Below are 576,716 nucleotides of genomic sequence, written 5' to 3'. Positions count from 1 at the left end.
AGCCATTTTAAGGCAGAATAACTTCCCCAGGGCATGGGATGTGACATTCACTCAAGTGCTGGCATAACTGAAATAAGAACATATGCCTTTAATGGGGCTCAATTACTAATAATAACTTTTGTGTTCCTTATTCTAGAGCTCTTGCAGGGCTAGAAGCAGGTGCTGAGTCCCATTAGGAAACTGAAAAATCCCCCATTCCCAAGGGGATTAAAATCCTGTTTCCAGCCCAGGTGGACCTTGACATATTGTACCTTAAACTGCAACACTTCTTTATATCCTGAAAATCTATCACTGGCCCAACATTGAATCTTGCCCATCCAGGGCCTTGAGCCAGGCTTTTTAAGGGAAGGAGGAAGAGAAAATGCTTTTATGATTGGTGGATTTTTAAATAATGGTAGCTGTTCAAAGCTGTTAAAATGAATCCTGGTACAGATGGATCAGTGGTCAAAAGGGCAGGTGAGGTGATCAGAGATGCAAGATATCCATCTTATATCTCTGCAGTTCTTCACAAAGATATCAACTCTACATATGTTAGGTGTGTGTACACACAACACATGATGACTTTTGTTGTATTAATTGTAGTTCTTAGTAGAAGTGGAGAAAATTCACAACAATTTTGTGAATATAGCCCTTTTCCCTGACCTTTCCTGCAAAGAGAGACTGTAATTTTACCTATTTATGTTTGATGTGGGTTACTTGAGAACTGTTTCACTGTTCTCAGGAAGTACTCCTTTGAATATCAATATTCACAATTTGGTATTTGAGCTGAGTGATTGGTAATGTCAGTCACATGGTTTTGTTTCTATTCCCTGATTGGATGAGTGACCCTTTACAAACTACTATAATCCAAAACACTTTTAGCTTTCCAGGAAATACTCCACAGTGCCTCCTTGAGCTCCTGTTTCTCAAATCCAGCCTAGGTTTTGAGACAGTTGGTGATGCTTCCCTGATGCTTCTGAGCTGAGCTGCTGATTCTCACTGCTGTCTGTATATGCACTGAATATAGAATACATACGCCAGAGAGAAAAGGCAAAAAGCAGCATTGGCCTGTCGGCATCCAAGGAGCACCACCAGTGGTCTCACCAACCTGGATGACTTTGAAGGAGGTTGAGTTGATGGAAGGCTGGTGGAAGGGTGCAACACGTCCTTTAAACGTGGTTTAGGCTGTGTGCAGGGAAAAGAACAAGAGGGAGAGACTAAGGAACATGAATGGATGAGGTAACGGGGCCAAGCTCAAATATCCCTTGAGCTCAAAATTCTCAATGTGGTCCTGCAAACAACTGTAGTCCCCAGCCCTACCTCAAGAAATAACACTTACTACACATCATTTTCAAAGCCTCTTTTCAGGCTCATCATCACCGCACCCGTGGGAGGTAGTTAAGAATTTCCATCTTGCATCCTACATGTGGAGAGACTAGGGTCTACACTGTCACAGTCCTGACTCTGTAGCATGGATGAGGAAGAGGGCGTATCCCCTCCTCCCTTAGGTCCCTAGTTGGCCCTACTACTCAAACAGTGACTCTTACCATAGTGGAGAGAGTCAGGACTACTTGCTTGATAGTCCTTTCTGTAAGCAAGAGGGTGGGGAGGGGTGTTGTCTCTGCGTCTGTTTGCCAGAAAGATAGGCTGTGTAGGTACACAATGGGGATGAAGTAACTTACTTTTCCCCCAGGGCACAGGGAGAAGTTGTGATTCATGGGGGTGGCTCCTATTTACTATGCCCCCAGGGGCTGGTCTAGGATGGGGCAGCTTACTCACCGCCTTTTGCTCAGGGCTGGGTGTAAAAGCACAATCTGGGCCTGAGTGACTTGCCCTAGGTCACAGAGGTTGCAAGGTTAGAATTCAGGAATTCCCAGCTCCCAGTCCCGTGATCAAACCTCCTCTGGTTTCTTTTGGCCTCTTCTATTGTATCAAAGTCAGCAGCCATTCAGTAAAGAGGCATTTTAAACTTCCTTAGGTCGCTTGGTTTTCCGTGCATGCACGCGCGCGCACAGTTGAAACCTCAGTGCTTTTTGCCTCATGGCTCTGTCAAACAACACCAGGTTGTATGTGTCTTGTCTTGGTTCTGTTCCCTTTTCACTTTGCAACTGCAAAGTATTAAAAGTTAGTACAAAAATGGTATGTGATAAATAACTTTGAAGAGCCCTTGGAAGAGCAATAAAGTGTTCTTTCATTCTTGCCTCCCCTTAGATGTGCAGGTGCAGGCAGTAAGGCAGGAGTGTAGAAAGAAACTCTTAGCCCTCTAGACAGTATAATTTCCAAAGCTGATATAATGGTCAAATGGCACATGAACAGACCAGCCCCTTTCTGTCTGTCATCATGCTTGCCTTATTGTCCTGGGCTTTGCTTTGTTCGCTGCGAGTGGGCATGCTCTGTTTCTCAGCTGTATGCCAGCAGACATGCTGGCACACTGCCCACCTTAAGTACCGTGTAGGCAGGATGGCGCCTCCAATACTTAAAACAATATTTAATGTTTTACATCATTGTGGGCTCATGGATTATTTTCCAAATCCATGAAGTACCAGTGGATCAGCATGTGGTTTGCTAATGCTGTACCAGGAAATAATGCATGAGAGGAAGAGATTAGTGAGCGGAGCGTAAGAAATTATAGCCGGCATTAGCTACAGAATAATGTACAGCATGTGATAAACTTCTCCTCCTGCGCTCTGCAGAGCATCTTACAATGAGCTTGGGGAGGGGAAAAGCACATGTAGAGGTAAAGGAATCTGCACCCAGCCTTAAACACAGTTCTTTCATTTATATAATTTCAAGTCCTACGCTCACAAAAGAAATGCTCTAAAAAATAAAAGTATAGTTTGGATCTGCTTAAAGGAGGAAAGTTACCAAACCTCACTAGGGATGTGATTTGTTTTTGAAGAATAGTGCAGTTTAAAACCAGAATACAAATCTACCTCCCACATTCATGGGGATAATGTAGCAAGACAGCTGGAAAATGTCAACATCATCCCTAGAGTGCATTCAAAAACACAATGACCTTTCTGTGAAACCAAAGGCGACTAATTTTTGGAAGGCACCTATGGGCCAGATTCTGCTGTCACTGAAGTCAGAAGCAAAACTCCCATTGACTTCAATGGGAGCTGGCTCAGACTCTTATGGACAAGTGTGTGGAATGGTGGTCATATCTTAAATCATTACAAATTTTACCTAAATCACTGAATGAAAACAAATGATATTTAATGTGGGGGAATAGTCAGAAAATTGCCTCTGTTAAAATAAACTCTTACCTCCATCCCATGAGGACAACAGAGCTACACAAGGGTTAAATTTGGCCTCACATGTCATCCAAGTCATATTTCCTTAGTTTATTAACAAAACACTAGTTTTCAGTATTGTTAGCCCTGCAGAATCAATATCATTGAAGAGAAGAAAGTCTTATTTGGGTCTGGAATATCTGTAGTAGTGGGTGAGTTCTGATTGCAGAATATGAATTTGGTGGTGATGGGCAGAACTCAAAAGAAAAGGAAATGTTTCAAATATCTGAGTTGACTTGCTGTGATTGCATTTAGAAAAATCGGGTTTCAGCTTGAGTAAAGGCTAATTTTACTCACCTTCATTGTTATTAATTATGTGTATTACAGTAATGCCTAGAAGCTCCAGCTGAGATAGGAACCCCAATGTGCTAGACACTGTACATATATACAGTGAAAGACAGTCCCTGTTCCACAAAGACAACTATCTAAATAAGGTTGGCAGACAAAGGAGAGTGTAATTAAGTAACTTGCAAGGAGACAAATAGGAAGCAGCCTATGGAATCCAGATCTCCACAGTCCCAGTTCAGAGCCTAAGAGACTATTCCTGGTGTTTTTCAGTTGAATTACTTGCAAGAAGACGATGAGCAAAATTTGCCCCCAAATTTACTACGGTAGTCACTGAACAGAAAAAAAAATGGAACACAAAGATGCCCCATTACACAGCCACTATTTATGTCAGAACCTCAGCTAAAGAATATTGACTGAACTATAGTTTAAAGTCTAGGACTGATTTTTAGTACGTAACATTAATATTGGAATTTTAGGCCCAGATTCAGTAGAGCACTTAAGCATGTGCTTCAGTTCACTCCGACTCAGCAGATCACTTAAGTGAATGCTTAAATCCCACTGAAGTCTATAAAACGTAAGCATGTGTTTTAAGTACTTTGCTGAATCTGGGCTTTAATTTGCAATACGAAAATAAATAATTTATCTGCAGATGCAGCCCTTTGACTATTAAAATGAAAATGTTAGTTTTCAGCAAAAATCTGTAGAATGACCAGCTCAAAGCAAATTTCACCAATTAGCCTTGAGTAGTAAAATTTCCTGTACAATCTTTCATAAGCTTGAGAAAATATTTGTTCTTTTTGGTTCTGGATTCCTTCCTCCTTATTGCAACATCTTCTAATAGGTTCAAGTGTCTTTGGTTGTGTTCACTTGTAGAAGTGTTAAGGATAAGGTTAATTAAGTCTTAATGCTATAGCAAAGGCTACTACATCCAGTGAGATAAATTCATTAGTTTAAAAGAACTCCAGAACAAAAGTTTATTATGCACTTTGCACTTCAATCCACCTCTGAAATATTGTACATTCCACTTAAAAAAACATCATTTTGGTACATTATGTTTTGTCTGAAAAGTTTTAGGATCAATGCAGAATTAATTTAAGTATAGTATTTGTGCTCCAAGAATATCCTCAAGAATATTTCCCCTAAAATTTGATAGGGAAATGTGTGCTACTTTGTAGTATGATCCATTTCAAGTGTGTTCTAGCAAGGTAGGTAATCCTATACTGTTCACAGTTTTATAAGATTCCAGGCAATTTGAATTAATAGTGTAAAAGTATAGCACTTGCCATAAACATTGAGCAGTTGCTTTATTGCACTTGTCAAGTGCATTCCTCTCTTTGGTCACAGTTATGGTTAAACAAAGAATTTAACAACAACAAAAAATTAACTGGCAGTTCACAATAAAAAAGTGGCTCAATAAAAAAAATCACAAAACCAGAAACTTGGAGAATCTATTGTATACCCCAATCATATTTGATTTCTTGTATTTTTCTAACATGTTTTAGCTATTAGTCCAAATATAATTTCATGTAAGTATCATCACTTGCTGGAGGTATCTTCCATTCTGAAATTTATGACTGAGATATATATTAAAATATTGGATATTGGGGGAAAAACATGTTTGAAAATGACAGATATAGGACATAACCCTGTTGCTGTCTTTCAAGTTCATTTTACTAGACAATATTCTCTTTAAGACCAAACTGGAATGTTTTATATTTTCCCACTGTGCTATGGCACATAATGAGAGGCTTGTCATGGTTCTAACATTTCTTCATCTGTGGCCACCATGTGGTAGATATAAGTGAGGGGAACCAAAGTCCCCTAGATGCCTTCTTTAAGACTACAGACTAAAGTCATCATCTCAACAATACACCAAACATTTAGCAGCATGGGACATGAATCCTGGGATCTTTGGTTTCTTCCCCTGATCCCGAACTGAGGAGGGTTCACTTCCATCACACATGCTGCTATCTCTCCTCCAACCATGGCTTAAGAAATCTTTCAAAATCCCTCTCAAATTTGCTGCTACGGTTTGAAAGAGCAGGTGGCATCACCAAACTTAATTTTAAATTTTTCCCCTCGCAGACAATAATGAATCCTTCCTACACTTCTGTCTTTCTATCCTGAGTGTGCTGTCTGAATGGTGGGGAATCTATAGTCCATGGAATGCAAATTATTTGATTTTATTTCCTTATATTTGGATTTGCTTTTTCCAAGCCCTGATCCATAGCCCACAGAAACAACTGGGAGTCTTTCCATCGAGTCCCATGTGCTTTGATTCAGGTCCCTATTCTCCTTTTAACTGGAAACTTTATTATTGATGTCAGTGACCGCTCCCACACAATTCACTTCTAATTTCTTTTCCCTCTTAGGTATTCTTGGGTTTTCACAATATGTCAAGATAGCTCCCTGCTTCTGATCTGATGATTTCAAACTCCTCTTCCCTTCTCCCCTATTCTCTTTGACCCTGCCATCAACATTAACACACTTGTTAATTTCAGGTTGGTGTTTCACCAGCTAATACTCCTCATCTCATTCTCTAAACATCAAGCAAACCCTTCGCTCCTTTTTAGAGTGTGTGATCTCTCTCTGTCATCCAGACTGGAAACCCAGGCTTAGAGTTGGTCCATGGTATTGCATTTCACAGCTGCTGTACCACTGGGCTGCATTAGCATGACTTTCCATACCTGTATCTTGCATTGTATCTGCACTGTTCTGTTATGCATACTGTGTAAATACTGTTACACAGATTGTCTTGCAGTTGTGTAGCACCTTTAAATCTTTATATCTGATAAGTGAAGACTTATTCATATTGTTTTTTTCCAGTGTCACAGAAGTTGTTGGATTTATGTAATGTAACTACCCTAATAATATTTCAAACCCCAATTTAGAGATTTTTTTAAAAAGTCTCTTTTTTAAAATAAAATTACAAAATTAGGCCACAGTTCAGAAAAGGTTTAAACGTCTCTGTTCAGTTGAGCACTTAAGCACATTCCTAAAGTTAGGCACGTGCTTAAATGCTTTGCTGAGTAGGAATAACCTATAGCATACAAGGGTCACAGAGCAGTGGCAAGATAGTGACATATAGTAATGCATCTGAGATGGGTCGCACACTCTCATAGGCATAAAAAGTTGCTGAAAAGCTTTAAAAAAAGATAATAACAGCAATGCGTTGAGAGTGGGGTCTAGTTGAGTACAACTACTATAGATTGGTGATAGATCTGGTCTTGTTTAACATCTTTAGGGCACATTCTAATGCCCTTACTTATGCTGAATTTTACCTCGCGTCACAAGTAGTCCCAATGAAATCAGTAAGATGGCTTGTCAAGTAAAGTGCTACCTGACTTACATAAAAGTATCATGAGTAATTTGGGAAAGATAATAGACGTTAGGTTTATCTGCAAATTCCATTAATCTAGAAAGAGTTGCAAACACCAGCAAAGACAAAGAAATAATACAAAGAGACTTAATGAGACTGGAAACATTGGCAGAAAATAATGGAGTGAAATTCAGATTGGAAAATTGAAAAGATACATCTAGGATAAAAAATAATTTCACATGGGTAATGAATGGAAGCAGAGGGAGAAAGCAGTAGCCAAACATAAGGACAGAGAGATAAAATATGGCCAACATTTTCATTAGCCACATTATGATGTTTAAAATAGTTGACTTATTGTAAGGAGACAAATTGTTGTAGAACCATCTGTACATAGCTGAGATTCAAGTTCCAGTCCTGCAATGGATAGCATGTGGCTGCTGCACCCTGCAGAATGCAAATGAAGTCAATGGCTCTGTATGGGCGTAGCAATCTGGCCACACCCCCTTAGCCGTATTATTGGGACCTTAGAGCCAAACCTCGGAATTGTGGCATCTCCTTTGTCCCAATTTGATTTTACTCCACTCTTTATGAACTCTAAATGGTTCTGTTTCCTCTGGAGCTATTTATAGTACTGAGAAAGTGGTGGACAACTGGATGGGACAAAAATTCTGCTTAGAATTACTCAAAGTTTGAATTAAAGAAGGGGAAAATCCTTTCTGATTTTCAGGATGCTACTGTTAATTCCAGGTTGGCTTTAAAGGGTAAAGAGCCCAGGTGCATTATAGAGCAGAGAAATAGATGATTGCCAGACCTGATATACAATGAACAAAGTTCTTTTGCCATAGAAATAGCCATTTTGATGCAGCCATGAGGGCTAAAAGCATAATTGCATCTGCTTTTACTGCACTGACCCCTGAACTTAAGTGTTATAATTTGAGAACCAGCTGTGTATTTAAACTCATGACGCTGTAGTAGGTTTCTAGGTCTGTCATACAAGCATGAGGGGGAGGGTCATTCTTGGTGATTATCATGGCCATCATCTCCAACGAAAAATAAAACATGCCCTGCTGATTGAGACAGGTGCATGCTATTGTCACAACCCCAGCAGGTGTCAATTAGTCTGGACAGAGGCATTATGGGTAAAACTGAGATTTATTGATTTGTTTATTAAGTAAAAGAGGTCCAAGATAAATAAGTAGAATTCCTTCAGATCCTGTTGACATAAATTATTCCAGTTCTATTTCTGGTTTAAAATAAACACTTAGCAGTAACTAAAGGTAATAGCAGCATGCTTCCTATAACAGTGTGCTGGGCTGGGGAGCACAGTCCAGTTGGAGCGAGGTAGTACTGAACTTTTCATTTTGGGGGTAGTGTCTAAAGTAGGGAGGCTTTTTATTCTGAAAAGAAAAGAAGGGCAAATTGTTTTTGTTTTGTAGTGGATATTTTGCTTCTACCATCTGTTGATTTTTTTCCCCCCTCTGCTAAAGAACTAGTCAAGGATCATTGTAGTCTGTAGACTATAACATAGTAAACCATGTAACATGCAATCATGTAAATGCCCATGAAGTTACTTATTTTAAAATTGCTCCTGGACTGTTTATTTCTAAGAGATTTTTAATCCATGTGGATCTGTCAGGGCTCAATTATGCCAATCTCGGGGCCACAATTAAACCGTTTTGAAGACTGCCTGTGAACTGAGAAACTAGGAAAATCTATGAGGTATTGATCACACTGGTTCCAACCCAGCAAAGCATGTGTTTAACTTTAAGCACATAAGCAGTCCCACTAGCAAAAAAGGTTAAGCACATGTTTTGCCAGATCAGCCACAGTGGTCAGCACTTCCAGGATTGAACCCTAAGTAAATTACTATTTGGGAAACACTGTGTAAATAGAGATTGATTTTTTTAAAAAACAGGATTGTCAGTTTTCAAAAGGCTTCTAAGCCTAAATGTCACTTTCCTATTGCAGCAGATGCTGTCATTGGTAAGGTGACAGCTGCACCACAGTGATGAGCCACTACCAAAAGCAGCACATGTCTAAAGTTGCTGTTTCAGCCTTTGCTTTGGTGGATGTAAAAATCTTTCGCTAATATTTACTCTGACCAAAGGTTTGTCCGCCGCAGTAGAGGCCATGACATCAAATCAGGAACGCAGCGCTAGGCCTGCTGCATTGCTTTTTGTTTAAAACGTCTGCTTCCTTCAATTAACATAATCTAAAGGTAACACTATTGAAATTAAAAATAAAGCTATCCAGATTGGTTTCTTTGGTTCAAATCCTGAAGTCCTTATTTACATTTTATTCAGGAAGAGTGCTATTCCCATTCTTTGGCGAGGTAAATTGAACAAAAAAACAACAAAACACCACAACAAAAGCAGAAAGCAAATATCCATTACAAGACCTAAATCCAAGTTGCCAACATTTACATCAAAGAATAAAGAGCCTCTATTTTGTAGTCGGCCATAAGAGTTCAGTTCAGAGGCATCAGACGCATCTATAAGAGCTCAGCTCAGTGCCATTATCTCCTTTTCTTGTGAGAATAGGGGAGGGGTTGAGAGATGCGGGGGGTATATGACGTGGTACAATGCAGTGGAATGAATTATGCTTGTATCAGGTGGTAGACAGTCCATTTTAGAGGTTCATTATAATTGTTGATCTAAACGTTCAATGGGGCATCCTGAGCATAGGTTGGGGACTCTTTGCATGTTTTAAAAAATCAAAATAAGTTTTGAAAAGTAAATAAATACCACACCCAGATTTCCTCTGCACCCCGCTTAGTTTATCATCACCTGAAATATACTGTCACTTTGAATTATTATAAAATGTTTGACATTGATAGGAATTTACCTCTAAGGACTGAGTAAATCTGTGTAAGAAGCGCAGGACTTGGCCAGTTATATTTACTAGGGAAAGTACTTAGAGAAAAATGTCATTGCAATCTATCGCATGTACAAAAATTATATTCAGAACAATATCACTGGTCATCTGGGGTTGGATCCTGCAAGGTGCTGAGCACACTGACTTCAATGGGAGCGGAGAGTCAGAAGGTTTGCAATGCAGGTGCATAGCAATGCCGAGTCTTACTACTGTCTAGTCTCAACTGTGGGCCCAACCTTCATGTGTTCAAATGCTTATGCTATGGCACCCAGTTGTGCACTAAGACGTTGTCATTTGTAACAAGATAACAAGCAGACCACCCACCATACAAAGGTTGTTCCTTGTTTCTTTTCCTACCTGCTCCTCCAAACATCGGCCACCTCCACAACATGCCGATATTCGGCTGGTGGGGCGTATCTCTCAGAGCACCTGTTAACTGTGTCAGTCTCCAGTGATTTGTAACACACATGAAAGATACAGCAGGCACTTCTGTTGTTCATGGCCTGTTGTCACTTTTGACTGTGTGTGTTCCATCTGCTATTGTTTGGAGCATTTTCCTTACTGACTAAGATCAAAGCACAGGCCTGTGTGAGCACACTGATTTTATAAGAGTAATAGCGGGGTAGCCCAGTATGTGTGTGATGGGGATGCTCTTTAACATCTCTCTTGCTGAGCTGAGTTTTGTATTATATTGCTCTAGCACACACATACAAGCCTATGTTTAAAATAAAGAGCATGTAGCTGGAAAGGCAGGGACTATATCTCCTTTGAGAGGTGACTATATAAGTGAGATTATTTCATAAATAAGTTTGAAATGTTGCTCATTTCAAAATGTTTCTCATTCTCAGAAATGTTTATCATTTTAAGGCCAAATCATGGTGACCTTACACAGTTTAGAGTAAAAGCTGTGTGCATCTGGTCCATCGTCATCACATAATCAGATGCACATCCTTCTCTCAGATTTAAATAGATCAATAAATGTAACAAGTTTTTCTAGTCAAGAATAAAGGATTAATTCATCTGGCCCCTGATCCATGAAAGCATATACTTAACTTTAAATATCTGAATAGCCCTGTTGACTTCTGTGGGTCTATGCACGTGCTTAACTTTAAGCACATGCTTAAGTGCTTTGCTCGATTAGATCCCTGGTCTTCTATTTGGATCAACTCCATCAGGGGTCTCAACTGGCCATTTTTTAATTTAAATGAACAATGACCTCTGTTGCATGCAAATGAGGTGTTGTTTGGTTTTAAATTACTTAAATTAGAAATGATGAACTGTACAAACTGAGGTTTATACAAAATGTTAGTTATGCTTAAAATGAATCTCACGTCATTTGAAGTTTCCTGCACCATTATTTTGCTGAAGTCCCTTATTTTCATTTTTCTTTTTCTTTCCTTTTTTTGGGTGGGTGGGGGCAGAGGGAGGGGGAAGAGAGGGAGTTGTTTCTGCATTTGGCCTTTGCATGTTGTGAGGAATGAAATCCAGGATGAATTATTTACTCTCTGCATATATCTCTTTGGAATATATTTTATCTGCAAGAGCTTTTTTGTTTCCACTTGGCAACTCTTGAATTTGTGTGGCCTCTCTGTGCCAATGTATTGTTTGTGCTTTTCTAAGACCCTACTTTAGAGTACTATGTGTGTTTATGTAAGAGGCGTTGATGGCTAACACAGGCGTAAGCTCAGCAGGCCATTCAGAAGAGTGTCACAGAGGAATGTCCTCCTCTGATTTATGAGCACATTATAGTTATTCAGGTGGAGTGGCAGGACCTTGTAGTAAGCCCCATCATACATATCAAATGTGTTTTAAGTTCAATAGATCAGGCTGGAGTGGTACTGTTGGCTAGAGGGTGGTTAAACAAGGTTTAGTTTCTCCTGCCAGGACTTAAAATCAAAAAGAGGTCTCTGAAGAATATGAGCTGCCTCCTCCTTGACCTTTACAAGCCAAAAATCACGTATTGTCTGTTTTATGAGTCTTTTACTGCCATCTGATAATCCAGTGCATGCAGATTCAGAACTACAACAGAAGACACTCGTACTGGCCCACAAATCTGGCAGTCTTGGCAGAACCAAACAGGTAGCCGGAAATTCTCAAGTCCAATTCAGTTTTTCCAAAGACATTTGTTTGAAATACTGTACAAGGGATTTTCTCCTCCACGCAACCCATTTGATAAATTCCAACAATATGTATGATTTTATAATCAATTATGCGTCAAATTCTGTCCCCAGATGCATGTATATGGGTGAATCCCTAAGGCCAACAGAGCAAGTATGCCTACAATATAGCAGAATTTGGCAGACATCAAATGCTTAAAGATTCATTGGCACCTATTAAAGAAGTTACTGGTCCTAATACTGTGGTCATTGGAAGGAAATGTGAGTGAGGGTATGTTAGCATTTCAAGAGGATCGTCTCGTGATACTGAGCATACTTACAAGTGAACAAGTTTTGTTCACATGCTTGAGAACAGGGGAAGGAAGCTAGCCATGATCTGTGTTAAAACAAAGCTGTAGCAGTTTGCTGTGTGCACAATATATTAGGAAATTGTTCCTCAAAGATCATTAGATTAATAGATTTAAGGCCATAAGAGACTATTATGATCATCTAGTCTGACCTCCTGTGTAACATTAGCCACAGAACTTCATCCAGTTATCCCTGTCTCGTACCTAAAGAATATTCTAAAACATTGAGCCTAAAGCACAACCTTGTATTGAGACTGAAGTATACCTTCCTGCAAGTCTTGATTTGAAGGCATCAAGAGATGGAGAATTTACTGCTTCCCTTGGTAGTTTGACCCAAAAGGTTAATCACCCTCACTGTTAAAAAATTGAGCCTTATTTCTAATTTGAATTTATCTGGCTTTAAGTTGTTATACCTTTCTCCACTCTTAGTTTCTTCCAATAATTTGATAAGTAAACATGGACATTTTGGGTGACGTTATCAAAATCACCGAAGTAAGTGAGGAACACAAGTCTCCCATAGAGCTGGTGGGAAAATAGTTAGTCTTCCATTAAAATTTTTTGAAAGAAACAAAACGTATTTTTCTCAAAAATTTTCCTTGGGAAAAGATTTTTTTTGGGGGGTTTCAATTTAGAAAATAATGAAAAGTTTTCCATGATAAATTTTATTTGACTGATTTTTTTTTCACAAGCTCAACTAAGGTGCTTTTTGAAAATCCCGCCCTTACTGCTTGAAAGAACATACTGTTCTGCTTGGTGTATAGGTAATGAGGATAAGAATACTGGAAATATGCTATTGTTATTGTGTGACATGACTGGATTGTTGTCTTGCTTTGAATACTCCTAACAGGCCAAATTATGAAGTCCTTACTCAATTTTTATTTAGTCTTTACTGAGGAAACACTCTACCATCTTCAGCTGAAGAACTGAAATTCAGTAACCATGGGCCCCAGGATTTAGCCCTAGACATATAAAGAATATCTAGCATATCTCTTATGTGCCCTTGTATTGCATATGCTGCTAAATAAATCCTAACCAGATGATTTTGGTCACTTAAGTGAAATTTCTAGACAAACTGTTTATATTTACCATAGTAAAGGATTATTAACTAATGCTCATGTGGCTTTCTAGTTTTGGAAAGAAATACCAGCATGCCTGCAACCTGAGACAGACCCAATGCGTAATGAATTTATCAGACAAGACTCATGGGATAAAAATCAAAGTTCCTGTATGCTAAGATGTAGCTGGACCTATTACAAAAGAACAGTCTAGATATTATAAATTGGATTTTGGATTTTTTTTTCTTATCTCTTCTTTCACCACATGCAATTTCAGGGAATATATCAAGTCTTGAGGGTTAGTTAATAGCCATTACAAGAAAGAAAAATGAATCTGAGAATATTTCCTTAATTCCTTAAATTCAGAATAAAAGGCTTAGCTGCCATTTTTCTATCTTAAAATGAACTGCTATTTTTTTTCTTTTTACTTGGGAAAAGGAGGATTCATCTTTCCAAACACCTGGAAGAGATGTGGGGCCCCCCTATCTCCCCTTCTCCAAAGCCATCTACTCTAACAATCATTTTTCCACACAAGGAGGATTGTACTGGCATGCCTCTACTGCACTTTAATTGGAAGGAGGCATTGTTGCTGAGTGACACCCCATACAACTTACCTCCAAGACTAAGCATGCTCACAGTACTTTCCCATGCAGAGTTGCATTATGAGATAAAATGTTAGGAATCAAACATCTGTTAGAATTCATTGCAGGAGAGCACTGAGCTGAGTTTCTATCTCTTGGGGTGTCCACTGTCCTTTACTGCTACAATTACAGAACCACAGCCCGTTGATATAATAAATACTAGGTTTGGCGACTGCCTCTAGACTCTGGCTCCCCAGGCCAGTGAGGTTCAGGTGCACAATGGGCACGACTCACTTGGACTGCAGGGAGAGGTAAAGGAGGGAATCATCTACAGCCAATTATTAAAAAATAAAACAGCCACTGATATCCTCCTTAAAAAGAGACATGCTCTCTCAGACCAAGCAGCAACAGTTGCCATTTTCAAAGTGAAAAGGATATCCCACTACAATAAGGAGCCAAGGACATATTCATTTCTAATTCAGTTAGGAATGGGCAAAGTGATTCAAATAAAGTTAGAATCTTCCTGAAACTTACTCATCCTCTCTTCTGAAGCAGTGAAGCCAGGGGATGGTCTTCTGGTTTCATTGCTACTGCTCTTTGCCCTCATTCTGGGGCTGAGACACCCCAAAATCCACTGTGACAATAGAGTTCATTCATTTTTCCATGACTCAGAATGAAGTAAAGTCAGCAGTGAAACGAAGTCTGCTCATCACCCAAAAGATGCTCATGTTGGATGTGGGGGGTGCGGAGTTACCAGCCAGACTCCAAAAAAGCTGCAGGAGGAAGAGCAGGGCCAGCCAGGAGAGAGCTTGCAAGCTACCGCATTCTCCCCACATCCTTGAAGACACTTAAAGGTAAGCAGTGAGCATGGAGTTGTGGAGCGGGGGCGGCTCTGGAGAAATACACTGGTTTTGTTAGGCAGTGAGTGAGCTTCACTGCAATTCATTCTGGTTTCATTTGGAACTCCTACAAATGTGAAAATTCAAGTGAAGCCCTGTGACCACGTGACCCTGCAATGCAAACCTGCCAATGGTAATAGCAAGATGGTAATAGCTCATCTTACGTGATCACTCTCCTTACAATTTGTATTTTTTCATGGTCTGTGTGTATATAAATCTCCTCACTGTATTTTCCACTTTATGCATCCAATGAAGTGAGCTGTAGCTCACGAAAGCTTATGCTCAAATTAATTAGTTAGTCTCTAAGGTGCCACAAGTCCTCCTTTTCTTTCTGCCAAGTATTATTCACTATCAGACATGGTCAAAAAATGAAAACATATTTTCCTGAAAAAAACACACAATTCTAAAGTTGTCATTTCAAAGTGTTTAAAATGGACCTGATTTTCATTATTTCACAATTTTTTTTAGATTTTTGCAGTCAAAAACCTTATAAAAATTGACTTTTACCGAAAGAGTATTTGGTGAAAGGAAACTCTGGATAATGTTTTGATAAAAATCCTGAAAAGAACATGAAATAATTTCACAAAAAGTGATTAATTTGCACACAAAAAAAGGTGATTAAGAAGACCCCTTTTGTTATAAAAATTGCCACATGCTCAGTTCACCAGAACCTTGTAAATTACAACTAGGAGTTTTTACTAAGTCCTGCTTCGATAACCTTAGACTTTCTGCCACCAGCGGTAGATTTCTTGATCAGCATTTTCCTGTTCAAACAGGAAGGGTTTTTGATTGAAACTTTTCAACTTGAGCATTCAATTTGGAAAACTATCTCAGCTCTCAAATGTATGATTCAGCCAGTTCCTTGGGTCTCATATTATAAATGGGGTCACGCCACTGGTTAGTCCTTTGTCAATTTATGGTTCTTTTTTCCTTAGGGCTAGTTTTAGAGACAAGGACCACATGTGAACTTGAATAATGCTATACAACATAAAATGCCATTTAGAAACAATGGAGAGGATTATTTTTTATTCTAAACGTGACAAAACTAGTAAAAACAGCAAGGTTAATTTGACTGATAAAGTCAATTTTATCAGAAATATATACAGATTAAAAGGTTTTTAACTATATTCAAATGAAATGAATGGTTTCCTGAAGCTCTTTTAATGAAACCCAAGTGTAATGCAGGAGTTGCTACTTGTATTCTGGTAGGTCACCCTGGATGTCTTGCTCTGTCTTTTCCATTTCATCAAAAATGAAAGGTTACGGAACAGTTTTGTAGGTACAAACCTCACATACAGCATCAGGGTTAGAAGCCAGAAATCTTTGGAGCCAAAGCCACAGGCCTCCCTGGAGCTAATGGAGAATCTGTGTTAACTATAGTAGTATTACGTCTTATACATCGTGTATGGCAGCAACTAGAGGCTGGCAGAGTCATGCACGTATGAGGAGGTGTGATGGTACTCACATAAATTTTGTGACTATTACACAGTTAGTCAGAAATAAGCACAAGTATATTTGTGCTTGAACAAACACGCAAAGGGTCAAATTCCCAGTTGCACACTCATTCATATACAAACCCAGACATATGCATGTGCGAAGAAGACAGATGTTGGCACAGCACAGATGTCTATTTGCAGATGTAAATATGTGGGTCTGGAGGTGCAGTTGCAGGAATAAGGCACAATAGGATGTGTATACATTTGCAGGTGCATTCTTTGAGCCTATGGCTGAGAGTTTGGCCCTGAGAATATAAACAAGTTTTGGAAGTGAATTTGTATAGTTTTTTCATTATCAGTTATCAAACTTTAAATGCCAATAATACCCGTGTCACCTGCCTATAAAACATGATATACAATATACATAGGAGGAAAATCATTTCTCATTATATTGTCATTTATATCAAAAAGTTAAAAAAAAAGTTTAGCTCATTTTATTTTAAAACTAAATCAGAGGATAGCTCGAAAGATTCTTTTCATACCATTTTATTTGACATGGTACAAATAAGAATGTCATGGTTTTCGTAACAGCTTGTTGTATATGCCATGTACCCAGAAAGTAAGTATATAGTTATTTATTTCTTCTAAATTAGAACATCCTAAATTATTTCTTCTAAAGTAGAACTGAAACAACTTTTACACAATTTTTTTTTTTTAGTAATTTAGATAATGAACCAGATCCTTAGCTGACACAAATCAGCATAGCCCCAGTAGCTTTAAAATTCATTTCCAGGTAATCTGCAGCAACATCTCATTAAAGTATAAACCTTTTGAAGTGTACCTAGTACCAATACACAGATCCACAAATAATGATTCAAAAATAAAGAACACGTTCCTGTCTTGTACCGAACCACATGAAACTGAACTAATGTATGTCGATTAAAAAATTATCTTGTACACGTTTGGGTCATAACTCAGTTACAAATACATGCTTTGTCAATAAAAAAAATGTTAATGTTGTGAAATAAATACTTTTTTTCTAGATTGGGGATAAGGAAGGTTAATTTGATTAGTTAGTTTTAAAATGATTCCTGGAAAATCCTCCTTATTCAAACCTTGTACATATTTTAGTCACTGTTATGGGAACTAAAGGGTTGAATTAACATTTCTGCTGTTCCAAGTATATTATATTTAAGATACTTAAGCTTAGCAGCTGAAAAAAAGACTTCTGATAGCTAACTATCCTTTTATATTTAATATCTCCACTTGTAGTACTGGCTCCATAATCAGCGTTTCATGACAGAACTTAACAAAATCTGACTGAAAACAATTCAGTTTAAGGTTTTAATTTTAAAGTATTACAAAGAAGTTCAGGCAAGTGGCTTAAAGCAGCAATGGGGACTCTCCTCTCTCTCTAATTTTGTGGCCCAGTTAAGTGTAGGTGCAAATGATGACATTGCCCGGACTGTATAATAGTAATGTTAGATGTCATAATGGTTATTTATTATGACAATTTTGTGTTCAAATTTTTTTAAAAGTGTCCCAAAGTTAGTGGGCTCCATGTGGCCAGACCTCCTGTGTCTTTGCTTTTAAAATGTATTCCTCAGTAGTGATACAAATTATTTACCTCACCACCACAAAATAATTTTTAAAAATAGTCCATATGGCAAGTCAGTCTGAAGTTACTAAAAGTTATGAATATGAAAAATTATTATTGCAGATTTCAGAGGAACAGCCGTGTTAGTCTGTATTCGCAAAAAGAAAAGGAGTACTTGTGGCACCTTAGAGACTAACCAATTTATTTGAGCATGAGCTTTCGTGAGCTACAGCTCACTTCATCAGATGTTTACCGTGGAAACTGCAGCAGACTTTATATACACACAGAGAATATGAAACAATACCTCCTCCCACCCCACTGTCCTGCTGGTAATAGCTTATCTAAAGTGATCAACAGGTGGGCCATTTCCAGCACAAATCCAGGTTTTCTCACCCTCCACCCCCCCACACAAATTCACTCTCCTGCTGGTGCTAGCCCATCCAAAGTGACAACTCTTTACATAATCAAGTCGGGCTATTTCCTGCATAGATCAAGGTTTTCTCACATCCCCCCCACCCCCATACAAAGTGATTGCAAAGTACCACGAGGCATTTCATGGTACCTCCAACTCAATAAATAATTCAAGTTCCTAGTATATATGTTTTATGTGTGGAAAATAACTAATTTATTCTCATTTTTATGAGATCAAATTGTAAATGGTATTAAATATATACAGTTGGGTGAACACTGTAACCTAGATTTTAAACTGCTTGAATTTTGGAAGAGTGTGATTTGAATCCCTGCATCAGAATCCATCTGTGTGACGTGAGTTGCAAGTTGGATCAAAAATCACAAGGGGCTTCTTTTTCTGTACAGGTTTCTAACAGACAAAATCTTTTAAGAATAGCTCAATAAATTTCAGCACCCTTAAATCTAAACCTGAACAATGGCCCTGATTTAGCTCCAAACAGAAACCAAAGCCTTGGCCTAACTAAGCCCCAATTCTACTCTTGTTTACCCCAGTGTACATGGGAACATAGCAATTTAAAGACTGGAATCAGACTCAGATATTTATTCCAATATCCTGTATCTTACTATGGCCAGCACCAGATTCTTCAGAGGAATGTACGAAAACTCTGCAGTAGACAGATGTGGGATGATCTGCTTCCTGGTCTCCAATACTTAAAGACTGACTATATTTTTTATAAGTAATTATGATAACTTTGGATAGTCTTGGTTTCCATATAAAATATCCAATTCTCTTTTGAAGTGTAAATCAGCAGGAAATCCACTGCGTTACATTGATTTTAAAAAACTATGTAAAAACCAGACCCACAGTTGCCCTGGCCATCACCAATATAGAATCATAGAATATTAGGGTTGGAAGAGACCTCAGGAGGTCATCTAGTCCAATCCCCTGCTCAAAGCAGGACCAATACCAACTAAATCATCCCAGCCAGGGCTTTGTCAAGCTGGGCCTTAAAAACCTCTAAGGATGGAGATTCCACCACCTCCCTAGGTAACCCATTCCAGTGCTTCACCACCCTCCTAGTGAAATAGTGGTTCCTACTATCCAGCCTAGACCTCCCCCACTGCAACTTGAGACCACTGCTGCTTGTTCTGTCATCTGCCACCACTGAGAACAGCCTAGCTCCATCCTCTTTGGAACCCCCCTTCAGGTAGTTGAAGGCTGCTATCAAATCCCCCCTCACTCTTCTCTTCTGCAGACTAAATAACCCCAGTTCCCTCAGCCTTTTCTTGTAAGTCATGTGCCCCAGCCCCCTAATAATTTTTGTTGCCCTCCGCTGGACTCTCTACAATTTGTCCACATCCCTTCTGTAGTGGGGGGACCAAAACTGGATGCAATACTCCAGGTGTGGCCTCACCAGTGCCGAATAGAGGGGAATAATCACTTCCCTCAATCTGCTGGCAATGTTCCTACTAATACAGCCCAATATGCCGTTGGCCTTCTTGGCAATAAGGGCACACCGCTGACTCATATCCAGCTTCTCATCCACTGTAATCCCCAGGTCCTTTTCTGCAGAACTGCTGCTTAGGCAGTTGGTCCCCAGATTATAGCAGTGCATGGGATTCTTCCTTCCTAAGTGCAGGACTCTGCACTTGTCCTTGTTGAACCTCACCAGATTTCTTTTGGCACAATCCTCCAATTTGTCTAGGTCACTCCAGCGTATCTACCTCTCCCCCCCAGCTTAGTGTCATCTGCGAACTTGCTGAGGGTGCAATTCATCCCATCATCCAGACCATTAATAAAGATGTTGAACAAAACCAGCCCCAGGACCGACCCCTGGGGCACACCGCTTGATACCGGCTGCCAACTAGACATCAACTCATTGAGCCCGACAATCTAGCCTGCTTTCTATCCACCTAACAGTCCATTCTTCCAATCCATACTTCTTTAACTTGCTGGCAAGAATACTGTGGGAGACTGTATCAAAAGCTTTGCTAAAGTCAAGGAATAACACATCCCCTGCTTTCCCCATATCCACAGAGCCAGTTATCTCATGATAGAAGGCAATCAGATTGGTCAGGCATGACTTGCCCTTGGTGAATCCATGTTGACTGTTCCTGATCACCTTCCTCTACTCCAAGTGCTTCAGAATGGATTCCTTGAGGACCTGCTCCATGATTTTGCTGGGGACTGAGGTGAGGCTGACCGGTCGGTAGTTCCCCGGGTTCTCTTTCTTCCCTTTTTTAAATATGGGCACTATATTTGCCTTTTTCCAATCATCCGGGACCTCCCCCTATCACCATGGATTTTCAAAGATAATGGCCAATGGCTCTGCAATCACATCAGCCAATTCCCTCAGCACCCTTGGATGCATTAGATCAGGACCCATGGACTTGTGCTCATCCAGCTTTTCTAAATAGTCCTTAACCTGTTCTTTCACCACTGAGGGCTGCTCACCTCCTCCCCATACTATGCTCCCCAGTGCAGCAGTCTGGGAGCTGACCTTGTCTGTGAAGACCGAGGCAAAAAAAGAATTGAGTACTTCAGCTTTTTCCACATCATCTGTCACTAGGTTGCCTCTCCCATTCATTAAGGGTCCCACACTTTCCCTGACCACCTTCTTGTTGCTAACATACCTGTAGAAACCCTTCTTGTTACCCTTCACACCCCTTGCTAGCTGCAACTCCAATTGTGCCTTGGCCTTCCTGATTACACCCCTGCATGCTCTAGCAATATCTTTATACTCCTCCCTGGTCATCTGTCCAAATTTCCACTTCTCGTAAGCTTCCTTTTTGAGTTTAAGCTCACCAAAGATTTCCTTGTTAAGCCAAGCTGGTCGCCTGCCATATTTACTATTCTTTCTGCACATCGGGATGGTTTGTTCCTGCACCCTCAATAAGGCTTCTTTAAAATACAGCCAGCTCTCCTGGTCTCCTTTCCCCCTCATATTAGCGTCCCAGAGGATCCTGCCCATCAGTTCCTGAAGGGAGTCTAAGTCTGCTTTTCTGAAGTCCAGGGTCCGTATTTTGCTACTCTCCTTTCTTCCTTTTGTCAGGATCCTGAACTCAACCATCTCATGGTCACTGCTGCCTAGGTTGCCACCCACTTCTACTTCCCCTACCAATTCTTCCCTGTTTGTAAGCAACAGGTCAAGAAGAGCTCTGCCCCTAGTTGGTTCCTCTAGCACTTTACCAGGAAGTCATCCCCAACACTCTCCAAAAACTTCCTGGATTGTCTGTGCATTGCTGTATTGCTCTCCCAGCAGATGCCAGGGTAATTGAAGTCCCCCATTAGAACCAGGGCCTGTGATCTGGAAACTTCAGTTAGTTGTCTGAATGTAATATATTCCCGGGTCTTTTTGCTAGCAGGAAATTGTAAAAATAAACCTGTTCCTTTGACGAGATCACATCACTAACCAGGTTTTGTAGGATGCTAGATGAATATATATGGTGCTTTCTTTGAATACCTGTTATGCCAAGACAAACTATTCTCCATAAAGCAAGTGCAAGAGGAGACATCATTGGTGTTGAGAGTCCTTCTGGTGAAGAGACCAGAGCTTTTTTCCAATCCCAACCAACATAACTTTTCACCTTTCTCTGCAGCATGGGGCATGGGTCACTTGCTGAAGGATTCTCTGCACCTTGAAGTCTTTAAACCATGATTTGAGGACTTCAATAGCTCAGACATAGGTTAGGGGTTTATTACAGGAGTGGCTGGGTGAGATTCTGTGGCTTGCATTGTGCAGGAGGTCAGACTAGACGGTCATAATGACCTTCTGACCTTAAAGTCTATGAGTCTAAGTCATTAAAAATACTCCTTGACAAATGACAGCCTAAATTCTTTGGCCAGATCATCCAAGCCATTCCTCCCAATGAATCAAATCTGCTCTCAGCATGTTCCAGTACTGGCATGATCCAATCAATTGCTCCCCTTGCGGGCCAATGCCATTTTATCCAGGCTGTACAATCCTGTTTTGGTTCCAGGCTGCAGGAAATGGAGTAGAGTTTTGTTTCATTTCTTTTACCAGCTGAAATGCTTTTAGCTCTTTTCAGTTGTGTTATTATGTTCAAAACAATAATACATTTAAAGCCTAATCTAATGCCACCTTAAACCTGAGTTTATCACAGCCTGCCAAAAAGTGCCTCTCTTAATTTGATACAATACACTGATGTGTTGCACCTTTGGGTATCTGTTTCACTCCCTTAATGGTGGATGTAATTCAAAGGGTATTATACAAAGTAATAGCCATCCCCATGTGGGGCCGCTGGACAAGCACATCTGGATGAATAATGAATATCATGTAGTCAAAGCTAATTAACTGCTCCATATTCATCATCATCCTGACATTGCAAAGTTGCTTCGCCTCCTCTTCTCCTCTCAACAGTTTTCCTCTTTGCTGTCTGCCATTTCTGCTTCCCCCTATTGGTGCCCAGAGATGTGCAATATTGAAAGAAAAGCATGCACTGCTCAGGGCTGGTGCTGTTAACAGTGATCTGGGACCAATCTAAAGCCCATTGAAGTCAGTGGGAGAATGTGTTTGTTTGCATTTTCTGTCCTGTTTTCTTCCAAACTTTACACATTGTGGGCTTAGTTTGGAGATCAGGCTCAGGAAAAACTGTCATTGTCTTCAGAACATGGGTCTAGAGCAGATGGCTACTTGGCTCATTCTGGGGCCAGGTGGCCTGGGATCAGGGAACTGTAACTGGCTCAATGCAACTCCTCACCCACACACACACACACACACACACACACACACACACTGCATCTAATCCTGCATCAGGCAGGATGGAGAATCTAACAGCCTCCCCATTCCAAATGTAGGCCTAGGCTCACCAGTGGAGAGGTAGCATTCTAACTGACAGCTGGCACCGTCTGTCTTCCAACAGCAGGGCATTAATAACCATTAAAACAATATGAGATTCTGACATGATCTTAGTGATGTTAACCCTCGTCAATCCTGTATTGGTACCTGTGGACAACTATTTTTAAATGTTTTTCGTAAAATATGTTTTTGAAAGCACCCACAGAATTAAACATGGCACTGGATGTTCAAAGTAGTTCTAATTTTTTGCAGTTTAGGACCAACCCCACTCTAAGCCATAGTTACTTTATGTCAAGCAGCTGCTAAATTTATTGGCAACGGAGTCCTTTTTAACTGAACTTTTGTAAAAAGTCACACCTTGTACAGCATTAGGAAAATGCAGGGATTAAACTAGATTTTGGAAACTCACAGTACTTTTAGAGAAATGACATACTATGTGCTAGTTACTCTAAGAACTGGTATTTTGTAGCAAAACTGACCTGGCATTTAGGAGTAAAGAACCCAGACAATTTTTTTCTTAATTGAGATTAGGAGTCAGAACATGGTGAATTTAAAAAAAAAAAAAAGTGGTACACTAACCAAGCCGTACCCACAATCCTACAGTATCTAGATATTTCTGCTGAAATAGCCACCAGTGAGATAACGAACAATACTGTCAACGTAGATGCCATCGTTAAGGTTCAGAGTCAACATATATTAAGCTGAATAGAGAGTGGTCACACCTCCCATGGCTATTGATTCTATTTGTATTTGCAGATTCGGAAAGATAACATTACACTGGGTCATATTCAGAAGGTTGCCTTTGCCTTTTTTAGGCTTTTTAGGCTGTTCAAAGCTGCCAAGAGTATTTGAATTCCCAAGGCCAATTCAACCTAATGGGAATTGGGTGTCCACATTCCCCATGCTGCTTTGAAAATCTCAGCCTTACTTTAAAGAAAGCTTCAATTCTATAAAACCTGTTGGGACCATCTGATCAATGGATGGTATTGAGTACTGGCTTAGTCCAGCCCTTGGTTTAGACTCTTGTTTAAAAACTGTTGTACTTATGAGTACTTATGTACTGATGAGCAGGGAGTGGAAATGTAAAGACAGTGGATATATAGTAGAAGCAAAGAAGCTGTGTTGCATTCATGTAGCAAGGGAAGAAATCATGCAACTGTGCTTCCCCCTGGGATTTGACCTCCCTAAAAAAATTTAAAAAAATAGCCCAAAGGATATTTAATGGGCTGTATCCCTTAGATTGAAAGTGTCACAAAAGGATACAGAAGGCCTGATTCATTATCACCCTACACTCCCTTTGCACAGTTAGGCTGGTCCCAAATGGGATATTAGGCAGGAATAAAACCCTCCACTCCAACTCCAGTGACTAGCACAAGCAAAGGATATCTGTTCAGCGTGACAGAGCTGGCTCTGTGCAACTCCAAACAAGTCCCCTTTGCAGGGAGTATTCTAGGTTGGGTATAGGGAGAGCTTTGGTGTAACAAGAATTGATGGGACCCACATAATTCTGCAGCCCTACAATGGCCCATAGAAGCCGTTGAGGGAGGGGTACCATTTAGAGTAGCCTTGAGGGCTGACCTAGCCTATGCCAGGGGCTGGACCAGCCCCCAGCAGCCCCAGCGTATGGGAGGCAAAAGCTGCAACTCTTTTGTCCCTCTGTCAACAGCTGCACAGGGAGGAATCTGGCCCCAAACCCTTTGTATAAAAGGATGGTACTAGTGTTGACAGTGATTCCGAAAAGCAGATCTACACAAGTTTATTCCTGCTCTTGTACGAGAAAGAAAGGGGCTGACCTTTATTTTCCGTGCAGATTGTGTCGGTGGGTTTCTTTCTCCACAAAACTTCCCACTTTGAGCCAGCAGAAGGCCAAAGCACACAGCAGCTTTGTGACTATTGGCCCCAACACAATTTACCATTTACAAACTAATCCTCCTTAGTTGGAGAGCGCAAGGCCTGCTAAAGCTCTAATGTCCACTTCTCTGATTCTTCATTGTCCGCACTGACAGAGAGAAGCTGAAGACCTAATCAGTGTGTAATTTAATCGGTGTCCGGGCTGTGTCCCAGTACAATGCTTTGCTTGTAGTGCCACGGGTTAAGTCAGCCAGCTACTGTTATGCTCCAGAGCAGGTGTGAAGAATGTCACTCGGTGTAATTATGTGTTACCACTTTGTCAAGTTCCATTTCTGACACGGCTTTTACTCACCACTTAATGATTGTTTTTCCAAGTGGCAGCAAGCTAATTGTAGGCAATACAGTAAAGGGCACCTTTAATATTTTTGATACTGGATTGGGAATTCCTCGTAGCCTAACAAGGATCTCAGACAAAGTAGAAGTCTCTCCAGTGCAGATCCCTAAAAACACGTGCAGCTGCTACAGAGTCTTGCATTTCCTACCTTCAGACCAGTAAGTAATAACATCTAAGCTGATATTCCAAAAATGCTTCTCTCTTTTGTTCCTCCCCAGAGAGTGTATTTGTCATTTCCCCACTCGTTTTGACCAGGGATAAAAGTGCCTATGTAATTTAGGCACCAAAGTCCCATTTTCAAACATGTCTTAGATACTTAGGGACAGATTCTCAAAGATTTGTAGATGCATAAAGACGCAGATAGGTGTGTGGTGTCACTTCCAAGTGTCTAACTGTATGAAAGAGAGGCATGGTCTAGGAGCCTGGACACAGGTATGGGAGCCAAGAATTCCTGAGCTCCAATCTGAACTCTGACACAGATTCCCTCAAAGGCCTTGAGCAATTCATTCCCTTAGTTTCCCTACCTCAGTTTCCCTATTTATAATATTATCATCAATCCCAATAATAATGCTGTTGTGCTTGGAGGCCAAGGCTGCATTGTGCACTGTACAGACTCATAAAGGGACAGTCCTTGCCTCACAAATCTTATAATCCAAATATAAGATTATGGACAACAGGTAGAACAAACAAAATGGAGATAACGTTTGTCTACCCTCAAAGGGGGTGCTGTGGCCTTGATGGTATATGATATTAACTCAGATTAATACATTTCTGTGTAATCCTACATAAAGAATATGGTGACTGACTCTAGTCCTTTGTCACCAGACCCTAGATCTTGTGGCTGGGGCTAGGAAAGAAAGTCCAGGTTCTTACCAACTGCATGTCAGCTCTCATTACAAAAAAAACCTACTGTATTTGTCACAGAAGGTATGAACTGAGTTAGGATACTTGGGATGTTTAATATGGCTTATTTAGTACGGAAAAGAAGCTGCTCATTTCATCCATGCTTGCCTGCTGTCAGCACTGACGGCCAATGTCCAAACATAGTCAGACAGTGGTTTACATGGCAGGGGTCGTAAGACATTCTTGCATCCTGAATCAGGATTTAGCAGCGCTGTGTGCCAAGCCTGAAAGGCACGCAGAGCCTTTGCAACTTGGCACCTGTGGAAATCCTATTTCCTGATGAATAGAGGCCTTCAATATTAGTGTTTTTCTCCTTGATTCAGACTGGGCCATGCTGTAATGAAATATGGCCCAAATAATCACCTCTTAGAATCATCTGCCGTCAGGACACTGGGAAAAGTCCTTGCTCAGCATTTCTTCAGTCCTTACAGAGGCTTCAAAGGGAATTGGCTTGAGTAAGAACTGAGTATACACGGAACAAAAAGAAAATGTAAGGACCTCAGGATTTAGCTCTAAGAACTTGAAGTGTGTGAGGGTTTTGTGGTGGAAACTGATAGAACAGCCTGGCTCTTGGCGATGTGATGGAAGCATCAGAAGCAACAAGGTTTGAATACCATCTGGATGGGCCATAAAGAGGTCAGAGCGGGTTAGGAGAGAGACGTTTCAGGAGCGTGAAGAGTGTAGAAGCCAAATCACAGGGGATCCAGGGTGGCCTGGAAGGGAAGGGGGGAATAGAAGAGGAAATAGGGGAGCTGGCTGTACCCTAGAATGGAGTGTAGTGGAAGGCCCCCTCCCCTGCATGCCAGGGTGTTCAAGGAGGGACAGGAACCCTTCCAGAGGAAGCCTCCTAATGCTCTCCAGAGATCTGTGCAGCTCTGCACTGCCCCTTACTCTCGGCTGTGCCTCGCAGGCATACTCTGCACAGTATGACTGCCTCTATTTATATTTTCTTCTAGCATTCATTTCCACGAGGAGATGCTAAAATATTGTGTTCTATTCTGTGTGCTGGGTTCCCAAATCTGAATTCCTCTGCATACCCTTGTCTCCTCTCGCAGGCTGGGCTGACTAGTGAGCTAACCAAAAGACAGCTAATATGATGTACTCTTTTCAGGGTCTTCCTCCCTCCTATTGGTCATAACAATGTGCATTCAAACAGCTGTTCGGGCCTGTACGAAGCACCTGCTGCGGTGAGCAGCAGCTGGGGTTCAGTTTGGGTCCAAATGGTTGGGGCCAAGCAGACTGACTGCATGTGCATTAATCCAGCACCACTGCCACCTCCACCAACAACAGGTGCCTCTTTGAACAGAGGAGGTACAAATATCTGGGGAGAATGATAGCTTTATAAAGGACACTATGGGCCAGATCCTTATCTGGTGTGAATCAACACAGGGCAATTGACTTCCAGGAAGCTATTTACACCAACTGAGTATCCAGTCCACTCGCTTTCCTTGGTTTTCCATTTTCACAAGAGATTGTGGGGAGGTTTTGTTTGCTTGTTTTTTCCCTCCTTGTTCTTTTTTCTCTTTTTACTCTGAGTTGGTCTTTTTTTCTAAACCTTTTTTTTCTTAAACTTTCTACCCTTTTCTTTAGAATAACTGGCTCAGAGTCATGGGCTATATACATTGTCAGCTCCTCCTTCCCACCAACTAAATTCTCTTACTGTTGCCCCCTTTCCTCATCCCTCATAGGATGTCCCCCTCAATTCCACCGGTGTGTCCTGATGCACAAATCACAATGGTGTGGTAATCGGATATGGGAGCAAAGAATTTCTCATTCTGAAACATTCTATAATCCCGCACAGTTGATGTCCCCTGAGGTATGTCTCTTGAAGAGAAATTCTTCTAGACAATTCAGGAATTGCTTTGGATATTCTATCTATGGATATATCACCTCTGGATATTTTTGATATCTAGTGAAGCCCCCCAGGTTTTGTTTGCTTGTTTGTTTTGTCTGTATTTTTTTAATCCTGCTAATTATTGGCCCCACTGGTACTTTGTGTTCCACAGTCTATCTAATTCCACAGATTTGATCCAAGACCCTCCACTTATGCTATTTTCCACTTCAATACAAGTGGCTACCAGAATATCAGAGCCTGGAACTAATTAGGTACTTATATGGCCGTCAGCACTGCCGTGTCTGAACGGCTAGCCTAGCTCAAACAGATTTCATTGTTTAGAATATGTTCAGAGCACTAGTCTCAGAGATGAATGTTCAGAATCTTGTCTACACTGCATGTCTACACTGCAGAGAAAAACCTGTGGTGCCAAATGTCAGAGCCCGGGTCAATTGACTTGGGGCTAAAAATAGTGTAGATGTTCCTGCTCTGAGTGGCTCCAGCCTGAGTGGGAATATCTGTGCTATTTTTAACCCTGCAGCCGGAGCCCAGGAACCTGAATCAGGTGACCTGGTTCTGAGACTTGGTGCCACTGTTTATTCTTTGCCCTCTAGACAGAGCCACAGCTGTAGCATATGTGGGTAACAGAGTTGCTCTTTTACCTTAGTCAGTAGAAACTCATGGTTTTATATCCACAGGTCCCAGGCTCAATCCCTGCTGCTAATGACCCTCTAGGGGCGTGGTATTACACCATGTATCCTATATGCTTTACACACCTGTTAATTAGGGGCTTGATCCAAAATCCATTGAAGTCAACAGGAGTCTTTCCATTCACTTCAATGGACTTTGGGTTGGGCCCTAGCTCCTTTTCTTCTTCCATCCCCTGTATCTCTCAGCAGACTCAGATTTTTGTGTTTAAATAAAGTAAATTTAGTGATCATGGAAAGTATCAGATTATCAGCACTGGAAACGACACCTGTGGAATAGGCACAGCAAAAAAACAGAAGCAGGATAAAGACCCCTAGTTATCTGCCTCAACCTGCTTTTAGAGGGATCACTTCTAAGGGTGAGAAAGTGGGTAATTCAGTCTTCATGCCCATTTAATATCTTGTCTTGCTACCATGACCTCTAGCAAAGGTGCCAAATGTGGTGGTGGCTGCAATGCCACGGACACCTGTCCTCTCAGAAGCGGACAGAGGTGACAACTCGTTTCACATACACCACTTATCTGCTGCCAGATGCCCACAACGGATCTGTACTGGATTCAGAATTAATTACACAGAGCTGAAAGGGTGCATTGGCCGGATTCACTGCCCTTCTCTTCTCCCTTTGCACAACGCAAAGGCACAGAACTGATATAGGCAGCTCTTACGCTTACACCCCCAATGTAAGGGAGAAAGTGTACACTGTGCCCCAGCTACCCCTAGCTGGTGGATGGCCCTTTGAGGACTATTACCAGCTGGTGTAAGTTAAAGCAGCTCCTAGACTGTTTTAATATCCACTAAGATGGGGATTAAAGTGGAGACAAATGGAGAATCAGGAAGCCATAACCAGCTTTCCAATGACCCAAAACTTATTTTCTCTGCAGCAGCAATCTCAGCCACAACAGCAAATCTTGCCCCAAATTCCAGTACCAATGTCCTCAGCCATCCAGCGCTTCATCATTTCCTTAATGATTACGTGTAACCTAGCTTTGCTTACAATCATTCAGAAAGCATCTCTTTTTAAGAATGTATCTCCACTGAGCTATAAAACTCTAAGAGGAAAAGGCAGGAAAGCAAACCAAAGAGTTTTGCACTAGTGAAGTTTGCAGCCAAATTACCACAATGGGAAATTGCTATGGACCACTATTTTAATATGAGAGCCATAGAAAGCATTGATGATTTTACATACAGGTACATACATTCAGAAATTGTATTGTATTTGTTTTCCCATTATACTGAGTCATCAAGCATTTTATTTACTAAACATTGTGGCATGTACTAGGAAGTCCTGATGCCTTACCGGAGGGGTTCAGAGAACCGAAGAACTAATTTGGCACAAGAATATTGCATAACTGTATTCTCTAAAAATACAGAGCTCAATTTTACAGAATGAATGAGGAATTCAAGCAAATAGCAATCATGATGAAGCAGTACAGAGTGCATTAGCAGCCTTCTCAGCTGACGAAACCCAAGGATTCTTCAAATTCATAAATACAACTGTTGGGCGATTGTCCTCAGCTTCTCTAGACTTCTGGATTCCAGTTGAAGCTCTGACTGTAATGCTGACCACCGCGCTAAGCTGGGAATCAGAGCAGCAAGTGGCATTTTGCAGATGTACAGAGAAGGCCAAACTATTTAGTCATGCACCTGTTGTGCCCACAAACCGCCAAATTTGTGCAAATGCACATCAGGAGGATTGCAAGCCCAATTACAAGTTTGCAATTATCCAGTTTGTGCCCAAATGAAGGATTAAGTTGTGACTTGGACTACATGTCCACTCCTTTCCTCTCCTGAGTGGGCTACCTTGACTTTGGGTGTGCCTGCCAATGCAACTTAACTCAGAGAGAGCATTAGATTACTGTTCTTAGAGCAAGGGGGAAGCAGGGAGAGAACTGTGAGTCACTTGGGTGTCTCTGAGGCACAATATCTGTTGAGGCAGTGAAGCTTATTATTATTAAACATTTATATTGAGGTAGCACGTGTAGGCCACGACCAGTTTGGGGTCCATTTTGACAGCTATACAAGCAAATAATAAAATGCAGCCCTTAGCCTTGAGTCCTTATGCACTGCCTTTTGCTCAGGGCTATGCTCTGGCACTTTCTCAAGGTGCCCAAAACCTCAGGTGACTGTGTAACCCCACTGCTAAACTGGGTGACAACTCTCTCTCGCCTCAGACAAACTTCTCAGGACACTGCCAGCCCTTACTTTGCCTTGCACTCCAGTTCCTGAGCCACCAGAAAGAGCATTCCCCTGAAACACCCATCCCTGTAACTGGACACTCACAGAAATTACCAAGTCTACTATCTCCAAAGAAACAGCGTACACACAAGCTTGTTTGATTCAACTAAGCACTGAGATCTACCTATGATAAAATAAAGAGACGTTTATTAACAAAAACAGAGTTTTAAGTGATACTAAATAAGGCTAGTGAAAACAGAATTGGTTACAAATAAAACAAAAGCATAACTTGCTTCAGAGAAACTAAACATAACTTTAGCAAGCTACACTTCTTCGGCTAAAGCAGTTTTCTCACCCTCAAACTTTTTGTGTAGAGCTTGCTAATTTGCAGTCAAATCAGGATCCAGATTTTCATGACTCCCCTATGCCCTACCCGAGGTCTCCTCAGTAAATGGATAATGAAATGGACTTTTGTATCTTCTTATATTTCCCGAACTTTATTGTCTTTGTTTCCAGAGTCAAGATGAACTGGCTTTTCCTGTTGACTTCTGTGCAAATGCAGCTCTCGTATTTGGCTCCACAATGCTCAATTTACATTAGAAACTACCTTCCGTCCTCTCTGGGAGAAAACTGATTTCTCTCTTTGGTTACAGGCATTAAAGCATAATATCAGTGAGTATCCATAACTCCTCATATAGTATTAATACATATATTTCACAATGATATTAATGAGCAGTGTGTTACTGGCTTCCATTTGCTATCTTACAAGGCACTAAATGCTGTCATACTATTTGTCTACAATGTGTTAGGTGCTATGAGTTGGTCAGGCCTGATAAGAGTTGCTTCTACATGGCAGTGAACCTACTGCCAGGTGGCAATGAGGCACAATCTAGCCCCAAGGGTTCTGTAAGAACAACAAGTGTGTGTGCATTGTTTGCAGGTGCACCTGTTGTACGCACAGTTGAAAGTTTGGTCTGTGAAGTGCAGTACTCTGATTTGGAAGACAACATAAAGACAACAGAGCAAAAATTGCTGAACAGAATTCTTCCTACTACTGCCAGTCGACATGCACACTTCCTCCAAACCAGCTGTGTCTAAGTTATTCAACCTTTTTTTTCCTTCTTCTTCTCCTCTTCTGCCTCCTCTCCAGGTGGACTTTTGGTATGCAAGGTTTAAACCAGAGAGCAAACTGCTCTGAGCCATTTGTATTGCAAACACTCAGCTCGGCCACTTTTGAGTTATAAGAATGTTAACAACTGGAACTAGTGGTTTAAAATGCTTTTATTATTGCACTCAACTCCAAGAGGCCTTTCAAAAAAATGGTGTGGACAAACTGCTTTTGCTGTTTTGAGGGGAAAATGCAAAAGATCAAGGAGATTTGCAAAAGCACACATGACAGTGAGATGCCTTTGCGAGTCTCCCCCAAGATACTACATGTTAAAAATGGGTTTCTCACACACAGATTGGGTGGGGTAGTTTCAAAATAGGGTGGCCATGATAAAAGCCCCACAGCACAGCCACAACTGGCCCAGGTCAGCTGGCTCAGGCTGGGGGGTCTAAAAATTGCTGTGTAGAAGTTGAGGCTCAGGCTGTAGCCCAAGCTCTGGGACCCTCCCCCTTCCAGGATCCCAGAGCTCAAGCTCCAGCCCGAGCCTCGACTTCTGTACAGCAAGTTTTTCAGCCTCAGAACCCGAGCCCTGTGGGCCTGAGTCTGCTGACCTGGGCTAGCCGCGGGTTTTTCATCCCCATGTAGACATAGTCTTAGAATAAAATACAGGTGGATATCTAGCTAATCTCCCAACTCTACTATCAACAGGCACTGTATGCAAGGCCTCCAGCAAAATATTTCCCAAGTACTTAATAAGCATCTAAATACACATATGTTCTGCAGCCTTCTCCATGAGATAGTGGTGTACATGCTGCTGTCTCAGACAGAAAGGATCTTAGCTTTTTAGGATTTAGAGCTAGATGCTTTTTAGACTAGGTCAATAATTTGAAAATTAAAAAGTAAAGTATTATACAGTACCACTATGGGTGGTGAAATGTAATAAACATTGTCCCAGTGCCAACAGTACGGTATCTGACAACTTCCCAACAGACATGAGGCCAAAGTCTGTTCTCAGTTGTACCTTGCAATGTCACTGAAATCAATGGAATGTAGAGGAGCAAAATTTGGCTCACACTAGAAGTCATTTACACTAGAAGTCATCAAAGTCATGGCAGTGATTCTGTTTCAGACTGGGCAAAGTGTCTCAGAGGTCTTTAATTGGAACTTACAACTAGTGTTCACCTTCAGAGCCGCTGTCTTTAAAGCATATTGAAGTAACTTGGTTATCAGAACTTTACAGTGTATTGCTCTCACTCAATATAATCCCAGTACAGGGTGGATTTGGGATTCACTATACCTGAACTTTAAAGAATAATGCACTACAAAAGATGGATTGCGAGAAATGTTTTGAACAGAAAGCAAAAATGGTGGGCCAGTCTCTGTTTGGCTTTACACTAGTTTAAAGGCTCCAGCCCCCGAGATCCCCAAGAATCACTCACAGGCCACAGGTCCTCTGGCCCTTGTGCAATCACCAGCATGTATGTGCAAAAGCCTGTGCAGGCAGGGAGGGAGGCACTACCTCCCAAGGAGATACATATGCATCAGCCTCGGGAGAGGTGAGTGAGAGTACTGAGGACCTCATAAAAGAACTGGTTGTGGGGGACAACCTTGGTTTGAGTGATCATGAGCTAATTCAGTTTAAACTAAATGGAAGGATAAACAAAAATAGATCTGCAACTAAGGCCCTTGCTATCCAAAGGGCAAACTTTAAAAAATTAAGGGACTTAGTTAGGGAAGTGGACTGAACTGAAGTACTCAAGGATCCATATGTGGAGGAGGCTTGGAATTACTTTAAGTCAAAGTTGCAAAAACTATCTGAAGCCTGCATCCTAAGCAAGGGGAAAAAATCGGAGGGAAGGGTTGCAGACCAAGCATCTCAAAAATGTGATTAAGAGAAATCAGAAAGCCTACAAGGAATGGAAGATGGGATGGATCAGCAAGGAAAGCTACCTTTTGGAGGTCAGAAAGTGTAAGGATAAAGTGAGAACTGCCAAAAGCCAAGCAAAGTTGGATGTTGCAAAGGGAATTAAAATGAATAGTAAAAGGTTCTATAACCATATAAATGAAAAGAAAACAAGGAAAGAAGAAGTGGAATTGCTAAACACTGAGGATGAGGTAGAGATTAAAGATAATCTAGACACGGCCCCACACCAAAACAAATACTTTGCCTCGGTTTTTAAAAAGGACAATGAAGAATTTAGGACAATAGAAGAACATGTTTATGTAGTCTTGAGTCTCATTACTTACAAGGACAACGTATGCTGTGGGCATGCAAAAAAATCAATGACCACCAGGGAATAGAAGAAATTCTAACATCCTCTAGAAAAGGAGATGGAAATATGGTAAATTAAACTTTTGAAGAGTAAATGGAGACCTTCAGTAACAGATCTGTGCCTAATTTCAGAGGAGGACTGGGAAAAGTTAAGATATTTTGTATGCCATCATAAAGAAATGTAGAGCTTCTAAACATACTTAAGTAAGGACTACTTGTGTGTGTACACCCGCACAATCAATCAGCCCTTAGTTTCAACAAATTTCAGTCCAAAAGTTGGGGCACAAACCAGCTTCCATTGATCCAATGAGAGTAAAGGCACTGGTTTCAAAAGCATCAGGATCTAACATAAAGAAGCCATCATCATTTTCTTTAACATTGCTAACACATACTGATGTTTGCAGCATTACAAACACACGGTAACTTTTTTGAACTTTTTGCATTTCCCAAAAGTTTAGATGACACAACAGAAAAATATTTCTCAGTAGGTTCCACTTGAAGCCTTAGTCACACCGGTCTCGTCATCTCATTGTCATACCATATTTTGTTGATGACCACTTTTACTTTAAAGAGGACTGAAATTCTTTCCTTATGTTTTGCTAGGCATTAATCCCCTCAAATTCCGAGGTGCTTTTCACGTCACAAGTCATAAAATGTAATCAGTCAAAGAAACAATTTAGAAGTGTAGTCTGTTAATTTATCCTGTGCTGCACAAAGGAAAGCAAACACAGAGAGAATGGGGCAAGAACAGTGCATGTGTAACACCGACAGACCCCAATCCTCGGTGGGTAGGATTGAACCGGGGATCTCTGGAGCTAGTGCATGAGCCTCTACTGCATGAACTAAAAGCCAACAGGCTGTTAGCTAAGGCTGTAGAGCAGACTCATTTTCTCTCTCGCTAAGTGGTCTTGGTGCCACCAGATGGGACAGAACACCACACCCAGAAAGTGTATGGGTTACACATGCATACCTTTTGAGTACATATTAGCTTCTGACCATAGGTGCTGGAACTAGGGTTGCTGGGGGTGCCACCTGTGACATAGTGGGGATTTTCTCTTGTTATGGTGTATGTGAGTCTTACTGTTTTGCATGAATGCTATGTGTGCCTTAGTTTCCCTGTGTATTGCACCCAAGTCTAGATGGTGGGAATAAGGGTGTGTGACTTTTGCGGGGGCTGCTCCAGCTGCCTGCATGGATGCTATGGCCGCCCCTTCGTAACCTGAGACCCAGGAGGGGGATGTAGGGTGACCAGATAGCAAGTGTGAAAAATCGGGACAGGAGGTAGGGGGTAATAGGAGCCTATATAAGAAAAAGCCCCAAATATCGGGACTGTCCCTATAAAATCAGGACATCTGGTCACCCTAGGCGGATGTAACCAGGTTACTCTTGGCCCAGGAAACAAGACAAAGGCCAGAGGAGGAGCAATGGGCAGGGCAGGGGCCAGGCAGCTGGAAGCGAGTCAGTCGCAGCTGGCTTGGGGCGCGGGGGGGGGGGGGGACCAGAGCCCTGGCTTTGGGCTCCCCTCCCCCCACAATGAACTTGGCTAAAAGTCACTGATTTCTGTGCTAACAAGTTCTGTTCTATGCTGTGTTCCTGTTGACTAATAAATCTTCTGTTTGCAGAGTTGGGGTGCAGTGCCCTCTGGCTTCCCCAGGAGCCCCACCCGGGCGGACTCGCTGTGGGAAGCACACGGTGTGGAAGGGGATGCTGAATGCTCTGAGGTCAGACCCAGGAAGGTCAAGTGGTGTAAGCTTCTTGCCCTGGAGACAGTATGCTCAGAGAGAGGAGCCATACTCCCCCAGAGTCCTGATGGGCTTTGTATGGAGTAGTTCCAGAGCTTTGCTCTGGAGACTCCTTGACACCACCACACCTCCTCGCTTGAAGTGGTCTCCATCACATACAGTGTTTACAGTTTTGTTCAATAGCCTTAGCACCCCCCACTATAAAAATTGTTCCAGCACCTCTGATTATGACTCAGTTCCCACTTTCTGATGATGAATTTAGGTTTCATTCAGCCAATGACAAAACAAAGTCATGAGACCAGACGAAATCAGATTTACAGGGCAAATGCATGACAATTTTTAATCTTGCGCTTTTGCCCCACACAAAAAAATGGTCACAATTTTCATCAAAGCCATTGATGGGCATTGGATCTGTGCTCCAGCAAACAGAGGTGTAAACAAGTGCTAATAGACTGAAACATAAGTTTGCAAAGTGCACACAAGTGCTGTTGCAACCAGAAAGTAGTTAAAAGATGGTAACTGGATGAAGTAACAGATGCTAAAAGCATCCTGCTGCTCATGATTAAAGACAGGCAAATTAAATCTTAGTAACAATAAATCTTCAGTAAGAATGAAGTCTAGGTAATAAAAAAGTAGCTTGCAAGTACTAGCTTTTATGGGAGAGAATCAAGCACTAGGTAGCAGAAGATCATGGTGAGCCAAATGCTTGCAATGTTGTCTTAGAAGAATGGATATTTTTAGGTGATTGGTTGCAGTCCACTGACAACAGGAGAAAGTCCTCACTGGTATATTATGCCAACAGAGTAGAAAGAGAATGTAAAAGCATGGGGTGTCTTTTGTCATAACTGTAATTGCAATTCTGTAGGCCCTATTGTGGTGGTTTGGCTTCAGTCATTAGACATACAGCTGCGTAGTATTTTACTTAATGTTTTCTGGCAGAACAGTCCCAAGACATTCAAACACAAGATAGCAAGGACTAGATCCACAAAAGGATGTAGGTGCCTAACTGCCACTTCAGCTGCCTAAGTCCAAAATTTAGATCCTCAAGTCCCCTGTTCAGCTACCACCTAACCCTGTAGGCACCTAAATGCCCATGGTATTGAAGTATCCACCAACTCAGTCCCCTAAATCCTGATGCCAGGCATTTACCTCAGTGCCTAAGCACCAGCTGCATTCACAAACTGGGTATTCCCCTGCCTATCTGCCTTATGCCTAATCTAGTAAACATGCTCAGGGGCTCCCTTAGAGCACAGCTACTAGATTGGGCTCCACCACAAAACACACCTGGAGGCAGACAGATGATGCCAGCAACCCCTTATAACAGTGACTACAGCACTCATGCAGGATGTGGGAGACATGGGTTCAAATCTTTTTTCTGTCCGCAGTGGAGCAGGGTCTTGAACCCAGGTTTCCCCCCACCATCAGAAGTGCCCTAACCAGTGGGGTATTGTAGGGTGGGTTTCTCTCAATCTGCCCCATTTAAGATGTGCCACTTTGCATAAATACTTGACTGTTCCTGGGCCAGAGTGAGAATGCCTTTCACCTGGAAGGGGGGACACCATGGTTCCAGTCCCTGTTCCAATGAATAATTAATTAAGGTGAAATAGCTTCAATGGGAAAGATTGAGAGATTCTCACCACCAGCGCCACTTCACCTAAGAAGACTCCATAGCCCAACAGTTGGGACACTGAGGTGGGGAAGCTAGGTTCAAGTCTCTGCTTCACACCTGGCAGAGGAGCGATTTGAACCCCCATCCTGAATGAGTGCTATAATTATTGGGTATAAGGGAGGCATTGTCTCCTTGGGGGTTTTTTGCAAGGAAGGACCTGGCTTATCCCCCTAACTCCAGCAGAGGATTCATGGCTGTAAATATGAGCAAAGGGAGGCATCTCCCTCCAGCCCAGAGGTGGATGCCTAACTCCCTTGCAAGATGAGGCGTAGGCCACACCCTGCTCCTCAACATTTCTTTTTTGGCTAGCTTGGGTGGCTCCCCACTCAACATGTTGGTAATTTTGAATCTCATTCTTGGGCACTTAACTCTCCCCAAGCATTGTATAGGAAGCCTGGGCACCTAACCATGAGCTATGGCTTCCAGTAGGCAGCAGGGTGCTTAAAATTAGGTATTGCAATACTGAGCCTATGTTGTGGTGTTTTTGATGTGTTTTGGTTTGGGTTGGGTTTTGGTTTTGCTGTTTTTTGGGGCGGGGGGTGATCTAGCCTCAAGGGCCATGATTCAGTAAAACAGCTGGGCATGTGCTTAACTTTAAGATTGTAAATAGCCCCAGATTATGGGAATGGTCTGAGGTGAAACCAGCCCCCAGTACAAGTTAAGTACCATAGGCGCCAACTTCTGCTGGTGCTGGTGGGTGCTCAACCCGCCTCTGCCCCCAGCCCTGCCCCATTACAACCCCTTCCCCAAAGTCCCCTCCCCACCCCTATTCCAATCCCTTCCCCAAATCCACGCCCTGGCCTCACCTCCTCCCCTGAGCACGCCGTGTTCGCACTCCTTCCCCCTCCCTCCTGGAGCTTGTTACGCCGCTAAACAGCTGTTTTGAGGCGCCAAGCACTGGGAAGTAGGTGAAAAAGCGGGGAGGAGGCGGAGGTGAGGTGGGATGGGGAGGAGAGCTTGGCTGCACCCACCCCACCAATTTTTTCCCATGAATGCTCCAGCCCCAGAGCACCCACGGAGTTGGCGCCTATGTTAAGTACTAGTTTGTAATGGCACCTTATGAAACCAGCTACAGCAGATGCTTTGAGGAAGCTGGTATTGAGCTGGCTGTACATCAACTGAGAATTCTCTGATGCTAGGGAAATCCCAGTTTGTGCATTTACTGCAGCTTTAAGATTACTTTGTGCTGCTGGATTTAGTGTGGGCAACGATCTCTCCTAGACTCATTTGACCCAGGAAACCCATACACAGAGATTACAAAGTGGGTTCTAACTTTCCCAAAGTGAGGAATACATATATTGGGATTCCTAAGATTTTCATCCTTCCCTTCAATTTTGGAGGGTGGACTTTCTCTTCCTCTTAAGCCCAACTTCACAGAACAGCTGCACTTATTTTGTGCCAAGTGGAAATACTGTAACTAAGAAAACAAACAGGATACAGTACTACTTGAAAACCAAGCCATAAGTTCACAAGAGTGTCTGGAGGAGTGATGCAAGCTCCTCTCCCCCCTTCCGGATATGAATAGCATCAGCTCTTTGACACCCACAGCATCCTGTGCAGTTAGTCCTGAGGTTATTCTGAAATGGAGCTTTTCCATATTAATTTTGATTGCAGTGCAATTTACTTGGTTTAACTTTTCTTAATAGGTATTGAGAGTTCTACTAATGGATGGTCTTGTTAAGATAGTGAACTGGGACTCAAGAAATCTGGATTCTGTTTCCAGATCAGCCATAGACTTTTTAGGTGACCCTGAGCAAGTCATCTCATTTCTTTGTGCCTCAGTTCCCAATCATTAAAAGGGGATGATAATACTTCTCTTCCTCACAGGAGTGGTGAAGATAATTAATTCACTAATATATGTAAGATACTGTCATAAAAAAAGAAGACCAAGAAAGAAAGTGTGACTTTTCTTCTGAGAAACTAGCCAGCTTGCATTATCCTGTAATATCAACACTTTATATTTTTAACCCTCTGTATTACTGACCTAAAGGAACACTGCTTCACTGATATAAAATGCAGAGTATATATCTTTTATCAGAAGATTTCAAAGCATTATTGTGAAATGGTTAAGCATCATTATACCTATTTTACAGACAGGTAACCAGAGTCGCTTCAATTGGAGGAGGCAGCATGTATATAAGATACCACATCCCCTGAGCTGCTGTCTAGTGCTCCAAAATTTCAGCTGCCATTTTTAAAAAAAAGAAGGGGGAAAGAAATCTTGTCATGAAGATAAATTTCAAAATATAAACTGAATGTAATTTGTGGTGAGGTCTGCCTGAGACAATAGCTCTGAAAAGGTGTAAACTTTCATTTACAGGTGTTCATTGTAATTTCCACTGAAACATTCAATGGAAAATGGCTTTTTTGACTAAATGGAATCTTTCATTTAAAATATTTGGGTTTTCATCAAAAAAACCAGGATATCTTGGGGTTTTAAAAACCAAAGACCTCTGTTTTAAAAATAAAATTGTTTATTGTTTCTATGAAAACTTTTAATTTTTTAAAGAAATATTTAGATGAAAACTATGAAAAAAATTAAATTTTCATGGACCTTTGTTTGCATGAGAAAAGTCATTTGCCAACCGGTTTTAAATATTGTTGACCAATACATGCTGGTTAGCACATACACACACACACACACGTATGCATTAAGCACAGATAGAATTAAGCACAAATATTATAGCAGTTACATAGCCTAAATTGGCATTTACTTTCACTATAATCCTGTTAATTTATATTAAGTATCCCATAACACCTTGCATTAGCTGAAGTAAGCTTTGGCTTAAGTAGAAAGGAAAGTCGTTAGGCTCATGACATATGATTATTTTACCCTAGCACCTGGTAGGGAGTTATTCTCATAGGCTGGTACTGGAATGTCCCAAAGGAAGAGGACAAAACATGATTGCTCTACCCTAGTACAAACCTAGGAGGTGCCTTCACATCCTGTGGTATTTGGAATGCATGTGTTCAGAACAAAGACATAAAGGGTAGACCTAGGAATCAGAAAAACAAGATAGAAAGCTGATTTATTACAGGTAGTTTCAGATGGTGCACACAGAACCCTGTACTTGTAAACAGGTTCGATATAAAAGATGCATTAGGAGTGTAACTTTGGGACCAACCTTTCACATAAGGTGAATATAACAACACGACCAGAAACTGGTATCATATCGAATGTTTTTTCCACACTGTATAATTAATGGCTCACAGCAATAAACCTAACTGATATTGGTTATTTTGTCTCTTGAGTATATCTCATAACAAACCAAAGTGTGGTCAAGCAATTGACTATACAATTTAACAATATGATAACTGAAGAATCAACATAGTTAATTATTTTACTATTGATCAAAGCATATTAGAAAGGAGAGGGACAAACATAATAGGAAGATCTGCACACTCTACGTTAGTGACATCTCATTCTGGTGCTTACACTCAGGATCATATTGCAATACTGTCCCACCAATCCCAAGCATTTAAAAATCATGAATAAGTCCCCCAGAAATCGTGACCCTGACTTGAAAATCATGAGATATTATAACATATTTTGGTTCTTTTTATTTGCCTTCTGGTTCTGAACACTTTAGGGTTCACATTTATAGGCTTTTCTCTGCAACCAGGAAGGCTAGAAACTTTTTTTTAAATTGGAAGACAAGCTTCTCATATAGTAAGATTCAGCAGCTGGGGCCTGAAGAAAAACACCAAATATTCTGAATGCTCATCATGAGATGATCTGAAAGCTATAGTAGATCACAAATTGAATATGTCAAAAATGTATGCAGTGGCTAGAAAAGCTAATAGCATTCTGGAATGTATCAACAGGAGTCCTGTATATGAGACACAACAGATAATTGTTCCACTCTGCTCAGCACTGGTGATGCCTCAGCTGAAGTACTGTGTCCAGTTTTGGGTGCCACACTTCAGGAGAGATATGGACAAACTGAACACTGTCCAAAGGAGACTTAAAAAAAATGATAAACGTTTTAGAAAACCTGACCTATGAGGAAAGGCTAAAAAAAAATGGGCACGTTTAATTTTGAGAAAAGAAGATTGAAGGTCCTGATAAGTCTTCAAATACGTTAAGAGCTGTTATAAAGAGCAGGTCAATCTATTATTCTCCATGTTCACTGACCGTAGGACAAGAAGTAATGGGCTTAATGCTACAGCAAGAGAAATTAAGGTTAGATAGTAAGAAAAACATTTTAACTAGAAGGGCAGTTACGCGCTGGGATAGGCTTCCAAGAGAGGTTGTATAATCCCTGTCATTGGAGGTTTTTAAGAACAGGTTAGACGAACACCTGTCAGGGATGGTCTAGCTTTACTTGGGCCTGCCTCAGCATAGGGGGCTGGACTCGATGACTTCTCAAGGTTCCTTCCAGCCCTACATTTCTATGATTCTATGGCAATACTGACACTGATTTCACAGAAGAAGAGGAAAGGCCTATGGCATGAACCCTAACAAAGGGGAGCCAGTCTGAGAAACCAAGCTGAGCATGCACAGTCCACTGCAAGTGGTGTCACATTGGTTTAAAGTAGGAATTTAGAAGAGTACCACGCCCATCTCCCTCTTCCCTGCTATCCCATTTCAGTCCTTGACTGAAACACAGAGATCCCAAGTGACTTGCCCAAGGTACCATAGCAAGTCAGTGGCAAACCCTGGAATAGACAGAGCCTAAAAGTCCTAGCTCCCAGAACCCTGCTCGGACCATTAGAGGGAACACCCACTTCTCCATCAGGAACTTTCAAAAACTGTGATTTCTTTCTTTCTCTTTTTCACCATAAACCTATATTTCTTTTGAAATTACTGTAATTTATTAAGTAAGGTACTTACTACGGAACCATAGCCATGCTGGCATAATCCCATAGTGTAAACATAGCCTACACAGAGGGAAGAGGGTTTTTGTCACTATAGGAACACCACCTCCCTGAGCGATGGTAGCTAGGTCAATGCTTCTGTCGATCTAGCTGCGTCTACACTGGGGGTCAGGTCACCAGAGCTACAGCAATCAGGGGGGTACTTTTACATTGACCAAAGTTTTTAAGTATGTACCAGGCCTTACTCAGACTCAGCAAATGTTTAAACACAAACCTACTTTACTTGTATATAGTTCTATTGACTTCAATGGGACTAATCAAATGCTTATAATTAAGTATGTGCTTAAGTGTTTGCAGGATGAGGGTCTGACATACTAACTCACATTCTGCTTGTTGGAACCTTTTATTTAATTTAAATAAAAATTGAAGAATCTGAGGTCACCTCTTGGAAGTGTGAATAAAGATTATTTAAATATCTTAAGCTGTAAATACTGAACTACAAGCATATGTTTTAGATTCACATTTTTCCCACATTTCCTTTTTACGAGAATATTCTCAAATTATGTCTGATCTGCCTTATGTAGTCACATCTAATAACAATTAGAATGTGCAATGGAATAAAGATTCACACCAATGGAAAATTTATGAATAGACTTTGGGGGAGTAGTATTTTATTTAATCTATCACCTGATTTGCTTGAAAAAATATTCCATAGAATAAAATGTGACATTAAGCTTACTAAACAGAAAATCACTGAACAGAAAATTATCAAATTTGAAAGGTGCTGAGATTAATTGTGCTTCAAGTTCACTGACTTCTGCACATATTAATTAAGGGTTTACCTTTAATAATGTACAGAGATGCAGCTATCATTATATATGATAAAGTAACTCAAGAAGTTACCCTAGAAATTTATGAGTATATTTTAAAGTTATTCTAGAAAGGAGAGGATTAGACTTTTATTAAAAATCAGTGATATTTTAATCTGGCCAGATAGGGTTACCTTAACAGACAATAGTTTGAGACTTACCAAAGACTAAAGGACTAATTCCAATGACAAAACACATATTGGAATAAATCAATTGGTTCCCAGAATATTTTGGAAATCACCTCTGTTCCTAGTAATGTATCTGATTGCACAAGTTATGACCAGCTGTTTTCAGCCCTAGCAATACATGCTGTGTTTAATATCCATTGATATTAAAGGGAAGCATGTACATGCATGCTTCAGTGGAGGAATGTACCTCAAAGGATAATGTCCTCAAGTGTCTCTTTAGTTGGCACTGCTGTCTTTTGCAATTCTATTATCCACTTTGCTCAAGTTTTAAATGTAAACAAAACATCAATAGACTGGATCCTGTAGATGGTTTAATAGACATATATCCAATACAAATGTGTGTGTGCATGATCTTGGCAAGACTTGACGCTGAGAAAACTCTGAAGGTTGATTCTGCTGACGCTTGCAACATTTGCTATTGTGAACTCACAGCTGTAGGTATAAGTATGAACACTATTTCAATTGTATGAGAGTTGGAGATGGGCTAGAACCAGAACCTCAGATGTAATGAGGCAGATATTCAACTGGTGTAAATCAGCATAGGTCTGTTGAGATCAGTGAGACCATGCCAATTTACTCAAGTTGAAAATCTGGCCCAAATCTATCACACACTTGATTAAAACCCTTAGTTGTTTGTTTTGTTTCTTGGTTTGTTTGTTTGATGTTCAGTTTTCTTGTTTATTTTATCACTGTAAATGTGTGGAGTTTATTTTAAACATATATATTCAGCGTGAGTGTTAGAAAATGTGCATTTGATAAACTCAAATGCGTCATAATATATTGCAGTCAAAATCTTCACATTCTTGTTAGTGTAAAAGTAGTCAAACTTGGGGATGCAAAAGATGAATCAGAATCCAAACTTTCCTAATGTAAGCTCTGTTTTCATCATCTGGTCCATTACAGAAACAGGACTGAGCTGCAAAACAAAAAATCAGATCTGAGCCCACATCTGGGGAATTTGGTTCTGGCCCCATCTCGAGTTCAAACGTTGCAAACGTTATTAATACTTGCAGCGTGCATTCAGGAAAGGGTGAATTCTTTGCAGACTGCGAACTCCTGGGTCGGGGTTGGCAGGGCCTGATGAGCCACTGCCCTGCACCTTGTGCAGCCATCCCCAGGAGTGCAGTGCAGCACTCCCGAACAGGGAGGGTAGCACTTCACACGGGCTTTGCGCTAGGGTCAGTCCCCGTCCCCCCAGCCAGCTGAGCAATGGGACCCGTGCCAGTCTCTTTGCTCTGTAAGGCCCAGCAGGCTCTCCTCTGGGTGCCGTGCAGCAGCGCCTTATTCTTCGTGCCTGCCAACGTGGTGCAGCGGCGACCGCCTCCCCGCGCTAAGGCAGGTCCGGACGAGGCCCCCGCGCTGCAGGCGAAGGAGGGGAGGGGTTGCACTCGGGGGCCGATGAGGCGGGTCAGGAACCGCTGTGGGTGTGCAGCAAGGTGCGCCCCACCCAGGGGCCAGCGGCCGCTGCCGGGGCCTGCGCGCCGGCTATATACAGCGAGCGCAGCCAGGGGAGCCCGCGGCGCGCGGCTCTTTGTGTCGGGAGAGGCGGAACCGCGCCGCGCCAGCAGCCCTGCGCCGCGCGGCGGGGAGCGGGGCCGAGCCCCGCCGCCATGGCCGAGCCCCGGCTGAAGAAGCGCCGGGGCAGCCTGCCCGTGTGCCCGGGCCACCAGCTCGCGGTCGGCAGCCGGGCGAGGCAGAACTTCCCGGCGGCGGTGGAGGAAGGCCTGTGCGGGGTCACCAGCGCCCTGCTGGAGCTCGCCTACCGCCTCCAGGCGCTGGTAAGGCGGCGGCGGCGGGGGCCGCCCGGCTCCGCTTTCATGCCGCCTTCTGCCTGCCCCCGCCCCGCTCGGCCCTTCCCCTGACGCCTCCTGGCTCGCTTCACCCTTCCCGCGGCTCTGCGTCGCTCCCCCGCTGCTTCAGGCTGCCCCCACCACCCCTCCCCCAGGCAAAGTGGGCCAGGCCCAGGGTCAGAAATCCCCGCAGCGTCCTGTTGAATGTAGATACTGCGGCTACTTTCATTCACACCCCCCACCCTCGAGCCCACGCCGGGGGGGGGGCGGAAGCTGTGTGTTCCAACAGCTGTACAGCGTGCCCTGGCACCAAGGTGGTGGGTGGGGTGCCTTGGAGCCCTAAGTTGGCAGTCCCTGTGTTGTGCTAAATTTATGAGAGCCTGTGGGTGTAGCTGCCTCTGAAAGCAGGGGTGGGCAAACTTTTTGGCCCAAGGGCCATATATGGGTGGGGAAAATGGCATGCAGGGCCATGAATGTAGGGCAGGGGATGGGTGCAGGAAGGGGCTCAGGGCAAGGGGGTGGGATGTGGGGTGCAGCAGGAGGCTCAGGGCAGGGGGTTGGGGTGTGGGCTCTGGCCCGGCAGCGCTTACCTCGCGTGGCAGCGGGGCTAAGGCAGGCTCCCTGACTGCCCTGGCCCCATGCTGCTCCTGGAAGTGGCCAGCATGTCCCTGCAGCGGCTCCTGGGGGTGGGGTGGGGCAGGTGGCTCCACGGTGCACTGCCCTGAAGCTCCCATTGGCATGGTTCCCAGCCAGTGGGAGCTGTGGGGGGCAGTGCCTGCAGGCAAAGGCAGCGCACGGAGCCCTCTGCGCGCTCTCCCCCTCCCCCACCCCCACCCAGGGTATGCAGGGACATGGTGCCGGCCGCTTCTGGGAGCGGCGCGGGACCAGGGCAGGCAATAAGGCAGAGCCTGCCTTAGCCCCGCTGTGCCACGGGGCTAGCAATCCTGCAGGCTGGATTGAAAGCCCTGACAAGCTGGATTCGGGCTGTAGTTTGCCCTCCCCTGTCTTAAAGATACTAATGGGAAACCCACTTACAGTGAGATCAGTTATAATGAAACTCCAGATTCCCAATTCCTCACTCCCAATTTTACTCAGGCACCAATCTCACTGCTGGGGTATAATGGTAGTATGGAGTTCAAGTTTTGGCGTGTGTAATAGCATCAAAATCCCCAGTTGTTTTTCAGCACATGACAGTGTTTCGGTTGTTCCAGTTTGAATGAAGGTTGGTTGAGAGGGTGGGGAAAGGAAAGACCACTATGGGCCAGAGACATGCAATTTGTAGGTTCACAGCAGGTTTAACTTTGCAATTCAGCGTACACTGATTTGCTCCAGCTGAGGATCTGGCTCAGTATTTTTAATTACTAGGGTGAGTGTTAAAAATATACCTTGGATGTTCACAGTAGGCCAGAATCTGCTCTCTCCCTGTGGTTTCAGCTGAAATTAGCATTATTCCCAGAAGAACGAATCCATCAGTAGAAGCAAAAGAGTGATTAAATTCTAAGCTTCTGTTAATTTAGTCTTACTAGTTATTTGTCCTAATATTGACAACTATTGGAGGGCTGATTGTAGGCTTCAGAGCAGTCGTTTGAATAGATCTTTTCAATACTAATGGATTGAAGAGAGAGTGCTTAAATTTAGAAATACATGGGACTGCTCCACCACTGTTACTCTAATTTTACACTAATGCAACTCCACTGAAATCACTAGAGATACGCTGACAAAACTATAATAACACAGTAACAAATCAGTGGCTTGTATATTCTGCAAAGCTTGTGTGGGGAAACTGGGTGTATAAGATCAGTTTACAAGAGAGGACAAAAATAAGGAATTCTAGCAACTTTAGGGTATATTGCTTGGAAGCATTGGAGATTGTGTGTGGTGAAAACTGGTTGTGTTGGTGAATCAGTGAAAGAACAGTTTGTTTTCCTATGAACATCACTGATATTTGAAGTGAAGACCAGCAAGTAGTTTCATCTTACATGGACTTTAAAAAAAAAAAAAAAAAATCTGTTTACACTAATGCCTGGATTTCAGCAGACAAGTCTTTAGTTTTACTCTAAGTAACAAAAGTCCACAACAAACAGGTCAAACAATAACAACACATTAGGCCGAAATATCAGATATTAAAGAAATGTGTACTTTACAAAAAAGCTATTAATCAGTTGTTGGGAAGCAAGGATGATCAGCACCCTACATCTCGTGCCCCATGCTGCACTCCTTAGACAACATGTCCATTGATTGACTGCAGGATCTGACCCTCTGTGTATCTGTGAGACCCTTTAATCAACTTTGGTGTAAAGCGTCAATCCAGTAAAAATGAAAAGTATAACTGATAAACATCCACCTGTTAAGGCAGAGGGGTTTTTTTAATAGATTTATTGTAACACTTGGCACGTATAACAGGGGCTGGTTGAAAATTTTCAGTCAAATTGATAGTAGACAAGTCCAGTTCTAATCCATTTGATTGATATTACAATTCACAACCTACATATGGTATATTCAGATAAAATCTTAAGTTGTATTAATGAGAAAATATGTAATTTTAATACTCTTCTGTTCTCTTAACTGAGCTCTAGTGATTCAAGAGAAGCTGTTATACATCTGTGACCATTCTGTTTCTATTTAAAGTGGTATAGTACATTGCTACTGAGGAATGTAGGTTGATTTCTTATAAATGGTTTATAGTCCTTTAGCAGAGTGTTGCAGGTTTGGTTGGTTCTTTTTTGGGGGGTGGACATGTTATATTGAACATGTTCTTGGCATGTTTTAGTAGATGGTTACTGTGTGTCAGATTTAATTACTTAGGCTTTGTGCACATTTCTAAATGAGAGTTTCAGGGACAGAAGAAGATACGCAAACCCCCAAACATACACCTTTCTCTCCCACAGTGCATAGGTAGGTCACAGGGCTGCAACAGTCCCTCAGCAGAGACTACTCCAAGGCATAGTCTGCACGAGTGGCAACTCTACATCTCCTGTGTAGGCTGATAGAACCACTGGATCAATATAGTTGTAGATCCTTTGGCTCCTTGCCTGTCTGGCCCCCCCAGTGCTACCCTTTCACCATGCTTCATGTCAGCCTGTGCAGGGGCCAATGCAAAATCCTCTTCCACAGTCCAGAAGCCCTCACGTGCTGTGGTCTGCCTTGCACATTCGTGTTATGGGACTTAAATGGTGAAGAGGTCTTGGTACTGGCTTTCCACAGTCTGCCTGCATTCCACCCAATATGAATAAAACGGACAGTTGAGCATAGTTTAAATCTTGGAGTGTCTGAAGTTACTGTACTTCTCTACATTAATTCAGAGTGGCAGAATTTGGCTTTTAATATATTTATTTATAGTAGATCTGAGTGGTACCCTTAAGAGGGGGTTTGTGTATGTATAAAGGGACCAATCCTACATTCCTAATGCACCCAACATTTCCAGTTAAGTCGATGGGAATTTTGGGTATGTAAGGAAAGCAGGATTGGGCCCTTAGCAGTTTCAATATAGTGTGTGTTTGTTTTTGTTTTAAATAATCCTTTGTCTTGTGGAGTTGTTCTTCAAAATGGAAATCTGGGTAAGTCAATTTGGGGTGGGGGGGTGAGGGCACTCAGTATGAGGAGATTAGGCAGAAGAAGGGAAAGGAGAGAAGAGAGGTCAGGAGAAGGGTGAAACATAAGGGGAAGAAGAGTGATACTGGGCAGGTAAAGTGCTGTGTAGATAGGAAAGGGGTGGGATGAAAGTGTATCTGCAACCAATGGCAATGCAGTAAAGGAGAGAGAAAAAATCCAGCATTACAGTTTCCGAGTGGAGTGAACAGTGATGTCAGGAGGCTGAGATGGTTCCCCAGGTTGCTGGTATCTGGAGAGCATAGACAACTGGTGCCTCCCCATACTGGGGGCACAATCTAAAGGGGAAGACACTTGTCTTCCCACATGTCTCCCCTGCCCAGTGACACCGCCACTGCCCTCTGCACCCAGCCCCACATTAGCTGCAGGGAGGGAAAGGGAGAGGTCTGTCCTTCTCTACCTGCGCCTCTCCCCCCACATGTTTGGCTGCTCTCCCTGGCAGCTAGGTGGCGAATGGGATGGAGCTGCTTCTACCTGAAAGAGCCTGGCAGTGGCCACCCCTCAGAGCTCCTCTCCCTCCCCACCCCGGCAGGCCAGTCTAAGGGGGACACTTGTCCTCCCTACACATTACCTCTGGTGGAGAGGGAAAGGAAGCTGATAATTTTGGTGCCCTAAGTGGGTCCCTCTGGGTCTGCTAGTGGTGATGGTGAAAGGATCTGGATACGTTTCCCCACAGATGAAGATAGTCATCAGTTTCTGATAGCTGTTTAATTTTTTCCCCCAAATCAAAAACCCATTTGAAGCTAGAAGTCATAGGAGCATATCACTCAAAGCAAACAGTGTTACCAATACAATAGTCTCATGTTTAATGTTCAGTGAACTGGGGTGTGTGTATGCATTCTTAAAAAGATTCAGACTAGCTGATCTGGAAGAACATTTGACTTACTTCAATTTGTTATAATTGGGGTGGAAGTTTTTAGAGGTGCCAAAGGCAGTTAGAAGCACTATTGAAAATGTTCTCCTTTGTTCTTTAAATATTCCATCTGATTGACCTGTATTCCGTTGGCTATTAATTTCCCCCTTCTTTCCTCCCAACTCCAGGCTTTCATACTTTAACAGTAATTTTTGTTGTTTAAATATGTAGGGTGAAGTTTTTGATCAGTCTGATGTGGCTCTACCAAACTTTTCAAAGTTTTTCCGGCAGCAGGCTAAAGAAGAGAAGGAAGCTGCAGAGGCCATGCTGAAATATCTTCAAGAGAGAGGAGGCCATTACTGTACCAAAATCATCCAGGTGTGCAGCAGACAAATCTGCTCTTTCATATACCTGTCACTCCCAACTTTTGGGTCTATCCACCATTAGCTTTCCAAATACTTTAATTCCCCAATCATATTCACTTAAACTCTTGTTCTTCTTTAGGGACTTTTTTTTATTATTATTAGACATGCAACCCTGACTCTAGGGTTTTCATTTTTCTAGCCAAAGATAAAATGAGGGCACTCATTTATATTTTTCTCTAACATTTTGCTCCCTAGTCAGCCTGGTGTTTGTTGCTGTGGTAGAAGTAGCTATGAAGAACTTTTGCCACTGACTCTGAAACTGAGGACCAGATTCTGGCCTCCGTTCTCTGTGGTGCAAGTCCATTGACCTCAGAGTTCTACCAGTCTAAAACTGAAGTAATAGAATTTGGCCCAGAGATTTTTAAGCCAAATTTTAATCTCCCTACACAAGTATAAATCAAGAGTAACTTGAAATCAGTAAAATTGTGTGTAAACTCTTAAGTAATAGGAGAATCAGGCTCCTCAGACTTCTGTATCAAAGTAGTGTCCTATAAACAGTTAAATGTGTAGTACTACTGAATGCCCTTCACAGCATTCATTTATAGCAGCCATGCGTAAAAAAGTTGCCCTTAAATAACTAACACATTCAGTTTTCATAGCGTAGAGCAAGAGGTTTGGGGGAGGGAGGGATATTTTTGTTGGGGTTTTTTTGTAGTTGTTTTTTGAGAATGAATCTCCATTATAGCTGCAACTATCTGAATCCTTACTGCCTGAATTGAAACATGTTATTGTTAGTAAGTGTACTGGAAGTGGCAAATTCTGACCGCTGACTCAGAAAAGATTTAGTAAATGCATAGAAATGGAAGGAGCTGTTGCAAAATGTAGCATCCTTCTGCAATGCATTTCTTGTTTGGAAGACCAAGCGTTTCAGGTAAATAGCAGTGACTCTGACAATTGTCTTGCTTTTTATGTTTCCAGAGACCAAACTGTGAACATGTATCCAATGTGGTGAAGGCCCTTGAAGTAGCATTGGTTCAGTGGAAAAATGTGACGGGATATTTTGAAGAGCTTTATGCCCTGAGCATTGAGAATGCAGATCCTCATAGTGCAAGCACTATTAAGAAACAATTTATTGAACCCAAGATCCGGAAGATCAAGTTGATGGGAGACCTCCTGACCAATGCTCACAGGCTTGTGTGTTCCCAAGATGGCAGAGGCAACCTTGGAGATTACCTTATGGAACGGTTACAGGAAGAGCTAAAAAGAGGCATAGAGACAGATTCTAGTCACCACTGCACCCCCTGTACACCTCTTCAGCAATATAGAGGAACTGCAAAGGGGTTGCAACAGCCCCTAAAAGAATTCTCCCAGAAGAGAAGCAGCATAGGGCCAATGCATGCAAACCAGTGCTGTCCCTCCTCACAGCCTCTGGGCAAGAATATGCCAGGGGCAAAACGGAGGCAAGAGAAGGAATAGTTGGAGCACTATGCCCATTCTGGGCAATGGAGAAACTGGTAGGCAGCCACGGGGGAGGCTGATGTAAGTTGTCAGCCCCAGGGATGCTTTGGCTCCAAATTGAGTCTCAAATCCAGGAGACGAAATGGTGGTTTAAAGCCCCATGACTCCACCCCCGTGCCCCTTTACACTCTTCCTCCTGGGCTGTGCTTTCTGTGGTGTGCCTCCTCCAAAGTGCAGCACAGAATCCAATCTGCAATATACCGCCTCCTTGTAGCATAGTTATTAAGCCTGCTAGATGTAGAGATTGTCAACATTAATTTAACCTTTCAGGGTCTCTTAGGCATAAATAACATTTCTTTATTTGGAAACTACCAGACCTCTAGGTTTCTTTCCTGTCTTAAATGTTTGGTTGGATTATTTAGTGCAAAAGAGATTTTTTAAGTATAGAAGGCTTTTTAAACAAAAACCCTTTATAATACAGAGTAATTTCTATGCTGGAGAAACTATAGCTGTTTATATTATTAAACAGATAAGATAATTACTATATTATACAGTGCTGCTGGAACTATTTTTATAGGGGGGGTGCTGAAGATGGAAACCATGTATTGGGTTGTTATTACTACTTCAAGTCAAGGGATGCGGCAGCATCCCTAGTTCCAGATTATATCAATACAGATTGTACTATGTTGTCATTTAAAAACATTTTTACTGTCTTTGTAAATATTACATGGATATTTTTAAGAGACTTGTTTGGAAAATGAGGGGGATTTCCATTATATTTTTCTAACTTTTGTAGCAATTATAATAGAGTAATTCAATAAACTGCTTTCTATCCAAGTTATTTCTAGTTCTACACTTCTCCAGGATGAAGGATATTAATGTTTTATACACAGTTATGAGTACTTATTTGTAGAAACATGGCACTCCACTGTTTCTGACTATTGGGCTAGTTATCTGCTTTGCTTGCACTCAGAAAGGCTATTTGGTGAATGGCTCAACTCCCTCTGAATCAGTAGTGAACTAGTGTGCCAGAAATTCCTTGTACTGGCTGGACAGCATATTGTTTAAGAATTGCTGTGGCACCGGGACATTACCCAGGGTACATTCTGGACAAATGAACAGCTGTGTCCACTCAGTTATCCAACATGGGATGCCTTTTACACTGTTTTGCTGTGAGAGTTACCACACCTGGTCTGCTCACCCACAAGCTTCCAGCATTCAAATTACTCCCAGTTACACTGCAAAAGTGCTACAGCCAGATACCCTTGAATTACACTGCAGATCAACATCAGCAAATTTCCAGGCCCTGACTTTTCCCCAGAAATGTACATCTTGTATTGCCCAGCTCTCTCCTAGACAATACAAGCTCATGTAAAGTTTGGCAAAACAGGATTTGTGCATATCATTTTCTATTAATAAAATGACAAACACACTAGTTTAGGTAAAACAAGTTTATTAACTATAAAAGATAAAATTATAAGTAATGAAGCATAAAAGTCAGAATTGGTTACAAGAAAATAAAACATATCTAAATTAACAAGCTAAGTGAATTCAAAGCAAAGGTCTCTCGCCATATGGTATAGCAGTCTTACTGACTGAATTCCTTTCAGTCAGGATCCCTCTCTCAGTCCAGTGCTGCTTCCTTTGTTCTCCAAGTATTCTTGATGCCATGAGTAGAGAGAACAGGAGGAATAATTTGGGGTGTCTTTCTCTTTGAGAATCATCTCCAGCTGAGGTTCAGGAAACAAGTCTGTGTGGACAGGAACCCCTAGCTGTTTTTGTCAAGATATGATTTTTTTCACCCACATCCTCTTTCCTGTCAAAGAATGGCTACTTAACCAGGTGAGAGTCCGTTTGATTTTTGTTGAGATCTGGCTGAGGCATAGGCTCACCTTTGTCTCTGGAGAACCTGTTTGTGACTCTTCCTCAGATTGAGAACATGTCTTTAGTAATATCATACAGTAGACTCCTATAACTTTACATACAATGTTGCCACACATCTGACCAGAACAATAATTAGTAAATTGAGTTTTCAAATGATATCTCACAAGGCATACTTTTTATAGCACTTACCATAGTCTTCCAAAGGGGAAGAATGTACATGTAGAGACTGTCAAACCATCTTTCAGATAAGATTTAAAACAAAGGTCTCTACCATTTGCCATCACTACAGATACCTGGGCAATTTGCACAAGTGTAAACTGAGGTATTAACTGTAGTGTCCTGGCCTGACTGAGACCTAGGCAACTGCATTAATTCCCCACACACATTCTGCTATTACTTAATGGACCAACCATCAGAATTTCCCAAATTAGCTGTAGGCAGGTAATAGTAATGTCTAATGTTGTATCCTCACTGTATCCAGTGTAGGTATGACTCATTAGCAATTAAAAGGGCTACTCAAGGAGTCCCCACTCAATTTTGCTTTTCAGTAAGTTATTACTGTATTGCCAATATAGAACTAAGTCACTGTATAACAAAATTTAGACACTTCGGAGTTGCCTACATCAAAAGATTAGCTAGTGTATTTGAAATTTTCTTCAATTTTTTATTAATACTTTAATATTCCTAATATCTTTGGAAAAGATACAATTTCTAGATAGAAAAATGGCACTTTGTAGATATAACGCTAAAATTCTCAATTTACTATATATACTTGACAGGCAAGATTTCTTTAAGCACACAAACCATCTTTAATATCAGAATTGTCCCTTTATTTATCTGCTACCAAAAATATAGTTATGAAAGTGGAAGAAAACAGGAGGGAAACAAAACTCAAGAAAACCAGTCAAAGTGAAATGTTTAAAAAAACAAAAATTAAACCCTGTCTGATTTCTTAGTTTGCTGTGCTGCACACAGCTGTAGTAAGTGCCCATTTCTGTAAATCACACATTCTAGCCACTTACTTATTTTGGTAACACCTTATTCCATCTAAGTCACTTTCCCAATCTTCCTTCTATTACTCCAGTGGACTGTTCAGATTCTTATGGAAAAAATAACTTCCTCTACCTTCTACCACAAAAATGCTACAGTATTCCACCAGAATGGTCTAAACCACTGTACTAACACTATTGTAAATGGCAATGTTTGGGATCATTTTCCTAGGCTGCTGCGATAGTTAAAGGGATATTTCCATCTCTGACCAGATTCCAATACCCATACTCATGCTGAACAGTAACTTATTCCATAATTAGTTCCTCTGATTCCCATTTACTGTAAGCATGGGTAACACATTTCAGCCCTTTGTAAATACCAAAATGCTGCTAGTTAGTTGTGAATGCAACCAAACTACTCTTCTAATAACACATTGCAATTAAAAAAAAAAAAACCCACATCCAAGTAGTTTGTGAACAATTCTCACAATACCTCTCCCCCGTGCTATTTGAGTCTTTTACCTTTCCAGAATCTAGTGTAGGCTCAATCACTTTTCAACTTGGAAGGCTAATTTACTCCCCTAGCCAACTCCCAAAACTCCTCCCAGTGCAGGCTAAAGGGAAGTCCAACAAAACAAATAGTCCAAAATGAATCCAATATTTACAGTGCAGGGACTCTCATGTCATTCTTTACCACTGGACTTCTGCCACAGGTCTTTGGTGGCGATCAACAAGTAGCTTCTGCTCTCTCCAGGTTTCCCCCAGGCTCTGGCTTCATAACCCAAAACACTACCAAGTACTCAGTACTTTAACCAGCCCTTTGGCACTCTGTTTAGACTTTTCCCCAATATTCTTCCAAAATACTTTCCAAGACCTTTGATTGGAGAGACCCAAGAATAAAATCTGTTCAGGTGGAATGACCTACAAAGAGTTGTTACCTCCCTAGTTTCTGCCTTACTGGGGAAAGAGAACTCTTTCTAGCTCTATTGCCTTTCCCAGCATTTGTTGCTGCTTAGCCTACAACTAGCATAGTCTAGCTGCACAGGTTCCAGAATGCCGTATTTGTAGGCTGAACCAGGAACAGGTTTAGAGCTGATCTTTGAACCCCTCTTAAAGGGCCAGATAACACAGCTATATATAGTTTTAAATTATTCCCATTCTGCAAATGGGACAACTAAGTTAAAGAAAAGTTAAATAGCTTGACAAGGTCATATAGTAAGCCTTTGACATAGCCAGAATTAGAACCAAGCAGCCCTATCTCCGTCTCACGTTGTTAACAATTGTAATATGCCACCCTTCTTCCCAATTTCTCATTCAAAATACATATGGTTTCTTACACATCTAATAGTATTAAAATATGTATTTTACTTTGTTTAGTTGCTAGCGAAATACTTCACAAAGAAAAAGGAAAGTCTACTTCTTTTTTGTGCTCAAGAATCACTGTTAGAATAGCAAAGGGTTGAAACAAGAAGAGTTCCACAAGTTTTCTACTTTACCTCTCAGGAACAGCTGGGATATATAATTATGAATGTGTTAGGGTGGTCAATAGCTGATCTCATTGGGACATATCGCTTTTCAGCGCTGGGGACAAAGTGAAAGAAAGAGGTAGCACAGAGTCAGAACAATATTCAACCCAGTCAGTTTTCTGTTTAAAACAAAACTGATTTGGGGGTGGGGGGCAATGGTGCAATGTGACTAATAGGGCTCAGCTCTGACTCTATCTGAGAAGGCTTTTTAGATGGAAAATTGGGAACTGTTGAAAAATGAAATCACATGATTAAAAAGAATTAATCATTAATAAATAATTTAATTGAACTATTGTATGAATAGGAATTCAGGATTGGACCACAGTAAATATTTTAATTTTATGGACTATGGATGAAATAGAGGCTTCATTGAAGTCAGTGGGCGCTTTGCCCTTGTCTACAATGGAGCCAGGATTTCACACTATGTTTATAACTGCAGAAGGGAAACTAATTGTAGGCAGGATTAGATTTTTTTTTTTTAAAAAAACACCTTTATATTTTATTATTTATTACTCTATTGTGGGCTAAGATTCCCCTCTTGCCTCTAGTTTATAATCCTTCTTGTTCCGGTTCTCACTGCGGGTCTAATCCTGAACACCGTACCCACCCAGAACCTCCACTGAAGTCAATGGGAGTTGCAGATGTACATAGAATACACAGCCAGGTCCGCTATGGTGTAAGCACTATACCAGATGAATTACATTAACAATTTACTTTGTCAGGGATACTGTCAAAAATTTAAGAGTAGCAGCCGTGTTAGTCTGTATCTGCAAAAAGAAAAGGAGGACTTGTGGCACCTTAGAGACTAACAAATTTATTTGAGCATAAGCTTTTGTGAGCTACAGCTCACTTCACTGAATGCATCCAATGAAGTGAGCTGTAGCTCACAAAAGCTTATGCTCAAATAAATTTGTTAGTCTCCAAGGTGCCACAAGTCCTCCTTTTCTTTTTGTCAAAAATTTGTCAGTTTTGTGATTTTTTTTTTTACATTCTTACAATTCTTCTGAAATGTACACAAATACATTAAATATAACATTCTCTCATAACATTGCTGAGTTTGTTAGTGCAAACATAAACTCAACAAAAAGAACAGGAGACTCAACAATCTCTTACTTGATTCTTGTACAGTACTCAGAAGGAAAAGAACTAACCATTCCATGAAACCAGCAAAGTAAGTTCTGATTTGAACTGGGGGTGTATTCATTTCAAATATGTGGTATTGCTTATGTCATTAACAATGTTAGAGTGCTGGAAAACACACACATATACTGTTGCACCCTTCCAAGCAGAAGCTGCTAAGCAGTTTTAAAACCCCCTTTATAATTTAATTATTATTATTGTTTTGTTTTATTTATTAAAACAACTAATCACTGATCGTGGATGTGGGATTAAAGGTTATGAAAGTCCAGTTAATGCTAACTACAAACACACATGCAAGTACCTCTACTCCTGTGGGTAATCTTATCCATGGGATGCAGAAGTCTTTGCAGGATCAGCCCCTTTAAAATGGAAGCAGAGGTGAAACTGTTCAAACCCTTCTAAATCAGCAACAAAGAGAATTAACATCAGCTAAAACGCTAGAAATAAGTGATGTTCTAAACTGCGAGCAAAGCATTCTAAACATTATATGTGAACTGTGTAAAGGGAGTGTCCCGGCATTTGTTTGGTGCTGACATTTTTTTTTCCTAAGGTCCAAATTCTGTCACCTCTGCTCACTTCAGTAGCACCCTTACTCCAGAAGCTGTCCCACTGAAATGTATGGGAGTACATGCACAGCAAGAGAGTACTCAGGATGAGTGAGGATGGGTGTCAGCTTCCTTGCAAGTGTTTTACAAACAGATGCTCTTATGTGAAGGGGTAACTTGCAGTTCAAATCAACATGCCATAGTAGGCCATGTCATACCTGCTATTGCTCTGCTACACTGAGGTGATAGCTACAAATAGTTGTGAACTCAGTCCTCCTAAGGGGATTCATCACTAATACATTACTCCATTGGTTTCTTAGAGGCATCAACTTGTCCCCAAAATACGTGACTGCCATTAACCAGGGTTAGGTTATGGCTCCTAAGCCAACAGGAGGCCTCAACTGCTGCTCCAGCAGCCACTTGCACGTCCACACACAGCTGTTTTCTGTAAGGTCAAAATGTAGCCCCAAACTATCCAGGCTTGCAATAGCTTTACTTGGGCTTGGCACCCCTCCTTCAGTCTCAACTGGTTGTGTAACCCGCACACCTCCTGGGCATGGTGTTCTGTCCCATCTAGTGGCACCAAGACCACCTAAAGAGAGAGATGACATGAGTCTGCTTAACAGCCAGTTGGCTTTTAGCTCATGCGGTAGAGGCTCATGCACAAAGGTCCCAGGTTCGATCTGGACCCGGTCTGTTGGCTTGACACTTGCTCACCTAAAAAGCTGCCCCAGGCGTTCCTTGCAGCACAGAGGTTTCCTCTGCAGGTGGCACCATTGTACCATGAACCTTCTGAGTAATATTTCAGGAGCCGCATTTAAAGAGACAGCTTGAGCCCGGGGCGGGCTGAGACCAAGGGGGTTTCTGTGAAACTTACCTGTCAACTGCGGGAAACACGCAGCTTTAGAGAGTGAGGGGGGCGTCCCCTAGCGGCCGAGTTGTGCAACACAGCCGGGGAGGTGCAGGATGGGGGCGGGGGGGGGGTGTCTAGCTTTCCTAATTCTACGCGTTCAGGTGATTAACACCCCCCGCCTTAGAAGGGTGGGACTCGGTGTAAGCGTCTAACCAACCTCACCCTCGGGTTTCCACGGGCACCCCGCTTCTCTGCGCCGCGCTGCGGGGGCTGGACGGTCTCGGCTTGCAGGGCCGCGCGCAGCCGCCCATGGAGCCGCGACGAGCTGCCGGGCGAGGCTCGATCTCCCCCTAGTGGCTCCGTGCTTGTGCAACCCTCGCGAGCGACCGACTCCCCTGTATTCCTCCTCCCCCCCCCCCCCACCCCCTTCCTCTTCCCCAACCCCCGTCTGGCCCGTCCCGCTCCTCACGCCCTTGCCCCATCCCCGGCCGCTGAGAGCTGTAGCAAACCCCACGAGCCGGCGTCCATGGGCCTTTGGTGGCGTGTTGGTTCCTCCCGAGCGTGAGGGGCTCGTTGCACGGGCTCGCGTACTATTTCCCGGGAGCGCTCAGCACCGTGCCCCCGCCCCGGGGGCTGCCAGGAACTCCCTCCCGTGCCTGATGCCCTTTGAACACACCGCTAGGCCTCTCTCTTTCCTCCCCCCTCCCTCCCCCCCCAACATTTCCTCCCTCTTCTAGATTTACACCTGATTTCTCCGTCGTGTGAGAAAGACACCCCCTCCGCACGGTATCAGCCTGGAAAAGAGGGGCACACATCCGGGCAGGCTGATCAAATACTATTTCTGTCCCAGAGAGAGCCCCGAAGTCAACGGGGACTGAAATAAACGGGGAGGGGAGAAATGGCTGGGTGGCCTCCGGCTCTTTCTGCAAAGCAAGTTCACCGCGGAGAATTGCCTCGCGACGTGACGACAAGCTGCGGCTTTCATTTTAGAGGCAGCCGTGCCACAAAGCTCACCTAATGCCTTTCCCTGTCACCCGAAAGGCTGACGCGTGACGTGAAGGTCGAATATATTTCTAGATAATCTAAGGCAATGATTGCCTTTCAGGAGCCTTTCTCTGTCCACCCTTGACACAAACCCCATACCCACCCACTTCCAAACTCATTTCCTTTGCTTAAAGGTGCCATCTCTCCAGTTGTTCTCTTAAACGCGCTTTTTGTCTTCTTGGTCCCTATTCTCACAGCTTTGCATACAGTAAAAAGCAAACCAGAGACAGGAACAAACAAATCAATTGCATCTTCAGCGGGAAGCCGGCGATCAATGCCAGTGTCCCCTCCTTTCTTAATGGGGGGAGCTGGCAAGTGGGCACGCACCAGACGGCTCGCACGGCGTTCAGGCAAAGGCCGTGACGCTCTTCGGCTCCAGCTCGATTTATTTTAGGGGGTTCTTTTACAAATCAAACTCAACAGTACCATTATCTGGCCAGAGGCCTGGCATTACTATTACAACGGAGTCACGACTATTCAAAGTGACGGGAAGTCTACGTGGAAAGTTTTCGAACCGTTCAATGTTTTCTCCTGTCAGACCACAAACTGAGTTAGTCACGCAAAGAAAATGATGTAGAGGGGAAAACACCGATAATACAGTAGTCCCTTTTCGCCTTCGGACTGCTTCCCGGACTCCTTGAAAATCAACTGAGCCCTATTCCTAGGTACAAAAGTTACACCGCATTATTTTGTTTTTCGCTTTGGCAAATCATTGGATGAGAAAATATTAGGGTTCCAGGAGAGAAACTAAAGGCTGGAGAGAGAGGGGAAAACCGTAAAGTGCATCTGTGTGATCCTAAAAACAGGAGCCAGCTCACTCGCATTTCCTGAAAAGACACATTACAATAGGAACAAAACAAAATCAACCTGCAATGCGAAGCTATATTTCCGTCTGAACGAAAAAGTTGCTATTCCCATATTTACAAGAAGGGCCAATGTTCCCTTACAAGCGACACCACTCAATATATCAACCACCGGGAAGATACATTTGAAAGCTACCACTAAAGGAACGTATATTCCTTTCTTTGTCACTCATTTGGTTCTCTCGTTTTATTGTATGGTTTCTTAATCGCTGAACAGAAGAGAACTTTTGTAAAGTGCAATAAAAGAGAAATCTCTATTTTAGCCAGCTAGCTCTACCTCATCTGCAATAGCCAATAGCTCAGTTTAACAGCAGAAGTCTTTTGCACGTGCCAAAAGACTCCGTAGAAGAAGCACAGATCACAACCTGAACATAGGTGGTTTTATTTTCTTTGCAGTATTATTAAGCAGGAAGCCTTTCCATAAAAATAATATCCCCAAACATTTACATGGACACAAAAGCCTAAAATACCATTTGAACAAGGGTGAGAACAGGAGCGCTCGTGCAGAAAAGAGTTAAAATAAAGATGATCCCACTGTGACGCTTATTTTCTGGCTGCAGTTTGACATTTGCAAAAAGTTTCCTACAACTTCTGCCTGACAAGGGCTCCAGCTGCCCTCCAATCAGACGCGACCCCTTCCCTGCCCACCCCCTCCAAGACCCCAGCCGCTGCCTCCTTGGGGCTAAGGGATTGGCCGGCAGGTGAAAGGGAGCTCGCCCTGCAGGAATCCCCACCCGCCCTCCAGCAAGGCTTTGGGATAAATAAGAGTCACAAATTGTGCTATCTGGATGGCCATCGGCGGAGGGTATTTCAGTGTCATGCCAAGGCAGATCTGAACTGGGGAAGGGAGACAATCACCAGCCAAAGCTAAAGAACTATTTCGTCTAAGCCTAGGAAAGTGTCTCTCTCCCAATTAATTGGAGACAGTGGTGTGAGAGCGACTTCATTAAAAGTCTGGAGGGGGTGGGGGGGACAGTTAAACTAAATTTATCTGGCGGCTGGAAAATAAACTCCCCGATCAAAGCAGTTTGCTTTGCACCGATCGGCTGGGTTCCTGTGGCTTCTGCCCCTGCTTTTTATTCCTGCTCAGCCCGTCCCACCCTTTGCTGCCCCCATGGACTTGCTAGGCCCCATGGAGATAACGGATGGCTCCCTCTGCTCCTTCTCGGCGGCCGACGACTTTTACGATGACCCCTGCTTCAACACCTCGGACATGCACTTCTTCGAGGACCTGGACCCGCGGCTGGTGCACGTGGGTGGCTTGCTGAAGCCGGAGGAGCACCCCCACCACCACGCGCACCACCACGAGGACGAGCACATCAGGGCGCCCAGCGGCCACCACCAGGCCGGCCGCTGCCTGCTGTGGGCTTGCAAAGCCTGCAAGCGGAAGACCACCAACGCCGACCGGCGGAAGGCGGCCACCATGCGGGAGCGGCGGCGGCTCAGCAAGGTGAACGAGGCGTTCGAGACGCTCAAGCGCTGCACCTCCACCAACCCCAACCAGCGCCTGCCCAAGGTGGAGATCCTGCGCAACGCCATCCGCTACATCGAGAGCCTGCAGGCGCTGCTGCGGGAGCAGGAGGACAGCTACTACCCGGGGCTGGAGCACTACAGCGGCGAGTCGGACGCCTCCAGCCCCCGCTCCAACTGCTCCGACGGCATGGTGAGTGCGCCCGGGGCGGGGAGGCTGCCATGGCCCTCGGCCCCTGAGATGGGAAGTGAGGCCCCCTCCTATACCCCGATCCCCGGGAGGAAGGAGAGGAGGAGCCGCCCCCGGATCCCTGGGAAAGAAACAGGGCGTCCCAACGTGTTCCCGGACCCTGGGATGGGAGATGAAGTCCCCATCTATACCCTGATCGGGGAGAGGGCTCCTGTGTATCCTGGCCCCTCCCTGAGGTGGGAGATGCGGTCCCCTCCTATACGCTGATCCCTGGGAGGAGAGTGGGCTCCTATGTATCCTGGCCCCTCCTTGGGAAGGGAGATGCGGTCCCTTATATACCCTGATCGGGGAGCCCGTCTTTGAAACCCCTGTGAGTGTAGGGAGGGGAGTGTCTGATCCCTGGGAGAGGAAAGGTAGGGATCCCCATTCCGATGTGCCTGCTGTCCTTATCTCTGAACCCTGCAAGGACAGACCAGGGGCAGAGTAGCTGGGGGATCTTAGAAATAAACGTGGGAGTCACAGAAGGGCTGGTGAGAGATACGACCTAGTTTTCTGGCCTCAGTCACAGTGGGTGCTATCACACTTTGATTTCAGTGAGGAGAGCTGGGGCCCTTATGAGGGCACCCCTGAGGAAGGGCTTCCCTGTGTGACCACAGTGTAGCAGCAGATAGGGGTACTGCGGGTTCCTGATCACCTCTGAGTGCAGCTCTGGAGAAGTCTTGCTTGGGTTCCACATTCTCTGATCCTTATAAGGGGAACCCACAGAGAGGGGAGCTCCTGATCCTGGAGCAGGGGAGCAAGGGGAATCTCTTCACCTCATTGTACAGCTAGGGCTGCAGCCTAGCTGTCCCTGGCCCCCACTCTTCAAACACAGAGTACGTCTGAGATGGGAATCACAGTAAAGCTTTAAGACCCACTGGGACAGAGGGCTATTCCCTGAAGGGGATGGTCATTACTGGAGCTGAATGTTTGGGAGGATAATAGAGTTAGCAGAGCTGAGGGAAGATTTATGGAACTAATCCCTCCTCAAAATACAGCATTCTCTTTTCTTTTGGTGGTGCGATCTCTGTCATTGTGTGTGAAAGTATCAAAGTATAAACCATACCAGGCAGGCTGTTTTTCTGTATGAAATGATAATGGAAAGAGCGTGAAGAAGAAAGATGACTGATGGGGGAAACGCTTTTAAAATATCATGACAATTAAGTGCTTTCCCCATCATCTCCCGTAACAAATCAAGGACCAAATGTTCTGTACTGTAATTCAAAGAGTCAGAGCAATCACTGATTACAATGTTACACATTTTTCTTTGTGTGTGGCAAAAAATCCTTGGAATAATTCAGTAATAGAAAATATTCTGTATTTAATATCTTCCCGGAAAGGTTTTTTCCCCTCATTCAGGGAAGCTAAAAATTTACCATATTTCAGCAAGGACTGGGGCTATGGTGCAGACTAAAGACTGGAATATGAAATTAGATGGTAATTGGAGACTTTGTGAAAATTCTGCTTCTGAGCTGGTGTCATCCGTCCATTCTTTTGGTTTCCAGATGGAGTACAGTGGGCCCTCTTGCAGCTCTCGCAGGAGGAATAGCTATGACAGCAATTACTATACAGAATCACCAAATGGTGAGTATTTGCCTTAATGCCAAAGACAAGTGTGTGGAGGTGGAGACTGTCAGCAGAGAAAACTTCCCCTGCCCCTTCTGTCACGACTTGTGCTCAGCCAGCAAGCTGTGGGCACTGATACAGGACAACCCCTCCCCCAATTGTTTCCATGATTCTGTTTGCAAATGTGAGGACATCTTGTATATGCATTTCATGTAACAATTATATTCCTTACACTGTGCTTTGGCATGCATATTCGTCTCTGAAAACAGGCTTCAGATTTTAAACTGCTTTGCAACAGAGACTGACCCACCCAAAAACTTGGATCCAAACTTCGGAGAAGTTCTCAGCTGAATCCAGGGCAACCAGCCCCATTTCGGTATCAAACCAAAACCCGGGCTCCAAATTCCCTCAGACCGGTAGTAGTCCACATCCAAATTTTGAGGCTTGGGCCCTTCACTACTTTGCAAGTTCTAATATTGTCTCTGATTTTTAGGGATTGGCATCTTTCAATAATATTTATTTGACATACATTTCCACTGAATCTTTATGTGCTCAGAGCCATGCAAGGCTGGTGGTTTTTTGGGTCCTCTGGAAGAATACTTCCCCTTAGCATTAATTACTTATTGGGTTTATTGATCTCCTTTTAACTCTATCCTTAGATCCAAAACATGGGAAAAGTTCAGTTGTCTCCAGCCTGGACTGTCTATCAAGCATTGTGGAGAGGATTTCCACAGATAACTCCACCTGCCCAGTGCTGCCCACAGTGGAAGGTGGAGCTGAGGGCAACCCGAGCTCGCCCCAAGAAGGAGCTACCCTGAGTGAGAGTGGAGCCCAAATTCCCTCACCTACCAACTGCACCCAGATTCCCCAGGACACCAGCAGCAGCAATCCCATCTACCAGGTGTTATAAAGCCAGGTCCAGCTGCTTTGTTGTGCAAACACAAACTGCTATATGCTGCAAGCTCAAAGACCTGCCTTGAAAAGACTTAAGTATTTCTTTTTCCAGTACTAAAATATCTCTGAAAATTCCTTCAAATATATAATTTTTCAAGCCTATATTACTTCAAAATACACTTAATTATTTATTGGTTGTTGAACTAAAGCTATTTAATATGTCTAGAGGTAAAATTGCATAGCACAAGATGCCCAATGTTTATAATCTGTGCTTTGGGGAATGGGAACCTGGCTCTTGAGTTCTGGTAACACTTTTGAAAAGAAGAAAACGAGTCAGGAGTAATGACATGAGACATCCTTACTGTTACCCCCCAATCATGCCCAAAATAAGGTTGTGGACCATTTTTTATAATACTTTTTTGTATAATTGTAAATAAGAGTTGCTTTGCAAAAAAACCCACCCCAAACAAAAATACAAAAAAAAAGAATTAAATATTTAATGTTGCTTGGTTTGTTGTGCCAAACTTTAACTTTATATATTTATACAATGTGGTTGCCCAGAATGTTTTCAACAATATTCTAAATAAAGATCCTTATTTATAAAATCAGTGGTGTTATTCTGACTTTCCTTAGGGCTTCTAGAATTACTACCACATTTAGGAGTGGTGCTCCAAGGGCTGCCTTGGCAGGAGGAAGATTCAGGCTCTGATTCAGCAAAGCAATCCAGCCATGCCCCTTGGAGTCCCGTTATCACGCTAAATTGCTTTGGTGAGCTGGGGTCCATTTTCGTGGTATCCTACTGAGGTGCTTTCTGACCTATTTCTTTCTTAATAATCTGAGAAATCTACATAGAGCCAGACATACTTGGCACTTTAGAAGCATAAAGACTCGTTCCCTGCCCCAAGGAGTTTACAATATAATGGGTCAATCTCATAAGGCACTGTATAAGAGCTAAGTATTATGAGAATCCTGAATTCCCCTTACACTTAATGGGCAGTCAAGGTTATTCGGCATCCTGCTGGAGATGCTGAGCATCATGCAGGATCAGGTACCAAATTAGCAAATGACTGTTTAGATAAGAAATTATGTCCTAACTCTAAGCTGACATTCTGTATTTGAATATTCATGGACACCAGAAAATAAATGGAGCTCAGTTGGCGCTATGGAGCTCAGATCCATGCCTCAGCTTTCCCTAAAGTCAGGGATGCTCATATTTGAGGGTCCAGATTTCACATAATTAGAGAAAGGCCTAAGAAGTGAAGTTTGGATTTGGATTTGAGCTTTCCCTATCTTTGGAAATGCTACAATCCAGGGATCTGGTTCTGGTTTGGAGCCCTCTCTAAAAATAACCAGTGAACTAAATCTCCTTCAACGTTTGTGATCTTGCCATGAAATTTATATGCCCCGAATACAGATTTATATCAATAAATTACTATTAGTCCACACGTGCACATTTGTGCAAGAATAACCGTCTGCTCTGACACAGAATGAAACAACCCATTCTTTTCACATCACTGTGATTTATGCATTTATTTAAACATTAAAAAAATAAATCTTAAGAAAATCCCATAAGCAAATGACTGTATGTTCCAAATAATTCGGTAATGGTGCAGCTGAGGGGCTGCCTGTGGGAATCATGTCTCACATTGGGGAGTAGGTAGCCCCATGTTGGATGGAGCGATGCATCCCCCCCCCCCACCCAGCCTTGTGGAGCTTACCCAGAAGAGGTGTGTTCGGAACCCCCTCCCAACTAAAGTGGGGATCCCTCTTTAAGGACTCCTGGGGACAGCATCAGCCAGGGGAAATTTCTGGAAGCATGGCTCAGACAGTGGTGACATTAAACCAGGGTGGAGGCACACAGCCTCTGCATGGATTGCCCCAGCCCTCCACCAATCTTAGGTGATTCTCAGGCCTTGTCGGCTGGTTCCATAACCCAAGGATCAGAGAGCAACTTTGAGAGAGGATCCTCGGGAAGTTTTCCTCCACACTGGTGCCTCCCATTGGCTTTACTGTGGGAAGGGGTGATCCAGCCCACAGAAGTTAATACTGCCCCTCTATCTAATAAGTTCTTCCTTGACAAATTAAAAATAAATGGACCTCAGACTGCTCTCGTTTACACTGATATAAACCATTTAAGCAGCAGAATGGCAGCAGTGTAAGTTTGATCAGAATCAAGCCCTAATTTATAAAGAGCAAATACATTGATTTAAGGACTGATCCAATGCCTGCTGAAGTCAATGATTAGACATTGCCTTCACTAGACAATGGATCAGGCCCACAGTGAAAAAGATGCCTTGCATGATATTAGTGTCTTCTCTTCCCACACTCCCAGGCTGGTAAAAGTATCATGGATGTAAATTTATGCTCATGTACATTGAAGCCAGTGGAAGTTTTGCCTGCTCAGGAAATACAAGACTGCATAAATTATTGTTATAAAATTTGGGCCTGATTCCCCACTGCATTGGTCCAGCTTTACACCAGGGTTCATTCAACACAACAGAGTTACCCTTATGTAAAGCTGGAGCAGCACAGTGGTGAATCAGGCCATTTGTGTTGGACAGTGTGCACACAGTTCCCTGTTTAGTCTTGTATATTACATTTCACTTATTTATTTTAGTAACCCAAGTTTCCACATACTGACGTTAATGTTACAACAGAGAACAAGCACTTAACACGTCCCAAAATAGACAGACGGATAAAAAAGAAAAATTATTCACACCTTTACTATGCAGGGCCCCTTCTTTTTCTCCACTGACGTCAATGGGGAAAGGCCAGTTGACTTAATGGGAGCTGGGATGGGGTCAATAGGGCACTGACGCATGTAAATATACATTTTAAGGTTCATTTTTTGTTCAATTTTTAATTTAAATAAGGACTATTGAAGACAGTGTAATTTCTCCCTCTCCATTTTGAACAAAATAAAATGCTCCTGCGTCCAAGAGTGCTCTGTGTTACATCGGGGCACCAGTGTAATTGAGTGAAATAGATTTTATCAGAGGTTTCAGATCTGGATTCCAAACACCTCAAAGTTATGGATGTTTAAATCTCAGGGTTTAGTTAGCCCATGAGAGAGGAGACATAAGCAAAAGTGAAAAGCAGATTAAACATGTGGTCCAACATTTTCAAACTTGAATGTCTAAGTTTAGGCTCCTAAATCTACATCTGAGGGCTGCATCTTGCAAGGTACAGAGCACTTGAACCAGTGAAACACTTAAGCACATGCTTAAAGTTAAACACATGATTAGTTCCACCGAAGTCAATGGGATTATTCACATGCTTAAAGTTAAAAATGAACTCAACTGTTTCACTGAATCAAGTGAGCGTGTTCAGCATCTTGCAGTATTGAGCCCCCTACATAAAAATTACCTGATTTTCAAAGGTGTTGAGCACTTTGTAGCTCCCATTGACTTCCATGGGATTTGTGGGAAGCAGGCCAAACTTTTGTCTGAAATGCCTACACATAGATTTAAGAGGCTAACTTCAGGCATGGATTTTGGAAAGCACCAACATTCCTCATGGAATGTTACTCCTCTAAGGAAACTCACATACATATTAAAAATTAAAGGAAGGCTGTGGTCTTTGGCTGTTCAGTGGTCTAAGGATATGTAAGGATAAATATGTGAACCAGGAACATTTAATTTTCTTGAATCAGGGTTGACTGCATAACTCATGAGTGTTATATTGAAGCCAAATGTGATATGATAATTTGTTTTATTCAGATCGTTGTTATGGGTAAAGTACAATACAACAAATTTATATTTTTATTTGTATTTATTAAGATCCAACCCTGTGCTTTGAACATTGATGTATGTATGATGTGATGATATTTATGATGTAAACAAATACCAGAAATAGAATTGGTTGATTTTTTTCATTCAGTTTAGAAAATGAAAACATATCACAAAAAGCTGTTCATTTTTCCAAAATTTTTGATTTCATACACAACTTTTCATGACTTTTTTTTTAAATCAAAATGATTATAGAAAATTTTCACTTCCTAAAAATATTATTTTAGGTAAAAAATGTAAATAACCATTTCAATTAAAATTTCAATTAAAATGCAAAAAATTAAAAAGAAAAAAAATGGGTCAATTTCATACTGTGAAATTTTGTATGGGTTTTGTAAAAAAAAGTTCAATCAACTCTAATCAGAAACATTACAGAACGCAAAGCTATCCACTTAGAATCTGTTTTATAACAGATGCTCCTTTTGGAAAATTTGGCTTGTCATTTGAAATAAATGATTAAGACCACTAGAGATATAAAAAGATATGAATAGTGTGTGGTTACTCCTAAAAATAGAAAATAAGAAGTGTATTAAGCTGGATCCTGTCTATTAGAATTTATAGAGAATTTTAGTTTTAAATGACACCTTTGGAAATAATATATCTTGCTCTTGGGGAGATATGAAAGGGTCTGAACATTTTGCAGAGAAAACCAAGGGTCAAATACTGCTCACTTTACTCACTGAAGTTGTACTACAGTCATCAATATGACTACACATAGGAGTACATGGAGAAATATTCAGTTGTAAACTAATCAAATATTTGTTACTGGGTACAGTTTGGACATTAATAATAGGAGAAATAATATAATGTGTGTCTGCTTTTCTCTATACATCATTATTAACCTGATCCTGCTCACTTGGACAGCAATGAGAAACCTCTTAACTTCAGTGGAAGCACAATCAGTCATTTCCTATATATCACATTTGTGGTGGTGATGTCCATAGGATAAATTGCAGAGACATGTAATAAACTGCCTTTATCATGCCCTGCACTCTCTTCACTAATCCATCTCTACCATGACTGCTTCGAATCCAAATCCCTCTACAACTTCAGACAAGCTGCTGTTTTTTAAAGATCAACCTGCCTGAAAAAATGGCCTTGCAGGAAACAGAAATAGCTCCAATCAAAATGTTTATCATGTTCTAAAACGTTTCTGAACTACTTTTTCTGAAAGATATGTGGCAGCTACAGAATACATGCTGCTGTGGGGTAATAGAAAGGTCTTTTGGAATAACCTCTATAAACCACTCGAGGCTTTACTAGTTGTAAGTAAAGCAGCCTTCCCAAACTCATGACACAGGTCCTTTATACAGCACAACCCTGTATTCCATAAATGTGTGTGTATGTGTGTGTTTTATACACACATACACACACTACTTCTCACATCACAGTGATAGTCTTCTGCTAAATCACATTTATGTCATATATTTGCCTACCTCACCTGGACTTTTCTCACTAATGCTTCGCAGCCAGAGCTAATTTATGTCTAATCTTTCAAATCTACTAGTTGCTTTCCAACAATCACTATTTTATTTAAAATAGAGACAGGAACTGTCACAAAAACATTGCTTTCTTTCCCCCTAAGTGTGAAGTGTGTTCCCTCCTCAAAATATTTGGTGCTGGACCTGGCAAAGAGTAGAAGGGGACAGGAGTGCGTCTCTAAGCAACCTTTCATCTCCCCTGGTAGAAGGGCTAACCAGAGACTGAATGGGACCCCAGTGTAACAAAGCAGCTCTATATTGTGCCACTTAAGGCAGTCCCTTCCCACCCCCAGTCGACCCAGCAATGCCTCCTATGCTGAGTGAGTGGTGTAGACCCCTCTATGCCAGTTTTATGCTCCCGGGAGATTTACTTATTAGGGCAGCTCCTTTGTGCTACAAAGGGGATGGAGCTGGGAGCTACGGTCTGGCCCACTGTACTTGGAGTCATTTCTGAATAATGACTTATGTGTTTAAGACTTAACAGTAGAGATTAATTTACCTCAACAACCACAATATCTCTCGGAGCTCTCCTGGTAACTGAATTAGTAGAGGATTTAGCTCACATTTTTACAAAAGGTCAATAATGCTATAATTTTCTGTATAGCCACATTAGCAGCCCAAACTAATGGATTATTTTATGTAAGCCTCAACAAATTATACCAGTGTTGCTGAAATGTAGCAATAACAGGCTACCAAATGCTAGACATGAATTAAGTCTCCACAGGATTAATAGCAAAAATGTATCACAGAAGTCAGCCAGCCAGTTTGTAACTAGACTAGATCTTTTCTCAAAAGCTCAGAGCCAGAATCACTGGTACACTTGGCCTGCATAGTGTCACCAGAGTGGTGAAACCAGTACACAGTGGTAAAATGGGCCTTCACATTCCCGAAAACCGATGGGTATGGCGCTGCAGATACAGGGAGAAAGCCTGGCCCTACTGAAATCAAATGTAAAACTCCTACTGATGTCAGAAGGGTCAGGACTTCCCCTATTGTATTTTTGTATCCTTGGTATAAGCATTATTTTAGTAATCAGACTTTTAGTTATAAATCAACATGCCCTCATCTTCTCCCTCCCACGCCAAAGAAACAGATGTTGTTTAGCACACTGACCTAAGACTTAGAGCATGACGTTACTGCTATCAGCACTGACCATTTCAACTGACCTTGAAATACTTTTTGTGACTGATGATAACAACTGTTCAAGAGCAGCATCTGCAGGAGAAAATGTAAACTGCATTTGTTTCCCCAAATACGCTGTATTTTTAATCAAATGTCCTTTTTTTTTCCCTCTCAGTTTTTGTTGATGAAAAAATAGCTAGGTGGGGGAAAGAGTATTATCACTATTGTACTAGCAAAGTGTTCAGGGGCCACAATTGGGATCAGGACCCTATTGTGCTAGGCACAATAAAAACCACATATGGAGACCCAGGCACTACTCTGAAGTTTTTTACATCTAAGCAGACACAGAGCCATAAAAAGGATTTAGTATTATTTTATTAGTGTATAAATTGTGAAGGGGACACATGCTACAGTTCTCTGGCTGGCTGATTTATAAAGTGAAAAGGGCATGTACATGAAGATGCTGAGGGATGTGGGCCATGAGCTGTGGTCCTGGGGGAGATGGATTCCTGGGCAAGGATGGAAGTGAAGCAGTCAACCATGCATGGCTACTGTAATGGAAGGTTCCACAATCCAAGACAAAGTTTAGCAGTGTGTCACAGGGAGATTGCCTCCACATATGTGGTATATAATATGTGCTATATTAGTGAGCAGCGTGATATAAGAAGTATTTTCACACGGTAGGAAAGACCTTTCCTAAAGACACAGGTGTCAGAGTTAAGCAGAGATGTTGAAGGTTTATGGTAGGCCATCCCTAATAAGCTATGTATCACTTACCACACCACCCACAAATGTATATTTTGTAATACAACATTCCTTTCTTTTTAATCATTTTGTTTGTTTGCTTAATCATTAGATGAAAGGAGGCCGTTGCGAGAACATCATTGACTGCAGCACAACTGTGGGTTTAGTTGATTTTGTTAGTGGATTGGGATAAATAATCCTTGGGGACAAACTGACCTTACTGACATGCAGGCATGTCTCTGTCCATTGTCGCCTTGTGGGTACTGGGGTTGTCAGTAGCAGAAAAGTGGGTTCAGTCAGACGTCTGTGTTGGACTGGCATGTGTGATTTCTGGGATGTTGTTTTTCTTGATTAGTGGGTGGGATTAGGTACTGAGTGACAAGTTATTCTGCTAATAAGATGCTATTTGGAACATAAATAGTTTGGCCAGCTTGCAAACCCCTTCTTCACCTTGGTGAGCATTTACTCAGCTGTGTGTTCCTACCTGAAGTGAGTGGGATTACAGGTCCGAGTAACTGTTTACCATTGTGAGTCAGGGAGATACATTCTGCCCCCTTGTGCAGTTGTTGGGGTTTTTTAATTGTCACATTTCCTGGTCAGAATTATTGGCTGGCATTTCTGTGCATTTCTTTGATGGTTGCGTCTGTGTGGGGAGGGGGAGGTGTTTGGATTTTGTTGTTGTTTTGGTTTTTTGGGAGATTCACATGAGAGTCTGTGAGCCAGTGCCTGAGAGATGAGCTCTTTGGGGTGGAGACAGTGCGCTCATGTCTGTTCAGCACCTAACACAATGGGACCCCCAAACCTGGTTGGTCCCTCTAGGTGCCATTGCAATAAACATAAAATAATAAAGAACAATAACAGCATCTGGCTGGAAGTGCTACATGTTTCTGATAGTGTAGAAGACAGATTTTTGCTTGTTTGGTGAAGGCATTTCACTCTTGGAGAGCATTTAGCACAATATGTCTAGTCCTCAAGCAATGAATGGGGACTCAAGAGATCTGGGTACAGTTCCCAGCTCTGCCACAGACTTCCCTATGTGACCTTGGGTAAATCACTTAATCTATCTGGGCGTCAGTTCTCTATCTGTAAAATAGAGAAAATAATGCTGCCTTTTCCGCATCCCTTGTCTCTCTTGTTGATTTAGACTGTAAATTCTGCAGGACAAGGACTCTCTCTTGCTATGTGAATTTATATTACCTAGCACAATGGGGCCCAGTCCTTCTTGGGTCATGTAGGCACTGTAGTTATACAAATTACATATTACTGTAATTATTGTTATCATATATTTACTTTTACATCGTACTCACATTGGAAGAAGGAACTGAGCCAATTCTAGGGTGTGTAAACACACTGCTTAGTTGTTTATCCTGGTTTCAGGGGTGTGCTGTTAAAAGATTTAGGCTGCTCAGAGGTCTATTCTGGTGCTGTATGCTGTAAAACGATCATAAATTCTATGTCGTTCATTGATACTAGTATATGTAATTGCTGTTTTCAGAAAAAACACTAGAGGGCAATATTACTATGAAAAAGAGAGGTCTTAGGTCCCTTTAGTTTTTTTTAAAAATATTCATTTAACCCTAATCATATGTCTTCATTGTTCAGCCATAAAATATCATTCACACCAAAACAATTACTTCAAGTTAATGGGCCAAATTCCTCCACAGAGTACCCCCATCAGCGATTACGGCAGAGAGGAGTTTGAACGTTTTCAACCTTGTCTATAGGTATTAACATTGTGGGGCCACTTTCACGGCTGGTGAATGTGCATGAAGTGGTGTTTGTGCACGTGAAATCACCTGTGTGTATGCACATATGTGAAGTTATTCCTAGGAGAGATTTGAACCTTTCTGCGGTGCGGCCCACCTTTTTGTTCTGTGTTTGTACAGTGCCTAACTCAATGGGGTCCTGATCCATGATCCTAGGTGCTACAATAATAGGAACAAAATAAGACTAATGATGGCGTTGCACCAGGGATTAATCTGGCCCATCACATGTATGTCACTATTATAATGGCAATCTGATAAAAGAAGCAATATTTGTCCTGCCTCTTAATTTATTTTTGTAGGGATTCCCTGGGCCCAGGTGCCTCGCTCTGTCACGGTCTGCCTTATTGGAGATCCAGAGGTGGTTGAAACTCTTATTAGGAGCTAAGCCTCTGATCAGAGACACCTCTACAAAATTCAGCCCCAAATGTGCTCTTCCAAAACTGTACAAATGCCAATTACATTAACAATATGCCAAACTAGCAATGTCATGAGTCCAACTAATGATGAACCCCATGTTTGAAATATTTCCTAGTGAGGTGTTAGAAAAGGACAACTCTGAGAAAAGAAGTTAACTTGCGGGGCTAATACTCTTTTCAGCCTTCACTTCTCCCCTCTTTCCCCCTCCCACTCCGGGGAAGGAGCTAGCAACGTAGGGAGTCGACCAAGGCACAGCACCTCAGCCAGCACAGTAGAATCTCACTCAATCCCACCAGTTCCTGGAAAATTATTGACAAAGGGTTAGATTGTCACAGGCTTCTGCACAGGTGTGGAAGGAGGAAGGGGAGGGCACTGCTACCCTGAATTGTTCTTCTTAAAACACAGGGAGCTTGTGTCTAACAGTGATATTGTTTTTATTTAACCATTACCTAACAAACACAACAGCAACTGATGCGGACTGAAGTCTGCATCCCCTGCAGTCTCAAGCCCGGCGTTCCGAAATGAAGCTGGCCTTTGGTCTCCAAATCTATACCCAACATCCTTACTCAACACTGATCGCTACTCCACGGACTCCTCTGCTTGGCTTTGCTCAGACTGGGACTCCAAGGCACAGAGTGCTGGAGACCAGGGGCTGCTCCCCAACGCTCTCACCTGTGAGCAAGTGGGCGGGTGGGAGGCAGAAAAGGACATGAGTCCTGGCTCCTTACTTATCAGCTTGGCACATAGGTGGGAGTAAGCTGTTCTACAACAAGATGTGAGGTCATTTACTCCCTCCCCAGACCAAAGGGGAGCAGGAGAGGAACCGTGCCTCCTTGAGTCACAATTCATCCCTTGGCCTGCTCCTGAGGTGGACAGATCATAACATTACAATCTAGTCCTATGTGAGCAAACAGTGAAAAAGAGCAAAGGTAAAGCCTCACACGCTGGTGGTTTGTTTATTTGATTGACAAGGACAGTTTTGGTTTTGCCGTTTATTATTCTTGATAGCGTGCGAGAAAACATGCCGTAAAATGTTTCATACAAGTCACGAAGTTTTAGTAACATATGTGACTACACTAGAGAGCTGCTTCTAAATGCTGTGTGCCCTCAGCTGTTAGATCTTGGCTGAGGAGGTTGGAGAGGCAGCCATTTGGTGGGCGTGAGTGATGGGGTGGGCAGATGCATGAAGGACAAACTAGTGAGGTTTTACTATTTTTAGTACCATGAGCAACCACGGCCTGGGGAATATTCCCACCATAGGCCTTTTCTGCTGATGACTCCAAATGTAGCTCCATTTGTTCAGAAAAATCTCTTATGTACATTCGGAAGCCTTCTATACCTTGGCCTTTTGGAGTGTGCATTGATGTTGTCTGGAGGGGGGGAGCGTACTTGCTTCCCAAGCTTCACAAGCTTCTTATATGCAAAATCTTATTCAAAGAGAAGATCTAGAAACTCTTTTATCCTTTATTCTAGGGTTGAAAGCCAATGAATGGAGCACACAGGTTTAACAGCACATGTTCAATAGATGGCTCTATTGTGCCCTCAATTCTGCTCAACGAAGTTGTAACTGTGTAAGTGAGGGCAGAACAGAGCACCTAGTATCTGTGTTATGCATCTTCTGTCTGATGAGATGGATCTGGATAAAAAGAAGCTCAGACTATGCAATGCCTTCATCCGGATTGTCTGCATGGACTGAACCTGGACCTCTGAGCCTAGAAGTATGAGTGCCTACTGTCTAAGCTGAAGGGCCCAGGTTGATTGGTTTAGTGACAGTAGCAAACTCCTAAATCTCCATGCAATCCCGGCAGGACAAAGACACGCAGACTGCCAGCATGGATTAAATAAATCCATGAATAAAAAGAAGATTCCCAGGTGAGATGGTTACTAATATTGATGATGAGATCTTCGTCCTGAAGCTGGACATTCCCGTACATTTGTTCAGTGGGGTTAAGGTTCAGGACATAGTTTATTTCCTCACATGGAAACTGCAAACATTAGTGAGAATGCTCCACAGCACTTCTTTAGTTCTGCAGCTGTTTCTATAGCTCATGCCTAGAAGCTGACCGGTGGCTTCTTTCCTTATTACAGACATTGATTGAACCCAGTGCTTTCAAACCTCTCAAGCACTATTAAGAAGCCATCTTGAAGCATTTCCAGTACCCATTATCTGCGGTTGTTCTTTTCCATTCTTCCTTGAATGATTCTGCATGATCTCTGGGGAAGAGCAGGAAGATAGTCACACACTGGACCTGCTTGCTGTGAGCTGGATGTTCATGTTTTACCTGAATCTGTCACCTTGTGTCATCTGTTCTGTGGCCTCCTTTCGCAGTAGGAGCTGTGTGTTCTATTGCCCTGTAAGGGACTAAAGGATGCTTATGGGGACACATTATTCCTTAATCTTTTAGAGACATGGGATCTTAAAACTAGAGATGGAAAAGATTGATTAGGTCATTAAGTGAATCCACTGCCAGTGCAATATTCTCTACAATATGTTTGCTTGTTCACACAGTATATTTTCTACATGTCGCTGCTTTGTAATAAGCAATAAGAGAAGGAATATTCCATTTAAAAATGTCTGTGACTCTGATGGGTAGCCAAGGATTTGCATGTTATTGTAAAACATATATTAAGCATCAGCTTTTCAAAAATGGCCTCTCATTTGGGGTCCCCAACTTCAGACACTAATTTTCAGACAGGCTCATCACTTGCAACTGCAATTGACGCAAATAGGAGCTTTGGCAGCGCTGGCGGACACCTCTGAGTATTAACTTATATAGTCATCCCTGACTGTATTACCCTTTTCCTATCTACCAAACCGTATTTGCCTATTTATTAACCTATTGCATAGTATCTGAATCCTAGATTGCAAGCTTTTGGGGCCCATGAGAGAGTTACTGTGTTATTTTTTGGTATCTTGTACAATGGGGCCCTGTGCATGACAGCAATAGAAATAATAACAAGCAAAATGTCTGGTGCTCAGTGGCTCTGAAATCTGGTACCCAAAGCAGAAGCATACAGATGCAGCTGCCTCTTTAGAAAAGTGGCCTTAAAGGAATTAATAATATCCTCACCCCTCTATCTGGCATGGTTACTGTTCTAGTAGGTTGAAATTAATTAAAATATTTTGCTCAGTGGAATAAGTAGAGCAACCAATTAATTTTCACCTTTTCACCACCAGTAAGGCTGGATTCAAATATAAATAAAATATAATAATAATATTTTGGGTCTGAGTCTCAGTTACGCTAAGACCCCTTTGCACTGTGGCGTCAATATAAAGAGGCCTTAAAATGGGTGTAAGTGAACATTCAGATCCTTATGTTTATATAGCATCATTCCAAAGGATCCCAAAGCACATCATTAACTATGACTCAAATCTTGCAGTCCTGACTCAGTCTGAACTCAGGCAAAAATCTCATGGAAGTCAATAACCAAAGCAGAGCAACAACATAATGTGGAAAAGAAGGCAAAGAAGAATCCAGTACCAGATTCCAAGGAAGCTGCAAGAGGAATTTAAATGACCACAAATAATTATCCCAATTTTGTCCCAGATACAAGGCTGACTCTCTGTACTTTTGCAAACTCTGCCAGGGGATTCTTTTTAAGTTTATCATTAGGACTTCAGTTTTTTTACCTCAGCGTACTGTGTTTAGAGGTTTAGCCTCCAGTAGATGCTTGTGACTGTCCACGTGATAAAATCACCATATACTTTTGCACAATTGACAGTCACTTACCAGAAGATCCACAGGACTAGAATAATGGGGATGCTGCAAGTCTGAGTTGGCCTGGCCCAGCTTTGCAGGAAGTGTTCAAAGGACATATCTGCAATTTGACTGCCTCTAAATATGATTATTAGTCTCTTATTTTCACAAACCTAAAAACAAAATAATCAGAGCAGAGGGTGTGGGGGAACGAGATGTAGGCACTTTAGTGCAGAGTATCCTCCTACTGGCCACATCACCATTTGCATTTAGGGCTCAGTCTTTTGAACATATGCTCCACTGCTTGAGCTTGACTCATATAGAACTGGAACTGATCACATCTACCCCTCGCATCATAGAAGTACTGCTTTGGGTATATTCCGAGAAACATGGATTTGTCGTAAGTTGCGGCCAGCCAACATGTTGTAAATCATGTTCTTTTAAAATAGCTTGCACTCTTTTATTAAAGGAAAATCCAAGTTTGGGTCTTTCTACTTATCAATACAGTAATCTAACATGAGAAATAAATACCGTTTTCCTTTACGAATCGAGTTACAAGATGAAGGCTGCCATTGCTGTGCATTCTGCAATTCCATCTCAATCCTCTTGAAGAGCGAGGTCTTCTCAATTCTCAACTCTGCAGAAAACTTTCCCAAAGTATATCTGCCAGAGGTGCTGTGTTGCTGTATTCAAGGCTCAATGTAAGGTCTTCCTTCTCGGATCAGCCCATCCTTGCCAGTTCTAGCGTCTCCTTTTCATTAATTCTTCCTAAGGGACTCCATTTTTTGCCTGGTTTAATGGATGTTTGGAATGGCTGCTTTCACTAGGCCAATTTTGTTTGTTTGTGTTACAGAAACCCATGTATGTTTTTTTTTAAATCTACGTGCCTCATAAAATTCAGTTAACTAGGTTGTAAGATAGCAGAATTAATGTTACTGTTTGGATTCACACTCACTGCTGCAAGAACATGTAAATTACACCTTCCTGCACCGGTGACATTCACTGTCCCCCCAGGAGAAATTCATCTGCAATATTCTCCCTTATTGAAGAGTCCTCTGGGATTTAGTGGGGTTGATGCAAATAAGGTACTAAATAATTCTAAAAATATAACAGAGAATGAAACCCCCTCCCTGCGCTTTATACCATCCTATGGAATTCTATAGCAGAGATGTGGCAAAGAGTCCTGTGGCACCTTGTAGACTAACAGACGTATTGGAGTATAAGCTTTCGTGGGTGAATACCCACTTCATCGGATGCATGTAGTGGAAATTTCCAGAGGCAGGTATAAATACGCAAGCTAGAATCAGGCTAGGGATAACGAGGTCAGTTCAAGCAGGGAGGATGAGGCCTCCTTCTAGCAGTTGAGGTGTGAACACCAAGGGAGGAGAAACTGCTTTTGTAGTTGGCTAGCCATTCACAGTCTTTGTTTAATCCTGAGCTGGTGGTGTCAAATTTGCAAATGAACTGAAGCTCAGCAGTTTCTCATTGAAGTCTGGTCCTGAAGTTTTTTTGCTGCAGGATGGCTACCTTTAAATCTGCTATTGTGTGTCCAGGGAGGTTGAAGTGTTCTCCTACAGGTTTTTGTATATTGCCATTCCTAGTATCTGATTTGTGTCCATTTAGCCTTTTACATACGGACTGTCCAGTTTGGCCGATGTACATAGCAGAGGGGCATTGCTGGCACATGATGGTGTATATCACATCGGTGGACGTGCAGGTGAATGAACCAGTGATGGTGTGGCTGGTCTGGTTAGGTCCTGTGATGGTGTCACTGGTGTAGATATGTGAGCAGAGTTGGCATCGAGGTTTGTTGCATGGATTGGTTCCTGAGTTAGAGTTACTATGGTGTGGTGTGTAGTTGCTGGTGAGAATATGCTTCAGGTTGGCGGGTTGTCTGTGAGCGAGGACTGGCCTGCCTAACATGGCCACCCTTCTGATACTATAGCAGAGATGTAATTCTCAATTAAATTCTAGAGGATGGCTCCAAAAACCTTCACTCCATGGCACACTCTCCCAGAGTCCTCCCCTCAGGCCAAGGATCTGTGAGGCAGTGGGGAATCAGGCAGGGTCATGCCTGCAAGCAGGACTCCCTGGCTCATGATACTCACTTTTGTGGCTGTACTGGCCAACTCTGGGCACCATGTGTCACTGCAGCTACCTCCCACATCCTGCTCTGGGAGGCTTTTTCTAGTGCTGGGAGGCCCAGTGGCATGTGCTAACTGAGTGGAATCTGGCAGAATCCAGAGATGAATCAGACTCTACATCAGTAAGTGGTGACTAAACATGTGGTGTCTTAGGAACAAGCATATCACTGCGCTTCACAAGCAAATGGACTGTTTAAATATAAGCCTCCTGCAAACCTCAGTGCTTAGAAGGAAATTCATCCACGCTGTGCAGAACCAGCACAGGGTCTTCAGCAACATGAGCCCACATTAGGGCTGCACGAGAGAGTTGCAGGTAGAGCAGCCCCCCTGCAAGCTGCCCACTAGTCTGCACAGTGAACAGGGTTTCAGTGTGGACAGGTTAGGGACAGGCTAGGAGAAGGACTACACTATCCATATTGACCAAGATCAGGACAATTCCACTACCCAATTGAAGTGGTACAAAGGAGCTGCTGGTGCTTTCTGATCCACTAGTGCTGTCTGATCCACAGGCTGGAATAGCAATACGGGACCAGTGAGTCTTCATTGCACCCCCAGAAATTGGGCCCAAGCTGGAAAGAGGGGGTAGATTTTGCCTTTCCCACCTACCCACCCACCTCTTCTCCCATATTAACCCCCATTACTAGGGCTCTTTGTGAAAGAAATGGATTTCACCTACGATGCCAACAATTTAGCTACCTCTGCTGGAACGATTATACTTCATATCCCTTCATATGCAGTGTCCAAAACAATTACTTAAACGTGATTAAATATGGGCCTATTCCATGTGACTGGCTTGCTAAATATTTACTCAGGTACATCCCGGGAAACAAATCACAGAGTTATTGATTTGTCACATATTGGGAAGCGGGATTAATCAAGAGGATTATTCTTAGTGCTTTAATTATTTAAATCAATATTGCTGAGATTTGCTTGCAATGTTCTTGCCTTTCAAAGTCCAAAGTTCCACGTACAGTTTTAGTTATAATGATTTACAAGTCGTTTTCCCATCTGCTTGTCTGAGTACATATCAATCACTGTTGCGACCTTAGGGTAGGTTGGTGGAACAGTAACAGCTGTAGGAGGTGATTTATTCAACAAAAATACAGCTCTGTATGCCATATAAATACACCAAGGAAGGAAAAATTGTAATCATGTTGATGTATGAGAAAAATATTCAGCTGATAGACAAACATCCCAGTTTTAAAAAATACAACATATTCCATTGTATGCCGTCAGAAACATTGAACCTAAACTTTTCCATGCGTAAATGAAAGAAAATATTTGAAGGATTGAAATAAATGCATGGCTAAGTCAAGAAATGATTAGTGGCCCCGTTCGGTTGTGTGTATATAAACACAGACACACACACAAATTAGCCAAGATTTTTTAAAAAGTGACTAATCATTTTGGTTACCTCAATTTTTGAGTGTCCAGCTTGAGACACCTTAAGGGGTCCTGATTTTTAGAAAGTGCTGAGCATTCACCCTCTGAAAAGTCAGGCCCCTTTAGGTAACTCAAAGTGGGTACCCACAAACCTGAGGAACCCCAAATCACTAGTCACTTTTGAAAATCTAGGCCATAATACATTGTGGGAGCTCCAAGGCTTAATTCAATGTGCTCCTCAGCATGCGTTTCCAAAGACGCTTTTTTAAAGCTGTAGAAATGTTCATACCCTGCTAGTGGTGCCATGATTTCTTTGTTTTCTTTTCTTTCCTCTAATTTTATATGTTGAATTTTTCCTGTCTTGTCTCATTGAACTTAAATCAAATCCAGAACAGCTGGAGACTGGCTAAAAATCTGCATCACCTTTATGTCCACCCCTGAATGCAAACCAGGATCTTAGACAAATTGTACTCTGTATTGCAGATAATTGACTAACTTCTTCAATATTTTGCTGTGTTTTGTTACAACATTTCCTGGAATGATCACTTCTCTGTCTGGGAATCCTTATCCAGGGCCAAACCCTGAGGAACTTACTAAGGCCTTGTCTACACTCTAAAAGCTCTACTGTTTTAACTACAGTGGTATAGTTAAAGCAGTACAACTGCCCTAGTATGGATGCAGCTATGCAATATAAAGGGAAAGGGAATAAGCTATAATGGTATAAGGCATCTTTCTACTAGCATAAATGCATCTGCTCTAGGGATAGCACCAGTATAACTATATCAGTTTAAAAAAAAAAGTTCCCAATCTGGCCCTATGTATTTACTGAATGGGCTTCAGTAGGCGTTTGCCTGAGTCAGGATTGAGTGAAAACTAAGCAGCTCAGCATATGGCCCACAGTAAATATGCTTTTTGTTGTTTTGGGGCTTTTTTAAGCATCAGACACTGTGGCCTGCATTTATCTCACTGTACTTAGAGATCCCTAATAAAACACTGTTATCCTTTTCATCCTTTTCCAAAGTAATTTTGTTATCTGATATTTTAATTTGCATCTGTACAACACTAACAGTTCTATATTGCCATGCATGAAGGAGCAGAAAAGGGTGATAGAAAAGGGTTGTGAGATAGATAACAACAGATGAAGAGAGTCTTCACTCACCGGTGAAATGCAGCCCATTATGATGGCGTGATATAATGAATGATATGCAACCCTCTAGGGTAGATGGTAGCAAATGTTAAATACTGCAGAGCAACAGTTTAAGACAGGAAGTGAAGGATACTATATCCAGTCAAAACTTAGGCAATTAGGAAAACAAGAGAAACCTAGACACGCAGAATATTGGAGCTGGAATTTGATTAGGACACTTTTGATCACATTACTGCTCTTATAAAAAACGTACATGACCTCTAAAGATCAGGCTCTTAGCTTCTCATCTCTTCAGAAAGACAACACCCCGAAGTAGCTCACCAACACCTGGCACCTTAGGTTTATCCATAGAACACTGTCAGCCAAGTGGTAGGTCCCATCTTGTGTCGTTTGTGAGATCTAACTAGATCAGTGTGAAGTGGTACGTCTAGCCTTTCAGAAAACCAATAGCATTTTGGATTCCCATATATAAAAGAATGGCTTTGTTTGTTTTAAATTATAGTTTTAGGAATATACTGAGTACAGTACATGCTAAAGTGTATCACAGCCTTCCATCACAAGATCTTAAACGGAATGGTTACAAGAATCAGCATTAACAGCAATTCTCAGCATGATGTAATTGACAAACAGTAAAGTAGGGCACAGATTGAATTACAGCATAAACACATTTGCAAGACTAGTGTTCTAACCCTGTCTCTCTTTTGTTTTGAGATTATAACAGAGAGAGAGCGACTCTATAGCTTGTATCTATAGCTTGCTCTCTCACCCATGGGCAGCTAACTCCAAAACACTGTTTGTTCTTCTATTGCACTCTTACTTTTATTGCAAATAAAGTCCCTGCCTGCTCAATAACTCTTCTCCCATGAAAAAAAAAACAGGAGTACTTGTGGCACCTTAGAGACTAACAAATTTATTTGGGCATAAGCTTTCGTAGGCTACAGCTCACTTCATCGGATGTATGCAGTGGAAAATACAGTAAGAAGATATATATACACAGAGAACATGAAACAATGGGTGTTGCCATACCCACTGTAACGAGACTAATCAATTAAGGTGGGCTGTTATCAGCTGCTGTAATCCGTTTGATAGAGCTGGTCAAAGAGTTTTTAAATCAATATTTTGTTTTGTTTTGGACAAAAACTGGTAACTTGGCCACCTGGTAAAAAGCGTTCAATAACTCCTATGTTGCAGAGTGGCCTGTTGCCCACTCTTCTGAACCCTAATAGAATTGCAGCACTATCTAGTTTGCTTTCCACATTGAACGTTTCAGAGGACTGTGTTCTGCCCGCAGAACAACACCCCTTAAGGATCTGCCATCCCACACAGCAAGCCTTCAGCACGTGTCTTAACTAACTCTCCCCATTTTATGGAGCCTTTCAGGGGTACAATCACTTGGGATATAATTGTGTATGGAGGTTAAAGGTGTGCAGCTGAATGACTTTGCTACATTTGCTGCTTCCAGTATTTGTGGTTTGGAAATAGTGAAATCCCTCTTTTGTGTCTTCTAATACCTGTGGAGCTTTTAGACAAAGGAGAAGGCAGTAAAATGCAGAGGCAAGGTCTTGGACTTCAGATGCATTATTCTTGATGTGCATTGAGATAAGTCAGAGGAGATTTATGTCCTTTTAACAATTGTTTCTTTTGAGAACAATCCTCTTTATTTCCATAGGGTACCTTTATTAGTTGTTTTCCTCTACAACCTGAAATTGGCTAGACAGGGAGGTCTTAGTGTAAAGTCTTGAAGCTGGTTCTGATCAGTGGATATCCAGTTTTTCTGTTGAGTCCTCTGGTCCTTTTCACTCTGGTGGCAAGATAGAGCAAAGGCGGTTTTGGAAGTGATAATCCTCAGTGAGTGGTGGAATTCCATCCTTATTTCATTTTTTTGTCGAGCCAGATCTAGTTCATGATCTCTTTGCAGGAGGGATTGTAACACAACACTAGGTAATGTCATCAGGAACTCTCAAAATAAATAAATACATTAATCTTGGAAATAGATTTAGTTTCAGAGAGTTGATTCTCTCATTTCAGGAGACATTTTTGTTGTATCCAACAATTTCAATGCTCAAAATACCCCCCACGCACAGACCCCTCCATGTCCCCAGCTCCCCCCCCCCAACACAGACCCCTGCATGCTCCCAGTTCTTTTTCCCCACCAAGCAAAGACCCATGCCCCCAGCTTCCTGCCCTCTGCAGCACAGACCCCTCCATGTCCCCAGCTTCTTGGGAGGGAAGTGGGCTAAGTAGTTGGTAGAGTTTAGAGCTGTTCATAAAAGATCCGTCTGTGTCCCCCTATGTAATTAGGCCTCCCATTCAACAGAACATTTACTCATGTGCTTAACTTTAAGCACCTGAGCAGTCCCCTTGACTTCAGTGGGCCTATTTGTGTGCTTAATGTTAAGCATGTGCTTAAATGCTGAGCTGAAGGACAGCCTCATTAATGACAGGACAAGTTCAGTTTTAATACCTGGATTCTGTCATAATTTTAAAAACCCTCTATACAATAAAATACGTTGTCAATGCCTTTCCTATTTTGTCCTATTAGTCACCTCCATGTCTCCAGCGTTCTGATGAAGCAGGAAGAGTAAGCACTTTGTTCACCTTTGTATCTTGAGACCTGGTATCATCTTTGTTGCCCTATGTTTCAACTCCCCAGGGGAATAATATCCTATGATAGATAGACCCTATTCTAGATGGAGCTCTAACAAATGCTGTTCACAGTAATAGCATCACCTCTTGGATTCATAGTCTATTCCTCTACTAATGCAATCTGGTACATTTTTGTTATTTTGGCTTACAGTGTCAGTGATTGTTACACAATCACCTCAAATCATTTTTCTGATCAGCATGTTTGGTAATTGTTCCATTAGGTCATATTCCCTACGATTCCTTTGCTCAATCACATATAATTTTTATATTTGTCAGCTTGAGGCTCAGCCACTAACACAAACTCAATCCTTTTATTTTTTAAAAAATGATTTTACAATTCATGAAAGATGCTGGCTTGGCAGACCAGAAGAATTAAGTCTTCTTCAGGGGTTCAGCAAAAGCAGGCAGCTCAAACTTCCCTTTTATGTCCCAGTGCTCTCCTGGAGGAACCACATACAGTGCTGAGAGGGTAGCTCATTCTTCATGCCCTTTTGATCTCTTGTCTCTCCACTGAGACTCGCAGAGAGGACATCAATTCTAATGGCAGCAATAGGCCCTGATCCAGCAAGGCACCTACTCCTGTGCTTAACTTTAAGCCATGAGCAGTCCCATTGACGTCTATGGGACTTAATCACATGTTTAAAGTTAACCTTTAGTGATGTTGATATCCATCCACTAGCAACTGGACTGATACCAGAAGTTCATTTTACATATCACCAAATGCCCATCAGACTATAACACTGCCAGTCACTATCCAGCTGGACTGAATCCCAAGCTATGACCTACAGTACAAACAAAAGTCTCTGTATACTATCACAAAGGAGGGAGCATGAGTCATTCAGTTGCCCCAGACCAGTGTCCTAGGAATTCATTGATTTGAAGGTCAGAAGAAGGGACCATTGGGATAACCTCATCTAACCTCCTCTATAACAGAGGCAATAGAACGTCTCCAAAATAATTCCTAGAGCAGATCTTTTAGAAAAATCCAATCTTGATTTTTAAAATTGCTAGTGATGAAGAATCCACTACGCCCCTTGGTAAATTGTTCCGGTGGCTAATTAGCCTCACTGTACAAAATTATGCCTATTTTCCAGTCTGAATTTGTCTAGCTTTAATTTCTAGCCATTGGATCATGTTCTACCTTTCTCTGCTAGACTGAAGAGCCTTTGTTCCCCATATATTTGTTCCCCCATATAGATACTTATAAATAAACTAATCAGATCACACCTTAACTTTCTCTTTGTTAAGCTAAATAGAATGAGTTCTTTTAATCTATCACAATAAAGCATGTTTTCTAATCCTTTAATCATTCTTGTGGCTCATCTCTGAACCCTGTCCATTTTAATCAACATGCTTCTTGAATTATGGGCACCAGAACTGGACACAGTATACCAGTAGCAGTCACATCAGTGCCAAATACAGCAGTAAAATAACCTCTCTACTCCTACTCCAGATTCCCCTGGTTATGCATCCCAGGATTTCATGAGCCCTTTTGGCCACAGTATCTCCCTGGGAGCTGATGCTCAGCTGATTATCCAACATGACCCCCAAATTCTTTTTTAGAGTCTCTAGTTTCCAGACTAGAGTACCACATTGTGTAAGTATGGCCTACATTCTTATTTATATGATCTTACCTCTTTACATCAAAGTTAGAGGGGGAAGAAATATTAATCTTCAAATTTGAGGATCTCTTCCCAACACCTGCATCAAAATAATGTACACAAATAGACTATATTGAACACTTTCCACTTATAACTTCACTTTTGCATTACTCCTGAGAGAGTTTACTATCTAGCAGCTATTTTGCTTCACATGCCACAACTCTTTATCTCACCCATTAATCTCTGATGTGGAATCTCGGCAAATGCATTTTGAAAATCTAAATGTATCATATCCACGGAGAGTCCCTTATTTATTATAGCAGCAGTATCTTCAAGGAACTCTTGCAGGTCACCTAAGCATGACTTCCCCTGCCAGAGTCCACAAAGGCAATTTGAACCACATTATGTGTGTCTCAACATAGCCTTTCAGATAATTTCTGAAGTCCCGGGGCTACGCTTCTACCCATTCCTGCACGATGCCAAGGAGAGAATGGAGGGTGGCATGACAGTGGACACAAAATGTCCCTCTTCTCCTTCCATAGTGAACTCTGTCCTCTACCAAATCACCATGAAATTTATGGGTTATGTGGAATAAAGTGACATGGCAAGGCAGGGATCAGAAGTCAAACAGCCATTCTGAGTAATATATTCCCTTTCTGCCATGACTTACAAAGCAGGGTATTAGTTAATGCTGCAGCAATAATTTTTCCTCGGCACAATGTGAGCTCCATCAGAGGAATCCCAGAGCATATGCCCTAACTGAGTCAACAGCGGCAAGACCAGGAGTGCTGGCATTACTGAGGGTGGGCCTGAAAGGACCAACTGGCCAGAGAGCCTCATTTTTGGAGCAGGTTTTCCTCACAGATTCCCCAGCCTCCATAACTTTTTCAGGCCCTGTGTGCAATCCATCCCCACTTATCCCTTGGATTATTATGTTATTATTACTAATGGAATAAATGTTGCCCAACCACAGTGTGCCAAAATCAGTGCAGAGTTTTTCATTATTTTCTACCATTCCATGTGTTTTTATGTGGGAAGGAAACATAAGAACCTAAGAATTGGTCCTTAAGAAATAATTTCCTGATTTACCTCTTGGTCTTTGTATTTTTAATAAGGTGATAAGGTGGCTATTTTTCAGCACTCAGCAATTTATTCTGAATCTAGCATGCTTTTATAACTTGAAAGCTTAGAGTTTCAAAACACTCTAGTAGCTTTATTGAAATGGAACTCTGCCAATTTACACCATCTGAGGATCTGGTTCAATATGTATGTCAGGTAAATGTAAATTCTATCAGATCATTTCTAATAACTTTGTGGGTAAGTCAATGGAGCTAGACAGATCTATACCAGCTGAGGATCTGGTCCATTAAATTCTGCATTGACTATGCAATTGCAATTCATAAATAATTAAATTGTCAACAGTTTTCTCCCACATCTTACTAGCTGTATTTTTCTATGACACCCCCACACCCAACATCAACATGTGGTAATATGATGATTGGTTCATCAAAGTAAATCTCAGAGTTACGGTGAAGCACTTTATCCCTTGTTTGCAATAACTAGAAGTGATTATTATTTGTTCATTTTTAAGCACTAACAGTGTGCTTGCCACTGTACAAGCAAGAAAAGAAAACATGGCTCCTGCCCAAGGAGCTACGCAATCTCTATTTATTCTCAAGTTATCCCATAACTACTTCCTGTAGAGTTTCTTCCTCTGAAGCAATTAGGTCTGGCCGCTGTCGGTGGCTGGACACTTGACTAGATGGGCATAGGAGCATAGGAATTGCCATACTGGATCAGACTCAAGGTCCATCCATTCCAGTATCCTGTCTCTGACAGTGATCAGCACCAGATGCTTCAGAGGAAGGTGTAAGAACCCTGCAGTGGACATCTGTAAGTTAACCTGCCTCCCCACATTAGGTCTCATCTGATCTCTAATAGTTAGAGCCTATCTTAATCCTGAAGCATGAGGTATAATGTCACTTCTAGGTTGTAGAAATTTGGAAATTCTTGTTATCCATATAGATGTCCAAACTCTTTTTGAACATTGATAAAGTTCTTGGCCTCAAGACCAACACTGAATCAGACCAGTGGTCTGATCCAGTTATGGCAAATCCCATGTTTCTAATGATTTCTCCTCTGTGTTTCATTCTACATGTTCACAGCAGCTTGTTGTGAATGGGTCATTAGAAAGCCTCAAAGGAGACAACCATTTCCATCTGGCATCATCTCCGTTAACTGCTCTGCAGACAGCAGGCTAGATCTTCAGCTGGTGGAACCTACATAACTCCACTGAAGTAATCTGAATTATAGCAGCTGAGGGTTTGACCCAGGAGATGTTATCACAATAAAATTACACCTACTGGGCAAGGTATTTCAAATGAAAGTATTATGGGTTTCCAGCACCATCCATATTCACAAACCACTTAAAATAATATATAACTTCAAGTACATTAAATTATGCTAGGCAATCTCCTCTGCAGGCAGAGGATTGGTTAGTCCATGAGTTCTGAATACAGTCCCAACTATTTGTCGGTCAATCCAATACGAAGCTTTGTTTTTATTTTTATTTTTTTTTAAATACTATCTGTGGTTGTCTCAGAGATACAAAATATCCATTCAGGCAAACTCAGCTATGAAAAATGTCTACTAAATGAAGTCTGAGATAGACAGTCTCCAATTTTACTCTGAAAAATCCTATTAAACAGAAAGTTTAAAATAGGCACCAGTCACAATAAGTGGAAAGATGACTTGAGTTCAGCATGCTTGGAGCTGTAATGAGCCCTGAATGTCATGAAGTAGCCTTGAACTGGTTTGTGTATGAAGCCTTAAGCATTTAACAGACACGTTCTGAAGCATATTACTGAGGATAATTTGAGGTCTATTCTTCTGGTCAATGAACAGGTTCATAAATTCCAAGGCCAGAAGGGCCCATTGTGATCACCCAGTTTGACCTTCTGTATTACAGAGGCCACAGAACTTCCCCAAAATAATTCCTAGAATATATATTTTAGGAAAAACCATCCAATCTTGATTTAAAAATGGTCAGTGATGGAGAATCCACCATGCCCCTTGGGGAATTGTTCCAATGGTTAACTACTGTCACTCATATTCCAGTCTGAATCTAGCTTCAACTTCCAGCCATTAGATCATGTTATGCCTTTCTCTGCTAGATTGAAAAGCCATTATTAAATATTTGTTCCCCATGTAGGTATTTATAGATTACTCAAGTCACCCCTTAACCTTCTCTTTGATAAGCTAAGCAGTTGTACCAGGGCCAAACACAGAAGTAAAATAATCTCTCTATTCCTACTTGAGATTCCTCGGTTTATGCATCCCAGGATTGCATCCCCTTTGGCCAGCTTTGCATTGGGGGCTCATGTTCAGTTGATTATCCACCATGACCCCCAAATCTTTTTCAGAGTCACTGCTTCTGAGGATAAAGCATCCCAACCTGTAAGTATGGTCTATATTCTTTGTTCCTAGATTAATACATTTACCTTTAGCCATATTAAAATGCATATTGTTTGCTTGCACCCAGTTTACCAAGAGATCCGGATTGCTCTGAATCAGTGACCTGTCCTCTTCATTATTTACCATTCCCAATATTCGGGTCATCTGCAAACAAACTTTATCAGTGATGATTTTATGTTTTATTCCAGGTCATTGATAAAAATGTTAAATGGCATATAGCCAAGAACTGATGCCTTTCAGCCCCCATTGGAAACACGCATGCTCAATGACAATTCCCCATTTACAATTACAATTTGAGACCTATATCAGTCTAGTTTTAATCAAAATGTCATGTGGTATCACATGAAATGCCTTGCAGAAGTCAAAATATATTGTGTTAACATTATTACCTTTATCAACCAAACTTGTAAACTCATCAAAAAGAGATATCATTAATTTGACAGGATCTGTTTTCCATAAACTCGTGTTGATTTGCGTTAATTACATTACCCTCCTTTAATTAGTTATTAGCTGAGTCCCAAATCAGCTGTTCCATTATCTTGCCTGGGATCAATGTCAGGTTTACAGGCCTAAAATAACCTGGGTCATCCCAATTAACTTTGTTAAAAATTGGTAACTTACCTACATTTCTGTCCCTCTCCACATATGAATGGGCCCTACTGGAGTCATTTAGAGAAAATCTCTTTGGTATGTTGACTGGGATTTTCAAAGGAGCAGGTGCCCATACCCCAGTGAATTAGTCTGCTTTGAAAATCACAGCTATTATCTATATGTCATCAACATACATCTTTCCAAATAGACAAGGCTAAAGGATCCATACACACAAACTATTTAACACTAAGTACAATCATCCAATAGATTGTCCCCTGGGGCGGGGAGGGGAGGCATACAAAACAACATAATTACACAGAAATGCTACATCAGCACAGCTGCAGCTCTGCCACTGAAGTGCTGTAGGGCAAATCCTTTCTACACCATGGATCTAGCAGTGTCTATACCAGGGCTTAAGTTGGCTTAATTACATTGCTCAGGGCATGAAATTTTTCACACCCCTGAGAGATGTAGTTAAGATGACCTAACTTTGTAGTGTAGACCAGCTCTATATCTCCTTGAATAAAGAATCCTGGCAAAAGCCAGGCCTGTTAATATAGTGATGAGAAGACCTCAGTACATTCTGCTGGTGTGTGGGTGGGTGGGGGGGTTATCTGCCCCTGGCCATATGGTGCTGAGCAATTACTAGTTTATATAATAGTTGAGCCTAATCAACAATCAAATTGGAATGTTGGTATTTTACACGCACTTCACTTGCATTTGTAAATGACTGCACAAAGGTGCACAATAATGAGGGGAAGGCTCAATGTATTTATGTTTATTACGTGGGCAGCATAAGATTGATGAGTTCCTTAGCTTCATTTCCTGGCTATTCAGTGCTTCACTTTTCTAAATGATGTACACGGCTGTCACTTAGCCATTTTAACTGACTGAAACTTTTTTTCAGAGCAATTTAGAGTCTGAAGTGGGACAGCACTAGAGAGAGAAAGAAACAAACAGGCGTCTGGGTACCATATTGCTTTTCACTCAACACCTTTTCCAAACAGGATAGTATTTTTTAAAAATTGACACTCTTATCCTATTTAAAACTAACTAGAGGATGAAATATTTTTTCCTTCAGAACCATTCTCTAATGCCCTGATCAATGAGGGACACTTCCACAATGCAATTGCTCCTCACTGGACAATAGCACAGGACAGGTGAGAGAAGCCATTTCTGCAGAGGGTGTCTTTCTGCCCTCAGAAGATGCTGCCCTTGTGTCTGGGAAGGAGGAAAGGCAAGAGGAAGCCTTTTTCTGCCACGGTCACCTTCATTTGTCAGAATGTGCTACTCCCGCAACAGAAAAGGTGAGGGGAAGCCATTTGTGACGGGATTCCCTCTCATCCATCACAAAGTGCCGTACCTGTGCCACAGAATTAGAAGGAAACGCTTTCGAGGGGAGCACAAAATAATTGGTAGCTCCTTTCAGATTTTGCGACCACCGGCAAAATCTATAGGGAGGCAATTTTCTGACTCTACATCACACACACAGAGACCCTCAGCTGATTCAGCCCATTCATGACATTGAAGGAGGCGCAATGTGACCTTTCCCCTGTCTATTTCACCAAGCAGATGGAGATTTCCACTTCAGTGTCCTCGGGCAAAACCAGAAGCAAACAAATAAGCCATAAACCCTCCCACACGATTTCCCTGGGACCAGGTTCTTGGGGAATAAACATGTCAGACAGTCCGCCACTGCAGCAGCCACCGAAGTTGTTAATTTCAGGTTCCCAGAGACAGGGAAGGAGGCGGGAGGGGGTCGGGGGAGAGAACTAGAAACAGCTGAATAACGTGAGATGTTTCCCCTGCAGGATCGTATTGGACCTTTGCGGAGAGCCGCGGAGCACGGGGGAGTATAGACACAGGGGCTGTGCAGCAGCGGGTCTTGCACAGCTGCTTTTCTGTCCAGAGCACGCACACGCATCCCGACCCGCGCACACACACCGGGAAGCCAACCCAGTGAGGAGGAGGACGAGATTTGCCATTTCAATGGGTGTGCATTTCAGGTGATCGTGTGTGTGTGTGCGTGAGAGAGAGTTTCCCCTTCTGCATTAGGACCCAGGGAGAATTGCTCTATTCCGAGACCAGTGCGCCTGCGCCGTCTTGAAGTGTCCGGAGACCGGGCTGGCTGGCCTGAGCCGCTCGTTCCCTGCTGGCGCCCCGCCTCCAGCACCACCTGCGAGCTCAGGGGCCGGCGGGCGGGCGCGGGGCTGGGGGCTGCTCTCCGCATCGCCAGCACAAGCCTCCCGCGGCAGCCGCGTGAGGGAGCCCGGCTGGATCTCCTGCTGCTGCCTGAGCCGCGGGGGATGGAGGAATAGAGGGTCTCCACCACCACCACTGCTATGCCCCCCCGCACCTTTGCAGCCCCCCCACCCTCTGCATAGGAGCCACCCCCGCCCCCCAAGCTCAGGCGGGGAGCGGGAGCCGGGCGCGCAGCGCTGTCCATTCAGCACCAAGCCCGGGCAGCCCCTGGGGAGCAGCGCTTTGTGATCCCTCCTTCAGCAGCGGGGCAAGGACGGGCAAAGCCGGCTCGCAGGTACCAGGGCGCCTGGCGCTGCCGGTCGGACTGCTGCAGAATGTGATGTGAATCAACAAGGAGCGAGCCGAGAGGGGGAAATCCCCCGCCGGAGCCGTCGCTTTTGTCTCGATTCAAGATCTGAAGCTGGAGATTTTGTTTTTTGTTTTGTTTTGTTCCCCTTCTGCTGCTTCTACATTTCGGTGGCTTTACCTTCGCCCCCAAAGAATTGGGGTGGGGGGGGAGGGGAGGGGGTTTTTAAAATCAGGATCGATGCGTGTGGAGCTCCCCAACGCCAGCTACCTCTGCTTCTGTCGGTCTCTCAAGGACTTAAAGTACAGCACGAGCGAGAGAGAGAGGGGTTTTTAAAAAAAACAACCACCCAACCCTTCATCAATAGATCTGGTCTGCGGCTGGGCGCTAGTATCCGCCCCCTGCATCCCCCATTGTGTGTCTGTCTGTCTGCGATCCCCTTATACCCTCTCCCCCCGCACCCACCCTCCGTTTGTTTTTGCACCCAGCTGCCACCATCATCAGCCCCCGCCCCCTTCCCAACTAAGAGGTTCCTTGAACAGATGTGCACCACTGGGTTCTTTTTTGGCCACATCTAACTAAGGAAAGAACCTCCCCCTGCCCCATACCTAGGTACCTGGCAGACCTCTGCGACTGCTGTTCTTGGGGAGTGGGTGTCCTCTCCCCTCCAAACCCTGGCTTAAAATAAAACAGTACAAGAGCTTTTAACTGCAAATAAAAGGAACCTCAGGACTGCCGGCATTAACTTTCAGTGGTGCCCTTGGGGTTGCAGCATTTGGAAGAACAGGGCACGAGGGACTGACACCAGTTGGGTGCCCTTTGCCTAGGTGATTCCTGACCCGCTGGATAAATTACCAGTTTAGGTACCGATTGCTGTCAAGAAGCCGCCCCCTTATGCGCTTGCTGTGTGCCGTGCTTCCTTGCATGAGTCTGCGACATGCCTAATAAGAGACGAGATGGGCCAGGGCGACGAGAGCGATCGCATCGTGATCAACGTGGGAGGGACTAGGCACCAGACTTACCGCAGCACCCTGCGCACCCTGCCTGGCACTCGGCTGGCCTGGATCGCTGAGCCCGATGCCCACAGCCATTTTGACTATGACCCACGCACAGATGAGTTCTTCTTCGACCGGCACCCGGGCGTCTTTGCCCACATCCTGAACTACTACCGCACAGGCAAGCTGCACTGCCCAGCGGATGTGTGCGGGCCTCTGTACGAGGAGGAGCTGGCCTTCTGGGGCATTGACGAGACCGATGTGGAGCCCTGCTGCTGGATGACCTACCGCCAGCACCGGGACGCCGAGGAAGCGCTTGACAGTTTTGGTGGGGCACCGCTGGATAGCAGTGCTGACGACGGAGATGCGGATGGCACGGGAGACTCCGGGGATGGCGAGGAAGAGCTGGAGATGACGAAACGCCTGGCACTCAGCGACTCACCAGATGGCAGGTCCGGGGGCTTTTGGAGAAGGTGGCAGCCCCGAATCTGGGCACTTTTTGAGGACCCCTATTCCTCCAGATATGCAAGGGTAAGCTATACAATCGGCACCCTAATCACCATGCTTACATCTTTCCCAGGACAGTCCCCTCACTTCAGTCCTCCTTGCTAGCTTCGTTATCCTCAGCACTGCTGAACTACCCTCAGTCTGGAGAACACACACATGCATGGTCACATCGAGGCCTGGCCTCTAGAGCAGGTACATCTGCAGTCTAGAGCAGACACACGTGCATGGGCCTCAGGCGGCAGGTCTGGCAACTTCTGGAGAAGGGGGCAGCCCTCTATCTGGGCACTGTTTCTCCAGATATGCAAGGGTAAGCTATATAATTGGCACCCTAATCACCATGCTTACATCTTGCCTAGGACAGTCCCCCGCCACACTCCTTGCTAGCTTCATTACCCTCTGCACTGTTGCACTGCTTTCACTCTAGAGCAGACAGGCACGCATGGGCGCAGGTGGCTTAGAGAAGACACATGCATGGGTGCCTGGAGATGCGCACTCCAGAGCAGGCACCTGTGCATGGGCACATGCCGTGTAGAGCATTCATACATGCCTGGGCACATGGAGACCTACCCTCTAGAGCACGTGCATGGACCCATGCCCTTTCTCACTTTCATGGAGACAGGAGAGAGATTCATTAGAGCAGGCAGTACACAAAGGATTGAGGATGAGTTCCCTCCCCACCACCATGCATGCAAATGGTCACAATTATATCCTACCAATCAAAAGAGGCTCCCCCTTCAATCCTCCTTGCTGACCTAGACACGGTTTCCCCTCCATGAAAAGCATTAAAGCAGGCAGCAAATGTAGGAGAAAGGTTTGGGGAGTTTCCTGTTTGTAAGGTAGCTCTCATGTACCATTTCCTTATACATGCAGTGTTAAATATTTCCCATCATGCCTCTTTGATAAACGTCCTTCAGTCTCCCTTACCCACCTAACCGCTGTTTCCTTTCCATGTGGAGAGGGAGAGGTGTTCATTAGAACAAGGTGCATGGAGAAGAGATGTGTTTGATGGGTTTCTTACCTGGATACTGAAGGACAGTTCCTCCTCCCTCCTGCATGCAGTTTTAATGCCAATGAATGCTGGTGTGATCCACACCATAGCTAGATGTGAGATGTTCGGAATCAGTCAGCTGACTCCTCCAAACAGGTGCCTCTGGAGCAGTGATGTATAAGGATAATCACTCATGCATATGCTAATCTAGGGCCTGATTCTGTCCCTATTGAAGTCAGTGGTAAACCACTCACTGACTTCAGTGGCATCAGGATCAACCCCTCAGGTATCTTTCTGGCTAAGCGAGAGAAATGGATGATGGATAGGTGCATGGGAAGATGGCTCAACTTGATGTGGTCCCTATCTTACAAATGCACAGTTAAGAGAACTCTTGCCAGCCCTAAATGGGCATGGCTGGTTTACTGGTGTGGGAGGTGTTTCGGGTGTGGATTTAAGGAATGAGATAAAACTAGAGGAAAAAATAAATGGCTGTAGCAGGAATAAGTGGATGAAAGGGGATGGAAGGATAAAGTAGATCAATATGTGAACAGATGGTGAAGTCTCAGCAAAGATCTCTACCGCTGAGATGCCACGTCTGCACACTAAATGAATGGGGCAGATTAGAGCAGTGCCTTCTATGCATATTCTTTATGATTTTTGTTCACATACTCTTCTGAGATTTCCTGCTAAAGAAAGAAGTTAAAATTTAAAAGGAGCTTCTTTAAATAGTACGAGGATCAATGAAATATTTACCACAATATAAAAGGACAGTTCTGTTGAGCTGCAGCTTTAAATTCCTGATATGTGCCAAGGGACCGTGGAAATGGGGAGGGAAGGCTAGAGGGTATCTGTCAAAAGGCTTTGTCAGCTGCCTGTAATGAACCGAAGTGTTAACACACACTGATTTTAGAAACAGCTTTCTTTGGTGGTCAGGCATCTGCTGCTAAAGTGCATCCCAGTAAGAAATGGAGCACCTGCCCCGTATTTTGTGGCATGGCCTTAAGGCCAAACTACCAATGTTTGCCATGCAAAATGAAGAAGAGTTTGTAAAATCATCTCATGTTTTGTCATGTAAATACTGATCTGATTTCTGAAGTTTATGATCAATATTAAAAGACTTTGCACAACCTTGAATTCCCGTGGGATAGGACTTTCTCTTTACATTGGCTCATGGTGATAGTTCTTTTATAAGGGAATTCATGTTATTCTGAAGATATTACACAATTTGTTCCTAATTATATACCCATTTCTCTGTGTGCACACCTCATTTGTTTCAACCTCTACTTGGCTTCAAAGCTGTCCTTTCCTTAAGGTATTGCTGTGGATAAGACTGGAGCATTATGAATTCTAGTCACTACACAAAGTTAAGGTGTACATTGTACACTTAATCTTTTAAATAACAGAACCATTTAATTATCTCCAATCACATACAACATAAGCATTTTAACAACTTACATGAAGGCTATCATATAGCTGTACCTTGTAATACCCTCAAGTACAAAGAATACAGTTTACAAACTGAAATGTTCAGTATATATTAAAACCCCCTATAGATCACATATAGTGACATATATAAATAGAACAACAGTTCTCTGGACAAGATCTGATACAATTATTATCTATCAGCTTTGACTATTTCCTCCAGGAATTATCCATGAAAAAAAATCAAAACACACAAATCTAGGCATTTTTGCAAATTTTTTTATTATTTCTTCTCATGCATAATCAGGGCCATATTTCAGTAGAGGGACGGTTTAGGACTTGTTAGAATAAGCATGAGTTTGAATATTCAGTATTTGGATTCAATATTTGAAATGTGTGATTGATCACCTAAGTCACGTGTTATTGTTTCTGTTCTCAGATTGGATGTGTATTTGGAGAAAGGAGGGAAATGATGTTACATCTGGCAAGGCTGGCTACTATGCACGTCTTCATTCCCTCCCTCCACACCCCAAAAACGTCTGTGTTGCTAAAACATAAGTGCCTAGTCAGTAATAGATTACCCTATGGATTGAAAACTGGCATTTCTTTTTAAGCCTAAGGGGGTGGGGGGAAGTAGCTCACTATAGGATTGAGGGAAAATAGGGTAATGATCATCACTGGAAAAATAGAATCTACAGGCCAGATTTACAAAGGTATTTAGGTACTTAAAAGGCAGAGACGTCTAGTGGGATTTACAAAAGCTCTTAAGCAGGTTAGATGAAATCTATTGGAAATTAGGCACCTAACTCACTTAGGCACCTTTGTAAATTCCAGTCGGGGTCTATCCGCATCTTTATACACCCAAATCCCTTGTAAATTAGCCCTAAAACTAGTAAGTATAAACAACAACAACAACAAAATCTACATAGCAACTTTAGAGGGGCTGATTCCTAGCTGGTGTAAATCAGCACAGCTGCACTGAAGTCAATGGAACTACATGAGTTTACATCAGCTGAGGACTGGGCACTATGTGAAACAGAAGCTATTCAGATCTACTGGGCATTCTGATGGCAAGATTGTAACAACTAGCATGGACCTCTCATAATTATCTGTAAGACAACTTGATATATGAATTGTTAAACACAATTTCCTAGCACCCTGCCTCTTTCCTTTTAGTTGTTGTTTCCTTGTATAGTGTCTGAACATGAAGCCCTTATTCAGGCAAACTCCCCTTTGACTTCGCTGGGAGTTTTGCCTACACAAGCACTGCAGCATTCAGTTTCCTACTTCCCTAATAAGCTGGTTTTTTTAAAACTGACAGTTGTTAACTTAGCCAATGTCAGGGCATCTGAAGCTTTCAGTATAGTTTGTGTGCATGTGCTCACGCTAGCTTTAAAATGTTTTAAGCTCTTTATTAACAATGCTGAGGGCTCTTACAGTGCTTCCAAAGAAACATTATTGTTGCTTTTAAATAAAGGGTTTAAATTAAAAGCTGGTGCAGCTATGATGGAGTTCTGTGGAAAGCAGCATTCAGCAGCTTGGCTTCTAAATCCTAGGCTTATACAATATTCCCTGTGAGCGAGGAAATCAGCTGTTGTGAGCTGGAGGAGAGGCGCATGGGAAACTTATGGTAAGGGTGAGAGATGGTCCTGCGTCATGCTCCCCACATTTCTTCTTGACCCCATGGAAGCCCCTGCTTACCTCCAGGGGTGGTCCTTGAGGAATGGGTTTCTTGTGTTAGGAAGGAGTAGATCAAAGTGGGAAGGGGGAGTGAGACCATTCATGGAGTTGCCCTCACTTTCCCTTCGCAAACCCAAGAGGATTGTCAACCTTCTCAAACTTAGTTCCTCCTGCACCAAGAGAACCCTCCCCTGCAGGAGTGTTGATGGTGCAGCAGATGATGGGGAGCACATGACACCATGGATCCAGAAGGAGCCATACTTCCTCCATGGGATCTGGGTGCGCTAGGAGCCCTTGTTAACTCTGGTTTCCACAAATTTCTGAAGACCCAGAGGAATCTATTTTAATCCCCCAAAGGAAACTCAGGATATTCTCTTGGACCTTTTCTTTTTGTTTAATGAAGTTCTCATAATGAATTATCATCATGTGGCTACTGATATTGGGTGTGTGTGTTGCAACCATTTTACATTCTCTTCTTGTAATTAGGAAAGGCCAAGTTAGAACAGACACTGATCCATCTAGCTCAACATCCTGCTTCCGGCCAGACACAAGACAGTTAGATGACAGCCCTCATAATAAACCACCTTTCCAAGTTCTTGCAATGCTCTACTGGAGGGAAGAAGGGAGATTTCTTCTCAGTCACAGTTGGCAATCCTAGAAAGAAGGACAGACAGTCCCTGTAACTTTATAACGTAGTTGGTATAATTTTATTTTAAAAAGTTGGCCCCTTGAATCCACACTTGCAAGGGACCCTCTATGTGGATTTTCTCCTAATTAGAAGCAGGGAAGAATTAGCCACCTCCAGGGAACTGTCCCCTCCCTGGAAGAAATCCATCTGGGCATGGGGAGGGGCAAGCCAGGAAAGCAAGGGCAAAGTGTGGTGGGGAGACATGCATTATCCTTCAGACCAACCTACAGGGGTTTCACAGAGTTTCAACTTCTGCCTCTAGTTATATTAATTTTCCTGTAGAGCACATTTCATGCTAAGGCCACCCTTTAAAAAGAGGTTACCAAGAGCTGCTGTGGATGGAGGCTCCTTCAGAACATTGCAAACCCAAGTCCCCGACACCTCCTGGAAGAATTTAAAGGAAACTGCATGAAGGGAACCCTCACAAAATTATTTTCCTGCCCTGTCCCTCCCTGTGGGTTTTCCCCTGGAAGGACATGTCTAATCCTGTAATTAAACTTCCTGAACCTTTCACTGCCCTGTACTTTGGTAGAAAATGGTACAGTCTTATAACAGAGTACACTGCATTGTAGCTTTGTAAAAAGTATTGCCTTTTAACATTACAAGAGGTTCCCTTGTTCTTGGATTACGGCATAGACTAAATCGTGGTGTGCAAAAGGTTTTCATTAATCACCCTTTTACAATTAATTATTTCATACCCCTCTAATATCTCCTTTCACCCTTTTTCTCTCTCATCAAGGGATCCATTCCTGAAAATGCTTATGTAACCCACTGGTGGTGTGTGTTATGTGTCCCAGTCCATGCCCAATCCACAGAGCAGGAGTCTTTTGTAGCCCCAGCTAGAGAGCGTTCGCTCAAGCTGTAGCAGCTCCTACCTTCAGTTCTGGAAGAACCTGGTACATTGGTCAAGATGGAAGCCACCACACTTACACATATACTCATGTGAGCTGTTCCACTGACTTCAATTATTATTTTTGTAAATCATTTATATTATGGTAGCACCGAATCGGAATCAGGGCTTCACTCTCCTGGGCACTGTATTTACACATAGGAAGACATGGTTCCTGCTCCAAAAAGCTTACAATCTGATTTCAGTCAAGATGTCTTAAGTGGGAGGACAGATGAGGATAACAATGGTACAGTTGCATGTCTACCTCAGGTAGCTAGTGCACAACCTGACAATTCTGATTCAAGGACATCTTCTTCCCTTGGCCTAGTTCCGGTCTTATTACAGTTACTTTAAAACTTCCACCTGTTTCCATTTTTAACCCCCCTCCTGCTTCTGCTACACTCTGAGTATTTATAATTTATTATTTATTGTTATGCTTCTGTTTCATCCTATGGGGCTATTCATGTGATTAGGGACTGTTCATGTTATGAAGGGGTTTACTGGATTTAGCCTAGAGGTTGTGACCCTATACACTTTGCACAAACACAACTCCCATTAAAGTGGACGGCATTTCAGCATGTGAAAGGACTCCAAGATCAGACCATTCTGCAGTGCTCCTAAAACTTAAACTGCAGTCAATGGGAGGGCTGCTACTGACTTCAATTGGGTCAGATTTGGCATCTAGTTTTTTCAGTCTTTCCTCTTATGCTCCATGGCCCTAAAAATATTCTTTGCCTGTACTCTGACCTTTGCTATTTTGGTGTTGGTTGGAAAAAAGGCAATAAAATACTGACGTTTTATGGTGTCACATTGTTTGTGGAAGGGAAGGCAAGAGAGGTGAGATTAGTTAATTTTGATTTATAATATATTTATAGTTTATGTTCACTTTAAAGTATGATACATAACACTGATGGTTACAAATTAGTCCATACATAGTAAAATTATTTTTCCATCTACAGTCTAATATTCTAGAATATTGTTTTGCCTTCACTGGAAAACACATATTCGATACTGAGCTGTGTACACTTATGGTGCTATTTAAGTAACAAATAACAACAAAGTGTATATGTATTGCCTCATTTTTTAATGTAAACTGAGAATTATATAAAATCAGCTACAAAGGGCCCGATCCTATTCTTACTGTAATCAATGCCAAAACTCCCATTAACTTCAAAAAGAAAGGCTAATTTGTCTGAGAGTGTTGAACAGAACAACCGATCATTTACAATATGTTTCTTGAATAGATACATTATATATATTGATTCTGAAGCACTACAGCATAATATACAAATAAATCTCTCTCTTGGTAATTTATTGACAATGAAGTTGAACAAAATTTTTCAAATTATTAAAAAAAAAGTCTCTCAACAAAACCTTAAACACACTGTACTCAGACCTATAGTATTTATGCAGGCAAAACTCATGAAGGCAATGGGAGTTTTCCCCGCATAGGACTATAAGATCAGGTCTTTATTCAGACTGCAAGACTTAATTTTATGCCTGAACAATTTCTGATCAAATGACATCTGAATGCTGTATTTAGTAAAGAGAAAGGGCAAATGGGGACTGTTAAGATTGTTAACCAGGAGCCAATCCAGCAATCCTTGAGTCAAGTGCATATTCCTTACTCATACAAATAAGGGATGCAGGATTGGGCCATATTTTGTACAGATTTGATTTTATGCAATTCCAGTGCATTCTTGAATAAAACAACAACAGAGCAGCCATTTTGAGTCTCTGCAACTGTACTGCAATTAGCTTCTCAGTTTCTATATCCTGCATCTAGAGTGAAGGGAGAAACAACAGTATTAGAAGACTGACTTGGCTTTCTCTTCTGAACACTGCATTATATATATATATGAAACATGTATCTCCTATGTACAGCATGTGAATGAAAAAGTTGGAGGGAATCAGTGAATTGCATGAAATAAAATAAACCCACAGTGAAATTTGAATGCTGACAGTTTTAGCGCAATTTTGATATTCCTCTTCTATGCTCATTAAGGGCCCAATCTTCCACCATTACTCACACTGAGTAGTACCTTACTCCATGAGAAGTCCCATTGATTTCTGGGGGACTGGACACTGAATAAACTACTACCAAACATGAGTAAAGGTAAAAGGGATCAGGCTCTAACTGATTTTCATTTTCTTCAGATAAGATTTATGGGACGTAATGGGGTTCTAATAAATCATGCTATAAAAATTATGAATAAAGCTAAGTCCAAAGCTTTTTACAGTAATTGCTTATGATGTAAGACCCTTTAATAACAGCAAGTTAAAATTGCATTGTAATGAGTCTTTGTTAAATGCAATAAATCTCTGATTTCAGCGTACTGCAGAGAGCCAGCTACATATGTGCTGCACACATTCTTAGAACGCAGGCACACTCTGCTGGCATCCTCTTATGTAATTACATTGATAATTCACTGGCCGCGATAAATCTTACCATAAGACTGTTTGATTTACACTGAGAAAGGTTAGGTCAAGACAGTCATGATTCTGTGATAGCATAAAACAATTTAAAACATCTTTCTGGACTTTCATTTGAGTGATGGAAAGAGAACCTTTTAAAAAAAAGCCACCAAAACCAGCCAGTCAGGAGAAAGCTAGTTCCTTAAGCAACAAAAGCAAGATCTGCTCTAACAGAATTCTTCAATGTCCCAAGAACATACGTGACTTAAATAGGCATTTCAGTCTGCATGACTGGGCAGATACATCTACATTCCTTCATTTCCTGGGCCATCAACTCAACATTCACTTACAAGTCTTTCCAAATGGGTACAGAATTCTGTCAGATGTAATAGCTCCTAGTTTCCTTAGCATGAAAGAAAACAGAAAATCGTGCTCCATCAACATATAGCTACATTCCTCATTCAAATACAGAGAATGTGATCAGTCTAGATCATGCGTTGTTTGATATGTTGTAAGGCATCTCTCCACCACCTGCCCCTTAGCGTGAGAAAGCCTTGTCTGTACCTGCTGTGGATCAGCTCCCTGAAACACCCAGCCTCAGGCAACACAAGCCCTGCCTTGCAGGCTTCACACTGTCTCTGTACCGGTTAGCGATGGGCACACACTGACCTCTGAGACCTCAGACAGTGCCTCTGGAGTGCTCAACCCCTGTTCCCCTGAAAAGCCCCAGAAGTCTCAGAGCCACTACTCTCAAAGGAACAGCACACACCAGCTTACATGATTCAGCTCAGGATCCACAACCTTCTGAACACACAGCACTTTATATAGACAGAGAGAGAGAGAGAGTGAAAGCAAGACTAAGGGCTTGTCTACACTTCCAAGTGCTGCAGTGGTACAGCTGCGCCACTGTAGTGCTCAGTGAAGACATTACTTACACCGATGGGAGACTTTTCCATACTCCTGAGCGACATAGTTCTAGTGACATAAGTTGATAGTGTAAACCAAGCCTACGTTTATTAAAGGGCAGAGATTCAAGTGATAGAGTGAGACTACTGGGAACAAAGGGTTATACATTAAACAAAATCATAATAGACGTTCTAGAGTCTAAACTTAACCAACAAGGCATTCCCCTCTCTCTTACAAGATGGCTTACTCCAAGTACTTTCCCCAGCATTTTCAACCAGATTGGCCGAGACCCCTCCTCATAAGATCAAGCCTGCTGGTGGCTTGTCCTCACAGATTAAATGGTTATGCTCCTAAAAGTGCATTGTCCTTACTTGTAAAACAGGGCTCTCCTGTGCTGTATTACATCTTCCTGTAAATTTCCTCCGTTAAGATTTCCAAATCCTTCATTAGCATCGGGCTAAGTCTGTAAATGGATGCAATACTTCATTTACATGTATACAGAGAGATAGTTTAAAAACTTCTTACATGAAAGAAAAGCTGTTTTTCGCCTTTCTGTTGACCAGTCCCTAGTCACAGATCTTATGAACATCTCCGTTCACAACATCCATCCACATGTTTTCCAGTGGTTATGGGATGAAGTGAGCTGTAGCTCATGAAAGCTTATGCTCAAATAAATATGTTAGTCTCTATGGTGACCAGTGTGACATTTACTTTCAGTAGAGACCTTACATGACAGTCTTTTGGTCCCTGTACCCTTGTGTTCCCCTGTGCCCTCCAGAGGGCATCCAGAAGTTCTTGGGTCACACCTTAGCAACAAAGAAAACATAAAGCTGCATTTCAAACAAGGGTTCAAAAAAGAACTAGATAAATTCATGGAGGACAGGTCCATCAATGGCTATTATCCAGGATAGGCAGGAATGGTGTCCCTAGCCTCTGTTTGCCAGAAGCTGGAAATGAGCAACAGGGGATGGATCACTTGATGATTACCTGTTCTGTACATTCCCTCTGGGGCACCTGCAACTGGCCACTGTTGGAAGATAGGATACTGGGCTAGATGGACCTTTGGTCTGACCCAGTAGGGCCATTCTTATGTTTTGATTTCCCATACAAATAGAGAGAGCCCTGGTAAGTTCACATCATGTATTGTTTGATGTGTTATAGAGATTTACACAAGTCAGAAAGTTCAACTGTGGATTTCAATTTGAAACTGAATTTCCACCATTCTATTCGATTTTATTCCAGTTCTTACAAAGCCCTCCTCACCACAGCATCTGAGACTCTCTGGCATTTGGATCCAGTGTTCTGGTTTGTCCGGTTATAAATGATAAAGAAAGGCTCCAGGCACAACATTAGGAGTTAGATGTTCAGGAGAACTTCTAGTACATACAGGGACAAATCCTGAGAAGGGCTGACACCTGGAAATGGACACTGGCATGGATGCAGTGTGGTATAATAGAGAGGGCCCTGGGGATGGAGTCAGGAGACCTGAGTTGAAATCCTGATCCACTGAAGCGAATGGCAAAACTCCCATTGACTTCCATGAGGCCATGATTTTGTCCCTGGGTTCTAATCCCAGCACTGCCACTTGTCTGAGTGACCTTGGGCAAGTCATTTCACCTCTCTATGCCCCTGTTTTGCCTCCCACTCTGTCTGTTTAGACTAGGGGTGGGGACTGTGTCTGGCTTTGTGTATGTACAGCGCCAAGCACCATGGGGACTACACCTTGACTCCGGCCTCTAGTCTGTACTAGAATAACCACATCATCATCATCTTGGCCATAATGTGCCATCATTTTTTAAAGCAGACCTGCCCATTGCTTCTCTGCATTTTTCAGGATTTGGCCCACGTGCTGCACAATTGCTTTTAACTTATGTTTTCCAGACAAATCAAGCATGCCTTAACCAGCTCTTTGATACCCTAACCAATGTCTTTTAGTGTCATGTGTTTTTTCAGTGCCAAATGAATGCACTTTTATATGAGTTTTGCTTAAGCAAGCAACATTGGGCAATTGGGTGATTAGTCCTAGATGTTTATACTTCCTAAAAATCCCAAGGGTGCAAGTAGTTTTATTAAAAGAGCTTATGTTAATTTAAACCAGTATGGATTACTTAAAGTGTTAGCTATGTCTAAACAGCAATACATCAATTCCACAAAAGTGCACTCACTTTTCTTGAGGAAAGGGCATTTAGAAAGTCTGCTCCATTAAGAAACAAAATAAGTTTAGTTTAGCTGCAGATGTCAGTAGGATTGCAAGAAAAGAATATTTTAAAGCCAACAGCATTTCTATATTGTTTTTCATCCCACAACCCAACACATTTCTATATCCACCACCATTAACTGCAGCAGCTTTTTAGCTAGAGAAGCCATTACAAACAATACACTATCTAACCTTCTGGGGAGGAGACATTTTGGCCAGGACGAGAGGGCAAAGCTCTGCTTTTACAAAAATTGCCATGGAATCTTTAATGTTCATGCAGAGCTGATCAGACTTCGGTGTTTTAGGTTCCACCTAAAATACAGATACACACAAACTTCCTGGGAAGGGCTGAATTGACCCTGATAAAATTTCATCCTGTGGTTCTGGATAGCCTAGGTATGCTACGTGGGTGAAATCCATGCAAGGCTTATGCACCATTCATGATGAATTTATGCCCTATTTTGACAAAGACAGATCTTGTATTTAAGGCAGTGGCCTGGGACTTGGGAGCTCAGGGTTCAATTCCAGACTCTGCCAGAATTCCTATGTGACCTTGAGCAAATCACAGTCTTTCTGTGCCTCAGTTCCCTAGCTGTAAAAATGGGAGTAATATCTCCTTTGGGTTGACAAACTGTGCTTTTGTAACCAGCCCAAATGAGGGGCGTGAAGAACAGGGGATGCTACTTGCACCTCCCCCCACCTCCCAGTGCCCCGGTTCAACAGGTGGTAACAATTTGTCCCTTTACGTGAGGCGTTCGTCCATTTAAACCTTCTTCCTTGTAGAGAGCAGGTACTTTTCTAATCATTCTTAATAAACTAATAAATGATCATCATCATAAAAAGAGACAATGAAGTTAATTATTTACAAGCGTGTCCAGTTTCCCAAGTTGTTTGATGAAGTACAGAACTGCATTGTCCAAGTTACCAAGTGACAGTGTGAAACCACAGAACTTCTATTTCTCTCCGATTTTTTTGTGCTTTAATATGCACCTTTTGCCCATTGCCAGCCCTCTGTGCTAAACACTCAAAACAACTTAAGCAAGCTACCAAATGTCAAGGAAAAAATGACTTCCTGAAAATTGGCCTCTGTTTAATGGACACTCACCCATAGAGCAAGGTCAGGGATACTCAGACTGAGGCTCGAGAGCCACAAGTGGCTCTTTAATGTGTCTCCTGTGGCTCTTTGCAGCACATGATATTAAAACATTGTGTGATTTAATTACTAACCAGTCTAGCTTATTACCCAATCAGGGTGCTTTTACTATGTTATTAACCAATTGTAGTTGATATAATAATAATACTTGGTCAGTCGTTTTGCTGTGAGAATAATATAAATAGTAAATGAAACAATGAATTCACATTACTGTGGGTCTTTTGGGTATTGGTGACCACTAATTTGGCTCCTGAAGCACTGAGGTCAAGGTATCATAGAGTCACAGAATATCAGGGTTGGAAGGGACCTCAGGAGGTCATCTAGTCCAACTGCCTGCTCAAAGCAGGACCAATCCCCAACTAAATCATCCCAGCCAGGGCTTTGTCAAGCCTGACCTTAAAAACCTCTAAGGACGGAGATTCCACCACCTCCCTAGGTAACTCATTCCAGTGTTTCACCACCCTCCTAGTGAAAAAGTGTTTCCTAATATCCAACCTAAACCTCCCCCACTGCAACTTGAGACCATTACGCCTCGTTCTGTCATCTACTACCACTGAGAACAGTCTAGATCCATCCTCTTTGGAACCCCCTTTCAGGTAGTTGAAAGCAGCTATCAAATCCCCCTTCATTCTTCTCTTCCGCAGACTAAACAATCCCAGTTCCCTCAGCCTCTCCTCATAAGTCATGTGTTCCAGTCCCCTAATCATTTTTGTTGCCCTCCGCTAGATGTTTTCCAGTTTTTCCACATCCTTCTTGTAGTGTGGGGCCCAAAACTGGACACACTACTCCAGATGAGGCCTCACCAATATCGAATAGAGGGGAACGATCACGTCCCTCAATCTGCTGGCAATGCCCCTACTTATACATCCCAAAATGCCATTGGCCTTCTTGGCAACAACGGCACACTGTTGACTCATATCCAGCTTCTCGTCCACTGTAACCCCTCAGTCCTTTTCTGCAGAACTGCTGCCGAGCCATTCGGTCCCTAGTCTGTAGCGGTTCATGGGGTTCTTCCGTCCTAAGTGCAGGACTCTGCACTTGTCCTTGTTGAACCTCATCAGATTTCTTTTGGCCCAATCCTCTAATTTGTCTAGGGCCCTCTGTATCCTATCCCTACCCTCCAGAGTATCTACCACTCCTCCCAGTTTAGTGTCATCTGCAAACTTGCTGAGGGTGCAATCCACACCATCCTCCAGATCATTAATGAAGATATTAAACAAAACCAGCCCGAGGACCGACCCTTGGGGCACTCCACTTAATACCGGCTGCCAACTAGACATGGAGCCATTGATCACTACCCGTTGAAACCAACAATCTAGACAGCTTTCTATCTACCTTATCGTCCATTCATTCAGCCCATACTTCTTTAACTTGCTGGCAAGAATACTGTGGGAGACTGTGTAAAAAGCTTTGCTAACGTCAAGGAACAACACATCCACTGCTTTCCCCTCATCCACAGAGCCAGTTATCTTGTCACAGAAGGCAATTAGATTAGTCAGGCATGACTTGCCCTTGGTGAATCCATGCGGACGGTTCCTGATCACTTTCCTCTCCTCTATCACTGAGCAACAAGATGATCTTCATCTCAGCCAGAATCAAAATCATCTCAGATTTGTTCACATGGGAACATAGGAATTTCCAGTTTCATTGAGACCAGTTGTCCATCTAGCCCAGTATTCTGTCTCCACTGGAAGCCAGTACTAGCTACTTCAGGGAAAGATGTAAAAAAAACTCTGCACTAGGCAGTTATGGAATAACCTGTCCCCAGGGAAAATTTCTTCTTAATAGTCATCATTTAAAGGATAAAGCATGAGCATTTATATACTTTCCAAACCCTTTTTAAAAATTCTTATTATAACCAGATATTTATCTTATCCAGATAAACATTCTATCCTTTTTTGAATCCTGTCCTCAGTGACATATTGTGGCAATGAGTTCCACAGACTAATCAACATAACAATAAAATATATGTAAAGCAAGGCAACATTTCCCAACAAGTTGGAGTCAGATCCTGTTTCCATTGTATGCAATGACAATTTCACTATTGACTTTAGCTGGAGCAGGCCCTGGCTTAATAGCTGAGAACAGATATCTGTAGTGCCATGTACTGATAGTTCAGGGACCGGATAGCTCACTCGTTTGGTATCACAATGTGAATATGCTATAAATCACCCACTCAAAGCAATTCCTTGCCAGCTGATAACTTTAGGGCATGGCCCATGAAATGAGTTGTCATCTTAGTACAGTTTCAACTGGGTAGATGTTTACACCACAAACAGTTAGCATCCTATGGGGAGGTGGGCTTTTCATCCCTAGAGACTGAACAACACTTTCAGCCTTACAGGTAGGCTCCAAAGTCAGGGAAGGGACCCAGTTAACCCATTTCCCAGTGCTATCATTCTGTCACCTTTCAGACATTATGTGTAAAGGCAAGAGTCTTGGAAACCTCGGAAAGCTACTTTTGTCACAGTCATCCATATTTTATTAGAACGGGAATTTTCTTTGAGTTGAAGCTGATACATTGAATTCTTCATATTGCGAAGTGCAACGTCACCACTTGACGAAAGTGACTTCAATGGAACAACTACTGGTGCATAATGTTAAGCCCGTGAACAAGTCCTTGCAGGATCATGGCCTTAAGGAGCACTGTCAGGGAGAGCAGAATTTGACCTTTTGCAGTATGTGCACTATAGCTATGGCATATACAAACACCGCACGCGCTAATCACTAAATGTTGCAGTTGTTAGATTCAACCTTCACAGCATGTATGCTTGTCCAAATGTTACTTAGAGGAACTATTCTGCAGGGTTGATTGCAGAAGATCCCCCGCTGTCATTTATCTGTTACTGGAGTTTTGCCATTGGATTTCAATGAAAGCAGGAGCAGCTCCTTAGTGTTACTTACTATCTGATGTCATATCCATTCCAGCTATAACAGAGATACAATCTTATTACAATTGAGAAGTAAGAAGCACACAAGGAATCGTCCTCTTTTACTGTCCAAAGAGCTTCTCTGTACAGACTAGGGCAAAAACAACGTTGGACAAATTTCAATTTTTAAAATATTTTACTTACTCATGTTTTGATAATCAAGATAGAGCACATGGCCAAGTATAAGGGAGAAGTGCTCACAATGTGAAAATAGAAACAGCACGCAAGATAATATAGAGGCACGATAAGAAATCACCCTGCACTCCAAAAAATACCCTTAAGAGTAGGGTAGATGAAGAATTTCAGTTCAGGTTAACGCACCTTGTTTTATATATTGCAAAAGAAAGAAGTAATATTATTTCTGTTTTAAATATCAGTGTTGTTGAAAATCAAAAATACAGCATCTGCCATCCAGTGGTTAGGATATATGATAGTGTGGCAAGTTTGGAAAGGATTAATGGGCTCAGTCCTGCAGTCCTTATTCAGGCACATTCCCACTGATTTCATCAGGTGGTTAGCCCAAGTAAGGACTGCAGGGTAGGGCCCCAAAGAATCCTACAAATCAATCTCACTCTTACATGCAGCTGATTTAAATGGATCAGTTAATATTTATACGAATCATTGTCAGTGTCAAAAAAGATGAAGTTTTAAAAATAACAGAATCAAATCGGCGTATGAGAGTTTTAAGACTCTGGGTAAATGCCACTTTACATACTGTATTATTTATAGATTTTTTGCCCCCCTAACCAATGCTGTCATCCTGTCTCTTAGAATTATTAGGAAGGCAGAAAGAAGGGATCTAAAGCAGATGTAAATGCAGGAGAAGTCTTGCTGAAAACTCCAGCATCTCTTTTGCAATTAATAGGAGGAATGTGTATGTAATGGTTAAAGCAGAGGGCTGGGATATAGAACTCCTGCGTTGTATTCCTAGTTCTGCTACTGGTTGTCTAAGACTAAATCATTTAGTATCAGAAGTATCCACTACTTTTGGGTGCTCCAATTTTTGAGTTTCTCCCTTTCAGGCGACTAGGGTGGGATTTTCAAAAGCATTCAGCGTTGGCCTTAGGAGGGTCTGTCTACACTGCAGTCGGAGGTGTGAACAGAGCTCGCGTAGGCATACTCACAATAGCTTTACATTTAGCTAGCATGCTAAGAATAGCCATGAAGATGCAGCGGTGTGGACTTCAGTGCTGGCTGGACAAGCCCACCTGGGACCCTGGGTAGGTACTCCATTACAAGCCCACACCAGGATCCATGCCACCACATCTTCTCAATTATTTTTAGCCATGATAGCTAAATTAATGCTCATGTGGGTATGCCCACACCGGCTGCAATCATGCCTCTGACGAGCGTAGAGTTATCCTTAGAGGCACAGCACAGAAGTTGCAGACAAGTGGGACGATGGTGGCTTTAAGCAGGGGAGCCATGTAAGTTCAGGCAGACCAAGCTGAGCTACTTATGGGTAGCAGTGCCATTTAGAATCCCCATAGTGGCATCTGCTATGGCCCCTCCTGCCCATTAAGCCTGTGGCTGAGTTGCTCAGTTCCAATGATTGGGGAACTCTGTCCCTGCCAAATTCAGGCCCATAAAAAAGGCCAGAGTAAGGAGGAAAATTCTGGCCCTAGCACCCGATTTTCACAACTTCATCTGAAGTCCATGAGAGCTGTAGGTACTCAGCACCACTCAAAAATCAGGTCAGGCACCCAAGTCTGTGGATGCCTTTGGCAATTTAGGCCTCATAAGCGTTGTTCAATTTACCAGTCTGGATAATGAAACTAATAATACTAATACTTCTCTACATCACAAGGATCTCATGAGGATTAATAAGTCACCATTTGCAAAAGCACTTTGGGAATCAGCCACACAAGGATATAGATATGCAAATTACTAATAACAAGCAATTCCACAATAGTCAAGGCAATTAGAGCGAAACTCACCCTTGTGAAGAAAACCCAGGACAAAACCAGTGGCACCTCCTAATTCTTCCTTAAACCCACAAGGGCTTAAATAGGACTTAAAACTGGTGCACAGAGCTTGTGCCAAGCCCTACGCTGGGGTGCAGTTCACCTTTAATAGCAAGGAATTTGGGTAGTTAGGTCAGTATTTCCTGTAGATTTCCCCATGAAGAGGAATCAGGCATCATCAGGATTCTCTAACTCAGACAACACTTTCTCTTGCTTTTATTTGTGCGAAATGACTGCCTCGGATGGAGTACTGCAGAAAGGGATCTGGGGGCATAGTGGATCACAAAGTAAATGAGAGTCAACAGTGTAACACTTTTGCAAAAAAAAAAAAAAAGCAAACAACATTGTGGGATTTAGTAGCAGGAGTGTTGTAAGCAAGACATGAGAAGTAATTCTTCCTCTCTACTCCACACTGATTAGGCCTCAACTGGAGTACTGTGTCCAGTTCTGGGTGCCACATTTTAGGAAAGATGTAGAGAAACTGGAGAAAGTCTAGAGAAGAGCAACAAAAATGATTAAAGGTCTAGAAAACATGACCTATGAGAGAAGATTGAAAAAAATGGGTTTGTTTAGCCTGGAAAAGAGAAGACTGAGAGGGAACATAATAACAGTTTTCAAGTACATAAAAGGTTGTTACAAAGAGGAGGGAGAAAAATTGTTCTCTTAACCTCTGAGGATAGGACAAGAAGCAATGGGCTTACATTGCAGCAAGGGTGGTTTAGGTTGGACATTAGGAAAAACTTCCTGTCAGGGTGACTAAGCACTGGAATAAATTGCCTTGGGAGGTTGTGGAATCTCCATCATTGGAGATTTTTAAGAGCAGATTAAACAAACACCTGTCAGGGATGGTCTAGATCAGTGCTACTCAAAGTGGTGGTCCGCGGACCGCTGCCAGTCCGCAAGCCATCGGTTGCCAGTCTGTGCGCACAGTGGAAAAAAAAATTGCCGGTCCCGCACATCAGATAGCTTGAGAAGCACTGATCTAGATAATACTTAGTCCTGCCATGAGTGCAGGAGACTGGGCTAGATGACCTCTCAAGGTCCCTTCCAGTCCTACAATTCTATGATTCTAGAGAACTGCATGACAGTTTGATGCAGTTACAATGACATGCAAGAAAAACTATGATTTTGGACCGAATTCTCTGTCAGTGTAGATGGGTGCAGTTCCTTTGACTTCAGCAAAGATGCACCAATTTACACCAGCTTGGCCTGATGTCTCCCTCTCACAGATGTTCAATGTTTTTAAGGCCTAGTTCACAAATAAAATGCATACATACAAGTATGTGCATGATATGGTAAATTTAAACATACACTAGAAACATTTCTTTTTACCACTGTCAAGGCTGATTCCCCACTCTGACCTTGGCTTGGTAAACACTGCCACCACCCAAGTGAAAAACTGCCTCTTACAAATCCTTGAAAAATTCACTTGGGAAGTTTTGCCTGAGGTCCCTTGGCTTTTCCACCCCTCCCTCAGGGAAGCCAAGAAAGAAAATAAACAAAAGGGAAACCCAGCTGTTGCACGAGCTAATTGAAAAACATATGCACAGACCTTTTAAGACACAAAACCAATCAGGTTCTTAAAAAAGGTAAATTTCATTAAAACAAAAAGAAAGAAAATACATCTGGAACTTAGGCTTTTGCTAGATTTTTAAAAGTCAAGCACCCAAATAGTTTTCTTGGGGTTTCAGCTTAAAGGTTACAAGCAAACAAAAGCATCTGGGATGATTTAGTTGGGGACCGGTCCTGCTTTGAGCAGGGGGTTGGACTAGATGACCTCCTGAGGTCCCTTCCAATCCTGATATTCTATGATTCTATGATCTGGGGTTAGCACAGAGGAGTCCCACAAGCCAAAATAAAAGAAATAAACCTAATCACATCTATCTAAACATTCCCTGTCCCAACGAATCCTGCTAGGTATGGAGGATGAATTTTCATACCTGGTCCAAACTTGACGCAGCATTCCAGCTGCCCCCGTCTCTTCAGCCCAGAGAGAACAACAGAGTGACAAAGGGAAAGCTTTTTTCCCCATTTTAAAAAGTTTTAGCCTTCCTATTGGCTCTTTTGGTCAGGTACCCACTCCCTTTTCTTTACTTGGGGGACTTTTTAACCCTTTACAGGTAAAGCAAGCAGCCACCAAGAGGGACTTTATAGCTAACTGGCTGGCTGGGTGTCCATAAAAGGGAGCTCCCCCGCATTATCACAACCAGATTAATCACATTACCTGAGCCAGAAATCCATGTGGTTTTTAGTCAAGCAGGCCCAATTCAGCAAATGTGATTTTCACTGGTAGTAGCTGCAGACATACTGTGAATATAAGTTCTGGTATCTGTAAACGTTAAAACAAAAATCTCATTCTATGGAATCGGTCTCTTGCTCCTCAGTTTGACAACAATTCTAGTTTTCTCTGGAACATGAAAACAGGCCTCACTCCATATGTTTGAAAGGAAGATTGCCCAGAGATAAAGCTAAACTCTGAACTGAAGAGTCCATAAAGAAACTCATCTACACAGGTGGCAAAGGGCGCAAAGCCTGGCAAAACACAATACAGACAGTTTGTGGCCTATGGGGGTACAGGAAGGGAAACAGTAGTCCCAGGCCCTATGTCATGTTTTCACAAAGAGCAAAAACTGATGTGTGTAGGGATATGGATTTGCACACAGATGCGGAAACTTAAGAATCATCCATTGCACTGCCCTGTACATGATATTAATCACAACGAGGTAGAATTTCCGCATGGTGTGTAGAGATCAAGTGGCATAAAACTCTCACTCATGCTAATGGGAAGGAAACATGCTATTAAATTCACCTGCACTCTGTACTGGAAAGGTCCTTTAGCTTACGCGCAAAACAACAATTATGAATTCTTCAACTTGTTTAAAATAACACCCACCGGGCACTTGCAGGCAGGAGTATGCCCATTTTCATGAGAACGTAGTCACCCTGGCCAAGGTGTTAAAGTGAATAGCGATTTGGGTGCTTCACTATTTGGGTTCCAGACTTGGGACTCCTAAAGGGATGCTATTTTTAGAAAGTGCTGAGCACCCACCCTCTGAAAATCAGGCCCTTTTAAGGGGTCTCAGGTCAATACAACCCAGATCACTAGTCACTTCCAAATCTTGCCCCTTGGCTTTGAAATTCAGATCTTCTGGGTGCAGTTTTTAGCTAAAGAAAGATTTTTAGAGTAACAGTTTTACTCTGTGTGTATCCTACTATTTTGTCTCAGCCCAATTTTTGGTTTAAATAAAAGTTAGTTAGAAAAAACTTTTGACCAGTTCTAGTTCTATTTTCCAAAGTCAGATTTTTCCCCTCAAAGAAGTGTTTATTCAAAAATTTCCCTTTTCTCTGTGAAATTGCAGGGGGGGGGAATAGGGGGTGTGAAGTATAAAACCAAAAAATATTTTATTTGATCATTTTTCCTTTCTTCTCCCACTTCCTTCTTTTTTCAGAGGCAAAATTAGAAAAAGAAAAGGAGTAGAGAGGAAGAAAGGGAGGAAAAGAAGGGTAAGGGGAGAACAGGAGTAAAGGAAACAAAACATCTGGGGCAGAAGAGTATTTTCTATATACATTTTTACAAAAAAAAATTTTGAACAAGAAATCTCAAAATCCTACAGCTTGAAATCTGCATAAAGAAAATGGCTTAAAGCACTTTTTGATTTTTTTTCCAAAAAACAATGTTTTCTATTTTTCAATCAGCTTCCACATAGAGCACACTTTTCACTGAACAGCTACAAAAATATCTCAAAGTTTATGATCTTTTTAATCAGGTACGTGTGGAAACAAATTTCTGTATAGATCAGGAAGATATGTACGTGCTTTGTAAACTTCACACTTGCAAGCCTTGACCTAGCTGCATGTAGGATAATCAGACAGCAAGTGTGAAAAATCAGGACAGAGGGTGGGGGATAATAGGAACCTATATAAGACAAAGCCCCAAATATCAGGACTGCCCCTGTAAAGTCAGGACATCTGGTCACCCTAGCTGCATGGTGTTATTACATCTTCTAGATGCCAGACAGCTCTTCCTTCCTGAATGATCCACACCTCTGCTTCTGGTACTTTGCCTCTTAGAGGCTGTGGTGAAAATGTTGGTTATTAGGACACAGTAACACTAGTTTTATTTATATAGCTACTCTCCCTCCCAAAGCATATAGGGTGTTCTGCAGCAGAGTAATTGCAAACACAGTAGCATAAAAACTTCACAAGTACAGCCCCTTAAAACAGAAACACAAAAACAAATCAGACAGTCCAATTGAAACAGTGGGCAGGAGGTAAAGACACATTAGGGAAAAGGGGGAGAGCTTTTTCTGAATGAGGAACAAAATCAGATGCATGTCAAGGGGAATGAACTCCACATTGCAGTGGCCATCACAGCAAACGCACACATGCCTGCTGACTCCAGAAGCAATGGTTGGGATCCTGAAAGCGGGTTGGTGCATTATGTCAGATACCCAGCAGTGTTGAGTTGAGACCATCATAGGTTTTAATCTCCACGTTCAGCCAATTTAAAGCAAATCCATCACTTTGCAAACAGTTTAAAGAATGCAAGGTGGGGATGATGTAATCCTGGTCGTTCAACTCAGTGAGCAATCATGCCACTGCATTCTGAACCTGCTGCAAGCAAAGAACAGCCGGACTAAGAGCCCTTCAAAGAGAGGATCTGTAATATCAACCTTTGAGGTCACAGAAGCATGTTTTGTTGTTGTGAGGTTGTGACTGAATAGAGGATCAGCCTGTGAAAATGAAAAATACTTGTACTATCTCTGACATGTGGCTTGCATTGGAAGGGCATTGTCCAAGGACATTTTGGCGTTCCAGAAAACATATTCTAACGCACTCATTTTTTCTGTGGCCTATGAAGGACAGACACCAACCTGGTAAGAAAAATGAGGCCAACTTTATCTCCTCAAAAGCTCAAACACATACAGAGAGACTTTGATGCTCTATGATGCCCTTTGTGCTCAGAAATCCCAAGTACGAACTATGACCTTCACCACACACCCAAGGCCCTGAATCATATTTGGAAAGATCTTAAGAGAGATTTAAAGGGAAAGGTCTTTCTCAACAAAGACGCTGTATCTTCAAGAGGGTAGGACACATCAGATGTATTTGCTGTAGCTAAGAGAGAAGACAGTTAGTTACTGCCTGTGAAAGCAGAGAGATGGCAAGGAAGCAGCAATGTCTGCCCCAGTAAGTATTACTCCAGCGGGTTCTCATTGCAGGTGAGATCCAGAAATATTTATCACACACTTGTGCATAGTTTAGCACATGGTTAGAACCAATATCATTTAAAAAAATGAATCTGGGGCAAACGGTTGTTAATCTTTAATTCAGCATTTATTAGTATAATGAAATGATGTGGTTCCTTATATGCATTCCCTTCTCTAGGGGCTTCAATATGAATATGTGCTTATGATCTGATAGAAGAGAACTTCACTGATTGCGTACAGCACATACTATAGTAACAAGGAAGAGCAGTGTAGTCTAGTGTAGAGGTGTGAAAGACAGGAACTTCCAAGTTCTAATGCTGGCACTGACTTGATGCATGACCTCTAACAAGTCACAACCTCTTGGTATTGGTTTCTCTGTCTGTATAATCAGGACAATACTTATTTACCTCTTAGGGTATTGTGAGGACTAATTAGTTAACGTTGGCACAGTAACTTAGAGATATAATAGCACTACAAATTATTAAGTAAAATATATTTACTCTCAGTGTTATGTTGCTTTAAGCAGGTCAAGCAAGGACATCTTTTTATGACAGTAGGAAGAGCTAAAGTTCCTTTCAAAATAAATCAGTGGCACCAGAAGGCAGCTTTTATCTTTACTTCATTCAGAATATTCAGCACCCCTACAATAGAGAAACTGACAACAAACAAGAAAGCAAAGCCTACAGCAATTCAGGTATGTTAATCATAGGAACATTTAAGGTTATGCCTATAATACCTTCTCCCAAACCACAGTTCAAACTTAAGGAAGTCTCTTTGCCTCACATACAGGAAGAATCACTGTAGCAAGATATTCCATGTGCAACCGAACTCTACATGACAAGATCATTGATAAGTCTATTAAACCATATTTGACTGGGAGATGAGAAAGGAAGAAAGAAGTCAGGGAAATGGGATACATAGAAGAATATCCACTTATCTTGTCTAAGCATAGGGAAAATATTGCCTGTATATCTGGATATTTTAAACTCAGACACAAAATAAAGAAGAAGAACAGGGCTCTGTTCATGCCATATGTTGTCTGCCTTCATAGTTGCAGCTGGCCTAGTTTAGAGGAGTCCCATGAGACTAAAAAAATTTCTTCCTGAGTGTATTGACCCAGCTTCTGCTGTGGCATATAGGAATGGAACAGAGATTTCAGGTTCAGGGAATACTATAGAAAAAATCAATTTGAGTCTGAACCATCAAAACCCTTGATGGTCTGGCTGTACCGAAAGAAGGACAGGAGACACTTGACATGGGTTTAATCAGACTGCAACTTTATTATTAGATGTCTGGGACTACACAGCAGATAAAAGTGTACAGTGCAGGTAACCCCATGTTTATTCCATAATTACCTGCGGGACTTTTATCAGCTTCTTCTTTTTTCATCCAGGTCCCTCTAGTGAATTCATTGCTGAGACCCTACCATACCCGGAAGCTTCCACCAGCTTCCCCTCTTTTTTCCATCCAGGTCTCTCCAGCAAATCCATTGCTGGGATCTTACCATCCACCCCTCACCTTGTAGGAGGGTTATGGCGGTTGGCTCCCTGCCGTATCAATCATAGGAGTCCCCAACCACCCCCGTTCGCTCCTTTCCCAAATACCCCTTTTTAAGCCCTTTTCCAAGCCATTTATCCAGTTACTGTATACCTTCCCTATGGAGTGCCTGCACTGGACATCTGCCCTACACGTAAATAATGAGTTGCAAATCCATCTGAATCCACTGTGGGGAAGGCGAAAAAAACACAAATCCACCTAAGCCAATATGGTGGCAAGGGAAAAATTCCTTCCCAGCACAAACATAGTGCCGGTATGGACAGTGCAAAACTTGTGTCACTCCGCGGGTGGGGGTGGGGAGGAAAGGAGTGTCACACCCCTGAGCAACGTAAGTTAGATTGACTTAAGCAGTAGTGTAGACTTGCCCTAAGATAAGTTTTTACTACCACAGTATTTACACCTGTTAGCACGGCACTAACCAACATAGCTGAGCAGGGATGAGATGGATTCTACTCCTTCTTATGTATCAGCAGCAGAACCCTTAACTAAAATTCCCATTGCGGAACGTTTATTATTGCTAAGAGATGTAAAAGAATCCAACCTAGCTTTCCAATTCCAAATTGAGGGCTTTGTTCTGGAAGGCACTGAGAAACAATAAGGACAGGATTCCTAGCTGGTATGAGCAATCATAGCACTGCTATGTTTGATGGAATAGCACCCATTAAGGATCTGGCTCGAAACATGAATTCCATTATATTTTTAACAAAATAATTTCTCACAGTAGAGATGCAATGTCATGACTGAGATTCCATAGCTCCCACAGAAATTGCGGATGGTCAGCACCTTTCAGAATCAGGTCGTAAAGGAGTTCTCTGAGATGGGTTAAGCATTATAAAAAAAAGTTTAAGATGGAGAATACAGCAATTGTTTAGCTTTGATTCATTAGTATTAGTTTTCCACGGGGACATAATAATAATCCTTTGCACTTCTATATGCCTTCTATACAAGGATCAATGCACTTTACATAACATTATATGAATTCTTACAACGTTCTTGTGAGGTCGATAAGTATTATTTTACCTATTCTTACAAATGTATAAACTGAAACACAGTAAGATTAAATTATTTGCCCAAGATCATACAAAAAATCACAGGAAGAGGTAGGAATAGAATCTTGACTTCTAGTCCCATTGTTTCCAATCATCATACTAACCACAGATTTCAGTAGAAGTGTTACTGTGACATTACTAGCTTCCTGCTAAATAGTTCAAGAGGAGTGACATCCAAATCTAGGAGCACCTGTACAGTGTGTAATTCTGGTAAACAGTGTTCTAAAAACCTAGTGTTCCCCCTCCTATCTGCAAATGAAAGGACAGTAGAAAACTTTCACACACTCTAGGATGACCCACAACATTCTGTCCTTCCTTCTCCAAATATTTGTTTTTATTCCCTAGAAAATAAAGGGATAAACTAAGCTGTGGAAACTCAAGCAAAATTATTTACAGATTAATTGTCATGGTCACAGCAGATACCATGCTCCTGCCCCACCTTCCCGCAAGTTTATTGTGTAAACATCCTAGATTCATTTTATTAACAAAACAATTAGTGCCCTGGAATATCCAACCTTTACAAGCTAAAGGCCTAGGGATGGAGGATTGCAGGGGTGCTGGAACAATTTGTATAGTGCGGGTGCTGAGAACCATTGAACCAAACTAAACCGTGTACATGATGGAAACCACTTCAAGATGGAGGTGCGACAGCACCCCCAGCAACCCTAATTCCAGCACCTATAGAGGACTGTACTAATCCCCTCACCATTGCTGCTCCAGCAGGAGGCCAGGAGCCACTGGCCAATACAGCCCCCAAAGTGGGCAGATATGGCCAGAGAAGGGGCATGGCCAAGGGACTCACACGATGTGCTGGTAATTCACCACAGGTGAGGCTGTTCTGTTCTGAAAAAGAAATGTGAAAGTGGCTCCATCTTAGTCACAGACCTTCTCCATGGGAGGATTCAGTCATATCTGCTAACTTTAGTGACAGCCAAACCCCCTGGGAGGGTTGCAGTGCAAACATTGCCTATCACCCCGTCTCTCCCCAGCATGAATGCCCCACTGACGCAGATGCCCCCACCCCCTTGCTGGTGAACAACAGTTGCAATTTGGTCCCTCCCCCATACCATGCTAGTTAAGTGCTTGAATGAAGGCCATAGTCTAGAAACTAAAGTCCAGTATGTCCGGAAACATCCAACAGAACTTCCTGTTTAATCGCGGGATTTCCTGTCTAATAAGAACGAACATTAAATAGCACCAAAATACCTTCATCTTCATTCTTCAGATTGTGCAAGCAGATTTCCTAAGGAATCTATTTTAAATCCCACATACTTTGGATTTACAGCTGTATGCATTTCAGTTGCTGCCTGCACACACGTTTATAAGCCTACTTTAGTTTATCAGTTGGGAACAACTCGCTCACGGGGACCATTAAACCTCAGAGCCATTGCCAAAGAGCAGTTTGGGAAATACATTCTGCCAACCTAAAATTCCTGCTGTAGTATCAATTGGATAAAGCATTCTTCACTTCCTCTCCTGCAACTCTTGAGTAGTTTTGCTGTACTCTGTTTAACAGCTAACTCCTTTCACCCAGAGGGGGCTGGTACTTCACTCGTGGGCAGAGTGATTCTTCTGTACGATTTGGAAAGCACTTAGGGATCTTCCTGGATGAAAAGCACTACATGAACGTTAGATTACTAATGCTGTAAACCCCATCTTGGAACTATTTCCAGGCTTTTTGGAAGGTTGAAGAAGAGAAGTTTGTATATGTTCTTCTCCCTTCCCATGCATAGTACCCTCCCTCCCCTTTCACTCCCCCTCAGTGTTGGCCTTTCAAGGGATTCACTTTAAGGAAACATTGGGATTTTACAATTTAGGATTTGATTTTGTTCTGAACTTAAAGATATAAAATAATTTCTTCATTCAAGAGGATCCAACACTGTTTGGGATTTTAGTTTTTTTTTTAATCTTTCTAGTAATTTTCTGACCATCAAGTTGACATTTAAATATTATATATCATCTCCATAGTGCACTCTTCCTGATTGTTATTTTTATTTATTGTCTCTATTAGGGTAGTACCCAGAGGCCCCAATTGAAAATCTGGGCCCACTGTGCTAGGTACACATAAGTCACAGTCCCTGCCATGAATAACTCTGAGGCTAAATAGACAAGACGGACAAAAAGTGGAAGAAAAGAAGTATTATTATCCACATTTTGTAGATGAGGAACTGAGGGCACAGGGAAGTTGAGGGTCAGATTTTCTAAAGAACTCAGTACGAGCAGATTCAGACAATGACTTTTATAAAAACTAACCTATCCGAGAAATATTTCCCTTTTTCCCTCAGATGTGGAATTCTCCTGCCCTCAGAATTATACTTCCTGAGACCCAGGAAAAGTATGATTCAATCCTGCAACAGTGACAGGATTACATTGGTTTCTCACAGCTCCCCGGGGCTAAAAATAGGAGCTTTATACCAATGGAGAGAAAAGATATTCTCTTCTTTCTGATGGGTCCCAGCATTCACTTGTAGCCCCAGATGGTCTTCAGATATTTACTGCATCTTAGAATCATGACATATTTAGATATAGAAAAACTATTTATAAATTTTTTTGGCTCCTTCTGAGTTCTCAAGAGTTGGACTCGTGGTAATTAAGGAACTTGCCTTTACAGGTGGAGTGATATAACAAATAGTTCCTAAAAAATTGTAGAACTCTATAAAACATTCTTAAAATAATTTTCTATAAGATGTGTCATATATATAGACTCCGTCTGATGTAAAGATTTTATTGATACTTACTTGGGATGACTGGCATAACTTTGCCACTTTTTGACTAAAGTCAGTGGATATTCTACTCATGTAGACACAGTCTTTATAGCATACCAAATTATCATTCTTGTCACACACGCACTCTCTCTCCCTCTCAAACACACACACACACTAAAAGAAATGGACCTGGGTGGGGGGAAATAACATTGCCAAAATGCCCTATTTCTCAAAGGTTTGTGTATATATATATAATTTTTCAGCACTCATATACTGTATTTTTGTTTCAACTAGCAGAAAAACCTTTCTTAGTTGTAATTAAGTAGACAGTCTAGTTAATTATAAAACTAACTTGCACATAGATGTGAAATATAAATCAGCATAGGTGCAATTCAGGAGATGAGACAGTTAGCTACAAAGTTAAGTGTGGACTTAGGTGGCCTGTATATTCCTACAAATTTTGACTATCCACTGTTGTTCCACTTAATCTGGAGTGTTTAGTTTAAGTACAGTTTGCTGTGGGTTTGTTTGTTTATGTATAAATGACTTCTATGTTTCTCTGGCACATACCAACAACATTATACAAACAAGGGGTTGGCGCTAAGTCCTTATGCCTCCTTAACTTTGTTATTTCCTGATTTTTGAGTATGCAAGGTAACCATGCAAATGTAATGTTTCCTCCAAAATATTTTTAAATTGAATATCCAAGGTGTGGATTTTTTATTTATTTATTTTAAACAAGAAAAGAGAAATTCCATAATGGGGAGCTGTTTTCTTGAAAGCCACTGGAGCAACCTCTCTCAGACACTTTACAAAGTCCATTGGAGGGAACCAGTCTTGTAGACCTGAGGCGTGGGGTATAAATAACCTTGCAAGATGCACAGTAAATAAGGCAAGTGTTTCTCTAGATCTGTTTCATTCATTGCACGCCTTTACTAAAGTTTTCACTGTTCAGCTAAGTTAGGTCAGCGTGCATTCACAGCCTTAGTTCCCCTCAGCAGAACATTTTACACGCTTAGGGAGAAACCTCTGTGTAAAAAGTACTGCTTGTGCGTGTACTGTGGTTTTAAACTGGTCATAAGTCCATCAATTCAAAACCAATTAGCCTTGGGACACTCAGAGACCTTTCTTCTCAGTGAGGGCTGTCATCCTGACAGATTTCAGTTTTCTACCTCACTCCTCCTCAAGGCTAGAGCTGATCAAAACACTGCATGTATTTTGTTTTCTAACTAGAGATTACCCCCCACTGTTCTCATACTAAAAAGGGCTAGCCAATATTTGTTAATATTTAAGCGGAATACTTTTGGGCAGAGACAAGGCCTGGAAACATTTAAGCTGAAAAGTTAACGTTTTAAGCAACTGAAAACTGGAACTACTTGCCTACTTTTAACTATAACAATTTAGAGGTTGCTGCTGCACCTGGTATAGATGACATATTAGGCTGGATAGATGAATATATAAGACCTGGAGTAAGACTGAAGAACTTCCACTGAAGTTGGGTTCTGTTAGAGCTAATTTTTTCCCAAAGGGTCTTGAGAATGCCCCGTTTATTTGGAAAATGTAGGAATAGTACTAAGCACTTATACAGTACTTTCCATTTTCCAAAGGACTGTACAACAATATAAAAGAATTAGACATCACATTACCTGTACATTATACAAAGCTACTTGAAACAGATATTTCTCAGGAGTCTCACTCTACACACGTCTCCAGTTTGCATCCCTCTGTAAACAGAAACAATGAAACCTAAAGCTGTTTCTTCATTTTTGACCAAAGCAAAATGCATTAGCAACCACTGAGTTGCAGTTGTCACTTCCAATGCAGTATCCAGGATGTTATCCATATAATCTTTATACCTAATCTTTCTAGGTATTTGCAATTTGCTATTCACTGGTGTGTTCCATCATTGCTGATAGTGAAATCATTTAATAGAAGCAGGTAGTGGGGTAGGTGACAGGCTGATTGATAACAAGGTCTCCACTTGGAGCAATGCTATAATAGGAGACAGACGTCTGGAGCAGCTTGCAGGCAGAGTTCTGTTCGAATTTTCTGCACCCAGGAGACGTTATCACAGAAATCATCACCATGCAATCTGGCATCCACCAAACAAGAAACCACCACCACAAACATAACCCAACCTAATACATTTTCTTAGGGAAAAAAAATGAGACCCCTTCATTCATGGCCCTCAAAGCGATTTCTTAACCCATAAAAATGTAAGCCCTCTATAGGATACTTCACACTGTAATGACACTCGCACATATCCTTTCCTCTCCCCTCCTACCAGTAATTACCACTTTATAAGGATCTTAGTTTCGCCTGTTGAAGGGTGCCAAAAAAAGAGAATTGACTTTGGAACAATCTGTATTTTAAATACAATCTCTTATATGTCACGACTTTGGCGGAGATATTGGTGCCATCAAAATACAAACACACATATTACATTTAGGGCCTGCTCCTGGCCCAGTGAAATAAATGGCAAAATTCATTTGGCTGCAATGGGAGTAGGATCAGACAAATCTTGGGGACAAAAGGCAAACTTTGCCTCCTCTAGGTTTCCATAAAAACTTGGGTACAACAGAATCAGTGTGGGTCTACTGCACAAACAGGGAAGATGGAGAAGATTGGAGGCACCTGTGTAGGGGATTCACACAACATTACTGCCCAGGTTAAAGCTCCCGAGTGCTGTGGCTTCCCTCTCCATATCTGTCCAGTGTTTGCACCTACTTGGAGATTCCAGAACGTCTGACAGAATATACCTGCTATCCACTGCTGTGAGAAAACACTGTTTTCACTTCACATGTACTTGCTTGCAAACCCGTAAGGAGAGAGCTTCATGGATGGGGAAGTGGAGGGTGTAGAGAGGCAGGGGCTGGGGCAACTGCAGCTCTCCCCAGCATTGTTTGCCCTGTCAGTCTTGTGGTTAGGGTTACCACCTCTGAAGTACCAAAAAAAAAAAAAAGGCGGGGGGTGGGAGGGGACATCTGGGATGATCCTGAGACCATAACTGGTCAGCTGGTGGTATGTCCTGGGAAAATCTGTAAGGGTGCTCTGTACATCTACCTCAGAAAGGGACACACCTGGGAAAACCTGGAAAGGTGGCCACCCTACTTGGGGAGCTTGAGTTAACATTAACCCACTTTCCTCCTCCTTTCTTTAAACAGACTCGGAGGGATGGTTATGCAAAAGTAACCCACACAGGGGATTACAGGATTCCCTACCCCCTAACCTAATGCATAAAGATAGGTTGTGGGTGGTAGGCAATTCTAGCTGAAATCTTCCCGGCCTCCGTCCAGCTCTATAATCTGCATTCATTCCTAATTTAATAGTGGCACAAGGGGGAGGTTTAGGCAAAAATCTTAAATGCATAGTGTGTTCAAATGGATATAAAACAAAACTGTTTTCCTACCAAGGATTGTGAGACTCTGCTCCACCAGCATGTTACAGCCTCCCCAACCTATGAGCAGACGGACAGAATTTGTACATTAGTGGTTGTCTTTCTTAATGAAGCAGAGCTGCATCTTCCATTGCCATGTGTTGTTGCAGTTGCTATGGTAACACCTGAATGAATAGCGGAGGAAGTGGTGGCATAAAATCTGTGTAAACGGATAGCATGTAAGTGAAGGCTGCCTTTTGGTGGGCTTTATACCTACACACACTCCTTTTGCTACACGGTTGTGCATTTTTAAAAGATATTTACTGGGTCACAGAGTATAGCATCCCTGAATTTGCCCTTTTAAAAATTATGTATTACTTGAATTGTGGTAGCATCCAGGAGCCCCAGGCACAGACCAGAACCCCACTGGGCTAGTTGCTGTACAAAGACAGAACAAAAAGAGAGATTGTACAGTCTTTGAGTGAGAGAGAGGAGAGAGAGAGAGAGAGAGAGAGAGACTAAGTAAATGTACTATGTGGCGTACTTTATACACCATCTCTCTCTAAAAAAAGAAAGGAGTCCTTGTGGCACCCTAGAGACTAACAAATTTATAGTCTCTAAGGTGCCACAAGTCCTCCTTTTCTTTTTGCAGATACAGACTAACACGGCTGCTACTCTGAAACCTCTTGCTCTGATGTCTAAACACACTGTCAACTTGGGACCAAAGCAAAGGGGTTTTATTAGTCCAGAGAAAACTCGTGTAATTTAAAATTAGAAATACACAATTCAGACCAGCACTTGGCATCACAGGCTGTGTCAGTCTTTGAGCTAGAGAGAACCACGGGATCTGTCAGTGTGCAGCAGCTGGAATAAAGAATCATCTTTGTATTCACTGCAGCTGAATCCTGTCTCTTCTCTGCTACTATTTTTTTTAATCACTCTCTAAATAATTATCGATTTGATTTTGCCATCACCAACCTTAAACACCACCGATGCATTATGTGGGCTTAGCACGCAGGAAGTCGCACTCAGCAGCTCAATCTATATACATTCTGAAATTTTATTTGCTGCTTGTCTTTTTCGTTGCACGCGTTCAGTGAAACAGTCACAGCAGGAAAATGTTTAATGCTAATTCAACCTTATATTTCTTATTTTAAATGAGACTGACAAATGGCTATAATAACTGGCTTGTTTTCAGCTGTAGACTTGGCGAGCAGTGGATATTTCTGATGTATTAAGCAGCTCTTTTGCTTCAAGTAGTTAGAAGAGTACCTGCCATGAGCGCAGGACAGAGGAGGAATAAACCAACTGTAAAAAGGCAGGTGACTAGAACCACAGCAGAAGCAAACACAGCTATTAGGAATATCTAGTACTGCAGACATTTTAGTTAGTGAAAATGAACCTATGAATAATTTTCCAAAGTTGGTTCAGGGATCATTCTATTTATATTCTTCTAGTACTAACCATGGGTCTGATCATGTTTTCCTTTCTTGGATAAAACTCCCATTGACCGTAGGACTTGGATCTAGCATTTTATCAACATTATACATCCTTTTAAGGTGGTACTGGTTGCCTCAGGGATTTAGTGACATGACACAGATCCCTTCACCTCTATCTTCAAAGGATTCAAACTATGAACAAACTTCCAGAGGGGATTAGGTGAATTTGGATCCTGCCCATTCTACCACAAACCCCGATCTTTGACAAAGCCTTTGCCATAACAAGAATGACATTCACAACACTGACACCCCCTTCTCCCTACCCAATTTCACCCCTCCCTTTGGCCTCCCTCAAGCAGAACCACAACCCTACTGCGAACAGAGCTTTAATACCCCCCAAAGGGAGAAGAGCCAGTGTCTCCATGAAGTTCATTAGGGATTGTGAGACTGCTAACCACATTTACATAGAAGATACTCAGGTCCTGAAGTGATGGATGGTGATATAAAAACTCTAATGTAGAGAAATAGATAGGTTCACCAAACATCCATCCAGTTAGTTTCAATAAAGAGTTAAAAGAATGAATGGGCATTTGAGACTGAAGTACCATACGCCCCCCCAAAGGTGCTTGCTGCAGGCCAGGATAGAAGCGTTGCTTACACTGGTACTATAGATACTAGGTTTTCCATGTTCCCAACCTAGCACCTTCCACAACACTAAATTCATTTAGAAACACATGGGCCAGATCCTCAGCTGGTATACATCCGTGTAGCTCCATTGAAAGTAGTGAAGCAATGCCAATTGACACCAGCTAAGGATCTGGCCAACACACTTCTAAATAGAAATCTTTTGGAGAAAAACAAAATTCTTGATAACCAGCGAAAGCTTCAAAACAATAAATCTAGATCTTCTCATTGCTGAAGCTGTTCTTTATGGAGAGCAATAGTTGAATCACAACTCATCTAGCAATTTCTTTGCTATACACACACACACACTAGCTACCTACAGTAAATAAAAGAGACAGAAAATGCAATGAAATGAAAGATAAGAGCAGGAGAAACTCTTCTTCATTCCCTTTTTATTGAAAGAGGTCTGATGTGTGTATTTATCTCGGGAAGTAAATTCAGGGCAGGATGCCAAACGTATGCAAGCACTTCAAAGTGACTGAAAAGAAAAGATGATGAGGGTCAGGCTCCATATCTTTCATTTAAAAGGGCAATTTAAAATTCAGAGTTCAGAATTTGAGTGCACAGAATTTAAAACCTTAGGCAACTCAAACTGCCTTTCGAAAACAAGTTTGCAATGGATCAAGCTATTGCTCCCCCAGCCCTGCTGCTCTACTTAGAAGAATATTCTTAGAAGAGTTGGCAGATACTACATCTGCAGCATGCCAAGTTAGTGTAATAGCTTCAAACCCAGCCTCTGGTTTGTTAAATTTCTTCAGAGTTCCCACGTTTCACTGACCTCTAGCTATAGCATAATTTGTCCAGTCATGCAAGTTACAGTAGACGGAAGACAAATGAGTTTGAAACGATTTTCAAAGGTAAACTTAAACTCCTGAACTGTTTTTCGAATAACGTTCATCACAGTCCATGCTTGTTTTACAATATGCATTTTAGTCTACAGGGAGATTGTCAGTATCCTCTTTAAAAGTGCCAGTAATTGCTCAGAGACTTCTATTAGGTCTCATAGTCCAATTCCTAAGGATCATATTTAAATGGGACTGCAATAATTAGAGAGTTATTAACCAAACAATTTTCCGGCCTCAGTGAATGACTGAGTGAAATAGGATGCTAGCCTTCCAATGGATCGAAACACTTCTGCACCTGCTAACTCTTCCAAGCCCACACCTGCTCCTATCTAAGTCAAGAATAGATTTACTCCCAAATTCAATGAGAGCAAGATTGAGCCATCTATTATGGACACCATTTACTGTGCTGGTTGTACAGCCTAGAAAGATATACCATGGGGATTCTGTCTGAAAATCCCAGCAGTTCTCCTGTTGCACCCAAATACTACAAAGGCTGCTTAAATGAGCTGCCCCTGATGCAGTGCCTGAATGGGGTCAGTGCATTGTAATGGCGATTTCTATACTCTGCTGCAGCACTCAAATAATCCAAGAAGGACTCTATGTATGGTAGCTGCATTTATAACCTACGTACAACTTTGTATTTTATGCCATTAATTTACACGAAAGAGACTCTGATACACACCAGATGCAGCCAATAGGGCTGTCTTACGAGGCAGCGCTGCTTTATGGTTTTAACGTTTTCTTTCACATCAGTCAAGTGCTATTCCAACCACCCTGTTGGCTGCTTGTCATTGCTCTGGGTGATGTCAGCATGTCACCACCAGAACTGCTGCAGAACTGTGAGCATATTGCAGTCTGCCTTGCCTAGTAATAAGGGATAGGCCCCCTGCAAGGCAGACAGCAGTACACTTACAGCTCAACAGCTGTTCCAGTGGCGACAGGCTGACATCACCCAGAGTGGCTGTGACAGCCAACAAAGTGAAAGCAATGAGGCTGCCCAGCACTGCAGAGAATTGGCAAAAAAAACTAGAAAGACGTAAAATCCCAAAGGCCACACTGAAGATGTCCCCTATGGATTAGCTTCCTTTTAAACAATTACAGCTGCACATCTGCCATGTGTCAGCTGGGACAGGAATACTTCTTCAATGTTCCCCTCTGCAGCTTCTCCTTGGCTCTCTCAGTAGGACCCCATGATCTCTATCCTCCTTCTGTCTGAGTCCCTCTCCAATTTCCCACTTTCTTCCCCTTTCCTTCTCCTCCCTCCTCCTCCAGTCTCTTCCCCCCGACACACACCTCTTTCAGCTGCAGGAAGACTTCATGTGCCTCCCTGCCTGAAAGCATAATGCAATGCGAAAGGCTGGGCTTGGTTAACCTATTGATTCAGCTCTTCTGCTGGACATGCTGCCTTATGATCGACTGTCAACTTTCAAGCCTACAGGGAAGGAGACGAAGCAGCAAAGTTACTGTGCTAGTAGGTGAATCCAGCTCTGAATCTCCAACATCACTGTCCAGATTTCACACAAGGGCAGGGGGCCAATCTACATTCAGGAAAGACATCATCATACTATGTCCTCTGGGTTCAGGCCACATCTTTTGCTTGCCCCGAGGTCACAAGGTAATATTCTGTTTCTTAGAAAAACTAATAGACAAGCCACTGAGCAAAGCTGCAGCTTGTCATGAACAGCTTAGTGCTCAGTCAGAGCCTTGTACTTGCTGGGTTGTCCATGGAAGTTATTGAAGGCTATGTGGGCTAGACTTAGATAATTAGGCACCTAGTGGAATTTTCAAAAGCTCCTAAGGAGGTTAAGTGCCTAGCTCCCATTGATTTCAATAGTGAACTACAGTGATTTCGATGGGAGTTAGGTGCCTTCCCTGCTGAGGTGCTTTTGAAAACCCCACTAGGTGATTATCTGTATCGTTGGGCATCTAAATGCCTTTAAAAATCTGGTCCTGTGTGTTGCAGACGTTTTCAACTGCACAACAGCAACTTCCGTGCTTTACCAACAGCTATTTCAAAACCCAGATGGAAAAGAAAAGAAAAGAAAAGAACTCTTTATGAGTAGCTGCAGGTGATTTTTACTGAGGTCAACAAATTTTGTCAAACAGGAAAACATGTAGTTTGCGTGTCAGCTACAAACATGCTAATTATTTAGTCTGCATTTTACCACGTCAAGAGCAATGCATGTATCATCTGTGTTTTATTCAATTATGTGAAGTCATATCATGTCACATCATTCATCTACACAGCCCATAACCTGCCATTCTGAATGATCTTCAAGTAGTTCAGCAGATAATGTTAACTCCTGGTTGATATTTAATGTAAGGATTAGACAGTGACAAATATAATATCTGTGTCACAACTCAGAGCTAACAAAATGAACCTTTTGCACCAAGCAAGCAGAAAGGAGAAGCAGATTTTTCAAATGACCAACAAACAGTTCAAGATACAGTGGATTTTAAATTTCACATCTATTAGTTGTGCTATACCACTGAAGTCAGTGGGAGTTTTGCCCCCTGACTGCAATGGGAATAGAACCCATACTCTGTATTCCATTCCCTATTATGCTAAGCCAGATGAGTCCTGGCAATGTCTGGAATGGTAATATAGTCTTCTGTGCTCCACTAATATTACATAAGATAACAGTCAAAATCCAGTTTGGCCATGTGAATTCACATCCATTAAAGACCAAGAATAAGGAAACAGGGGAAAGAGGTAATGATTGATTAAGAACCAGCAATAGCAGCAGGGTCCCAAGATGTATGACCCCGACCAAAATCTAAAACCAATAAATCTTGTACAATTTAAAACCCAGATGAATCATGACCCAAACCAATAATCCAAAAGTAGCTGGCAGATTCCCAGAGCAGAGGGAAAAAAAGCAATGAGGAGTGAGAAAAAAGTACTATAAAATCCTCAGTTATTTAGGGAATAACTGATGAAAAGAAAAAAAAAAAGATTGGAAATTCCCCCAAAGTTGCCTTTTACCTTAATATTTATAGCAGCAACCACATTGCATGGATTATTTTACACACAACTTCTTGTCCTCTCCCTGATTTACCTGCTTTCCTCGACACATTCTGCACAGAGCTGTTTAAATAATAATTGGATATTTTACATTTAGATTTTTCCTCTCTATAATGCCCCTTCGTAAAGATCACTCTAATACGACACCTACAGCATTCTCACTCCTAATCCGTTATGCAGTTCCTCCATATAAAATACGTAGCTCATTACACAAACACCAAAAAGATTTGTTCTGTTTTTTAAACAGTCATCCAGACAGACACTAGACAAGATTATACATATTACCACTTTAAGACTAAAGTTTCCTCTCAGAGATACACAGAGCTCAACTTCGGTATTCTGCTCTTCATACACATGATTTAGATAATGGCATAGAGAGTGCACTTATAAAGTTTGTGGACGATAACAAGCTGGGATGGGTTGCAAGTGCTTTGGAGGATAGGATTAAAATTCAAAATGATCTGGACAAACTGGAGAAATGGTCTGAAGTAAATAGTACAAATGCAAAGTTCTCCATTTAAGCAGGAACAATCAGTTGCACAAATACAAAATGGGAAATGACTGCCTATGAAGGAGTACTGCCGAAAGGGATCTGGTGGTCATAGTGGACCACAAGCTAAATATGAGTCAACAGTGTAACACTGTTGCAAAAAAAGAAAACTTCATTCTGGGGTGTATAAGCAGGAGTGTTGCAAGCAAGACATGAGAAGTAATTCTTCCACTCTACTCTGTGCGGATTAGGCCTCAACTGGAGTATTGTGTCCAATTCTGGGCACCACATTTCAGGAAAGATGTGGACAAATTGGAGAAAGTCTAGAGAAGAGCAACAAAAAATGATTAAAGGTCTAGAAAACATGACCTATGAGGGAAGATTGAAAAAATTGGGTTTGTTTAGTCTGGAAAAGAGAGGACTGAGAGGGAACATAATAACCATTTTCAAGTACATAAAAGGTTGTTATAAGAAGGAGGGAGAAGAATTGTTCTTCTTAACCTCAGAGGATAGGACAAGAAGCAATGGGCTTACATTGCAGCAAGGGAGGTTTAGGCTAGACAGTAGGAAAAACTTTCTAACTGTCAGGGTGGTTAAGCACTGGAATAAATTGCCTAAGGAGGTTGTGGAATCTCCATCATTGGAGATTTTTAAGAGCAGGTTAGACAAACACCTGTCAGGGATGGTCTAGATAATACTTAGTCCTGCCATGAGTGCAGGGGACTGAACTAGAGGACCTCTCGAGGTCCCTTCCAGTCCTATGATTCTATGCAGAACTCTATGCCATCAGTGGACATTCCACACAAGTAGGAAGAGCAGAATAATGGGCTGCTGTCCTAGTGAGCAGACCTGAAAGGAGAATTTTGCCCTTTGACAACAGACAGTCACAATATCTATCAATTGTTTTGCATAGTATCTTTAATAAATTGTCTTAGAAAGTGCTTTATGGAATTAAAGCAACGTAAAAATGCAGGCAGATGGGGAAAAGAAAAAAAGAGAACTATAGACTGGAGAGAACTAAACACTGGAATGCGTTGCCTAAGGAGGTGGTGGAATCTCCTTCCTTAGAAGTTTTTAAGGTCAGGCTTGACAAAGCCCTGGCTGGGATGATTTAATTGGGTATGGGTCCTGCTTTTGAGCAGGGGGTTGGACTAGATGACCTCCTGAGGTCCCTTCCAACCCTGATATTCTATGATTCTATGATTCTAGACAAGGTACAAAGAGATTTTGCAGCTGAGCTTTGAAATGAAATGGAAAGACAGACACAGATTCAGGATGGTGGATCCAAATGACAGGAGATGCAGAGGAAATGGTTCTCATACCAATATATTACATGGAGCAACAGAAAACAGGCCAGGGCTAGGATAACAGGAAAGGGAGTAGATTTTCCAATCTATCTTACAGACATTGTCTATAAGACTTTGGAGGGTTTTAAACGAGCAGAGGAATATTGCAATGGGCCAATACTTCAAAAATGTATTTGACTATAGTTGATAGTGATATGAAATCATGAGCCTGATTTTCCAATAGTGTAGACATACAGCTACATGCCTAACAGATATGTGCAATTATTTCAATCGCATGTGCAAACTGAATAAGTGTGAGTGCAAATAACTGGCTGCATTTGCATGGGCCATGTTCCAATTGGTCATGGACTCTCATGAAAGTTAGGTACAATGAGATTTCATGTATTTTGCACATGGATTTCTGTACCTAATTTGCCTGGGTTGGCAGCAAAATGCACCAGGCTTCTGTATGTAAAGTGTGTAAGTGTGTGTGTGTGTCTCTGTGTGTGTGTGTGAGAAAGAGGGGTGGGGGCGGGGAGTTAGGACAATTTTGTTACACTCAGCCCTTCTGCCAAGGTTACTCAAACATACTGTGGGTTTACTGTTTTTATTCTAGGTGAAACTGTTCAACAGAAAGCTTTGTTCCTATGATACCAGTGTGCAATCATGACCTACAGATACCCCATTCAATTCCTCCAGTAAAAGCTGAGAGCATTGAGTACACTTGAGACCACAGAACACTTTGAGGGTCATTATTTATCACCCTTCATCAAAGGGGAAGTGATTAATTTTTTATGACAAACAAGTCAATACAGCAAGAACACTTTTTGCTACATGCAGCAGCTTTATGAACTGCTGGGAGAAAATGAGATGACCCACTGGGTAGCAAGAAACCTTTTATTTACTTTGTGAGGAAAATGATAGTATAGGCCTCTTATTGTGTTGTAATATTTAAGGCAAAATGCAGCCAGATTTAATAGAAAGGTGACACTGAACAGCACAAGACTCAAACCGTTCTTCCTCTCATAGGGCTTGTAAATAAATACAAAGGGGAAAAAATAGAATGAGAAAGATGTTCTTTGCTCGCTTACCTACTCTCACCCCCAATAAAATAGCATAATCTAAAATATGTCTAGTCAGAGTGAACCAGGGCAGTTTAATTTCATTCTAATTCAATGAGGCTTGTTGTCCTGTTTAGTAATTAGCCAATTTCCTCAGCAAAAAGCCACGATGTAGCCATATTGCTTTTCAGAACCAATTTATCTGTACAATTCTTCCTCTCCAAACATTAGCAGAATGGAATAGTCTTTTTAAGATATCCACTTCTAGTTTAAAGGGTTTCAAAAGGGGTCACTGACAGTAGCATTTGACTGAGGAGCAAATTCCTTCTCCCTCCAGTGTTGCTCGGTATCATTACTAAATGTAGGGGCAGTGACTCACTCAGAAACACTGTTTTAGTTGGCTTTAGTTTCAGATATCTGCTTTGTGATGGCTCCAAAGTGCAATGGGGCATTGGTCCAACGTGGGTTACAATCTCAGTTTGAGGTTTAAAGGGACAATGGCAGCACTCAAGACCCAACAGTGAATATTCTGGTCCCACAGATACAGGATGGGGGTGGGGATGACCTGGCCAGCTAGTCCCCAGAACCCCAGATCCTTATCAGATGGGTTTGGCAAGAATGGACCTACTTGCTGGCCCTCCAAAGGAGCAGTATGGAGAGTGGACTGACTGATCCCTCCTCATCTCCTGAACATCAGAGAAGGAGAGGAGAGTAGTTGATCATCTTGTAAAAATGTCAGAAGTAAAAGAATAAATAGCAACTGAGACTCCCCCACCCATTGTTACTGGGGAGTCTTGTTTCAGAGTAGCAGCCATATTAGTCTGTATCCGTAAAAAGAACAGGAGTACTTGTGGCACCTTAAAGACTAACAAATTTATTTGAGCACAAGCTTTCGTGAGCTACAGCTCGCTTCATCAGATGCATCCAATGGAAAATATGGGCAATGTCCTTTGGGAAGCTAAGTGGGGATAGCACACTTATTCAGATAGAAAGCTAACAGTATTTCTGGGGCTGTAAGAGTACAAATTTTATTTGTAGCCAAATACTTTTTTCCTGCTACCCCAATTTCTTCCTCTCTATGGCATTTCTAACATGCCTATCTCTCAGTGATACTACAGGAGGCCTAGAGTGTGAGCTGAGAAGTGTTTTCCAGAAGTGGAAGGTGGAAAATGCTACATTCAGATTAATTCCAGCCAGGTTCATTTAACATCTTAAAAATGACTCAATTTCTCAGACATCCTGCATAAGAACTGGACTGCTGCAGAAGGTTATGGGCATGGAACACTCAGGGCCAGTGGAAATGCTGTGTTTTTCTATACTTCGCTAAAAATTACAGCATCGTTCACGTGAGATATGCCAGTTTTAATGCAGTAAACATCATTCCATTTTCATAGCAATTATGGAGCAGAATTATCACCTGTGGAATTTTATCAGTGGCAGATCTGGGACTTTCATAAAGTGATTTAATTACTAGCCAATTGGGATGAAATCCTCACTCCACTGAATTCAACAGCAAAACTCCCATTGACTTCAGTGGATATGTCTATGCTGTAAAGTAAGAACATGCTTGAGCTCAGGCTCAAGCCTCACCCCCCTTGCCTCTACACTACAATTGTGCTAACCCAGGGTCCCAGGACCCTGCAGGGCTGGAAGGTCTGAGCTCAAATTAAACCAGGACCCAGGCTCCAAGCCCTACTGCTTTTCAGTATAGATGCAACCTCGTTTGACTCAGGTCCTAGGAGTCAGAAGGAAGTATCCCACAATTCCATGGGATAACTTCCTTAGTCCTCTCTATCCTAACAATCTGCAATCCACTCTACTGAAAATGGAAGCCATGCCCTCTTTGCAAATGGCCACAGGTCAGGCCAGCGTTAACCCATTCTCTCTGCAAGCACACTATCAGAGAGCCGCCTAGGTTTGCAATGGAGAGCGAACAGATGAAGCCTTTTGCAAAATGAGCTGCTTCTTGGTAATATACACGGTGGGCAGGAAAGTTTTCCCTAAGGCTAGAGCAGCCACAATTTGGGGGGGCAAGGGGTGCTATGGACTCTGTGATATGGTTACTGTGACTCAGGTCTGCACACAGCAATGTGGATGCCAGAGCCCTAGGTTTGAGCACAGGTTAGAAAAGTCTTAACACATGGTTAAAATATAATGAAGATGCTCAAGCCTGGGGTTCTCTACAGAGACAACCTGTATCTGCAGCTAGTGAGGGCAGCAGCTTCAGCAGTGTTACTGAGCATGCTCAGTCCAACCCAAACAGCAAATCTGGGTAGGCACATGACCCCCCATACCCTCTCTCCATGCATTGCCTCTGGCTCTCTAACACGGGTCAGCTGATTCAAGTCCCACTAACCCTGGGCTTACATTGCCGTGTAGACCTACCCAATGGGGCCAGGACTTCATTCTTGGCATTGACACTCTGCAGTGATCACAAGAGCACCTATGGTATTCTAAGTGCAGAGGGGTTCCAAGCTGCAAAACCAAGGAACAAGGAATATTGTATTTTAATGGTGCCCATTTAATATGAAAGAGGACTAATTGGGTATAAGCCACCATTGAAAATCCAGCAATACATTTCAGGTGGTCTTGGGACCACGTCTTAACTTGTAGCTTCAACACGTCCATGTCTGCTCCCCCTAATTCACAGAAGTTGACTGCTTGTTAACAGCCAAATAAGAACACTGATATTCAAAAATAAGCCCATTTCACCAGACCAGACAGAGTATTCACATAATAAGTCTAATGACAATACGACCAGGTTCAAAATTATAGCTAAGAAAACCAATTCAATTGGGTTAAAAGTAAGCATTTTAAGAAGGCTGTTGGAAAAGTGCATTTTTAGCATTCTAAATATTTTGTAACCTTGCAAGGAAATTGATTGTATCATTTTCACACACATGTTCATTTCCAACAGTAGAAAATGTTGTAATCTATTTCGATCCTATGTTCTTTCTCATGGATATGGCCCAATCCTGAATTCAGGCTTCATGCTAATTTTTCATTTGTTTATATGTGTGGCAATGGCATGATAAGGCTATTAGACAACATCCGTACTTCCTGCACTATTCTTGTATTTGGTAAATTGTTAGATATTTATGTTTACAACATACACCACTATTTAGAGTGCCATTCCAATGAACAATGTGATCAAAAACGCAGCAAAATGGTACTGGAGGGCAGGTAATTAAAAGGAGATTATTTCTGTGAATCTTATATGCGGTTTGCTATTAGCGATTATAATTTGGAGATGCTGGGTCTAAATCTGTTCTTAGATCACTTTTACAGCAGTGTAACTCCATTAATTTTAGATGAGTGCTTTGCTGATTCACAGTGAAATCAGAATCAAGTCCAAGATCTTTTTTTCCTCTTACATTTTATCATTCTATACTCCATAACAAAGTGGGCCAAATTCATGCCTAACATAACACCACTGACGTCAATCTGGAAACTCTCCTGAAATGTGAAGTGTCCAGTGTAGTTCCTATTTACTCTACTTAAAATTTTAAAGAGATTATGCTGAGCTTACTACAAATCATTGTTAAAACACACACACAAGCATAGGGATTTATAGCCTCCTTAATGACTTATCTGTAGTCTTAGTTTCATTCTAATGAAATAACAAGGCCTCTCTGACCTTATGAACCATTTTAAATACTAAATAATGATTACTGAAGATACCATGACCAACAAGGAAAATCACTGAGCCAATTGTCCTGGGGTTCTAAAACAAAGTCTTCAATGACAGGTTTCAGAGGAACAGCTGTGTTAGTCTGTATTCGCAAAAAGAAAAGGAGTACTTGTGGCACCTTAGAGACTAACCAATTTATTTGAGCATGAGCTTTCGTGAGCCACAGCTCACTTCATCAGAAGTGAGCTGTGGCTCACGAAAGCTCATGCTCAAATAAATTGGTTAGTCTCTAAGGTGCCACAAGTACTCCTTTTCTTTTTGTAAAGTCTTCAATGTATTCCTTTAGAATGAAAAACTTGTGAAAAGCTCCCAATGTCCACATGAAATTTAAGGCCAATTGTTACTCATCTTTGAAAAGAAATCAGCTTGTGACTGTTAAAAAGGGGACTAGAAAACGGCAACTTATACAAAGGCATTACAAATGCCTTCACTGAGCAGTTGCACTAGAGTAGAAAGAATAAGAACCTTGATCCAGGAGAGCACTCGCATAACTTTATGCTTGTGAGTAGTCACTGAGTTCTTACAGTGATACCCATATTTGTGCTTTGCTGGATCTCAAGGTCTGAAGGTGGGAAATGTTTTACAGCCTTCCCCTGGATGCCAGGGCCTGCTTTCACTATAATTTTTCGGAAACAGTCTTGTTGTTAAATAAGAAAGCTGAGCAGAAATTAAGCCACAATGTTTCAAAACCAGCCTTTAATTTTGCAAGTCTCAGTTTTTAGGTACCCCGCTTTTGACACCCAGGCCAAAATTCTAAGCCTAGATACGTAAATTTAAGTATGCAGTAGGATGCAGACTCTGAGCGCACCCCATTGTGGCATGACAGGCTACTGCAGACACTCTGCCTCAGTTTCTCTCTTGGGCCTTCAACACCATCCACAGCTTTCAGCATGTTCAGTTGCTGAGGTGACTTAGATCTCAGGCTGAGTCACATAAGAGTCCACTTCTTCTGGGGAATTAAAGTCCAAACAAAACCCCAAATGCAAAAGAATCTTGTCCCCAGTCTCAGACCAGGCACAGCCCCTCTTCCCTGAGGGCCCGTCCATCCTTTCCACACACACTCTACCACCCCTTCTGGGCTCAGCCCTCTGCAGACTCCTGCCCTGGGCTCTAAAGAATCTTCCACTAACCTAAGACTTCTGTGGGAGTCTTTCTGCTCCTTGCAACTCTCCCCAGTTCTCCTCCAGCCTGGGAGTCACTGTGCTCCAGGACCTACCACAGAAACCCAACCCACTTCCTGTAGTTCCTGTCCTCTAAACTGAGCTTTTCCAGGTCTTTTAAAAGGGCTAGATGTGCCCCATTTAGTCCTGCAGCCTCATCTGGAAGGCAGATAATCCATCACAGGTGGGGCTGAACCCATCACTACCTTAAAGGGTCAGTCACCCTGTGGGAGGAACCAAAATTCATATTCATAGATTCCAAGACCATAAAGGACTGATGTGATCATCTCATGGGACCTCCCGCGTAACACAGGCCACAGAATTTCCCCCAAATAATTTCTAGATCATCTCTTTTAGAAAAACATCCAATCTTGATTTAAAATGGTCAGTGATATAGAATCCATCACAACCCTTAGAAATTGTTCCAATGGTTAACTACTCTCACCCTTCAAAACTTTACGCCTTATTTCCTGTCTGAGTTCATCTAGCTTTGGCTCCCAGTCATTGGATTGTGTTATACACTTTTCTGCTAGATTGAAGAGCCCATTACCAAATATTTGTTTCCAAATAGGTACTTATAGACTGTAATCAAGTCACACTTAACCTTCCCATTGTTAAGCTAAATAGATTGAGCTCCTCAACTATCACTATCATGTTTTCTGAGCTTCTAATCATTCTCGTGGCTCTTCTCTGAACCCTCTCCAATTTAGCAACATCCTTCTTGAATCATGGGCACCAGAACTGGATACAGTATTCCAGCAGTGGTCATACCAGTGCCAAACACAGAGGTAAAATAATCTCTCTACTCCGACTTGAGATTCCCCTGTTGATGCAATATAAGTACATTGGTACCTAAATAAAAGGTAGCTTTATTTTCCAAGGAGCACCTGCAGCTCCTATTGATGTCAGTGAGTTTTGTGGGTGCTCAACTCCTTTGAAAATCAGGCCACTTTCATTTAGATGCTGAAGTATGGATTTAGTTATCTAACCTTCAGCACCAAATTTGGGGGGAAAAAAAATTGTCCCTAGAGCCTTGTTGCAAGATGTGCTGTGCCCTCACAGCTCCCATTAACTTTGGTGGGGACTGTAGGTGCTGAGAACTTCTGACAGTCAAGGCCTAAATGTCTAACATCATGCACCCAAAACTGAAGCACTGAAAATTAGAGGCTACTTTTGAAAATGTAGTCATAAATGTAAGCTGTGTAGTGCTGTAAGTAGCCTGTAAAGGAAGCTGGATTCCTGTAAGTGTTAGGAGTTATAGAACTGTGGCCATGCTTAGGAAAACTGACTTAAGATAGTCAAAATGGATTTGGAGAGGGAAAAAAACAAGCCATTGTACATTGTAGACAAGTCGGAGATGATCCTAAGGAAACACTTAACGTACAACAGGTCTATATCTATGCATAGCAGAACTCTTTTCCACAAAGGCCAGGTTACAGGAAATTTTCTTCTCTATGGCCTCTAATCTTGTAGTCCTAAATTCAATGAACACTCTGCCAGAATTAACCAGGCCTCCAGGACACTACACACAGATTTATTCCTTTTGTCGTGTATATATTTAAGATGAGATTTTTCATCATAGGTTTGTTTTGATAAGCTCTGTATTCTGTGTCTTTCAGAATCCCAGGATGAGGGTGAAATCCTGGCTCCATCAGCTTCAATGACAATACTCCCAGTGACCTTAATGGGGCCAGGACTTCACCCCTAGTCTCATGAGAGGTGAACTTTATAAAAGGTGCATAACGGAAGTTGGGTACCTGACTCCCTTTGTCGCCACTGCAAATCCCGGCCTAGAGATGGGCCTAGACAGTACAGTTGGATTGTGATCTGAAATTTCACACATTTTGTACCATGGGATCAGCTGGATTTGGGATTCAGTCCCATCTCCAGGGACATCTGCTGTACTTCTGTGCAAATATGCCTATTCTTATGGACAGAAATGCCAGTGTTATGTTTTGAGATGATTTTATTTATTATTACATAATGAAAATCACTGATACTGAGACTCAATAATATTGTCACACATTTATTGCTTTTAAGAGACTGTAAAAGGTAAAACTTAAGCTTCATTTTCCTCCACTGGTTTTGATTTCATGCCAACCCTCACTCCACATAATATTATTATTTTTAGAATGTTCACAACTTGCCAAACCATTAAATAAACCTTTTTAACGGTTCATAGGATACCATCTACCCTAGACATTTAGGCTCTAAATGACCATCCAGCTCCAGTCCTCCCTTCTGGAGTCATATAAATGCTATTTAAATTTGATGCTTTAATGTACTCAGTTTCTTCATTTCTTGAGTCAATTGTTTCATGAGTGCAACCAAAATAATCCTTTTTATTAGTCTCGAATTCTCATAATACTAAAAGTGTTAAAGAGTTAACAAGGTCTGCAATTAGGATAGTCTGGGATATCACTACATAACAACAACATCTTCAGTTTATATGGTTAGCATGTCAGTTCTTTGTGAATGAAACTAAACCGAATTTAGGCTACTTTAATTCTGAATGAGAATGTCCACATAGGGGTTTAAATGCCATTTAATTAACCTGCTTTAAATGAACACCACTAGTTAATTTGGATTAATTGTCCTGCATATCCCCGTGTAGATAAACCCTAAATTAGGCTACATCGATACTATAAGCGCTATCGTGGCACAGCTGCAGGTACACCACTGTAACGTAGATGTTCCTACATCTCCAGAAGAGGTTTTCCTACTGATGTAGTTAATCCACCTCTCTGAGAGGCGATAGCTAGGTCAACAGAAGAATTCTTCCATCCACCTAGTTGTGTGTACATGAGAGGTGGGTGGGATGAGTTCAGCCTAACTACAGCGCTCGAGATGTGAAATCACAGTCCTGATGTAGCTAAATGGATCTAATTCTGAAGTGTAGAGCAGGTCATCAGAGATAAGACACTGGGAATTGTAACTGTCATGACCTAACTGAAAAGGGATTTAATTCGATTCCTTTATTACAAAAAGAAAATCCACTTTCTTGTTTTAATTAGAGATAGGCCAAAAATAATCCTGAACCTCAAATCCAAACCCATTTAATTTCAGGGAGGACTGGAACTGAATCACCAAGTCCAGTATTATCCCTACTACAGTTCTGGTTCAAGGGCAGATCCAAAATTAGAAGGGATCCTCTGGTTGGATTCAGAAATCTTGTGAGAATAATTGATCTTATGAGATTCCTAGCCCAGTTCAGTAGAAATCTCATAAAAAATTAGCTTGCAGGATTTTGGTTCCTTCACATCCAAAGTGAAAGCAGTACTATAGAGCTGATCCAGCTTTAGAATCGAAGACTGTTCTGAACCTGAGAAAGATCCAGCTCTGAACATGGCTTCCTCAGCTCCAGAATTAATATCAGCATAACATGGGATGGTGTTTAAACCTGAAAACCTCCACTCATAAAGGGAAAACGGAAAACACTGCTGATTCCAAAAGGCCTAAGAGGAAGCATCCTGCCAATACTGGCTTTCAGAGAACATGCAGTTCTACCAAAATAATCAATTTGCTTTCCAGACCAGACTTGCAGAGCTGCAGTTCCTGGACATTCTCTACTAAATATACCTTACATTATTATTATTTTTAATTACTGTGATTTAGACAGAATCAAGCAACTTACGACACAGCAGAAAACAAGCCAATCATTATTTACCTTCCCATCAATTTTGAAGATTTAATTATTCCTTCTGATAAATGTGTAAAGACTTGATTCAACCAGATGCATACAACTTTCACCCCAATCCAGCAAAGCACTTAAGCAATAGCTTAACTTTAAATATACAAGTAGTACCATTAAAGATAAAGGCACCACATAAAGTTAAGCATGTGCTTGAGATGATCCGGACCAGAATGTTCAGTATGTGGCAGAACTGAACCCTAAAATCAGGAAGTTACATACTTTGGTAGAATATCTAAGAAAGATGATAAGAATTCTAGTAATCCTCATGGTCAAACAATATTTACTCTTCCCTGAAGCCTAGTAATGTTTTCCACTATAAAATGTACATAATTTATTTCAATTTTAGCTCTCCCCCAGGGAAAGCATTTGACACCAAATATTATATAAAAACTCAAAATATACCTGCTATGATTTTTTCTAAATTAGCATGAAAATTGTAAAATATACCTACGAGCTCTAAAGCCTCTGATCTCTGAGCAAAAACAAAACTGACCAAACAATATATGTACCTATTTTTCTCTGTTCTTTCACAACTAGATATCTAATTACTTAGGACCTTATCCTATAGCCCCTTTCTCAAGCAAAGCTACCATTGGGCCCAATGGGAGCTTTACCTGTGTGACTGCTCCAGAGCAAGGGTACTGAAGAGTTTATCATTGCCTTGTCTCTAACGTTGCAGACAGCTGTGAAAATCACCCCCTGCCTTGTGTGGGACTGTGGGATGAAGTCAACTAATGGGCCCTGTCCTGCAATCACCATTTCCGTTGACTTCAACAGGAATTTGATGTAAGGACTATAGGATCAGCCCCAAAGAAAGCGACAGTAATACAACAACTTAAAATGAAAGCAAGATCTATAGTGTATTTATCTTGTGTTCAGTACAATACCGAAGGTCAGCAAATCAGTATATGTTGCAGCTATCGAGCGTTAACAAAGAATTAGCTAACAGAAAACAAATGTGAAGGTAAAAACTGACAAATCCACACCAATCAGTGAATTACCATGGAAATAAACATTATAGAAAACTTGTGGGCTGGGAAGGGTTATAAGGGGAACGGTCTTCAACTATTCATGTTCAGCTGCTATTCACTATTTATTTGTAACATGAATCTTTCATTAATCTTAATGTTGGTTACATATGGGTCTTAAGAAAGTGCACCTGTGGTATGTCGTTCAATTTAAACAGAGTATCTAAATGTTTTCTTCTAGCTGTGCTCAATTCTCTCCCACCAGAATAGCAAAGCAACTTTATTCCAAATCCAGAGCTTTTTGATCAGTCCTTCACACTAGTATACAACAGGTAACAAAGTTACTTTTGCTTTCCCCAAGAGACATAGGTCAGTGGCCTGAACATAGTCCTGGGACTCAGGAACTCCTGAGTTCTAATCCTGACTCAGACAGTGACCGTCTTTGTAGCTTTTAGCCAAGCCACTTATGAGTTAATTTTCACAGGTGCTCAGAATGAGGGTATTTCTACACTTACCATGGATCAACCCTGCCGCGATCAATCCACCCAGGGTCGATTTAGTGGGTCTTCACTTGACCTGCTAAATTGACCGCAGATCACTCTGTCAACTCTGGTAATCCACTAGAATGAGACATGTAAGGTAAGTCGACGGGAGAGTTATTCACGTAACTGGAGTTGCATAACTTAGGTTGACTTAGCTCCGTAGTGTAGACCAGGCCTGAACCTTTGCAATACAGACCATTCATCTCTCTCCCAGGAGAGTCGTGAGGATTAATGGTTGTTTGTAAAGTGCTTTAAAGATTAAAAGCATTATGTAAGTGCTAATAATAAAAATGTTTATAGTTGGGGCACTGGAACTAGTTGCTCTGTTTTGGCATGTGGCCAGAACAGAGTGTGCCATCAACAGTTGAAGATGTGTAGGTAGCAGATATGCGAGGCAGCAGAAATGTCAATTCTAGGATTGCCACCAAGAGAAAAGTTTGGATTGACAATTCTCTCCACATTTCTAATATCCTTTCCTGTGCACTATCCAGTAATGGAGAGACTATCTGTCAGTGATCACAATGAACATTACCTTATGTACATAATACCTGTGCAAGCCCCTTGCATAGCTAAAAAAGGAGAGATCACTGTGCCAGTTATTTAATCCCTGCTCCACTAAACGGTTGGTCGTGCTTTACCGCAATAGGCATTTTTCCATTGAACTCAGGGAGCTTTATATTGGACTGCATGGTCATGCATGACAGAGATTATTTTTGACGAGTACTATGCAGCTTTTCCATCAGGTGAACACACCTGCACAAGATCTGCAGTTGGAAAATGGATGCTATGTGTGCTCAGAAATGCAACCAGAAACTGACTAGAATCCTCAGGCTTTATTTTTTTGCTGTTCTCAGTGATAAATCGCTCTTGGAAATAAGGTCCCAGTGTTTGCACAGAATTATCTGCTGACGGCTTATTATAGTCTCACTTGCAGCTAAGTATCTCTCAATAAAAAAAGGACAAAGTAACAGAAGCAATTTGGTTTCAAAAATTGCTGCCAATATAATCAACTAACATGATTATTCAATAAATACTTTGTAATTTATTAATCCAACCTCAGTTTTCCCATATTTGTGAAGTATTTTTTTGATTAGGGAATTATCAACTTTTCTGTTTGGGGCAACTTCTGAGTTGGGAGAACAAGGGACTATGAGCCAGATATTTCCTACACACAAACACAGGTGCTTAGGGAATTGGCTTCATCCTCTCCAATGCACCAGCCAGCAGTAATCTCTAGTGGTCAGGACCAGTAGCCAATTATTTCTTCCAAGAGCAATGGAAGAACAGGGAAGAAATTGTGAGTCTGAGCTACGATTCCCTTTTGGAGCATGCACACTGCTCCATATGCAGGGCTTTCTGCAAAGGGGCAATACAGCCCATAGTTATTGGTATAGGGAATGATCTTGCATTTACGTCGAGAGATGAACAAGCTTAATTTTTATATGATAAAGATATTGGATTACTATTATGCATGCATGATAGCTACTTTTTCTCCCAGGATTGCCATTGATCTTGGAGAAACTGTTTTCCATTGTCCTCCACTGAGAGGATATCAGTGGAAGAAACTTGGTCATGTCCTATGCCCTTCTAATGCAGTCGTCTACTGTCTCATTGCAATATCCCTATTGGATTAGAGCGAGTCATTCTTTTTCAGGTAGACCACCGCTGTAATTGGACTAGTTGTGAAGTTGCTATGGAATATCAGAACGTCAAAGGATCTGATACAATTATTGTTACTATCCTACCTCACTTTGTTCTGAAGCAGATTTCTGAGGGAGACGAGTTTTTGATAATCAATGCTCAACTAATCTGAATGAAAAGGGCTTTTGATTTGTCCTTCAAGCACCTCTTCCTCTCACACAAGCAGTGCGGTTCCCTATCTAGCTGGAGACTATTCCTAAAAACATTAACATGTCAAAGATGACATTGCCAATGTGAGGATGAAGTATCTTTGAAAGGCAATCATTCTGCACTTCCTATGCACAGTGTACTTGTAATTAACATAGGAAACCCAAGACTGAAATTAGAAACAGATTTAAAACACAAAAAGAATCCACAGATCAAACAGTACAAAGGATGAGAATCCAGTGTAGAATTCTAATAGAGAACTAAATAGAATTGGTAATGGAGAGAGGTCAACCTGGGTCATAACCACAGGCCGAGCAGAATAAAGATTAGAGCATGTAATTCAACTTTACATTAACTTATTAGACAAAAAAGTGCCCTGGCAAAGTGATTCCTGCATACGGACAGTATTACTGTACTTTTTTGTCCTTAGAATATAGTATATTAGAACTGTAGTACAATACAAAAAGATGAGACAGAACCTATTAAAAGAATACTGGCTGCACAAACACAATCTTGGAAAATACTACCATGTGTAGAATCCTTCATCCGAGGACCTTAAATTGTGTTCAGACATTAATGAATTGGACCCTGTAGGATATGTAAGTGATATTAAATCCATTTCATAGAAGTATAAACTAAAGCACAAAGAAGATACTAACATGTCTGTTACTCTGAAAAGTATGTATTCGCAAGAAGAAAAGGAGTACTTGTGGCACCTTAGAGACGAACAAATTTATTTGAGCATAAGCTTTCGTGAGCTACAGCTCACTTCATCGGATGCATCAAGATACTGACTCTCTGAGCCTACTAATGTAACAGAGTTGAGAATACAACTCAACAGTCCTGATTTCATTCTTCTTTCATTTATACACTAATTCTTTACCCATTAGACAGCATTGCCATCTTAGTAATATAGGAGGAAAAAATGGATAAGACATCAAATGATGGATATACAAATAAGATTTGAAATTACCTGTCCATATAGGCACTGGTTACTGGGGTGATTATTTAACAAACAAGAGGAAAATAGAAATATGAATTCAAAGACCGAGTAGTATATCCCAGTGAGGGATGTGCATAATTGATGCACAGAAACTGAGTTTGCCATTATCCATTTAATGCTCAAAGAGTTTAATAAAGGTCTTTTAAAAGAAGTTATGTATGTTTTGAAGTACCATCACATCGTAATTACAAAGCAAAATGACTATATTAACTGTGGAATCCGTCCTGTCAACGATCTAAATATTTCATACTCCAAAAACAAATCTGATTTTCTTTTCCATATATTGCTTCTTTTTAGAAAGGCACAAAATATTGAACCAGATCTTCAGGTGATGTAAATTAGGATAGCTGCACTGAAGATAATAGTGATTTACACCAGCTGATGATCTGGCTTGCTTTGTTGATTTTGTTGATTTTGTTATATTTTAAAACGAACATCTGCTGCTTCTGAAACTGGAACTTCCAGGACCAGGTCAAGAGTCAAAACAGATGCACTTGAAGCTGCAGTTTCAAATCCTAAGCAACAATTTTTAAATCACCTTGCTAAATGACGGGCACAAAATTGGTTGGTACTAAAATAATGTTAGAGAAACTGAATGTTAGAACACAAACTTTTATTTCCTTCCTCCCCCCCCCCCCCAATAATTCTTATTCCCACAGAGAATTCTGTGCTGTTATTTTTGCTCCTTAGTTTGGCAAAGATGAACAGGGAAATTTGCTGCCCCCAAAGCTATCAACAGAAAAGTGACAGGCATCACATATCAGGCTGAAGGCAGAAGTGTACTGGACAAGTGAAAGACAGCATGAAGTTCAGACACATGTAGTATGATATCAGCCATGTATGGTTTAGCGTAGAACCCCACGGGTTTAAGCTGCTCGGATGCTAAAAACAATGCAAACTATGGCCCCAGTCCTGCAAGCAACTCTTAGTGGGTATGCTCGCATCGAGCTGCTTTCAGGATCAGGGTTGTAGTGACTTTCAATTAACAGCATAAAGGGGTTGCAATAGAATGGTAAATTTGGCCCCATCACAACAGTGAAGTGCCTAGGATGGAAAGTTGCAGTGAGGTTTGCACAGTGAATTTTATCACTATCAGATTTCACTGATAAAAACAAAAACATAATGCAATGAATTTGTATGGGCAGGGACATGTGGGACAGGATTAATTAAATAGTAGAGATTGATCCAAGTCAATCAGGATTTCAAAGTCCTATGTCCTAAATGTCTGGGGGCTTGGATACAGGGTTTGTTCTGGACAATTGTGGGAAAACGGGTGAACTGTGAATGCCAGATACCAAGCCAGGTTTGGATACTGAATCTCCTGAAAATTTGGAGGTGTTTAGATCTAGGGTTTTGGTATGGTGAGACTGGGTTTTTTGATATATCAAGTTGTTCTGGAGGCATGGTCTCAGTGTCTAAGAAGTAAATAGTATGAAGGTATTTGGATGTTTTCCACTTACAGCCAAGGAGAACAGGTTAAAAAAAATCCCAACAACCAACAACAACCACAGAATATTTTTCTATCAGAAAATGTTATTTCATAGAACTAAATGTTTTGCAGGAAAGTGTCCATTTCAATACCATTCAAAACAATGAAAAAATGTTGAAATTCAAATGGAATATTTCATGTTGATTTTTTGTTTCATTTCTACTTCTTTGGTTTCATTACTATGATTGTTTTGTTTTGACAATTTTTATTTATAAAATTATAAATATGTTATAGTAGATACTGTTTTGACATTATGAAACATCTCAGTTTTGCTGTTTCCTAGTCAAAATATTTTGGAATTTCCATTCCACAAACTATTTTTGCATTTTCGACTTTTCAAACAGATTCAGCATGAGGTTTTTCCCAAAAATTTCAGAACTTCATGAAGGACATAAATTCCATTTCCCAACCAGCATTATAGCCAACACATGGCTTACTATTATTTATATATCATTAATATCTAGGGGTCTTAACCAAAATTGGGATCTTGTTGTGCGAGGTACCAGGGACACACATAGTAAGAGATGGTCTGTGCTGCAAAGAGCTTGCACTTAAAGTAGATAAGACAGACAAAGGGTGGGATAAAGGAAGTTTATCATCTCCATTTTACCTTTGGTAACTGAGACACAGAGAGGTTAAAAGAAAAGGAGTACTTGTGGCACCTTAGAGACTAACCAATTTATTTGAGAATAAGCTTTCGTGAGCTACAGCTCACTTCATCGGATACTGCAGAAACTGCAGAAGACATTATATACACAGACCATGAAACAATACCTCCTCCCATCCCACTCTCCTGCTGGTAATAGCTTATCTAAAGTGATCACTCTCCTTACAATGTGTATGATAATCAAGTTGGGCCATTTCCAGCACAAATCCATTACCAGCAGGAGAGTGAGTTTGTGTGTGTGTGTTTTTTGGGGGGTGCGGTGAGAAAACCTGGATTTGTGCTGGAAATGGCCCACCTTGATTTTCATACACATTGTAAGGAGAGTGGTCACTTTGGATAAGCTATTACCAGCAGGAGAGTGAGTTTGTGTGTGTGGTTTTTGGAGGGGGGGTGGGGAGTGAGAAAACCTGAATTTGTGCTGGAAATGGCCCACCTTGATTATCATACACATTGTAAAGAGAGTGGTCACTTTGGATGGGCTATTACCAGCAGGAGAGTGTGTTTGTGGGGGGGGGGGGAGGGTGAGAAAACCTGGATTTGTGCTGGAAATGGCCCAACTTGATCATCATACACATTGTAAGGAGAGTGATCACTTTAGATAAGCTATTACCAGCAGGAGAGAGGGGTGGGAGGAGGTATTGTTTCATGGTCTCTGTGTATATAATGTCTTCTGCAGTTTCCACAGTATGCATCCGATGAAGTGAGCTGTAGCTCACGAAAGCTTATGCTCAAATAAATTGGTTAGTCTCTAAGGTGCCACAAGTACTCCTTTTCTTTTTGCGAATACAGACTAACACGGCTGTTACTCTGAAACCTGTCATTAAACAGAGAGGTTAAGTGATTTACCAAGGTCATACAGGGTCTCTGTGACAAAACTGAAAACTGAACCCAGATCTCGACCCCCAGTCCAGTGTCCTTATCACTAAACACTTCCTCTCAGCCTCTGCAGCTGTATTTTCAAAGCAGTGCACACTGGTTTGACAGATTCCTGATGACACAGATGGGAATAGTTGCTAAATCTCTGTTTACTGCCTTGAAAATTCAAAGCCTTTGAGTCTATAGATAACCATGTACATTCTGCCCAGCAAAACTGCAAAAGTCTACAGAGTTATGGACAAGTACGTCTGTAATGCATTATTAGATCTTTTGAAATGCTCAGTGGGTTCTGACTTCTAAAGTACATGGACACAAACTCTGAAATGCATTACTCTTGGACTCTATTATTGCCCTGCTACCTAAGCCTGCTTGACCTTCCACGGCAGACAGAGTCAGCAGAAAAGCCATGACAAGCATCAAGAGGTTTGCCAAGAAATAGGGAATTTATTTCACTGTTAAACACTATTTAATCTCCGAGTAATCTCTAGTTGTTCTCTGATGCTGTTTATACACCAAGGGTATTATATGTACGTAGAATTTATGACTCTTGTAACCTGAAGCTGCAAAATATTGCTGCATGGAAACCACGAGCTTGGGTTCACCTTGTTTCAGCAAGCTTTGACAGAGAGTTCAGTTCACATACATTTGCCCGCTGTGAGGTTCACTTAAAGTTCTGAAGTCACCTAAAAATCATACGAACAGCCATACTGGATCAGACAAATAGTCCCTCTAGCCCAGTATCCTTCCAACAGTGCAAGATGCTTCAGAGGGAGAAAACGGAACAGGGCAATGTATATAGTGATCCATCCCTGCTTGTCCAGTCCCAGCTTCTAGAAGTCAGAGGTTAAGGGACACACAGAGCATGGGGTTGTATCACTGACCATCTTGGCTAATAAGCATTGATGGTTCTATCCTACATGGACTTATCTAAGTGCTTTTTGAACCCAGTTATACTTTTGGCCTTCATGATATCCCCTGGCAATGAGTTCCACAGGTTGACTGTGCATTCTGTGAAGAAGAACTTTTTTATGTTTGTTTTAAACCTGTTGCCTATTAATTTCATGGGGTGATCCCTTGTTTGTGTGCTATATGAAGGAGTAAATAACTTTCTTATTCACTTTCTCCACACCATTCATGATTTTATAGGCCTCTATCATATCCCCACTTAGTCATCTCTTTTCCAAGCTGAACAGTTCCAGTCTTTTTGATCTATTTTCATGGGGAAGCTATTCCCTACCCCTAATCATTTTTGCTGCCCTTCTCTGTGCTTTTTCTAATTCTAATATTTTTGAGGTGAGGCAACCAGAACTGGATGCAGTATTCAAGGTGGAGGTATACCATGGATTTATATAGTGGTATTATGATATTTTTTCTTCTTATCTAGTCTTTTCCTAATTTCTCCTAACATTGTGTTAGTTTTTGTGACTGCTGCTACAGATTGAGCAGATGTTTTTCAGAGAATTATCCATGATACCATTAAAGAAAGAGAACTTGAAGTTAACAGCTAATTTAGAACCCATCATTTTGCTTGAATAGTTGGGATTATGTTTTCCAATCAACACTGAATTTCATCTGTCAGTTTCCTGCCCAGTTGCCTGGTTCTGCAAGATCCCTTTGTAACTTTTCACAGTCAGCTTTGGAGTTAACTATCTCAAGTAATTTTGTACTGTCTGCAAACTTTGCCTCCTCCATGTTCACCCCTTTTTCCAGATCATTTATGAATATTTTGAACAGTACTGGTCCCAGGACAGATCTTTGGGGGACACTGCTATTTACCTCTCTCCACTGTGAGAACTGGACATTTATTCATACTCTTTTTTTCCTATCTTTTAACCAGTTACTAACCCATGAGAAGACCTTCCCTCTTATCCTATGACTCCTTACTTTACTTAAGTGTCTTTGGTGAGGGACCTTGTTAAAGACTTTCTGAAAGCCCAAATTCAACCCCCACCCAGCAAATCTGAAGCACTCCAAACACTCAGATACTATGGTGATAGGCGTAGCATTTAGATTAGACAGATGGAAAGTTGGCAAGATCCAATGGCTTCCATAACTAAGCTAGTGAGTTTTACTAACCCTGCCCTCCTAATAAGATCCCTCCCTTATCTTTAGCTGTCTTCTGGGGAAGGAAAGAGGCCTGGTGGCTATCAGCATTCCACTCTACCCTGCTGTTTTGGGAACCAGACAAGATAGGGCCATTCTCCTGCAAGGTGTGCAAGCATTATGTTCTGTGGACTGGGCAGCATACGCATTCCCTTTTCTTGAAGAACAGAAATGGGAAAAACTCCTTTGGTTCTTCTGCTTGTTTAACAGCCCTTTAGTGCTTTGCATCTGAGAAGTCCCATCATGCCCTGGGCTACCTGGAAACTGTGACCTTGTCTGAGTTATAAATGCATTAGGGTTTTAACTGAAAGTTCAATACAACTCTTCTAAAAAGGGCTATGGCTTTCTTGAGTGGCTTTAACCATATTAACACCACCCTCATTTTTCAAAATTACAGAGTCTGTAAGCTGTTCAGATTCATTTTAGACTAAAATGTGGTTGCAGACAGGAAGAGCTGTTATCAGTTGCAGGGTATAGTTTCGTCTTGAAGTGTTGGAGTTTAAAAAAAAAAAGTTAACCGCCATGTGTCAACATGTGGAAGGGATAAAAAGGTAACCAGGAAAGGAAAATTAAGGCCAAAGACAGTGTGTATATTTACAAATGAACCCCACACCAAAGTAGAAAAATGCAAACATTTCTGGGGAAAAGACAGACCTTCTGTACTGTTACGAAATGGTTTGAATAGCTCTAATTTATTGCAAGGCTTCTGGACTTCAGCTCCAGTCTCCTGAGAAACATAGGAGCTGCTATATTGGATGAGTCTAATGGTCCATCTAGCCCAGTATCCTGTGTTTGACAGAGGCCTGCGCCAGCTATTTCTGAGGAAGTTGCAAGAAACCGTGCACTAGGAGGTTATGAGATAACTTGCCCCTGAGGAAAGTTTAAGCACTGGCTCTCCCTGAGTTGGATTGAATTCAGGCGATCAGTAAAACAGGGTAAATGAATCCTCAGTACAGGGTGCACTATATGCAGCATGCTTTAAATAAGGAGCATGAGCAGAGTCAACCATGGCACATGGCCGGGAAGAAGAGGACAAGAGCCTGGGGTAAATGATGGACAGTCGCATACAGAAATTAATATGCAATGGAATGTTTAGCAATAACACAAGAATAAATTAGGCCTTTGTAATGACCCCTTCTCACTAATTTCTCATTGCTGTAATTTTTGTTAAGTAAGAAGCACCTCTGAAGCAAGTTACAAAACGTCGCCAGCGCTAAAGGTCAAAGACATGCTCTCTCCCTTTCTGTGAAACAGCCATACATGATCTTGACTCTTCACCTCCAACTGTTTGTTCTATTTACAGTCTGGCTGCTGACTAGCTAGTAAATACTGCAAAAAACAGATTGCCATGTACAAACAGCTGTACTCCATGTGCCAACACCAATCTATCTGCCCAGCATAGTGCATGCCTGTTGAGGCATAGGGTTGAATGAAAGACAAGAGGAGGAAAAACACACACCACAGTGAAAAATATTCTCTCTCTTTAATATTCTACACATTTTCCCTCTTTTCAGTCCTCTGGTCTGCATCTGTCATGTAAGGATGTTGTATTAAATGCTGACAGGAAAAAGTTCAGTATAACATAACACACAGCATCAGAAATTTGAGCTGGCGAAGAGTTCTTTTAGGTCGTCTCATGTATCCCCTGACAAAACAAGACTGGTCCCTATACCTCATTCGCCACTTCCATTTTAAAGCTCTAAAAAATGGGCTAATTTGGGATGAAAAGAGAATTTGGGGCACATCCTTTCCCCTTCTCTCTCTCTGAGTCAGGAAACAAGAAGAAGAGAGGCTAGGATGTAGTAGCAGGGCCATTTATAGGGAAAGATTTTTCACACACAGATTGAAAAAGAACCACTATGGGCTACATCTGCTGTGATGCACTGTGATCATGGAACTCCCATGATGCAGCTTGGTCAGAGGAGAGACCAAGGTGCATTATGGGAGATGTAGTCTGGCCAAGGAGCCATAGGAGAGAATGGGGGCACGAAGCACTGTGGCACCTTTGGCCACTGCAGTTTAATGTCAGACTGACAAATTAAATGTTTCTTTCAGTTTGTTAAACTGAACCATTTTGGTTGATGCTGAACTGACCTAAAATTAAATGTTTTTGTTTTCCTGACAGAAAAATAAAACAATTTTTGCAAAATTATAGTTTTTCCTATGGAAAAATTCAATTTTCGCAGAGTATTCTGTCAAAAAATCATTTCAGTGGGAAATTCCTTACCAGCTGTAATCTGGAGTGAAAGTCACACATTCGCCCCTGCTGTTACTATCTAGCTCATGCCATCTGAAGTGTCGCTCCTGAGTGGGGCAGCAGGCAGGGAGCAAGGTTTCCCTTTCAGCTCTTCCTCCCCACTTCTAATGGCTCCTCACAAGGTTTATTAGTAGACAGCCAAGCGTTCTTCCCCCTTCCCTTTGGCAGCTCCCTCACCTACACTGGGTCTTACTCTGTGCAGCACAGTGGGGCAAGAAGTGGGGAAGAATAGGCCAGCACTGCTGCTTCTTGGCCCTAAGCAGTGGTGAATTCTAGCCACAGGGGCAGCCATGTTGTGAGGGAGACAGGACCAGAGAGGTTACAAAGGAATTCAGGAAGAGATGGGACTAAAAGGGAGACTGGACCACTGTTGGAAAAAGATCATGGAAAAGGATGAGGGAGAGGAAAGGGATGGAAAGAACCAAATGATAGCAAAGGGGAAACCACCATTAAGAAAAAGAGATGGGAGAGAGATTAGGCACAAATTAGGGAAAGGGAAGGAAACACTTCAGGGACAAATAGAGAAAGAATGGTGTTGTAGCAATGGACAAGACTTTAGGATGAAGGTCAAGTCTCCTGGCTTTCATTCCCAGTTCTGCCACTGGCTTGCGGTGGGACCTGGGTGTGGGGTGGGGGAGAATCACCACATCAGCTCCCTATGCCTCAGCTTTACCAATCTGTAAAATGAGTATACTAATACTGATGTACCTGACAGGAAGATGAAAGCCTCTTGTGACCCTGGGATGGAAGTGCCATAATTAAAGTACTGTTATTAGAAGGCAGCGACTGGCTGAATCAGAAAAAAGATCACTTCACTCACTCAATCCTGCAAAAGTGTCATTCGAGTAGCCACTGCAAATTTGGGAGCTATACCTTATATACAAAACCTCTCCAGCCCCTTCACACTAGACCATTTGGTGTAATACATTGGAACTATGAAATTGGAGAATTCGGTCAGGAGTCCTAGAATGTGATCCAGAGGGCTTTGAAGTGAATGGAACTCTTTCATTTGATTCAAATGGTCTTTGGCTCAAACCTGAGTTACTCAGGCGTTTTTAAGAGCCCTCTCCTCCCCCCATTTACCCAGATTCTGGTTAGATTTCAATGGAGGCACTCTGAGCCCCAATGTCCTGCTATCATTCCAGTTCTAGGTCTGGTGGCCCAACATCTTCCAGCAGAAGTATCCTGTTTGGTCCTCCACCATTCAAAATTATATAACCCATAGATAAGTGCCAACCTCTTTGGAAAAAAAACGGTGTAGGTTGTTAGGATATAATATTCAGGCCTGTCTGTAAAGGCCTATACTCTAAGAATTTAGGTGTATTCTTATCATTTAGCTAGTTATAGAGGTATAAAAGAAAGAATCAAAATCACTGTCTGACTGTATAAGGCCTTTTCTTACTGTGACAGTCTGAGGCCCTGTTCTTAGGCTAAGGCCTTTGGCTAAGCAGCAGAGGCAGCCATAAGCTGGGAAGCAAACGGTCACATCCTCACATTCCAAACTAGTCACATTGAAAGAAGGTGCTATTGGGCGTTAGGAATACAATCCTGTCCTGATAATGCCTATCGTCTCCAGAGAAAGGGAAGTGCCTAGAAAAAGTAAAAAGAAACTTAGTTTGATAGCATCCTGTCTGGCAAGAACTCACTTATCAATAGCTGGGATGTGGAAATCCTCACTTCTGTATTATTTTGTCATTATAGTTCCCAGTTTGCTATTGTTTATTTGCATGGTCTCTGTCTGGTTCTGTGATTGTTTCTGTCTGCTGTATAATTAATTTTGCTGGGTGTAAACTAATTAAGGTGGTGTGATATAATTGGTTAAATAATCATGTTACAATATGTTAGGATTGGTTAGTTAAATTTCAGTAAAATGATAGGTTAAGGTATAGCTAAGCAGAACTCAAGTTTTACTATATAGTCTGCAGTAAATCAGGAAGTAAGGGGGAAATGTGAAGAGGGAATGGGGGTAGGGAAATTGGAATCATGTTTTGCTAAGGGCGGGGGGGAAATGGGAACAGGGACACAGGTAAGGCTCTGTGGTGTCAGAGCTGGGAAGGGGGACACTAAGGAAGGAAACTGGAATCATGCTTGCTGGAAGTTCACCCCAATAAACATCGAATTGTTTGCACCTCTGGACTTCGGGTATTGTTGAGCTCTGTTCATGCAAGAAGGACCAGGGAAGTAAATGGGTGAAGGAATAAGCCCCCTAACATAGGTGTGTTCCAAATCAGCCCTGTATTCATAGGTTCTCACATTCTTCAACTGTGTTTGGTGAATTTTTATGCCACTAAAATGAACCATCAACATTCACCTTATAAACCATGCCTCATGACAAGACAGGGCAAATAAGGATCTAGGTAAAAACTTTATAAATCCCTTCTTCACTAGTGGTCAAGAAAAAATATCTAAGGCCAAATCCTTGACTGATGTAAATTGGCATAGTTCCATTAAAGTCCATAAAGGAAACTCATACTTATGGAGGATCTGGCCTCCCAGGTCTGATTCCCCTCTTATTCCGGACATACACCAATGTAAGTAACTTCACCAAAGCTAATGGAGTTACACTGACACAGACTGGTATAAGTGAGAAGAATCATGCCCCTAGCTTACAGTAAATATGGCTGCTCAGTTCTTGATGATCAGTTGGTTGAAGTGCTGTTAGTCAGCAGTAATTATAGGAAGGGATCCGAGTTATTTTTGCAGTTACAGCTGAATAGACTCAATGCCGGGGATAAATTGGCCTTGAGCAAACTTAAAAAATATTTTCTTGCTAAGTGATCCCCAGAGATATATGTCTCTATAAAATGGTTAAGGAGAAGCTGATGACTTGCCCTCAGCAGGTTCAAGAATTTGAAAATGATTAATTTTTGTTTTAAATCTTCCAGACCATTCAGGCAACAGATAGTTGGAGAGAAATTTAAATTTTCTTGCGAAACTTCCTATTTAGAAGATTAAGAGAGAGAGCCTACGGTACATTGAACTGAAATGGTAATTATTGGAAGCTTGGCACAGTGATAGGTTTCTCTGCATTGCTCAGCCAGTGCACTTTATCTTCCAGAGAGTCTACTTCATTTCAAATTTTGAGTCTGAGTTCATTCAGTTTGAGGCTTTCCTGTGCAAACGTGTGTTAGTTGACCTGTGTGGTGTTTTCTTTGAGGAGACAGAAAAAAAAAACCCAAAATCGTGGCCCAATTGTAGTTATTTATGATCCATTGCATTTTCCACAGTTATAGGGGCGTTGGCCAGATGACCTTCTGCAATCAGAGAGGTGGCGAGGAGAAGGGCTATCAAGGTGCCAGTTATGGTTTAGACCTCTAAGCTTGAGAAGGTTTAGCAAAGCTAAGGGGCGGACATGCCAGTGGAATAGGGTCCTTAAATGGACCCCAAGCAAGTGGACATAGGCATAGTAGAGCTCTGCACTGCCATGCTCTCTTCCTCCTCCTCCAACATTGGGAGTGTGTGGACAGCGGTTGCAGGAGCCAGCTACAGCAGTTTTACACCAATAGGGAGTTTATCTATGCAAACTGATTTCCCAGCTGGCCATTAGAACTCAGATTCTGGCCCTTTTGTACCACCTGAGCACCACACACTAAGAGGATGGATTTCATTCTTTGTACTCAGGTCACAGTTGCATGACTACATTCCATCCACTTAAATTCCACCCCCTCCCCCCCCACGCCATTTTATTTGGACATGGCATGCCCAACCCCATTTTCAGTCCTCAGTTATTGTGTAGTTGTGGTGTGTCACTGAACAGTTCCTGTCTTTTACCCCACATGTCACTGCATTTTAGTGATGGGTGAATGTGTGCACAGATCCTAAGCTGGTGTAGCTTCACAGAAGCATTGACTTATCACCAGCTGAGTTTCAATGGGCAAAGTTTTTGGGGATCCTTTTGGATAAGACTCAACACAGAAATGCAGGGCATTATTATTAATATTTATTTGCTACAGTCCTTACACATAAAAGTAAAGATCCAGTACAATGTAAACATGGATGGAGAAAATACAGGGGAAAGCACCGCTTGGCAGTAAAGAGATCGGGATTTATTTTTGGATGAGTCAGTATTCTCTGGATGTAGGCTCAGTGCCCAGCTAGCTGTGCTTTGCACAATGACTGGTCTAGTTAGGCCAAAATTTTCCCTGGTGCAGCTCACAGTGGAGTTACTTCAGGAGTGAATTTGGTCCACTGTGCTTGTAGAATGCTTAACACGTATTGCAAATTTTCCTCTTTGCTTTTACTGAAGTTAACCCAAACTGGAGGGGGAAGGCTATAGGTCCTCCCTGTTGAGGCACCTCAGGAAGAAGGAATCTGGAAAATGACCTTAAAGGAGGCTTAGTCGAGAGTGAATTAACAGCCTTCGTCACTCATTTGGATTTGAGGAAGTAGAGGTACTCAGACTGAAATGGCTCAATGGAGTCAGAATAGCCCAGTGGGGGAAAAGGGAGAGCCAAGTAACCAGCAGGGCACTAGGTTTGGTACCTACTCACTTATGCAAGACAATTTTTACTTAAAAAGGGATCAGCCAAAGAGCTAGCGATGGGATTAACAGAAGTGGTTTTGGTTATGGATTCCCAGCATACAAGAATCGGGCTCAAGATTTTTTTTTAAATGGATGCCTAAAATTAGGCTCCTGAGTCTATATTTAGGCACCCACATTAGTAATCTAATTTTCCAAAAAAGAGCTGAGTACCCATTCAATGAATTAAAACAACCTGACAGGTCTCTGTGGAAGCTGCTGAATTCTGAGGACTTGTAAAAATCAGACCTATTAATTAGGTGCCAAAATTTGGATTCAGGGGCCTAATTTTAGACCCCCATTTTCAAAAATCTTGATCACGGAGTATTTTTCACTTTCAAAGTTTTCCCTGAATACTTGTGATTCAAAACTGAAGCCGTAATTTCACCTTCCCATTTAAATAATAGCTATGCTCCTTCTAGGACTACAAGAACAATACTTGCTCTGTTCCCTCTCTTCGCAATCTTTGAAGTTTTATGATATCAGTTGTCTCACTTCCTCTCACAAAGGCTTTATGCAGCAAAGCAAACTGGCTTCTGTTGACCCCTTTTTGTCCTCCTGGAGCCATGTGGGAGACCTACAACATCTGGAATCCTCAAGAAGTATCATGAAACTTCAACCGCACTATGACACCCAACCAACCCATCTCAAAACTGAAAAGCACTCCAGGAAATTTAGCTTGGAAATTTGCATCAACATCCAGATAGTGCTTTAAAAAAAAAAAAAAAAAAGAGTGCTCACTCCACAGAACATTGGCTGATACGAACAATTTTGCAGAAAGTAGTGCATTTTTGCACAAGCTCTGCAAAGGGTGGGAAAAGAAGAGGCCCATTTTACTGTGGTGGGTTTTTTAATTTCTCAGTGAATATTTCACATAGCTCTAGTGTTAATCATGTGCAGATCTTAATTAAACTGTTACCTGTTTCCACTAGAGAACACTAAATATAAAGCTCTCTGTAAAACCTTAATGGAATCATCAGAGTTTGTGAAGCTTCTCATAGAACTGTTAAGGGATTTTGCACATCAAAACCCCTGTATACAAACAGCACACTCTAATTTAGACACTTATAGGCAGGAATATGGTTTGCAATGTTATATGCACTTCTGGCCATTCTAACAAAGGGGAAAGGTGATCCCTTTAATAACATCCAATGTTAACATTCTCTGGATCCCACTAAAATCTGGTAAATTAAGATCAGTGGTATGATCAAAAGCTCATTAAAACCAATTTGAATTTTTCTATTCTAAATATATATATAAATGCAAATACCCATGGCAAGGGAAATGTCAAGATTATTTATGGTACAGTAGGGCCTAGAGGCTCCAACTGATATGCCAACCCATTGTGCTAGGCACTGTCACTTACTATGGATATCTATAGTCTTCCCTTAAGAGCCTACAACCTGCTGTGGTAATGCAAATAAACAAACAGACTAGACAAAGTATGAGAAGTGGAACAGAAGCACAGAGGTGAAGTGACTTGCTCAGGTCAGCAGCAGGACTGTGGCAAACCCAAGAAAAGGACCAAGGCCTCCCAACTACAAGACCAGCAGCCAAAGTTTTAATGGTGCTCATTTTAGTATCATCTGATACTGAGGACACACAACTTACTTTCAACACTATCTGAAACAAACATGTTTGCCCTACCAAATCCTTCTTTTGTAACCTTATTAATTGTATCTTAATTCCCTGTTGATTATAGACTGAAAATATATCTGAGTAAATATCCCCCCCTCCAGCTCTGCAATAATGCACTGGCATAAGGACAGTGGAATCAAAGCTCCTGGCTATTTGAAAGCTTTTACAGAACTCCAGGGAAGAATTCCAAGTTGAAATTTTCAAAGCAGTGCAGGGGATTTATTTTCCATTATTTTAAATGGAAGATAGGTGGGTGTAACGAGGCCTTCGCTTGCCCTCACACAAATCAGTCAGAGACCTCCTCCAAGTGCAATCACCAGTGCTTCTTTTATTAACAGCGTCAGCTCCCACCACCTTCTATTTACAGACAGCTAGCTAGCTAGCTTCTCCAGCCAGCAGGGATGCACTGCCTGTGGCTCCTCCCTTTCCTTTCTCTTCCCCACCCCCTTCACTTCCTTCCTGCCAGCTTTATACAGCCCCCCTGGCGAATAAGGCCCGCAGGTGCTCCTCTTTCATCAGTTAGGCATGGCATACCCAGCCAGCCCCAATTAATGCTTCTTAATTGGAGCTGGGCTAACAGGGGCCTGGCTCAGGGCCTCCTGGCCAGCACCCTGTTACAGGGGGTAAGTCCTGTGCCTGGCTGTGAAAATTTCTGCCATAGGCTTTATTCATACCTCTTACCACTTCTTAATTGTGGAATCAGCACTATTGAGCTTATTGTAATAGCAAACTCACCACACCTATATCTATATTAAATCCACTGTTCCTGAATCTATGCAAATCATAGATGACTTTCAAATATATTAAACAATATTATTATTGAATATTGTTATTCAAGAATCTTTCATTTAACACAACACAACCTTTAAAAGCAAAATGAAATGAAATATAAATCATGCCCTGCTCAGGATCAAAGGCCCAATTACAGTATGCTAAATCAATACTTTAGAACAAGTGATCATGGAGTTAGAGCAGAAACACTTTATTCGAAGGATGAGGCTGTATCCAGAGTTACACATTCACTCACTAGATGGATAGAGCAGTTGAAATTAAAGGCGAGATGAACTGGTAGCTGCACATTACTCTTTCTAACATAGCAACCACCCATGCAGGAGCCAGCCACAATTGCAGTCCAACAGAGCACAGAAACTGCTACCCTTGTGCGCCCCCCTGAGGAAATCAACTACGCCAATGAGGGTAAAGAGAGAGGAGATGGAGCTCTTCCATGCTGGAGTCCGGCAGTTGCATAATAAAGCATGTGTCTCAACCTCTCCCCAGAAGAGGTGCGGCAGTGGACATACTTTCCATACACGGCATGGCACTTCAGAAATCAATTGTTTTGCTTGTGCCTCCTGGTGTTCCCACTGGGACAGGTTGGAGCTGCACCACCCCAACACAAGGCTCCGTTTGTGAATGCCACAACAAAGCCACTATTATTTGCTGAGCAAAGTATGGCATGGTCAGTGGATGGCTTGCAAGCTTTCCCAGCGTTGCCCCGCCAATGTACTGTAACCTTGGAGAACAGCCTGACCGACAGGAAAGTAGTTCTCTCCCCAAGATTAGCAGCATGCACTATGGCAAAAGGAAATGAGGTCCAGCAAAGATCAATGAAAAATAAAAAAAGACATAAAAAGGCCAATGAAAATTCAGCAGAAGCAGGTTGCTTAAAGGTGGCTGCTAGACGCACTGCCTGTGCACTGAAATGCAGAAAAATTAGCAGTTAAATTATTTGTTTATCTAGTGGAAGGGAGCCTGTTAAAGAGGAAGTTGGTTTCACTATTCAGGGGTGCAGAAGTCAAGTAAAGAAACAAAACCACAGGGAATTTAAGATGACAGAGCAACTAAATGACAAGGATGGAGGGGAGAAAAGGCTAAATCCAAAGGAAACAGGTCAATAGAGCAACAAACAATATCCAGGGTGGATGCACAAGTGGCATCTCTGGGCATTGCCCCCATTCACTATCCACCCCCAATGCCTCATCCAAAAATCTATCCAAGCCAATGGAAAGTCTCATTGATTCCACTGGGCTTTTGATCAGGTCCTCGGGATTGCACATTGGCCATATGCTTGCACATCACAGCGAACCCACTGTCGTCATCATCATCATCATCTCTCATCTTCTCAAAATGTGAGCCCTCCTCTGGCCAGTAGCACCTTTGCTGCTGACACTTAGCAAATGATGTAATGAGCATAATTTAGAGTGAATCTACACAGGCCGCCTCCAACACTAGCACAGTACATTACCCTAAGCTAGGGGCCTGCTGTTGTAGCTTGTTGCTAATTAAAGGGTTTTGCAAGAGTCTGGGTATGTCTACAGTGCAATTAAACATCAGCAGCTGGGCCAGGTCTGCTGACTTGGGCTTGTGGGACTGAGGCTACAGGGCTGTAAAACTGCAGTGTAGTTGTTTGGGCTCTGGCTGGAACTTGAGCTCTGGGACTCCGCAAGGGGGAAGGGTCCCAGAGCCCAGGATCCAGCCTGAACCCAAATGTAAACACCACAATTGTACAGTTCCACAGGCCGAGCCCCATGAGCTCGAGTCAGGTGACCTGGGCTAGCCACAGAGATACCCTCTCTGTATCTTTGGTTCACTTCACTTCTTTGCCATGGCCAAAAAAATTATATATATATATATATAATGTTTTTGTCTTTTTTTAAATCAGGATGTGTTCAGTTACCACCTGGCCACTTTTACTTGTGCATCAGACCCCATTCTTCTGCCCAGCACTATTCTGTCTGCTTGCTGTGTCTCTTCAGAGGGTAAGCCCTTTAGCATAGGGACAGAAGTTGCATTTGTGTTTGTACAATGCCTAGCACATTCCTGGGTACTACAGAAAGTAAATAAATAATTATAAGAATGTTGCAGGGTCCCTTGGCTTTAATTTGTTTCTGGTCATTTGTACAGGTAGAATTAAGAATAGTTACCATACTTATGAGCAATGTACATTTAGATATTTTCCTAAAGAAAGATGGTGACTAACCAATGACAATCTATTACAACATGTTGATTTGGAACTAAATATAACTTTTATACTAAATTTGATGCTACTTTCCTAACACTATATCTACACACATGTAAACAATTATATAACAACTTACATTTATTCAGATTCTTGATTTTTATTTTTTCTTTCCTGTTAGAAAATGACGAATGATTAATTTTATTACTTGTGAAATGTGTCAAGCTCTATTTGGATGGAAATCCAAATTTAATTAAAAATGTACAAAAACAGGATTTTATTTAAATAAAACTACCTTAAATGTGCTGGATACATGGGGGAAAGTTAGTTTTCAGTGCAAAACATTTATAATAACTGATTATTTAAACTAATCTTTAGTTAGTGAATTGAACTTTTTGTTTATGGTCACTTTGTCCTTCAAGAGTTTCGAACTCTTGTAGATCTCATCCTCTCATACCTACCTAGTTTTTATTCATAAATTGGAAGAGGAAAACAAGCTTTTCTGCTTTTTCAGCTTCCAACTGGTTTCTTAATGGTGAATAAACTGAAATATAGAAAATATTCCCTCTGCACCTGCAGGAGAGACTACTGCTGTCAATAACTGGTTTAATATTTTAACAAACTTGGTTCCAGGTGCTTAGCCATTTACTTCTACCAGTTCAATAGTTTGACTATCTTTAAAACTTGGCAGCAAACATACTGTTTAATTTTGTTTTTATTTTTTTTTCTAGTCAAACTATTTTAAGAGATTATAAATTTAGGCCTTAACATAGGTTGGCAATTTCAAATTTTAAATGCTTTTTTTTTTAAATAAACCTGGTTTTTAATTTAAATATAAAGATCTGATTGAAATTTAAAAAAAAAATAAAAAATTGGATTTAAGTAATTGATTTTCATCCACCCTGGAATAAAAAGTCAGCCAGTACAGTGGGTAAAATGAGTATACCATGAAAATCACCCAGTTTCAGATTAATTTTAATTTGATTTACAGCTGGGTTCTTTGTTTTTAGAGGAAACTTGTAGTAAATAAAATCTGAAAAAGCCATTCACAGTATTTACCACAAATATTTCAAGTGATCTAGAATTATTTTTGCATAGGAGACTGCTGAGATTTTCAAAAGAATGGACAGTATGAACTATGGTCGTAGCTGTAAAATGCACGTAACATCACTTTGTTCTTTCCATCTGTATTTCTCACCTTTAAAGTAAGGGGAGGTAGCAGTGTAATTAGCGGACAGCAGCATGGACTGGGAACCAGGATAATGCCAGCTCTGCCACTGATCTGCTGTGTGAGCTTGGGGCAAGTCATTTCACATCTTTCCCCTCTCCCCCTACCCCTTTATCTTTTCCATTTAGAGTACAAGTTCCTCGGTGCTGTCTCTCATTGTGTTTGTACAGGTCCTAGCACAAAGGGCTCCAGTCTCAGCTGCAGGCGTCTAGGTGCTATGCAATACAACAAACAATTAATAAAATAGTAACGGCTGCCCTTCTTGAAACATGTCTAGAAAAGTTGACCCCTCCTTAACATCTACAAAGAGGCCAACCCTGCTCACTTTACTCATAGGAGTTTTCCCAATAAAGTCAATGGTATTTACTTGCATGAGTAATGCAAGCACGATTTGGCCCAAAGAATGCACATGCAGATGGGGTACATGTCTTAAAGCCCCATTCTCTAGCTCTTACTCAGGCAAAAGCCTCTTTGATAGCTTCCCCTCTCAAGCAAAATTCCCCTCAGAAGTCGATATGGGAGTTTTAAGGTCACCCATGCTCCTTATGTTGGTATATTATTTACAGTGTAAAGAAAAATCCCACTAAAACATGCAATGCTTTCCTCCTCAAGGTATTTAAATACAAGAAAAGGATTATTAATATGCAGGTGCATTCATTTTTCCCTTATGGTTGTGTCTCTGCTTGACCATTGGGTTCAGATGTGGTTCTCAGAAAGTCTATGGAGAATCAGCTGATGACATGACATTAGTCAGGGGACTGCCCAGATGTTATAAACACCTACACTTCATTCCAAAATTAACAATTCTATTAGCAAATGCTTTACTCTCTCAATACTGCCTTAAAAATAATGTAGACATGCTTCGGTCATCTGGGAGATGGATTCACAGTCCATCTGTCAGTTCAGATAACAGTTAATATAAAATAATGTACATTTTTCTCATGTTTACAGTAGGCAGAGTTTATTTCACAAAATGTTTAACACCATTATTGCACCTCTCCTTTCTCCACTTTTGTGGACTGTAGTCACTTCCTAGAGTCTAAGGCCAGAAGAGACCACTGTGATAATGTAAGTTGACCCCCACTCCCCTGCATAACAGTCCTAGAACTTTCCCAAAATAGTGTGTGTTTGAACTAGAGCAGATCTTTCAGAAACATGTCCAGTCTTACTTTAGCTTGTGGAGTGTGCTGGAGTTGTTCAGAGTCATAACTGCAGCAGGGAAGTCATGTCTGGTAGAGTTCTGAATGCAGTTTTCCTGCCAGATTTAGTCTGATTAGGGTCACAGGGTTTAGGCTACTAATATACGACATGTGCTGCCTTTTCTTCTGGGAGATATAGGACCAGATCCTCCGCTGATATAAATCAGCTTAGCACCACTGAAGTCAATGGAACCATACCAATTTACAACGGCTGAGGATCTGGTCCCGACCGTTTTCAATTAGCATTCATCTTTAAGTCAGTGGATTGTGTCTTTTTTCTCCTAACTGTGAATGTCCTAGCTGGAAAAGGGATTTTCCATTTCCCTATGCGGCTTGCCAACCCCCCTACAAACACTAGCATTATTTCCATGTAGATATTTAGCATAGCTGCTATAGCAATAAACACTGAACAAATCATCAAAATAAATATCTAAAATACATAATATATTTATTATTTGGCAACTGAACACATCACACGCCATATAAGAGATACTAATTACTGGCTCAGACCTCAAGCCAAAATTTTCAAATGTAAAGGCCGCCCCCTACCTAAAAGTAGCCTGACTTTCAAAGGTGCTGAACACCTGTAGGTCCCACTACTTTCAGCTGGAGTTGTGGGCCAGCAGGACATTTGTATAGATGCCTAAATTTAGGCATCTAAAATTTGAAAATTTTGGTGTCCATAATTATAGGAGAGCCCATTCCCCAGTCAGTCAACAAGACACAGCACATTTGGCATTTATGCCATGCAAACCTATAGATCATCACAAGAAGCAAGTTCTAAGTGTGAGGACAATAAGAATGCCTACCTCCTGGACTATGACCGGAGAGACTGGCTGGATCCCCTAATGTGCACTCAGCACATGGGCCTCTCCAGACCTCATACTCCCCGGCGCGTACATCAGGAGGTAAGGGCCGCTTTACTGCCCATTGTTCAGGATTATCTTGACTAGGTCCTGTGGGAGGGTGCCGCCCGCCCACCCTACCCCCCAGGCCCTCCTGACCTTCTCATCGGGCCCCTGCCGCATGGCCCCATCCGGCCACCCCATCCCTTCACCATGAGCCAGCTGCACGAATTGCAGCCGGCCCATTTCCGGACTGCACTGAGGAAACATCTGTACATGCTCATGCTCCACACCCTTCACATCCCGCCCCGACACCGCTGGAGGATGAGGAACCCTGGTGGGCCAGCCTATATTCCACACTGGTCCCAAAGCTCTCTGAGGATATCAATTGGCAGCTCCTTCATGGAGCTGTGAGCATGGGTGTGTTCTTGGCACAGTTCACCCCCGTCCTGGACACCTGCCCCTTCTGTGTCATGAGGGATACCCTGGTGCACATGTATCTGGAGTGCATCAGGTTGCAGCCCCTATTCCGGCTCCTCTTAGATATTCTGTTACGTTTTTGGCTCCACTTTTCCCCTCACCTCCTTATCTATGCACTCCCTATCCATGGCCCCACAAAGTCGCAGGACCTCTTTGTCAACCTCCTACTAGCACGGTCCAAAATGGCCATCTACAAGAGGTTGGCTGATGGGGTTTCCAGCGATTGCAGGGCCTATTTCCGATCCTCTGTCTGCTCACACATCCAGGCAGAGTTCCTCTGGGCAGTGTCTGCTGACTCCCTTGACACCTTCGAGGAGCAGTGGGTGCTGTCCAGGGTTCTCTGCTCGGTGTCCCCATCAGGTTCCCTTCATTTAGCTCTGTGACCTCACTCCTGTCCCTGCTTTATCTTTAGTTGTCCACTGTAACTAATTGAGATCCCAGACCTTGTGGATCCTCCCCTTAGGCTGTGGGAAGCCCACATCCAGGTCCCAACAGGACAATAAGAATGCCTGCTGCAGGCCTCGGACAGTTCAGTCACAGAAGTTCCCAACTGGATTCTAATTATCATTCAGAGAACAGGTGGCAAAAGAAGTCTCTAATAAATTGGGTCCCAAACAATTTGGGGCTTTAGATCCTTCTCCACATGTAGTAAATGTGTTCTGTGACCTTGAATGAGTTCACAAAGTTAAATTTGTCATTTAAAATAAGATGTCCAAAAATCTTGAACCAAGAAAAGCTAACAATAGGGTTGAGGAAACCACTAACGGTAAACTGTTAATTACTCCCTCAAATTCCAGATATCTCACTGGAGAGAATTACAGAGGCAGTTATCCAGGGGATTTCTTAACTGCTGCCCAGGATTTTATCTCTCAATACAAAACCAAGAGTCTTCAGAGCACAAAATCCATCCTACACAGCAAAAAAAGAATTTTTTTTCCAATCCTTAGCAGAGGTGTTAGGAAACTGCCAAAAGGTGGGGAGGGATATATGATTTAGTCCCACTTCTTGAAGAAGTGTGTGGAAAAATTATGCTGACTTTGTGGAGAATTCATAGGCAGATAGTTCTGTGAAAGATCTGGGGTAAAAATGTTCAAGTGTCTAGGTGACTTAGCCATGGACTTTCAGTAAAACTTAGGCACTTAAGTCACTTTCGCACTTAAGAAAAATGTTGCCCAAAGTACTTATTCAAACAGACAATGCATATTAAAATACCACAAGTGGTCTTTCAGAAATCTGTGGGAAAATACATTCATGAATTAAAAGGAGAGAAGCATGAAAACTATATAGCAGTTGTTGGTTACTGAATCTGATGAACCTATTTTCCATTTCTATTTCTATTTTATCTAGGGGCAATTTAATTTTTCTTCCCAAAATATTACCTGCCCCTCATTTTTGAAGCTCCTTTTCTTAATTTTCCCCTTTCACCTCACTCATCTAATTTCTCTTTTCTCTCCTTTTGATTATCTTCTCAGGCAAACATTTTCAAAACTGGATGGTAAAGTTAAGCACCTAAACAGGGAGGGATTTTCAAAGATACTAAGTATATACAGCTCCCACTGACCTCAGTGGCATCTGGGGTTGCTCAGAATCAACACCTTTGAAAGTGAAACCACCGTCTATTTAGATGCTTGATTTTAAGACAGCCAGCTTTGACATTTTTGGTCTATGTCTTTTCCTCCTCCCTCCACCTTTTTGAAAACCTCATTCTCTTGCAAAAACAAGTTAAATGAGCTCTTTATTATCTGGATGTGGTTAGGGTCATCCAGATGTGGTTAGGGTCTTTCATTGCATTTGAAAAATGGTACCTCTGGTCCAATATTGGGTAACTGTTTCAGAGGGAAGACTTCCAACAACTGAGTAACCAGCACCACTTCCTGCAGCATCTGGATATCATTGTACTCAGCACTAGCATCCCTCCTCTTAACTTGAGGATCAGACAGTATTCAACAAGTGATAACATATCCTGCAATGGTATAAGAAGTTGGTTCCTAAAACAGCTAAACACAGACCACCTTAATACTATAACTATAAGTGATAGTTCTGGAAACTTGGATCTAATGCACTTCTCCGTGGACATGACCCTGCTCCCATCAAATTCAGCAAGACCTTTGCCACTGAACTCTATGGGGTCAGGATCAGGCCCGATGTCACAGGATGGTGGTACAGAGTAGTGCTTATCTTAAAAGTTTTTGGATGAATTTCATCCCCATGCAGAAGGGCAGTGCAATGCCTGTGAAACACAAATCCTACTTAAACCATTCAAATAGGGGGCCATAAGGGAAGTCAAAGATTTCTTGCACCCTGGAAGGCACAATCTGGGCTATAAGGTCCAGAATTTTAGTTTAACAAAGAATACATATTCACTGCCAGGAAATCATAAACCCCAGAGACAGGTTACAAACTAGTGATAGTGGTTACATTAGGGTATTAACTTAAAACACAAACCCCTGGCTTCCATATATGGAACAGCAAAGCTTTCTATGTTCACAGCAGCAGATCACCAAGGCTATCATTTGGTGTTACTCAGAGTACATAAGAGACAGAGTGACCTTCCTGTTACATGTTGATGAAGGTTTCTGAAGCATACTCCTCAAAAGATACAGAAGCAAAAGCCCCATCTAAGGTCAAGAGAGCCTGATATGCTCATTTAAGTCTAATATATAAATCTATACACAATCCTAAAGGAAAACCATAGTGATTTGTGCAAAGTTTTGATCTGTGAATGTCAAGTCAACCCAACTGTGTATTTTTCTAGGAGTAACAACTGCTGTACTATTGAGCTTGGGAGGTATAAGAATTCAACCCTAAGAATCTGTGAATAGACTTCTACATGGGTTTCCTTTAAAAAAATAAATAAATAAAGCATCCCATTAACCTAGATTTTTTAAGATGGAACCATTAGACTGGAAGGCCATAGAAATAGGGTTACCAATTTTGGCTGGACATATTTCCTGGAGGTTTCATGACAGGATATAATCTTTAATTACAAATAAATCTTTAATTCCTGGAGACTCCAGGACAATCGTAGAAGGTTGGCAACCCTACAGAAGTGAAAGTGCAGTGATTTAGCAGATAAAGTTCCAGGCCTGGCAAAGTTCCACACCTGGTTCAGGATGCTAAATTAGCTACTACTTAGTTGATAATTATCCAGCTTTGCTGAGGTTTTAGAATTAATATTTTATTGCAGTGGAAAATAATTTACACTTAATTATACTGAATTCCTAATAGCTAAAGATCTCATTTGCCAATAATGAGAGCCTCAAGAACACAGGAATTTTACAATTGTTTCCTTAAGGAGTCAAGACATGCACAGTGCATCTAATATGCTAGGAAAGAGCTACATCCTTGTAGACCCTATTTCATATCTTGTTATGAGGTTCAAAAATGTTAAACTAAGGCACCAACTTAGCTCACCCTTTTTATTCTCTTCGGAGGCTTCTTTACTCCATTGTATTTTGAGGCCAACTGCCCAACAACCTAGCTCATATCTTTGACAATGAAGGGTGGTATTTTCAACAGCACTCAGTGTTGGCCTAGCTCTTCTCCCATTGAAGTAATTGGCAAAAATCCCATTGACTTCAGTGAGATCACAACACTTTAGAAATCCCACCAAAATTGTTATATTATAGGATTAAACCCCAACAATCTGAATGTTTCTGCTTATAACTTCTGGGACGAGTCTTGGTGCAAATTACAAACACATCTATTTACCTTTTAAGCTCATGTCAGCTTCTCTCCTTTCCATTAGCATCCATCTGTTTCTCTGCTTTCCTCTTACATTGCTTATTAATACTTAGAATTCTTTTACAGCTTTACAGCTTCAAAGAGCCCTGTGAAGATTAACTAGTTAATCCTCATAACATCCCTGGGAGATAGTAAGTAGTCTTATGCAGTACACTCTTGGATAGAGCTCTGAATTAGAGGTCATGAGATCTCAATCCTAATCCTGGCTTTGCCACTAACCTACTTTGTGATGATGTGCAAGTCATTCTCTCTGCCTCTGTTTTCTCTCACACCCTTAGTCTAAACAGAGAAAATAGACAAACTTTTTCAGACCATGGATTATCTCTTTCTTTGCATGTGGACAGTGCCTAGTACAATGGAGCTCCAGCCTCAGTTAGGCTCTCTACGCTCTAGTTTAATAGTAAATAATAATTCTCAGGGAAGCCAAGATATGTAGAGGTTAATAGGTTTATCCTAGTCACACAGTGAGTCAGCAGCAGAGCCAAGACTGGAGTTGGAGAGTGCCTACTCTCTAAATCACAGTGCGGTAGGATTCTGCTTATAGATATTTATATTTCTCCCAGTTTTTCCCCCCCACTCTTCCCCTGAAGGAATGTCTTCTTTTGACTACACAATGGAGAAGGCATTCTTCTTTTCTGACTGACATCAGACATCTTGCAGCACACGCTAAAGATTTTGCATCGCTCCCCAGAAGTTAGTTGAAGGATCCTGGCCAGTTTACCTAGGCATTTAATTCAGAATGACAGCAGAATGCTTCCTGTGAATGATCTGATGGTTTTGTGTAAAGCTTTAATTAATCATTCTTCAGCCGGGAAGGAGCAAACAAGGAAGGCATTGTCAGAAAGAGGCAAATGGATAACTACTTTCCCCAAGACAGACAGAAGCAGTCACAGCATGAGCCAAAGAGCAGTCTTGTGTAGCAGTACGCTTGGAGCTCACTGTGGACTTGTCTAGTGTTAGAAAGGATGTATTGGATCAGGGCTGGATCAAGATATCGGCACTGCAGGGATGTGCCTAAAGCCTTAGCTCCTGGGGCTAAGCTCCTGGGTCAGAATCTCAGTTTTCATTTAAAGACAAATTAAATCTCTAACTGTCATATGAAGAAAGGCTTATGTATTCTTCACACCCACTCACCCTCCCCCCCCACACACACCCTTATGCCAGGTGTTATTGGAAATAGTAAAGGGCTAGGATCACATGATGTTTAAGGATTCCATTTAAACAAATGAAATGATTGGCTCGTGCCCCACTTAAAATCTTATCCATGCCCAGATATTGGTTACCCTGGTCACCTTTACAGGGGGTTTCTTTTCCCCTTGAAAGCATTCAGGAGTCCTCAGGAATATGAAACCACAAATACCTTTTATTTGGGAAGGCAAGATAAATACAAACTTGCATAATAAAGTGGGTGTCAGGTGATGGTTCTCCTCAACCTGTCTACTCACCATGTCCCATTCCAATCTGCTGTGGACAAGTTCTCGTTCAGTGAAGACAGTGCCACCAGCTTACCTACTGCCAAGTCCAGCCCTGCAAAGTCAGCTTCACTGACAGCAGGTCTGGTCCTGCAAAGGCAGATCCACACAGGGTCGAGAATCTTTGGGCAGGAAACCAAGCAACAAAGACCCTGCTCTGACAGAATCTCTACTCTCCAAGTCCTGGTCTTCCTATTGAATTTGAGATCACTGTTCAGAGTACACTCCCTGCTAGCTCATGGAGACCCCACTTTCCTCAGGATATAGCTTCATAGTGTCTCACCCTTTCATAAATATATTTATATGCACAATTAAATATCATTGCCAAAAACAGAACACAAACTCCAAACAATACAACATCATATGCTTTACAGAACTGCTTACGTAAATTTAACCTGTCAGACAGTTTTCCCCCCTTTCTCCTAAAGCAAAAAGCAGCTCTCTGTTCCCCCAAAAAGCTTTCCAGCTCTGGGGCTTAATTTCTAAATGTGACCCCAGCATAACCATTGCTGCAATATCTGCCGGAGTCTGCAGACAGACTGAAGCAATAGCTCTGACAGGCATGAACTGCACCATGTATTTCAATGGGGTGTTAGCTCCAAGACCCACTGCTCTGGGACCCCCACCAACAGCAGCCCAATAAAGGCCTCTGTGGCATGAGGAGAAGACTACAAAGGGTCCAGCCCACTCAAGCTGACACACTATGGCTGTTGGTTAAGTACTAGGGTTGCCACCCTGCCTCTTAATGGCACCCTGAAGTGTCCCTCCTACCCCCAGGGGAGAGCAGCTCCTGCTGCTGCTCCTGGAGTGGATAAGAGGGTCCCTCACGCCACTGCATCGTATGGTCAACTGAGCTGAGAGAACTGAAAGTGTCTCAGGCAATGCTCATACAAAAGAGGTAGAGCTCTTTGTCTGTGGTTGGCCCTCCAAGGTGGATCTCACGTTCAGAAGATATCAGGATGACCACAAACCTCAGCATCTGCAGGGCAAAACGCAAAACCTGCTTTTTCAGTCAGCCTTCCCACAGCAATATGAACCAAAACACTAAAGTCCTGTCCCTGCTAACTGGAACAGCGGGAGAGGCAAGTAGGGTTTTGATGTGCTCACATGAGAGCTTTAGGCGGTGCTCTCTAGAGGAGTGATCCCTGCACTGGCAAACCACCTCATAGCCAGGCATAGCAGATCTTTCCTGTCTAAAACCCCGACATGTACTAATGCAGAAACCCTGCTTCAGTCTCACTGTCCGTTGGCCACAGGAGTGACCTGGCCCTCCGCCCAGACCACTTTACAGAGTCCAGCCCCTGATAGGTCTACACTGCAAAAAGACAGCCCACAGCAGAGAGTGTCAGAGCCTGGGTCTACAGACTCAGGCTCTGGCACTAAAATAGCTATGTATACCTCCCTGCTCAGGCTCTGAGACTCACCCACCTTACCAGGCTTCATAGCCCACGCAGGAACATGTACACAGCTATTTGAGGGCTGCATCACAAGCCCATGCTCTGAGACTCTGCTATGGAGGGCGGGCGGGGCGGGGGGGGGGGGAGGGGGTCACAGTGTAGATGTACCCACAGTCTTTATCAGCATTCAACAAAAATATGCAAACCACCAAACCTTCAGTCCAGGCAGGCTCAGGAGGCTGCCTCTTCCTCAGAGGCATATTTCAGCCATTACAGTCAGTCCCACACTTCACCCCCCGGTCTCCAGTGCCTCAAACAATCCCACAGTCCAGGGGCTCTCTGCCATTTGCTCAGGCAGGCTGTGGCTCATTAGGGTTCATGCCTCCAATCAGTCTTTTAGCTCACCCTGGGAGTAGCCGCTCTGCTTTTCTCCTCCTCATGCTTCTTGGCCTTCTTTCAGGCTGCTTCCCAGAGAGAAAGCACTCCCCCAACTCTTCTCCTCTGGGTCTCCCCCCTCCAACTGGGTTGACACAGCTCTTTATGGAAAGCTCCATCTCTGCCCCAGCTGCATATAATAAAAAAGTTGAGCCATCTGATCTCCAACTGACTGGGATCAGCTTGGGGGAGAGGGAGGGGAGGAGGAGATGATCCATCACAGGATGAACCTTTAAAAGACCAGCCTGTCTGACCTATTCAGATATCACAATGAGAGGCACTGGATAAAACCCTAGAAAGAAAAACTGGAGAGATGCCATTTGGCAACAAAGTGCTTGCCAATGAAGTTAGTTCAAAATGTTTTTCTTATTCATGCAAGAGTGTTTCACTTTCCAGCTGACCGGGGTCAACGGCTCTCACGACAATATGAAATATCAGTGGCAGTTTGTTTTCCTTGTCCATGTTACTCCAAAGAATTGCACTGACGTTGCTCCATTAATGCTTACATCAGAGTGCTCACGGAAGTACGGCACCAAAACCCAGCGTTTTTAACCTGACAGGAAAGGTATAATACTTAGAAAGGCTGGGACTCTGGTGCTTGTAACTCTACTGTACAAACTGGCCAGTCAACCACACACCTCATTTGGAAGTAGAAGTACACAATCCGGCAGCAGCGAGGCGGGGGGAAAACAAATACAGCACAGTACTGTGATATACCTATAATAAAGAGAAAGTTTAAAAAAAAGATTTGACAGGGTAAGGAAACTGTTTCTGTGCTTGTTTCATTTACATTAAGATGGTTAAAAGCAGCATTTTTCTTCTACATAGTAAAGTTTCAAAGCTGCAGTAAGTCAATGTTCAGTTGCAAACTTTTGAAAGAACCACCCATACGGTTTTGTTCAGAGTTACGAACATTTCAGAATTAGAAACAATCTCCATTTCCGAGGTGTTCATAACGCAGAAGTTCAATTGTACTTAGATGTATACACTGCCTAACAAATATATATTCCTTTATACAGAAAGAGAGAGTGTGTGTGTGTGTAAGTAAATGACTGGCAAATACTAATTTTTCAAGTTTCTATGTGGCACCCTTAGTAGATATCCCCTCAAAATCTAGAGATCTTATCACCTGTAAAACAACAGTACCTATTTCTTACATAGCACTTTTCATTAGATCTCAAAGCACTTCACAATCTTTAAATGTCTTTATCCTCACAACACCACTATAAGTGGGGAAGCATAAAATGCGTGGCCTCCTCCCAAGTGCTCCTTTGTGGCCTCAGGGCAGCCCTGCAAGTGGCCCCTTGCCTCATTTTCCCTCTTGATTCCTCAAAGAAACTCAGTACAGCATTCAGAGTACATAAAAAGCCCTTTTTGCAGGGTTAATTTATTACCAAAAGTCACCACGACCCTAAACCGGAATCCCCCCAGCACAGTCCAAACTGTACATTTGTCCCAACTCTCCAACAGCGAGTACATCTCCAGCCTCTCTCACCACACCTCACCCCACCCCCTCTAGCTAAGATATTTCTGACCCGTTTCCTTCCCAGATGGGGTTCAACCTCTTGCCCAGAGACATCAGCAAGCTCACCCCTCCATCATTCCACAACCTTCAGCCTTCTCTGGCCCTCCAGCTTCAGCTCAGAGAGCCAGCAGCCGTCTCCCTCTGCTGCTATCAACCTTCAGCCCTCTCCAGTCATGGCTCTCTAGCCTGGGAAAGTTTGTAGGTGACCCCCCTGACTGCCCTTTCACCAGCCTGATCTGGTTCCACTGCTCAACCAAGGAACTCTCACCGCTCCCTCCTTCAGGGCATCTCCTCCCTGAAGCTCTCAGCCCTGCTCCACTCTTCCTCTGAGCTCTCTTTACTTTGAGAACTCTGGACTCTCTCCTTCTTTAAACTCAGGGTTCTGAACACTCATTCATTCATTCACTCAGGAATCTGGGCTCTGACCTTCCCTCCAAGGTTCTGGACCCTGATTTATATCTCCCAGGGACAGCCCCACCCAAAGTAGGACATTGCATTGCATTGCATTGCACCAAAGTAGGACACACCTAGACTGGAACAGGAGAGCTGAGCCCAATTTCATTTAATGAGCCAGCTACCCTTTTCCAGGAAGTATTATTATTCCATTTACAGACAGGGAACACAGGCACAGAAAGAGTGACTTGCCCAAGCTCACACAGGAAAGTTTGTGACAGAGGGAACTGACCCCACGTTTCACAAGTCATAGGCTAGTGCCCTAACCATTGAATCATCCTACATGCCACTTTAACTTCTGAAAGATTTTTCACTCCTATTTAAATTTTATGCCTATATTTATATATGTGATCATATATAACCTGGTGGTGAGTTCTGTCAACGCACCCAATGAAAAATTGACCTGAAATGTTCGAGCCAATGTTCTATACACACACACACACACACCCCACTCTTTGATTAGAACTTTTCAGCAGAGGAGCTCTACAATTTGTTGAACCTTCACTTTGAATATTTGCAATTAAACTGGGGATATAATTTTTTTCATCAGGGCAAAATTATTTTAATAGCAATAATCAACATAATCAAATATAATCACTCCATCAAGTCAAGTATAATTTAGACGCTCTTACAACAATTTTGTATGTATCCTGCTCGTATCTATAAGAAGATGATTACACTTAAAAGAGATCCATATAACTCCCCTAGGGTGTCTAGCTCTATGCCACTCTGTGCTCTGCTGGCTCTCCTTCTCCCTTGATGAATGCTCCTTCCGCATCCTCATGCGCCTCTCTGTCTGTCAGAATTCTTTTAGGGTTATGTTCTTGGTCATTTCTCTTCTCGCTATATATATTGACTCATCTCTTCCCATGGTTCCAACTGTCACCTTTATGTAGATGATTACCAATGCAAAATTTCGAAAAGTCTTAAGGGATTTGGGAGCATAAATCTCATCAAAAATAAAGGAGACGTGGGGTAAATCTATTAGGCACTTTTGAAAATCTTCCCCAATTTGGCTCTCTACTCTCAACCTGGCCTAGTGGATAAAGCAATACACTAAGACTCTCTTTCCTCTTCTTCTCTAATCTTGATCCTAAGAGTGTTTACTGCCTCTTGGGAAGTGCTGCATGGAAGCTGAGGGAGCAAACATCTCCCACGAGATGCTTAGCACCTCACAGAATAGCACCTTTTGTATATACATTTTTAGGGGGAGGAAATACAAATTATCACATATCTGTTAAAGGGTCCTATCAACGTATGCTGTAATATAGGTGATATTTATTTATTATTAATAATGGCTTTGCAATGTTGAATTTTGCATGGTCCTTTATAAAATAGGTCGCACCTCCCTTGGATATTGTACACCTCCTCCTGTTCACATATCAACTGCTATTTCCCAACTGTGAGAAGGTTCCATGGCTAGATGGCTTGGTTGAGCGGCAGCACTGGCTTCAAGACTTAGTTCATCAGTTAATAGAATTCCTTTATATCATGAGTGCCTCCTGGACACTGCTGTTCACAAAATGTCAATATCCCTTTCATTAGCTAAATTGATAATTGGTGATGATTTTATCCAACAGTTTTCTAGGATGGCCTGTAAAATCTTGGCTTAATTAAGAATAATAGCTCATCTGTGTAAAATCATGGAAAAAGACCCAACACCACTCTCTCAATAGTCAAAAATATACAGTTCTTTCCTTGATGGCATCAGTTTCACTAAAAGTACCATTGAGGGGTTTGGTCCTGAAATCAGTGGAAGATGTGAGTGTTCAATACCCATCAGGATCAGGTGTTAAGGGAGAAAAGCCACTGGCCCTGAACCTTAAAAGTCAATGGAGCTATGCTGATTTACACCGTCTGGGGATCTGGCCCACTGGTGGATCTGACAACACCCTATAGATGTTGGACAAAGATTTTAGCCATTTGCCACATCTCCTTAAGAAAACATCCCTTCTACACACACGATACAGGAACTCAGTAAGAGACAGGCAACACCTTTGTTTCACATTTAGGTCACAGGTACATTAGCAGAGAGAAAAACAGAAACAAAGAGAGAAAGAAAGCCCACGTTAACTCTGTTGATCACATGCTTCACATGCTTTGCTGGAATGGGGCCTTGGTCCCATGATATGATTTAAGAATCATAAAAGTGTAACAAAAGCTACAACACAGCCAAGTAAAACTTTTACAGATCCATTTTGTTTACCGCATTCCATAGTCACAAAGCTCTGTCCTGTCACAACTCCCCACCCCTCTTTTGCACCAGAGCTCTCCTTATTATATACATCAGTCTCCCATTAACACCTTATTTCAGTGGCTTTATTTTCAATTTTAGTGCACTGCCACCTGGACACATTGCTCTTATACACTGGGCCATATTAACCCCTGGTATAACTAATGGAGTTAAACTAGAGATTAGTCTGGCCTATTATTTACAAAGGGGCTATCATGAGGCTCTGGCTGTTTCACCTTCTTACTTTTATTTCTTGGAGGTTTAAAAAGCTTTTGACAATATCAGAAGAAATATGATGAGGCAGGAGAGGGGCAGGAGCATGAAACGTGTTCTGGAGAAGGAAAAATCAGTGCAGTGAGGAATTAAGAGCTGCTTACTAAGTAGTTACTTATCTGGGTTAAAGGACCTAGAGATTGTGACAAGTCCCAGAAGGCAAGTCATGAGGTCCAGAGCAAGTCATGAGGTCCAGAGCGAGCAACATCGAACAGGGGCTAGCTGGCAGGGATCTAGCCATTATGTAGGAAAGATGTTTGCTCATGACCAGCCTACACAAGATTCAAGACAGCAGCTCAGATGTGAAAGGTTCCAAATCCCAGTATTTTTGGCCATTTTTTTTAAACGAGATGAAAAAATATCACTCAAATAGGGAGACCAGAAGTTAGGAAGTGTTAAGTTTCTTGTTTGCATTCTAGTCGTACCTATTGGCTTCAAGGCGGTAGGTGCACTACATATACCTAATTTGTTACAGTCTCTGCCCCAAGGAATTTACAATCTAAACAGACAGAGCAGACAAAGGGTGGAAAATGGAAGTAGTATTATTCCCATTTTACTATTGGGGAACTGACACAGATGAAGTAAATTGCCTGAGATCAGACAGGAAATCCATGGCAGTTCTAGGGAAAAAATTCAGATCTCACGAGTCTCAGTCCAACACTTTAACCACATGACTGTTCATCCTCCACACGAATTTTGCTACCCAGGTAGGTAACATTAAATTAAACAAAGTGCTATCTCTTGAGCCCTGATCTAAAGGAATCTTGCTTGCAAGTTTAATGACAAGTGAAGTCATCCAGCTTGTGATTTGAAGACACACAAACTCATAGGTCCTTTGCTGGTTAAAAATCACTAACCTTGTGTGTTTTGTCTCAGGAGTGCCCCACAAGACTGTAATAATTGGGCAGGAAACCTAGTCATTCACAAGAGGACAGAATAAGATAGAAGATTTTGTAGCACAGCTGGATACATAACCTTGTCAGGAAGGATGGTACTGATGGGACTATGTCTCTCCGTAGGGAAAAGTGAACTAAAATAACCTTGCTTCGTTGAACTGATTCCATCAATAGCTTGCATTGACAGGAAATCTGCTGTAAGCAAGCTTGTACTATATCATTGTATTGTTGTTAGCAGTCAGTCATGGCCTTAAGAATTCCTGCAAACAGGACAATGCAGTTAAAGAAAAAAAAAGGAGACAAATGTCTGGTTTAGTTTCTTTGTAAAATGCATCTGTTTTATGTAGGGGAATGGGAGTAATGCCTTTTAAAAGGGAAAGAAAGAATCCACAATGGTGGGGTGCATCTCAGAAATAATTCTTCAAACCCAAGATGGCCTCAACTCAGAAGTGTTGAAGCTAAAAGGCAAAAACCCTCAACTGGAATTATTTTTGCAAGTTAGTTTTCTACCTTCTTCAACTCTGTGTGCATATGCATACACATCCTTGGAGGAAGTCTGATCTTATGGTAAAACTCAAGACCAGGACTCTGGAAATCAGTGTTCTGTCTTTGCCTCTGCCACAGATTGTGTTCGTGACAAATCACTCAGACCAAAACTTTCAGAACGTGGGTGCCCTAAGTTAGGCACTTAAATCTACATTTAGGAAGCTGTAAATAAATGGTTTGATCAGAAGCGTGGAGCACACTTGCAGCTGCCATCCATTTCAGATAATCAATTTAAAGGTGCATTAGGTGTCTAACTTTGGGAACACGTTTGAAAATGTCAGCTTTAATCTTTGTGCCTCAATTCCTCATGTGTAAAGCAGGGATAAATACAACTCACCTCACATGAGTGTTTTGAGGTTTAATTCGTCCATGTTTGCAAAGGACTTTGAGCTCCTCATATGGATGGAACTTTACACAGAGCATGGAAAAGGCATAAATGCAGGTTACTTTTAAAGTAGATGCATGTTAGTTTTGAAATGCTTGCTTGGGTAGAACAATGATGTATGGAGCCACAATCAATATATATAAGAAGAACTCATTTCCCAAACTCCATTACCTTGGGGAGAATCTTTATCTATGTAGTTGAAGAAATGTAGGCTGCATGCAGATAAAGCCAAGTCATCAAATTTGGATGTAGAGCCAAAAACTTTCCCAAGTTTAGGTGTTTTGGGATCTACATTTCAGCCCATCAGAGAGAGATGCTGCAAACTCCAGATCATGGATCTGAATCCAAACTTCCTCAGGGTCTGGCAGGTTAGGTTGAGCCCATCTGTGCATAGTATAAAAATACCGCTCTGACTTTAAGGACAGTATTGTCCGTGTAAAAACTTCAAGATACATTTTGACTTACAGAGTATAAGAAACAGAAGAAAATGTGAAGTCTAACAATGTTAGTCTATAGCAGCAGAACTGCTGTAGTATCTAACGCATCTTCGAGTAGTTACAGATTACATATTGTGTACTTCAAAAATATGACAAGCTTCTTATCTGTCTTCGACACCCTCCCCATTTCCGCCCAAAGCAGCACCTGCTACCTAATTAGAGAGGCATTCGGAAAATGCCAGCACCAGGTTTACATTACATGTTCAGAAAAATTTACTAGATTGTTAACTGGATGTTGAAAACTGGATGAAATCAGAACAGAATTTGTATTAAACTGGGATGCCCTTTGAAGCAGTGATTTCTCAGAGAAAATGGAAGGTATGTAAGCATGACCTGAAATAGTGAAGGAAAAGAATTTTAAATATATTGTGATTAACAAAGTTCAGGGGGCTGGCAGAAAAAAACGCCAAGGGAACAGTGAGGAGATTTAATGAAAAATTCATAGATTCTAAGGCCAGAAGGGACCACTGTGACAGAGAGGCAGGCAGATACAGGTTAAAACATGTTTATTGCAATATACATAGCCTGAAAAAAAGAGACCTGGCTTTAGGATGAAAGAGGAAATTCACACTGTGTCCTCTACCCAATTCAAAGGGACACGGCGAAGACAAAAGGGCTTGATCTGGGAGCCAGATTTGTGCACTGGGCGAGATCCTCAGCTCATGTAAATCAGTGCAGCTCCACTGACTGCAATAAAACTCAGATACACACCACCTGAGGACCTGGACCACAAAACTTGAACCCCTTATTCAGCAGGTAAAACTTCCAATGAATTCAGTAGGGATTTTGCCTGAGCAATGATTCATAATGGGGCCAGTGTGCTTCATTTGCCCTCCATCCTACTTCAGTTGAAATTTTTCAAACAAAACATTTTTCATTAAAAAAAAAAAGTCCTTTCAAAAATGAAAATTTTTGCACACACACAAAAAATCTTGACTTTTTCAAACTGTTCGTTGTTTACCAAAAATAACCATGATATTTGCTCATTTACTGCAGACCCACTTGTCAGTAAACAAAACATTTTGATAACCATTGTAATAAAGTTTCCAACAAACATGATTGGAAGCTTAGCAAAAAGATTAAAAGGTCCATTTGGAATCCTGCAAAACAAACAATTTCAAGAATTTCAAAAAAAATTTTTTGACCAGATCTATTCTCAATTTAAATTTCTGGAGAATATCTATGCAATTATTAAATTTCCTTAATGTAATATGTTAACAGGGATAACATTGTTAGTTTGGATAATGCATTTTAAACATTCAAAAGAAAAAGAATAAATACAATGGTTTGCACTGGCCTATAATTCATATATTGGGAGCGGAGATACATTTTCTCCCTTCCCTTGTGTCAAGGTTCCTCCCCCACTCTGAACTCTAGGGTACAGATGTGGGGACCTGCATGAAAAAACCCCCTAAGCTTATCTTTACCAGCTTAGGTCAAAACTTCCCCAAGGTACAAAATATTACACCCGTTATCCTTGGAATGGCCGCTACCACCACCAAACTAATACTGGTTACTGGGGAAGAGCTGTTTGGACGCGTCTTTCCCCCCAAAATACTTCCCCAAAACCTTGCACCCCACTTCCTGGACAAGGTTTGGTAAAAAGCCTCACCAATTTGCCTAGGTGACTACAGACCCAGACCCTTGGATCTTAAGAACAATGAACAATCCTCCCAACACTTGCACCCCCCCTTTCCTGGGAAATGTTGGATAAAAAGCCTCACCAATTTGCATAGGTGACCACAGACCCAAACCCTTGGATCTGAGAACAATGAAAAAGCATTCAGTTTTTACAAGAAGACTTTTAATAAAAAATAGAAGTAAATAGAAATAAAGAAATCCCCCCTGTAAAATCAGGATGGTAGATATCTTACAGGGTAATTAGATTCAAAACATAGAGAACCCCTCTAGGCAAAACCTTAAGTTACAAAAAAAGTACACAGACAGAAATAGTTATTCTATTCAGCACAATTCTTTTCTCAGCCATTTAAAGAAATCATAATCTAACACATACCTGGCTAGATTACTTACTAAAAGTTCTAAGACTCCATTCCTGTTCTGTCTCTGGCAAGAGCAGCATACAGACAGACACAGACCCTTTGTCCCTCTCCCTCCTCCCAGCTTTTGAAAGTATCTTGTCTCCTCATTGGTCATTTTGGTCAGGTGCCAGCGAGGTTACCTTTAGCTTCTTAACCCTTTACAGGTGAGAGGAGCTTTCCCCTGGCCAGGAGGGATTTCAAAGGGGTTTACCCTTCCCTTTATATTTATGACACCTTGCATAACTGTAGAAGCACACATTGACCAGAAATTGCAAAAGTGACATGCGATTTTGGGTGCCCAGCATCAGACATAAAAAAAAAAAAAAAAAAAAAAGCACCCTATTTTCAGAAAATACTGAGTGCCCACTCTTTGAAAATCAGGCCCTTAAACTTGACACAGTATTCTATGTAGCATAAGGATTCTGAGCATGCTTTTCTATTCCATGCCTGTTTAATAATTTTGGGGTGGTGGGGAGGGGCTGTTGTACTTAATTTGTCAATTTTTAATCCTTGTTAAGAACAACAAAAATAATTTTTAAAAAAGACATTTTCAAACATTGATGCCTAATTTCTACTGCTTTAAAAAAAAAAGTTCATTCACTGTTTACATGCACCAGAATCATCTGCATGTGCAGGCTTTTGTACCTGCTGGGTAATTAAGAATGCAGGCGGGTACTTGGATGTGTAAATCCCTATTTTGCCTGTGCAAATGTGGATTTGTGCTGCACCATGCATTTCTTACCTAGTACAGTTTTAGGCAACCTCATATTAAATCTGATGGTAACATTAAATGTATCTGATTAGTTATTAGGTATGATTACACATATTAAGTGCCAAAACCTATTATTGCATTGGAGTCGATTACATTGACTTTAGTGCAAAGAGGATTAGGATCTAAATATTTTATTGAAACAGATACAAACTCCAAGAAGTAAGTTGGTTTCTTTAGGAGACAGATGTACATTTGAGAAAGTTGTTGCTGGGGTGAATTTTTCCTGTATTGATCGTCACTCGCGCCACATAATTAGGCAAAAAATGTGCTCAATAGATAAATGATTGCTTTCTCCCTTTTCCCTTATTACTCTGAGGAAGCATTTAATACAGAGGTGAAATATCATAGTAAGACAGGTTCAGGTTTATCACTGTTCTACTTAGAAGACTTTCTTAGTGTTATTCATCTGCACTCTAGTAACAGCTGCTTTGAGAGCTATCTAGAGGGATGATCTAACCTCAGTACTGGCTTTTGAAAGCTTTCCAAATCCTCCTCTAAAATGTATTAAACTGCAACATTTATATGAATAGCACAGACAAAAAAAGGAATTACTTTCTCCTCGTTATTTTGATTTATCATCTTTATTTTTACTTGGAAGGCTAAAGCAAAATACCTATCAGTGATATTTTATGCTAGGGTTTGCTTCAGAAGTTTTAGAACTATGTAATATATATGTTTGCATTCTCATTAATGGGAAAATGGGGAAGGAGATAGTATGTTGCAGTGGAGGAAAAGATATGGCCGGACTCTGTTAGTATCTATTTGGAGCACCAGGCTTCTAGATCACTATTAAGTTAGTTAAGTTGTCTGGATTCTGAATATATTTGTGAGGATGGTGAAGCCTCTTCTGAGTACACCATAGAATCTGGCACCATTGCCAAGGACAGGAATGGCAAAGCTATTGCAGGTCATGACTGTGGTAGATTGGCAGAGTGGTGTGGGAGAATCTTACAGAGGGCCTCTTTGCAGGGTGCATGGGGTCAAACCAGTGACACTGATAGCCCCATATATTAAAACAAATTTGATAAAATACTTTAAAGGTCCCTCTGTCTATTGCCAAGAAATTAAAATAATAGCTGCTGTTTATGTTGGACCTGTGCAAGAAAAGCAATTTGGGATCCCGCTGCGGGTTCTTCAGAAGCCACCAAGAACCTTCAGTTCCCAGAGCTGTACCAAAATCCTGGACAACCCCAGTGCTTGGGCAAAGATACTTAGGTACGTGCTCTGTCATAATTTGTAGGCGATGTTTTAAAACTGGAGCAGCCATGTTAATGTAATTCCTCCCCTGTTGGTGTGTATGTGAGCCCTGCCAGTCTATCCTTGAAGAGGTGGGGTAGAGGATTAAGTACATTCAGTCCCACTTGCAACAGGGACTAGTATGTAAACTGCCCCCAGAGCTGTGGATTTTGGCTCCAGTCACCATAGCCATGAGATCTCTTTGCTTCAGGAAGTAGCCTTTGAAGACTGGAGAAGGTCAACAGACACTTTCTGAAGCCATCGAAATCAGGGACTATTTCCTGAGAGGTGGGGAAGCTGGTGGCTGAGGAGAGACATCACTGAGGTTAGGAACAGTCTGATGGGGAGGTGCTCCAAAAGGTAACAGAGAGTTCAGCTGGAGCTCTCCAGGTATCCTCTGCAAGCTCCAGTTCCTACAGCTGACTCCCTTTGCCCTTCTAGCAAAAGGTGGGGGAGATTATTTTTAATGACTTCCCTCCACATTTTCTCTGTACAAGCCAGGTAGATTGCTGTTGTTATAGCTACATCAACTAGTACTTTATAAAAACAAATAAATCGGTGACCGGCAGCTATGCTTGCTCAGTATAGTACAGAAGAAACAGAGTCCCCAGCCTAGCTACCAGTTTATGAAGCAATAAGATCTGATCCAAAGCCCCTGAAATCACTGGCTCCAACACACTGGCTTTGGATCACACCCTGAGCCTGCAGCATATCCTGAGTCCCTGGCATTTTGAAACAACATGAGAGGGTGAGAGTTCCACTTGCCCTGGATAAGAATTCAAATAGCAGAAAGGAAAGGTGGGAAAGGTAGGAAAGGGAAATCTGACAGGTGCAAGCCAGTTAGGAGTGCTACCCTCAAACGACATGTTTACAGTTATGACAGGGTGGAGGTAGGGGAAGAATGAGGTTGAATCAGAAAGGTAAAATAATTCTAGCATGTATTTTGTACAGGGCTTAAACTATAGTTTATAATCTTGACTCCCCACCCCCCACCCCTTTTCCTTTTTTTGCACTCATACCTCTTTTTGCACAAAATTGCCAGCTCTTGTCAACCATTATTCCAGATCCCCTTCTGTGCATTCTGCTTCTTTGGGCACTCTGACGCTTCCTTTGTGACAGTTCTGAAGACCTTAGGACATTCTCTCCCTCTAACGCACACACACAACTCCTTGTCATGCTTATTGAAATTACCCATGCGGATCGAGGGACAACGGTTTTTGTCTGAAGTAGGTATTCTTACATGGGAAATTGAAATCCCTTGCTGATAAACCACTCACTCATTCACCACATGTTGGGGGCTACTGTCTAATTCTATTCAGTGACCCTTAGAGGAAGATGTTTGAGACTTACCTGCTTATAACTTATACAGTACACCCAGCATGAGTACAGAAGGATATAACAGATGACTCTCTGATTATGCCAATCATTATTCCAAAGGTGCTGAATGCAGACAACGTCTCCCAAATGCCCAGCATGCCCTAATGGTAAAGGATTAAATTGCAAAGACACCTTAAGGAGTTTCAATGAGCATCAGCTGCCTAACTCCTACAGGCTCCTTAAAAATCCAGCCTCAATGGCTATAAACCCACAACTGGACTCTAATCCAAATTCTGCCCCCACTTGTGTGACTTTTCATAAGGCCAGACTTTTCAAAAGGACTCAGTTACCCACAATTAGAGCCAGATTTTCAAAGCAACTCAGCTCCCATTTAAGGATCAAAATAAGTAGCCAGATTTTCAGTAGAGCTCAGTGTATTGCGTGCTGCACTCTTGACAATCTAGCCATCAGTGTCACAATGAGAGTGATGAGGACTTTTGAGAATTTGGTCCCAGTGATGGGTGATAAACTCTTTTGAAAATCTGGCCCTTCACCCCTTTCTGTGCCTCTAGTGCCCCCATCTGCAAAAGAGGACTTGTAGTACTTACAGGTATGTCGTGGGACTTCATTCATTAGTCTGTAAGGTTCTTTGAGATCCTTGGTCCAAAGGGGCAATAAATATGGGCAAAATATTATTGTTATTTTAGACTCCAATTTACCTCTTTACTGCCTACATTTGGTGTTAGCCCACACTTGTTGCTACTTTCAAGTACTTACGTTGTACATGCTGATTCCTGACACCAAGGTTATTAAAAAAAAAGTCATTTCTGGTAAAGAAATTAATCCTAGATTGTTTAAAGCTTCCTGCCCTACTATTTTTCAGTCAAGAGTACATTTATAAATGGATTGTAAAGGGTTAATAAAGAATTAATGCATGTCATAAGCATGTTTCAGACATGAGTAGGATAAGATATAGATAGTTACAATCATGACAGTAGAAGGCGTTATAGGCTTGGCTCCGATCAATAAGCAATTTATTGGATTTTATAATAATCTATGACAATTCACCATTTAATAAAACATCTATTAATCATTTATAAATACTTTATAAACTATATATAAATACACGTTTAGTGTCACCTCTTTAGGTCCTTTCTCTAAAGTCAGACTTGTCCCGCATTTGGACTTTGGCAGCATAACCATCCATACAAAAGCACACAGCATAGAGATTGAGGCTTTGTCCTTGTTGCAGAAAAGGGTATTTTGACATTGACACAGCTAATTTGAGAGAGTTGTCTGCAGTAGGATTTTACATCAAGATAAGACAAGAAGTTTTTACCTTGAGGTAGCTAATTAAGGTCAACTCCAGGTGAGGAGTATAGGCCCAAAGCCTTCCAAAGTCAGACAGACAAGAATTCACTGCAGTTTTTTTTAAAAGCAAACTTCAGAGATGGTGCACAGTTCAATCTCTCCCTCTAAGCAACTGAGTGAATATGGCTTCAGCTCTGTATTCAACAATTTTCAAGTTTTGGCTCAGATGGCTCAACCCAGGACCTTCATCTCCAAAAATAGAGGCTTCTGCTTAGAGAACTAAGGACCTGCTCCTGCTTTCTTTGAGGTCAACAGCAAAACTCCTATTGGCTTCAAATATCAGAAAGCACCCCGGTCTGGTTGATAGGATACTGAGCTAGGAGTCAGGAGACCCAGCGTTCTAATCCAGGTTCTACTGCAGACCTGGTGCTGTGTGAACTCAGGCAAATCACTGCTTCTCTATGCATCTGTGTTCCCTCCCACCTCTTCTCTGTTTAGATTGTGAGTCTTCAGCATATGGACTTCCGCAAGGTGTATGTATACTGCCTAGTACAGTACAATGGAGCATCAGCCTTTGATGGGGCCTGTCAGAGGGTAGCTAGTCCTCTGAAGGAGTCGGGCTCAGCCCACCTGTGACAGGCTCCATAAGGGGGAAATGAGGCAACTCAGGTTCACCTGGGACCAGTTAATGCATTGAGTTCCTGGAAGGGGCAGTTAAGTAGTCAAAGAAGCACCCGGGAAAGATAAAAGAAAGCTGCTCCCACTGGGGCCTAGCTCCGAGAATAGAGACTCCAGGGGTGAGGAACAGTTTCCAGAATATAGCAAAAGCTCCTACAGAGAGGGCTTCCCAGGGGGGAGGAATCAACAAATGAAACCAAGGAAGAATGCACCTGGATGGGAGAGTTTCAGAAAGCAAGAGTCTCTGGATGCTAAGCCTCAGAGAAACTTAGCTGCCATGAAAGACTTCACCAAGCAATGGCATAAATCCTGAAAAAGGAGGAATTTTATGCTATCCTGAAGAAGGGTCATCACAGTTTGGCCTCTGTGGGGACCTTGACTCAAGAGGAGAGACCCTCCCCCAGCTAGTGAGAAGAGGCCCCCTGACTCCAGAAAAGGGTTCTGGGTCAGAAAGACCTAACTGGTAAGGGACCTTGGACATAACTGGGGTTGACTGAGCTTCTTCTCCCTCCAGCTAGAGGCACTGAGGGGGAGGTCTATTCGTGTGATGTTCTGTCGTTGGGGATGAACAAACTAGATATCTGAAGGAGTGTTGTTCACTATACAAGCCTCATTGGACTTATTAAAACCCTTATTCAGGGAACCTGAGGCAGAGATTCAATGGTGGCACTGCACAAGAGGGTGCTCTAGGGGTGAGGCCCCACTCCAGGCCTCTAAGCACTACTGTTACACAAATACTGCTAATAACGGAACTCCAGAAGTGGTAGTAGGATGCCTCATATCTTCTTTCCATCTACCAGCTGTTGGACAACAAGTTAATTAGAAACACTTCAACATGTGTAGCATACACCATAGAGCAGCACGTACGTTATGTTATTGCAGGCTGGCGAGATACGACTAACAGCAGTCTTATGGCAGGCAGAAAATACACCATGACTGTATGTTCTAGAAGACTATGTAAATTTAATGAAAAATAAGATACTTAGAAGCCAGATAGAAGCAGCAGAGTATGGTGCAAATAAACACATGAAAGCCTGTTTCCTGAACTTACTCTTACATAGGCGAAAGATCTTATTGAAGCAGGCCAAACTGTGTCAGATATTAATAATGGAAAAGTGCTAGTTGAGGAAAATGGCTTATAAAAGCAATCCAGATTCCAAGGGTCCAGGAAATGGAATCTCAACAGGAAACAGCAAAAAACTTTCAGGCTTCTACTAAGTGAACTTCCCTTACAAGCCAAAAACTAAATTAAAAAAATATATATATCCAGAGTTCATAATCCACAGCTCAGCTGTGCTTCTGCAACCCACGTAGCAAATGCTGGAGGGTGTCCTGCACAGGAGAAATGTAATAATCATGGGGAAATTAGATATTGTGCTAGAATGTGTTGCTCTCCAGAGCAGGGCAATTTCTATGAAATACTAGCTCCAGAACTTACAGTGCTTGTTCTATATTTACATAATGTAGAGTTAGTTAGAAAAAGGCCAGATTGCTTAAACTGTGGCTACATCATTTGCTGTTGCAGGGGAATCTATTGATCTTATAGAGCACACAGTTCTTCACATTCTGTAAGGAGTGTCTATTTTGCCTTTTGTGACTTGATTACTCTTTGTGATAGTCTATGCTTTTGTGACTTTCCTGTGACTCCAGGTACAGCTGGTGAGCCAGTCCAAGCATGTTTTGCTTGTATTAGGTTATCTTACTTGTTACCCAGGAATTTGACATTCCTGCATGTACCCCAGAATTTGACAGTAACTGCAGTCAGCCATTTTGTATGTTCAACCACAGCCAGCTGAAAACCAAATACCACATAGCAAGGAATAATCTTAGGCCTTTGTCAGGCAAGGTCAGACAGCTGCATACTTGCAGTTTGCCTATCAGAATGGGAGGATGGGACAGAAAATTATGGAAGAAAGTGAGTGAAATGATTTTAGGTGCCCCGACATAGTGTTGTTTTGACTAGAAATGTTTTGACATGAGTAGTTTATTGAAATTAGGAGAATTGGTGACCCAGTAGAGGTTATTATGCTGACCCACTAGGAATCACTGTAGGTTATGTGCTTTGTTAGAATGAGCTATAAAAGGTAAAAGTAAATACCGCATAGCAGTGCAAGGGACCTTTTCTTAGGGCAAAGAGCTCACATTTAAACTCCCCATCATCTGGATGGAAAGAGGGATCCTGGAAGCCCAGCTGGTGATCATAGAATATCAGAGCTGGAAGGGACCTCAGGAGGTCATCTAGTCCAACCCTCTGCTCAAAGCAGGACCAATCCCCAACTAAATCATCCCATCCAGGGTTTTGTCAAGCCTGACCTTAAAAACCTCAAAAGGAAGGAGATTCCACCACCTCCCTAGGTAACGCATTCCAGTACTTCACCACCCTCCTAGTGAAAAAGTTTTTCCTAATATCCTACCTAAACCTCCCCCACTGCAACTTGAGACCATTACTCCTTGTTCTGTCATCTGCTACCACTGAGAACAGTCTAGATCCATCCTCTTTGGAACCCCTTTTCAGGTAGTGGAAAGCAGCTATCAAATCCCCCTTCATTCTGCTCTTCTGCAGACTAAACAATCCCAGTACCCTCAGTCTCTCCTCATAACTCATGTGTTCCAGTCCCCTAATCATTTTTGTTGCCCTCCGCTGGATGCTTTCCAATTTTTCCACATCCTTCTTATAGTGTGGGGCCCAAAACTGGACACAGTACTCCAGATGAGGCCTCACCAATGTCGAATAGAGGGGAACGATCACGTCCCTCGATTTGCTGGCAATGCTCTGACTTATACAGCCCAAAATGCCATTAGCCTTCTTGGCAACAAGGGCACACTGTTGACTCATATCCAGCTTCTTGTCCGCTGTAACCCCTCGGTCCTTTTCTGCAGAACTGCTGCCTAGCCATTTGGTCCATAGTCTGTAGCAGTGCATGGGATTCTTCTATCCTAAGAGCAGGACTCTGCACTTGTACTTGTTGAACCTCATCAGATTTCTTTTGGCCCAATTCTCTAATTTGTCTAGGTCTCTCTGTATCCTATCCCTACCCTCCAGTGTTTCTACCACTCCTCTCAGTTTAGTGTCATCTGCAAACTTGCTGAGGGTGCAATCCACACCATTCTCCAGATCATTAATGAAGATATTGAACAAGACTGGCCCCAGGACCGACCCTTGGGGCACTCCACTTGATACCAGCTGCCAACTAGACACGAAGCAATTGATCACTACCCGTTGAGCCCAACAATCTAGACAGCTTTCTATCCACCTTATAGTCCATTCATCCAGCCCATACTTCTTTAACTTGCTGGCAAGAATACTGTGGGAGACCGTATGAAAAGCTTTGCTAAAGTCAAGGAGTAACACGTCCACTGCTTTCCCCTCATCCACAGAGCCAGTTATCTCATCATAGAAGGCAATTAGGTTAGTCAGGCATGACTTGCCCTTGGTGAATCCATGCTGACTGTTCTTGATCACTTTCCTCTCCTCTAAGTGCTTCAGAATTGATTCCTTGAGGACCTGCTCCATGATTTTTCCAGGGACCGAGGTGAGGCTGACTGGCCTGTAGTTCCCTGGATCCTCCTCCTTCCCTTTTTTAAAGATGGGCACTACATTAGCCTTTTTCCAGTTGTATGGGACCTCCCGCAATCGCTATGAGTTTTCAGATATAACGGCCAATGGCTCTGCAATCACATCTGCCAACTCTTTTAGCACTCTTGGATGCAGCACATCCAGCCCCATGGACTTGTGCTCCTCCAGCTTTTCTAAATAGTCCCGAACCACTTCTTTCTTCACAGAGGGCTGGTCACCTCCTCCCCATGCTGTGCTGCCCAGTGCAGCAGTCTGGGAGCTGACCACTCGAAACCAACTCAGACAGTTGGTAACTATCCTCTGGGACGTCCTAAACCTACTGCATGCGTGTGTGTGCGCTTAATATCTAATAAATAGTAGTTTTAGGTAAGAGCACGCTTGCTTGTATCAGTCATTTACCAAACAGAAGCACTGTGTTCCCATTGATTTATTCCTGAAACCACCTGGAGAGAAACAGTTAAGTTACCACTGCTTTGGGTTCTAAGAGACCCTGGGTAACATATTGTCTATACTTTAATTCCACAGGTCTCACTCCCTGGTATTATTTGAAACAAAGCATGCTCTGGAGGAAAAAAATAGAGGGTTGGGAATTCGTGCTATCTTGGCTCTACCACTGACTCACTGTATGGCCTTGGCCAAGTCACTTCACCTTTCTGCCTCCATTTTCTCATGTGCATGATACCTATCCAGCTACCTCACAGGAACACTGTGAGCATCGATTAGTCCATATAATTCTTTGAACATACAAAGTACCATTACAACATTGAGCAACATCATTACTCCTCCTTTACTGGATTCAGATTTTAAGGCATCCAGTTGTCTCTCTTTAAATGTAGAAGCAGCCTGAAATAAGTTCAATATTAAACAAAAACAAACAATTCTGTATTTGGTTATATTATTCATCATTGTACTTAAATCCATATTTAAACAAAGCTCTCACGTTTTAAATTTTCCTTGAGGCTACTTCAGAATTTCCAGTGCTGTAGAAGTAGCATGGGAGTGCCAGAGAACCAGGGAGAATCTTGCTGCAAAATGTAGACACAGATTGCGTCAGAGCAGTGGGGGGGGGGGCTAGATTATGCTGTAGTGTAATAAGTAAATCCAAGCAGTATTGGGTTCTAATCTGTTTATTTGTGAGCGGATAATGCAGCTTTTCTGGCCAAAACTGCCTATGATTCCCATGCTCAGCTTCAGTTCAGCTTTCTGACAACAAAACAAACACAGCAGTTACTGTGTTTTGTTTAGCAGCTGTACAACTCTAAACAGTGACATAAGCACTCAGGTACCATCATGCCTACACCTGGCAACCCATGTAACGTGCTCACCATTGTTCTCTGCTCCCTGCTGCCACGCCATAAGGCAAGGAGCAATATTGAAAAGTCCTTCATGCGTAACAAAGCAGTGAGCAAACCAAATAAAAAGGAAAGTAAGCGCTGGAAGTAACATAGTAATATAAGTAGTAAAAACAATCCAAAGTGCTAGAGAGGTCTACAGTAAAGAACCCATACTACCTTGTAACTCTGAAAACAATCTTTACACACACAGAAGACTTTTCTCTGCCTCTCAATATCTTTTTGTTCCAGTCATGATTGGGAACACCCACAAGAGAGCACTTACACAACACCGTGATAGCTGGGTTGACATTATGTTGTACTGAGGAATGGAGATAAAGGTCATACTATTACAAATGTGTTTCATGTCCTGGGTCTTTGACACGACTGGCTACTAAGCAGAAAGGACATATATACAATTAACTGCTGTTTGTTTTGTTGCCAAGAAGCCAGACTAAAACGGAACATGGAAACCATATGCAGCTGTGTCCAGAAAAGCTGCATTATCCTTCCATTATTAAAAAACAGGATAGGGCCCACGACTACTTTAATTTACAATCCAGTTCAATTGGATTTACTTATTGCACTACAGCATAATCAAACCCCCTCCCCCATGTATTCTGCAGCACGGCTCTCCCTGTTTGCACTCCCTGGTTCCTTGGCACTCCCATACTGAACTCTACAGCACTGGTAATTCTGCAGTTGCTTTGAGGGAAAATTAGAAGTCAGAGCTTTGTTTAAAAAAAATGGAGTTATGTGCAATAATAAATAGCATAACCCATCTAGAATTCTTTTTGGATACTGAATTTATTTCAGGCTGCTCCTACATTTTGCTGCAGGTTTTATATTGACATGTATAGAACTGGGCTGTGGGGAGGAAGCTGGAGGTTCTAGGTAGGCTGCATGAGAAACGATAAATTGTGGGTTCACGTGGGTTAATCTTTATGTTGTGGAAAGGGAATGGGCAGATTGAGGACTGGTGGTGGTTTGCTGCTTAAGGTGGATTTTGTAACCTACAAGGGGAATTCCTTTTTCCCCTTTTTCTTTTTTTCTTTTTTTTTTTGCACTCCACTGCAGCAGTTGTGGATGCGCAAAGCTGCTACGTGCAGGGAATGTGGAGCACATAGGGGAATAATGGTTGTGAGAGCTTGAGTTCCCTTTGACCCTGTGGTAGTGGGCAGGGGAGACAAGGCAAGACGATATCATGCACTAAGGGTGCAACATGCATGAACTGAGACAAAGATACTTAAACCTGGTTCTTTGTTCATGCATTGTAATAATTCTTGAGAAGGCAGGGCATTGGTGAATAAGTTTCTACCTTTTTGCTTCATGTGGTTGAACACAAGGTTGGGTAGCTAATAACAGCAAACACCATCTGTAACTTGACGTGAGATAAGGCCTCAGACCTCACATACATAACCAAAACTTGCCAGAATGACTCTGCAACATGGCTACTAGTGCATTTGTCTCCAGATGGGCACCGGGGATACTGAACACCGGGGATATCTTCTCCTAAAGCCAGATCTGTCTGCCTGCTGTGTAAATGACAGTGTTGGGGACAGGCTAGGGTTTGTGTGGCTGTAGGACAGAGTCCAGGTTGCCCTGCTCAAATTCCAAAGAGCCATTTGGACTGATTGGATTCCTCAGTCACTATAGTGGCACTGGAGTCACCAAGGTGGATAGCGTTTGGCTATTTCAATGTCCACATAGATAATTATTTTTCTCAGACGTTTGGGCTGCCCTGGCAAACATGGGACTGTGGTGGTTGGTGGTAGACTCTGCTCACAAGGCTAGGCACACTCAGGATCTGGTATGTGAGTCAGGAGTGGAGTCTGGAAGGGCGGCTTTTCACCCTCTGTCCAAAACCAATCAGTATCTCTGACCACTTGAAGTTGGCCTTTCTCATGGTCCACCCCTGAAAGCTGATAAAACCAATGAGCTTCCAAGCAGCCTGCAGAAATAAGCTTGTTCATCAAGCTGACTGTTGAGTATGGGCAATGGGACAGTTCTAGTCATGGCTTGGAAGGATTGTATTACAAACTCTTGTAATCCGCTGTCGATACAACTGATGCTGAATGCCCTTTCCTTCAGTTTTGTCCTCACAGGAAAGTAGAAGAGTGCCATGTCAGCAGATATTACCAGGGATGTCCAGAGATCCATGTCGGGTTTGCAAGGGCTTTGGCTACTTTGGAAGCATGTATCTTTCCCCAATGAACTGCCACACCTTTCCAGGTTCACCCATCGCCAACATACGTCCAGTGCATTACATACGGATGGTTCTTTCAACCTCCCCTGACACATTCAATTACCTGTTTTGGGTACCATTCCAACAGCTGCTCCAGAATGCAGCTAATTGATTAGGGGTGGAACGGATAAACTTTTCATGCACTGTAACTCAGTCAGATGTGTTGAAAAGAATCTGAGAAGGGAGAAAGCTATTGATTACTCTACATTCAATGATGAAAACTCAGTGTAAAGGTTCACAGCCATTCCACTGTCTGGCCACAATGATTACATCATGTTGAACAATTTACAGTGACATGATAGCATTTTCTACCAAAGAGAAATTGGGTTTAAAAAAAAAAAAAGGACCAAGAATGTCTCCGGCAAGTCACTTAGGCCAGATCTACACTTAAAAGCTTTACCAGTGTAACGATTTCAGCTAGAAGTGTGATTTATTTAAACTGGAATAATTATGCTAGTAAAACTCTTAATGTGGGTACAGTTATACCAACTGAAAGGTGACATATCAGTATAGTGATCCCCCTTCAGGAATAGCTACAGGAATAGCTATAACAGGGGAAAAAAGTACCTAGTAAATGCATATACTATTAGAGGGGTTGTACTTCTTTATCTATGCTGGTACAGTATAAGAGGGATAATATTTCCTTTGTCTGTCTTGCCATTTTAAACTGTAAACTGTTCAGCGCAGGAATGCTAATTTTGTTTGTACTGGTGCCTAGCACATCGTGGTTCCAATCTCAGTTGGGGCCCTAGTTGCTACAACAATAAGTGAGTGGAAAGAAATAACTTTGGGAAAAAAAGGTACCCACTTATTTGTCTTTCCCACCTGGCATATTGCTAGTTGGCCAAAGAGAGGCTGCTCAAAATACTCAAAAACAGATTATAAAATGTTAGGCTACTTTTCCTTTCTTAACGTCAATAAAATATTGGCTTATGCAGGTACTCTAAGCACAAACCTCTGAGATAAGCAAGGCTTGTTTGTCTATCTAGCTGCCCAAGTTAACAGAAAAACCTGCAAACGTAACTTGGATCATCCAGTTCCCAGGGCTTTACTTGACCTTGTTTTACATATAGTCTAATCCTGCATTCCATATGCAGGCACAACTTCCACCAGAGGTCATAAGACTTTTCCATGAGTAAAGCCTACTAAGATTAGGTTCATAGGCCCCGAGTCAGCAAAGCAGTTAAGCACGTACTTGCTTTTAAGCATGTGCTTGAGACCATTCACTTAAATGGGTCTTAAGTACATTCTAAAATTCTTTGCTGAATTCTGATGGACATAAGCACATGGCAAAGTACTGCGATAAATCAGGGCCATAATGAGGATATCAGCTGAAGTAAAGCCTATGTTTTAATAGTCTGTTTTGTTCTTCAAGATTCTTAAATTAGTTACACATAACCCACAAATTTACAGTGTAAAATGAACATAATTTCTTTTGCCATTCCCTTAGCCCTCATCACGCCTCTAAGTACGGCACCATTAAAGCATCAGCACTGTGATGATGTACTACTACTCCAGACATGCTGCCAAAGATGACCTTTTGGCTGCATTGGGGAGCCCAAGTATTTAATTCAATTTTTAAATTTAATAGACAGAATAAAACAGCTAGCACTGTGACATTCGGAAGCTGAATCCTTCCGAGGTGCTTCAGAGAGTCTTCTGTCTAATTTAATGACAGCATGAACTAGACCTCTTTGGTTTTGGATGGCCTTCAGCCCAAGTGTTCTATAAGATAAAACCCATTAGGCTGGTATTTGCATTTCTTTTTTGAATAGTTAACTGCATCCTTAATGCAGCCCGTATCTCCTGGCATCTTGACCACACTATTCCGCTGTTTAGAATTGTTTGCTTACTTCCGTGTGGAAGAATGTTTTCCTTACCCATGCTACAAAAAAAAAAAAAAAAAAAAAGAGAAACGGATTTAATGAATCATGCTGAGTGTTGCCTGAATGTTCATCCATATTCTTCATTAGATGTAGGACTAGGTAAAAACATGTTTTTCATGCTCCGTATTGGCGATATTTTTCTCAGTTCTGTCTGAAAATTTCTGGGGTTTAATTTTTTTCAGTCTGGAAATTTATGGATGTTTCACAATAGTGAAAAAACATTTAATTTCACCTCTCTGCACCTCAGTCTCCCTATCTGTAATATGGGGATAATGACACTGACCTCCTTTGTAAAGTGCTTTGAGATCTACTGATGAAACATGCTATATGAGCTAGATATTATTATTATTATTTCAGTTAATAATTTTGGGGGGGTTTGTTTGTCATATTTTTCATAACTACCACTTGCCCATACCTTAACCCAGACAAAAAGAACAAATAATCAAATCTGAAAGACAAAAGTGGAATGGTTTGATCCACTGTCATGGATGAATGCACCATTGCAGAGTCCCATAGATTCTGACAGAGATACACACAGACATAAGGGTTTGTATTAGTGGATCCAATTGCAAAAACAGGGCCTGTGGGATGAAGGGAGTGCATGAGAAGAGGACCAAAATTATTAGCATCACTTAGTGTAATTAATATAAATGTATACTACTAAGAACATAAACATAACATTGTGGTGTTACGTGGAGGGGGGAAGTTTTTCACCCTGACAGTGTTAGTCAGGAAGCTCACCACTTCATTACTTTGCTCCATGTTATGATTTAAGGATCAACGAGCAATGGGAAAGGAAGGAAAGGGTCAAACTCTGTAGGGTCCAGCCCCATCAAAGCTAATGGAACTGTTTCTGCATGCATATGCTCTCAGTTTGGCCCTAAGATGGGTACATGATTGTGAGTGGATTTTCAGAGATGTTAGCTGTAAAAATAAACCAATCAAAAGCTTCTTGTGGAAATAAAGAAGAGCAGCAAAACTCTCGGTGCTAAATTGCCTGTCAGCCACCAAGAACTTTACTATAACTTTACAGGTGGGAGGGTGGTTTGTTTTTTAAAGATCAACAAAACTCATCATAGGTAATGTAAAAAGTCAATATTTGTTGACATCTGATAAGCAGTCTGAGTGATGCGTTTGTGATTCCGGGGAGTGTCAGTATTGAAAACTATAACCATCACAGACTGTGCAGTAGATTCTGTGCAAAAAAACAGAAAATGAAGGTGCTATGCACAAATAGCTCTGAGGGACTTGATCAAGGAGTAAAACCAACAAATCTAATTTCATGGTGCCAGCTGAATGGAGTGCTAATGGTAAACAAACACCACACATGGGGCAAAATAAAGTATAGCAAGATCCTCAGCTGGTGTAAAGGGGTGTAACTCCACTGAAGTCAAGGATGGTCACAACTATGGAACTATGCCATCGGAGGATTTGGCCAAAGATATTTTTACTTGGGATACTTTAATTTGACATATTCTATGGGATTATTTGAAATACAGACTAGGAACTTGTTTTAAAAGGGTAAAAACCATGTTAGGTGTTCAGACAATTTTCATCTAAGTTATGGCTTTAATTTTAATTAATTAATTAATTTATATTTAATATTCTTTTAGAGCTCCATTGCCAAAAAGCAGCTGGTCACAGCTAGTCTGACCTTCTGCACCCATTGTTATATCTTTTGGGAAAAGGAAAGACTGCAGATTTTCCTAATTTGAGAATAAAATGTGCCATAAGAAGCTGGTGAGGGTGAGGATTTACCCAGCTGTATGTCTGCTTCATCCTTAAAAAAAACAAACAAACAAAAAAAGTATAGATCAGGCTGAGTATCCAGAACCAAAATCCAAGACCTATAAAGTTGTCACCAATAATACGGATCCATGAGTGATTAGATATGGGTGTAGGTTTGAAGGGACTGCATCGTATCATGCCACAGCTTTGATCCTTCAAGTCTTTGCAAAACGCACAAGATTGTTACACTTCAGTGAAAATGTGCCCACATTTAATCTCTGATGACAAGTGAGCTTTGGCACTATGAATAATCCTACTCCTGTTGAGGTCAATGGATTTAGGATCCGGCCTCTATCCTTCTTCAAAGTAGAAGAATAAAAAAAAACAAAATGGGTAGGGTGTAGATGAAGAATGGGCTCTTCTGATCCTCAGCATGTGAATGAGGAATTACGCTACATTCTCCTGTCTTAGGCTCCACTCTGCTTCTAGACAGTAGTTATTTGGTTTTTCAGCGGCAGAAATGTCATTAGTATGTGATCAGGTTCTCCAGTTCTCCTCATTGCTTTTTGCCTTGTGCATATAGATACACCACTCCATAAGGGCACGGTTCAGGATTAAGCCCCATGAAAAAGATAAGAGAAAGAAAATCACAACCAGTAATGAAGGTCCTGTCTGTACACAGTGACTCCAAGAATGCTCGCCACTTGCAGCCCCCCGACAGTCCTATTTTGTTGGCCTTATTAGCATAGACACCCCTTAAACTTCAGTCTTACAACACAAATACCTAAGCCTCTAGCCACATAATGTGTTGGGGATCTGATCCTGCAAGTTGTTCTGTGCAGGTGGACCCTGTGAGGAACAACTGGCAGCCTCCAGGCTTTAGACTGCAGTATGGATATCAAAAAGCCATCAGACACCACACAGCAGCTGCTGACAATTCACTTGATAATGTGAGATTGATTCCCAGAGTCAAAGCTAGCTATAAACCAATTTGTCCCTTTTTTAGATGTTTTGATATACCCCAAAGACTGCTGTATACTTCTTTGGTATAATTTCTTATAATTATTTCCTGACAAAATGCCTATTTCATCTTCTAGAAAATGTGCTAACTTTGAAATGGCACCTCACCCTGTAAGGCAGGATGGCCTTAGTGTTGGAATAATAGCTCAATGCCTGCTAGATGGTTTTCTCTTAATACTTTTTTTTTTAAAAGGAGAATTGAATACGCATGGAGGATGCCAGCCTATTTTAATCCTGGAATGGTGGGAGGAGCCTAGCATAACGAAAGACCATCTCCCTGCCAGAGAGCGTAGAATTTAATTGAACATGAAGGACAAACAACGAACAGACAAGGACAAGAGTGCAGGTGATAAGGTTAAAATGAGGCCACCAGAAGGGGACACTGAGCAGAGATTGACCGCCCTTGAGACTGAAGTCTTCTAGTTACCGATTAAACAGGTACAGCACAAGAAGCAGCAGTACTAGCTTTCACACCCAACAAACATGCCTCAATTCTGCCCTGCAGGGACCAGTTCTACTGGTTTCCCTTCTCTTTCCCCAGAGCCCTTTCAATCCCTGGCACCTCTGCCAAGTGCTCATTAGAGTGCCTTTTGGTGCCAGTTGGGTTGGGGTTCTTTTTATGTGAATTTCTACCCACTAAGATATGACCTGTTTAAAAGTAGGCCCTAAGGGTACTATTATGCTAGTGAAGCAATGATCATGCTGAGGGTAGAGAGGAAACGCAAAACTATTTACCTAGGAGATGAGGGGAGAATCTCTTTTTTCATGGCTGCTAGTGCATGGGCATGCATCAGAGCAGTCTGTCTGGAAAGTGTGCCACCCCCTCCAGCGTTCTCTTTCCCCCACTCCTCCCCCAGCCATCATCTGTTCCTGCCCTCTGTGGTATCACCTTACTGGCAGAGTCCCTTTCATGTGGGAGAAATGAAATCTGGAGCGTGAGCAAGTTCCCAAATCTCCACCAAACAGGGATGTAGGTTAAGATTTTCAAAGCCCATTAGGGGAATTAAACTACACATCTCCCATGAAAGTCTAATAGTGTTACGGAGAGAAAACCTCTAGGTAGCTTTGAAAATCTCAACCCTAGAGACCAAGCCAGGGATTCAAGCCGAGGTTGTCCCATTTAGTAGAGCACAGTATCGTAATAAATGCTTTACACAGCACTTACTGTATTTTTAAGCCACTGAGCCATTTGCTGCATAGATACTTGTCTGGTGGGAGAAGGGGGAAAGTGTCGTGTATCCATCAGTTGCAGCAGACAAGAACATCTTGTACTTGGGCTGTTTGTCAAGTAGGTTTGGAATGCAGGCGAACTGACAGGCTAATCAGATTTTTTAAAACTTGGTATTCAAAAGTACCATCCTTATAATATCCTATCAGCTTAAACATAAGTCTGTGCATGCAATAACAAATTACCTCCGTCAAAAACAAAACATCAACAGTAGCATTTTAGCTTCAGCCCAACAGGTTTTGGTTTTAGTTCTTTTAACAGCGAGTTCATTCAAGAAATGTCCAGTCTGATAAATGATCTCCTATTAGTTCGGGTTTTTTTAAGAAGCTATATTCAAATACTACAGGAAAATATACTCTCGGGGAGAATCCCCCATTTGCAGCAAGATGAACAAAAGAAACCTTTTCCCATTTCTAACTTCTAAGATGCCTAACAGCGATGGCTCACTTATAGATATCTGATTGTGCCAGAAAACTGGTCTTGGAGCAAAGTCTCTCTCTCTCTCTCTATTATATTATGAAGTAGTTTACTTATTGCTAATACTACTGGGTCTCGTTCATGCAAAGAAGAGCCTTATTGAGAATTACTGGGAGTTACTGGGCAGGCAGCAAAGACAGGAGAGTGATTCATGCTAGTGGTCATTACAGATGTGTATTATGAGGAGAGTCACTTAATGCTGATGAGTATTAGATGCATGCATTGCTAGGAGAAAGTAAACCAGGTTCTTTTAAAATCTAGGATCACCATTATCTCCCATGATCTCTACCAGACATGCCAAACCCCCGCAAAAAAAAAATGCAGAAATTGGGCTTGGTTTTGTCTTAATTGGCTTGTGAGTTGCTTGTTGGCTAGTTTTTGGCTTGTAGCTTGTTTGGCTTCTAGCTTCTTTTTTGTTGATTGGCTCCTGGCAAGCAGGGGTGGGGGGAGAGAATCAGGGGTGCACAGACTGCATGCAGGGGGATCTAGTCACATAGTGTGTTGGGGTTCTTAGGGATTGGCTTGTTTTGAAATGGGATTAGCTTGATTTTTGGCTTATTGTGAAAGTCAGGGTGCTTATTTAGTGCATGAAAGTTGGCAACTATGATCTCTACCCAAATACACCTGTGGGGTTGAGGGAACCATGCTGCATCCCAATCTTGCCAACCCCTCCCAACCACCTACAATACAGAGTTGCTGTGGAAAGGTTCCTACAGACTTGAGGGAAGGCAAAGAACAAGCCATATTACCTACCCTGCTCTCTTCAGCTGCTTTTGAGGCTTCTCTACCTTAATTACTTCTTTATATTTGCTTATCTCTGGCCCCTAGCCACGTGGTCCTGCAGCACTACTCACAACACTGAGCCTCAGAGCTTGCCTTGCAACTCTCTAAAGGAACCTGCTAATACCACAATTTTATGCAAATCTGGTTCCACACCTGGTTTCAGTTTGTGACATTAACTGGACCTTACTGGTGTTTCATAGCTATATTGGAGTATTGGTCAGAATAATCTTTTTACAAATCATGATTAAGGACCAATTTGTTCTATGTACATCAAGTGTCAGGAGACCTGGTTTCAATTCCCAGCTTTCCACAAAATTCCCCTGTGAACTTAAACTAGTCCCTCAGTCTTTGCACTCAGGTCTTCATTGGTAAAGTGGGGATTATAATACTTCCCTGCCTCACAGGAGTGCTCCAAGGATAAATTCACTATCTGTGAGGCACACAAACACTAGGGTGATGTGGGCAATATAAATATCTAGATAAACCGAGATTTGGGTTCAGTTCCTGCCACTGTTTCAGGCTTCCTGTATACCTTTGGACAGGTCACATAGGACTAGATTGTGACATGGGTCCAGCTTTGAGCAAAGGCTGGTGCATAAGCTGCCCAAAAGGGCACTGTGGACTTAGAGACTTAGCTCCAAATCACAGTTCCTTCCCTGCGTCCTCCTTGCTCAGGAAGAGGAGTCTATTACTTCACCCCTTTCCATGAAGCAGTTTTCTCCTGCCTTTGCACTCAGCCAGCTACTCCTAGGAGCCAACCATCCTCGACAGCTTTACCCTTCCCTACTCATTCACAGTGGGAAACATCAGGCAAGTAATTGGAGTTGCAATCTGAGCCTGGAGGCAAGGAATGCCTTATTCCTACTCCCCAGTACAGCTGAGCAATTGTTGCAATTATCTATCCTTCCCTTGAAATTCAGGTCCCCATTTTACAAATGGGGATAATACCCCTTCCCTCCAACATGCACGCACACAATCACTTCATTAATGTTTGGGAGGCATTCAGATACTTCAGTAATGAAGATCCATATAGACAGTTTGAAAAATAGCCTCGTTACAGGTATCTAAGGAACAACTACGTTGCAAGCAGCTTTCCTGGCACGGTTTTGTTTGCAGTGTAGAATGGGCTTTAGGGCCGAGCAATTCTGAAGGTTATTTTGTTAATAAAAGTTACGTAACTCTAAATAGTAAAAAGTTCACCACTAGTGTTAGATAAGGCAAACCAAACAAACATTCTTGTTTGCGTAAGTTGTAGTTGATCTTATTCATTGAGACTATAAATGCTCTAATTCAGTTTTAAAACATAAAATCAATTGTAAATTTATTTAGACCAATTTAGTAGCCTGCCTGTTGTACATCACTGAGCCTGTATTGATTGTTTGAGATAGAACTCATTCCAAATTGTATTGATTTAATTCATTAGCAAATTTTTAGCAAAACTTACTTTGTGGTCTCTGGCTAAAAAGTATATGAAGCTCTGGTTTAAATTTGAAAGATTTCAGGAGAATTCATGGTTGGATTCTTTTTCAAGATTTCTCCCAGGATTAAGATTCCTACCCAATATTCGCAAAAAGAAAAGGAGTACTTGTGGCACCTTAGAGACTAACCAATTTATTTGAGCATGAGCTTTCGTGAGCTACAGCTCACTTCATTGGATGCATACCGTGGAAACTGCAGCAGACTTTATATATACACAGAGAATATGAAACACTACCTCCTCCCACCCCACTGTCCTGCTGGTAATAGCTTATCTAAAGTGATCATCAGGTGGGCCATTTCCAGCACAAATTGTATATATAAAGTCTGCTGCAGTTTCCACGGTATGCATCCGATGAAGTGAGCTGTAGCTCACGAAAGCTCATGCTCAAATAAATTGGTTAGTCTCTAAGGTGCCACAAGTACTCCTTTTCTTTTTGTGAATACAGACTAACACGGCTGTTACTCTGAAACCTACCCAATATTATTATGCATCATCCAATTCACTTTGAAGAATGAGTTTTAAAAATATACTAATAGTGAGCATCGAAGGAATCTTAAAAGGAAAACATTTGCTGAAGATGGAAGTAATATAGTATATTAGTCATGTTAATAGAGAGTAAATTGCTTTTCTGATTTACAGATTTGGGTGCGTAAAAATAGCTCAACAATCTATACAATATCTTAAATGAACAGATCGTCAGTCGGTTTGTCTGACTTTACAGCAAACATTATTACTGCACCAGTTACCTTAGTAACTGAATGCAACTCAGTTACCATGGCTACTGCTTTTTAAAATACATTCAGTGATTCCCAGTCCCCACAACCCTCTAAAAATTGTGGTTTTATTTTGAAGGGGGGGGGGAATCTTAGTATTCTGTAGACATTGGTATTTAGATAAAAATGTCTGTAAAATGCAAATACTAATAGCAGACGGGGACATTTTAAAAACTGGCTTTTTCTTCCTGTCCAAAATCTTTAACTTGCTTAGGTCCTGTATTATCATGGGTCTGATTCTGCCATGAACACCCTCACACTGAGTAGCACCTTCCTGTACCACTCACTGTAAGGGAGGCAGAATGGGGTCCAAATCATGTGCTAGTTGTGGTTATTGTGCATGTCAAGTTTAGTTTCTTTGGGGAGGCAGCATTGTCTGATTGTTAGAATATGGGGCGAGGCACCTGAAAACCTGGGTTCTGATTCAGACACTAAATTACTACATGCATGTAGGCAAGTCACTTTGTACCGGATTTCCAAAAGGGATGAGCACTGGTGGCTGGCCCGAGCCGCCTGGCATCACCACTTACCCAGTGTCCTGGTTTCACTTTAGGGAAATATGGTCACCTTACTCTAGCAGCCCAGAAGAAGTGATAAAATGGGTGAAAACAAGCCTTGTATGCAGAATGCTATTTTCTGCCCTTGCTGGCTCCTGGAAACAATTGTCTTGAATAAAAGTTACAGCTTTCTTGTTTTTGCTCGGCTTTGGTCCTAATTTTTCCCTCCTTTTTGTTTTGTGCAGCATATAATTAACTCAAGCTTGTTTGCTACCCACACCTCCAGGTAATGAAATATTTCTTCAAACAGTTTAGCCTCAGAGCCAGCTCTATGCATGTTTGCTCTGGCCCACAGCTAGTTCTGCAGGATATTTTGGAAAAATTATCAGAATTGCCCTGTTGATTAGATTTTGCTTTCCTTACAGACTCCCTTCCCCCAGCTTAACATCCAGGTGAACAGCTAGATGTTTTAAAATATACTTTTTCCCCAACCATTTGCTCAAACCTCTTATTTAAGCAAAGAAGGGTGTGCTGCATGAAGGACATGTGAGATCCAGTTATGTTACATTATGGAGGAGAAAATGCAGTTCCTTTTGGTTTGACCCGCAGTCGCCAACTCAGTTCAATTCACTTTCCCTACATTTGTATGCTGTACTGTGGTACTGCACTCATGGATATATATCCTGGGCAAGATCTTCAAAAGTGACTAGTGATTCTGGGTGCCTCAATTTTTCAGAACACAACTTGAGACATCTCAAAAAGCCAGATAGTCAGAGACTGGGGGGGTCAGCACTGACTGAAAAATCAGGCCCCTCTGAGGTGTCTCAAGTGAAGAATACAAAAAATGGAAGCACGCCAAATCACGAGTCACTTTTGAAAATCTTGGCCTGTAACTGTTTATATACATTTACCTACCGTGGAGCAAATCTCCCCTTCCCCAGCCAAAAAAAAAAATCAGTGTGGAAGGGCCTGGACTCAGTGGAGCTGCAGTAGCTCAACTGCACAGGAAAGGAGGACCAAGCATCCTGGAACTTGCACAGAGGAGCTCGTTGCACTCCAGTGTGAAGAGGGAGAATTGGTTTGAGCTAATGGAGGGCTGGAGGTGGGGTGGTAGATTCATGGTGTGGACATTACATACACACATAGGTGGGGAACATACCTCAATCTAAGAGCTACCTTTTTGGCGCTAGCATTGGAGGAGGATTTTTTCTGCTACGCCACACAAACAATCCCTGCATCAAGTCCACAAAACTCAGGCTTGGTAAAACCTTTGGTCCTATACAGGTATGACTCTTAGCATAACCCTCATTTGACACGACAATGAGACATATGGGCCCTACATTTTCAAAAGTAACTGATGATTTTTTCATGACCAGCTTGAGACATTTTAAAGGGGCCTGATTTTCAAAAAGTTCTGAGAACGCGCCCTCAGAAGATCAGGCCCCTTTAAGGTGGCTCAAGCTGAGCACCCAAAAATTGAGGCACTGACGGTCATTAGCCCCTTTTGAAAAGGCAGGCACTAATTGTTAAAAGGTGTTTAGGCACTGCAGCACTCAGCATTGCTATGCTTAACTAATTTTGGCACCTACATCTCATTTTCACAGGGGATTTAGGCACTTGGGAGCTAGTCAATCTGGGCCTAAATTGCATATTTTCAAAAGGTTCCCATAATTTTGGGTCTCACCGTTTTTCACTGATCAGCCTGAGGCATCTGGGTGTCTGAAGTAGGGCACCCCAAATTATTTGACATCTTTTAAAAGATGGACCTTCACCTCTGTGCCTCACAGTCTCCTTGTCTACAGAGGAGGAATAGGATTTACTTGCCTACCCCTCAAGAGTGTTGTGAGGACAGATTCATTAATTAATGTTTCCACAGCACTTAAGACATCAAGAGCTCCTTACTGGGGAGTGCCAAGTATTATTTTGGGTTGTTTGTGGTGCGGGTAGATGCTAAAGATCCCACAAGGCTATTTAAAACAACAAATATCCCTTCTCTCAGCTGATAACCTCCAGAAATGATTTGGCACTTCTGCAAGTGTTCATAGCCTATCTGCATGCGGGCTATTGCTAAGCAGAACACTGAAAATACACAGCAGATTATTACTCCACTCCGAGCTGAGCCCTCCTATTACCCTACAAAATGTTGAATATTTTGCAGGATGCAAGTTAAACAGTTGCATAATATTTCTGGCAACCTTTAAAATACAATCATTTCCTTTTACTTTCTGTGGAAAGCAATTTTCCCTTCAGTTCAGGTTTAACTCACCCAACATTTCTTTTAAAGTGCAGTCTAGTTGATTTGATGAAAGCATTGTAGGCACCAAAAATATTTTAGTGGAAATGTTTCGCTGTTGCTTATGTAACCCACTGGTCAATGTTAGAGCTTCCCCATCTCACAGAGAAGAGGAGTCTGAAACAACCCCAGCTAGAAAGCCTTAGCTGTAACAGCTCAGGCTTATAGTTCTAAGGGTCACCAGTTCAGTCCCTGGTGAGCCAGCCAAAATGGTGGCCATCACTCTAACACCAATGCTAATATTTTTGGGAGCCCCAGTAAGTGGCAGTGTTAATACCTTGACTGTTAGTCCGGCTCTGAGGTAACACTGGAGCCTTGCCTAGGTGGAGCTGCACCAGCATTAACAGTGCAAAAATTTTTACAAAACATTCCTATGAAAGGCCCTTTTAAAAACTATTTTGAGGGTGAGGGTGACGGTGGGAGTAGCAAGAGAGGCAGAGGGATGCAGGTGAAGAAAATACTTGTTCTAAGTATAAGTCATTAAGGATCCATTGTGAGCTGGTACTTAAGCGGGGGGGGGGGGTGGATTTTCAAAGGAGACAGAGAGTCAGAACCTCTCTCCCCACTGAAATTCAGTGTAGTCTAGTGGGGAGGGGGAGAATCTAGCTTAGCTCCTTGGAAAATCCCAACCCAAACTATTTGGGGTTATGCTACATACCCTTGCTAAAGAGCCCATTTTCTATAGTAAAAGTGACATGCTGTCATTTGCATTTACTGCTGACAGACTAAGCATTACTAATGTCATTACACTGGTAATATTTTATGGTGCCTTGTTGTGTATATGCAGAAGCACAGAAGGCATACATCTGCAGATACAGTAAAGTAGCAGAATGAGATGCAGTGAATATACACAGAACTGAAATAGGTAGAAAGAATTTTAAGAAACTCTAATTTCAGCTAATATACTGTAATGAAGGAATTAGCATGGATGTATCTCTCCTGGACAGCATAATAACTGCTCCACTTTTGTTTCTAAAGCCCTGTAATATTAGCAGTTATTCTCTTTTAATTAGTTTTAGGTGTCTGTATGTTTGTTGCTTCCCTGAAATTTTCATTGGCCACCTTGCATGACGTAATGACTGCCATTCACACCCCCAGGCAGTCATAGGATTTCTCGTAGTACTTCTATGAATATCAGAAGTAGAGGTGGGTGAACCAATTTGGATAAAACAGGAACCAAATTGAACGTTGACATCAAACTCAAACAGGGCCATTTTTGCTGACAAATTTAAAGTTGAGGACATCTCTGCACTTCAGGGTTTTGGCTAGAGCTAGAAGAGGAATTTCTGAAACACCACGAGAAGGACTTCTCTGGTGGTATTTCCAGGTTATCTAGAACTAGGAAACTATCAGAAATCTGGGAAGAAAAGTTGGTCTGGTAAGATTCCGAGCTTTGTTTCTAGACCAAACCAATAAATATCCCAAACAAACCCCTGACCATTTGACTGATCCATCATAAATCAGAACCCTGACTAACTTCATCAAGTTCAATGGCAAAATGATGTTAACCATATTCTTCATGAATGAAAGCAGTTATTTCCTTAAAGCTAAGATCGTCTGTGGTATCAGGAATCTTAAAAGGGACTTTGTATTACTTGTAGCAGTACATAGTTGTTGCCATTCAGGAGTCAGCAGTTACCAGACCATGTTACCTGAGAAACTGCAGTATCTCACTAGTTTGAGCATGAGAACATTCCATCATCTCACAGGAAAAAGAAAATGAAAACATACCAGGAGTTAAAAGAACCTACCAGCTGGAAAAAACGAAGCTGCAGTCAGTTGCAAAATGGCCACCTGTGGGTTGCAGTTACTTGCTTCTGCCAAATTTAAAGGGCCAGACCCAGAAAGGCATGCTGGGAAAGAAGGTCCTGATCTTCAAGGTATTTAGGCTCCTGACTTCTATTAAAGTTCCTACAAGTGGGTCAGGCTGATGGAGAGAGAGATGGTAGGGATTGGATAGTCACAAAGGAAGGTGACTATTGAAAGGGTTACTGTTATGGCTCGTATACCACTCCTCTCTCACAGGCAGACTAGGAAGTGACTATGATATAGTCAGTGCTGTGATTTGGTAAATGTTGACACTTTATTAAAAGATAAGAATAATTATGAACTGTACAGAATTGTGTGTGTTATTTTCTTACATAAGGAGTGACAGAGAAGGCATCAGATTTACAAGATAAGGTGAGATGAGAAGCTGTAGGTTACAGCAAGTACACTTCCTGCACCTGGGTTTGAGGGGCACGGAAAAAAACAAAAGGCAAAGTGTCATAGGTTAAAGAAATCTTGCTGACTGTTTGAACAGGAGCATCAGCCAGGGTCCTGGTCAGTTACAGTTCACAGGAGATACAGAGGCCTGTCCCCTGATTCCCCACATATTTTCCCTTTCTTAGTCATTAAATAGTAAATGAGTCATACATGCTAGCGCTCCCTTTTGTGGGGTTTGTACTATCCCAGCTACCTGCGTAACTTGTAGTCCCAACCATCCATCCAGGGTCTTGTGACTGATGAGGAGCGGGCTCTACTCGGTTGGAGGTCTGATGTCCCCAGTTTCTGAATCTACTTGAAAAGGCCTCCCAAAGGGTTTGTGAAGTTGCAAGTCTAAGCTTCCTTAATAAAGGATCCTTGGGAGCCTGGAAGAGAGAGAGAGAGAGATACCTTGTAGCAATGGGGGAAGGAGAAACCTTGACAATCTTTGAATGGGGGAGGGAAGATGGGAGGAGAGAGGGTAAGTGGCCTGGAAGGAGGAGGGAAAGAGCCCTGGAAACAGAATGCAGTGAAAACAGTCAGAGGATAAATTAGGGTTGCAAGCAAAGCAGACAGAGACATTGCCATGGCAACAGAGAGGGCTAGAAATGTGTTCTTAGAAGTAATAAGAGTAGGGACTGTAAATGAGAGAAGGGGTACGGGGGGGGGGGCAGATGCAGAAAGAGAAGACTCTGAAAGGAGAGAAAGCCAGAAACAAAGCTAAATAACATTGAAAAAGGTTCCTGCTAAGGAACCCCACAGAGCGGGTTTGCAGCCATGCAGGTTTGAGTTCCACACAGAACCAAGCGTTCTGTGCAGACATGAAGCAAAGCTGAAACAATGCATGTCTGGCCATGCCCCTTCCTGGCTAACACAATCACTTTTCAGCTGGGCAGGCACCCTTTGCCTCTCCCTCCCAATTGCAAAGGAAGTTGCAGTAGCTTTGTGCCACCCCGTTTCCCTTCCAAAAAGGCCTCTGCCTCCATCTTGAGCTAGCAAACCCACTCGGGGAACTGCCAAGTCTAGCTACTTCTCTGACTCTAAATCCAAAGAGGTCTTTTGGGGGGTGGTAGCAAGCCACCAATAAGAACTCATGGGATAATGTGGAGTCCTCATCCCTCTGCTAGCAATACATGCTAGAACTACAGATCCCAGCAGCTCTTGTGCAGATCCCTAGATGCATAAATAGATCAGCAAGGGCTAATCTTCCTTTTCCATTACACTTCCCAGAAAGGTTTCTGATTTACGTTGATAAATTATCATTCTTTCTACAACAGTACTGTTCAATCAATCCTGAAGCACTTACATGAGAGGAAAGTGATCAGGAACAGTCAGCATGGATTCACCAAGGGACGGTCATGCCTGACTAATCTAATCACCTTCTATGATGAGATTACTGGTTCTCTGGATGAAGGGAAAGCAGTGGATGTATTGTTTCTTGACTTTAGCAAAGCTTTTGACACGGTCTCCCACAGTATTCTTGTCAGCAAGTTAAGGAAGTATGGGCTGGATGAATGCACTATAAGGTGGGTAGAAAGTTGGCTAGATTGTCAGGCTCAACAGGTAGTGATCAATGGCTCCATGTCTAGTTGGCAGCCGGTGTCAAGTGGAGTGCCCCAGGGGTCGGTCCTGGGGCCAGTTTTGTTCAATATCTTCATAAATGATCTGGAGGATGGTGTGGATTGCACTCTCAGCAAATTTGCGGATGATACTAAACTGGGAGGAGTGGTAGATACGCTGGAGGGCAGTGATAGGATACAGAGGGACCTAGACAAATTAGAGGATTGGGCCAAAAGAAATCTGATGAGGTTCAATAAGGATAAGTGCAGGGTCCTGCACTTAGGACGGAAGAACCCAATGCACAGCTACAGACTAGGGACCGAATGGCTAGGAAGGAGTTCTGCGGAAAAGGACCTAGGGGTGACAGTGGACGAGAAGCTGGATATGAGCCAGCAGTGTGCCCTTGTTGCCAAGAAGGCCAATGGCATTTTGGGATGTATAAGTAGGGGCATAGCGAGCAGATCGAGGGACGTGATCGTCCCCTTCTATTCGACATTGGTAAGGCCTCATCTGGAGTACTGTGTCCAGTTTTGGGCCCCACACTACAAGAAGGATGTGGATAAATTGGAGAGAGTCCAGCGAAGGGCAACAAAAATGATTAGGGGTCTGGAACACATGAGTTATGAGGAGAGGCTGAGGGAACTGGGATTGTTTAGTCTGCAGAAGAGAAGAATGAGGGGGGATTTGATAGCTGCTCTCAACTACCTGAGAGGTAGTTCCAGAGAGGATGGTTCTAGACTATTCTCAGTGGTGGAAGAGGACAGGACAAGGAGTAATGGTCTCAAGTTGCAGTGGGGGAGGTTTAGGTTGGATATTAGGAAAAACTTTTTCACTAGGAGGGTGGTGAAACACTGGAATGCGTTGCCTAGGGAGGTGGTGGAATCTCCTTCCTTAGAAGTTTTTAAGGTCAGGCTTGACAAAGCCCTGGCTGGGATGATTTAATTGGGTATGGGTCCTGCTTTTGAGCAAGGGGTTGGACTAGATGACCTCCTGAGGTCCCTTCCAACCCTGATATTCTATGATTCTATGATTCATGTCCACTATCCTTATAGTCTATAGGCTTTTGGAGGCCCATCAATTGCATCCCCCTATTTCACAGTCAGAAACACTGAAAATCAGTAAATTTACTGTGTAGCCCTTGGGCCAAATTCTGCCAGCGTTCTCTTCAGAATAATCCCGTTGGCCAACATTCAATGGAGTTCCACCAGGGATGAATTTGCCCCTGGCCTCAGTGGGGCTGCCCAGACGAACATGAGGGCAGAATTTTGTCCCTCTTGAGCAAGCTGCACAACGCAAATGTTCTAGCGTTATTGAATTGATCCCAGGGTTTCTCGTGGCAGCAATCTTTTCAGAAGCTAGAGGACTAAGCTTGTTGTGCCAAGTGGTGCCAATAAAGCACTGATCAGAAAGAAACGACGATAGTTGTCCCACTGCAGAAAAATGTCAGTCATCTCAATCAATATGACAGGAAGATAAAATCAGAAAGAGAAGAAAGATAATGTTTCCTTTGTTACACCTATTAGGAACTCCATAAATCTCACCAGTAATGCATGTTCCTATATCGGTTTCATAACTAGGTCGGACCTTGGAGGCACTCACCCACAGCAAGTGAACTGCCTCTCATCAATTTTTCTCATCAGTTTTCTCATCAATTGTCTCCGGGATAGGAGAGGGGAAGAATCCTATAATTGCAGGGACCTGCACAAATTAAATCACCTTGGAGAAGACCCTTTGGTTTGCAAGTTCACATTGCAGAGTTTTTGAACTCTCTCAGCTAAAGTTTGCACCTGACAGAACATGATACCTCAGGCCAGTGGTGGATTAATGATTTTGCCGCCCCTAGGCCCAGAAATAATTGCCGCTCCGCCCAGCTTGCCTCCGCTCCGCCTCCTCCCCTGAGCGCGCCGCCGGGTCCTGCTTCTCCCCGCTCCCTGCCAGTGCTTGTGCGTGAAACAGGTTCGCGAGGGAGGGGGCGAAAAGCGGGAACGCAGCGCACTCAGGAGAGGAGGAGGGGCTGGGGAGGGGATTTGGGGAAGGGGACTAATGGGGGCAGGGAAGGGGTGGAGTTGGGGCAGGGCCGGGGGCAGAGGGCACAAACCAGCAGTGTGGGAAGCAGCCTCTGGCTGCTATTAAAAGTTTGCCGCCCCTGCAAATTTGTCAGCCTAGGCGTTAATACACCACTGCCTCAGGCACTTGAAAGCAAAGACTGGGAAATACCCACATTTCCTCGCTCAGCCAGGTGGAGTATGTGAAAAATGATGCTTTGAGAGCTGCCATGCAAAGGCTGCAGGAGTTGGATTTTAAGAAGTTATTTCATCATTAATATTAGAAATAGAGAATTAATTTAAGTCACTCAAAACATGCATAATTAAAGGCATAATCTCAGGTGGGATTCTGTGTCAGCCTGGATGTATGAGCTGTCCTAGTGCAACAGAGAAAGTCTTAGTTGGAGAGTTCCATATTCGTTGTCTTTCTGTTGCTTTAACAGTAAAATGGGTAACTGATTAAAGGTAGACCCCTGTAATTTTGAACTATTATAGCACACCTGTGGTCATCTAGGAACTTGAAGGTTATCACTTTTGCTGCACCTCACACTGGCTGCAGGGACAGACCTGAAAAAGCATTGGCCTCTTCCTCTTGCACAGAAGACGACTTGGTCAGCTATTTTGGGAGCATAGGGCCCCTGACACAGAGTTGAGCAGTGTTGAGCCCATCCAGTTGAAGTCAGTGATATATTCATACCAGCCATCCTATTGCAATATTTATTACAGGAATGTTTTATTGGGTGCTCATAAAATATGGTGAAGAAGTAGAAAACAAAGCTGCGGTTGTAAATATATTGCAGGAAAAGGCCTGCATTGGGACCAGGGATGGTTTAGTCAGGTAAGGAAGATGATAATATAAATCAGCTAATATTAGACTAACTTCTTGTGAGTACCACAGATTAGAGGGGTGTTGTGAAGACCTTTATGTTCCTGTCCTTCCAAGGAAGTCCTTCATATCCTTGATGGATTTCTGATGATTGTCTCTGCTTACCTATCTTTAATGCTCCCACCTTTAAGAAACCTTATCATGGTTTTCACCCCTCAGAAAACCATTTCACATGGCTCTTTGATAGGTTTGTTTCCTTCTCTTTTCAGAGTATCTGGCTATCTTGGGTAACTACTGGCATCTTGGATGTTATCAGCCTGCCATTACCTTTGGAAACAGTATTTGATTGCTAGTCACTGTAGATCCAATAAAGAAAACAAACACTGCATGACCTACTAAAGCCATAACTAGAAAAATGTTGGTGAAAGATGTGGGTGTAAAATAAAATATATTTATTGCCTGTAAGACACTCATCACTAGATTATAGACATTTTAGTACTAGGCAGGTCAAGTCTGGTGGCATCCGCAACTTTGCAGTGTCTCTGAAGGCCAGCTCAGCTCAGAAGAGAATAGCAGTTTTTGATGCAAGAGGGGCTGTTCCCATTCACCAGTGGTTCACTAACTGTAGTATTAGTATCTTTGTTTTGTGTATCACAAAATGATGACAATCAGCTCTACACAGCTATGATGCATATGCAGTATTGTCAGCCCCAGCTAGTCAAAATTCACAATTCAGACTCCCAAAAATCATGAGATTGGCTTAAAAACCATGAGATGTCTGAAAATAAAAAAGCTTAGATTCTTTGCATCTGCCTTGGAGTTTAGGGCTTTCAGTGGTAATGCTTTCAATCTTTTCTCCACAACCAGGAGGGCTGGAAACTGTGTTATTTTTAAGATGGAAGTGCTCAAGATTCCCACATAATCACCCGACTCCAGGACCTGGGGTTTTAAGAAACACCAAGTATCACAAGATTCACTATAAAAGTACAAGTGTTGGAAGTACTTCATATATCATGAAGTGTTACTTCCCTGTCACTCCTGCTCTTCATAACTGAACTGACTTCTTTTTCCTAGAGGCAACAACACCCCCTGGCTCTAATTGACAAGATGAGGCCAGCTGTTTTAGAGGCAATGGATTGTTTCCTCTTGTCTTGTCTCTTCCCAACCTTTCCAGAGCTAGATTCATCCCTTGGCTGGTGCACAGCTCAGTACAGGAACACAGGGGAGGAAGTTCGTGCCCCTCATATTCAAGGATGGTATGAACCAGTGCAGACCCCACACAAGTTAGGGAGCCCTTGGGGCTGCCCTAACCTCCTGTTGCATTGACCCCAGTGGGCTTTGCAGGAGCACAGAATCACCAGAGCGCAGCAGTGCCCTGGCCATGCTCCCCGCTTTCTGTGCCCCACCTTCACTTGTCCGACCCCAGAACACCGCTGGGGTCAGCTGTGGCACAGAGTTGTCTCTCTACTTATGTACAGGGTTCTCGGATCCAGGGGTGTTTTCTAGAGGAGGCTTGCAGCTGCTCTGTAGCCCCGTTGCATTAGCCTCGCAGATGCAAAGGAGTCTCAGAACAATGATGAATTGTGTCGCCTCCTTCTAATTCTGTCTTTTCTCTCCTCACTGCATTGTCCTCACTCCTCCACTTTCTTTTCATCCCCGTGTTTCTCTTGCTTCCTTCCCCCATTGTCTGTCTGTATAGATGTTAGCCGACGGCCAAGGATGTTTGGTGAGATGCCAGCTATGCCCGTTTATACCATCCGTGACTTTAACCGCTAGGACGCACTGTCCCTTCGCAGCGGGCAGCCCGGGCTAGACTGACGGATGCCCCAAGGTCCTAACCACCCGTGACTTTAACTGCTAGAGCTCAGAGCTCCTTCGCAGCGGGCAGTCAATACTGACTGACAGGTGCCCCAATGGCAGCACTAAGAGCCTCTCCACACACGTGACTTTAACTGCTAGAGCTCAGAGCTCCTTCGCAGCGGGCAGCCAGGATTGACTGACAGGTGCCCCAAGAGTTTGCCCCGTGGAGGCGGCACAACTCAACGCTAGGCTCTTAGTACTCTCACCTAATGGCCAGGCTTTAGAGCCAAAACGGCTGAGGTTCTTTAATTGTGTTGGCTGCTTTACAGTAAACCAGAGAAAACAAGTCAGGCTTATGCACAAATGGTTACCAAAATTTATTAAGCTAGATTCTAATCATGTGGTTACAAAATTGCTAGTGCCTACTTATTTAAATGTAGAGATGTTACACACACAAACAAGTTACAAAACTGAAGCCACAATCCCAAAGAAAGAAAACAAAGTATAGAGCTCTATTTCAAAATATGTGTACACTAAAGATAGGAGATCAGGTGTGGGTGCTTCTTACCCTCCTTGCATCTCTCAATTCCAGCGGTGCCAAGCCAGGATCGGTCACTCAATTCCGCGGAAAGACGAATAAGGGACAAGGCGTAGGGACCCTCTTAGCTGCAGAAGCCTTGGGAGGCTGTCACTTATCTGACCAGCAGATAGATAGTGAAAAGCACTCAAAAATCATGGTGCTGTAGGTCCCCTACTTATACCTCTGTACTCCTTTATTCTCTTTCTCCTTTCTTATGCCAAATTGAGGCTGGTCTGTCTGGGTGACGCCAGCTTTCGCAAGAGTAGTTTACACTTGCAAGGGAGAGAAACAATAAGTTTCGACTACTGGACATTTCTTTTATCAGGGTAAATATTTTCCCACCTAGGATGTTGGTGTGTGTGCATCATGCTATTGAGTAGGGGCTAAGAGCCATGTCTGTCACAGGGCCTCTGCCTGCTGTGAGCTTAAGTCGTATCTGTTCCCAGAGGCACATTGTAGTAGCACACCTGTGCTTTCACAGCTTCAAAGGCTGTGCTGGAATATATGTTAAGTGCCCTGTTCCGGCTTCCTCCTGTGTTTCCAGCAATGCTGGTCTGAGGGGGGGGGCTGGCTGTCTGGCTACATTCCACCCCCTGATGCACCACACTACATCCCAGATTGCAAGGTGGTGGTGATGCCAGCACCTCTTGCCCTCCTTGGGGAAATCTAGAAATACCCAACAACCAAATTAGAGGATGAGGGTTCGCGGAATTGGTTAGGATCCCTTTTTAGCTCTAGGTATCTGATTTGCGTGGAGGAAAGAGCAGTTTGAATCAAACGCTTCATAATACATAAAGTTACACAAAAAACAATTACAATAATTAAAATGGTTAAAACAGTATTTACAACCGAATGTAAAAAAAACGGGGAGAGGGAAAATCCCAAGTGTTGAGCTAACCATTGCATCCATGAGGTTTGTCCATTCTCAGCCACTGCATGTAGTGGTACAAATTCAATTCCCAGTCCATTGGTTGAATCTAGCAAGGTGCACATCCAGCAATTTGTAGCACCAGCAGCTGAGGCGATGGTTTGGATTGCTCCCCGAAGAGGATGTTCTGGTATTGCCAAGGTGACTGGAGCCAACAGAAGGATCATGAGGGCTTGCAGGAACATATCTCTGGTGGGTCGTGTTCTAGCTAAAAAACTTACTTTAAAACCAAAAGCAAAAATTACACCTGCTATTATAAGTAATGGCAAATATATCAACAGTCCATAGTAGTCTCTAGTGATCAAACAGGTCTGCTGCATGGTCCATTTTGCTGACAGGTTAGCTGGCAGGTTGCTCGGAACCATGGGACCATTCCTACAATAAATCACATGGTCAGCCGGTCTTGGATGCGATCCAAGCCTCTGTAATGATTATTAGCCTTTTATCAGCATTTAAGGCACTCCATACACCTTTCTCTTTATAGGCGTGCAAAACGCAGGTAAAGGTTCCCAGGGCTGGGTGTTTAATCACAACAGTGTCTCCGGGAGCATACTTGGAACTGTGCAGTGGTGTTCTGGCAGGGGAGATAGCTTTCCCTGTAGGGAAGAATCCCCTGCTGATTGGACTTCCTGTAGGAGTCTGTCTGTTGTTTAATCTCTGCACCACTTCGTCCAGTCTGTCTCCCCATGTGCCATCAGTAGGCTTCAAGTGATTCTTTAGCAACCCATTCCAGCGCTCGACCATGCCATTAGATTGAGGTCGATATGGAAGGTGGAAGGTCCATTGGACTCCATGGTTAAGGGTCCATTCCCTTACAAGTTTATTCTTAAAATGCGAACCATTATCTGATTGGATTTCTTGAGGCATTGGGACAATTGCTGTTAAGCGGTTTAGTCCCATAACTGTGGACAACCCTGTTGCCAATCGGGTTGGATATGCAAAACCAATCCCTGAAACAATTTCTACCCCAGTCAAGATGTATTTCCACCTCTGCCTTGTAGTGGGCAGTGGTCCGACATAGTCGACCTGCCAGGTTGCCCATAGTGTTTTTCCATCTCTTAGTCTGGCAAACCTTTGTCCTTCTGCTATATGTTTTCTAGTCTCAGCACAAATAGTGCAGGCTTGCACCAGGTCTCTAGCCTGTCTGTGGGTGATAGGCCACCCCCTGATATGTGCTTGCCGCACTAACTCATCACTTCCTGTGTGTCCTAATTTATCATGTAACCATGAATATAAGCGTTCCCATTCTACTTGTGTGGTAAAGAGCTGGGCAGCTGCATCGGCTAAATTGTTTAACTGTGCAGCTGGGGTATTATTCCTCTGATGAGCTGAGACATGTCCTATAGACAGGGGTTGTTGCAGGGCATGCTGATATAACCACTTCCAGTATTCCAGTCCCCAGACTGGTTTACCTCCTATTTCCCAGTGGTTATTTTTCCAGTTAGTGATCCACTGAGTGGCACCTGCCCATACCGCATAGGAGTCCGTATATACTGCGGTGGCTCCTGCTTCACAGGCCAGTTTAATTGCAGCCAATTCTGCAAGTTGTGCTGACCCATCAATTTCAGCAGTTAGGGGTGCTGCAGAGGGGTCTGCAGGCATTGCTGCAGCTTTTCCCTTCCATTTTCCTTTGACCAGCCTGGCACTGCCATCAGTGAACCATACTCCCTCAGGCTTAGCAGGATCAAATGGGGCAGCATCCTTAATGGGAGACTGCTGTGGAGGTAGGCGGTATTCATCAGGCATTCCTACTTTCCATAGGGATTCCTGAATCATAGTGGGGTTTTGTGCAGTGTCTGCACTCCCTACCCTGTGGTGTATGTAAAGTGCCCATCTTTGGATAGTCATCTTTTGTGCTACACTAGGTGGTAACTCTTTCCCTTCCAATATAGGTTTAATGATTGGAAGAGGAGTGTGAATTGTGATGTCCTTATCCTGAGTTAATTCCTCAGTTTCTCTCAAGGCTGTGTAAGCTGCCAGAAGCACCTTCTCATAAGGCATGTAGTTAGCCTGTGACCCTTGCCATGACTTGGAACCAAATTGAATTGGTCGTCTGGGAGCAGTGTCACTGTCTTGCCAGAGAGCATAAGACATTCCAGTGGCTCCCACAGTTAGGTACAAATGGAATGGGGCTTCAGGATGTATGGGACCCAGAGCCTGATAGGTGTGTATCTCCCCTATCAGTTGCCTGAGGGCTTCCTCATGGGCAGGAGCCCATTCCCAGGCAGCACTTTTCTTTAACAAATTGTACAATGGTCTGGCAATAATGGCAAAGCCAGGTACATGTTTTCTCCAAAACCCCAGGGTTCCCAAAATCTGTCTCAACTGATCTTTACTTTCAGGGGAGGGTGCCTGATTTAGCTCTTGCACAGTGTCATTAGGCACAGACCTCCTACCTCCCATCCATACAGTACCTAAGAATTTTATCTCTTGGGAGGGACCTTGGCATTTCTCAGCTGGTAACTCTAAATTAAGGGCTTCTAGTGCTCCTTTGATTTGATTCATAGCCTCCTGTACCTCTTCTGAGGTTTTCCCACCTATTAAGATGTCATCAATGTATTGCACAGTTTGTACATTGGGTGGCAGGATAAGGTCATCTAGGACCTTTGCCAGTGCCCCATGGCAAATAGTGGGTGAGTGTTTAAACCCTTGTGGCATTCAGGTAAAAGTGTATTGTACACCTTTCCAAGTAAAAGCAAATCTTTCCTGGTCAGCTGGTTGCAAAGGGACCATGAAGAACATGTCCTTTACATCTAATACTGCTAGCCAGGGTTTATCCCAGGTTTGTATGGTGTTTACAATATCTGTTATGCTAGGGACTGCTGCAGTTAATGGTCCAGTGTTACTGTTTAGCTTCCTATAGTCTATAGTGAGTCTCCATTTGCCATTTGGTTTCCTGATGGGCCACACAGGAGAATTAAAGCGAGAGTGGGTACGAATTAAAATTCCTCGCTGTTCCAAATCTTTGCTCAGGTCAGTAACAGGGCTTATGGCCTCAGCTGGGACATTATACTGCTTTATGCTTGTTACTGTTGAGGGCGTGAGAGCAGGCGCGCTGCTAAGTAAGTTTACAGAATAGTGGGGAGCGCTTTCCTCTTCCCGGTGGGTGGCATGAGGAACAGAACTGACTCCAAAAGCCCATCTTTCCCCATTAATCCTTCCCTTCTTTCCTCTTAAAACGTCCATGCCCAGTATGTTGGCATTGCCCAAAATCACCTCATATTTTCGGGGCTGATGGTGGGGTTGCAATGGGATCTCCAGTTTTATCTTAACTAATGGGTAAGTTATGGTACTGCCATTTACCCCTGTAACAAGTACCTGCTTTCCGCCAGTAGGTGGCGAGCCCGGAAAACTTTCTCGCTTAATCATGGACATTTGAGCCCCTGTGTCCATTAAGAAAGGAATAATGTGTTTGTCATTTACAGTTACATGTATCCGGGGGTCTTTTGCTGTTGTTTTCTCCTCTTTGGATTTAAGCTGGTTTATTAAGAGAGGAGATTGACCCCCGCAAGCTAGTTTCCCTGCTCTGGTAACTCTTGCAGTTGCTGCAGCAATGGAGTATACTGGGTGTCTGCAGGTGGGGAAAGAGGAGAGAGCTGCAGAGGTGCACTGGGAGTAGCATTAGTTGTCTCCCAGTCAGCTCTTTTAAAGGTGGTTAATAATTTTAGCCGCTCTGTGGGCAGTCCATTTATCACATCTCTGGGATAACCTAAAGCCAGACATTGTCTCCACAACTTGGCTCTAAGCTCCTTTTCCTCCTGGGTTGGCTCTCGCTTGTTTTTATGTCCTTTAGATGGTGCCCCCTTGTTTCCCTGAAGGGAACGCATCTTAGCTTTGCCTGTCAGTGCTCTGATGTCTCCGAATTCTTTAAAGTATGACACCAGATGGTTTAGCAGTGCCCGAAAGGTACTGTTATGTGCTGCAGCTTCTGATCTAAGGGACAGTGCCATAGCCCTATGGTTACTCGGAACTCCCTTAAGCAGGGGTCTGAGATCATCTACATTTACCTGACCCTCCCATGGGCTTTCATAGGCTAACTCTTGAGGGTTTTGGCCAAGCATGCTAATGACAGCCACAGTTAATAGAGCTGTTTTTACCTCATCTATGTTGGTCCAGTGCATTACTGTGGGTTCATCTCGGTCTGCTGGGTAAATACCTCTTGCCCATCGACAAGCCAGAAACCAAAGTGTTTTAGGGGTGTTCCCCTCTGAATGTTCCAGGAATATTCCTGCACCTAAGTTAAGGCGCTCAGTTTCTTGGGCTGTCAGGCGTATATATCCACCCGCAGTGTCCCAGAGGCGGACCAGCCACTCTATTATACCTTCCTCAGGCTTTTTAGCAAAATCTCCCTGGATTGTTTTTAACTCCATGGGAGTATATTGGCGGGTGGTAATTTTGGTAAAGTGTGTTGGAGCTTTACTCCCTTTTCCCTTTTTACCTCCCTTCTTTGTTTTTGAAGAGGTGGATGGATAATTGTCATCCCCTTCTTCATCCAGCTCTGCCCCACTCAAATTTTCCTCATGTTCTTCTGATTTGTGATGTGTGATAGCTGGTCTTAATTTTACAGAGGGACCTTCCTCCTCAGAGGAGGGGGACTCATCTGCTGAATCCCAAATGTCTCCATCCCATTCCTCAGGGTCTAGCCAGAGAGCAGTTTCAACTTTAGCCCGGTTGATACTGCGTGTTTTAGTCTCCAGCTTTTCCCTTCGTTCTATCCCTTCTTTCTCAATTAAGGGAAGTAATCTTTTCTGAAGATGTTCCATCCCTATTCAGTGTTCTTACTCTGGTATCTAAATTCTGGCATTCCTTGCGCAGTGTGTCCCTTACCTGTTGTAGCCTATTAAATTCTATTGCCAGACTATGATAATCCTTACAGGCAGCTTGCCAAATGTTAGTAAGCAGCCATATACAAGCACCTTTTCCTTTCCCTTTCTTCATCTTGCAGGCAGTTCTCCAGTTACAGAAATGCTGCCAGATCTCTGCTGGTTTTCCCCAATATTTCTCCGGCAGTTCTTTGCTCCACAGAGGATTTCCCCATCCCTCTTGGGTCAAACTTTTCTCTAGCTCAGGGAATTCTGTGGTGTTTATCATGACTGGTTTCATTGTGTTACTGTAGTGCAGCCTATATCACAATCCTGTTCGTGACGCCAATTTCTGTTAGCCGACGGCCAAGGATGTTTGGTGAGATGCCAGCTATGCCCGTTTATACCATCCGTGACTTTAACCGCTAGGACGCACTGTCCCTTCGCGGCAGGCAGCCCGGGCTAGGCTGACGGATGCCCCAAGGTCCTAACCACCCGTGACTTTAACTGCTAGAGCTCAGAGCTCCTTCGCAGCGGGCAGTCAATACTGACTGACAGGTGCCCCAATGGCAGCACTAAGAGCCTCTCCACACCCGTGACTTTAACTGCTAGAGCTCAGAGCTCCTTCGCAGTGGGCAGCCAGGATTGACTGACAGGTGCCCCAAGAGTTTGCCCCGTGGAGGCGGCACAACTCAACGCTAGGCTCTTAGTACTCTCACCTAATGGCCAGGCTTTAGAGCCAAAACGGCTGAGGTTCTTTAATTGTGTTGGCTGCTTTACAGTAAACCAGAGAAAACAAGTCAGGCTTATGCACAAATGGTTACCAAAATTTATTAAGCTAGATTCTAATCATGTGGTTACAAAATTGCTAGTGCCTACTTATTTAAATGTAGAGATGTTACACACACAAACAAGTTACAAAACTGAAGCCACAATCCCAAAGAAAGAAAACAAAGTATAGAGCTCTATTTCAAAATATGTGTACACTAAAGATAGGAGATCAGGTGTGGGTGCTTCTTACCCTCCTTGCATCTCTCAATTCCAGCGGTGCCAAGCCAGGATCGGTCACTCAATTCCGCGGAAAGACGAATAAGGGACAAGGCGTAGGGACCCTCTTAGCTGCAGAAGCCTTGGGAGGCTGTCACTTATCTGACCAGCAGATAGATAGTGAAAAGCACTCAAAAATCATGGTGCTGTAGGTCCCCTACTTATACCTCTGTACTCCTTTATTCTCTTTCTCCTTTCTTATGCCAAATTGAGGCTGGTCTGTCTGGGTGACGCCAGCTTTCGCAAGAGTAGTTTACACTTGCAAGGGAGAGAAACAATAAGTTTCGACTACTGGACATTTCTTTTATCAGGGTAAATATTTTCCCACCTAGGATGTTGGTGTGTGTGCATCATGCTATTGAGTAGGGGCTAAGAGCCATGTCTGTCACAGGGCCTCTGCCTGCTGTGAGCTTAAGTCGTATCTGTTCCCAGAGGCACATTGTAGCAGCACACCTGTGCTTTCACAGCTTCAAAGGCTGTGCTGGAATATATGTTAAGTGCCCTGTTCCGGCTTCCTCCTGTGTTTCCAGCAATGCTGATCTGAGGGGGGGGGGCTGGCTGTCTGGCTACAATAGATTAGCCTGTACAACTGTCTATTCCTTTACCTACATGCTCTCTCTGAGAGCAAGGTGGAAGCATCCCTAGTACACATCAGCTCTACCCTTTCACTTTGGTGTCAATCCACCCGTGCCCAGTTCTCCTGGTGTCCAGCTGCCACCTGCTTTTCACAGTGAAATGCCAGCATGGTGCCAGGCTGACCAAACTCAGATAGAAGCAGCAGCAGCACCTACACTAGGGTCGACGGAGCTGCATCTGGATTCAATGCACCACTACGCCTCTGGAATCAATACGAAGCACTGTGACCCACTGAGTTGCTTCAGTCTGACATGCTGGCCCCTTAGCCGCACCAGCAAAGGCAGCCATAATATTTAAAGCCAGTCTGCACCCCCTGAAGAAACCTCGTGTTTGTTAGTGTTGCTTAATCAGTTTAATAAGAGTATAATTAGAGCTAACAAAACAAACAGGAAGTGCATTCAACAAGGAATCCTATGACTTCCTGTTTGTTTTGTTAGCTTGTATTATTATTGATGGGTCATGGAGGCTCCCATGCTCTTTCCCTGAGTGATTGTGCCTATGACTGCTTCCGTTTTGCTGTACCGTGAAGACAAATGAACAAAAGAAAAAGGGCCACTGCTCCGAACAAACACTGAAAGTGGTTTGACCCTCTCAAGGTTATACATACTACAGTGGCCATCTGTAGTGGGTCTGCAGTGATCTTGCTTGCAGGCTGTAAAGTAGACGACAAGATTCTATAACAAGAATCTCGCTGTGTGAGGCACACAGCTTGGGATTAAGGAGGAAAAGTCACCACTGGTCTGTGATTGTAAAACCAAATTATCACAGATTGGAGGCTTTTATTTTTTTAAAATCAAACAATCAAGCTGCCCAGCATCTATTTAAAAAATAAAAGTTATCAGCAAGATACCATTATAGATCCGTGCACATCTAAGCGCATAAAGGAAACAGAACTTTATAGACCAATAGACAAGAGTTAGGTCTTGGAAAACTGTCATCCACAAGAATAGAAAGAATATTTGTTGAGTGGCATGTCTAAATCATTGTCTTTCCTTTCCTCATTGTCTTTACTGGCTGAGAGATTTCCACCCTAATCTCTCATTCACGAAATGATTTCACATTTAAAAAGACTGCCCTCCCTTTAACTAATCCCAACTTCAGAATCCTCAATATGATCTCTACATAAAAGATGCATTTAAAAATGTCTGTGTGGTGTCTTTAATTTGCCACCTCTTGAGGACAGGGACTGTAACAGACTGTGTGTATGTAGAGTAGCTAGCACCAGGGTGCCTGATCTCAGCGAGGGCCTCTAGCTTTTACTGTAATACAGATCATAATAAGGTAAAAAATCAGAATGCATTGATTGATTGATTTCATTTTAAATGCTTTATTGTGATGAAAATAGGAACATAGACACATAAAAATGAACACATCTGGGAAATGCCAGAACAGATCAATGGTCCATCTCAGCTAGTGTCCTGTCATCCAATGCTGGATGCTTCAGAGAAAGATGTGAGTGGCCATTGGTGCTTAACTGTGCTATACTATATCATGAGGGGAAGATGTTTTCCTGATTCCCCCATTAGACTTCCTGCTTGCAGCTTCCAGACTCACATGGCGATCATGCCCTCCTTTGCAAATGTTCTCATATTAAAAACAAATTAAATAAGCCAATCTTACTTCTCCCAAGCCGGTGATCATTCTCAGGTTCGTTTGCACAATGTACTGGCACCAGATTCATTCAGCTCAACAAAGTCAGTACGAGTTTTACCACATTGATTTCTAGTGACTTTGAACCCGGCCATGATAGAATAGGAGCTTGTGGTTAATGACCAACAAAGGCTAAGATTTTCAAACGTGATTAGTGGTTTGTGGGTGTCTCAGTTGTTGAGTGCTCACCCTGACACCATGAAGGAGCTAGATTTTCAGAGAGCAGCTGCTCAACTCTTTCTGGAAAATCAAGCCTCCTTTAAAGTGTCTCAAGTTGGGCGCCCAGAATTTGAGGAATCCAAAATCACTGGTCACTTATGAAAATCTTGGCCTACAGCTCCAAGGGAGAATCTTATTGTTATTTATCATTTGTATTATAATCATGTTTTGAGGCTCCAAGTGAGAGCAGGGCCCCACTGTGCTAGGAGCCATACAAATACATAGAATCATAGAATCACAGAAGATTAGGGTTGGAAGAGACCACAGGAGGTCATCTAGTCTCACCCTCTGCTCAAAGCAGGACCAACCCCAACTAGATCATCCCAGCCAGGGCTTTGTCAAACCGGGCCTTAAAAACCTCTAAGGCTGGAGATTCCACCACCTCCCTCGGTAACCCATTCCAGTGCTTCACCACCCTCCTCGTGAAATAGCGTTTCCTAATATCCAACCTAGACCCCCGCCACTGCAACTTGAGACCATTACTCCTTGTTCTGTCATCTGCCACCACCGAGAACAGTCTAGCTCCATCCTCTTTGGAACCCCTATTGAGGTAGTTGAAGGCTGCTATCAAATCCCCCCTCATTCTTCTCTTCTACAGACTGAATAAGCCCAGTTCCCTCCACCTCTCCTCATAAGTCATGTGCCGCAGCCCCCTCAATCATTTTCGTTGCCCTCCGCTGGACGTTTTCCAATTTTTCCACATCCTTTCTGAAGTGTGGGGCCCAAAACTGGACACAGTACTCCAGATGAGGCCTCACCAATATTGAATAGAGGGGAATGATCATGTTCCTCGATCTGCTGGCAATCCCCCTACTTATACATCCCAAAATGCCACTGGCCTTCTTGGCAACAAGGGCACACTGTTGACTCATATCCAGCTTCTCGTCCACGGTAACCCCTATGTCCTTTTCTGCAGAACTGTTGCTTAGCCAGTTGGTCCCCAGCCCGTAGCGGTGCATGGGATTCTTCCGTCCTAAGAGAAGGACTCTGCGCTTGCCCTTGTTGAAACTCATCAGATTTCTTTTGGCCCAATCCTCCAATTTGTCTAGGTCACACTGGACCCTATCCCTACTCTCCAGCATATCTACCTCTCCCCCCAGCTTAGTGTCATTTGCAAACTTGCTGAGCGTGCAATCCATCCACCATCCAGATCGTTAATGAAGATGTTGAACAAAACCGACCCCTGGGGCACTCCGCTTGATACCGGCTGCCAACTAGATATCAAGCCATTGATCACTACCTGTTGAGCCGAACAATCTAGCCAGCCACTTAGTAAGAGCCAATCCCTGTCCCAAAGAGCTTACATCTGTGGGTTTTCTGTGGGATGTGGCTTTCTGCACAATGTGCCCTTAGTCCTGTGCATGCAGAGACAATGTTTTATACACCAACCCACCTCCTAAGCCTTCTGGGGTAGCTGATGTATGAAAAATATGCAGGTAAATTGCCCACATTGTTATAGGTTTATAAGACATTCAGTCTCAATACATTAAAATCTATTACAGCTCTGACAGCTGTTTATTTTGTCACAGAGCATCAGCATTATTGTCTGAATAGCAACAAGGACTCGGCCCATGAAGCAAACCTCAGGACTCAAAAACCAAGCTGCAAAGTCAATCTTGCTCATTAATTTAGAGAGCTCTAAATTTAGGATTAGCCCTCATTGCATATTTCAAGTGTCTTCTTATTAAGGTTCATTCACAACTGTTTCATATGCTGCAGTGTTTCCTCTTACCAAAAAACCCCAGGGGTTTGCTCTTTTTAGCGTAGCTGGAGATCAGATCTCATTTTCCTCTTTTTCTGTATTTGGAATGATTTGATTCTCTTTGCCCCTGTGCAAAGCATCCCAAAGAGCAATCAGAAGGGGCCACGAAAGACTATAAAAACGTTTATTCCTCCTCTCCAAAAGACTTGTGGCAACATCATGCTTTGCTGTGATTGGATCTGGGTTGGAGAATGGACACAGTGAGGTCCCTTGTGCCTCTTACTAAGTGTTAGATTGTATCAGTAGTCACCCATCAGCATGGGATGGTACATAAGCTGCATCATCCCAACTGTCCCATACTGCAGTCACAATTCCTCTCCTGCTCTCTCCTTGCTTTGGGCAGCTAAAAGCAACAGTACATTACTACACCCCCTTTACAGTGCGCAGCTATTTGAGCAGTGAGGAGGGAGGGTGGGTGTAGCAAAGTTTCTGCCTATTCCTCACTGCTTCCTGCGCAACCCCTCCCGGAAGGAAGGAAGGGAGGGAGTACTTACTCCTGCTCAGCCTGACCTAAGGTCCACGTAGCCCCAGTTTAGGGCCAAACAGGGGTTTTTTTACCACCTGCACAGGCACACAGTCCAAGTCACACTCTAGCCCTCAAGGAGAAAAAGGCATGGTGCAGAGATGCTCTGCACTTCTTAAGGCACTGCTGCCTGCGTGAAGCAGAGCTCTGTAAACCCAGTGATTTCAGAGGTGCATGTAAATACTCTCCCCTCTGTAGGCCAGTGACCCTTTGCTTTTCAAGTTCGAATGAACTCAGAAGCTCCCCATGAGACTCAGTCAGAGACAGTTTCCCCTGGCTGCATGTTATAAGAAACCAGCAGACACCATGAATTTGGCTGATTTTGATGCAAAACCAGAAAAATAAAACTTGTCTCTAACCCATAGCAAATCGCTCAACAAACTGGGTCTGAGTGTCATGAGTGTGATAAAACCCAGGGCCAGGCAGGTGTGTTTTGCCAAGAGGATTCTGTCCACTTCTAGTGAGGAACCCCCTTCACTAGTCAAAAGATTGTGCAAAAACTGCTTTGCTCTTCTCATAGACAGAGTAAAGAACCGGTGACGAGTACGAGGGAGTAAGTGGGACTTTCTCAGAGGATAAAATAGGCGCCAGAATAAAGGTGATGAGTCAAGTTCCTGACAAGCATCACTAAGTATGCCACTACCACGAGTCAGTGCAACAGAACAGTGGAGAATGTAACAATAATAATTTTTAAAACAGACATATCACCTAGTGGATCTGGCATTTTTAAAAATAGAAAATGAACATAGGAATTGCCGCACTGGACCAATGCTCCAGCTAGTGCAGTATTCTGTCACTGACAGTGGCTAGCGTCAGATACTTCAGAGGCAGGTGCAAGAAACCTCTAGTGGACATCTATGGAATAAACTGCCCTCGAGGAAATTTCTTCCTGACCCCACCAGTTGTTTGGCTTATGCCCTGAAGCATGCAGCTTTATATACTTTTCCCAACTGATGTATTGCTATTGCATTGGACAGTACTGTCTAAATAATGTTTTTATAGACACAGTGTCATGTGGATATTTACAGCCCTTCTGACTGATATGAATCGTATACAGAGAAGGCAGTGGTCCCACACAGTATTTTCAAGAGATGGGAATCTTCCCATTTTCCCTTTCATCCCTCCACCTCTTACTTCTTCTTCTTCAAAGGCCCAGAATCAAGCTGACCAATATGTCTGGCTGAAGAAGTCTGGGGGCCTGTCTCCCTCTGAAACCTGTCTCTGTTGTGATGGGAATTGTCCTTCCAGGGTTGCTAGATAGCAATGTGAAAAGTTCCTTTCCTCCCAAACCCTACTGTCTCTGCAGTGTTCCCAGCATCAACCAGCCCAGGGAGGTAGTAACAAAACTTGAGACCAGAAGCCACATTCCCTATGTGGCAATGCACAGGGTTGTCATTAGACCATGAGGCTAAGCCTGTCCTAGTCAAAACAGATGATGGACGATTGGATCAATTGATCCCTTGCTTGGGAATCAGAAAAGTCAGCTCCAGTGCTTGACTTCTTGACCACTTTGGTTCACTATGCGGTACTGGGCTGGTATTGCACAAGCCAGTCTTCCAATTTTAATGAAGTTTTGCATGTCCCAAGAGTCACCATGCCAGCACATGTATCCTCTAGCTGCACATTAGCGTTTGTGCTCAAGGGATCCATCCACTTCTGTTTGTTGTTGTTGTTGAAACACAGAATTTAGAAATAACAAACCTATTTCCCACAGTTGACTGTACATTTTTTCACATGCTGTTTCACATCTGATCGCTACTTTCCCTAAAGCAATCAGAGATACCTCCTGCAATCTGTATTCTATTTTTTCAACATTACATAATCATTGCATCCATTAGCTCCTACGAGAGTTGTGGTCTTCGTATCCTCTAGCAAGGGCTTTGTCTATTTGTAAGCATAGTTCTTTGTTAGATCTCAGCACAATAACATAAATTTGAACAGCCCTATGACTGAAATACTGTGCTCACTGAAGTGAGTGGCTGTATTGATTCTTTCCAATGAACTGACATTGAGGCAAAGAAAGAAAGATCAAGCTAATTACTACTGGCCTGTGCACTCCTCACAGAACAGGACCTGGCTACACTACTAGGTAATGCTTTTATAGAATTCACACCTACAAGAGCAAGACTGGACTTTTTTTTCCCTTTAAGTATTACCAGCTTCTTAATAAGCACTATGTGCAAAGAAACGCCAAAGCTGTTTTCATTCTGTTGTTTCTTAATAAAGGTCTCACAGCTGCAGAGATTGCTTTTCAACAAGATCCTTGCTTTTGCTCACTTTTACAGTCATGGCCCCTATTCAACCAGGTACTTAAAACACATATCTAACTCTAGGTATGTGAATGGTCACGTTGACTTCAATGTATCTTGAGATTTCAGTGGGACTATTTCACCCACTTAAAATTAGGCATGAGCTTCAGTCCCTAGCAGAAGTGAGGCCTAAGTCATGAACAGAACCATGGAAACCATTTTTAACAAACTCCAAAGCAACTGAGTTTGAAACTGAGATGAAGTGACTAGCTCATGGTCACACAGCAGGTCGGTGGAAGAGCCAGGAATAGCGCCCCGGTCCTCTGAGTCCCAGTACAGTGCCTTATTCCCTGCCCTTCACTGCCTTTCTGTCTTAGAATCCACCTGTCCTGCAGGGGGAATTCTACTGAATAACAAAGTTTCTGTTTTAAAAATAAGCAAAAGTAAAGACTTCTTGCCTGCAAGACTGGAACTACTGCAGGTTATATTACTGTTTCCAAGGGCCATTTCCAGCACTAGACAGTCGCACCTGGCCATATGCTATTGCCTAGTCAAACATTCCAATTTTTTGCATAATAAGCCTGCATTAAGAGGCTTATTAGTGTTAATTCCACTGGTTTTTCATTCTCTCTCCATGCTGGGTGGAGAGATGCTGTGCCCATTAATCATGAGTACCTAGCCATGGCTCTCTGTTGCCTCTCACCTTTTGTTGTCTTTTCCCACTGTGCAAAACAAAGCATATTGTTCTGATTTGGGCAGCATTTTACACCCACTTTGCACTGGCATAATTGACTCGGTAAGATGCAGGGCAATGGAGAATCAGGCTGTTTGAGAGCGCTTTTTTTTGTTTAAAATCAGGAGGCCAAATAAATTAGATAGCGATGAACTCCCCTTAAAAGGGCCAGCAGAAAGCTCATTCTGTACTTCTCTTAAAATAGCCTCATTGGACTATTTGCATGACAATTTTGGGCCCGCTATAATCAGAGATTATTCAGGATTGTCATTTTTTCCCCTCCAAAGTGTAAACATTTTGCATTATTTACATTTTCATGCAAATTTCTCTTTTAAGGCCTCCTCTCAATTCATGTCCCCATCTGCAGTTTAGGAAAATCTCAGATTTCACTCTCCTGGGTATGAAAGCGTCAGCAGCAGCATCTCCAGTGTCAGCAGGAATCCTTCTCATGTGGCAAGTGTCCAAGCAGATAAAAGAGCTTTGATCACTTTCCGACACTTTCGGTACTTGCTTTAAGTATCAAAAAACGTTAGTTTCCATTGCATAACTCAAGGGCACATGACAAAATTCCCACTCTTCTGGCCCACCCTGTTTAGAGACAGTGAAAAAGAGTTATTCTACTATAAAATAGAAAGAAAGAAAATTAGAAAACTCACAGGATAGACAATAGGAGAGGGAATTATCAGTGAATAAAGGGCTGTGGCCTGGTTTTCAAAGGTGTTGAGCATATGTAGCTCCCATTGGCTTCAATGGGATTTATATGGGCTCAGCATCTCTGAAAATAAGGCCACCGTAGTGTCAGACATCAGATAAGAGCAGCTGTTAGCCTTTGTGGTAGGAGGGAAATGTGGGGTTCCCTTGCAGTTCCTTTGATAGCATTGAATACTGGTCCATGGAAGACAATACTGCATTGCATTTGGGGAGATCAGATTATGTTTGCACTTTGGTAAGTATAGTTTACAGATAGCACTTAATTCATGTATAAGAACATTTAGAAGAAGACAATAGTGGTTCTTTCCTTCCAATTTCTGCCATTTTTGCATCAGCCACTGACTTGCCAGCTACTCCACCTTGAGTGTCTAAAAATCTGTATCGGAGATGAGCAGGTAATAAATGCCATTGGTCGTGCATGCAGGCGATCGAGTTTTCAGGCCTGATTCTCATTTACACCAATGTCCCATTAGACCCCCCTCTGGAAGTTTACAGGGGCCTGGGTAGTATAAAGGAGCCTTTTTGTAATTGAGAACCAAACCTACCATGTTCAGGATCCATCTGTCCAAATGGCTATTCTGCATACAGATCCTATCTCTTGCATACGTGTGTTATTATGGCACAAAATATGAACTGCAGAAGGGAAGGCTGCTTTTTAAAAACCAGCCCCTTAAAATCCAATCTGATTTCAAAGCAACTAACTACCAACAGGAATGAGATCATTAAGGAGTATTTTTTTCAAACATGAGTTATAGGACAGCCTTGCTGGTAATGCTATAAGGCAGTAATTATAACAATGTACAGTGGTAACCAGTGGGGTAGGGGAGGGAGGTTGATCATCATGTTATCCCTACAGGATTTTTTTATGAGCCTTTGTGAAGACCCAAAATACTGAGACCCCAATTCAAATTCAGCAAATCACTGAAGCTTGGGTTGAACTTTAAGCAGGTGCGTAAATCTATCCACATTAAAGTGTGTTGTGTTTTGCCGAACAAGAATGGACTAAAGCACATGCTTAACTTACAGCACATGCTTGAGAGCTCTGCTGAAAGACAGGCTGAGAACTGTTGGCTCTATCAGGAAGTCATGACATGCATTTGCAGGAACGAATAGCGGGAGACCTTATTGGTGTCACGTTATCTCCCAACAACACTGCTAGTGTGTGTCACTGCAGCGGCTTTAAACGCCTTGTCAGATTTGGTTGTTTCTTCTCTTTAATACAAGAAATCGTCACTTCTAATGATTCTTGCTGTGCAAGGAGGTCATGCTGAAGGTTGTCCTATGCAGCAAACACTGGCTCATGGGAGTTACTCAAGCACGTCAGGAGGCACACTGCATTTTACGTCTGTTTGAAGGGCCTCCTTCGTGAATCCGTTAAAAAGCATAATGGCTTTATTTTAATAAAATCAGATGGTGTGCTGTTCCCGTCTCTGCTTTAGAAACGTGTGCTTCTGCTTCCAGTATTACAGATGTGTCAGCCTTCCTTTCAGAAGCTCTTATTCTCATGGGTCTATAACTCAGGGGTAAAAATTTGCTCCAGGCTGAAATTTAGCAGACAGGATCTGAGCCCAGGGTAAATATTTTCCCAATTTCTTTATGAAAGGTGGAGGGAAGGGGGGTTGTTTGTTGTTTTAATCCTACCCAGGCCTATGTGATGTTCAATTATATTTATACATGTGAGTGTCGCAAATACTGCACTGCAAATCTCAGCTTTTGAGCCCTTAGAAGAGCCTGTGGTTTATTTTCCAGGGAGGATGCTGATGCTAGGTAAAGCCAGTGAAGCAAACTCCAAAGTGTATGCAGTGCTTTTGCCTCTTTATCTAGGATCTCAAAGCACTTTGCAAAACTCAAAACTTTCCTTGGAGTCAATTCACTCATTACCTTAACCATTTTACAGATGGGCAAACTGAGGCACAGAGAACTTACCTTAGCCAAAGTCATACCAATTTATAGCAGAGGCTGAAATAGACACCGACAAGTCCTGAATCCCCGTTCTTTTCTCTAACCTTTAGATCACTCTTCTTCCTGACAGCAAACTACAGTCCTGGCAGCTACATTCAGCTGTTAAGATGGTTTCTTAAATCACTCCTTACATAAGACCTTTTCCATGAGGGGTATGGAAGCAATCAGTAACAATCACTGAACCACAGAATGCTACTTTCAGTTCTTCTAGACTTAATGGAAATATTACAAGAAAATGTAGATGAGATATTGTGGTGCAAGGAAAGGGAGAATGGCCTCCTGATTATGGGACATCTGGGTTCTAGTCCAAGCTCTGCCACAGAGTTCCTGTGTGACCTTTGGCAAGTTACACTGCCTTGGTTCCCTAACTGTAAAATGGGGCTAATCCGTTTGTTTAGATTGTAAAGTCTTTGTCAGGTGTCTGTCCGTGCACCAAGCACAGAGGGGGCCTCTCAGTGCCACCATAATACAACTAATGATAGTTTGAGAAAGAAGGGGGTGGATCATCCTTTGTTTCAGCACCAAGACTAATGTCAGTGGCTCTGGGCTGGACTCTGATCTCGTCTACAGCAGAATCAGGTCCCCTGTTTTTGGAGTGCAGAAAATCCCAGCACAAGCTAGCTTGGCCCCTATCCCTCTGCAAACAGTTCAGTTTGCTCTCTATACCAAGAAGTACGTAGAGACAAGTCAAATATTTGCTTTTCACTTTGTTTACTAACCGTGAAGGTCAAGTGTAATTTTGTACTAGCTACACACTAAGAATACACAGTAGTTGATTGTAGGCTAGCCTTGTAGAATGACACAGATACTATTTTTAAAGGTATATTCCTTTGGCAGCTATTTCTTTTAGCTGACCCTGTGGTATTGGTCAGGTATCCGATAAACAAACCAAACCAACCCCACTGAATTCCTATTTTGATTACATTGCTTGATAAAAGTAATCCAAGGACATTACATTTTCTTTGGATAGCTCTTAAACTGATACAGTTGCATATGTCCTTTCGGGCACAGTTGAAAGTATCCTGTGTGTCTTGCTTAGTCAAGGGGTCACTACATGTAGACACCTTGAACTTGAGGAAGACAGATCTCCAGCATCTACAAAGAGATGCTTCCATTACTGACATACAAAGAACATTATTAGATGCATACAGATTCTTGGGGTGGGGAAAGGGTGTTTTGTATTGATTTATTTAATTGCTCAATTAAAATGCCTGATGGGGATTAGGCAGAGAAAGTGGAGTTATTGAGAGTTGTACATTTTGGGTCTCATCCTCTACTCAGTTACACTGGCATAAATCAGGAGTACATCCAGTGATAAAGCTGGGATAAGAGAGAGCAAAAGTGGATAAAACAAATATTCAAACTCTCCCAGGGCCTTGGGAGGACGTTCCCACCTTCACTGTGACATGATTAAACAAGAAACCATGTAGCAGCTTGGAAAAAAATGATCTGGTTTTCGAATGCATGCTCACATTCTGACGGGAAACAAGGTAATGAACCAGATCCTTAGCCAATGTAACTGGACGCCACTCCACTGAAGCCAATGAAATTGTGCCAATTCATACCAGCTGAGAATCTGGCCCTGTATTTCTCTCTCTTTCTGGGAAAGGTTTGGAAAAGATGGCTGAGGGGTTTAATTGTGGAGACTCTTACAATAGGAGGTGTTAGTGTGACTTGTGGCCAGTCCTCTGCATGTTTTGCTGGCTCTGGTGAGGCCGTGTATCTTCAGCACAAACAAATGGAAAATTGCTGCCCATCATTCTGTAATAGCAGACACTGCCCTCTTTTGGGGACCTGCAGAAGCCACCGTTAATGTCAACATTTAGCAGCAGCTACCACACAGTGAGATCTGGAATGCCACAATTGCTCCTTAAACTTAGAATAGGAAATAACTGTTACACCTCACACAAAAGACAGTGGTAACTGTTAATAAATGTTGACTTTTTTATGGCAGCCACTGTACATCTTGCACTTTAGAGCAAGTGGATTCTGAGAGCTAGTGGGTCTTTTCCATCAGTAACTTCAGCAGTCACTGAGACCCAATTCAGGAAGGCATCCCTGTTTGGGGCAGCATTTAAGCATGTGCTTAACTTTAAGTTCCATACAAGTCAATGAGACTTAAGTGCATGCTTAAATGTAAGCATATGCTTAAGTGCTTTAAGGAATCAGAGCCTGATTGAATGATTGTCTTTGCAGATGAAGCATGATGTCTTAAATCTACAGGTAGAAGGCACTACAGCTGTTAACACCTTCAGTTGTCATAATCCAACAGCTTTCTGTATGTGTTTCAGAAATAAATCCCTAGTACCTTATCTACCGTTTAACATTTCTCTTGTGACTTTTCTTCAACAGTACGTGGCATTCGCCTCCCTCTTCTTCATTCTGGTCTCCATCACCACCTTCTGCCTCGAGACCCACGAGAGATTTAACCCCATCGTGAACAAAACAGAGACTGAATTCACTGGCAACGACACCCACGTGCGACACTACAGGGAAGCGGAGACTGAGGCCTTTCTGACCTATATCGAAGGGGTCTGTGTGGTCTGGTTTACATTTGAGTTCCTGATGAGAATCACTTTCTGCCCAAACAAGGTGGAATTTATCAAAAACTCTTTGAACATCATTGACTTTGTGGCCATTCTGCCTTTCTATTTGGAGGTTGGACTCAGTGGCCTGTCTTCCAAAGCTGCTAAGGATGTCCTGGGCTTCCTACGAGTAGTCCGGTTTGTGCGAATTCTGCGAATTTTCAAGCTGACCCGCCACTTTGTGGGGCTGCGAGTCCTGGGACATACTCTCCGTGCCAGCACAAATGAATTCTTGCTGCTCATCATATTCTTGGCATTGGGCGTCTTAATCTTTGCCACAATGATCTACTATGCTGAGAGAATAGGTGCTAAACCCAATGATCCTAGTGCCAGTGAACATACACACTTTAAAAATATCCCCATCGGCTTTTGGTGGGCTGTTGTCACCATGACTACCCTGGGCTATGGAGACATGTATCCTCAGACTTGGTCAGGCATGCTGGTGGGGGCTCTCTGTGCTCTTGCAGGTGTGCTGACCATTGCCATGCCTGTCCCCGTCATTGTGAACAATTTCGGAATGTATTACTCCTTAGCTATGGCTAAGCAGAAGCTACCAAAGAAAAAAAAGAAGCATATCCCGAGGCCACCCCAGCTGGGATCCCCCAATTATTGTAAATCTGTCGTAAACTCTCCACACCACAGTACTCAGAGCGACACATGCCCACTGGCCCAAGAAGAAATTTTAGAAATTAACAGAGCAGGTAGGAAACCTCTTAGAGGAATGTCCATCTGACCTTTAACCTCCATACCTTGTAGAGATTTAAGATTCAGTCAGACTGCTTTCTTAGAGCAATGGGTAGCACATTTATCCATTACAGTCCCACCACCACACATTGAATATCATGTGTGAAGTCTAGGTTGCGGGGACAAATGGCGCAGGGGAGGCTGCTCAGCAAAATTAAGGATGAGATCATACTCCAGGAGCCTTAACTTTGGTCCTGGTCAAGGGAATACATGGTTCAAGATATTTTTGAAGAGCAATTACATCTAGTGGAAGAAAATTTTAGCATTCTACAGCCATGTTGCTGGACTCTATAGTGCATCATGGAGGCACCTGAGAGCGGAATGCTTCCTAGCAGTGCAGGAGCTGAGTATGCAGCTCTTACAGAGATTTCTGACACAACGGGGTCAGAATTTGAAAAAGCCAGATGTTTTTTAATTTGTTTCCAGCTGTGACCCTTCAGCTGCTTTTAAATGGCAGGTATTGTGCATCTGATTAAAGAAACTAGGTGCCTACTAAATTGGAGGGACGACTACACCAACATGCATATTCACAAGGCAATCCCATCTCTTTCAGATGATTAACTGCAAAGTAGAAAAATAGCTTAAATTCTTGACACTAACACAAAATGACTCACTAGGAGACAATTATAGATGTAAGGATGTTAACTCCATAGCATGCAAACCAACCCATTCTATATTACACTAGAGTTTAGCATTTAGAGTTATGAAGAGTTTTGAACTACAGTAGCTAAAACATATTTGCTCCTCATGAAAGCATGGGTTGATGATCTACAGCTTTTTCAACTTTTTAGTAGTAAAGGTTGACTGGAAAAGGGATAATACTGGTCGTTTCTGGCAAATTTGTACTAAACAGCAATGAGTGATAATCTCACAACAGGGTAGTCTTATTTTTTAATTATATGGATTCATGTCAGCAATAGAAGAAAACCCCAATGAGAGTAACATTATAATTTCATACTAATTACATTTGGGGAGAAATACTAGTCACCATGGAATATATTATAATATCCCATGGCTAGTGGTTAATTATGGGACTATCTCAGTTTTATGAGAATCCTCACATATAGCATAAAATTACAGGGCTCCAATCTGATGATTCTACCCCATAATCTACTCTACCTGTGGAATATCATCTATTTATTTACTGTATGGAAACAGTAAATTCAAAGCAGCTCACACTTAAAATACCACCATAACCATTTTGGTAGAGGTTCCAGCCCAGCTGTACAGTGTGCATTCTTCAGCCTGTTACAAAATACTTCCCTCAGCATGTATTGTGTTAGATGAAACAGGTCACCAATAGAGTGATTCTGACTGAGCTTTAGTCACAAAGAGGCATTTTGAAAGAACTAGCTTTCACCTATGATGGTCTTGTGTTCTTATCATTTTTTACTTTGAAGAAAATTCTGCTTTGTCACTCCTCATGGGTGAGATATTGTCTCTTCATCTCATAGCCATGCATGTTGATGTCATTGAAAGAAGCACAAAGGAAGTGAGACCTTCCTTTGTGTGTGAATTTTAGGATGCCAGTGCTAATTTCTGAAAAGTGGGAGGAAGTGGACGGTGACTTTGGGTTTTTTGTTTTTGTTTTTTCCTTTTATGCAACTATGTAAAATTCATTTAGATGGTAAAGAGCTTTCATTTTTTTTTCTTTTCTGTTTTAAAACTCTCCCATTGCATTAGGTCGACCGCACTCCATGTGATAGACTGTCTCTTTACTGTTTTACCCTTCATGCACACATACGGTTTGATCTGTCCATTCCCCTCAGGTTGCAAATGCTTATCACAAAGTCATCTCCAGGCAAGGAAGTAACTTCCTCATGAGTAGATGCTTTGTGGCTCTATAAATCAGGAGGAAAAGAGGGCACTCACAAAATGGTGGGTCACAACTGAATGTCACTCCAGCTACCCAGTTGTTATGTGGGCAGGGAGACACCAGACTCGGAGTGGTTTAGTGGAGAGCTAGAGAATGACTTCTTACCCAGAAGTCCCTTGCTTTAAGTTCCTCCAATAACATATCCTGGTCCTTGAACTTTTGAGGACTTGGGACCCAAGAACTCTGCGAGTTCAATTCAACTCCACACCGGTATCCTGAGAATACGTGTAACTTTGGTTCAATGTGGAACTGTTTTGTCACCATGAGTGCTCTAATGTGAGCTGTTACTACAGTACCTATGAAGTACGGATAGTGACAGCAAATTATCCATTTCTGCAATAATTGATTAAAAGAGTACATATATATATATTTTCAGCAGCCCTATAACACATTTGTACTTCAACTGATGGAGATGGGCTCCATAACCATGTTACTGGAGTTTTGATCCTAATCACCACTATGCACCACTGACAGCAAAATCAGATCAGATCAGAGGCGCGCTGTTAAAAGCAAGCTCTGCACAGCCTTGTCTGCAAATCAGAAAGACCAGTGCATGAATCCATCTTGATACTCACTTTCTAGAGTAATCATGTACTCCTAGGTACTGTTCTGTGTGTGAAACTTAGCGAGAGTCTCAGCATTCCGTGGAAATCCATAATGTGCAAGTAATGAATGTTCTACATACTGTAAAACCTTTGGATTAGTCACACTGCCTAGTTACAGACAACCGGGATTAACCAGGAACCCAAAATGGATTATTTAGTGCTAATGTCTCTAGCAAGAGATCCACCCCAATCCATATGTTTTCCCTTCAATTTCTATCTGTTAAACTCCAGTACAGTTTCATAGAACTTTGTAGGAGATACAAGACAAATAACATATTCTTTAACATATAGCCTGTTTAGTTGCTTATGATTGAGATATCAAGTACAGTTATGTATGCTGTTTTTATAGCAATGTGATAAAAACTCACAAGATGGTGAAACGGGGGAAATTGTTCCACCTATTACAGTAGCCGCCTACAGAACAGGGCCCTCTTATTGGCAGATTCAGAAGCATGCAGTGGACCAAATGCTGTACTCAGTCTTGTGCATGCAACACACTGAAGTCAACAGACGTCTGAGGTTGATATCTTTACTCAGGCTGACCCTGAAAGCAGAAGTTAGCCCCTAGTCTATGACTCTGAATAGCTCCTTTTATGTGATGACATGGCTTTCTGGCCATTCATGGTCTGGTACTCCATCGTTCACACAGGGGTGCTCTTAAGTGGAAACTGGAACTGGTCAGAACATTTCAAAAATGTTAAGAAAAATGAGGGGGAAATTGTGAACATGCCATTATTTCTCCTCCCATTTTCTGCCCTGCTCTACTGGAAGTGCTACTGATGTAGATAAGAGATGAGCTATGCAATGGAGTCTCTCCTAGGAAATGCCCATGACAGAACATTCAAGTGTTGGGTTAATCATTTACACATAAAGGCAGTGATTCTCCACTGGACCTGAGCTCACGGTTCCTTGATTCTCAGCTGTCTGGCCCTGGCTTAAATTAAACCATCGGGGGGGGGGGGGGCGAGGAGCTTTAACTGATGCCACTAATGCAAGGTGGCTCTAAACCAGTGACAAACTGGTCGCAGCAGAGCTTTGCTCTGCCACACTTCCCCTCCTGGCAACAACTCACCATGTCCCTGTCTCTCCGCTCCCTTATGTTTGGCAGGGAGGGGGCAGCTTCTGGGGCAGGAGGTGTAAAGTCATGGCAGCAGCTTGAAGCCAGCAGTGATTCCCCCTGCACAGGGGGAATTCTCCAGGGACAATCTCTGGCCACTTTAAATTCACTTTCTGCCACTTATGTAGCAAAGGGATCTGGGCAGATTGGAGAATTGGACCCAAAATGATACAAAGGAGTAAATTTCACCCATGACTAGCATGACTGTAAAACTACTTGAAACCCAGACTTGATATATGCTAAATACTATATGGGCCTAGTTGCCTATGCCTTTAAAACAAGCATATGCCTTTCCAGGCCCTGACCCCACCAAAACAGATTCTGTTGTTATTTACTATTTGTATTGCCATATGACCTAGCAGCCACTGTCAAGATCAGGGACCCAATGAAAAAGAAAGAGATAACCCTCTACCCCAAAGACTTACCGTCGAACTGAACAAGAAAGGCAAAGGGTGGGTAGAAGGAAGTATTATCTTCATTTTACAAGTGGTGTTTGGGAGAACATGAGATTAAAGTGACTTATCCCAGGCCACGCAGGAAGTCTGTAGCAGAGCTGGAGACTGAGCTGGGATGGCCTGGGTCCCAAAAGCATGCCCCTAACAACAAAAAAGACAATTAACAACAAAGAGTAATAATAATAGTAGTAATCCCTTGCACTTGTATATCATCCAAGGGTCTCAAAATGCTTTGACAGCATTAGGTCTCCTAACTAGAGCTGCATGACAAATCAAGTGAACCCAAATCTCAAAACAGAATTCAACCTAAACTGTTCAGCTTTACCAGGATTGTGCCCAAAGCCACATGCTGCCCCACGACAACATGAAACTCAGCCCAAGATCACAAACAACTGCAAAACAGGCCCAAGTTTCAGGCTGGCGACAAAGCCTCAAAACAGGCAAAACAAATCTCCAAACTACTTGGTGGGGGTTTTGTTATGAAAATTTCACGTGACTCTCCTCGTCCTCACCCCTGTGTGCCTGCCCAAAGGATGTGCTGGCTTTATGGTTATGTCCTACAGTATCCATAGGAAGAGCTGGATGATGCTGTTTGCCAATCTATAATGGTGGGTCTGGAATACTAATGGAATCCATAGCTCCACTTGATGTCTGTAACATTGCCTGCATTTTGGTGCCACAAATCAGCTGCACTCAGACGGAAACAGAGAGTGATCAGAGTTAAGCACCTAAAGAAAAGGAGATGGGTGATTTTTGTTCCCTGACCCGTGAAAGGATCTACCCAAACCTTTTCTCTATATTAGGAGTTTCTATACATACACTTCATTGGAAGGGAGACATTGCAGGTGCTTTGACGCTCTCCAGAACCCTGAGATAAGGATTCCCTCCGACGCTGAGTGCTCAGCACCCTGCCTATATTTGAGCTATGGTCTAGATAGAGAGTATCCCTGGGTGTATGTATTGTGCAATCTGGGTAACTTCCTTGCAGCATTATAAACAATGAAGGCTGAATTCTCCACTCAATGCAGAGCTTGGGAAACCAGGCTGCTGCTGGGAGGAATGTGGGGGAAAGGATCACAAGGGAATCAAGGGCTGGAGAGGAGCAAAATAAACCAACACTCCATAGCTAGTTCATCAACTTTACATCTGCCGTGGCCTTTGCAGTTGTTATGCTCTGTTGCTGAGAGGGAGAATGACCAGTACCCATCCCCAAACTCTCCCACTCTCTGCATGGGATGGGACAAGACTTGACCCGAAGAATTTTTTATTTCATTGTAACATATCGCGAGAGAGCTGATCTCCATTTTTAAATATGATTTCGGGCCACCTTTGGGTTCAGATTAATTTTTATCAATGGAAACACTGTCTAGAAAAGTTGATCTAGGTTTCATTTCTTCTTCTGCCGCCATAAATAAACCAAATAACCTGCACTCAAAAAACATACTGCCTCTGATTTTCAGGAGTGCAGAGGTCCCACAACTGCAGCTGGAGTTAATGGGAGTTGCAGGTACTCGTGGTTCTGAAAATTAGGTGTCTTGTCCACTAGTTGCAGTTTGTGATCGTAAGCAGGTTTTATGCAACCTACACTGCACATTTTGAAGATTCGAGAACCATGAATTTGTGGCCATATACATACCCATAAATATCATGATGGTCCATTAAACCACAGGTTTGCAACAAAGGGAATAGAACATTCCACTCAAAATACCACTCCAGATAAAGAAGAATCTCAATTGACTGTAGTAGCGTTGCTGTTTCTATCCTTGCTGTAGACTAGCCACCAGATAATACATAACCACAAAGAACTGAGCAGTTCTCATTCACCCCCCAGCAGAAGACAGTGGTGCTTATATACCCTAGATCAGTGGTTTTCAACCCATGATCTGCAGACCCCTGGGGATCCACAGACTATGTCTAAGATTTCCAAAGGGGTCTACACCTCCATTCAAAGCTCTTTAGGGGTCTGCCAATGAAAAAAGGTTGAAAACCACTGCCCTAGATAAACTATTATATTGGGCCTGAGTCACAAAAGGTATAAGTGGGAGAAGATTCCCTCCCCCCAGCTTCATTTTTGAATTGCAAATGGCCTTTCTAGTCTTTAAAATTCAAACGCCATTTAATAATTCCTAATTCCAAATATCAAAATTTGAATACTTATAGAAAAACAGTGCAATAACAATCACCTTGGTGTCACCCAAGATTGAACCCGGGATCTCCAGCTACAGCATAAGCTCCTACAGCTTGAGGTAAAAAGACTAAGTTCTCATGTCCGGCACCTGTCATGGTCTCATGTCTCCTGTAGGTCATGCACAGAGGGGGTTCTGTAATATCCCTTGAACAGTGGATTCCAATAGCACCTCCTAAACATGTCATTGGGCAATTATCCACCTATGGTCTGACTTCCTGTAGTAGCAATAGAACTATAGTTTTGTTCTAATTCAGAATTTTAGCTAATATAAATATCATCAATCCATTAAAATTTGAAAGACACTTAGGAAATTGTGAATGGAATATTGGTCTGCTAAGCCATGGTTCAGGTCAGGGTGACAGTGGCTGAAAGTTTTTGCCATCCAATGGCTGTTAGGAGGCTTACGTGAAACAAGATGGTTGTCTCAGTCCAGGCTGTAATGGAGAAGGGGTGGCCAAAGCCCCAAACCACTGGGACCCTTCTTGGCAGTGCTAGCTGAGTGGTCAAGTATTGAATAGGAATGGAAATGGAACTACTCTCACCCCTAAAGTGGAGCCTGTAAATCAGATAGGAAAGAAATATGGGGAAGTCGCCTCTACCTTGCTTGTGCTGTACCTTTTCTACGGTAAAGAGGATTTCTGTTTTCAGAGTAGTCAGCTGGCCACTTTTCACATATACAACATGTGAAACCAAAAAATAGCTCCCCATTATCCCTTTGGTGGCTTCAGCCCTTATTCTCTGGAAATAAACTGGGTCAGATCTTCAGCTGGTGTAACTTGATATAGCTTCTTTTGGAGCTACTCCAGTCTACACCACTGGAAGGGGGGTGGGGAACACCCCACTGAGGTTGGCAAATAAGTATTATATCCTTTCAACAAAAGGGAAAATGGAGACACAGACACCTAATTCACAGGTCCATTAAGCCCGCTTTGTGCCAGTCCTCCAGCACAAAGCAGCCTTAAACTGGGCAGATCCAGCTCCTTAAGTATTCCCTCACTCTAGGGTCATCCTCCAATGATATATGCCTGCCCTAGCAGCTTCTACATCATTCAACTTCCATCCTCCAGTGCAGGTGGTGTTACTGGGAGAAAAAGGGTTGAGCATCCCTCCATCTGACTGATCCCCAGTGGCTGGAATTGCCATTCTGGGCCATGGGAAGTCAGATGTAAAACAGAGCAACTTTTACATCTGAGCACTGTTTGGCTGAAGCAGATGAGCTAAATGATTTGCTCGCTACCACAGAAAGAATTGGAACAGAGATAGGACTAGAACTCAGACACCTCGTGCTGTGCTCAGCCCACTACACCATGACCCTCTTACTTTATACCTGATTTAGACTCCATCCAAGCTTTCTCTGTCTGTTACTTCTAAGAAAATTTGCTTTTACAAAACAAGCACAGACCAGAAGTAACCGGTAGCTTACCCATTTCTGCTCTCATTGTTCTTTGCATTCATCCATGCTCCATACCCTACAGATCATCATACTGTATTCTTTATTTTTGAAATCTAAACTAGATCCACAATTTGGTGCTCTAAGATCTTAAGGGAGATGAACTTTACCTAGCGAGGAACCAATACCTGGCTCACCAGACTGAGCTGATATGTTGCACCATGACCTACCCAAGGATCCACTGCAGTCTATGGAATCACTAGGATTTTAATTTGACTCACAAAAGTACTCACAAAAGTACAGGATCAGTGTACAGAATTGGTGGACCATCTCTAGCAGGGACTGCGATGTACCTCTTTGGAAGGCAGCGCTTCCAGGAGCAACACCTCTCACCATTGTGTTATACACCTTTCCAAGAGCAAGAAGCACTTGATTTATTCATGCTCCTGTACCTATTCCCTGCCTCCAAACCTATCAACAGACAGGAAGCCAACATGCTGTCACCTCACTTCAGGAAGTAACGCCTCTTGAAGGTGATATTCTCTGACAGTGATGTCACAATGTTGGCCAATCAGGGTTGTCTGAGGCGGTCATCTTATTCACTGGAGTACATTTATTGGGGGACAACCTTACCTGGAGGGACCCATTTCAACATGGTGGTGAGTAAATATTCAGAGGTAGGTCGGGTTTGAGGAGCATCTGGGAATTTGTCTATTATACCAAATTTCTGTTGTAGAGGAGACAAATTCTGCTCTCAGCTGTACCAACGTAAAGTCTGTTGGTGTGACATCTACTCAAGAATACTTCAGAATAAGTTTAAAATATACAGTAAAATAATATTCAGGTGTTTATTAAAGATAAATACATCTGACTCTCTACAAAGCATGAAAATCTTGGGGTAGCTAAAATTAAATTGAGTTGCTGTGTAGGAACAAATGAATTCTTTTACATGTTCTTCACATTTTCTCTTTCTCTTTTCTCTCTCTCTCTCGTTCTGTTTGTTAACATTTACTTGTTATTATTGTATGTTGCTTGCAACTTGTGTATGTTACAGACTGTCACATTTTATTCTGTGAAGTTTTTCTCCAATCCCCATCAACCCGAGCTCCATATTGGGCAGCAGAGGAGATTACAATACTGTTCTTTAAATACAAAACGACAAGGAATGTCACAGACTATAGGTAACTCCATTGGGTTGTGACACAAGGTATTAATGCAAAGAGTAAGTACACGATGCAAGAAAGCACGATCTAGCTAATGTGCTATTTCTTTCAGATAGTCTGCATGGAAAACAATTAATTTTCATTGCTCTCCAGCAGAAAATGTCCCAAACATACTGGCTTAGAGACCTGCTGTTTTAAAAATCAGTGATTCCCATCTTAGCACATCATAGCTCATTTTCAAAGACTCAAACCCATGCTCTCTGTGCTGTACTTCCATCCATATCCTCCACGCCATAATTTCATCATTTCAATTGCTTGTGGCTTATTATATCTTCCCCATCATTCTTTAGATAATCTCATGTAGTTGTTATATCCCTTGTATTTTAAGGGCCTGATTTAGCAATGACAAAAACAAACCTCTGCGCCTGTGATCCATGTTTCTGAACCCTACCCAGGGGTCTGGAGTCCATAAAAAATTCTTTCTGTAGCCTAGCATGGTCTAGAGTGGAAGCCAAATGGATATTTTGTTGAATCAGGTCCTGGCAGAGGCTTTTGGTTGTCACCTGCATGTTATTTGTGGGATCTGGGAGGGAATGATAAAAAGAGGCTGAGAGGTATTTTTGTATTTGTTTCCTAGAGAAACAGTATTAGGTTTATTGCTTCTAATCTCACTCTTAGTTGCAAGTGAGATATATTTAATTTCAAATTGACAATTGCCCAGACACTAAAGCAGCAAGGTTGTATTTTTATCAATTCATAATCTATTCCCATAACTCCTTATTCTATGGCATGCTCTGACCCTCTCGTCAACTGTGGGGAAACAAAGAAGGGTTCACCGGCAGGAGGGAGGGGCATTGCAAGACAGACAATTCCACCAATCAGAGATTAAAAATAGTGGGTTTCTCAGGTGCTCAGCAGCTCCCAGGATTTGGTCCTACACTTTTACAGGTCTCTACAACCTCCTTTGGAACTCAGATTGATCACTGTTACACAAAAAAAGGGCTGTTTCTTAATAGTTCAGCACAGGAAATGAGGAGGATGGGAGATAAAGTTGGCTACAAGTCACCATTTACACTTTCCCTAGTGTGGGGATGCCTAAAGGTTTACCTAGCCCCCACCATAAGCTACAGCAACCTCAGGGCTTCTTGAATTTGCAATCAACTGCCTAACTGACCACGTGGCTGAGAATAGCCAGAGCATGGCAATTCTCCAACCACACCCCCTGGAACAGATTTCCACATTTGGGGCAGGAAGAAATTTTCCCCAAGGTCAGATTGGCAGAGACCTTGGTGGTTTTTCATTTTCCTCTGCAGCATGGGGCACAAGTCACTTGCAGGTTTAAACTAGTGTAAATGGTGAATTCTCTGTAACTTGAAGTCTTTAAACCATCGTTTGGGACTTCAGTAACGCAGCCAGAGTTTCGGGATCTATTACGAGAGTGGGTGGGTGACTTTCTGTGTCCAGGAGATCAGATTAGATGATCATGATGGTCCATCCTGACCTTAGCGCCTATGAGTCTATTATGGCCCATTTACACTACCAGAATGGTGTAAAGGGGAACCATAAAGTAACCCATAGATGTTCAGTGTAATGGTCCCTCCTCCAGTCACAGCATTTCAATTAGATTTACCTTCTCTGATGCAACAGTGCGAAGAGGCTAAATGCTGAGCAGCTGTTTCCACAATGAGGATTATAGGCAGTGTTCATCTAAGAGATACTGTCTGTTGGGAGTGGAGCAAAGCGTCAGGCGCTGAAGATAGGCGCACTTGCTAGAATTGAGATCCAAAAGAGCTTTAGTAAGTGTTTGAGTCCATCCTTTGTGGGACCATTCACAGGCTATACCCACATCTGTGTGGTGCCTCCCTTGAAGTCAAGACTATCAGAACCCTGCAGTGTTCTGGGCAAGTGGGGGTTCACCAACTGAACCCTGCAGGTTTGGTTTGCAAGGGCTGGAAGGTTTGCTTGGAGGTTTCAGTTAGACTGGACACCCTCAGCAAGCAGATCTTCATCTTTCAAGTAACTAGTATCCTCCCAGCACTAGTCCTTCCCTACAATCAGCCATTTCTTCCCCCTCCCCACTCTATCCCTGCATCCAGACCCAAGACCCCTTTTCTTACCTTGAGATAGAGCAATGTCTTGCTGCTTCCCCTTCTGGGGCCAAGATTTCTGGGTCTTTGTGGGGTGCCAAGCAGCTGCTCCTTCAGCAGGGTTTGGTCTTTGGGGAGTAGACATGAATACAGTGGATCACTGTCTCCTTCAATCCTTGAACAAGGGCAGGATATGCTGCTTCCTCCTCCAGTAGTTATGTGGGAGCTCAAGAAACAGCCCTACGTCTCCTGGTACCTAGCTCTCTAATCTAGGGCTAATGAGGCCCCAGACTCTTTAGCATAATAGGCAAGGGAGCCCTGCCGATGCTCATGCCCTGGGAGAGACAACCCATAAATCTACTGTGCAGGATTTCCTTGGATATCATGCTAAGAATTATGGGAGCATATCTCAGGCCCATTTCAGTTGAAGTGGTACATTCTTATTGCCCCACGGGTCATGAAGGTGGCACCCCTTGCCTAGCAGAAAATCCCTTAAGGGATGGGGAAGGCAACAACCCTCAGTGAGTGCCCTTTCAATCTGCCCAACCCCACAGACTCTGCTATTAGGGAAAGTGGCCACTGCACAGCTCTGAAGACAGGGTGAGTTAAAGGAGGGAGCCACCCAATCCCCACAAAAAAAACCCACACCGCCCGAAGACATTAAGATAAGAAGGGTTCTTTCGGTTGTTATTGGGTAGTTGGTGGGGGTGTGAAGAAGTTTGACAAGAGGAAAAGAGGATTTGGTTGGGCTTCCCAAATGCAGGAACCACCTCTGCATATGTTTCCCAGCATTCAGAAGCGCAGAGTGAGGCTCATGGATGCACTGATACATTGAGGTCTGTGAACAACTGGGTCCAGGATTCAGATCAAGTAGGTCTGAGGCTCAATGCAAATGTTTCTCACAGCTCTAACTCAATCACAAGCCAACAATGGCAGTGAAGTCAAAGTGGCAGCCCTTGAACCTTTGTCTATAGCTCATGCCATTGGGAAGGAGGAGAGCCCACAGACTGGGCATGGCCAGTCTCCGTTATAACCCTCTTCCTGCATGTGCAGCACTCAAAGCACAGCAGCAGAGACACAACACACACACAGGAGAGGAGATCTGTGTTTTGGCTGGACTGTCAGCCTTGCCTTTGAGTTTCCTGGCAGCTTTTATTAGTTTGTATCATTATCTTTGTATTTCGAAATCTAATTTTTGTCTGGAAAAGTCCTTGGCATTTTAATGGCAGTTTCCTAAAGGGGGTGATGGGTGGGATGAAGAAATTTAAAACAAGGATCCCAAAAAGATAAATGATGCAATAAACTACTTATCTGGGAGATCTGCTGGTGTTTCTCCCTATATCTAAGACAGCTGAATATGGAGGATTTTTAAAAGCTTGTGTCATTAAATAAGCATTTGAAGGCAGTGTAGTCCTAGGAATGAGGCACTGAACTAGGATTATTCCCGAGACTCACCTGTTGTGTGACATTGGGCAAGTCACTACACCTCTCTGTACCTTCGTTTCCTGTTGGGAGAAATGGGGGTTGTCATACTTGCTTTCCTTTGTAAAGCAATTGGAGATCTAGAGAAGAAACCTCTCTATAGGTCTGATCAAAGCCCACTGAAGTCAATAGACTCCCAGTGAATCTAGCGGGCTTCAGATCAAGCCCTAGAAGAGCTAAACACTATGAATTATACCATGATTCAATGAATAGTCCTATCACATCCATTATCTGATGGAAAGAGCTTCTTTGGTGCTCTTGTATTCCCATAGTAATACAGCATTTTGTTAGATATCTTAATCTGGGGGTATATCATGCTACAGATTTTTAGAAAGAACAAAATCTAAGTGGCATTCTATGTAAAACAATTTTTTATTGTGGTAATGCTCTAGGAGTTCCAGTTGTAGACCGGAGGCCCAATGTGCTAGGTTCTGTACAAATGCAGAATACCTTTTCGGTCCCTGCTCCAAAAAGCTTACAATCTAACAAGAGACAAGAGGCAGAATATGGTTCCCTGGTATTGCATTCCTCCCTGAGACCAAGTATCTTTCCTTGGAAAGGTCACTACAATTTCCCTGGATTCAGGTTTTATTATTAACATGAAGCCCGATTCTGCTCCCATTGAAATCCACAGGATTTTGCAATTGACTTTAATGGGAACAAGAGCAGGACCATAAAAACTGGCCCCACTTTGCCCAAAGGTTTACTAATATTTAGGAACTATTTGAAAAATCTTGGTCCTGTTTGGAGAGAATTAGGGTGATTTGAAAATATTGCCCCCATGTCGCCCATGTCATGAATTTGCCTTTGGGCACAAAACAAGCACATCTCCAGTTCCGTCAGTGGAGATAAGCTACTAATATCAGGTCTTAATCTGGCCCACCAAAGAATACAGTGCAAATTTCAGTTAACTGTGAAGCCATTTTGCATCCTTCACGTACAAAAATATTTTAAAAAATCTTAAACGGATGGAAAAAATAATTTGGTGCAGGTTGATATTATTTTATGCCAAGTTTAGCCTAATGCCCATTTTTGGAACAAATATGTATCCAAAAATATAAACCAGAAATGATGCTACAGGCATCACTTCCATTGTCTTTAAGGGTGCAGGACCAAGCCCTAATTCGTTTAGTTGCCTTACAGTAAAATCACAATCCACTCTGTACCTTGAAAGTAAAGTGTGTAATTAAAGTAAATGCTGCAAGTGACATTTGGGCCAAGTTTAGCTGTACACTTAAGCTCTGGTCCAACACTCACCAAAGTCAATGGCAAGACTGCAGTTGACTTCAGTGGACTTTGGATCAGGCACTTACTCCTCACTCCTGAAACCGTTTAGCATGCACAGAACTCCCAGCGAAGACAATGGGAGTTTTGAGTAACTTACGTATGGATTGGGCTGAAATTTAAATTGCTGCATGTAAATCCATTACTGATACTGTAGACTGTCTAAAAAAAATATGATAATTCAGTCCCCTATTCACAGAAATAGAAATCTACTTCCCTCCACAGTCACTTCTGCCCATGACGTCCCTTTCTCCCAAATATAGGCCAACTTGTCATCTGTGATTAGCACTGCAATTTTAATTACCACAATGCAGATCTCAATGGCATAGCCTACATGTCTCGTGCGTAGCACAGCCATTGACATCAACACAAGTACTGTGGGTGGAACAGGTTTCAGAATACACAGAGATCTGTAGCTCAAATTGCAGAAGAATGATTTGCCCACAGTTCCTTATCTTTAGGAACTCCTGGGGAATGGAAAGAAAACTCTAAAGCAGCGATTATTCAACAATGTGCATTTAAAAATCATTAAATGCTCCGAGATTAGCAACTGGGGGATACAGGTTCAGAGGCAGCCTGAAACCGGGTGGGTTGTATGGGTGTCACTGAAGACATTATAGGTCCAATCTCATATGTGAAAGTCTATTACCTCTGAAAACTCTTGTAACATTTGAGTAAATTTAATGCTAATGAAAGCAAGAAAATAAATTGTATCACATATACTGTGGGCAGTTTTTGTACATGCTTCCTGGCATAGATTTGCCATGCACCTCAATCTTAGTTTTCAATAACCCTTCCATTGAGTTCTTGAGCAGAGCTTTAGTGATGGTTTCATGACATGAACAACCAGGAATGGGGGTGATGCTCTCAAATTCATTTTCACTTGTAACCTGAGCAGGAGCCAAGGCATTAGGTTTCTGTATGCTATGGGAGTTGAGATGTAAAACCATTTGTGCTCATTGACAATCTCGTATTGGCTTTGGAAACAGTAGGATGTTAACTCCAGTGTCTCAGCCAAATGCCGAGTAATTCTGCCTAAATTCTCTCTGCAACTACAATTGGATGAGGCATGTTTCACTTCCTGGCCTGAAGTACAATGGCTGTGGTGTGTGCTGTTAAATAGTGATGTGTTACACCCAGGACGTAGCTGCATTTTAGGGGTGGATGTAGTGCTCCGTGGGTTTAATTTGCATTTCAGCTTGTACTTGCAGAGTGCTTTAGAGTGCTATCTAAATTATTGTTTATTATTAGATATGAATCAGAGCACACAGTTCTGATCTGGAGAAGGATCCAAACTTTCCTAATGTTCAGATACACAGTTTTGGTTCAGGACCATCTCTAATAATTAATATAATCTAAGACCCAGTGCAGCAATGAGCTCCACACTGAAAACAGCGGGGCTCTATGGAGGTATAGGTGTCCCCCCCCCCGTGCTTGACTCATTGTAGCATCAGGGCCGTATCCTGTAGACGTGAAGACTAGTACACTAACCCACTGCATTACTGATCCCCTTAAGGAATAGCAAAGTTCACAGTATTTAGCAGTGTGAGTTTTAAAGTAGCAGCTCAGTATCATGTGATGTCATGGTTATTAAGGTTTCAGAGGAACAGCCGTGTTAGTCTGTATTCGCAAAAAGAAAAGGAGTACTTGTGGCACCTTAGAGACTAACCAATTTATTTGAGCATGAGATTTCGTGAGCTACAGCTCACTTCATCAGATGTTATACCGTATAACATCTGATGAAGTGAGCTGTAGCTCACGAAAGCTCATGCTCAAATAAATTGGTTAGTCTCTAAGGTGCCACAAGTACTCCTTTTCTTTTTATGGTTATTAAGGTAATTGTGTGGTTTTTGTGCAAAGTAAACAGGAGCATGAAATAGATGTATATTATTCACACACAGGAATTGCAATCAATCTATGCCCTGAAACTTCAGAAACCTGTTCAAATTAGTCATCATTAGTCATCAACTTCAGAAAGTATCTGTTGCTTCTATTAGTGCGTTTGATGTATTAATAAACGTAGCTGGTCAAAAAAAACAAACAAAAAACCCTACCATCACCATATTCTATGGGGAAATGAACTGACCACTTCTGCAGGAAGGAAAAAGAAGGTACAGTACCAGTAAGAGGGTTGCAAAATGGAGTTGATTATGTGGGGAAACACTTTATCTGCTTGGGGAAAAAATCAAGACATGAAATGCAATTAGCATGTATGTACATAAACAGTATACATTCCATATAATAGTATGCATACCATACATGTGTGTCTTTATCGGTGCAGATCATTTTATATGATAATGAGAAGAGTGCTATAATCGCAAAAAGCCCTTACTTATTATTTATCCATTGTGTCATCCTGAAACTATTGCTCTGGAAGGTTTGCTCATCCTATTTAATGCATTCTCTCTTTGTAGGGTCTCTACGTAGACTTGGATCTATTTTCTTACTTGGCCTCAGCTCCAGTGAAAAATAGATGTCAAAATTGCACAGGGTTTGGAGCAAGTCATCAGGTGTTTTTGGAAAGGGGGTTGAAATAAAGCTTATCGGTGCATTGTCCCTTTCATTAAGAACTGTAGGATCACCAGCAGTGTGCGCCGTACAGTAACTAAATAATAAGCATTGTGCAACCGGGGTTTAGATTGCTGCAAATTTCTGAATTGTACCCACTCAATTAAGCACATAGTTTAGCTCTTGTGGACGGGTTATATTTTGACTGTTTTCCCCTCCTTTTAGCTGAAAAGTCCCTATTGAACTGTGCCATATTTTGAGTATATTCTCAATATACTAATTTGCACTTTGAAAACATTTTACAAATCTTGTAAGAGCACTTTAAATTGTTTTATGACTGTGAAGCAAATCACATACAGAAAACATTCCATTCTCAGTCGATCGTCATGGGGACATGTGGAGTAAAGTGGACAAATTTAATGACACATTTTCATTATTTGCAGTCAGAGGGTAAATGTTACCTAATTTATTTTCAAAATCCATGGGCTACTGTATTGTTTTCCATCTGTAGCATCCTCTGCTGGCATTGCAAAAACTGCATATGTCACAGAATAAATCAGAAACTGGATTGTTTTTTAAAATCCATGTTCTGCTGTCACACTCCCATACATAACGTATGCTGTGCGTCCGTCTAAAATGTGTACTACCATTCTGTGTATTTGAAAATATAAGCCAAACAAAACAAACTGTTCAAACTTTGGGGATCTTTTGCCCATGTAATATTGTACAAAGATATAAATCTGCATGAATAGAATTTACTCAGCTACTACAATGCAACTCATCATTAACTGCCTCTCCAAAGTTCTATGCGTTCTAAGTAGTTTTCACGAGACACAGATCATTCATATGCCATCTTATGTCATGCTAAACATGATCCAGTTTCTAACTGCAGTCTTCTGCTCACGGGACTAGGAACCAGTGCAAAGCAATTTCTGAAACTGCCCCATATATGTGGAAGTACCACAGGCTGCTGTTCTATCTAATGAGATAACATTTTGTTTCTCCTTCCACTTAATGTATTTTATTTTATGTTGGTGCAGTGCACAAAGCCACTGTTTTTAGGACAAATGTGCTACCTTTTAAGCATCACCATGCTACTCCTTAGCTGTGATCCCGAACCTACAGATTTAACTCTGATAAACAGTTCTTAGTGTTTCAATAGCCTTCTGCTTATATGTTTGAAGATTCGAAACTGAATGGTGAGGTGGCCAAGGCGGCGCTGGCAAATGAAGACTGTCCCCACATAGACCAGGCTATAACGCCTGATGAGGGCCTGCCCTTTACCCGCTCTGGCACTCGGGAGAGATATGGACCCTGCTTCCTCTTATCAACCGGGGAATATCCCTGCCCGCCTGATGGAGGAATAAGAAAGGGTATGTAGCTGAGGTCCTGTAACCACATAGTTAGTGACCTTGTTTAAAAAAAAAGAGAGAAAAAGTCATCTATTAGTTCTCATGGAATAGTGGGCTTGGTTTAGATATGCACTAAAATAACAACCTGATGTCTGCATTTTGAGGTTTTAATCTGTTGCTTTTGGGAGAGGAAAGCTGCTAGAGCTACCATGTGCAACTGCAGTTTCGTCTTCCATGTTAGCTAGCTCAGTGAGTTTCAGCGCCCAATATTCTGCAATGTCCTTAAATGATTTCATCCCCCAAAGACACACTGATTAATATTTATGACAGCAGTGAAGGCAGCCCATTTGGAAGACTCATAGATTGCAATGTGCTGTGAACAGCAAACACTTTGGTGGGCAAAAATAAATAAATGCCCCAGCAAACACCAAGAACCACAAAGTAATTATTCAGCTGCGTTTATACAGCCCTTCGGTTAATTTCTGTATCATGCCTAGCTGTAAAATTGAACACAGAGAGAGGTTCATATGGGAGCATTCATTAGCATAGACCTCTTTTATGACTGGAAAGTAACCTAACTAAAATTGGTTTCCTCTGGTAAACTAATATTTACCATAATTAATTTTTAAAATCCTGACTGTTCCCAGAAGTAATTAATTTTACTTAGATAATGGTCAGAATCATCCATATATTCAGTAACATTAGGTCCTAAAATAAATAAACAAACAAGAGTTCTTGTATTTTTTTTATGACAGACTAAATCTTGCCCAAATGGTTTAATCCAAGAAAAGTAAGCAAATCAAAAATGCAGATATCTTTACGTGTATAAAATGAGAACTACATATGTGCATAAAAGTTAATTGGTAGTGGTTAATTTCATGAAGAGTTATCTATCATTGAATCAGTGTCCATCACTGGTGTACTGTATAGAGTATATAATATATTCAGTATTTTAAAAAACGCAAAGATTCTATGATGTAAACCATATCATGGGTATGGGTTTTAGAATTCCCATGTGCCATTGTATGATAGACAACAGTCTATAGTAAATGCCAGTTATAGATAGTGTATGTAATTATAATTTGTAAGATTATCATTAACAAAGATATAGTTGGACCACTGCACTTTCATATGAAAGTATCTCTGCTAAAATTTACCTTTGTAGCAAAGTGTTTTACCTGATTCTGTATTGGATAAGCATCGGCCATTTTCGTTCAGCCTGAGTCAGTTTTGGTTGCTTCAGTGGATCAGGAGAATGCTCCAAATGGCACACCTTTTGGTATGAGGAATGTATAGTTCTCATGATGCACTCCAACACGAAGCAGGCTCTCTCTACTGAATGAAACAGAGGCCGGTTGGCTAAAGAGTAAGAAATGTCAGCATATTGTTGGCCTGTTCGAAATACGTTGAGAGCATCTTAATTGTTGTTCCAACTGAATTTCATCCATAGTTTGTGCAACTATGTGTGTATACTTAGCTGAGGTTGTTTTTGTGCATGTCTGGAAAAGGATGGGAGTGGGGGGGGAGGGAAGGGGAAATTGAATGCATGCAAACTATTTTTTTAAAATGCTGTGAGCAAATGAGTAGTATCTCTATAGCAACGGAACAAATGCTGGGTTTTTTAAAGCTACGAGTCACCTTAATTTTTGCCTGAGGTCCAAATACATGAGTCAGTGGGGGAAAGTGCAATTAAGTTTACACTGAAAAGAAACAGAAAAATCCCTCCACCTAACTTTTCCCCCCAGTTGTTTTAAGACAGAACTATGACACCGCCTACATTATTTTACAGCCTGCCCATTCTGGAGGAACCATTTTGCTTCCCCCCACCCCCTTTTTTTTTACCTGCTCTTACTTACAAGGCTTTCTGAACCACGTTGCAAGTGATACTACTCTCAGCATGTCAATGCATGAGGATGCTACTTAACTGGCCACAATGTTGACCTTATTCTTAGCCCATTCTGTTGTTGATCCAATGCTGTACTTTGCATTTTTCTTTTAAATGAAGGTTACGAAATGTCACGGAGCCTTAACAACATAGCTGGCATAAGCGGAAAAGCGATAGGATTATCCTCAGTGTCTGCGCCCTACAGCTCTCCTAGCCCAGTGAGACGTTCTTGGTCTCCCATCCCATCTATTTTGTAGCATGGATCAGTAGCAGAGAATGGTCTAAAAAGCTTTATTTACAATTAGCCTATGCTATGTTGCATATAATCCAGGTGACTAAGTCTGAAGATGTCATGTCTCACAGTAGCACCTTGTGGGCATGGTGTTACTACTGACATTTGGTGACAACACCCTTAAATAGTATAAAGATGACACTAGGTGGGCATTAAATAGTACTGGTGGGCCATATGCTGCATGATATTGGTACATAGGATGAAGGATGGATGCACCAGATCATTTCTTTAATGGGGCACCATGCTGGTATGTGCTTATCTTGGCTGATGGTGGATCCACTGGCTCTTATGGAATGGGTTAGGCATTTAGTCAATGCTGAAACGTGCCAACGATTGAAGATTTTGATTTTCTCAGGATATTTTTGAGCCATAGGAACCCTGCAGAAGTTTGAGCAAACAAGCACAGTAGGATGAAACTTTGCATGGGCGCCTATTATAAGTTGAAAGCAATACTCAGATACACTGTAGAGAGGTCTCAGTCTGGCTGACTGCATGGGAAAAAAAAATCCTATTGAAGAAGAATATGGCTGCCTCTGCATGTAGCTACTCTACCTTTTCCTCCTTCCTTTAAAACTAAAATGCCAAGCTTGATTTGAAAAGCGCAGGAAAGAAGCTCAAGTATTGATTGTATTCTTTACATGCAGATCTTTGCAAAGAAAGTCCTGTCATTGCTAAATATATGCCAACAGAGGCAGTCAGAGTGACTTGACAAGGCGAGATGGAGATGAACATTGATGGCTAATAAACAGCTGTGTGGAACTGTGCAGGCATAGAAGACCTCCTCATTTGGACAAAGTAAACTCGCTCCATGCAGGTTTTAAGGATGATTCTATGTGGTTTCAGAGTTGTACTAGAGATGCAGGCTTTTTCTACGGCCAAAATGTAACAAAACTGTAGAAGATCTCTTCTTCCTTTCTTTTTTGTTTTGTTCATAGCATGAATTGCATGAAGTAAACAAAAACTGCAATTGTATGATTAACTTTAAGGGGGGAAAAAAGCAAAGTTATATATTTTCTTTGAAAGCTCTTTACTTTTACATACATTGTTGTAGCCAAAATGTAAAACATTATAAAACTGTACATTTATTTGCTATGGATTGCTTCTTTTTGTATACAAGATACAGAGTAATGGTTTTAAAAAGTGCCATCAGGCAGTCATCGGTCATATTGACCATGCCTTCGTAACTCATCACACTGACATGGAAATCAAGAACTTTTAATTCAACTAGAATTGTGTAAATTTAGGAAACTCCTTTTTTTCCCCTGTCTGTTTTCGTTGGCATGCTTGTGACACATGGGACCTTTCTTTGGACCTGATGGCAACAGCTGGTCTAGATCTAATTTCCAGCTCTGGTTATGTTGTATTTTATTGATGTATAGATCCAACGTGAAGACCCTTCATAACAAATTGTTCATATTAAGCAATCAGTATGGATTTGAAACAAAAAAAGGTGTTATTTTAAACCTGAGACTTAACAGTACAAAAATCAGGAGAATACGCAAGTATAAACTTGTCTCAAAGTTTAAGAAACAAGGCAGCAGCATTGTATGCAATTTAGTACTTCTGAGTAAAATGCATGCACAATGTTATGCAAAACAATTCTAGCATGAAATAAATTTTGTATCATGGTTTCAGTGCCTGGTGTTCAGTGTAAAGCAGAATTTATTTTCTGAAGTGACCAGGGGTTTCCAGAGACTTGCTTCTGAAATCTGGAATAAATATATAGCGTTCCCAACAGATAATGCTGGAGAGAAGCTTGGTATTGATTTGATTCTAAAATGGTAATTTTGGTTAGTGGATAACAAAGGAAGCCTGCAAACACTTGATACAACCAATGTCTGAAGTTTTCACAGCACTAGAAAACTTTAATTTAATTTAATTGAAGATTACCAGGGAAGATAAAATCTAGAATTATTTAGGTATCTCTTCATCTCCCCCAAAATAATAAAAGTTTGTCTTTTTAGTAGATTAAGTGAATTCAGTTTTTCTTACTTCTGTGAGTCTGTCTTAACTTGTTCTTCACTGAGCCCTAATAATCCACCAGCTCTGAAACTTTGCATGAGGTCCAGCGCTAAACTACTGCGGGTGCCTGAGTTATGTCTTAGCTGCCACCAGCAGGAATTCAGGAAAGTAATGACATTTTACGTCATTTCAGATTCCACAAATAAAATGTATAGTTTATTTGCCAGGACCATTCTAGTAGCTTGAACATTTCTGGTAAAGTATTTCTTTAAGAGTTCCCCTTTTGCCATCATATCAGACAATTGAATACACTTGGCAGCATTCGAGCCAGAAGGCAAGGAGGCATCTGGGACTACTGATGGTAATGAAAAAGAAAAGAAACAGAATCTGAGAGGTCCTGAGGAATTATGAATAAAAAAAAATCAAGGAAGATACACCAAAGGCTCTGGTAAGTGTTACAAACAAAAAACACCACCACACATACACACACCGCATCCTCATAGCCCCATAACCTCCACCTCCAGAAAGAAAAAGAAGAGCTGCGATCAGACCTGTGATTTAGGAAGAAGATTTAACACCGAGGCTCTGAACTTGAAGCTGGTAATGAGGCTCCTTCATCTCTTCTGATTTAGCATTATGCACTAATTCCTAGTTCAGCCTGCCTTCTTTTTTTACGAGTAATTTTCCATCTCTGTTTCTATCCTGGCATGGTCTTCCTTGATAATGGCCAGTTTCTTATCTCCAGAATGCAAGCTAATCCAGGGTCCAACCTTGCAGAAGCTAATGAAGTTTTTTTTTTGGTACAGTGTATTAAGGATCTAAAAATAGATTTATTTGTTATACTTTTGTATTAATTTAATAACATTATTCAGAGACCTAGTGTGAAATCTGCTCACATTCCCTTATTACCATAAAATAATTAATACTGATTAAAAATTAAATCCAATAAATCCTACACAGGTATTCCCCCTTACCCAGTGCTTGGTTATAAGAAATAAGAGTATTTCCTTTAATTAACCGCTTGAGTACCCAAGCCCTGAGATAGTTGTCTTTCTGCCCTATTTTCTCCCGGAACCATGTTGCCAGTCCGATGTTGGGGTCTTTCACTGAAAATATATCTCCTTGCTTATTCTTCTCTCCACTCTGCAGTAATTGAGTTTTCTGGATGCCTTTCACTAAACCTTCAGAAATTGAACTGCATTTCCCATTCACTATCCTTCAGGGGGCACTTTCAAAACACAAGTTCCTTGGCGATTCCACAGTTCCCTTTTGCATGACAGAAAATGTACCACCACGATGACAGACCCCCTGATCTCGCCCTAAGCAGTTCTGACAGTCCAGCAGGCAACAGCTGAGAGACTTGAAAGTTCTCGAAGCACTCATGTTAGGAAGCACTAGTCAGTGCAGCAGAGATGCCAGCAAAGTGCCCAGGGAATCAGGCTCTCTCATCTGCGTACACAGGCTGTTTGTTATCTAAGTAGGTTGTGCTGTGTTAACACGATTACAACATTTATGAATTCAAATCTGTCTCTTTCACAGCAAGCAAGTAGCACTAAAAATACTACACCCATTGGGCCTGGTTCTGGTCTCACATTAGTTTTATACTGCTGTAACTCAGTTGAAAGTTACTCCTGATTTTTACACCTGTGTAAATAAGATCAGAATCAGGCAAACTGTTTTGATTACACTCCTAGACCTTTAAGCTTCCCTCTGCCCTGGAGGAAATGAGCACCTGCATTTTTTTATAGAAGTTATATAAACGGCTTTATTCAATAGAGTTATATCTATCTAGCCTCCCATCACTAGTATCGGAGGTCTCCAGAAATCCCCTGCATGGCTAATGGAATTTTATAAGGCCAGGACTGTGGCTTTAAAAGTAGATTAATAAATAATATTGAAAACATCCTTATAGTCACACAACTTTCATACGTACCGCTCATCTCTTCTAAAAGCATGTAGGCATTATTTTTCCCAGATCATCTTGACACATGATATATGACATGCTGGCTCTACAACGGTTACTTCAAATAGTAAGGAAATGGAAAGTGGCTTCTATTCTCTCCTACCAGAAAGGAATCTAGCTAATCATGCTGTGATAACAGTCAAGTGTAATGGTCATTAATCTGGATAAAATGATTTTTCATATAAATTGTTCTCGCTCTCTCTTTAAAGTTTCAGTGCCTCAAAGAAAATACATCACTGAAATGAATGGACGCTGAGAAAAAATGAGCCGGCTGGAACACAAGGAAGACAGAGGCAGAGATAAAGCAATGAAATTTGGAAATGAGCTGAGCACAGACGTACTTATGAAGAAGATACCCTGAGGCCAAAAAAAAAGCAATATTTGCCCTGCTCCCCCATATAACAACGGCTCTCCTCAGCTTCACAACAAGGCAGGCTACCACTTCCTTTCCCCAGAAATACCCCAGAGATAACCTTGTCTTCAACCTCACACACTAACTGAACTTTTAATTTATGCTGAATTTACGCAGATTGCCTTTTAGACCCTCTTCTTTAGATTTCCAGACATCATGCACCTCTCCGTGTAGCACTGCCTGTCATCTTTCATCCATTCATACAAATCTTTCTTTATCCAAAATAGTAGCTGAAATATTTGTCTGATGTCTGAATATGAACACAATTTTTAATATCTGATCATTAATAAAGTCAATTAACTACTTTAAGCTTAACAACCAAGTTAAAAAATATATTGAAAAAGCATGCATCTTTTATAACTCCTTCTCCCCCCGCCACAATGACTACATACAAAGACGCTTAAATCACAAGGAGGACTATAATGAGGCAAATACTTTCAAAAATAAACAGTTGGGGATCTGCTGTTGAACCCAGTGTGTATGGGTAAGATTTTCAGCCCTCAGCTTTCACTTGTGCATTGACAAAACTGCAGGCGCATAAACTTGCAGCTGAACTTTGGAAGATCAAGCACCAGTGCACACCCTTTAGACAACCTAACCCTAGTGCATGCATGTGTTTGCACCTTCACCTATGTAACCCATCATGATTCCGATTCAACAAAGCATAGAAGCACCTATTTAAGTCCTGGATAACGTCCAGTGGAATTAAGCACTTGCTTAAGTGTTTTGTTGAATCTGGGCATGAGGCCAGTGAGTTTGTCAGATGGGGTGTGTCAGGGAGCCAGCAGCATGAGGTCCCCCAAGTGATCTTGGGCCAGTGAAGAACCAAGTGTAGTAGAGCTCCACTCTACCAGGCCCCTACAACAGAACCGGGGTGGGCGGGGGGAGCACTACACTAGCAAGGAGTTTCCTTAAGCAGTGTAAAGTGGCCATAGTAGACAAGCGAATGGAGCCCACAGTCGCCTCTTCAAAAAGCTTCCAGTCAAAATGGTGTGAATGAATGTGTATTCATGTATGTAGGTCCCTGTATAGCACTGACCACTGTGGTGTCCAAGTGGGAGGGAGACGAAAGAGAAAGAGGAAGGGGAACAGATTTTGATCTTAATTGCACAGGCATAAACCCTGAGCAATCCCACTGATGAGATTTAAAACAGCCAGAGGGCATACATTTTCTTCATTCTCATCACTATTAGCAATGTGTGATTTTATGTGTGACTAGGGAATGCAGCATGGCCTAGTAGATATTATCCCCATTTTACAGATGAGGAAACATAATACTGATCTCCTTTGTAAAGTGTTTTGAGCTCTCCTGACAAAAAACACTATATAAGAAGTAGATCTGATTATTAATTACAGTTATCTTATCACTTATGGCTAAGATATGAGGAGCAGGAACCTGTCTTTACAGAGTACAATAGCTGTTGCCTTGTCTTTTGTATGCTGTAGAATATAGTGGCTTTCTAGGAATTCCTTTCTTTTTCATTTTAAAGCAGGGGGTTGCTATTAGGAAGAATTAAGAAGCACCCACATGGCTATTATGGCAGGCAGAGAGTGTTGTTTGTTGATCAGTGAATCTTCAATCGTGCTAGCTTAGGTGCCACTTGGTTTGGAGTCAGTATTTTTACTCAGTTTAAAGCACTAAGACCTTTGTCATTAGAAGCAGTGTGCATGAAATTGATGGCACAAACAGAATAAGAGGCCAAGAAAAATTCTCCCCACTTCTGAAAAGGAAACCTGCGGAAATGCACAGGGACTTACATTAAAGGTCACCCGTTCACAGAGGAGGAGAGATTCTCAAAAGCACTTGAGTGTCAGGTTCACGATTCCCATTGAAAGTCTCTGGGAATGTTCTCTATTTTGAAAATACCTACTGCACTCAGGAGAAATGATTACACCTGGAAAAGGGGAAGGAGCCAGAGTGAAGCAATATGTTAACAGAGGCAAAAAGTTGAAAACCAATCAAGAATTGGTTAAAACCAGAAGCATTTATCCAGAGCCCACTGAACTTTGGAGGTTCTGATAAAAAGGGATCTAGACTGGAACCATTCCTGGTTCTGGCTCCTCTCACTGGAGAAGTTTTGCAAAATCAAAGCCACCTCTGATTTTGCCCTCTCTAAGGCAAATGGTAATTCAGGAATAATTAACATGCAGCATCTTATTCTCTTTTCAGGCATGCTCTAGTGCGTTCTCTTAGTGTTCCGTATGTTTACATTTCATCACTTTCTTAAAATATACAGTATGATTCACTATAGAGCCAGGAGACAATTGTGCAGATGCCATCTCCATCGCTGGCAGCTTCGATCTAATTTTCCCTTTCCACATTCCACAAAGGCAATAATAAATACAAACTGCTTTGCATTAAGAATTGTTGGAAAATGGAGACTGCTGTTTGAAAGGTCAAGGCCCCATCTATAGTGTCACTGTGGAGACTGGTTGTATGGAGGAGTAAGAGGGTGGGAGGGGGAAAGAGATAATCTCTTTCCTTGCTGCTTCCTGTCTGTCTGTCCGTCTGTCCATCCATCCCAAGAGGTAAAGATTGTTCTCTTCATTCCAAAATGGAGGAGTTGCCATATTAGACTGCTACATGATAACAGCAGTTGTCTTACTGATATAGTTTCTCAAATTCAACCTGCAAGGAGTACACAGTAAATGATGCTCGCTACACTCTTCTTTGAGATGTTTACTTAACATATTACTATTTTCCACAGAACATACACATTTTTAGGGCTTCTAAGCAATCCTTCTTAACATGGAGCAATGGCTCTGAGATCAGAGTTTATCTGAGAGAAATCAGTAAGGACAAGATCCGAACTTTATAAAATCAGGACATGAGCCAAACAAGGCACAAACACATAACTCCCCCTAAAAATCTCATTAATATTTGTTGTGCAACCAAAATTAAGAGATTGGGGCTGGGACTCTGAAGGTTCAAAGTTTCAGCTACCTTGTGTTAGGTGCAGGTTTCTGCAACTTTGGTACATACCCCAGCTTTCTGGCATGCAAGTTTTTCACCATTAGAGAACATCTGAAACTGAAGGAGATGAAAATGATCTTCCATACATTACATTCTTTTGCAATTACTGGGAAAGTTGGGGGCGGATGGTGGTGTTTGGGTTTTTAAAAGTATTTTTCCTGTCTTTTCAGAATTTTTGGCTACTCAGAGTATTTCAGATGACTGCAAATACACAGACATTATCTAAATGTTAATGAAAAGATCTTGGATCTTCTTATATAAAGAGTGAACTTCCCACGCAGCTAAAATAAAATAAAAATAATAATAATAAAAACCAGGTTTACAATCTACTCTAGAGGCACCAGAAGAGCTACAAGAAAATAAATTTTAAAGGAACTTGGTGTTAATCAGAAAGACAAACTAAAGGTTATATTTGTTGAGTAACTGAACAGTATCTGTCAACATCTTGTTTCTGACACTGGTTGGGCCAACAGTGAGAAAAATGAAGTTCACAGATGACTGAAGCATTGCCTATTTTCACATATACTGCATGCTTCTATGAGTTTTTCCTAATTACGTATACCAGATTTTTTGATCACCAAGGTCCTAAGAACCCATGGAACTGGATGGAATGACTCCTGTTGGCTTCAGCGACTGCCGGATGTGGCTGTACCTATGAAATAATGATTACTAAAATGTGGGAGGTCAAAATGGATGTACTACAGATCACTGTGAAGGGAACTTTGAATTTCAAGATGTGATTTGCCTGTGAATAAGCTCGCTAATTTCAATAATTCATCATCTGATATATAAAAAAAATCAGATACCTGCGTGGAGAGATAAAATTATGGAGAGCTTTGTAAAATATGGCAGCTTGTCTCTTCACTCTTCCCAGAAATAGGAACACTGCTCTCCTTAACTGACTGCCTCGTCTTCATGACCCCCCTGGAGCCTCCACACCATCTATCTACCCTCATTTCCTTCTATACTCTAGCCCATTCCCTGTGCTTCCCAAATGCCAGGCTCCCACATTCATCCTTCTTCCATCAGAAACAGCCTCCCAGTCTGGTTCCCTTTGCCTCTTTCCCGAACTCAACGTAAAGACCCATAACTCCAACCATAGCCTAGAAAACAAACATGAAATCTTATTCCTTCTTCAGCCTCTCAGCTTCTCTGTGCTCAGTCACTGAACCTTGCAAAGGTACTCCACTCCCATCAGACACACAGAAACTACCTGTAAAGCAGCTCCAGATGGCAAGAGTCATGGAGACACCAACAGGACTCAGATCATATTGATGGTTAGGGACGCCAGTGTTAGATAAACAAAGGTTTCTGAGCATCTACCAAAAACCAGAACTGCAATCAGGAATGCAAGCTAGCAAGAAGGCCAACTAATACAAACAATACCTAACCTGGGTATCCCTATCCCCCTAAGAACACCACCACCTCAGAAATAATAATAAACAAACACTTTCCTCCCTCCACCCAACAAAGTTAAAAAGAGTTAGAAAAGTCATTTGCCTGCTCTGGTGCACAGAGGGCTTGTGTGAGTAATACTTAGATACAGACTGCATATGACTTTCAAACAACAAATGTATATAAAATAAATTCTATTTTTTCTCCCCACAGCCGGAAGCTGTCTAGGCTGAGGGTCACCTCTGAACTTCTTGTCTATTGAAAAGTGATTTAAACTCCACCTTATTTCAGTATGAATGTTGGGCATGTCATAAGATTTATTTTCCCGCAGGCAATGAACAAAAAGAAAGTCTGCATATTTTAACTAATTGCACTGATGTTTGCGTACTCTGTCCTAATGTTATATTACAGCCGTGTCAGTTTATGCTATTTCCATCTGAGTGTGTACATCTGAATATGGATGTAGGATTCAACATGTAAAAGGCCACCTTTGTTTAGGTATGAAGAGCTGCATAATAATATTATTCTTTACATCTAGCATTGTTCCAGAGGCATTTATGTAGTTGTAGCACATTGGCTTTGGGTTCTACCACTCTGGAGGACGGATGTCAAACACTGGCCTTCTCAGTCAGGACATCTAACAAGGAGAGTCCTCGTTGCTCTCTGGCAAGCAGCAAGGAAGGTGACTTTTGCCATGGGTTGGAATCTTTCATTGTGTTCTCCCTTTCTTACAGACCAGACCTTCAGCTGAAAGCCTCTGTGCCCAGAAGGTATCAGCTGACTTATCATAAGGTTTTATTCTGCAAAACCAAACATACTAACACATAAAAACAGGGGATTTATTTTCTAATGAACAAACACCAACTTGCTATTGACACTCAATACTGCACTGTCTACAAAGAATTATTATACATTATTTGCACTAGAGTAATATCTAGTTGTCCCCCGTTCCCTTGTGCTAGGTGTTGTACAAACACAAAACCCATGCCCTGAAGAGCTTACAGTCTAAGAGTGGAAGAAAGGAAGTGTTGTTAGCCCAGTTTTAAAGATGGGGAACTGAGGCACACAGGAAGCCTGTGGCAAAACCAGAAAGTGAACACAGATCTCCTTGGGTCCCAGTCCAATGCCTTAACCACAAGACCCTCCTTCCCTAAGGAATCATAGAATCGTAGGACTGGAAGGGACCTCAAGAGGTCATCTAGTCCAGTTCCCTGCACTCATTGCAGGACTAAGTATTATCTAGACAATCCCTGACATGTGTTTGTCTAACCTGCTCTTAAAAATCTCCAATGATGGAGATTCCACAACCTCCCTAGACAATTTATTCCAGTGCTTAACCACTCTGACAGTTAGGAAGTTTTTCCTAATGTCCAACCTAAACCGCCCTTGCTGCAATTTAAGCCCATTGCTTCTTGTCTTATCCTCAGAGGTTAAGAAAAACAATTTGTCTCCCTCCTCCTTTGTAACAACCTTTTACGTACCTGAAAACTGTTATCATGTCCCCTCTCAGCGTTCTCTTTTCCAGACTAAACAAACCCAGTTTTTTCAAACTTCCCTCATAGGTCATGTTTTCTAGACCTTTAATCATTTTTGTTGCTCTTCTCTGGACTTTCTCCAATTTGTCCACATCTTTCCTGAAATGTGGTGCCCAGAACTGGCTGATACTCCAGTAGAGTCCTAATCAGCATATCTTGCTTACAGCACTCCTGCTAATACATCCCAGAATGACGTTTGCTTTTTTTGCAGCAGTGTTACACTGTTGACTCATATTTAGCTTGTGATTCACTCTGACCCCCCAGGTCCCTCCTTCCTAGGCAGTCATTTCCCATTTTGTATGAATTTATAACTGATTATTCCTTCCTAAGTGGAGTACTTTGCACTTGTCCTTATTGAATTTGATCTATTTACTTCAGACCATTTCTCCAGTTTGTCCAGATCATTTTGAATTTTCATTTTATCTTCCAAGCACTTGCCACCCCTCCCAGCTTGGTACCATTTGCAAATGTTATAAGGGTAGCCTCTATACCATTATCTTAATCACTGATGAAGACGTTAAATAGAACCAGACCCAGAAATGATCCCTGCGGGACCTCTCTTGATATGCCCTTCCAGTTTGACTGTGAACCATAGATAACTACTGTCTGAGAATGGTTTTCCAACCAGTTATGCATCTACCTTATAGTAGCTCCATCTAGGCTGTATTTCCCTAGTTTGTTTACGAGAAGGTCTTGTGAAACAGTATCAAAAGCCTTACTAAAGTCAAGATATCCCACATCTGCAGCTTCCCCCCATCCACAAGGCCTATCCTGTCCTTGATCTTTCTCTTGCTTCGAATGTATTTTTAGAATGTTTTCTGTTACTCTTTATGTCTTTAGCTTTTTTAATCTCATTTTGTGCCTTGGCCTTGCTAATTTTGTCCCTACATACTGGTGGTATTTGTTTATATTCATCCTTTGTAATTTGAACTAGTTTCCACTTTTATAGGACTCTTTTTTTGGGTTTCAGATTATTGAAGATCTCCTAGTTAACCAGGGTGGTTTCTTTGCCATACTTCCTATTTTTGCTATGCAGTGGGATGGTTCCCATAATAATGTCTCTTTGAAAAACAGCCAACTGTCTTGAACTGTTTTTCCCTTTAGACTTCTTCCTATGGGATCTTACCTACCAACTCCTGGAGTTTGCTAAAGTCTGCTTTCTTGAAATCCATTATGTTTATTGTGCTGTTTTCCATTCTACCATTCCTTAGAATCAGGAACTCTACCATTTCATGATCACTTTCACCTAAGCTGTCTTCCACTTTCAAACTCTCAACCAGTTCCTCCCTATTTGGCAAAATCAAACCTAGAACAGCCTCTCCCCTAGTAGCTTTCTCCACCTTCTGAAATAAAAAATCGTCTCCAATACATTTCAATAACTTGCTGGAAAATCTGTGCCCTGCTATAATATTTTCCCAACACACGTCTGGGTAGTTGAAGTCCCTCATCACCACCAAGTCCTGTGCTTTGGATGATTTTGTTAGTTGTGGGGTTTTTTTTAAAGTCTCCTCCACCTCTTCTTTCTGGTTAGGTGGTCTGTACTAGACCCCTACCATGACAGCACCCTTGTTTTTTACCCCTTTTATCCTTACCCTGAGACTTTCAACAAGTTTGTCTCCTATTTCTATCTCAACCTCAGTCCAAGTGTATATATGTTTAATATATAAGGCAACACCACCTACCTTTTTTCCCTGCCTGTCCTTCCTGAGGAAGCTGTACCCTTCTATACCAATATTCCAGTCGTGCATATTATCCCATCAAGTCTCTGTGATGCCAACTATGTCAGAGTTGTGTTTATTAACCAGCATTTCACGTTCCTCCTGTTTATTCTCCATACTTCTTGAATTAGCAAACAGACATCCAAGATGCTGATTTGATTTCCCTCCCATGTTCTCTCTTGTCTCTCCCTTATCCCTGCTATAACGGCCCATGCTCCCCCCAGATTTCCACGTTTTTTTACTTACCTATGGACTTTTGTCACTTGCCCCCATTGAACCTAGTTTATAGAATAAAGTATACATCAGTGGTTCCCAAACTTTAACAGCCCGCGAACCCCTTTCACTAAATTGTGAAATCTCGTGAACCCCCTCCTAAAAATGAATATTTCCAGGGATTTAAGTTTAAATTTCCTCCGCACTCCATGGGGCTCCTGCTGCTGGACCCCATTGACCGCTCCGGTCAACTGAACTCCTCTGAGCTCGGGCTGCAGGTCCTGCTGACCGCCAGGGCTTGGGCTGCCAGCCCAAACTGCCCAGCCCCGCTCTCCCTGGGGCTCGCGCTGCCAGCCCCACATGGAGCGCTGAGGTTCGGGCTGCCGGCTCCCCCACTGATGGGGGCAGGGCTCGGGCTGCCAGCCCAAACTTCCCAGTCCAGCTCTCCCTGGAGCTCGGGCTACCGGCCCCGCGCAGAGCACTGGGGTTCGGGCTGCCGGCTCCCCAGCTCATGGGGGCAGGGCTCGGGCTGCCAGCCCCAACTGCCCTGCCCCGCTCTCCCTGTGGCTCGGGCTGTCTGCCCTGCAACCAGGTCCCACCTGCTCCCTCCAATGCCCGAGGTCCTCTGGCCGCCATTTGTGAAATTTTTCTGGCAAACCCCCTGTAGCTTTCTGTGAACCCCAGTTTGGGAACCACTGGTCTACATTAACCTCTGAGGAGACTTGTTTAAAAGGATTTTTTTCAATCCTTCTCTTTCTTGAGGTGTTTCCATTTTATGTGGCTGAAGGAGCAAATGCTATGTAACTTAATAAATAATATTTACTTCTGTGAATTTGTATGGGTTCTCTTAACTGAATTGCAGCACTAACACATAAATAATAACCCACATGAGTGGACAATATGGGACCCTTTTAGAGACCAGTCAGTTTTAAGGGATGTACACAAGCTAGAACAAGCTAGAACTTACCCTGAAGGATGGGATTGCTGAGGCAAACTAACATGGCTGGGAGGTCTGTGGTGCCTGAAAGGAACGGATGGAAACTTCAGGAGGGGACCTGCAAAAAGGCATGATAAATCACCCAGTGTACGTAATGGAGAGACAAGGGGCTGGAAAGTAGTAAGGAGCAGAACCAATGAAGAACAGCCTAGGCAGTAAGAAGTAGCACAGAAGCTCATAGGGTGAAAAGATACATTCCCATAGGTAAATACATCCAACATGGTACATTATTATGGGCAAATACAGGAACTCCTCACTTAAAGTCATCCTGGTTAACGTTGTTTCGTTGCTGATCAATTAGGGAACATGCTCATTTAAAGTTGTGCAATGCTCCTTTATAAGGTTGTTTGGCAGCCGCCTGCTTTGTCCATGGCTTGCAGGAAGAGCAGCCCGTTGGAGCTAGCCTGTGGGGGTTTGGAACCAGGATGGACCGGCAGCCCCCCCATCAGCTCCCTGCTCCCCTAAGTTCCCTGTGCAGCAGCCGCCCAGCAGGATATCAATTGCTGGCAGTTCAGCTGTCCCTCCCCCCACTGCCCTGTGCTACTCCTACCTCTGCCTTGGAGCTGCTCCCGGGAGCCTCCAGGGGAGGGGGCTAATGTCAGGGTGTCCCCCTCCCCCCTACTCCTGTCCCCCGCTTACTCCTTCTCCATATAGAGCAGGGGAGAGACACAACAGAGCTCAGGATGAAGAGAGCTGGCCACAACGGCTGTCTCAACTTCCTGATCTTTTTAAAGGCAATGTACTTAAAATGTGGTGTCAGCATACTTAAAGGGGCAATGCGCATCTCTCTCTCTTTCTCCCACACACAGGGTGTGTGTCTATGTCTCTGTCTGCCATGCTGTCTCCCCTCCCTCCATTCGTGCTGTGTTGTAGAGTGTGAGGCTACATTAACAACAATGTGTTAACCCTTGAGGGCTCAGCCGAATGCTAGTTCATCATTTAGCAGTAAGGCATTCCCTGGGAAATATCCCACCCTCTTCCACCCTCTAACTTCACCACCTCAACCAAGCTTCAAAATCATCATTGCTGTGTACAGTATTAAATTGTTTAAAACTTATACTCTGTGTGTGTGCGTATATATACATAGTTTTTTGTCTGGTGAAAATACAGTTTTTTGTCTGGTGAAAAAAATTTCCCTGGAACCTAATTCCCCTCCTCCCCCCTCCATTTACATTCATTCTTATGGGGAAATTGGATTCGCTTAACATCGTTTCACTTAAAGTCGCATTTTTCAGGAATATAACTGCAACGTTAAGCGAGGAGTTACTGTACATCCAAGCACATGAATGATGAATTTTTCATAAACAGAAGGATCTTTTCTGCCCCTTTTTTAGGCTGCACTGGGCCACTTTATTGTCCCTCCATTTTTTTAAATAGCTTTAGCCTATAGAATATCATCTTCATACTTTTATTCAATCACTCATTCAGGTTTATTTCCCATTGAAAATGCAAAGAAAAATACCTGAAAACTAGTTCCTGAGCCCTGGCTATCATTTTTTTTTAAAGAAACTTTTCATTAAGGCAAAGCTACAATAAAACGTTAACACACGACAACATAAATTCATAATTCAGGATCACATTAATATTCAAAGAACCTGGCTCAAGATTCCGGATTGCTGGCTGGGGAGCCCACCTTCTGTAAGTATGCTAAACATGGTGACCAAATTTGTAAATACATATCCTCTTTTTGGAGCTTCTCTTGTGTATGTACTTGGGTGAAAGGTTTCCCATTAGAAGGACAGTCCATCCCTACAGCCCATATTTATTGCCTAATTCTCTCTTTCATGACTGGACTGAATTGATATGATATCATTAGAACGTTTTCCTGCGCAATTTCCTAATAACCCATTTAAAATATTTTTTCTAGTTCAACAAGGCAATTAGTCTGACAGGCTCATTCAAAAGGTAAACTTGCTTTTAAAAATGAAACAGTGGACATCATTAACAATGAATATTTACCACACAGTGGTATTCCCGATACTTAGAATGTGAAATACCTCAAATACCACAGTAAATTTAACTACTGTGGGTGGTAAAGATCCAATTTAATGTTCCTCACTGTATTTGTGTGCAAAAGAGTTCACTAAATTAGCTTTTTTAATTCTGCTCAACACAAACAGTTGGAGGTTTTTAAAAATGGAATTCCCTCTCCTCTACTCAGCCCACAAAAATCACTGCTAGGCCCAAACTTTCCATATCAAGCACTAGCCTAGAACAAGTTGTTTTGGCCAAGTTCTAAACTTTCAAGGGATCAGAGGTTTAGTTGGGCTGGGAAGTGTAACCACAGCTAATCTGCATTTAACCAGGATTTATTTGGTGTGCATATTAGGCTGGAAATCTCATGAGAACACTCTGGTGAAATTTTGAGAACCCCCTGTTATTAGGATAATTGGAAACATAGGAGTTGCCATGCTGGATTTGACCAGTGGTCCATCAAGTCCAGAATCCTGTCTCTGACAGTAGCCAGAACCCAGCTGCTTAAAAGAAAGATGTAGCAAAACCCACGGCAAGCAGTTATATCTGGATAACCTGCCCCCAGAGAGTTTCTTCCTAACCCTATTAAGTAGAGGTTGGCTTGTGCCCTGAAACAGGATCCCTTCCAAAACCTAATGGAAGCTACTGATAGTATAGCTTTCCAGGTGGTAGCCTAGAACTCACCTTTACTGACCCAGAGGAAGGGTGGAGGGGTTTGAACATTTAAAAAAGAAAGAACACTGCTAGACTTTGCCAACCTCAAAAAGTGCAGGCTTGGTTTGAGTTTCAGAAGAAGGTTCATCCGTTCTTGTTTTATATGAACTGGTTGGCTCATCACTATTATAAATCCAAAATAACTGGGGTTTCTACTGCAGAAGGAAATTCAGTTACAACCATATTATTATAATAGTGTAATAAAGATATAGATGTAGTCAATGTTAGGATCAAAGCACCCTCCCTCCCTCTCTCCAACAGCCTTCTTAGTTAAACTTACTTCATACTTGGAGCCAACGCTTTGTTGAATAACATATTCAAAAATTAAGGCGTCTATGAAATATGGCTTGATTTCCAGAATAGTAGGCACCCACAATTCCAATAAAAGTCAATGGGAGCTGCAAGTGCTCATCACCATTTAAAAAAGACCAAACAATCCCTGTGTGTGCTCACAGTCTCACATTACTTCTTCAGACACCACCTAAGCTCACCCATACATCAGTGAGTAACACTTTCTCTGCAAACGCCATAAATCTGTTGTCAACTGCTAAAACCATCCAAAAGAACTTTGTATTTTGTTACCATAAATGTTGGGGGAGAAAATCCTTCTTGCTTCATTTATGTAGCAGCAAAGCAAAATGTTTATTCATTTTACCCATGGACAACGTCATCTCCTTTGAAAAGAACCTGTGAAATAATTTCCAGCAATATATTTATAAACGTTGTCTTTATTGAACAGTTTTCTCAGCACATTAGCAATTTTTTTTTAATTCCGGGTTCAGAACAAAGGAGTTTTTTGCCCTCATTTTCTTCTGTACCATCAGGCTGTTCTGCCAGTGTTAAATAATTCTCTCACAACACTTCCGAAAAGCTCTATGCAAAGGTGTCCAAATTCACACGGCTATGGTTTCCAGTGTGTAAGGTCTAACCTGGAGTCTGACAAAGAACCATAGAGTGTCCTGCACCACATCCAATTAAGAATGGTTTTCCAGAACCAAGAGCTGTGATTGGCTTCGGGGCATAAACATTTGCTTCTGTGCCATCACCACACATCCCATGTTCATTCCATCCCCAGGAGAAACAATGACCACCTAGGGGAGAAGGGAAAAAAGTTTCAATGAGAATATTTGTTACAAACCAATGTAAAAAAACCAAAACTGGCTCTTTTATGGGAGGGAGTATAATCAGCCATCTTCTAATTATCAGAGAATAAGTTACAATCTACCTATTCCTTCCTGATCCTTAATAATTAAAAAGCAAGGAAGAGGGTTAAGAATTGATTAATAAGATTACAATTTATTATTTTTACAAGTCTCACAAAAGCGTGCTGGCACCTTAAAGACACAAAATAAAACTCTCCCAGAAAGCTTACAATTTAGTGCCCCCATCCTGTAAGCTGTTCTGAGAAGGCAAACCCCAGTGCCATGCATTGGACTATTTACTTTAATCCCACCTGCACAGAGTGGCATGAAGAATCAAGGTCTATGTGGACAGAGTGGCAAAGGAAGGAAGCAATACAATCATATATTTATTCCTATTTTCACTTTAATTCTCACGGCTTTTCCTTGTGTTTCTTTTTATATGAACCCCTGATAACTTGCATTGCTGTTATTTGTGACACCTTCTTATCTTCTTTGATGTGTCTTACCTTTTTAGTTTTATATTTTTGTTATTTTCTATTTTTATTATTTTCTTTTTAACTCATATTCTTTCCATCCCAAATCAAGATCAATGTATTATCATTATAGTACCTCAAAACACTCCACAGAAATCTTGTTCTATAAATGGTCAGTACAAGAGGAAAAACTCTTTTACTCTGAGCAGTGGTGCATGTACCAGAATGCTCTTTTGAGTTTGTGTGATCAAACAGAAATCCATGGTTGTAATGTAATTATGTTTCTGCTGCAACTGGCTCTTTTGAATGTCACAGTGAAATAATGGTATCAAGTATAATTCTAAAGTCAAATGGAAAACACAAAACCAAAAAATGCAATAAAGGTCACAGTCCTGAGATAATGTAATATCTTCAAAAAGAAAAGGAGTACTTGTGGCACCTTAGAGACTAACCAATTTATTTGAGCATGAGCTTTCGTGAGCTACAGCTCACTCACGAAAGCTCATGCTCAAATAAATTGGTTAGTCTCTAAGGTGCCACAAGTACTCCTTTTCTTTTTGCGAATACAGACTAACACGGCTGTTACTCTGAAACCTGTAATATCTTCAAAATTCAGGAAGGGACCATTCTAGATGTTGGCCAGATCACCCTTCTCCTTTGAGCTACCCTAATCTACTTACGCTAAGTAATGCTATTACCAGGAGTGTTAAAATGTTCTTCTTCTTTCATAATTTTTTTTCAAAAATTAAAATGTTAGTAAAGCCAGGTATTATTAAACACAAAACAATATTGTATTCTACAAACTGATTTCCCAGTAACCTCTGCAGGAGATAAGTAAGGGGAATCCCTTCTGACACAGTAGAGTAGTTCCTCAAAGCTGCATGAATGTTCTATTAACAACCTGAGCTCCGCGACAAGTGCACATTTGGAGCCCATACATTTAGATGCAGTACCTGCTGTGCTGCATGGGAATATTAAAAAAAATTATCAGATGTATAGCACAGGACCGTAAGTGTGTCACTCTGAAGAACATGGATTTATATGAGCAACTAAGGGGTTAATAGGAATTTCCTTGTAAAGTTCAAGGCCAGACTATACCGCATTAAGGTATGTGAGTCAACAAATACATCACAAAACAAGGGACAGTGCTGACTTCATCATATAACAGTGATGCGGAAAAAAATGAACTATAGCATACAGCAAAATCTTCTACATTCAGAAAATTTCTTTTACACAATAATTAACACATGGAACTCATTGACACAAGATATAACTGAGTCCAAGAGCCTAGCAGGGTAAACAAAAGAGTTAAAGAATAGATAAAAGAAAATAGTTACACTTTACATATGAACATTCACAATTATATTAAAAAAGGTAAAAGAGCAGCAAAACCCACTTAAAGAGATAAGGCCATTTTTCTAGATCTGTTATCTGGATACCCTCTATCCACTATTCTGTTTTAGAAGATAATTAATTAAACTACTATGTTTTCACGGTTTCAGCATATTACCAGCAATCCAGTATTTAATGGGTTCAGGATTAAATTTGCGCTTGTTTGTCTAACTCAGCCTCTCTTCAACACAATTCAACACAGTGAGTATTCAGACATCTCTTTGGACATGCCTGGAGCTGTGGTTACCCGTAGCGACACTGAAAAACAGACACCTTTGGCCCATAGTATGGATTAGTCCTGGTTAGGATATTAAAAAACGTAAATAATAAAATAGCAGAGATACTAAATTTCAGCATTAACAAGTAGTTAATTATCATGTAATAGCTGACACCGTAGGCAGGAAGCTAAGGCTATGTGACACCTACTTAACTAGGCCATGCATTAGTAAATCATAATTCTAAACCCAGAGTAGTGATGTGCAAGCTGGTTCAGACAGCATTTCCCCAGTAAAATGCCACTTATGTTTAGAACAGCACTCATGCCAAATCTTTTTTAAGATGGAAGAAGATTCAGGGACATTTTTTTCACTTGTGGATCCCATTCAGCACCAAAACGGAAAGTAACAAAATACAGAGAGAATGGCTGTTCCAATGGAATTTCCAGGCAGGACTAGACATGCTGGAAATCCTAAGAGAAAAGGTTGGCCTCATTTCCCAGCCCTATTTTGCAGACTCAAGAGAATTGGCTAGTTTGAATGAACATCTGAGTAGGTGGATGCTTCTCCATATCTAACCCTGCCGCTGAACCATCAAAGGTCAGTTTAACCTGTCTGTGCCTCAGTTTTCCCATCTGTGAAATAAAGATACCACCACCCATCTGCCTTTGAAAAGCACTCAAATCCTGCCTGGAACTTGCTACATACCATAAGTAATGAGTTTGCAACCCAGGGAAGAGTCACAACCAGGGCTTTCGTCCTGGCTATGCTGGGGAGGCAAAACTTTTTTGTTGTAACATGATGGCTCCAATATGGAAAATGTTGCAATCATCTTACATGATTACTCCCAATTAAAAGGAAATATGTAACAACTTTAATTAAAATAAATGTCACCTGAAAAATAATAATCATTCCAGAAATACAGATCAGAGCATAACACATTTATGAATCATGTTTTTGCTTTTTTTTAAACTTAACCAATAACAGCCTATTGATTTTAAGACTCTACAGAGACTGTAACAAGCAGATTCATCTCACTTTGCGTTTCAGTCAACATACTGGTCTCTTTCCTCGCAGGTTCTTTGAAGGTGTTACGGGAAGATTTAAGAAAAATGTTTTCTGAGCTACCAGTTTTCTCCTACCCCCCACCCTTACCTCATTCCCATCTTCCCCCAATCAGAGCTGCATTTAAAGGTCTCTGATCTCACTGAATATAGGAGAGCTTTCTGGGCATGTTCAACACCAGCATGGGTAACATTCTCAGCAAGCAATTATGGCATTAGTTCTCAACTCTTCCCATATTGCTACCCCCTTTGGCATTCTCAGATCACTCTTCTATCTAGCAGCGATCTATAGCCATTTAAGTGAAATATGAAGTGCTGGAAGGTCATGATCCCACAACACCTGTTTGTGATCCCTAGATTGTGAACCCCTTAGTTATGGTACCTTGATGTCATGCTCAACCATCAACTTCCAGTCATTTTATAGTAAGATTTAAAAGCAGTTAGTTTAGTTTTCAGAGGGGTATCTTCCCTACATTGAATTGTACAGAAGGGATGTAAAATACATTTAGAGTATTGCTTACCAGGACCATTTCTGTGCATGTCTTGAATGCACAGCAGTCACTATTAAGGAATCAGCATTTGCTAAGAGTTAACACATTACAGTATCTGAGATACAGGACCTCCTCGAGTAGGAAAACCATCTAGTCACGTTAATAGGGAATAGAATTTTGGTAATTTTACATTTTTCTGCAACATCTACTGTTACCACAACCTTTTCATTGTTGCTATGAGCTTTGTGGTACAAAAATATAAGTGATTAGTCCAACACACAAATGCAATTGGCTGATTTGTTTCCATAGTGATTACTATTTTATTTGTTTGGAGAATTTTTATTCAGCTCCTTCAAAACCAAATGAGCTGAGACCAGCATGTTTTGAGTCATCTGGAATAATTAAAGTGCTATGTGGAATTACTGATACAGCAAATATTTTAAAAAATGGAACAAGAAAGAGCAGTAGATGACTTACTTGGACAGATAACAATGTCTAACTACATATCTTTTAAAAATACCACAGAGGGTTTTAAAAGCCCAGAAAACAGCAGACAAAAACATCTCCCTAAAACTAAAGAATGCCTGATGGCTTAAACAGTGACAGTCTTTATTTATATGTGCAAAGAGAAAGAGTGATTAAAAGAATTTTGTACACAACAGGCTACTGTACATAACTACAGGGTGCCCCAATTTTACAAAAGCGGTAAAAAAAAGACAATGAAGTCTGGTATAAAAGAAAAAAGTACTAAAGCAGATAAGCAGGGAGGAGCTGATTTGTGAACAGTCGTAAAGGCAAGGACCAGAAACTTGTATTTGATTTGGTGGAGAAGCGAGAGCTACTGGAGGAATTCAAAGAACAGCGTCATGCCGTCTGGAGTAGCTCACAACCGAGAGTGCCAACCAAAAGCAGAGCAGACACCCCAAGCTGGTGGTATGTTCTGTAATTAGATTTCACCAACCCAGTAACAAATATGAACTCCTGAAGCACTGTACCAGTCTTACCATGGAGTCACAGACAGTCCCCTTGGGCACTCCAGTCTATTTTACCGCCCAGGCCTGCTGGACTTAGTGATAAATGGTCACTTACACCAAAGATCACAAAATATTCAGGTTGCTCCCAGTCCCAAGAGACCTGTCTCTTACCCTAGGTCAATGTGTACCTTACATCTCACACCAAAGACAGCGCTTGTAGACAATCCTGTAATAAGCTCACTAAAGGTTTAATAACTAGGAAAAAAGAAATGAGAAAGTCATTTACAGGTTAAAGCAAGCAACCATATATACACAAATGAGTTTCAGTCTGTGATTCAAAAGGTGACAGATTTATAGTAATCTGTCAATCCAAAATGTCTTTCAGGGCTAACCCATGCCAAGAAGCATGGGGATCTTTTTGCTTTTGTTTAGGAATCTTTGCCCCCTGGAGTCCAGACAGCATAAAACAGATTCAGTTTCCCCTTGTGAGAAATTTTTATCCCCTCCATTCCAGAATCCAAACTGATGGGATGAGTTCATGCATAGGTCTCCCCTTCCTGGAGGGAGTTAGGAATGCAATCAACAGGTCCTCTCTCCTTTGATGCTACACTATCTCACTGGCCTTCAATGGGTCATCTTATACGCAGGACAAGCCCTTTATGTTCATTAATGCTTCTTTTACTGTTTGGTGAGTTACACAATTACAGAGGTTTACAATGCAAACACACAATATAACTTTACACCATGGGTAAGGCTATGAGTTTGTCACAGAGGTCACGGAAGTCATGGATTCCATGACTTTCTGTGACCTCCGTGACTTTTGCAGTGACCGGTGCACCTGGCTCAGGGGCAGCTCAGGCAGCCCCTGTGCCAGACGCACTGGCCATTGCTGGGGCAGTTTCAGACCACCGCCCCCCACCCCTCAACGGCAGTTTGGGTGAAGGAGGGGCAGGGGGTTGGGGCACGGGATGGGGTGAGGCGGGCTCTGGGCAGTGCTTACCTGGGGGGCTCCCCAAAAGTGGCAACATCCCGCTCGCTTAGCTCCTAGACGGAGGTGTGGCCAGGCAGCTCTGCCTGCAGGCACCACCCCCGCAGATCCCATTGCTCATGGTTCTCAGCCAATGGGAGCTGCGAAGCTGGAGAGAGATTGCTGGGACCAACACAATGCCCAGGCTTCGGGTTTGAGTGATAAGGAAGATGGTGGTGTTTTCTAAAGTGATGGAGAAAAGAAGGGAGTCTGGAGCAAGAAAAGGAGCTCAGTTTTGGAAATGTTAAGTTGTCAATGGAGATGCTTGTAGGAGAAGACAGAGTGGCAGGCCAAGCTGCAGGAGAAGAAGCAGCAAGACCATAGATTTGTGACTCATCAGTGTAGAGACAGAAGTTGAAGCCATGGGGTCTACAATTAAAATTTAGGACAACATAGCTATAGTGCTTATAGGTATGCTACTACAGTGCCTGTAATGCAGACATGGGCTACATTGTATGAGCTGATGAAGATACCTAGAGAAAAGGCATTAGAAGGAGAGAAGAGTGGGTCATGGACAGTGTTTTGCTTTGATTCCATTTTGGGGTATTTTTGTTTGTTTTTTCCTTCCCTTTTGATCATAAGAACATAAGAACGGCCCTACTGGGTCAGACCAACGGTCCATCTATCCCAGTATCCTGTCTTCTGACAGTGGCCAGTGCCAGGTGCCCCAGAGGGAATAAACAGAATAGGTAATCATCAAGTGATCCATTCCCTGTCACTCATTCCCAGCTTCTGGCAAACAGAGGCTAGGGACACCATTCCGGTCCATCCTGGCTAACAGACATTGATGGACCTATCCTCAATGAATTTATCTAGTTCTTTTTTGAACCCTGTTATGGTCTTGGCCTTCACAACATCTTCTGGCAAGGAGTTCCACAGGTTGACTGTGTGTTGTGTGAATAAATACTTCCTTTTATTTGTTTTAAACCTGCTGCCTATTAATTTCATTTGGTGACCCCTAGTTCTTGTGTTATGAGAAGTAGTAAACAACACTTCCTTATCTACTTTCTCTACACCAGTCATGATTTCATGCCTATTCCAAATTGATTACTGATAAAATCCTGAAGCAACCACAACAGCCCCACATGCTTTCAGGCAGAAATTCAATTTTTATGAACATGACAACCAACAACAAGGCTCTGTGCCAGATCTTTTTGGATGAAATGCCATTACAAGTGATGTGTATTAATACAGCTAAAAATTGTTTCTAACGGAATTTAAAACAAGCATTGCAACATGTTCTCATATCTAATGATTTATGCATATGGTAGAGGCAGGGAAGAAGAAATTTGTTTGTTCGGTCTGTGGGTTAAATTGAGTAACCTTTTCACAAAAAGAAAAAGGAGTAATTGTGGCACCTTAGAGACTAACAAATTTATTTGAGCATAAGCTTTCGTGAGCTACAGCTCACTTCATCGGATGCATTCAGTGGAAAAAGAAAAAGAATTTTTCTTTTTACGGATATAGACTAACACGGGTGCTACTATGAAACTTTTCACAAAGGCATGTTATTACTGCTGTTCCCCTTTCCCTCTTTAAAGCGTAAATATTCTAAGCATAAATGAAATCAGGAGATTTAACAAAACAAGTCCAGTGTAAAGCCAGAGAAACTCCACTTAATACTTCAGATTTCCACCAGTGTAACAAACCAGAATTTGTCCCTAAAATCCAAAATACTGTGAAATGCCAAAGGTGAAGCAAGTTTCCCCAATATAGGTTTAAATCACTTAGGTCTAAAGCCCAACCAAACTCCCACTGAATCTGTCTTCTTTAATCACATGCGTATGAGCAGCAGACTTTAGACTACCACAGGCAGGTGATAATTAACCATATTATTCCAGGTAATCAGAAAATAATGTGTGCAACCAGTGCAAGTATTAAACTGGTTTTACTGGCTAGGAGAAAAACACTTTAAAAAAAAAATAAATGTTCACCATATTGCTTTATGAGGTGTTATATAAAGGTCATATGACTACATAACACCCAGGAACCCACAACTATTTGGACAGTCTTCATATTTAAACATATTGTTCTACAGGCAAGCTGTCAAGGTTCCTTCCCCACTCTGAACTCTAGGGTACAGATGTGAGGACCTGCATGAAAAACCCCCTAAGCTTATTTTTACCAGCTTAGGTTAAAACTTCCCCAAGGTACAAACTATTTTAACCTTTTGCCCTTAGACTTCATTGCTGACACCACCAAGCATCTAACAAATATATAACAGGGAAAGAGCCCGCTTGGAAATGTCTTTCCCCCCAAAATCCTCCCAAACCCTACACCCCCTTTCCTGGGGAAGGGCTTGATAAAAATCCTCACCAATTTGCATAGGTGAAAACAGACCCAAACCCTTGGATCTTAAGAACAATGAAAAAGCAATCAGGTTCTTAAAAGAAGAATTTTAATTGAAGAAAAAGTAAAAGAATCACCTCTGTAAAATCAGGATGGTAAATACCTTACAGGGTAATCAGATTCAAAACATAGAGAATCCCTCTAGGCAAAACCTTAAGTTACAAAAAGACACAAAAACAGGAATATACATTTCATTCAGCACAACTTATTTTATCAGCCATTTAAACAAAACAGAATCTAACGCATATCTAACTAGATTGCTTATTAACCCTTTACAGGAGTTCTGACCTGCATTCCTGCTCTGGTCCCAGCAAAGGCAACGCACAGACAGAAAGAAACTTTGTTTCTCCCCCCCTCCAGCTTTTAAAGTATCTTGTCTCCTCATTGGTCATTTTGGCCAGGTGCCAGCAAGGTTATCCTAGCTTCTTAACCCTTTACAGGTGAAAGGGTTTTTCCTCTGGCCAGGAGGAATTTAAAGGTGTTTACCCTTCCCTTTATATTTATGACACAAGCAGTACCAATATTAGCAGCTAAGATACTTGGGGGGTTAACATAGTTACTTGTAGCATTGTGTAAGAGTCAAAGGGGGGGTCAATTTATGAATTTGCCAGGGTGCCAGTTAGATTTTTAAAGCCGAAATCTAACAAACTAGATTTGCCAATATATAATAAGAACAGGAGTACTTGTGGCACCTTAGAGACTAACAAATTTATTCGTTAGTCTCTAAGGTGCCACAGGTCACTCCTGTTCTTTTTGCGGATACAGACTAACATGGCTGCTACTCTGAAACCAATATACAATAGAATCCAACAGGATAACCCCTTTTTATCAAGTTCAGGGAGCATTAGCTTACTAGTTTTAATGCTGGGTTCTTCTCAGGTCAACTTTTAACTTGAGCAGTATTTCTCAAAACACTTCTCAGGACACTTGCTTATTTTTAACCAACCAACAACTTATTAATTCTCCCAAAACCACATTAATATATAATCAACAGTTCTTCACTGAAAGGTAGACACAACCAATTGTATGTACTATACACACATTACAGTCTTGCACACAATCATCACAGCCTGGAGTTGAGGCTCAGCAGTTATATGACAGAACAATCCAAATTACCAAGATTTCTTATTACATTTACTTACAAACATCAATTCTCAATTCTTTAATACCTAACACATTTATCACACTTCCAAGATACACTTGTGCACTTTAAAGAGTGTGGTTAGTATAGTTCGAATGAATTGGTCCAAAAGAGATAAGCATAGAATATTAAAAGAAATTGCTTAACACAATTCTTTTCAATTTCTCTTAGGCCAATTTTGTTTAGACATACAAAGGTGTTCAAATCTAAAATATGGTTACTTGAGGTCTCACTAGAGAGACTCAGCAAGATAACCTACAGTTATTTATATTAAAATATAGAAGGGGAACCCCAATCTTTGCAATGAAATCTCACCACATCTTCTTATCTGCTTAACTCTGAGTTGGGGAAGAGACCTTTCCACATGGCTGGTCTGAGTGTCGGTCATATTTAGGATTGTTCGGCTTCTTGTTCTCACTGTTCCCATAGTGAGAGATTTTAGTTTATATACCTTAATTTCAGGGCTCATAGAAGGAGGCCACCCTCTTATTCCTATTGGAAAAATGCCAAATGAGTACTTAGTTTTTAGCTCTTTTGGCTTCTTTGCTGCTTCCGCTGGTATCAAATAGAGGGATTAGGTGTATAACAAACTTCTTCAATCCTTTTCTTTTCAGAGGCTTTTTACGTTTGATCTCTTTCAAAGATTTTATTTCATTATTAGCCTCTACTATTAATTGGAATTGAAGCATTTTCTATTAATATCCTGAAGAAATACCTTGATTTATATCTTTTAACATTTCTTCTTCCTTGTGCCAGACAATTCCTATTACTTCTAGAGTGCAGCAATTATTTACAACGAAAACCAACAAAATCCTATTAATATTCTAAATTTGGAAGATATACTGCATACATTGTTTGATTTATATTTAACACTTTCACATTATAATCGAACAAGAGTCTTTTCCGTATCTAGAAGGATATAGATCTGACTCAGAAGGCACACAAATGTGCAGATTCTAATTTGGAGTGAAAGACAAATTATCCACAGTATATTTGATTTACAAAGAAAACAATGTCTAGTTAATCCTCTGGGGTGAAAACATGTGACCTGGATTTCTTGGGGTAAAAGGTAGTTTGTCCAATTTGACCTTCAGTCTTACAGACAGTCATTTTACTTAACTGCAGGTTCCCTGCCCATCTCTTGATCCCCTCACAATTTGCAATGGCTCTCTTTACATAAGGAAACAGGGTTTCACCCTTACTTGGTAGCTTGGATCTTTTTTTTAAGCTAGGTTCAGAGGAAGAAAGAGGTTTTATTCATCTGCATAATAAGAGAGAGTCTTGCCTAGGTGATTAACAATACACTCATTTAGCTATTTTAGTTTCTATTCTTGGTGAGAGGAACTCCTGACCTTGAATGATCTGTGTGTCTTTAGACAAAGTGTCTCACATAACATGAACCATTTTCTTATTGTCTTTACTTCTTAGGTGGATCCAATTTTGGGATAAATATAGGTGGATAGTTTTTCTAATGTGTGAGGGCCAGAAAGAATCAGTAGTCATTAATCAATCAAGCATATCAGTCCCATATATCCCTTACAACTGACAGCACCATCGTCAATACAAAGGTTAGGTCAAGAATTTTCTTATGTAAAACCTTGGTAACTGCACAATTCATGGATTTCATCAGATTCCTTTCACACAGTGCCAAGTTCCTTTTTCTTGATTCAGCAAGTGTTCTCTTTTGATTCACTGTAGAATTATGAGAAACCATGCTGTTTTGCTTTACAGGAGACACGTGCAAAAAACAGCTAAAATTTCAGAGTTTTGCCTGGTTTCAGGTTGGAAACAGGTTGATTCTACTAAACCACCAAGATGAAATCATGACGTAGCCTGGGCAGGGTTTGCTTCAAACACAGCCCAAGTTTACTAAATTCACAAACTATTCAGAAAATGTAATCTTGAGTTTACAGGATCTGTTACAAAAGTTTAGTGCAGCTCTAGTTTATAGTTTCTCCCTCTCAGCAACTCTCGAGTACTCTGGGTAAAATAATTATTTTCCCTTCGATTAGCACCTTTCATCCAAGGATCTCAAAGCACTTTACAACCATTCATTAAGTTTCAACATGGTAGGAGAGATTAGTATCCCTCTTTTACAATGGGGATATTATAGCCCACAGAAGTCAAGTGACTTACTCGCAGTCACACAATGAACCAGTGGCAGAGCCAGGAATAGAAATCAGGTGTCTTGAGTATCAGGGTTTGTCTACACTTACAGTGCTGCAGGTGCACTGCTGTAGCACTTAGTGAAGATGCTACCTATGCAAACGAGAGAGCATCTCCTATTGGCATAGGTACGCCACCTGCCCGAGAGGTGGTAGCTATGTTGATGGAGGAAGCTCTCCAGTTGACATAGCGCTTCCTACACCAGGGGTTAGGTTGGTATAACTGCGTCACTCGGAAGTGTGGATTTCCACATCCCTGAGCAACACAGTTATGTCAACATAATTCGGTAGTGTCGACCAAGCCTATCACTGCTTTAATGATATGAAGGCACTCGATTACCTGCAGGAAACAATACATCACAACATAGAGGTGATTTTGGCCATATGTCTTCCATAATATGTTGTAAGAGACAGAAAATAGTAGTTCCCTTTGATGTTTCCAGGGAGCCTAGCCTTTGAAAATATAACGTACAATGAACTGGAAAAAATATCTCCTTGTCTTTTTGGCAGTGGCTGTTCAGTTATGAGAGGAAATGATGGACATGTTTAGAATCTGAGGAACAAAGTGAAAATGAATTATCCGCTATTGAAGGGAAAACACAATGGTGTGGAAGCAAATGTATAAGCTAACACCCAATAAATGGAAGGTCTGCACACTCTATAGCACTCATTAAAGACAATGCTATTAATAACATTAACAGGGGAAAAGGGAATCAGAAAAGGCAGGATTTCAAGATATTGCAGGCCACGTATGGAAGTACATGATGATTAAATGAATTACATAATGCCAGTTTTGTTAAGAATTATGGAAGTGAATTTACACCCACTCTTTCTAGTTATCTTGCGTTCCAGAAAACCTCCTTTTAAATTGCTACTCAAGGAGCTCAGGATGATTATTCTCCTGAGAATTTTTGTCAGACTGCACAATGAGTATAATGATCTCTGAGGAGGGCAAAAGTTTGTGCATTTCCTGGTCTAAAACACAATATTTAGATGAGGACAAAAATTATCTCCTGTTATTGCCCAGAGTACACAGCTAAGATGCTGAAGACAAGCTGGTCTGAAACCCAATTTCCACTCATAACCCATCTTCAAGCTAGTTGATGTGTACCAGTACTTCCTCCCAGATACACATGGTATCCCTGAGTCTCCTTGTGCAGTGGTTTTCCATCAGTGGAACTCAACTGACTTCAGTGGACTCACTCATGGTTTACATTGGTGTGAAAGAAGAATTGCAGCTGTTGACCTTGACTTTTTATATGGCACTATGTCTAAAGTTTTCCCCAAGCACAGTTAGCAGAAATTATGATCACTACTTCTTCCTGCCAATCTTTCAGTTATTTGCAACAGTGTTGTAGCAATGTTGGTCCCAGGATATTAGAGAGACAAGATGGGTGAGGTGCCTTTCCCAGACTTGAAGAAAAGCTCTGTGTCGCTTGAAAGCTTGTCTCTTTCACTAGCAGGAGTTGATCCACTAAAAGATGTTACCTCACCCACCTTGTCTCTCTAACTTTTCATTTACTCACTGAAAAGTTCTACCAGACTTGTTATTGCTTTTGAATGCTCTACATGGTGGCATCTTAAAAGCATAGGGAGACTAAAACTAACTAAAACTTTAAGACTCTGCATTTAATAACAATGAAGTAGTGATGGTGTCTGCTTGTTGAGGGACTGCTTGACATTCTTAGCCAATGTGGAGTATCTCTCTGTGTTCCTCTTCTCCCTCAGATTGTTCTGTGGTTCACCTGATGCCTCCGCTACTCCACTAGACTACACACTATACTGGTTGTTGGGATGTTTCAAGGTGCTGGAACTCCTTTTACCTTAATTTTAATTCATTCTCTAATCTTAGAAGACTAAACTGCATAATCATAGAATAATAGAATTGGAAGGGACCTCGAGAGGTCATCTAGTCCAGTTCCCTGCACTCAAGGTAGGGGTAAGTATTATTGATTGGGGATTGAGAGTGTCACTTTCTGCCATGTCCAATATGTGGAAATAACAGGATCTTTTCAATAAGAAACATTGTATTACATTCAGTCACTCTTACTTACACCGAGTAGGACTGTACTTATCATACAACCCTACTGAAATCCACAGGACTGCTTGTGAAATAAGATGCTATTCCATGTGTGTAAGGTTATTGGAAGCTGGCTCTATTTCACAAAACACGAAAAACACTTTTCACTAAGATCCTAGCAGAGGGTCCTCCCACAAGAGAGACATGGGCAAAGCAGGCTGTAGAAAGGCATCCGCCTAGAATACAGGTCATAGGAAACTCATTCTGCTTTGCCCTGCACTGTGTACAGTCATTTACACCCCTGCAATGCGGGTGTAAAGAGCTATCAAATCAAAATGAACTGGTGTAAATGACTAACCAGGTGCAAGGCAATGGCGGATTAAGCCCCTTGTTTTTGCATAATTAGAATTTAGGACACTACATCCAGATCCTGGAGTGGCACCTTGAATTTGATGCCATCTTCCACAGACAATCAGGTAAGACATCAGATATCATGGTGATGAGTGCAGCATAAAAACATAAATAGTCAGACAATCTTTCAAACTGCATCATCATTACCTATTGAGTACAGACACTTGGCACTACACACAGCAGATATTACAGGTGTACCCATTGCTACTATGACAGCATTTCTTTTTTGCTTCATTGGTCAAGATCAGAAACAAAGCCTCATATGAACTTTCATGATTCCTCCCCTCATGAATGAAAGTCCAGAGACAGGATGGGTTGGCAAGTAACAATTGATTTTAGAAGTATTATTTTTTGTATTGTACTTTGGTCTAGTTATGAATATGTAATTATTTAATATAATTTTTAGGTGCTGACAATGTGCCCAGTGCTGTACAAGACAGTGTCAATCCCTGACAGTTTACAATAAAAACTACTTTCATTTAAAACAGCAGTTAAAAAGTTATTTATATAGTCACAGCTACCTAAAAATTCTCCTGGCCTGCAAGGTATTCCCTGCCCTGAAGGATGATTTCCATTGAATAACAATTAGTTATTTTGTTTTTTAAAAAAGAAAATCATTCTTTTCTAAAGGAGAGCATATAAAATCCTGTGTAATTCCTGTTTATTTTCTGAGATGAGGAAATTTTGCATCTTAACTCTACATGAAAAAATATTTATTATACATTAGGTTTGGATTTAACATGGATTCCATTTGTTTTTTCTTCTTTTACATGATCAGATGCCAGGTTGCATTTTGGAGAGTGTGCGGCTGAGTTTTGGGATGCGTGTAATAACGGGTGATATGATTGTATGTGACTGTTGAGTGATGTCCGAAACAATTGCTTGTTGATATTAAACAAATGAGGGATTTTTGCAATGCCTCACAAGTAACCTGAGGTGAACCCCAGAGGTCACTTGATGCAGAGACAGAAATCCAAAGTCAAGAGCAGTGCAGGGAAATGCTGAGTGAACTTCCACTTTTTCCATTGATACCAATAAGATTTTCACACAGCCAGTAGTTCATATGAAGGCTGTCTCAGCAGTTAAAAAATAGCTGCAGTTTAACAGCAAGCTAGTTAGGTACTCTGACTCCAAGGGTATGTCTATTTTGCATAATAAGCTAGGGATCAGACCTGTAATATCTCATTTGAAAATGTTTATTGTTAGCTATTCGTAAATGAAACCTTCCTCTTTCCAGGCATCAGGCGTGGCACCCTAGGTTGAAGAGGAGAACTGATTTTTAAGCAGCCTTTTGTTCTAGAAGTGGTAGGGGTTGCAGTATTAACTCCATCCAAGGCTTAGCCAGATATTGTATCCAACCAACACTTAGCATAAAACCTGCTTATTCTAGGTAAAGACTCAGCTTCCCAATTGCAGGAAAAGGCTACCTTGGTCAAGAGACCCTATGTGACACTGGGCAAGCCACTTTACTCTCTCGGTCTGAAAAATAGGGATAATAGCATTTCCCTTCCTCACAGGAGTGAGAGTAGGATACATTCATTAATACTCAGATATTACAGTGATGGGACCATATAAGCACCTAGACAGATAGTAAAAAGCAAATAACATATGAAATATCAACACTGACCCACATTAACAGTGCTGCTGCCTAAGATCAGCACTCCACTCTCTATCAGGGATCATGTTTTAAAGAATTGATAAGCATGAAGTATAAAAAGGGCAACAATTAGGAAGAATGTTTTGGGTAGAGCTGTATGGAATATTAGCAACAAAACATGAAAGCACGTAAAACTTCCCAGATTTATGAGCTCAAAACTCAGGCCAACTCCACCAAGAAGATTGATGAGGTTCAGAAACACTTCTAGTGAACTTGACCTGGTTTAGGGGTTAGCAGGAAAGCATGTGAAGTTTTTGGTTTCATTATGAAGCTAGGTGAAGCTTGGTGCTCTGAATGGAGAATGACTCTGACAATCTGTAGTGTTAACCGAGAATCCAAAGTGAAACTTTGGGAGTGCCAAACCATAAGGATGGATTAATACACAGAAAAGCATGTTTGCAACAAATCCTTGCAATGCAAAACCACCACTGTCCACACAAGCCTCATTCAGTGACAATCTGGCTTCTGTGACTGGAAGACAGAGTTGTCAATCGGGGACCATTGCAAGGGACAACCAAGATGTCCTGCCTCTTCCTGTCTTCTGTGGGCTTTGAAATGATTAATGACTTTAGCCATATTGTCCAGACATGCAGAAGATGCTAAGCAGTGCACCATATAAGGCTTGCAAAGGAGAAGCCCATTGTCTTTCTTCTTTCCTAGATAATTGACAGGCAGGTAGATCTGAATTACTCCCGTGTACGAGAAAAATAATCCCTAACAATATTTTTTTGGCTGCGGTTCTAAAGTGATAACTATATTTTAATAGGTTTCAGAGTAACAGCCGTGTTAGTCTGTATTCGCAAAAAGAAAAGGAGTACTTGTGGCACCTTAGAGACTAACCAATTTATTTGAGCATGAGCTTTCGTGAGCTACAGCTCACTTCATCGGATGCATACCGTGGAAACTGCAGCAGACTTTATATACACAAAGAGAATATGAAACAATACCTCCTCCCACCCCACTGTCCTGCTGGTAATAGCTTATCTAAAGTGATCATCAGGTTGGGCCATTTCCAGCACAAATCCAGGTTTTCTCACCCTCCACCCCCCCACACAAATTCACTCTCCTGCTGGTGATAGCCCATCCAAAGTGACAACTCTTTACACAATGTGCATGATAATCAAGTTGCTGCTCCCCAGCTGCTCCCCAGCTCTGGCGGGGAAGGGAGGGGGCTTTGTCATTCTCATGCTTGTCCCCCACCCCAAGGCATGTTTCGGCTTGCAGGGAGTGGACAGAGCAGGATAGAGCAGCTTTTCCCCTGTACTCTGGGTCCTGGTCCTGGGTCCTAGTGCCCACCTGTTTCCTCTACAACCATGAGGGGATGCAGCGCAAGGGAGGTGGGGTGAGGAGAAGAGAAAGGGAGAGGAAGAGGAGGGGAGGGGAAAGAGAAGGGGATACAGGAATGGGTGGGGGGGAAGCAGGAGCCCAGCATGTAGCACTCCCTGGGCAGCAGCAGCCTCAGCAGGGAGGCAACCGCAATATCACCAGAGCAGGGACATCGCAGCCAGTGCCGGAGAGGTTGCCAGTAGCAGCTGGGGCTCCCCCATTATGCCATCCTGTCTGTCCCCCCGACACTGGCAGCCCAGGTACTACTGTAGGTGGGGGGAGAGAGCCAGTAACCCAAAGGGACTGGCTTCAGCATACACGTGTGCACGCTTTGCCCCCCCCAATAGAGCAGTCAAACTACAAATATGGCCCCGGGACTGAAGGAGCTCTAGCCCGCTGCTGCGGCCTCAGGGCTGGGGCAGCTCTCCCTGCTGCGGCCGGGGGGGGGGGGGAAGGGGGAACAGAGCTTCTCCAGTTTTAGGGCTGTAGTGGGGGGGCAGAATGGGGCTGACCAAGTGTGGAATGGGGCAGGGCGGTGGGGGGGGGAAGGGGCAGAGTGGGGTGGGGCTGTGGGTGAGGCCTCAGGCAGAAGGGGCAGAAAGGGGGTGAGATTGCAGGCGGAAGGGGTGGGGAGAGGCCCCCCACTTGCCCTGGCTCAGGGCCCCACGAAACCTTAATCCAACTCTGGAAATGGGCTAGGTTTACTTGGTCCTGCTTCAGCATCGGGGGCTGGCATTGATGAGATCTCAAGGTCCCTTCCAGTCCCACATTTCTATGGGTCTATAAATGCTCTTACAAATACCAAAAAAGGGAGGTGAGAGATTAGGGAACTGTGGAAGGCAAATTCAATGTTTAGTTCCACAAAAATTAAAAATGTACAGGAAGAAAATTGAAGTAGACAGCTCCAAAAGGAAAGGATTCAGAAGCAGGATTGGATCTGCTTCTCCAAACATCAGTTCAAAATTGCATGAAACTGCTGGGCGAAATCTACAGGAATTGCCTGTTGATATTAAACAAATGAGGAGTTCTTCCTGCAACATCTGGTCCAGGCAAGATTGTGTACTTAAGTGATGCAAATTTTATCATGTTCTATTTCTGGGGGGCACAAATGAGATTTTGTTTCTTTTTAGCCATTTCACCCTATAGCATCTTGTGTAATTACATTTTGCATATCTAATATGCCCTCTTAAGTTTCATCAGCTGGAGATGTTATTCTTCACTTCCACCACTTCTAGTGTTGAACAGCTGCTGCATTTCATCACAGAGGTGGTCAGATTTCAGCCATGGTTGAGCAATCCAAAAACGCACAGGATCAAATGGTGACTGGTTTTGAGTGGGTGTGTGGTGGTAGCAACAGCGGATACACTTCTTAGAAACGGTGACCCATTTTACTCTCAAGAAGTAACCTGGTCAGAATTTTTCAGCTACTCCAGCCATTGCACAGTTCCTCTTCAACCTCTAACAATGTAGTTTGAAGGCAGAATCTGGCCCCCACGTCTCTGTAAAATGCTTTGGGATCCTTCTGTAGGAGAGGTGCTGAATTACCTGAGATTATTACTACACTTTTCCCACTCTACCTGCCTAAATTCCCCTAGTAGCAAGTGACACTTAGAAAAATACTGACAGATCTATTAATTGATTGAGGTGAAATGCAGAGAGTGCCATAGAAAAGGATTTGGGAAACCAGGCACAGTTGGTGAGCCATGTATTTCTGGATCTCAGGTGCTATTCGAGTTGATGCAATCACCACTGGGAACACAATCTCTTCCATGCTAGATGGTGTAGGGAACATTCTAACGATGTCCCTCATTATGGTCCAATCAATTTAGTGAGCACCACACACTTACGACGGGAGCAGCTCCCAAACCAGTTAGAACATGTGAAGTAACTTGCATAATGACAGGTTTCAGAGTAGCAGCCATGTTAGTCTGTATTCGCAAAAAGAAAAGGAGTACTTGTGGCACCTTAGAGACTAACCAATTTATTTGAGCATAAGCTTTCGTGAGCTACAGCTCTCTTCATCGATGAAGTAAGCTGTAGCTCACAAAAACTTATGCTCAAATAAATTGGTTAGTCTCTAAGGTGCCACAAGTCCTCCTTTTCTTCGTGTGAAGTAAGTCTTTGTAAGAGTGTCATCACTGCAGGCTGAAAGCAAAGCGAGAGAAACCACCTCCACTTAATACAGCTGTGATTTTCGGTGAAAGATTTCCTTCTCCAGCAGATTCTCCTGGACTTCCACAGAATAATCACAGTTGAAATTGTTCATTTGGCCAGCATCTGTGCATCAGACACAGGGACCTCAGACGGGAAGGTATATCTGGCCTTTGCTCTGAGACAGGAGAGAAAGTAGATTGGCCAGAAAGACTCAGGGACTCAGTGCAAAGTCCAGAATGTCAGCGTGCCAGAAGAAAGAACCCAGGTTGAGACCACAAGCAGAAACTTGGCACTGTTCCACCTGATCTTCCACAGAACCCCAGGGAGGAAAGCAATCGGCTGGAATGCAGATAGGAATATCTGTCAAAACCCTCCCCCTACCACCCAAAGAGGGACAAATCTGCCCGAGACCCTGGATTCTTCCCACCAAGTATTTTTCATAATTAAAAACAATTTTCAATCTTGTTTATCAAATCAAGAATTGTCAGAATTAGAGATAAAGGCTGTTTGCTCTCTCCCTTCGGACACAGGGAGTAGGTAGGGAGTATAAAAAGTCTCCTCCGTGGGATTGCTTGACACATTTCTCCCGGTCCCCTATGAGATAAATATCTTCCTCCTTTCTTCCATTCCAATTTTGGGTTGACAATGTCTCTATAAAATTGCAACAGAAATTAAAATGAATTCTGATATAGGTGGGTACCAACATGCAGCTAATGGGGGAAAGAGAAGCTAACAAATAAAACATTTTTTCATCACCTTCTGAATCTTGATTCAACTGCAGCTATAGCTCCTAAGGGTCCAGTTGTTTCAGTTTAGGTCACACTTGGCATTATTTAACAAATATTGTCACTACAAAGTGTTGAGATTTGATTTACGATGCTGCTTTGTTGTCGCTCAGCAGCGGGAAAGTCTTTCAGGTTCCTGTGAAGATTACGGACAGCGTACCCTGAGAAAGCAAACATCACACCAGCCAGCACTTTTGCAGAAATGGAAGCCTTCACTGTACAATGCTGCCAGCCTTTTGACTGTCATATGTTGAAATATTACATATGTTTGCTGCCCATGTGGGTATATTTCCTGAGTAATCTGTGGTGTGAGTTTAAGATATGCCCTATATATTGTTCCTATATTTGGAAATCAAAATGACAGAATTTGAAGTTTTTAACTGGAGGAATGTTGGGTTGTTTCATTACACAATAACTCCCAAATATTTTTCTCCTGAAAATATCTTTCTCATCACCATCTGTTATAACTAAAAATCCTTTTGAGTATCAATGTCTCTCGTTATAGTATGAAACCATAAGTGTTTCCCCCACTTCCAGATTACCTGCCAATAGAACTGACTGTACATGAGGGTGAGCCAAAAATGACACACTTCTCTTGGCTCTTCAGACCCCTTAATCTATTCAGGGATGTACAGAGTAAGAGTGGGATTTTCAAGTGCCTACATGACTTAGTAGCACAAATCTGATTGAAAGTGAATGGGACTTGTATTCACAAATCATTTAGGCCGTTTTGAAAATCCCACCTTGAACTCTCAACTGAGTGTTGTTTAAAATGTAGATCAGCTACTTTTCTGAGGGAAAAAGCAGAGCAAAATAGCAATGTTCTGAAGAGGGCTAACCTGACAATCCTACCACCCTGGGTTGTGATTGTGTCAGATCTCATCAGTTAAGAACGGTCAAGAACTCTTTTAGAAAGCATCCAGGAAAACCCAGATGTTGCAAGAAATGGTGCTGGAGAGTCATTTGGTGGCAGTTTTCCCCCTGCACTGTTATTTAATCAGTGCTCCAGAAGGAAGTTAGGGGGTGCTGTCTTGTCAGAGCTGTTTACTTTAGGATGAGATTAAAAAAAACCAAGGTCTTGACTTCTTGCGGTCATTACAGATCCAGTGTGTCAAACCAAGTGATTTGGCCAAATTAAAAATTGGTTAACTGAATTCTGCCAATTCACCCAGTAGCTTCAATTCATGAAGTCACTTTTCACTTCCTGTTCTAAACTCCTGAGTAGTGTTGATGGGTCATGTTAAACAACTGCTGTTTCACCTCAAAGTGGCTGAGTGACGTGACCCTTCTATGTAAATATTAAGACACTTCGGGATCTATCCAAATAAAGTTGATATAGAAATGTTCAAGATCAATGCCACTGCAAAGACGGTCATCGTCACAGTGATAAGAAAACACTCCAGACAATAGGACAATTGAATGGGGTGTGTTATTGTAGGATAACCCCTTCCACCAATTGTATTAATCAATTTTAAAAAAACCCACATATGAAACAATAATCAACCTAGTAAAAGAAAAAGGAAAATAATAAACAATATTGGCATTGATGCTATGCCTTCAAAATCTCTTTCTTGCTTATGAAAATGCTGCATACACACATGAAATCTGGGTAACTATGCATAAAAATCCATCTATAGATGCAGTTACCCACTCTGCACAGACAAGTATACAAATGAAACACATGCGTATGGGTTTTGCAGATGTAAGAGCTACCATCTTGGCCATCAGTGGAGACTGAATTGGGGACCATGAGAGCTGGAAATATGAGTCTCTACAGCTTGCGCTAAAAAGCCAAGGGCTGCCACAGTCTCGCCTCTTTCATGGACTGGGCACAGAGGAGGACATATAACACCCACTCACCAGTGGATTACACGGAAATATTTAGTCATCTACATTTACCCCACTGTACCACACCTTCCCAGCCTGCAATGCCCTCTTTTTGGGCTGCACAGCCTTACCATGGAATCTCAGGCAGAGGGAGACTGGGGCCACCTTTTGGTACTGCAACCTCCCCTTCTAGCAGACTTCCTGCCACAGGACCTTGCACAGGCATCTACAGCAGCCAGTGGCAGTTGTCATGGATTTTCCGTTACACCAATTTCTCTTTAAATGTTTAAGATGAAATTTTCTTTAATGGGGTCTGATTATCAGAAAATGCTGAGCACCCACCCTCTGAAAATCAAGCCCTTTTAAAGGAGCATAGACTTAGGCAACAAGAAATTTCGGGCATTGATAATCACCAGACTATTGAAAATGTAGGCCTGATTACCTTTTTAAAATGTAATTTATTTAAACAAACAGAAATACCTTACCACTAAATATACTATAAAGTAACTAGGAAGCTGGACTTTAATAAAGTATAGAGCATTAAATTATTCCTCAGGACCAGAACAGTGCCCAGTAGCCTAACAATCAGCACTGCACCAGGTGCCACATGGCTCATCTCCAGGATCTGGGCTTATTTTCTTACCACACCTATGCTATCTAGTTTGGTTCAAATGTACAATATCGAAAAGGCAAGAAAGCCCAGCAATGGCTCCGTTCAAAGCATAGCAAGCAGAGTACATTTTATTTTAAACGACTTCTTCATCAAGTTGTTCAATTGACCGATGGACTAACTGAACATGTTTGGTCTTCGGCAATCTGTGCATGAGTGCGGCTATTAATATGAAGCAAAAGGGCCACTCTTCAGTAGATCTTTCACGAGCAAGAATGATGTCTTTTTATGTCTTTGAGAAAGAAATGTTTTGTTGTTTACAGCTATCTGTAAATCAGTACATTGGATAAAGGTTCAGGTAATTTCATCTGCTCTAATTTCCAATGCCTTCTCTCCTTGCCAATCTGTCTTGCTGAAAGGTTACTGATTGAGCTAAGTGTTTAATTTCCAACATGAAAGACAACCTTGTTCAGAACTTTGTTTTAAGGAAACACCAAAACTAACTAATTAATCCACAGCTCCCATACACCTCTATCCATGCTGTTTCTTAGCCTTTCAAGGTTTTAGTACCTCTTTCCAGACAAAACTGTGAATTAACTTCTTTTCTCTTTGCAGTTGGTCACCTTTTCTATAGAGACTTTTTTGGCCCTGCAGAAGACAATTAAGTGATGGTGGCATTGCATTCACTAAAAAATGTAATTCTCTCAGAAAACAGCTTTGATGAATTGAGTTGATCATCACGATGCTGACCATGACTTTGCAGCCAGTGTAGGCAAGAATAAGTCATGTTCGACACAATCTCAGCTAGTAAGGGCTAAACTGTGGTCTCTATAGGGTATAAACATGTCTAGCTGAAATGATGGTTTGGTGCAACCTATTCTTGTCCACACTGACTGCAGAGACATCCTCAACACCATGTTACCTGTTAATAGATAAGGTTGTATTCTAACGTGAGTATATTTTGTAGTAAAGACAAGCTCTGCTGGTGAGACTGAAGGACAAATAGTTTTCCCTTGAAACAGGGAGAAAAGCACTGAGGAATGGTTTTTTTCTTGTGGATTCTGAGTGAAAAGGCCCATCAGGAAATGATTTATTCATGCTGAGCCAACAGCTTCCTTCTTTAAAACTCCTCTCAGTGCTGTGTTTCTAATACCTCCTGCCGCAGAGGGAGGAGACTGAGCTCTGAGAATGCAGGAAACTAATCCTGCTTCTAGAATTTCTGAAGTGATCAGAGGCACCCTTTCTAGCCCTGAGAAGAATGTTATGGGAGGCAGCATGCTTCAGTAGATAGGGCACTGGATTGGGACTCAGGGAACCTGGGTTCTATTCCTGGCCTTACCAATGAGCTGCTCTGTGACCTTGGGCAAGTTACTTCATTTCTCTATGCCTGCCTTTCTTCCCCCAACAACTTTTTTTCTGTTTTGTTTATTTAGACTGTAAGCTCTTTGTGGCAGGGACTGTGTCTGTTAGAGCATCAAACACAATGGAGTCCTGATATCAGCTGGGGCCTCCAGCTGTTATCACAATGCAAATACATAATAACAATCCAGCCACCACATTTCTATTTTATTAACCATTTGCAAGGCTAATCGCATCTTTCCTCTACAGGTCAGAATATTTTAAAAAGCCATTATACTGTTTATCATAACCCTAAAGTATTGTGTCAGCTGTCCCTTTAGTCCAGCCTTGCAAAACAGTCATGAACATTTACCATGCACTGGCAGAGCATATACTTACCTGGCATTTAACATGACTGATAATGAAATAAATTGATCATACTTTATTCAGCCATTAAAATAAAACTACTTGGGGATGGGGGGGGGGGCGGTAGGAAGGAGGGTTGAGCAGAATTTTGTAAGGCTGCCTGATACTGTTTGCTCCACAATACAGAACCTGTGCCTCCATTTCCCCATATGTAAAATAGGGATACTATTACTTTCTTATCTCAAAAATATTTTACAAGCTGTAGCTTGACTGTTTATTGCAATTATAAAATTATTTATTGGGGTGCAACATGCGCTAGTTGCAAATAACAAGTTCTTTATTCAAATGGCTACTTAGAGTTAATTAAGAAGATGAAATTGATGAAGCACACAGGAACTTTGAGCTTTAGTTATATACTGACAAGTATAACTGAAATCATAGAAAAATCTACATATATAAGTATAAGTAGTACAGTAAAGTGCTTTTCTGAATTGTTTATACTTACCATCTTACACTAGTTTCAGAGTAACAACCGTGTTAGTCTGTATTCGCAAAAAGAAAAGGAGTACTTGTGGCACCTTAGAGACTAACCAATTTATTTGAGCATGAGCTTTCGTGAGCTACAGCTCACTTCATCGGATGCATACCGTGGAAACTGCAGAAGACATTATATACACACAGAGACCATGAAACAATACCTCCTCCCACCCCACTGTCCTGCTGGTAATAGCTTATCTAAAGTGATCATCAAGTTGGGCCATTGCCAGCACAAATCCAGGTTTTCTCACCCTCTGCCCCCCCCACACACACACACACAAACTCACTCTCCTGCTGGTAATAGCCCATCCAAAGTGACCACTCTCTTCATAATGTGTATGATAATCAAGGTGGGCCATTTCCTGCACAAATCCAGGTTCTCTCACTCCCTCACCCCCCTCCAAAAACCACACACACAAACTCACTCTCCTGCTGGTAATAGCTTATCCAAAGTGACCACTCTCCCTACAATGTGCATGATAATCAAGGTGGGCTATTTCCAGCACAAATCCTGGTTTTCTCACCCCCCCCTCCACCCCCATACACACACAAACTCACTCTTCTGCTGGTAATAGCTTATCTAAAGTGATCATCAAGTTGGGCCATTTCCAGCACAAATCCAGGTTTTCTCACCCTCCACCCCCCCACACACAAACTCACTCTCCTGCTGGTAATAGCCCATCCAAAGTGACCACTCTCTTCACAATGTGTATGATAATCAAGGTGGGCCATTTCCTGCACAAATCCAGGTTCTCTCACCCCCTCACCCCCCTCCAAAAACCACACACACAAACTCACTCTCCTGCTGGTAATAGCTTATCCAAAGTGACCACTCTCCCTACAATGTGCATGATAATCAAGGTGGGCCATTTCTTATCTTCTTACACTATTCATACTTATAACATTATGGAGACTTTAGAAACAACAATAGAAGAAAATGTAAGTGGAGGTCACCCCAAGAGGAACACAGTGGGCCAAGCTTCCTTTCTGGTTGTCCCAGGTCATTGTCCCATTGTTCCAGCTAGGGATGGAGTTGACTTTTTCCCATTCCACCCACATACAATGAGGACAATATCTGATCCAGTCAAGTCTCAGCCCCTAATTTATATTTGGTATTTTGGGAAACCAAATTTAGGGCTACGGTTGTCCATACTTATGTTTCCAATCGTTAACACATTTGCATAAGTGACTTTCCCCATAGTTTTGATACGACAATGCAGTTTAGCTCTTATTGCAAAAAGCCCCTAGGATGCTACCATCTGTTTGTTTGTTTGTTCACCTATTTACCACCAAATGCATTACTAAACTATCACCAGAAACATATTGCTAAATTTTATAATCTCATTATTCTACCCAAAACTATAAATCCTCCAAGATCAGGTTAGGAGTCATCAGTTAACGAAGGCTTACTTTTATAATGTTTCAAAATTTTAAAATGCTATATAAACAGAATACCAAGTAGAAATGAGAACTAGAATTATGTTTATATATTCTTAATTTTAAATTAAGAAGATCCAGTTTAAAAAAGATGAAAAATTCAGGTTTTGGAATTTTTATGCATACCAGAGCTACGCTTTTAAAAAGCTGATTCCAAGTGCCAAAGATATTTATTTCAACATTTGTATTATTAAAATACCTAAGGATATATTTAACTACTGTACTCCACAACCAGAAAAGGCACATCATTCTCCACCACTGCATTAAAAGGCCATTGCAAAGATGATCAGATTATTTGTTTCAGAGGCTTGTCATTCTGGTGGTACATTTCTAGAGGGAAGGCTGCCATTTACTGGAAAGAGGAGAGGGTGGGTTATATTTGGAGTAAGCCAGCACCGATGATGTGGTATCATTTAAAACCAAAACACACCAGTGTTTCAGTCACTATAGTCTTCCTTGGGATATGCTCTAAACCAAAATTTTTCTAAGCTCATCTTCATGCTCATCTTTATCTTCTGATTTCTAGGCAACTGCAGAGACTACTTCCCTAAGAAGCAGAAGGTATCAGGCACCTTTTGAGACAGATCTTTTCCCCTTTGCTCCCCCTCCACAAGATATTTTCACAGACCACTGGATGAATAAAGAAGCAAGAATCTCAAAGCAACCAAGAATTCTGGTGTTAATGCTGCATCCATGTGCCAGCAGTGTCTCTTTCTATCTTATCCTGCAAATAAGGGTTTTTAAGGAATTGCAGGTGCTTTACTTACTGTGCATGATGCTAAGAGCTGCACTGTGTAACTATAGCAACAGCTACTGGGAAAGCTCTAGCTTTTTATTGATAGACCTTGATATGTTTCAAATACCCTTTGCAGAAAAATTTACACAAATGGAGGAATAGAAAATAAAACATTCTGAATGCCAGAACTGAAAATATTGTACAGACCTGCATCTGTACACATCACTTAAATACTTCTCTCATTGTTATGTGGTTGTTTACTGTAAAATGTTTACATTAAAATAGCATTTTTAATTCAGAATGTAAATCACCACAGCACTGAAATAGAAATCTGCAATCTGCTTGCATGACACTTAAGCACATCTGGGTATTTAGAGTCATGCAGAGATCTAATGGTTGGAAGCTGAAGCTAGACAAATTCAGAAATAAGGGGCACATTTTTAAGAGAGAGACAAAAAAAGCATTGGAACAACTCACCTAGGGATGTGGGCGATTCTCCAACACTTGTGGTCTTTTAGTCAGGACTGAATGTGTTTCTAAAAGATATGCTATAACTCAAACAGAAGTTAAGGGTTTGATGCATAACTGTCGTGGTGAGGTTCTGTGGCCTGTGTTATGCATAAGGTGAGACCAGATGATCACAATGATCCCTTCTGGTTTTAAAATTGACAAATCTATTAATTTATATCCTTGATAATCAAAAACACTTGGTCAGCACTGACATCGTATCCAGTAGTGGGACAGTGTTAAATTAGCAGTGATAAATATGCATCAAACTCTGGGTGACCTGAAATGTCTCACATGGGTGTACGTATCCTGGGTACCAAACTCTCAGATTCTTCATGTTATGCCTGAGAATGCCACCTCTAACAGGGCACACTTCCAGTGCTGAGGTCCGTAGTATCAGAAAACTAGCACAAACCAAGGTCACCATTTACAATTTTGCCTTTTGCCTCATTACTACAATATTTCCCATCTTCCCTGCACTTAATGTAGTACTGATGGCAATTGTAAATATATCAATAATGACCACTATACTGGGAACTACTACTGTTAAGAGGGTGATTTCACTGATGAAGTCATTTGCATAAGGAGTAGTTTTACAACTGAGCAGTCCGTTCAAAAACACAGTACCTCAGCTTTCAAATATTCCCCTTTTTCAGCAGTGTGGCCACGACTTTATGCCTCTAAAATAGCACAACAATTAAAAGGACAAACTATTTTTCTTCGTCTAGTGCAATTAACATCTAAAAAGAAAATGTAGTAACAAGACTGATCTTTCACAGGAAGAGTTTTTTTTCTTGTTTAAATTTAGTTTGTTTTCATTTCATGCCGCATAATTTAGGGCAAAGAGCGAGATACTGAACTGTTAACACAGTTCTCTTCTGAATCTAATACCCTTGCAGTACATGATGCAAGCAAGGTCTCCTTGAAAGGATGAAAATGCTGTGTTGCTATGGAAACAGGAAGGCAAGTCTTCAGGTTGTTCATCCCTGAAGAGCTGCCTTGCCACTATCTTTAAAGGCTGCTAATAAAATTTTAATCAATGATGAGAATAAAATCAATTTCCACCTACTGTTTGACACCAGAATCCTAGTTCAGATATCGTCAAGCTCTTTTAATGTTTGCAACATCCAACAATGCCTCGCAACATTAAAAATAAATTTATACACAAATGAAAATTGCCAACATGCACTAATCTATTTCAGCTACTTAAAATGATTATTCCGCTTGGCAACAGACACCAGCTTCCCAGTTTAAAACCCTGTGCATGCAGTAATGTGCTTTTTAACTGAATTAGCTGATGAATAGAACCCCCCAAAACCCAAAATTGTTACTGGTATAAGGCCATCAACCTGGGCTACACCAGTTTGGACTGTAGCAATTAACACAGTGCCAGAGCTTGTTCAGAAATTAAATTAGCCACTGATTACCCTAATTCTACATTATTTCCTAGAAGAGATGGTTTCAGTCTAAACTTGATTTATCCCTACAACGTTTTCCCAATCTTGTAAGACTCACTGAGTAATCAGGCATTTTTGAACATCAAACAAAAGACAACAGGCCAAATTCTCTGTTGGCAAAACTCCTTTGACTTCAATGCAGGAACAGCAGCAGAGAAATTGGCCCAAAATGTAGTGTTTAGTGATTTGTAGTTAACTTTGTGTCAGTGCACCCTACTTGTTATTTTACTGGGAAATCAACTGGCAAGTCTTCGTGAAACCAATTTACCAAATACCCGTTCAAAAAATAGACCTGTTTCTATACATAAATACACACCATTTGAGGAGAAAGAGACTACCTTGTATGTTAATCAGTGTAACCATTTGTTTTGTGTTATGGATCAGAGAACCACAAAACAAAGCTGAAGAGATCTGGCATCCACAATGTAAATGATAAGCTGTATGCCCTATGGAATGTACTCATGTATTATAAACCATTCTTTCTTGATTTCACTCACTTTCCATTAGCATATACTTCACTTCTGTTAGCATATATTCCCTTTCACTTGAACACACCCAGTGGAATGACTGTATTGGCACATTCCAAGACGAAAACTAATTCCCATCCCAATCAACCATGAATCTTTCCTGCACTGAGAGCTCCTGAGTAGGAATATTTTAAAAAGTGGATGAATTCTGAACTCCAAAAGGTTAACGAGGAGTTAATGATTGACAACAGCAACAAAAGAGAACACACTTAACTGGCTTCCATTCCCCTGCCCCCACCCATCTCCTCCACTTCTCCCACAGTACACAACCACTTCAAAAATTCCTAGGGTGTTTGGGTCTGAAACTCCCTAATACCAACCAATATTAGAATCAGGCAAATATTATGTGTTGTTATGCATGCTGTTAAGGTACTCATCTTTCTCTGGATGCCCTTAAAATAAAGAACATCAAGTTACTCAAAGAAGAGAACAAAGTTTTCACCCCCTTCCCTAATATTACGATTGCTATGACCATAACAGCTACGGGCATCAACCAAGGCTGGGGCTCCACTATGCTAGGCATTGTATACACACATAGTAAGACACAGTCTGTACCCAAAAAGCTTGTCATCTATGTAAACAAGACAAAGGAAACGTTCTTCCCATTTTATAAATGGGGACGTGATTGCCCACATATTTCAATATTTTAAGGACCACAATTTCACAGTAGATGAGTATCTACAACTCTAGTTGAAGTTTATGGAACTTGTGAATTCCCAGCACCTCCAAAAATCAGTAACTTGGATCCACTTCTGAAATAACATTTACTTTGATGAATCACAGAGGTAATGCTACACATACATTGAGTTAGGAAGGTTTATTTTTTTTAAGCATGCTTTTAAACAAGGGCTGGTTGAAAATTTTCCCTCAAAACCTTTTGTTGACAGAAAATCGGGATTTTGACCAAAAAAATTATTCATGAAAAGGTCTTGTCACAGGGTAACACTGGCTCTTTAAGAAGAAGCAGGGCCAGTGCACCTGCGCCTGGTCAGTTGACCACAATCAGATTTAGAAAAGGGCACCTGGGCCTAGAGGAAAGGTAGACCTGGTGAGTGAGGGGTTGCTTTAGAGCACTGGATCCTGGGAGAAGACTGAAGGCAGGAGGAAGTGGCAGAGAAAGGTGCCTGCTCTCTCTCAGATGGAGAGCTTAAACCAAGGGCGGGTGAGAGCTGAATACAGGGGAGCAGCAGAGGGGCTTACACATTGACATCTCCACCCTAGAGAGCTGGACCCAGAGGAACAGTGAGAAGGCCAAGGAGGGTGAGGGATGCTCCCTTGGTGAGGATGATCTCCCAGCAGAGAGGCTCTGGAGTTCCACACTGGAGAACAGGGTCACAACTCCATCTAGAAGGAGGGAGAGAAGACAGACAGAAGAGGGACAGAAGAGGACTGACAAAGAATCATGGTGTGGCAGACGGTATTGGCAAGTGGTATGTGGGGCAACAAGGGACAAACTGTCTTGGGGTTTTAATGATTACTTGCACTGAAACAATAAATGGACTATGTGTTGGGACTTATGTGCTGGACCATTTGCACAATGTTTTTGCAATAAACCAGCAATAAACTACCCAAAGAGCAGTAGTGTTGAGGCAAGGGAGCCGGATGTAGAGTCCTAGGGTTACCTGAGAGGGGAAACTGAGGCAGGCACATCAGTCATGCTGCAGCTTGCCATGGGAGAGTACCCCAGATGGGGTTGTACTATGACAGGTCTGCTTTCCACAGAAAATATAGCTATTTAATTTTTTAAAAAACACCCCAAAACTAAAGATTTTGGTTTTTTCAGCCAAAATATTTCAGTTTTTTATATTTCACCAAAAAGTCCATATTTTGCATAGAAAATTTTGAAAATGGGGAAAATATAGTTTGTTGATTTTTTGGTGAGGCAAGAAAACCATTTTTTTTAACCAGCTCTATTTTCAACCTCCCCTTCTCCCCCATTATGCATCTATCATTGTGGTATCTAAAGAGACTATTCGCCTACAACTGAACTTGAATTTAGTGCTTCGATTGGAGTTTTTAGTAGATATATACCCACATCCCAAAACTCCCACCACATGACACTGGTGTTATAGCCATCATCTCATAGGACAGATCACTGTACTGGGATAACAGATCAGGACTGAGAGGTATCAGCTGTCGGTCTGCATTATTCCTACTACAGACATGCTAAAAGGCCATCGTTTTAGAAAAAAACAAACTTAACTACAATTAGCCATACTCACCCCCAGACTAAGGTGTAACACAAAATCCTGTATAAAGAAAAGGAGGACTTGTGGCACCTTAGAGACTAACAAATTTATTTGAGCATAAGCTTTCGTGAGCTATAGATCACGTCATCGGATGCATTCAGTGGAAAATACAGTGGGGAGATTTATATACACAGAGAACATGAAACAACGGGTGTTACCATACACACGGTAAGGAAAGTGATCAGGTAAGGTGAGCTATTACCAGCAGGAGAGTGGGGGAGGGGGAGAACCTTTTGTAGTGATAATCAAGGTGGGCCATTTCCAGCAGTTGACAAGAACGTCTGAGGAACAGCGGGGGGAGGAATAAACATGGGGAAATAGTTTTGCTAACTAAACAAATTAGTTTACCACTTTGTGCACGAAAACAAAATTGCAGAATTACAGCCCCACTTGGCTCAGTAGATTCATGGTACATGGTTGCACCCCTGGGATATAATATGGAAGCCTTCAGTGCTGGCTACCAAATCCATTTTCAGATGGTCCCCCATCCTGTCCTATCACTCTTGCCAGCTGCAAATCAGTCACCATTTTCCACTCATCAAATCAATGCTTCAAGGAGCAGCAACAGCAACTGCTTTTGTCAGAATATTTTCTAAGCTAACAAGCTATTCCTATGCAAAGTAGAGTTAGGGAGCTTCATTGTAATATTTGGAGGATTTACTCTCTCTGCTCCTAGGGCTTCATGTCTCCCTCAGCCACAATCCTCACTCCCTCCTTGGGAACAGATCTTCCTGGGAATCTCTATTTTCATTACTCCTATTGATTTCAGTACCTCAAGGTCTCCCTCCAGCTCCTCTGAAAGACATAGTTCCTCCTTTCTCACCGATTATACTTCATTCTGAAATCCGTATTTGCCATCTGCACACAACCCAACTGGGAGCATTTGTAAGGCCTGTCATGGTAAATTCTGCTGATCTTGGGGAAAAGATTAGCAAAAGAGGTGGGGGAGGGGGTCTATTCCACACTATTACTGTATCTCCCCAGCCTTCCCTCTTTAAATGGACAAACCTTTGTAAAGTATCTTCCCTGAACACTGTCCAGGGCACAGAACGTGACTTTCATATTGCTCCCTTGCTGTAAATTATGCTGTTTCCTTGTGGTTAAATCATCTCTCACCCATTTTCAGTTGGGTTCCTCTTAGGGATGTAGGAGTAAAACAAAAAAATCTGGCAATCCACCTGGGCTTCCCAGAGGAGATGGGAACTTGGGAGTTATTAGAAAGACAGAGACAATTGTTACCACCACCACCAAAACTACCCCCTGGCCTTTGGCTGGCCTGTTCATAGGCTCTACAGTAAAAGGGTCTCCTTATGCTCCCAAAAAGAAAAGGAGTACTTGTGGCACCTTAGAGACTAACCAATTTATTTGAGCATGAGCTTTCGTGAGCTACAGCTCACTTCATCAGATGTTTACCGTGGAAACTGTAGAGATGCTCCCAGTGCATCTCTACAAAGTCACACAAGCAATTCTGTCCTGCATACACACCAGGGAGTGTGGACCTGAGGTGTTCAGTTACTGTATGTTAGTTTAGCCATTAAGTCCACAAAATGCATCATTGTAAAGAGGTTGCTCCTAAGAGAGAACCTTTTCCTACCTGGAGTTAAATGACCTGGGGTTAGGAGAATATCAGAGTGTTTCCAGCGCAAATGCACATCATTTTTAATTTGAGGGAGGATATAAACCCTTATGATTCCGGAAATGCCCACCACTACCTGTGTGGGGTTAGGAAGAACATTCCTTTATGGATAGGTTATTACATTATTGTCCACAGTGGGATTCCTTGTAGTTTCCCTGAAGCATCTGGTACTGGTCACTCTCAGAGAAAGAGTACTGAGTACATAAACCATTGATCTGAATCAGTCTGGCTATTCCTATGTGTGTTCTGCTGCAGGTTTCCACCATACTTTCCTTTGTTATAAGCCCTTAAGTCAGTCTCTCTCGAGCTTTCTTCCTATGCCTCCCCGTAGCCAGAAATCCTCCCTCCTCCATTACAGAGCACCTCAGGGGGGCTACCCAAAAAATCCTATGAAGACAGCCATATTCCAGGTGATGTCTACATATGAACTAGCTTGTTTCCAAAGAGTTTTTTTAAAAAAATATGCACAAATCCTATGTGACAGTTATGGCAATTTTCTGCACTATCCTGGACAAACCTTACTGAATTAAATTAAACCTTATTGAATTAAGTACCTTTGCATTCCATCATCTGTGTATTATTGTGGGGTTGGAACTTCTCTTGTGGGAGACGTGGCCAATGTAAACTTTGGGAAGTGTTATAAGCTTCAAAGCTCTCTTTTAAACCATGTGCCAGGCAAACAAAGTTAGGTGGAATTCCTAGGAAATGCCGGGAGATGGGGAGAGGTGAATGCAAATTACCATCTCCAACCTTTTGAAGCTTCGACCTGAGGAGGGGAACACTGTCTGGCTGATGATCTAGTCACAATCTCTGTAGGTCAAAAACCCAAACTATATAAAGCAGTGAGTCAGAGATTCATGGGCGTGCTTGTTCTGAGCCAAAAGCTGCTATGAACTTGTGATCACATGAAAAAACCCTTGGTTGGGTTTGAAGGATTGTTCACCTGCCAGACCCTGATTGGAGTTGGAGTGATCACTGGTATGCCTGTTAGTACGTGTGTAGGTTCTTTTATTGTTTTTATGTTTTCAGTGTAGTGCTTTCACCTTAAGAATAAATGTGCTTGCTTGTGTGTGGTATATTAGACCCAAGGGCCATTATTCTGTTTACAGCCTCTCAGGATAAAGCAAAGATGGCTGGCTTAGGAAGTCTGAATTGCTGAGGAATTCACAGTGGAGGCAGGGAACTGTGCATCCTGGAAAAACCCCAGTCAGGGAAGGAGGGAGATGTGGGTCTCTACCCAAGAAAGTGACATCTGAGGAGCCTGGAGCATAGAGTGGGTGCCCTCACTGGACCATGGAGGGGGAATATGAGTGCAGTTGCCCTGAACTGTGACAGCCTCTATATCTGCAGATGAAGAAAACAATACACTACATGAACTGAGCAGATGAACTTTATCACTGGACACAGATGGGTTACTATGGCTAAGACCATCTGTGTTAATGTTTAAATCACTACAAGCTAGACATATTTTAATGTCAGAATGAACTCAGTAAGAAAGCTAATCTTTTTTGAGAGCCATCCCGCAAGGATATGGACTGTGCGTCGCAAAGTCAAGATCTGTTTCCATCTGCAGAAAGCTAACAGACTTTAGCCACTTGAGGCAGATTAGAATGCCAGAGAGAAATCCTAGCATAGCGTGGAACTCTCAAATGATCACACACAGATATTGTACAGTCATTTCCCTTGCCTTTGCATTTCCCTTGGTTTTAAAATAAGCAATAGCGCATTCCTTTATTTTTTTGCAACAGGCATCCTTTACCTAAATCCTGAGATTGTTTGGGTCATTTTGATTTTTATAGTACTAGTCTTGCCTGGGTTATAACTTGATTTTTTGCTGAAATTACACAACTGTGGCAACCTACTTAGCTCCAGCAACGAAATTTACACTGAAGTGTTATTTTGCCTTGTCTAACATCACTACAGATCTTTGAGCACTTAGGCCTCACAGAGATTTTACAAAGGGGAGGGCAGGAAATGAACAAAATGGAGGATGAAACTACATGTATTTTTCTCATTCAGAAAGACATGAAATTATAATCATACACAAAATGTGAGTCTAGACCCAATGGGTGATTGTATAGCTCAGGAAATTAGGATGGAAAGCCTCAGGGTTGCTGGTTCAAATCCAGCTCATGTCAGTAGGGAATGGATGTGACCCAGATAGCACGACATCTGGCGGAAGTGAGATCTACATAAAACCAAAGAATCACAGAATATCAGGGTTGGAAGGGACCTCAGGAGGTCATCTAGTCCAACCCCCTGCTCAAAGCAGGACCAATCCCCAACTAAATCAGTGTTAATGCTTTAAGTGCCTCACAGCACAGTTACCATCTGATGGCTTTTTGGTGATCCCAGCAGGCAGATGTTCATATCACAAAAAGTATCATTGCCAAGTCATCTAGTCCAGCCTCCTGTGCTGAGGCAGGATAAAGTAAACCTCATCCAACCCTCAAAGGTGTTTGTCCAACCTGTTCTTAAAAACCGCCACTGATGGGGATTCCACAACCTTCCTTGCTCACTTGGAACTCAGTAGGGCCTGTTCTCTCCAGAATGCAGTGGCTGCACAGTTCTGTCTGGTCTTTACGTGTGCCTCAGAGGGAAAAGTCTCTTGATGTCCCACCTCCCACCACGCATCCATGTAAAGACCAGACACAACTGGTTGATATGCAAATAACAAGCCTGTTGCTGCTTCCATTACAATAGCGACTTTTCTACTGACTTAAATGGGAGAAGGAACAGGTTCAAAATACGTGGCTTGCTCTCCCTTCCATTTAACTGAAAGAAAAAAGGTGTTATTTTCCAAAACATCCTTCTTTGATTTAGCATCTTATTTGCAGGCATTAAATGCAACTGTGTAGGCTTTTCTTCAGAAACCTAATTAGGCTTGCAAGATGAAGAAAGCCTGTCAGAGTCTTCAGCATCACAGTTGGGCTCATCTTGCCAAAGAAATTATGATGGAGTATTTGTGTTTCATAATTCTCTTCACTCGATAAACACACATCACTTTTTTTAAAAGCACGCTTGTGTGTTTATGATGCATGTACAGTACCACTAATACAAATATGTAACTCTTAAATGAATCTACTTATAAATGTAGAATGAATAATTTAGTATATATTATATTCCCCTTATACCAACTTTGATTTTCCACTTGCAATAAGCAACCCCATCTCCAACTTTATAACAAGTCCCCTGTGCTGGGATGACTGTAAGATTAGGGCCTTGTTCTCCATAACCTTTATATTTAATGAGAAAAAGCAAGCCAACAAAGTGGTGTCTGCATGGAAATATGAGCAGTTAACCTTGGAAAAGCCCACAAGATTTTTCTGCCACTCTTTTACACGTTGATGGTTGAGGTCCAGATTCCACAGTGACATCCTTTATATTATTGCACTTGAAGTCTGTATTTACTATGACATATAATAACATGGTTTTATTATTCTTTATATTGTAACAGTGCCAAAAAAATCGCAAGCCAAGTTGGAGGCACACTGTCCCAAGCGTTGTATAAACACATAGCAAGACACTGTCCCTGACTTGAGGGCTCACAGTCTAACTTAATCAAGCATCTACACAGGAAGCTGTTTGTTAGAAATTCTTATTCCATTCCAGCATCAGTAGATAGAACGGATAGAAAACTACTCTGCTACACACTGACACACAATCCAACATGGAAGAGACACAGATCAAGTTGAGGAAAATGACGATGAGAGGTCCACATAGTACAGCAAGATACTGAGGCGCTGAATAAACAGTGATTTGTTAGATGATTCTACAGTATACTGGGGCCCTGGCCTGCAGACACTACTACAATACCAATAACAACCATCAGTTCAGTTACTATAAAGGCTAGGCTCAACCCTTGATCTTTGAGCAAATCTCCCACAGACTAGACCTGGATGAATTTTTTCAGAATAGTCTATTTGCTGAAAAATGCAGTTCTGAGTTGACCGAAACTGTATGCAAATTCAGCATAAATTTAGCAAATAGTTTTTGCCAAAAAATGGGGATGGCAGTATATTTACAAGGGGACTTAGTCCCCATTCACAAAATGGAGGGGGATATGGTGGTGCCCAGCCTTATACCCTAGAGTCCTGTGGTTGGCACACTCACCTGGGATGTGGGAAACTTGGGCTCAGGTCTTCACTCTACCTCATTCAGAGCAGGGATTTCAATGGGGGTCACCCACATAGCAGGTGAGTGCCCTAACCACTGGGCATCCTGAGGTGGCTCTCTCTCACTATCTCCTGCTGCAGCTGTTCTGCTTTGTATATACAAGTATCATGCACTGGAGCAGGGACTGAAACTTGAGTCTGCCTCTCCCAGGCGAGTGCCCTAACCACCACCAGAAGACAGAATCACTCTCTCTTTCTCTCTGGTTCAAGGAATATTTCGTCTACAACTCAGCCACAGAATTAGAAAAAAAATGACGGATATCAGCAAGAGTGCCACTGTGGATTGAAAGCAGCATAAAGTCCTAAACTTACAACCTGGTCCAGGTATGCAGAGTTGTTGTGGCCCTGTCAGTCCCAGAATATCAGAGAAACAAGGTGAGTGAGGTAGTATCTTTTATTGGCCCATGGTCTATTACTGGGAAAGGAGTTCAACCCTCAGAACAGAAGGAGTTTGACACCCTTGTGTTAAATGTACAGAGTGTGGTACAGGTTAGCTGAAATTCTGGGTTATTCTCAGGAGACTAAGGAAATATGGATGCAATTTAAGAGGATCCACAAAGAGGTGTAACCTGATTCTGTGCCTGAGTGGCCAAACCAATGCTCGCCCAAGAAAGAAAGGATACCTGAGCATAGGTAAACAGATGCATGTGCTTAAGGGGTGGCCACCACAGTGGCAAGGTTAGACTCCCCAGGCTGGTAACAGACACAGGGCAATTAACAAATGGAAGTTTAATAACAATCTCAGCTAAGAGCAGCAGGAACAGATGAGCTGGCTTTCTCCACAGCAGGGTATCAGAGATAATTCAGTGAACAGACTGAGTTTCAATGTAATATAATATTAAAGTGAAGGTAACCAAATGAACAAGTGGGGCCACTTCACCCCAACCACATGCACATGACTGCTGCATATAAAAAGACCAGTTCAATACAGCTAGCACTAGGTTGTCCGAAGTGCTCAGCAGCTCAACAGGTGCTGCTGGGTGCTCAGAACGTTGAAAACCTGGCCACTTCATTTAGGGGCCTAAATGGGAGCTGAGCCTTTTGAAAAACTTGTGATCAACTACATAAAAACTATGGAGAAGACAAGAAAAGGGGGGCTTGTATTCACAGCGGGTACTCTGCCCTTTCCAAGCTCCCCCTGTTCATTCAGGACTCACCAAAATGAAAAAATACTCTACTTTTCCCCTTTATCTAATCCTTGCAGACCTCAGCAGTAGTGTGGCAAGAGTACATATATAAAAGCACTCAGTAACCTAGCCTCAACTTTGGAAAAATATGTATAGAGGTTTCCTATAAGGGTAAGAGCTATTGATAAGGGAAACTCAACAGCTATGGAGCTCTGTTCAGAAGAGTATTCAAAAGGTCTGATGTTTTTCTTAACTTTCAGAACCTATGTAGGTTCTCGCTTCACTCCATCCTCACATATCGCCCCCCTTCCTGCTCTGCCCCGATACCCACTCTTCTGGCATATTCTTCCAAAAGGGAAATCACCAGTTACATATAAGCATACCACATGTACACAGTTAGCAGGTGACAGAAACTCTGGATGGATAGCCTGTGGGCATGGATCATTATAAACTGATGCTCTCAGACTGCATACCTGTGACCATTCCATACCCCTGCAGTGGCAATGAACTCAGCTTTATATATATGAAATACTATATCCTGGTGCTGCTGCTTGAACAGTGGACTTGTAAGTTTTTTGAAATGCAAGAAATTATACTTTCCCTGCAGCAGTAAGAACTCACAACGCTTTAATGGTGTCATATTATTGTTCAGTCAAAGTACTATTATTTGTTGCTACTGTATATTAGATACCTGAGTGCTAGAATGCTTCAGTTAAAAAAAATATGGAGTAGCAGAAAAATATATGGTACTATCGCTTGTAGAGCAGTGTGGTATGCCTCACTGAGCAGAGATGCAGAGAAAAAAGTATGTCAGAGAAAGGAGATAAGGGCAAGCCAATAGTTTCATTTAATTGTGCAGGTAAAGAGAGGCATTGCTGAGAAGTAAAGGCAGAAGAGGAGATACAGGTAAGAGTAGAGATGGAGAAAAAGGATAGAAAAAAAGCATTCACAAAGGGGCGGGGGGGAGAGAGAGAGAGATCAAAAAGTCAGGGACAGAGACAATCAAGAGACAACATACAGGTTAGAGCTGGATTTCCTTGGGAAAAAGCTGCAGAATGCAGAGGCATCACAGCACCACCACGGAACTGGAAAGGAGTATTGCTATATGCACTCACTGCATAGGATACAAGAGACTCTTTCTCCATAGCAACAAGACACTTAAAAGCTGAACTTGAGACTGAAGCACCAGTAAAAAAAACAACAACAAAAAACGAATCCAAACAACAACAACAAAGCATTTATTTCAGAGTGGTAGTCGTGTTAGTCTGTATCAGCAAAAAAAATCCATCCGATGAAGTTGGTTTTAGCCCATGAAAGCTTATGCCCAAATAAATTTGTTAGTCTCTAAGATACCAAAAGCATTTATTGTCTCTGTTGTAAGGCCCAGCTCTTGAGTGCACAGAACAGCATTTGTTTATGGTGATATGGAATTTCACAGAAAGCTCTCTTCTTCACTCATTTATACCCCTCAGACCGGTTCATGTGAACCGAACTGTAGCATTAATACATATTCTTTGCGTCAAATATACTAGCCATAAACACACCTTGCTGTAGCAAGAGGCATTCACAGCTTCCCTCTTTTTTCCATATGCTATTTCTTAAGTCTGATAGTTGTTGCCTCTTGCAAAGAAATTTCCAGATTACATGAACGTGTAAATAGCTCTTAATTCCTCTTACAGTATCTCAAGGCAGTGAGGGAGTTACATTCACATTCTGCCTGCACATCTCTTACCCCTCCCCGCCCCACTCCTCGCATCAAGACTCAAGTGGCAGAAAGTTTTTAAATTAAGGCACAGTGATTCTGAACTCTTCAGTCACAAACTCAGAAGGGGTCACAAGCTTGCTCACATCCCTTGTTCCTGCTGTTCTGCTTACGCTCATTTTTAACAAACGTTTCGCAGATGCCTGAAGTGCCTCAGTAAAGCCATTAAGCCGCTTCCCCCGGCAAAGCTTTTGAAACTCTATGAGACCACTCATCTCTGAAGCACCCTAGTAACTTGGACAAAGAAATCCATGGTGCATCTGCGTTATCTGAAAGTCCAGCAAGCTTTATTTGGATACATTGCACTGAAAAAGCCACGAATTCAACGTATTTTAACACTAATTATTCCATCCTGGCCTGGATTTAGCTTAGTTTTCTAGATTAGCAGCCCCATGTCAAAGTGCCATTCAGAGTCATTGCTCCCTAACAGCAAATCAAAAACAAGTAAAAGTGCAGGCTCACAAGACAATCTGATTCCTTCAGGGAGCTAATAAAACAATGAACCCTCCTCTCCTGATTTATTTCTACAGCAATGAAAAGTGCTGAAGCACAGAGCATGCACCTAATAATTACTAGCCATTCCAGCCACCACCAAATTAAAAAATATATCTACAAATGGGATTTTCTGCTTTCTTTCTGCAAATAGTTATAGTGAGGCAAAGAATAACCATACAGTTGTAGTACAGTTATCTAGAACAGATCTATTTTGATTGAATATACAGTAATATATAATAGTGCCTTTCATATTCAAGGTAGCCTAACAAACAAAGCAACAGATACTGGTAGTGCTGTGACTGCGTAGGTCAGGGCCGGCTCCAGGCATCCACGTTCCAAGCAGGTGCTTGAGGCGGCAATCTGCAAGTGGCAGCAGTCCGGGTGCTATTAAGGCATGTGACAAAGTTCCTCCTCTACCTTGGTGGGTCTTGCACTTATTGGCGGATTTGCTCGCCTTGGAGCTTCACAGCAGCCCTCAGCTTGGCCGTTTTCGTGAACCCACAGTTCAGGTCAACTCCTCCTGTGTCCGACCAGGAGTTGGGAGATTTGGAGGGAACCCGGGCCCGCCCTCTACTCCAGGTTCCAGCCCAGGGCCCTGTGTAATGCAGCTGTCTAGAGTGCCTCCTGGAACAGCTGTGCAACAGCTACAACTCCCTGGACTACTTCCCCATGGCCTCCTCCCAACACCTTCTTTATCCTCACCATAGGACCTTCCTCCTGGTGCCTGATAATGCTTGTACTTCTCAGTCCTCCAACAGTATGTGTTCTCACTCTCAGCTCATAGTGCCTCTTGCTCCCAGCTCCTTACATGCGCACCACAAACTGAAGTGAGCTCCTTTTTAAACCCAAGTGCCCCGATTAACCTGCCTTAATTGATTCTACCAGCTTCTTGATTGGCTGCAGGTGTTCTAATCAGCCTGTCTGTCTTAATTGTCTCCAGAAGGTTCCTGATTGTTCTGGAACCTTCCCTGTTACCTTACCCCGGGAAAAGGGACCTACTTAACCTGGGGCTAATATATCTGCCTTCTATTGCTCTCCTGTAACCATCTGGCCCCACCCTGTCACAGGCGTTTCTGCAGCAACCTCTATCTTCAACTGCTCGCGGCGGCAGCAATTTGGCAGCAGCTCCCATCTCTTCAGCCGCTCACGGTGGCAGCAATTCAGAGCGCTGCGTGGGGCAGCAAAAACGGTAGAGCCGGCCTGGCATAGGTAAGTCAAACACAATAACTATTATGCACTCAATACATCTCTCAGGCCTCAATACTGCAGGCTGCTGCTGAGAGAAAGGTGCAGAGAGGCAAATCACTCAGTGTTGATTCAGCACCTGAAGAGGGAGACTTTTGTATAACACAGAAAAATGTGAGGAGTGCTATGCAACATGAGTAAAACTCTGCACTGGTACGAACGTGAGCTCTGGGCAGTAGGTGGGAAGTGGGTATGCCTGAGGATGGAGACAATGTGGTTAGGATGCTGATTATACCAAAAAATGAAGTGTATAGTGACCATTTTGATTGTTTCCTGTCACTTTAGCATATTGCTTTCCTTAAGTGTGTGGGAGTGCTGAAAGTGAGAGGAAAGCCTATTGTGAGGATTAGCCACAAAAATACTTCCAATGGCTGCTATGAAACACTATCTCTTGATGCCTTGTGATGTACATTGGACACAGTTGCTGGGTGCTAACCACTTAAAAAGCAGCCGCAAACGCCTACCACAAGGAATTACATTTGTCAACCACAAGGAATTACGTTTGTAAACAATTGCGGATTATTTTAGATTAATTATAATGAATACAGAATTTTCAGAAAAGAAGTTGAAGTGTTCAACTACAGGTCCGGACAAAGTGAAATAACTCTTGAGGAATAATAAGCATGTCACTGCTGTGATGGTTTGGTAAAAGTGAGTATAAAACGTAGGACTTCCTTTGTACAGTAATATACTTTTCTTTTTAAACTGAGAATTGACATACTATAGAAACTGAAGGGGACACAGAGTATCTGGAAAGAAGGGCAACTATACAAGACTCAATCCCATTCTGACATTCAGATGGAGGCAAAAACAGTGATAAAGGAATAATGGCACATATCCTTCCCAGATTAACAAAAATAAACAAGGAACACTGTTTTCCCTTTGTTGAGGGGCATGTGTTTCTTTCTCTGCTCTCTACAGAAGAATATACATTGCTGTCATTGCTTCCATTCCTCTGATTTTTCAGTTACAAAACTTATCACAAGAGCATATGTTCCCTAAAGTGATATTTCACTGATCCCTAAAGTTCTGTGTTTGGCTGGGAACATTTCAATATATTCTTTTTTAAAACATCATTTCATAGGATGCAAAAAGAAAAGGAGTACTTGTGGCACCTTAGAGACTAACCAATTTATTTGAGCATGAGCTTTCGTGAGCCACAGCTCACGAAAGCTCATGCTCAAATAAATTGGTTAGTCTCTAAGGTGCCACAAGTACTCCTTTTCTTTTTGCGAATACAGACTAACACGGCTGTTCCTCTGAAACATTTCATAGGATGAGATTCTATATACAGTAGGAACAATAGGATACAGGGTCAATACACAGACTTAGACAGATTTTAGCTAAATGTGCTTCTTCAATCTACAAAAGGAGAAGGACTTCCCAAGGCTCCTAGACAACAACCTGAGAGCCTTAAAAGTTGCAACAACTGACCCAAAGTTAAAAAGTAGAGAGAATAGTGCCTAGAGCTGCTCAGAAAAGGATTTTTTTTTTTTGCACACAGAATTTTGATGAAAGCATAAATATGTCATTTCAGTTGAAATTTCCAGTGGAAAGTTTAGACTTTTCTGTAACTGCTGAAAACAAATGTTCTTGGCAAACAAAAACTGCCAAAAATCTATTTTCCATTGAAATTTTTGTTTTTCTGAAAAACATTTTCAAGGAAACCTGACACTTCCTACTAAAATGTTCATTTAGTTGAAATCCCTATTTTCCACTGAAAAAAAAAAAGTTTTGATGGAAAATTTTGTACGAGTCCTAACAGTGCTCTCAAGCCCTGTCATAAGATTCAGGTAGACAAAGGATCAGCTAAAAACATACTATGGAGAATTTTCCTAACTACAGCTACCAAAGGAAATATTTTGAGTCTCCTGAATGAGGATAAAAGTCTTGAGAGAATAATTTGAAATACAGTCTTCACCCAAATTCAGCTTTACATTTAAAAAAAATGTATGCCCTAGCTTGAATGAGTTTTGATGAATCACTTGGTCAGATGTAGACTCCAAATATATAATCTGTGCTTTTTTGGTGAATCAGGCCCTGACTCAGCCAGGTATTTAAGTACATGCCTATCCTTAAATAGTCTCACTGACTATCTCAACTTTTATTGATGAAAAACTGAAATGGGATTGCTCACCTGATCAAAGTTAGGTTGAGAATCTTGCTGAACAGGGGTTTATATCCTTACTTCTAACCTACTTTTTTGCTTGTTAACAATGAATAACAATGTGGATCAAAAGCTGGGAAATTCACCTGCTTCACCTCCTTTTACTTATTCACTGCAGCCCATAGTTAAACATTAAAGGCCAGATCCTCAGCTGGTGTAAACTGTCATAGTTCCATTGACTTCAACTGAGTTACGTCAATTATTTATTATTTGTATTATCATAGTGCCTAGAGGTCTTGGTACATAGACCAGGATCTAAACACTGTACACAAGTTGAGGATTCAAGCCCCACAGTTCTTCTTCTGATTTTAAACAAGTGTTAAAGCAAGAATGAAACTGATTTACAGATTCCCATTCCTAACCCTGTATCACAGATGTCTCTTTTAAGCAAGATGTGCACTATGATCAACAAGCTCTAATTGTAGAAAGTGCATTTTCAAATGCTACATGGTACCTAAAGCATCTTATTACATGAATGTTTACGTTTTGATGAGCAAAATGGGTAAAAAAAAAACCCCAACCTTTCTTCTTACATAAGACCATACACACAAACAGGACTTGATTCTCCTCTCACATGATTGAAAACAAACTGGAATTGCATCGGTGTAAAACTAATTTAAGTGGGAGGAGAATCACGCCACACACCTTAAATGTTGATTCATACACCCAGTTCTTCTATGGAAAACACACTTTGAATTAACCATTTTGATTTTAAATGAACAAATCTGCATTCGGATAAATTCAGCCTACAGTATTTACTAATATAAGATTCTTTATAGATACTATTACAGTATCTTTATAGTACTATTATATTTGTTTTCTTTATGCTAAGCCTTACTCAGAAATAAATTATTTTTAAAACCAGAGACTGAATGTACTGTTGTGAAAAATACAGCACAGATTTCTGCAACCAGACATGACTTCTTACTAAGCTGTCTCTGAAAGGGCAAGCATAAATTCTATTTTACAAAAACGGATAGATTATGGGGTGAAAAGAATAAATTTATCACCTTGACTCATTAAAAAAGTCTTGCTAATTGAGATCAGTTTCTCACACACAATATAGGGAATGTTTGTTAAAACATTAGGAAGTGCTTCCTTTAATAAACAACATTAAAATTTGCCAAGAACATTCTCTAATCCTCACTAGCGTAAGTGCAACTTGTACAGAGTTCTTGATCTTTGCCAAATGACTGTTGCTCAGGCCAATCAAAGAGTCTTCGTAAAATATCTTTCTCAGAATGGCAAAGAGTCCTGAGGCACCTTATAAACAAACAGACATATTGGAGCATAAGCTTTCGTGGGTGAATACCCACTTCATCGGATGCATGTAGTGGAAATTCCCAGAGGCAGGTATAAATATGCAAGCAAGAATCAGGCTAGGGATAACGAGGTTAGTTCAAGCAGAGGTTTTAGCTGAAGACTGTATGTGATGGCCAGTGGAGTTCTGTTGGTTTCTTTCTTGGGCTTGTCTTGCAGCAGGAGGCTTCTGGGTACACATCTGGCTCTGTTGATCTGTTACAAGATCTTCACCAAGCATTCTCAAAACTATGATACCCACACAAGAAAATAAGGAAACAGATCAACAGAGCCAGATGTGTACCCAGAAGCCTCCTGCTGCAAGACAAGCCCAAGAAAGAAACCAACAGAACTCCCCTGGCCATCACATACAGCCCTCAGCTAAATCCTCTCCAACACATCATCAGTGATCTACAACCCATCCTGGACAACAATCCCTCACTTTCACAGGCCTTGGGAGGCAGGCCAGTCCTCGCCCACAGACAACCCGCCAACCTGAAGCATATTCTCACCAGCAACTACACACCGCACCATAGTAACTCTAACTCAGGAACCAATCCATGCAACAAACCTCGATGCCAACTCTGCTCACATATCTACACCAGTGACACCATCACAGGACCTAACCAGACCAGCCACACCATCACCGGTTCATTCACCTGCATGTCCACCGATGTAATATACACCATCATGTGCCAGCAATGCCCCTCTGCTATATACATCGGCCAAACTGGACAGTCCCTATGTAAAAGGATAAATGGACACAAATCAGATACTAGGAATGGCAATATACAAAAACCTGTAGGAGAACACTTCAACTTCCCTGGACACACAATAGCAGATTTAAAGGTAGCCATCCTGCAGCAAAAAAAACTTCAGGACCAGACTTCAACGGGAAACTGCTGAGCTTCAGTTCATTTGCAAATTTGACACCATCAGCTCAGAATTAAACAAAGACTGTGAATGGCTAGCCAACTACAAAAGCAGTTTCTCCTCCCTTGGTGTTCACACCTCAACTGCTAGAAGAGGGCCTCATCCTCCCTGATTGAACTAACCTCATTATCCTTAGCCTGATTCTTGCTTGCATATTTATACCTGCCTCTGGGAATTTCCACTACATGCATCTGACGAAGTGGGTATTCACCCATGAAAGCTTATGCTCCAATACGTCTGTTAGTCTATAAGGTGCCACAGGACTCTTTGCCACTTTTACAGATCCAGACTCACACGGCTACCCCTCTGATACTTTCTCAGAATGGAGCAGAATAGGCTGTAAATCACTGGGGCTTTGTCATGCCATCTAAGGAAGTTTAATTATCCTGAGGATGTTATCTTAATTAAGTGGTGGTTAATCTTAATTAGTTAAATTTAACTAAAGGTCTAATATTTGAATATATTTTAAACTCTGATAACCCTTTAAAGAGATAGGAGGAGAGATGGCATGTTCAGAAATATACCATAAGATAAGGCTAAGGAAGAAGTTGATAAATAAAACTGTATTATTACATGCACGCTCCCATCTCTCAGGCAATTCTATATTTAGAATTGTCAAGGTGAGTCAGACTTCTTCCTAAAAGAAAACTTCTTCCCTTGAATGCAGGTTCAGTGAAACATAAAAAGTAAAAATGACTAAGTGAAAGAATAACCTGTCAAGGTAGAGGTAAGCAGACGGGCCCTGAGGATTCCTGTTGTGCACATAATTATTTACACTTTTCTGGCTCAAGGAAAACAGTGCTGGTCTTGTCAAAAACTCACAGCAATCTAAAGAGAGACTATAGAAAGCAGTAGGCAGACAACATTTGGTAGCTAGTGTGGGACACTAACATTTTGGAAAAAGGAAGAAGAAAACGATTATTTTGCTGGCCATTTGAGAAATAATGAGACACTGTCTTTCAAAAGAGCAAGAAGGATTTAACATTGAAAGGCCAGAGAAGAGCCTGATGCCTGAAACATAAGCAAATAAGAAGATATGACTCTCTGATAATATAAATTTCATCTCAGCAATGAAACAAAGAAGGTTGGTGTCAGGGTTCCTTCCCCACTCTGAACTCTGGAGTACAGATGTGGGGACCCGCATGAAAGACCCCCGAAGCTTATTCTTACCAGCTTAGGTTAAAACTTCCCCAAGGCACAGATTCCTTTCTTGCCTTGGGATCACTGCCACCACCAAGTGATTTAACAAACAATCAGGGAAAGGACCACTTGGAGTCCTATTCCCCCAAAATATTCCCCCAAGCCTACGCCCCCTTTCCGGGGGAAGGTTTGAGCATATATCCTCACCAATTGGTTACAAAGGGACTACAGACCCAAACCCCTGGGTCTTAGAACAATGGAAAAATCAGTCAGGTCTTAAAAAGAAGGATTTTATTTAAAGAGAAAAGGCAAAAGAATCACCTCTGTAAACTGAGGCTGGTAGTTAACCTTACAGAGTAGCAGAAAATTCAAAGAGCACAGAGGAACCCCTCTAGCCTTAGTTTCAAAGCTACAACAAAACAGGGATAAATCTCCCTCTAGCAAAGGGAAAATTCACAAGTTGAGAAAACAAAGATAAACTAATACGCCTTGCATGGCTGTTACTTACAAGTTTGAAATATGTGTGAGGGAAAATTAACAGGACATAAAACTGAGGTCAAGGCCTTGACTTTGGTCAAGCTTGCCTGCAGGCCGTAAACTGAGATCCTGCTTGCTTATGTGTGTCAAGGGGTAGGAGAAGTCACAGTGGAAAGTCCCCAAAATGGAACAATGGTTTTCCATGCAGAAAGGGCATGAAGGGGCAGGATGGAAAAGTCCCCAGACAGAACAAATTTGCAATAGTCAAGCTTATGAAATATATAACCGCAACAGTTGTGTTAAAAAGGTCGCTGACCGCAAAAGAACAGAGAGTGAATAACAGGAAGGGCCTAGTGGGGGAGAAGCTTGTTTTTTGCTTTTGACCAGTCTTAATTTTGCAATGTATTCCAAATAAGGTAATTAATATGGAAGTATGTGTAATTTGTCTGTGGTTTTAAGCTTTGAAAAGCTGTGTTTGCTTTGCATCGGGGGGCAGCTACTTAGGGCTGTTACCCCCCTGCACTTGTCATCCATAAAGGAGCCTCAGGCTTGTTCTGGTCCAAACACAACGCGTGGTTAATTTTTCCACGACATATGAGAGACTTGTTCAGAAAGATTTGGAGAACATGGATTGATGTCCAGTCCCTCTTAGTCCCAAGAGCGAACGGCCACAGAAAACAAAGAACCCAAAACAAAACCTCTCCCCCCCCCCACCAAATTTTAAAGTATCTTTTGTCCCCCTTGGTTCCTTTGGTCAGGTGCCAACCAGGTTACTTGAGCTTCTTAACCCCTTACAGGTAAGGGGGAATTTAAGTTACCCCTATGGTTATGACAGTTGGTTAGCAGAAATCCTCATTTGAGCACTTCACCTGATCCCACCAGTAACCGGGGAACACCTGGCTCAGTGTTTGGAGAAGGCTACAGCACAAATCAGAGGTAGCTGGATAAAGCTTAACCCAGGCTAAGACCAATGTGATGCTTCTGAGCCAGAAATAAAAAAGGAAGATATGGTATGGATAATATCTCCTTGTTTTATTGAGGGTGTTTCTCTCATATATTATTCAAGCTTGTAACACAGGGGTACTGTTAGATCCCCAGCTGCTGCTAGAGGATCATGCCATGATCAGGAATATTTCCTTCCATCTCTGCCTGATCAGGAGATTGCATTTTGGATGTAGGCCTTCCTATAGCAACCCAGGCCTTTTGCCACCTCAAGGCTGGGCTGCTCCAGTGGGCTCTACATGGGGGCATGCCTCAAAACTATCTGGAAACAAAAGGTGGTGCAGGCTGCAGCAGCCTGATTGGTATGTGTACATCTTATTGGTAGCATGAGACACCAGTGCTCTACAGTCTACAGTGACTACCTATGGGTTTCCAGGTGATGTTTAAGGTGTTGGTTTTGACCTGTAAAGGCTTAAATGGCTTGGGATCAGGCTACGTCAAAGACCACCTCCTTCCCTGTGTTACGCTGCCTCAGTTATGGTCAGGAATGATGCTCAAGCTGAATCTCCCTTGATTTGACAAAGGGAGCTGGTAGTAGAGGATGCTCCACAAGGGGCTCTCTTCTGTGGAACAAGCTTCTGCCCTTGATCTGAAACAGCCAGGGTCTTCTGATATTTGGGCCACACTGCAGGGCCCCATATTTTTGCCTAAAAGGCTGAAGAAGTTGGGACCTATAGGAGACTGCTCCCAATTGTTTAAGATGGATGGTGATATAGTGAGGTCAGCATGATCTTCCGATTTCAGCTCTGCATACATTTTCAGCTCCGTCATTTTGCTTTGGAAAGCGCTGCTAAGAAAATTAAATTAAGGGACATGGAGTAAGACTTGAAAAAACTGTACAATATAATACGGATATCTCTGCAAGATGTGGGAGAGGAATAGAAAAAGAAGAAAAGAAATAATCAAGGAAAGTGTTTACAAACCCAGAAGACAGATTGGGGGCCCTTTTGTGGACCAGTCTCATGCTGCTTCTTGTCTACAGGGCTCCAAGTGAGGTATTATAAAAGAGTAAATATATACCTGTCAAGGTTCCTCCCCCACTCTGAACTCTAGGGTACAGATGTGGGGACCTGCATGAAAAACCTCCTAAGCTTATCTTTACCAGCTTAGGTCAAAACTTTCCCAAGGTACAAAATATTCCCCCCGTTGTCCTTGGACTGGCCGCTACCACCACCAAACTAATACTGGTTACTGGGGAAGAGCTGTTTGGACGCGTCCTTCCCCCCAAAATACTTCCCAAAACCTTGCACCCCACTTCCTGGACAAGGTTTGGTAAAAAGCCTCACCAATTTGCCTAGGTGACTACAGACCCAGACCCTTGGATCTTAAGAACAATGAACAATCCTCCCAACACTTGCACCCCCCCTTTCCTGGGAAATGTTGGATAAAAAGCCTCACCAATTTGCATAGGTGACCACAGACCCAAACCCTTGGATCTGAGAACAATGAAAAAGCATTCAGTTTTTTACAAGAAGACTTTTAATAAAAAATAGAAGTAAATAGAAATAAAGAAATCCCCCCTGTAAAATCAGGATGGTAGATATCTTACAGGGTAATTAGATTCAAAAACATAGAGAACCCCTCTAGGCAAAACCTTAAGTTACAAAAAAGATACACAGACAGAAATAGTTATTCTATTCAGCACAATGCTTTTCTCAGCCATTTAAAGAAATCATAATCTAACACATACCTAGCTAGATTACTTACTAAAAGTTCTAAGACTCCATTCCTGTTCTGTCCCTGGCAAGAGCAGCATACAGACAGACACAGACCCTTTGTTTCTCTCCCTCCTCCCAGCTTTTGAAAGTATCTTGTCTCCTCATTGGTCATTTTGGTCAGGTGCCAGCGAGGTTACCTTTAGCTTCTTAACCCTTTACAGGTGAGAGGAGCTTTCCCCTGGCCAGGAGGGATTTCAAAGGGGTTTACCCTTCCCTTTATTTTTATGACAATACCTATAAGCATTTATATGTTCTAAATAAAATCCAAAAAGAGGCCTACATCCTCAGATATTTCAGAGCTCTGGTGAATGCAACTTGGAGGAGTAGGCAGCCCCTCGACACTCCCCACTCCCAGCCATTTCCACTTTGGGCACCTTTGTACCTAAAAACAGCCTCCAGAGTCCCTCTTTTCCTCCCCACCCCTCCAGCTTCTTCTGTCTAAAAGCATTGGTTGTTGCAGGTAAAACAATTACCAACAACTATTAACATAACCTGGGAGCAAACAGTTAAAAGATCAGCCTGCTAAAACTCTCCTTCTTTCCTTCTCATGACAATAAACAGCATTATCATCTTGAAACTCGCTTTCATTCTCACTAATATGCACATTCTAGCTCAGTTCCTCTCCATTTCTCTGATGGGTAGGTGTCTGTTCCTGGTCTCTTTTCCTTCTCGTTATCAATGTCTGTAAGGACATCCAGGAAGCCACCCATTTCCTCATACGTGTTAAATAATCTGGGCCTGGAGTTTTGCAGGGCACCATCCTGCAACCCTCTAAATTGAATTTCAGCTCTCAGATCTAAGAACATTATCTTATGGCCTTAGTATGTAATTGAATCCTTTTCCCTTCTAAGTGAAGCAATCTGTCTGACTCTTGGAATCTCAAGATTTTAATAATTACTGCTCTTGGCCTTTGATCTGGAGCAAGTTTGGGCTATCACATCTCATGTGCTCTTTCTATATCAAAGTCTGAGACAGAATCCTCAACTGACAAAATTTCCTGAAGGAGGGAATTAATAAAAAACAAGCATATTTCTATTTCCTTCCTACTTCTGGAAATACAATTATCTTTTCACTAAAGCAGTGAGATCATGCTTCCATGACCTCCATCTTCTCTCTGAGCCTTTTGCTAATCTTGTGCGTGTGAGTTGTTTCATTGTCTTCAATTCATTCAGTCTGATTCTGCCTTTAAATCTTTAAAAAGATTATCTCTCTGCATATATTAATTTCTTTCAGTGGGGTGTGCACTCCTTGGATCTGGTGAAAGATCTGTTTAATGCTCTTCTGTATACTGCAAAGCATTTATTGAGTCACACCTCACCGGTACTGTGTGCACAAGCTCAGTCCCAGCGACAGAGGAGGATCGTAAGAAAAGCAGTAATCTTCTGGACCAAAAATGTTCATACCTGGGTGACTAAAGTTAAATTCAAAAATCCAGAATTAGGCACCAAAACATATAGGCTGAATTTCAAAAATGTTGAGCACCCTACAGATCACCTGCTATCAAACTAGGTAGTTCTGCTATAAAATTTTCAAACACAGATACAATTGAAGCATGAAATTTAGATTTTCAAGGTACACAAGAACTGGTGTGTGCTAATTCAAAGGCCATTTTTGAGAATTTGGCCTTGAGAGTGTTATCCATAAACACCTTAATCAAATAAACCCAGGAGATTAACAGAAAGTAAAAGAGAAGCTGCTGCCCTGTAAATGTTCTTAAGATATTAAGTAGTGATTAGGCAAACAGAAGCTATTGCCAGTGGAAACTATCCAAAGAAATGTGTGTCTACATTCAGTGATGTCTTTAAAAATACAACAGTCATGAGAAATAAGATTACTGAACTACAAAGGTAGAAATGAAAGAGAAGGTGTGATACAAAGGAATACCTGAGACTGCTATGGTAGAGGTGTTAAATCAACAAGAAAAAGAGCTTCTCTCTGACATAAGCAAGTGCCTCCTGGAGCAGAGAGTCTGACACTCTGTTGCAGCTGAAGTTGAGGACTAAAGCCAACATTTTCAAAAGCAGCTAGTTATTTTGGGTACTGACACATTAAAGGGGTCCCCCTTTTCCCAAAAGCACTGAAAATCAAGCTCCTTTAAGGTGTCATCAAAAGGCACCCAAAAGTTACTCGTCACGTCTAAGAATCTTGACCTGATATAAGAATGAGGTGAGCTGCATGTAGCTTGTAAAGAAGGAGCTACTCACTAAGCTCCATTTATTAATTTTTGTTATTTTGTTGTCTTGTTATTCTCATCCAATTAAAGTCATTATAGTCCATTAAGGCATGATTGGCATATCTGGATCTGGAAACATATCAACATTCAATCTTATTAAGTAAGGAGCAGAGGTCTATGAAAAGGCAGAATATTGCTCAGGAAGAAACCAAATTGTGATGACTTTGGTCTAAAATAGGGGGAATAGTCTGGAACTCAGGGAAAAGCACACATCTGAGAAAGCAATATAAGATTGTGTCCTCAGTCCATGAAGTAACTGGCTGGGCAGGACAGAAGCCATTTGAGAGTGAGCAGCATGACAAAAGAGTAGAAGCTAGTACATATCAAGGTTCTAATCATCATTAACCCATTGCCAGAAACTAGACTCCCATGAGGAGTCTCCTATTCATAAAAGGGAAAAGGAAACATATCCAAGCTTCAATACAGGGTTTTCAGGAAAATTAAATGACACAGATAAAATGCTCAGGTTCAAATATATAGAAAATCTACTGTAGAGAAACTAAATGCATCTACAGAACCAATGTTCATTATCATCAATGAACTGTATTAATGCTATTTTTCATAATAGTTCATTAGACAGAAAATTATTAGAGAGTTTTACCCATTTAAAAATACACTCCTTATTTCAGAGGTCTTAAAGGAGGATTTTTTTCCTGTGGATAGAATGTGTTTTCCTGTAGATCAAAGTAGAATTCCATATTATGTTAAATCTTGATCATCCATTTTAATTGCTTTTTGCAGCAGCTTTCCCATCTTATCAAACCAACTGTTACTTTACAATTTTGACTTTTGAGCGTTATTGACTATTTTGTTAATCTCTGCAGGTGCAGCAGCATCGGGCTTCCAAAGGAAAATCTGTTAGTATGAAAAAGCTGTTCCTGACCCATCATCCTCAGAAGCCAGATGAGGCCTTAGAGTCTTACTGGAAGCCTGTGTGAAAGAAATGAGAATTTCTGACCTAAGCTTTATACAGTGCACTGCAGCCTTGATTTCACCTAAATCTCACTGGAGTCAGGGGAGGGGGGGATGCGATGGAGGGAGTGTCTCAGGAGATCTCATTGTTTTAAACAAGAGAAACGAGACAATATGTTCATCTCTGGAAAAAAAAATGAAAACGCCATGCTTCCTGCACCTTGGACATAAGTATTTTACTTTATTAGAAGCTTGCAGACAGATTTTATATAGGCCTTAAAGCTGCCTCTGCTGTAGATGCACAGACTCCTATCTCATTTATCTATGGGCTTTATACAGCACCAATCACCACAGTATCTATGTGCCGAATATAGTTTAAGAGGAGCATGCATATGTCATCTGAAATGGAACTTTGCTCTCGCCATTCTAGAATTCAATAGCTTATAGTTGGAGAGACTTTCTGTTGGTTATTCTTGTTTGTCTTCACTCTCCCTTCTTATTCTTCCTTCCCCATCTTCATTCTTCACCTTCGGTTATTCTGTGAAAGCTTCTCTGATAAGGTGGGCTTTGAACAGAGCTCTGAAAACAGTCAGATTCGAGGCATTCTGATCTTTTCCTGTAAGCTGTTCCACTGTCCTGGACCCAGCACTGAGTCTCTTAAGCTTTCCCATTCAAATCTGCCTCTTTGGGAGCAAAGGGCATACTGTTCATATGTGTTCTTAACTGACTGTATATGAGTCTGTTTCCTAAGTGTTAGGAAAGTTCCCGCTAACACTGATCTGATAACATTATATAAGACAGGTTTCAGAGGAACAGCCGTGTTAGTCTGTATTCACAAAAAGAAAAGGAGTACTTGTGGCACCTTAGAGACTAACCAATTTATTTGAGCATGAGCTTTCGTGAGCTACAGCTCACTTCATCAGATGTTTACCGTGGAAACTGCAGCAGACTTTAGTTTCCACGGTAAACATCTGATGAAGTGAGCTGTAGCTCACGAAAGCTCATGCTCAAATAAACTGGTTAGTCTCTAAGGTGCCACAAGTACTCATTATATAAGAATTTGTCAAGTTATAAGATGCATGGCTTAGTGAAAAAATATTACTAGAGGAATAAGCACCCCTACTGTTAATCTGCAAGGTGAAGACAGGCCTTGGAGAGCCTAGAGGAGAGAACTTGAGCGGTTGACAGACTGATGGTGTTAGGGAGCTAACACCCAGTCAACACGGGCAAGGATACCTCTCACTACAGGCCGGGATAGGAAGGGGTGTTAACAAGATGACTCGCTGTCCTGGGTATTCCAAGAATCATCCCATGACTTCTGGAATTTATTCCCTCAATCCTAACCTCCATCCCATGGTCCAGAATTCACAGAATTTGTTGACCTTCAAGCAAGCTGCAAGGCCCATGTGCTCAGTCACATTCCAGGGTTAGAAGTGCCTGCCTGCTGGGAGGAGGGAATTGTTTTGGATGTCATTTTGGTTATTCTCTATGCCCTGAAATTTACTCTCCTCATTTGCCCAAATTGGCTCAAATGTGTCGACCTTCAGTGCATGCTACACAAACCCATCTATTTGATACGGATCCCGGAGAGAGAGAGAGAAAGGGACTATGGGTAGAGAGGTATGGAGTTGCAGCTGTGTTTATCAGCTGGTTTTTGTGAGTAGAATTTGATCCTTTATGTTTTTGTTACATTTCACTGTCTATATTGTCAGTTACAAAGAGAGAGCTTATGCATGTGCGATGCATGGCTAGAAAGAGTTAAACATCCTACAAAATAAACAACCCTCAAAAGACATGTGGGGAGATAATGTTTGTGTTTTTGTGTATTTACATATGTATGAGCAGTGTCGACAATGTAATCAACCCTCCCTGTCTATGCTGTATTCTGATAATTCAGAGATCAAAAGAACATCCTAACATTTAAATGAATTGTAAACACGGGATATCTCTGTATTCATCTCTCTTTGAAATGTATAACAAATAATCTGTGAATGGTGGAGGAACAAGCAAATTGCCTTATGTTAATACGATAGCTAAATACCGTTGATGGACCTCCTTCAAAGTCATCCTAATTACCTTTTGTTCCCAGAGGAACTCCCAATTTGTCAAAGAGGACATGAAATAGTATAAAAGATCCTTGGGTCCTGATTCTGTCATCTCAGATCTGCTTAGGCTTCATCAGGGGAAGTTTGAGTCGCAAGACTGAGGTCCCAGTTATGCTGGTACGCCCTGAATATGGTATTTGGACATTGGACTATAACCTATGAACTATTTCTAAAAAAAAATCTTTGCAACTACAAAGCTCACCATCTCTGCTATGAATCTGCACTTCAATTAATTGAACTCATGTCTGTATGTATATTGATCTTTTAACCATACTCTCTCTCTTTTGTTTTTTAATACATTTTAGTTTAGTTAATAAGAATTGGCTGTAGTGTGTATTTGGTAAGATCTGGAATATTCAATAACCTGAGAGATAATGTGTCCGATCAACATTTTCTTTTATATGATGAAATAAGATTTACAGAAATGTTCATCATATTTTACATGGCTACCTGGATGGAGGCCTGAGGCTGGATCACTTTAAGGGAACTGTGTTGTTTGGACTTCTGAGTAACCAGTAAGGAAATAAGGAAGCTGTTTTATGCTGGCTTGGTAAATCTAAACACTGGAATAGCCACCAGCTTTATGGGGATTTTCTGCCCCATTCTTTGCAGTTCACCAGAATTGAGTGACCATAGCTGGCTCACACTGGGACCCTAGTCAAAGCATGTACCCTAAAATGCAATGTATAAGTAAAGTAAAGATATCATAACTTAGGTATTAGAAACGTACACAGCATGGAAATCTTACCTTTTCTGCTAAAGAATTCACTCTTCTGGGTCTGTTTGATAAGCTACCCAGAAGGCCACACATGTTAATGTTTATGCTTCTCTCTTATTAGAGGGCTTTTTATCCAGAGTCCTCAAAGCACTTGACAAAGGAGAGAATGGACTATTAACCCCGTTTGGGACAGTAGGTATAAATGATAACATCAAAGTTATAGCACAAGGATGTGGAAATTTCAGTGAGGACCACAGCAGCGACACACACAGAGCATCAGCATCACCAAACATAAGCATATGCGACAGATTAAAAATTGTGACTAGCTGGCAAGGGTTAGAACCAGGGCACCTCTCTCACGACAGTCACAGAGATCAATACTCCTGAGCCACGCTGCTCCTATCCCATACACTTGTGCAAGAGAAGATGTAACCTTGCATACTTTCCCAGAGATAAACTTTTAATTGGCAGAGTTCGTTTTCATAGAACACACAGTAAGCAGCATTAATGGCTTGAGGGTCCTGCACCAGCCCTTCGAAGTCAACAGTGGATTTATCAGTTAATAAAATAAAATAAATAGATAGAGTGGCCACTTCTTCTGGAACAAAGCTGACTTGGGGGTACACACTCCCATCTACTACTTGGTAGTAGAAATAGGGGCTAATGTGGTCTGAAACTGGGCGGGGGGGGTGGTGGTGATCATGCACAGAGGGAAAAGAGACACATGGTAGAATCCCCCATTCTGCATAGCCACCTCAAGCAGCTCCTCCTGCTGCTGCAACCTTGTGGCCAGGAAAGATGTCTAGCGAAGGGAGAGGAGTCCGAGAAATGGCCTCTGTATGGCCTATCTTCCCCCCTCACAGCAGCACTGGTTATAATGCAAAAACAATTAACAGCAACTTCCCCGCTGTTATTTTTACATGCCACAGAAGGGGCAGGCTGAATACAGGCAATAATAGTGACAAGACCCATGCAGGAGTGTAGACAGTCTGATAGCAGACCATAGATTGGCCACTAGAGCAGGTCCTGCAAATGTGGATCTCCTCCTAGAACTCCCAACAATGCCCTAGCAGCTCAGCTCTGCTGCCACACATGCCAGCAGAGAAGAAGATACCCTAGAGTAGTGACCTGACAAAGGGTATACAAATGTGGATTCAATGCTTCCATTTCACGTGGCTTTAGGCAGGAGGATGCTCAAAGGATGAATATCTGCAAGTCATACTGTTCACAGGAAATAAAGCCTTTCCTATAGCACTTGTTCAAAGTTGGGTCACTAACGTTAAGGGTCCATAAATAAGTGACCTGACTTTCAGAAGTGCTGAGCAACCTCATTTTCCTCTGTCAGGAAAATCTTGACCTATCATTCTACAGTGCCACTCACTGTGATGTCTGAATGCCAACTCTTTTACATATAGCAACATCTGGTCAGACCCATTGTCTCTGCTTCTGCCCCATGGTACACCATCAACTGTGCATGGAAATCTCTCATTTTAGATTACCAGTTAGCCAAATACAGCAGGGAACATGGCATTTTTTGGATCAGAAGGGACTTCTTCATGTAAGTGACAAACATCAGGACAAACACAACCTTTCAAGTCAATAATTTTCATACTATGGCCTTACAAATTAGAGTCAAAAACATTCATCAGAAAACCCCTATTCTGGGAATTAGGTTATCTACAGAGCCAACCACTCTCCAAATATTTTCATTTATTTATACAGATTTAAGCAACAATAAGAAACCCTACAGGGAAAGCTCTAGGCACCTCATCCATTAATTAAGTTTACTGTAACAAATTATGACCAAGCAGCAAAAATAATCATATACAAATAATGAATTAACTCAGCTGACCAATAAATCAAAGCAGCATAATGGTCACCAGGAACATATCCTCAGCCTTCCCCAGATTGTACTCGGAATTAGACCTGTATAGCTGAATGCTTTCTCCCCACTTTAATTCTGAATTGTTTCAAATATGTAGCTCACGAAAGCTTATGCTCAAATAAATTGGTTAGTCTCTAAGGTGCCACAAGTACTCCTTTTTGCGAATACAGACTAACTCGGCTCTTACTCTGAAACCTTAAAATACTATGTTTCACACATACAAATATATTATATGCATACCTTTTAAATAGTATCAACACCAACTGTGACAGAAGGGCATTAGCTACTGTTTCCTGGCTTCCTATTTTGGGAGTCAATAGAGTGAATTTCATATAGGCACAGTTGGCTTTTGCGCTCTACAAAGCCTATGAATGCTCAATAATTTGGGGGTATTTAATAAAAGCTGGGTTAATCTAAACTTTCCTTTAAGATTCGCAGCCCTTTTCTTTGTGGAGACGGCCTTGAAAAAAGCAAACAGACCTCACTCGGGTTGAAAGTTTGTCATTTCCTGAAGACCAAGATGCGGATCCCCACCCCCAGCCCTACAATAGACCTTTGGCATTCATGGGCTGGAGACTTGAGAATAACCTCTTAAAAGTGAGCAAAGAACAGTTTTTCTTATGTTTCATTTTGTATTTTCCACCATTGTTTGTACTGGAAATTCACTCTGCTTTCAGTGCAACAGTAGGCTCAACTAGAAGAGTTTTTAATTATGGAAAATAAAGATGACAATGGTACAAGAGAACAGCAGGATAAAAACTGTAGACTGTTTTGGGACTCTTAGAGAAACAGAATCACTCTTTCTTTCCCTTATACTTGCAAATGCTCCTTTCCCCCTCCGTACTGCTATCATCTAATGCCCCTAGCCCCAATATCTTCTTTCACCTTCCTCTCCAACCTCTACGCCAAGCACCCCAGGAAGCACTCTGACGCTACCTCTGTTGAACTTTGTAACCCCAATGTTGCAATGCAGGAATTATGAATGCTCTTTAGAGAAACGTGACACCGAGATCACACAGAACAGCTGAGACCTAACGCTCAATTTTGTGTTTTAAGGCTGGATTTACTGTAATTCTCTGCACATTCTGAACAATGCTTACAATCAAAGCTTTTAAAAAATAATATGAAGTGAATGAAGGGCAAAGCTGACAGGCACTCCCTGGCCATTCTGCAGCCACATGATGCTCATGTTCACTCAAATTACATTTATTGTTTTATCACACTTTTCCTTTTGCATTTGACTTCTATGCACCTGTGGTCTCAGCATCACCAACTGAGAGCACAGGCCTGCACCAATTCTCCAGACTTTTCCAACAGCAGGGCTCAGTTAATGCCAACTACCACTGCCAGCTCAGTAATGAAAGGCTGCTTTAATTCCTTCCCTCCAGATTTTCACTCTCTCAAGGGGGGCAGGGAGGAGAACCCCCGCAGGACAGGATCTACAAATCTGCCTCCGCTTACCATTTTTGCAGCTGTGATTCCTGAATAAACCTATTTATCAAAACACCATCTTTGCACAGCACAATCTATAATCTTGACATAAGTCACCTCTAAATCTCAGAATCAAATCACTTCCCCCCCACCCCCAAACACAGTTTTAGCACCAACCAGAGATCTAATAAAAAAGGCAGTGTGTGTAACATAATGCACCTGGAATGCTCTCATTCACACACACTAAGAGAGAACATCTATTGGGCCTACTCTTCAAAAGTTAGTCTTCGTGCGTGTACACGTACAACTGCAAGTGTACTTTTTGTGAACTCTCACCCATATTTATTATTATTATTTATTTATTTTACTTTAACGCCTAGGAGCCACAGTCATCGAGCTGAACCCCGTTGTGCTTGGTGCTGCACAAACGCAAAATAAAAAGAGTGACCCTTTCCCAGAGAGCTTACAATCTAAGTATAAAACAAGAAACAGGTGGATATAGACAGTGGGTACCTCGGAGTGATAAAATCTACCATTTGCATGTGCAGGTGGCAGTGCACAAGAAGCGTACATGCAAGCGTGTGCATGTGTGAGTGTGCAAAAAACTGTGCAACACACCCAAATGGAGGACAGGTTGATGCTCCTTTGGAAATCATGCCCATAACATTGGTGACACAAATTATGCCAGTGATACCTTGCTAACTGGCGTTGAGGTTAACTATTACCCAACAGGTTTAAAAAATGATCAGTTATTGATCTATAATGCCCAAAGCTGCAGGTTAACTACTGGCATTAACTGGCAACGTGATCACTTTTTTCATATGTCACTTGACAGCTTGGTTTTATAACACTTAGGAACAAGCACAGAAATAGCTTTTCTCTTTTCTAACTTTGCACCCCATTAGGAGGAGGAGGTAGTTTGATGACAACCTGGAGCACTCTGCTCCCTCTGCAAGTGGTTCCATCTGGTCCCCACTCCACAGCAGGGCTGCAGGTAAGATGACAGGAAAATTCAACTAATGCACATTAATGGTAGAATACTGCTCTGTTCTATAACCTCTTCTATGTTCCCGCTCTGCACTTGATGGAATGGTATACATTAAAAATTACAGAGCACAATGAGGCGGAAACAAATGGATACACTTTGTGAAATGCTTCAAGATACTCATAGATTCATAGATATTAAGGTCAGAAGGGACCACTACGATCATCTAGTCTGACCTCCTGCACAACACAGGCCACAGAATCTCACCCACCCACTCCTGCGATAAACCTCTCACCTATGTCTGAGCTATTGAAGTCCTCAAATCATGGTTTAAAGACTTCAAGGTGCAGAGAATCCTCCAGCAAGTGACCCGTGCCCCATGCTACAGAGGAAGGCAAAAAAAACCCAGGGCCTCTTCCAATCTGCCCTGGAGGAAAATTCCTTCCTGACCCCAAATATGGCGATCAGCTGAACCCTGAGCATATGGGCAAGATTCACCAGCCAGATACCCAGGAAACTGAACAAGCCAATGAGCTGTGAGAATTGTTATGTTAATGTGGGACTTGCAAAAGTTGTATAGTTCCAGAGAAACCATCCAAGAGGCAGAAAGGAGAGAGACAGAGAGCTGCAGATCTATTGGCAGAGCTGTTCCCAAACTGACCTAAATATAAGGGAATCCATCTAAACCTGCCTTGAAAGTCAGCCCAAAATTTCTCAGCTTATACACAAGCATATATGGTATAGTAAATAAAAAATATTTTCACAAGTATCCCTTCAGGACATCTCAACTTTGGTGTGAGGATATACTCTGCTATCCTTGGCAGATCCTACCCCATAAGAGCCACACTATGCTCCTTGGCCTCATTCTTAGACATACTCCCTCCTTCAGGCAATACATCTAGGAGTGACATGCAGCTACAGAAACACTAATTTGCTAGCACTCTGTATCACTCGGAGAAGCACCAGACCCTACAGGAAGAACCATGGGGACACATTTTATTTTTTCAGCTGGCATGTTAATTTTGCAAGCCTTGTCAAGCCAACCAGTGATAATAAGAGGACATTGTTTGTGACAACTTGTGGTGCTACACGGGAACATGCTCCCATCAGCTGTTGATGACACATATCACTAAGATTATAGAAACAATATTATGGTGGGGTGGGATGGAATATGGGCATTTCAGAGATGACAAGTAGTCACAGGTATGAAAACACCTGCAAGTTCTCAATAAATACATAGAAAAAGCTGAAGCACCAGCAATCAAATGAGAGAGATACAGGGACAGATGCTAACAGTGCTGACAGTAGATCAACAGTGTTTGTCAGAGAGCAGTTATGATGTTTCACTAGTTCTTTTACTCCTTAGCCTCTTGTCTGGGTAGAGTTTTGGAATTTAGTGGGGTCCATGAGCCTTCCACCTTGAGCAGGATATGGACAGACCAAAATAGATGGTTCCTTTTGTGCACATCCAGCCCAAGGACCCAGTCCAGAGAGTGCCAGTGAGAAACCTAACATGGAAAGGTCAGATAGGAAGTTTGGTGCCACTGGATTGGAGGTACTGATTTACGGACTTTGAAGACTCCCATGACAATAAGCCTCAAGAATTTCATTGCCATGTTAGATATCATCTGTATCAGCTTCTCTGGAAAGCCTTTGATTTCTGAAGGCATACAGTTTAACAAGATACCCAAGTTAGTCTGGTCTGCAGATGTGCAGATTAGCTGGATTTATATGATGGATTTTGTTTGGAGGGAGCTACTCTCACATTCGAACTTGGGTGAAGACAAAAATGCTATTCCACCTCCAGATTTGTCCTCTGGTATAGTATATAACCCTAAAGTGAAGGGGTGATCTCAGTTAAGCCAGCGTACATCCAAAGTCACACTTATTTACACCTGTGTGTGCACTACAGCTGAGATTGGAGTCGGGCTCATAATGTGAACATGTGACACTGATCAACGATGCAAGACCATTCACTTTCCCATCTGAGATAATGTCCCTCAGAATTCAGACACTACAGTTCATTCACACCCTGATAGAAAATAAATCTGATTACCAACCACAGTAACCCACGGGACAGAAATAGAAACATTTTTACATGAATAAATGGGATGGCACACTGCTGAAAATATCTTGCTAGCTTTCTGTTGTAGCACAAATTGTTTTCATCCATCTTGCTGATGAAAGATCAGGAAATAATAAAGAATAGGGATTTTCAAAAATGTACTTTAAATAAATTAGCCCCTAATGCAATGTGAGAGATTAAAACCACCTCTAAACGTAATCACTATAAAACACTAATGATAAAAAGCAAGGCTTAGCTACTTCCCAAATTCAGGCTTCCTACCGCATGATCTTTACTTTAAGGAAGTTAGCGAAGCATATCAGCTATGGCACATACACTAGTAATTTTTTTGGGAGGGCCAGAACATTGCACTCTAGCTCTTAAAAATGGAGACAAAGAGAGTGTTCCTGCTGGAGCTCTCTACTGCATGCATAATGAATGGCTTCATGTCAATGAGTGTTTTTTGCTAGCAAGAGACTAGTCTCATATACGTATGCAGTGAGCAGATCGTGATTTGTCATTTACTCATGGCCCCTATGATGAGTTAGAAGGGATGGGTTGCGTGGGAAGACTGGGGTGTGGACAGGGAGACTGGAATGACTAAGTTTACAATAAGTGATGCTTTTGCCATGTTCACAATTCCACACAAAAAAATTAAGCTTCCTTCATTTTAGCGCCAAAGGAAAAACAGTAACTTTGATGTTCTCATTAAGAGTACTGCTTTAAGAATACTGAATTAGACTGGAGCAGCTGACAGGACACATATTGTATACATGATTATGGGGCTTGATCCAAAGGCCATTGAAGTCAGTGAGAATATTTCCATTGCAATTACTTCAATAGGTTTTGGATCAATCCCACTAGGAACAGCGTTTTTTAAATGAATTTCAAATGCCAAACCACTGAAATGGCTCGTTTTTCAGTTGAGGAATGTAAGGGTTAATAGGGAGCAGGTCATGTAAGGGGAAAATTACTATTACTATACATGAAGCATTGATGTCAAATTATCTGATAAGAAGAGGGTTTTCATTATTAAGGACAACACTGTAAGTATATTGTATGCCCTACTTGCTACCTTAAGATAAAGGCCAGATATCTGCAACTTATAGCAACAGAAATGACCTTTCATGACAGTGGTACATGCTCCCTCCTACTTTGATTACACAATTATGTAATAATAAAATATTTTGCTATATGTTATCCAAGGATCTCAAAGTCCTTTACAAGCATGAATGAATTAAATTTCATAAAATCCCCAAACAGTAGGTACAATATTAAACCTATTTTGCAAACGAGGAAAATAAAGGCACAGTAAAAGTTTGCATGATTTGTCCAAAGGCCACTCACTGACTCCTCTGCAATCAGGAATAGAACCCCTGGTGAACAAAAGTGAAGTAATCTGACACTGGAAAGAGAGACTGTTAGCAGGATGCTGAACACTACAACAAACATAGCCAGATTGTTCTTCCTTTCAAAGAGAAAACTGAAAATGCCACAGAATCAAGCTGATAGCTTTAGTCAGTTCCTCCATCTATCATACATTGAAAAGAAGATGCTAGCCCTCACCTGCATGGTCCGCAGAGAATAAATGAATTCCAGAGACAAGTTCAGAGAATATGCGAAAACCTGCCAGTGTAGTAAAAATGGAGAATTGCCTGTCATATGCACTGTACAACAGTGCTTAAAATGACTCATGTCACCTAGCTCTCAAGTGGTTTTCCCTTCCACAAATCCCTAAGAAAGTATTTACCTAGTTTCTTTCTTCATTACAGCCTGAGAAACCACAGTGGTTTTCTTGTGATTGTTTCACAATGAAAAATTCAAACGTTGACCATGTGACAATGTTTAATGTGGTTTCCCTACCTCAGAGCTGCTGTATAATAAGAGGAAACAAACCCCATGAGTTAAGGAGAAGACTGTTCATTTATCAGTGGGTACTACTGCATTCCCTGACCTATTTTATTACTAAAAATAGTCCTTCTTAGGTCACTGCTGCAAATTGAATTCTGCTGCTTCATTGCCCACTGCAGTCTCACAGAGCTGCATGCTGCCTACACATAAAACACTAAGTAAATTAACTAATTCACTGCCAAACATGTGCAAGCTGGCCTTCTCATGAGGACAGAGAAAGCATAACAGGCACTTGGCTTAAGATCAGTGTTTTCTGCAAACTTTGTGTCTGCAGCCAAATCCAACTATCCTATTTAATATCAGAGGGCTGTAAAGCCCTACCAACACCTAAAAGCTGGGATTCCTGTTTGCTAGATTTACAGTCTATGTTTCTCAATATTTTTCTTAGAAAACATGTTTGCAAGTGAATCTAGTTCTTGGAGACGTGCTGGCTTGATAGTCCTGAACACTGATGACTTTTATTAACAGAACAGCTATCATTAGTGACAGTGAAAACTTCCTCGTCATGCCCTACCACTATACCTCAACCCCTCCTTCTGCAATCCAGAGGGACCAACTCTAAGGAACACCTTGCTGTGGTCCAGGTTAAAGGGGTCTCCTCAAATCAGAGCACTGAGAGTCTGTATTATGATACACAACTGCATGCTCTATACAAGTATCACACATCACTGAGTAAAATTCCAAAAGACTGCCCCAACAAACACCAATGCATTGTTTTCACCCTGAGTTGCGCATGGATTTTCCAGGAAAAGGATCTTCTTCAGTGGTCATAAAGTTTGGTAGGAATCTGGAAGGGATATTATTAATTTGTATTATCCAGGCCACTTTGTGCTAAGTACTTTATAAACACATAAACACATCCCAAAGAGCTTTCATTCTAACAGACCAGACAGGCAAAGGGGAAACAGAGGTACACAGAGGTGCCACAATTGCCCAAGGTCACACAGCAGGTCAGTGACGGAGACCCAGGTCAGATCTCCTGACCCTAAATCCAGTGCCCTATCCAGTAGATCACGCTATCTCATCTTCCAAAGACATTACAGGGATGAGGTTAATTCAGTATGTCTATTTGATCCGTTAGCTTTCTGCAGAGACAGTTGGTGCTCGTTGGTTTGTTTTTATTAAGGAGACACCAGTCCACAAGGAAGTGGATTGAGACCATTGACTCATTTGACAAAGACGTTGGAAAAGCAATCAAATGATAATCATTTTCAATTACAGAACTATCAACATCTTTTTCCCCCTGCTGCTAAAAAGACTGGCACATTTGCTTTGTTCACTGGACTGGAAATGAGCTGGTTATTTAGAGATGAAAGTCACTGAATAAATAAATAATAATTGAGAATACAGAGTTCCATTACCAATCCCATGAGGGTAAAACACAAGTTGTCCAAGTCTCATCCTTAATCTGATCAATCATGACATAAAGCATTTATGCAAGGGCTACACAGATGGTAAATAGCTTAGTTAATCCAAGTTGCTGATTCTTGATTGCAGAGTCAAGTTCCTTGCTGTGAAAACATTTTCTTATTACTTTGAGGATAATGTCGCTTGGATCTGGGCTGAACTACTTTACTGTCAGCTAGAAAGACTGATGCATTCAGGGGACAAAACGCAACATTTACTTGCCTGAGTTTCAGCTGGTATCTCTCACTGAGATGCTGGAGGTGCCTTACAGGTCAGAACCTGTGAGCTGAATCCATGCCCTCCCCCAGAAGGTAAAAGTTAACTGAAAAGTGCTAGGCCTATTGTTGGTGGAAGGAAGAACCACACAGAGGGGAAGCATTGCCTCTTAAGGAAGGTATGTGAGGTCTCTGATCAAGAAAGCAAGACATTTAGTATCACTGACTAGTATGTAATTTCCCATTTTTTGGAAAGGTCAAGGAGAAGGTTGTGGCTGAGCAGCTCTGGTGGTGTTTCAAATACTCAGACATCCTTCACTCTAGTCAATCAAGCTGCAGACCTAGGTATAGAACAGAAACCGTATTGGTTCATCTCCATCTAGTGATGGATAAAGATCTATCTCCTCTGATTTTTTTAAAGGGACTGTCCATAAATTTCATAACCCATATTTTTGGATATTTTCAAGACCCACCTACCCCTTGTAACACTTTTTAACACAAACAAACATGCAAAAGTAATGATCCCACACACACACACACACAATGTATTACATAATTTATAGACAGCTCCTTAGAACTATTGACTGTCTTTGATAGCATTGACCATGGGGGACACACCTGAGGTGCTTAGCATGTGTAGACAAAGTTGCTCTTCAGTGGCTATGTTCTTCTGTAAGATGACTGAGAGGTTATTGTTGGACATCTAGAATAAGAGACAGTTGATCTTAAATCCTAAGGTTCTTATTTTCAAGCCTGTCTAAGGAATTGGGACACACAGTTCTCATTACTTTTTAGGGCAATGGGGTATACAAACCCTTCAAGTGTTGTTGAAAATCTCAGTCCAAATAAATATTTCGCTCAATACAATGTTATTCTTTCAAACCCTTAGCATCTGTGAGATAGTATTATGTTAACTGCACATTTGTTTTACATGATCAAAAACAGTTAAATTCACTTCGTGTAATTAAAATTGAAGACACTTATTCATCCTATAGGTCTGAATTCTGCCACCTTTACTCGCACTTTACGCCTTTAGAAGTCCTATTGAGTCAAGAAACCTATTCAAAAAATGAGATACTCTTAAAATTATTTGAGACCACTATAACTGCCTGCAGCTCATACAGTAGATAAACAGGTCAGACAACTAATTGGAGTGTGTGACCCTAAGCAACCATGTATTCACATTCCACACTCTACTGTGATAATCTTTGTATGAAATATGCCTTGTGGGGTATCATCTGAAAACTCACAACTCACTGCTCATTAATATTCTTGCATAATGTATATACACACTATGTATTAATAGTTATGGATAAATGCTGGAATTATTACTAAAGCATGTTTAAACCAGGCATGTCAGAGGGAGCTGGTAAACAGGTTTGCCCTTGACAAAGGAATGCATATTTGCTTCTCTGACCAGCCTGGTCATCAAGCAGAGACAATGAAGATCCAATTTTATATATAAGGTAAATAAAGCTATCAAACAAACAAGTTGGGAAGGAGACAACATGGCATCTACCCCACCCAGCAGGAGAGAGATGCTTAATCTGGGTTTTACTTTTCAAAAAATACATTGCAACAGTTTACTGGTCTATAAAGACTGAGGGGGCTGAGCCTCAAGTGATATGCAATTGAATCAACTGATAGCATACAATATTACTGTGTTATAAAAGTGTATAGAGTGAGGTCTTTTCTGAAAGCTAATGGCACTCTGGTGATAAATGCCACTGTGAAATGTACGTATTAACATTATATGACAAAATATGGATACCTAATGATATTATACTTTAATGTCTGTGGCTAAACAGTGAGAAACAGGTTCCCTCCGATACAGGAGAGAAAGCAGCTATCTACCAGTCTCCAATGAAATTAAGCAAGGTGTGACCAAAAACAACGAAAGCCCCATTTACACAGAAATCAGCAGGGGGTTGGGAAGTCTACAGGAAGGAAAGAATATCATGAGGTCATCCTAAACTGTGCGATTTGCTTAATGACTTCTTTGTTTAAGTCATTAAGGGTCTTAATGACTTCTTTATTTTGGTTTTCACCAAGAAGGTTGGTGATGATTGGACGTCTAACATAGTGAATATCAGTGAAAATGAGGTAGGATCAGAAGAGGCTAAAATAGGGAAAGAACAAGTTAAAAATTATTTAGACAAATTAGATATCTTCACCAGGGCCTCATGAATGCATCCTAGAATACTCAAGGAGCTGACTGAGGAGATATCTGAGCCATTAGCGATTATCTTTGAAAAGTCATAGAAGACTGGAGAGATTCCAGAAGACTGGAAAAGAGCAAATATAGTGCCATAAAAAGGGAATTAAGGACAACCCGGGGAATTACACACCAGTCATCTTAACTTATGTACCCGGAAAGATAATGGAGCAAATAATTAAGCCACCAATTTGCAAACATCTTGAAGATAATAAGGTGATAAGTGACAGTCATTATGGATTTGTCTAAAACAAATCATGTCAAATCAACCTGACAGCTTTCTTTGACAGGGGAACAAGCCTTGTAGATGGGGGGGGAAGCGGTAGATGTGGTATATCTTGACTTTAGTGTAAAGCTTTTGATACTTTCTCACATGACCTTCTCATAAACAAACTAGGAAATGCAACCTAGATGGAGCTATTATAAGGTGGGTGCAAAACTGGTTGGAAAACCATTGCCAGAGAATAGTTATCAGTGGCTCACAGTTATGCTGGAAGGGTATAACGAGTGGGATCCCACAGGGATCAGTTCTGGTCTGGTTTTCTTCAATATCTTCATCAATGATTTAGATAATAGCATAGAGAGTGCACTTATAAAGTCTGCGGATGATACCAAGCTGGGAGGGGTTGCAAGTGCTTTGGAAGATAGGATGAAAATTCAAAATTATCTGGACAAACTGGAGAAATGGTCTGACATAAATAGGATGAAATTCAATAAGGACAAATGTAAAGTACTCCACTTAGAAAGGACCAATCAGTTGCACACATACAAAATGGGAAATGACTGCCTAGCAAGGAGTACTGCAGAAAGGGATCTGGGGGTCATTTTGGACCACAACCTAAAAATGAGTCAACACTATAACACTGTTGCAAAAAAAGAAAACATCATTCTAGGATGTATTAGCAGGATTGTTGTAAGCAAGAAATAAGAAGTAATTCTTCCGTTGTACTTCACGCTGATTAGGTCTCAACTAGAGTATAGTGTCGAGTTCTGGACGCCACATTACAGGAAGGATGTGGATAAATTAGAGAGAATCCAGAGAAGAGCAACAAAAATGATTAAAGGTCTAGAAAACATGACCTATGAGGGAAGATTGAAAAAACTGCATTTGTTTGGTCTGGAAAAAAGGAGAGTGAGAGGGGACATGATAGCAGTTTTCAAGTACATAAAAAATTGTTACAAGGAGGAGGGAGAAAAATTGTTTTTCTTAAGACAACAAGCAATGGGCTTAAATTGCAGCAAGGGCGGTTTAGGTTGGACATTAGGAAAAACTTCCTACTTGTCACAGTGGTTAAGCACTGGAATAAATTGCCTAGGGAGGTTGTGGAATCTCCATCATTGGAGAATTCTAAGAGTACGTTAGACAAACACCTGTCATGGATGGTCTAGATAATACTTAGTCCTGCAATGAGTGCAGGGGACTGGACTAGATGACCTCTTGAGGTCCCTTCCAGTCCAATGATTCTATGATTTCACTTCTACTTGCTTGTATCCCTTTCTAACTTTATTCCTTTTATTTGGCATCACTTAACCTAGCATCTGTTTTTATAAATTTGTTTTGTTTTTCCTATAAACTAACGCAGTGCTGTGTTTAAATTGAAGGATGTATTTACCCCAGTTAAGTTAATAAGCTATGATGTGCACCCAGTTTGGGGGAAATTCGGGTCTGGAAGTGGGTTGGGGTCACCTTGAAGGTTGCAACCAAGGCTGGTGGCAGCCAGAGGGGGGCTGCAGACAGGCTGCTGGGGTCAGAGCTGCTGAACCAGAGCTGTCTAGCACACAGACACTTCAGGCTGTGAGCTGCACGCTTGTAGGCCAATTGTGAGTGTCCCAGGCTGGGAGATACAGTAGCACTGTGAGACACTCAGGGTTACAGGGTAAGAGGTGACACAACCTCTCATTCGTCTGAATTGTACCCCAAGCCCCATCACAGAGTGCTAGTCAAAAGTATTAGTGAGATACTTGGCAGCAATGCTAAACCACACCAGTGCTCAAAATAAATAAAAAAGAGGTTCCCAACATTCCTTTACAAATTTGAAGAGTGAAAATAATAGATTACATCTGTGCCAATTCCCCTGATGAAGGGCACAGCAGGATTATTCCTACAGTAAGTGGCTTGGACGTACCCAAACTTTCCTGGCCTAGAGTCATGATATCTACTTCATATCTTTGCATACTCTTTCACTCCAAACTGGTACAAGCCCATGACAATAAGTACTTGCCTTATAATGAAAAAAAGCAAAAGAACACCTGGCCTGTGAAGCGCTCCAGTTTCCCAAGCCCCAATTAAATTGTTCTTTAAAAGTAATTGCAATAAAAGCTCTGTGGCTCTTCCAAGTAACTGGGATTTATTTTCTGACTGTTGCAAGTAAATATGAGAGCTATGGAGACAAGGAATGCCTGCTACTGCCTGGATATTTCAGGAATGTGTAGGGGTGGACAGAATGGGAAATATGTAGTCCAATGTGGTAATATGGTACAAACCAGGTCAGAAAATTAGAAGAAAAAGAGCAAGAAAGAAAGAAATCAGATTCTGTTTTTTTAAAAAAGTTTTGTTCAAACCTCCACAAAAAATACATTTAAAGATCCTCTCTGCATGTTCAGGCCCTGATTTTATAAGTTACTCTACATGGATGGACCCCTATACCAAGGCAAAGCCACAGGATCAGGACTTTTGTGTTCCAGAGCCTCCGAAACCATTGCTGTTTGCAGGTCATCCATTAAGCCCACCTCACTCTGGGGCACTCAGCTGCCTACTAAATAAACTGGCACATTTTTACTTCTAACAACATAGCAGATTAAGGGTCTGTCAAGGTTCCTCCCCCACGCTGAACTCTAGGGTACAGATGTGGGGACCTGCATGAAAAACCTCCTAAGCTTATCTTTACCAGCTTAGGTCAAAACTTCCCCAAGGTACAAAATATTCCACCCGTTGTCCTTGGACTGGCCGCTACCACCACCAAACTAATACTGGTTACTGGGGAAGAGCTGTTTGGACACGTCCTTCCCCCCAAAATACTTCCCAAAACCTTGCACCCCACTTCCTGGACAAGGTTTGGTAAAAAGCCTCACCAATTTGCCAAGGTGACTACAGACCCAGACCCTTGGATCTTAAGAACAATGAACAATCCTCCCAACACTTGCACCCCCCCCCTTTCCTGGGAAATGTTGGATAAAAAGCCTCACCAATTTGCATAGGTGACCACAGACCCAAACCCTTGGATCTGAGAACAATGAAAAAGCATTCAGTTTTCTTTCAAGAAGACTTTTAATAAAAATAGAAGTAAATAGAAATAAAGAAATCCCCCCTGTAAAATCAGGATGGTAGATATCTTACAGGGTAATTAGATTCAAAAACATAGAGAACCCCTCTAGGCAAAACCTTAAGTTACAAAAAAGATACACAGACAGAAATAGTTATTCTATTCAGCACAATTCTTTTCTCAGCCATTTAAAGAAATCATAATCTAACACATACCTAGCTAGATTACTTACTAAAAGTTCTAAGACTCCATTCCTGGTCTATCCCCGGCAAAGAAAACTACAGACAGACACAGACCCTTTGTTTCTCTCCCTCCTCCCAGCTTTTGAAAATATCTTGTCTCCTCATTGGTCATTTTGGTCAGGTGCCAGCGAGGTTACCTTTAGCTTCTTAACCCTTTACAGGTGAGAGGAGCTTTCCCCTGGCCAGGAGGGATTTCAAAGGGGTTTACCCTTCCCTTTATATTTATGACAGGGTCAGATTTACAAAAGTATATGCATCTGATGAAATGAGCTGTAGCTCACAAAAGCTTATGCTCAAATAAATTTGTTTGTCTCTAATGTGCCACAAGTACTCCTTTTCTTTTTGCGGATACAGACTAACACGGCTGCTACTCTGAAAAGTATTTAGGCACCTAATGATGTAAATCCCACTGAGCAGCTCAGAGAATTAGGCAGTTATGTCACTGAAAGTCGCCCACTGGGCACTTTTGTAAATAGGCACCTACCTGCACCTTTGAGTGCTGAATACCTTTATAAATCTGGTTCCAAGTTATTATGGCACACTAAATGCTGTGCATGATGGGAGCTGTAGCTATCCTATTTTATTGATTAATTTGTGAAAAGATAGGTAAGGCTGGGGGGCTGTTACAGATAATAGGAATCTAGCTGCTCCATATGGCCAAAATAAGAAAGTGAAAGCTGTTGGAGAAAGAAGACTCCTGTCACCACTTTTTCCTTCAACTTTAAAAAATATTTATCTGACTATCACGAAGCCTGTGTTTCTCAAAAAGGAATATATAGACTAATGTGAATGCGATATCAGTGTTCCGTACACTTGATTTAAAAAAAGGCTTCCAACCTACTTTGGGCTTTAAACATCTGCAGACAAATGTGAAATCAACAATGCCCAACCCTCCCCCTTCTATATGCTCTCTCATACTAAAGCTATCCGTACATACTAGTTAAGTGAAGATATTTTTGTGATCTAGTTCCCCACATTTCTTAACACATATGAGAATGTATCTGTATGGTACAGATGTTAAGTCATCAGTTGCTGATTTATAATCTATCTGGCTGTACATACATTAATTCCCATAAATTTTCAGCAGCTGCAGAATTAAAAATACCTGTCATAGAGAAAACACTGCTGAAGACTAGACTAAAAACTATCTTTGTATTACCTTTGATTTCATACTGTGCTGATAATAGCTTCATTGTTGACAAGCTTGGGCTTTGGAAGGAACGCTAATGAGGAAATATACAGGACTGTAAAGGCAGAAGAGGAATGTTATAGAAGGGGACTGGGAAGAGTACCCTGCTCTTTCTTTATATGGGAAATCTGAAGAGCCACGAGAGAAATAATGTGACTGTTGAACCCTTTAGGCTGAATTCTTTGTTAACTATAAGCAGAGATGATTTAAAGGAGCATTTTCAACCTCTTCATATTTGTTTCAATATGATTAAATTCCTTGTTTAAATTAGGCCACTTTATAACTTATCAAAATCATAAACCAAATATCACACTTAGTGAATAAACCAGTGGCAGACTTTAAAAAGACATAATTAATAATGAATGGACTACTATTGTATAATTTACCTTGCTATTTTTAGTAACAACACATCAAATTCAGAAATTTACAAGATATTTTCAGTTCACTGAAAAGAAACCTTCCACAAGAGTAAGTGAAGTTGAATTCTATCTTGTATGGCAGCCGCATTACCTATGCACCCAAACTGGCAAAATGCATATATTTTCCCTGATATACTGTCTTTGAACCCCCAGAAACATATCCTGTTTTTGTCAGTGACGGAGAATCCACCGTAACCCTTGGTAAATTGTTCTAATAGTTAATTACCCTGATCTGTGAAAAATGTATTCTTTATTTAACAGTCTAAATTTGTCTAACTTCAACTTCCAGCCACTAGATCTTGTTATAGACCTTTGTCTGCTATACTGAAAAGTGCATTATCAAATATTTTTTCTTAATGTCGTCACTCCTCAACCTTCTCTGTGTTCAGCTAAATAGATTGAGCTCCTTAAGTCTATCACTATGAAGCATGTTGTCCAATGCTTGAATCATTCTCACAGCTCTTCTCTGAGCCTTCTCCCATTTTTTCCAACTTCCTTCCTGCGGACATGTGAACTGGACGCAGTATTCCAGCCGTGGTTACACGAGTGCCAAATACAGAAGTAAAATAGCCTCCCAACTCCTACTTGATATTCCCCTGTTTATACATCCAAGGATTGCATTAGACCTTTTTCCCCACAGCATTGCACTGGAGGCTCATGTTCAGTTGATTATCCACCCTGACCCCAAAATCTTTTTCAGAGTCACTGCTTTCTAGGATAGATTCCCCCATTCTGTAAATATGACCTACATTTTGTTTCTAAATGTAAAACTTTACATTTGGCCATATTAAAGTGCATACCGTTTCCTTGCACACAGTTTACCAAGTGATCCAGATCGCTATTAGTGACCTGTCCTCTTTATTATTTACTACTCCCCCATTCTTGGTGCCATCTGAAAACTTTATCAGTCATGATTTTGTGTGTTCTCCCAGCTCATTGATAAAAAAGGTTAAATAGTGTAGAGCCAAGAACCAATCCCTGTTTGATGTTGATTCTTCATGTATAATTACATTTTGAGACCTGTCAGCCATTTAATGTTCAATATTTGTAATATATATATGTTGTTAACATATAATAAATACAACAGTCTATAACAATTATATTTATTAAATAAGCTTCCCAAACATAGTACAGAAAAGTTGTCATAGTAACGACTTTGGTTCACCATATTACTCCCAAGTAAATGTTCTGTTCTTATGATGTATTAACTCTAGTAAAGGTTTGAATAACCATTCAGATTGAGGGTGGCACAGACAAAATGATGCTTTAAAGCAAAGCACATCCACACTCAAAGAGCCCAAGTAAACAGGCTACATATAGTGGTGCTGTCAGGACTCAGAATCCTCTCCCTGCCTATCCATTGGTCATTATTGTACCTGATGGGTCACAGTAGCCTCTGCAACCACTTCATTAACATCCTCTCAAAGTGGCAGCTTTGATTAAGGCACACAGTTGTGCACCACCCACTGGCCATATCCCTCCTCCTCTCCTGGCCTGCTCAGAAAAAAAACCCAGGCTCTGTTACTGTGGATGTAGACTGCCACAGACCATGGCTCTGTGGAATGAAAGGGGTGCAACCATCTCTGCACAATCCGTCTGCAGACAACAAACACTCTGATGCATCGGAACTGCATGGGAATCCATGGTCATTCAGACACTGCGCTCCAAGGATGGTGCAGAGGCTGGGATGTGGGCCTCATACAAACAGAGAAGAATGAAGATATTGCTAAAAATGTGGCTTTCCACAGCCACTTGTGAATAGAGAATGCTTCCATCATAACCTACTGCATCTTTTTATTCCCCTAATTACAATTTTAAATATACAGCTGTACCTTTAAAATCTTATGAGCGGCAGAGAGAGTGAGGAGAAGGAAGAAATAGTTTTAACGACTGAGATCCATTGGTATGAGCTCAGAAGAGAAACAAAAAAAAATCACACTAATTTAAGATCAGTTTTCCCTTGAGGTAAACACCTTTTTTTGGCCTAGATTATATGATTCTTTGTCAGTTACACACCGGTATGACTACCAGGTAGACATACCAGGTAGACAATAAATTATAGTGAAGATTCTTAAGAGCATAATAGAGAATGACTAAGACTCATGTAGGCTGTTTAAGTCCTCATATACATGTGCCTTACTCTTGGCGTTATAAACTGCATGCTGGAAGCCTCAATATGTCACTTCAGTTATTTGTCGTAACTCTGGTGAAGATGCATGAAGTGTCTGCCTCTTGGAAATTATATATACTGGCTCTCTACCCAAAACAGCTATAGCATTTGCACAAAGCATAGATAAGCAATAGATTCTAAAAACATGTGCACGTCTCCCGCTTTTCGTTTAATTGTGCAGTTTCTATTTGAAACTCACATGATAAAGATGAGGAGAGAGAAAATTTGGTAGGAATGGTTATGTCACATCTGAATTCCCTTGCTGATCTGTCAGAATAAAGAAGTGCAATCGATGCTTTTGTAACCAATTCCCTTTTATTCTTTTTTGTTGTTCTGAACAAACTCAGTGATGTTGGAGGATTGGAGCACGCTGGAGGCTGAACACTTTAACTTATCCACAGGCCACTGCTTCTTTTATGCAATGTAAACCTGCAGTACCCTGGATAAACTTCCACTAATCTGGATGATTACAGGCTCCATGCTTCTCCTATCTGGGCCAACTAGCATAAGACAACTAATCATTCAGTCTGGTAATGTGAACAAACAAACCAATCAACAAAAACATGTCAGAGCAAAGCTGATCCAATCCCCAAACTGACTTTGTTTTGATAATCTAGCAGAATGTTCTGTGTAAAATGCCAGCCTGGGTCTGGGAAGAGAAACCACAAAGGATACCGACAAGGAAGATACGATCAACTCTCTGATGGCGGAATCAGAGCAATGCTAATTAAAATGAAGAACACCCTCTGGAAAACTTGAGGACACAAACAGGAAGATGATACATTCAGAAGGGGTTGAAAAGATGAGTTTTACCACTTACCACTATACCTCACAAAAATGTTAGACTTGGATTGTTGAACATCCAGCCCAACGGCTCTGCAGGCATTTAACTGAATAGAGAAAACTGATCAACAAGTAACCTCCCTTATTAACCAATCTCCTGTTTTAAAGGCTACCCCAGATTATACACCAATGTACTGAGCACAGTTCTGCTTCACCTTTATTAGAGGTTGCAATTTTTGTCAGTTTGGATAGTTGCTTAGAATAGGCTTTGCGGTCACTTTACCATTACTCTTTGGTTTTCCCAAGGCAAAAGGAACTAATCCTATCTTTTTCATAATGAACCACAGTTAAACATAACTTGAAACGTCAAAAATGAATATGTAACATTCATTATGGCAAAAGTTACAAGACAGTGGCATGATGGAATAATTTTAGTGCTGACAATAATTCACAGCAATGAAAATACTCATGAAATATTTTCCTTGTTTCTTTATTTTTACAGCTCTCTCATCCTCTTCTGTTTAAAAATGCAACCAAATTCCACTTTAGTAGGCACAGTGGCGACAAAATTATGTTACTACACCAAAATCATACTTTAGGGGCACCAATTGACAGTGATTTAAATTCCATTAAAAAGAACTTCAATAAGATGTAAATGCTCTAAACTCCTGGTGCTGGCCCTCTGCACAGGGGTGGATTTCTCAACAGCAAAGCTAGAAACTGCTACTATACGCTACTAGAAAGATGTGGATCCATTTCTTTCTAGGAGAGAGCAGTCCTTGTGCCAGATCCTCAGTCGTATTCCAGCTGCTTTGCACACGGAGCTGAGTGGCAGACACCATTGATTTGGTTGATTTAACGTGTACCCTCTCTACACACAGGCACATCATATATCATTTGAAAGCTTGTTATGTCTACTTTAAGATGAGCTATGATGTGGAGCTATCACATGGTGCCATTATCACAAAAATGAGGATAAACAATGACACCCCATCAGCACAATAAAATGACTACTTTGAAATATTTGCATTCATTTCTGTTAGTGACTCTACTGTTTCAAGACACAAAATTTTATTTCTTTGTGACCACAGAGCATCACAACAATCTAATGGATAAAACAAAATTAAATAATAAATGTGTACAGGTATCACTGAAATGTAACAGCACAGGTAACTTTTCTAGTCAACATCATTATCATCATCTTGTTTATCATTACGATCTCTGTCGGGAGTGTGTGGGTTACCACAGTCTTCATTGCCTTGGCATGTACGCAGTTCTGTGCAGGCAAGCTTGTTCTGACTACAGAAATAGTTGATTGTGCAATGACCCTTACTGGTAGAGGTATAAATAAGGTGTTGTAGAAGGTCAAACGGCACTGGACCCTTGAAAAACACAGGAAATAGTTCATCCTCATTTTTCCATCCATGTTGCCATGATGATCCAACATCTGGGTCACCTATGTACAAAGATATCCAGATCTTTGTTTGCCAAGATGCTCTTTTGCCATGCTCTTCAAAACTGTCCTCACATTTGGGAGCTTGGCCAATGACTTGTCCTTTTTGATGGCCAGAATAAGGCACAAACATTTCAGGTCCTTTTCTTTCTTGCTCTAGTCATATAGTACCATTACCAACTTCCCTACAGCAGAAATTGTGGCTTATCAGTCACTCTCTCCCTATTTGGCATGATATCTGATGTGGTAAGCTCCCTTTGTTTTGACAACATTAAAACAGATTTTATTCCCAATATTAAATAGGGATGAGACAGAGTCATGCCCTGCTAATGTGTGTACAGCAGGAAATATGTTGCAGAAGTCAGGAGTGCATCACAAATTGTATGACACTTGTCAGTTGTGCTGGTAATGGTGCCTGTTTCAATACAAATTATCTAATGAACAGCAAGGACCTAAATATTTGTATCAGGTGACATAATCACTGTGGTTCCTTTAACACCAAGAGACCAAAAGCCAAACTGACACATACAATGTACAGAAACATCCTTGTGCCCACGGACTCTTGAGTACTGTAGAAGTCTTGGGCTTCTTCAACATCTTTACTGGTGATGGACTTTGTACTTCAGAATTGGAAAAGTCTCCTGCCAGGAGGAGTGTTTGTGTTGGGTGTGCTCCTACATGGTCAGGTGCATTTTGAACCACATATTCACAGAGAAATTTACAAGTGACTGCTAGCTGGGTGCCACGGTTAGAAACTTTTTCCATGGAGGCAGAGGGTGTCCTTCAATCACCTGGCATTTCTTGCATCCAGCCTTACATCCTGTCTGGTGCTGTCTTTCTGCAGTTTTCACAGGGTTATGGTTGTCATATCTGTCAAAGTATTTGATTACAGACTTAGGTTTGTCAAATCTTTTTAGGATCTTTCTCAAATACTCAGCAGCCAGTTCACTGAATGGGTGGAATTTGTCCCCAGACACCACTTGTGTGACAGTCAGGGCATCTTTGATGTACACTGTGGTTTCTTTGTTGCATGCTCTTAGTTCATGGATTCTTTCAGCTTGAGCTTCCAGCTGATGCCCTAATTCAGCTTTGTCTGTTCTTCTCATTGTTCCGTCAACATGGAAGAGGGACATAGGCACAGGTTCTATTGGGTGACTAAGAACAGTTGTTATTGAAACATCATCTCTGCATCTTGATAAGGACAGGCCTCTGTGGAAAACAATTTCTGGACTAAGAGGTCCTGTGATTGTCCCTCCCTTGCCAGACTTAAATTTGGTTTTCTTGGCTATGTCAGCAAATGTTTTGATGCCAGATTTCTCGACTGGCCTAAAGAAACAATGTGTCTCATCAGAATCAAGTGCGTCTCTCTCAAATCTCTCCGTTTGTGCTTCACCAATATCTGCTACTTTCAGTAGAGATTCTTGTACATCTGATATTACATGCAGTCCAACCCATATGTTGATTAGCACCTCTGGATGTGCTGCTGGGTCAAACTGATTTGTCATATTGTTGATGACATAGTTGGTAAGACCTGGAACATGCTCTTTATCCCTCTCCAGTGCAGAGGCAATGACTTGTTTGTGGACTTTTTCTTCGCTACTTCTTATTAGGCCACTTCGTTCTCTCATTGCATTTACATATTCATAATATGATGCTGTGGATTGTCATCCCTAATGCTAATACTGTGCATAAGTGTCACTGAATTAAAAAGCTTTCAAGAATACTGCAAAGGTTAGTACCGCATACATTGGCAATAACAAATTAAAACCCTCTACTAGGCAGACTAGATGCCACATTGTATATACAAAAGCTTACAGATGGAGAAACATTACATAAGGAATTCAGGTACATTTTTAATCTACCCACTATATGGTACAAACTATGGGCACACAGTCTACTGTTACTGATGCACAACCTTCAACGTGAGATTGATCTGGTCAGAAAATTTCAATTGAAAACATAGAAAACTATTATAATCACTTGTGAGATACTTTGACAATTAAGAATACGTGATGTGAAAACATTTCATGTTAGTATATTGTAAAAAGTTGATATTCACCATTTTTGCCACATGCTAACTAGTTTCATAATTTCTGGAAAAAAATACTTGCCCATGCAAAACCAATAAAAATATTTTAATACATTATTGTTTAGTAACTTTGACCAATAAATACCACATTAAGGTGTTGAAATTAACTTAAACAGTAAAAACTGTAGTCATGGTCGTGTTGGAGGTGTTTCTGGAACTATGCAAAAAAATGACACTCTCTCATTCGGGGTACCATTGTTTCACCTCATCTACAGGCTTATAGCACTACCTGACAGCTTCACATCATACTTTTTCTAAATGTACATAAAATAAGCTTTCAAATGATAGATGATGTGAGTATGTGTAGGGTGGGTAAAAAAACTCCAAAAATATGGCCCTTTTTGGAGAATTGCTACACACCTGAAGGATTAATTTCAATAACTTCAGGTTCACCAATCAGTGTCTCTAGAATAAATTATTTAAAATACTGCAGTGCTAGTAATAATATGAGGGGTCTGATGGTGGCAAATATGGTTCTAGAATAAAAAACAGCTGAGAGAAATTGCCACATTGTTGCTCTTTATAATCAGGATGCTGAAAATAAAGCCTATATGGCCAAGAGTTTAAACAGTGACTAGAGATTTTGGATACCCAATCTGAGACACCATAACAAGGCCTGATTTGTAGAGACTAGGTGTCTGAGATTAAGCACTCAAAAATTGGGGCACTCAACATCGTTAGTCACTTCTGAAAACCTTGGCCTAAATCTCTAAAATTACTTAGCATAGAAATTAAAACCAGAAACATTTAAGCAAGAAAAGTAATGTGGTTAGTATATGCCTCCATCCCCTTTCTAATGTTATCACTAATGATTGTTCAATGGATTTGGAGGCAAGCAACAAAATATTACTTAAAGTTATAAAGTGTTAATGACTGCTGACTGGTTAAGAAGTGAATGAACCTTAGGTTTCTTCCGCCACTGCAAAGAGGGGAGTAGTACAATAATGTTTCTGTAGTAAGAAAATAATAATTTGAACTCTTTTTTTTTTTTGAGGCCTGCAAGAAGGACCCATTTGACAATCCAATTCAATATTTTAAGCTGCAGAACCTGCAGCCACAGCACCTGTCAAGAGTTCTGACAGCCCAAACAATCCCCTGAAAATCAGATCTCAGGCCTAAAGCATGAGATGATGTTAGTATCGCTGAACGCTATGCATGCCATCACACAAACTGCTTTGCTATCTCAAATAGAACCTGCTAAATCAATTCTAAAATTCTCCAATCCTAAATTTTATACTGACATAGACTACTAATTGCATCATATTTTGTGGTCGATTTAGGACACAGATAAATGTCTCTTAGACATTAGGATGAAACCAATAAATTCATTTCTACTTATGTCCATTGCAGGATTTGAGCTCACAACTCTGGAGGTCAAAGATGAGTGCACTGACATCCTTGATAGTTAACCCTACAACTTCCTTAGGCTTTGACTGATCATGCAAAATGTGCAAATGTATATCAGCACAGCTCAAAATAAAGGAGCCAAACACCAATACAGGAGAAAATATTCTAAGTATTAGATGTCAATAGCTTCACAAAGTAGGTAAAAGTTGTAAGACTTTAGATCCATGAATATATTTACCCTTGAACAAGATATTTCAAAATAAAATCAATTTTAAGAAAATTAAAATTTCTGCAATATACACTCAGATGTAGCAGTTTACTGAGGGTTTAAAGTGCATCCGTCTAGAGTATGTAACCTTCATTCTGTATTTTCTTATTCTTGAGTGCTACAAAGAAATCTCTGATTAAAAACTCTTGACATTTAATTTAACAGGTATTTACAACCCAACTCAATGAACGATAGCAACACTATTTCCACTGTAAAGATTGTGATCTATCACATTGGGTACTAACCTGGGAGTTGGGAGACCTCGGTTGTATTGACCTAGATTGTATTTTCACCTCTGCCACTGATGTTCTGCATGACACGGGCAAGTCACTTTGGCCCTCTCTGTCTGTCTGTTTTGCCTCCCACCCTTTGTCTGTCTTGTCTATTTAAACTTAGATTTCCAGATTAGGGGAGGTCTCTTATTATGTGCTTGAATAATTGAGCCTCAATCTCTGTTGGATCCTCTGGATGCTACCATAATAAGTCGCTGATTATATGAAGCTCTTTTAATGCCACTAAATGGTCCCTTCCAAAAAACTCATCTCAGAAGTCTTTCCCACTTTCTATCTCGTGCTTTGTTTTGACAGAATATGGTTTCCTTACCCTAGACTGAGCGGGTGGCAGACGGGAGAGGGAGGAAGAACTGATGCAGACAGAGAAGTATCACATTGAAAACTCATGCAGAACTTGTCAATAGAACAAGATTTCTTTACTGCAGTGCTAAAAAAAAATCAAGTGATTTCCTGTTGATTCAGCAAATAAGTTGAATAGGCATGTGGTGTTTGTTTTTTTAACCTAGACTATACACACAGTTTAATCAGGCAAGATTCTGATCTTCAATCACTTCCATCAAAGATGGACAATCTGGACTGAAGGAAAATTGAATGACATTTGAGTGACAGCAAGATCATCATACTCGCATTATAAATGGCAGGCACTGCAAGACTTGGTGGTAGGAGAAAATGCAGCTTATTTTTTCTTATTTGGGCATATTAAAAAAATTTATGTGACCATTTAGTCTTCTGTGACTGACCAGACTCACCAGAACTGGCAAAGGGAGTGCAAATTATACACTGTGTTCCAACTGGGCCTTCATTCCCAAGAGGGAAGCAGGGGGGTCTTGTCATGGTCACTCACTCAGGGATTTTCTGTTGGAGGAGAGGGAGACAGCTTCTGGTCACAGCTTGTGCTAGAAGCCCTACCGGTGAAGGTTGCTGAGGGAACTGGAAACCAATGTGTTTCTTGGCTGCCCTTGCCATGCCCCCTTTCCAACAAGAGCCTCCCTCTTTATTTGTGGTGTTATCCGTCTATCCCCCCAGTCGCACAGATGAAGCTGCTGCCATTTTCTGCGATCATAGCCACATGACTAGAGGGCTATCAATCCTCAGAGCCTTCTTCCTGGGTTTCTAAAGGGGCTAGCATAAATCCAGAGTGAAATCGATTCAACAGATTAATATAAATCATTTTTCATTCTCCCTATAAAAATAGCATGTGTAAATTAAACTTTTTAATTGTATTGCACCTTTAACTAATTCTACATTTAGGGAATGCAGAGATATTGAATACTTGTGCTTTGCACAGTACAGAATCACTATATTGTACCGTAAATTTATCATCCATACTACATCAACCTGCTTGCTTGACGTAATGTGCCTGTTAAGATGAAGGATTTGTATACAAGCATTATTTCTGGAACAGTCACATGTAGAAGAATTGGTGGTTTACAGGACTCCCTTTGAAGTAAAGGTCACAGATTTGATCTACTCGGTTATCAGGAAATTGAATAGCCCAGTCAAAAAAGATTATGAATCACTCCTATCAGAACCGCAGAGCAACATTTACTCTGCAGAAGCTGCAAGTAAGGGTTAGTTAAGACAATAATCAGAAAAATATACATTGAGGATTTGGCCAATACGACAAAATGCACTAGAAGATGTGTAAAGATGTTTTAACATAACAGTTCCATTAAACATCTTGTTTTGATTTTCTGTAGATGGCTTATGACAATGGACACACTTCCCACTCGCTCACGGACACGGAGTCGTATATTAACATGGTAATGTCAATTTAAAAAGCATAATGCTGTTTTACAATTCACCTTCTGTTTCGTTATGCTTAAAACTGACCTTGATGTGTTTAGGCGATGAGGAACAATTAAGGAAAAAAAAACAGGAAGGGAGGCTACAAAAAAAACATAACAACCTATTTCTAAAGCTAAGTGGGTTTCCTATTTGGAATTAAATTATTATGTGGATTTGTGTTGCCTGTCATTTTGCCCATTATCTGAGATGTCTCAGCTCAGGGAGACGGCAACTGCTTGCCCTGAAAATCAAAGAACTATAGAAAGCAAACAAACTCAAGCTTAATTCCTTTGAGGAAGCAGATGCTCTGCTGTAAATGTCACTCACTCTCTCACATGTAACTCAGAATTGTCACCAAGGTCCTAGTGGGTTAAGCACTTCAAACATAAATAGCGAAATGTCTAGGAAACAAAATTAATGGCTTGCTCTATTAGAGGAATTTCTCCGTGTTTCATTGAGTTATGTTTTATAGCGCCAGAAAATGACCCAAATAAATCTGAAGTCTAAATCTCATCATGTTCAACAGTACTTCTAATTCAAAGCTATTTCACTGTGGTCCTTTCATTGACAGAGAATCACAGTACCATAGAAATCAGAGATGGACATACGCTGATAGATGATTTCTATCACCCTTCAGGACAGGATCTCCCATTGGCAGGAGCAGTCTTCAGGAGTTAGAGATCAGTTTGCTCCTCTTTCCAATGTGAATGGAAGAAGACTTCAAAATAAGCAGATCTGGTGGATGGCCCCCTTCAGCATGAGCTACCTTTGGGCAGTGAGGTTTTGAGAGAGAGTTTTCTACAGTTGGGTGGGTCTGCAATCCTATCCCCACCCAAAATGTAATTTCCTTCTCAGACAGTTCCTTCCACAGCAGGAATTGCTAGGACTGACCAGTTGATTTCCCAGGTAGCAGGAACATGGCAGCCCACATGATTTTATTTTGTCAACCCCCATACCTATTACTGACAGTCCCGCTCTCTGCCAGGGCACAAACATCAACCATCTTAGATGTCTTCCACTGTACAGTTTTGCCCTCTCTACCTATCATATTGCCTGAGAATGCAAGAAGAGAAATCAAATTGTGATCCTGTCCTAATCAGTAAGATTTCGCATAAAAATTCCAAATGGTAATAATTACTATAAACCTACTGAAAGTCCTTGATCCAGTGGGCTGTAAAAGCTCTTTCAGAAGCATATGGTTTTATCATTCCATTGTTTCTACAATAATCCCATGCTGCCACATTTCTGGACAAAGTCAAATGATTCATCTTTAAAAGTAAACGTGTGTAACACAAGATTTATCAGACCCTTAACATTATTAAGGCATGGTTGCGTGTGTGCGCGTATTCTTCAATACTATATCATATCATATATCAAGAACAATATACTCCAATATCTGAGAAAGAGGTGCACTTCATCCACACTCATATCCCCATCTTCTTTCCCATCCACCAATCACCTCTCTCCTTTCACCTCCCCTCATTGCTTCCACTCCCTAGGGTGGCTTCCTAGCCCACCAATTGCTGCCCCCACCCTCCATACTCTTCTGGATGCTAACAATGCCCCTCACCAGAGTTCACCTGCTCAGAGTGAAGGTTACTGGTCACTCTGCAACAAGCCTTAAATTAACTAGCTGTCCAAACACTTCAGTTACATTGTGAACCACTGAAATTTCATCATTAGATCAATGACAAATATTTGAGACCCTATTAAACCCTGCTCCATGGAACTCAAGAGATGCTGAAGCAGGGACCACTACATGGAAAAGCTGCATAAAAGTGGTCACTTGGTGTGACCGGGGTCCCAGGGAGCCACACTATACTTACTCAATTAGGGTCAACTGCAAAGAATGGGGCAGACAATCCCCAAAGCTGGTGGATATTCCAATACTTAGATTTACCAAACCAGCACAAAACAGCTTACTGGTTACCCAGAAGCCAACAACACAGTTTCCTGAAAGCAACCCAGCCTTAGGCCTCCACCCAGACACCCAAGTCAAATATGATGAGGATTACTGTAAATCTTATTCCTCATATAAGAAAGTTCTACCAATCCCAAGGGATCAGACACATTACCTCCCAGGTTAAGGAATATTTCAGATCTTACCCCAATATAGGCTTATAGCCAATTCTTATTAACTAAACTAAAATTTATTAAAAAAAGAAAAGAGAGAGTGTATTGGTTAAAAGATCAGTATACATACAGATATGAATACAGTTTTGAGATCAGATTCATAGTAGAGATGAAAAGGAGGACTTGTGGCACCTTAGAGACTAACAAATTTATTTGAGCATAAGCTTTCGTGAGCTACAGCTCACTTCATCCTGTCATAGTAGAGATGGTGAGCTTCGTAGTTGCAAAGAGCTCTTTCAGAATTAGTCCATAGGTTATAGTCCAATGTTCATATTCAGGGTGATACAGACAGGACTGGAGATCTCAATCTTATGACTTAAGCTTCCCCTGAATGACGCATCAAGCAAATCTGAGATAAAAAGGATCAGGACCCAAGGGTTTCTATACAGTTCCTGGCCTTCTTTTGACAGCATGGAGTACTTAGGCAAACAATAGGCAATCATGGAGACTTTGAAGTAGACCTATTTCCAAAGCACCACTGGCAATTAACTACATGGATTAACATAAGGTAATTTATCCAGTAAGCAGTTTATCACAAACTTTAAAGAGACATATAGACAATGACACTATTTCACCCAAGATTCATCTGAATGTTAATATTCCCTTTTGATCTCTGAATCAAATGCTATAGTGATAGACATGTCTGTTTACATGACTAACATCTAACAAGATATAAGTAAACACATACTGTTAGTATCACCTCCAATTCTTTAAAAATACAGATTTGTATTTCAAAAGTCTAGCCTATCAAGCATGGAATGGACCTAATTACCATTCACATACTTTTCTAATATGTCTCTAAAGGTTGACTCTGGGCCATTTAGCCTGTGAGCTGCTTAACCCTTTCTATTGACATCTTCTTGGCACACTTTGTATAAGATTTGTTGCAATTATATAACAGTGATAGAAACAATGATTTGCATGGTCATATTTTAATGCAATAATGTTATACCCGGCCAGAAGCTTACAGAGAGCCACCGAGTGACCTTATTCTTCTCTGCTCCCTAGCTTCAGCCCCAGCCAGGGAGCCCTGAGGATTGGAGGTGGGGGTAGGAAATCAGATACTGAATTGCCTTCAGTTTTTACGCTCTCAGCCCTTGCACCCAGGCTACTTATCACCAATCTCAGACACCCTGTTTGTTCTATGTTTGTACAGTACAGCACTCTGGGTACAGGTCCATGACTGGAATTCCTAGGTGCTACCAACAGTACAAATAACAAAATAAAATAATCCCCAGGTGTCTGGCCAATGATAAACATTGAGGGGGCAAAGTAGCTCTTTTGTGTTTAGATTCTCAGGTCACTAATACTGCAGGTCACTTCACACCGGAGAATCTGTTATGCTTTGTTCCCAGTGGTACAATAGGTCCCATTAGAGGCTGTGAAGAACCTGAGGGACCACTTCCTCAGTTGGTATAAACGGATGAAGCTCCGTGGTGGAGCTGTGTTAATTTACACCAGATGACGATCTTGCCCGAGATGCTCCACTGAACACAGCTCTGAGGCACCCTAGATTCAATATCACATTTGAGGCACAGTGAGAGAATACAAACTGAACAGCAAGCTGTGCTACCCATCTACAACAACCAAAACTTTACGTTGCATTTTATGTCATCTTTCTCACTTGATTCAGCAGTTTCATCTCTCCAGCACACTGCCTTTAGCTAGTGTCTTCCATCATGCTCACTTTATAATAACCTAACACTTAGTTACAGAGAAAGGCAGGGATGTAGAGTGAAATATTAAATTTTGGGCAGACCGAGGTGGTGAGTTATAGCTCTAATAGGGATTCCTGACTTTGACTATTACATTAAGGCCTTCTCAGAAAACATTTCATTTACAGATCACCATTGAAACACATACAGCATCATTTAAGAAAGAATCAATACATCATGAATAGCCCACTTCCCATCCCTCCTGCTCAGGAGGGGAGCAGCAGGTACACAGTGCCTCCTTATCCCCATGTATCTTGACCCGAGATCCATGGAGGTGGCACAGGGGCATAGCAGGAGATCTTATTTCCCCTTACTGTCCTGTGCAACCATGAAAACAGAGCCATAATATGACCCCTGAGCGGGCTTCACAGACCATCCTTGGCCTATTTTCTAAATATGTGTACAGTGTCTTCTCTCCACCCACCCCCTTCAGGTATGATATTTCTTCTCCGTGATACATTAACAAGTTTAGGTCTCTGGTGGTTACTATATACACAGAACCAAAAGCCTTTAGCAAGGGTGCAAAAAATTAGGTTTTGCATTGCTGCTGATTGAGTTTTCTGATTATTTGTTGCTCAGCATTATAATATTAAAACCCTAATTTGTTGTACTTCTTAGTGCTTTCAGCCACTCTGTTGTCCTTGCATTTTTGGTTCGGGGATTATTTCTCTTGCATGCTCTAGGTAACTCACTGAACCCCCCAAAAAAGAACAGGAGTACTTGTGGCACCTTAGAGACTAACAAATTTATTAGAGCGTAAGTTTTCATGGGCTACAGCCCACTTCATCAAATGCATAGGATGGAACATGTAGTAAGTATATATATACACATACATACATACACACACATACACATACAGAGAAGGTGGAAGTTGCCATATAAACTGTAAGAGGCTGATTAGTTAAGATGAGCTATTATCAGCAGGAGAAAAAAAAACATTTGTAGTGATAATCAAGATGGCTCATTTAGACAGCTGACAAGAAGGTGTGAGGATACTTAACTTAGGGAAAAAGATTCAATATGTGTAATGACCCAGCCACTCTCAGTCTCTATTCAAACCCAAGTTAATGGTATCTAGTTTGCATATTAATTCAAGCTCAGCAGTTTCTCGCTGGAGTCTGTTTTTGAAGCTTTTCTGTTGCAAAATTGCCACCCTTAAATCTTTTACTGAGTGGCCAGAGAGGCTGAAGTGATCTCCTATCCGTTTTTGAATGTTATGATTCCTGATGTCAGATTTGTGTCCATTTATTCTTTTGCGTAGAGACTGTCCAGTTTGGCCAATGTACATGGCAGAGGGGCATTGCTGGCACATGATGGCATATATCACATTGGTAGATGTGCAGGTGAAGGAGCCCCTGATGGCATGGCTAATGTGATCAGGTCCTATGATGGTGTCACTTGAATAAATATGTGGACAGAGTTAGCATTGGACTTTGTTGTAAGGATAGGTTCCTGGGGTAGTGTTTTTGTTGTGTGGTGTGTGGTTGCTGGCGAGTATTTGCTTCAGGTTCGGGGGCTGTCTGTAAGTGAGGACTGGTCTGTCTCCCAAGATCTGTGAGAATGAGGGATCATTTTTCAGGATTGGTTATAAATCTTTGATGATGCGCTGGAGAGGTTTTAGTTGGGGGCTGAAGGTGACGGCTAGTGGCGGTTCTGTTATTTTCTATGTTGGGTCTGTCCTGTAGTAGGTGACTTCTGGGTACTCTTCTGGCTCTGTTAATCTGTTTTTTCACTTCAGCAGGTGGGTACTGTAGTTTTAAGAATGCTTGATAGAGATCTTGTAGGTGATTGTCTCTGTCTGAGGGATTGGAGCAAATGCGGTTGTATCTTAGAGCTGGCTGTAGACAATGGATCGTGTGGTGTGTCCTGGATGGAAGCTGGAGGCATGTAGGTAAGTCTAACGGTCAGTAGGTTTCCGATATAGGGTGGTGTTTATGTGACCATCGCTTATTAGCACAGTGGTGTCCAGTGTGTGGATTGGTCTAGGCTGAGGTTGATGGTGGGATGGAAATTGTTGAAATCATGGTGGAATTCCTCAAGGGCTTCTTTTCCATGGGTCCAGATGATGAAGATGTCATCAATGTAGCGCAAGTAGAGTAGGGGTGTTAGGGGATGAGAGCTAAGGAGGCGTTGTTCTAAGTCAGCCATAAGAATGTTAGCATACTGTGGGGCCATGCGGGTACCCATAGCAGTGCCACTGACTTGAAGGTATATATTGTCCCCAAATGTGAAATAGTTGTCGGTGAGGACAAAGTCACAAAGTTCAGCCACCAGGTTTGCCGTGACATTATCAGGGATACTGTTCCTGACGGCTTGTAGTCCATCTTTGTGTAGAATGTTGGTGTAGAGGGCTTCTACATCCATAGTGGCGAGGATGGTGTTTTCTGGAATATCACCAATGGATTGTAATTTCCTCAGAAGTCAGTGGTGTCTCGAAGACAGCTGGGAGTGCTGGTAGCGTAGGGCCTGAGGAGAGAGTCCACATAGCCAAACAATCCTGCTGTCAGGGTGCCAATGCCTGAGATGATGGGGCGTCCAGGATTTCCACGTTTATGGATCTTGTGTAGCAAATAGAATACCCCTGGTCACGATTCTAGGGGTGTGTCTGTGTGGATTTGCTCACTGAACCCAGACTTCCCTTATTCCTTCTTCCTGCTATTCAATTTTTTATAAAAAAGACTTTTCTTCTCTGCTAACACACTTTTAATCTCTCTCTCCCTGAGAAGCCAGGATGACTGTTGCTCCCCCTTACTTACTTTCTTGAAAACTAAGGTAAATATGCTAGGTGTGCCAAGTGAACCCACCCTGAATTTATTTCCAATTGCCTTTAAATAAAGTAGTTCCACTTAATCCCTCTACTGGAACTAAAAGAGAAATAATAGAACTTACTTTCCTAAAACACAACAATTTTTTTCACTGGGTGCAGTTGTTTAATAATCAAAGGATCCTATATAACCATATAATAACTGCTGCTTTCAAATGGTCATGAGCCTCCAAATCGCCCATAATTTTCTCAGAACCAGCAATAGCCTGGTGAACTACTTCTCTATTCTCGGTGGTACTTAGTGTGAGAAAGAACTCTGTCCTCAATCTATTTCAATGAAGCTTTTGCCTTACAGCATTTTCAGCATGTGCCTGTTTGCCAGTTTTCCAGCTCTCCCATGATAGTTACCTTATCTAACTAATTTCAATTCCTAGTTCCAACTTGAGGGTTTCAACTATTACCAGAGGTTTATAATCTGCACTTGCCTCTCCACCAAGCTTTTTTGCAGAATTCTAGATGCAGCAGGATTCTCACTACCCATTGACATGATACCTTGCCCCAAAAGCTTCATAATCTAGGTTTACGCACAATAAAAACACAATACCGGACACACTAAGAAGCTGATATTGTGATGACACATAAAGGTCAATAAAACATTGTTGACAACTATTGTGAACTTTCCTCTAAAGACAAACCCAATAAAGACAAATCCTTTAGAATCTGGCAGAACAAGATTTTCAGAGTCCAAGTACACCTACACCTGCTAACTACATGAAGATCCAAAAGAGCTTACTTAAGCAATCCGCTAAGCAACAAAATCAGTGCCTGTTAATAAGCTAAATAATCTACATTTTTAAAAAGACATACATTAAGAACCAGTTAATTTTTAAAGATGATCTATCTGGCAGGGAGTAGGAGGATTTTACTATTTGTATTACAGTGTTGTGCTATGCACGGTAAAAACACATAAGAGTCAGTCCCTGATCCAAATGTCTCAATCTAAATTGATAAGTCACACAAGGGACAAAAGTGAAACACAGAGAGGAGAGCTGACTTGCCAAGATCACACAGCAAGTCAATGGCAGAGCCTGGACTAGAACCCAAAGGTGAACTCCTGATTCCATTCCAGTCAACGGGAGTTTTGCCATTGACTTCAGTGGGGCCAGGATTTCACCCCATGTCTCCTGAGTGCTTGTCCAGTACCTTATCTCCTAGACCATGCTGCTCAGTATTGTGCCCTTTTTATATTAAGCATCCAGATGACCTCTCATTCTGTAGCATCTTCTCTTCCTATACACTCTGATACTAGACAACTGGTTGAGACAAGAATTCCTCTGATGCTATCAGGGAATTCCCTTTTCAAATGCAGAAGTCAACATTTTTATATCTGATCTGACCAGCTACAATATTAACTCAGTAAAATAGACTGGCAGCTTGTCTCTCAGTATCCCTTTGACAAAGTCCCAAAGAGGTCGGATCGTTAGTGTTTGTGAGTGTAACCTGCAAAACATGCACACACACACCACATACGTTTCAATTTCATTCTGATTTTCTATCCCAAAAGAGCAGCGATTAATGTGCCTGGAGCATTGAAAATACTCTATGGAATAGTAACCCAAACCCACCAACATCAGTGGGCATTTGAATCTCTGTGTTGTATGGCAAGGGGGGAGCGATAGCTCAGTGGTTTGAGCATTGGCCTGCCAAACCCAGGGTTATGAGTTCAATCCTTGAGGGGCCATTTAGGGATTTGGAGCAAAAATTGGGGATTGGTCCTGCTTTGAGCAGGGGGTTGGACTAGATGACCTCCTGAGGTCCCTTCCAACCCTGATATTCTGTGATTCTAAGGCTAAATATCTAGGCACTTATAAAGCAACTGGTCACCATGGTATATCTTCAACATGTGCAGGAGCTGCTTTTCAGCCATTTACATTGTAAAGACTTCTTTAAAGCCCCATAGACAGCTAAATGATATATAAGTAGCTCAGCCAGAGAGCAAATTTTGATGGCCAACATATAAACCCCTTAAAAACGACAACAACGATGGTTACTAGAAGCCCTGCCAGGTGCCCTTTAATAATCAGTGAATTTGATTAGTATAGCAATGAGAAGAGACAGCAGGCTGTCACATGACTCCATGTTGGTCTGCCAGGACACCCTTACAATAGAGACCCTAGACTCAGTGGGATTTTTCATGTATAATAAATAAAGTAATAGAATAGCAGGCTGAGCTCCTTGCTGAACACCAATGCCTTGCACTGTGTATGTTAAAGATTCCTCCAAGTATTATGGTAGGATAAAAAGAAACACAGAGAATTTATGATTTTCTCCTTGTGACTGCCTGCTGAGTCCCCAGGGACTGAATGTCAGACACACGACTACATCTGCCACTTTGTAATGCTGCCGTGAACATCTAAATAACACTCTCAGCATAACATAGAGATCTGTCTGCCAGGCTGCCCCAGCCTCCCTTCTCTATTGGTGCTCACTCTGCCATAGAAATATGTCTTTCATAATCTGTTATAACAACTCCTGGTCTAAAGCTCTTTACAATAATATAGCTGGAATCATGGAGCTTATCTAAAAGAAATTGACCTTCTGGATTAAAAGGCAAAAGATTTCAGTGTGAAAACCCTTCACCTTCTTTATCATAAAGATGAAGACTGCAATGCTGTGGGTGCCAGTTGTCAATGCTACAATTTCAGAGACTATGTCTGGATTTGGATTTGTATTTTTCTCTCACTTATCCCTGACACTCATCGGCAGTGAGTGGCTAGGGCTAGAGTGGGTTCAGTCCCCCAGGCACAGCCCCTTAGCTTGGTGTACCAGGGCCAGGAGGGGGCAGGGCATTGCGGGTGCACACGTTATGGGATGCTGTGGCAGGCTCCCACAAAAGCCAATTGGCCGGAGTGGGGAACTGGTCAGGCCCAGCCCCTTGGGACAGGTGCCACTGCTGCCTGCCTCCCTCTTGTGGGCATCCCCTGCCCATGTCCCCTTGGCAGCCAGAGCCCCATGGGAGGAGAGGACCAGGCCCCCCCCCCCCAAGACACTGAGCCAAGTGTGCATCCCCTCCCCAGGTCAAACCCCCACTCCATCTGGAGCCAGGAGAATCTGGTGCCCTGGGGTATGGGGCTGCCCCCATTCTCCGCATTGACCCAGGTGAGAGTGCTGGAGAGGGGGTCTTGCCCTGCTGGGTCTGCCAGCACCAGTGCACCTGCCTCGCTTAGATAGCTTCCTAGAGTCTAGGTAACTTGGAGGGGCTTCAAGAGACAGATGGAGTCTCTGTCTCCACTCCCCTCCAGCCTGGAGGACTTAGAGGAAAGGGGTGGCAGACTGGCTGAGGCTGCTGTTGCAGTATTCCTGTATGACCCTGGCCAGTCCTGGCCCAACTCTTGGGCAGGCGCATAGGGCTAGAAGCCCAGGCCTGCCCCAAGGAGGGGCTGGATAGAGTGCTTGGGAGAGGGCCAACAGGGCCCTAACAAGGCAGAGAGCTCAGGCAGGATCCCGGCACCCTGTAGGATACAGCTCCCACAGGTCTGCCCTTTCCAGAGAGTGTGCCCCTTGTCACTAAGGGTGAAGGTGGGGACGGGCACTAGGGAATTCAGGCTTCCCCAGGACACCCCAGGGAAAGGCTGCACCAAATCCAACCCCAGGCCCAGTTGGCAGGTCCTTTCCTCCTGGTGCTCCCTCCCCACCAGGCCGCCAAGGGACTTGCCCCAGAGCCATCTTGTGCCCCAGCTCCCAGCACTGCAGCACATGGGACTGAGCCCAGCACAACAGCTGAGGGCCCTTGCCTCATGGGCTTGTTTGGTTTCTTTATCACCAGTTCACCTGCTCAGTGGCAGGAACTGGGTCCAGCCAAAAGGGGCAGCGAGCTCAGAGAGAGAGAGAGAGAGGGATCATCCCAAAAGGGAAGTGAACTGGGTGGAGATTTCAGAATCCATTGCTTTCATCCTGTCCCATTTTCTTCCAGAAGCCAAAACCCAGGCTTTTCACAAGATAGCAGACAGACCTTTCCCAGTAGATTTTGTACTATACTTCTGAAGTTATTGTGCAGTTTTCAGTTCAGTAAATTAAAGGAGCCACCAATAATTTTGACAGAAAGATGTTTTCCTTCATTTGCTTGACAAAGAAGATTCTCTCATTCAATTCAAGAAGATATGTACAATATTTTTTTCCCATGCAACTGGATGATTTTCAGTCTCAGTGGGACCAGAAAGCCCGTGTCTTGACATTTATGGGATTGTTTGAATTAAATTTGCAGATAACCATACAACCTTGACACAAATTGTACACTTATCCCGCAATCCAGTGAACATGGACAGGAAAATAAAATGCCTCACTCTGGCAGTAGAGATAAATCTGATCCTTCTTCTGTAAGATACCACTGTACTCTGGAAAGTTAGACACAGGTTTTAAAAATTTGCATTTTGTGCAGCTATCACAGTTGTATGTGCACAGTTAATCTACTGAAAATGACTGGTCAGGCATCTGTTTGGGTTTGCAAATGGCCAATTGTGTATGCAGCCATGGATGCAAAAATTAGGTGCGCAATTAGATGTGACCAACTGTGAAAATCAGGCCCTCCAATATCACTGAACATTTTGCCTGATTAAAACGTAGCTATCTTTCAGAAGACATGGAATCAAATCTTACTTTTCACAGAGATGAAAGAAGGTTTGGAGATTGCATGTTACAAAATATCTCCACTGGCCTCTTCTCCACAGAATTTTCCACCTGGGCACCTCAACAGCCACCAGCAACAACAGAAGCTGTAGCAGAGAAGCTGCTGGGTTCTTTTTATACCTGTGGCATCTGAACTAGCTCAAAGGGGGTCTAGCTGACATGGTGGTTAAAATGCCAGTGGTCACTGGCATCTTGTCTACATTAAACCTCCCACTTCTACTACCACTGGTGGAGCAGCACTGGAGGAAAAATTTAGCGGGGAAATGTTTATTGTAGACAAGGACTTAATCCCTAGTGGACAATCACAAAACCCACTGCAGAACTCAATGAGACCGTCAGTCTTTGCTTGAGACAGACTGAAGGACTGGGAACATTGTTGTGCCATAGATCTTTTTTACACTGGTAGAACTTAGTGGGAAAGCTGTATTGTGCCTTCCTCCACCACATCCAGCTCTAGTTAGTTTTATTGATCTTAACATTTCCAGAGCACCATTTCAGCTATACTTAAACCTTTCAAGTCTGGTTTTCTACTGGAAACGTAACTTCAATTTACTATAGCAGGGGCTACAGTATTTTACTTGTCATCAGAAAGAGGACCAGGGAGAAAATGTGTTCCACAGACACAGTCTTGTTTTAATTGTGTGGCAACTAGTTTAGTTTTGCAGCAGTCCAGTACGTGTGACACTCAATGTCACCATACTCAATGTCAGTAGTTCAACCACTGTGAATAACCCTACAACAACAGATAACCAGTGAACGTTTGCAAGAGAAAAAACAGTTCAAGGGAGACGAATTCAGTTTCAACCTGTAGCATGTAATAAAAGGATCATAAATACTATTCTGATGGTTTGTGATGTCTTCCTATCCAGAACTCTGGAACTATTAAAGAATGGCCCACCCTAGATGGTCTACCCCAGTTTGTAGAAGTCCAAGTCATGCTGGGACAGGACTTTGGGGACCAGAACCAGCTGGCATCAATTTCTGTAGCTCCAGTGATTTCCTTTGCAATTCAACAGCTGAGGATTTGACCTGGAAGTTTAGTGAGCGCTATTTGACTATTCATCCTGTACAGACATGATCAATAAACTTCATATTTTATATACTTCACTATCAAGTCTTAGTGCCTAGATTTAAGGAGCTCCTTCAACCTGGGAGTTAGCAGTATGCTTTTAAATCTGCTTTTTAAAAATAAATATTTTCCCTTCTGCATCCTAAAGTCTTGTTGTCTTACTTCCCTTCTTTCTAAAAGTTATATCTTTTATTAAAATTATACAAATGAGGAAAGCTGATTTCTCCAAGAAGAAGCCAAAACAAATTATATTATCTTTTAATGGATTCTGGAAGCCAAAAATACTGCGATCTTTTAATGGATTGACCTGTTTATAACTCACTACACAAGGAGGATAGAGTAAAATTATAGAGGAGAGGAAGGAAAATTGGAGTGAAAACACATTATGTTTATGCTTACATTAGGAAAATTGTACAACTATTTAACAAAAGCAGTAAACATGTCAGGACCTGTTAATTTAATAAGACGTCTACACTTCTTTGATGCTGGAGGCACTCCACCTTCAAACTTGTACTTCACAATGCAGTAAAGACATGCATATGTTCACAACAACTTCACATTTACAAACTTATATTGCTTGATTATTCTACATCCCACATGTAGTATGTCAAGTGTTCTATTTCAGGATAATTATTCTCTTAGAAAACATATGTTTAGAACATAGCCCCACAGAGAGAAAAATCTGTAATATAGCTCATTCTCACAAACACACAACTTCCATGCTTCCATGTACAGAAGAAGTCTCATTATATAATTTTTTCAGGGGTTTGAAGGTTTTAGTCCCCCAATCCTGCAAATTTTAAGCCCATGCTGAGCATCACTACTGTGAACATGGTTGTATCATGCAAAGATCATGGCATGATCCATCATGACCTTAGATGTTATTGATCATATCTTCCTCAGTATCATAAGTTTAACACCTTCTCATACAAGGTTAAAATGTCATCTTTCATTGTGAACTTCATTGACAACTTTCTGTGAAAACTTCCTAACAAAACTGAAAATGTGAGCACTGAGAGCATTTTGGAAATACAAGACAGAAAGTTGCCCAATATTTACAAATATTATTTTTGGATCCATGTGAAAATGTGAATCCTTGTTCAAGCAAAGGGTCACATGAACATGCAAAAATTCACAGCTGCATGATTTTAATGACAAAACTCCATGTCATGAGACTCCTCGCCCCCACACACAAAAAACATCACTGAAAACAAAAATGTGAACATTTCTATTAAAAAGTTAGCATGAAAAAAATCACAATTTTCCACATCCTAGCTAGTATTTCAAACTCCCAAGATTCAAATTAGTACATGATATGGCAAATCACAGTCTCTCACATTTCTATAACGTTAACGGTCACCTAATGACCAGATTAGAACAGAAGGTCTCCCCATTTACCCAACAACAGCAGTGTGAGATTGGGTCCTTGAAGTCAATAGCTAAACTCCCATTCACTTTAATAGGAGAAGGGTCTATGGCCTCAATTCTACAAAAGATCCACTAAGAGCAAACAGTCCACCTGCGTAAATCTCTTTATAAGACTGGGGCTTATTAACAACCCTATACGGGAGAGGAGGGAAAAAACTTTAATGGAGGAAAAACAGGGAAGTAATACATCAAATAAGCTACCTATGAAGAGGCACAAAATCACACATGACGATAGACTGTCCATAGTAACATGGAAGGAAAATTAGCTGCCAAATAGACCTATTCAAGACAATTTGCACTATCAATAAGACTAGGAGGAACAATTTCTTCACTAAGTTTAAGAAATTAATGTAAAATGTATTTTCTGGGTCTCAAAGGAAACGTTTTGACTTAAAAGGAAGATACAAACAAAAACACACACCGTATGTGTTTGCCTATAAAGTGCGTGTATGCATGCTTTCAGAATTGAAATTGCTTTAATATTCTAGGGTTTGGGGCTGTTTGTAATTTATATATTTCTTTTACTACAGAAAGTTTATGTTTTTTTTTAATTTGAAATCCATGCAGGGTAAGTGTTTGGAAATCTACTAATAAAGCATAGATTATTTATCAGTGCTCATTAAAGTCTCTATTATAAATGCTATTGAAAAACTGTACAATCAAACATACATATTTATTATAGATTGCGAGATGTATTTAACTAGTGAAAAGATTGGCCATTTTGAACTAGCAACAAGTTATGAAAGGTTGGAAAAAATAATCCTTTCCACAAAATTCAACTTTTTTAAAAGTATTTTTTAAAAATTCACCGCACAAGTAGGTCTTACCATAACGCTTTAAGTTAAAAAAAAAACAGCAACAAAATATTTCTGTTGTGATGTCACAATAAAAATATCCTTAACTTTATGCTCTGAGAACATTCCTACAGAAGTCTGTGAGTGTACTCACAGGGCATGAAATTAGGTATGTAAAATCTTTACACAATTGACATTAAATTTCCTGCTAGTTGTTTCAAAGGTATTTCTTTTCCCTGCATATTTATTTTTGAGATTATCTCTATGTGGCAGAAGATTATTTACTAAGAGGACATTGGGAGGGACAGGGAGATAAGGGTTAAACCCAATACTTTGCTTTCACTTGCACTGGAGAAATCTGCTACTAGCTAAATTTTCAGTCCATAAATTCAGTGAGAAGCCCAATGTGAGTTTTCAGATTGCTAGTTGGCTTTCAACAGCACCCGAGTCCCTAATCAGCAAGGGCATGTGACAATGAACAACTGGTTGGGGGGGGGCGGGGGGAGATACCTTCCCATAGTCAGTAGAATTAATCAGATTGAATAGTTCATAATAAGATTTATCATACAAGGATAATCAATTATATGCTGCGTCCAAAATGTGCTCTGTAGATGGTTTATGAATCTAGAATCAAGACCCCAACATGAAATAAATACCTCCTTGAAAACAGTACATGAATGTGCATCACGTATCAAATAGCCAATTTTCAAAGATATGCAGTAATGATTCCTGTGGAGGTGAGCGGGAGCTCAAGGGAGCTATTACAGACATTCTATTCATTAGGTTCAAAGGGGCAGTGTAAGGGCATGGCACCCACCTCTCGCAAGCACCCCTTCTCGTCAGGTCTGCCTGCGGTCTTTAAATAGTCCTGGCCCTGGTATCTGGCCGTGCCCCCAGGGCTTCCTCCATGGAAGCAATGGTTTTGCCCTCTTGGTGTACTCCGGCTCCAGTCTCCAGCTGGGCCACTACAGTTCTCCTTCTGGGATTTCTTGCTGTCTGGTTGTAGGCCAGTTCCCCAGTACCCTCCTGGGGGGACCCAGGCCCACCAACTACTCCAGGTCTCAGCCATGTCCCTTTAACTACAGTGTTTTCAGTTCCCTGGGCCACTTTCCCACAGCCCCAACCTTCGCCCAAGCTTCACCTTACCTTAGGGCTCACCTAAGTTCAGGCCCAGCAGCCAGCCAACAGCTCTTCCTGACTGTCTGCTGCTCCTTTTATATGGCCCTCCTGGGCCCTGACTGGCTGCTTGGAGGACTCCTCTACTGTTCCTTTCCTGGGATAGATATGGCTGGACACTGAGGCCTCCAGCAGGAGGCCTCTGGGCACAGTCCACCCCATCACAGGCAGATGGACAGATACGACTCAGAAAACCCGTTCATCCAAAGAATCTTTCTTTTCCAAAAAAAAAAAGTCTGTACTAAATAAAATGGGCTGCTTGGACCTAAAATGGATAAGTCATGACCCTATTTTTGTAAAACACACACAAAATATTTTCTGATAAAAACTATTATATTCATAGTCTATCTGGGTAACTACCAGACTTGCTCTGATTTTACAGGATACACAAGGATGTATGTTTGGATACTGGAGGGCATGACTCCCACTGATTCCTCATTTAGTGTCACAATTAGGCAAATTCCTTGTTTAACACCTTAAAGCCTGAACCAGTAGAGGAGTGTGGCCTAGCGGCTAGGGCACTGGACTGGGACTCAGGTGCCCTGGGTTTAATTTACAGCTCTGCTACTGGCCGATCTTGAGTAAGTCACATCTCCCCTCTCTGGGCCTCAGTTTCTCCATCTGTAAAAATCAGGCTAATGATACTGACTTCCTTTGTAAAAGCATTTCAACATCTACTGATGGAAATTGTGCTATATAAGAACTGGGTATTAATAATTACTATAATTATAATCATGGGGCTTCGGTCCCAGTGCACATCAGCAGGTATCCTGTGAAGTCAGTAGAAATTCAGGATCTGATTATTTCTGGTACTGGAAGACAGGATTATCTTTCCATTGGTGTTAGGCCTAGAACCTTTCACCATTACTATAGGAGCCACATTTAAGTGGAGAGGTACTATATATGCTAAATAAAGCTGGCTGACATTTTAAACATTTTCAAAATTTCAACAAAAACTACAAGAATTTTTCCATGAAATATTTCACTTAAAATGTTTACCACTTTTTAACCAAGATTAGCTGCTCCTTTGAATTTGAGACTTCATGCTTTAATGGTTCGATTGTAAAATATGTCCTAGGACTACTTAAATTAATTTTGCTGTTACACTCATTAACTCCCCTCTCTCCCTTTCTCTGTAGCTAGTCAGCAAGAGCATTGAAAAGTGCTATCCAGCTATCATGATTACCAGTGCTTTTTATATTTCAGATTTCTTTTCTCACCAATACAAATGGATTGTTTCCTCCTTTCTGCTACCATATTCCGCTCTACCAAGCATTCTGCAATAATTCATTGGGTACATTTTCTTTTAATCTTGTGCTACTTACAAATGAGAAAAAAAAAGCAACCATAGCATTTGATATAAAATTAAGCTACTTACCAACTACTGCCAGATTATGCTCTGAGCCACATGCAATCTGCAAAAGAAATGTGAATGAATGAAAGAGAATCTGCGGACAAGTTTAAGTAGATACAGTACTTGGACCAAGACAACCACAACAGGCTGAAAAACAATTGTGGTTTGTACAATGTAAAATTAAGTTTGAAGTATACTACTGTACATTTCGGAGAAAATTTCATTAGTGGTCTCACTTCATTTGTTAATGAACAGCTGTTTACATTAAAAAAAGACAACCAAAATCACAATTGGTACTTCTATCCTTTTTCATAAGGTAGACCACAGATCTGCAAAGACCTTAACATTATGCACTTGTATCAACAGGACTATTTGTGCACAAAAACTAAGCACAAGCATAAGTCTTTTGGGGATCAGAGTCAAAGGGAGAAAGATCAGGAATCAAATGGACAATGAAGATCTAATTTCCTTCTCACCCATTCACAGCTATTGATATTTCCTGAACAGCACTGAGGCATATTGGCAGGGCTGTGCGGTGAAGCTTCCAGTGATTCCATCCCCCCTGTCCTCATCTGGAGGAGAGGACATGTACTGCAAAGGATTTCATAATGCAGATTTCATAATGCTCCTTCCACCAGCATTAAACTCAGAATTTTTTTTGTAATTTGTATAGCTTAAAGAGCAATGCAATTCTTTTTTTAGCTTATTTGTTAAAGGCAGCACCACAAACTCACCTGAAAGCAGCTAATTTGGCTGAAATTTTCCCCCATGTCAATTTGAAATGAATTCTGTCCTGATGATCTGTGATAAAAGTGTGATCTATATTTTAAAAGGTTCCCCTCCACCTCTCTCTCTCTCTCTTTTTCTCTGCCCAGGACTTTAAAGTCAACAGTGACATGTACCCACAAAGCTTTTTTTAATTTTTGCTGCTGCTATGAAGATGGAAAATGCGTGAGCTACTGTCACACATGTCAGGGAATCTCAGTGACCAAGTTCCATATCCTAATTTAATCCCTAATAATTTAATACTCATTCCTTCAGTGGACCATACCCACTGCAGGCACGTAGTGCTACCTCTGCATTCTTCTGGAATATTGACTGATGGCCGCAATCATCTATCAGACATCATGTGGACTTCACTAGATAAAAGGTTCTTTTAATTACTTCCTTCTAGTTTTAACCTTTTGACCAAGTAAATCACCAGGAAAGGAACCCATACACCCAGTTAATAATAAATCTGGAAATTCACTGCTAATCTCTGAGGTTACTGAACTAACCAGAATAAACGGCAATCAAACTCTACTCTTCTATATAATATTTAAATAAGGATACTAGATTTATAGATTTTTAAGGCCAGAAGGGATCATTGTGATCACGTATTCTGAGCCTGTGCATTGCAAAGGTCATAAGATTTCTCCAAGTGCTTGAAACCCACAATTTTGGGTTGAGCTAGCATATGTCTATGACATCCAGTCTTGAATCATTATGTTAGAAGTAAACGCTATGATCATGGGTACTGAATATGCAAAACAGCACAACTGTGACATGAAAACACCTTATTATTAGCTAACTAGTAGCTGAAAGCCCATGTTGTGGCAGTTGGACCAAGTAAACCACCATATGTGCAGTCTCCCTCATACAACCAATGAATCCGTTGCATGAAAATTAGCTGTAGAGTAACAATGGTGTCTTGTTGAATTACCTCCGATATCACACTGGTCTCAGACTCTTGGCATTACATAGTGTGGCAAGGCACCTTCTCGGTCTCACCAGCCTCAGCTGTTTTAGCTTTGGTGAGTCGGGCTTGCGTAAACAGTCCTTCTTGGCTGCACAGGGGCAGTCTGTCCTTTTCTCAGCCAGTGGTTTGGGTTTGTTTTTCTCCCTTATGGGATGGAATGCAGCCTTCCCTCCTAGAGAGGCTTGTCCCTTGCTGCTACTTGTCTACTGGTAGCTTGACTCCTTCTCTCTCTCTTTCCTCCCCTTCTCCCAACAGGGGAGGGTTTAAAAAGGTCTCAGGCGGCCCTTAGTTGGAATCAGCTGATCCTAATTGACCTCAGGCAACTCCCTCTCAGTTGATCCTAATTGATCTCTAGTAACCCCTTCTCAGCTGAACCTGACTGACCTGTAGTCACCCCTCCTCAGTTAATACGGAGGAGGGCCTTTTAACCTTCTGGGACTGTTTTCTATCCCCCCTCCCACTCCTTGCAGCCATCTGTCCTGAGTTTACCACAATAGCTATTACCTTACTGTCACATGGGTGTAATTCATCAAGTCAACATGACCGAGAACTTAAAAATAGGATGGTAACAGACCACAAATCCCAGTGATGACTGAACCTGATGATACTCTGAACAATAAGCACTCTCAGCCATACTTGTAGCTGTTTCCATTACTTCACACTGACTCAGACATTCTAGGCTTCAGAGTGACATACAGAGTGACGGACAATCCTGGAATCTTATTTCATAGATGCTGTACGAATAAAGTTGACAGCTGAGATTCAACAAATCTCCTCTGGTTTCAATGTATTGAGCCAAGAAATGGAAGCGTCTGGGTTGGGAAAACTGCAATAAGAAAAACAAATTGTTTTAAAAGCCATCATGCATTTTGTGATGAATCTCATTTTCTGGAACAATTAATATATAAGGACTCAGAGAAAACAATGGCCTTGGAACGGTACTAGCAAAGTAGCTGTGAAACTTCTATCTTGCAGTGTTACAGCTACTCAGAGCTTCAAGCACTGGCATACTAAAATGCATAACATATCGCTGTATTATTGCACTCTTCGTGCAACAGGGCCATACATTATAGCAGTATTGATTTTTTGTGTGTTTTCATTGGCTAATGCAGCCCACCAATGATGGGGTTTAAAGGCTGATGCCATGGAAACAAGATCTGCTCATGGAAATGCATGTGAAGACTCGATGGGGAAAAAAATCAAAACAGCAAATTCTGTGTCTTCACTGCATGATGAAAAATGGGATATTAAAGCTGCCGCTAATAAAATCAGTGTGAAGCATGAGCTACCTAATCTCATATTTCTGTACAAAGTACACTGAACACAAACACTGTTTCAGATAGTTCTATGAAACAGGCTGTTCACCCTGCTTCTGTAGGTCTTGTATATTTAGAACTAATAGCCCCACTGAAAATGCCATGTGTTCAAAACAGAACACGCTGTTTAGAATGTGTGACAGCTCCGCGAAAGAGGCATTTTGTTCCAATACCTAACAACAACAATTATCCAGTCTGCAACTCTGACAGATAAATAAAGCAAGCTGGTGATCACTCATTGTTTTGTAATCCACTCATACAACTGCCACCAACAGCAGCACTCTGAGAATCTCTGCCTACACTACACAGCCATCCACTACCTAGTTTACCAGGGTTTATGGGAATCTGCCACAGTGGAAGGCAGCAGCAAAAGCAGAGTTCACTGCATTATAGGCCTTGTCTACCCTGGTAATTTGCCCACTTTATAGCCATTGGTGACTAACCACTTGTGTCGCTGCACCAGTGCCATCTCCTAATGCATATAAGACAACCCATTATAAGCAACAATTTACACCAGTGCAACCTTTTTCAAGCAGGGGAAAACTGCACTGGTGGAAACAGCCGCTGTGCCACCAATCACTGTTATCAAGGCAAGTCCCATGCATAGACTAGGCTATTGGCAGTCACCTTGATTTGCCCTTACTAACACAGGGCAGAGACATGGCAACCCTGGTAGCAGCAGCAGCCTCTGTGCTCCAGTGGGGAATTCACCCAACAGGGGAGCACAGGATGTTTGCACTGCTGCCCTAGCCCAGGGTGACGTCACTGTGACAGTTCACCCCATAAGGCTTTATGGAAATATGCTTATGAATGTATATATATGACATAACTGGAATATGTTTTATGCTACATATGCCATGTAACCCATCTCTATAAAGGTTATGATCTACTGAATATATTCATCCTATTTGTATGCATGTGTCATTGTTGTATTCGAAGTTATGAATATTGGCTGTATACTTGTTTGATTTTAAATAACCTTACTAAGGCATTTGGTCAGCTTCTTTAGAAAGGAAATTGCAAGTTAAATGCCCAATCAAGAAGCATTTAACGAACAATGGATGTTGGAAGGCCCCAATCCACATAAGAAGTCTTCCTGGAGACATTCAAGATACCATGTGGGCAATGGCTGCTACCTGTAAAAACTAAGTCATGCATGGACATGTGACTTGCCCAGGTGACTCCAAAAATACATCTTGGAGCTGGACTTTGCATAGGAGAGAGGAGGGGGTCTCCTCCCACAAGAGAAAGTCTATTTAAGCCCGTGGGAGACCCCTCCATTTTGTCTTCAGCTGGCTAAAGAGATAGCCCCTACACCCCCAAGGATACCTGAAAGAAACTGGAACTAAGGACAGTAACTACAGGGGGTGTGAGTGATTGCTGGACCCAGACTAGAAGAAGTCTGGTCTGTAAAAGGAAGCTTACTGGAATTCCTCTAAGGGTGAGGTTTTTATCTGTTTTCAGAGTTCTTACTGTATTAGACATAGACTTACGTGTTCTATTTTATTTTGCTTGGTAATTCACTTTGTTCTGTCTGTTACTACTTGGAACCACTTAAATCCTACTTTCTGTATTTAATAAAATCACTTTTTACCTATTAATTAACCCAGAGTATGTATTAATAGTGGGGGGGGGGGCAAACAGCTGTGCATATCTCTCTATCAGTGTTATAGAGGGTGAACAATTTATGAGTTTACCTTGTATAAGTTTTATACAGGGTAAAACGGATTTATTTGGGCTTTGGACCCCATTGGGAGTTGGGCATCTGAGTGTTAAAGACAGGAACGCTTCTTAACCTGCTTTCAGTTTAAGCCTACAGCTGTTAGGGGACGTGGTTCAGACCTGGGTCTGGGTTTGCAGCAGGCTAGTGGGTCTGGCAGAAACCAGGCAGGGCACTGAAGTCCCAAGCTGGGAGGGCAGGGAAGGCAGGGGCAGAAGTAGTCTTGGCATATCAGTTGGCAACTCCAAGGGGGTTTCTGTGATCCAACCCATCACAATCACTTTAAAATGTAGCCTGGATTCCACTAGGAGCCCCACTGGGAAAATCTTCCTAAGGGATTCTCTGAATCAGTGCATCCCTCAGGCACTGCTGCCATATCCCTGTCTCTCACTGAAGGCTGTGCCTGCCTCTTGCAGAACCCCGGCTAGATTGGACATCTTGCTTCATTCCAACAGAAGACAGCATAACCCAGAGGTGAACCAAGGCTCCTGTCTGCTTCAACTTGAAGTGCAGGGTCGTCCTGTGAGCATCCCAGACAGCACGTCAGCCTCTTAAAATATAACCCTCCCACCTCAAATTAGACAATCACCCAACGTAAAAAAACTATTAGTAGGAGTCAGAATTTATGTTTTGTTGGTAAGTGAGATGCCAGCAAGGGAGAATGGGATCACCAAAGACATAACACACACTTATATTAGGTGCAACTAATTCAGCAATGACTATAGTTTTGTAACACAATGCTGGTATGTACTGCAACAGCCATCATTTTTCAGCTACTTGGCCTTTTTTCTGTGTTGCAGAAGAAATGAAACTCTAGCACACATCTGCATATTCCTGGAGGATAGATAAATACGTTGAAGTCAAGAAGATATGGAGCTTCTGCACACAATATTGTTTTCCAGTTGGGCAATTATGTTACGCTGTATATTTAAACAGATAAAAAAAGGTCACATTTCTTAACAGAGAGTCAGAATCAATCTCTCGCAGTTATTGAAGCCCTCTGGAATATTAGACAACGCAACCCCCTTCAAACTAAAATCTCTCCTCTACCAAAAAAACCCAAAACACTATCTGAGAGTGTTTTAGTAGTTGTTCACATGCATATAAACGTATTTTAATCTCTATATATCAGAAAGATTTCAAAGCAATACACAAACAACTAATCAAGGCTCACAACACACCTTTGAGACAAGGAAAGGCATTTCCAACTGAAACTGCAGAAGCAACCAGATGGAACCTAACTATTCATGCTGAAATTTAGCTGACTCCTCAGTGTTAACACCAATAACTCCTATTAAACAAGCCCAGGGATCTTTAATGGTCACATACAATCAGGTCTCCTGCTCTACATCACATCTGAAAGACATCAGCAGCACAGTATCAGGGGGCAGCCGTGTTAGTCTGTATCCACAAAAACAACAAGGAGTTCGGTGGCACCTTAAAGAAAAAACAGATTTATTTGAGCATAAGCTTTCGTGGGTAAAAACCCCACTTCTTCAGATGTATGGAGTGAAAATTACAGATGCAGACATAAATATACTGACACATGAAGAGAAGGGAGTTACCTCACAAGTGGAGAACCAGTATTGACAAGTCCAATTCGATTAGGGTGGATGTAGTCCACTCCCAACAATAGATGAGGAGGTGTCAATTCCAGGAGAGGCAAAGCTGCTTCTGTAATGAGCCAGCCACTCCCAGTCCCTATTCAAGCCCAAATTAATGGTGTTAAATTTGCAAATGAATTTTAGTTCTGCTGTTTCTCTTTGAAGTCTGTTTCTGAAGTTTTTTTGTTCAAGTATGGCTACTTTCAAATCTGTTATAGAATGTCCAGGAAGATTGAAGTGTTTTCCTACTGGCTTTTGTATGTTACCATTCCTGATGTCCGATTTGTGTCCATTTATTCTTTTACGTAGGGACTGTCCGGTTTGGCCAATGTACATGGCAGAGGGGCATTGCTGGCACATGATGACATAGATAACATTAGTAGACGTGCAGGTGAATGAGCCTCTGATGGTGTGGCTGATGTGGTTGGGTCCTCTGATGGTGTCGCTAGAGTAGATATGGCGACAGAGTAGGCAATGAGGTTTGCTATAGGGATTGGTTCCTGGGTTAGTGTTTCTGTGGTATGGTGTGTAGTTGCTGGTGAGTATTTGCTTCAGGTTAGGGGGCTGTCTGTAAACAAGGACTCGCCTGTCTCCCAAGGTCTGGGAGAGTGAGGGATCATTTTCCAGGAGAGGTTGTAGATCATTGATAATGTGCTGGATAATCAGCAGCAAAGTGTGACAATGTGATAATCAGCAGCACAGTGACTCCTTAACCCAGACAGCCAGCTAACGCCACCACATCCTGTAGCATTTTGTGTTCCTTGATGTTCCTACTCATTATGCTCTGATTTACTGAGCAACCCAAGTTAGTTGGTGAGATCTGGTGGCACAAGGTAGCACAGCTGAGTATAAACATACCAAAAATAAGTAAGTTAAAATATGTAATTATTAAATTGATAAGATAGTATGAGAGGGGGATGGAAACAAATCAGAGGCTTTTGAGGATCACGCAAAATGTGAGGAAGAAAAAGAAGTTAAGGGGAGTTCTCTGTTTTTCCTTTCCTGGGTCCTGGATGGAAGGATCTATTTTAGATACTTATATTACCTCCATCACCATGGCATCTGAGTGCCTCACAATCTTTATTGTATATATGCTCCCAGCATCCCTGTAAGGTAGAGAAGAGCTATGCATTTTACAGATGGGAAATGGAGGCACAGAAAGACTAGGTGACTTTCCAAGGTGACAGAGGAAGGAATAGAACTCGGGGTCTTCAGAGGCCCTTAGTGCCCTAACTACTAAAGCATCCTTCCTCTCTCTCTCTCTCTCAATTCTCCCCTGTGAGAGGGCATCAAGTCAGAGACCTGTTGAGGAGGAAAGACTGGAGCTGTAAAGAGGGAAAAGGGACAGTGTGGTGGGTTAGGAGGAGGGAGAAAGAAAGCTGGACATGGTGATGTGAGTGGTGAAAGAGAGAAGATCTCAAGCAGCCTGGACAAGCTTCTGAACATATTGGCACTTACCCAGAATGAGCCTCCAAAGCTTTTGAGCGTTGACCATGGCAATTCAGACAAGAGGTAGCTGTGAACCTATGCTCTACTCAGCTTCAAAGAACTGTGTAACATTCCATGATAATAACCCTAAATACCTTTAGCAGGCCTCTACATTATTTTTCAAATGACAGATGTCTAAGTGGAAAGGAACTATTAAGTCATCTAGCCCATGGCCCAGCCAGTACAGGAATGCTCCCTCAGTACATCAGCTTTTAAAAGTCCTTGGATATGGGGGCCTCCAGCACTTCCCTTCAGGGGAAAGATTATACTATACTATGGCAGTGGTTTTCAAACTGAGGTACGCATACCCCTAGGGGTACACCAGCTCTCATTAGGGGGTACGTCAGTAAAATCCTGTAATGACGGACAATACATTTAATTCAGTAAGACTTGGCAATCTATTCATAAGTATATTATGACCCTATTTCAGATGGGGGGCCCAGTAGATTATATTATTTGGAAAGGGGTACACGGCCTAAAAAGTTTGAAAACCACTGTACTATAGGATTTCTAAACCTGAATGAAGACATGAAGTTTAAGGACTTTCATTTAGATGGCAGTCACTGCATTCTGATTTTTAGTACATTAAGGGATGGTTATTCTACAGACAGTACCCTGTGGCATGAAGAAAGGGGAGGAGAGAAGATCAAAAAGGTGAGCACAAAGGCACTCTTTCATCTAAGATTTGATATAGATGTTTGACCACAGAGTGACATGATCTCCTTGACAGATCTTGTCTCATTAAGGAAACCAGCAAGGCCAGAAGCAAAGAAAGACTTTATTCCTCCAGGGATTAGAAGCCAAAAGGGAATGATAAGAGTTGACAGAGAGATTGCAGATGACTAAAGATCAAGGTTTATATAATATGGTATAATCATTCTTTCCTAGTGCTGTTCCTTCATGCCCTTGATTAATGTATTGTAACTGATTTGTACTGTTTGACACATACTGACTAACCACATTTTGTATGCAGAATTCCACTGATATGGGGAAAGGGGGAGGAACTGAATATAATTAGTGAAGCTGTCTTGCTTCCAATGATCCTTCACTAGGAACTTTGTGTTCCTCTTCCAGATCACTTGACTCCTGATGGATAAAGAGAGGCAGCTTGCTAACCTAGTCACTTTCCTTGGTTAGTCCCAGGCTAAATGTAGTTTATTGCAATACAAGCTAGCCACACAAGGGTATAACCCCACCCAGAGCAGCAGTTTAATGCCATTCCCTGCTGCTGGGAATGTCAGTGGAAAATTGTGAGGGCCAAATAATCATGAGATTTGACAGTCTTTTCTCTGTGTTTGCTATTTTCTGCCAATCTAATCTTTCGTTTATTGAAATACAATTTCTAGCTTTGTTACAAAGGGGGAGTCATAATAAAATTTAAAGTGAGGCTTTGTTATTTCAACCTGGCAGAAAACGTTCCTTACCCAGACAATGGGCCAAATGCTGGTCCATCACACAAAGCCCAAGCACATGGGCCTTTGCTGGGGTAGAGAGTACTGCAAGGGATTAAATCCTGGCCCTATCCTCTCAACTAACCTGGAAGCAGGAAACCTCCCAAACACTAACGGGGTTTGATCAGTAGATCAGCATAGTTTACAGACCAGCTGGCCATAGCCTGTGTCCATCCCCACAACCAGTCCCAAGCCCACCTCCTCACTGCAGACATACAGAGAAATTCACTGCAGAATATTGCCTAATTTGCGCAGGAGATGCAAAATTCCCCTTTCTGCTATCCCTCTGTGACAGTCTGGGTGCAATCTGGGTCTTGAATGTTTGTGGGAGTTGGAGACAGCATTAATCCAAAAGCAACAAAATATTTTTTGAAGTGATTTATAAAGCACCTCTTAAAACTCTAAGCAAGGAGAACAAACACTGAAATGGAGAGGAAGAATGAAAGGTTCTGTAACTGATACAGTGCTCAGTCCCCAGGCAGGATCATGATCCCATTGTGCTAGGCAAAAATGATCACAAATGAGGACACGGTCCCTGCCCTGAATTTCTAGAATCAAAATGTGGGGAGAAGAGTGGTCAGACTAAAAAAAAAACTTGGAGGGGACAGAGGAGTTGTGTCTGTTTTGAAGTGGGGACAGATGAACCGAAATGTCAAGAGGAAGCAAGTTCTGTACCCATCTCTAGAAAGGCCTGAGCAGCTGCAGACTCAAAGATACAAATGCTATTGAGATCAGAGTACACATACCCCTCAGAATTAGGGTCAAGGCGGTGAGGGGAAGTGGCAAAATGCTGCCAAGGTATACCTCAAAGATCTTTACAAATCAGCAGTGTCAGTTTACAGTCACTCTGCCAGGTTCTAGGCAAGGAGTGTGAACACAGCTGAGTGCATGTAATAGATGCATGGTTATTCAAAGCAGAGGGAAAGCTAGTTGCTCTATTCTAAACAAGCTGAAAGCAACATGGAAGCTGTGTTAAGGAGGAAGCTAGAATAATTAAGCCTCATTGTCATGAACAGGCGATAGTACTGCAAGGTCATCAAAGAGTTATCAAAAGTTCCCATATCAGACACTTTCTCTCTTCCACATGTGAGGAAGAAAACATGGAACACAAAGCCTATATATTTCAAAAATTGTTAGACAAGCTACTGACTCTGCTATGCTACTTGCAAGCAAATCTTTGCCTTCATATTATTCAGATGTTTTCAGCTCAAGACTTCTATCCTGCAGAATGCCAAAAGGACAGGGTTCCAGCATCTTCCTTCTATGGTATTAAATATAGATAGAACTAGAGAACTAGCATAAAAGTCATCATTATCAATCCGAATGTGCTAATTTCTATCACTGCCACTTTAATGAAGCTAACGGTTCCATTAGGCAATAACTGTAGGCAAACATTCTGTCAAAGCACACTCTATTATTCAATATTTAAAAGCCTAAAATACAAGTTACAAAGGTGAGTGTAATATTTGGTAATAAAATATCAGCTTCTATATAGCAGCCTATTTGCAAGGTTCTTTTAAAAATGCATAACATTTGGGAACAGTTTTAGGCTTTCTGTAAGAGTCTGGGTTTTACATCTTTTTCCTTATTGCAAAATAATCCATTATAGTCAATTCATAATGGATTAGGAATATTTTAGTTAGCCTAGAAGAAATGACAGAGCAGCTAGAATGCAGTGCACACATTCGGGGAAATTCTGCTCTCACCTACACTGGGGTAAGCCTTAATTAACGTCAGTGACTTCACTTGAGTTTTTCTGGATTTACAGGGATGTAACTAAGGGCAGAATTCGGCACACAGGACCTGGAAGGAAACTTAACACCATAGACTTACTTGGACTTTTGTAGCACTCAAATCTGGTAAAGGAACAAGATGTTATTTTTAAAAGTTTATTTCAAATCACTGATTCATTGGTATGCCTCTCTTTTTTCTTGCATGTTTTTTATTTGTTTGGAGGAGCCCAAAGTATGTGCATCATTTATTAAAAAACAGCACCCAAACTACGAGGCACCATTATCAAGCGGTAATTTTTGAAGTAAGACACCTTAAAGGGGCTTGACTCCTTATCTTAAAAAAAACCCAACATCATAAATTGGGTCTGTAGCTTCCTCCAGGGTCAAAACCAAAAGGTCATGATTTTCAAAAGGGACTAGTGATTTGGTATACCTCACTTTCCCGGTGTCCAACTTGATTCGCTTTAAAGGGGTCAAATTGCCAGAGAAAGCACTAAGCACTCACCCTGTGAAAATCAGGTCCTTTTGAGGGGTCTCAAATCAGGCATCCAAAAAAGGAGACATCCAAAATCACTAGTCCTATCTGAAAACCGTGGCCAATGAATGTTGCAGAGAAGAATGACAAGTAAGGAAGTCACTCAAACACAGTGGGGCCAATACTGCACATCCTCAATTTTGTTAGTAGTCCCACTGAAGCTCAGTGTGGCTTGTTGGTTGCATAAATAAGAATTTGCAGGCTCAGGCTTTATATGGGCACATTGTATCTGCAGAAAAGAAAAAACCTCCACCATACTAGAGAAGCGAATGTTAAGGACACTGGAAATACAGCACGTCTGCCACCTACCCCAATTTGAAATGTACCTCGGGAAAAATTATGTAAGATAACCTTCAATTGTTCAGGAAGACAAATGCTGTGCCCTATTGTCAGCACAAGTCTTACAAATGTACACGTACAAAAATAAATGGAAAAATGTTAGCACCAACTTTAATATGTAAGTCAAAAAAACAGCAGCACATTATACTTTCCCCCCCCTGAAATATGTCAAAATAAACATTTAGAGGAAAAAGTATGAGTTTTATATATCAACTAACTCATCTTGCAAAGAAGCTTTTTTAATCTCCAGTGCAGCTGCAGGCATGCGGATGCCATGAGTTAGCTTTGTATAAGTTCCACAAGTCATGAATTCTACTGCCTGCCTGCTCCTTTACCCATTCCAATAAATGGTGCTTTTACCTTTAGGGTATCATGTAACGCTCTACTCTTGAAGCCTGGATTCTATATTTGGGCAGCACTTAGTAACAATCCATCACCCTGCAGTAAACGTATTGGAAATAAATAAATGTGACTCCATAAAAACGCAAGTTCCCAGCACAAAGATGAATGAAAAAGTTCTCCTGGGTAAGTAAGGATCAGCATGCAGTAGACAGAGACATTTGAGCCTGCACTTTAATGCAAGTCTCAAAAGGAAGTTTGGGGAAAAACACATATTCTGAAGTGACATACTGGCTGCTGTTAAGCGTATACTCATTAGAAAGCTGAATTCGCATAAAGCTTGTTTAATTCCATAACAAAATAATGTGAAGTCTTTTGCTTTGACATCTTGACTGTATTGCACAGTAGCTGAATCAGAAAGCCATCTATCAGCATGGAAACACAGCTGTTTGGCAAGATGAAATGGGAGAAGAATGAACTGCAAACCTTTGGAAGTAGCTGTATTGGGAGTGGGGTCAGAGAGCACAATATGCATTCCGTCCCATATAACCCCCCAAAAGTGGTAGCAAGCTGGCCAATGCCAGCCTGACTAGACAGCCCACAAAAAGACCTCTAACCAGTCAGGCTGTAGGACAATGTAAATTTGTTTCACACTGCAATGGTACATTTTAAATCCATATGTGGTGGTTTTCAGACTATTAGGGTCTACACCTGGGCAATGGCAAGACATTTCCACTTGCAATTTCTACCTCAGTGCAGGTGTTACAATTTACTCTGTTTTGTTTTCATGCATAGGTATGATCATTTGTTTCCTCTCTGTACTTGTGCATCAGCTTCAAATATCCTTTCCCTCACTTGTTCGCTCAGGACTGCATTTTTTAGGGCAAGGGATTCGTGCACTGGCAGCAGGGAATTAACTAGCCAGCATAACTTGGACTCTCCTAAGTTACACGGGGTGATGGGCCCAGTGCACAGCCAGAAGATGATCCAGAAAGTACGCTGCCTCCTAAATTGTATTATGCACTCCTCAGCTTTAGCAGATGATCTGGATCAATTATTCTTTATTACATGACCCTAAATGGAGCAAAGAGATCTTTGTAGGGTTGAAACAATGGAATGATAGCTTAAGCATTACCATGTTGTGATTACAGATGTCAATGATGGAGAAGTTTGATGTAAGGAGATTATGGTCTCTGCTTAAGATTTGTTTATGCCTGGAGTATGCGCGTGTACGGAACCTACATCTACAAAAAAATCCTGTGCAATAATCCTCTGTCTTCAATAATCCCTTACACTGAGAGTGGAGATGATCCAATAACGATTCTGTCTGCAGATGAAGCCAAAGAGGCCCTTCTGACTCAAACTCTGTTATATTTATATAGTCTGAGAATCATGCCTCTTTCTTCCTCAAAAGTAAACGTTTTCTTGCGTAAGAAGCTGGAACATAAGACATGTGAAACAAAAAACCAGCCTAGTCAAGAGTACTAGATCCACTGGTCTAAAGGGCTAACCAATCAGAGTATAAATAGACTCATTTCATATTTGTGATACCAACCTTGTAAGCATTAGAAGAAATAGGATCTGAAACATGCCCAGCATTGGCCTAACTCTGTTCCCACTGTGTTATAATGCACGAACTACAGGGGAGAATGGATGATTTCAGATAAAGCAAATAGATCAACACAACTCTGACAAGTGTTAACACCAAATTTCCAAACGTAGTGCTGAAATTCAAGATCCAATTGCGGAATTTCCATAAATAAATCTTACAACTAAAAGGCATTTTTCTTTTCTGTGGGACTGTTAAACACATTTCACAAGGCAACTTGTCCTTACCAAATATAATCAGTTTTGCAAGATATGAAATCCATAATAGAATTTTTTTCAAAAAAATTCTGACTGTTAAATGGCTGATCCTATTATAACATCACCTTAAGCTGACCACAGATGGGTATGAGTCCTAGTGAATACCCCCATTTGTGAAATACCGCTCATCATCATTCCCATATTCTGGAATCTTCAGAACAGCCTTAGAAAGTAATGATGAGCTGTATTTGACTTCAATACAATTATACATAAGAATCCTCTCACTTTTATTTTCCAGACCTGCCACATACAGACAATGCCATATATCAGATTTTGATTAGGAAAATAAAAATTGTTTTTTGAAAAAACAATACTTTAAGACATTTTCAGAATACATATACATGGTATATGTTGTACACACAGCTTATGCTGTGGTAATCCTGCTGTTCTGAATCTTTCCAATGAAGCAGGATCATCCTCTATAGTACTGTGTATATTTAAGAGGCCAGTTAAAAAAGAATCATGTTAAAAAGAATAATGGATGGATAGCAAAGTTCTATAACACAAACTTACTTAGATAGGTCAAGATTAAGAAGGTTTCTGAAGAACTCCAGAATGGCCTAAGAAAACTAGAAAAATGGGCCACATAGTGACAGATGAAATTTAGTGTAGACAGGTGCAAGATAACATACATTAGAAGGAATAATTTAAGCTACTCATACATACTGATGGATTCTAAATTAGTTGGAACCTCTCAGGCGAGAGATCTAGAAGTCACTGTGGACAGCTCAGTGGAGATGTCTGTTCAATGTGCAATGGCCGCCAAAAAAGCAAGATGTTCGGCTGTTATAAATAGGATAGAGACAGTAATGTCATTCTACAAACTGATTATATTTTACAGCCTCACCTTGAATGCTGCCAGGGCTAGGAGAGCTGACGCAACAAGACAGAGATTGAATGGTCTTGGTGTAAGAGACATAATGGAAATGTGTAACTAGAACAGGGCCCCAGAGTCTGCCAGAGACAGGCATACTCACCATGGGAACAAAGAGGAAATAAACATGAAGAGGCAGTCAGATTTCACAGTAAAGTCTATGATCAGCCCCAGCTATTGTACAGTTATTTGGAAGAAAATAAATTGAATGATTCTTTATGTTTGAGGTAGCACTTGTTTGGGGGAGAGTGTATCAACACATCCCCCTGGGCACTGCACAGCCATGCCCCTTCCCTGCCATTGCCATCTCCTTTCGCAGCCACAGTCATCCCACAATGGGGCTTCTAAAGCCTTCAGCCAGACTCCAAACCGACATAGGCACTAGGATGAACTTGGCTCATTGTATTCTGATGATAACGACCAAGAACGAAGCCAGTCCAGGAATGTCACAAGCTGTTTCAAAGAGTATCATTCTGCCCAGGTGTCTTTATTTATTATACTCAGACTGGCTGCACCAACTATAACTAACGTTGTAAAACAGTTCCCATGCTCTAATATGTAGATATAATTTTCCTACATGTTAACCTGAAGCAGAGCATGCTTATCATTGGTTTCTTTTAACGTATTTGAAGTCTAAGCAAGTTTTTCAGTAATGGTTGAGTGAAAACACACACATGAGCTTTTCTAACAACATTGGGTTTTGTTTGTTTTTAAGAAACAACAGCATCAAAAACAACTGGAATTGAGTGTGCATTAGTGAAAGGGTTTTTTGCTGTGCACTTTCCTCTTGTGTATTTTATTTCACTTTATATAATACTGTTGGGTTTAACTGACAGACTGTTCACAAAGCTAATGGATTGAATTGCATGTGTCACATTATGATTTATAAATCCATTTGCACTATTCTTGCCCATCATTAACGTTAATATTCCTTTTCCCCTCCTCACTTAACAGTACAATTTAGATAACCACACCAGCTTGGTAAACATTTAGCATGTTGGGGTGCTATATAAACAATAAATACTTTTAATATTTACTAGGAGTACTTTAAAAATTAGTATGGATGAACTCACTTGGACTATGCTAAATATATGTACATTAGGTTTATAGTAACATTTTTGTGTAATGTATGCAAGAGAAACAGATGCATTTTTAAATAAAGAATCCAATTAAAGAAAGCCCAGATTTTACATTTGAGCTGAGCTATCTTGAATAAATTAAAACAAAAACTGAGCAAAATACCAGTGCAAACCCATTTAGTCTCTGCACTTAGCCAGAACACTCCTTTCTTTCGCAACAGAGTCATAGGTAGTATCATCTTCATAGAAAACTACCACTATAGTTGGTGTCATATCCATTTCACTGACTGAGGCCCCAGTTCAGAAAAGCACTTGCTTAACCTTAAGCATCTGTTTAACTATATCCCTATTCAGCAAAGCTACTGATGAATTACTTTTGGAATGGAAAGTATTTCATCAATCATCATCATATGATATGAAATCATCATCTGGAGTTTTCCCCAAATACACAACAGAAATTGAACATTTGTCTTTTCTGCATTATTACTGATAATTCTGCCATTTCCATCTAATAATGGAACAATACCATTGTTAGGTTTCCTTCTGTTCCTAATATAAATTTTTTAAATCCTTATTGTCCATAATTCTACTGGCCTTTGATTTCTCCTTTTGCTTCCATTATCAGTTTTCTACCATTCCTAGCTTCTGATTTATATTCATAACTATCAAATTCCCCGTTGTTATATGTATATATTTTTAATAGGTGTTTTTACATCTCCGCTAAACCAGATTTGTTTTTTTAACCAGTATAGCTGCCTTCCTCAAGTGGCTTCCTCGAGTGGCTTCTCTGTGGTTTTGGGGGCATTTAATAAAATATTTTTAAATAGTTCACAATTATCATTCACATTTTTCTGTTTACATTCTGTCTTCCAGAAGATCTGGCTCATAATCGTTTTCAGCTTTGTGAAACTGGCCCATCTAGAGCACCAAGTATATACATTAGTGGTTTGGACTTCATTTTGTTTGAACAAGACAAATGGAATCAAGTCATGATAACCTGAATCTAAGCAAACAGAGGTTACTTACTTGTAACTGAAGGTTCTTCAAAATGTGCGTTCCCTATCTGTATTCCACACGGGGGTATGCGTGTGCTACATGCACCTGAAATGAGAGATTTGTAGCAAGTAGTCTCTGATGGTCTGCACACACACAGGTGCTCTCCTCATGCTCCGAACTGGGCATAAAGAGTGGCATGGACCAACACTTCTCTAGTTCCTTCTCCTTATCTGATATAAATCAGATATGATCTGAAGCAGAGGAAAGGGAGGGTAGTGGAATACAGAGAGACCACACATCTCAAAGCACCTCCAGTTACAGGTACTCTCCCTTTCTTAAAGTGCAGATCTCTATGTGTATTCTATACAGTTTTTGATATGCAGTATTCAAACAGGAGGAGGTGTGAGGATGCAGTTGGTACGGACACCTGTAACGCTGCTTACTTCACAGGTGCATCTGCTGAGAAAACCTGGACTCGGGCATAATGCTTTGTAAAGGTGTGGATGGAGCTTCAAGTAGCCACATTCCAAATGTCCACTATTGGTACATCTCGAAGAGATGCCACTGAGGTTGCTTTTGCTTTAGTGTTTACCCTATCTGGAAGAGGAATGTGTGCCAAATTATAACGTTGAATGAAACATCCAGAGAGCCACTTAGAATCTCTCTGAGTTGATAATGCTTGTCCTCGTGATAGCTCTGCTATGGTAACAAACAAACAGTCTCAGTGTTTTCCAAATCAGTTTTGGTCTTTGCAGATAGATGACCAAGGCCCATCTGATAGTCAGAAAGTGTAGTCTTTTTTCTTCACTGGAAGCATGACGTTTTAGGAAGAATATTGGTAAGTGAATAGGGTTGGTTTGTGTGAAACTCTGAAATTATCTTGGAAATTAACTTTGGGTGGAGATGAAGAGAGACTTTCTCTGTGTGAAATACAGTGTATGGAAGGACAGCCATTAGTGCTCCCAGTTCGCTCGCCCATCTGGCCAATGTGACATCAACTAAGAAAGCAATTTTCATGGAAAGATGTGACATGGAACACATAGCCATCAGTTCAAAGAATGGTCTGGTGAGAGCTGAGAGCATCAGGCTGAGGCCCCACTGTGGTGTGGGCTTCATCACAAGCAGGAAGATCCTAAAGAAGCCTTTCAGGAATTAAATTGTGAGAGGGTGCATAAAGGTAGAGTGACCTTCCATCAAGGGATGGAAGGCACAATTACAGATGCCAGGTGGGCCTTCAGTGAGCTAGTGGAAAGCCCCAACATTTTGAGTGACAGAAGATAGTCTAAAATGACAAGGATACCTGCCAATTCTGGTGACAACTGTTTCCATTGTGACCAGGTAGGGAAACACCTCCACTCAGCTAGAGAGCATTTTCTAGGGGAGATTGTTCTGCTGTGATTGAGGATAGTTCAGCTGGCCTCTGGAACATAGAACATTCTAAGTCTGGTGCCCATCCAAATACCAGGCTGTGAGATTAAAAAGGTCTGGGTTGGGATGTCTGATCCTGCCCTTCTTCTGAGCCAACAGAACCAGAAAAGGTCAAATATAGATGGGACGACATTTGTAGAAAGTCTAGAAACCAAAACAATCTGGACCAATGAGGTGTGATGAAGATAACCTTCGCCTGTCATGGCAAATTTTCCTAAGAACCTGGGGTAGGAGGGGGATGGGAGGAAAGATGTACCTTAGATAGTCCATCCAGGATAACAAAAGGGCCTCACCCGTGGACTCTCGGCCTAATACTACTCTGGAGTAGTGGAGATTGAATTTCTTGTTTGTTTGGGAGGCAAACAGGTTCCAAGATGGTGTTCCCCACTGGGTGAAGATTTTGGTCAAGACAGAATTATGAACTTCCTACTCATGGTCTGTGGAGAAGTTCCTGCTGAGATTGTCCTCCAGAGTATTCTGCACCCCAGGGAGACTATTTGCTGGGAGTGCTATGGGGTTCCTGATGCACCAGTTCCATAAATTCACTGCTTCGATCCTCGAGGAAGAAATGTCTCTCTACCCTGTTTGTTTATATAAAAAACAAAGTCATCACGCTGTCTGATATTATACGGATGTAATGGGATCATATGTGTGGGAGGATGAGCTGCAGGCTAGGTGGACTGCCTGTATCTTCAGCAGATTGATATGCATTCTGGCTTCTGGTGGGGACCACCCTGTGCAGTGTGATTTGTCCATATGGGTTCCCCATCCTATGAAAAGATGCATTGGGTGGTTGGATGGATTTGGCTGGAAGACAGAGGACTCCAGCTCTCACCTGGTCTGGTTTTGTCTGGGAATGGGATGATGTAGCAACTGCCTCATCGGGTGAGAAGGATGACAATTCTCATGAGTGGTGGACTAAGTTTGATTTCTTCCTCTGCAAACTCCAATAGTGCCAGGTGGTACTGTCTGGGAGAGGAAGGTAGGTGTGATTCTTGCATGGATCCAGGTCATCTATTATACAGCTCTAATGGGGCCCAGTAAGGCCAGTAGGAAGGATTGAGTGGCTGGGAGGAGCCCCAAAGTATTGGTCCCTTGGGTACTCATAACCAGGAGGAGGAGGAGGAGGCTCCAAGACCTGCTATAGGTTCTGGACTTGATTCCCTCAGGGGGAAGGCTTCTCTGGAGCATCAGATTCATCTGATGAAAAGGTAGGCTCCTGTTCTACTGCTGGAAGAATTCTATGACTTGTGGATACAGAAGGGGAGGATCCCCTTCTCCTCAAAGCAGTTTCTGACGTGGAAAGTCTGTAAGGAGGACTGGGCCCAACAGAAGAGGGGATCGAGGATAGGGCAGAGCAAAAATATAATCCAGTGAGGTAAAGGCTTCAGCCCTCAGCCCTTCATGGAGCTCATGGAGTCTCTGAGGTGGAAACCAACAGACCCAGGACATCCAATGATCTGGTACTCAGAGAATCCCAGTTGGAGTGTACTGGAACCATCAAATGGAAGTCCAATAAGGAGCTCTCAGACAGGACTGACAAGTGTTAATCTTTTGGCCTGTGAGACAAAACTGGAGGTGGTACCACCAGATTCTTCTTCCCTTGCACCTTTCCTTCTTCAACAGAAGGTTTATGCAGATTTAATTCCTTAGGATCAAGACGAGGAGGGATCCTTTTTCTTAGAGGCAGACCTGGATAGTGATCTGTCCTCATGCCTATGGTCATGAGAAGGCATGGCCATGACTCATGAAAGGGTTTCTCAGGCTTAACTGTTTTAGCCCCAACTCCAGAGCTCATGCTAAGAGGTGGACTGCTCGCAGACTGAGGCCGCTGCTCACAGAAGTGTCCTGGCCTGGATATGACTGGGGACTCATGGTGTTCTCCAGGAGGTGCTCTCGCAGACAGAGGTCACATCCTTCATGGGTTTGAGGAGGAAAGGAGCAGCAGGTGTTGCACTTGGCAGCGATTTGAGCTTCTCCAAGGCAATCAAGGCAAGAGTTCATTGCTGATGGAGAAGGAACAGGGGTAGGAGATACAGTTCTTAAACTTCAGGACTCTTGACATAGTCCTTCTCAGTGAGGAGAAGCTCCCTGAGGTGGGGGCACTAACTAACAATACTGGCTATAAAAATACTAAAACACTATAACTTATTAAAAACTATTTACACTATATATTTCCAGGTATTGGAAGTAGAGGAAGGCGATAACAGACACAAAGAACTCCGGCTCCAGCCATGTAGCGATAAGAAGGAACCAGAGAGGCGTCAGTCTTTTATGCCCTTGGTTCTGAGCACAAGGGGAGCAGATGCGTGTGCATGGACCATATGACACTACTTATGACAAACCTCCAGTCTCAGGAGCATGGAGCTCATGCATATCTACCGGCGAAGGCACATAGGAAGCAGCACCTGAATAACCACACAGATCCTCTTTATCTGTCAAGCTGAGTCTATTATAAAATTCCCCCATGCTGGTTGCAATGCTTTTTAGTTAGAAAATTGTCATCTATAATATTTAGAAATTCCAAGTTTGTTTTAGTAGTGGCAGCATGAGACCTCCAGCATGTGTCACTCAAGGGATTTACGATTGAAGTTCTCCATGATAATAAAGCTTTTTTCCCCCTACCTGTGATAGACAGGTGCTTCAGAAGCCGATAATCCTGTTCTCGAGTGTGATTTGGTGAGTGTAGCAGATACCAAGTAGCACCCAATCTTGTATTTTACCTGTTAGGACACTGATCTAGCAGCATACAAAATCATTTGTTTCTGAGTTGTCAGTGACTTGGAAACTGGGTGATGCCATTTTTAACAGAGTGCGCCACCCGCTCCCCTTTTACCCACTTCATCCTTCCTAAATACTAATAGGTTATGACAATTGATTTTAATATTCCAACTATGCAAATCTTTCCCCCCAGATTTCATACTGAAGTGCTTTGTTGAATCAGGGCTTAGAGGAGGGCATTTCCTTTGATACAAAATGTAGCCTACAAGCAGAAGACTCAGCCAAGCTAAACAATGGAAAAACTTTTCCACTACAAGGGTACATGAACTGATATAGTATCTCAGCCTCTGTCAATCAAATCCACAGTAAAGACAGGTGAAGTTCCTGTAGGAAGAGGACTATAAGCCCCTTCCTATTCTTGTTGAAGCCTTTTCTTGTCATCATAGGGTCTCTCTGCAATTCATTCAGGCTGAAGAATCACAAGGAGAGGGGAATGTGTGCTAGTTGATTTTTCAAACATTTTTCCGAACAGTGCCAAGTTTGTATTTTAATGAGTAAGAAGAACAGCCTGTTAAAATGACAACAGACCTAAGTTATACTGCATTTTAAATGAACCCTTTTAAATGCTTAAGAGTTCTTAAGAAAGGAACACACCTCTTCTATAAATAAAACATACATTAATCCACGGGGGGAAATATATTGATCTCTTTTTAGGAAAAGGAAGGGGGTATTAAAAAAGCCAAATATTTTAAATATTTCACACACATTTTTATATTTGTTTTTTCAAATCACAGCCTACTAGTGAAATGGGAGCTCTTTATAGGAGAATGAAGAACTTGACTAGTCATGGTTTCTTAGAAACACACATCAACATCCTGAAAAATATTGTGTGTGAAACGCCATTCCTTTTTTCTGATGTTACAAGCCTGTTTCCATTTGCCCGCTAACCAGAAAAGATGCTGAATAACCCAGTATTCATATAAATTCTTTACCATTTACATCAATCATCTCTTCTTATCTTGTAATTTGTCATCTCAGCATACAGCTTATAACTATTTCTATTAAGGAAAATCTTGAAGCACTCATTCCTGAAAGAGTTAGCCTCTCTTTCCCATTTCTCAAAGGAGTATTTTGTGGAGGCTACTGTTTGAGATAAAAATAATTTGTTCTCTGTCTTACAGAGACTTGCGACATTCTGTAGCCTCAAAGTACCATTAAAACACATGCACACAAGTACAAAAGCTCGTGTCTAAATGTGACTTATGCATCTGCTTAAAATTAAGCATGTGTGTATGTGCTTTTCTGAATAACAAAAACTATTTGGTTTAATATTAAGCAAGAAAAACCTTAGAACTGAGTTGTGTTAGCTTTATCAACCCTAAACTCAGCAACTAACGGTCGCAAATAGAATATATACAATCAACTTCCATTTTAACTGAATGCTTTCCCACATGTTTTGCTACAGAGGCTCTCACTTGACCAAGAGAGACTGCAACTTGATGGCTTTACTTGTTGGCTGGAGAGCCTGGGGCTAAGCAAACCTGATGATTTCAGAATAAGCCCCATTTAAGGGGAATCAGGCAAATTCCCCATAAAGAGCAGAAGGTGGCTGCAATAATGCGAACAAGAGCCAGGCTTAAGGGGTGTCACGGAGTCACCGGGTAAGTGCTCTGGAACTACTCCGAAAGAAGCCAGTCAGGATTCAGGGGGAGCATGCCTCCTCTCTCTGAGCATACTGTCTCCAGGGCAAGAATCCTACACAGCTTCAACCTTCCTGGGTCTGACCTCGGAGCATTCAGCATCCCTTTACACACCATGCGCTTCCCGCAGCAAGTCCGCCCCAGAGGGACTCCTGGGGAAGCCAGAGGGCCCTGCACCCCAACTCCGCAATCAGATGTGACTCTCAGCCAGCCGGTAAAACAGGTTTATTAATCGACAGGAACACAGTGTAGAACAGAACTTGTTATTACAGAAATCAGTGACTTTCAGCCAAGTCCATTTTGAGAGTCCTGAGCCAGATGCCCTGAACTCCCCCTCTTCCAGACTGCCAGCTTCCAGCTACATGACCTCTGGCACCCCGCTGTTGCTCGTCCTCTTTCTCTTTGTCTTGCTTCCTGGCGGAAGTTGTCACCTGGTCGCATCCCCCCACCTCCTGGGTCTCAGGATACATAGGTGCAAACAGCTGGACAGCCTCACCTGCCCTGAGGGCCTCAGCAAAGTCACACACCCAGTTCCCACCACCGAAGTATTGGTGTAGTACACTGGGAAACTATGGTACACACAGTATTAGTAAAAGGACAGCAAGACTCACATGAAATATAAGAAGATGAATAAAACCCCCTTTGTCACAAGGGGTGATAAGGAAAGGGAAGGGCAGCAGAGAAAGCCAGGCAAAAAGCTGAGAGTAGGGAAAAGCTCTCCAGAGAGAGGCCTGGGAGAGATCCTGATTAAGCAGGGAAGAGACAGAGAGACCCAGAGAACTTAAGAGGTTTTGTAGGAAGAGGCTCCTGGAAAACTGCAGGACAGGTAAAGGGGCGGACTTAGCTGATTAGTACAGGGCCCTGGGCAGGAACCCAGACTATAGGGTGAGACATGGTCCCCCTACTGACCCGAAAGAAGTCCATCAAAAGGGTTATCGAGCCCAGTAAGGGACCTAGAGGTTGAGTCTAAGACAGGAAATGCTCCAGAGAGAGGGAAGGATTTTTGTTTGTGTTAAAGACATTTTGGGGACTTTCAGTTTGGACAATTGTGACCCTGGAAGGGGTGGACTTTAGTTGGTGACCCAGTCAGAGGGCCAAGCCACTAGATGAGAAACTGCCACAGCAGCCATCTGCAATGGGCACTAGCCTAGAAAGAAAGCTGCTATGCCAGACCTAGCCAAGGGGAGCACCAAGCAGCGAGTGGATTCTGTTTCAGGGGCTAAAACATCAAAGGCTAAATTCATCCTGCCTGAAGACAAAGATTCTTTCAGGTTAACAAGGACAGCAATAGCGTCCACCTTGTGCTTACTGATTAAGAAAAGTTTTCCACTTCCACTGCTGTCAGTCTCCTGCAAACCAACAGAACATGCATTCAGCACAAAAAAAATGAATGAAATGTTGTTCACCAAATGAAAAAAACTGTCTAAAAACACATCAGGACACAAAAACTCTTTTAGAGGGGAAAAACTGAGGGCTATGTAGTACATTAAAGTTAAATATAGCTTCCACCCGAAGGCTGTCCAAGCACAACTTCATTGTTTGGCGGTCAGCTCATGTCTCCCCAAGCCCTTTTTCATTTCTCTCGCTCCAATAACCTACAAATATGAATACACTGCACTGCAGTCTAGGATCTAGAAGTACTCGACCACCATCTGGCAGAAAAAAGTGGGGTCTTTTTGATTCATAAAAAAGCAATTAAAAGTCATTGTGAATGGCAGGCAGCACATGAAAGTTGAAAGCTCACTTTATCAAACTGATATATGCCGCCCCCAAGTTCACAGCTACCGAACACAATCTCCTTGTGTGTGGTCAGAGGGGCTTGTGCATCTGCCGCGTTTCGTGGTCATGTAATCATTCTCACATAAACTCATGTGTGCATATATCAAGTGGCAGCCACCCAGAAGTTTTTCCCCAGGTACACGCCGTCAGTCTCTGTGAAGCTGTCCCCACTGCAGCTGCTGGCCCCAGTGCCTAACCTGCCGAATCCACACCACATTCAGGCCACACCTTCTGGCCCAGCTTGCCCAGGCGCAGTGTCATGCCCCATCCCTGAGAGTAAACACGGGCTGTGGAAACATGATGAAGCCAGGCAGGCAGGTGCCAGCCTCCTGGTGCAGGAGCCAGCCCCATGGCAGTGGTGAGGAAGCTCAGGGCTGGCTGCCACACTTCCACTTAAGTTTGGCCCCAAAGCCCTGTCATGACCAAAATTCAGTGAGTGGCATTGTGACCTGGTGCACAAGGGTGGTTTGGCCCCATGAAACATGACACCTCTCGAGCAGTGCACACACAGCATATCAGAAGAAATGCAGAAGGCTTTTTCCAATTGAAACTGAAGAGAAGGGGAAATTGGGTAAGCAGAATTTAAATTACCCCAATTCATCATTTGTCCAGGACACCAGGGATAACACCCCTAAATCAGACAAAAAGTCCCACAATATTTTTTAGGACCATTTGTCATAGTACCTTAGCTGCAACGCAGGAGCAACCTGCACAGTGCCTGGAGATATGATGTGAGGGGAGGCAGATTCAAGAGAGTGACGTAAGCAGAGCTAGCCCCTCCTCTCTCTGGCTCATCTTTAGCCCATCCATCAACACCGTACTGTGCACCCATATCCAGGGAGAGTCCCTGGGGAGCCGAGGTCTGTGGAGTATATGGTGCCCAGTAAGTTTTCAAATCCTCTCCCCTCTAACACACACACACGCACACACACACACAGTAGTACTATAGCACTGCCACTGCAAGAAGCTCCTCCCCAACTGCAGAGGAAGGGGCAGTATCTATTGCAAAATTTTCTACCTGCTCCTGCCAGCCATTCTGGCTTGTCACTAGGAGTGAGAAACAGGGACAGCACTTCAGCAACAAAACTGGCTTCTCCTTCATTTTTCGGCACGTAAAGCAAAACACACACATGAACTATGAAACTAACAAAGAAGGACTACTGATAAGATAGACTTTTCCAAACTTCACGGTTCTCAAACCTACCAAAAGCAGGGGGGAGCAGGTGATGTTTTTCCATGCTGCAATGTCTAAGCGGCAGACTCCACATGAACCAGTTGTTCTGAACACACACAGCACACACACAATAGAAGCAGTTTCCCTGGCAACAGCATCACAGTAAAATTTTTCTGAACAGCTTCTCACCCTCTACTGAGGTTTCTTTCCAATTATTGGTTAGCACATAGAATTACCTGGACCAGCTGACACCTTGTGTCTGGTCTGAATGTACTGGGGTGAAATTATTCGATGAGCAGAGTTTATGGGAGAGAAAATCACTCCACCTGTTTACTTCTGAAATTACTTTTAAAACATTAAGCACAACATCCGACATGGCTAATGTACATGATGACACTGCACATAATACAATATTCTGCAATCTTCAGTTTGTTCTCTCACTTGTATGCAACTGCCTGCTTTAAATAAGGACAGTAGGAGTTTCTTCCATCCTCTTCCTCCCCAAGAAGAGACCTAAGTTTCTAACAATTACCAAGACAAAAGAACTCTCCAGAATGGGGTTTGCATCTCTAGGCACAGACATGTTTGTATGTTCTTTTATTCTTCCACGAACACATGCAACCTTTGGCATATTTGTTTAAAAGATTGTGAAAATTTGCTGTGCATCATCTGTAATAAAATATAAGCCTTTTGTAATGAAAATCATTTGGGTGACTGATTTGTAAACTGTGTTGGTTTGTCTTGTTTTTATTTAGACTACATTCTTCAGACAAGGGAACATGCATCTTTCTCTTTGTGTTTGAAGTGCCATCAAAATTTACTGTTACAGAAATATCTATTAATAAGTTGTGACAAAATGTAATGGTGAAAATGCTGTAGCTTCCTCAAAAGGAAAAAGGAAAATAGTATGTATAAAGAGGTAAAACAAATATCAACAATAAGAAAACACGGATTGTGATCAGTTATTGCTGCTGAAATGAGGCAAAAGTTTTTAAACTCAAAGATTCTGTGGCCTTCTCAAGATTTTGGAATGTAATCTCTTCTCTTTGCATGAGGAGCTGCAAATGTAACTCTATGATCAACCAAATGACAATATGGAGACTACCTAGGCAGATTACTAACAAGACAGAAAAAGACCACACAAAACTTTCAACAGCTATGATTTCTCTCTTCATGGTTGAAAAGCAGGTGTGACTGCATAACGTAATATTTGAAAGGGAGAAGGAAGGTAGTAGTGACTCAAAATTCATCATTATAACAAATAGGACTCTTCCTAAATTTAAAGTATTTCTTATCATACACAAAAAGAGAAAAATGCTTTTCCTGAATGTAGAAGTTTGAGTCCAGTTTGGCAATACATATTTTGAGTAGCAACTGAACTTATAAAGAGACGTTTCAGAGGAACAGCCGTGTTAGTCTGTATTCGCAAAAAGAAAAGGAGTACTTGTGGCACCTTAGAGACTAACCAATTTATTTGAGCATGAGCTTTCGTGAGCCACAGCTCACTTCATCAGATGTGTACCGTGGAAACTGCAGCAGACTTTATATACACACAGAGAATATGAAACAATACCTCCTCCCACCCCACTGTCCTGCTGGTAATAGCTTATCTAAAGTGATCAGCAGGTGGGCCATTTCCAGCACAAATCCAGGTTTTCTCACCCTCCACCCCCCCACACAAATTCACTCTCCTGCTGGTGCTAGCCCATCCAAAGTGACAACTCTTTACATAATCAAGTCGGGCTATTTCCTGCATAGATCCAGGTTCTCTCACTTCCCCCCCACCCCCATACACACACAAACTCACTCTCCTGCTGGTCTAAACTGACCACTCTCCAAGTTTAAATCCAAGTTAAACCAGAATATCTGGAGGGGGGGGGGTAGGAAAAAACAAGAGGAAACAGGCTACCTTGCATAATGACTTAGCCACTCCCAGTCTCTATTTAAGCCTAAATTAATAGTATCCAATTTGCAAATGAATTCCAATTCAGCAGTTTCTCGCTGGAGTCTGGATTTGAAGTTTTTTTGTTTTAAGATAGCGACCTTCATGTCTGTGATAGCGTGACCAGAGAGATTGAAGTGTTCTCCGACTGGTTTATGAATGTTATAATTCTTGACATCTGATTTGTGTCCATTTATTCTTTTACGTAGAGACTGTCCAGTTTGACCAATGTACATGGCAGAGGGGCATTGCTGGCACATGATGGCATATATCACATTGGTGGATGTGCAGGTGAACGAGCCTCTGATAGTGTGGCTGATGTTATTAGGCCCTGTGATGGTGTCCCCTGAATAGATATGTGGGCACAATTGGCAACGGGCTTTGTTGCAAGGATAAGTTCCTGGGTTAGTGGTTCTGTTGTGTGGTATGTGGTTGTTGGTGAGTATTTGCTTCAGGTTGTGGGGCTGTCTGTAGGCAAGGACTGGCCTGTCTCCCAAGACTTGTGAGAGTGTTGGGTCATCCTTTAGGATAGGTTGTAGATCCTTAATAATGCGTTGGAGGGGTTTTAGTTGGGGGCTGAAGGTGACCGCTAGTGGCGTTCTGTTATTTTCTTTGTTAGGCCTGTCCTGTAGTAGGTAACTTCTGGGAACTCTTCTGGCTCTATCAATCTGTTTCTTTACTTCTGCAGGTGGGTATTGTAGTTGTAAGAAAGCTTGACGGAGATCTTGTAGGTGTTTGTCTCTGTCTGAGGGGTTGGAGCAAATGCGGTTGTATCGCAGAGCTTGGCTGTAGACGATGGATCGTGTGGTGTGGTCAGGGTGAAAGCTGGAGGCATGCAGGTAGGAATAGCGGTCAGTAGGTTTCCGGTATAGGGTGGTGTTTATGTGGCCATTGTTTATTAGCACTGTAGTGTCCAGGAAGTGGATCTCTTGTGTGGACTGGACCAGGCTGAGGTTGGTGGTGGGATGGAAATTGTTGAAATCATGGTGGAATTCCTCAAGGGCTTCTTTTCCATGGGTCCAGATGATGAAGATGTCATCAATATAGCGCAAGTAGAGTAGGGGCTTTAGGGGACGAGAGCTGAGGAAGCGTTGTTCTAAATCAGCCAAAAAATGTTGGCATACTGTGGGGCCATGCGGGTACCCATAGCAGTGCCGCTGATCTGAAGGTATACATTGTCCCCAAATGTGAAATAGTTATGGGTAAGGACAAAGTCACAAAGTTCAGCCACCAGGTTAGCCGTGACATTATCGGGGATAGTGTTCCTGACGGCCTGTAGTCCATCTTTGTGTGGAATGTTGGTGTAGAGGGCTTCTACATCCATAGTAGCCAGGATGGTGTTATCAGGAAGATCACCGATGGATTGAAGTTTCCTCAGGAAGTCAGTGGTGTCTCGAAGACAGCTGGGAGTGCTGGTAGCGTAGGGCCTGAGGTGGGAGTCTACATAGCCAGACAATCCTGCTGTCAGGGTGCCAATGCCTGAGATGATGGGGCGCCCAGGATTTCCAGGTTTATGGATCTTGGGTAGTAGATAGAATATCCCAGGTCGGGGTTCCAGGGGTGTGTCTGTGCGGATTTGATCTTGTGCTTTTTCAGGAAGTTTCTTGAGCAAATGCTGTAGTTGCTTTTGGTAACTCTCAGTGGGATCACAGGGTAAGCATGTGCTCAAGAAACTTCCTGAAAAAGCACAAGATCAAATCCGCACAGACACACCCCTGGAACCCCGACCTGGGATATTCTATCTACTACCCAAGATCCATAAACCTGGAAATCCTGGGCGCCCCATCATCTCAGGCATTGGCACCCTGACAGCAGGATTGTCTGGCTATGTAGACTCCCTCCTCAGGCCCTACGCTACCAGCACTCCCAGCTGTCTTCGAGACACCACTGACTTCCTGAGGAAACTTCAATCCATCGGTGATCTTCCTGATAACACCATCCTGGCTACTATGGATGTAGAAGCCCTCTACACCAACATTCCACACAAAGATGGACTACAGGCCGTCAGGAACACTATCCCCGATAATGTCACGGCTAACCTGGTGGCTGAACTTTGTGACTTTGTCCTTACCCATAACTATTTCACATTTGGGGACAATGTATACCTTCAGATCAGCGGCACTGCTATGGGTACCCGCATGGCCCCACAGTATGCCAACATTTTTATGGCTGATTTAGAACAACGCTTCCTCAGCTCTCGTCCCCTAAAGCCCCTACTCTACTTGCGCTATATTGATGACATCTTCATCATCTGGACCCATGGAAAAGAAGCCCTTGAGGAATTCCACCATGATTTCAACAATTTCCATCCCACCACCAACCTCAGCCTGGTCCAGTCCACACAAGAGATCCACTTCCTGGACACTACAGTGCTAATAAACAATGGCCACATAAACACCACCCTATACCGGAAACCTACTGACCGCTATTCCTACCTGCATGCCTCCAGCTTTCACCCTGACCACACCACACGATCCATCGTCTACAGCCAAGCTCTGCGATACAACCGCATTTGCTCCAACCCCTCAGACAGAGACAAACACCTACAAGATCTCCGTCAAGCTTTCTTACAACTACAATACCCACCTGCAGAAGTAAAGAAACAGATTGATAGAGCCAGAAGAGTTCCCAGAAGTTACCTACTACAGGACAGGCCTAACAAAGAAAATAACAGAACGCCACTAGCGGTCACCTTCAGCCCCCAACTAAAACCCCTCCAACGCATTATTAAGGATCTACAACCTATCCTAAAGGATGACCCAACACTCTCACAAGTCTTGGGAGACAGGCCAGTCCTTGCCTACAGACAGCCCCGCAACCTGAAGCAAATACTCACCAACAACCACATACCACACAACAGAACCACTAACCCAGGAACTTATCCTTGCAACAAAGCCCGTTGCCAATTGTGCCCACATATCTATTCAGGGGACACCATCACAGGGCCTAATAACATCAGCCACACTATCAGAGGCTCGTTCACCTGCACATCCACCAATGTGATATATGCCATCATGTGCCAGCAATGCCCCTCTGCCATGTACATTGGTCAAACTGGACAGTCTCTACGTAAAAGAATAAATGGACACAAATCAGATGTCAAGAATTATAACATTCATAAACCAGTCGGAGAACACTTCAATCTCTCTGGTCACGCTATCACAGACATGAAGGTCGCTATCTTAAAACAAAAAAACTTCAAATCCAGACTCCAGCGAGAAACTGCTGAATTGGAATTCATTTGCAAATTGGATACTATTAATTTAGGCTTAAATAGAGACTGGGAGTGGCTAAGTCATTATGCAAGGTAGCCTGTTTCCTCTTGTTTTTTCCTACCCCCCCCCTCCAGATATTCTGGTTTAACTTGGATTTAAACTTGGAGAGTGGTCAGTTTAGACCAGCAGGAGAGTGAGTTTGTGTGTGTATGGGGGTGGGGGGGAAGTGAGAGAACCTGGATCTATGCAGGAAATAGCCCGACTTGATTATGTAAAGAGTTGTCACTTTGGATGGGCTAGCACCAGCAGGAGAGTGAATTTGTGTGGGGGGGTGGAGGGTGAGAAAACCTGGATTTGTGCTGGAAATGGCCCACCTGCTGATCACTTTAGATAAGCTATTACCAGCAGGACAGTGGGGTGGGAGGAGGTATTGTTTCATATTCTCTGTGTGTATATAAAGTCTGCTGCAGTTTCCAGGGTACACATCTGATGAAGTGAGCTGTGGCTCACGAAAGCTCATGCTCAAATAAATTGGTTAGTCTCTAAGGTGCCACAAGTACTCCTTTTCTTTTTATAAAGAGACGCAACTTCTAACTATATGTACGGGTTATCAATACGTTGTATAGGTTTATTGGAAGATGATGACGTTTCAAGGTTCATAAGAAAGACAGGCAGCTTGGAAAATTTCAGCCACTACATGATTTCAATAACCAATTCCCATTAAAATAGGAATTAGGCATCCAGATCACCTTGTCAGCTCTGTAAATCTCACCCAGAAAAGAATTACATTAGTATAGTAGACCTGCAGGAAAACTCAGCTTTTCTTGGCCTCTATTCTTAAATGATTCTACCGGAGGAAAACCTACATTATTTCCAATATCTAACAATGGTCAAAGTGTAATTAACCTTTGCAAAAACGTATATAGGGATGTGGTGGATTCTCCATGACTTCGAGTCTTTAAATCAAGACTAGATCCCTTTCTAAAAGATAAGCTATCGCTCAAAACAGAATTTATGGGCATGATGCACAAATTGCTGAGTGGTTTCAGAGTAACAGCCATGTTAGTCTGTATTCGCAAAAAGAAAAGGAGTACTTGTGGCACCTTAGAGACTAACCAATTTATTTGAGCATAAGCTTTCGTGAGCTACAGCTCACTTCATCGGATGCATACTGTGGAAACTGCAGAAGACATTATATACACAGAGACCATGAAACAATACCTCCTCCCACCCCACTCTCCTGCTGGTAATAGCTTATCTAAAGTGACCACTCTCCTTACAATGTGTATGAAAATCAAGGTGGGCCATTTCCAGCACAAATCCAGGTTTTCTCACCCCACCCCCTCCAAAAACCACATACACAAACTCACTCTCCTGCTGGTAATAGCTTATCCAAAGTGACCACTCTCCTTACAATGTGTATGAAAATCAAGGTGGGCCATTTCCAGCACAAATCCAGGTTTTCTCACACACACACCCCCACACACACACACAAACTCACTCTCCTGCTGGCCAGTGTTAGGCAGGAGATCAGACTAGATGATCATAATGCTCCCTTGTGGCTTTAACATCTATGATTCTATGTACACAGTATGGTAGGAGCCCGCCTTCCCTGATGAAACCAATCATGCTGCATAACTTTGACACACAAAATGTCAACAATTCCCCTGAGCAGCTGGAAACCTCTCTTGCAGAGTTTGTTTGGGAGATTTCTATTTATTTGTTTTATTTTTACTTCGATTTGTTATTTTTTAGTCTGTTTATTTAAACAGAGGTGAATTAATGCTCTTCCTACAACTTTTCAAAGTGGGTGTGTGAGAGATTTCTAGCACCCAAAGCTACACAAGAGATAAGTATATGTACTCAATCCAAAGGTTTTATATAGTATATCAGACTGACGCTCATACAGCATAAGGGTACCTTGTGTCAGGTACCCTCAAACTGCCCCTCCTCTGATTGCACAAGTCTGACTGAGTTTTCTCAAATGTCAACAGACCTAAGGTCCATGCAGGAAGGAAGGATGCTATAATGGACAGGACACTGAACTTGGACTTAAGAGATCTAGTACTAATCCCAGCTCAGCTACAGACACTCTGTTCTTGGACAAATCACTTAACCTACTCTGTGCCTCCGTTTCCTATCAGTGAAATGGGTAAAGTACTGCCTACCTCACTGGGGAGTTGTGAGGATAAAATCCCTGAATGATTACGAGGCGCTCAGATCTACACTGATCAGGGCCTCAGAAGTACCGAAATAGATAAGTACAATTCACTCTAAATTTCCACTCAAAATGGGCTAATGAAATGTCTCATAAATAGCGTTTAAAAAGTCAAAACATTTTTAAATCCCTACACCCTTCGTTTACCCAATGATAAAAGTGAGTTGGGCTTTTAAGACTCTTTCATTAGCCTGACATAGCGGACAATAAACCAAGCAAGAACTCCCCTAACTCTCAACAGTCTCAGTCTAGCTGTGCTATCCTGGGTTTTGCAGCGTCCCACTGGGTGGTAATAAGTCAGAGTGCACTGTTAGGGGGCTTATTCCTTCACCCACTTACTTCCCTGGTCCTTCTCGCATGAACAGAGAGCAACAATACCCAAAGTCCAAAGGTGCAAACAATTCGATGTGTATTGGGGTGAACTTCCAGCAAGCATGATTCCAGTTTCCTTCCTTAGTGTCCTCCTTCCCAGCTCTGACACCACAGAGCCTTACACCTGTGTCCCTGTTCCCATTCCTGCCCTTAACCAAACATGATTCCAATTTCCCCACTCCCATTCCCTGTTCCCATTTCCCCCTTTAGCAAAACATGATTCCAATTTTCTTACCCCCACTCCCTGTTCCCATCTCCCACACCCACCCCCACTCCCCCTCCCACTTCCTGATTGACTGCAGACTATATAGTAAAACTAGAGTTCTGCTTTGCTATACCTTAACCAATCATTTTCCTGAAATTTAACTAACCAATCCTAACATATTGTAACATGATTATTTAACCAATTATATCACACCACCTTAATTAGTTTACACCCAGCAAAATTAATTATACAGCAGACAGGAACAATCACAGAACCAGAGATTATACAGACAAAAAATAGCAAAGTGGGAACTATAATGACAAAACAATACAGAAGTGAGGATTTCACATCCCAGCTATTGATAAGTGAATTCTTGCCAGACAGGATGTTATCAAACTAAGTTTCCTTTTACATTTTCTAGGCACTTCCCTTTCTCTGGAGGTGATAGGCACTATCAGGACAGGATTGTATTCCTAACAGCCCATTAGCACCTTATTTCAATGTGACTAGTTTGGAATGTGAGGATGTGACCATTCACTTCCCCGTTTATGGCTGCTTCTGTTGCTTAGCCAAAGGCCTTAGCCTAAGAACAGGGCCTCAGACTGTCACAGTAAGAGAAGGCCCTTACACTGGCAGACAATGGTTTTGATTCTTTCTTTTATACCTCTATAACTAGCCAAGTGATAAGAATACACCTAAATTCTTAGAGTATAGGCCTTTACAGTCAGACCTGAATATCTATATCCTAAAGTGCACTATGGAACTTTTAGTGCACAATAGCAGGGTCCACATCGCCAGTTAGTGTGTGGCAAGCTAGTACACTGTAGATTCATACCCTGGCTTGCCATGCACTAATTCTCCATGTAGACAAACCCTCAGTCTGATTTCCAAACCTTGCTCTGCCACTGGCTTCCTTTGTGAACATAAGAATGGCCATACTGGATCAGACCAATGGTCATCTAACCCAGTATCCTGTCTTCCAACAGTGGCCAATGCCAGGGAAAAAATAGAACAGGTAATCATCGAGTGATCCATCCATCCCCTGTCATCCACTCCCAGCTTCTGGCAAACAAAGACTCAGGACACTCAGAGCATGGTTTTGCATCCCTGTCCATACTGGCTAATAGCCATTGAGGGCCCTAATCCTCCATGAATTTATCTAGTTCTTTTTTGAGCCCTGTTTTAGTTTTGGTCTTCACAACATCCCTGGCAAAAAGTTCCCTAGGTTGACTGTGCGTTGTGTGAAGAAGTACTTCCTTTTCCTTGTTTTAAACCTGCAGCCTATTAATTTCATTGGGTAACCCCTAGTTCTTGTGTTATGAGAAGGATTAAATAACACTTCCTTTTTCACTTTCTCCACACCAGTCAAGATTTTATAGACCTCTATCATATCCCCACTTAGTCATCGCTTTTCCAAGCTGAAGAGTCCCAGTCTTTTTAATCCCTCCTTATGTGGAAGCTGTTCCACACCCCTCATCATTTTTTATTGCCCGTCTCTGTACCGTTTCCAGTTCTGATATATGTTTTTTTGAGATGGGACAACCACATCTGCATGCAGTATTCAAGATATGGGCATACCATGGATTCATAGTGGCATTATGATAATTTCTGCCTTATGATCTATCCCTTTCCTAATGGTTCCCAACATGGTTAGCTTTTTTGACTGCCACTACACACTGAGGGGATGTTTTCAGAGAACTACCCACAGTGACTCCATGATCTTTCTTGAGTGGTAACAGCTCATTTAGACCCCATCATTTTGCATGTATAGTTGTATTTTGAATGATTCTGTTTTGTTACTTAAGCTCTCTGTACCTCAAGTCTCCCATCTGTAAAAATGTGTCAGTAACACTTTTTTCCCCCCATCCTTTTTATGTCTCTTGTCTATTTAGATTACAAGTTCTTTAGGGCAGTGAGACTTTCTGCTCCTAGATATAATGTATGTACAGCTCCTACCACAATGGGGCCCTGATCTCTCAATAAATACTAAACAACAACAAAAATCCAAAGTTTTCGAGATTTTGGTCCATATATTTTTCTCTCAGAAAGCTTACTTGCAGAAAATGAGTTTAGCCCCTGGATTCAGTAGTGACAGAGTGCTGCAAAATGACAGATCATTTTGTTATGCTTCCAAATCTCTGCTGAACTTAAAGTTTTTGTGCATCCTTAAAAATGGGCTGTGAGCAAAAGAAGGTACAGAAATTCTAACGATAGCAAAAGGCCCCAAGGGAAATAGATGATAAAGAAGCAAAATATAACTAAGTTCCCAGCTTGTTTTTTTATCATTGGCACTGACCTAGATTTTGCACTAAGGCTTAGAGTAGATTTTACAAATAGAACGACTACCGCTTCTAATGGAAGACATCCTTAATACATGTAACCTCTGGGAGACAATGAAAGAACTAAATATAGGCAGAAGTTAAGTCTCTAGAAAAAGTCTCATGTTTTGTTTTCATCACACTGTTTATTCAGTAGGTTTACAATGATCTCGTCTTTACAGACATGACTAATCTTTCTCAGAGTACTTGTATCTGTCCTATCATCCAAGTGCCTCTCTCTGGTACAGTCTATAACATAGACAAGCTCTAGCAAACCTCAGAAACGAATGTGGAAATGGGAAACAACACACTATAAGCTGAGGAACGGTAGGAGAGACTCCATTTACAGAAAAAAATATTATGGTTTCCAAAGAGAAGAATGGGGATAGCTCTTATTTTGTTTCAAATCTTTTATAGCATTCCTGGAAAATTTAAAATTGTAGAACAAAGAGCTAGAATGTTATCTTAATTGTAGCACAAAGGAACTGAAAATTCAATTCTTGGTACCCTTTTGCTCTCTGACCGAAGTATGGGAATCCTCAAAGGTATTTCAGCTCAGAAGTAAAGGAGAGTAGCACCTGTTATTACTCAAAATCAAGCCCTAGAAGTAAAAGTAAAGGAACAGTAATGATGGACAGCAATAGAAGCCAGTTGTTCCTATTCTACTTCTTGTGGCCTCAAAGTTGGGCACCGTGGGTGGTATAGTTCAAAGGGTGGAGATACAGTAAAGATACTCAGGATTTTGTCCAGAAGTCAAATAACCAGAGGTGGGGAAGAAAAAGGACGACTGTAGACAGACAATGCAGAGTGAGTCATGACCTGGATATCACACATTATGATAACTGTATAGATCCAAATAAAAGTGCTTAGGTATCAAAACCAAATAAAGGTGAACTGCTGGTGATTCACTCTTGCAGGACTGTTTTAAACAGAGAGTAAGAGCTCTTATCTGAAATAGGCATAACAAACAAGCTTTAAGCAAAAGTTTAGTTTGGGCCAGATTCAAAGCCCACTGAAGTCAATGGAAAGACTCCCACTGACTTCTATGGGCTTTGGATGAGGTACTGTATCAGTAAACTGTTTAGCTATTGGCTAAGGAGCCTTTCAGGCAAACTGTCTGTATTGTGAGCTCAGAAGTACTGACAGTAACACATTTGAACTACTGCAATCATTGCCCCGCCCCGACAAACACACACAATACTTATACGTGCCTGGTGTAATGTTAACAGAAGCTGGAGTTACCTAAGGGAGTTAAGCACCCAAATCCCAAACTCTAACGCAGAATTTTACAATTTCTCGCACAGCAACTCATTAAAAATGCAGCCTTGCATATTTTAACTATTTGTTTCTATCTAAAGTGTACTTATGGTGTTTGGGCTGCTATATTCTATTATTAAGTGTGAAAGAAGACATCATTATTTCACTCTACCATGAAAATAAATACAAAAGGAACAGAAATAAAACTGAGACATGACTGGCTTAACACCACCTCAGCACCATGTAATGTTTTCACTGATTACAGATTCTTAATTCCTGACAAAAATACACAGATGATAACCAAAAACTTATCAACATCTTTCTCATGACAAAATCAGCTCTGGGATAACTTTAGCAGAAATGACAGCGAGGCAGAACATCTCCTTTTTTTTTTCCATCTATTTAATCCCTGTTGTGGACATGTCATTGGATATCCAAGTGTCTGTACTTCAACGGCTGCAACTGCCAATGCCTTTTTGTGACACTAAACTCAGCTACAGGATTCTATGGACACTAGTGGAGGGGGAGAATGTATTAAAAAGTGGATATTGAAAAATACAAAATACGCATTTCTTCTTCGCCAGTGGGGTGGGGGAGGTAACATTCTGAAATGACGCTAAGTGCTGCCATTATACTGCCGAGAACCAGGTGCTATCTCTTTCAACTCGAATGAATGCCAAATGGTTAACATCCTTGAAGAGATTTTTATTTTGGTTAAAACAAAAACAAAACACTCAAGTTTTCCATTTTTTTTTATATGCACTGCATTGTATTTTTAATGTAAAAGGCAAACAACATTCAGAGGGTTTGAGATATGAACATTAAAAACAGTATACAAATAAAATACACTGTGTAAATACATCACTTTTTTACTTCAGCAATGAAAGATAAAGAAGAATTTTCATAAGCAAGCAAGCTCACTTAATAAAAATAAAAACAAAAACTCATACAAGCTCATGAGCTTAGCGGAAGAATTTTTAAATAGGGAGAGAAAACAGGGCAGTGAAATTCGGGTTTTTTTATAAAATGAAACCTGAAACCAGCCTCACCAAAACTAAAGGCAAGGCCCTAGTGTTCATCTTATTAATTCAAGGGATCGGGAATACCATGAATTCTGGGAAATACAATCTGCTCAGAGCAGAAGAGAGTCTATGTTTAGGTACATGCCACTCTCAATTACTGGCAAGAATGTCAAAAATATTTCTTTCCCTCCAACCTCATGAGTAATTGTAGCCTGTGTATTTATTTCTTCCTGTTCCTACGATACAAATATCATTCCTGTTCATAGAGAGTGCATTAAGGAATGATGGTCTTGTGATTACAGCACTGGACTGGTAATTCAGGAGATCTGGGTTCAATTACCAGGCCATGCCACTTTCACAGTAATAACTGTTCCTTCTCAAGTTCTTGTCTAAGATTACCATTGTATTTTCATAATGATTGACAAGGAGGATTTTACTTCAACTGATCTCCTTTAACTTCCTGGGTGGTCTCCTCCATTGACTACAAAATCTGCCAATTTTTACATTGGTGACCCGAAACCACTTACCATGAAATAATGTCACAAAAGTAGTGTAACTCAATAAAAGTTAATAGTTGATGCTACAAGTTAGATACATATTTGAATGCTTTGCTCTCATCTCTTTTCAGAAAACGAAAGCCAATTCCATACTTCATGATAGTAAAGGTCAATGGACTTACCGCAAAGCCCCATGACCCAAAAGTTAGAATTAAAAGATGAGTACTTTCCCCTTCAGTTCCTATTAATCTGAGGATCTGAAAGTGGTTCAAAAAGGAGAGCAAATATTGTTATACACACTTTATAGACAGGGAAACAGAGGTAGAGAGAGGCTGATGGACTTGTCCTGCATACAAAAAGCATACGGAAGAGCACTGGAATCAAATAGCCTGACTCCCAACTTTCTGCTCATGCCAATAGACTGCCACTTCAGAGAATCTCTCTCTACACCTATTAAATGTTGTGATTAATCTCCAGTCTCCAACCGCCTTTCACTGTTATGTTGGTGCCATAAAAGGAAGCCAGGGAAGAATTCAGCATCCATTCCAGACAGGAGGGTGTTCGAACCAGTTTGTGGCGGACATTCACCAGACAGCAGTACAAAAGGTACTGAATAAGGGCTCTGGTAACCAAAATTGGAAAAATTTCATCCAATAACTAAAATCCTGAGGCAAAGCTAATTCCAGAGAATGTACTGGCTGTCTGAGAGACCTAAATGCACATCCATTGAGAAACCACTTGCAGGTGTGAGAACATTATTATTATTATGAGACCTGATTCCTTGCAGAGCAATGGGGAGCCATAGGCTAAGATTTTTAAAACTTAGGTGCCTAACGCTAGGCTCCAAATACATTATTTAGGCACCTAAATAAGTGGCCTGTTTTTAAAAATGGATAGTCAATGGCAGCTGCTGGGTTGCTCAGAATTTTTTTACCATCAGGCCACTTATTCAGGTGCCTAAACACTATTTCAGAGCCTAACTTTAGGCAAACAGGTTTGAAAATTTGACCAAATGTCCTTTTTGAGCCCATTCAGACCACCACCATGGGCCCTGCAGGCTATTGTTTTTAATCATGTGACTGCCTTTTCCAAAAAAAAAAAAAAAAAAAAAAAGGAAAAAAGCTCCACTCAGAGAGCTCTACTGAGCTGGCATTTAAAATGAATGGGAAAAGTGCTTCTCTGAGTGACTAACAGAGATGCAGATTTCCCATGCCTCTGCCAGAAGATACTGTACATGGTCATTCTTCAGAAGGTCAGGCTCAGACAGCATATGGTCTCACCTTGCCCTGCTCCTACCGCATGAGCTGCTGTCAGTGACAATAAAACAAGAGGAAAGACCCTGAAGACTAAGCCACGCATTTACCTGGCATTTAAGCTTTTATGGTACATTGGGTGTTTTGTTAAAGCCCAGAAATGCACATACTGCAAGCTGTTTTCTGAAGGAAAAGATGTCAGTGGCTGAGACAAATGCATTTTGGAATGGTACCCAGTGAGCTGTTTCAAAGTGGTAGCCGTGTTATATATGATCAAGTGTTGTCCACTTTATGTATATATCCTGTGAGTCCTCTGTTTCAAGGCTTGTTGTCTGAAGGGGGTTAAAGCCTTGTACAAAGGTGGTATTATACAGGTTAGGAAAATAGGTTCGGGTAATATGTAAAACCATGGCAACACACTGCCTAAGAAATGTTTGTAACCCCTTGCTGAGTGCAGCTGAGTTTGATGGGTAACAACAAGTGATACTGTGGCTGCTTCAATAACCTTCCTTTGGAAGCCTGCAGGGTTGAGCTCTAGTCTGCAATGACTGTGGTTGGTTAAGGGCAGAAAGTTTTATCCTATTTGTTCCACTGTATCCCTCACAGTTTAATTTAAACATTAAGTTCATGCTGGCAGAGTACCTTTCTGATACCTCAATTCCCTAAGCCTATCTATGGGATTTATGTGGTCCCAGTTACCAGTGTCTGAGCACTTCACAATCTTTAATGTATATATCCTTACAATATCCTTGTCAGATAGGGAAAGGATATCTCCATTTTACAGACTAGGAACTGAGAAACACATGGTAAAATGTTCAAAAGCTCCTAAATCCTATTTTCAAAAGTGACTTGCAATGGGATTAGGCTTCCACATGCTTAAATAACTCTTGAAAATGGTGCTTTTGAACATTTTACCCAGAGAGACTAAGTGATTTGCCCGAGGTGGTTCAAAGAGTTCTGTGGCAGAGAAGGGAACTGAACACAGGTCTCAGGTCCAAGCTAGCACCTTAATCATTGCACCATCCCTAACCTCCTCTTTACTTTGCTTAGCCATACTATACTGGCTTCTGAAGTGGATGCATAACTGAAGGCTATACTGAAGTGGATGCATAACTCAAGCTAAGATTTGCCAACATGGATTCAAGACGTGCAACGGTACTCATTATCTTTGCAAATAACTAGAAATTGCTGTGGATGTGGGTCTATTTCTGGGCTGAAATGAAAAACTTGTGCTCATGTTTGTGACATTTTGCTTTTGCCACCAGATACAGTGAAATGGGCTTAACCATCAAACCAGTAGCATCACCATCCTGTCTTTTACCTCAACAATACAACTAACTTACCGTCACTGACCTCTGCTGCGGCATGAGAACGGGCAGCGGGGAGGAAGAGGAGAGCCTCCCTGTTTTTGGCACTTAGGCTGTATTGCTAATTCCCTTCTTGTTCTGTTTTTCTTTTACACACTTCAACTTCCACTTCCAATTTCAGATTCAAAGACTGGGATATATAAAAAACCTGGACTATCACCAAAGCTCTTGCTTCCCTCACCTTATGCCTGATCCAAATCCCCCTGAAGCCAATAGGAGGCCTTTCATTTACTTCAATGGGCTTTGCATGAAGCCCGTTAACTTCCACTGAAGTCAGCAACTGCGGGGATGAGAGGTTTCAGAGGGACAGCCGTGTTAGTCTGTATTCGCAAAAAGAAAAGGAGTACTTGTGGCACCTTAGAGACTAACCAATTTATTTGAGCATGAGCTTTCGTGAGCTACAGCTCACTTCATCAGATGTTTACCGTGGAAACTGCAGCAGACTTTATATACACACAGAGAATATGAAACAATACCTCCTCCCACCCCACTGTCCTGCTGGTAATAGCTTATCTAAAGTGATCAACAGGTGGGCCATTTCCAGCACAAAGCCAGGTTTTCTCACCCTCCACCCCCCACACAAATTCACTCTCCTGCTGGTGCTAGCCCATCCAAAGTGACAACTCTTTACATAATCAAGTCGGGCTATTTCCTGCATAGATCAAGGTTTTCTCACATCCCCCCCACCCCCATACACACACAAACTCACTCTCCTGCTGGTAATAGCTCATCTAAACTGACCACTCTCCAAGTTTAAATCCAAGTTAAACCAGAACATCTGGGGGGGGGGGGTAGGAAAAAACAAGAAGAAACAGGCTACCTTGCATAATGACTTAGCCACTCCCAGTCTCTATTTAAGCCTAAATTAATAGTATCCAATTTGCAAATGAATTCCAATTCAGCAGTTTCTCGCTGGAGTCTGGATTTGAAGTTTTTTTGTTTTAAGATAGCGACCTTCATGTCTGTGATTGCGTGACCAGAGAGATTGAAGTGTTCTCCGACTGGTTTATGAATGTTATAATTCTTGACATCTGATTTGTGTCCATTTATTCTTTTACGTAGAGACTGTCCAGTTTGACCAATGTACATGGCAGAGGGGCATTGCTGGCACATGATGGCATATATCACATTGGTGGATGTGCAGGTGAACGAGCCTCTGATAGTGTGGCTGATGTTATTAGGCCCTGTGATGGTGTCCCCTGAATAGATATGTGGGCACAATTGGCAACGGGCTTTGTTGCAAGGATAAGTTCCTGGGTTAGTGGTTCTGTTGTGTGGTATGTGGTTGTTGGTGAGTATTTGCTTCAGGTTGCGGGGCTGTCTGTAGGCAAGGACTGGCCTGTCTCCCAAGACTTGTGAGAGTGTTGGGTCATCCTTTAGGATAGGTTGTAGATCCTTAATAATGCGTTGGAGGGGTTTTAGTTGGGGGCTGAAGGTGACCGCTAGTGGCGTTCTGTTATTTTCTTTGTTAGGCCTGTCCTGTAGTAGGTAACTTCTGGGAACTCTTCTGGCTCTATCAATCTGTTTCTTTACTTCTGCAGGTGGGTATTGTAGTTGTAAGAAAGCTTGACAGAGATCTTGTAGGTGTTTGTCTCTGTCTGAGGGGTTGGAGCAAATGCGGTTGTATCGCAGAGCTTGGCTGTAGACGATGGATCGTGTGGTGTGGTCAGGGCATGAGGGCATTTAACACCTTGCAGGATTGACTGCCTAAAATGTTGAGGACTCTGAAACTAGCCTATATTCCATTTATCTGTGGCAGTTATTGGGCCACATATAACAATGTTTCTAAAAAGTATTTTCCCTTTGAGTTACTGTGGTACAGACCTATACAAACTACAATATGTATATACAGGGTACTTATTTTTGCAGTTTCCACATTTTCCTAGTTGGTTCACATCTAAAGCAAACCTGAAAAACAAAACAAAATTAATAATGATAAAAGTTCTTTCACTCCATCCAGTGTCAGCTATAATTAAAAAAATAACCTTTAAGGACTAAAAAAATCCCACACTTAATTGTTCTGTTTTACTTACCTTCTTTTCTTTAGGTCTTCACTTACTCTCTTGACACAGATATACAAATAATGTACTGAATCTCCAATAAAAGAGGGCTATTTGGAGCCGTAATCAATGTTTCTTCTGCCTCCTATCTTCAATTCACTGCAACTCAGAGAGAAGTACTTTAAAAGTTCTTTTATGGCTCATTTCAAAATGCCCAAGGAAAAGTGTTTCAAAGTGCTCTTTCTGGACTTGGTCTTTGCTTTCCCTTCATCCCTGATGTTTAACACTACATTCATGCAACAACCACATTCTGTGATGATGCAGTATTCCACTTCTGAATGGCATTGCTTTTTATTGACCTTGTAGCACCTTTGTTTGTTTGTTTTTTTTAAATTTTATTCTTCATGACACAACTAATAAGCCAATGTTATTAAGTGAATCAAACTAGATCGAAGGGTCTTTTTTATTATTTTGAGCAAGGTGCTCAAGATTCCTGGCCAGTTTGCCACATACCTTTCATACAGTTTTCATATGCTGTGATGGGGGAGAGGGATGTTAACTGATCTTACGACATTTAACACCACACTTAATACAAAAATCAACCTACAGCGTCCTTCCTATTTTATAGGAAATCAGCATGGATATTTCTGAGCTCTGGGAGAAAGGAAAATGCATTATGGACTACAGAAGGGAGAGAGGCAAAATGGCCATGACTAAAAATCACCTGGCAAAAAAGAGGGGCTGGAAGCAGGGAGCAGAAGCATCTCTAGCCTGAGCCATGCATAATATCAAAAACACATTCTCACCAGCCTACTCATCTATGTTTTGTAAGACAGTGCCATGCCGTGGACACTCTGTTTCTTTGCTATTGCACTCTGCAGTCTCTGCAGGTACAGTAGGCCTGTTTCCTGACCCAGTTTCCTCACCAATCTCTATTTAGCTCTACGCTAGTGATGCTCCTGGCATGACAATCAGATGCTGCAGCCTGCAGTGCAGTTTGTTATAACACATTCACAGCTCCTAGTAAATTCAGTGGAAAAGTACTGTATCAACGGAGTCTATTTAAACTGAAGTCATTTTCATACACTATTTTACATCAAATACAAAAAATAAAATGTTCCCAGCAGATTAAGAACAACATTCCTATTTTTAAATTGTGTAAATCTCCTGCATATATACACACAGTAAACCCAAATGATCCTTTCTGCTCAGTGTCTGTGAAAGGAAGGCTGACAAAGCCATAAGCATTGGCAGCTCTTCTCTGGACCAGCTAATGAGTTATGTAACTTAAAACACTACAGCCAGCACACAATTTCTCCTCCTTTCATTTACTTGTCATTACAGAAGGGCTCCACAGTTTAACGCCAAGGAAAACGGCAACCCTAACCCTACTGCCGTATTTAAGATGACGTACTTAAAACCTGACCACAGGCGCACGCACGCGTGCACGCACACCCCCACACCTACCTTACTTCTTGTTAACTTCAGTGATACTTGCACATCTGAGAGCAGAATCTGATCCAGCACATTTATCGCACTGTGTCAATACATATCTAACAACGACGACTCTTCTGGGTGCGAGGTTCCATTGTGATGTACTTGCAACACAGCGGGGTCACAGCAGTCAGAGATGGAACCAAACAGTCCACTTCTCTGTAAAGAGACGGAACTGTCCCTAGTCATAGGAGTCGTCCGATAGAAAATTGACACGATACTAGGTCTTAGCCAAAAGAGCCCAATACTATGGCAGTATTCTGTTATAATAACGGTAATACCTTGTACTTCCATAATGCCTTCCCTCTGAGGACCCCAAAGACCTTTTGCAGACTTCAATGAATTTAGTCTCACAACACTCTTGCAAAGAACATCATCTTGTATCTTTGACAGTTGGGGAAACTGAGGTATGGAGAATATAAGTGTCTTAAATTACTCTTCAGAGAGGCAGGAATAGAAACCAGATTGCTTGATTTATATTCTTGCATGTTAACCACAAAATCATGTTTCCAGTAATTTGAAGCTTTTGAAGATTCAAAAATTTTGACTACCCATTATCAGGGATAATTTGAAGTAAGATACTCAGTGGGACATATTTTTCTCTTGCTGCGCTCATACCCTTACAAACAAAATTACAGTTATTTACAGTACTAATGCTATTTTGTTTTAACTCCCTTTCATATGAATGGCAATGCAGACAGTCCAAAAGAAGAACGTATCATATTATGTTTAGCATTGACCATAATAAAAAACAAAGTATTAAGCAGAATGCAACTGTAGCAATGTTGAAGAGATGCATGAGGGGGCACACTTTGGGCCAATGGATTTACACCCCTACCCCTTAACACCAGCTAATTATCTGGCCTATTATGTTTAAAATCATTTCGGGGAGAAAATCAGAGCCTTTGATTTGTATTAGCAGTTATTCACATGAGCAGTCCCACTGACTTCAATGGAAGTACTCTGGGAAACGACTGTTCACCACTGCGTGAGCAACAGAACAACTGAGCCAATTGCAAAGGTTTACATATTAAAGTGCAATAGGTTTGGTTTGATTGAGGAAAGGTTCTTGTAAAATCTCTGTAGCTTGAGATAAGCAATAGAAACAAGCAGTCACTGATATCTGTACTACTGTAATTGCACTAATTTACTGAATCAAAATTCAAAGTTCCAAAAATGGACACTGAAGTTCTTATGCAAAATTTCTGCAACAGCTAGTCTGATTATCCATTAAGAGAGGTGATGCCAGCCAATGGCAAGAGAAAACAAAATTAAACATCCACCAGAATGTGCAATACATCCAGACTGCATACCACAGGCACCTACAATACATGAGTCATTATTATAATGTACAATATAATTGTATTTCATCATTCACTGCCCTGACCCAATGATGACCCTAATCTTGAGACAGAAGAGATAATCCACTCTGGCATCTTTATCACTAAGGAATTTGGCAGCCCACATATTTTATATGCAGTAAAATCCTTTAATCTGACGGATTTGCAGACATGCAAAATAGGAGGAATTTTATATAAGAAATTTGCTGTTGATTATTCCTCTTATCTACCAGTTGCCACTACTACCATTAATAATTAATGTTCCATCTCCTACAAAGAGTTCTCCACCCAGGGCCAGACCTTCCCACTCTTACTTCAAATAAGCAGTACTTTACTCTGCAAGAAGGCCCTTTATTTAGGTCAGATTAACATCAATTAATTTATACTTTTCATGGAGTAAGATACTACTCAGCCTCATTAATGTCAACAGAATAATGGGGCCTAAGTTTTTACTCAGGGCTGGATTTTCCAGTTTGGTAAGGCCACATTGCACTGAGCAAATTCCACCTGCACAGGACTCTCTCAGCCAATAAAAGCCAGTGGAGATGGTTCTGCTGCCTTGTCACATAGGAGGAGGAAAGGGGCACGTCAGAGATGTTCCAATGACTGAGTGTGGGTGGAGTTTTGCAGAGCAATGTTCCTCTATGCCCAGTTCTCCCAACACTTTTACGTATGCGGGGGTCAGGTATGACCAGGGAGTTGCAACCAGCTCTCTGCAACCCACTTCTCCGCTCTGTCTGAGCAGAGGGTCAAGCTCTCAGTACTTATTCAGGCAATGGGAATTTTGCCTGAAATAGACTTCAGAATTTAGGTGAAAAAAAGTTTTCATACGAACACAGGAATTGCCATACTGGATCAGACCTGTGCTCCATCTTGTCCAGTATCCTGTTGCTGAAACTGGCCAGTACCAAGTGCTTCAGAGGCAGGTGCAAGAAACCCTACAGTAGGCAGTTTCAGAACAGTCTGCCCACAGGGAAAGTTTCTTCCTAACCCCCATTAGTTAGGCGTTGGCTGATGCCCTTAAGCATGAAAGTTTATCCCCCTTTCAAAGTTCTTAGAGTTTGTTTTTAATACTTCCTACTGTAACTCTGGACATTCTTGTTATTCATAAAATGTCCAACCCTTTATGAATCCTTCTAAGCTCCTGTCCTCATTGATACCTTTCACTTTATTAAAATTCCTCTCATCACTCTGAACCTTTATTTTGTTAACTAAACCCCTCTTGCAATCCATGGATCTACTCTGAATTGTTCCTCCTCCCCACATATAAAGAATTTGGTGATAAAAGTAAAATAGAATCTATCTATCTATACAGAGAACTATCATAACAAATAGATTACTGGCAAAAGGAATTGCTTTGGTGGAAATGTAATCTAAGACGCCTTCATTAAATTGTTTCTTAGTCGTGGAGTTCTAAATTAGAGTAAGAGGAAAAGCCACAGAAAAACAGTGGTTTCATTTGTTACGTTCAATCTTGCTGCATTCAGTAAGAAGACTATGTAATGGTTCATTCTGAAATCCCACTCTGCCCATGGGAGTGGGATCTCAGCTTATTTAGCAACATGGCAAGTTTCCAGTTCTTGGAAGGATGGTTGTTTTCTTTCATGAATCAGCAACTGTCCATCAGGCTGGCAAAGAAAATCCACTTCATGCTGCTGTGTAGTGTGTATGTGTATATATTATATTATACACACACTCACGCTCTCAAAACAGGGTGAAGACAACTAGAGACAAAGTTATTCTAGTCATTTTTAGCAGTCCTGGCTTGCTGTTCTGATACTGCAGTGAGGAGAGGAACATAGGAACTTCCATACTGGATCAGTCCAGTGGTCCATCTAATCCATGACCCTGTTACAACAATGGCCAGCTCCAGGTGAGAAGACTCCATAATGGACTATTAACCTGAGGAGGTATAGCTGCTGTTTAAGTCTAGCTGTTTTCACATTTTCAAATGATTTGTGTCAGCAAAAGTGTACAGAGAACAAAAAAATAGTTATTTTCTAAACATCTTCCTTAAAGATATCCTAGAATTTTAACACTAGCCTAAAATATGGATGGAACTTCTAAATATTGCAGCTGGACTTACATCAAGGTTGTTTCATTAGAATGCCTTATACCAATAACTCTTTGGCAAATGAAGTGTGCTCACAAAGAATAGACAGTGGAATGGAGCATACTAATTATTCCCCATTTCATTCCTTCTTTGTCTACTTCTCTACCTAATACTCTGGAGATTGCAATATTCTGACAGTACAGCCATGCTAATGTCAAGTACTGATGAAGAGATATTTGTCAGTTCAACAGTGCCAATTTTCAAAATAGTCTGGAGGATAACCATCAAGATGAGAAATCCACTGACAAATTTTGATTCTATTTTTCCAAAGTCAAGTCACAGGAAGCAAACCAATTTCTCCACTGAAGCAGAATCTAATCTTACTGTTTTCCTTGATTGTAAAATTGCAAACTACTGCTAAAGTGGATCACCCTGTAAAAAACGTTGTGCTTTTTGGAATTGTTTTTTATTTACAATTATATGTACTGTATGTTGCATGTTTATTAAACTGCAACTATATCCTCCACATAACCTGAACATTGTAACAATTAGATCTGGAACACAAAATATTCATGTTTTGAGGTTGCTACTCATAATAAATTGGTTCCGTAAAATATAATTATTTCTTGCAACATTATTTCGGCACGTGGACTGAAGTTCATTCAGTGAATTACAGGACAAGTTATCAAATTATAACAGTATAATTTAAAGCTATGTAGTTTTTAATTTAAAATATATTATTTATTATTGAATTATTAGTCTCACACATGTGATTTATGATCACTCAGTACAGAGATAATTTTAAAGGCTTTGTTAGCAGCCAATTGCTTCAACTTACATGTAAATTAACATGCTCTGCATTTCTTCATTAGTTGGGATTAACTGCAGTCTGTCAACCATCTCTAATGTCTTACAGTCAGTTCTTCACTCAGAGTGCAAATGTTGACAGCACAATATATCTCTGCTTGAATACAGCACGACAATACTATAAATAGTATGAAGACACAGTCTAGCTCTACCCTTTAACCCAGTCTCTACACTAATTGGATGTACTAACCTGCTTCTCATTCTTACCCAGTTACTGTACTAGACACAATTCTGAGGAGAAGAAGAGGTGAAATTCTGTTCTGCATCCTTTGAGGGTCTCTCTACGCTGCAATCAGAGGTGTGACTGCAGCGATTTACATATTATTCCTGAGGGCATTCTGCACCAAAAAATTAAAAATTCTGTGCACAATATTTTAAAATTCTGAAAAAATCTGCAAAATTTATTTGCCAAATAAATGCAGAGGCTCCAGCATGGCATTGGAGAGCACAGGTCACTGGCTGCAAAGAGGTGGGAGATCACTGTACAGCTCCACCCCCCACTCCCCCTGGGACATGGACTCAGCCATGAGGCTGAACCCAACCCTGACACAGTGCAAGGACAGGGCCTGCCCCAGAAACACCACAGGGCCCTGGCCCTCTGTGCCAGGTGCACCAGGTGTGGGCAGGCAGGCTCAACAAGGCAGGATCCAAGTGTGGAGGGGCTTAGTGTGGGGGGACCCAGGTGTGGGTTGAGAAGGTTCTGTGTGGGGCAATCTGGGTGTGAACTGTCACACCCCAATGGCCCCTCCTTCAGGGGGTCTTCTGGGAGAGGCAGATGAGCATTGTATATTGCTAACGCTGTTGCAAGCTTCTCAAGGCATTTTGGGAAGGGTCAAAGGTGTGAGTGTGGAGTGGAAGATTCCTTTGCAGGTTCGAGAGGCCAAAGGGAGAAGGAGGAAGAGAGCAAAGAACAGGTTAACTCAACACCTCAGCTAGCTACGTCTGAAGATAAGATGCTGGCCCCGGTCCAAGGTCAGGGGCTCGACGAGAAGTCGGCAGCTGCATTCAGATCTTACCCAACCCCCCCACCAGCCATGAGAAGAGGCGAACTAAGCTGAGCAGGACTGAAGAGATTACAAAAACAAACGAGATGGCAAAGGCCAGCAGAAGTGGGGGGAAAACAAAGTTTTGCACCCCTGGAGCCGATGTGTTTTGGGAAAGCTGAAGAGGCCACAAAGATCTGGTTAGGACTGGTACAAAGAGCACAGGGAACAGAGGTTGCTGAACGAAAAGCCCCCAAAAGAACCAAGGACTTAAAAACCCTTCTGAGAGCCGAGGCAAATCGGAGTTCAACAGCAGACCCTGGACAACCTGTGCGCACAGGACAGAATTCCCGTCCACCCCTCCCCCTCTTCTTCTTATGTTACACCCAGGCCTGGCCAGCCTCAGGAAGTGTGCATGTAAGTATGAAAGTGGGTTAGGGCTTGGGGCACTAACGCTTTCTTACTTCCTCAGAGTGACATGGGGAAACACACACACAAACACACCCCCAGCACTCTCCACTGTTACTTTATTATTTTATCAATAAAGCTTTAAAACTCAGTTACACGGTGTACTCTGTCATCTCCTCCCTAAAGATCCTGAGGCCTCCGCCTGATCACCTGACGCCCCAGGCAGATTGGGAACATAAATCTGTCACAGAACGACTCAGTCAGGTATCTGGGTTTCAGGGGGATCTGGGTGCAACAATAATGGGACTCTGTAGGGGGTCCAGGTGAAGGGGGTTGGTGCTCAGCAGTGGGGTCTGGGTGATGGGGGGATAGAGCTTGGCAGGGAGGTCTGGGTGTGGCAGGCTCAGTGGGGCATCCAGATGCTTGGAGGAGTGGGGCTTGGTGGGGTGGGGATCCAGGTGTGGGTGGCTCATTGGGGTGATCCAGGTGCAGGGGAAGTGGGGCTCATTGCATGGGTTCTGAGTGGGGAGGGGGTTGAGGCTCAGTGGGAGGATCTGGGTGTGGGGGGGTCTGGATGCATGGGGGTTGGGTGGATGGGGGAGCAGCTCCCTGCACCAGGATCTCACTCCCTGCAGCTGAGGAGCGATGAGTGAAGTAAGTGAGGGGCAGGGGAGTTTGCAGAGCTTCCTACAACTGGGGGAGAAATCTGGGGGTGTGTCTGACCCGGCCCTGGATGCCATGCAGGCTAAGAGGAAGTCCCGTCCTCTCCAGCCCAGCCAGGACAAGCAGCTGAGCCCAAAGCAGGATAGGAGCCACCCACTGTGTCTTCCCCAGTCCTGCCCCCTGCCCCACAGTGATTTACCTCTCTGCTGGCTGCCCTGGGCACATGAAACATACTGCTGGGGAGGACTGCATGACCGCTCTTGTGGCTTCCCTTTGTTTCCCCATGAGAAAGTCATTTTTCTGCAGGAAAGCAAATAAATATGTGGGAGGACATACATTCTGTGCATGTGCTGTGCCGCAGAATTCCCCCAGGAGTAACATATGCCCGAGGTAGCTTTGCTCTAGCTAGCTCGAGTAACAATACCAGCAAAGCAGTATCATTAGCTAATCACTTGAGTACATACCCAGGGTCCTGGGTGGGTTCTGGAGCTGCTGTGGCTTCACTGTCATTGGTATTTGAACTAGCTAGATCAAAGCTAGCTCAGGTGCATCCACATGTGTTGCAATCACTCCTCTGATTGCAGCATTAGACCCACCCTAAGCGATTGTAAACCACCTTTGTGCTCTCCAAATTCCGGGCTGCTCCAGGGACTGCCGAAGCTCCCAGCATAATTCAGACACCCCTTAAGACCTAAGTTATGGCAGCCACCAAGGACTGCCCCATGGGCACTGGCACTGCCAAGAATCTCCACAGTATTGTGTGCTGCAGCTCTGATTCCAACAGAGATCTCCCTTCCCGAGATCTTGCAAGGGGGTCCTCAAGAGGCAATCTTACAGATGTTTCCACAGTGACTGCACAAGGGGAAACACCTCCAGCCCCTTCCTGGTTGGATATAGGGCTTTTAGGGTCTCTCTATGCTGCTCCAGCCCTTTTATACATCGCAAAGGGACCAGAGAAGGGGAAACAAATCTCAATCTGTGAGTTTAGCTACTTTACTGGTCTGGGTGGCACTCACTGAACAATCTTAAAGTTTAAGGACAAAGCACAGTGCTCCTTTAAGAGGGTATCCAGTGGAATAAAAATGTCATGGTAAGGACTATTGTAACTTGCTGTATCATCCTCTCTTTCAGAAAATCGAGAGAGAGAGAGAGAGAGAGCTATATCTTACATTTAAAAATGCAGAGCCTCATTTATCTAGGAAAGGCAAAACAATGGATATGCTAAATGTTACTTGTTAATAATTAACCAAGTCCGAATTAACTCTAAACGTAAAGCACTGGAGATCACAAAAATTACTCAAGATCTGCATTAGCTCTCCAAGACGAAAGCTTCTTCTTTCAAACATTGATTTTTATTGTAGCCAGTGGTCTTCCTACACTTCTAAATATCCCACTGGAAAGGATTTAACTCATCAAGTGTATGTTCTCCTAGACACAGCTAATACTTTTTCACTTCAGCCTTTTATTTCCAGGATAAGTACCACAAAGATCTATACAAGTTACCCTTCCCTTTAGGGGACTGATATCCTTGTCACCTAGGGAGAGGGACCTTTGCCAAGACAATACAGCAAGAACCATCCCTTGATTTGTGGTGTCGTGACCTGAAACTCAGTCTTTGGAAGTAAAATCAATTACAGGTTTCAAAAAGGCATTTTTCCTAAACATTTTATCACAGAATTATCAACAAATCTCTGGATGAGGAGCACATGGGATGGAATAGGTATTAACAAACTGGCTATCCTTGGAAGGGAGGATGTGGAAATGAAAGTAAAGCAAATATGAACAGAATTCACTGAAGCTCACCCACAGTAGAAAAGTAGACAGTATTACCAGTGTTTAGACAGAATGGAAGTTTGCCATCTTACACACACTAAGATGTTTAGAATGCAAATGAGACAACATGGGATATGGGATGGGGTGGGATCTGAGTTACCCAGGAAAGAATTTTCTGTAGTATCAGGCTGGTGAATCTTGCCCATATGCTCAGGGTTTAGCTGATCACCATATTTGGGGTCGGGAAGGAATTTTCCTCCAGGGCAGATTGGAAGAGGCCCTGGAGGTTTTTCGCCTTCCTCTGTAGCATGGGGCATGGGTCACTTGCTAGAGAATTCTCTGCTCCTTGAAGTCTTTAAACCACGATCTGAGGACTTCAATAGCTCAGACATAGGTGAGAGGTTTTTTGCAGGAGTGGGTGGGTGAGATTCTGTGGCCTGCGTTGTGCCATCAGACTAGATGATCATAATGGTCCCTTCTGACCTTAATATCTATGAATCTATTAATAAAGGTGGTTCCTCTTTTCAAAAGCAAGGGCTGGATTCCAGGGTGTTGAGCAGGAAGTGCACACCCCTTATAGCGGTGGTTTTCAACCTTTCAGAGTACTGTACCCCCTTCAGGAATCTGACATGTCTTGTGTACTCCCAGGTATCACCTCACTTAAAAACATCTTGCTTACAAAATCTGACATAAACATAGAAAGGTGTCATAGTCCACGATTACTGAAAAAATGCTTACTTTCTCATTTCTACCACATAATTATAAAATAAATCAATTGGAATATAAATATTGTACTTACATTTCAGGGTATAGTATATAGAGCAGTATGAACAAGTCATTGTATGAAATTTTAGTTTGTACTGACTTCACGAGTGCTTTTTACGTAGCCTGTTGTAAAACTAGGCAAGTATCTAGAGGAGTTGATGTAGCCCCTGGAAGACCTCTGTGTACCCCCAGGGGTACTCATACCCCAGGTTGAGAACCACTGCCTTATAGGACACAAAGCTCAACTTCCCAGGGGGTCTTTGCATGGCAGCCCAAAGGGGGCAGCTACAGGTTAAAAAATTTGCCACTGCACCGATTCCCCCAAGTCTTTTCTTCTTTGATGGGGCAATCTTAGGAGTACACAGGACAGGGCTACTTTATATATGATACTTCCTTCCCTCTCCCATCCCACCTGTGCATTTATCCAGCACGTAGACCAGCTACAAGGAGGTCCATCCAGCTCTAGTTAGGGCAGTCTTTGTAACAGATACAGGACCAACAGACTCCTTGCTGCTTACCTGGGACTCTCTGTTTAGTACCACTAAAGTCACATTATGTGGCCATAAAATAATTAAAGGTGCCAGCCTGATGTTTGTCATAATGGTGGTGTTAACTATTTATGAATCACTGTAAACTGTGTAACCTGGGTTGAAGTTGAAGTCTATTTCCAGGGTCCTAGCAATACTTTAGGTCAAAGGCTCCCAAACATTTTTTTGCCACACTCCACCTTGGAGATTCAAATCCCAGGCACCTCTTTCTAAGGAACAGTATTCCCGCAGATTACCAGGGTCTGCGAGCCCATTCCAGCCAGGGTGCCCTGCTGCTCCACAGTCTGCAAGCATCCCCTGTCCAGGGCAAGCTCTGGGTGGGCAGCACTGGCAGGACACAGACAGCCAAGCTGAGACCCTCTCTTCGTACCGCCCCCATCCCTCACCCTTCCAGGACTCCTTCCAGAATCACAGACCGCAGGTTCCTCTGCCCTGGTGTAATCCTCAGCATGCCAGTGCAGAGCCAGGGCAGGGGTACTTGCACATCACCCTCTGGAGAGGTGAGCAAGCTGGCATAGCCACCCTGGAACTCCTGCACAGGGAGAAGCCATGCCTTCTCGCTCCTCATCCATCCCTCTTCCTCCTTCCAGCAGATGCTGGAACAGGGGTCACGTCCTCATGCCCCACAATAAACCCAGGTTACTCCCACCAACCAAAGAGGCATGACTGCAACTTTGAAAACCAATGTATTAGATGGGCAATTGTCAGTCAAACCCACGCACACCTTTCCCTGTGCCCCACTACATTTCATGTCCTGTGAACCGAAAAAGAAAAAATGAAGGAAAGAGAAAAGAGGTATCAGCTACATAAAACAATCCTTAAAAGATATTTCGAGCCAAATGCAGATGAGGTGTAAGTGGACACAAGTTAAAATTTGATCCAGAGTGTTAAAACAAAACTAACAAACAAAAACCCCACACCATTCCGGTCAGGCATGATTAAGAAAAATTGAAGTACTGCTCTAGATACTGAGGCCTAAACTTTCAGAAGTGACTAGGAGTCAACCTGAGAAAACTTAAAGGGATCTGATTGTCAGAGGGTGAGTGCTCAGCCCCTTCAAGGTATCCCAAGTTGGGCAGCCAAAAAATTAGGTATCCAAAATCACCAGTCACTTTTAAAATTTCAGGTCTGATTGTCCGAAGTCATGTTCTGAATGGCAGGTTGGGCCTTTAGGGCCCACACCAGCCACTCCATTATCTTGCCTGGGATCAATGTCAGGATAACAGGTCTATAATCAACCAGGTCATCCCATTTAAATTTTTTAAAATTAGTACAACATTAGCTCCCTTCCAGTCTTCTGGAATTTCCCCAGTTCTCCAAGACTTGATGATGGGAAAGTCAATGAGAGTTGAGTGCCTACCTCCTTTCAGGCCCCTTTTAAAGTCCCAACGTAAAAGTATAATAAAAATGTAAAAGCAGAAGCCCCACTACTGCTCTGACCATTCCCTATGTGGTCAAAAGGACAGTCATATCTAAATACATTGTTTGAAGACTAAACATAACTGGTTTAGAACTGCTCTTAATTAGGGTACAAGTTGATGTCTTTTATAATATGTTTCCCCAGTAACAATGAATATTAGTCATATTCTGTATATTTAGTCTCCAATTTGACCCTCAATAAAAAAAGACAGTGGATAAGAAATATAAAAACCTGACATGGCTTCTATTTCCATCCCTATTTTCCCTTAAGGGTCACTCTGTCCTTCAACCTGGCCTAGACTCCATGTACATGTGCTGATCTCAGCATCTTCAGTGGGACATTCCAATTACTGCAGTGCACCATTTCCATCTTTCTTTGAAACATTTGACAAGGGCAGAAACAGTAACAAAAAGGAAGATTTAGCTGTTTTATAATTCCCATTTAATGGATTTGGGTAGGGGGGGCGAGGTGAGGAAGGAGGCGGAGGAGGACTGTTTTATTTCTAACTGCTTTAAAAAAAATAAATGTCCAGGCTGCTATTTCAGTTTTGCAGTCTCCAGTTACACGGGCCAACCCTGAAAGTTAAAGATGTTGGCTTCTACCTATAGCCAGGCAGTATGTATTCTTTATCTAAACGGGCACAACTGGAGCTTGAAAGGGCTTATGGGTATTTTTCCATACATTTTGATACGGCCAGAAGATCAGAGGTGATAGGAAAATGCACATCATTACTTTAATTCCCATTTTACTCAGAGGTTGCCTCCTTATCAAGAAGGATCCCATCTACAATCTAATCTGCATTTGAGTCTGGTTGTACCTAGTGCCGAGTAGGGGTCTTTCTTTCAAATTTCCCAACAGAAAATATTCTCGTTTAATACTCAATTTTTAAAGCCTGCACCTGGCCCACAGGCAAAATATCTTTTCAAGAAATAACTACATAGGATTATTCTATACATACAGTGTATTAAACCTATATGCTATGCAAAAAAAAAATGCTGCGGTACTTGGAGTTAATCATTCAAGAAAAGTAAGAAAGAAAAGTAAGTGGAGATTCAATATTCCCCTGGACCAGGATCTGTGTCTTTAAGAAAAAAGACCATATATTGCAATACTAACAATAAGATCGTGGGAGTTGGCAACAGTGCTGAAGTGCCCAGAGGCACCAGTCAGATCAGAGTCCTACTGTACAAACACGTCATAAGATATACTGTAAGATTTTTGGAGCAGGGAATGTAACTTAAGACAAGATGGCACAGATATAACAAATGGAGGGAGAAGAGAAAAAGGATAGGATAGGGTGAAGGTAACAGCAGTCTACACAAACCTGCAATCCTATTACTAAGGGCACAACTTGCATGGGGTTTTATATATTTTATAAAAACAAAAGATATTAATGAGAACAGCTTTCAAAAATTTGCTGTGCCTGCCAGTGTTAAAGCCTTACTGCAATGCATGATGCGTCTAATCCTGCCAGGTACTAAGCACCCTCAATAGGAAGCCAGCGTCAGCTATCGGCAAGCATATTTGAAACATCTAATAATTCTCTTGTATATCATTATCTTAACGACACTGGTCAGGAGCTGAATGACCCTATGGCATAGGGGACAAATTTTATGCTGGTGTAAACTGGCACAGCTGCACTGACTTCAATGCTCCAGTTTACTCCAGCAGAGAACTTGGCCCAGTAGCTCCAAACCCCATCATGCTTTGGGATTCCAGTCAAGATTTGTGTATCATTGTGTGTTGCCTTATGATTGATATCAGAGTATCACAGCCACATGAAGCTTACCCCTAATAGTTACACCATATGTGAGGATGCTCTCTAATGTGTTTCATCTTTTATTCTGACCTGCCCTCCAGGGACCTTTAAGTATTACTAACCTGCTTTTATCTTACAAGATGTGCTTTTACTTTCCAGTCCCCCTTTTCTAAGTAGTTGTCTTTGGGTGCACTTTGGATCTAACAGCTTGTTCCAGGACAACTCATCCGCAAAGGTTGCTTCATCTTGCCACGCCTTGTGATGTGACTCAGGGCAGAATGCAGGTGCATGAAGTGCTTGGATTTTAGAGCAACAATTAAATGAAAAGAGAACTACACACACAAGAGGGGTCTCTTGGCAGCTTCTGTACAGGGAACTGCAGCTGCACTTATCTGCAGGCTGCGCTAATGAACCATCTTGGTATTATTAAACAAGAGTACAGGTGTATCACTTCAGCTGTTCTAGGTTCATGCAGTTTGCTCTGCTGGGAGGAGTCCTGGTTTCACAGGGAAAATGAAGTTCACATACTTGACATGCTGGTCTCAGGTTGCACTTCTCCATTCAGCAAAACTGTGTTTCAATTTTTATCTTAAAGAGAGGATGGGGGAGAAAAGGAAGAGAGAAACTGTTGGAGATTCTGTTTCAGAGTGGTAGCCATGTTAGTCTGTATCAGCAAAAACAACGAGGAGTCCTTGTGGCACCTTAGAGACTAACACATTTATTTGGGCATAAGCTTTCGTGGGCTAAAACCCACTTCATATATATAACACACACACACACACACAGCACATGAAAAGATGGGAGTTGCTTTACCAAGTGGGGGTTCAGTGCTAACGAGGCCAATTCAATTAAGGTGGAAGTGGCCTATTCTTAACAGTTGACAAGAAGGGGTGAATATCAAGAGAGGGAAAATTACTTTTGTGGTGCTAATGAGGCCAATGCAATCAAGGTGGACATTGGTCATTTCCAACAGTTGATAAGAAGATGTGAGTATCAGCAAAGGGAAAATTCCTTTTGTAGTGATCCATCCACTCCCGGTCTTTATTCAGGCCTAATTTGATGGTGTCCAGTTTGCAAATTAATTCCAGTTCTGCAGTTTCTCGCTGAAGTCTGTTTTTGAAGCTTTTTTGTTGAAGAACTGCCACTTTTAAGTCTGTTACTGAGTGTCCAGGGAGATTGAAGTGCTTGCCTACTGGTTTTTGAATGTTACAATTCTTGATGTCTGATTTGTGTCCATTTATTCTTTTGCATACAGAGGGTACGGTCTGGCCAATGTACATGGCAGAGGGGCATTGCTGGCACATGATGGCCTATATCACATTGGTAAATGTGCAGGTGAACAAGCCCCTGATGGTGTGGCTGATGTGGTTAGGTCCTACCATGGAGTCCCTTGAATAGATATGTGGCCAGAGTTGGCAACTGGTTTGTTGCAGGGATTGGTTCCTGAGTTAGTGTTTTTGTTGTGTGGTGTGTAGTTGCTGGTGAGTATTTGCTTCAGGTTGGGGGGGGGTTGTCTGTAAGCAAGGACTAGCCTGTCTCCCAAGGTCTGTGAGAGTGAGGGATCATCCTTCAGGATAGGTCGTAGATCCTTGATGATGCACTGGAGAGGTTTCAGTTGGGGGCTGTAGGTGACGGCTAGTGGCATTCTGTTACTTTCTTCGTTGGGCCTGTCCTGTAGTAGGTGACTTCTGGGTACCCTTCAGCTCTGTCAATCTGTTTCTTCACTTCACCAGGTGGGTACTGTAGGTTTAAGAATGCTTGATAGAGATCCTGTAGGTGTTTGTGTCTGAGGGATTGGATCTTAGCGCTTGGGTATAAACAACGGATCGTGTGATGTGGTCTGGATGAAAGCTGGAGGCATGTAGGTAAGTATAGTGGTCAGTAGGTTTCTGGTATAGGGTGGTATTTACGTGACCATTGCTTATTTGCACTGTAGTGTCCAGGAAGTGGATTTCTTGTGTTGACTGGTCCGGGCTGAGGTTGATGGTGGGGTGGAAATTGTTGAAATCTTGGTGGAATTCCTCAAGTGAGATTCCCTTGCCCCTAGTGGTTTTCATCCCCCCATTCTGGATGTTATAAACTCTGAAGACTCTGAGCCTTGACTCAGAGAGAAACTTCAACAACAGAGTTAATTTTTTGCCTTCACAATGCTCCAACTGGCATGTATTTTCCAAAATACTCCCCACGCAAGAATAACTCTGAATCTCCTCCCCCCAAAAAGGGTATGTATGGCACATAGCACAATGGGGCCTCAATTTCAGTTGGGGGCGCTAGGTATTACGGAAGAAAATATTAACTCTATCCACAAAGAAGTGCATGAGGAAATAGTGTTCACTTTAAACGTCTTACCAACTTGACTGTCTGCCATGCTAGGGTCTAGCAGAGGGCAAACACTGTTGCAATGCCACAGGAAGAAATGGAAGCTAAGAATCAAGTGACTCAGCCCCAAAAGCCAGCTGAAAAGTTTGGCAGAGATCTAGCCAAACTAAAACACTCTACTGCACCACATATTTATCTGTTAGGTTTTGTTTTAGTTTAGAAAAGGTCTAGATCCAAAGACCCTAAAGCACTGCAGGAGGGAGGTCTCTCCTCACTAGAGTTGGTGCGGGATTCTTTGACAACAGTTTTTCAGTCAGAAAATGCCAATTCATTGAAACCAAAACTTCTCACACAAAAATTGAGATGAAATTTTTGTTGAGAGAGGTATCAGGTCAAAACCAGAAAGAGAGAAACCCAACCTAGCATAGCCAATAGCCCAGTGTTAGGGCACTCACCTGGGATGTCGGAGAACCAGTTTCATGCCCCTGCTCCACCTGACTTGAAGCTGGGTCACTTCTCAAGTAAGTGGCCTAGCCACCAGGCTATTGGCTACTCTGGGGTGTGACTCTGGTTTTTCACAAAAAAATTCAAAAGGTCTCCAGTTTGTCCCAAATGCAGAATGGGAAATTTTTTGAAATCTCAAAAAGTTCTGTGGGACAAGAAACTGATTTCCCTCCCAGCTCTAGTCCTTGTACTACGTGTAGCTGCAGAAGCAGAGCAAAGCTAGCAAGCTGTACAGAATCTGTGGCAGGTCCCTGAGTTAGTGACTGGCTGGTCTGAATTCTGCTCCCAAAAGCTACAAACAACCTGATGACCCATTGTAGAATCCGTGGACTTTACAAGGCGGAACAATAGCTCTCTATGATCTATATCTTTTTTGTAAGCTCTCCTCTTTTTTTCCCAAATGCATCCAAATCTCTATATTTTAGAAATATTACAATGAAATACTCTTATATGCTAACTATCAAATGAACATGCATTTAAACAAAGGTAACCAAAAATTGTCTCTCCCCTCTTAATTAATCCAACACAGTCATAATGCTAAACAGTATCACTGGCATTAAGACCTTGTTTGGGTGTGCAGAGCTAACCTGCTGACTCATCCTAGCAACCAAACCAGGGGATTCTCATTCAGTCAAACTCAGGAGTAAGACTGACTCAAGCAAGAGAGAACTAAAGGGAGGAATAGAGACGGGGCTAAATCCTAGAAACAGACAGCTCAGGAGGAAGCTCATGCTAAGGTTTATGTTATTATTACAGTCCGGGATCAGGACAGTAGATAAGAATAAGAGCAAACATATGCAGCGGTTCATCTAAGAAGCTTATGCTACATATAGAATGGGCTGAGACGCCTACCCATTTACAAAAACGTAAGATGTTCTAGCATAGATCCTCTCATCAAAGAAAAACAGTAGTGTGTGCACCCACATTCCCCCTCAGTTATAACTATTATACAAAAATTGGCTGGCAAAATGCAAACGTTCTCAACTGTATTTGCATTGTTGCTTAGTATATCATAACTGCTACCTTTGACAGACAATAAATTTTATTGCCCAATTTAAAATGAAATTTATATTTCAGATCACTGTTCAGGAACATTGTAACTGAATGAATGACAATAAAATAGCTTAGCTGGAGAGTAAAACTGGAATTCAGAAATTCATTTTTGGTAGCTTTAACATAAAACTAATTTGCTAGCACATGTTTTATTGTCTTCCTTTATGTTTCCCATTCATTTTTTCCCCTGAACATCAGCCAACATATAGTATTGAACGTAAAAAAGAAATGAAGCCAAGAAAGAAGGACTGTATTAAAGTAAGTAGAAGCATTTCATTCAAAAGAGTTTATAAGCCTCCAGTATATAAGCAGCATAGTGTATCAGATTTTTATGGTACAAATAAACAGATTGGAGTAGTAGGTCCAGATTTTTCAAACAACATCCAAGTTATTACAGTTTTAGCCCAGTAATGCCAGAGGAAGATTTCAGACAAGCCCCGGCTCCCTTTTTGGTTACAAAGACTGAAGAGGAAACATATGCAGCCTCAGTGAAAGCGAAGAGACCCACCTGAAGCAGGTCAACTGTTGCTGGAAAGAATGTGTGGCAATGTAATTTATGATCCCTGTAGTAATAAAGGTATTGAGAAGAAGCTATCAGTAAGTAAAAGGGAAAAAAAGTTGAAAAAAAGACTAACAATGTCTGTTTAAACTCAGCTGCAGTACACAAAAGGTCCCTCAAGTACTTAGAGTTTCTAAATTTGAAGTCCTTAAATAAAATGACTTTATTATAATTATCCCTGGCATGGCACTCTGAGAATGAACTCAGCATAAATGAATAAAATGCTATTCTCCCACTGGCTCACTGCCAGCCTGGCTGCAAACTTGAGGCGTAGAACAAACAAAAGGTCACTTCTGAATCCACTGCATTCTCTCAGTCCTAGTGTGTTCCTAATGCATATCCCCAGGGCTTTTACATAAGAAACATCTTTACGTACCATACACAAAAGCAAATGGAACAGTGCCTTCATTCATCGGGGGGGGGGGGGGGGAGAGAAAAAGACCCTCTCTTGCAACATTATACACAAACAGAAGAGCTGGATGCTTTCTTGTGTATTTCTGAACGGCTTTTCAGTCATGATAATATACATAACGAAACCAGATGTACATGAAGGTTAACGACACCAACACCACAATTCATTAGTGTAAATATTGCTCTTAATATACCAAAACATTTTGCTGCTGCTTTTCTGCACTCCTCGCCAAACAATGTGCACTTCAGACTTGCTGTGCAAGAGAAAACCAGAAGGTTTAAGTCATACGATTTAACGCAGGCTGATGGATCAATAAATAGAATTCTATTGCCGGGTGTGCACATAGCATTCCCCTTCTCTTTCTGAAGCTGCAAGTCTTATTGCTACTTTATGTGCTGCTCTGGCTACCAATGTAAAATAAAAAACAGGCTTGTCAGCCTGATGGCTAATGAATATGCAACGCCCAAATGCTATCCCTATCTGGCTCTTCCAACTTCCTTATTGCCCCAACTAATACCGGTACATTTTTTCTTTTCCCAAGTTTTTTAAACAGATGTCCCAAATGTAGATACTGTAACTTGATAACCTCACCAGTGTAGAAATGAAAAAGAAAAATAGAAACTTAACATGATTTAAAAACTGATTGCCCCCTTATTAGATGTTTCTATTTTCTCTCACTTGACTTGTGAGAAATCCATCCCCCCCCCCCCCCCTTGGTTTAATGGTCAGTATCAGCCATATTGGATTTTCAGCACTTCTAGAGCAGAAATGGCATCAGGAATCAAACTATGATAGGTGCTATAATAAAATAATAATAATGGGAATAATATTTTCTGGAAAAAATAATTTCTTTAAAAAATATCCACCTCCAACATGTGATGCCATGATAGAGAAGAGTAACACACACCTGTATTCCCAGTGAAAATCCTATCATCTCTTGAGGGACTAGAAGCATAACCTACAATTTCTTGGGAAGTCTACATGAAGATTCCAGGTAACTTTTTCAGAAGCATGTAAGTCCAATTTTCAAAAGTGACTAAGGTGCTCCGGACCATAAGTTCCAAAGAGACCTAGGCTTCTACTGCCCACATCACTTTTGAAAATGGGACTTAGGTTCCTAAACCATTTGGGCACTTTTAAAAAATTATACCCTACATCTAGTGATTTAAACAATAGCATGAAAGCAAGTGCAGGATAAAGCAGAGATTTCTGATCTAGATCAATTCTACGTGCTAGCACTTAAGCCAGCCCATTTAGTCTGAAAATATGGCCTGCAGCCACCCTTTTTATATTTCAGATTTGGAGAAAACGATACCGTCTACAGAGCAAACATTCAACGTACAATACTAAGCAAAGCTATATTGGAACAACCTTCCCTATTGGCTACTGCTGATATGATACATGATTTCAATGTAGCATAGATCATATTGCCAGCAGTCAATGAGGGTAGCTGCTTTAATGTTAACTAGGTGAATGGACAGTTGACTGTGAAAAGCACTTCTTCCCCTGAGCAAGCCAAGAAATTCAAGGAACTAAGGCCCAGTGCCAATGGAAGTCTTTCTATTTACTTTGGTGGGTGTTGAACCGGGCCCTAAATCATCTTCACTGGCTACAGAAATTCTGGATGAGTAAGACTGTCAGCAATCCTGAAGACCACCAACTGGACAGGTTCTGACAGAGGCTTTCCACCCTGCAAAACACAGTGATTTTGTGGAGGTGACTGCTCTGACAGCAAGATATGTCAGTTCAAAGAGCAAGTTTGTCCTGCTGGAAATGTGTTGATCTTCATTTGCACTTCCTTCTCTTGTACTTCAAGAAGCAGAGCCAAATGTGGTGCTCTCTGAGAAACTTAGGGTACGTCTACACAGCAAAGAAAAACCCACAGCTGGCCAGTGACAGCCGACTCAGGCTCACAGGGATGTTCACCGTTGTGTAGAGTTCTGGGCTTGGGACCCTCCCACCTTGCAGGGCCCTAGAGCTTGGGCTCCAGCCCAAGCCCATAAGTCTACACAGCAATGAAACAGCTCCGCAGCCCAAGCCCTGTGAGCCTGAGTCAGCTGCACAAGGCAGCCGTGGGTTTTTCGTTGCTGTGTAGGAGTGAATAAGGTTCCAATACAGTGCTCACTGAAGTCACTGGAAAGACACCCCACCATTGACTTCAGTGCACCCTGGTCAGGCCCTAAAGCAGGAAGACAACATACTGCCATCAGAGTGTTCTTGGCAATGGACAGTTACATTTAAAGCAAGAACGGTAGTAGCCACTATATTTAAGGCAACACAACAGTTTCCATTCTAATCCTAAATTGCTCTCAAGATTCTGAAAATCAGGTCCTTTTAGGGAGTCTCAAGTTAGGCTTCCAAAAATTGAGACATCCAAAAATCACTAGTCACTTATGAAAATCTTGGCTTAATATCCTCTTCCTGATTGTTAACATACCCATAACTGTTCTAAATGTGCTACTCCCTTTTACAGTTTAATCTTCTTTACCCTAGTGAAAACTGCATCTTTGCTTTTTCATGGTTAAATCCTCATTTAAAAAAAGCAAGGAAAATCAGTTTTCTATTGCTATTTCTGGACTCTGCTCAAGGCAGCCACAAACATAACAAAAGAACAACTCTCCTTCTGTGTGTTCTTCTGCAATACTATTAAAGCTGCTCTTGAAATTACAAAAGCAAAGGGGGGGGGGATTTAATTCCCTCAGACAAACAAAACCCAACAAAAAAATCAAAATAGGGAAGAGAGAAAAGGGGTAGGCCAGAATTACAGATTACAAGAATGTTAGAAATATATCTAACAGACAAATTCTTCTGCACTAGTGTATACAGGTTTAAAAGATAGAATTTGTAAACAGGAAGCCAAAATACGGCATCACGCAATATACAAAAGCAATTTGCAGAATGAAGTTGCATTGTACATTACTCTCTTCTTCTCAGTCATAAGAACATAAGAGTGGCCATACTGGGTCAGACCACAGGTCCATCTAGCCCAGTATCACATCTTCTGACAATGGCCAATGTCACATGCCCCAGAGGGTACAGTTTCTGTGATGCCTATTATATTAATATCCTCATTTAATACGAGGCCCTCTAATTCACCCATCTTATTATTTAGACTTCTAGCCTTTGTATGTAAGCACTTTAAAAACTTGTCACTTTTTAGCGGTCTGCCATTACATGGTATAATTGAATGGGTCTTTTTTTCATTTGACTGTTTCTCATCAAATCCTACCTGTATTTTATCATCTTCCATCCCCTCCTCCTTACTAGGACATAGAGAATCTCCATTAATAGATCCTTCCCTAAGGGATGTCTCTGTCTGAACCACGTGCTCCTCTGTACCTGTCGGCTTTCCCCCAGCCCTTAGTTTAAAAACTGCTCTATGACTTTTTTAATTTTAAGTGCCCGCAATCTGGTTCCATTTTGGTTTAGGTGGAGCCTATCCTTCCTGTATAGGCTCCCCCTTTCCCCCCTTGGCCACCTTGTTTACATTGGCCTCATTAACACTACAAAAGTGACTTCCACTCCTTGTCAACTGTTGAGAATTGCCTACTTCCAACTTAAATTGAATTGGCTCATTAGAACTGACCCCCCACTTGGTAAGGCAACTCCCATCTTTTCATATGCTGTGTATTTATACTTCCCTACTGTATGTTCCACTCCATGCATCTGATGAAGTGAGTTTCAGCCCACGAAAGCTTATGCCCAAATAAATTTCTTAGTCTCTAAAATGCCACAAGGACTCCTTGTTGTTTTTTCTGATACAGAGTAACACAGCTACCACTCCGAAACCTTTCCTAAAAGTTTCCCCAGTTCCTAATAAATCTAAACCCCTCATCCCTACACCATCGTCTCATCCATGCATTGAGACCCTGCAGTTCTGCCTGCCTAAGTGGCCCTGAACAAGAAACTGGATGCATTTCAGAGAATGTGACCATGGAGGTCTTGGACTTCGATTTCTTACCTAGCAGCCTAAATTTGGCCTCCAGGACCCCTTTCCTATCCTTCCCTGTCACTGGTACCTACATAGTGTTATAATGGTTAAATGTCTCTTGGGCATCTTAACATTTCTGAAGTGAACTTTTCAAGATCAGCGGGAAGGATATATGCTTCTGAGGGTCTTTGCCAATGGAATACAGCCTTCCTTATGGTCCACTAGAGCAGGGGTGGCCAACCTGACCCTGAGAAGGAACTAGAATTTACCAATGTACATTGCCATAGAGCCACAGTAATAAGTTAGCAGCACCCCCATCAACCCCCCCTGCTCCCAGTGCCTCCCACCCACCAGCAGCCCCACTGAACAGCACCTCCCCCACCCTCCCCACACCTCCCAATCAGCTGTTTCAGGGTGTGCAGGAGGCTCTGGGGGAAAGGGGGAGGAGCGAGGATACGGCAGGCTCAAGGGAGGGGGCGGGAAGGGGTGGAATGGGGGCAGGGCCTGTGGCAGAGCCAGGGGTTGAGCAGTGAGCACCCACCAGCACATTGGAAAGTTGGCGCCTGTAGCTCTAGCCCCGGAGTCGGTGCCTGTACAACGAGTCGCGTATTAACTTCTGAAAAGCCGCATGTGGCTCCGGAGCCACAGGTTGGCCACCCCTGCACTAGAGTCTGATGATTTTCAGAGCCATACATAAAGTTTATATGTTTATTCAAGCTTTTAATTAATCACTAATTCATAAAGGGTGAAACTCATCCAACAGGTGTGGCCCCAAGTAAGCCCATCTGCCCTGGAAAAAAAAGGAGAGGGAGAAAGCTCCACTGAAGCAATTTAACCAGATGCACTTTCCCATTACACAAAGACATGGACTGCATCTAAGTTTAGTGGATTGTTCACTCTGTGCATCTCCTATTTGTTAGATGTGTTGGTTTTAAACTGAATGTGAGGGACCCATGTGTCTTGGTAATGGATGCTTTAGAAAAAAATTAATACATGCATGGGAGCGGTGAGGGTTTCCCCACTGCCTTGCTAATCATGCATTACCAGGAAGAATAATATACACAGCTGAATACTTGGGTGGCAGGGAGAATTGCAAAACTCCTCAAGAGCTTGCACTTTGTGAACCAGTCTTCTAGGAGATTCATAATTTTTTCCTTCCTAACGCTGGAACAAATATTAAAAAGCAGTCCTTATGTGCTTCCTTCATGGCAAAGATATTAATTCTTATGAAATGCAAATCACCCTGCAACAAATCAGTGATTGGACCACAGGATTAAGTGACTTTAGCTGATTTCTCCACAGAACTTAGTGGGAGTTTTGCAATTGAATTTGGTGGGACCAGGTTTGAGCTTTTAGGGAGCATTTTAAAATAGGGATAAATTTAGACCAGATGCTATTGAACATCTCTAATTTCCTGGATTTATGTAAATAGACTATGTATTATTATGTACATTACTTCCTGGTCTCCCTTTGCGTATTATTGTTTGTATTGTGGTGGCAACTCAAGTAGAGGCTCCATTATATAAGCCCCATACAAACCAGACATGTAGTTCAAAGGCAGCTTGTATCCGAAATAGCTTATAGTCTAGGTTAGTAACAAGACCACAACAGGTGGATGAGAAACCAATGGGTGGGAGGATGAAGTAACAATAACACAAATATGCTTTCATGGAGACTACCCACACACACAATGAAACTCACCACCTGCTCCATATCACCTGGCAGCATTGTGTAAGCATCACAGCAGAAGTTAGTTGTAAGGAGAGATTAAACAGTGGCTTTGCAAAGCTTGTGACACACAGAATCAGCCGCATGCAAGAAAGCATGGAGGTGTTCATGGAGGAAGTGGATTAAAGAGAGGTAAAGACTGGGAACATTAGAGGAGCAAAGGTGCCAGTCTCAACAATGTATCAATGTGAACATATTCAAAGTTCAAACGCAATACAAAAAAAGTAAAATAAAATTTTACAGCAGAGAGAAATAGTCAAAGTACAGTCCAGAGATACTTTATTCCATGTTCATACTTTGTTCAGAGATACTTTATTCCATGTTTAAAGCCACATAGCAGCTAATTATTTCTGCAAGTTCAATGTACCAATTCAATAGACAACAAAAGCTAGTTTGGAATCATTAAGATCTGCCCCACGTCATCCATTTGTAGTACACTATTCAATATCCCAACGTTACTCTGAATATTTTTCCAAAAACCTATATAACATCATCAGTAAAAATCTATTTTCAAATGTTAACTCTGCTGTTTTCATTTGAAAACAATAATGATATTTTTATAAATGTTGGTGAACAAAGAGATAAATAATTTATGTGACCACATTCCAACTAATTCCTATAAAAATAAAAAAAATGTTTTTTCTTGACTTTTGGTTGGTTGGCTGAAGAATTTTCCTGGGGTGACACACTATATGCCAGATTCTAGCTTGCATACGATTTTATGGCACACTTATAAAGCTATTTGACAAAACCTTAACTATAATATAGCACTAATAAGAGGAAAAGTTAGCAGTGCTGGACCAGCAAATTTAATGTGGCAAGGCTTGAGGTCATGAAGGTCAGCCAAGTAAACAGATAATTAATCTGCCCTAAAATAGCCATTTTTATATTATTTTTCATCAATGAAAGAAGGCTTGGGTGAGAGTTCTCTGCACAGAATACTGTAAATTGATAGCTTTGTTCCAGTCCACTACAGTTTTCTATCGATTTTCTCTCATTTTAGACTGTATTGATTTGTTAATCTCTTCTCTGTAACAGCTCTGATGACATTGAAGAGGAAAAACTGCATGCTCTTGGGCATTTTCTACCAGCCTCTTGCCTTAAACCATAATTTCATTTGGATTTGGCACTGGTCTGTGTGCATATCCGTTAAGCCTGGACAGTATTATGGCATCATTTGCTATTTCATACAGTGAAACCTCTTTAAGCAAGCTCTCAGGGCTGTTGATAAATTTGCTCCTCGGAGGCAGTCTTAGAATGAGGTGAAGCAGAACTTCTACACTTGTAGACACCTTAGGAGGTTGCCTATGTGATGCTGGCAGATCAGGTGTCAACTCATGCCAAGGCCCTTAGGCTTCACTGAACAGTGACAAATACATAGCTGAAAAACAGTCTGTCTCATCTGTGTGTAGTATTGTTAAAAAAGGTATTGGACTTATATCACTGTGTGCAGTGTGTAGACTTTATGAAATGCTTGTAAATTGCTGCATGCATTAATCTCACTTATAACCTCTATATCCCATGCTAACAGGAAATAAGTAAGTGTTTGTTCTATAACTGTAAAATGTTTGTTCTGAACTACAGAACTCACCAAACAGGGAAAAAAAACTTCACCTAATGCAAAATGCTGGATTCCTACAGAAGGTGTTATCTCCTGCCCATCAGGAAGGATTACTGAATCCAAATGGGCCATAGTGGAACAAAGACTTTGTCGATTGCTTCCCCCACAGCTCTAAAGAGGGTACATGCCCAAGCCCTTGGCCCATCACAGCTGAACACCAGGGGAAGGGAATAAAAATGGCTGTTAAGGAGAACTTCTTATTCCTGTGCTGCTTGGACTCTGAGGGGTGAGGACTTCCAAGGCTATGGCTAAACTGGAGAGCTTGCAGTGGCACATCTGCATGCCTATAAGCTCTCATGTAGCCACTGTACGCCATCAGGAGAGCGCCCTCCCGTTGACTTAATTAATCCACTCCCAAAAAGCAGCGGCAGCTATGTCGGCGGGAGAAGCTCTGCACACCAGCGCTTAGTTCAGTGTAACTTATGTCACTCAGGGGGGTGGCTTATTCACTCCCCTGAGCAACATATGTTATACCAACATAAGTGGTAGCATAGACGTAGCCTAAGCATGCAAGGAGTCCCCAGTTGTTCTGCCTGGCTTAGCCCTAAAGGATATACAGAGTCTGCTTACTATAGAAGTTACTATTACCTTTTGAAACCCGACTAACTCATTTGGGGGGAGGAGAGGTGTTACCTGCTTTAACCTTGTAAATGACACTTGTTCCTAGTTAATAAACCATTAGTTTGTTACAGGATTGGCTACAAGCATTATCCTTGGTGAGAGATCTAAGGTGCAAATTGACCTGGAATAAGTGACTGGTCCTTCAGGACTGGGAGTAACCTGAATATTTTGTGATCTTTGGTGTAATGTGACCATTTACCACAAAGTCATGCTTGCCTGAGGTGATAAGACAGAGCAGAGTGCCTAATGGGACTGCCTGTGACTCCATGTTAGGGCTGTTACAGTACTTTAGGAGTTCACACTTGTTACTTGGTTGGTGAAATCCAATTCTAGAACACACAACCAGTTTGGGGTCTGTGCCCCACTCCCAAACAGTCTGCCCTGAGGTTGGCACTCATGCTCATAAGCCACTCCAGACAACCTAATACTTCAGTTTCTCTTCAGAGCACTGTGGCTCAGTGAATAGAGCACTGGACTCAAATTCAGAAGATCTGGGTGCTATACCCAGCTCTGCCACTGGCCTGTGGGTAGACCATGGGCAAATTACTTATTTCTCTATACCTCAGTATCCCCTTCTATAAAATGGGGATAGAGATGCTAACCTACTTTGTAGAGTGCTTTGAGATCTATTGGTGAAAAGTGCTATCTAAGAGTTACATACTATCATAGGCAGCTTTTCAGGCAGACTTTGTATTTAGACTTACTATTAGTTTATTTTTACAGGTCTGTGCATGATAAATTATTTGTAGGTAGAAATTATATTGTGCCATGTGCATGCCTGGCACTGAAAGCGTTACTAGCTTTTGCTAGTGTAGTAAGAATATTTAACAACCACCAACGGGCTCAGCTGTGACTTGGCTAAAAGTGCAGTGCTGGGAGCAGCATGGTGTCATGCTGCCTCAGAGACAGTCTGCAAGGAAAGCTATGACTCACCAACTCACAATATCCCTCCCTTTTCCCAGCTGTTTTGAGGTGGGAGTAAATTGTGTCCGCTCTCTCTCTGGCACAGCACAGTTTGGCCAGCACGTTGGAGGGATTCCATCCTTTCTCACCCACCTATGAAAATGGGTCTGTGGATCCTTCTCCTCTCCCTCACTGCTACCCACCATGCAGGTAGCCAGCGCAGGGACATAAGGGGGCAGCCTTGTACCACCACTCTAACAAGGCCATAATATGACCATTATGAACTGGGGTCATGCTTGTGTGAGATAGGACAAGTATTTAATTGTGAATGGTTTTCAGGGAGTTGTTAGAAGTTCCAACTCATGTTAGAAGAAAATTTCTAACCATCAGAGAAGTGAGGTTCTGGAACAGCCTCCCAATAGGAGTATTGGGGACAAACAACTAGTTTTAAGCTGGAGCTTGATAAATATGACAAGAGTTCCCTATGATAGCAGGGGAATTGTCTCCATGACTCAGAAGGTCCCTTCCCATCCTATGTCACCACCCTCAGTCTCTTATACAAAAGGAGAGAGAAAGAGAAAGGAGGAGACCTGACCAAAATGACAAGCAAATCTTATTTCTTTAGTTCCTGCCTCTCAGGCTGTATTCTAGGAGAAACCCTGAAGAATGTGAATAGAGATGATTTTTGTCTTGTCTTTTCTGCTCTATTTGATAGTATTGTCAGTATCATTGACACCTTTTGTCTTGGAAGGTTGCAAAGGGGATAGAAAGGCCTTAATATATTTTCCAACTAAGGTACCAATATACCTAAGAGAGCCCCTGGCTTACTCCTTCTGCACCCTACAACAGATGGCCCCAATTCAAGACAGCACTGAAGCACATGCTTAATTTTAAAGCTTGGTTTCAGTGAACATAAGCACATGCATCAAATTTCAGGACATGCTCAAGTTCTATCCTACACAGGATTGCTTCCCTGAATCACAGCCTATCTTAGCAACTCTCAGGCAGCAGCCATATTTGCTAGTGGAGTTTTCACTGGCAATCTCATGGATTAGTAACTTTTGCTTTTCACTACCAAATTAATTGCTACAACTAGCTTAACGCATTGGGGGGGGGGAATCAAGAGTATTTATTTTTATATTCCTTTGACAAATTCAATACCAATTTTACCTGAGGTAGTTTCAATACTTTCAACACAAACTTTTATCTCTATTTTTAATTGACACAAACATCAGTGAATTACATTAGGAATCCACTACCCTTGAGCCTTTATTTATTCCACCTGTGTACATTTCGGTATTGTGTAAGATAAACTGAGAAGCCAAGAAACAGATGTTCCCTGTTTACAAGAAAATTAAAGTGAACTTCCTTATACTGCTATTTTATCAATGTATCTTAAACACCAATCAAGGAAAAATCAGACAATCCAGTTTCTCAGAGGCAATCAGTCTCAAGAGCAAACTGGATAAAGCCTCTACGGACAGAAAAGAGAATATTACATTACCTACCTATCAGACTGACAGGTTGTATTTATTCTTCTCAGCTACGAATTAGGCTAAAATAATGAGCTAATTCTAAATTGCGATAGCCAGAAATAAAGCAATTGTGCCCTTAAAAACAGTGTAACACTTGCTTCCTCCTGATCTGATTAGTTATAAAAACAGATGACATGGGCTACATTTTTCTAATTTATAATGAAGTATCAGAATGCAGCTACCTAACACATCCATCTGATAGACTGAGGTAGCATAAACAAAACCTTTTCATCTGTGCAACAACTCTGGACCAAATTAGCAGCTCATCGGTACTCCAGCTCTTTTCTATGACACACCCCTCAGGCACCTGATCTCAGTTCTATTTCAGACTCAAAACACTGCAAGGTTAGGGAGCCTCTCTCTGGTAAGCGAGTTTCCAACACCACACTGTTAATTTTCACCTCTCTCTAAGACAGACACCACCGGAATATCCCACAAACAAAGAAAGAAATGAGGAGAAGTTCTTTAAAAAAATATGTGGGGATGAGGGAAGTAAAAGAACTCAGGACGTTTAATTTTTAATTTTTTTTTAATTAAAACAAAATTTCTTTAGTAATGAAGGGGGTTAATTGCAAAAGTAACATCTAAACTCAATAAGGCATCTAAAAAAAAAGTATCACAAAGAAACTGTTTTCTTCTATTGTCTTTAGATGCCAATGCAATAAAATCAATATACCGATCTTGAGACAAAAGATGATAATACATTAATATAGCTCCTTTCATCTAAGGATCTCAATGCATTTTATAGACATAAGTTAATTGTGTCTCCTACCACCATTTTAAGGTAGGTACATTTTATATACCTGCTTTATGGATGTAAAACAGAAGAATGGAGAGGTTTACTGACACGGCCAAAGTGACAGAATGAATCGGTGAGAGAGTTCAGAATGATTCCCAATTCTCTGATTTAACTATTAGACCAGCACTCCCTCTCATACTAAACTGAGTACATTAAAACAGAGCTCTGGATCCACAGGTGTCTCTCATGAAAGCCTGTGAGTGTAATCAGCAATCCCAAGCATTCCAAATGTACAGAGGAGATGGATTGGTAGGGATGTGCAAGTCCTCCTCACCCTGCCACAGGCACTCTATAAATACTAGCAAAAAGGACTTGTCCCCCTTCACAGAGTTATCACCAGAACAAGGCAGAACTGCCAGTGACACAGCAAAACCAGCCAAGCTCCTTTTCTGGATAGGATGATATTTCTTCAAGAACCACTGCTTTCCAAGCTTGATGGTTTAGAGATCACACTTAATTCAAATCCCTTTCCACTTCTTCCACAAGCCTACTAACTGATAAGGAAGAAATGCAGCCTCACACCTACAAACACAAGTGAGTATTTAAATCGGTGTAGCTCCACTGAGTTCTTCCTCCACTCATCCAAAGCATTTATATGTGTGAGCTGTTCTACCTGTCCATGTTGCACTCCTTGGAGCAAGAACAGTGTCATCCTGAGTTTTGTACAGTACAGAATACATCGTTAATACTTAATAGATAATAATGAGGAAGAGTATCCCGAATTGCCCAATAAGGTAGTTTCAGGAGAGCCTCATCTTTAATTCACGTCACCAAAGTGAAGCTTCAGCAGCTATCAGTGCCTCAATGTATTCACAGTGGAGCTTAACTACATCAGTCCCAACACTGAAGGACTTCACTTATGTAGTGATGTACTTCTGAAGAGAACAGGTCAGAGAGTTAGCTGAGCAAATGAATGTGAGCCCTTTAGCCACAAAAGAAATATGGGGCCAGATTCTCAGCTGGCAATTTCAGTGGAGTTATATTAATGTACACCAGCTGACCAAACCATATACAGATGAGAAGAGTGCAGTGAGGCTGAGTGAGTGACAGTGTCCTGACCATTAGAGTGTAAAAGAGGTCTAAGTGATTCGACAATGAGACTGAGTCAGGACCATGTTTAAAGATAGGGAAACAGCTGCCACTTACATCATCTGCAATAGAGCCAATAACATGATTTTCAGTCCTGCGCTTTAGTCACAAAATCATCTTCTCCCTCAATAAGGCAAGAAATCATGTTTTCAAGTATCTCTCAGGGTAGCAAAGTCCAATACAAATAGGTGACAAGACCAAGTCTCGGGGAATGATATAAATCAGAGAAATCTTCGGTGAGCTTAAACACTAAAAGGAAGCTTACAAGAAGTGGAAGCTTGGACAGATGACTAGGGAGGAGTATAAAGATATTGCTAGCGCATGCAGGGGTGTAATCAGGAAGGCCAAAGCACAATTGAAGTTGCAGCTAGCAAGGGATATGAAGGGTAACAAGAAGGATTTCTACAGGTATGTTAGCAACAAGAAGGTGGTCAGGGAAAATGTGGGACCGTTACTGAATGGGGGAGGCAACATAGTGACAGATGATGTGGAAAAAGCTGAAGTACTCAATCCTTTTTTGCCTCCATCTTCACAGACAAGGTCAGCTCCCAGACTGCTGCACTGGGCAGCACAATATGGGGAGGAGGTGAGCAGCCCTCAGTGGTGAAAGAACAGGTTAAGGACTATTTAGAAAAGCTGGACATGAACAAGTCCACGGGTCCAGATCTAATGCACCCAAGGGTGCTGAGGGAGTTGCCTAATGTGATTGCAGAGCCATTGGCCATTATCTTTGAAAACTCGTGGTGATTGGGGGAGGTCCTGGACAACTGGAAAAAGGAAAATATAGCGCCCATCTTTTTAAAAAAGGGAAGAAGAAGAATCTTGGGAACTACAGTCTGGTCAGCCTCACCTCAGTCCCTCGGAAAATCATGGAGCAGGTCCTCAAGGAATCCATTTTGAAACACTTGAAGGAGAGGAAGGTGATCAGGAACAGTCAACATGGCTTCATCAAGGGCAAGTGATGCCTGACCAACCTGATTGCCTTCTATCATGAGATAACTGGCTCTGTGGATATAGGGAAAGCGGTGGGCATGATATATCTTGACTTTAGCAAAGCTTTTAATATGGTCTCCCACAGAATTCTTGTCAGCAAGTTAAAAAAGTATGGATTGGATGAATGGAATATTAGGTGGATAGAAAGCTGGCAAGATCGTCGGGCTCAATGGCTCAATGTCTGCTTGGCAGCCAGTATCAAACGGAGTGCTCCAGGGGTCTGTCCTGGGCTGGTTTTGTTCAACATCTTCATTAATTATCTGGACGATGGAAAGGACTGCACCCTCAGCAAGTTCATGGATGACACTAAACTGGGGGGAGAAGTAGATAAGCTGGAGGATAGGGATAGGGTCGAGAGTGACCTAGACTAATTGGAGGATTGGGCCAAAAAAAATCTGATGAGGTTCAACAGGGACAAGAGCAGAGTCCTGCACTTAGGACGGAAGAATCCCATGCACTGCTACTGGCTGGGGACCGACTGGCTAAGCAGCAGTTCTGCAGAAAAGGACCTGGGGATTACAGTGGATGAGATGCTGGATACGAGTCAACAGTGTGCCCTTGTCGCCAAGAAGGCTAACGGCATATGGGGCTGCATTAGTAGGAGCACTGCCAGCAGAGTGAGGGAAGTGATTATTTCCCTTTATTCGGCAATGGTGAGGCTACATCTTTAGTATTGTGTCCAGTTTGGGCCCCCCACTACAGAAAGGATGTGGACAAATTGGAGAGAATCCGGCGGAGGGTAACAAAAATGATTAGGGGGCTCTGGCACATGACTTATGAGGAGAAGCTGAGGGAAAGGGGCTTATTTAGTCTGCAGAAGAGAAGAGTGGTGGGGGATTTGATAGCAGCCTTCAACTACCTCAATGGGGGTTCCAAAGAGGCTGGACCTAGGCTGTTCAAAGCGGTGGCAGATGACAGAACAAGGAGCAATGGTCTCAAGTTGCAGTGGGGGAGGGTTAGGTTGGATATTAGGAAACACTATTTCACTAGGAAGGTGGTGAAGCACTGGAATGGGTTGCCTAGGGAGATGGTGGAATCTCCATCCTTAGAGGTTTTTAAGGCCCATCTTGACAAAGCCCTGGCTGGGATGATTTAATTGGGGTTGGTCCTGCTTTGAGCAGGGGATTGGACAAGATGACCTCCTGAGGTCTCTTCCAACCCTAATCTTCTATGAGTCTATGAACTCTAGAACACTGAAAACAAGGTATGTTTACCCTATGAAAGGCATCTATAGCATCATAACACCATTTCACCTACATAAGGGGTCTGCATTCTCTCTCTGAAACAGCCATGGTCCTCTGAATATCTTATTGCACCCATGGTTTGGGTTTATAGGATTAGACCCTAGGTCCAACTAGTCCAGTATCCTGCCTTTGACGGGCCAGAACACGATGCTTCAGAGAAAGTTTTAAGTACACCACAGTAGGCAGATGTGGAATAATCTGCCCCCACATAGGTTACAGGGCAAATTATTCTATGTTCTTCCAAAACCAAGCATATGCTTCCTAATAACACATTCAAAATTACCACAGCTGTACATGCATATGAACTATTAACATTTAACTATGAACTATTAACATTAGTGAGAAATACTGAATTGAGGAATGGACACCCACCCCTGAACCAGGTCATAGATAATATCTAAAGCCTACCATGGTTTTTATAAAAAGAATAAATTGAAACAAATGTATTCCTTCAAGTGAAAAGGAAGGGTCTGTATACTGGTAGCTTTTTCTAGGAGCATTAACAATACTTGTAATGGAGCTCAGAAGTAACCTTTATACTGTCCAGAAAGTATCACGTATGAAAGATTTGGAGATGGAACAAACTTCCAACACTGAAAGCAGTTTGGACTGCTGGTGCCCCAACCTTCAGCTGCATCCAATATCCCCAAGGCTGCTCTAAAGCACACCCGGCTGGCTATGGTGTAAAAGGGCAGTCTGCGAGCCAAGGATTGCTGGAAAGCAGTGTGCTCCAGCCATGATCCCTTCCTGCAGGAATTAGCCCACCACGTGCCCTACATTAGAGGCTGCAGGGAAGAAGGGTGGAAACAACCTGTGCCACCTCTCCACCAACTGGGGTCACCCCCATGCTAGCTGTAGAGATCCAGTAGCTTTTTGGCCACTTTGCACAGTGACAGCAGCACAAAGGAACCAAAACAGGGTCAGGATTAAGATCAGGATAATCAATACTATTTGTTGCGTGCACACATAAGGTAACTTTCCCCTTCAGTAATAGAAGAGAGCACTGGACTGGGACTTGGGAGCCCTGGCTTCTATTCCTGGCTTTGCAGTTGGCTTTGGGCAAGTCACTTCATTTCTCTGTTTCCACACCTACCCTTTGTCTGTCTTGTCTACCTACATTATAAACTCTTCAGGACAGAGATCATATTTTACTATGATTGTGTACAGTGCCACTACAAGGGGGCGCCCTCTCTAAGTTTCTATCATATAAATAACAACACTGAGTGGTGTCCTAGCAATTCAATGGCACTGCTCAAAACCCCAGAATTGAAACAAGGAGCAAGTGTTAACAGAAGCTTTTATTTTTCACCCAACACTTTTAACAAAATATTTTCTTTACTAATTAAAAAGTTACTGCAAAAAGAGTGGAAAATTATAATTATACCCCCTCATAAAACTCACAATACATACATCTGTTCTCAGATGCTACACAGAAAAATCTGGCCTTTCGGAGTTGGTATCTATAGGATTTCTCTTACAGAGAAATAAAACTTATTTCTGTTTTCAGATTTTTACTCTAATATATGGGCCATGGCTGCAAACCTTTACAGCATACAATGAAACAAATAAAGCCATATGAACTTGTAACAGGACAGACTCCTCTCCTGTACTGAGATCCCTCACAAACAGTCTCAGATGTCTTTTGATTGGTTATCACCTCTATGAATTTTATTTATTACCCTCATCAAAAAAGGCCTAACCAGAATCCTGTGCAGCAAGTCTATTTACAGCTTTTCCTAATCCTCATCTCCTTCTCTCTCTTTCTACGGAAAGGAAGCAAAAGAGACCTCATCAGTCTGAGACATTTCTTCCTATGGGCTCTGCTAGCCTGCCCTTTTGCTCTTCCTTCCTGTGTTTTTAACTAGCCTCCCCAGGTGGTGGGATAATTAGCTCCCTAGCTCATCAAACCCCCACCCCCAAACTCTGGTTTGGCAATAAAGTTATCTCCTCCTCCATCAGGCCTTTCCTGGCCTTTCCTGGTGGAGCTAGTTAAGGCTTAAGTGATCATAGTGCGGGGTCCACCACTGGCTCTCAGCACTCTGTCACAGAGCTATGCAGGTAATATGTAACTCTAAGGTCATGAATATGTTATCTTCCCAAGTGTTCATTTTCACTTTATTGCTAACATGTTTTATAAATAAATCTATCCTCAAGATTTTAAGAAATATTTATTGACTTACCATCAGAAGCCACAATATAAACTAGAAGAGTAGTTTGAAGTAGATGTTTTCCTATTGGGTCTTTATTGAAGTATATTATTCTTCCGAGATTAGGGTTTCCCTTTACTCCATTTACAGGAGTCTAGAGTCAAAGTTCCCCATGGAGATTTGTCACCTTATGATAGCAGCTGAGATTGTGTACTTCGTAGCTAGAAGCTTGATCACTTGCAAGTACAATATTACTTATATATCTCTATAATATAGTGATGTGGGGGGGGAAATAAAAGCACGTGCCTTTCAAAGGCCTATGGATGAACAAATATATCAATTAGTGCAGCAAAGAGGGTAAAGTATTAACAAAGCCAGCTATACCTAACTGCACAGTAATATTTACCAGATGCAAAAGGCCAGTGCAACACACACTGCACCCCTAATGCCCTTCACAGGGGAAGCAGCCACATGGGAGTGCCTGCACAATCCCTACACACCCAGGGACAGGTCTCCACACTGGCTCCATAGTGGGTGGGAAGGCAGGGCAGGGTCATGGGAGCCACACAACAGGCCCAGGAGAAGCTACTCCAGCTCACAGGGTATTCTCAGTCTCCAGCCCTGAGATGTGTGGTAGACCCCCTGCATACACCATTATTATACTGGCTTGATATTGATGGAGTGGACTAAGCACACACAGTCACTCATTTGATGATGACCGTGTAATGCAGCAAGTCGTCATTTTTTCACTTCGCTGCTCTAATTTTTCTTTTCATTCAGAAACTCCAGTGCTCACTGCCCAGAACAGCTGCAAACTAGCAGAACTTTCTTTAGTGATATTAGGGCTACAATGGGAATGTGACCGTATGTGAAGGCGATTCTTTATTTCCAAAGAGAAAATATCCCTTCTTCCCTTCAATTTAGTGAAAGCCATTTAGTCATATAGAATGACTTCTTCTCAGTCAGTTTATTGCTTACGGTGAATGTTCGCTGCAATGAACGACATGCCGAACATATCACAAACAGTAAAAGGGTAGCTATTAAGACCAAAAATACCAGACAGGCTGGAGAAGCATTTTGAGAAGAAGGAAAAGATAAACTAGGTCTTTGTAACATTCACTAAACAGAGAGGCTAATCAAATTTCAATCCATTTTTATTTAATCTCCATTTGTCCTTTCATCTCAAGAGCAGCGGATATGAATGTACATCAGGCAATAGATGAATCAGATGTTCCTAAGAGGTCCAATCAAGAACCCCCATACAACACAAAAGCACCTCATGAATAATGCCACACAACTGATTTCAGCACAAACTTGAAATTTCTTCTCAGTGACTTATTCTGCACAGAAAGGGAAATAATATATTTATCTGCAATATAATTATTCAGTAGATTTAAACACATGATGCTTCATGATTGTAATATAGATACCAACTCTTTATGAGCTTAAGCTATCACTGAAAGAGGCGCTGAGCAGTCATTACATTGCTGTAAGATTGTCCCTTTTATTGATTTTTGTTTCCCATTGTTTACATTTAAAGAAGAAAAAAAGAAAAAGATTTTGCTTATACTTCCCAAGAACAATATTTCCAAGTGAATACAGGTAATGGAATTAAGCTACATTAAAGCAACATATGGTTAACTCAGAAACAAGGAGATTTTCAGTACAGACTGATATGGCATCCTGAATATTTGCAGCACACGCAGAACAATCACCACCCTTTGCAGGAGAAAGCAGTAGGTCAACCACATGAGTAGAGGAAACAAGCTACATAGCAGAGATCACAGTCTGCATTAACGACAGGACAGTAGCCTTAAACTGACAATAAAAAGCAAACTTATTTATGTTTGATGCTGAATATTATCTGAACACAATTTTTCCCTTGTATTTTTAAACAATGCTAACTCAAGTCACTAAGCAACCAGCAGATTATAGCCTTGCCAAAAATTTATTTCAATCAATTTTATATAAACTTACAAATAGGCTCAGGATTCAGAGATAAGTGAATAACTGATTTTTCCATTCAATGGCTGAACTGAAAAATCCAAAAAAAGGATTGTTTAAAACAGAAATGGAATTTTTTGGTTTGCCAAATCATTTTGTTCAGGTCTAATTAAAACATTTTGAATATTGACTCAAAATGGCATTTCAAAAATGACTTTTTAAACAAAATGTCAACATTTTCTAAGTGAAATGTTGAAACACTTTGTTTCAACACTTCCGGGGGGAAAAATTCAGTTTTGTTTCCAACCCCTCAAAAAATGCATTTTTCAACAAAATTTCTGTTCATCAAAACAATATCACCTGGCTCTACTCAGGATAAAGATTATATTATTTTTAAGAACTGTCTCCCAAACTGAACATTGGGAGTTAAGGTTAACTTCAATCTGTCCTTTCTTTTCCAATACTGCATTTGAATCAGTCCATCTGTATTCCTTTAAACTCTGCTCTCTTCTTAATGTTTTCTCCTAAACCTCCCTAGTCTCACTGAAAAGGGGCTACCTCAAAGCACAGATGTTTAACTCAGGCCTCTCCTTGAGGTGGCAACAGCAGGAAAGGCAGTCAAGTCAGCCATTGCTGCTTAATCTGTCAATTCTGAGGGGATGAAGATGGGCACTGATTATCTTGAATTCAAATTCCCAGGCTGAGAGTCTAACATTAGTGAAGGATAAACTGAACACAAGCACATGCAGGAGGATAGCTGGAGTCAAAAGGAAAAGCAGATGTTTACAACCATTCAATTCCCCAGGTCAGAGGTGAAGTTTGTTGCTGTTTATGAATTACTGTACATCTAGGTATTGTCGCTTTCATTGATTTGGGTATTTAGAACCTACTTCCCTAAAGAACTACAAGCAACCAAACATCTTTACTATCTCAGGTACTCAGTGCCTTGCAATCTTTAATGTCACACCACTCCTAAGAGGTAGGGCAGTGTTATTATCCCCATTTTACAGATGAGAAACTCAGGGACAGAGAGAATAAATCACACAGGAAGCCTGCGGTGGAGCAGGAAATTTACTCCTGGGGGAATTCTGCACCACTGCACGTGTGCAGAATTCATGTCTCCCGCAGATTTCTTTGCTTTCCCGCAGAAAAATGACTTCGTGACAGGGAAGCAAAGGGAAGCTGCAAGAGCAGTCATGCACCATTCCCTAACTGTGCAGGTACATTGTTTCAGGCACTAAAGCAGCTGGTAGAGAGGTAAATCACCACAGGGATGTGGACACACCAGCCAGTGGCGCCTACCCTGAGCCGGGATCAGCAGCTAGTCATGGCTGGGCTGAAGGCAGAAAAGGACTGGGACTTCCCCTTCCCCTACAAGGAGTGGCTGGGGCTGTGTCAGACCCACTCCCAGAAACCTCCCCCAGCTGCAGGAAGCTCAGCATCCTCCCCTGCTTCCTGCCCCCATTGCTCCTCAACTGCAGGGGGAGGGGTCACTGTAGAGGAAGCTGCTCCCCCATCCACCCAACTCTCATGCATCTGGACCTCCCGTACTGAGACACCCCCGCCAAGCCTCACCCTGTAAACCCAGAACCCCCCTAGCCCTCCACACCTGAATCCCACCCCACTGAACCTCAACCTCTGCATCTGGAGCCCCCAGCACCCAGACCCCCCCTGCTGAGCCCTGACCTGGAAGCCCCAGCAGAGTCCCATTGCCCCTGCACCTGGAAATCCCCACCCCCACAACGAACCTCTGTGCATCCAGATCCCCCACATCCAGACCCCGCACTGAGCTGCCTGCACCCAGATTGTCCCACACAGACTCCTCTCACCCCACACCTGGATCCCCCCACACTGAGCCCCTCCACACTTGGATCCTGCCTGGTTAAGCCTTCCTGCTCCACACTTGATGTGCCTGGTGCAGAGGGGCATGGCCCCAGGGTGTTTCTGGGGCAAACCCAGTCCTTGTGCTGTGTCAGGGTCAGGTGCAGCCTCACCAATGAGTCCATGTCCCTGGGGTGGAAGGTGGGGAGGCTGCAGGGTAATCTCCCACCTCCGTGCACCAGTGGCCTGTGCTCCCCACTGCCATGCTGGAGCCGCTGCATTTATTTATTGACAAATAAAACTTGCAGATTTTTAAAATATTGTGTGCAGAATTTTTAATTTTTTGGAGCAGAATGCCCTCAGGAGTAGGAATTGAACTCAAGTTTTCTAAATCCCAGACAAGCACCCTATGTACTGCAACTTCCTTCTTCCCTCTGTCTGGTGTGGCGTTCACACTGCAATTTGCACTTGAAATTAAGACTTAAATCTTATAGGTAGACTGCAGACTCCACCTGAGTTCTGGCATCATTTGTTTTATTGTAACCTAACTGTTCAAAGCCATTCAGAGCTCTGCCCCTGGTCTTATCGGCTCTCGCTTCTTTTCCCATCATCCCATATCCCTGCTGCTGCAGCAGTGATGCTTGCTTTGACCACCCTTCTCCCACAACCGTCCTAAGGATGAATACGGATGAGGGCAGTTGAAGGAAGTTGAGGTGATTTTTACTCATCTTTTCTGTTGCAAGGTGTATAAAAATGGAATACAACTCCACCTTTCATGAATCACTTGTCTTCTTAAATAATAAGTTCCCACAGGGGAGAGGCTAGATCTTCCCATGAGTTTGTGCAACACCTAGCAAAATGGGACCCCAATCCTGACTGAGATCTCTACACGTTACCCATAATACATATAAAAGTTAACAGTAATAATGTTGTGCATGGTCTAGTGACTAGAGCAAAGGACTTTGAGCTAGGACTCAGTCTTTATTCCTGGTTCTGCCACTGACTTGCTGTGTGGTCTTACACAAGTCACTTTACTTTCTCGCCTCAGTCTACCCATAAAAATGAGGGTAATGATAGATATCACCTCATTGGAGTGTTGCAAGGCTTAATGGAGGTGTGTGACATGCTCTGAAATCCTGAGATGAAAAGCACTCTATAATAATATGTTGTATTGTTATTGTAGCACCCAGGAGCTATTGAACAAATTGCTAGTTTCATATTTTCCAAAGCCTTTACACTACCTGCAATTACACAAAGGTATAATTTGGTGCTTAAATAGATTATTTGTACAATATTTTCCCATGGACATTGTGACAAATGCCATGCTTTGGTAGCCTGGAATATTCAAAAACTATTGTAGTGAGATTCAACAGATGCTATGGATGCATGAGATAGTCAAAGACTATCAATATCAACTTTATAAATGTAGTATTTTTGTGGGCTGGCTTGCACTCCTGGCTAAATGAGGAGATAGAAACATTTTCTACATGACCCAAAGTCATTTGCAGGGGGTGGGAGGAGAGAATGAAAATTCCTAGTGCCAGTAACTAGTCTGGGGAAGTTTCACTCCCCAGAGACAATAATATATACTGGTTCGATCTGCCAAAAAATGTCAAACTGTATGAAGAAACAGCCTCGATCTGGGGAGAAAGGTAATCATACACAATTCAAGAACTGACATAAAACTGTGACTGAGAGAGACAGACCCTGTGAAAAGGGCCTGAAGTACTCTGACCTTATCAGGATCTCCATGCAGAAGACGGATGACTGTCTGGTAAGCCAAGACCTGCATATAAGCTGTTTATTGTTTCTGAGGTATGATTCACTGGTAATGGTTTTGTTCTGAATAGTAGTTTGGTTTATAAAAGCAGGCGGTCACGGGTTATCCGTATCATTGCCCCTGAGAAAACAGGACTGCGGGCACTGAACTAAAGTCAGACCTGCTGAGGTAATCACAATGAATCACACAAGTCTGCAGTCCAACTCCCTGGTCTATAGGGAGTGGATAGCAGGATCCCACCCTAAGAAAAGTGATAGCTTGAGGATAGAGCCCTAAGTGTAGTCACCCAAGAAGATCATAAAGGGGTGCAGTTCCTCTGGGGACTGTGACAATCATTCCTGGAAAAACTCTCCGCGTTCTAAAATGGTAATGCTACTGAAGATATTGGCTATTACCAAGATTTTCATGTTTAACAATAACTCCAGCTTTTGTTCTACAGGACCTAATGATCTCCAGGAATTTTGAGATTTGCACTGTTTGATTTAGTACAGAAGGCTAGTTTTCCGCCAAATCTTTCTATTGCAGTGGCTGCAGCACCAAGTACTCCTTAAACAGTGTCAAATTTTCCATGCTCTTTCCTTTGTTAACAGTTTAACTCTGACTCCTGTAAGTCTCACTGCTCAGTTTCCTCAAAAATAAGTCTACTACTCTTTTCCAAAGTCCTTGTTGATGGCATGGATGTCCAACCTCTGAGAAATTCTCTATCATTTAGGGCCTGAACTAAAGCCCACTGAAGTCAATGGGAGTCTTTCCATTGATGTCAAGGGACTATGAATCATGCGCTTAGAGATCTTCAATTCCATTCAAATGACAGTCTACTTCTCATACTGTGTAACTTCATTTTTTCCAGTTATACTAATTTATTTGTTCCTTCTGGATTCAGCTGCCCACTAAAGGAAGGTTGTTTCTCATTTCAAAACTAAAAACACTACTGCCTTAAGAGTGAAACCCAATATGAACAACACTGTGTGAAGTGCGGGAAGATCACGGGTTAAACTGTAGCATATTCAGATTTCTTCAGAAGAAAGCAACACTGAAAATGGTTAGGGTCATACCTAATCTGTTACACAGTATTACAGCAGCAACTACTTCCTTTTCAAATTTGACATCTAAAGAAGATACCAAATCTAAAGCCATCTTTTTGCTAATGAAAACTCCAATCCCTCACTCACAGCTTCTACCTAAAAACAAACTTGCTTCAGAACACAATGATTATTTAAGAATTACAAATAATTGAATCAAATTAAATTCGGAGTACTTGAGTGGGAGGGAAGGGCTGTTTTTGCTTCATTTTGAAGAACGTTTTTTCAGGCGATCATTCTGAGCATCTTGACTTGTGCAAAGAGGAGCAATTCTAAAGCTGAGAAAAGGACACATTTTTTCCCTTACCTCAGATGCTCCAGCGAGGCAAGGCACTGAAACCGGCACATTAGACAACTGCTCCACATGTTCTTCAGATGATCTCTGCACCTCCTCTCTTTGTCCATCGTGAACCACTGCACTCCTTCCGAGTTGCCCATAGTCTGCTCTACCCCACGTGAAGACCTTGCCAGTATCTAAATACAAACACACGGTGTGGGTTATTTCTCCATTGCAGCCAGACAATATTTGGAACGCTAATTTCAAAACTAGAACAGTCGACTCTATGTACTGTTTACTGCACCCTACTTAAAAGCTCACAGAACACAACAGTGAAAAAGTGAGGAATCTACTTACTCTTTGGTGCATGATGGGAGAAAAGGTATTAAAATGTAGCTGAGAAACTCATTGCAATTACCCAAACTTCAGCATTTAGTTTTCAAACAAAAATGCCATGTCTGATGAGGCATGGATTGTACATGGAATTGTCTCAGGAAATCTGCATCCTCTAGATGTGCTGTATAGAATTTGTATACTTATTTGTTTTACAAAAGAAACCTTTTTGTTTTGTTTTAAGAGACACGCACATAAAATAGCTTACGTTAAATTCCAAGAGATTTTCCTTCCTTCCCAGTATTTGGCACAGAAACATCCTGTGTCCCTGTATTTAATATAAGGTTTATGTCTTCTTCAGAGAAGACACCTTCTGCCACAAACTTCCGTTAGCTGCAGAATAATGGTTTGTTCTGCATGGTAACCGATGATGGGGGAATGGTGCCACAAGATGCTCGGGGTGTCCCTAGCCTCTGATTGCCTGAAGCTGATAGTGGATGACAGGGGATGGATCACTCAATGATTGCCTGTTCTGTTCATTCCCTCCGAAGCACCTGGCATTGGCCACTGCTGGAAGACAAGATTCTGGGCTAGCAGGACCACTGATCTCACCCAGTATGGTTATTTTTATGTTCACAATCATTATTAAACATTTTAAATATATTGATTTGTTTGGTAGGAAACAGAATTTTGTCCCCCCTCCCCTACCCCAAGAAAAGTTTATTTTAAATAATGTCAGCAGAGTTTAGTTCCCTTCCATGCTACAGTACATTGGGCCCATTACTATGGAGCTCCTGCTCTAAGCCCTGGTCTACACTAGGATTTTAGGTCGAATTTAGCAGCATTAAATTGATGTAAACCTGCACCTGTCCACACGATGAAGCCCTTTATTTCGACTTAAAGGGCTCTTAAAATCGATTTCCTTACTCCACCCCTGACAAGTGGATTAGCGCTTAAATCGGCCTTGCTGGCTCGAATTTGGGGTACTGTGGACACAATTCGACGGTATTGGCCTCCGGGAGCTATCCCAGAGTGCTCCATTGTGACCGCTCTGGACAGCGCTCTCAACTCAGATGCACTGGCCAGGTAGACAGGAAAAGAACCGCGAACTTTTGAATCTCATTTCCTGTTTGGCAAGCGTGGCAAGCTGCAGGTGACCATGCAGAGCTCATCAGCAGAGGTGACCATGATGGAGTCCCAGAATCGCAAAAGAGCTCCAGCATGGACCGAACGGGAGGTACGGGATCTGATCGCTGTTTAGGGAGAGGAATCCGTGCTATCGGAACTCCGTTCCAGTTTTCGAAATGCCAAAACCTTTGTCAAAATCTCCCAGGGCATGAAGGACAGAGGCCATAACAGGGACCCGAAGCAGTGCCGCGTGAAACTGAAGGAGCTGAGGCAAGCCTACCAGAAAACCAGAGAGGCGAATGGCCGCTCCGGGTCAGAGCCCCAAACATGCCGCTTCTATGATGAGCTGCATGCCATTTTAGGGGGTTCAGCCACCACTACCCCAGCCGTGTTGTTTGACTCCTTCAATGGAGATGGAGGCAATACGGAAGCAGGTTTTGGGGACGAAGATGATGATGATGAGGAGGAGGTTGTAGATAGCTCACAGCAAGCAAGCGGAGAAACCGGTTTTCCCGACAGCCAGGAACTGTTTCTCACCCTGGACCTGGAGCCAGTACCCCCCGAACCCACCTAAGGCTGCCTCCTGGACCCAGCAGGCGGAGAAGGGATCTCCGGTGAGTGTACCTTTTAAAATACTATACATGGTTTAAAAGCAAGCATGTGAAAGGATTACTTTGTCCTGGCATTCGCGGCTCTCCTGGATGTACTCCCAAAGCCTTTGCAAAAGGTTTCTGAGGAGGGCAGCCTTATTGTGTCCTTCATGGTAGGACACTTTACCATTCCAGGCCAGTAACACGTACTCGGGAATCATTGTACAACAAAGCATTGCAGTGTATGTTTGCTGGCGTTCAAACAACATCTGTTCTTTATCTCTCTGTGTTATCCTCAGGAGAGTGAGATATCATTCATGGTCTCCTGGTTGAAATAGAGTGCTTTTCTTCAGGGGACATTCAGAGGAGCCCATTCTTGCTGGGCTGTTTGCCTGCGGCTAAACAGAAATGTTCCCCGCTGTTAGCCACAGGGAGGGGGGAAGGTTGAGGGGGTAGCCACACGGTGGGGGGGGGCAAAATGCGACCTCGTAACGAAAGCACATGTGCTATGCATGTAATGTTAACAGCAAGGTTTACCCTGAAAGAGTGTAGCCACTGTTTTATAAAATGTGTCTTTTTAAATACCGCTGTCCCTTTTTTTTCCTCCACCAGCTGCATGTGTTTCAATGATCACAGGATCTTCTCCTTCCCAGAGGCTAGTGAAGCCTAGAAAGAAAAAAAAGCGCACTCGAGATGAAATGTTCTCCGAGCTCATGCTGTCCTCCCACACTGACAGAGCACAGACAAATGCGTGGAGGCAAATAATGTCAGAGTGCAGGAAAGCACAAAATGACCGGGAGGAGAGGTGGCAGGCTGAAGAGAGTAAGTGGCGGGCTGAAGACAGGGCTGAAGCTCAAATGTGGCGGCAGCGTGATGAGAGGAGGTAGGATTCAATGCTGAGGCTGCTGGAGGACCAAACCAGTATGCTCCAGTGTATGGTTGAGCTGCAGCAAAGGCAGCTGGAGCACAGACTGCCACTACAGCCCCTGTGTAACCAACCGCCCTCCTCCCCAAGTTCCATAGCCTCCACACCCAGACGCCCAAGAACGCGGTGGGGGGGCCACCGGCCAACCAGCCACTCCACCACAGAGGACTGCCCACAAAACAGAAGGCTGGCATTCAATAAATTTTAAAGTTGTAAACTTTTAAAGTGCTGTGTGGCATTTTTCTTCCCTCCTCCACCACCCCTCCTGGGCTACCTTGGTAGTCATCCCCCTATTTGTGTGATGAACGAATAAAGAATGCATGAATGTGAAGCAACAATGACTTTATTGCCTCTGCAAGCGGTGACTGAAGGGAGGAGGGGAAGGTGGTTAGCTTACAGGGAAGTAGAGTGAACCAAGGGGCGGGGGGTTTCATCAAGGAGAAACAAACAGAACTTTCACACCGTAGCTTGGCCAGTCATGAAACTAGTTTTTAAAGCTTCTCTGATGCGTACCGCACCCTCCTGTGCTCTTCTAACCGCCCTGGTGTCCGGCTGCGCGGAACCAGCAGCCAGGCAATTTGCCTCAACCTCCCACCCCGCCATTAACGTCTCCCCTTTACTCTCACAGATATTGTGGAGCACATGGCAAGCAGTAATAACAGTGGGAATATTGGTTTCGCTGAGGTCTAAGCGAGTCAGTAAACTGCACCAGCGCGCCTTTAAACGTCCAAATGCACATTCTACCACCATTCTGCACTTGCTCAGCCTGTAGTTGAACAGCTCCTGACTACTGTCCAGGCTGCCTGTGTACGGCTTCATGAGCCATGGCATTAAGGGGTAGGCTGGGTCCCCAAAGATACATATAGGCATTTCAACATCCCCAACAGTTATTTTCTGGTCTGGGAATAAAGTCCCTTCCTGCAGCTTTTGAAACAGACCAGAGTTCCTGAAGATGCAAGCGTCATGTACCTTTCCCGGCCATCCCACGTTGATGTTGGTGAAACGTCCCTTGTGATCCACCAGAGCTTTCAGTACTATTGAAAAGTACCCCTTGCAGTTTATGTACTCGGCGGCTTGGTGCTCCGGTGCCAAGATAGGGATATGGGTTCCGTCTATGGCCCCACCACAGTTAGGGAATCCCATTGCAGCAAAGCCATCCACTATGACCTGCACATTTCCCAGGGTCACTACCCTTGATATCAGCAGATCTTTGATTGCGTGGGCTACTTGCATCACAGCAGCCCCAACAGTAGATTTGCCCACTCCAAATTGACTCCCAACTGACCGGTAGCTGTCTGGCGTTGCAAGCTTCCACAGGGCTATCGCCACTCGTTTCTCAACTGTGAGGGCTGCTCTCATCTTGGTATTCATGCGCCTCAGGGCAGGGAAAAGCAAGTCACAAAGTTCCATGAAAGTGCCCTTACGCATGCGAATGTTTCGCAGTCATTGGGAATCGTCCCAGACCTGCAACACTATGCGGTCCCACCAGTCTGTGCTTGTTTCCCGAGCCCAGAATCGGCGTTCCACAGCATGAACCTGCCCCATTAGCATCACGATGCATGCATTGGCAGGGCTCATGCTTTCAGAGAAATCCGTGTCCATGTCCTGATCACTCACGTGACCGCGCTGACGTCGCCTCCTCGCCCGGTATCGTTTTGCCCGGTTCTGGTGCTGCATATACTGGTGCTGCATATATATAATGCGTGTGGTGTTTAATGTGCTCCTAATTGCCAAAGTGAGCTGAGCGGCCTCCATGCTTGCCTTGGTATGGCGTCCGCACAGAAAAAAGGCGCGGAACGATTGTCTGCCATTGCTCTGACGGAGGGAGGGGCGACTGACGACATGGCTTACAGGGTTGGCTTCAGGGAGCTAAAATCAACAAAGGGGGTGGCTTTACATCAAGGAGTATTTCAGGCAGGACTTCACGGAGGGTTCCAATAAGAAATGGTGCACCTAAGTTATTGTTCTTATTGGAACAAGGAGGTTAGCCTGGCCTCTGATTGATACATGGCTAGATTTACCTCGCTGCACCTTCTCTGTGAGTGACTGCAGTGTGACCTAGAGGAATGAGTCCCCTAGACGGGGGGGAGGTGGAAAGCAAATGAATACAAAACAAATCTGGTCTATTTCTTGTTTTGATCCACTCCATCTAACTTTTACATCTTTGGCTGGCAGCAGACGGTGCAGAAGGACTGCATGCCATCCACATCTCATGGCTGCTCGGCAGAAGATGGTACAGTACAACTGCTAGCAGTCCGTATCGCCTGCCTGCTCACCATAAGACGGTTCAATAGGACTGACTGCACGACTAAAGAGAATGACCTAGTCAAGTCACTCCAAATTTAGTCCCTGTGCCCACGTCTGCCCAGGCGCTCCCAGCCGACGTGGCCAGGAGCACCTCAGACACGACGAGAACGGCTACCAGTCGTACTGCACCGTCTGCTGCCACAAGGCAATGGGTTGCTGCTACTGTGTAGCAATGCCGTACCGCGTCTGCCAGCACCCAGGAGACATACGGTGACGGTTACCTGAGCGGGCTCCATGCTTGCCGTGGTATGGCGTCTGCACAGGTAACTCAGGAAAAAAGGCGCGAAACGATTGTCTGCCCTTGCTTTCACGGAGGGAGGGAGGGAAGGGGGGCCTGACAATATGTACCCAGAACCACCCGCGACAATGTTTTAGCCCCATCAGGCATTGGGATCTCAACCCAGAATTCCAATGGGCAGCGGAGACTGCGGGAACTGTGGGATAGCTATCCACAGTGCAACGCTCTGGAAGTCGACTCTAGCCTCGGTACTGTGGAAGCACTCCGCCGAGTTAATGCGCTTAATGCACTTAGAGCATTTTCTCTGGGGACACACACACTTGAATATATAAAACCGATTTCTAAAAACCGACTTCTATAAATTCGACCTTATTCCGTAGTGTAGACATACCCTAAGCATAGACTTCTTAATGTATATAGCACTGTAACAGCATCAGCACCTGCCTCTCACGAGCACCACCTTTCTGTGAACCTGCTTTTCTTTCAGTTCTTACAATGGGGTGGCACCCCCGGCTGATGCTTCTTTCAGCAGGTCTTCAATGACTCAGCCCTCTGGCCAAGTCACACACACTGCCCGCCCCCACCTTCTAGGGTATACAGTCCCTAGTTCTTTCTCACAGCACTGGTATGGTGCCATAGCAGCAAGGCTTCTTTCCTGGAGACAACTGCCCTTTTTAACAGACCATCAGGGCCCATCTCAGTACTTTCACCTGGTCTGGCTAGGTCCTGGGCTCAGTACCCTGAACTCAGCCTGCCTGCACTGATCTGTCCACAGTCCTGCTGCTCTTCCAGCTAGCCAGGCACCTCATCCTCTCTCTTCAAGCTCCCTGCAGCAACTGACTGCTCTGTCTCTGCTGGTTCCTTTTATATGGGCCTTCTGACCCTTGATTGGTCATGCCAGCAGCCCCTCTGATTGGCTGCTCCCCTGCAGCCACTCTAGGCTGCTTGGAGGACTTCTCCTTTGCTCTTTTCTGGGGCAGGGCCTCCAGACCTAGTCAACCCTGTCACAAGCACTTACGTAGAGCTTTTCACCTTTAACTCTCAAACTGCTTTATAAATGAAGCTAAGTATCATTAACCTCATTTTCTCATTCTACAGATGAAGCGAATGGACCTCCACAGGTGGAGGCAGTCAGACTTGGATTCAGGCCCTATGAGTATGTCTACACTGCAGCTGGGAGTCTTCTTCCTGGCACGGGTAGATATACGCACACTGGCTTTGCTCAAGCTAGCATCCTAAAAATAGCAACGTAGCTACAGCAGTATGGGTGGCTTCTTGGGCTTGCTGCCCGACTACACATGCAGGGCATCGGGCAGGTTGAAATAGTGCACTATCTTGAGCACACCTAGTGTGTCTGTCTACACACACTTGGAAGCACACTCCCCACTGCAGTGTAGACATACCCTTATGAAGGAGCTCTTTTTAAGTGTTAAACTGTGTCTACAACAGTTGCACAGTCATATTCATAAACAGGTTAGCTAATATTTTTTCAAATATGATCCATTTAACTAGTCTAGACATACTCTAGCTGCCAGTCAGCTAAAATCCCTGTAATCATCTTTATTATTTCTTAAGGTTTTTTTTTTCAATTAGATGGTGGTGGGTGTGACACCGTACCCCATATTCTTCATAGTTGTATGATTATGATACGATTATGACATAATTATGATGCATTTTGTAGAAGATATGTCTTGTCGGGTGTTTATGGAAAAGTTACAATATGCTGAATATGATTATCCTATTTGTGTGCATGTATCATTTTTGTATCCGACGTTAGGAGTATTGACTATGTATCTGTATTTCAAATGTGCCTATTCCGGTTAACACCCACAACTAGCCAATCAGGTACAACAATGATGAAGCCAGACAGTGCTAATGGCTCATCAACAAAGACAATGGACCATGGAAGAGCTTAGCCTTCCTGCAAACATTTCAGCCAGCCTGTAAGTAATGGCTGCTATGACTCAGAAGAGCATGCAAGGGCATGTGACCAGACCACATGACACTGAACTCCATTTTGGTACATGTATTTTCCACAGACTGGGAACTGAGTTTGGAACAAAGACTTCCCGCCATATGGAGAAGCTTTCATAGACTATCAGGGTTGGAAGGGATCTCAGGAGGTCATCTAGTCCAACCCCCTGCTCAAAGCAGGACCAATCCCCAATTTTTGCCCCAGATCCCTAAATGGCCCCCTCAAGAATTGAACTCACAACCCTGGGTTTAGCAGGCCAATGCTCAAGCCACTGAGCTATCCCTCCCCCCTATATAAGGTGGGGTATGACATTATCTCAGGGCCTCACTCCCCACACAAGAGAACTCCTGGAAACACCTGAGGAACAAGGACTGAACAGGGGGAAGTGCTGGTCCCAGGCTAAAGGGATTTCTAGTCCGTGTATGGAAACTTGGTGGACTGCTTATATCAGTCAGGGTGAGAATCTGCTAATTCATATCCAATCTATCTAGTATGGTAGGCTTAGTTTGCGTTTTTGTTTATTTGCTAGGTAAACTTCTTTGATCTGTTCGCTATCACTTATGTGGTTTGAGCATTGGCCTGCTAAACCCAGGGTTGTGAGTTCAATCCTTGAAGGAACTATTTAGGAATCTGGGGCAAAAATTGGGGATTGGTCCTGCTTTGAGCAGGGGGTTGGACTAGATGATCTCCTGAGGTCCCTTCCAACCCTGATATTCTATGATTCTATAATCACTTAAAAATCTATCTTTTGTAATTAATAAACTTGTTTTATCTAAACCAGTGTGCCTTTAAGTGAAGTGTCTGGGGAAAATCTCAGCTCTGTGACAAAAGGCTGTTGCATATCTTTCCCACATCGAGGGGAAAGTGAACTTTATTAATGAGTTAACACGGTACAGATCCCTGTGCAGTGCAAGATGGTATAATTTTGGGTTTATACTCCAGCAAGGGTGCATGGTGGAGGAGCTGGGAAATTGGCTGTTGTCTCCTGCCTGTCTTTGAGTGGCTTAGGTAAAGCACTCAGGTAGCCCAGTTTGGATGTGTGGCACCACCAGCTATCACGCTGGGTGATAAAAGGGCCTGGAGAGGCTGGCTGGAATCTCCAACAAAGCAGTGTGAGTTAGACCAGACCAGCTGGGGGATTAGGGGGCACAGCAGTTCCCACAGCTCCTAGACTGCACCCCAGGGGTGACAACCCATCACAGTGGGTTTATAGTAAGCATGCTTGTCATGATTGAAACCTGTTTGCCTCTTCTTAAATAGACTAAAGGATGCAAGAAACCTTAACGGGGCAAGTCCAGATCAAATTAGATCATTCTAGAGAAAAATGCAAAGGCAGTTGGTAAGACAAAGAAAATCCCTACAGTACTGCTGCTTTGATACACACCTGAAACATTTTTAGCAAGTATATTTTTTAACATATGGTATATCCTAATAAACGATCTGATACTAAGGGCTAGTCTACACTAGAAAAGTTTTGCTGGTCTAGCTATTCCACCAGTTCTATATGGGCAAACCCTCCTAGTGAAGACACCGGCTTTTGCTGGTACAGCTTATGCCCGTTCCCCCAAACAAAATCAGCTACACCAGAAAAAACACTTTTTTTACAACTGCGTCTACAATTGGGCTTTTGCCAACATAAAAATCTCCTTAAAAAAAAATCACAACCCAAACCATTATTATACTGGTAAAAACTTTAAGTATAGACCTGGATTTAGTCTCTGATCCTACAATTGACAGTACACAGTCGACTACTGTCCCCCACGCAGAGTCTCATTCACTATAATGGGGCTAAGCAAGGGAAGAGCCTTTCACCCACATGCGATCACCTGCAGGATTGGTCGCAAAGGCCCTGATCCTACAAACACACACCTGCTTAAACTCTGCTGCTGCAACTAGCATCAATGAGACTTAAGCACAGACTTAAGCAACAGCAATGTTGGCCATAGACAGGAAGAACAACAATATTTAGTTCTTAGAAAATGCTTTTTATCCACAGATCTCACTGTGCTTTACAAAGCAAGGAAAGTAGGGCTAGCTCTAGCTAAACATCTGGTTACTTATATGTGAGGCTAAGATTATGTCACAGAGGTCACGGAATGCCCACCTCCATGACGTTTTCTGCTTCAGTTACGGCAGGCGACGGGTGGGTCCCGCAGCTCCCAGCCACCGCCACAGGCAGTTCCCAGCCACCATGGGCAGCAGGGGGACCCCAGCACTCTCAGCCACCCTGAGTAGCAAGGGGGGACCCCAGAGCTGCAGCAGCAGTGAGTGCTGGACCCCCTTCTTCACCACTTTGTCACAGTTAATTTTAGTTAAAAAGTCAGGGGCAGGTCACGGGCTACCATGATTTTTGTTTATTGCCCATGACCTGTCTGTGACTTTTACTAAATATAACCATGACAAAATCTAAGCCTTATTTATATGACCCACATCACCATAATATCTAAGCATGACAGAGTATTTAAAAATACAAATTGGAACAACAGCAACAACAATACCTTCTCTTTTTCATTCCAACCTGTAGGGAAAACAGCTTGATTAGTTGATAGGGGGTTATTTATGTGTGTGTGCAGAACTTATTATAGGAAAAGTAAGTCAAACAAATTAGTTCTGCATTTACAGGAAGTTATTCAAAGGCACAAAGGTCAGTTAGGCACCCAATTCTCTCCATCTTAGTTCTGAAAGTGGTTAATTCTGTGTCAGTCTTAACTTCCATGGGAATGAGTTCCATAGTCTCACTTCTGAGCGTCTTGGAAACATCCCAGATCTGGCCACTGGCACAAACTGGATCTTATCATCACAAGGCGTACCAACCTTAACACCGTCCTCATTACCCGCAGTTATCAAAGTGCTGAGTGCGACCAGACCATTCTCTGGTATGCAGAGAAAGAACCAAAGAAAATACACAGATCTAAAGAAAAAGGATGTCCTCGTACCAACATTAGTGCCATTGAGGACTAAGAAAAGTCACAGCAGTACAAGAACATACTCCAGCAAGCCCTTGACTCCAGTCATTGTGCCATAAGAGCCCAGCTGAAGTGGGAGCAACTGAAGAACACAATCTATGATGCAGCTGGCTGGCTGTCTTTGAGAAGAAGGAAAATAAGACCAACGACTGACTTAGCACATATCCCAATGTGTTGACACCAGTCTTGGATTTCATACGCACAGCCCAAATCAACTACAAGAGAGACCCACATGAAAAAACCTTACAAGCACTAAGAGTGGCAAGAACCAAGGTACAACAAACTGCTCGACGCTGCACCAATGACTATTGGCTGCACTTATGAAAAAGCATCCAAGTAGCAGCTGATGCAGGCAACCTCAGAAACAAGCATAATGGGATCAAGAAAGCCTTGGGTCCAACATCAAAGAAGACAGCCCATTGAAATCAAGAACAGGGGAAACAATCAACAACTATACCAAGCAGATGTATCGCTGGGTAGAACACTACTCTGAGCTTTACTCTCTTGAAAATATTGTTACAGACACAGTCATCAAAAACCAGCCTATTATGAACCAACTCAACGATGAACCAACGGTCGAGGAGCTTATCCTTGCCATAGATGGCCTCCCCAATGAAAAGGCCCCCAGAAAAGACTGCATACTGTTAGAGGTCATAAAATGCGAAAAATCTATTCTTCTGCAACATCTTCATGAGTTGCTCTGCCTATGATGGGAAGAAGGCAAAATACCACAAGAAATGAGAGATGCCAATATCATCACTCTCTATAAAATCAAGGATGACAGGAGCAACTGTAACAACTATCATGGCATATCCCTTCTTAGTATTATGGGAAAAGCCTTTGCCCGAGTTTTCCTGAACAGACTTCAGACCCTTGCAGAAAGAATCTATCCTGAATCACAGTATGGCTTCAGAGCTGAAAGGCCTACTATTGACATGATCGTCTCACTGAGAAAACTGCAAGAGAAATGCAGAGAACAAAAAAAAGCCCCTCTACATAGTCTTCATCAACGTCACAAAGGCTTTTGATCTTGTCAATAGAGGCAGACTATTTGTGCTTTGACAACTCTCTCCCCAAGCTCTTAAGCATGATTCGATCCTTCCGTGAAAATATGTATGGCACAGTTCAATACAATGGCTCAGTCTCTGAAGCTTTCTAGATTCGTAGCAGAGTTAAGCAAGGCTGTGTATTTTCCCCAGCTCTGTTTGGGATCTTCTTCTCCTGGCTACTGAAACAAGCTTTTGGTTTCTCAACTGAGGGAATCTACTTGCACACAAGATCTGATGGAAAGCTATTCAGTCTTGCAAGACTCAGAGGAGGCCTTTATCCAACACTTCCTTTTTGCTGATGACGCAGCAGTGACAACCCACACAGATGCTCATCCTCAAAACCTTATAGACATTTTCCCAAAGCCTGCCAAGACTCTGGGCTTACCATAAGCCTAAAAAAGATTAACATAATGTTGAGGAAGCACCTTCCATCAAGATCAACAACTATGAACTTGAAGTGGTGAATGAGTTCAAATACCTGGGATCCACTCTCGCAGTCAATCTTTCACTTGAAATAGAATTCGACATCCACATTGGAAAAGCGGCCACAACAATGTCTAGACTGAGCAAGAGGAGATGGCAAAACAACAAACTGACAGAACACACAAAGATCTGTGTGTATCGTGCATGTGTTATTAGCACACTTTTGTATGGGAGCAAGACAAGGACCTGATACTCTCATCAGAAAAAGAGAATCAACAGCTTTCATATACGTTGCCTTCATCAAATCTTTGGCATCTCCTGGAGGGACAGAGTCACCAATACTGAGGTGCTCAAGTGACCCAGCCTACCAACACTCCTCAGAGATACCTTCACTGGCTTGGGCATGTGTGCTGAATGAATGATGGGGAGCATCCCAAAGGACATCCCCTACAGTGAATTGGCATCTGGGAAAAAGACCCGAAGGACGCCTAAAATTGCATTTCAAGGATGTGTGCAAGCGAGACCTCAAAGAAATGGACATGGATGCGAACAACTGGGAAGATCACACTCAAGACCGCAGCCTTTGGAAAGAAGAGCTTAACAAAGGTCTCTGGAGTTATGAGAGGAAGCCGCCCAGCTTAGCAGAGGAGAAAAGAGCTTGCAGAAAGCAAAGCCCAAAGGGCCAAAACATCACCTTTAAATGTGACAGCTGCGGCAGAGATTGTCTCTCTCAAATGGGGCTCTTCAGCCACGGCTGCCATAAAACCAACTGAATAAATTCTTTACCTCTCAGGGGACAGATACCCATGGTCTCTCAAGACTGAAGGATGCCTGCTACTTATCTTTTATGGGAATGAATTCCATAGTCCCGCTTCAGAGCCTGAGAACATTCTGTCTCCCACAGTCACAACCCCCACATTGGTTGACAATTTTACTGCAGAATGTAGCTACCATGTGAACAAAAAAAAATTCTACCTGAGGCAGACACAAAGCATGGAAAATTCCATCCCGAAAGGTTTAAGTCTGTCAAAGTTATAAGCATTGGGTTATAATGGAAAGTATTAGGCACTCGTAACAAGAGGCACCGCTATTCTGCCACCTATAACATAGGGGGTATTTAATAATGGCCTAAAAATACATACTATATTAGTCATATAGAATAAGAGGCTGAGGGATGAATTACTTTAGAATTAAAGGTGACATAACAAGGAATATTGATCTAAAATTAGAAAAGGACAATTTTTAATTACAAGTTAAGAAAACACTTCTAGCAGTGAGTCAATTAGACAATGGAGTACATTTAACAAGGTGGGTTGCTAAGGCATCAGAACTTGATGTTCAAGAACAGACAAGATAAAAAGACTCAGCACATAGAAGACAATCCTGAAATTTGTGGGACGGGATGCAGAACACCATGCTGGAAGTCTTTTCCACTTCTATCAAAACACTGACAGTGTTTAGTAAGAGCTTGATTCTGCAAGGTGCTCAGCATTCTGACCCCAATCCATGAAAGCACTTAAGCTCATGCTTAACTATGAACATGTGAGTAGTTCTACTAACATCAGTAGAATTATACATGTGCTTAAAGTTAAGCACACGCTGTGTTGGATCAGGACAGACTGCTCATCAGCTTGCAGGACTGAATCCCAACTCAGAAACAATGGGCTTAATTGTGTAACTTTAGTGTGTCATATTTTAAGTGAAACTAATATCCAAACCAATAATACAGAACTTGTTTTTTCATTTTCCATTTTTCCATTTTCATGTGTGCTTTTATCTGGTCCATGTTGAAATTAATGTTACATTATTCATGGTGTCTTATGTATCCGTAGAAATCTGCCTTCCTTTATCTCAGTCACATGGAATTAGTTGATTTTCTCCTATTCTGAAAGTGGATAGTTCATAATCAGAAAATCCCTAAGTGCTTTGCTGAACAGGGATTGACTTAAACATGTGTTTAAATGCTTGCTGAATTGGGACCTCACTTTTTAACCTGCAGTTCAACTTCATGAAAGCTCCTCTAAATATACTTTATATCCTCCTTCAAATACACTGCCACCATGAAGGAAAACGGAAATCCAACTCCCAAAGTCAGTGGAGTTGAGCATGTCTAAATGATATTGCTTACAACACTTCTACATTTCTGTCTGACATTGTACACTTCACCATGCTTACTTATTATGCTGTCAGGAATGTAAAGTATGTTGTTTTTCTTTATTAGCCCTTTCCTAATCAATCTATTCAGCCATATGGACCGTTCAGGTACAACTATAAATAATCATAGTTGTACCTGAACAATCCATATGGCTGAAGAGATTTTGGTCTTGCACATTTGACACTGAAACTGACCCATTTTTAAAGAACAGATAAGAATTTTAGTAAATGTGTTGATTTGTTTCTTCCACATCACTCCAGATTCATTTTTGTCTGAAGTTATAGTTGTCACTATTTTAAAATTACATCATCATTACATCACCTATCACATGATTACGTCACCTATCTTGACATCGCTCTTAACTATATTTAAGAACACCTTACTAGACACACAAAAAGCCACAATAAAGGAAGAAGGCTGTGCTGGTTTAGAGGGGAAATGATGGCAGCTATAAAAAAATAAAAATAATAATATATAACAAATGGAAGAAAGGAATGAATGTATATAACTCAGAAGTTTACAACTGTATAAAACTGATAAGGGAAACAAAGGGACCCAAGGAAAAAAATCTATGGCCAGCACAAGTTAAGGACAATAAGGAGTTTTTTAAATAGATTAGAAATAAACAAAATCCTGACAATGGTATTGGTCCATTACTAGGTAGAAATGTCAGAATTATCAATAAAAATACAGAAATGGCAGAAGTGCTCAATAAGTATTTCTGTTCTATATTTGGGGAAAAAACAGATGACAGTCTTACATGGTGAGCGGGCTTGAAGCGGCGTGGGCTGCAGGGACATGCTGGCCGCCGCTTCCCGCAGCTCCCATTGGCTGGGAACAGCGAACCACAGCCATTGCAAGCTGCGGGGAGCTGTGCCTGCGGATGGTCAATGTAAACAAAATGTCTCGTGGCCCACCAGCAGATTACCCTGATGGGCCACATGCCGAAGGTTGCCGACCCCTGCACTAGTATCTCTAGAACATGTTAAACAGAAGCTACTAAACTTAGACATATTTTAAATCAGCAGGTCCAGATAACTTGCACCCAAAAGTTTTAAAAGAGCTGGCTGAGGAGCTCACTGGACCATTAATGTTGATTGTCAATAAATCTAGAAGCGATTTTTACAAAGGGTAAACAGGATGACTTGGGTAATTATAGGCCTGTCAGCCTGACATTGATCCCAGGCAAGATAATGGAGCAGCTGATATGGGACTCATAAGCAAGAAAGAATTAAAGGAAGTAACAGAATTAATGCAAATCAACTTGATTTTATAGAAAATAGATCCTGTCAAATTATTTTGATATTTTTTATGACATTACAAGTTGGGTTGATAAAGTCATTAGTGCTAATATAATATACTTAGATTTCTGTAAGGCATTTGACTTGGTACCACACAACATTTTGATTAAAAAAATTAACAAGGCACACATTAATGGATTAAAAACTGGCTAACTGAAAGGTCTCAGTATGTAATTGTAAATGGGGAATCATCATCGATTGGGTGTGTTTCCAGCGGGGGCCGACAGGCATTGGTTCTTGGCCCTGCACTATTTAACATTTTTATCAATGACCTGAAAAAACACACAAAGTTATCACTGATAAAGTTTGCAGGAGACACAAAAATTGGGGCAATGGTAAATAATGAAGAGGACAGGCCACTGATTCAGGGCAATCTGGATCACGTGGTAAACTGGGCACAAGCAAACAATATGTGTTTTAATATGACTAAATGTAAACGTGTACATCTGGGAACAAAGAAAGCAGGCCATATTAACATATGGTGGATTCAATCCTGGGAAGCAGTGACTCTGAAATAGTTGTGGGGATTGTGGTGAATAATCAGCTGAACGTGAGCTCCCAGTGTGATGCTATGGCCAAAAGAATTAATGTGACCATGGAACATAAACAGTAATCTTGAGTAGGAGTAGAGAGTTATTTTACCTCTGTATTTATCATTGGTGCAACCACTGCTGGAATACTGTGTCCAGTTCTGGTGTCCAGCACTCAAGAAGCAAGTTGACAAATTGGAGGGTGTTCAGAGAAGAACGACAGGAGGATTAGAAAACCTGTGTTTTTGTGATTGATCTCTTTGAGTTTATCTATTTAGCTTAACCAAAAGAAGGTTAAGAGGTGACTTGATTACATTTTATAATGGGCTTTTCAGTCTAGCAGAGAAAGGTATAACACAACCAAATAGTTGGAAGTCAAAGCTAGACAAATTCAGACCAGAACTAAAGCATACATTTTTGACAGTGCAGGTAATCAACCACTGGAACAATTTACCAAGGCTTGTGGTGGATTCTTCATCATTGACAATTTTTACATGAAGATCGGGTGTTTTTCTAAAAGACATCTCCAGAAATTGTTTTGGGGAAGTTCTATGACCCATGTTATACAGAATGTCAGACTAGATGATCACAATGGTCCTTTCTGGCCTTTGGATCAATGAAGTTAATAATACCCAAAATTCAAGAACTAGACACTCGCTAAGCTATTTCTTCATAAATTCTACCCAATAAATTACATATGAAAATAGTTAATATTCTAGGTTTTTTATTACAACTCATGGATGAATTTAAAGTAACATTACCTGTAATCACTGAATAGTCACAATGAATGGTAGAACTTTATTTGGTCAAAGTTACGATAGGAATCGTTATATAAAATTCTTTTTACATCTCTTTCTCATGAAAATTCAGAGGTTCTTATGCAAAAATTTGAGGTCCATTTTGAATCTTCTGTTAACCTCTAAATTTCATATTAATTCTTTCTATGATCCATATCCCTCTTGGTGCTCTTCTGCATATTTTATATAGTTGGGTATGTTTCCAGTACCTTTTTTGTATTTTATTTATAATACCTTAAATTTATCCATTAAAAAATTGCACACAAAACACAATCCTAGACATACGTATCTACTAATGCCTCTTCAGTAAAATCAACTCAGAGCAATAGACGGCTTTTCATTATATCACTCTTTTCATACACTGATGCTGGAACTAGGGGTGCTGCCGCACCCCCTGGCTTGAAGTCATTTCCATCATATACAGGGTTTACAGTTTGGTTCAATGGCTCTCAGCACCCCCATTATACAAATTGTTCCAGCGCCCCTGTATTCACAGCTCTATAACCTTGAAATTCCAGCTTTTCCTGTTGAAAGATTGTATCTCGTTTACAGAAAATAAATGTTATTCAATGGAATTCACCATATGGGGCAGAAAATACTCTAAAACAGGTGGACTGTTAGGTTCCAGGGTTGCACATCACCCTAAAAAGGAAAGCAAATATTCCCAAAGTTGAAGCCTTTAGCACAAATTCCGATAGAAAAGTTAAGGGCACAAAATTAAGCACTCCTTACTCTGGCAAACTCCCTTTTACTTTATTAAAGCATTATGCTTCAATGGGATCTTTGCAATAGCTTAGTAGTGCTGAAGAGGGCCCTGAATTAACATGTCAAATTACCATGCCAGATAATAGGATGGTGATAATTGGCAACATCATATGATAAATTCAATGTATCATGCTAATTATTGTGCAGCTCTGATAATTTCACCGGCACTCTGTCCACTGAGCCATCTCTGTCAGGACTGCAACTAACATTCCAAACCTTTAAGAAGCTTTGAACAGCCTCCATAGATTGTCCCATTATTAAAAAAATAAAACCAGAGAAATGTTTGTCTCTTTGTCTCCACATTTACATTGGCTGAACACTCAAAATGGGCAATACCTGTATTCAGTCAACGGAGATATTCACATGCTTAAAGTTGAACTTGTGCTTAAGTGCTTAGCTGGACTGGGCAAGAATCGGTAGAAAATACTGTGAGGCTAGATTTTTTGGTAAAAGACATTGTAACCTTAGATATCAGATGAGGCTATGGGCAAACCAGAATTACTATGTTTGGAAGAAATTAAAATGAAACCTATTCGTTGTAAAATCTAGTTAGAGGAGAACTATTGTCAATGATAGACTGAAATGTGGGCTTCCCTCCAGTACATACGGTTGTTTCTGCACTCTGCCATCCCATCAGAAACAGCACCATCAGGGGGTTATGTTAAGCCAACTATCATTCCTTGCATTCATTTTCAAACTGAAAAAATGCCCTTTCATATCTCTTCCCTCCTGATTAGAGACACGACTCTGCCGCACCAGCTGTGCGCTGGCTCATTTTAAATTCTAACTATGATGCATCTCTCACTTGTAGACTTTTATTAGCAATGCCTTAAAATGCAGATTGCTGCCTAAATTTAGTTACATAATTAAAAACAAATCTAACTCATCTCTACCCCAGCAAACAAAATTGCTGCACTCAAGGTTCAACAGAGGGCTTGACTTTTCATCTAAAAACAACTGTATCCTAATGACATGTAGGGAGAAAAAAAATCAAAGTGCTATTTAGTGATGCCTCTAAAATGCAAAGATGCATAAAACATTAACCAGCTATGTAAAAGCTCTATTTGCAAATGCATTATAGTATTACCAGAGGTTTACTGTTCTGTGTACTTCTGCAAATAAATTCAGCACTATGCTACTATGGCAGGATGAGTCACACCCTTTTACTGACATTCTATATTTATACCTTCATGTCCTTCTTCTGCTCTCAGTTCTGTGCTTTATTCCATACAACCCCTGTTTTACTTGGAACTCCCTCCCTGACTCAGTCCACCTCATCCTCAGCCTCTTTTGGTGTCTGGGCTAGCCGGGGGGGGGGATGGGAGGGGCTGCAGCTGTGCTCTGAGAGGTAGGGGATGCGGGTGTCTGGGCGGGGGGCACCCCGCAGCAGGCTCTGGGGGGAGGGGGTGTGGGTGTCTAGCACTCCAGCTGGGTTCTGGGGGGCAGAAAAACAGGAACTGGGTTGTTGTAGGGGTTTCTTTACCTCTTTACTCCTGGGGGACGTGTGTGTGTGTGTGTGTGTGTGTGTGTGTGTGTGTGTGTGTGTGTGTGTGTGTGTGTGTGTGTGTGTGTGTGTGTGTTGTTACAGACATAGTTGCTGATAGGTATTTTTAAATAAATTACAAAAATAATTGAAACTCGAATGCTTATATAACGTTATTTTGACAAATAAAATATGCAGAATTTTAAAATATTGTGCACCCAATTTTTAATTTTTTGGCACAGAATTCCCCCAAGAGTAAGATTTGCAGCAGGAAGAAAGCTGAGACAAAAACAAGAGGGACTTCAACTCAGGCTGGAGATGAGAGGAGGGAGTTATGCATTTTCTGGTTCTGCCTTCTTTCTGTAGCTTATGATTAAAGCTTGTTAGAATGAACATATAAGAGGGGCCATTTGCAGAGGCTTTTACTACATCAGGCCCGACGCACCGACATGCAAGACACAAAATTTACATCTGCAGTTGTGGTTGCTCAAGTTTTTTTTTTTTTTTTAATGAAAAATGGGGAGAGTTAGGATATCAAGAGAAATAAGCAGCATGGGGAAGCTGAACTCCTTAAGCAATCAATCCTTGGAATTGCTGAGCAGCCTCAACTACTATTGATGGGAGGAAGGCCTCAGCATCTTGCAGAATCACACTCTAAAGGTCCCTATAACTGAACAACAGAGTATAGCATCTGCACAGTAATAAGTGGTTGGAATACACAAGTAGTGTGCCAGGGTCCTGGTCTAATAGCAAAAGAATCATGAGGATCCCACCCCAAGACAGGTAAGGGTAAGAGGCCCAGCATCTAGGAAGGTGCAGTCAGAGAGACCAGAAAGGGGAGAGAGGTGCAATTAGCTCCATAACAGTCACAAGCCTAACTGCCATTTGTGTTTTCAAAATATCTCCCACAACCCAGCCTGAGTTATACCTTCTTCCCAACCCTTCTGTCTTTCTCTAGCTCAAACCTAGAGCTAGAATTCAGTGATTGCAAGAGATTTTCAACATTTCATAGCCACAGGTCATAAAACATGGGAGCCAGCAACTGAATCCCTGTCTACGTTAGAGACATTTGTACCAATGTAACTACACCAGTGCAAACCCCTAAGCATCAGGCTAGAAAGGAGCTTAACACCATTTCTCTTTTAGAAGAATAAAGTTGGACAGGAACAAAACAGAAGAACAACAGAGCATGAATGAAAAGCACTCCAGTTCTTCACAGCCTTTTCTCCTCTGACAAATCAAAAGGACACTGACTGGCAGAAGCAGGGCTGTCACATTCATTTTTCATAGACTGCAATGGGATGGGACAGCTTGGAAAGAAATCATGAGTATCCTCCTGCCTTGTGGGAAGTTGGCAGGTGAGGAGGAGTCACTGACTTGTGCTGAAGTGCAGAGCTGGGGGAAAAAAAAAAGACTCATGAAACCATTTTATATGCCAGGCTCAGTTCACTGCAGGCATTCAAACTTGAACATTTGAAGACCTGATTTTGATAAATATTGATATTGATAAACATTGCTACAATGTGATGAGGACCTTCTCAACAGCTACTCTGGATTTTGAGATCCAACATGTCAGCAGGTCTCTGCACACATTCCAATTATTATCTCATGCATGTGTGCTAAACCATGCTGGTTTTTAATCTTCTGCTTAAAGGGCAAGCAAGAGGAGACAAGCAAAAAAAGATTTAGTGCCTTTCTTTGTCCTGTGTGACTTGCCAGCCCGATTCTTAAAAATAGATGGGTTCGGACAACCCTCGTTGTCACCTTTATATCATCCACAAAATGTGCCCTTCTCTTCTCACAGAGTTGTTGTCCATTTTCTTTTAAACAAGTTGCTCATCTTGCAATCACCTATGCTCACAAGGACAGGAGCCTGAAACAAAATATTTGTATCCAACGAATTCTTATGGAGTACAGGACCAAGAATCAGGGCAGAACATTGAGATGAGAACTGCCAAATTGACTATCACTTTGGGGGAGAAGACACTAGCAGGAAAATGCATAGTGATTCATATCCCTAAAGAACTATATGTATATATAATATCCTGTGCTCAAGACAGAAAAATCTTAACTGAGCTGGCAGACAGAACTGCACCTGAATAAGAGGTTTCAGAGTAGCAGCCATGATAGTCTGTATCCGCAAAAAGAACAGGAGTACTTGTGGCACCTTAGAGACTAACAAATTTATCTGAGCATAAGCTTTCGTGAGCTACAGCTCACTTCATCGGATGCATTCAGTGGAAAATACAGTGGGGAGATTTATATACACCGAGAACATGAAACAATGGGTGTTACCATACACACTGTAAGGAGAGGTTTCAGAGTAGCAGCCGTGTTAGTCTGTATTCACAAAAAGAAAAGGAGTACTTGTGGCGTTTGTCTCTAAGGTGCCACAAGTACTCCTTTTCTTTTTACTGTAAGGAGAGTGATCAGGTAAGGTGAGCTATTACCAGCAGGAGAGTGGGTGTGGGGGAAGAAAAAACCTTTTGTAGTGATAATCAAGGTGGGCCATTTCCAGCAGTTGACAAGAGCAGTAGGAGGGGAAATAAACAAGGGGAAATAGTTTTACTTTGTGTAATGACCCATCCACTTCCAGTCTTTATTCAAGCCTAAATTAATTGTATCCAGTTTGCAAATTAATTCCAATACAGCAGTCTCTCGCTGGAGTCTCTTTTTGAAGTTTTTTTTTGTTGCCACTTTTAGGTCTGTAATCAAGTGATGAACGAGATTGAAGTGTTCTCCGACTGGTTTTTGAATGTTATAATTCTTGACTTCTGATTTGTGTCCACTTATTCTTTTATGTAGAGACTGTCCAGTTTGGCCAGTGTACATGGCAGAGGGGCATAGCAATGGCATAGCAATACCCCTCTGCCATGTACACTGGCCAAACTGGACAGTCTCAGTGTATATATAAAACTCCCCACTGAATGCATCCGATGAAGTGAGCTGTAGCTTACGAAAGCTTATACTCACATAAATTTGTTAGTCTCTAAGGTGCCATAAGTATTCCTTTTCTTTTTGCTGAATAAGAGATGTGTCTTCTTCAAAGTTTCCATGCTGCTTCTTTTGTTTACTTGTTTTATAAGATATGACCACAATGAAGTGGAAATGACAGTTTCAAGAGGAAACCCTTACATGGTCATCTGATCCGTATAAAATATACGCTAAGTCCCTCCTACCCAAAAAGGAATTTGTCCCAATAACGTTTCATTCTTACTCTGTTAGTTGTAGTATTGGATGGAAAGTGAGTCCTGCAGAGAGGAACTGGCAAACAGTATTTCTTTCCTCCAAGGGCTAGCTTTTCCTTTATAAAATGGAGAAATTATTGTTACCAGATAATTCAGAAGATCTTTTTCCTACTATTTTCAAACGTGGGTGCTTAAATTGTGGCTTAGGAACCTGATTTATACATGCAGTTTTGATAACCATGGCCAAAACTCACTGGGAAGTATAAAGACAAGTTTTCTGCAAAGGCCTCCTACACCTTATCAGTACTTCAAACTGTCTCTTTGAAATCAGATTTTGCCTATAATAATTAGTGACAAGAGAATAATGCGATCAATAAATGATGGAATAGCTTACATACGACTGATTTGGATGGTTTGACTGGGATGAAAAGACTGTTTTTGGCTTTTGTGCAACTATATTAGAAAATGCAGGATTCTCTTACACAAGAAAATAGATCAGTGTAACCAGAATCCACAATAAGCCAGTTATGTAACTAAGGGCTTGTCTACATAAGGAAACTGACCAGCAGAACAATAGCCGTACACTTATGATGCGCAAGTAATATTGGTATAATACGCCACGTGGACACACTATTCCAGAAAAAAAAGTGACTTTTTAGTATCGTTTATATTGCGTGCACCACTAATTTGTATAAGGCCATTACAATATTCTCAGCATTGATTTCTAACCCATTTTGTATACATCTTAACATTTTGTGTTGACCATTGCATTGAGATGTCCACAATGATGCCTAGGTTTTTATCATAAGTTTCTGATCCACATCTATCTTCAGACTGCAAGAATTAAAGCACTATTTCCACAGGGCCAGTGCACACTCTGATCTTCTCTCACCAGCTTCCTTTGTGAGTGCACTTCTGTTGACTGTTTCATGTCTCAGCCATAATGTTTCAAGAAAGTAAGAACTGGAGAACAAAGTGCTTACCGCAATGGCATGGGGTGGGGGAGCGTGGAAAGGAATGAGCCAAGACTTGCAGAGATGGCAGTTAATCTCTGTGGGCTGAAACTGATGCAAAGACCTCTGAGGCGGGGAAGGAAAAGAGGCAGGACTGTCCGACAGGGCTACGGGGAAATATTGTCCAACAGAGAGGCCCCAGGACTTGGAGCCCCCACCAAGCAGTGGCAGATTAAGCAGATCCCACTGATCTGTGGATCTGATTCTTGGCTATCAGGGATCCCAGTGCCCAATGGAACTTAAATCTGCGGATGATGTTAGTGAAGCCACACAACTGGGGCCAGGAGCCTTGGGAGTTGGACTCAGGATGAGATAGAGACTGGCCCCAGCTGCCCTCTGTCACCTCGTGTTTGAATTTATCACACTACTACAGTATGCATTATGACACTCCATAATTAACAGCATGGTAGCATGCTAAATCCCAACACTGACCAGCAGCAAATAGCATGAGGGCTAGTGCATATGGCAGGCCAAGCATTCAGACAGTCTGGCCTGCCAGAGAACTGCAACATGAAGCAACAACACCCTGAGCTAAAGAATGATAAGACTATCTCATCAATCTGGACCTTAGCAGTGGTCATGGTTTATTCTGTGGGTTCTCTGAATGGTATATGTAGGTTTTTCAAAGAAGTAATAAAAATTATTTGAATTTGAAAAAGCCTTGTTACTAGCTTGGCAATATAAAAGTGCTAGCAAAGCCTGCTTTTCATAGAATCATAGAATATAAGGGTTGGAAGGGACCCCAGAAGGTCATCTAGTCCAACCCCCTGCTCGAAGCAGGACCAATTCCCAGTTAAATCATCCCAGCCAGGGCTTTGTCAAGCCTGACCTTAAAAACCTCTAAGGAAGGAGATTCTACCACCTCCCTAGGTAACGCATTCCAGTGTTTCACCACCCTCTTAGTGAAAAAGTTTTTCCTAATATCCAACCTGAACCTCCCCCACTGCAGCTTGAGACCATTACTCCTCGTTCTGTCATCTGATACCATTGAGAACAGTCTAGAGCCATCCTCTTTGGAACCCCCTTTCAGGTAGTTGAAAGCAGCTATCAAATCCCCCCTCATTCTTCTCTTCTGCAGGCTAAACAATCCCAGCTCCCTCAGCCTCTCCTCATAATTCATGTGTTCCAGACCCCTAATCATTTTTGTTGCCCTTCGCTGGACTCTCTCCAATTTATCCACATCCTTCTTGAAGTGTGGGGCCCAAAACTGGACACAGTACTCCAGATGAGGCCTCACCAATGTCGAATAGAGGGGAACGATCACATCCCTCGATCTGCTCGCTATGCCCCTACTTATACATCCCAAAATGCCATTGGCCTTCTTGGCAACAAGGGCACACTGCTGACTCATATCCAGCTTCTCGTCCACTGTCACCCCTAGGTCCTTTTCCGCAGAACTGTTGCCTAGCCATTCGGTCCCTAGTCTGTAGCTGTGCATTGGGTTCTTCCGTCCTAAGTGCAGGACTCTGCACTTATCCTTATTGAACCTCATCAGATTTCTTTTGGCCCAATCCTCCAATTTGTCTAGGTCCTTCTGTATCCTATCCCTCCCCTCCAGCGTATCTACCACTCCTCCCAGTTTAGTATCATCCGCAAATTTGCTGAGAGTGCAATCCACACCATCCTCCAGATCATTTATGAAGATATTGAACAAAACCGGCCCCAGGACCGACCCTTGGGGCACTCCACTTGATACCGGCTGCCAACTAGACATGGAGCCATTGATAACTACCCGTTGAGCCCGACAATCTAGCCAGCTTTCTACCCACCTTGTAGTGCATTCATCCAGCCCATACTTCCTTAACTTGCTGACAAGAATACTGTGGGAGACCGTGTCAAAAGCTTTGCTAAAGTCAAGAAACAATACATCCACTGCTTTCCCTTAGCATCATAAATGGTGATAGATTCCAGTGTATTTCTTCTAGGCTTTAGTATCTCATGACAAGCTGTCATAAATATAAAGGGAAGGGTAAACCCCTTTGAAATCCCTCCTGGCCAGGGGAAAGCTCCTCTCACCTGTAAAGGGGTAAGAAGCTAAAGGTAACCTCGCTGGCACCTGACCAAAATGACCAATGAGGAGACAAGATACTTTCAAAAGCTGGGAGGAGGGAGAGAAACAAAGGGTCTGTGTCTGTCTGTATGCTGGTTTCTGCCAGGGATAGACCAGGAATGGAGTCTTAGAACTTTTAGTAAGTAATCTAGCTAGGTATGTGTTAGATTATGATTTCTTTAAATGGCTGAGAAAAGAATTGTGCTGAATAGAATAACTATTTCTGTCTGTGTATCTTTTTTGTAACTTAAGGGTTTGCCTAGAGGGGTTCTCTATGTTTTTGAATCTAATTACCCTGTAAGATATCTACCATCCTGATTTTACAGGGGGGATTTCTTTATTTCTATTTACTTCTATTTTTTATTAAAAGTCTTCTTGTAAAAAACTGAATGCTTTTTCATTGTTCTCAGATCCAAGGGTTTGGGTCTGTGGTCACCTATGCAAATTGGTGAGGCTTTTTATCCAACATTTCCCAGGAAAGGGGGGGTGCAAGTGTTGGGAGGATTGTTCATTGTTCTTAAGATCCAAGGGTCTGGGTCTGTAGTCACCTAGGCAAATTGGTGAGGCTTTTTACCAAACCTTGTCCAGGAAGTGGGGTGCAAGGTTTTGGGAAGTATTTTGGGGGGAAGGACGCGTCCAAACAGCTCTTCCCTAGTAACCAGTATTAGTTTGGTGGTGGTAGCGGCCAGTCCAAGGACAACGGGTGTAATATTTTGTACCTTGGGGAAGTTTTGACCTAAGCTGGTAAAGATAAGCTTAGGAGGTTTTTCATGCAGGTCCCCACATCTGTACCCTAGAGTTCAGAGTGGGGGAGGAACCTTGACACAAGCGTCCAAAATACAAGTCAAAACCAGAAAGCAATGCTGTCCTCTAGAGGACTGTTAGTCATTGCATTTTCCTGAAACAGTAGTTTTCCTGTGGAACTCCGCTCGTTCCACCTCACACAATCTTCTAGAATTTAGTGATGGGGAAAAAATGAAATTAAATACAAACTCTGGAACTCTACTTGGAAAGGTATTGGAAACAATACAAACAAAGTAATATTGTATTTATCAAAACATATGCACAGCAAACTAGACCCAGGTTTGCAACTGATCCAGGTTAAGGGAAAAATGCTGGAGAATCATATACATGTTAAAGATTTTATTTTAATTCAACGGGGTAGGCTAAAGCCCTATGATTAAAAGGGCTAGGCATCTGAATCAATATTAATAAACCACTTCGGTCTTACAGTTTATAGAATGAGCTTCTAGGAAAGAGCCACGGAGAAGCTGCTCAGCCTTGCACAATTTTAGTGTGACTGAATCAACTTGTTTTTCAGTCTCTTTAGACTGCATTATTATTACTTGCTTACAATAGCACCTTGCAAAAATAAAATTGTTCAAATGAAGATTAATCAAGTAGTCCACCCTAATACCATTCTAGAGTTTAGACTGAGAACCCAAAACCAACAAATATACCTGTAATATGTAGTGAGAACACATTATATGGCTTGGATGTTACTAATGTTAGAGAAATAAATACAAAAACTTATCATATACTATAACCAAAAGAACAAAAAAAAGTTATAAAAAAGCTGTGATTTAAGAAAATCCATACCACAGAGCAACACATTCCACGGAAGAAGGAAAGAGATGAAAATTGATGCAGCGAAAAGAGATTATACATGGATGTTACTAATTATATTACATAATTCTGACTAATGTAATAGATGGAGGAATGCTTGGGGAGCTAGGTTGATAACTATATAAATAAATATATTAGAGTCAAGCGCATATTTAAAGGCCAATCCTGTAGTTCTTGAGCACCCAAAAATCCCAGTGAAGTCAATGAAATTTACGTGCGCTCAAGAATGCTGGATTAGGTCCTTGAACAGGGAAAACATTTTGGTTTTGTGTTTATAAATCTATTTACTTATCAAGACAGAAAGATACTCTGTGGTGATATATCTGATGTGGAATCATTTCTAGCACCTAGAAGGAAGTTGGGAAATTTAACAAACATTACTGATTTGATCCAGTATAATAACCTGATCCAAAGCCTTTCCCAACTGACTTTAGCGAGCTTTGGATCCCCCATATCGCTATCCTACACTTCACAATTGGAAAAATGTATTGAAAAAGTCTATGATCCTGATTCCCAACTGCACAAAGGTGTAACTTACACCTGCTTTATGGCTCATTTGTGGTGTGAAAACAGTGTTAAGGGGCCTTAGCATAAATGAGATCTCAGACTGATGTATCTAGTACTTAATATTCATAATGGTTGATATTTCTTCTGCATCCCACGCTATCTTACATAAAGCAACTACTCACACAACACACATGCATACTACTTACGAGGCTTTACTGCAACAATGAAAAGAACAAAATGAAAGATTTTTAAAGCTATTGGGCACCTCCTAGTGCTGACAGGTATCTAGTGGAAATTTCAAAAGTGCTTAGGCACCTAACTCTCATCAAAGTTGCATTCACATGACATTAACAATGCTGCTTAGACTATCACTGTTCTTCAAGAGAACAAATGTTAGTGTTTAAATAATACATACAGAAATAGTAACAGCTAAGGCATGGTAATCAATTAGTCAAAAGCCAGGAAATGTTAAAGTTGATTGAAGTCTTGATCTCTACCAAAAAAAAAAAAAAGAAAACCCACTACTACCACACACATAAAAAGGCCATATTTCTTTAAAACAAATCAGTCCAGTAGCATTTTTAAAGCTATTAATGTTTTAAGTTCAAAGAACACTGTAAACTTGGAAAAAAATCAAATTTCCATCTGAAAATATGGCTTCCTACTTTTGCTCCAAGCAACTTCTAAAATGACTATAACTGAGACAGATTACAAATTGTTTACTTTGTACATTTAACTGCTACAGTGTTCAATCTGTTTCATTGTTTTGTGATGGTCAGTTTCAACTCCCAGGCCTTGAATCTTATATATCCATTCACCCTACACGAAGTGAGTGCAAAGCTCTGCTGCTGGCATGAGTGAAGAGTTTTGGTTTAGTAGTGTTTTATACACAGTTTTCAGTTTCAAAGTTCAGTTAGTTGTAAAAGTGCAAAGTATTCTTATTAGGCTGTTTCATGTCAATACTTTGTATTATTAATGCTTTCAGTTCCAAACCTGCCAACAAGTTAAAAAAGTATGGATTGGATGAATGGACTATAAGGTGGATAGAAAGCTGGCTAGACTGTCAGGCTCAATGGGTAGTGATCAACGGCTCAATGTCTAGTTGGCAGCCAGTATCAAGCAGAGTGTCCCAAGGGTCGGTCCTGGGATCAGTTTTGTTCAACATCTTCATTAATGATGGTGGGATGGATTGCACCCTCAGCAAGTTCGTGGATGACACTAAGCTGGGGGGAGAGGTAGACACATTGGAGGGTAGGGATAGAGTCCAGAATGACCTAGACAAATTGGAGGATTGGGCCAAAAAAAATCAATTAAGTTCAACAAGGTCAAGTGAAGAGTCATGCACTTAGTATGGAAGAATCCCATGCACTGCTACTGGCTGGGGACTGACTGGCTAAGCAGCAGTTCTGCAGAAAAGGACCTGGGGATTACAGTGAACGAGATGTTGAATACTAGTCAACAGTGTGCCTTTGTCGCCAAGAAGGCTAACGGCATATGGGGCTTCATTAGTAGGAGACCTGCCAGCAGATTGAGGGAAGTGATTATTCCCCTCTATTCAGCACTGGTGAGGCCACATTTGGAGTATTGCATCCTGTTTTGCGGCCCCCACTACAGAAAGGATGTGGTCAAATTGCAGAGAGTCCAGAGGAGGGCAACAAAAATAGTTAGGGGGCTCTGGCACATGACTTATGAGGAGAGGCTGAGGGAACTGGGCTTATTTAGTCTGCAGAAGAGAACGGGGGGCGGATTTGATAGCAGCCTTCAACTACCTGAAAGGGGTTCCAAAGAGGATGGAGCTAGGCTGTTCTCAGTGGTGGCAGATGACAGAACAAGAAGCAATGGTCTCAAGTTGCAGTGGGCAAGGTCTAGGTTAGTTATTAGGAACCACTATTTCACTAGGAGGGTGGTGAAGCACTGGAATGGGTTACCTAGGGAGGTGGTGGAATCTCCACCCTTAGGGGTTTTTAAGGCCCAGCTTGACAAAGCCCTGGCTGGGATGATTTAGTTAGGGTTGGTCCTGCTTTGAGCCGGGGGTTGGACTAGATGACCTCCTGAGGTCTCTTCCAACCCCAATCTTCTATGATTCTATTATTCTATGATCATTTTGGTCACTCTCATGGTCCTTCAAGTATGTGTACAGATTTAATATGTGATAATATATAACACTTATAATTAAATCCTCATTTTTTGGCCAAACGGACCACAGTGCCAGTCAAGACAAATAAATCACTGCATATTTCTAGTTAAACTTAACAAGAGCTGACAAGATCCATTCATTTGCACTTAACAATTTATATATGGATAGAAAGTTGGCTAGATTGTCAGGCTCAATGGGTAGTGATCAATGGCTCCATGTCTAGTTGGCAGCCGGTATCAAGTGGAGTGCCCCAAAGGTTGGTCCTCAGGCCGGTTTTGTTCAATATCTTCATAAAAGATCTGGAGGATGGTGTCAATTGCACCCTCAGCAAGTTTGCAGATGACACTAAACTGGGAGGAGAGATAGATACACTGGAGGGTAGGGATAGGATACAGAGGGCCCTAAACAAATTAGAGGATTGGACCAAAAGAAATCTGATGAGGTTCAACAAGGACAAGTGCAGAGTCCTGCACTTAGGATGGAAGAACCCCATGCGTCGCTACAGACTAGGGACCAAATGGCTAAGCAGCAGTTCTGCAGAAAAGGACCTAGGGGTTACAGTGGAAGAGAAGCTGGATATGAGTCAACAGTGTGCCCTTGTTGCAAAGAAGGCCAATGGCATTTTGGGATGTATACATAGGGGCATTGCCAGCAGATCGAGGGACGTGATCGTTCCCCTCAATTCGACATTGGTGAGGCCTCATCTGGAGTACTGTGTCCAGTTTTGGGCCCCACACTACAAAAAGGATGTGGAAAAATTGGAAAATGTCCAGCGGAGGGCAACAAAAATGATTAGGGGACTGGAACACATGACTTATGAGGAGAGGCTGAGGGAACTGGGATTGTTTAGTCTGCGGAAGAGGAGAATGAGGGGGGATTTGATAGCTGCTTTCAACTACCTGAAAGGGGGTTCCAAAAAGGATGGATCTAGACTCTTCTCAGTGGTAGCTGATGACAGAACAAGGAGTAATGGTCTCAAGCTGCAGTGGGGGAGGTTCAGGTTGGATATTAGGAAAAACTTTTTCACTAGGAGGGTGGTGAAACACTGGAATGCGTTACCTAGGGAGGTGGTAGAATCTCCTTCCCTAGAAGTTTTTAAGGTCAGGCTTGACAAAGCCCTGGCTGGGATGATTTAGTTGGGGATTGGTCCTGCTTTGAGCAGGTGGTTGGACTAGATGACCTCCTGAGGTCCCTTCCAACCCTGATATTCTATGATTCTATGATATTAAAATGTTGCAGATATTGATGATGTTTCTTTGCTCAGCATTACCACTGTCTTGAAACTCATGCTGAACACACTGTGTTACATCAACTGAAAAGTTATCTAGTTTCACCTTTTTCTAAGTACCTCTGATCCTATTACTGAATTGCTAAGTGGCAATCTCTATGCTTCTTACAGCTCTGGTATACACGGCCTCGATCTATACTAAGGGCTTGTCTACACAATAAAGTTCCACTGATTTAACTTAGGGTTTGGCTACACTTGCGAGTTAGAGCGCATTAAAGCAGCCCCAGGCGCCCTAGCTCACTTCCTGTCCACACTGGCAAGGCACATAGAGCGCTCTGACTCCACGGCTAGAGCGCTCCAGGTACTCCACCTCGACGAGAAGATTAACACTTTTTGCATAGTGGCTGAAACGCCCAGGCATCAGTATGAACGAGGTGTTGCATTACTGCGCTCTGATCAGCCTCCGGAAAAGTCCCATAATCCCCTTAATGTCAAGTGGCCACTCTTCTCATTGTTTTGAACTCGCCTAGGAATGCGGATATGCCCTTTGAAAGCTCCGTTTCTGACAGCCAGCTCCGAGACAAAGCAAGCTGTTACTGTGGAATGCTGTCTGTGTGAGAGAGACAGAGGCGGGAAGGAGGGGGAGGTCTGCTGCTGGAGGTCTACAAGACAACACGCTGACATGCTTTCAGCCCCGCAAAAACCCACTCTCTCTCCCCCCACATACACACAACACACTCCCTGTCACACTCCACCCCACCCCACCCCCATTGGAAAAGAATGTTGCAGTCAATTGCATGCTAGGATAGCTGCCCATAATGCACCGCTCCCAATGCCGCTGCAAGTGCCGCAGATGTGGCCACGCCACTGTGCTTGAAGCTGTCAGTGTGGACAGATTGTAGCGCCTTCCCTACTGCGCTCTACAAAGGCTGGTTTAACTCAAAGCGCTCTACATCTGGAAGTGTAGCCATACCCTTAAATGGGTTTTTTTATGTGACTTAGTTAAGCTGGTCCAAACCCCTGTGTAGACACTTTTATTTCAGTTTAAGAGTGGCTTATTTGAGTTTAGCATAAGCTCTATCCTAACTGCTGTAAACTAGATGACAATAAATCTGGTTTCAACTAAAATAAGAGCATCCACAGAGGGATTTGCACCAGTTTAAAATCACTAATGCAATTTTCTTACACAGACAAGTCCTGAGGCAATTTGCACCAAGGGGACAACAATGATTTAGTCATTCTAGTGCAATCCCTAATGTGGAAGCCCTGCACCAGTGCCAAACAGGGCTTCACCCAGTACAATTCTCTACCGGATTAAGCTTCACCAAGATAAATCCCACTTTGCATGCTTGCAAAACATCTACATTAGGGATCTAAATCAATGTAACTATCTTAGCGTGGTTAGACCAGTGCAAATGTCCTTAATATAGACAGGGCCTAAGAGTAGCAGTAACACCACCTAGCTCTTACATAGCTCTTCATCAGTAGACCTCAAGCAAACTTTGCAAAGGGGGCAGCAGTATAATTATCTCCATTTTACAGATGGAGAAATTAAAGTACAGATAGAAGAAGTGACTTGGCCAAGGTCACTCAGCAGGCCAATCGCAGCGTTGGGAATAGGTCCCAGTTCAGTGCTCCAGCCACTAGACCACCTGCCTGTTCTTCCTCTTTTCCCAGGAGCATAACACCACCATTGACATAAAGATGTGGTATTGTGAATGCCGCCAATGCCAGCGAATGAACCAGAAACCTCCAGAGCTGAAAGCATGAGTTTCTACAGTGTGAGCTAAAAATCTCTGTAGCCAGAGGAGATTCGCACCCTCTGTGGGTTAGGTACAGAGGGGGACACATCACACGCTGACCAGTGAGTTACACTGTCTCAAGCACTAGCTCTTTCTTTGGTGACACCAATAAGCCCTGAGCTTAAAATGCTGGTTGAGAGAGAGGCCAAGAAGGAAGAGAGTTTTCACTACTCGCTTGTCTTTTTTCAGCTTCATCATTAGGTTAAGTGATGAAGACTTTAACCATAAGCTGAGCTAAATCTTGTCACAGTCTAATCTAATTTCAATTCAACTTTTAAAACTAAAAACTGATATAGAAAATGGTAACCTGCTTGGTAAGTGACCTATCTTGCCATAAGCACATTCAGCCAATGCTCCATAATCAGCCCTGGGTGCCTGAGAAGTCGCAGCTGAAGTTTAAAACGTTTTTGACCTTTGAAGTCCTAAATGGCTTAGAACCTACCTACCCACGCAAGAGATCACCTCTTCCCCAGTATTATATCACAGTCGAGATCCGTGGAAGAACTTGAGCTGAAGCTCCACTGATATAAACAAGTGAAGGTCCAGGAATGCTCTGTGAGGATCCCAAGGCTCTGGAATTTGCTCCCCTACTTTGACCATAATAGCTCAGAGGAAAACTTTCAAAAACGCCTTAGTGACTTAAGACCTTACGTCCCACTTTCAAAAGTAACCTAGGCATTTAGAACCATAAATCCCATTGACTTTCAATGAGGCTTAGGTACCTAAGAGCTTACATCACTTTTGAAAACAGGACTTAATGATCTTCAAGGCATGTTGCAACTTTCATCTTTTTTCCCCAGGCATTTGAAAATGTGAGGAAATATAATTTGTAGGGCAAGGCAGATTTGCAGTGGGTTAGCTTACATGGTTGCACTTAGGATATACTTTTAAGTTCCGTCAAGGGCACCTATAGTATATGAATAGGCATCCTTTCTAGCACTTCAATATATTAAAATAAATAAAAATAAAATCACAGTATTTGCAAATCAGACTTAATATAAGAATCTCTTGCATGTTTGAGGTAAATCCTAAGAATCGAGCAGACAGCTGCCACTGAAAACTATAGCCTTATAGACTTAATAGCATCTTATTTACACTTAGAGCACTCCCATTGACTTCATTCATTGACAGCAGAGATAGGTTAATAAGAACTGATTTTCTAAATTTCACTGTGAATGTCATGACTGATTTTCAGTCTTCTAACTCTGCTAAAACAAAAGCAGTTCTCACTGAAACGTTAAAAGGTGCTTCTCAGACTGGGGTATTTCCCTGCAAATGTTTTGCTTTGTACCTCATTCTCTTTTTTTCCTATTTTTCTTAATAATGGGTAAAGCATTGGCGGGGCGGGGGGGGAGAGGGGAGGGTGTTTAACCTATTCTCTTCATACTAAAACAAGACTTAACTCACCAGGCTGGGAAAATATCAGAACACAAAGTGAAACTATGAAGGAGCAACTCAAAACAGGGTACGGATTAAAACAATTAGGCAACATTAGCAACAACTGTCACTAGTACTCCAGTGGTAACCAGAGAGAAGAAGCAGACACAGTCACACATAGCACTGAATTCTTCCTCCTGAAAGGAAATTATATTTAGATTGATTTCACCACCTGTTAGAGCTACTGAATGACAGGTGGTATGCTTTCTCATATGCAAGGGGGAACCATATACTTTCAGCTGCAGTGACTTAATTTACATTAAATGAAAAAACAAACAAACATGGAAGAACAAAAGCAAAGCCTTCAGGTGAGAGCACAGGGTGTCTCCCATGTAGCACACTGCATCCTTCTGTCTCACAAAATGTCAGCTGCCTCTGCGAACAGGAAGACTGCTCAGAAATGGACATGCATAATATATTGAAAATACTGTTATAACAAATACAAATATCACCACAGGTACCCTCTTAATACCCTCCTTTCCCACAGGCAGAGTGCACTTTACCCTCTGCTATGTACAGACACTTTCCAAAAACTGTCACATCCAAAGATGAGTGGAAAAGAACTGCAAAATTCAGCATGGTTATTTTTTCCATTTTAAACTCCTTGACAAAAGGCTCTCAGCAACCAGCATGATCTAAATTTAACTGAGACCCATTTAAATCCTATTTTCCAAAGGGCATCCAAATCTCAGCTTGCCAATCCTCTCATAATACATTTTGTTTGGGAAAGTCTCTTCATATTCAAATAAATGTATTAAGTCCCATCTTGCTTACTGCCAGTCACTTACATCTCTATTTTAGGGAAAACATTTAAAACAAAATTATTTTGGCTTTAGCACCTTCCTGGCCTCCTCTTTTTATGCAAGCAAAATATGGCATGACACGCTTATTAAAAATCATTCCGTTTAGTTCACTGACTCACGTCCAACAAAAAAGGAAGGGGAAAAAAAACACAGCTGCTCCATAAACTAGACTTGAATTACTCTATAACTATTGTTAGCAAACTATTGTTAAGAAACAGTACACATGAACAACTCTGAAACACGGAATGGAAAACTTTTAGGGTAAACCTCAAACCTAATCTGTCCATTGTGATATAATCAGCAGAAACATTTTCTTCAAGATTGCGACGGTGTAGAGGCAACTCCCAGTAGGGAGCAACAAGATTACCAGGAGTATAGAATTACAAAATAGTAAAAAAAAAAAAGAATTAACTACAGCTGTAGCACGATTACATTCAGAAAACCAGAAGCACTAGGAATGCTGGTTTTCTAAGGATTCTGGGCACCATCAGGGAGATGGAGCAGTTACCAGTGTTCTTCCTGATGTGTAACCATCCCAAGCATGTAAAATTAAAAATAACATCAACGAGGCTGCTGACCCCTGAACTTCAAGGAAGAAAGTGCTGTAACAATCCTTGGCCACATATTTACAGACATTATGGTAACCTGCAAACCACATATATTTTTGTATGTAACTCAAGACTTGCAGTGAGCCAACAACCAGCTCTGCTAGTCAGTTAAGAGAAATTATATACAAATGTATATACAAGGGAGGGCAGTTGCCAAGAGGGAATCACCCACACAAAGTCAGAGTCTACCCCAACAGCTTTTGTTTATGTAGCTCTTGTAAAAAGGAAGCACAAGTAGCTTGTCCATACTGTAGGGCTGAAAGTGAGGAAGAAGGACTGGAGCTCAAAAAGATAAAGCAAAACATCATGGGAGGTTACCGTTGTGCTGAGTAGAAACCACTGCAGCGATTAAACCTGGCAAGACCTGGAGAGTGAGCACAGCAGATCCCAGATTTTCTGAAATGCTCTAATAGCATGATTACTCCTGGATTCACTGGGAAGTGAGCCCCCAGAGGCAGGCTCTTCTGCAGTGGCCCTGGCAAAATCATTTTCTGTATTAATAATAAAGCCAAGTTCTTGCAGGATTTGAGTGCTGTGTCAGGCAGTCTACTTTGCAGATGGGCTTTTATTAATAGGTTGTCTATGCTGTGATAAATTTGAAATCCTTGCTGTCCGAGATCAGAAAAGAGACTCACCATCAAAGCTCTGGCAGCAGACGACAACCTGAAAGGCACTGCTATGAATTGACCATGTTGATTGGCTGCTGTGAATCACAGGGTATTTTGGGGTCAGAGAAGTACAGATAGGCTTTTTTCAGGTCCAAGCACATTTCTTTGCCTATTGCTTGAATCAGTGCTCTTTTTTTCTGATAGGTCAAGAATGGAGAGGTCCAGAACGAGATGGAAGCCACCCACAGATTATGAAAAAAAAAAAAAAACACTGAACAACAACTGCATCCTTCTTGGTCCAGAGAAAACTGACACTTTTCTTGGACTCTAATAAATTAGTAAGGAAAAGCACCACCTTTAGGCTTCAGGCTTAGACTCTGAGGTGGAGAGTGAGGCATCAGTTTGTGGAAGACTGTGGAAGGCTCTGTGGTTAAGAGAGCTTTTGGAGTGAGCCAGCTTACAGCGGGGAAACATGGACAGCCGTCTAGTTCTCTCACTGAAGGGAAGGAGTTGGCAAGTGAGCAAAAAATAACTCACTATGTGTGTTGATTGTGACCTAACTGCAGCACCACGCACTCCCCTGGAGCTACTTTCTACTGGTCTTCTGTTCCATTCCAGATACTTAGCAGGACCTGCTGGACTGGCCACCCTGCAGCCCTTAGAAAAACTGGACTCAGGAGAGTAAGTCCAGCATTCCACGTCAGCTTTCAGCCAGCTGTCTGCCAGGAATCAAATTGCCAAGAACTCTGCCACACAGTTCCATCAGCCCTATAGCTGCAGCTTCCATAAACTTTGTAAGTTAAAAGGACAGTGAAAGGTCAATGTGTGATGAAACTGGGAACTCAGTTTAGAGATTTAACTAAGGAAAAAATGAGCCAATTCCCATGTGCACCAAAGATCTTTATTACTGCTCCTGTGTATTCCGAATGATCTGTAGATTCCTTAAAATGGATTTCTGCTAAGCTTTAATTCCATACATTTTAGAAATATTAACAATGCTAAAGTTCCCAGAATTAAAAAGCAACTTGAATCACAAAATGATTGACCAAGGAGACTACAGTTTTGACAAAGCAAAACAACTACAAGCAGTCAATAAAGTCTAAATGAATGAAAGTCAGCTAGTTCATAAGCAACATATTTTCACCCATCAGAACAAATAAACTAATGTACAACTGGTGCCCATAAACAAACTTCATTAGGTAACCACATAGTCCAACCGGCACCCGTACAAACATTGATTTAGCAAGGAAGTACTGTGTGTCCAGGACTGACCCCACCAAGGCAATATAAAAATCATTTAATCAAATAAAAATAAGTGATATTATGCTATTTTATGGAAGAACAGTCTTCAAGCTAAGGTACTGGACTGGGACTCATGAGATCTGGGTCCAATACCAAGCTCTCCCACAGACTTGCTGTGTGCCCTTGGATGAATCATTTAATTTTCTAAGTTCCCAATCTGCTTTCATGTTGTATACTTTTTCTCCCTCCCTTTGTCCGTCCTGTCCAGTTCGAATGCAAACCATCAGGGTGGGCCACCTTAATGTGTCTCAAATTGGTCACCCAAAAACTGAGACACCCAAAAATCACTAGTCACTTCAGAAAATTAGGCCATATCAGTCATAGTACTATGACATACTAAGCCAAACACCTCACCAGGAAAAATATTGTAAGAGGATGATTTAGTTGAAAATACAGCTCATGCCAATGCTGAATGTATATTCCATGATCTGGCAATTCTCTGTCAAGCTTCACTGTTTTAACTAGCACTTTCACTTCCAAAATATTGCATAGCTATATTGTTCACTTGTCACAGAGATTCAATAACATCAAAAGGTATTTTATGGAACCCAGCAGCAGATAAGAACCAGCATTAGCTGCAGTCATAACTCTCTAGGATATGACAGACCTTATCAAGCAGATCAATGCAAAGTAATCTGCAATTGTTTTTTATTTTTATTACAAATCACTTTACACTTGTCAACAGACCAATCTCATTATATCTCAATGAGTTATAGACAATGACCTCGTGCACAGAGATGTCTGCCCATGATTAACGTTATCATGTAGTGTTCAATATCACCTGAAGCCTGCCATCTTTTCTAGAATGTGTGAATTGGGAGTGTATAATATTGCCAAAAATAATTTTTAACTTAAGCAAAAGCTGTTCCACAATTGCCAGAGTTCTCTTTGCTGTATTAATACTCTGCCAAACCCCACTTTATATTGGTCCGCATTTCACTCTACTCATTTTTACTTAGGCATTATTTAGTGTTTAGGCTAGAATTTCTTCTTTTCCCACCCCGGTAAGTTAGGTCCTACAAGGGCTTATTAAACATATATATAACAAACTCAAAGTACCACAAGAGGTTATTACTGACCACATATTTCTGCTCAACTCTTCATTTTGTCACCCCATCCTCCCACTTTCCCCCATCCCATTTGTCTCTTTTGTTCACTTGTTGTCTCCTCTCTCACACTCCTGGACAGAAAGCTCACTGGGGATGGATTATCTTCTTTGTTATTTGTCTGTACAGTTCCTAGTAACAACAGGGCCCTGATGACTGAAAAAACTACCAAAGGAAATGGTGGCTTCTCCATCTCTTGATATGGGGGGGGAGGTATAGCTCAGTGGTTTGAGCATTGGCCTGCTAAACCCAGGCTTGTGAGTTCAATCCTTGAGGGGGCCATTTGGGATCTGGGGCAAAAATTGGGATTGGTCCTGCTTTGAGCAGGGGGTTGGACTAGATGACTTCCTCAGGTCCCTTCCAACCCTATGATCCTATGATATCTTTTAATCAAGACTGGATGCCTTTCTGAAGGAAAAGCATTAGCCAAACACAAATTACTGAGCTCAGTACAGGGGTAATGGGTTGAAATTCCATGGCCTGTGTTACATAAGAGGACAGACTAGATGATGTAATGGCCCCTTCCAACATTCAAATCTATGAATCCTTTATTAAGGAGGCTACTGTATTACAAACAACAAATAACAATCATGACAGCAAGCAACAAGCACAAAGACTGATATAGTGTAACTTTTCATTGCATGGACAGGTAGTGCAGACTAGACAAATGGGCATGGGAGTGGAAACCTGGAAGTTCTGTGTTGCAATCCCATCTGTGCAAGTGACTAGCTGAGTGGCACACAGTAAACCATTTAGCCTCTGCCTCAGTCTCCCCATCTATAACATGGAGATAATAATAGCTGTCTACCTATCTCACAGAGTGTTTGTGAGGATAAATATCATGTTACAGAGATCCCCTTTCCTATGCACAAACCCATTATAACAAACCCTTCCCATTGTTACTGAAAAGCAGCATCGATGATGTTATTACATTAATAGCCAGACCCTGCTCCCTTTAACCTGAAGACATCATGGAGAGAAAGATCAGCTCATAAGCTGAATTTCAGTTTCTTTTTTAAAAACCACTGGGTTATGTAATAATCACATAAGAAAAGAACATTTGAATATGATGACTAGACTAGTTGAAAATACAAGAAATTCAGAAATGACAACGCACCTTCTTCGTTACACCCAACCATTGCATCACATATGGGAGGTAAGAACATAGTTTTCCACCAGATGACTTTAGAACAGCAAATGACCTTACCAGATAAGATGCTTAATGCAAAAGGGCAGCCATACAAGTAGTTTTCAGCCTTAAAACCACCTAATTATCCACTGTTTTCTTTAGTTTAAGACCTGCCAATGGTTTTGTTACTTTGATTTGACCGATCTCTAATATTTTAATATATTCTTCCAAATCTCAAAATCACACTCCCTCCATCCCTGAAAGCTTAACTATTCTGCATTAGAAAGAATGTCAGAGACTTCATTCAAAGTGTTTGATTGTCACCAACTGGCATTGAGCGTTTGTCACATTCATTCAATTAACTGCAATTTATAGTCTGCCTACTTCATATCTGAAATAGTGTCTTGTTGAAACTTTGTTCTATAATGTAGTAAAGTCATTTCACTTGTACTGCATCTAATCCTTTTCAATCATACTATAGGTAGAAGAGTTCAAAATGGATGTTACAACCAAAGAGGGTAGCATTTCACAACACGCACCACCAACAGGGCCAGGATAGCAGGCACAAGATTCCTGGGTGATATCTTTTATCAACCCACAACATGTCACATGCATGTGTGTCTGACGGGAGAGGGATGAGTAAATATTTCTTATGGAAGTATCCTCCTTCTGGAAAACTCTGTCATTTGAGAAAGGAGCGTGAAAGGATGGTGTAAGGCACTGAGCAGAACCACTAGCTCCGGAAGATGAATAACGAACCCTTTCACCAGCAGAGGAATTTCAATCCCTTTCCTCAAAGCTTTATTTTATTGACTCAAATTAAGGATCCTAAACAAACCCAAGCCACTCAGAACAGCAGGTCCCAATTGCCAGAAAAATATTGTCATTAAAAACAAAAGCATATGTCAAGGTTCCTCCCCCACTCTGAACTCTAGGGTACAGATGTGGGGACCTGCATGAAAAACCTCCTAAGCTTATCTTTACCAGCTTAGGTCAAAACTTCCCCAAGGTACAAAATATTACACCCGTTGTCCTTGGACTGGCCGCTACCACCACCAAACTAATACTGGTTACTAGGGAAGAGCTGTTTGGACGCGTCCTTCCCCCCAAAATACTTCCCAAAACCTTGCACCCCACTTCCTGGACAAGGTTTGGTAAAAAGCCTCACCAATTTGCCTAGGTGACTACAGACCCAGACCCTTGGATCTTAAGAACAATGAACAATCCTCCCAACACTTGCACCCCCCCTTTCCTGGGAAATGTTGGATAAAAAGCCTCACCAATTTGCATAGGTGACCACAGACCCAAACCCTTGGATCTGAGAACAATGAAAAAGCATTCAGTGTTTTACAAGAAGACTTTTAATAAAAATAGCAGTAAATAGAAATAAAGAAATCCCCCCTGTAAAATCAGGATGGTAGATATCTTACAGGGTAATTAGATTCAAAAACATAGAGAACCCCTCTAGGCAAACCCTTAAGTTACAAAAAAGATACACAGACAGAAATAGTTATTCTATTCAGCACAATTCTTTTCTCAGCCATTTAAAGAAATCATAATCTAACACATACCTAGCTAGATTACTTACTAAAAGTTCTAAGACTCCATTCCTGGTCTATCCCCGGCAAAGACCCAACATACAGACAGACACAGACCCTTTGTTTCTCTCCCTCCTCCCAGCTTTTGAAAGTATCTTGTCTCCTCATTGGTCATTTTGGTCAGGTGCCAGCGAGGTTACCTTTAGCTTCTTAACCCTTTACAGGTGAGAGGAGCTTTCCCCTGGCCAGGAGGGGTTTCAAAGGGGTTTACCCTTCCCTTTATATTTATGACAGCATATAACTCCCTATCAAAACAAAATACTCCACTGAACACACAATTCTCCCCTTGGGGAGAGACAACAAACCGCATGTGGCAGGTGTTAGTCACATCACTTAATGCACTACTGGAAGACGCTCAGATACTACAGTGATGAGGGCAGTATAAGAACCTATACAGAACAGCTTTCCAACTTCTTAGCCAGCTGGGAGGAAAAAGGAACCATAGGCAGCCCCAGCCACTTTTCCTCTACCTTTATAGCCCCACACTCAATCTCACATGTGACTGCCAGTTAACCCCCTCCAGCAGTGGGGCTTGTGACGTACACTTTTACATTATCATAGATGGTTTTGTGACTATAGCACAGGACTTAGAGTCAGGAGACCTGGGTTTTACTCCTGATAAGACCTTTGAAAAATCACCCAACCTTCCAAAGACTTGGTTATTTCCCTATCTGCAAAACAGACAGGAAATTAACCACCCTCATGGGGAAGTTGTAAAGTTTGGATTTATTCACATAAAGCACTTTGAGGTCTTCAGCAGAGAGGCAATACGACAGAGCAAACTACTGCTCAGTAACACAGTAGTAATTATCTTGTACACTCCACGGACAACGGTTTACTTTTCAGAATTATCTTTAGGACACAGGGACAGAAGTCCAGCCTAGAAAGCATGTGTCAGCTGAAAAACGGCTCAACAGAAAAAAGAGAGCTGTGGTCAGCAAGGTCTTGGCCAGAATGAATGAGGTTTATAATAAGAAGGCAAAATAAGTTCACATAAGCAGAAAAGGAAGCAAAAACTCCCCAGCTTGACATTCATCCCACTGCTATAATCCTTTCCCAAGATATTCTCCCTCCACCCTCTCCCAAGCAGCCAGTTACCACTGGGGGCAAAGGAAGGAGCTGAGACCAGGGTAACTCTTTGTTTCCAAGAACCAGAGAGTGCTCCTGTGCCCTGTCATAGCATTATTTAGTAATATAAAGTGAGAGGTGTTAATTAGTATACAAGAGTATAGAGTTTGGGAAAGACTCCTTGCATCTTTCCCTCCTTCCCCACAAAAAGAAAATAAAATAAACCATGCACCCATTTTTTCCATAACTCCAAGAGATACATGTGGCAAACATGCTGGCCCACACGCTGGCCCACACAGACATCCCCCAGGTTATTGGTCTGTGGATTGTGTGTAAGGGGGAGGCACTAACTGAGCATCTGTGTGCATACACTGCTCCTGCTCAGAGGAACGGTACAGGTTGCCTCACCAGACTGTGCCCTATGGAGGCAGCTGGATTGCTGAAGCAGAGAACACACCCGCCTGTCTACTCTGCTCTCACCTATGCAGGGCAGGATTTAACCCATATTTGCATGCAACATATGAAATATAACATTTTGGCAATCAAATTCATCAAGCCAATGGTGTGCTCAGTACTGTAGGAAGAGTACATCTGAGCCACCCACGGAGGAACAAATGCAATGAAAGCTCTGTTAGAAAGAGATGCCCCTAAAGGCAGATGTTGCCACATCAATATTGGCTACTAGGTCTGGAATAATATAAATTGCACTTTGCCTCTTGGCAAGGTAATTTTTCTAAAGGTCTTCTTAAGAAAGGAAATGGAAAACAAGACTGTGAATCTCCCCTTAACGGCAGTTAATGAAAATTCTAGTATTTATGTAAATCTAGGCTCTAGTAGGTCAAAGCTATATGCCCAACATACAGTTAACCTCCATTAAATGTGAGCTCCTTAAATGACTGCACCTTATTTAAGGTAGCCTTTGCCCAAAAGCAGTCCCTTCTGCAAAGGATTCTTCGGCTAAAATAGGGCAGCTGAAGAGCTAAAGATAGGTTCCCCTTAACAACGGAGGCTTTACTGGCACTAAGTAAGAGCCACAAAGCAGTGCTTAGACTCAGATGGAGCTTCTCAGTATTCCAAGGCTGGCAAGGCATCCCTTAAGGGCTGCTTCTGAGACTTAATTCAAAGCAATACCGAAAAGGACCTCTAGTGGACTGAAAATGTACTGCTTAGACTTCAGAGGCCAGTCTCATCTGGTGCACTACTGCAGCCACACAGCTGTAGCTCTTCAGTGAAGACTCTACCTACGCTGATGGGAGAGGTTCTCCCATCAGCGTAGGTATTCCACCTCCCCGAGAGGCGGCAGCTAGGTCGACGGGAGAATTCTCCCATCCACCCAGCACTGTGTATGCCGGAGGAAAGGTTGGTTTAGCTGCGTTGCTCAGGGGTGTGGATTTTTTAGGTCGACATAAAGCAGCTTACATCGACCTAATTATGTCAGTGTACACACTACAGCCTAGTCCTGCTGATGTACGTACCCTACAACACGAACATAATAACTCCACCTCCATAAGAGACGTAGGGCTTATGTCAGTGTAGCTAGGGTGATGCCGTCTCTATGCAAATGTTGCATTACTAATATCAGCTCTTGGCTGTCTTGTCAAGAAAGCTGGGCAGCTAGAGCCTGGCTGCCCCTGACTTCTGCTCCCAGCCGCCTGGCTCCGCACTTACGGAACCGAGAAACTCAGGCAGCCACCCACCACTCCCGGCAGGGAGCTGCATGGAGCTGACAGCCCTGGCTCTCAGCCCCCCACACTGCTCCTCTTCAGTCAGTGGAAGCGCTCCTGGTGAGGATGCAGATCACTGACAGAACGAGGGTAGTGTGGACATGAGCCACTGCAGTGGTGGATGTAAATCAACCTAACATGGTTGACTTAAGTAGGTAGTGTAGACATATCCTGTGCAATGTAGTTATACCGAATTAATTTCCTAGCGTAGGTTAGGCCTTACTTAGCTGCATTTGCAATAGACCTATTACATTACTTAGCAGCAAATGTGATGGCCTTACCCAGTGGTGATAGAGAAAGAAGATACATGTGCAAGTACTGCAGACAATGACTGGAGATTTCCATTTGCTTCCAGTGAAACGAGTTATTGCCTTCATCCAAATCCTAGCAGGGATGGATCCCCACTTGCTTTAAAGGCATTTATTGGACTCAGAGAGTACGATTCAGTTTTGCTATGTGGATGACTAACATGCCAGAAAAGACCTCATAAAATAATTTTATTTGCGCTAACTGGTTTGATGATAAGGGACATCCAAGGAAGTTCAGATTCAGTAATTGCGTTTGGCTTCAGGATTTAATGCTACTGAAGCTGTTTTCATAGGGATTGATTGTGTATTGTTCCTCTGAGACTTCTGAGAGCTGCAGTGAGATTTGCAGAGGAGGCAGAAATAGCATTGTAACTGCACTACTGAGATACTCCCTCTAGGTGAAGGAGCTGGGAATTCTTTAGTTGTATCAAGAATTTCTTCATCCAAACTCAACTGACGTGTAATTTCATTTGATGGTACATGAAAAATAGATTAGTGAATTTATTCAGGAGAATACTTAGATAATAAAACAGCCCAGATTAAAGAAGCTTATTTATCTGCCATCCCAGTTAATCAGGAAATCACTTGTTTTGAACTGAAGATGATGATTCACCTTCTGTAAGTCTAATAAAGGCTTTTCTCTCACACTTTTGCTATATTTAGGATTGCCTTCAAGTCAGGTGAGTTCTACTCTTTCAGAGAGTAGCCTAATTTACATCTTTAGCTTTCCAGGAGAGGGCTCAGTTCTCTTTTGAAACAGATGAGCAGTAACTTCTAAATTCACATTGATCGATGTGCAATTCCACTCTGACTGATGTAAACATGTTGAGGGAGACCACAAATGACAGCTAACGCTGTTATGCAAGGTGAGAGGGTGCACTTGCTTGTGTTTATAAGGCATTGTCTATTTTGAAGATGCCTGCTGTAGCAATGACTGTTGCGGCATTGAGCATTTTGCTGGCACGAAGGCTGTGGTGACAAAAATCATTGTCTAGAGCAGTGCTGTGCTCATTAGCTGCAGAGAGCACAGCTGGAACTGGGAACTGAGGCATGAGATTTGGATCAGATGCGTACTTGATGTGGAGAGCAATACTGATGTTGCAGTCAGTAACAGAGGTATTGTTACAATTGAAATTTGTGCCTGAAAAGTCACTCAGCATAAGAATCAATATAGGAAGCAAAGTAGAGACTAATACAGGTGTTTAATTGATCACTAGGGATCTAATGCAAAGCCGACTGGATGCAATGGGAGACTTTCTATTGACTTTAATGTGCTTTGGACCTGACCTTACTGTACAAGGTAATTCTTCTTGAAAGAGCACAAGGAGGGCTGTACAAGCTTAACTACATGTCTCCTTTTGTGGGGAACCCGGGAATCAAAGCAGAAGCAGAGGGCCTGCATTGAAGACCCTCACCTGCTACTGAAAATAAGATAGCACAAGGGGAATGAGAGACCCAAAATTACAGAGACTGGAATACTCTGACAGAAACAACCCAATTTTAGAAGGATAAAAAATGAGACTTAAAGGAGATCAGTTAAGGCGAATGTGAACATAGAATATAGAACATTCCGTGAAAGACAGCAACAGCCCTAGTCAGACAAGCAATTCATGTTCCTCAGAAAAAGGTATCTTAGTCCTGAACCAATGAATGAATTTTGTGACAGAACAAACAGCAAAAAAACAACAATAGAATGACAGAGAGGAGAACTTTCATCATCATTGGATGCGATGGCATATCTTGCATGGAAAAAAAAGTCAGGCATCTCCCTAACCTCAGAAGTGAGTTTCCAGCTATGATGAAGGAGAAAGTAGGAAGAAATGAAAAGCACAAATATTGCTGAACATTGCCCTGCAAAACCCTACCAACAGCATACAAGAAACACAGTGTTTAAAAATAAGATCAGTGTAAGTATGAGAGGCAAAACTTAATGTAACCGAGGAAAAAAAAAGGCCATGTTGCTTCCTTACATCTAATAATGAAGAAATAACTTCCTGAGACATGTTTACACAGTGTCAAATCAGGGCAACCAAAAAAACAGCCAACTCTTCCTCCAGATGGTTGCTTTTAGCAACATCGCTGTCCCATTTACTTCTTCAATGTTCTGTTTTCTCTGCAGTCAACTTCTGCTTGTCTGAGCAGATAAAAATCAAAATGTTTTGAAAGAGAACATGTTGGAATAGCTGCATTTATAATTTTAAGTATGAGCAAAATGTTCAAGTTTTACCCAACCCTTTTCATTATATGTCTTCTCTGATAGATAGTATTTTACAGACATGTTGGCAGGAATTTAAACTTTTGATCTGGATGATGCTTCAAAACATTTATTGGGCCCGAATTTGTACCGCTCTCCCAAATTTTCTCTCCTCCTGGTGGGTCCTGAAACAGAGAAGCTTAAAGTAACTTCTATTTCAACTATTATATTTTGTTGTGTTATAGACTATTAACTAAGTAAAACTCTCACACAACAAAGTTCCTTCATTGTGATTCTGTTTGCTGAAGCCAATTTGAGTCTGATGTTTCTGGTGATAAACATAGATCCCGTTTCCACCTTCCATAGTAGACAAAGTGGAGAAAATATCAGACTTCATCCTTTTTTTCCCCCCTAAATCCTTTATTTCCTCAATCCATCCATGTACCTCAATCTGGTGATTTTAGGACCCTCTTTTACAGGGGACTCTGGAACTGGTCATGAACTCAGCAGCAGGAGACTCAAGCAGCCTCTCATTCATTGCAGGGAGAAGGTCACATAATGGAGGAACACATATTAGAGAAGGGGTAAAATTTTCAAAAGTGTCTAAGGGTCTAAGATTTTTAAAGGTATTTAGGTGCCTAAGCTGTAGATAGATGCCTAATGGGATTTTCAGAAGTGCTTAGGTGCTTGAAATCAATGAGAATTAGATGCCTAGGTACTTTTGAAAAGGTCACTAGGCACCTATCTGCATCTTCAGGTGCCTAAATACCTTTGAAAATTTGGCCTTATGGGATTGAGAATCTTAAATCCCATTGATTTTAAATAAGACTTATGTTCCTATGTGCCTAAAAGTCACTTTTAAAAATGGAAGTAAGTTCCTAAGTCACTTAGTCTCTTTTGAAAATTTTGCCCCAGATCCTTAGAGGGTAGAAGTCAGTGTAGCTCCATTTAAATTATTTTCAAAAGTGTTTTCTCTATTAGTCAAAATAACCTGATGTTAAAGAGTGTGGTTGTCAAAGCTATTTATTTGTTTCAGTGTTTGCTGGTGATAAATATCTGCTACATGAAGTTTCACATAGCTAATATTCATTGCCAACAAATACTGAAACAAACTGATCGCTTTGGCAATCACCACTCTTTAAAATCAGGTTATGCTGACTAACGTCTTGCTTCCCCCACTTCAGTGTCAGCATTAATGGTGGAACCACTTTTCTCATGAACCCTACAGTTAGAGATCAGTGCTTTTATTCCACCTGAAAACAAAGATAATACGCTTTCAAATAGTGCATTGCCTTGGTTATAGCTCTAAGAATTCTCAAGACAGAAGCCTCCAAAAACAGGTTAGAGTTTAAGTAGGGTTAAAAAAGTTAAGGAAGTTGTCAGATTTGTGCAACTTTCATGTGATGCATACCTCATGAATCATGAGCGCTAGTGATAAATGTTATCTGCCACTAGAATGCAAAAATGCTTTGGTATCCAGTGATCCATTGCATTCCACTCGTTTCTAGCACAACAGTTTGCAATATATCAAACATTATCATAGACATTCTTCTCTCACACCAATAGTATTATTTGGTACCATGCTTTATGGCACCAATCCAGCAAAGCACTTAAGCATGTGCTGAATTTTAATCAATGAGACTATAGTACTCATATGCTTAAAGTTAACCACCTACTTAAGTGCTTTGCTGGATCAAGGCCTAGCACAGCAAGTCCTGAACCTTGGACCAGTGCAATAATTTTTAACTCTCTGCAGATAATAATGCTGGGAGATTTGTCGCCCCTTCCTAAATACTGTCTTTAGATAATCAATAGGAGCATATGAATGGTCACATCAGGACAGACAAAGAGGCCATCCAGCCCACAATCTGACTCTGGCGATGGCTTAAAACAGAAGTTTAAGAGGAAAGTGAAGACCCCTCTGGGAAGTTCTGCAAAACTACCAGGGAAATGCTATTTCTTGACCATGCCTATCCCACCCCACCCCCAAGCTGACAATCAATGTATACAGCAAAGTCTAAGGATTATGTCCTTTGTAATTTATACTAGCTAACATAACTGCAAATGCTATTTTTATTCTATACAAGCATTTAATCCTTTTGTTAATCTCAGTAAGCTATTTGCCTAAATAATATGCTGTCATGAAGTAGTGGGTCCCTATGGATAGACTAAGCCCAGCTTTCTTGGACCAAAGCAGGTAAGCCCAATCCAGCTAGTTAAAGAGAGCTGAGCTACATCTGGGCCTATAAAGGGCTGCTAATGGGAAGCTGGAGGAGGAAGGACTGAAACAGGCTGCACCATGGAAGAAACACCCCCACATTGGAGAGGAGCTAGATCCTCTGGTGGATCCCTGGAGCAAGGGACCAGGGGCTCAGGGAAGCAGCCCTGGTGGGGGTTGCTCCAAGAAGGGAGCAGAAGTGACTGAGACTGGGAAGCTACCAGGAGCTTGAGTGCCAGAGACCCCTGGGAAAGGTGGCCCTGAAGCCTGGGGCCAAGGATAGAGTTAAAAGGCTGTTTTTTGTTTGTTTGCTAACCTCTGTTAAGGAAATAAACCTCCGTGCAAAAGATTGGGCATGGCAGCGCATGCTTTGGAGCCAGGGAGAAGCTCAGCCCGGTGACATATGCTGCAGCAGCAAATTCCACAGGCTGCTTACATGTTACTAAAAATAATATTTCCTGTTACCCATTTTTAATGGGTTGCTTTTTAATTTATCCAGTTTCCTCCTGTCCTTGCATTATTGGACAGAGCAACAATGAAAGTGCCCCCAGCTGGCCATCATCAGATCACCAGTTATTGTACATACAAGTATCTCTATCACATTGCCTGACTCTTATATTTTCCAAGCCAAGGGCCCAATCCAGCATACGCTGCACACTTGAATAGTCCCATTTTCTTTAATTTCACATGATGACATAGGGTCTGCAGGATCATATCAAAATCATACTCATTTTCTTTCATCTTGTCTCAGAGGGACAGTCCCCCCCTCATTGTAATAATTTTTCCCAGTCTTGTGTGGATATTTTCTATTTTGCTGTCTATGAGATGGCTCACCAAAACCGAACAATACAGCCTAGCATCTTATTTTCTGGGATATTTTTAAATACAACTTTTTATTAGTTTTTAAAAGTGTAATAAAGGAAATCAAGAAAACTCAAGTACATGCAGAGCTAGTATTAAGAGAAAATGCAAAAAACTTAGTCTATCTGAAGACATGAGTACAGTGCTATATTATTTGTTATTTCCTCTACCACATCTCATTGCATAGATGTCTTCGATAAAGCACAAAATGGGGATAATACTTCCCCCTAACTCCTCCTGGAGTGTTGTGAAAACAAATGGATACACTCGAGAGGCATTCAGAAGTTATAGTAATGAGGGATGACATAAATACCAAGATTTACAGAGGGATAAATTTCAAAATCCATTACCATTTAGAAGTAGATTAAAGAGGAAATATTGGACCTTTTTAGGCTCCCAACCTTAAAAACAACTAAATCCCATTCCACCAGGTTTTCCTGATGCCTGACATATAATTTTTAACTGTCCTTTTTATAATAGTTTAAGAAAAATCATTTTGGGGTTCACAAGCGACCACAAAATAGTATAGACAGTGTGGTCCTGCTAGCATACACTTGTATAACTGCAAAGATGACTCACAGTACCATCCAGAACCTCTGTCTAGGTTGAGTTCAATCTTAAGTACTTATATGGCCTCTATTACCACAGTATCTGAACACCTTCCAAGTCTTTAATGTATTTCTCCTCACATTGCCTTCATGAGGTAAATAAATACTATAATTGTATCGTACATTTAATATTTGATATAAGAATTTTCTACATTTTACAGATGGGGAACCAAGGCACAGAGTCTTGCCCAAGATCACACTGGAAGTATGTGCAGGACCAGATTTACAGGCAGGCAACCCAGGCGACCGCCTGGGATGCCGGGCTTGGGGGGGCACCGGGCTCAAGGTGCTGTTTTTGTTGTTAGTGACAAAAGGGAAAATAGAATGCTTGAAGTAATGTGTTTCAGGTATCCATATGTAGATTCATTTTTCACTAACCTCCTAGAATGTTCTGGACTTTTGTAGAATCTCATGGAATGTTCCAGGCTTTCTGAGAACTACATTTTCCTCAAATCTTCTAGAATGTTGTGAGCCATGCCCTCGTGGATACATAAGCGGCGGGGCATGGCCAGTCAGTCAGTGAGATGACAGAACAAAGTGAAGTGAAAGCCCAGCTACGGTATTATTAACCCTGCTTTACTGTGTAATTATGAAGGTGTACTTGTGTTTTAAGACTTGAAGTCTGTAAGTAGCAACTAATAAAAGACGTATTTAAAGAGACACCGGTGATATAAGAACATAAGAATGGCCATACTGGGTCAGACCAAAGGTCCATCCAGTCCACTATCCTGTCTACCGACAGTGGCCAATGCCAGGTGCCCCAGAGGGAGTGAACCTAACAGGTAATGATCAAGTGATCTCTCTCCTGCCATCCATCTCCACCCTCTGACAAACAGAGGCTAGGGACACATTCCTTACCCATCCTGGCTAATAGCCATGAATGGACTTAACCTCCATGAATTTCTCTAGTTCTCTTTTAAACCCTGTTATAGTCCTAGCCTTCACAACCTCCTCAGGCAAGGAGTTCCACAGGCTGACTGTGCGCTGTGTGAAGAAGAACTTCCTTTTATTTGTTTTAAACCTGCTGCCCATTAATTTCATTTGGTGGCCCCTAGTTCTTATATTATGGGAACAAGTAAATAACTTATCTAGCAAACCCCTATCTACATAACAATATAAAAGAACTACTGTTACATGTTAAGCATGGTAAAAGAAGTAGCGTTTGATGACTTTCTAAGTCTGTGGAACATAGACTTTTGTTCTCCCTAATACTGTCTGTTTTTCCCCATAGAAAATAAAAGATGTCCCCAAAGAAGCCTTCAGGAGCTCAGTATAGGACGCAAAAAGCTCAGTTGCAATCTAGTTTGCAGAAAGGGGCAAATTTGATGGGAAAATATCTAAAACAGGACTAGGGTTAATATTCCAATGATGTCACCTTCTGTAACACTCTAACACTGGTCCACCCAATGTTGGTGCACAATTCAATTTCTTGATGTTAGTACATTTCAGTTATTCTTAAAATTAAAAAGTTGTTATAAGCGTAGAGGAAATGAATTTTTTTCATTTGCTTACATATGGCATGAGTAAGTACAGATTTACAGATCCTAGCATGCAAACGTATTGTCTTATACGACAGGGATGAATCATGCATGTAAATCATACATCAAAGTTGCAAAATGGGCTACAAATGCAATAAAAAATAAGGTATTCAAAAGTTTAACAAATGGAGGAGGGGCAACCATAGACACTCCTCGCCTGGGGTGCCATTTGGTTTAAGGCCAGCCCTGAGAATGTGGTCAAGCAATTAACTGAAGTCTCCCAAAGTCTCCCAATTCCCAAGCTAACCACCAGACTATCCTTCCTCACTAACTAATGATGATCCCACTGCCCGGAAAAACTCCTTGCCCAGAGGAACCACAAGGAGCCTCATCAGTAGGTTTTCCTCAAAGTATAATTTCTATGGCCTTGATAGAAATTTGCCAGAGGCCTCTCACCAATGATGACCCTACAACCTGGAAACCAAAGCCAAAATCTTCTACCACTGCATGGAACACCACCAGACTCCCTTTTCTCCAAGGACGAGGCTACACCTCGCCCAGAAGGCTGGTCCCTGGAACTTCTCACTTACTGGAGAGTTACCCCCTTTCTATCATCTGGTGATCTGAGCTGTTTGTGTATACTGGTGCTTTTGCAGCAGCAAGCATCTAAAATAAGCCAGATGCTCTTATTGTATACGAAGTTTTCAGAGAAGCAGGAGTATTCTTGATGGAAAGAAGTCCATTCCCCTACTTTTTGAAGACTATCACTGTACAGCTTGATCTGAAAACACCTCTGTGCATCACTTAACCGTGAGGAAGATCAAATTAAAATAATGTTTTGCCTAGAATAATGTGGATATTTAAGTATTTGCTCGTAACTTCTGGCTGCTTTTCGGATCTCCTACCTGTTTGTGCCACTACGTGCGTCCATCCACTCCAGACCGCTCCAATCTTTTCACCCGAGAAAAAATGAGCATCTATTTTCTGGGGCTCAACAAGAAAAGTCTCTTTACTCACTAGCTGCCCGTGTTTGTTGCTACCCCAAACACACAATTCTCCTTCATCTGAAATAAATACAAAAGTAAAGAAATTAGAGGGAAGCTACTTCTGTGAAATATCAACAGATGGAGAAAAATACAAAGGGAGGGTAGTACATTAATTCAGTTTCAATTTTCCTTATATATTTTCCCCACTATTTATACTCCTCTACACACACACGCACACACACCCTGGATTGTAAAGAATAAAAGTAGCCATAAGGGCCCTCAACACATTTTCCTTTCCCAAGGCAGAACTAATAACTCCGCTCATGCCTCTCTCCACTACAAGGACATCGACTACCATTGAAATAGATTGGTGGATAATTACTATTTTTTCTCTATTTGTTTAATAAAAAAAATTGCATATACACACACCACAAAATCACAATGCAAGCTGGGGCGTGAATCTGACCCACATTACCCTGCCACTGAATAACTGTCCACGTAGACCTTGCTGACACGCATTAACAATTTTTTGAATTTAGTATTCTTTGAAATGGACTAATCAAAGCACATTAACGAACTGTTAAGAGAAACAATGAATGCCAAAACAGAATTTTTTAGGTTTTCTAAAGGACTCTGTCATTTTTTTCAATTAAAAAGGGGGAGGGGGGAAAAAATCAAGTAATTGACTCTTGTAGAATTCCTCCCCAGAAAAAAGGAAATCTTCTTTTCCCCTGAGAAGTTATATGGCAGAAACAGCTAATTTCAAGGAAAGAAAAAAAGTTAAGTTTTTCTAAGGCTATAACCAACATAACATTTGTGTGGCTTACAATTTACTAAGGATGCTACAACGATCTACTTACCATTAGCCCCTTTTGTATATTTTAATGTGATCCTTGTAATTTGTACACAACCAAAGGCAGTACAGCATATGCCTATAGGCCATATAGTTGCTACTATATTGGATGTAAGTAGTAAGCTGAGCACTGAAGGAGTGAATTAACAGCTTCATCATCCTTTTTTTAAAATGTGCCATATGTTTTTGTAACAATCCTTTCTACAGTTCTGTAAAACTCTTTCAAATTAGAAGTGTTCCAAGTATCACCAACAGGTGGCAGGAGAGACTAAGCAGAAATGAAATATACAATAAACAGTAAAAAGAAAAGGAGTTCTTGTGGCACCTTAGAGACTAACCAATTTATTTGAGCATGAGCTTTCGTGACTCACGAAAGCTCATGCTCAAATAAATTGGTTAGTCTCTAAGGTGCCACAAGAACTCCTTTTCTTTTTGCGAATACAGACTAACACGGCTGTTCCTCTGAAACCTGTCACAATAAACAGTGCCTCACATCCTTGTAAAAAACCCCTGCAGATTGTAGCTCACTTATAATTTAAAAACAAGTACTGTAGTACCTTGAGTCAAACACACACCTTTAAAAGCTAACGCAGGAGGGAGAGAGACAGAAATTTTTTATTATTAAATAGCTTTGGATCCTTAGCATAAGGAGCTTTGGTCTTTTTGTAGCCAAAAAGGATTGCTTGCTTAATCAAAATCAAGAAAATAAAAACATGGAAGAATAATCCATTTGCTACTTAAATAAATTCACATGTCAGTTAGTCTGGTATATATTGATTTTCCCCAGAGTAGCCTATACTTAGGGACACCTCAGTCTGCATGTCTTAGAATTCAATAAAACTCACATTTTGCAACATTTCCCCACAAAATTATTGCTCTCTGTAAATTAGCCCAAGTAAATACACTGGTGCACAGTTTAGAGGATGCTAGAGATCCCAAACGTGTAGTTTTACTCAAGATTTCATGTCTTCAGAAAGATTAATACATTTTCCATGCCTCAAGATTATAAATCTATAGCATAAGAAGCAACCATCGTATGTGGGGTCAGGAAGGAATTTTCCCCTAGTCAGATTTGCAATGACCTTGGGATTTGTTTTTTTGGCCTTCCTGTGCAATGCAGGGTGCGGGTTGCATGCTAGGATCCTCTGGATATATCTCACTCAATAAATTCCTTGCCATTGTGGGGGCCTCAATCATTGGTGCACCTCAGTCCCTCCTGTACTCTGCCTGTGGCACACAACAGTTTAGTCTCCTGTTGGCTGTAAATCCTTTGGCCTAATTTTAGATGTTGGGTTCAGCGTGCAGGTAGGCTGGGTGGCCTGTGATATACAGGAGGTCAGACAAGATGATCTGATGATCGGTTCCGCCCTTAAAATTGATGGTACTATGAATCCTGTTTCCCTTCACGCAGAGCAATACTCTAGCTGTCTTTCCATGTAACATGCTGGTTCCTGTTTAGCAAGCACAGAAGAACTGACTGCAGAGTGCAAAAGGTAGTGTTTACAAAAGCGCCTGTATGATTTAGCAGAACACGTCCCACCAAGGTGCATTAATAAATCCCAGATTCTGCAACTCTTACTCACAACAGGTAACACCATGCATCACAGAACAGCCTTGTAGAAATCAATGAAACTATTTGTGGAGTAAGTGTATAAGAACCTGCCCCCAAATGACTGTCAAAAAATAGAGTTAAGTGGATTTATTTGCTTTGAACACCGTCTCCTCCCCAAAGAGATCCTAACCAGGGATGGGTGCTGGCTAGGATCTCTTTGGGAGGAGATGGTGTTCAAAGCAAATAAATCCACTTAAGTCTATTTTTTGATAATTTACTCTTTCAAACAAATGAATACCACTGAAGTTATAGCATGCTGTGCTGTGATCCCATCAGATTTTACAAACTAAACCAGAGCCCAGCTAGAACAAAAATTAAGAGTCACAAATATCTAGCTTCTAAATACATTGCCCAAGCCTACTAATACGTACATATATACCTAGGGCTTACCTGTAAGTGACACTGAATGGTAGGAGCTGGCAATGACTTTTTTCACCTTTACATCTTCCAGACCTAGGAAACATCAGTTCCATGGAATAAGTACAGGCAAGACACAACTCTATGCCCAGATCCCTTGTAGTACAGAATAGAACTATATTACTTCAGAAATTGCACCATAAGTGCGGTGTATTATGTATTTTACATCAAAAGGTCTCAGCATATGGAACACAGATCCCAAGGAAGTCAGCATTATTTGTCCAGGGGATTGTGAACCTGTGTTCCCATTCCATACCACAGACACACTGCAAACGACTGTGCCAGTTCCTGAGAACATATTTAAAATGTGCTGCTGATGATGTGTTTCTGTGATTAAGGGGAAATCCAGACCCCGAGCCCTGGTCATGCCAGTTCACACTGGAACACCAAGACCAGGTGTTAAAGAGATACGATTGGGAACACAGAGGGGAAACCTATCTGCAAGCCACAGCACATCTGCAGAGCCACTCCATGGAGGTTAACATGGCCACTCGCATCCCTGTAATGTGAGAGAGACAGGAGGGTCCATGGAGTGTCGAAGTCCCACTCCCAGCACATCAGCCCACCCATGTTCCAGCCCCTCCATGCTGCCACAGAACACAACTCCCTTACATCCACATCCCCTCTTTGCACACAGCAGCTGCACTAATTCCCACCGTGACCATGCAGGAGGGGGTCTGGATTTGCCCCTTACCCAGCATCAATGAATCCATTACTTCTGTAATGACCTTCTGTAATGCATCTGAATCACTGCAAAATTATGGGAAGCGCAGATAACACACCAGGGGGGTTAAAGAAAAGGTGCATTGTTTGTATATATGTACATGGTTTATATATTACTGTTCCCAGTGCTACTGTCTTTACAAAGAAAAAGTGTGATTCTTTAGTTACCTGTTACTTTACAAGGTTCTTTTGCCGTCAAGAAGGATGGGATCATTTTCCCTTGGCTTGCCCGGTTTGCCCAAGAAGCCATGCCTGTTCCCCACTGGAACACCATGCCACTTTCTTCTCAGTGCAGGCATACAAAGGGAAATTAAAACACAACAATTACTGACAAATTCAGTTGACTGGCTTTTCTCTTGTTAACTAATTTCAAAAGAGTGTTTGCTTGGCTTAGTTTATATTGGTGTTAATTAAAAAAGTTATCTATAACGAATACTACTTTCCACTTATACAACCCTTTTCATCCCAAACACACTTTACACACATTGAATGAATCCTGACAAGGCCTCCAAGAGACAGGTAGTTATTACTCTCCTTTTATAAATGGAGAAACCTGAACCAAAGAGGGGTATGTGTCTTGCTCCAAATCCCTGAGGGCTACATTGTGGAGTTGCTCAAGACTCACAGTAAGGAGAACTGCGTATTTGCACTGCCTCAAGAGAGGATATGGGACCGAACTGTGATTCAAAGAATCACAATTAAGTCCCACAATTCAGCCTCCAGTGGAGAAATAAATTCTGCCACCCCTTTACCTGGCACAGCTTACTACACTCTCCATGACAACTCAGCTGTGCTGGCCGACATGCTGGGAAGCAGTAAAGGAGTAACAACCCACAGAGGCGGATTTCCCTGCTACACTGTGACCTAACCTCTTATACCCAGTAGTCCTCTGCTCAGACTCCTATGGCTGGTCATAATTTAGCCCAGAGGATACAAGTATCCAGATCTGGATTATAATTGAGAATTGTGGTCAGAACTCGGGGGTGCTTGATTCCTAGTTCTTGTTCCAACCACTAGACTACACGTTTCTTCCAATCTCTATCTCAGCCCTTTACCCCTTCATCCAATACCCAACTGTCTGGAACTCATATGCAAGTAACAACAAGAAAGCAATGTGCTGACTGTTGATTGCAGCAAAACCCTGCCAAATCCATAGAATGTCTGTGGAAGACTCCCCATCAAGCCTTGGAGAATTCTGAAAACAGATAGCAGGAAAAGGCCTGAAAGTTCATACAAACTATGACCCGCCACGATAGAGCACTGCTGATAGTAGGAGACCCAAGAAGTCATTAAGGGCCAAACTTTCAAAGCTATTTAGGCGCCTAAATAGCTTTGAAAATCTGTCCCTGTGCTCTTGGACAGTCTTCTTTCAGCACCATTTTTTAGGAAGAGGTGTTTCTAGCATATTCATTATCATGTTCTTGCCTAACATGCCTGCCCTTAACTTGGACAGGATTTTTCAGCTGTCATTTTCCTATGGCTTCTGTAGCGAATAGGAATAAAATCATAAATCCTTTCCCTCCCCTGCCTTCTTTTTTAATGTAAGCTATTAGACATCTCACATACTAAAAGTACTATTAGTTTCTAACTGAAATGTTAAATTTATGATGGCATATTCACCTGTAGCAGCAAGAGCATGTCTGAGTCCTGCAGCAACATTCACCACCTTCTCTGTGAGGGACTATTCAAACAGAAGAAAAAATCATATTTGCATTTTACACCTCTCAGAGGGAAACACATTTTATCAATGCAAATGCAAGAAAATGGTATCACATTTACAGACTATATGTCACAGAGTTCAGCACAAAGATATTTATTTTAGAATATATTTCAGTCTCATTTCAAAACAGCCTTGGGAATTTCTTAAGAAAACCAAACAAAGCTTCCAGAAGTGCAATAGTACAGCAGACCCTGTCTTTAGGTATGAACATTGAATTAAACTGTATTATAACACTTATGCACGGAGGGACCAAATTAAGGTTGCATGGGATGCCTTAATTCTGGCATTTCCTAATTTGAGGGCTTGATTTTGCAAACTTAACATTCTTTTAACATAGTTTTGTGGGTGTAATATTGATATAAAAGAAATGGCAGCGAACATGAGCATTTAATGTACAAGTAGTACTTACAAAACACTGCTCAAGTGGTTTATTAAATTAGTAATTGACAGATCTATACCAGCTGTGTAAAACCCCACTAGAAAATACTGTAGATGCAGAATGAGCCTGCATTGTCAGGGTAGGAGACTATAATTATCAGTAGTAATGCAGCACCTTCCAAGGATGGTAGGTGATGTACAAAAATAAGGCATGACACAGTCCCTGTGCCCAAGAGGCCTAGATAACTTTACAGGTCTTTCTCTCGTTTCTATAACCATGCTGACCCTGAATTTAAAAAAAGCCACAGACAGGTTTTGGCATTGGCAATGAGACTGGTAATCCTAACCAAAGAACCAGAAAGGACTTTGTCGTTTCTGAAGCTTTACAGACCAGGAGTTCTCTCCAATACAACAGAAATGGGAATTTATTTGGAGAGGAGAGAGTTTCATTAATGTTCTAAAAATCGAAACCAAAGTGTAAATAGGGATTAATTAGAAGGAGAGAATAGTGCTGCCATGAGGAATTCATTCACACTGCTGGGTTCATAGCCAACAGTAGGAAAGCTGCTCTGAGGATACATAAGTCTCAGTAGCTATTTCTTATAAGATTTTTAAAGCAATTACTTCAGACACAGATTCTGATACCCTTATTCATGTTGAGTTGTGCCTTACCCCATAAGTACTCCCATTGACTGCAATGATGACTATCTGTGGAGTACAGTATTATTCAGCACAGGCTGAGGTTTAAGAGTCTGCCCCTCAGTGCTTATGAGTGCAAGAGACAGACCAATAAGAAATGGGTTTCCCTAATCTCCAAACATATTTCTTTTGAAATTGATATGGTTTGATAAACGTTTGGAGGTTAAATGAGGACAATACTAATGTATTTTTCACTTCGTTTAAAATTCTTTTTTTAGCTGCTGTTTATAATGTCAAAGAACATGCATCTAAAATCCATAAAATTTTAATTTCCCTGCACACACACTAGTTTCTTATTGTAGGGATGATCAAAAGTGCTGATTTCTCACACTGATTTTTCTTATGAAAAATAAAATTTTAGGAATGGATTCTGCAACCTTTGCTAAAAGATCTTTCCACATATTATGTTGCACTGCTAAGTTATAAATGAAGAAGCACAAAACCAAAGTATTGGCGTTTATATAGCATGTGCCAGCAGAAGGAACTCAACTGAACAAAACCTTTCCTACAGTAGGCATCCCAAAACACAGCTGATTGCATTGAAATCAGCTGTGTTTTTTAACAAGTTCTCCTTTGATCCTTTGAATTTTTAAACATAAAGCCCTAAGAAACTAAATAAAGTTTAAGATCAGTGGAAATCCTTTCCTTCTTTCCTCAAATGTGTACTGAAACATTTCTAACACCTTATAAGCCCTGAGTCAGAGCCTCAGATGGGGAAAATCAACATAACTCCTTTGACTTCAGTCAGTTTACAACATCTGAGGATTTGGCCCATTGTTTGGTTGACCGTGGCTATTAAAATGTGTGTGGATGAAATTTTATGTCCTTTTCCAAAATGTACCATTTTCCTCTAGTAAAAGCTGGCACCTTCTTCATTTAAAACACCCACACACCCCCACACAGACCCTTAACTTCCTAAAGTGCTGACTTTCTAATGTTTATAATATTCACTCTCTTAAAGTGCCTAATCCTGGCTATTTATCATTCACACAAGTAATTCTCTTCTCTTTAATGAGTCCAAGGGCTTGATCCAAAACTCACTGAAATCCATTGGAGTCTTTCCACTGATTTTAGTGATTTTGTCTGGGGCGCTGAAAACAGGACCAGATCTGTAGAGGACAACTTTGTTGAGTCTTTACCTCAATCTTTTGTGGAATCAAGCATCCTCCTGAAGTTTGAGGGACTCCTAGTTGTCCAAAAGAGTTAGACCCACAGGATAAAACTTGGCCATTTCCTGCAACGTAATACAGCCTTGTTGGAGCAGTGCAACTCATAACATTATACCTTAGGGTACATTTATGGTTATAAGCAAGATACCATAACACATCGTTAAAAGAACTATATGCCAGATACCACAGCACAGCATATAAAGAACTGAACGGTCTCTTTTCCAAAAGCTCAAGGGCTTGTGGTCTTATAAACCATATTCAGTAAAGGTCTAAAGATAACTGAAGAGGGAGTGTGCGGAATATTCAGCAATTCCACTTGCAAAGCAAATAGCATAAAACCTCTGAGCACTCAGGCTTTGTATAGACCATGGTACGACAGAGCTCTGTGCTTTTACTGTATGTCATAATATTTCTCCAGGCCCTAGTGGGAGACAGTATGGCCTAGTGCACAGAGCACTGGACTGGGAGACCTGAATTCAATTCCTGGCTCGGCTCCTGGCCTGATGGGTGACCTTGGGCAAGCCATTACACTGCCCTGAGTCTCAGTTTCCCATCTGTAAAATGGAGATAATGATATTGACTTCATTTGTAAAGCACTTTCAGGTATGCTGATGAAAGCACTATGTAAAAGGTAGGTATTATTATTAGTGAGATGGACTTACCTGTAAGTATGATTGTAAAATCCCAACCGCAGGCAACTTGTATCACACAAACACTAGACAGTGCAGTGCATGAAGTAAAACACAGGACATCCTCAGTGTGATTGAGTCCCAATTGTCCTCCTTTGTTTTGGCCACATACAAAGAGTTCTCCTGCACCTGCAAAATAAAACCACTGTCACAGTCATAACACAGGCAAAATAGAATCATACACACATTGTGATCCTGTGATAAATTAGCACTGCATGCATAGGCCTTGTCTTCTCAAGATAAAATTATATATCTTTAACGAATTAAAAATACACTTTTCTTTATTGTATAGACACAGCCATGGAGAATGTGACTGCCAAGGGAGATGATTCTAACATTAACATTGCTCCCCCTCAGTGTTTCAGAGGGAAGTCTTTCATCCCATTCACTTTCTCCTTCATAACCTTCCTATTTCCTAAGCAGCCATTATTTATGGTAGAACTTTCCAATCAGGGGTTTGGACACCACTTAAGGTAAAGTGAAATATCCTCTCTTCCCCCCAAAGTAATGAACCCTCTTGCATACTAAGCGGGTAGAACAGGCTAAGAAATAATTATCACATAATCATAAAATGACCATTAGAGGCAACTGAAATAATATAACTCCCCTTCAAAACAATTCAATTCATTGGCAGCAAATAACTTTTCCACTTTGCAATTACAGATTGGCACTTGCTAGAAACTGCAATCCACACATAGGTGGCAGCACAGCGCTGGGAGAGGCCCAGCAAGAAGCTTCTCATTCAGAAACATGCCAGCCCTTGCATTACATATGTCATGTGAATGTCTGTTACCAGTAATAACTGCAGAGTGTCCTCCTCCTCCAGCGATGCTCTTAATGTTTTGATGTTTGCAGGAAAAATCTTTCAGAGACTGGGGCAACAGCACATCCTCTTTATGACCAAGGCCGAGCTGCCCATAGCTGTTTGCACCCTTTAAACACATACAGAAAAATAAAAATATGAGAGAGCTTTATTGATAAAGCAATTTATTAGCCTTTAATTAGAAATGGGTTTATTTAGGGTTTGCAAAAACTCAACTTGTCCGTATTTTGTTATGCAGAACCTAGAACACAGACACCTTGGATCTTAGGCCCATTATATGCAAACCCTTTAAAAATTACTGAGCAGGCATCAGATAGTGCAAGTTCAACATGCCTCTGACATTAAACAGCAGCCAATTTTATCCACTAGTGCTTAAGAATTCACAAGATTGCGGTGAAGCTGAAAGAGATGAATACTGCATGTATAATATCATACAGTTTAAGAGCTGTATTTTATTCAAAGAGCAGCAGGTCCATTTAAGCACTTTGCAAAGGTTGTTGGCACCTCCATCTTTAAATCTTGCACTCTTACATGAATTTTGTTGAGGAAATTTTAAAAAAAAGGAGGGGAGTACTGATTACGAGTAAAGAGGTGGTATTACCACTGTACATACAGTATTTGTGAGACCATTCCTGGAATATTCTGTCCGGTTCTGCTGTCCACTCTTTAAAAAGGACGTTGACAAATTGAAAGGGGTTCAGAAAAGACGTACAAGAAGGATTTTAGGTCTGGAAAACCTGCATTTACAATGAGAGACTAAAGATCAATAGAGCCCTGCAAATCTGCAGCTATCCACTTTGTATCTGTGGATGGGGATATCCACGGACCATGTTTGCAGATCGTGGATGGATGCAGATCCAAATTTTATATCTAGAGCCCTGCAAATCTGCGGATATCTGCTTCATATCATGTTTGCGATTGCAGATCAGATGCAGATACAAATTTTGTATCCGCCCAGGGCTCTAACGATCGATCTATTTTGTTTATTCAAAACAGGGTTAAGAGGTGACTCGATCATAGTCTGTAAATATCTACATGCATCCGATGAAGTGAGCTGTAGCTCACGAAAGCTTATGCTCTAATAAATTTGTTAGTCTCTAAGGTTACTCCTTTTCTTTTTACGGATACAGACTAACACGGCTGCTACTCTGATATATGGGGACAATATTTCTGAAGTAGAAGTTCTTTAATCTAGCAGACAAAGGCATAACACGATCCAATAGCTGGAAGGTAAAGCTATACAAATTCAGACTAAAATTTGCAAGATGCAATATTTTCACAGTAGTTATGTAATTGATGCAGGAATCATTTGGTGAAATTCTATGTCCTGCATCATGCAACAGGTCAAACTAGAATTACATGATGGTCCCATCTGGTTTTAAAATATATTAGTTTAATTTTTCTCCATTGTAGCCCGAAATATTATTAGAAGCAGATTATAATTTCCTAAGAATATTTGCACTGTAAACTAGAAGCCTGAGTGAGCAAATGGATTGAGACAAAGTGGCAATTGCTGTATTGCGCATAATATTTAAAAGATGCATGGCAATGCCTACAGTATGCATGTAAAACTGTAGCAGATACACATACAACCTGTTATAAACCACAAACATATGGATTAAAGTTACTATGTAAAAGTGTAAGAGACTGCATTAATAAACTACTAGGTATTAAAGAACATAAAAATGTGAAGTGCCTAACTGCTGGCGTACAAATGGAGGATTCTCCATAACTAGCACTCATATAAAAAATATTTGCAATTGTGATCAATACAGAATACATATTTATCACAGCAATCGCTACATCTGCCATGATGTATCTTAAGCAAGGGAACGCCTGTTTTTAGAGAAATATCGTAGGTAATGCAGAATGTTTTACTGTACAGTATAGGGACTGATTTTCAGAGCTGCTGAGCAAGGTTTATACTACATTTTAAATCTGGGAAAGTTTCAATTCACAACTTGAGATGCAGAAAAATAAGGCAGTCAGCATCACTGACGCAGTCCATAAAGCTGTGGGCAGTCAATTAAGTACTTATGTTGCCCTCAATACCATAGTTACTGAGCGCCTCACTCCCCTTCCTGAATTTTAGTCTCACATCATCCCTGTCAGGTAAAAAGTATTATCCCCATTTTACAAATGCAGAACTGAGGCAAAAAACAGATTAAGTGATCTGCTCAAGATCACACGACAAGTCTGCGGCTAAGCCAGAAACTGAATCTAGGTCTCCTGAGTCCCAGTCCAGTGCTATAGCCATTACTAAACCATCCTTCCCACCATGCAGTATCAAATCAATTCCAGTGCAGCTTCTCATTCAAACAACATGGACTGCCATAAGGAAAACTATGAATGGTCTGCACTGTGATACCATACATAGTATAAATGGCCACCGCTCTCACTAATTTACCAAATAAGTCCCTAAGCAGAGACCGACTGTGAACATCTGGCTGATTATTTTAAAAAACAGCTATCCTATTTCTCTATGCCAAAATTTGCTTATTTTTTGCATGCATCTGTTTCCTTATCATACAAACCCTCAAACCACAGAGTGATACAAATGGCATAAACTGTGTTCTTTTTATGGAGCCCTGGGCTTGTCAAATATTCCACAGAAAAGCTGTTGAATATTTTCAAATTCCTTTTTATAATTGTACAAATAAAATGTATCCCTGGCTAACTAAGAAAATTTGGCAAGATAATTTGAGGCACTTTGAGCCAAATTCACTACTGATGTATGCTAGCATAACTACGATGCTATTCATCGAATTGTGCCTCAAACATATCAGTGCTGAGTTTAGCCCAGTGTGCCTACAACTAAAGAATGTGTAAGGCTTGTTAGTGTTAAAATTATGCATGCAGTAATTATGCTAATAAATGTAACCGCCCTCCACAAAGTTTTCATTAATGTAGATGCTCTCTCAGCATAATACCCACAAAATGAGGTAAGAAGCACATGCTGTCTCATTTGGAAGTTGGAACTGGTGAAATGGAAACACTTGTCTCTCATTAGTCAGCTCTTTCAACTCAGACAGGGCATAAAGAGAAGCTACTGGTATATTTATAAGCTAAAACCAAGCCAGCTAAATAAATAGCACAAAGTAATCACCAAAAATAAAATATGGGAAGTCTTAAAATGTCTTTGAGGATTCTCAGCAGCATGAGTTGATAGTCAGATCAGCCAGACTCATGGACTGCTATCAACATCAGTGCCAACAGCACATTTCCTTGCCTTCCACAACATTCTTAGCAAACACCTGGTCCCGGGTGGTGTTGACCTCAGCCCAAAATTACTGCCCCCAAGCAGAAATTAATCATTATGATTTTTCACTGGCCCTTTTCCACCTCAAATCTCCTGCCTCATCTGGGTTCCTTCTCTCTCCCACACAGGTTATGGAGCACCTGATGTCTCTTAAAGAGAGATGGTATCAATAAGAAATTAATGTAGCAAATTTTAAGACTGTATCACAAAAGGGCACTTGGATGGAGAGGTCAAAGTTCATTTTAGGGATTTGGGCTGCACTGCATGGCCTACAATGAATGTGTGCATTACATTTCAAGATTCCAGCTCAACAGGAAGCTAGAAATTGGTGTTAATCACTCCATTATAAATAGTACATATAATATCAGATGGTTTGGGGATTTATCACTGCTCACTAATTGCACAACTCTTCTTGGAAGGAAACTCATATACACACTGCAAAGAGTATAGGACAATTAGATGATGAAAATAAAAGGGTACGGTGAGATGGTAGGAAGAGAGAAGATGGATACCTTGGGCAGTTAGCAGCCTTCAGAATGGGGGGGAAAGGTTTCCAGTTGCCTGAGGTGCATATCTCCACTTACTCTTGCAAATTTGTATGATGACTATTTTTGACCAATATGGCTACTGCACACCAGAGTTTGTGGATGAGTATCAGAGCAGGTAGGGCCAACTATAGCTATCCACACCATGCCTCCGATGTCCCTTTATGCACCACAGCTGAAATCCTGGTCCCATTGAAGTCAATGGCAAAACTCCTCTTGACTTCAAAGGGGGAAACTTTCAGAGGAATTGGTGTCCACGAACCATGCAGATATTTGAGCAGAATGCAGACTGACAATCAGCAGCTATCATCTTTTTGCATATGGGTTGTGGCATGCATAGCCCATTGGCTCCCTCTTCCACGGTGTAAAGGCCAAAGGCACAATCCGCTACTAATGGATTATTTTTGTTGGATACCACCAGGTGACTGTATTATCATATGACACATTGCAACGATGCACTGCAGAGAGAGAGAGTACATTTTCAGGTGTCCATTCCCAGAAACCTTTAAATAGGGTTCTGAACAGACATGCCAAATCCATGAAAAAAAAAAAAAAACAGAAATTGGGCTTGTTTTTGGCTTAACTGGCTTGTGAGTCACTTGTTAGCTAGTTTTTGGCTTGTAGCTTGTTGTTTCTTTTTTTTTTTTATCAGCTCCCAGCAAGTGGGGGCAAAGGGGGGAGAGAGTTGGGGTGCACGGCGGGCCCACCCCAGTCCCAGACTGCACCCATGGTGGATCTAGTCACATAGAGTGTTGGGGTTCTTAGGGATTGGCTTGTTTTGGCCTTGTTTTGAAATGGGATTAGCTTGATTTTTTTGGCTTATTGTGAAAGTCGGGGTGCTTACTTACCACGTAAAAGTTGGCAACTGTGGTTCTGAGCAGCAACCCCAATTTGGCCTTGAGTCGGTTAATTTCACTCTGCTAATGCTTAGCAAAGCTATAAAGCAGCAGAGCTCGCACAGGAGTGTCAGCAGTCTCAGGCAGACATCACATTCAGCTTACATTTATACAGTGATCTTCACAACAATAAGAAACAGAAATTTGATGTCTTTTTTAAATAAAAGCTTAAATTCTGCAGACACTGGTGGCATAAGACCGCACACTTGCCAGAGCAAACTCCTCTCTCAAACTCCTAGGAAGGATTTCTTTTCAAAAACTTGGGACAGTAGCAGTTCTCAAAATACACACAGCTGCTGAAATTCTGACTGCTGGGGGGGAGGGGGGGGCAGGGAAGGCATAATATAGAATCTTTCAGAAAATATATTTTATTTCTGAACTTTTTCAAATGGGATCAGAAAAGGGAGGATCACAAAGATAAACATTAAAAAGGAAGCATAGAAGCACACAATCTGTTCTATGCGAAGATTAACAAGGTAGCTTCAGAAACAGAGAAGTTAATACAACCGTTACAACCTTCTACTATTTATTTTTAGCACTTTTATTCAGTGTGGTATGTTTGTATAAGGGGATGCTTTGCTAGCACTCAACCGTACAAATGGCAATGCCCATAATGTGTGCCCTAGAATTGCATCAGGAGTCGCAAAGGCAAACCCACAGAGTTCAACAATGCAACGCATAGCCACACTCACATTTAATGCAGGCAGCCTGAGGAGACCACTGGACCCAGTGTGCAATGTTCCCACTTGTTATAAATCTAGGCCTTGACCCTGCAATTGTGCACATGGGTGAACTGCTGTCCTTGCAAGGAGCCCTATCATAGGGGCTGGAACTAGGGGTGCTGCTGCACCCACTGGCTTGAAGTAGTAACAACCCCCCAAATACATGGTTTCTGCCTTCAGCATCCCTACTGCAAGAACAGTTTCAGCACCAGTGAGCCCCACTGATTTCACTTGGGCAGCAGCCTGCCCATGCACAAGGAGTGGCAGGCTGTGTCCACGCTATGCCCTGTAATCTTCTTGCATAATCTCTCTAGATCAGTGGTTCACAAACTGAGGATCGTGAACCCCCGGAGGTTTGCAAAACGTTACAGGGGGTTCGCCAGAAAAATTTCACGAATGGCGGCAAGAGGTCCCCAGCCATTGGAGGCAGCAGGTGGGACCTGGTTGCAGGGCAGACAGCCCGAGCCCCAGGGAGAGTGGGGAAGGGCAGTTGGGGCTGGCAGCCTGAGCCCTGCCCCTGTGAGTGGGGGAGCCAGCCGCCCGAACCCCAGTGAGAGCGGGGCCGGGCAGTTGGGGCTGGCAGCCCAAACCCCGGCGGTCAGCGGGACCTGCAGCCCGAGCCCAGTGGAGCTCAGTTGACCAGGTCAGTCAACAGGGTCCAGCAGCAGGAGCCCCCTGGAGTGCAGAGAAAATTTAAACTTAAACCCCTGGAAATATTCATTTTTAGGAGGGGGTTCATGAGATTTCACAATTTAGTGAAAGGGGTTCGCAGGCTGTTAAAGTTTGGGAACCACTGCTCTATATTAAACACAACAGTGGCTGCAATCTGCTCAGTCTACTTTATGCAAGACAAAAAGAAGTACTTGTGGCACCTTAGAGACTAACAAATTTATTTGAGCATAAGCTTCATCGGACGTAGCTCACAAAAGCTTACGCTCAAATAAATTGGTTAGTCTCTAAGGTGCCACAAGTCCTCCGTTTCTTGTTGCGAATACAGACTAACACGGCTGCTGCTCTGAAACCTGTCTTTATGCAAGACAGTGGCAGCTCAAAGGACTCCTGGAAAGTTAGCAGTTTTCCCCACCCCTCGGCTTTGCAGCCCCGGCTGCTACAAGACTCCAGCAATCCCCCATTCCTCAGACCTGCCACAGCGAGGCTCCCCAGGCAGCGTGAGGGCATGGGCTGGGCTGTGGATTTTCTGTGAGACGTCTGACAGATAAACGAGCAGAAGGGGGTGAAGCCTATTTACACCGTTCTGCCGTGACACCCACGCGCTGCACCAGCCCCCGCTACTGCAAAGCGCGGCATTTGGGGCTCGCCGGCAGGGCTACTCCGCGCTCTGCCCAGCCCTGGGTGCGCGGCTAGCCCCCTTTCCACCACAGCCCCCGTCTCGAACGAATGGTGCAGGGGTCCCACCCCGGCCTGTGAGGGCCGCGCCTGGGGCTTTGTGAGGGGGACCCATTATCCCACCGGCAAAAGGCTCCAGAAATCACGGTCAAGGGGCATCTGCACGCGGCACAGCACGCAGCCCCCTGCGGGCACAGAGGGCTACAGTCCGGCTCCCACTGGTGCGGGGGGCGGGGGGGTCGGTCTTTGCTCTTGCAAAGGAGCCATAATTTTGTTTTAGGGAAGGGGAAATTGCTGGGGCAGGTACAAGTGCCGGGGGGTGAGAGAGAATGGGAGGAAAATACCTCCCCGGCCTCTGTTTCGTCTCTCCCTTTTCCCTGCACAGGCAGCAAACCAGCCCCCGGCAGTAGCCTCCCCACCGACCTACCCAAGCAAACAGCGCCCGCGCCGCCTCCATGGGCCCAACCCGGCGACCCCGCGCAGCCCGGCCCCTTCCCGCCTGAAGCCCCGCCTGCGCCGGGGCAGCGCTCGGGTGGAGAGGACGGGGCGGGGAGCTTGGCTGGGCTACAGGTAGCCGAGCGCTCGCTGCTTCTTTTCACCCAGGGCCATGCGGCGCCTTGTCATTTCCGGAGCCAGCCTTCTCCGGGCAGGCCCGAGCTCTCCCCCGGGGGGACTTTTCCCCTCACGCACACATAGATCCGTCACGCTGCAGCTAGAGACAAGGAGGCGCTTCACGGCCCAGCTCCCATTCCTGCCCTGAGGCCTGTCGCGTCTGGGCACTGCCTGCAGCCAGCAGGAGCGTCGGTGCTCCTGTCATTCAAGACTGCGACAGAAAAACTTCAAAAACAGACTCCAGCCAGAAGCTGCTGAGTTGGAATTAATTTGCAAACTGGACTCCATTACATTAGGCTTGAATAAAGACTGGGAGTGGATGTGGCATTACACAAAGTAAAACTATTTCCCCGTGTTTATCTCCCTTCCCCCCCCCCCCAACTGTTCCCTACGCCTTCTTGTCAACTGCTGGAAATGGCCCACCTTGATTATCACTACAAAAGGTTCCCCCCCCCCCCCCCTCCGCTGGTAATAGCTCACATTACCTGATCACTCTCACATTGCAGGGAGAGCGGTTGCTTTGGATGAGCTATTACCAGCAGGAGAGTGAGTTTGTGTGTGTGGTTTTTGGAGGGAGCTGAGGGGGTGAGAAAACCTGGATTTGTGCTGGAAATGGCCCACTTTGATTATCATACACATTTTAAAGAGAATGGTCACTTTGGATGGGCTATCACCAGCAGGAGAGTGAGTTTGTGTGGGGCGGGGGCGGACGGAGGGTGAGAAAACCTGGATTTGTGCTGGAAATGGCCCAACTTGATGAACACTTTAGATAAGCTATTACCAGCAGGACAGTGGGGTGGGAGGAGGTATTGTTTCATGGTCTCTGTGTGTATATAATGTCTTCTGCAGTTTCCACAGTATGCATCCGATGAAGTGAGCTGTAGCTCACGAAAGCTTATGCTCTAATAAATTGGTTAGTCTCTAAGGTGCCACAAGTACTCCTTTTCTTTTTGCGAATACAGACTAACATGGCTGTTACTCTGAATCCTTTTCTCCTTACAGTGTGTATGGTAACACCCATTGTTTCATGTTCTCTGTGTACATAAAATCTCCCCATTGTATTTTCCACTGAATGCATCCAGTGAAGTGAGCTGTAGCTCACGAAAGCTTATGCTCAAATAAATTTGTTAGTCTCCAAGGTGCCACAAGTCCTCCTTTTCTTTTTGCGGATACAGACTAACAGCGCGGCTACTCTGAAAACGTAAGGTGTATGCTCAGGGCCTCTGACTGCAGGAGACACAGACAACCTTCCATTTGGCCTTTCCTACCTTTCAGATGCTTACCTTCAATCTTCATAATGTTCTTCAAACATGGGGGGGGGGGTTAAATCATATAAATGTGATTTACAAAAAAAAAAAAAATTAAAGACCGTTATGGTGGTTTATTTAGCTAGATCTAGAAATAGCAGTCGCATTGTCTTTCCTGTTGTGGTTTTTGCAAGATAGGATAGTAGTTGGTATTTTAACACTTGCCCACAATTTTGTATTAGCTATTTTGATATTACACTTGCAAACTGCCAAATGGCTAATAGATTATAAGCTCTTTGGAACAGGATCTGCCCTTTTGTTATATGTGTGTACAGTGCCTAACACAAGCAGGGCGCTGATCCTACCATACAAGTAAATCATCATTTGTCACCCACAAATTAATAGCATATTGAGAGATTATATGCTTTGTTCTCTGTGGTATTTTATGTGAACTGTTGTTGTGGTATAGTCCAAATTTTAAAAAATCCAGAATTATGCTAAACCTTTTGTTATTATTTAAATATTCTTGACTATGACATCCCAGTATGGTGTCAATTGTTTAATCCCATATTCAGCTTCATCTGTTTGTTGTACTGTCTCAGACTTCAGTTTATATACAGAGGACCAAATTCCTGCTCATGTCTGGATTTATGCCCCCAAATAAACACAAGTTTATTATGCTCTTGTGGCTATTTTGAACTATATTTTGGCTGCCCTGCACAGAAATCCATGCAGATTACACCTGCCAGAGGCAAACAGAGGGTCTGTCGTGTCTCTCAAGACTAGAGGGGCTGAACTAAAAAACAGAATATGTTCACCAACTATTAAACCCTGCCCCAGCATAATGTGCAGAGAGTCAGCCTGATGGTTTTAGGGAAGCCAAGACAAAGATGCATCCTAAGGTAGCCCTCTTGTGTGTGTGTGTGGGCCCATAATAATAGTGGTAATAATGTGTTTGTGATAACAATATCAAACTCTATATTAATAAGCAGGAATGTAGGTAACTACCACATTTGTGACCTTAAAAATCCTTGGCTTCAAAATTTAAAATGGTGACTAAACTGGGCGATTCCCATTTACTAGGAAGCTTGTGCATTCACAGTGGGGAGAAATTCACCTCAGTGAAGGTGGGGCAGAACTAGGCCTAGGTACGATTTAAATCGCAATTATGACACCAGTACAGTGTTTAAGTGAGATTTATGCAATGCATAGGCAGAGGGTGAATTTTATTCAATATGAGATAAAACAAGCATGTACAGCATATTCATTCAAGAGTTACCAATTGGTGCAGATTATTTTGCGGTACTGCTCCCATTGAAGCCAATGGCAAAACTGCTATTACTGTCAAAGGGACCCGGATCTGGCCCATACCTAAAGCATGTTTCTTGCTTAGAAATATTTGCTATTTTAATTACCTATTTGTGGCAGCATCAAGCAGTGACATTTCTTGGATTCATGGGCACCAAGACTAAAAGACAATGTGAAGTATCTCAGGAACAGCATGTTAGCACCAGTCTATCGAGGTAAAAGAGAAGAGCACTTAGTGTAGTCATTTACACCTGTGTAAAATGCTGCCAGACTAGTTTGGTAGGGTTTTTTTACATTCATTTTTCCCAGGTATAACTAGCTATACAAATTATAAAGCTTTTGAGAATCAGATGCCTTTGTGTGTAAGGGGTCTGATTTTGTCCCAGTTAAAGCTAGTGGCAAACCCTGCATGAGTATTATTTCTATTCCAGTGGCACACTGTGACATTCTGTACCTTGGGGGAGCGTGCTGTAACCCCCATATTCCTCATTTTCATACAATCTTGATCTTACATATAAAGCATGCCTTGTAAGGTATCAGGGGAAATATTATGATCTGCTGAAAGTCATTTCTCTATCCATATATGTGTATCATTCAGGACTGGCCTTACCATGAGGCGAACTGAGGTGGTCGCCTCAGGTGTCAGACAGCGGGAGGGACGTCACTAAGACCCAGAGTGTAGAAAATTGTATCTGCTGCTGGGGCATATGTATTCTCGCTGCTCTAGCTGCACAGAGATGGTGAAGTGCTGGGCTGGAGGAAGAAGGGCACAAGAGACGTAACAGGCAGGCAGGAGAAAAGGTGAGAGGGAATAACAGAAAGCAGCAGGAGCTGCAGGGAGAGAGAGGAGGAGGAGCCTCCTTTGAGCATAAGCATCCGATGAAGTGAGCTCACAAAAGCTTATGCTCAAATAAATTTGTTAGTCTCTAAGGTGCCACAAGTACTCCTTTTCTTTTTGCAGATACAGACTAACATGGCTGCTACTCTGAAATTAGGGAGCTTCCTTTTTTTGCTGCTTCCCTGAACCCACTTGAGGAGAACAGGCAGTCAGCTGAAGTAGTAGGAGCCAGTTAGGCCCTTAAGACGTTGATATCTTCCTTCATCCAGGCCCTGCTACCAGCCTGCTTATTTGTCCCCTTCACTTGAGTGTTGAGAGCCACTGTAGCTGGCACAGAACAGCAGTCATGCATGAAAGAAGAAAACGCCCCTCTGGGGCAGCATTCAGAAAAAGAAAGCAAACAAAGGAAGCTTTTCTATCAAAGCAGGAGGGAGATCTCCTGAGGTACATAGACACAAATGTTCACGGTGAGCCTTCCGGCCCCAGTGAGGATGTGAGTGGTGAGGAGATGCCTGATCTTCCAGTTAGTCAGAGTGCAGGTGACCTGGCAGCTACTGCAGCATCCATATCTCCATCTTAAATGGATGTAACTATGCACATTCCTGAAGAAAAGTGTAGATCAGAGAAGAGTGTGGTGGAAGCGCAAGAAACAGCTGCTGCTGAGCTTAGTTTCTTAAGTCTAGATGATCCAGAACTGTGGACCCACTTGAGCAGTAGCCTGAGGGACTTCCTTGTAGTGCATGGGCCACAGCAAGTGAAAAACTTCATGTTCCCCAAAGACAATGAAAATAGAAGTTTCCATCCAACACATTACTAGCGTGAAATCCCCAATGGTGACAAAGTGGAGAGGCCATGGCTTATGTACTCAAAAACCCAGAAGCTGCATCCTGTTTTTGTTGCAGATTCTTCCAGTCTAATGTTCCAGCCACATTGGGTTCTACAGGAACAAAGGACTGGAAAAATCTGGCTAGAAATCTGTCATGCCATGAGAAGGCAGCAAATCACCAGAGAGCATTCCATAGGTGGAAAGAGCTTGAGATGAGACTAAAGGTTAAAGGCCACCATAGATGATCAGCATCAAGAGACAATTGCATCAGAGTCTCTTTACTGGCAAAATGTTCTGAAAAGGCTCATTGCCATTGTGAGAGTGCTTGCTACCCAAAACCTAGCACTGCATGGCACTTCAGATAAGCTCTATGTGCCAAACAATGGAAACTTCCTTAAAATTGTGGAGCTGATGGCTGAGTTTGATGCTGTATTCCAGCACCTAAGAAGAGTCACCCCCCAAGAAATGTACACACACCACTACATTGGAAAAACAATTCAAAATGAGATCATACAGTTACTGGCAACAAAAGTCAGTCAAACAGAAGATTGTTGCAGATCTGAAGTCAGCAAGATATTACTCTGTTATTCTGGACTGCACTCCTGACATCAGCCATACGCAACAAATGACTTTATTGGTGCATTTTGTAACAGAACCTAGTGAAAATGTCCCTGCAATTGTGACTGTCAGAGCATTTTCTAGAATTTATTGACACTGATATTACAGGAGCTGGTATGACAAATGTGCTTCTTGAAAAGCTGGAAGATACGGGAATTGTGATAGCTGACATGAGATGTCAGGGCTACGATAATGGTGCCAACATGAGAGGAAAGAACAGAGGAGTGCAGACATGGATCCCAGAGTTAAACCTTCAAGCTTTTTTTGTCCCATACAGTTCTCATTCATTGAACTTGGTGGTCAGTGATGCAGCATCAGCTTCTAGTGAGGCTGCTGAAATTTTTAATGTAATTCAAAGCATCTTTGTATTTTTTTCTACATCAACTCATCGATGGCAAATTTTGAAGCAACATCTGGGCACATCCTCTCTGACACTGAAACCATTGAGTGCCACATGATGGGAAAGTCAAGTGGAGGCGATAAAGTCTATCACACAGCAAATTGGGAAGATAGATGATGCCATAGTTGCCCTTATGGAGGATAATGCTATGACAGGAACTGTTTGTGGGAGAACAGTGGCATTGGGAAATGGAATCACCAGAAACATACATAACTTCAAATTTCTGTGTGGCTTAGTGTTGTGGCATGACATACTATTTGAAGTAAATGTTGTAAGCAAGAGACTCCAAGGTGTTGACCTTGATATATCTGGAGTAATGGAACAACTGGACAAAGCAAAGTCATACCTACAGTCTTACCAGTCAGATGAGGTATTTCAAAACGTTCTGAAAAGTGCACAGAAGTTGGCAGAGGAACTTCACACTGAAGCTATTTTCCCACCCATTCAAGTCTACAAGAGTCACCGAAGATGACATATTGATTACGAGGCACTGGATAATCCCATAAGAGACCCCAAGCAACAATTCAAAGTTGAATTCTTTAACCAGGTGCTAGATTGTGCAATACAGTCAGTTGAAGCATGTTTCATGCAGCTCAAGGAACACAACAGTATATTTGGGATGTTGTAAGATATTCCAGAACTCCTCACTATACCTGAAGAAGACCTACACCAGCAATGCAGGGCACTAGAGACAGTGACACATGATGACATGCGCGATATTGATGTGAGTGATTTAGGTAATGAACTGAAAGCCCTTTCAAGATACATTTCAGCAGGATCAACTCCAAAGGCTGTTCTGGAATATATGTGCACAAATAAGATGACCACCCTCTTTCCAAAAGCTTTTGTTGCTCTGCGCATACTTCTAACACTTCCTGTAACAGCTGGCAGTGGAGAACGCAGCTTCTCCAAGCTGAAGTTAATAAAAACACATCTACGATCCACAATGACACAGGAGAGGCTGGTTGGCCTTGTAACCATCTCAGTAGAGCATGAGCTGACCCAGACTGTGGACCTTCAGCAGGAAGTAGTTCAAATCTTTGCAACCAAGAAGGCATGGAAAGCACCACTTTGATTATTCAAACAGATAAAAATGCCAGTGTTTACTATGCAGACAAGAAAAGTTAACTTTCAAACGCCTGAACAGCAAATGTGTTACTTAAAATTTTTGAACAAGGCATTTTAAGTTGTGAGTTCTCCTTTATTGGGGTAAGTAGCAGAGCAGGACTATGAAAGGAGTAGAACAAGAAGAAGGCAGAATTGAGAACTTTCAAAGTTTTGGCCCAAGCGAGGGGGCATGGGGGCATCATTTGAGTTCCCCGCCTCAAGTGCCAAAATGTTGTGGGCCGGCCCTGATATCATTAATTCATATGAAGTTATGAGAACTCTGTAGTATGGTTGTCACTAAAACATGCTATAAGTTGGGGAAATCAGCCAGATATTAGCTCCCAAGAGGCAACAGCAAGGAAAGTAACCAACGCCCGAGCAGGATGTCAAACAACCCATCAACAGCCATTGTCCAGCAAAGGAGCTACAATGCAATGACTCACCTCCATGAGGCCACACTATTCCCATAGGGGAATTACTTAACCTTGCTTGGAGGGACTCAGTAATGCTCACCTGACTCTGAGGGGGAGGAAAGGACATGATAAAAGGGAGACGTTTGCCATGCTCTTCCTCCTACATCTACAGACACCACCACCAGCAGCAAGCAACTGAAGCTCTGATCGAAGGGGAGAGCCTGGCTGAAGAGCAGCCAGCCTGTGGTGAGAAGCATCTAAGTTTGTAAGGACATTGAAAGTGTTGAGATCAGCTTAGAATGCTTTTTGCTTTTATTTCATTTGACCAAATCTGACTTAAGTGATTATAAGTCGGAGCATAACATCTATCTTTATAGTTAATTTGTTTGTTTATTCTACCTGAAACAGTGTGTTTGGCTTGAAGTGTGTCAGCGGCTCCCCTTGGGATAACAAGCCTGGTACTTATCGATTTCTTTGTTAAATTGATGAACTCATATAAGCTTGCAGCTTCCAGCAGGCATAACTGAACACTGCAAGATGGAGGTTCCTAGGGTTGTGTCTGGAACCGGAGATATTGGCTAGTGTCATTCGGTTGCAAGTAGCTGGGGTCAACTTACACGCCAGAGGCTGTGTGTGAACAGCCCACGAGTGGGGGTTCTCACAGCAGAGCAGAGCAAGGCTGGCTCCCAGAGTCAAGGATCGGTGTGACCTAGCAGATCACCAGTTCAGACAACAGAGGGGAACATCACACACACACATGGTGCTGTCCACACGCACAGATAATCACAGTTCCTCCCTCAAAATGTTTACAGCCTAGGGGCCCAATTGCTCCATGGATGGAGCCCTGCGTTAGTGCAGAGACCCATTGAAGGTAGTGGGTATACCTGCAGGGACCATCTTGCAGAATCAGGGCCTAAGAAATCCATTCTACACTCCAGGTCTCAGGAATGTTAATGGGAGCATGAGCCTGCAAAATACAAGGGGAGGCAATTCCCTCCACAAATAAATACATACAAATCCCTGTGACGTCAGTGGGAGTCATATATGTGTTATCTGCAGGCAAGACTGCATCCAGAATAACAGAATTGTTCCATTAAAGAGGTAAATCCATAAATCACAAGTAGTCATGTTTATTGCTTGGCTGTAGAGTTAGGGATTTTTGTTTTTACATTGAATTTCATGCTAACAATTCAGCAATTTTTAATCATTTAAAGCATCCACAATATTTAAAAAAAACTTAAATTTATATTACTGTTTTACATAGCCAGCAGGTTTGGATATGGTAAAACCAAATATAAATGTGGTTATAACCTGAAAAGACATCACTTGAAACATGTTAACTTAGCGTTTTCCTATCTTTGCATCATATAATACAGATAGAATTCCCCCGTCATAAAACACTAGAATTATTAAATCTAGCAGAAATTTAATAGGTCCAATTGTTCCTATTGAAATTTGTACATAATACAGATTTAAGATTTGACGTAACACTTATTACAATCTTCTGATTATAATTTGAAAATATAAAAATCCAATACTTTTAGCAAACAATATCTTAACACTAACCAATACTACATAAGCAGACAAAACAGATCCACACTTATCACTTGTTTAAACTGAATAGATTCTTCTCTAAAAACATGAGGTTCCCAAAGGTTATTTTAAAGTGTAATTTAAGAAGTCAAATGAATTTTTATCAAAAATATGGTCTGACTTTCCTAAATGTTTAAAAAAAGTCATCCAGATCTGATTTTAAAAGGAAAAAAATATTTTAAATTAGGTCTCTCTTAATATAGCATATTTTAAGATGTTCAATATGTATGTCGCCCATATGGTCTATTGGGGTAAAATTCACCACTATGCAGAGGGCCAGAATGAACATTTGCAATATTTAAGTCTCACTTACACCCTGTTTTTAGGAATCCAGGGATGAAATCCTAGCTATATTCAAATCAATGGGAGTTTTGCCATTGACGTCAATATGGCCATGATTTTATCCCATTATTCCAGTGAATATACAGATATTTACAGCTACATTCCCCTATCACCTGGAGTAGTGAAGGTTCAATTCTTAGCATGCTAAAAAGTCTGCCCTGCCTTTCACAGATTTCCTACTAAAATTGATAATATCCTTTTAATGTATTTATTTAATCTACAGACGTTAATTTCTAAGAGTGAGCAGCTTCTAAGAGTGAGCAGAAACTATCCCTGGGTGACTAAGTGCAAACATCCACAATGCTTGAGCATTCACAAAACTGGAGAGTTCACTACTGCTTCACGTTGCCAGTTCCACATGACTCTGCTTCCCACATCAGCAGAATTCTATTTAGATTTCTTTTTCATTACAGGATCTTTGAACACACCTCTGAGCTACAAAGATTTAGGGCCTCATCCTGCCAAAAACATCTCCCTCAATTCCCATTGGCCTCAATGGGTATTCAGGGTGCTCAGTGCCCCTCAGGATCAGGCCCTACAGAAAAGAATTGGGACATATCACAATGCATCTTGAAAGGTCAATGATGCAAATGAGTAATCAGAGGGACTTTTGTTTTCCCTATAAACTGATACTAGACAGTGGCTATTTAAGAACTGGGCTCCATCACCTTTGTAAGACTATTGTGGATACTGAAATGCCATTTCAAAATGCTTTTAGACACAGGTCTACATTCTCCCCAGCTGAATTAGAGAGATGTAAACTACAGCTCCCTGCACCAGCATGGCTTGCCATGACCTTGGTGGGATTCATTCCCCAAGGCAGAGGGAAGGTGGTGTTACCAATACTGGCCTCCCTCAAATGCTACTCCCGGGACAACAGGTAAAATTCTGGCCCCATTAAAGTCAATGGCAAAATTCCCATTGACTTCAGTGGAGTCAGGATTTCATTCAGCAGCTTTATGTTGCAAACAGAGGTTGCCACCCAGTGAGGATGTTCAGAATCAGTACATCTCCCAATCACATCATTTCCCAGATCAGTACAGATCCCCTTCTTGGGGGGAAGGCCTGTACCACTGCAATTTTCTCCTGATGAACTTTGAGGAACTGGAGGCCCTGGGCCAGGGTTGGTCATAAACCAACCTCTTACTAGTGGAGGGTAGGAGGAAAAGCTTTCCCAGGGGGTAAATTATCCCATAGCTGTCTACCACAGGGTTTCCTGCACCTTTTTCTAAAGTAGCTGAGCCTAGCCACTGTCACAAACAGGATATTGGACTAGACAGACCTCTGTTCTGATCCAATATGGTGATTTCTGTATTTGTACACCAGCTTCTCAAGGATGAATGCAGCCCATTTCTTTCCTGATTGGTTTATGGAGTGGGGGGGATTGGAGGGGTCACGTAAACATTTTGTAAGGGCAAAGGGTGTTAAGTAGAGAAACATGCAAGTTAAAGTAACTATCCCAACTAGTCATTCATTCTTCTGTTATTAGAGAGGAGGTTTCTATGTATAGCACCTAACAGGTATCTTCATGCCTAGAACAGGACAAAAAAAAGAGAGTTGCTAAGTGCAAAGGGCTGAGGATTGGCCGAGTTAGATGCCCAGCTGCTTGCCCATCTTGTTGAGGGCATCGCTGACAATGTCCAGTTCATGACGCAGCTCATTCACCACACTTGCGATGCTCTTGGTGTCTTTCAGGATCTGCACACTTTGCGTATATGGGTTGTACTTTACTCCAAACTGGCGCTTGATTGTTTTTGCAAACTCTCTGTTCAAACAAACAAACAAACAAAAAAGAGAGACAGTGTTTCAAATTAAATCAACAAAAAGCCAGATGTGTCCCTGAGCCAGTCATCGCTCTTTGTCTAAGGGAGCTTGGCATGAATTCCACAAGGAAGTCAGCATCAGTAACCCATTTGCTAAACCACTTTTTCTTCTTCATAATTCCTAGCTTTATCTATATCTATATAGATATATATAGATATATATAATACTGATATAACGTTTATCAGATTTAAAAGCACTTTACAAAGGAGGTCAGCATTCTTATCCCCATTTTACAGATGGGGAAACTGAGGCACACAGCAGAGAAGTGACTTGTCCACGGTCATTCAGAAGGTCAGTGGCAGAGCCAGAAATTGAACTCAAGTCTCCAGAGTCCCAGTCCAGCGCCCTATCTAGTGGGCTTGCTAAAACTAGATCTTCAATAACTCATCTACTTTGTCTCTGCTGTATGTCACAGGAGAAAGTTATGGGCTACATTCTGCACTGATATTACTGTTTACTGCATTGGTTCAGAATAATTCCATTGAAGTTAATGGCATGACACTTTCATAAAACCAGTGTAAGGGAGATCAGAATCAGGTCCTTTGACATCAACTGATTTACTGTAGATTTATACTAGTGTAACTGAAAGCAGCGTTTCACCTGCTGTTTAGAGCAGATATTTCTTTCATCATGAGCCAACAGTTTAAACCATTAATGTGTTTCTTTTATAGGATCCTCCTTCTCACATTGACAGGTGAACTCACCCTCATAGTCTGGGGCAAGAGCAGCCAAAGTTAAAAACCTGCAGCAGATGCAGCTGATTGGAATGGGTCAGTGCATACATCTGTCTTTGAGCTGGGCGGTCTGATTCTCAGCTCACATAGACATACCTGCACGAGCTCTGCTCAGGCTAGCACCTATCGACAGCAGTGGATCTGTGGCAGCACAGGGAGCTGCTCGGGCTAGCCGCCCCGAGTACAATCCCACCCTGCTCCCAGGCACTTGCTCAGGTAGCTAGCCCAAGTCACCCCTCATGCCGTCACAGATGCACTGCTATTTTTGGTTGCTAGCTCAAGCAGAGCTAGCGTGGGTACATGTACACAAACTGGGATTCACACTTCCCAACCCATACGTAGCGGTGTACAGTCTAAGCATGTTACACCTGTGCGCTGCACTACACTAAATTACCCCATCTGTTTCTAGGTCTAGTTCAAGCTGTTGTTTTTAATCTGTTAATGCCTATGTGGTTTGGGACTTAGCTACTTTAGAAACCATTTCTTTTCTCATGTCCCACTGCGCAAAATTCTCCTTTGTGCACAGAGCCAACAGAAACCTTATGCACATCTGATTCCCCCCCCCCTCCTTAAATCCTCAAAATGGAACTCAAGGAGTGCTTTGGCCTTGTCCATCCCTCTACACAGGGGAGAATTCCACCCCATTGTGAGAGCTGAGATCAGCAGAGATGCTTTTGCTGGCAGGGCCAGGATGGTGCACCCATTCTCAGTGGAGGCTTCCAGACACTGAAAGTTAGTCCATCAGACCTCAGGTCAGTTTGCCTTCATAGCATGATGCAAAGATCATCTTTATGGCCCTACCTTTGCCAGATGTCTCTAAACCAAAGCTTTGTCTTTTATTTTTCCTCTTTCTCAGATTTCTTTCCCATGAGATGGATAGGTAACGGGGACGGGGTTAACATTGCTCTCCTTTGTGGGCATTTATAGACTGATGTTTTCTGATATGTGTGATGTGCTCAGATACCACATCAATTGACATAATAAAATAACAATAAAATAATTATAATAATACAGGGGAGAGAGAGGAAATATTGAACAGCAGCTTTTCAACCAAGTGGAAGCTAAAATTAGAGCATGATAATAAAAATTAAAGGAAATTTTTGCTGGTGCACACACATCAGAATAAATCTGGTTTAGGTAATAACCGAGATTCAACAGACTGTACCTCATCTTTTCCTTTGCTTCTTCAAAACTTTCAGAAACAAAGTAGACTTCCTGGAAAGTTGTGATGATGCATTCTTGCTTGCAGGTCACCTTAGGATCAAAGGGCTTGACTTTGGCATTGCCAGAGAGAGCATGCTGGATAATAGATAAAGCATTGAAGCAAATATATTAACATTAGCACATGTCAGAGTAGTATCAGCACCAAAATAGTCCACAGGAGAAAACGGAGGATATAAACAGCGTGTTGAAGAGGACAAAATGATGCCATAAATGAAATCTCTGTAGCACATCAGCTCTTAAGAGTTGTGTCTGCAGATTAGTACCAGCTAACCCTTAGGAAACTGGCTATGCTTAAAGAGCCACATTCTGCCCCCCTTACTTACAGGAGTAGTATCTTGTTATGTGAGCAAGTCAGCATACTTGAACTCTGAAGCCAACGTGACTGCAAATGTAGCAAGAGGCTACTCAATGAGAACAGTATCAGAATCTGGTCTGACAAGCCGAGCCTTATGCTTAAAACACATCTACTTTTGACCTGATTCTAAGAAATGCAGGGAACATTCATCTCCATCTAAAACTACTGGGAGCAATAGGGCTCAGCACACACCAAAAGACACAATTTCCAATTATTAGTTCCATGCTTTTTCACTTAACCAGAATCATCCCTAGAGGTCTTTAGGAGCCAGTTTTTTAAAGGTATTTAGGTACAAACTCCCATTGAAATCAATACCTTTAAATGTCTTTTAAAATCTGGCTCTAGGAGCTTCCAGAAGAAATGCTTCCCAAAGATATGATGCTTCAGTTCACAGTTTTGAAATGGGCCATTGGCCATAGCTACTCACTCCACCCAATATTTTGAATAAACTACCACAAAAATCAGGTGAGAACAAAGAGGGCAAATAAAGGGAGGATGTTTTCATCTTCTTACCTTGAGCTCACTGATGGAAGAAAGTAAACCAGCCCCATAGACTCTTAGCTGTCCCTCTTGCTTACACAAACCAAACTCCACGGTGAAGAAGTAGCACTGATACAGAAGGAAAACAAAAAAGAATTGAAATGGAGTGGGGGGGGGGAGAAAACTGTCTTCAACACAGATGCAACAATCGGTGCAGCAAATTTTGTAAGTCAAGCAAACTAGTCCAAGGGTTATCAAGCTGGGTGTAACAACCCCTAATAGAGTCTTGAGCAAATGTCAGAGGGTCACAATTACCCTGCTTTTCCCATTTTGCTAAGTGGAAGGGGGCCCAGAATGAGAAAGGTTAAGAACCACTGAGCTGGACAGTTCTGACCAGTGAGTTTACTGCTACTATTCCACACCCTAGGCTCACCTTTATCACAGAGACTTTTGATCTCAGCAGAATCTAGTCTGAGCTCTAGTCCTGCCACACAAATGCATTGAACCATCCAGTTGAAATTGTCATGAGACAGCTTAATAGAAGCACTGGAAGCGACCGAATTTTTAAAAAACTGATAAATAATGAGGTCAGCCAGAGGAGCATGAAAAAGAGCAAAGCTCCCTGTTTTCTCTTTAGTTCTGTTGTCTGAAGGAGTTTATGTTTATTTCAGTTTGCTGGCCTTGGAGATTTGTGTAGGTATATTTGGGGGAGGGGGAGTTCAGAAGTGGTTAGCAGTATTGGTCTGATTCTGCTCCCATAGAAGGCAATGGGAGCAAAGATAGGCCAGAGCTGAGTGCTTTTGAAAAATCCACCCATTGTCTCGGTTTATTATAATTATTTTTTCCCTCTTAAAATTTCTTTCAAAACATCCAGAAGACTTTGGACATGGGGCACCCACAATATATATATTTTTAATTTGTTGAGGGGAAAACCCTCTCACTACTAAATTGTAAAGATACACAATTAATTGCATCCTATGACAACTATATTTCCTTTGGGTTAACTCTAAAGGATAAAGAAATAGATTATTGTGGGAATTCATCCCAGAGGTAAAAGGGCTTGGATTTAGAAGAACCAGACCATTGGTTCTCAATCTGGAAGTTATGATACCCAGAGACACTTATTTTATGGCTAGATGGAGAATATCATTCAGTTCATATCACTTCTGTTCTATTATGGAGTTACAGAACAGAAAAAGTTTAGAACCAGTGAAACAGACAATACAGTGAATGATTTGCTTCTGCTGATAATGAATGATAAATCTCCCAACTACTTCAAGGGGAGTGGGATCAGCCCTGTAAAATGCTGAGAGCAATGCAAGTGGGATTATCACCACCAAAGACTGAGATACTACTCACTGTTGCCAGTTTTTGAACAGCCTCATCTGATGCCCCAAGCGATGCCAGGCCAATTTCCTGGGAGAACTGAGCAAAACTGGGTTCAGCCAAGAGTGGGACATGACCCAGGAGTTCATGACAGGTATCACTGAAAAAGAAACAAAGCAGAAGCTGTGAGATGATGCTCTTTCTTGCTGAGGGAGTGAAAAAGCAGCACCATCCAACGAATACAATGGTCTCCGAAGAAAACTCTTTGTAACACTGAAAAATGATTTAATCTCAAAATGACAGAAAAAAAAATTTCTCGTATTAGATTGCATCATATTAACTCTACAAAAAATACTTAGGCCCAAATTTTCAAATCTGGATGCCCAAAGTTAAGCTCCTAAACCCATATTTAGGAGCCGAGGGTGAGATTTTCAAAATTGCTTAATGTTGGCCTAACTCTGCTTCCATTTAAGTCAGTGAGAGTTTTATCATTGAGCAAGAGGAGCAATGTTAGGCCAACACTGGGCGCTTTTGAAAATACCATACCTAAGAAAGGAGTTGCCTGGTTTTCAGAAGTGCTGTGCATCCAAAAATCTCATTAAAGGCAATGAGAGATGCAGACACTCAGTATCTTTGAAAAATCAGGCCATTCTTACCCAGATGCCTGAATATGGATGTAGGAGCCTAAACTTCAGGCACCCAGATTTAAAAACTTTGTCTATAAACTACAGGTTTTTTGCACATATTTGACTTCTCCCCAGAAATAAAACAACTTACGGCTCTGGGGTGTAGAGAGGGTCCGAGCTGTGCCTAACATACTGAGTGCAGTGAAAAACTCTGAATGCTAAGCCTGCCAAGAAATCTCTGGGTGACAAATATCCGGCAACTGGACGGATGGTGAAACCTGTGCGCTCTGAAAAGCAATAGATAAATCATAGGTCAATGTGGTGTAGAATTGTAGGATGTTCAAAACTGTGTTTCTCCTCTTACTTCTGGGTTAGATACCACAGCATGGCTTTGCTCAAGGACAAGGAGGAAAACTAAAGATGAGCCATGATCAAAATTCCCACATTTGAAAATTACCAAGATAATGCCTAATCATCTCATTCACAAACTCCAGCAGTCACTTTAGTGCTGGCCTTGCCCACAGATTTCACTATTATATAAAACAATAATACCACATATATAAAAATGGTGGGGAGAGGGAAAGCTGTAATAAAGGACCATAAGGGAGAGGGGTGAAAATGTCAAAAGGGTTGCTGTTTGCCTTTATGATTTACTCGCGTATTATTCATGATTCGGTTAGCATTGCTTGCAGTCCATGTCAGTATAGCATGTGGTCTCATTGTGTAATGATTCCTTTCTCTTTCTCCTTTGATTCATTGTATTGTGTTCAGAACTACAGAGCACTCGCTTTCATAGATTCAAACCTTTTAAGGCCAGGAAGGACCATTATGATAATCTAATCTGAGCTCCTGGACAACATAGACCATAGAATTTCTCCAAATGACTCCTGCATCAAGTCTGTAACTTCTGACAGAGCTAGAGACATCCAGTCTCGATTTAAGGACTTCATGTGATGGGAAACCCACCACCTCTCTCTTTTGGAGAGAGGATCTCTTCTTAGGGCAGATATTTATTTTAAAACTGGACCCTGTGCTTTTCAAATGTACAGCATGCAGGTCATGTACATCATGTGATCCCCACACAAAACTTCCACTGACATCAGTGGCTGTATACAGTCCTTTTATTTTTAAAGTGTTATGTGGCACAGGAACAAGATAATACCCAGGGTATTGTTTTAATCACAAAAAAGTATATACTGGGCATAAGAGGTCCCTTAAAATGCATGCAACAGAAAAATGTAATATTCATATCTCTATAATGTTACACGATGTTTGTCTGTCTTCCCACGATGTACATGTGCACCCGTGCCCCATATTGATTGGATTATAGTACTTGCTGAAGTCACCATCTAGTAGCTAAATACTGCTTATAATTTGTAGTGCCAATATGAAGAGAGAGAGAGAGCATGTCACCCTCTAGTGGCTGTGATTCACAGATGACAGAGGGGCAGCTTTTTAAAGGTTTATAGATGCCTAAACATGCAGATAGGCATCAAGGGAGATTTTCAAAAGCACCTAGGTGTTTAACTCCCATTGGTATAGCAGAGAAATTAGCACATTACCTTTCAGGAAGCGCGATACATCTTCCAGCTGGGGGATATTGTCTTCTCGGTACCCACAGTATTTGGTGAGTAAGGGTAAGTTTTTAAGGTACTCTCTGCAGGCATGAGTTGGGTAGAGTTTGTTGAGCTCTCTGAATACAGTGCCCCAAGTCTTGATCTCCTCCTCAGTGAATTCAATCTTGGGGATTGGCTCACCACTATAATGAAAGGAGAAAGAAAGGATGTCATGGCTCAGAATGGATAGCTCTGGAAATGGATGACTCATTTACCTAGTACTGTTATTATTTAACATTTATGTTGCTGTAACATCCAGTCAGGATCAGGGCTCTGTTGCATTAGATAATTTATAAATACACAGGAAGATTAGATGTGGTCTCTGCTCTGAAGAGCTTACGCTCTACGGGTTTGATCCAACTCCCACTGAAGTCAATCAATGGGAATCTTTCCACTGACGTCAGTGGAATTGGCTCAGGGACTCAGGCCCACACCTTGCAAAGAGTTCCATATGTGTTTAACATTGGGAGTAAAAAGTTCAACCCTTGCATAAGACTTTGCAGGATCAGGACCTAAGAATGTAAAATTTTTCCTCAACCTGTATATTACTAGTCTTCATTACCTTTTCAATTTCTTTAAAGGAAAGGAAAGGAAAGGAAAGGAAAGGAAAGGAAAGGAAAAATAATGAGCTCAGTTATCATCATGATAAATCTAAGCATCTAAATGTTCATTTGCCATGTGAAAATCATGCTTTTCTAGAAAAACCATGAGTATCTGTCAGAATGTATTAAACCTAGCCTATCACCTCACATTAGCCTTCTGGATCTTGATTAAACTGGACTATTGTGAGGACTTGAGTCAAAACCCATTGAGGGTAATCGGAATGCTGTGTCATGATTTTACCAATAGCGATTTCAGGGCCTGACTAACAAACATGATAGAAATTAACCTCCCAAAGATAACTGTATCAACACAAAAAGAAAAGGAGTACTTGTGGCACCTTAGAGACTAACCAATTTATTTGAGCATGAGCTTTCGTGAGCTACAGCTTGTGAGCTGTAGCTCACGAAAGCTCATGCTCAAATAAATTGGTTAGTCTCTAAGGTGCCACAAGTACTCCTTTTCTTTTTGCGAATACAGACTAACACGGCTGTTACTCTGAAATGTATCAACACAATAATGTTGCAGACTATTGGATTTATGCGGTGCTTGCTGATTCCATTAGTGCAGTAGTTCTCAAACGTTTGTACTGGTGACCCCTTTCAAATAGGAAGTCTCCGAGTGCGATCCCCCTTATAAATTAAAAACACCTTTTTATACATTTAACATCATTATAAATGCTGGAGGCAAAGCGGGGTTTGGGGTGGAGACTGACAGCTTGCAACCCCACATGTAATACCCTCGCGACCCCCTGTTTGAGAACCCCTGCATTAGTGTATGCTGCTGTGATTACAGGTTTATAACATTTCTGTGTCATTCCCAGTGGAGGGGGTTGACATCTAAACCCAGATAGGGAACAACATAAAAAGTATGCTCAGAGTCAAATTATAGCACTTAAGTCATTAATGTATCTGACTCGAGGAGAGCCCACTGTGGGGTCCTAAATACCACAAGGCCCTTTTCAGTTTCATTTCACTGTGCACTTCTAAACCACTGTAGCTAATGCCCTATTATGAACCAGACACTGCACTATTTTGAACAAGAAACTAGAATAATGATTATTTTCTTGCTTCATTTATAGTTATCAGTCAGCAGGCTAGATTCTGACCTCAACGTCTTTGCCCCACTCCGGTGGCACAAAGGTGATAGAGATCTGCCCTAATAGGGTAATCATGAAGCTGGTATAGCCAGCTCTACAGCATGTGTTCCCCACTCTCTCAGTTACAGTGTGTGTTCCTAGGCAAGATGGAGGAGTGACCATAAGTGAGAGAGGGTTAAGTCAGAAATCACTACAGTCCAATTATTCCCAGCTGGTGGAGCCATCCCATTGCGACCACTCTAGACGGCATAAATAGCTAGCTTTAAATTATAGTTTGATACTCAGACCTATCTGAAATCCTGGGAATAGTAAGGTGGCTTTGATCAACCTTTCTATTCCTCCCACCCTGGTTCCTATACCAAACACAGTTCAGCTAGGCCTGGAGATCTGACCTGGTGAATGAGAACTACTTATTTTATCCACCTCATTATTCCAAAGCAAGAGACTTGTTTTGCAAAGAGTCATACTTACTGTTTGTAGTTCATAGCTAGGTCTGCAAAATACTTTCGCCTCTTACGATAAACATTGTCTTTGAAACCCTATGTGTGGAGAAAAAGTAATACACATTTCCATCTCTGTAATAAATAAGCTTATTAACAAAGAAAACACTATTGTAAAAGCATGTCCTGGGAAAATAAATGGTCAAAATAGGAGCCTGTTAGCGGTTGTTAGTCTATGAAATAAATAAATCCCCCAATTTAAAACAGAGATCAGCAACTTCATGCACATAACTCTTGATTTAAGTATATTCTGTAGATAAGGATTCCTTTTTCAAAGCATTACACTAAATTGGTTATTTAATTGATTGCTCTGAATATTAGAAATTATATCCTTTCGATTTGTTTTCTTTATTTGGGGAGGGGTGGGGAAAAACTAGGGTGTCATTACTTTAGGGGAAAAATAAATCTAGTTCAAAACAGCATTCCTTTTGTCTGAGTATTCAGGACCTAACCCTGCAGTTGCTACACAGGCAAGACTCCATTTAAAGCTTGCAGAACTGAGGTCAATGAGAGCCATGCCTGAGCAAGGGCACCAGGAATAAGTCCCAGAGTGACACAGTCAAAACCACAAAGCCACTCTTATAGGGCAAAAACTGATCTGTCTTCACTCATTGTTACAAATAGCAGGGAAGCTACTTACTGGATGGTCGGCATCCAATTCAGACCCATACATCAGAACACGGTTCGCACATTTATCCAAATCTGAGATCTTCTTAGGAAACCAGGGGGTATTCTCCATGTCTAAGGAATGCATGAAATCCACAAAGTTATTAATAAAATCCAGTGGGTTAAAAGAGGAAATGCCTGTTTCAGCTTTAGCTATGGCAGCTACAAGTGAACTCAAGAGGCTATTGAGAGGATGGGGGTGTCTTCTGCCTATCTGGCACCAGCACAACATCTAACACTTCCTCCTGTGTCACTAAAACACTCTATTTAAAGAGCATTAAGTCATAAAAATAGGGGGAGAAAATGGTTAACGAAAGGCCTGGAGCTTAAATGGATTTTCTCTCGCTGTTATTTGTATTACAGTAGCACCTTCCAGGCCCCAGCTCAGCACGTTGTGTTATGTGCTGTACAAACACATAGTAAGAGATAGTCCCTGCCCTACAGAGCTTTAGAAGAGACAGACAAAGGGTGGAAAGGGAAACAGAGGCAGTGAAGTGATTTTCACAGCAGAGTGGGAAGAGAACCCAGGTCTCCCATGTCCTACTGTAGAGCCCAGACCACTGAACCACACTGCCTCCCTAATAAGGAGAAAGAAGTGCTCGTCAATGTTAATAGCTTTTCTGACTGAGTCTGGGGTTCTCAGCTACAGTAGCCCTGCAGCCTTAAAGGGACATGTCATTGTTTATTACAGACTCGGCTTTGCTTAGCCCAAGAGAGCCTTTGTTCCCCTGTCAGCTGGGCTATGTTCAACTCCTGCCCCTGTATAAAGCCAGAGTAAATGGGTGTTGTCCAGGGAAGCTACAAGCCCTATTCTCCATTGCCCTGCACCTTGTGTAGTAATATACAACTGAGCAAAGACTAGAAGTCTGATACTCCGGTTGCCCTGAAATTCACGCAATCATTTCAACCAGTGCAACATGAGTGCAAAATAGGTGGAAAGCTCCATCAAATCAGAATGACAGCATTTTACACCCATCTTGCACCCAGGATGCAGCGTGGTAGAGAATCATGCCCTGTGTGAGGGAGTTACACAGGACCCCCCTGCTGTGGCCATCACTCCAGTTCCTGGCTCAGAACAGTGTGTACAAACCTAAACGTGGAGGGCTGCCGTGACCACTGCATCTCTGTAGTCCTGGACCCACTGGCCACCCGCCTGTCCCTCAGCCAGGCCCTCAGTCAAAGTGCTGACCTATGCAGAGCTCAGCAGGGGCAGGGTCTCAGTTCACCCAATCTGCAGCTTCCCAAACCCTATGTAAGGAAACTGCAGCAGTTCTGTTACAATGAAATCCACAAAGTCATTAATAAAATCAGTGGGTTAAAAGAGGAAATGCCTGTTTCAAGTTTAGCTATGGCAGCAACAAGTGAACTCAAGAGGCAATTAAGAGGATGAGGGTGTCCTCTGCAACCTGCACTCTGGGGTGGATCTCACCTCCCCTGAACGTTGGAACCAGAAAATAAAAAGACTCTTTCATTGATATTTTAAAGCATTTTCCTGGTTTGTATGAGCCCAGCACTAATCCAGGCTCACCATCCTGATGTGGGAAAGGAAGTCAGAAGGAAACAAGAGGGGCATCCTCTGGAGCAAGAAGGGATTCATAAGGTGTGTATCTCTGCCTGGGAGGAAGAGCACCAGAGAGAATCTCTACACAGAGAATAGAACATGGAACCATCTCCACTGGGGGAGCACAAGATGGATCTCTACAGAGTGTGAAGTGTAGGAAGGGATACCTTGCGCTGACTGAAGTGATGGACCATATTCTGAGCTGGTGTGAATAACATAGCCCCACTGATTTCAATGAAGGTATGCCAACTCACAATCTGAGCATTTCATTTTATAGCTTTCAATGGAACATACCTTTTGTTTCACCCTATTTCCTTGTTTTATTAGTTCCCAAATACCTGACATAAAAGGATTGAAAACTGACTCATTAGAAAGTAGCACAATATCCTCTTCCACATGTGTAGTTTTGCTAGAACATCCCTCCATACTTACCATCCTCCTGCACAGTGACATTATCTGTGGGGTTCATGGATACAATATTGACGTGGGATTTTAGCAGGTGGAAGATCTCATTCAGTTGTTCCATGTTACTATCACAGTCCACAAAGATCTCAAACTCTGAATTTCTTCGCCTTGACTTTCGGGACTCGATGTGCATCAGATTCACATGTTTCTCCTATTTATAAGAAAAATGTTTTAAGCCAGGTTGATTAGATAATCTGCACTGCTTGCCAAGCCAATATTCTACTGCTTAACATTATCTCTGTGAAGTCTCTTTAGGTAAACAGACCTATTAATAGCAGCTTGCTTATTAAAAAAAAGATAAGGAATGGTTATTTTAAAAAAAAAATTCCCCATGTCATAGAAAATGAAAGAGGGGTGCTTTTATTTCCTCAATTTTAATTTAGAAGTATGGTAGAAATGTCTTCCTCTTCTTGCATTAATCCCATCAAATGGGGTCCTCTCTCTCTCTATCACCCCACATGTTAAAATGTCTTCCTTCCTTTTCCTTCTTTCCAACCAACCACTCCTTCTTCAGTCAGCCTTTGCCTTTTTCCTTCAGCCTTGATCTGTTGGATTCTCTTCCCCATGTAGTTGTTGGGACTTTGCTTTACCAAACAGTCTGAGCCTGCACTACTTCATTTTTTCATTTATGGGTGTTATTTCGAGCATGTCTCTAACATACACATTCCTCATGGAGTCTTTCTTGCTTACACCACTCATTCATCTCCACATTCACATTCTGTGGAACAGATCATTTGCTCATGTTTCTTCTTTGGTGCCCAGTGCCATACATTAAAACTGGATGGACCACTGTTTTTGTATACTTTCCCTTTTAATCTTACTAGTATCTTCCTGTCACATACTACACCATTTATCTCTCTCCATTGGAGCTAAGCATTTATTATCCTATCTCTAATTTTGTCCACCATTTCCCTGGATTCTGGACCCCAAATACTTGAAACTTTGTGTTTTCAGTATTGTCTACCCATCTAGTTTCAATGATAATTCTTCAGTGTTCACATTACTGAAATTCCATACCATATACTCTGTTTTTCCTCTGATTATTTTGAGCCCATGTCTCTCCAACACATCCTTCCATTTATCAAGTTCCTCTTCTATACTAACTTGCTCCTCACTGAGTCAAATGATATCGTCTGCAAACAATGTGCACCAAGGTGCCTCCTTCTGCATGTTCTTTGTAAGGGTATCCAAGAGAAGGATAAACAAGAAAGGGCTCAGTGCTGATCCCTGATTCACTCCCACCACCTTAACCAATAGCTTGTCTGTTTCACCACTAGAAGTTCTGACTATTGCTGTTGCACGTATATACGTGGCTTGAACATGCTGCACATAAAGTTCTGGTATCATTTTATCCTGGAACTCTGTTAAAAGCCTTTTCCAGAACAATGAACATCATGTGAATATATTTCCTTTCCTCTCTAAATTTATCCACTAGCTGTCTCAGTTCAAAACTGCAACTACCGTCGACCTTCCAGGCATGAAGCCATATTGATTTGTGCTAATATATACCTCACTTCTTGTCTCTTATTGAGGACTCTCTCCATGATTTCATTGTTTGACTCATCAAATCTATACCATTATAATTTATAACTATAGTAAAATACATTTTATTTAAAATTTTTAAGCACAGAGCGGCATAATAAAGTGAACCAAATCCCATAGTCCTTATTCTAGCAAACCTTCCACTGGCTAATGAAAGCGTAAAATCTGCAGGTTAATTAACTAGTATAGTTGATTAGCAGTTGAGTCACTATAAATCACTGTCTGCCAATCAAGTCAACAAATGTTTGTTACTCTTAAAAATAAAAAAAAGTGAAAATGATAATTTTTCAATAGTATCATTAACTTTTGTTTTATCTGAAAGAATATTTCTTAACAATGTTTCATAAAATGAATGAATAGGCCTCTCTTAGTAGTAATATTATGCAAGGACACATTGGAGAGCAGTATTAACCCACTTACTCCCCAATGGTTCAGTGTGCTGTATAGACGGTATGCTCAAAGCCTGGGGTATCTCATCTTGCTCAATGGTAATGCAACTTCTTCCATTGATAAAGGAATGACATTGGTGATCTGGAAAAGAGTTAATTCAGTCTTCCTTCATATGTAGGATAGTTGTCACAAAGAGGAGCATACTCAGGGGAAAACACAGCAAGCAATACCCATAGGCTGAAGCCACAGAGTTCAGAGCTGAACTTCCCAACCTTTGAAACATTGCAGATGTGGGGTTTTGATTCATCCCATCATAGAAATGGGGAGCTGCAGTAGAGTTCAGATCTGGAGTATTCTGATCAGGGGGGTTATTATTTCAGATCCATCCCTTCTAAAAGGCCAAGCGTACTGATCCTTCTCCTATTAAAGACAAAACTCTCTGGACTTCAGTGGGAGCAGGAGACAGGGCCCCGTTTTTGAGGGGTATCAACGCAGCCTCTAATTTTGCAGGCACAATTTTTGCATTCAGAGTTTATTATGGGTCTTTTCTTACTAAGGGAAATAAATTATGCTGGGTGCCAAAATGACACTTACATTAAAAAAAATAAAAAGCTGTAGAAATGTGAGGACTACATACCTGAAAGAGTTTTAGCGCTTTTACAAGTCCTCCAACTTCATTCTTTAAGGAAAAAATAACAGCCGCTCTACCTCTTTCAGCTGAATTGTCTTTGTTCTCTTTATTGTCTTCAACCATTGTGTAATTCGACTTATTTAACTAAAAGCAAATAAGAAAATATAGATTTGTTGAATAATAATAAGCTATAAAGACTCCTGTGCAGTTTATATGCTACAGCTCTCCGTGCAGGAATATCACATTTTGATGGAGCAATTGCAAATATAAGGTGCCATTCAAATCATTATATACACTCACATGCATACAGATAGGAACATATACAAGTCTTCACAGAACTGGGGATTAATATAGGGTTTAAAAAAAAATCAATGTGGACCCTTTTGGGAGGTCTTTGGTAGTTCTTCAGCAGGATACAATGCATATATTTCATAAAAGTATAGTTTATAATTAAAAATAAATGATTCACAGAAGTAATAAGGGTTAGCGTGATACTTTCTAGGGGTTAAGTACAAACTTGAAAAGCTAGAGTGCCTCATCCAAAATCCATTGGAGTCAACAAATGGAAGGACTCTCATTGACTTCAACGGGAGCAGCATTAAGTCCTAATATCCTAGCACTGGGAGTTCCTCTCCATTCTGTATCCCTGAGTCAGAATTGCTGTTTGGACATAAGCGACTACTTTTACAAAGGAACCAAACAAAAACCTAAAGGAACCAGAATTATATGTTGAATAAAATCCCTTAACTAGGAACTTAGGTATAATCTGATTAATAAAGCCATATAATTTCTTCTCAGAATTCCTTGCTATATGCTTTAAAATAACTATCAGAATCATGCTCTGACATGTAAGTCTCAGAACAATCTCTGATCAGTTTAGTCTCTGGCAAGTTTTATGTATAAAGCTTTCAGATATATCAATTGGCATGACATTTTGATCTTCAAATGTCTTTATTCCCCCTCTGCCTTCTTCCCCCATCCCATTTGTAGCTCCTGCTTTGCTTCATTTCCCTTTCTCTGATGGTGAATTAAGGAATGTTGTGTATTAAGTGATGGTACATTAAGCAGGTTGCTTGAAGTGGCAAAATATTTGACATTTTGCTGAAAACAAGATGAGAATGCTTATTTCAAGATGGATTAAAAAAGATCCAGGGACAGACACCACCTCTAGACAGAAAACAAGCTCATATGATCTATAAATAGCATCCCATTATCACTTCTGGCAAAGTAAACTTTTTTATGGGTGGATCATCTCTATTTGACATACGTTGGACTTGCCCCAGCTAATTTTGGCACACATTGCTTCAAGTGGACTACCTCATCTGCACACAGATGGCCTTTTCAAATGATAAGATTAGGAAAATTGGAATGAATGACTCTAGTAGAATCAGGATTTATGCTAGGCCACAAGCAGAAGGGTGGGATTGGATCAGGGCAAAGCCGTTAGGATTTGTGTTTCCCAAAGAGTGAGTACTGAAAAAGAACAGAAGCAGGTACATATATTTAGAGACGCTAGAGTTCTAGGTTACAGAGAAAGTAATGGGTACTCTATCAGAGAAAGCCAAGCTGCATATGAGCAGAAAACAATTAACTGGGTTATTTTTCATAATTATATGCATTAGTTTGGAGCATGCAGGTGTTATCCCCTTTGCTAGGGACTGATTCAAAGCCCACTGAACTCAATGGAAGTATTCCCATTTACTTCAAGGGGCTTCGGATCAGGCCCCTGGGCGCCACTAAAGATTCTTTACTATATGACGAATGTTGATTTTGAATAATGGTGTAGACTTCAGCACTCAAGCCTTGTCTACATCTAAAATGTAGATCAATCATGCTGCATTATTCAGGGCTGTGAAGATGTAGTTTGACCTAACCCTCACTATAGAGACCACTACGTCAATGGAAGAATTGCTACAGCCTCTTGAGGGCGTGGATTTACTACAGTGATGGAAAAAAACCCTTCATCTCTGTAGTAAGTGTCTACACTACAGCACTATAGCAGCATAGCTGCAGTTGTGCCACAGTAGCACTTGTCGTGTAGACATACCCATAGTCTGATTCGACGTAACACTCAAGAATGTGCATTCAAGTCACTGGGGCTTAAGCACATGCTTAGGTCCTTTGCTGAAATTGGACCAGAGAGTCTAATCCAGAGTCCTCTGAAGGCAATTGCACTCTTTCAATTAACTTCAGTGAGATCTGGATCAGATCCATAAAGGGACCTGTTCAAGTTATGGTGTTTGGGGAGTAGTATCATATACTGCACAGACAGGAAAATTTAATAACCTTTCACATGCATTAACATGGTATTCTCAAACACAGAGGCCCACATTTCCATTTTCAGACCACGTCCTTCACCAGCAACACTACAGTTGAAGTTAGAAGTGAAGAATATGGGTCTGTATTGTGGATACACAGAGTGGGATGGCATTGTCTGAGAGCGAAAGCTGTCAGACAGCAAAATCATTTTATACAGTGTAACGCACCACCTTATTCTGAAATTCGACATAGTTATAAATGATATTGTAAGATGTGCAACTGACCACAAACTGTAATTACAAATGAACACTAATACTTTCTCTTTTCATATTGACCTAGTTACAACAATGTCATATTTAGGATCAATTTATGTAGCATACAAAGCATAATATGACTGGGATATAGAAAGCATAGGAAAAGAATGTATTATATTGTAATGGGTACTTTCTGAAGAGTGTCTCCATCTTGCAAAACTGGGGTGGGTGGGGGGAGAAGAGAAGAGAAATTGGAATACTAAAAATTCACAGATCTCTAGAATACAGATTCTTCTGTATGCATACGTTGCGTGATGAAAAAGCCAGTGGTGACCACTGACTTCCAATAATAATGTTGTACAGAATGAACAAAAAACGGGATGGCGAAGGAGGTCTGAGTAAATGCAGCCACCATTTTGCTGCAACCCCAGGACAGAAACAAAATGGTAGCATAGAAGAGAATAGCTATTCTACACCACAAGCATTCCAGTTCTTCCTTGCACCGCCTATTCACCTCTGCCTGGTCAGTCACTTTTTCTTTTCCTCTTAGCATCTGTGCACTCCTTTGCAGGGAATGGGAAGTGAGAGAAAGCTAATATATATACATTTTTTTTTTTACAGTAACACTTAGGTTAAATATAAAATGTTCAGTTTTCAGAGCAGAAAGTAAAAACCTGCATAACCCTCTAGCCATGTAATTCAATCAGGAATGGAGGGGGGGGGAAGGACCTCACAATAAATAGCCAAAAAAAACCCAAGTCCTCCAGTGACGACTAGACTTGACATTCCTTGTACTTCTACAGTAAAAAACCAAAAAAGTCAGAACAAATACTTTTAAAAATATAATTTGTCAAGCCTTTTTACACCTCATTAAGAGGCAAAAGAAGGTAGAAACCCCCATTAAAAAAAATTCCTATGCAGGTGCTCACCTTTGTGAATTATGGGCCCAATCGTGCAAGGTGCTGAGCCCTTTAATGGGAACTGGGATATGATGAGCAGCCTCAGCTCCCATTAAAATCAGCTCAGTGGGAGGTCTGTTGAGGACACATCACCTTGCAAAATTGGGTCATAATTCTAGAGAAAACTAGCAGACAACATGGGACCCAATCCTGTTCTGTTGCCTCTGGCGTCAGCAGAGCAGGATTGGGCCTCGTGTTTTAAGACTATTCCTGTTAAGGTACAAACCATAACCAATCTCTGCATGAATTATTGATTAAAATATGGTAACATAGTTGCAACAACTGATTTTAATAGTTTATAATTTAACTAGAATACATATTTTAAAAATGCTTCTCTTTGCTCTACCTGCCAGTCTCTACACAGAATATGAGCCTGAAGGCAAGAAAAAGGTATTTTGAAAATGTAAAATGGTACTTTTTCCCCCAATTCATTGTTATTTTCTTTATCTAATAATGTAGTAACAGTGATCTATTAAACAATTAGCCTTTGATAGGACTTAAATCTCAATGAAAATGCACACTCAACGTCCATCCATCTGAGAATTTTATACTGCTGTCCATCACTGTAGTATCTGAGTGCCTTCTATGTAAAATAAAAAATCATAGTAAAGTCCCCACTAGACTTCATTGAATCTCCAGCACTTCTCCCTTTTCAGGTAAAACCCCTTCTTGGGGTAGGGTTTTTGTCTTATTAATTTACTTTTGGTGTGGGAGACTGGGGTGTAAACAGATCTAAATATAGTCTTCTAAATTATAACCATCTTTTTAAGCCTTTAACTGTACAGCTGAAATGATGAGAAAAAACCCTGTTAAAATAGAATAGTGAATGTAAATTACTGCTGATTGAGTTACCTATTGCGCCTTAGAATCTGTGTGGCTTTGAGCAGGTTTAAGCTCTCCTTAAACATGCATTTAAAGGAAAAATAAGATTCATACTTGGCTACAGTGTAAACTGGGAACGTTAGAGGGGGACAATTCTGCCCCCATTTAAGTCGATGAGCCTTTTGCTATTGAGTGCAGTAGGAGTACATGATCCCGCCCAGTTGTATTTTTCATATCACAATAATATCACTAACATAAGTAAAACTAAGGGTCTGGCAGCATTTCCATTATAAAGCCGTGTTTGGGGGGCCTACAGTAATTTAGGCAGACAAATTTACGTGAGAATATAACTTGATGGGCAATTAATGTTTTAATCCTCCCCTCGATTAGTATTGATTTGCAGGTTACTTCCTCAGTTTCCTTTAAACATGTTTGTTATTAAATAAGCATGAAGGAATGTTCTTTTGGGTGACCATGATTGGATGCAACCTGATAGGGAAGGTATTGGACCCTTGCTTAAAATTTTCATGTGACCTAATTCTGGAAAACAAAATATCATCGCTGGCCAGCTTCTGCAATACAATTCATATTTTGGTTACTTTGGCTTCCTGAAATATCTGTTGGACATGGAAAAGCTATTGTTTCTGATAGTAATGGAATAAAGTTTCAACCTCATTTGAATACTGAATAATACCCTTAAGGGCAATCAGACGTTGCCCAGATAACTGCCTGTTTCATCCGCTATGCTCGGACACATTTTAAAACAAGTTACTCTTGTTTAGGGTTTTTTCCCCCTTTCTTCTTCTTCTTCCCCTCCTGAAACAGATCTCTCTCTTTCTCACACACTCACATAGCCAAAAGTAACTTCTATGCTACCTGTATTTCATTTGCTCATGTTTCTGAATGTTACTTGCTTAGCTAAATGTTTTCCTTCCTATTCAGACACAAGCACAATTTGCAAAAACAGGTCCTGTTCCAATTTCAGGTACACTAGCATAAATCTGGAGTAACTCCACTGACATCAGTGGAGTTACTGAGCATTTACACTGGTGTGTATCTGAGATCAGAATCTGGACCAAAAATTCAAGAATTCCAGATTCCTTTTTCTAAAAATGAAAATACCCTGAGAGCAATGGCAGAACTGCTGGCAAACAAGAAGATGGAGTGGGGGGGTTCCCCATGTTTTCAGCAGTCTTAACATTAGAAAGGTAATCCCGAGCTCACAATTTAGTCCAGTGGGCCATAGCCACTTTGTGTAATTCACAGGCCCATAGAGTTTCTCAGTGGGGCTGAAAAGGGCTCAGCGAAATCCACCTTAATCTTGTAGGTGACTGTGCAGATAGAGCGGGACCCGGGCACTGCTAAGATTAAATGGGGAGTTATTAAATGCCCCCAGGGTGTTTGTCTTAATCCCATTAGGAAGTAAAATGTCAGCAGGTCGTTTATTCCAAACGACTGAAAATCAGGCTCAAGAATTCATTGGCTTCGTGTTATACCCGTGGGGAGACATCTCTAATCCCTAATGAAACGGCTGTGAAACTGACTGTTTGGGGTGCAAACAGGCCTTTTATGTTTATGAATCCCAAGACAAGGCACTACCCTATCCCCTTATGCTTTCCATGCATGAGCTCTGAAGCTGAGGCTCTTGCAACCCCAGAGAGGGGCCAGGAGCAGGTGGCCAGGGAACACGCTCATGTTAGACTTTATGGGTAGAGAGCAGTGGTACCCCCAAACTTTCCTCTGATGTAATGGGACAGGTTGAAAACCGCTGCTTTAAACTGGTGCGTCTTGTCTGGCTTTAGATAGGCTTGCCCACCTCATGCCAAATGTCAACTGGGTGTGGGACACGGCTGATCCTGTCCCTGGTGTGGTGGAAAAAGGGGCTAGATGGCTCTAGAGCAGAGCTGCCTAATTTATTCAGATCTGGTTTGTGAAGGGCAGATGTTAGTGCTGAACTAATATGGAGCCTCTGCCTTTCCTAATCTGCTCCAGATCTCAAGGAAAGGGTGTTCAAACTACTTACATCAAGGGCAGGTTCAGCAGAGGTAAATCTCCTATTACCTCCTAAGCCAGCCCTCCCAGTGCTGGCTCCAATAAGTCCCCGATGCACTCTTAAGACGGACAGCCCAGCTCACCTTTTCCTCATGGTAGTTCCAAACATCAGGAGACTTATGCGGTATTTTCGTAGCATGAGAGCATAGGTGCTGGAAATAGAGGTGCTAGGGGTGTTGCATCGCCCCCTGGTTGGAAGTGGTTTCAATCATACACAGGGTTTATAGGTTTGTTCAAATGTGATCATACTGCAGAAAGACAGCTTGATGGCCTAGCTCAGCGGCTCTCAATCTTTCCAGACTACCCCCTCCAGGAGTCTGATTTGTCTTGTGTTACCCCCAAGTTTCACCTCACTTAAAAATTACTTGCTTACAAAATCAGACATAAAATATGGAAGTGTCACTAGCACTGAAAATTGCAGACTGTCTCATTTCCACCATATAATTCTACAATAAATCAATGGGAATATAAATATTGTACTTACATATCAGTGCACAGTCTATAAAGCAGTATGAACAAGTCATTGTATGACATTTTAGTTTGTACTGACTTCACTAGTGCTTTTTTTATGTAGCCTGTTGTAAAAGTAGGTAAATATCTAGATGAGTTGATGTAGCCCCTGGAAAACCTCTGAGTACCCCCCAGGGGTACCCGTACCCCTGGCTGAGAACCACTGGTCTAGCTGGACTGCATTAGATCTCATCTGTCCCTTTGAGATCTGAGTTTTACGAATTGCCCAGAAAACAGGAGAGACAAAACACTGACATTGCCAGCAGGGAAGCAAAGCAGAAGCTCTCACTAGCGGTTACTGAACCACAAACATCCTCCCGATGCCGTTAGGATACTTTGGGGATATTTAATACGCCACAAGAGTCAACTAAGCGGTCGCCAAACGCCACTGGGCTCTCCCAACGAGCTGAGATCAGCCTGAACCCACCAGCCTGGAGCGGCTGCCTGAAGGTGGGTGGGGGGGAGATAGGTGTCCAGGGCTGATCCCCACGTGCCGCACAAACTGCTCGCCGCCCCAGGGCTCCCCTACCTCGTTATTCAGCTGGTTCTCCTCGAAGCTGGAGTTCATGGAGTCGAAGGACAGTCCCCTGCGGGCTCCCTCCGTTCGACTGGACAACATGGTGCCGGAGGAGCGACTCCGGGGCGTGCAGCTCGGGATCCTAGATCTGTGACCGTCCGCGGCTCCCGGGCTATTTATGCGGGGCGAAGGCAGGAGGGGGGGGCGCAGGGGGGGCAGGAAGAGCCTTTCCTAATCTCCTACCAAAGCAAATAGAAAAAAGGGCGCGTCAGGGCCACTCCAGTCGCGGACCGGCAGGGGCGCCCCCCCGCGCAGGGCCCACGGGAGAGGCGCTCCCCGGGGAGTGGATCCGCCCCTGGCGAGGCGTCACTCCCACGCCCCGCGGGGCCGTTTGCAGCGACAGCGCTGCGGGAAGTGACTCACCTGCGGTACAAGGGGGCCCGGGGCTGTTTGATCCTGGCCCTTCCAAAGGCCGGCGGGCAGTCGCGGGCAAAGGGAGGCCGGGGGTTGGCGATCCTGGGGTCCGCATTGTACCAGCCCGGCTGGCAGCTCAGCTCAGCTCCAGTCCTGAACTGGAAACCACCCCGAGTTCACCCCGCTGCAAACCCAGCGGAGAGAGAACTGGGATTTGGGAGGCTTCTCTTCCGGACACAAAACAACTCCGGAGCGATTTCTCACGTTTAACTTGTACTTCAAAAATAACTTGTTTCTCCTAGAAGCGGGCTGACAGCTAAGCGCATTACCCCAGCTCCAGGCAAACCTCAAAGATCACTAAGAGGGTGGTGAAACACTGGAATGCGTTACCTAGGGAGGTGGTGGAATCTCCTTCCTTAGAGGTTTTTAAGGTCAGGCTTGACAAAGCCCTGGCTGGGATGATTTAACTGGGAATTGGTCCTGCTTCGAGCAGGGGGTTGGACTAGATGACCTTCTGGGGTCCCTTCCAACCCTTATATTCTATGATTCTATGATTCTATGATCCCAATAATAAAACAAGCTGGTCAGGAAGTGAAGGGCGGGAGGGGTCATTTCTCTTCTCCAGGGCCAGAAACACATCGAGGTGGGTTACCGTCCAGATCTGCCCGACGCAGACAGAGCAGGAGACCGCTCAGCCAAGAAGAAATGACACCCAGCAAACAGACAGAAACACTCAGTGGGGTTTCGATATCAACACAGACGCGGTTCCCTTCCGCGCCCAGCCCACCCCAAGTAGGCAAAGTGAATTACAATCCCAGCCATTTGAAATTAACAGAGCTTCTAATTGCCTTCTAATAATATAGGGCCAGCTTCTCCTCAGCAAAGGTAAATCGCCTATTATCGCCTAAGCCAGCCCTCCCAGTGCGAGCTGCAATAAATCCCCACCGCGCTGTTATATCTCACAGAGTTCAATTGAACCCTTTTTTCCACGGCATGCACCCGATGAAGTGGGCTGTAGCTCAGGAAAGCTTATGCTCAAATACATGTGTTAGTCTCTAAGGTGCCACAAGTCCTCCTTTCCTTTTAACCCTTTGTTTTAGAAGCAGCTTTTTTTCTTTATTGTGATTTCTGCCTAGCCTAAAGATTTCCTAGCTGAATTGTAAGGAGCAATTGTATACTGCCTGTAAACCCCTTCCATACCTGCCTACTTAGAGAGAGAGAGAGAGAGAGAGAAACTCCTCTATTTTGAAGGCGACCGTACATAAGTTACTAGTAATCCTAACTAGACAGGGACACACTGCCCCTCTTCGCGGCTGTTGAAAAGTGTCAGCTGGGTCTGTAAAGCAAAAGCAACAGAGGAAATGAAAAATAACGAAACGAAATGCAATGAAACGGAAAGAGAACGAAACGACTAGAGAAAGCAGCCAAGGAGAAGAATGCAAAGACATAGCAAAAATAAAAACAACCCAACCCCAAACCAGAGCACACCATCTTCCATGTACACAGTACGGGGGGGGGCTTTCTTTTTCGGGTGCTTTTCGGCTCCATTTTGGTGAGGTAAGCGTGAGTTTTGGGCGTGGGAGGGAGATGGGGAAAGATTTTGTATTAGGGTCCTATAAGCAGGTTGGGGGTGGGAGGTGTTCCGGTTTTAAAAAACAACCACCCTGTGAATTCGTTTGGACCATCTTGGGCACTTTTCCGTGTCCAGATCTGTTGGTGGTTTCCACACGATCACTGGGTTAGACACTGTTAGGGCTGCCCAGCTTCAGGGGATGTCCCAGAAAACAGCCTGCAAGCGACTGGGCCACAAGGAGAGCGAAATCGGGATGGCTCCTCCTGCTATCTGGCAACAATATCATTTGCACGGACATTACCAGCGGCTCCCATTATTCGCCCAGATTCCCACCTCAAACAGTTCCCTTCTTGCGGTGCCCGTCCACTCGCACAAGAAAACCCGGGGCAATTTTAGGACCAGTGGGGAGCCCCTTCCTAACAGCCCCGGCTGCATTGAAGTCAATGGCAATTCCTATTGACTTCAACAGGGCCAACAAGTCACCACTAAGGAATGAGGGGCGGGGTGGGGTTGCTGGCACAGAAGGGACGCAGGTTTGGGACGGGAAGCTGCACATGTTAATGCTTCCAGGGGCATTATTCCCCCTGCAGCACGTGAGAGCTGGTCAGGGAAACGACCTGAATCTTTCAGGAGGAAATGATGCTCGAGCCATTCCTCGTGCCGTCGCTACATGAATATTTGCTCACGGGTTTCTCCACCTTTGACGTCCCCTTGAGAGCGCTGTCTTTTGAAAATGAGCTTCAATTGACCTCACACTGAGTTTGAAAACAGAATAATAATTCGCTGTCGATCTAATCCTGTATTATCGGGTGTTCTCTCCCGCCCTCCTGGGGGTGAAATGAGTTCCCCCATATCCTTTCCCTTAGCGGCTTGCTGTGTAATTCCGAAAGCATCTTTCCTTAGCACTTCGAGAACTGGCTGACATTTTTTCGAATTTCCCTGAACAATTTTTCGTGAAAAAGTTTTACATGTTGTGTGTGAATCATGGTCACGGTTTTTCAACAGCCCTGCGTCTGATCAGGGCGCAGAAGACCGATATCAGCCCATCTAAACATGTTTTTGGCGACTGATTTCCACGGTGAAGGGGCTTGAAGTCTACTGGAGTTTACCCAAGCCCAGCTGACCTATTGTCCGTGCGGGAACAGTCCTGGTTCGATCCCCCCAGGAACGTGGCATGAGGGCCCGCTGTAATGTAATTGGAGCGAACGGGGAGTGGAGAATAAACAGGATGTCTCTGGAACACGTCAGTGCTAAAGGTAAGAGCCCAGGCCCCCTATCTGTTCCTCAAATCGATGATCCTTACCCTGGCCCGTACAGACTCTCCAGCACTACTCAGTCTGGCTCATAATAGATCTAGTTATCTGGCTGGTGCCATGTGATCATTCCCATCACCAATGGCACAGTTTGCCTGCTAGAGCCGGAATCCCACGCCTAACACACGAGCGTGCTTCTGTCTTTGCATTCACAGCTTCCCAAACTTTGTAACTCAGAGTAGGTAGTTGTGATTAATAACAGTGAGCACCAAAGGAAGAACTGCTGTCCAGATCACAGCTAAGCTCTTTGACCCCAGAAAAATAAAACCTAGCCATTCCAAAAAAAAATCACAACGGATTGATTTCAAATTGAAAATCAAGCGTGTGTGTGTGTGTTTAGGGCAGGGAGCTCTCCAAATAGTGGATAACCATATATATCCCATATGTGTTGAAAAATCTAGGGAAGAGGGATTTTCCTAGTGGCCTCAAAAGCTCCTTGTTCTTGTGGGTTCAAATAAAGCAGGTTAAGGTTGAGCGTGATAAAGCGTTATTGTTAAATTTCCTTTCTTTTCAGTACTGGTGGCAGGCACACAGATGTGGCTCTGGAGCTGTCCCGATAACTGTGGTGCTGAAAAACTACAGCTGTTTAATACAAAGCTGCTGACAGCAAGGAGCTGTTTTGTTAGGTGCTGAAATTGATCCTCCATGATGGATCACACCTGTCTGTATTTCCAAATTTTTCATACAGCCATTTTACCGAAAGAAGGTATTATCAGTAACAAGTGCATTAACCTACTAGAAAAACATTTGTATAGCCACAGCCTTTATGTAAGAACATAAGAACTGCATACTGGGTCAGACCAATGGTCCATTTATTCCTGTATTCTGTGTCTGACAGTGGCCAGTGCCAGATGCTTCAGAGGGAAAGAAGAGAATAGAGCAATTTATTGCGTGATCCATACCCTGTTGTCCAGTCCCAGCGTCTGGAAGTTGGAGGTTTAGGGACACCCAGAGCATGGGGTTGCATCCCTGACCATATTGGGTAATAACCATTGATGGACCTATCCTCCATGAACTTCTCATTCTTTTTTGAACCCCAGTTATAGTTTTGGTCTTCACAACACCCAGTGGCAATGAGTTCAACAGGCTGGCTGTGCATTGTGTGAGGAAGTATTTCCTTTTGTTTGATTTAAACCTGCTGCCTATTAATTTCATTGGGTGACTCCTGGTTCTTGTGTTATGTAAAAAGGGATAAATAACACTTCCTTATTCACTTTCTTCACACCATTCATGATTTTATAGACCTCTAACATATTCCTCCCAGTCAGCTCTTTTCCAAGCTGAACAATCCCAGTCTTTGGTCTCTCTCCTCTGTTGGAAGCTGTTCCATATCTCTAATCATTTTTGTTGCCCTTCTTTGTACCTTTTTCAATTCAAATATATATTTTTTTGAGATTAAGTGAGAAGTACATGAAGTATTCAAAGTGTACATGTACCATGGATTAATACAGTGTTTTTTATGATATTTTCTGTTTATTGTCTATTCCTTCCTAATGGTTGCTGACATCCTGTTTGCTTTTTTGACTGCTGCTGCACATTGAGCAGATGTTTTCAGGAAGCTATGCACAATGATGCCAAGATCTCTTTCCTGAGTGGTTACAGCTAATTTAGACCCCAACATTTTGCATATATAGTCAGGATTATGATTTCCAATGTGTACTACTTTGCATTTATTAACATTGAATTTCATCTGCCATTTTGTCACCCAGTTCAATGAGGTCCATTATTAACTCTTTTCAGTAAACTTTGGAGTTAACTATCTTGAGTAATTTTGTATCATTTGTAAATGTTACCACCTCACTGTTCACCCCCTTTTCCAGAACATTTATGAATATGTTGAACAGAACAGCACAGATCTTTAGGATACCATGCTACTTACCTCTCTCCATTGTGAAAATTGACCATTTATTCCTACCCATTGTGTCCTATCTTTTAAACAGTTACTGATCCCTGGGAGGATCTCTCCTCTTATCACGACTGTTTTGTTTGCTGAAGAACCTTTGGTGAGAAACCTTGTTCTTTTCTGAAAGTCCAAGCACACTATACTGCCTGGATCACTCTTGTCCACATGCTTGCTGACTCCCTCAAATAATTTTCTATAAACTTTCAGAGCCAGATCATCAGCTGATGTAAATTAGCAAAACTGTATTAAAGTCAATGGCTTAGCTGTATTAAAGTCAATATACCAGTTGAGGATCTGGCCCCATCAGTATTTTGCAAATAACCTGCAAGGTGCAGATTGTAAATTGCTTCATACAGTAGGAATACTGACTCCACATTTGGTGGATATGGACTAGATTGATTCCATCACCAGTTTCTGTACTGGATGAAGCATAAATCCCAAATTCTTTAAAGGAATGAACACATTGTTCAGCTAATTAAAATAAAAGGTGCATGACTATCATCCTTTTGGAACTGTTAAGTACTTGCACATGTAATAAGGATTCAGAATCATTGTCCTTTTCAGATAACATGAAACATTCAATTTAGTAAACTTTACACCTGTTTGTAATGCATTGATCAAACGAGGAGTACATGAGCGTGATCCTAGTAGTCAGGAAAAACTCTCAGGTGACTTTAAGTGGAGTTTTAGCTGACTTATGATAGCAAGACCAGGAATATTACTCCTGAGATTCTGAAATTGTGTAAGCTCCTTGGGGCAGAGTCTGTCTTTTTGTTCTATGTTTGTACAGGACCTAACAGTGGGGTCCTGGTCCTTACCTAAGGTTCATAGGCTCTATCACAATACAAACAAATAAGCTAATACATTGTCACTGGCAGCTAAAATATTTCAAAAATATTTTATTTTGGATCAAATATTTTGGATCAAACTCTTCAGCCCTCCCACGCACACACATACACACACCTCCCAAGTTCTCACTCTAGCTCCCATTCGCTCTAATAGGAGCTGGGATTGTTCATCATGAGAGCTGGTTAAAAAAAATGTTTTTTTAAAGGTTTGGCAAAAAAACAGGAAGAATTTTTATTTAAACTTTGCATGAAAGTTTTTATTTTTTTAAGCCAGCCCCGGTCATCACCTCTGGAATCAGAACATTAATAAATTACTTTGGGTCTAATCCAAAGCCTATTGAAGCCAACCAAAAGATTCCCCTGGGCGTCAGCAGGTTTTGGATCACACCCACAGTGCCTAGAGCCATAGCAACTAGATTTTATTTAAAAATATGATGGCCCTGATCCTGCAAGGTCCTTAGTGATTTCAACTTCCACTGGTTAAATTAAAAGAGGAACTGAGGGTCCTCGACACTTGAGGTGAACTCACCTCAGTTGGGTTCATGTTTCCTCAGTGACATATTTAAGCAACTCTCACTGCAGTCTGTGCAAACTGAGAGCACTCAGTATTTTGCAGGATCAGATCCACCCAGAATGTTTTTAAATATATAAACATCGCAAAAAACCCAAACTCACATAAATAAACTTTCATCATGCCCTGAATGCCATCTCACTCCAGCTCTTTTCAGACACACAGTAAAAACTTGCTCAAAGAAAACTGCAAAAAGAAGAATAGTCTTGTGATAAAGCCACTGCACCTAATTCATTTAGGTGCCTAGGCAAACCCCATTTATCCTGTATATACAGTGCCTAGCATAGTGGGATCTTGATCTTGGCTGGGTCTTCAAAGCACTTGTATAATACAAAGTATAAATTATAACAATAGGGCCTAGTTATGCAGTTCTTATGCAGGCAAAAATTCAATTGATTTCAACAAGTTTTGTCTGAATAAGGACTGTATCCCTATTGTGTAATTCATGTCCCTCTGTCATAAAAGTCCTAAAATGTTTATTTAAAACAGTGGTAGTGAGTCTTTTTATAAAAAAATGCAGCAAAAACATCCTGTTCTGAGACCAGAAGATTAATATGGGCCAATAAAACTGATGACAATAATAATCTTGTCATCACTAGGTTTTGATTATCTGTAGGAGGAAGAAGAATAGTCTGAAATCTAGATCTATTTTCCCCTACATAAACCTACTTCCTCATATATTATTAACTTTACTTGCTATCCCCTTAAAAACACATTCCTGTAAAAAGGATATAATTAGGCCTCATTGTTTCCAGTAGGATTTAATATTTACTCATTGATATGGTAATAAAGTATATGGCAGTGAGAGAGGAGAATAAAGATAAGCACATGCTTTGCTGAATGAGAGGCAAAGTTAGCCGTTATGTTCTAAAACGGGACCTTCTTCATCTGTTTCCTCACTTTAATCAGATTTTTTTTCGGAACTCAGATGCCCAACTCTCAGACAAAAAATAACTGAGAAAATAAAACAAAGTTTCAAGCAGGTGTGAGTAGCTAATCTAGGGTTTAAGCATGTTCCCACTGAAGTCAATAATAAAACTCCAACAAATCACTTCAAAGGTACAGGATCAAGCCCCTGTTTACCAACTTGGTCCCTGCTCTTGCAATTCCTTGCACAAGGACAGACTGTGCTGCTCACACAGGGTCCCAGTGACTTCCCTGAGGGCTAGTGCAGGTGCCTGCCCACATGGAATGAATTGCAGGATCAGGCCCTTGAAAGGTAAATCCACTTACAGTAGTTTTGTAAGCAATCATCATTCTATTGTGCTAGCTGTCAGCAGTTCTCCCTTTGAACTAGCCCCTTAAGCCTGTCTGGGTGGGAGCTGATCTCTGTTACACTAAGTGACGACAATCAATCAGGTAAGCTGCGGAAAACCATTCTTTTTTAAAAAGCATTTTTCCAAACATTATCTAAACTGAGCTCCTCGCCTTTGTAAGTGATTATTCACTTTGGAGACATTTATCAAGTAGAGAAAATGTACAGGGCTTTATTTCCTTCTGCAAAATCCTTATCGTGGCAACTTTCGTAAGTAACACCCCTGGAATCCTTTGAGCATGTGAATGAAAGGAAACTCACATTAAAATAATTGATTCGGGGCAAATCCTGCAGATTTCAAACAGGCAAAAACATTTCTCCAGCAAACAAGCTGACTCAAAAGACAAACAATTCATATTCCTGCTCATCAGAATTATGCTCCCCACAGACTGCTAGGTTAAATATTTAAGGAGGAAGATATGTTGGATAAAAGAGTTTCTTGCTGGTTGGTTTTTGTTAAGAAAATACTGTAAAGGAAATGCAGCTCTCTTGCAAGTGAGCAGTAATGGTTAGGAATGGAAGTACTTGGACTTATTTTGATAACACAGGTAAAATTTCCATAGAGACAGAATTTCACTCCTTGAACTTTTCAAAATTTTTTTGCTCCTGCTGAAATAGGGCCCAGGGTTACACTGTGTTGAGCACCTCCTGGAAGATGCTGAGCCTCTTCTCCTCCCAGTGAAGTCCCATGGGAGTAACGGACATTAGTTTCTTGCAGGATCAGGGCTTTGTCTCTAATAAATGGAGTCAGGGAACCAGTCTGCAATTAGAGCATTAGTGGGACAAATGCAAATCTAAAATGCCACTTTTCTGGCTGGTGATAAACAAACAGTGAGCAGAAAACCTGCAGACCACTGGGGGACCACACTAGCCCTGATTCAGCCTCCAGCTGAAAGTCACAGAAACACAACTGCACTCTTCTGTTGGCATTGCAGAGGAATGGGTGGGGGCCAAGCAGGAAGAGAGACTCCACCACTATCCACCCTGTGTGAAGCTGGTCTCTGTCAGTGCAGGGGGTATGGACCCCCAAATCTAGCCCTTCCTGCTTGTGACATGAAACTTCAAATATTTCTGCTGCCAAGGGGACCTCTATGTTGGCAAAAATGGGGACTCGCCTTGCTCCTTTAACAACACAAGAGCATCAAAAGAACATGTTATAAGACATGACCCATAATGGAAAATTCTAGTCTGTCTAGATCTTTTACTAGGAATTTCATGTGACACAATGACTCAGTCTTCCATTCATAAAGTGACACAGCATTAACTTGCTGTATATTCTTAATACCACAATAGACATTTCACTTCCTGGTTCCTGAAAACATTTCTCCAGCAAACAAGTTGACTCAAAAGACAAACAATTCATATTCCTGCTCATTAGAATATTATCTTTACAACAAAATTTAAGCATACAAGATCCTGTTATTAATAAAGAAGCTGCAAACGAGCAAACAGTAAAATGTTTATAATATGACTTAATGTGGCTAACCTGTAAGAGTTTAACCAGGGACAGCACCTACCACACAGCAACAGTCAGAGATAGTGTGTCCTCTCCTCTTAGGTATGATTTTAAAGTTGATTAGTCATGGTTAGGCCTCTAAAAGTTTAGAGAAGTATCTAAAAGCTCAGTTGCTAAAGCCAAGCTTCTCCAAACTTACCTGAATGTCCCTTATTTGGAAATCTCCCAAGATCAGGCTATAATGCCAGTTTTCTAGTATTTCCTGGTTGCAGCCTGTTTGGACATGCCAGGCCAGGCCTGAAGAAGAGTTCTGTGGAGCTTGAAAGCTTGTTTCCCTCACCAACAGAAGTTGGTCCAATGAAAAATATTACTTCACCCACCTTGTCTCTCTAAGATCCTGGGAACAACATGGCTACAACAGCACTGCATGCCTTTCTTGTGGTATTATGGTACCTTTGCTATCATCCATCCTGGATAAAACCAAGAAAATGCAGACCAAAATTTTTGTTAAAAAATATTTTAAAAGTCCACTAGAATTTTTCAGGCATCAGAAAACTTTGGGGTTCAGTTTGCTTTCAGTTGTGGGTGAAGACTCAGTTTGGTTCTTTTAGCTAAAACTGATCACTATCCTTAAGGCTGACTAGAATAACAAACAGCCTCCTTAATTAAATTCTGGATGTGGATCATATGAAGGAGATGGCCAAGCACCAAGGCATTAGTGATTAGTTTATTTTGATTCTAGTGCCTAACTTGGCTAAATAAAAGATACAGTGGAAGTGTCAATCTGGTGGTTGCACAGAGTGGAATATGGCCCCAGTTTTCAAAGTACTAGAACCAGGGAGTGTAAATCTACAGGGCATTCTGCTTTACAAGAACTCCAGCTACAAGGAATTTAATTTCTCATTATTTTGTAAAGAAATAACATGTCTTATTGCTTAATGGATAACCATGTTGTTCATCGATTGTGGCCACAAATATTTGACACTTGCACAAATGTTGGAGGCTGGAAAGTACATGTAGTTACATATACATCTGTATCTGCATGCAAAATCAGACAAACAGGTACCCAACCAATTTGCTCATGCAAAATTCATTTGCCTGCCCTAAATGAGCATGCATGGAATTTTGTAGCTGCACACACATGAGCAATCTTGTGGATTCAAATTTCATGACTGTGGCTGAAAATTTGGCCCTTAAACTTCATAAAGTAACAGAATAAATAAACTGCCATACACAACTCAGATTACAAGGGCACAAATTCAGTAATCTAACTATACTGCTTCCAAACAAATACACTTTTCTTATTACAATCTCCCCTGAGAAACAGCATGTGTTAGGTTACAATAGAATAATTTTCCAAAGAAGTAAACTGCATACATAACCAATGTAGTGATGGTAATCTGCTCACTCATTCAACACTGTGAAAACTGTTTCATTAGGTGCCCTGGTGGCAAGTATTCTGTGATCAACTGCCCATTTGAGAGAGAGCCCTTCTCTCTTTGGACAGATGACATTTCTCAAGTGAGGCACCCTCATCAGCACTGTGCTTGAAGTCTACGAATGAGGGTTTAATCTAGCTTGGAAATTATCAGCTTCGTTACTGGATACAGACATAGAAAATAAAAGGCGAAAGTACCCAGAGCCATTATCTTCAATCTACAGTAGAAAATCAGTTTGTTAATCAGGAATGTACATTAGATTAACAATTTTCTTGTTTTGTTAATAAGAAATGAATCATCATTTAGTAAATTCATGCTTCATGGATCTTTCCATACAGGCTACAGGTCACTGACTGTGATGAATTATATTTGTTATGAACCAGTGAACTGAGTTTAACCAGTGGCGATATACTCTGGGCATCAAGTTTACCTTTCCCCTTAAATGTTAGCTTAAATGTTCCTTTGCTGTTGTGTACATTGCCATAGCTCCTCGAAGCCCCATTGTGCTAGGAACTGCACAAACACAGAACAAAAAGACAGTCCCTGCCCCTCATCCATCTTGTCTATTTTGACGGAAAGTTCTTTGGGACACAGACTATGTCTTACTCTGTGTGTGGACACTGCCTAGCACAACAGGACCCTGATCCTACCGTCACTGGTTAAACCCAGTTCACTGGATCATAACAATTGTAGTTTACCACAGTCAGTGACCTATAGTCTGGACGAGAAGGACCATGGAAGCGTGAATTGACTACATTAAGGTCCACTTCATTTTTCACTGGATATTTACTACAGTCTGCCCCGTTCTTCTCTACTCTCCACAATCCAGATCTGTAGTTGCCGTGCATTTGAAGATGGTTTAAGGGGAACAGTTTAAAAAGCTTAATCTGAAAGCAGAGTCTTTGTAATGTCTGGACAAATGGGGAAATTAAACAAATCAAATGCTTAGAAAGTTACATACCTGATGTCTCCGCAGATAAAAAGCGTATACATCAAATGCTAAGGAACATTTCTAGTTTTGTTCTGAGAACAAAGGGAACCTTATGACCAGGAAATTTAGCAGCAGGATATCACTTTTTACAAGGCAAAATGTCCCGTTGTGTGTTCTCAACTCCAAGTTGTAATTTTGGATCCGGGGATGATTCAGTAATAACAGTATTCCTTTTACAACTCGGCCCTAGTCAGCACTGCCTTTCATGGCCCATTAAGCCAATGGCCACCTAACCCTCCTTCAAAAGGCTGACCATATAGCTGAGGTGCTGATGATAACTGTGGCCACAGGGGCAGGGATGGGATGGGCAACACATTGCAGCAGATAAGGTGCCAGCAGCCAGCCTATGGAGCTCAGTACAAACAACTGGGCTATAAGTGGGCTATAAGTGGGCCACACATATGGCATGGAGTGGGAGAAGATGACCAGTGACTGATCCAGAAAACTCATGCAATCACCGGAATATAGCTAAGGAGTACACGGGCAGCAAGAAGTGGGGAGGGCAGAAAAGAGGTGAGACTGCGGGGGATAGATTTAGGAATGACTTAGGAGATACTGAGGAATGACAGATTTGTGAAAAAAGGAAAGACATGGTGCATACGGTGTAGAAGGCCACAAATATTGTAGGAGCATGAGGGAAAGATAAGACTGATATGGGAAAAGAGGAATAGGAGATAACACCGCTTCCATTGTCTGTCTTGTCTAGTTGTAGTATACAATCTCCAGGGCAAGGACTGTCTATAGCTATGTGATTAGTGGCTGGGTGGCCTGGTGGAGACTGATCTTGATTGGTGCAGCAGTAACACAAACAATAAGAACAGGAGTACCTGTGGCACCTAACACAGCTGCTACTCTGAAACAAACAATAAGGTGAAAGAATGAGGAATGACAGAGTACAAGGGAAGATCCAGGTGGGAAATGGAATATGCATAGGAAAAGAAAGGTACCAGGATAGAGAGAGGCAAAAGACCAGAGGCAAGCACAGGGAACGAGGACATACAATAATAATAAACTACAGCAGGAGAGAGAAAGAGAGAGAGAGACAGAGTGAGAGAAAGAAACACAGACCGATAGAAAAAGGGAAATGGAAAAGAAAATATGAAAGTCATAGATGGGAGAGAAAGCAGGGAATAAAGACACTGAAAGCAGAGAGGAAAAGACATAACCACATAATGGTTGGATGGATCACGTGATGATTACCTGTTCTGTTCATTCCCTCTGAAGCACCTGGCACTGGCCACTGCTGTAAGACAGAATACTGGGCTAGATGGACCTTTGGTCTGACCCACTGAGGCCATTCTTATGTTCTAACTTACTCACTATAAAGTTAAGCACGTGTAAAAATCTTTGACTTATTCTAACAGCCTTTTATAGTCACATTGAAACAATTATTGATCCAGAAAATCCACATGGTGTTAATGATGTTCAGCATGCTGCACCAGAGGTGAGAAAGGGTTGTGGGTTTTTTGGACTTACGTACATTTAATCACTTATTAGCTAGGGGGAGATTTTAGACACTTGGCTTCTAGTTGCTATTCCCTCTAAACACTCAGCTTATCAGCACCTGAGAATCTGGTACAAATCTGACCCTGCTAGAAACTGGGTCAAGGAAACTGATCCGACGTTTTGAAAAGTAGAGTTCTGTCACACGTGCCTGCTTGACATATTCCACTGACATAACAAGAACTGTAATATCACCCTATCTGAAAAGCTGGTAGAGCTGTTCTTCCAATTACATTATCCCCTGGTAATTAATTACTCCCATTGCATAAATCCATCTTCATGGCACCCTAATGCTTGGAGCAAAAGAGCAGTATTAAAACAAAGAGAGAAGCCACAAGATTCCTAGGACCAGAGCCTCAACTGGTATAAATCTGCATAGCTCCAGTAAAGTGGAGTGTCTCCCAAAGAAATAACTGACATAATTATTAGCATGGCTCTCTACATGCTATTATACTGGTCAATGTGGGTCTGCTGGCTCTTTCAGGATAAAGTCCTATCCTCCTAGTCTTCCTTGGCATTGCAGTCAAAGCCTAAGAGCAAGATTAGTTTTCTGGGTATACATCTGTAAAGAAATTCACTTGGCAATCGTTAGACTAAAAAGTACTGAAAATATAAAGGGCTGGATCATTGATCTCCCCCCCCCCCCCAAAACAATGCACATGTGGAAGGGACTCCCTTCTTCTTCCATGTGAAAAGGGGGGCTGGCACCTCTGCAGCATTATCCTCACACCCTATTCCATCTGTAGACCCTCAAAGGGCTCTCCATGGGGCAAGAGCTATGGGGAGAGGAAGAGGCATGGCTGACCAATAGCAGGAATGGGAGTGCTACACACATTGCCTATCCACCACCCTTGTAGGGAATTGTCTTTAAAATGAATGCAGCCCCAGGGCATACAAGGGCTCCTGTCATAAATATAAAGGGAAGGGTAACCACCTTTCTGTATACAGTGCTATAAAATCCCTCCTGGCCAGAGGCAACATCCTGTTACCTGTAAAGGGTTAAGAAGCTCAGCTAACCTGGCTGGCACCTGACCCAAAGGACCAATAAGGGGACAAGATACTTTCAAATCTTGTTTTATGTGAATGTTCCCTGTGTTAAGAGGGAGGTTTATTCCTGGTTTCTGTAACTTTAAATTTTTGCCCAGAAGGGGATCCT

General features: G+C 41.9%; 5 protein-coding genes and 2 long non-coding RNA genes across 16 annotated transcripts; 3 read left to right on the top strand and 4 right to left on the bottom strand.

Moving 5' to 3' along the window:
• Positions 1 to 44,740: 44,740 nt before the first annotated feature.
• Positions 44,741 to 52,458, top strand: LOC125638845 (ferritin light chain). 2 transcript variants are annotated; one of them, XM_048855057.2, is made up of 3 exons: positions 44,741 to 44,881; positions 50,030 to 50,176; positions 51,142 to 52,458. In XM_048855057.2, the coding sequence occupies exons 1-3, from the start codon at positions 44,756 to 44,758 to the stop codon at positions 51,637 to 51,639; spliced, it is 771 nt and encodes a 256-aa protein (XP_048711014.1). In that variant the 5' UTR covers positions 44,741 to 44,755; the 3' UTR covers positions 51,640 to 52,458. The 2 variants fall into 2 exon arrangements, with proteins under 2 accessions (XP_048711014.1, XP_048711013.1); XM_048855056.2 differs by lacking the exon at positions 44,741 to 44,881 and adding an exon at positions 44,930 to 45,324.
• A 664-nt stretch (positions 52,459 to 53,122) lies between these two features.
• LOC125638419 (uncharacterized) lies at positions 53,123 to 58,864 on the bottom strand. Its single transcript, XR_012668723.1, has 4 exons — positions 58,781 to 58,864; positions 57,462 to 57,519; positions 55,991 to 56,075; positions 53,123 to 53,371 (listed from the first exon to the last, which is right to left on the bottom strand). It is a non-coding gene; the product is annotated as an uncharacterized LOC125638419 (long non-coding RNA).
• A 2,314-nt stretch (positions 58,865 to 61,178) lies between these two features.
• On the top strand, positions 61,179 to 65,186 carry MYOD1 (myogenic differentiation 1). Its single transcript, XM_048854131.2, has 3 exons — positions 61,179 to 62,128; positions 63,670 to 63,748; positions 64,390 to 65,186. Exons 1-3 carry the CDS (start codon positions 61,580 to 61,582, stop codon positions 64,638 to 64,640), a joined length of 879 nt encoding a protein of 292 aa, XP_048710088.1. The 5' UTR covers positions 61,179 to 61,579; the 3' UTR covers positions 64,641 to 65,186.
• A 27,287-nt stretch (positions 65,187 to 92,473) lies between these two features.
• Positions 92,474 to 303,572, top strand: KCNC1 (potassium voltage-gated channel subfamily C member 1). 5 transcript variants are annotated; one of them, XM_048855829.2, is made up of 4 exons: positions 92,476 to 94,700; positions 236,958 to 237,891; positions 255,274 to 255,462; positions 257,447 to 259,252. In XM_048855829.2, exons 1-4 carry the CDS (start codon positions 94,131 to 94,133, stop codon positions 257,581 to 257,583), a joined length of 1,830 nt encoding a protein of 609 aa, XP_048711786.1. In that variant the 5' UTR covers positions 92,476 to 94,130; the 3' UTR covers positions 257,584 to 259,252. The 5 variants fall into 5 exon arrangements, with proteins under 5 accessions (XP_048711790.2, XP_048711789.1, XP_048711788.1 ...); XM_048855830.2 differs by having other exon boundaries at positions 92,477 to 94,700; positions 258,263 to 259,252; XM_048855833.2 differs by lacking the exons at positions 255,274 to 255,462; positions 257,447 to 259,252 and adding an exon at positions 300,903 to 303,572 and having other exon boundaries at positions 92,474 to 94,700.
• Positions 248,229 to 250,338, bottom strand: LOC142072492 (uncharacterized). Its single transcript, XR_012668888.1, has 3 exons — positions 250,271 to 250,338; positions 248,846 to 248,943; positions 248,229 to 248,497 (listed from the first exon to the last, which is right to left on the bottom strand). It is a non-coding gene; the product is annotated as an uncharacterized LOC142072492 (long non-coding RNA).
• Positions 274,186 to 530,566, bottom strand: SERGEF (secretion regulating guanine nucleotide exchange factor). 5 transcript variants are annotated; one of them, XM_048855834.2, is made up of 12 exons: positions 530,346 to 530,566; positions 523,120 to 523,258; positions 522,300 to 522,455; positions 521,608 to 521,702; positions 519,292 to 519,352; positions 517,840 to 517,953; positions 516,922 to 516,984; positions 513,986 to 514,144; positions 461,545 to 461,711; positions 375,558 to 375,594; positions 304,804 to 304,947; positions 274,186 to 274,566 (listed from the first exon to the last, which is right to left on the bottom strand). In XM_048855834.2, the coding sequence occupies exons 1-12, from the start codon at positions 530,373 to 530,375 to the stop codon at positions 274,400 to 274,402; spliced, it is 1,332 nt and encodes a 443-aa protein (XP_048711791.2). In that variant the 5' UTR covers positions 530,376 to 530,566; the 3' UTR covers positions 274,186 to 274,399. The 5 variants fall into 5 exon arrangements, 3 of the variants coding, with proteins under 3 accessions (XP_048711791.2, XP_048711792.2, XP_048711793.2); XM_048855835.2 differs by lacking the exon at positions 304,804 to 304,947 and having other exon boundaries at positions 530,346 to 530,561; XM_048855836.2 differs by lacking the exons at positions 274,186 to 274,566; positions 304,804 to 304,947 and adding an exon at positions 364,640 to 364,728 and having other exon boundaries at positions 530,346 to 530,564.
• A 7,835-nt stretch (positions 530,567 to 538,401) lies between these two features.
• Positions 538,402 to 562,821, bottom strand: TPH1 (tryptophan hydroxylase 1). Its single transcript, XM_048855088.2, has 12 exons — positions 562,658 to 562,821; positions 562,247 to 562,473; positions 554,868 to 555,005; positions 552,266 to 552,449; positions 550,247 to 550,347; positions 549,578 to 549,645; positions 547,354 to 547,550; positions 545,943 to 546,078; positions 545,199 to 545,325; positions 543,873 to 543,968; positions 542,946 to 543,079; positions 538,402 to 540,987 (listed from the first exon to the last, which is right to left on the bottom strand). The coding sequence occupies exons 2-12, from the start codon at positions 562,334 to 562,336 to the stop codon at positions 540,813 to 540,815; spliced, it is 1,446 nt and encodes a 481-aa protein (XP_048711045.2). The 5' UTR covers positions 562,337 to 562,473; positions 562,658 to 562,821; the 3' UTR covers positions 538,402 to 540,812.
• Between the last annotated feature and the right edge of the window lie 13,895 nt (positions 562,822 to 576,716).

This window comes from Caretta caretta, chromosome 6, assembly GCF_965140235.1.
Source record: "Caretta caretta isolate rCarCar2 chromosome 6, rCarCar1.hap1, whole genome shotgun sequence".
Classification (NCBI taxonomy): domain Eukaryota; kingdom Metazoa; phylum Chordata; order Testudines; family Cheloniidae; genus Caretta; species Caretta caretta.
The sequence above is the reverse complement of the archived record's forward strand: the minus strand, read 5'-3'. Positions and strand labels throughout refer to the sequence as shown.

Coding starts and splice junctions, on each gene's coding strand:
- LOC125638845 (XM_048855056.2), top strand. CDS start 45,157: ATGGCCGAGCCCCGGCTGAAGAAGCGCCGGGGCAGCCTGCCCGTGTGC. Junction 45,325..50,029: donor CCTACCGCCTCCAGGCGCTG/GTAAGGCGGCGG, acceptor TTAAATATGTAG/GGTGAAGTTTTTGATCAGTC. Junction 50,177..51,141: donor ACTGTACCAAAATCATCCAG/GTGTGCAGCAGA, acceptor TTATGTTTCCAG/AGACCAAACTGTGAACATGT.
- MYOD1 (XM_048854131.2), top strand. CDS start 61,580: ATGGACTTGCTAGGCCCCATGGAGATAACGGATGGCTCCCTCTGCTCC. Junction 62,129..63,669: donor CCAACTGCTCCGACGGCATG/GTGAGTGCGCCC, acceptor TTTGGTTTCCAG/ATGGAGTACAGTGGGCCCTC. Junction 63,749..64,389: donor CTATACAGAATCACCAAATG/GTGAGTATTTGC, acceptor CTCTATCCTTAG/ATCCAAAACATGGGAAAAGT.
- KCNC1 (XM_048855829.2), top strand. CDS start 94,131: ATGGGCCAGGGCGACGAGAGCGATCGCATCGTGATCAACGTGGGAGGG. Junction 237,892..255,273: donor TTTAGAAATTAACAGAGCAG/GTAGGAAACCTC, acceptor ATATGTTTGAAG/ATTCGAAACTGAATGGTGAG. Junction 255,463..257,446: donor TGATGGAGGAATAAGAAAGG/GTATGTAGCTGA, acceptor TTTTAAATGAAG/GTTACGAAATGTCACGGAGC.
- SERGEF (XM_048855834.2), bottom strand. CDS start 530,375: ATGGAGGCGGCGCGGGCGCTGTTTGCTTGG. Junction 517,954..519,291: donor ACATGCTCTTGCTGCTACAG/GTGAATATGCCA, acceptor TGCACTGAGAAG/AAAGTGGCATGGTGTTCCAG. Junction 461,712..513,985: donor GCACGTAGTGGCACAAACAG/GTAGGAGATCCG, acceptor GTTTGTATTTAG/ATACTGGCAAGGTCTTCACG.
- TPH1 (XM_048855088.2), bottom strand. CDS start 562,336: ATGTTGTCCAGTCGAACGGAGGGAGCCCGCAGGGGACTGTCCTTCGAC. Junction 549,646..550,246: donor AATTGGATGCCGACCATCCA/GTAAGTAGCTTC, acceptor CTCCACACATAG/GGTTTCAAAGACAATGTTTA. Junction 543,969..545,198: donor CTGTTCAAAAACTGGCAACA/GTGAGTAGTATC, acceptor CTTCTGTATCAG/TGCTACTTCTTCACCGTGGA.